Source organism: Miniopterus schreibersii (genome assembly GCF_964146895.1).
Source record: "Miniopterus schreibersii genome assembly, chromosome: 9".
In the NCBI taxonomy this organism is placed as follows: domain Eukaryota; kingdom Metazoa; phylum Chordata; class Mammalia; order Chiroptera; family Miniopteridae; genus Miniopterus; species Miniopterus schreibersii.
The window spans coordinates 65,047,736-65,624,451 of NC_138118.1; the positions used below are offsets into that span (position 1 = coordinate 65,047,736).

The 576,716-nt window shown below is 37.6% G+C and overlaps 1 protein-coding gene across 1 annotated transcript; it reads right to left on the reverse strand.

Annotated features, from left to right (window-relative positions):
• Positions 1–131,808: 131,808 nt before the first annotated feature.
• On the reverse strand, positions 131,809–441,787 carry THSD7A (thrombospondin type 1 domain containing 7A). The gene is made up of 27 exons (XM_081147876.1): positions 441,372–441,787; positions 319,954–320,785; positions 284,919–285,167; positions 282,155–282,336; positions 254,035–254,190; positions 252,238–252,450; positions 219,418–219,612; positions 209,652–209,886; positions 205,030–205,145; positions 195,535–195,667; positions 194,024–194,127; positions 180,667–180,861; positions 179,052–179,315; positions 164,278–164,456; positions 159,763–159,896; positions 155,537–155,690; positions 153,844–153,988; positions 152,380–152,495; positions 148,750–148,867; positions 148,351–148,496; positions 147,768–147,942; positions 143,329–143,502; positions 140,228–140,323; positions 137,360–137,442; positions 136,814–137,024; positions 133,756–133,843; positions 131,809–133,038 (listed from the first exon to the last, which is right to left on the reverse strand). The coding sequence occupies exons 1-27, from the start codon at positions 441,532–441,534 to the stop codon at positions 132,954–132,956; spliced, it is 4,941 nt and encodes a 1,646-aa protein (XP_081004002.1). The 5' UTR covers positions 441,535–441,787; the 3' UTR covers positions 131,809–132,953.
• Positions 441,788–576,716: the final 134,929 nt, after the last annotated feature.

Sequence of the window (576,716 nt, forward strand, 5' to 3'; positions counted from 1 at the left end):
GTTGCAATCAAAGCATAATGGCAGGCCTTTTTTAGTTCGTGATATGTCTATTGAAAAACTGATGAGATTCTTGTGATGAGAAAGTACTTTTATAATAAATAATGATATAGCTGAGAAATATTTATAGAAACTGAAAATTCAGTATCATTTACAGTATGTAAATCATTAGAGGAACTGAGATACACCAACTTGACCTTACTATGACTTTGTTTATTCATTCTTAAAGTGTATTCAACAGTTACTGAGGAGGTCCTGGCTGGGTAGCTGAGTTGGTTAGAGTGTCATCCAAATATCCCAAGGCTGTGGGTTTGATCTCTGGTTGGGGCACATAAAAGAAACAACCAATAAATGCATAAATAAGTGGAACAACAAACTGATCTTCCTCTCTCTCACTCTCCCTTCCTCTCTCTTTAAAATCAATTTTAAAAAGGTTACAAGGCATATGAACAGGTTAAATAAGATAACTAAGTGCTTCATTATCTCTGAGTGAAGTATACCAGGAAAGAATAATGACAAAAGAAATTGTAATTTTCCCAGGAATTTCTTTTATAAGATTAAATACAGAAGTATGTATAATGTATGTGTATAAATTTCTTTCTTTATATCTGGACTATTCCCTAAAGAACTGGAAATGATTTACAAAATCTAAACAATAAAATAGAAGAAAATAAGCATAAATAAATAAAATCAGGAACAGGTAAAATATAAATTAGGAACCAAGGTCAAGATGTTACTGGAGGAAATGGGATCTATAGTGGTATCATGGGAAAAGGATTTCAGGGACACTTATTTATGAGTTTAAGCGATAGTGGCAAGATTTGTTAGAGTGAAAACCATAGTATACTCTCAGAGAGACAGAGAGCAGGCAGGCTATACGGCAACTGCTGTGTGGACTCAGGAAAGGAAGTTGCAGAGGCAAAAGGAGCCTTCTGCAGCTGTTTGCTGCTCCCCTAGTTGCAAGTCTCAAGGGGACCTTTAGAGTTTAGGAGAAAAGAAGGCAGAAAGTATGTGTCCGAGGGAAGACAGGGCACGCTCTAGGGAGGGTGCACACTGGGTTCTTTGTCCATATATTTCCTTGGGGTCAGGAAAGAGCAGGCTTTCTTTCAAACCATCCAGTTTCTTTCCTGGATTTTCCCGGGGCTTTGCCCTTCCTCAACCTGATCCTTTTCCCAGACCCTCCCAGGCTCTGCCCACCCCTTTTATGGTCACCATTTGCTTCCTACTGCATGAGCACTCGGCAAAAGAAATTCCCCCTCTTCATTTACTCCATCCCCCCACTAATCCAGCTGAAAAATGCTGGTGAACCCCACCCCTAGCCCCTCAAGGTGGCTGTAAGGCTCTTTCCTGCCTCCTCAGGATGTTGTCTGGAATCATGCCAGTTACTCCCCTTGGTGACTGTGAAACTGCTGTTTCCCCACTTAATCAGGCTTAGTTTGCTCCCTTCTCTTTTGTTAATAGCTAACTGCCTATGCTGACAAAGACTGGAGAGAGGTAGAATGCAAACAGGCAGGTTCTACTGAGTTATCAAAGTCGAGCCACGAATTTGTCTCTGAGCTTCCTGGAGGCTAAGCAGCTAGAAATTAATGAATAGACTAACAGATTTTGATATGTTATCAGTAGGAAAATATATTTTCCATTAGCTATCTAATTCTATAATACTTCACACTAAATACTCTTTGCAGATAAACTTTAAATATGGAAATTTTTGTGCAAAATAATAAAGGTTTTGCTAATTAGGAGGAAATGCATAAAGAAGTGTTTACTAAAGTGTTTCTCATTATGAAAACTGATGGTTTCAAAAAATGTATTATGATAAGAAAGAGAGTTTCAAAGAGTTCCCAGGTTAATCAGGAAAAGTAACCAAGGGCCTGCTGCTTTTAGGGTTTAATCCAAGATGCTTATTCAACCTTTCTGTTGAACAAATCTTGCAAATAAGGTCTTCTCAGAAGATTCACAGCATTTTCTGTGGGAGTTTGAAATGTCAGCAGAACAGGCATTCTTTTGATATTATGCTGGCATAATGTCCTAACAGTTGGGGTGGGAATGGAAATGGAAGATAGCAAAATTGTTTCATTGCCTGATTTTTATGCTATACTACACCACAGCTTTTCTGGCAGTGATGACAGCCATAACATAAAGGAAAAACAAAACAAATAAATAAACCAAAGAACAAAAACAAAGCTTGAAAAGAGCCACAAGCTCTTTGCCCTAATAACAGATCTTTCAATGACTGCCTTTAACCTAAGACTAGAGCAGTTGATGAGCGGATGAGATTAGTGAATGCCCAGAACTGAACAACATCAACAGATCCTCAGTTCTCGATAATTACTAGCACCAAAAGACACATTTTAAAATAGGGCAAAATTATCACTCTTATGCAGGTAAAAATGGACATACATTAAAGATTTTATTTGATGCATTGGGTTTTTAAAAAATTGATTTGAGAGAGAGAGAGAAACATTGATTTGTTGTTCCCCTTATCTACGCACTCATTGGTTGCTTCTTGTATATATCCTGACCAGGGACTGAATCTGCAACCTTGGTGTATTGGGAAGAAGTTCTAACCAACTGAGCTACCTGGTCAGGGCTACTTAATGCATTTTTAACAAAGGAGCCAGGCAGATGTTACAACCAGTTCAAAGAAGAATCCAAAGAAAAGATACATTTACAGATTGGGAATATTGAAATGAATTTCCAAATGGACTCACAAGAGGGAATCCATTTGCATGTGCATAGACAGGTATGATTTGCTTTGCCATCAATTGTAAAATAGCTCAAAGGCAATAAAAGCTATAATCAAATAACCCTGGAAAGGTGTCTCTAAACAATGCAGTTTTCCATTGGAGACTCCTAGTAATATTATTTGTTTATTCTCTATTTCTTTACACTAGTAAATAAATATGATTTCAATCCTGGACCCCCCACTGGTATTACCAGTGTCCACCTTTAGGGCATTTTGAAGCATATGATACTCTTTATTTTACTTCCTGAGGTTCATAAATAGAACGGTAACCTTCAATTTTACTTGAAGAGTAATAAATAGAGGGTCCTGAACAGAGTCCTAATGTTCTGTGGACCCTCAAGATCTGTCGTGATAACAGATCTTTCAATGGCTGCCTTTAAACTAAAACTAAGGCATTTGATGATGGGATGAGATTAGTGAATGTCCACATCTCATCAACATCAACAATCTATCTTGCTAGAAGAGTTACTTAATGCTAAACATTCAAAAGAATGCTTTAGTAATATATGTAATTTTAAATATTCAACAAAGAAATGAAATTCATCCGAATTCTATTTTGCTAGGTCGTTAGTGGCAGAAACACGACCTGTTTACCAACTTCATTTCGTCCTCCAGGGTGCACAGCTAGGTTGTTTCCCGCTCCCTTTGCCGTTAGACACATGGCTACATTCTGGTCAAAGCAATGTGGGTAGAAGTGACTACCCTACTTCTAGGCCTATGCCTCCTCCCCACTCCCGCCCCACCAGCTGGATGCAGAGGACTCTGAATACATAGGAGGAAGGAGACCTATTCTAAAAGGAGCACAGGTCCCTAAAACCATGAGCTTTTGGACTTTATGTGAGGGAGAAGTAAACAAATATTGTATTAAGCTTTTGAGTTTTGTGATTTGCAGAAGAAGCTAATGTTGCCTTAACATATAAACATCCCAAATTTCTTTTGAATTTAAATTTTTAAAAATATGCAGTATAGTCACATTGATTAACAATTATAACAATAGAAAAGGTGCACACTGACCATCTCACTCCTACCTCAGTTCTGTATACACTAAATATCAGTGCCCATTTAGGATTTAAGTCCAGTCCTAGTTGACTGCAGACCACAGGCCCTGCCCCATATTCAGGAAGACAGGGTACCTGGAAGAATTTTTTCTTTAATTAACCGAAGACAACAATATAATGCACATAGGGAGAATCAGACAACCACAATAAAGTAAGGATGACGGTGAGTGGAACTGCTCTCCTCCCACCAGGTGGCGGTTTCGAGAAAGACAAGGAGCCTCATTCAGCTGTCTGCCCTGCTTTATCTGTGTCAACAGAGCGTTAGACTATACTTGTGCTCCTAGGACCTCCCTCTCCTGGTCCTTATGAAACACCACTTTTGAGGCCATTGTTAATCTACATGTCAGACCTAATCAACACATTTTATTTCCTGGCCCTTATTGCTGATATAACAAAAAAGATAACTTTTTTCCCCCAACTTAAAATTCTCTCTCTCGTACTCCATTCTCACGTCCCTCTCTGCCTCCTACACATTTCGTCTTGGATGTCTAAGGCCAGACCATGCTCACCTCGCTATTTCTCCCAGACTCAAAGTCAAGGAGCCCTTGCTGAGTGTCCTATAACAGAAAGGCAGGAGCCAAGGCCGAGTGATACCTTGTTCACAATGTCCCTCACACTAGGTAACGTGGAGGAGGAGTGATTTCAACGTAGATCTGTGTGGTTCCAAGTGCCAAGCTCTGAATGTTTTTCTAAGCTGTATAAAATTATGGGGGATAGTTAAGTATATAGACACTGTTCCCACACCAGTGTTGCCACTATCCTAACAGCGAAGCCCCCTGAGAACACACCAAAGCATCAATCCTGTGAAAGGTTGAGATTCTATGAAATTGTAGATCTTTCGATGTGAAAAGATTCCTAGAGATTAACTTGTCCAACAGGCTCTTTTCACAGATGAGGAAATATCAAATAGGAGTGCACCCCGAATAAGCGACAGGGATTTTGGTCTTCCGATGTCTACTGCTTTTTTTTTTACATTTCATGCTTCACTTTCAAAACTTTGCATTATTAGTCAGGTTTTTAAATATTCTCAATTTAGCAAGTACTATATGAATAGGCTGCTTTAGATCTTCCTATGTAGTTCTTGGTTTAAATACGGCTAAAAGAAATCATGAAAAATTGTTGACCTTTGCATTTTTGAGTACTGAAGCTTCCTGTGCTATTTTGAATGCAATGCTGGACTTCTTGGGCTGGAGTGTGGGTAAGAGAAGAACAGTCGCAGTTGCCTGGACTGAGATCTGGAGAATGGCTGGATATAGTCTGGGCATACTATTCCTCTTTCCACCTTTCCCCTGAGCATCTGGAACGCTACTGATTCCAGATCTCCTGTGTTAGTTTTGCAGGGCACACGAGTGTCTCCCCAGGGGAGCAAAGGAGGTAAAGATACCCATTCTGTTTTCATTTGGTGCTCAGTCAGATTTTCCCACCCCAGCATAAATGTAAAATCCCACCCGCAGAGTTAACCTTTGCGGAGTTCATTTACAGCCTGTCCAAAAGCTTATTCAAGTTGCATCTTCTCAAATCATGACTTGAGAAAATGCAGTGCCAGGGTGAAAACTGCTTGGCTGCTCCATCCTTGGGTGGGTGGGGCCTAGTCCTCCACATTGTAGGTTCAGCTCAGTCTCCTCTATCAGCCCAGGGAGCACTGGACATAAAGCATAATTGGTTCGGGATAAACAAAGGTGGTGACACGCATTTTACCTGTCCAAGGAAACACCCTCCCTCCACTCCCCAAACTTGGGAATAGTTTTCTCACCCATCTTTGATCACATGATACTGAACTGAACCAATCACTGTACCTCATCCCTTTGGTATCCCTCACAAATATATTATCCAAAACCCAAAAATGGGATGCATTATTTAGGATTTTCTCAGCTGGAACTAGCAAAATAATTTCACTTTCTTCTTGCTTGTGAGCTATAAATATGTGTCCTCAAGCTACCACTGTAGAAAAATCCCCCAAACGATGATGAGAGCAGAACACAAAGTTCCAGGTTCCATGTCCTAAAGGCCCTGGTGCAGCTCTGGTGCTGAAGTTCCTTCTTTATAAGCCAAACTGACAACTTTCTACGGAACGCTTCTTATTTAACTTATGTTGGGTTTCTGTAAAATACAATCCTGGTAACACACTAGACTCTCAAGAGTTTGTTTTATAAACTAGGTTGTCAATCTTAAAACTTATGCTAAGAAATGTAAGTGCCAAGTGTATTGCCTGGTTAGCACATTCTCTTCCCTAGAGGACAGCCTCTGCGGGAAACCAAATTATGAGGAAAATGCTGCTTTGCGAGTGCAATGCCAGGAAAAAGGAGTAGGACACTCTCAAGGGGCACTTTCCATGATCTTCGGCACTTTAGGGACATCATGTCTGCTAAGTACGGCAAAACAATTCTGCCATCTAAACTCCCACGCATAATTCTTACAGGCACACTGACAAATTCTTCTAACTTTTTTCACTTTGAAATTTCTTATCAGTCACCATGTGATTCCCATCCCCTCATCAGATACCATGTAGTTTCATGCTTCTCTGACTGTTCATTGCCCTTGCCACCACTGCCCCTCACTAGCCTCTCACTACCACCCACCCACCTCCCATCTCCTCTCCCATTGTAGAAACCCTCCTAATCTTCTTGCACTTGGCAGCACACATGGGTTCCTCTGTGAGGCATTCCCAAGTCAGAGTTCAATCCCACCCTCTCCTGGGTTTTTCTTTAGGAGCCAATGGCACTCATTCCGCAGAATCGCAAGCTGTGTATGTGTTGTGTGCCCTGAGGACAGAGAGTAGATCTTAACCATTCGTTTTGATCCTCAGTTTGTAACATAACCCATTGCAAATAGTAGATGCAAAAAACATGAGTTGAACAAATTATGTTAACGTGAATGACTGCAGTCTGGTTTCTTTTTTGTTCTTGTTTTGTTTTGTTTTTTACTTACAGGGTCTTATATTGCTTGGGACTCTTTGGGTAACATTTGACAGGAAATAATCCTAAATGAAAAGTTTGGGGTGACGCCCTCAAAAGCAGGCCTGAATACCCAAATGACAGGAAAGGTGGGAACACAGCCAAAGCTTGAGATCAACTGGGCCTAGTGCCACGGGCTTCCTGGGACTCTGTCTTTTGTCTCCACATCTCTCCCCACACATCACTGCAGACCAGCTTCTTCCTCACACTGGCGAATGTGGGTGCAGACAACCTTAGAGCTTCACGTCTCCTAATGTCAGCTACTGACAACAACTGACATCCCCCAAGTTGAGAAGGAAGATTCCTAAAGCATACGGGGTTATGTGGTGGATTGCAGCATTGGTCCCAATTCTTCATGTCTCCCTGAATCTTTATCTTTTGTTTTAACTGGAAGTTCTCACTAAACACAGACTACATTTCCCACTACTTCGACTGTGTTTGGATGAAGTGAAGACAGCCATGTGCTGATTCTGAGCCCAGGCCTCAGGATGTCTCTTATTTCCACCTGTGCTCATGCTCTTTCACTATTTCATAACAAGGGCTTGTCTGGGCTAGCCCTCAAATCCCCAGGGGGATAAGAGACACATGGAGCACAGCCACTCAGCCTGGTCCAGGCTGCACCTCCTAACCCCAGCTGATCCAGCTGCATGAGTGAGTTCAGCCGAGATCATCAGAGCCGAGGCCGGCCAACATTCATGCTACCCCAGATCTGGGATAATACATAATTATGTTAAGCCACTGAGTTGTTAACCCAGCATTTTTGTGGCAATAGTTGGTTGATACAAACCAAGTCTCAGCTCTGCAGCTTCCTAGATATGTGACCCTGGACAAGATGCCTATCCATCTGGATTTCACCCTCTACCTCTGCCACATGGAGAAGATAATAGTATTTATATCATAGAATTGTGAGAATGAGTTAAAATCTAAAATGTATCCCACATAAAAAACACTAATATATTATTTATTATTATTAGTGTTTCACATGTCCACCCACAAACAATTATAGCTGCGGGGGTGGAAGGTCCTAGGGATTGGCCTGGCTTAGGCAAGTGTCCACCTCTGGGCCAATCAGCAGTGGACAAAGGGGTGGAAGGTCTGTAAGAAGAGCGCAGCTCCCATTTTAAGGAGATGGTTGGATGTGGGAGGGGAGGAGATGCATTCCCCAGAAGATACAGAGGCTGGTTCCACATTAAAATGCCAGGTGGGTTGGGCAGACAGAATAAGAAGAATGCACCCAGTATATTGTAGTTATTTCTCGAATCAGTTTCATTGGTAAACTCTGAATCACAAGAGATTGTTTCAGATACCCAGCACAGAGCAAGCAGCAAGAGTGTATGTCGTCTTTCCTATTTACCAGGCATTTAATCTGAAAGACTACTAACTTAGCTTCACTTAAAGTCTTTGAATACTGGAGAATGAAAACAGTAATTCCCATTTCCCTGCATGTTTTTAGGAATTAAATGATATACTGTGTGTAAAACAAGGGTATAGTACATGACATACAGCAGGTACTCAATAAGGGTAGCTGTTGTTGCTGCTGTTAATTCTTGACTCCCTCCGTGATGTGATGCTTGTCATTAGCTTCCCTTACAGGAGGGGGCCTTCTTAAGCCAGCAACCTTCATTTCTGGGGTTCTGTCCACTGACTACAGTATAAAACACATCGTATTAGGATCATGTGTATGAAGTCTGAACACAAGTGAGGTGCATCCAGTCCACTGCAGTTAATGCTGAACATGCCGGTGTCCCTAGTTTTTCAAAGGTGACAGGCTCAGAAGAAACCCTGTGATATCTGATCTGGAAAGCCTTTTTAGTGCAGAATCTGAATTGCAAAGCTGTTACTCAAACCTGCAAATGATCAGCAGTGGTAAATGTGTGACATTAACTGCCTCTCACCCTCCTTGTCTCTCCTTGGCTGACACTGGGAAAGATGAGCAGCTCGCTGAGCGGGGCTATAATTAGCGTGTGCCTAGAAATGCAGGTTGTTCACAGACAGCCCTTTGCAGGGAACTGCTCATTATTCCTGTGATTTCAGGAAATACAGACCCCAATTAATGTCCAAGCCCAAGAGAGAAAGAAGAGCAACAAGCAGTTTTCCTCTGGCAACAAGAAGGGGAGAAACTGATCACACCCAGGTTGTCTACAAAAGATCTCAATCTGACAAAGTGCATTTGTCCCTGCTCATCCCCCGCCTGGCAGCGAGTTGATGGGACCTCCATCTTGCCCAGAGGAAGATGAGGGTGTGTCCCAGGGGGCTGCTCTTTCCAGGCACTAAAAGCAATTGCCCTTTGTCATACCATGAGCTAGCGCCAGATGTGCTGGGAAGAGAAGGGAGGTTTGTAGTGCTTGGATGAAAGGATTCACCCTGAGGATGAGAGGAACAAAGAAAACATATCGTGTCTCTATGCAGAGTTAAATAAATGGCCAGTTGTAATTGTAGATATATTCTGTGGATAAACACACGATTTTTATCCTGGTATGTATATGTTTGAACGTGGGAGTGATGGAGTGAGGACAGGGAGGAGGAGAGGTTGTCAGTTGGGTGCAGTGGGCTAGGATGTTCTAATATGTTGCTAAATGTCAGGAAGTGGGATCATGTGCATGACCAGTTGTCCGGGTGCCTGGCTGTTAGCTCATCAGAGGAGCTGGGAAGATGTCAGTAATCTCGGGCATCTCAGCATGTCCACAGAAATGCCACTGCACTTCCTATCCTCAGGGGAAAATGCTGAATTCTCAGACTGGGAAGGGGCTACAGTGAACTGTGAGGACACTGTGATCAGGGCCTGGCACCTGGAGCATAGTCCAGTGGCTCTGCTTGGAAGACATGATCAATGGCTGTTTCTGAAAGATCTTGATTTTAGGTAAATTTACTTTCCTATCATGAGCACCATGCTATCAGAAGACAAATTAATTTAACCTGGGTGACTTACTGCTCCCTTATGAATTACTTTCCAATTGTTTTTAATAGCATCTCTTTATCTCCAGCACAAGAAAACACAGTTGACCTTTCACAGCCTCTTTTATAAATGAACCCAATTGCAGTCCAGCTTTTCCACTTTCAGATCTTTATCTCCTAGCGCCTCGAATCCAAGCTCATCTAAATGCAGGTCCCGCTGCCTCCCTAATGGTATCTGTCCATTAATTAAACACTCGGTGCTTAACAGCCTGCTCACCAGCAGCTGTAAAAGATGAGAAGGTAGTTCTCCTTTACTCTACAAATATTTATTTTCTTTTTGGGGGGATTGTTTGGGGAAAAATTAAGTGTATAAGAGGATAACCAGCTTATGGAGAATGTGTGTGTTGTGGTGGAAATTCCTAGGAAGTCACATCAGCTGTAGTTAGTCAGCAGGAAGGCTGGCTCCTAATCCCTCAACCACAAATTACGAAGTGTTGGTGGGAACAAGCAACTTCCTCCATCTGGGCTCAGGGATGCCTCTGAGTGTCTTAATGAGTGCATGTCAATGACTATACAGGGAGGAATGAATAACTCACAGAGACTCGGACTCTGGCATCTAAGGGATCCTGTCTGCACAAAACTGGTCCTGCCTGTATACTCTCATCCTGCCACAGTGCGTTCTGGGACCCTCCTTAGCTCTCAGACTCGTTTATCACTGAACTGTACGGAAGCTATGCTGAATAACTAAGCAACAGGTTGAAAGTTGGACACAGCATTAGTTTTTTTAAAATGTTCTTTTAAATACAGAAGCAGTACATATATGTGGTATAATATTAGAAAATACAGATAAGTAAAACTAAGAGAAAAGGATTGTACTGCAAATGCCTAGAGACTGAGCAGTCAATGCCTTAGTGTATACATTTCCAGATCATTTCTAAATGTTTTAGATGTCTTTTGAGATATGTATATTAATTTGTTCCTGTTATGTAATTTGCTTCTTTAGTTAACAATGTCTACTTCTCCACTTTGCTGCATTTTCATCTCCTCAAGTACAAGACCACATTTTTATAATTGTCTCAAAAATGTCCTCTATATCTGGTTTGTCCAAACTAACATCCAATCTAGAACCACACATTGCCTTTTACTGCTATCTCCTAGATCTCTCTCGAGCTGGCCTGCTACATCTTTTCATGCACCACTGTATTGCAGGGAGGGGGCCAGGTAGTGTTCAGGACAAGGTCCCATGGCTTAGTTCAGGTTCTCTGAAAGCAGAGCCTGAGATAAAGACTTTTGTGCCAGTAGTTTCTGGAAGGTGATCTCATGAAGTAGAAGTGAGGGAGCAGGAAGACAAAAAGGAAGAAGAAAATGTGTGTGTGGGGGGGAGGGTGTTATGACATGGATACTCTAAGGATACGGGTTCAGTTCTGCCAGGACTACTGAGAAGCAGCCAGGATGCCCCTGGAATTGTCCACCTGAGAGAAAGGAATCTGAAGCATTTAACTGACAACTCCCCTTGGGAAGAAGAGCATTAATTCCCTCTGCTTTCAGCTGTACTTGCACAGCCTACAGCTTGTATAGCATCAGAGAACGCCCTGGGCAAGAATGCAGAGAGGCTCACCTAGCATCTGTCTAATCCAGCTGTGGCTGCAATCTGAGGTAGGCCAAGGAGATGTGATGTGGGTACCAGGAGCTATAACCCATATTATAAATTTGTCTATCTCCCCTCCCCCCATATAGTGTTATTCATTTTGCTATTCTATAGGCACATTTCCTAGAAACAAAAAGTTATCTAAGGCCAGCACTTTGGGGAAAAGAATGGCTTGATTACTATTATTTACATATGACTGCAAAGATGTGCTTACACCTTTTATTTTCAAGAGATTAATTCATCAAACAAGCTTTTACCAAGTACCAGATATTGAGAGGGGATGCTGATAAAATGACCCTGCCCTTGAGTTTAGCAAGTGTAATAAAATAAAATGATGCTATGGTAGAATTTCAGAGTGTGATGCTGGGTCAGAGGAGGGAGTGATCAATTCTTTCAGCGTAGAGGGGGAAGAGGTAGGAGGAGAGAGAAGAGTCTTCCCTGTTGCTTGACCTGGGTTTTGAATGATGAGTAGGTGGGGAGAAATGTATTCTAGGCTGTGATATTGGGAGCAAGGGTTATAGGCATAAAAACGAAAAACTTGTTCGGGAAACTGAAAGTCATTCAGGGTGACTGATGAGTGGGTGCGAAGGGATGAAGCCAGAGTAGGAAAAAAAGGAAGGGACAGATCATGGATGCCTTGTACGCTAGACTACTATTTACACTACTTATTTTACATGGAATATTCCTGGCAGGAACACAGCATGTAGGCAGGAGTGAAAGTAGACTTCTGTAAAGTGGGAAACAGGAGTGCAGGGGTCCAGGCCAGGTCTGTTGCTTTTGGTGGCTCAGGGACTTATGCTGAGTCCAATAAAGAGGGACTAGTGGCCAAGACTGGAGGAGTTGTTTCCATGAGGGCGGCAAGGGACATGAGCAGAGATGCTTCAGTACCCAGGTGCTTAAGGACAGAACAGCATTGGGAAGAAAAGAATTCCTCCACTTCCTCAGAAACACAGGACCCCACTGTCTCCTTGAAGGTTGGGAAGATCAGGAGACTGCCCTCCTTGCCAGAGATTCTCATAGCAAACACAGCTTGTGGGGCAGCGTCTCCAAGTGCCTCTGCACAGTAGATACAGGAGTAGGTGCTGCAACATAACTCTGGCTGGAATGACAACACGGTATGAGCGCTTTCACGTGATCTGCCCAAAATGATAAGGTCAGACTTTACAGGGGACTGGAATAAGCAGATGGAATGGGGTCACTGAAATTGGTGTTGACACAGATATAGTGGGTCCCATTTGATTCCACATGTAGGTAAGGCCTGGAAGATTTGGGTTACAGGTGAATAATGACAGCATACCTGGGTGGGTTTTCTGGCTCAGGGCCAACAGTCTGTACCTGAAAGCCTCTCTTCCTCTGTTCATAGCACCATCGTGATGGTGTCCAACTTGTGGTCACATCCTCCTAAAATGTGTAGTAATACTATGGATCATGTCATGAAGGTTAGAAGCTCCTCACCGTGAGACAATCATCAAAAGACCCAGACCTACTGCTCCCGTCCACCCTTTGTTGGCTGGCTTAGCTCCAGGCAGGTATTAATCACTATAGCGGAAGAGGCTGTATTTTCAACCCCTTCTGCCAAAGTGCGAAGATTTATCTCAGTAGAAGTAATGAAAGGAGGCAGGAAGAAGGAAAATATGGCCAGGAACCAGCTACACTCAACGAGACAGTGATGTCTAGAGAAGACAGTGACAAAGGGAGAAAAACCAGAGCGCGTCCCTCTCCAGAGCATGGCCAGCGGCCCCTCCGGGTGATGAGTGACGGTGCAGGTCGCCGAGTGCGCCTTCCTAACTGGGCTGTGCCATGCGGGCTCTCACGAACAAGCAGATTTATTGTGTTGTCATCAGTGCATCGGTGAGCAGAGACGTCGTCAGGAATTATGGGTAATAGGTTTTTGGTTTTTTTCTGGGTGAAGCCAACACCTGCCTCCTTTATCTCAGCAAGCAGGAGACTCAGAGGCAGAGCCAAGTGGAATTTATACATACACTGATTGTATTCCCACCCTTCTGTGCTTCATTACAGCATGTGTTTGACTTTTGTTGTTACAAAAAGTAATATAACAAAAATAACACAAAGTATAGTCATATATAATGTGTGAAGAATAAGCATTATTGTCTGTCTTTCCTGGTGTTTCTACATTTGTACAAGTGATCTCTCCATATTTATAATATTTTTAATAATTGTAAACTAATAATAAAATACATCTGGGTGTGTGTTCCCCCCAAGGATTAAAAGAGGGAGGGAGGTTGATGAGAAAGAGGATTGTTCACATACCTTGTTGGTGGCAAAATCACTGGGTGCCCTGTTTTGGGGGGCAGTTTAAATACCCAGCAGAATTAAAAATGTGAATTTCCTTTGACTCTGCAGTTTCACTACTAGGAAAATTTCCCTACAGATATACTCATGCGAATGTGCAAAGACAGATGGAAGGATGATCACAGACGAGCCATTTAGAAGTGAAAAATTGGAAACAACATAAATGTTGGTCAATAAGGAACTTGCTTAAACACATTATAGTGCAACTTCATGATGAAATATTACTCAGCATTAAAATAAGTATTGTACATTGAAAAAAAAGCAAGTCGTAGAACAGTCTGTGGAGGATTCCACTTTAAAAACATATACATGTATAAATGTGGATGTCCGTTTATATGCCTAGAACATTTCTGGAAAGGAATGAAAACTGAAAAATAATTCTTCTGGAAAAAGCAGCCGAGGGGTGGCTGTAGAGGTTGAAGTTAAATACTGTTGTACAAAGTGAAAAAACAGGTTACCAGAATCTTTTACTTGTATAAATTTTAAACACACTTAAAAGGGGAAAAAAAGGGAATCTATTTAGCTTTCAGGATTTTTATTAACACAGCCTGCCTCAAGATAGGTGGGGGCCCAAATGTCTAATGGAGGTATGCCCCTGTCCCCGTGGTGTGATCTTATGTTAACACATCCCTCCTCAATGGGGTTTCCTCTCCCTCTTTTCACTTTCAGTATAAGTTTTAGCAACTGCAAAATATGTCAAAGAAGAGGGAATAATAAATTGAGTAAAAGTGTTTGAGTGGAATTATGAAAAAACACCTAGAAACGGTAGAAAAAAATCCTTGTTGGCAGCGATCAACCAAGAGGAACACGCCATCTTCTTTCCATTGCCCTTTGGGACGGGCTGTTTCTGTGTGAGGCTACTGACAATGCTGTTTTGAGCAAAATCATGGTCATTTCAACCACATTCAACTCCCACGACATTGGGGTTGGAGTCCTTAATTTTCTTTCCTGTGTAAAGCTGTGGACCGAGTTCTTGCAGGCAAAGGGAGCCAGATCATCTTGGAGGAAGAGCATCTCTAGTTCACAGTAAGTGTGAGCTGAAAGGCTACCACATCATGAGGTTTCACCCACTGTTTGATGAACAGGATAATCTGTGCACCAAACCTATACATAATAGGTTAAACTGAACTTTCTTGATCAAATGGCAATTTTACTAAACTGAGCATATTTCTACTCCATAGGCATCACTGAACACTTTCTATGTATCAGGCCCTGTTAGACACTGGGGATATACAGATGAATGTGCATATTCTTATGGAGTTTATAGTCTAAAGAAGTAAATATATAGCACACAAATTATTATATAACATGATAGTCACAATAAAGTGAGTAGGTCCAAGATACAGTCACCAGGAAACACACACACCCATTTTATCTTCTTAGTTCAAATGATGGGATCTACCATATAGTCATTGTTCCAAGCTTTTCCTGGGATAAAGTGTACAATGTTGTAAAACTACAATCTAATGCTGGGGACAGTGGTCTTGTGGGAAAATAAACCACTACAGGATTTTGTGACTGTCCATTTATGAAATGCATCCTGTTTTCCTTCCTATGAGGTTTCCTGCTTCTACAATTAACCTTGCAATAAAAATCAGTATCCTCTTGGGTAGATGTCCAAATCTTTTCGTTGAGAAAAAGGTTTTCCTTTTGAATATTATACAAGAGACAATTAGGTTTGTTCACAAAAACTTACTAAGAAATTTTGAAGCAAAAGGTAGCAGCTATCAATGACTAAACAAGAGACCTCTTGACATCATGAAAGACAACTAGACTTTTTTTCCTTTCCATTCTAAAGTCTTCCACACTTGTGGATTCCATTTACTTTTAATTATACCACATAAATAAATCACATGGAAAACAATAGATGTGCATGTTAATTATGTACTGACAGACAACTAGGTCCAGCTGATCAAACTGAACAGAATAAATATGTGTGTATTCTTTGGTTATTTTTGTTTGGCTGACTGTTTTAACAAGCAGAACACGGGTTTACTTTAGCGGTAAAGGGAGAACAAAAGGAATATGATAGGTAAATCTAGGATTATGTTCAGCTAAAATAATGGAATTAAAAATAAAGAGCTCAAAAGTTCTATAAAAATTTTTTTTTGTTCCATAGAGTTTGATATTTGGGGTCCTTCAGGATGTGAAGTGCCCTGCTTTCCAGGCTTTGGAGGTAGCCTCGCGCCACCTGCTGGACGGTGTTAGGATTTGCATGTGTGCTTGGCCAGGATCTGGAAAGATGTTTGCATTCACAGCTAATGTCTCTGTGCCGCTGGTCACAGCACAGTACCCTGTTTCTGACCTATAGTATTTTCCTGTGATTATGTTTTATCTTCCTGCTGTCTTCACTGCCAGAAATACAGGTAAATTAGGAAAATTCCATTTATTTTTCAAATCTGATATGTATAAAGTATGGCTTCTGCAAACAAATGAGATTAGGGGACAGTGAGTGAATGCACACACCTGAGCCTCCCCCTCACATGCTTGTTTGGGTGGTTATGTCGTTAAGCAGGGAGCAAAAAAATGTAGCCAGATAAACTGATCTACTAATGTCTTATTTCATTTTTTCCATTCTATCAAATATTTTCTAAAAAAAGGTATCAATATTACTTTTCTCTGACAAATGAGCTCTGTCTGATAAATGAAAGGGAGAAATGTTTTGGTTTAAAAAAAAAAGAATGAATATTTAAAATACTAGGTTTATTTAAAAAAGAAAGACTTGATATTATGACTAATAGTTTCTTTATTATTCTATGATAACTGTACTGACTTGGAAATCAAATTATTGCCTAAACACCTTAAGAAATTCTGTTACAGAGTGGGATGCATTCAAAAACTATATTATCATTACATACAAAAGAAAGCAAATAAGCAAATCCTAGAAAAATGCACAAAGGACATTTTCTCACTGGATGAACACATGAGTCGTGGGTTAACTATTTGGTGTATTTTAGATTCTGAAATTGCTAGAGTACTCACATGGGACACAAATGTAGCCCCTATTTCCACCATTTTCCATCATTTCTTCCTTTATAGTTTTCCATTTTGTGTGCATTATGGTGCTTGTGGCAGAGTGTTATCCATATTTCTAATTGCACTTTAAGCCTAAAAAAATTGTAGTACTTTCATTTAGCCAACCAGCTCCACTTCCACAAGGTAGGAAAAAGAAAGTATTTGGAACATGAAGTCCCTGTCTTGCAAATTGTGCAGTGTCACAGAAAACAGCATACCAGATAGCAAGCTAGCATTTTATTCTTTTATGTATGGGATAATAGGTCAGCGGGATTGCAGTGTGGGAGAGAGTGCAAAGGTCTAGAGATGAGAGACCTACAAAACTGACAGCTTGCTGCAGTCTTGTTATGCAAGATTAGTTGCTCAAGAACAAATCTGTTAAATCTCACATTTACTTCTTGTCTGTCACTGGGGTTGGCCACTCTAACAGATGCAGATGACAAGAGGAAGGCAACTGTAACAAAACAGAGCCTTGCATCTCAGGGAAACTTCTGTCATTGACCCTTTTCATTTAACCTCAGCATTGAGTCCCATACAGGAGTCTTCCAAACAACTACTTATCTCTAGGCCATTTTGATCCAGAAAAGAGTGAGTTCAATGAGACTTGAGAGAAAATATTTGTGTGAATATCTAGGGATGACAACTCTTGAATGAGGCCACTTTTAAAACACATTTATTATTACAAGAGCTCCTAACTTATTTAGGAGAGTAATAGCAAAGGAAGTATAGGGAATAACTTATATCATACCTTATAAGGTACCAAGAATTACTTTTTTGATTTATTTGGCTTCATAAATAAGTTTTTATGCTTTTTCTACTCTGGTAGCTTAACAGGTCAGCCATCCGTAGCCAGCCTCAGGAACTTTGAAAAATCTTCTACCTACATATACATATGTATATGAGCATATTCATGGTTTCCTATTTGCATAATGATCTAGTGCATATGTTAGAGAGCTCCTGTGACTACTATTGCTAGCAGTATTCCAATTGGAATATTTGGCTTGAAATTATATAAGAAGATCATTCTAAAGAACTTGAAGATCGTGGGATTGACTAGAGCTATGGCTTAGAAAAATCAAGGACTGAGTTAGGTCAGTAGGATGATGGGTGTATTTGTCTAATGGGTCTGAGCATATTGCTAAGTCAGAATCATTTTCTAAATGATTTAATTGCTAGCATCTTGCATTAAGTAGCATTTAGAACAATGAATATCATGTGCAAGGGATAAAGCGGGATAAAGCCCATATGCTCCCTCAGGAAGCCTATTGTCCAGTATGGGTAATAGACGTCAATATATCAGCCTCTGGTAAAATGCATTACATGGTGATTATCCCCAAATGAGAGATAAACAGAGCGCTATGAAAAGGTAATAATTCTGAGCAACGTAATTAGGGAAAGCTTTATGAAGGAGATGGCATTGGAACAAGGCTTTGAAAGACAAGGGAATAGAACTGAGGTTGATGGAACAGCACAACTGTCATATTCAGGTCAGAGATAATGAAGAGCTAAAGGCCACAGGGAACTGAGAAAGAATCAAAGGTGTATTCAGAAGATGGCCTAGAGTTGCAAGGGGCTGATATGAGGGTATCTATAATTAGGCTTTTCATCTTATTTGAGAGGAAATCAGAAGCCACTTTTGTGTGCCAACAATTGCAAAGACGGAATCAAAAGCATGGTTTTAGGAAATTCTATTTAGCTTTATATCTTACAATTCCACAAGTCAATCCATGAAGATCTGCTGATGATACTGCATAATTTCCCAGTCCCCAGTGATACTGTGATAAGGTATATTTCCACATAATTGCATGGCATCCATTAGGCACATTCATTTCCTTCAGATTTTTTTAATTGAGTGGCTGTTAATTGCTCTCTTCACACCGAGGTTCCTGGTATAATAGTTGCTACTTGTTCTTAATTCATCAATAATGCTCATTGTGTTGCAGCAGTTTGGTCCATGAATATTTTCTGAAACTCTTTATTAAGTTTTTCTTACTGCTTTGGGAGGACCAGCACCAAGAACAGATCGTGTGCCTGAAGTGTAATCATTAATTGTGCTCCTCTTGCTGAATCTCTATAACTTCTGCTCTACAAATTCCTTATGTTCTCTATGGTATCTTAGATTTAACCACAGTCAGAGAAAACATTTAAAGGATCGAAGTTTGCATTTGGAGAGCTTTGTTCACTTCCAATATAGTCTTTATAAGAATGATGGTATGAATGACTGCCCCTGACTCATGTAGAGAAATCAGGTTCTGTTTAATAAATACATTTAAAAATATATGTCAGTGGAAATGGAAATAGAAAGTGAAACTATTCCTCACCAAAGGCATTTGGCTATTATGACATAGTGCCAACCCTTCAACTCAAAGAGCAACTTCATGGTTGAGGTCAAGCGGAGAATATAGCCCTCCCCACCGGGCAGAGACGTGGCTACCAGGGCACTATCCCTCCAGCAATATTAAAGCCTCCCCCTGACAGCAGAAGCCCAGGGTTGTCCTTTTCCATTTCATGCTCCCTATAGTGAGTACAGGCTAAAAATCATACTTAATCACTGCAGGAAATACGAAACATGGGGACAAATATCTTTATTTTGTAGAGGAGAAAGTGGATTCTCAGAGAGGCAGGTCAGTTTTCCCAAGGTCATATGGCTAGTGAGTGGAGAGGAGATTCACACTGGCTGATGGTGGAGCCTGCATGCTTTCAGCACACACTTCTGTACCTGCAAAGCCTCACTTGTTGCCTAGGGTCTTGGTACAGAAAGTACAGACTGCAGACCAGTAGCGCTGGCAGTTCCTGGGAACTTGCTGGTAGTACAGAACCTCAGGCGCCACCCCACAACACTAAATCAAAACCTTCATTTTCACTAAGATCCCTAGGTGATTTGTATGTGCATGAAAGTTTGAGAAGCACAGAGATAGGACATAATATGCAGTTACTAAATAAAGGCTTGGAGGGTATGAAGGAAATTTAAAAAATACATAGGATGGATAAAGAAGTTGTGATATCAGTCACTTACGAGATTATGGAGAGAGCAGAGGGAACAGATGGAAGGCACAGTGCAAAGAATAACAGAGAAGACTTTCTCTGCATTAAATGCCAGATTGAATGGGCCCGTTGAGTACAAAATAGTATAAAGAGAGAAAGAACAGCATCACCTCACACCTAGATAAATGGAAGACATATTTCAGAACATTTAAGATAAGGGGAAAAACTTAAAACTTCCAGACAGAAGAAACAAATTAACTAGGGAATGAGAAGCAGAGATATAAGTTACAAGAAGAAAATGGAATAATATAAAAATTCCTAGGGAAAATATATTTGATTCTAGCATTTTATTCCCAGCGAATCTGTTATTCAAAGACAAGAGTAAAATAACATATTTTCAAACATAAAAGTTGATTCAGTTACGATTCTTAGTGGCAAGTCACAGAATCTTCTCTATCAATTTAAGCAGAAAGGGAACTATTAAAGGCTTTTAGGAAATTCACAGAACCTCTGGGAAGGTCGGTGAACAAGGCTAGCAGGCCACGTTGCCAGGAACAATGCAGCCAGAGGCAGGGGAGTTTAACCAAATCCCTGGGCAGAGCCAGCAAAACCTCATGAAGGTGGCCACCTGTGGTGCTAAGAACCAGACACGATGAATTCTACTACAGCCCCAGAGGAATCAGATGAGCGGATGGATGTCCTTATTACCATGCTTGCCCGAGACCAGCTTTCCCTCTGCACACGGCCTTCACTGCTGTCTCTGAGCCTCACACGGGTGCATCTGCATGGCAGAGCTGAGGTCCCACGGGGATACTTAGCTTCTGGCAGACTGGAACCATAGTTTTCAGGTGACAGACTCTATAGAACAAAAAGCAAGCAAGCTAGAAGAGGGGTTGAATCACAATTGAGTGAGCCAGACCAGTGTTTGACATTCAATGGTTCAAAAGAGTTTATAGTTAATAAATACCCTCTGAAGGAATTATTAGTGAACATAGTCCACAGCAAGAAAAATTTGAATCCAAGATGAAAACGGATTATAAGAAGTATGGTAATAAAAGAAAATAGTGTTTAAAATGTGTTTAAATGTATATTACTATAAAAATTTTGGATCTAAAATTTCAACCTACATATATCAAAATATGAAATAGAGATGGGTGGGTAGTACAACAGTGAAAAGGAGTTCTTGCTCTTATCTTATTTAGATAGAAATTGTTGATGCTGATTAATTCAAGACACTGTTAAAACGATGTTTCAATATGTGGGCTAAAAATGTAAGGATCATCACAAGAAGAATAGAAACAATGGCTAACTTTCACATAAGTTTAAAAAACACACAAAGTAAACTAAATTAACCCCCCAAAAGACAGGGAGGTTTAAGAACTAGATAAATCCATCAAAACACAGAAATTTTAAAAAGACCAGAAGTCTTAGAAAACTAGATGCATAAAATGAGAAGGGAGAGATAAATTTAAACATATAGGTAATTACAATAAATGTTAGTAATTTGTGCCTATTCACCAAAAAACAGATTCCCGGGTTTAAAAGCCCTCCCCAGAGGCTTCAGAATAAAGGGATATTGAAGAAGTACCAGCAACTGGTTACTCATAAGAAAAGAAAGTGTGTGTAGTAACTGAAACAGCAGACTAAACCAAATTCAAGATTACAGGCACTTAATGAAGAAAGCAGGGTAGTTCATATGGATAGAAGGAATAATCTATCAAAAAGATCGAAGCCTCTATTCCCCACGTTAACTAACTAGTAGCCTACGAAGTTACTTAAGTTAGGATGAATTTACAGAAAATTGTAGCACTGAGGGCTCAAATTTTTTAAATCGACTATGTGTAACATTGCAGGGATACAGCTCTTTTTTTTTTTTTTTCTATTTAGAGGAATGTGGAATTAGCGTCAGACATGCTGAGCATGAAGGAAGAAAAAAAAAAAGCCTTAAACAGAACAAGTTTGTAAGTAGAGATGAACTATGTAGACTCCCATAAAAAAAAAAAAATTAAACTGTAGCTGGCCAGGAAAACAGAGTCTCCCAGAAGAGATCGACATAACTAGAAGAGCATAGAAAGAAGCTGGCTTCTTCTGTGGGGGGAACTCTAGAAGGTTATACAAAACCCCATTGCATGGCATTGTATACTATCCTTTCTATATTTATGCCGCAAGCTGCTGTATAGAAAATGTATTTAGCTACTATTCTAGAATGTAGCTTCACTTTACTCGGTTGATAAAGCTATCACTGAAATTGAATAGTATTTTTAATCCATCAGAATATTAGTTATTACCAATTACATAACTGAATAAAATACTTTCCACAAAGAAGGCTGTAGTGCAGCCAGATTTCATTTTCTTTGTTTTTGAAACTTGTTTCACAAGTGTAGTTATCTACTCTGGTTGGAAGACAGACACTCAAAGGATCAAGCAGGAATTTACAATCATTTTAGCAATGTTGCACAGTAATTTACAATCATTTAGTTTGGTGGGTAGGAAAAATCATATTTTCACCAAAGTCACTATGCTATGCCTGGACAGTTCAGAAAGTGTTTTAGCACCTGCAGTTATCACAGCTTCTTTGCTACCTGGGTGTTTTGACAGAATGAACTGGCTCAGTCCACAGATCTTCTCTTGAGTCTTTTTCCTTTAGATTTACTATTTGAAGGTCTGCCTGTTAGGAAGTCATTCTGATCAGGGACACAATTTAGCATCTGCTAAAAATGAGAGCATAGCGAAAGTTTGCATTCCCATTTTCTTCATTTGAGAACACCCATGTTTTCTAAGTCCCTTGTCAAATGTGACAGGTTGTGGTTATAAGAATGGGTTTTAAAATGGCATATACCAGCACTAAAATCCAGGCTCTGCTCCTTGGCAGCTAAGTGAATTTAAGCAAGTCATTTTCCTCCTCTGAGTTCCTGGTCTATAAGGTAGGTATAATAACAATATCCAATTGGCAGAATCAGATGTGAGATAGAGCGTAGGGTACTTGGCACTGTGTTGCCATCAATAGCAGCCATTACAATGAAACAGCCATAGCTGTCCTTGAAAGAAAAGTTAGCTGGGAGATAACCTAAATATCTTTATTGTTGTTTATCTGTTCAAGGTGAACATGGAGTATCAGAAACTCAGTGAGAGAGAGAAAAGTAAATAAAATAGAGGATTAGCAAAGTAAACTGGGACCATTCACCTGGACATTGCTTGCGGTCTCATCGTGAGTATTTTGACAATATGAATCTAAAGCATTAAAGACAGGCCTTTGAGGACAGCAATTCCCTTCCAAACGTTTTCCAAATGAGTTATTTTAATCATTTGTTATGAACCAGGCACCCATCTATATATACATTTGGGACTTACCAATATATAAATTAAACCTAAGCAGCAAAATTTATATATTATAATGGTCACTGCCGAATAACTTATATAACTAGTCCAGCCTGAAATACAAATAAAAAGAGCTTTTAATTTTCAAATGTAGTCTAATTTGATCACTTCTGTGCCAGATTGGAAGTGCAGTAACCCTTTGGTGAAGGCACAGCAGTTCCTCTGTTCAGAATTGTGCAAGAAGCACACAGGTGTGGTCAGCCCAATTAATAACTTCTAAACTTTGTAGCCAAAGAACTCGAAGACATGCTCTGCTGATAGAGATTTTTTCAGAGGCTATTTTACTGTTGCTCTCCTGAGTGATTCTGAAACCAGGTCCAACAGTGCAGAGTACCAACCTCTCTGACGCCCATGGTTCATATCCCTGTGCATGCCCAGTGGTTGAGGGAGCTCCAGTTTTCTGAGCATTAGTCACAGCCAAGAGTGCGCTCCATGTCAGAGCATTAACACAGCTTATATCTACGCAATGGGATTATGGGTAGTCTCATTTTTTTTCATCTTTGCTTATCTGTAATTTCTAATTTATATTTAAGAATGTGAATTACTTGTATTAATTTTTCAAGTAAAGGGAAGCGTCTTTTAAAAGTGAACCTTATCAGTTATATTCAATGTGAAATTCCTCTTCTACAGTGATTGAGAAAAGATTAGGCATAGATATTCACTTTAAAATGGCCAAATCAAACTTTCCTTTTAAACACTAGTCTTTTATTCAGTAAGTAATTAAGCACCCAGGTTTTGAGAAAGGGAGACATGGATAGATAGAAAAGGGACATGGCTCTACACTCATGGAATGTACTGACTCCTCGCTAGATGCTAGGGAAACACATGGGGTAGCTTTCAGTTGCTCTGGCTAAGTGGAACAGTCTCTATTGTATGGTGGCTCTGCCATTAGACAATTACAAATGGCATGAATTCAGGTGTAAAGGAATCCTTGAACTTTCAGGTGGGTGTTTATACACAGGTACAGAGCACGGAGGACAGATGCAGAGATGAGAGACAGTCCCGCCTGGGCTTCCATCTGGGTTCTGTCAGTGACTCCTATGTGACCTTGGACTTACTACTTCATTCTCTCTTCATGGCTCAGTTTTCTTATCTCCAAGTTGGGAACCATTATAATAGTTACCTGGAAGTGATGAAGTAGACTATGAGGCAAAGCATAGTTTTCCAATAGTGTTAGGACCCACATTACTGCCACCTGGATAATATCCCTGCTCATGAAAGTGCTGGATCCAGCCCACTTCCTTCCTCTCCAAACCTTTCTCTGGTAGGTTTTGGTAGGTTTTAGGACTTGAGTTATATGCACTCCTGAGTTGGCCTGCATCACAGCTTGCTTCTCTGCCCTCTCCTAACAACTGATCTCCTAGCGGTCATCTCCAGAAAGCTTCACACATTGGACAATCCTTCCCTCACTTCTCTGAGCACGCTTAACGTAAGACTGCTGTGTCCAACAGACATTTAATTACGGTGTAACATAAGGGGAGCATAGCAATACAGCAGAATTTGAATACAGAACATCACCCTTAAAAATTTCTAGGCCTTGCCTGGCTGGGTGGCTCAGTTGGTTGGAGCATCATCCCATACAGCAAAAAATTTGCAGGTTTGATTCCTGGTCAGGGCACATACCTAGCTTGTGAATTCAATTCCCTGGTCAGGGGGCATACATGAGGCAACCGATCCATGTTTCTCTCTCACATCGCTATTTGCTTCTCTCTCCTCCCTCTCTCTCCCTCTCCCCCTCTCCCTCTCTCTCTCTCTCTTTCTCCCCCCTCCCTTCCTCCTCCTTCCCTTCCCCCCTCTCTAAAAATCAATAAAAACATATCCTCAGGTAAGAATTAAAAAATATTTTTTCCAAGGTATTAGAAATTTCTCACTGTCATCTTGCTCTATAGGCTCTTTTGTTGCCGTGTGAATGGATTTCTTCTTGGTTAAAACCCTTTCCTGGTCCCCCTAGCTGCCTGGGAATACTCTTTATCTCTTTGTTATATAAAACAATTTGGTCTTTATCTAGATTAAGCTTCTGGTCTACTTTTGGAAATCTAAAAAGAAACTAATGACTTCCACTCAACAAAATTATCAATCATTAGGTCAATTCTTCATTTCTTCTAGAATGTGGAAGTGGAGGCAGAAATTCTCTTCTTTTTTAATAGAATCCCCCCTTCCTCGCCCCCCGTACATTAAACTAGCTATTGCTGTTGCTGGTTCTGCCACATCAAGGTTAGATTCTGAGAACTGGCACTTGAAAACAAGTCAGTAGATGGGGTGTATCCTCCTAAGCCATTCTCTAACTATGCTTACACTTTCCGGTGAAACTATAAACTCCTTAATTTAATTGAGCTTCAATGGCTGTTTCTCCGTTATTTACCTCTGTATTGATTTTGTCCAACACCTTACAGTGCTTTCACAATAGAACTGCATAAATCTGATTTGACTGATAACTTCCATAGGCCTCATAGGCACCAGCGTTGAAAGATAAACCTAAAAGCAGCGTGGGTGTTGGGTTTCAAAGGACAATGGTGGTGGGGAAAGAGGAGTGAGGGATTCCTTTGAGTGGTACTGCCAAGATCGTTTCACCAGCTTGAGAACAGCTGATAAACACTGTGCAAAGAAAATATTGACGTCCTCTGTTCGGGGAGACCTGCTAGTCCAGATAGGGTTGGGTGGCTGACAGAGGGTGAATCAAATGTCAATTGGGTTTACACCACAGGAGACAATCTGGTCTAGCAGTGCTTGGGCTGGAAAAATAAAGTGAACTGGTAAAGAGCTGTCTACAGCATGCCAGTCTTTCAAAGAGCTGAGGAAAGCCCACTGAATGCCAAATTACTGCAGGGTTGGGATGCTGCCATATATGTATTAGCAGGCACAAAAGTAATCATTTTCTCATCATTAAGGCAAAGATCTTCTGAAGGATACTGCCTGGATGGAAAAATGCAGGAAACAGATATATGTGCTGAAAACTTAGAGGCAGAACTTGAGTACAATTCATAGCCTCTGGGTTTTGGTACAAACCTAAGGGGATATTGGAAAATAACCAACAGGTTCCTTTGCCTATTGCTTTCAGATTAACGTTTTAGACTAAATAGTCTCATTTCAATTGTAATAATTTTATTTTTTTATTTATTTTATTTTTTTTAATTGCTGACACTATTATGGATGTCCCCCATTCCTCCACGCCTTTGCCCGCCTTCACCATGCCCCGGCCACCTCCTCCTCTGGCCTTCACCACACTGTTGTCTGTGTCCATGGGCTACACATATATGTTGTTTGGCTAATCTTTCACTTTCTTTAATCCAGCGCCCCCTGACATCTGTCAGTCTGTTCCATGTATCCATGTTTCTGGTTCTATTTTGTTCATCAGTGTATTTTGTTCCTTAGATTCCAAATTAATATCCAGAAATTGGTGGCATCTTTATACATCAATAATGAACTATCAAAAAGAGAAACTAAAAAATAATCCCATTTACTATTGCAACAAAAAAAATAAGGTACTGAGGAATAAACTTAATTAAGGAGGTAAAAGACCTGTACTCTGAAAACTACAGGACACTGAAGAAAAAATATAGAAAGAAACAATCAAATGGAAGCATATACCGTGTTCATGGATTGGAAGAATTAACATCACTAAAATGTCAATACTACCCAAAGCAATCTATAGATTCAATGCAATTCCTATTAAAATACCAATGGTATATTTCACAGATCTAGAACAAGTATTCCAAAAATATATATGGAACCAAAAAGACCCCAATAGCCTCAGAAATCTTTCAAAAGAAGAACAAAGTTGGAGGGATCACAATACCAGATAACAAACTAGTATAGTTTTTGATTACAAAGCCACTGTAATCAAAACAGCATGGTACTGGCACAAGAGCAGGCATACAGATTAATGGAACAGAACAGAAAGTCCAGAAATCAATCCATGCCTTTATGGTCAATTAATATTTGACAAAGGAGGCAAGAGCATACAATGCAGTAAAAACAGTCTCTTCAATAAATGGTGTTGGGAAAACTGGACAGGTACGTGCATTTATATTTTGATAATTTATGAATAAAATATGCTCAAATTCAAACAATCAGGCAGTAAAATAATATTAAAATAGAAAAAAATAACCATAACCCATCATCTAGTAAAATTATCCCTATCTTTACTTTATGATGTGTACCTTTCCACATGATTTACACACACACACACACACACACACACACACAGAGAGGCACTCACATACACACACATAGAGGAATTAAAAAATGTATTTGTTTATGCATTTTTCTATACTTAGAAAATAAGATCATGCTATACATGTTGCTTTGAGACATGTCTTTTAACATCTCATTATATCATGGCAGCTTTCCATGTTAATAAATATATAGGCATACCTCATTTTATTGTGTTTTGCAAATATTGTGTTTCCATCAACGTCAAGCCAAGATGCTTCACCAGAAAAAAGATTACGACTCAGTGAAGGTTCAGATGATGATTAGCATTTTTTTTTAGCAATAAAGTATTTTTAAATTAAGTATGTACATTGTTTTTTATTTTTATTTTATTTTATTATTATTATTTTTAATATATCTTTATTGATTTCAGAGAAAGGAAAGGAGAGGGACAGAGAGAGATAGAAACATCAATGAGAGGGTCATTGATTGAGCCTGCAACCCAGGCGTGTGCCCTGACCGGGAATCGAACCCCGATCGCCTGGATCCTAGGTCGATGCTCAACCACTGAGCCATGCCTGGCCGGGCTGTACATTGTTTTTTAGACCTAATGATATTGCACATTTAATAGACTACAGTATAGTGAAATCACAACTTTTATATGCACTAGGAAACCCCCAAAGATCATGGGACTTGTTTTATTGAGATATTTGCTTTATTGTGGTGGTTTGAATCCAAACCTACAATATACATATAAATCATCTTATTTAATACCTGTATAGCACTCTGTTGTATGAATTTACAGAGATGTGTTTAGTTAATTTCCTATTTGTGGATATTTGGGTTATGTCTAATCTTTGCCTATTGTGAACAATGAAGCTGTTACGGACTGAGTTGTGTGACCCCCCAACAAACTCATATGTTGAATCCCCAATATGACTGTATTTGAAGATATGGGCTTTAAGGTTGTAACTGAGGATAAATGAAGTCATAAGGATGGGGCCCTAATCCTATAGCACTGGTGTCCTTATGAAGAATAAGCACTACCAGAGATTTCTCTCCCTCCCCATGCACACACAGAGGGAAGGCAACGTGAAGATACAGTGAGAAAATGGCTGGCTGCAAGTGAAGGAGCCTGGTCTAAGAAGAAACCAAACCTGTCCACACTTTGTCTTAGATTTCTAGCCTCCAGAACTGTGAGAAAATAAATGTCTGTTGTTTAAGCACCCAGTCTGTGGTGTTCTGTTATGGAAGCCCAAAGCAAGCGCACATTGTAGCCATCCTAATGGGTGTGAGGTTGTATCTCATGGTGGTCTTGATGGGCACTTGCATTTCCCTAGTGATCAGTGATGTCAAGTGCACAAAATTTTAAGCCTTTGATTTATATTGCCGATCTGTTTTCCAGAAACATTTTACCAATTAGAGCTCTTAACAACAGTGCCTCATTTGCCCTCTCCAACATCCACAGGCAAAATTTATAACTTCTGAACAACGCTGATCCCAGACACAGAAAATGTTGCTGTAAGCTCTTTAATTGCTGTTATAAGGCACTACATTTCTTCAGTATTCAACATGGCCTTATCAGGCTAGGCACTAAAAATATACTTAATGAAGTTCCATTTTCAAACATATAATTGATCTTTAGAAAGATTGCATGAGGCCAAATAACTGATTTGATTCTTTCATATCTGCATTCCCTTAACCTCTCTTAATCCCCACCACCTCTAATTGCCAAGTTTTCATGTGGCCTCCCATCTTCCTACAAACTCCTTGATGATATTTACGTTTACTTATCTAATCTCTAGTTCATTTCACTTTCCTTCTGTGGAAGGAATAAATATGTTATCCTTTTCTAAGGAAGAAAGGAAAGGAGAGCAGGAAAGCATATTCTTAACTGAGGAAGCTTGCATTTCTTGAACAATGACCCAAGAATTCATTGACATGTGCTGCACCCTTTCATCACAACAATTCCATTTCTCTATCCTATTATTAATTTTAAGGTGTCAAATCTACTAGTAAAATCTTCTAGTAATAATATGGCCTTCAGTTAGGAGGTGAATGCAGCTGACTAGCCTTCTGTTCATCTCTTGACTCTCCATTCTCAGATTTTAGTGACTCTTTTGCCATATCTGCAACTTGTTGATAATACTATTGATAGAAAGAAGAAAACTTCCAGGTTTAGACTCTGTCTGACAAAATGTCCTGACTTGTGTGCAAATTGCTTGGAGTTTTCCTTCTCACTGAACTTTGTACCCCTCCCTGACTTTCTGTGCTTTTGTAATCAAACAAAGAAGAGCCATTCAGTTTCTCTCTCAGGAATATAAAATAAATTTAAAAATAGCATCTCTATAAGAATGAATCGAAAACCATAAAATGGTTCAGCTTGCAAACATACATAAAAACATAAAAAAACAGAACAGCAAACAAACACACTTTGGAGAGAACATTTAGAGAATAATCACCATCCACCTTCCTACAGGTAAGAAAAGATTAGATACCTCAAGTAACTAGTATCATGCAATATTTGTCTTTATATGACTGGCTTATTTCACTTAGCGTGATATCCCCAGTGTTCATCTATGTCGTCGCATATTGCAGAATTTCCTTTTTAAAAAAATTCTGATTAATATTTCATTGCATGTATATACCACTTTTTCTTTATCCATTCATCTATCTCTGGACATTTAATTGTTTCCACATCTTGGCTATTGTGAATAGTGCTACAAAGGCCAACAGGTACATGAAAAAAATGCTCAATGTCACTAACCATCGGGGAAATACAAATCAAAATCACAGTGAGATAGCTTCTCAAACCTGTCAGGATGATTAATATGGAAAAAATAAGACAGCAACTGTTGGTGAGGATGTAGAGAAATTGAAACCCTTGCACGCTGTTGATAGGAATGCAAAATGGTGCAGTTGCTGAGGAAAGTGGTGTAGTGGTTCCTCAAAAAATTAAATACAGAACTACCATCCTATCCATCAATCCCACATATGCATATTTATCCAAAAGAATTGAAATCGGGATCTAAAAGAGGTATTAGCACTCCCATATTCTTAAGGTGTGAAGGAATGGGGTGAGGTCAGGCAGAGACCCAGTAGCAACAAAAGTCCCAGGGAAAACAGTGTCATGTGTGGAGGGTAACCATAAACTACAGTTTGATGTTGTCCATTGGTTAAGTGAGGGCAAGCAAAGAATGCAGCAGGCAGAGGCTAGGTCACCTGGAGTGGGTGTGAGGGCTTCTGTAACACATTATGGAGTGTGGCTTTGTAACCCAGGGATGGACTGGTTCACCAAAGTCATTTAAAGAGTACAGTGACATGACCAATACTGGGATCACACACATGACCTGGTGGGCTTTGAGAGGACAGATTTTCAGGGAGTGAAGTAGGAGCCTGAGGCAGGTACCTAATCAGGAATTCATATCCATGGTCCAGGAGGGAAAACATGAGGGCATGAAGTGAGACTGTGGAAAAAAGGGTGGCGAGAAGACAGAACTAAGAAATATTTGCATAGGTTGGCTATGAGGGAGAAAATAGAGGGGGGAAGAAGTCACTGTGGGCATCTGGGTTTTTCATTTTGGAGACTAAGTAGCTGGGGATCCCCCAAACTGGGCAATGATTCAAGAGGGTGAAGCCATTCAGGGCTGTAGATGACAAACTCCATGTTGATGCCTAGCTTGAAGATTCCTCAAAGTTATGGAAAAAGCTCTAGGCCAGTGTTTCTTAGACTGTGTTGGAGGGCCTGTTTTTTAAAATGTCCAATTCATTATGGACCCCCCCGCCAAAAAAAAGAATAACTAGGAAAAGTGAAAAAGGCATCCAAAATACAAACTCAAATAAGCATAAAAGTTCAAAGGAATTTCCTAGGGATCTTGTTAAAATGCAGATTTAGATTCAGTAGGTCTGGAGAGAGGCCTGAGCTCCTGTGTTTTTATGAGCTCCCTGGTGATGCTGATGCATCTGGTCCATGGACCACAGCATAACAGCAAGGTTAGCCAACTGTTTCTCAACCCTCAATATGTGCTTTGCAATCACCTAGGGTGATTATGCTGGCATCCTATTCACAGACATTCTGACTCAGTTGGTCTGGAAATTTTGTAAATGCTCCCTGGGTGATTTGGGGCAGTCATGATTGATAACCACCGAACTGCTTCACTCAGTGCCCCCTTTAACCCTGCTGTGCAAGGTAGGATGCCTAGCTTATTCTCAGCAACCCACGCTAGCGTGGAGTTCCCAGAAGCCATAGGTAATACTTATAACTGGCAATTTTGTTCCATCTTTATTGAGGTATAATTGGTATACAAAAAATGCACATATTTAATGTATATAATTTGATGAGTTTGAAATACATCTACACTTGTGTTATCATCAAATAATTAGTAATTTTTAAGTATAACAGGTACAAGAACCTAGGCAAAGTAGGTCCTAAAAATCAGAAATTCTAGGGTCTTAAAAGCAGGATTAACAGATGTGGTTTGCCTGGGATAGTTTCAGTTTATGGCTGTTACCATGGCTAGTGTAATTGTTTAAAGTTGCCCCTCTCACTCTCAAAAATTTCCTGATTTGGACAATAAGTAAATATGGTTGATCTACTTATAAAAGAGCAAAACATGATCACACATAGATTCTCTCAGCCTTCCTCCTCTAGAATTTCTTCAAGAATTGATGGCAGAACACAGGTCCGGGAGGCATCATGGAGCTATAAAAACTTGATTTACTTGACCAGGCAGATGCTCTTGAGCTCATGGACTCGAAGTTTTCCTTTTAACATAATGTAAATCCTTTCCTTCCCAGAGAATCTGTCATTTTCTTTTTCAGAAACTCCACCTTAACTACAGTCCCTGTGGATCAAAACATCTTTCACTTTCTGAATGACATTTTTCTAATTCTATAGATTTAATTCATTCTGCTTTTACCCTAGAGCAGAATATCTTAAAACATATTGTTCACCCTAAATTTCTTCCTCATTTTAGGATATAAATTTTCCTCCTGATACTTCTCATCCCTTCCTCATCATATATTACACGTCTTTCTTAAAATTTTCTCTCTTTATACGTGAAGCTAACATTTCAATTTTTCACATTCTTCTCTCCAGACTGGTATTATCCATTACAACCAACATAACACATGCTGTAACTCAACTGAAATACTGACAGCCCATTACGTGGATTGTCAGTTACTATTGTTCACAGTTGATGTCACATTTTCTATTGTTTAAAATTTCCTGTTTGAAGAACACCAAATTTTAAAACTGCCATGTAAGTGTATTGTTGGGGGGGGGGGGTTGTTAAGGAGAAGAAAGAAGCCAAGAAAACAAATCTATAAGAAACTTTGTTTGTGAGGGACCAGCTAGACCCAGGTGAGTTAGGACAACTAAGCAAAGTTTAGTTGCCCAACACTGACAGAAGCCATAGGAGGGCAGTCTATAGATTTTAAAAGAGGAAAAGATGAATATTTCATGTATTTTATGTTGTTAGGTACAGTTTCTTATAGTACTGATTTATTTTACTTAATAGTCAAATTTTATGAAATTGTGTTAAAATTAAGATTTTTGAACTAAAAGACCAAATTTCACTGTGCAATACATTTGTGGAGCATCAAGCTCCACAATTATTTGTAATATATTTAGGTATGTTATTGGAAACACAGTATTATTGGATTATTGGCTGCTATATGGGGAAATTCATAATGAGTTGGAACTACTGGCAGTGTTTAATAAGATTGCCTATTTTTCTTTTACTCATTCAGCTTTTAATAATACCAGTATGGCTCATTTCTTATTTTAGTGGGCTGGCAACAAATATGGGTTAAAAAAGAATGCTGCAAGGCTGCTCCAGTCCTAAAGTGCTGTTGCAAATTGTCCTAGCATTTTAGGATCATCTCTTTATTCAGTCCAAATTCCTCTTTATCATGTTGTGTGCTCTGTCATAAATGATAACACTGAATTACTTTTTGTTTGCTGACAACATGCCAGCTAAGCCCTATGCAGTATTCCAGGGAAAATATATACTTTCTTTGAAGTCCTTGTCTTTATGATTTTTTCAAAGTTTAATCTTGTTGGTAGCTCCCTCTTCTGTATCTCAAATTTATATATATATACATATATATATATATATATATATAAAATCTAGAATTAGAGAATTAAATAAACAAAACCCTGATTACTATTTGGGAACCAACTGAGTTTCATATATCCATCTCTTCTGGTAAGCTAATGAACTAAGTTTATTAAATATTTTCACTATTGCTTGAAGATTTGCAAGCTCTTTATGTGTGGGCATATATAGGCCCTCAGTTATCAATGACATTAAGTAGACAGTAAAGAAAATGTTTATTTTTGACATAAAGGATTTTAACATTTCAGGGAAAGTATATGCAAGCCTGATCAATGTAAAGCAATATTCTGAGTAAAATGTGTAATTATTGCAAATAAACTTCAAGAACCCTGTTATCATTTACTGTGGTTAGCACCATAAAGCAAATTACCCTATCTTTTGTATTAGATAGTTTGTATCACAAATTGTAAGATAACTACATGCTCTATTCCTTCCCTGGAGCAATTAATATAACCATTAACAGTAGTGGTTTACATGGCTGTAATTGTCCCTTTCACACAGTTCTTCCTCAGTAAGTGTTCTGATCATGACTTTACTGATTTTATCCTTTTGTTGGGGATAATGGGAAAATTGACAGTTTTCTCTTTCTGCAATCTTTAGAGCCCTAAGGATTTGACTTTCCTACTATGTTGAAAATGGTTCTTTAGTTTTACATTCTATGATTTGCATGTAAAAGTCTTCCCACCCCTTCCCCTTCTGAAAGTTGCAGTAGGTGTTCAATGAGAAAATTGAGGCAAATGCTACTAAGTAGAATAATACTTTTAAATATTTTTTTCTTACACTGTAAATCTCTCTTGAACTCAACTATTCCTCTCTGTCCTCATCTGCACCTACCAATGCACCAACAGTGTTTCTAGATATTTCTACCAGGGCCACGGCTGCAGCCTCCCAGCTGGTTTCTCCCTCAGACTCCTTCTCCCTTACTCATTTCTGTTCAAATGCCACCTCCTAAGAGAGAGATTCTTTGGTCCCACAGTGGAAAATAACACCCTGCCATTCTCTTTTCCATGACCTTATTTTTTCTTTGAAATATGTATCTGCCATCACTGGAAAACATACTTACTGGCTCTTTCTCCTTCAGAAAGTCAATTCCACGGGTTCGTGGACTTTGATTCCTGCTGTATCTACAGCACACAGAAAAGTCCCTGGCATATGGTAGGTACTTACTAAACATTTGCAATAAAATAGGAAATATTGGTAGGCATCAACGGTTTAACACATTTGTATTTTAAGTGACAATTTCTAAAATACACTGCGCATCGGCTTAATCACACACACCACCAACCCCCACCATGGTCAGGGTCCAGTGCAAGGTGGCGGCATAAGAGATCCAACTCCCCTCCTCCCAGGCACACACCGAATCTACAGCCACCTATGGGGCAAATTCCCCCGAAAAACACACACTAGAAACAGGCTGAGTGGCTCCTAAACATCTGGCAAACAAAGGTCAAACGAAGATCAAACAAAGCTGGTAGGAGGGGCTGGGACACAACCTCCCCCTAAACTCCACCCCAGGCGCAGGCCCCCCAGCGCGCAGGAGCCCAACGCCTGGAGCTTCTCCCGAGGGCCCGGGTCACACCTCACGTCGCACCCTGACTTTTAAGACCTGCGCCTGAGAGACGCGCCTCCAGAACCTGCAGCTCTGAAAACCAGCGGCGCTCGCGTGCGCAACCCCCACAGGACCCGAGGGATCTGAGAGACGCTTCACGGAGGGCTGTGCCCTCGGACTCACCGTGCTGGGCCCAGCGCGGGGCAGCCGCTGCAGGTGCGGACGCGGCCGGGCAGGAGGCTCGGCGAGGCGCAGGCCTGTGGCCGGGGCGCGGGGCAGGAGGCTCGGCGAGGCGCAGGCCTGTGCCCGGGGCAGGAGACTCGGCGAGGGGCAGGCCTGTGTCCGGGGCGCGGGGCAGGAGACTCGGCGAGGGGCAGGCCTGTGCCCGGGGCGCGGGGCAGGAGGCTCGGCGAGGGGCAGGCCTGTGCCCGGGGCGCGGGGCAGGAGGCTCCGGCGAGGCGCAGGCCTGTGTCCGGGGCGCGGGGCAGGAGGCTCGGCGAGAGGCAGGCCTGTGTCCGGGGCGCGGGGCAGGAGGCTCCGGCGAGGGGCAGGCCTGTGTCCGGGGCGCGGGGCAGGAGACCCGGCGAGGCGCAGGCCTGTGCCCGGGGCGTGGGGCAGGAGACTCGGCGAGAGGCAGGCCTGTGCCCGGGGCAGGAGACTCGGCGAGGGGCAGGCCTGTGCCCGGGGCGCGGGGCAGGAGACTCGGCGAGGGGCAGGCCTGTGCCCGGGGCGCGGGAAGCGCCGGGTGCTCCGGCCGCGGGCGCCATCTTTGCGCGCTCGGCGCCCTGCTCGGCCCCCTGCTCGGCCCGGGGTCCGTCACATTTTCTAACTCTAGGTTGGTGGGCTGGTTTTCTTTCCCAGGGGAGCCATCTCTGCGCTCTCCTCGGCCTCGCTGCAGCCCGTGGGCGCCATCTTTGTGCTCGCCTTCCACCCCAGGCCGTCTTTTTTTAAACTCTAGGCTGCTTTCTTGTTTTGTTTTCATTTTTCTTTCCTGGTGGGCGCCATCTCCACACGTTCCTTCTGCTTCACTGTAGTCAGTGGGCGTCATCTTTAAAATAACAAAAGTAAAGAAAACTCTGGGCTTTTATTTTTTCTCTTTCCCCGCGGGTGCTCGCCATCCCCCCAGCTCCGGCCCGCGGGCGCCTCCTTGGCGCGCCCCCCCCCCCGGCCCCCGGCTCCCTCCTTCCCTCTCTCCCCCTCTCTCTCCATCTCTTTCCCTCTCCTCCCCTCTCCTCCCCGCCGGCCTCTAAAGCACCAGTACCTCCTTGGGACCGCTGGTGCCCCAGCGTTGGCCGCGGGCCAGGGCCGCCGCTCCCCCGGCTCTGCCGGCCCGCGGGAGTGGCGGAGAACGGGCCGTAACCAGCCCCGTCCTCGGCACAGCGGAGGCAGCAGCCCCGGGAGCGCGGTCTCTGCGGCGGAGACCAGTTAGCCGGTCAGCCTGCCTGCAGCCAGGTGGGCAGGCTCCTGATTAAACACGCGCCCAAGGCCTCCCGCGTGCCCGGAGCGCAGGTGCTGCCCCGTGGCCTCGCCTGCCGCGCCCAGCGCACCTGCAGCTCCCAGGGGGAGGGTGTGCGTGCGCCTGGTCTCTGGCTGCTTCAAGGGCCTGTCTCTGGTGGCCGGGTGGGCGTGCACTCCTGGGTCCCACAGGGCTGTCGCAGTTGGGGAGAGGTTGGTGACAGACTGCCACCCCAGGATGCTGCAGGCCGAGACACACCCGCAGTCTTTCTAGGGAAGAGGCCGATGTGCTCCTCCCGGAGGTTTGGCTGCGAGGCCGGCTCCAGGTGCGGCACCTGGAGGGCTGTGGACGACGCCTCAGGGGATGCAGGCGACGCTCCATCCTCGTGCTCGCTCTCTGCCTCACTCCACTTCTCGGTACCCGCCAGGCAGGAGTTTATACGCTCATCTGGAGCCCTGAGTTTTTCGACTGCCGTCCAGGGAACTCCTCTAAATCACTTGGCAGTGGTGGCCTGTGGAGATTACACCTGAAGGCCCATAGAACTGTATATATTTAAATACCTTTAAAGCTGATGCCTGAAAGTCTGGCTTCCAAACAGCCTGAATCTACCTGCTGACCGAGATCCCCGGCTTTGGGACACTAACTGGTCTTGGCACACCCTCAACGACTAGGAGCCGTTATAAATAAAATAGGCCGCTGAGACAATCACAGAGGTTTAAGAGACAACCAAGAGCTAGAGCAGGGTTTAACAATAAGTCCCGGTGATTAATGTACAGTATGGTGACTATAATAACACTGTATTACATATTTGAAAGTTGCTAAAAGTAAATCTTAAAAGTTCTCATCACAAGAAAAATAATTTTTGTAACTTTGTATGGTGATGAATATTAACTAGACATTGTAGTGATCATTTTGCACAAATACTGAATCATTACATTGTATACCTGAAATCAATGTTATATGTCAAATATATCTCAATAAAAAGAAAACTATACTTAATTGATTTAACTGTTAACAACAGAAACCTCATGAAAGACATACATAAAACATGGATTACAACTTCCACTCAAGTAAATATCTTTTTTAGTCCAAATGAGAGTGTATGTAGGTTTATGTCTGTGGTTCTGATGCCGTTGTAATAGCCTGGTTATTATTTAACAGGAAAGGAGTGAAGGGGGGGAGACCAAGTAATATAGACATGCCATTGATACAGCTTTGTCAAAAGTTGCATTTAACATTCTCCAAGTCTATTCCCTGCTGATTGATGGGGGAAGGGACTTGGACATGGGCAGTTTAGACGCATGCCAGGTAAGGTCTAAGTGACATGGGAAGATGCTTGCCCATGAGTCACACCTGAAAGCGAGTCAGTGGCTGGAATAGGCGTGGCCACTGCAAACTCAGGAAACCTGAATATATAAACTTGCAAACAAAGGAAGTTCCGCCCTTCTCTCTCTGCTCCCTCTCCGGACTCCTGTAGCAGGGGGATGCTCTCCCCTGTGCCCACATGGTGCGTGGCCATGTTGGGCTCCACCCATGGACTAACAGACTTTAATCTGGCCTGAATGCTGAACCTCACCTGGCTGCAACATGGAACAGAAGCTCTGGACATGGCCTTGTTTCTGACTCTGCTGAACTCCCAGCTGCACCTTTTCCAGGACTGGCTTAAGGGGGTCTGAGGACTTGGTGGAACCCGAGAACTGTAACTCCATGCCAACGAAATCTTCCACATCCCATCCTCCTGCTCGAGTCTTAGAAAATTCATTTTCTGAAGATATCGCTAGGACCTCATTCCCTCTATGGGTCTGGGAAGACTGGCCCATTAATTCCTCCAGCATCAGTTCTATATTAACTTTCTTGGCACTAACATAGTTATAGAGCTTCATAATTTATATGGTGTTCTAAGAATATGGCACCTTCATCTTATTTACTAATTCACTTGTTAATAAACTTTATAGCCCTCTGTCATAAGATGACCATTTCCTCATTTTTAACACAAATTTTTCCATTCATATGCCTCATTATGTTTTTGGATTAGATTATGAAATTTCCTTCAAAAATCATTAGAAATTATGGTTTTGTTTGTTTAGCATTCTTTACTGATAATCCAAATATAATACTTTGGTAGAGGGCTAGCTCAAGTTTCAGGAAAAAAAACTCTTCTCTGTTAGTGATATAAATTTACTCTTTTTTCTAGTAACAATTTATTGCAGTTTTAAACTTCCAGCTGCCCTTGGAATTCCTGGCCACTTATTTCTCTTTAAAAGGACACTCACCCTAATAGGGTGTTTCTGTAACTTGAGTCCACCTAAATGGGTGTAAAAAATGACTCAAGACAATATAAATATAAACATTTTCCATTAAGAATTTCACTCAGCCCAGCTGGGCATGGCTCAGAGATTGAGCATCGACCTAAGATCCAGGCGATCGGGGTTCAATTTGTGGTCAGGGTACATGCCCGGGTTGTGGGCTTGATCCCCAGTCTGGGGCGTGCAGGAGGCAGCCAGTCAATGACTCTCTCTCTTCATCAATGTTTCTCTCTCTCTCTCTCCCTCTTCCTTCCTCTCTCTGAAATCAATAAAGATATATTTTAAAAAGAAAATTTTCACTCAGAAGTATTTTTCAGCTAATAAAAGCTAATAAAGACATACTGTAAGAAAGAAAGCAAATAACTCAAGCTTTTCTTATTCCCATGAATTATTTTATTAATTATAATGTCTTTTTTAGTCATTGAAGTATTTTGCTAAAGGATCAAAGTTTTGTAAAAACAGCACTATTATTTGTAGCATTATCTTGCCAAATTAATAAGTTTTAGTGAGGTCTGGTGCGATTATATCTATACTCAGCACTATTGTTTTCCGTTTCTTTTCTGTACTCCATTACAATGTGACTCAGATTATGATTCCCTCTTAGATCCAGAGTAATGCAAATCGAGTTACTTGAAACAAAGCCACCCTACAGGAGTCTGTTCTAATATTGCAACTCTGGGTGGCAGAACGCCGCCTTGGTCATTTATCCATAATCCAAAGTCCAAAGTTAACATCCATAAAAGTTAGGTACACCGCATCTCAACTTAAGTGCCCCAAATTAAATACTTTTAAGTTAACCAACCTTTAGCCAGCTATTTAACAGTAAAATCAAATTCCAAATTATTTTCTTGTTCAGCAGGTAAAGCCAAGGCAACATCAATTTGAGTCCATGGGTGCTCGTTTACATTTCAGTTTCCTTCTTCATTTTCAACTCGTGGCCTGCTTTGTGCCACAAAAATCAACAGGGATGTTTTCCACAATTCAATTTGCCTTTGGAATGACAGCCAATGCTTTCCTGAGAGAGGTGACCTGATGACAGTGTTACTGGCCTTGTCTTATTTTTGAAACAGAAAAACAGCAAGTTTCCATCTTTCTTCGGTTTTTCTTTTCATGCTACATGACAGCTGTGTGGATCACATTCAGCTTTTCATGTCAAGAAAACTGACCGTTTGGTAAAAATGCTGTTGCCATTTGAGCATTACAATTGTTTCCTCCAAAAACATCAAAACCATCATGAAACTTGAAAACTAGGAACCAAAGGAACCTTTGTCATTTTGTTCAACAGATAACCCCAAATTCCTTTTTTTTTTTTTTTTAATTCTCATCCAAGGATATTTTTTCCATTGCTTTTCAGAGAGAGTGAAAGAGAGAGAGACACATTGATTGGTTGCCTCCCACACGTGCCAACCAGGGCCGTTCACCCCAAATTCTTAAATACTTTTTTACAACTGAGCTGAGAAAGAAAAGTATCTATCAGAGTGTAAAAGGCAGAATTGAAAACAGAGTCAAGTTTATAAACAACTGTAGGCACAATCTAAAGTACCTAGAGAGTTGAGGTTTATAACAGACCTTCTGGTGCTTTTTCTGATATCCCCGTGATAATCACTATTATGATTGTTCTCAATGATTTCTGTTATCAGTGATGACTAGTAATAATAAAATAGTAATTCTTGATATCTGCCTTGGACCAGGTACATTTTAAGCACTCTTAAACACATGCTTTTATTTGATTCTTACATCAAACCTATGCAATAAATATCCCCATTTTACTGATGATTAGGCTGGGTCTTGGAGAAGTTAAAATCTTTGCTTCTGATCACTCAGCTAGTAAATTGCAGAGCTTATATTTGAACTATGGTCAATCTGATTTTAGAGTTAGCAATTACATGTATCAATACGATATTTATATTATTTTGAAGAAGAGTTGCCTGAACTTGAAATCTATATCATCAGGTTTGAATTTTCTTTGATTTGATAATATACTTATTTTTAGCTCAATTTATTAAGTTTCACTGTACCTATCTAAATGTTAATACAATCCTGTGGTTACTATAAATGCCCATGTTCAGTGGTTTTGCCTCATAAGTCTTTAGACTTATCACCCTTTTGTAGATGAGAAAACTAAGGCTTAGCAAAATTAATGAATGTGGGCAAAGTCGTCTCTGATGATTTAGCAAGTGATGGGTTTACAATTAGAAATCCTTTTGGTTCTGTTTGAAGCTTATATATTTTTTTATTTCAATGTGAAATGTATTTCAAAAGGGAAATGACAGTAATGTCTTCTCAGGTTTTGCTTTTAGGAAGATGTTAAAAATCAAGCATTAAGTTTACAAAGTTAAGAGTAAGGAGCAAAAGGGAAATAAAAGAGGGATATAATGATACTTTATTATGTAACAATTTTGCTGTGGGTTGAGAACTGGTATAAATCCCATTGTGGTAGAAATGGCAGAGTGGAAGCATCTGGAATTTCTATTCTCTTCCTAAATAGTAAATCAAAATCAACTATAACTTCGGAGAAATTGTAGATGTTAGCACCACTACTAAAGGCTTGAAAGATGGCCTGGCCCGTGTGGCTCAGTGACTGGAGTGTTGGCCCATGCACCAAAGGGTGGAGGGTTCTATTCCCAGTCAAGGGCATGTGTCTGGGTTGCAGGTTCAATCCCCAGCCCTGGTTGGGACACATGAGAGAGGCAACCAATCAATGTGTCTCTCTCGCATTGGTGTTTCTCTCTCTCTCTCTCTCTCTCTCTCTCTCTCTCTCTCTCTCTCTCCCCCCCCCTTCTGTGTGTGTGTGTGTGTGTGTGTGTGTGCATTCCCTCCCTTCCACCCTTCTAGAAATTAATGAAAGAAAATATCCTTAGGTGGGAATTAACAACAACAAAAAGGCTTGAAAGATGAAGATTGATGATTCTTACCACATCCCCAATTAGATTAATGCACAAGACAGAGGTATCTTGGAGGATGACAGTGGGTTATGATAAGCTTATTCAGGTGGTGAATCCAATTATAGCTGCTTTTCTTGATGAGGTCCCCTTAGTTGAGAAAATCATTACAGCCTATTGAATCTATTACGTAGCTATTAAACTGTTTAATATTTCCCCCCACTTTTTCCAGTAAATAAACAACAACAGAAGCAGTTTGTTCTTACCTGGAAGGGGAAACAGTACACTCTTACTGTTTTGCCTCAGGGTTGGATCAGTTGTCCAGCTTTGTGATACAATTTTGACTAAAGGAAATGTGGCTATATCACTATTTCACGGATGTCATGTTGGTTCACCACATTTACTCATCCTGAAAATGGGGAAAAAAGGAAGTAGAAGAAAGCCCAGAAGCCTTGGTAAGATGTTTTATCAAGTCCTAGAAGAGAAAGGTAAAAATCTTGGCAATATAGCATCCTTCCACTTCTTTGAAGTACCTGGGGAATCTCAAGATAATTTTGTCAAAGTGAAAAACAATTATCTATTGAGCCTGTTACCAGGAAGAAAGAGATATACTTCTCTGTGAATTTATTTTGTGGGTCACTTTAGAGGTAATACATTTTATATCTGCATGTGTTCTGTGACCTTGAAGATTTCCAGAGCAAGAGAAGAGCTGTGTAACTGGTCTAGGCAAGCAACGGTGCCACTCTACTTTAACGAACTAGCAGATATTGTGATGATAAAATTGTCTGTGGCAAATTGGGAAACTGAGTGAAAACAAGCCAAGATCCAAGAGAAGAATCCTTAACAGAGAGGATGCAAAATAATTCCCTTTGGTTAATTAACTGTACTCATTAAGAAGCTTCTCTTATTTGTAACTAGCTCAGTAGAGACCATAGTACCAGGGGATGAAGTGACCCTAAGGTGCCCTTATATATTGATATTGTATCTGCCTAGCCATTAAGTTGGGGGTGTCCAGCAACACTCCATCATCAAACAGAATGTCAAACCAGCAGATCCTAAAGGCACAAGAAAGTTGCCTGAGTAGATTGTTCAAGCTCTCAGCATGCCTCCTCCTACTCACTGGCATCCCTATGAACCCCTATTCTTGGCTCTTTGGGGAATTTGTTATGACCTATTTATTGAGGAGAAGATTCAAGTCTGAATTGTGGATGGTGCTGCATGATATATAGCGCTCCTGAAGGATAGTGGGACGAAAAATGATCTAGGTGGGCTTAATTTTAAATATATCATATTGTTCTTTGTCTGAAAGAAGAAAAGGCTTGAGGTAAAGAACTCTGTGGCTCATGGGTAATTATTAAGATTGGCTAGATCACCAGTGTCTTGGAAACAGAAAAATTCAAGGAGTGGTAGCAAAAATGTCTAAGGGAAAATAAATATATATTTTTAATTTCCTAGAATGGTCCCAGAATGAGAATATTTGAGTCTCATTTGAATTCTCATAAAAAGTGCTGTACTGTAAAGGACAAGATGACTTCTGTGGGTGTCAATCAGTCTCATTCTCTGTCCATTCCAGTGCTTGTTTATTGAATTAGCTCACTCAACCAGGTCAACACTAGACATCCTTTCATAAGGCTTGTCTGCAACACTGTCAGTGAAGGAAATGTGGCATCTTTTCAGTTATGGCTGGAAGGATCAGAACAGGGATGACTGGATAAGTGTATCCCATCATGGACAAATGGATTCCTTCTAATTTCACCACATCTTAAGAGAACTTCACTGTATCAATTAGACAATTTAGAAAATGATTAAATGATTTAGGAAGAATATGCAGTATGATTTGGAATATTTTATTATTTTCTAAATTTAATTTTTTTAATTGAATTTATTGGAGTGACATTTGTTAATAAAATTGCATATGTTACAGGTGTACAGTTCTATAATATATCAGCTGTATATTGTATTTTGTGTTCACCTCTTACTAAAAGATTTAGGGAGATTAGACAGTGAGGTAAAAGAGGGGTGGAGATAAGATGGAGTGACAGAATATTAGGAAGTAGCATCTGTGGTGTGCTTCCTGTTAATGAGTTGTGCTAGCCTTTTATAAATGTTCTCCTTTAATCTCATGAGTACACTGTAAGAGAGGTATTACTCTTCTCCACAGAGGTGAGGAAACAGATCAGCAAGGATGAAATGATTTGCCCAACTTACACAGTGAATAAGTGATAAAAATAGAAGTTGAACTTAGCTCTTCTGGCTCAAATAATCAAAGCGGAAAAAGGGATGGATGGATGAATGGAAAAATATCACAAATTTTAAGCACAGTGCTGGATCTTATAGAGCTGATAAATGGCCCAGAGGTCATTCTTGGTGCATTGATTAGGTAGATGGTGCATGCCCAGCTCATGGGGAGGTCCTACCAAATAAGGAACTGCAAAATGCTGAATCATTAATTCCACCAAACAAGATAAAATGCGTGTGTGTGTGTGTGTGTGTGTGTGTGTGTGTGTGTGTGTAGTATGTGCTTAGAAGGACTGAATGTTAAAATGTCATGTTCGTTGGACACATGGGTTTTCAATAATAGAGCTTCTGGAAAATTTAATTCCTCAGCTTTGGATTTGAAAGGCATTGTCAAATATGGTTCTACAAAAATACATTTTCTATTGAAAAATGGACATTCGAAAGTGTACTTTTATTTTACCATGCTGGTGTAAAAGAATGGGAAAATATATTAACTTAAAGTACCCTAGAATTTCTATTTATGTGGTTGTATGTGTTGAAAAGTATCCAAGCAGTCTGTACAAAGAAACCTGTTTAATTGTCCTAAATCCACTTTTTTTCAGTCCATTTGATCAAAGAACCATTTAACATGGCACATGCATAAGCATTTTGAAGAAAACTAAGTTAAGAGAGCACAATTTGATGAATACTCTCTGGGCCAATAGCTATTTTTCAGATTCTTGAAAAACTTCCTACTAGCTATGTAAAGCTGAGTTCATAGAGAAAATAAAACAACTAGAAAGGGAGTCTCGACAGTCTTTCTCCTGATATGGACAGTAGAGTTTAGGATTTAATAGTCTACCTTGCAGTCTCCTTTTTTTCTCTAGTTTTCCCTCCTTGCGCCTGACTTTTCCCTATTTTGTTACAGTTGGTGATCAATACATCAAAGGAAAAAAAGACTTTCCACTGTACATGTCTACACAAAATGGGGAATTTTGGGAATCTTATATTTGATATCAGATTTCTGACCTGTTTATACAATTTTTGAGCCTGGATTCTGGGCAGTGGGGAAGGCACCAGGGACCATTGAGGAATTCATGTGTAATAGAGTAATAAGCAACTGAATTTCTTCCCATGAACTCAGGGAGAGCCTTCTGCTCAGGACGCTGGAGGGTGTACATGGAAGCAACAGGGCCTGACCAAATGGCTAAACAGCATGGGGGAGATCAAAAGACTCTATAGTGCAATAGATACTGAAAAGCTATTTCTTTGGCAGAATACATGGCCCAAAGTTTACAGAGTACATTGGAAGAAATAAACAGTTGATAAAAACTGTATTTGAACTTTTAGACCAAGAACCTAAAGGTTTTTGAAATGTGTGTTAAAATTTATAAAAAGCTATTTAATAAAAGGACTTTCTAGTTTAGATGTGATGAATGGCAATGATAAATCAGAAGCAATGGAGAACTTGAATTTATCCATTTGCTGCATAAATATTTATTAAGCTTTAATTACGGTGCTAGCATGGTGCTGGATGTTGGCTGGATTTCTGCCCTAAAGGAACTTGTAGGGTACAGCAGACAGGATAGAATAGCCTAGATAGGCCAGGGATATTCTTTTTAGCCATACATTGCTGAAGGAACTAGAAATAAAAATGGGACTGACACTGTATATTAACTATAGATAGTTGTGTGTGTTTACACTTAGATTAATAGGTAAATGAAGTCCTCACAGGTAGTGCAGTGATTGGGGACAGCAGAGAATAAGAGTATTTATTCTTATCATCCAGACCCTGTAGCTGGAATGTCCAAGTTCAAATCCTAGGTCTACTACTAAATAGCTGTGTGGCCTTGGACAAGTTATTTAACTTCTTATTCCTCAGTTACCTCAATCAAGTGGGGAAAGTATTAGTACCTACTTTAGAAAGCTGTTCTGAGGATTAAATATACCTATAAACTGTCAGAAGGGCATCTGGCACATAGAAAATGTGCAATACATTTTGCTGCCATTGTAGTTTAAACTTATCATATTAGCTATTGGATAGTTCAGTTGCTTTAAATTAAATTTTTATTGTCATTTTAAGAACTTTACTTAAAGATCATCATAGTTCCTACCACCGGTAAATATCTGGACAGACCAGAACCAAGCTAAAACTTGGTAAGACTCTCTTTGAACTACTAAGTAAACCATCAAAATAGCTCTCCTTACCAGAAGCTGCCTTAGCTATAGTTATTCCTAGGCAAACAGACATATTTTCTACAATAGCATGATTGCTTGAGGGTGAGTCTTGTATCAGGATCTACTCTTCTAGTTCTACTACTGAATGGCTGTGTGACTTTCATCTCTCTGGGTCTCCATTTCACATCTGTAAAATGACAAGATACTACAAGATAATCTCCAACGTCTCATGAGGCTCTAATATTCTGTAAGGTGGTATCATTAGAGCTGTGAACAATATTCTGGTTCTTCTTCTGAGCACACTTGCAATCAGTAACTTGCTTGGCCAATAACATGTGAGTGGAAGTGATGTGTCTCTTTTCCAGGCAGAAGCCTTTACAAACCAGTGCACGAGTTGCCACAACCTTTCTAGTCTTGGAGATTGTGGAAACAAGGATTGACGTGGCGTTTTGCTGGCCACATAATGTGAGCCAGAAATAAATCTTTGCTCTTTTGAGCCATTGATATTTTAGGGCTATTTGTTCCATAGCAGCAATTCACATGCCCTGACTGATACATGTGGTATAACCAAGTGCAGAGGGAATGTATATAACATGTTGGCCACAATATGTAGTGCATAGTAAGTACTTAAAATTGCCTTGTTTTATGGCTACCATTATTATTTGTTATCTGTGGTTCAAATTTGCTTATACAGTGAATTATTGAGTAATGTTTTCAATCTGATTTTTGGGTGTCTTCAACCACATATGGTATACATCTCTCTCTGCAAGATTCATCAGTCAGTTGCTATCAGGTTCTGTGTCAGTGTAGTGCAAAATATGTGAGAACCAGAATGTCTTTTTTCAGGGTCTACCGAAAATTATCATGATTCATTCAGTTCAGTTAAAAAGCTATTGGTTGAGCACACGTTGTGTGTCAGGGACTATAATAGGTGACTATTAGAATAACCTTCTAGAGTTAAGGAAATAATTCTCGTGAAGCTTGAGATGAGGTACATTTTGTTGGACACAGAAGAATAAAGTGTGAAACCGTCATCTCCTTTTACCATGCATGGCACTATTAGTCTTTGGGTGTGGCTACACTCTGAAAGCCTGGAGTCAAGCCTCGAGCAGAGTGGCCTGGACGAGGGCACCTGGGGTAGGTTGTGGAGGTTTGGCAGCTAATGAGGAGCTTAAGGGATAAGAGTCTGACTGAGGTTAGGGACATAGACAAGATTGTCTTTGTTGATATCCAAGTTTTAGGCCTTGTTAAAGGGGAAAGGAAAAGCCTTGTAGAATATATGTTTTATAAACCTGCTATTTTAATCACCTTTTATACTTTAGTTAAAGGTTTCAAGATAAGGAGCTTGAGGATATCAGGAAAACATCATAATACAATGCCTTTTACCCCTGCCATTTTTCATCCCATTTGAGAGTTATGATAGCCCATTTCTAGAAGCTGATAAGTCCTTTAAAAAAAGTTAAAATTGCAGTTGATTACACTGACCTAGGAATTTCCTAGTATCTAATTCTTACATGAGAAAGTAACTAGCAAGGTGACTCCTGCTGGCTTATAATATGCTTATTTAAAAAAAAACCCACTTACCAGGCTCAGAGCCTTGATGTAGATATTTGAACATTATGAAAATGAATTCATAAGCCAAGTCTGGCTGTCAGATGTTTTTAATTTAAAAGTTCTGATGAGTGATGAGACTCAGCATGAGGGCATCAAAAATTGTCTTGTGAAATTAAAACAAGTCAGGGAAAGAGACTAGAAAATTTTCAACATTTCGTTCATAATCATGTGCCTATTTGGAATTTAAAGTTTCAGGTCAAGAAAGGTTTTGATTTTCCAAATTTGACCTTTACTACTTAAAATCAAGTGTCGCTCCATTGGGACTTTTTTTTTTCTATTATGGAGGTTATATATTTTACCAGAGATCACCTGTGGAATGCTGGAGAGGTTAATTCAGTAATAATATAAGCCCTTTTACCTGAACTTCTAGAGTGAACAACACTGTAAAGTTCTCTTTCTAAAGAAATATAGGTAGCTTGAGGCCATTCTAATGTCAGGCTATTTTTTTTTTAAGAGAGAGTGTGTGTGTGTGTGTGTGTTCTAAATGAATGTTATAGTTTCCATGTAGCATAATGCTGTGGCAGGTGACCTTCTACTTGAGAGCAATGTTCCACTGTAGCTCCTGTACAAGGTCTTTTTATTTTTTATTTTAGAGAAAGAAACATGTATTTGTTGTTCCACTTATTTATGCATTCATTGGTTGCTTCTTGTATGTGCCCTGACCGGAGATCAAACCTGCAAACGTGGCATATCAGGACGATGCTCTAACCAACTGAGCTACTCGGCCAGGGCTGCACAGGGTATTTACAGAGGCTTATTGCTAATGCCAGAAGGTCCACAGCCAGATGATTGCTAACTCTGGCCCACCCTGCCTCAGTTCAAGGCTTAGAGAAGCTCTGTGTTGCTGCCTTCCTAATTCCTGCAGTCCAGCTGTACTGTCATCATGACAGTGGAATCCTTACAACTATCAAGTAGGCATATAATAGAAGTGAGTAATTTTCTGGAGGTGGCAAGGATGACAATGAGGTAGGCTCTTTGCGAATTGGGTAGTGCAGATATGCAGCACAGACTCAGAAATCAGATTTGGAGATGGTTTCTTATTGATTCTCTCACTTTATCTGGATCTTTTCCTAGCATTCTGAGTTTAGTCTTATTCTTAATTTTTAGCCAATGCTTAGTGTTTCAAGAAGACTTCCTTCCTTGTTTATAGTACGTTCCTAAACATCTTTTATATCTCTTCCTCTTTACATTTGTTGTTTTGCCTCTCAAAATATGTTTAAATATCATTCAGTGAGATTTTTTGTGGAGCTATCACTATGTGCAGAGCTAGACTCTGAAAGAAAGGCAGAATAATTAAATAGAATCTAGTTGGAGGTATTAGATTTACATATGTGAAACATTTAAGGAACAAGACAGCATCCACAACTCTGAAAGGTCTGAGATTTTACTGCACTTATCCACTTACAAGTTGGCCTGCCACAGAGTCATGGATGCTGGCAGAAGACATGAGACTCTCAGGTCAGAGAACTAGGACTTCATTACTTATAGAACAGCAAGCTACATGAGCATAAACACATCTGAGTCAATGTTCCCCTTCCCTCTAAGCCCCACAGAAGTAATACAGATGGGCCAGATGAATGCCTGCACACCCAATTGGTTTTGTTATAGGAGAGTAACTCTACGCTTAGGACCTGAATTTTTTATAATAGGCAATAAGCATGCCTGCCCTTTGCTCCAGAGGTAGACAGAATCTCTATCTTCAAGGCTGTTTGCTGTACAATTTTCTTTGAAAAGAATATCCAGAACAAAGTACAGTCAGTGTCTCTGCCGATAAGATATGCAGAAATGTGAAAGGTTTATGGAGAGTTGGCTCCCAATAGGCAGCATCTCTATCAAGATGAGTCACATAAGCAGTACTTGCTAGAGAAATTGAGGTCAGGGGGTAATGACCTTGATCTTTGATACCAAGCTCAGACTATTTTAGTTGGTTCGGAAGGGTCTTATAGAGAAAATTAACATTTAAAAAAAATCTCTGAGAGATATGTAATATTTGGAAGGATGAAGAAAGGGTAATGGCATTTCTTTAAAGGAAAGCAATGTGAGTCGGGAATACTCAAGGCTGCTATGTTACGAGGATGCATCGATTCAGCCTTATCTCTTAACCATTTTCATTCCTTCTGATTGGTCGGTGTTCATGCTGCACTGATTGTTTAGAATTTTAAGTAGTAGTAAGCATAGCATATGTATGATTGGGGAGTAGTATGGTCTCTCTGTGGCAGTTGGTTATACTTCAGTTAAGGTGGCTAGATAAAGTTCTCTATTTTTATTTGCTAAATCTGCCAGCCTAATTAATCTTCAATATAGTAAGGCTAGGTCTCTATAGTACAGGAGCTCAAATCCAAACTGGCAGTTACTCTTGTAGGTAGAGGACCATGAAAGGTACTTGGGCAAAGAGTTATACAAAACAGTGTTGTTTTATGAGAATAAAAATAATAATGATGTGCTAGGAAAACTGATGCATCAGATCTTCCTGATTACCTAGATGGTTCCTGTTTTTCTCGTTTGGAGCAGGGGTGGAGAAATTCTATCCTAAGTTTAGGAGATAAGTGATTTAAGGTTGAGTTTCATGAAGACAGAGAATAGATTTCATGGGTGTGGCATAAATAACATGTAGGAGAGCTATGTCCCAAAGCACAGTTATGACATACATGACCTGTAATTGGTCTATGAATGAACGTCAATGTGGAATGGGTGACTGGTGATCCAACTGAGTGGTAGAGAAAGACAGAGATAGCTGACACCCTTTTAGTCTCTAGTTTGCTCTGAATTGAAAGAGCCAATGTCAGGGAAACCGTTACCAGAGGGGCCTGCAAGGGATATGATGTCAGCGCGTTAATTTCTGTTAGGATGTGAGCCAAAAGAAAAGGGGGAGGGAGTCTTGGGGTGGGGGTGGTAAAAATCAGTTCTCACACATTAGGATGTTGATTTGGATGAGTTTTGCACTTACATAAGGGTGCTGGGTTTTGGTGCCAGGGATACTGATGAGGAAAGCTAGGATGAAAAACGTGGGTTGGAAATTGGGCAGGGAGACTATATTGATGGGGCCAGGGGCTGGCGATGGAAGCGATGAGAAATCAGGATGTGTAACCGGGATGAGGTAACTGACAGAGTCGTAGAAAACAGGAGCGCTGAGGTTAACTAGACAGGGGTAGCTCCAATATTGTAAAAGGAAAGTTGGGGGGTTTCACCAAAATACAGCTGTCTTCTCTGGATTTCAGTTCGGGCTCTGCAGATGGAATTTAGATATTTTGTTGTCACAATCTGCAGAAAGCTGTGATCCTTTGTGGTAAGTAGCAGATAAAACAAATAATAAGGCAATTTTGTTTGTTTCCAAAGGGTGAACAAAATAAGTCTGTTGACACATCATATATATATTTTTAATTTGACATAGAGAACAGGTACTATTAAATATACTAATAGCTAACAGTGGGGGAACCTAGTATAACCTCTTAACATTATGAGCATATGAAGAGAAAGGGAAATGTAGGAGAATGTTGTTGTAGAAGTTTTAGTTGAACCTCTGAGAACATTGATGCCGTATTTCTAAGTGGGGCACAAAACCACAGTGCAAAAGTTTCAAAGGAGGTATCTGTTCTAACTTTAAAGCAACATTGAATTTGACCCTTATATGGGAGTAAATAACCTAATTACTCTACTGAGACTGTATTATGAGATGACTGTAGAACTACTACCTAAGAGTACCAGAAAAAGTCAAGGGGCCTTCCTTAATTTTCAAAGATCTAGCCCATTGAGTGTACTTTAAGATTAGTAAGAGACACAAATAAATTTTCTTTATATTTGTTAAGTCATCATTGTTGGATATAATGATTACACAAAATATAAGGTATATACGGTATAAATTAAGGTAAAACCTCTTTCTCTCTAAGCTTGATACATGCCAAGGACTTTTAGCAAATATAGGACATGAAGAAAAATCATTCAGCTAACAGACTGGAAAACAAATTACAACTATTTATTTTCTTTTAAAAAATGTTCTATGTTTCCAACTTTTCTAAAATATATTACTTTTTTAAATAAATATTTTAAAATTCTAGGTTTCTTTACTAGCATGAGGAATCAAATGGTTGGTGGGGATACTGAGTGACACAGTACCTGGGAACTATCGAGGCAGTGACTAGTACCGAAAAGGCAATGACTACCTTTGCAGGGTCATCACTTTCTGTCTGTCCTCCCTTCTTTGGTGGATACAGAAGGGAGGCAAGAACATTTCTCTGGTATGGATCCCCTTTCTCCTGTTTGTCTTGACACACTGTGACAAATAAGACTGTGCCTTGGCCTCAGGGAAAGAAGGAGAGTGCCAGCAAGAGGGACAGCAAGCTGGGAAAATAAAAAAACTAGGCTAAGTCACAGTGGTTTGCCCAAACAGGTTGCAAGCAAGCCACCCACCAAGCAGCACTGTGTGGCTGTAGCGAAATCTTTAGAGTAGAACACCAGCATCGTGCCCAGAACATAGAGGCTTTTCAGTTGGAGTCCAAACGCAGAGCATCTGTCACTGAGTCACTTATAATTAATTCTGCCTTTAAATTAGCAGCTGTCTAAGGACATTTTGCTGGTGGGTGGGTTGGGGACAAAGATGCAATTTAGAGTGTAATGGATTTGAGCTTGTCAGTTTTAGGGTAACCACAATATCCAAGACTGTGCTAGTCTGAAGGCTGTTCAAGTTTATAACAGTGTTAATGACCCGTTTCTGACGTCTTTAATATTTCTTGGCAAAGACTAGCAAGGCAGCTATTTCAGTTAAGGATTTAGGATTCTCCCTTTCTTTTCTCCTACAATTTGTGTCTACATAATTTGAGTGAAATCTTATTTGATTTGTGAAAATCATAGTCTAACTATCCTGCCAATTCCTGAGGCAATGGACACTGAATTTTCTTCCCTCATATCACTATTTGATCCACACCAAGCAGAGAGAGCAGGACATTAGTTCAGGTGTACTCCGCTACAGAGTGGAAGAATCTGGTGGTCATGTTGGATTGCATGATTTGAAAAGTGAAAGTATATAGACTCAGAGTAAGGGCTGAGGGCCACTCTCTAGTGCGTGTGCTGGGGCCCTTTTTTTCAGTACAGGTTCACAGTTTTATTTCAGATACTAGAACTGCCGAAAGTTCATTTCTCCCTAATGAGGTATTACTGTATGTTTTTCATTTCATATTATTTGCAAAAAGGAGCATGTTCTTGCTCATTTTATTCTTGGATAACTCCAGCAACTTTCTAACTATTCTTTCTGCTAACATTCCATTCCTTGCAGTCTAGCCCTTCTCTGGCTACCTGACCAACATTTCCAAATTACCCTGCTTATATGAGGATGTAACCAGCTGATGGCGTATCTTCATAAAACAATCTGAGAGCTCTTCCCGGGGTTAACTATTGATAGTTTAAATAAACTGAAATTGAATGTTTATAGTGAGGAATAGGCTAACTAAAGTTGGTTTTTGTCCATTGAAATTATCAAATAGGTTTATGATGACTATACCACTAATCCTGATTTATATTAAATTGCATTCAAGTGTGAAAATAAATAGAAAAAAATATGATTTCTACTTGAATAGTAAACGCTAATATAATGAAAGTCATTTAAATGTAACATAAATGTACTTTTAATTACTGTGTTGCTAGAGGTATATTAATAGTGATAGAAGTAATGCTGGTGGTGTTGATAATAGCTTGATGGAATGCCTAAAGTGGGATGCTGATTGTGACAAGGATCTTATACATATTCTCTCTTTTTTTTTATTCAACAATATTTATTTCCTTTAATTGATAATAATAGAGTCATCATTCTTTCAAAAAGATCAGCTCACTACTGTTTTGGTTGTAGTTAGTATAAAGGTTACATTCTCACCAACACTTACTACTGTCAAACATTTTTATTTTAGGAAATCTAGTTCACTGCAGTCATTTTTTAATGGGTTTACTTTAATTTTACATATTTATTTTCCTTTTGGGTAGCTTCTTCTGAAATGCCTGTTGTCAACATTTGCCCATTTTTCTTTTTTTAATTCTTCCTTTTTCTTTACATTTTAAAAATTGAATTTATTGGGGGTGAAATTGGTTAATAAAACCATACAGGTTTCAAGTGTACAACTTGAAACACAGCATCTGCATGCTGCATCGTGCGCTTACCACCCAAACTCAAGTCTCTTTCTGCCACCATTTCTCCTCCTTTTTCCCACCTCCACCTCCTCTCTCCCCACTTTCCCTCTGGCAATCACCAGACTGTTGTCTCTGTCTGTTTGGGGGGTTTTTTTGCTTAATCCCTTCACCTTTTCCACCCAGCCCCCCAAACTGCCTCCCCTCTGCCAGCTGTCAGTCTGTGTTCTGCATCTATGATTCTATTTTGTTTGTTATTGTCTCTTGATCTTCTAAAAACCCTATGATGTAGATACTAATACCACCCTACAATTTATAGTCTTAATTTCACAAATTAAGCTTACTGGTTTTTTTTAGCCCTTAAGTAACTATCAGTCCTGATTTTATCAGCCAATAAAAATTTCATGTTTCCTGCTCTTATGTTACAGGCATGTGCAGCACAGCAGTTTATGGAAATGAAATATCTTTTATCATGAAATATTATACTTCTCTAAATCAAGATTTATTATAGCTGTTTGAAGCTTTCACCTGGGGGAATTTCTGTCATACAAGTCACAGAACTTCTATTTGTTCTGCCTAGCTTAGCTTTTCTCTCTACTATGCTGGGTAAAATAAAAAGAGATGACAAAAGGAGACATTAATATCCACAAACCTACTTCTACCGAAGAGAAAATTGGTGGCTTTTATGATCCCTTTGGCAAGGGGCTCCTTTTAGAAGGGAGTCACAATTATAAATCATACTAATAGCTGTGGTGCTAGTATTAGCCATCCATTTATCTTAGAACATTTTTATGTACTTTTACTTTTCCAAGTGAATCAAGATAGAGTATATAGTTCATAGTGTCTCTATTATAGTTGTGGTATAGAGGTGAGTCAGAAAGAAAAAAAATTGTCTTGATTATTAAAATATACCATAAAGGATCATCAAGCATTATTCAAGTTATAATACTCTTAAAGTTCCCAAGTTTCAATTGTTTTTGAGCTTGTTTGACAGAGAACAAGACCTTGGGAAGCAATTTTAAATAAAAAAGCAGAAAGGTCAACAGACCCCAATCGGTTATAAATGATTACTTTTGAATATGTGGTCAAATAAAGAACCAATCCTCCCAAATCAATCCTTCCCAAATTAGGTCCCTATATACTTTTTGTAGGATCATATGGTTGAAATAATTTAAAGACAACAATAATCTTGGTTAAACATATGAAACATATGAAAGGAATCAACAAATTCAGCACCAGTCAATACACTATTAGTTCTCTCACTTAATATGTTTGGGTGCACAATATAAAAGTAACACAGAATAAAAATGAATTTTTTTAGAATTTCTGAGTACATTTTTAAAAAGTCAGGATCAAGGTGAACCACATCTGTTGTGAGAAATTATACCGTGTCAAATCAGAGGATGCATTCCAATGGATAACAAAATAGTGAAGTGACTATTAGCCAAGGTGTTTTACATTTTCTGAGGACCAGCACCTTTACTAGTTTCATTGCTTCTGCGTGCTTATGTTTGTTTACCCAGTTACTTGGGATTTCTCTTGAATAATCACTTCATTATATAATTTCAACTAGAATCAGGAAGTAATTCAAAGCAAGAGGTAGATCATTGTAATAAATAATGGATAACTTTTCAGTGATTTTGACTGTTCAGATTGCTTTAATTCACTCAATGAATTTGGTAAAGTTGGCAAATAAAAAAACCCTCATACCCCACAATCCTTGCCATAACCTTGAGTTTCTTAGGTGTCTTGTTAGTAGTGTTGTTAACTCAGAATCAATGGGATTTAGGATCTTATTCTAGATTAGCCTCCTCTTGTAAAGTCCATATTATCTGTATTTTTATCCATGCTTAAGTCTTCCTGAACTTCCAGGCTTGGTTCTCTAATTTCAGTTTGGTCTCAACCCACATCCTTATTTCTCACCAGAGCCACAGCTTGTCAGAGCTTGCTTTATCTTGTGCTGCGAGTCTCCTTTTCTTCACTTTCATCTCATTAGTTAAGAAGCTTAAAAACTAGTATGCTCTCATCATTTTACGTAAAACTGTTTAATATTGCTCCATAACCTATAAGATAATATCCAAATTCTTTAGGCTGGCATTCAAGATATTTCACAATATAAACTAGAGCAAGAATGTTCTATCCTATTTCTCTTTCATTTCCTGCACATCCTACCCCAATGAACTTTATCTTTTAGCTATCTTAGGAAATGAAGTTCTCTTTCCCGCCTTTATATTTTTACTTCTGAGGTTCTCTTAGCTTCCCTCCCCCAATGCCTGTTCCCTTCTAAGACCTCGTAACCTCCTCGGATCATTTGAGTTTATAGCAATGATTCCTGCACTTGAAGTCTGAGAGTCTATTATTCTCAACCTCACTTCATTCTGTGCTCTTCTTTAGGATGGGACCATTCTTTATATCTCTCCTTTGAGTCTATTTTAGGACCCATTAGATATCATCCAATTTATTTTTAAAAGTATTCAAATGCAGCTACGTAGGAGAATTCAATACACTAAGCTGATTATTATAAAATACTTGTGATGCCAGTCTTTCTCAGACCCCAGTCCCCTACCAATACAGAGGCATACCATTTAGGCACCGAGATATGCAGATTATGGCACTCAGAGGCTGAGAGGGCTTTTGTTAATGGGACATTTCAACAGAGCCCTTGATAATACAGGCCCATTGCTGCATATGGCCACCCAGAATGCACAGCAAGGATAGTACTGTTTTGGATGAACATGAATCTGAGACAGATTACCCTACAATTGACAGAAGTTCAGAGGGTCAGAAAGAACAAGACCTTGGGGAAAATCTATCACAAAATCTAAATTAATGAACTTATTTAGATATTTATTTTGAACCTACAAATAGTGCCATTAATTTTTTTTCTCGACCTTTGTGTATAGTATCAAATGCTCTGGATATTCTGGTACCTATTAATAAAAAATACAGTCTTTTCAGGTGTCCTCATTAATTATCAAAATGTCCCAGAAATTTTTTAATATTTCAGAGCTTAAAAATACAGCTCCTAGATAACCTCTTACACATAGAAAATTATTTGATTGCCTGTACACATACAGAAAATACGACATTGTCTATGCTGGATCAAAGGGTCCCAAATGGAACAGATAGTCAGTTGGTTGAAATATAAAATTTTAAAATAGCTATGTTTTAAAATAGGTCTAAGCTCGACTAGACATGAGAAATGAGACCAAAAAGATAGAAGCAATAGAGAATTGCTTCTGGTTCAGAAATTGTATTGGGTAGGAATGTCTCATTCCAATAAATTTGAGTCCCAATTAGTTATTGAATTTGACAATCTGAAACAGTGAGTCATAATAAAACTTATGGGAAATATTATGTAATTTTTTGAAATAGAAAAATAGAAGGGATGTGATATATAGATTAAAACAAAGAGTTTATGTTGATCCATATGCTATAGATTTATTTTTTAATCTTTCCTTTGAATGGTTAGTGGGGTGAAGGTGAGAGGGAGGGGGGATGTCACCAGCAAGGTGATGGGAAAGTAGTTCTTGGAAGATAAAATGATCTGTGTTCCAGATCTAGCTCTGGCACCTAAGAGGTATATATCCTTGTGGAAAATTACCTAACTTTTTATTTTATATCCTTATTTACAAAGTGAGGATTCTAATATCTCCTTCATACAATGATAATGAAGATTAAATAGAATAATATATGCAAATTACATAGCACTATGCCAGGCACCTGGGCACTTTCATTATATTATATTAGCTCCTTTTTCTTCCTTTGGTAATAAAAATAATTTAGCTAAAAATTATATTGTAGAAAATAAAGATTTTATTGTTTTTAAGGACTAGGTATATGGATCATTGTTAACAGAATATTAATATAATATGTAGATGTATGACCATTTGCTGCCCAAATGCTTGTCCAACAGTCCAACAGACATACAATACAAGCCACATATGTAATTTTAATTTTTCTAGTATTTATATTTTAAAAAATTATAAAGAAACAGAGAAAATTTAATTTAATAATGTGTTTAATTTAACCTAATATTTCCAGAATGTTATTTCAACAGAAAACTAATATGAAATATTATTAAGAAGATATTCTTTTTTTTTTCCCTGTACTAACTCTTTGAAATCCAGCATGTTTCACACTTACAGCACATCTCAATTCATTGTAGCCATACTTCAGGTGCTCTACAGCTACTTGTGACTAGTGGCTGCTCTATTGGACTATGCAGACCTAGGTACTTTTTTGTGAAAGAAAAGGGAAGCTGATAGCTTGGCTGGTGTTGCTCAGTGGTTGAATATCCACTTGGAAACCAAGAGGTCATCGGTTGGATTCCGGGTCAGGGCACATGCCCAGGTTGCAGGCTCAATCCCTGGTGAGGGACATGCAGGAGGCAGCTGATCGATAATGTTTCTTTCTCATTGATGTTTATATCTCTCTATCCCTCTTCTTTCCTATCTCTCTAAAAAAAAAAATCAATAAAAAAAATATTTTTTTTAAAAAGAGAAGAGGGCAGAACGTTCTAAAACTGAGGACTGCCCTGGTGGGTGTGGTTCAGTTGGGTGAGCATCGTCCTATGCACCGAAAGGCCCCTGGTTCAAGTCCTGGTCAGGGCATATATCTAGGCTGTGGTTTCCATTCCCAGTCAGGGTGTGTACGAGAGGCAGCTGATTGATGTATCTCTCACATCCCTGTTTCTTTCTCTCCTTTCCTCTCTCTAGAGTCAATAAAAACATATAAAAGTTTTAAAAAACAACAACTGAAGACTTATGCTGAAAAAGGTTGGTTTAGGCTGAGAGGAAGCTGTTCATACTGGCAGAGACTGGGATAGTGTTCACCGAATGGGGCATCTATCAGGATTCTTACTTTCAAGTGATAGAATCACCTCTGATTAATTTAAGCAGAACATCAGATTTATTAGAACTATTAGATAATTAACAATCTCTGTGACTGCTGGAAAATTAGGCTTGGAGCCTACCGAATCCGAGACAAAGTTCAAATCATTCTGCAGAACTGGTCTGTCAAGACAGCACTGCTGAGCCTGAGAATCTCCATGGGAACTGCCTCCATGGTCCATGCTGGACAATGGACACCATGCTTGAGCGCCTTCCACGGTGGCCGCCTTTGGGAAATGGGTACACCTACTGCCTCTTCTGCCAATGTTGACAGAATGGATTCTGCCCTCTCCCTGGTTCTCTGCATCCCAGCTTCCAAGCCAAGGTGTAGCGTGTGTGCATCTCACTGCCAAAATCTAGGTCATGCAACCTAGCTGGAAGGAAAGCTAGGGAAGATATTTTCAGTTTCTAGAGTGAGCAGTAGTCACTGTCTCCCATAAAGATTCATGGAGTAGGGATTTTCCTAAAAAAAAAATAATAAAAAAAATAAAAGCATGGAGTGGAGATGGGTTGGTACAGTCTGAAAGAAAGGCAACATCTGCCTAACAAGCTTGGGTTTCCCAGCTGTCCAGTAAGATAGGGTGGGGTTCCTGAAGAAAACTTAAAATTTAAAAAAATTAATGTAAGTAGCTTATATATATATGAAAACTTTTCCTCCCAATATGAATGCAACACCTATGAAATTTGTGGCTTAGTTTCAGGCCAAAAATAAAACGAGGGGATTTATAAAAATCTATAGAAGTATGTTACTTGTCCTTCATTTATTCCCCCTGAAAAAAGGAAGTTCTAACATAACATTTATTTTTATTTTATTTTTTAAATATATCTTTATTGATTTCAGAGAGAGGAAGGGAGAGGGAGAGAGATAGAAACATCAATGATGAGAGAGTCATTGATCAGCTGCCTCCTGCATGCCCCCGACCGGGGATCGAGCCCACAACCAGGGCATGTGCCCTGACCGGGAATCGAACCCCAATCGCCTGGATTCTAGGTCGACACTCAACCGCTGAGCCATGCCCAGCCGGGCCTAACAAAACATTTGGAAACCAGAAAGATATTTCCAGAAGAAATACATGGGAATGAATGTTCCCCTTTTTATATAAAGAATAATTTAAATACTTAAGACAATTAGAATATATTGGAGTGAATAGGCTAATAAATAACACCCTTATTCTCTGCCTAAATGTTAAACGGTTGGAGAAATAGTTACACAAGTCAGGCAGATGAAGATAAAAATATCATTACTTTCATTGCCAGTTTGAAGGATGTAGCTTCAAGGAGAGGAACCAATGAGGTTGATAATGTTTCCAAGACAGAGACCTACCCAGTATCCCCACCTCCCACTCACTGGTTTGGGTAGCAAAAGAAGAAAAGAGACTGAGTCCTAAAGTTTAAGAGACATAATATGAAACTCCATCTGATTTGGAAACCTGATCTACTTATTTTCCCCCACTAAACAGTGAGTGAGCAGTGGCTGTGGCTTGTGGGAAAGTGGTAGTGCAAAGGTCTAGGAGTCTTAACTCTATTTGAAATCTCTCCATAGGGAACCATGAAGAGTGAGGGATCAATATTCACCATAACCTTTCCAACTCTTTATTCCTTGACACTATTTGGCTTAGCAATTAGCTAATGTTTCCCCAGATATGTGACTATGGGCCCCAGATGATATCACCACTTATCCAGATAGTACTCTGAGCCTCATGAAGATATTCTCTTAATTCTAGCAGGGCTCTGCTGTGGGGACTACTGGTGAGCAGTGTAGACTTAGGTCTAAAGGCTCTAAAATTAAGTGAGAATGCTATGTTATTTAAATTAAATCCAGCACCTTGCTCTATGCATTGCTTAGAGGTCACCGTATTCTATTTCTCCTCCCACATTAACTCTAGACACGTGGTCTACTAGTGCTCACCAGAGAAAATGCAACAACATAAAGATATTCCAAAAACAAAGTGCCACCATATGGAGGTGCCCCAAATTTGTATACCTGTGCTATGCTATTATCAAATTGCCAGGGAAAAGCTAAAGTACAAAGATTAAGAACACAAAGACATTAAACTCCAGAATTCTTAGGTTTAATTCTAAGACAAAGTCCCAAATCAAATTCTCTTGTCCTATAAGTTATAAATCCAATGAATTAAAATTTATTTTTCCTCTACCACTTCTTATATAATAGGAATCTACTACTACTACTACTACTACTACTAATAATAATAAACCCATGACCCTGAGACCCACCTGATGGCTGTCTATACATCTGTCCCAGGTTTAGAAACTGATCTATATAACACAATCCCCAACATGAAGTCATGTATCCCTTTCAGGAGAAAACCTGTGGTCAGTGACATGATAAAAGTAAGTGGAATCAAACAATTCCTAGTCCCTCCTTAGAAATGAGTCTTTTAGATGAAATACTGTTACATTTTCCCAAGGAGGGGGCAATCTCTTCTTCCCACTTAGAATGAGAAATCATTCTCTCATCTTAAAAATGGGGTTTTCACGATTTCAAAGCAGTGTCTGCAGTCTTGTACTCCAGAATTTGCCTGGCATACCCAAGGATGCTTAGGCCATTCACAGGACAACTGGCTCAACAGACACCAGTTGACAGATTGAAGTTCTAACTGGAGATTCCTTGGATAACTGGTATCTTGCAGGTAATTATACACACAAAAAAATGATACAAATCCAGTAAAATTTCCCAAGCCTCCAGGTGTCTGGGGGTGTTTGATAAGGCACTACTCTCAAATCCTAGGTGTTCTTTTATACATCCCAGTATCTTATCACTGAATTTAAAGGATTTTCCAGATGAACCCTTCCTCTAAGCCCCACATGGCATCATTTAAGAGCATGGCATTGTCCCTCTGTGCAGGTGAATATGCCCCAGGCCATTACTAAACCCCACGGAGTGTTATGGTGTAGGACACATTCTAGAGCATTTGGGTGGTTCTTATGTATCATGTGATTTTACATTAATGTGTCTTTATTTTGCAGTCTGATAGGTATTCATTGCCACAATTCCATATATGATCAAATCACTATTTTTGAAAAATACATTTCAGAATAGTTGTGTTATGTTTCATTTCTCCTTTTTGTAGTGCAAGAACTCAACCTCTAGAATTCTTGAAACATTATTTTGATGATAACCAACCTACTGAGCATTGTGGGAATCACTCCCCACGGACTTAGGATCTTCTCCGCTTTGAGACAGAAAAGTCAGCTACAGTTTTTCCTCATATTTGATACAAAACAGCTAATGCAATCATATTCACACATACTATTAAGAAGTGTACCTACCCTGAGAAGAGACCAAGTGAAAAGCCCTGAAGACTTGAATCTCTTCTCCGAACAGGTGTCAACCAATCTAGAGGCACATTTACAAATGGCATCCTGCTGTCAGCCCATGATGCCCGGTTGTTTTTTCTAATCTTCATGGGAAAAGGTTCCATCCATTGGGATAATTGTAGCTTTTTAACACATTTCACTATAATTAGTGAATATGCATGTCAGTGTTTTCTAGCAGATTCCCTGATTGAATTGGAGACCGTTTTAATTCTCCCCATGATCCGTCAAAGATAAAGAATTTGTTTACTGTAAATCGTACACCACTCACTCCTATATGCCATCTGCCACACTTAACTGCACAGTGCTACAATCTTCTAAGAATAGCTCTTTGAATTTAAGAAAAATAGTCAGAGGTGTTAATCATATATGCTAAGGGAATATTTACCTCTATCAACCAACTTCTTTCTTCTTGGTGGGATTTTCAATTTAGCGTATTAAGGTGACACTGTACTTCTGTGAAAGAGTGCAGAGCCAGGCAGGGCTCAGAGATTCCCTTAAGTGACTGTCATTTAACATAGTTCTCAGAGGTGCACTTCCAGAAAAGGTAGAAACACCCATACTTCAGAAAGGAATTTAGATTTTTAACATGGCTCTATTTTCAGGTCACAGGTCTAACCTGTGAAGTTGGCCTCTGGAGCTGTCTTACCTTCTTCACTGTTCCTCCTTTTCTTTCTCTTTCCTAGAAATCCTGGGTAACAATGAAGTCTGGAGGTCGTGTTCTTAACCTTTCTTCAATTCCAAATGAGTCTCCTTTTCTGCCATATTGGAAAGAGTAACAAACAAAGTTATTTTAATGCATTATTAACCAGTAAGCCTTGAGTCTTAACAAGGCCTTCCTTTAGAGGAAGGAGCTGCCGAAATTTACCTATCACTGGCAACAATGGCTAGATGCCAGAAGGCCTCATTTGGTTAGAAGTGCTCAGAGTCCCTTATACGTAATAGCTGCCCCCAGGTAAGCTATCTGTTCCGGTAGAGTCAGGACAATTAAATCTTTTATTTTTAAATGTGAAATAAAACTAACAATAAAGCCACTAGCTCATGACCTCTTTACAAAGTACTGCAGTCTATTGCTCCTTGAGAGTTTTGTTTTTTTCATTTCAGTAACCTTAGAGGACACTGCATGATGGAGGAAAGCCAGCTGGCTGGACTTGAAGGGCAGGTTGAATCCCTTTTTCAACATTTAATATTTATGTTCTCAAATATATCCCCAAACATTTGAGGATATTGATGTTACGACTTTATTTTGTTATCTCTGAGTCATTGCACTGCCAGAGCTCTCATTTAACTAACTGTGATGAAAGAGCATCACAGACAGTCTGTCTCGCAGAGTACAAACTGTAAACTTTTCCTTTGAAATTTATCTTTTGTACTTTGATATTTTTGTTACCAAATGTCCCCTGTGCTCACAAGCTTGTGGATAAAATGAAATTGCATTTGTATTTATGACCAAATATCAATGGCTTTATAAACCTCACCCAGTTGACTAGCAAGGTTTCCTTTCCCAAACTTTTTAAGGCTCTCCAGGGATGCTTACACATGCCCAGGAGTCAGGTATCTTAGAAGAAACAGAAATTCAGATCTTTTGTCTGCCCCGCTGAGGCTGACACCCAGATAACTTTATCTCTTGGGTACATCCAATCAATCAGGTGCCTCCAGGTTCACTGGAGACCAATCTCAAGTAAGCAAGAACAGCCTCAAGGGCCCCAGGAGATTCACAGAGATAATGCTGAGTTAAATTTTCTGTTCCTTCTGGTTCTGAAGTCTCACTTGCTGATCCCAATGCTGCCACCATTGAACCTCCTACATCTTTGATGGTTTGTCCAGCCCTGAGGTTTCCTTTCAATGAGAATAACATTTCTTTAGTATCACACTCAGAGGGAAGGACCCACAACGCAACTACTAGGGTTCCAATATTTATTAGTTATGATGCCTTAACTCTTTGGATGCACATATGTAGAGTCATTTCCCCAGACATACCTGCAGTGCAATAGTGAATAAAGATGGGTTCCAAAGTTAACCAAAAACAGAATTCAGAAGTAACATTCCCATCTGGTACACATGTCCAAACCTTTCCTTTCATATGGTCCATTTTTAGTAAAAAGTTCTCATCGTTCTTTATTACAAAGAGATATGATTTTATATTTTGATTTTTAATGTTGATGGTGGGTTGATGAGTAGGAAGAAAAATCATGATCCAAGTTCTTTATCTTCTATGAGGCTCCAACTCCTTTACATAAATTTGTGGCATTAAATATATATATTGAGGGAGGGGTTTTTTCCCACTTGGGCAAACCATTGGGGAAAGAATAACATTACTTTTTAATTACTGATTACATCTAAACACAGATTTTTTACTCAAGCAAAACTCATTGTTAATTTTTATATGTTTTGGGTACTTAGAAAGGATGTATTCATTTTGCTGACGTATGCCCAAAAATTTATGATAAGAGCATAGAATGACAGTGTGAGAGTTGGAGATTAAGATCATAATTGTCATGTATAGAATATATATGGACAATAGTCTACTTTTAACTGGGAACAACAGCATTAATTTAACTTAATGAAAAGCAGCATGAACTTAAATGGTGAAAAGATCTCTAAATTATGTGGTATGTTTTCCCTGACCCCTTTTCCTCTTCTTAACTAACTATATACTCATTATATTGTTATTCAGCTAACATCTATTTTAATTTTAATTACATTAGGTCTTTGAGATGCCTGGATGGATTAGATACAATCCTTACTCTTAAGGAGTTCATAATCAGAAGACACTAAACACATATGTGTATGTGTTTAACACACACACACACACACACACACACACACACATTCCACATTATCGGGGACTCAGAAAGGGGCTGAGATTTTACTTAAATGCTTAACAAGTGAATCTGCTATAGTTTTGTAGATGCTGACATAGACATGAGATTCTTGGGTCAGAGAAAAGGACATTATTACTCATGGCACAACAGACAGCATGAACTTCGTGCTCTCATGGATTCCTTCCTTACCACCACCAAGTTTTATGGGGGTGATGTAAAATGGCCCAGGTTGAGGTGTGCACAGGAGGTTGGTATCACAGTTGAGGAACCCTAAGCTTATGAAGCTCCCAGTCTCATAAAGGAGCCTGCTAGCAAACTTGTCAAACCTTCACCTTGATGGGAGACATTCTTTTTATTATCAAGATAAGCTAAAAAAGATAGGTTAGAAAAAAACCTGCCTTCTTCCCCCTTGAAGGGAGACACTATCTCTTCTAAGGAATTTTGATATACAAACATCCTTGAAAACGATAGTTAGAAGCAAGAACTGCCAATGTCTCTGCTCCAATGGGTAGAAATACTAGAGACCCATGGAGAATTGCCTCTTCAACACTTATATAATAACAATAATAATAATAGTGTGATATACTCTCTAGAAGAGTTATGGATATGCCACAGAGGAGGGCACAAACACATCTGCCTAGGGGAGTCTAGGAATAAGGGAAGATACATTTTAACTTGATTTGAACAGGGAAAAAGAATCCAGACAAAGGAATCTTCATAAACAAGGAAACACTGAGTGCTGCTCCAAGACTGCCCTCTAGTGTGTGGAGAGGCTTCATCACCTTTGCATTAGCTCTGGTGACTTTCAGCAGCATGGGAGGGAGATCCAAAGCTCCAGTGGGCACTGTGGCTTTGGGAGTAAAAACCAGCTCCCTGGCATACCACTCGGGGATCTATTTCTCATGGTTTTCTTAAAAATTTACACTACAAACAGGTTTTCTTACCTTAAAGCTTCCTTGCTGCCTTTTTGTGGTGAGTTTAAGGAAATTGTGTCTCGGGGTTGGAGAACAGAACAGCTTATTGGTTTCAATAGTTTACCCCTCACTTGCCTACAGATTATATTTGTATGACATGAAGGGCTGGCCCAAATAAATGGATTCCTGGAAACAGAATTTTAGAACTAGAATGTTTTTAGTTATCTAGTTGCCCCCTCCTTTTTTCCTTCCCTATTTCTTTTCTTTCTCAAATAGTTTAATTGCCTATTACATTTTGTGTTCCATGCTGGAGATACAAAAATAAAGAGCAATGGCTTCTTTTCGTAAGTTGCTCACAGAATAGTAGGGATGAAGAAATATGATCAATTACAACAAACTAAGATAAGTTTTAAGACAAAAGGAATTGCAAGGTGCTGTGCTTAGGGAACCTGACTCAGATAAGGCTATCATAAATGAATATTCAGAGGAGGTAATTCTTGACCCGCATCTGGGAAGATGAGCTGGGGATATCTAGGGAAAGAATGGTTAGGGAGAAGGCTAGTCTCTATCACAACTGGCTTTTTGTGTCATGCTAAGGAGTCTGGATTTTATCCCAATTGGAATAGGAAACTTTTGGAGGCTATTGATCAAGGAAGTGATGGAATCAGATTTGCATTTTAGAATGATTACTTTGGCAGCAATGTGGAGAATAGATTGAAAGGAGAAACACTCTAGAGACGTTAAGATCAATTGAGTGACCCAGGTGAGGTATACAGATTGAAAGGAATGTCTAGACTAGCAGTGCAATCAATAGAATTGGTAAAAGAAGAGAAAAATGGAAAAGAGCAAGCATTCAGAGATGACTCAAGTTTGTGTTTGGGTAACTGTGTAGATGAACTATCATTAGGCAACATCTGGAGAAAGAAAATTTTGGTGACAGATAGAAGATTAGTTCAGATTTTGGCATACTGTGACCTCATGATGTCTTGATTTGGATCTATAGATATGGGAACTCACTTTTATTCTGCCCTTTCATTGCTCGATCAGTATTTATCCCAAATTTCCATTTCTTTCTGTATTCCCTTGTGAAGTCATCATGCTCAAGCCATGGACAGCAATGTTCTTGCAAAGCATTTAGGGTTCTCTCCTTCACTGAGCACATTTCTCTCATCTGAATGCTCATACAGCTAAAGGTAGTTCTTTCATGTAAATCTTTGCCTCTTACTGAATGTGACTTGAATTTATCGTAAGTTTCACACCTTTGTGTGAAAGTCATTTAACTCAGTGGTTCTGTGTCATAAAAATGTTTTTCAATAGATCTGCTTTTCTTTATCCATCTCCGTTGGAAGTGTTTTGATTGGTCGGCAAATGTGTGTCTGTATAGCATTTTAAGAACTCTTCAGCTGGCCCAGTACTTTCTGAATCTGCTATACCTGGAAATAGTAGATTCAAATGATGACAAAAAAAGACTTTCATTTTTTTGTTATTATGCTGTTTGTGGAATCTGGTTTCTACATTATATTTATTCAGCATGAACTATTTAAGAATAGGACATATCAATAAAGGCATTTTAGACACAAAAAATAATAATTTTTGCTTTTCATTTCATATTCACCCTTTGCTCCATGCTGTGAAATTCAGACTCTTCCCAATTGCAATCTTAAGGTTATTGGTAACTTAAAATCTACTTCATTCATTGTATTATGCTGAGTAGTGAGTATAGAGTATAGATTTATTTTAAAAATATTTTTCATTATTTGTAAGCAGAAGGACTCTCAGTAGACATCAAGAAAGGATTCATTCCCATCAGAGAAATGAAACTTGATGAGAAAAGGGTCAGACTAAGGAATATACTTAAGGTCCTCTAAGATTTTTTCTGAGTCTATACCTTTCCCTGGGCATGCACAGTCATTTTCTAATTATTTCCATATATGCAGTTGTTTAAACTATATAATATTCTAATCTGTAATTTCAGCTCCCAAAAAGGGAAGAAGAGAAAGAAAATAAAGTGGGGAGGGGAGGGAGCTAGCCCTTTAAGTCCCCTGGAAGTCACTCCAGCTCCAGAGGGAGGGCCTTGCAATAATTGGGGAGGTGCAACAATAATAGCTAATCACCTCTCCGTCTGCACTTCTTTGATCAGAAGCAGCAGGGTCCTTTTTGCCCAACGTGTTTCCTGGAAGCAGGTTGCTCTGGGAACATGGGAACAGGTTCACTGCTGCCTGCCAAGGGAGGGGGGTGGGTAGCTGCTACTGCGCTGAGTGCAAATTGACCAAAATTAACTGTAATTTGCTGCCCAAGCCTTCCCCTGGGAGGTACAAGCCTTCGATAGATTCCAGAATTCCAAAATAGTTAGATCACACAGATTCTCCAAGTGCAATGATCTGGATGTGGAGACAGATTTCTGGTGCTTCTTAATCTGCCATCTTCCTTTCTTTTCTCCTGCCTCCCTCCTTTCCTTCCTTTCCTTCCTTCCCTCCCTCCCTCCCTCCCTCCCTCCCTCCCTCCCTCCCTCCCTCCCTCTCCTTTTCTTTCCTCCCTCCCTTCCTTCTTACCTTATTTTTTTTTAAGATCCAGTTTGCCATTTCGCTGCTCAAAAGGCTGCCACTACGTATACCCTGGTATAAGCTGGGCCGGGACCAACTGGGCCAGCTGCTGTGATGTCAATTCTTCATGGTGCCCATGGCCGCTCTCATTGCTGCTTCAATGCACTGACTCTGGGAATTATTTAAGTGTAACTGTTTGCATCCTGTGGTCCCAAATTATTTTCAAAACCTGGATCCCATTCTTTCTTGCACAGGGTTATCAGATATGTCCTTTCCTATCACTGGACTCTCCAATTCTGTCCTGTATCTTCATTTCTAATTATGGGCTGGAGCATTTTGCTAAGAATGCATAAACATAAAGCAAAACAAAATAAAAACAAACCCTCTCTTTGACCCATCAATCCCTATTTAGCTACCAACCCATTTCTACTGCTTGTCTCCGTTTTTCACACCTCCATCACTTCAATGAAAACGCACTTGTCAAAATGACCGTGACCTCCATCCACCCCCACCCCCCAAATTTAATCGAACTCTAATTGTTGGATTGCTTCAGATATCATCTCATTTATAAATGTCCCTTTTACATCCTTCAGGTTTCAGTTCAAAAGTATCCTTCAGAGAATTTTTCATTGACCACCCTGTCACCCCTTCTTCAATGCTTTTTGGCTCTTACTGTTATCTGAAGTTATATTCCTTGATTACATATCTACGCACCTTTTAAAAAAATCTGTGTCCTCAGACTTGAATACCATTTTATTGAGGTCAGGAAATTTGTCTTATTTACTGCTCTATCCCCAGCTCTAGAATGATAGGTAGTATTGGTCTTCTAACTGGAGTACAAATACTCCAAGAGAGGCATAAACATTGACAGTTTGAAGAGAAATCCACTTCCAGTCCAGCTCCCATACACACTCTTTCCTAAAATTGGTCTGCTTGAGAATCCATCATTCAGATTCTATGCCAGCTTCCCTTTAATGATAGTCTCTATGCCACTTTAAAAAAATGCAAAGCCTACTTCCTGCCTATCTTAATCTAATGCATCGCTCTAAGATGCAAAAACTGAGGCACTAAAAATCATTTAACTGGAAGTATCAGTGACCAAATTTACAAAAGTGAAACATTCTAATCTCCAGATGACAAATAGTCTCATGATTCAGGTGGTTTCCAATTGATTTCTTTCAAACAAAAGGAAAAGTAACTGGAATTTTAAAAAAATGATAACCTCATATCTGGCTTTTTTGGTTTGGCATATAACTCAGAAACAATGCAAAGAATTGGGTGGCATCTCTGTACCAAACCCTTCATATTCATTTCTACTCATTGACTTTAGAACAAGGCATTAGTTTTACATTATTTAAGAAAACCAAATTAATACAAAAAGTCCCTAACAATTGAAAAGAAATGGAAATCAGTAGACTTAAGAGTAGATCATGTTGTGAGGAGTATGGATCTCACTGACTTACTAAGCTAATAACTTAGTTTGTGCGATGCCATTCGCTGGATGTCTGTGGCAGCTCAGACACCTAGTTAGGATGGGAAATGGGACTGAACACATGGAGTCTGAAGGTGGCATGTGCCAAAAACACAGGTTAAGTAGGAGAGGAAAAGGAAGTTCAGTTAGTCTAGAAAGCAGGAATGGTATCTTCTGCAGCAAGAAGAATTGCCACAAGCTCACAAACAGCAGTGTATCACTTTCATTATTGCCTTATAACTGAAATTAGTATCTATCTGGAGTCTTCCTCTCTCTCAGTCACTATGTTTATGTGACACGCTCTCTTCTGACTATTTTCTCTGACACCCATAAGACATGTGGGATATTTAATCCTGCTCAGAACCTTCAACACGAGCAGGTTTTTCTAATTTGCTCTACTCACCAGGAATTATTCATTGTTCTGATTCTCTCTCATCAGGCATATGTTCCATGTCACCCCAGGGGTAGCTGTCATGTCACACAACATGTTGTTACTGATAATCTTGGAATTATCTTTCCCTCAAAGCAGGGGCTAATGCTATGATTACTTTGATATATTTTATTTTTAAGCAACAACAATGCAGTTTATCTTCAGAGTTGTTGTTTTGAAATGTTTGTTAAAAATTTATAATTTACTGTCCCTCTTGCACAAAATGCTATTAAATAACAGAGTAATTAGTTATGTGTGCATTTTAAGGATTTTACAGACATGAAATAGCAGGTCATGTCAGGGATTTCTCTCTTGATAGAGACATTTTTAGGGAAAAGAGTGGTGAGATTCAAAACAAAATTTAGTGCAGGCCTAATAACAGTCAATTGGGCTGGGTGGGTAACTGGTTTCTTCGGAGAGGTTTTAATCCAGCTAACATCTACCAGAAATTGCTTAAATAATTCTTCAGGAATATCAATTTTTCTTGGGATGAGGTTCTGTTTTATATTACAAAAGAAAATTCTGTCTCAGCAGATTGGGGATGGTTGTTAAAGACCTCCTTTTGACAATCTTCAAAGACCTGTCTCCGCCAAAAACAGATCCTCATTGCATAGTTGTGCTAAGATCGTTTGTTAAGGTTTTTGTCCAGTTAATCACTTTTACTTTTTTTTAATTAATGGAAAAATTTCACACAGGCTTAATTTATACACACACACACACACACACACACACACACACACACACACACGGAATTCTCCTTACCAGGTCATCCACAATGTTTCATTATAATACATTGACACTCCTTTTTCTGTATAACAGGAATATTTCCAAACAAAATCCTATGGCAGCTCAGACCTTGGCTGTTCTATATAGTCTTTGGGCTAAAGCTTTTATTTTACCTCTGTTCTTTTAAACCTGGCCTAGTTGACTTACCTCAGTCCGATTAAAGGTGCTGATTAACGCTTTGCTCTTTGCACAACAAAATAGTTATTCCATAATAAGGACAGAGAATTAACTTACATCCAGAGATTTAAAAAAAAAAATCCAGGTTGCATTATTGTCCCAGAAGGTCTTATCTTCCCCCCCATTCCCTCTCTTCTGCTCTCCTAGCCCTCCTGGCCTCACCCACCCCTTCCTCAACGCTCCCCCTTTCCTCTCCTTGTTCCCCTGCTTCCCACTTGCCTCCCTTTCCTTTTTTCCCCTCCCCCCCCTTCCTTGTATCTGCTCTTGTCACTTTACCCTCTCTGAGGAAAACAGCCAGTCGCCTGAGGCTGTTTTCTTCTAGGATTACCCACTGTCTCTAAAAATGTAGGGCTATTCTTTGTTCACCCCTGATAAAATGTGTCACTGTGTCTGGCCTTCCAGGAGTGGTGAGATACACACACACACACACACACACATACACACACACACACATATATATATTTCACTATAAGGGTGGAACTCTATTAGTCACAGATTAGGTACCAGACCCAGTCCCATATACGAAGGACAGCTCTAATTCCTTTAGAGTGGGCTTATCGTAATTAAATGGGCTTAGCTTTCAAGTGTGACATTTCTGCTACACTTACGACTATCAATTTGGTTTATGTAATTTTGTTGAAACTCTATAAAACAGTGACCTGGCCACGAGCCGCACAGGGAATCAGGAAGGCTGTGTCCGTAATATCGGACCGACGATACAAGCAGTTTTACGGCAAGGCCAGGCCAGGCCAGGCCACACATACATTATTTTTACAGACCCATCATAAATACCACCAGTGGTTTGATTATTCAGATATTTTTTTGGTTAGACTAAAATGCAATTTTTCTTATAAGACATTTTAAGACAATATTTCCACTCACTTTATCCCTCTTGAAATAAATATTAAGAAGAACAAATGTGTTTACAAATAAACAGGAGCACGTGAGTAAAAATTACTGAGTGGTGACCAAGTATTTTGTTTGATAGTATTTCCAAACCCTCTGTTGCAAGTAGAAGTTTCTATTTATTTTAATTACTTAAACATTTCCAAGCCTTAGGTCGTAAAGTTAATTAAGTCTGAAGTCTTGAAGTTAATTAAGGGTCTTCGAGTTACAATTTAAGTTGACATTAAAGAACAGTAAATCTACTTGGTATTTAAACACTTATCCCTAAAATTTTACCCCTCAGATACTATAAATAAGATAACTCAGTGGGTTTAGGTAATTTGTAACATTTCTTGAAGTTTATAAGAACAATGTTTAATGTTAATTATTTTAACTCAATATAGTTTTATATACATATACGCATCTCTGCAATCTTAAAATCTCAGTATAATTAATGATTATTATATTTTTAATCATTTTTTCAATGACATTGACATACAATGCTACATAAGTTTCAGTGATTAGACACTATACAGCTTACTGAGTTGCCATCCTGGTAAATATCATGCCCATCTGACACCCTGCATAGAGGAAGGCCTGGTGCTCCAGCAGCCCTCTGTCTCCCTCTGCCTCAATCCCCTCTGGTTTTTACAGCCAGGAGTTAAGGGGACTTCTTTTCCTGGCACTGGAACCCTGGGTTGGGGGCCTGGTGTGGGACTGGGAGCCCTCGCTCCTCAGGGGGGCCTCCGCATCTCCACCCCTCCTACCAGTCTCAATGTGGCTTCTTCAGTCCCCTAGTTGCACGACTCCCATTCAGCTAGATTGCAGGTGGTCCTCAAGGGGGGTTGTTCTGCAGTTCAGTTGCAATTTTGATGTGGCTGTGGGAAGATGCAAGTACCATGCTTACGTATGCTGCCATCTTGATTGGAAGCCTAATTAATGATTATTATCTGATCTACAAGACAAATATAAGTTATTTCCAATTATTAGGCTCCTTATAAAAAAAGAGAGTCATGCATGAAGTAAGCTGTTGTTTGCATTTTACCCCACACTGCGATAATGTTTAATTTGTCCAAGTATTATCATAATTAGGAAGGTTAAACATTGTAATGTAAAAAAATATTTCATTAATAGTTATATAATCAATATTTAAAATATTTATGTACTAAAATTAATTTTTTTGGAATAACTAGACAGTCTCAATACAGAAGGGTTTCTTAAGGATGGCCTGATGACTGTTTGTCTTTTGTTTTTACATCTTAGTCATCAAGGCCCTAACTATTAACTGAAATGCAGTTGTCTCCTTTTTGGAGACATTTCTTTCTTTCTGTAAGGGGAATATATTATTTTTAGAACCAACCATGGAAGAACTTTTCTACAACACTTAAAGTAGGGGCATTGTTTCTATTTAGGCATTCATTTTTTCCAGTGATCTATTTCTTTGCAATTACAGTAGTAGATGCCAAGGGCCTGGCATTTACTGGGGAATTTGAAATGGATTTGAACGTATTTGGAGATCTCTGCATTTCATGGGCTTTCCTAACTGCTATGTTTCTCAAACTCATACTTATTTTTGCCCATTTCTTATTGTCTTCTCAGATGTTATGTTGGCAACATTCTGATGCACTCTGAATCTCATCCGGGGTGTCCCTTTGACAATTGAACATTTGCTCTTCAGTAAGCTTCCAATCTCAGAATTAGGTCTTAAAAAGTAGCAGCCAAAATACTCCTATCTTTACGTGAGGCTATATATACCAGAGTGTTGTAAAAATAACTGACAAAGGCAGACTTCGTAATTTACAGTAGGGAATCTCTGAGAACATTTGCTCTAGTTATTAAAAAGAAATTTCGACCTGATTTAGATAAACTTCGTGCTGGTGAGAAACTGGCTTATTTTATAGTTGGAGGAAATTCGGCCTTCAGGAAGTTTACTGAAATCAAATAGAAAATCAGAGCTGAGATTATATTCTTAAGTTTCTCATTTATTATTTTAATAAATAGAAAAATACCCCTAGGAAAAGAAGTAACTTCTTACATCACCAAGTAGCAACTGCAGGATGATAAGAGGGGTGAGAGTATGTTTATAAACTGAAAATTTAATTTTAGTGATTAGAAACATACCTGGATCTTCTCTAAAGCTCATCTACGCAGGGAAATTTTGTGAAGGATTATGTTTTAGTGATTTTCTATTCAAGTATGAAATTTTCTTTGAACCCATCATTCCTTCTTCCTTTCTTCCCCACACTCCATTCTTTTGTTCACCTGCTTAATCTTTAGTGAATAGCTGTACAATATCACAGTGCTTAGAAACATATTTTCGTAAATGTTTTTCTTTGCTTTTTTAACCAGGATCCAAAAATATCATGTGTTTCTGTTTTTGGAGTGTAACAAAAGAGCTTCTGAAAAATACGAATGGTGTAGCTGAGATGGGATGTGGTATTTTTCAGAAACATGTTTTTATAGAACCAGATGGTCTAGTACATTCTCAAACAAATATGTCACCTATAATTTGATGAATACCTTCCAAAGGAAAATAATTTTTTTTTTCAGTAGATAACAGATGGTATCAGTCAAAAGCATATCGAGACACTTTAAGAAAAACTTGATGGCTCAAGTGATTTAACCAACAAGATTTTCTACAATGTGTCAAGCATATTCCAGGGACTAAAATTTATTATCTGCAGATAATTCAACCTCATTTCCAACCTTACTCCATGGAGAATTGAATGCAACCTGTTTTATACGCTACCTATAAAACTGATAAAAACTCCAAAGTTGTTTCTGGTCCTGTTTTTCAAATACCTATTATATTATACTTAAAGAAAAGAGTGCCTATCTAAATGTCTTAAAACAATAAACAGTTTATACTTAAATATAAAATATTTTTAAGTATAAAAATATTTTAATAGGACTGAACTATATTTTACCTATAGAGGTGTAAAGTTGCTTCAATAGTGAACGTTTGTTGGTGCTTTTCTCAAAGCGGCAGACATATGAACATAATAGAAAAAAAGAGAATTCTGAAGCTGCAGGTATGTATTACTAAGAAAGAAGTAGAATATGAATCACATTCTTGCTCTGCTTTTTGGCAAATGATACAGACCATGGTTCAGGAACCTCAACATAACTGCTATATTGATAGTAAGACTGAATGACATACACAAGCATGGTAGTGAGGATGCACAGTGAAAATCAGAACGTTATCTTTCTTCATGCCTCATCTCCATATAGAAACTGAGGTGGGACCATAAAATCTATCATTTTACCTGTGATATGTATGCAGGTAGTTACAAAATGACTGTAGATACATACTGGGACCATCCAGGAAAAAGTAGGATGTATATTCATCCCAGGTGTACACAATGAGTGCCAACATTAATGAGTCTACTCCTTTCTGACTGGCATGTTCTAGAGAGTGACTATATCTTGGCCACTTTAGACATGGATAGGTAAGTAATGACAATGATTTTGTATTTAGAGTATCATTACTGTTTCTAGACTTTTTTCAGCATTATAGGCCAAAGATTTGTTTTTAAGGCCATTTTTAATTTTGTTTCTTAACATGGATCTCAAATTAGGCACGTGTTCATTTGTTTAAATGCAATGGTATTGAAATCCTACTTACAGGTATAATGTAATAAATCATGGGAAGTCAACAATTCCTCTGCAACAAATTTAAAATATAAGATAAATTGCCAAAAAAAAAAAGTTTTTAAAGATATTGGATTATTGTGTAAGAAAAGATAATAGGTTAAATAAAATTTCTGAGAGGGAAGAGCCTTTCCTTTATGAGTTTATGATTGCCAGCCATTTTCTTCTCAGGGAAATCCCAGGAAGATCAGCCTTAGTCTAAAGAGTGGGATCCTACTCAGGGAAAATTTGGAGATTTAAAAAAAATTGAGATATAATTGACAGATAACATTGTGTGAATTTAAGGCATACAACATATTGATTTGGTACATTTTATGTTAAGATAAGGTTGTCATTGTAGTATTAGCTAACACCTCTGTTGCACGACATAATTATCATATTTTTCTTGTGGTGGAAATAATTAAGATATAGTATCTTAGCAATCATAGTATTTATAGTACAGTTTTGTTGTCTACAATCACTGTGCTATGTATTAGATATCCAGGATTTATTTATCTACTAATTGCAAATAAGTACCCTCAAAGAACATCTCTCTTATTCCCCCACTGCCAGCCCCTGGTAACCACTGTTCCACTCTCATTTTTTGAGGTTTTTGTGTTTTTTTCAAGTTTGGTTCTTTTGACAATTGTGTAAGATAGTAAAATTGATTGAATCTATTCAAAGCTAAGACTCAAAGCTAAGTATTTTTTCCCATGAGACATAAGCATGAGGACTGTGTTAAGATTTATAAAAGACTGGTGAAATTTCTTGTAGTTTCCTTATGCTTGAGACAAGGTCCTGCTAGAGGTGGATATCTCCACATCTAAATATTTGACACATCACAATATTTGAAGCAGGGTGGAGCAGGAAAATCTACAGCTAAGCTCAAAATCTATAATGAACAGAACACTATCTTCCATAGATTTTCAGGACTAAAGAGACAAAGAGCTTCCAGAGTCTACAGCAAAAGTCCAGGATGCCCATGCTCAAGGAATATTTTTGAACAAATAGTGGAGAGCCTTTTATTAAAACTGTAACTTAGACCTGATTCAGCAAAATTTCTGATTAGATTTAAGTAATCAAATTTTCAATATATTTGCAGAAGAGGGGAAAAGAAAAACCTTCCTTTTGGGAAAATAACATCAGCAGCAGGTACTACAATTACTTTTTGTGCAATGTCAAGCATACAATAAAATTTACAAAAATATGGAAAGATAGAATAATATGATTAATAACCAAGAGCAAAACAGGCAATAAAAGCAGACCCCCCCAGACAATCTAGGTATTGGACATAGCTAACAAACACTTTTTAAAAGTTTTGTAAATATGCTTTAAAAAGAGAGAGAGGTGAACAAATGAATTTTAAAAAGTGAGATTTTTAACATAGGATTACAAGTTATAAAAGAGAATAAAACTGACATATCTGAAATTAAAAATATTTTAGGTGGCATAATATCAAACTGAATACAGTGGAGGACAGTGTTAATGATCCTGAAGATAGGTCAATAGAAACTATTTAAACTAGAATAAACAGAAATGATGAAAATAATCAATCAAAGCACAAAGGACACAAGACACACAAAAACTTCTAACATGCATCTGCTTGAAATTCAAGGAGAGTTGAGAAAGAATTGGGCAGATGCAATATTTGCAGATAACATCTTGGAATTTTCCAAAATTGAAGGAAAGTATCAACCCACATGTACAATAGACTAAGTGACCTCAAATAATAATAAGAATAAATCTATATCTAGACACAAGATATTAAATAGCTAAAAATCAATGTATTAAAAAAAGCTTAAAATCAGGCAGAGGTAATTTTTTGTTGTTCTTAATCCTCACCTATTTTTTCCATTGATTTTTAGAGAGAGTGGAAAGGAGGGAGAGAGGGGAAGAGAGAGAGAAATATTAATATAAAAAAGAGACATTGATTGGTTGTCTCTTGCATAGGCCTCGACCAGGACCCAGGATCGAACCTGCAACCCCAGTTTTGTGCCCTTGACCAGGAACTGAACCCATGACCCTTTGGTGCATAAGCGGATGCTCTAACCACTTAGCAACACCTGCCAGGGCCACAGGCAAATTTTAAAGTAGTGGCAATAAAGCTGACAGCTAACGTTTTAGTAGAAACTGTGGAATTCATAAAACAGTATAATGACATCCTTAAAGAGCTGAAAGGAAAATGATACAGACCAATACAGAATTTTATATACAGTAAAAATATTTTTTAAAAATGAAGATGCTAGTTCTAGCCGGTTTTGCTCAGTAGTTACAGCATTGGCTTGTGGACTAAAGGGTCCCTGGTTTGATTCTGGCAAAGGGCACATACCTCGGTTGCAGGCTCAATCCCCAGTCCAGGTAGGGGAGTGTGTGGGAGGCAACCATTTGATGTATCTCTCTCACATTGATGTTTTTCTCTCTCACTCGCTCACTCCTTCCTTTCCACTCTCTCTGAAAAACATTGGAAAAACTATTCTCAGGTGAGGTTTGAAAAAAAATAAATAATAACGATGCTAGATGCTATGCATTATCTCAGATTGTGTCCTAGGACAGAAACAGGACATTAGTGGAAAATATGGTGAAAATTAATAAACTCTGCTGTTTAGTTAATAGCAGTGTTAGTGTTTTAGTTTTGAAATATGCCATGGTTATATCAAATGCTAATATTAGGGGACTCTAGTTAAAGGCTATAAGGAAGCTCTCAGTAGCCTCTTTGTAACTTTTATATAAATCTAAACTTATTCAAAATTCAAAAAATTATTTAAAAAATGAATATGAAATAAGAACTTTTCAGATAAATAAAGCCTGAAAGTAATTGTCACCAATAGAAGCAGACTGTAAGATATTTATTCTAAAGAAAGTGGACTTCAGATGGATGTGTAAAATTACGGGAAGAAACAAAGGACAATGGAAATTGTGAGTATATCAGTAAATAAAAAAGGATATTGGTGTTTAAAAGACAATAATAATATCTTTGTGGCTTGTGGTATTAAGGTAAAATATATGATGATAATGGTATAAATATCAAGAGAAATGTAAATGAAGTTAAAATGTTGTAAGGTTATTGCATTGTTTGGAAGTGATGAAAATACAAATGTTAGGAAGCTTACATGAAGGTAACATTAAATACTATACTGTCTAGGGTAACTTCTAAAAAGTATTAAAATGTAAACAACTAAAAGAAGAAATAAAAGAAAGAAAAATAGTTTTGATTAATTGTATTAAAGGCAGGACAAAATTTTTTAAAAGGAACACATTTTATATGGAGCAAAGAAAAACAATTATTGACATGTTAAATGAAGCTACACTACATATTACATATAAATGGGTTAAGTACTATTTAAAAAGTCACGGGGATGTAAAGTACAGTGTAGGGGATATAGTCAACAATATTGTAATAACCATGTATGGTGTCAGATGGGTACTAGACTTATAAGGGTGATCACTTCATAAGTTATATAAATGTCTAATCAATGTGTTGTATACCTGAAACTAATATAATATTGTATATCAATTGTAATAGAAAAATTAAAAATTTTTAAAAAGACAAATGGATTAAAAAATACATGTTCTCTATAGAGATCCATTTTAAATATAGACATAAATTGAAAATAAAAGGTGAAAGAAGGTACACCATATAAATGATAACAAAACAAAATTTAATGTGGCTATAATAATATCAGGCAAAGAAGACTTTACTGTAAGAAATAATGTTAGATATAAAAAAGATATTTCATAATGAAAAAGGGTCAATACAAGAAGCCCAAAACAACTAAACTTGTATGCACTTAATAACATAGCTTCAAAATATATAGGATGTCCCAAACAAAATGTATACACACACTTTGAATATTATAAAGGCAATATTTATTAAAATACATTTCATTTTCAAAGTTGAGCTCTCAGCTGTTAAAGTATGTATACATTTTTGGGGGACACCCTGTATACATAAATTGACAGGATTAATTATGATTGTGGATTTGTCTGTTTTTCACTTTAATCCTATAAATTTTATTCTAGATCTTGATTTGCATGGTGATTACATTTAACATTTGGATACTGTGTATATGTTATACCTCAATAAAAAGTTTATAAAAATATGTTATGGTCCAATTACCTAGATAGAAATATTAATTTAGTATGTTTCTTTTAGATTTTACCAAATTCCTTAGAGGTTGCTAGCAAGTTTAAATGATGTTTAATGGAGAGGAAAGTTCACAAAGCTCATCAGAGTTATCAAAACATTTTGACACCCAGTAGATTATTTATATATTAATTATCTCATTACCCTAAAAACATAATGAGAAATATAGGTTAAATTGTGTTTTAAGATATTCCTCAGGAAATATATGATTTTCTTTATAAAAATTATGGAAACAGGATATTATCATAAATATTGGTAGATCTAGGGAGACCAATAAATAATGGTTACATTTTGAGGGACTTTTAGGTAAGCAAGTTCCAAAATTAGTATTTATTTTTTTTCTGGCATTGTTTTAGACAACACTATTAGAATAGGATATTCTAGTATCCATTACGTTAAGATACCTCAATTTTACTCAATTTTCTTAACTTTATAAGATATTAATGACCTATATTTTCCATATGAAACACTTTCCTTTGCTTGTAGTTAATAGCTACCATATGCTTTATTGTGATTGTTGCTAATGATAATAGGTACTGTTTAGACAAGAACTTGCGAAAGTGCTATAAGAAGTCTCTGCAGTGTGTTCATTGTTCTAAGAGCTCTATAAAATGATTATGAGCCTTTGAATCTTCAAAATATTTATATAATTTCTGTTCAGTATGCTTTGTGATAATTATCACATACTCAGGAAACATCTGGGGTACACAGTAGTGCTCTAGGAATTGAGGCATTTGCAGAATTGAAGTTGGACTTAGAGGACAAGTAGGATTTATAGGAAGAGAAAGATAAGGTTACCTAATATAGCAAGAATTCATCACAGTATTATACTTAGAAAGAAAAAAATATATGATGAGATTCCTTATTTAAAACTTGATGTTTGTATAGAAGTTGCGATTTGTTGCCTAGATTCTCCTTTGGGAATGAAAAACTCACTCCCCCAACAAAGGATATGCTGCTGACAGACAACTCTCAGATGTCGGCTCCTTTTGGGATTGTCTTAAAGAGAGTCATGTAGCCCAAGGTCATGGTCCCTTCCAGGGAAAGCTGTGTCAATGACTGGTTGATGAATTTGCATGAATGCTTGGTCCCTTTTCCCCAACTCTGGACAACTCTGAAGGGTCATTTTAGCTCCCAAACACCCTTTAGGTTTGACTGATTTCTTCTCTGAGACTACACTGCATCCAAACTTCTCTTTCTGTCCAATCTTCCTTCCTCCCTCCCTCCCTCCCTCCCTCCCTCCCTCCCTCCCTCCCTCCCTCCCTCCCTCCCTCCCTCCCTCCCTCCCTTCCTTCCTTCCTTCCTTCCTTCTTTTTCTTTCTTTTCCCCAAGAGTGTTGTTTCCAAGAGCAAAGATAATTTCAGTCTCAGAATTTACTTTGTATGCAAAGAGGATTTGTTTGTTTGTTTGCTTTCATAAATGTCAGCCTAGGATTTTGACTAGATTGTAGTGAATTGGGAGAAGGCTGTTCATTGTTTGGGACAAAGTGAAAAACTGGAGAACCGTGCCTCTACTTTGAAGTTGGAGTAGGTGCACTGGAGGCCATTGGAGGCCATCAGTAGTCCCTTGAGTACATTAGCAACAGAAGCTTCAAGGCATCAGTGCTTAACAACAAAGCCAAAGAAAAAGAGCATGAGAGAGCTGCTTCAGATGCATGACGATGCACCTGCACTCCTGAGGAGAAATTAGTAAATACTTCCAGTGTAGGTGAGTTCCAGTGGGAATGGGTAGGGATTGCGTATTACTAGCCTTATATGATTACAGGTTAGTGAGGCCTGGTATTCACAGTAAATCAAAATCTTGGTGAGAACACAGGTTCAAAAGATGAGAGTAAGTAGAAGAATGATAAGCAGTATGTCAGAAGTTTCATTAAACATTTGAAAATGACCCACAGATATTATCCCCCTTAAATAGTTTACTGGCAGTGGGCTGGAAAGGGTGATGAAATTAGCACATACAGACACCACCAGACACTAAGGAGGGTGGTAAGAGTGATGGGAAAGAGCAGTGGCTCTGGATGAGCCCACCCCCCTTTCAAGAGTGAGTGTGGGAGGAGGTGAAGGCCTGGAGTGTTAAGGGGAGTATGACAGATGTTGAAATAGCGCAATTCTTGAAAGCCATTGATTAGGAAGTTTTTTTTAGTTTTTATATTACCACATGCAAAATGGTTCCATGATATCAATATCCAGGGTTCCATCTTTCTGCTCTTTTATCCAGTTATCTCTGTTTTATTCTCACGTACATTGTGATTTAATGGTCACAATATGGTTGCTGTCACCCTATATCTGTGTTCTAGATGGACAAAAAGAGAAGAGATGGGAAGCAATGAGGACAGGGAAAGCAAAGCACTTCCAGAAGTATGCTAAGGTATTGTAGGCCAAAGTCAGCTCTGCTATATCTAGTTGCAAAGGAGTCCAGGAAATGTACTTTTTTGAGTGGAGTTTTTCCAAGGGAAGAATTATATCAGGTTGAGGATGGAGAAATGAAGAGTTGGATGGAAATTAAATTAGGAGGATGTTGCTAAGACCTGAGACAAAATTCCTCCCTGAGAGTGTTACATGGAGAGAAGTTGAGTGAATATCATTGTGCCAATGCCATGAGCTTCATGTAGTCTGTGCAAAGAATCTTCTTTTTTTTTTAGAGAGCTTGCCATTGAACCTGCTTGAAGCTTTCTAAGATTTGAAGTGCCTCCTTTGGAACTGGACTTTTCAATGGTTAGAAGCCCATAGCGTGAGAAATAGAGGGTAGGTTACATGACACTGAAAGATGCAGGCCAGGGTGTAAGGGAGCACTCTCAGCTCTTCCATTGATCAGGCTGCATTGGCGCAAATTTCCTCCCATTTACCCTTCTGCTAATAATTTAAGCGCAAATATTATAGAATATCTCTTCTGTGATTTAACATATTTTCTTAAGCTCTATTTAGCTTGAATTTCAGTTTCAGGAAAATTTCAGAGATGACACAATTTGGAGACTGAATGGGGGGGAAAAATCAAGAGGAATTTTCAAATAAAGCTGTGCCTGCTTTTAATACTGCAATAAATTCAAGAGACTTCTACCAACTATTTTCACTATAAAAGCCCTCAGAAATATTCTTCGACAACTTTTGAGAATGATCTTCATCATTGCTTTTAACCCTTGTGTGTGTCCTGTTACCTTTGTTTGATTTCTATTGATATCAAAGTTGTTGCATTCCCATTGTGGGGGCTTGCGGTAATGAATTTCCTGTGGTCACCATTTTTTTAAGAGTATTGGGCAAACAAAATGTTGCCTTTCACAGGCTATCCTAGGGAGGGCACATTGTAAATAAGTAATGCCTCCTTAAAAAAGAAGGGAAAATGTGTAGGTTTGGGTAAATATAAACCTTTTAAATTTTACTTCCATAGTTTCAGATGGGAGAGACTAGATATTCTCTCTCTCTCCAAAGTGAATTAGAGGGACCCATCCAGGGGCGTGTGCTTTTATTATGCTATTCATTTGACCCATGATTCATAGGGCACCTTTGTACGAAAGCTGGCCAGTGTCTAAGCCAACTGACTTTAAAGACCTGCTTTGGCCATAAGTCTCTGCTCTGACCAGACCAGCAGGGAACACCAACAGAATTTAAACTCAGTCTTTCAAAGTAAAATTTGATAAAGAGAAGCTCACCTAAAAAATTGTTGGTAAAAGTAAAAGGAAGACAGTGACTAGGAGAAAGGAGAAACAAAATTGTACTCTTTTAGAGCTATATTTTGAAAGAAAAATGGTTAATCTTTTCATTCTTGCTATTATTTTCCCCACCTTCAGAAAAAAATAGCATTAGTATTTCAGAAAAAAAATCCAGATATTGTTTTGTTTTGTTTTGTTTTTAACTGGAGCCAGAATACCGTAATTCTGATTAGCTATTGCAAGTTTTAAAATTGGACAACCTCATTCCAGCCAGGGGGTACTTGTGGGGTTTTAGTGGATGGGGAGTCTTCTTGACACAATTCCAAGAATTCTGGATTCCAACAATCACGGACACTTCTGCTCTCCATTTGTTTTGATGAGCAGAGCAGTTCACGTTATAGGGATAAATTCTTTAAGTGGTTTTTCTTATATAATGGGCTTTTACTCCTTTAGGCAACAAAATTGGAGGGGTAAATAAAAGCAGTTAGCACAGAATAAAGTAGCATTGCCAAAGGGAGATCCCACTATTACTCTTAGCATTCTTTCCCACTAGAGTTAAAAGCTTTAAAATAAATGGTTTTATAAATTATTAAAATTTATCTTACAATCAAAAATGGCATCTTGGGGGATAAGTTTCATGTTAAGCATATATTCTAAAGCTTTAAGCTAGAATAAGGGAGGAAACATTTTGTGTTCAGCACAAGCAAAATTCTTTAGATTGTATATCTAGAGTCTTGGTTAGTAGTTGACATTATTGATGAAGGATAAGAAATTAGTCTCACAAATTCTACTCTGCTTTGACTCAGGCACCAGGCAATATGGAAATCACATAGTCTGAGACCTTCCTGATTAGTTAGGTTAGGTTATGGCTCTTCATTCATTTATTTCCCCCCAAAATAATTCAGATATATATATATATATATATACACACACACACACACACACATACACACACATATAATTTTTATCTTTTAATTTTCACAACAGTACGTACGGTAATCAGGGCATGTAGTATTGCGAATAATACTATTCCCATTTTGCAGATGTGTATGAGATCTTAAGATTTGAAAAGTTTATTTGAATTAGAAATTTGGGAGTGAGGGTTTAGGAAGAAAGTGGTTTGTTTTGTTTGGGTTCCTAATCAAGGAATTGAGATGTAGAGTGTAGCATGGTGTCTCCCAATCATACTGTTCCTAATTTAGGCTGTAGAACAGCAGCCAGGAGGTAGGGAAACTCTTTGCATGAAAGATTCCCTGAAATATGGAAAAAAATGATAACACTTTGGCTTTACTATAAGTTACAAAGTGTGACCTATGTCAGGGAGCTCTCTCCCTGTTCTCTCTGCATCTCTTTGAGTCCCTGATGGTTTGCTTCTCTGTAGTTTTTTTTCCAGTGGTGCTGGTACTTTTGGTCTAGAAAAAAAAAATTGTACTGGGTAGAGTTAATAGGCAAGAAATATTTTCTTTAAGAATACTGTAATAGGGGTGAGAGGTTGATCTCAACACTGAGGCAAAAGGTGGGAGAGTTTTAAGCACTGGGGTGAGCCAGTGGTAAGTAACTGGAGGACATGAGGAAAGGTTGGTGGAAACAGTTCCCTTCCTATCCTACCACAGAGACAGGGAGATAGGTGCTCAGTCCTTTCTTCATGATTATATTTCAAGGTACCTGAGAAAAACATTCCTGGGTCGTAAAATTGGCAAGTAGCTGGGAGAAGATTTACATCTCAAAGAGGTGGAGAAAGAATTTACAATTTCGAGCTTTCTAAAGTTGATGCTCTTTAAAAAAGGAAGATCGGGAGCTAGTCAAGAGGAAGTCTGTCTAGCCCGGCAGGCATGGCTCAGTGGTTGAGCATCGACCTAGGATCCAGGAGATTGAGGTTCGATTCCCGGTCAGGGCACATGCCCGGGTTTTGGGCTCGATCCCCAGCAGGGGGTGTGCAGGAGGCAGCCAATAGACTCTCTCATCATTGATGTTTCCATCTCTCTCACCCTCTCCCTCGCTCTCTGTGAAATCAATAAAAATATACTTAAAAAAAAAAAGTCTGTCTAAAGCTCAGTCAGGCTGAGGGACTGTTAAGGCATTTTGGTCAGACATCACTACCCTTAGGAAATGTGGCTGTAGTAGTGACACTGAGAGCCACTGCCCACAAGTGGTTTCAAGCAGTGAGCACCACTGAAAGCCCAGGGCCAGGAGACGGGGAGAGGACCGCTCATGAGAGCTGGTGAGTCACCAGAGGGACTCCCAGAAGCACACTGAGGGGTTTGCAAAGGCCCGAGGGTGTGTGTAACGTAGAGACAAGATGAGCGAAACTTGGGTCATTACCATTAATGAGATCCCACAGATAACCAGTGACTGGCAAAGCCTGGGGGAACTTTTAATTTTAATTTATTTTATTTTAGTATTATTTTTTAAAATATATCTTTATTGATTTCAGAGAAAAGAAGGGAGAGGGAGAGAGGGACACACACACATCAATGATGAGAGAGTCATTGATCGGCTGCCTCCTGCACGCCCCCTGCTGGGGATCGAGCCCACAACCCGGGCATGTGCCCTGACAGGGAATCGAACTGCGATCTCCTGGATCCTAGGTCGATGCTCAACCGCTGAGCCACACCTGTCTGGGCCTGGGGAACTTTTTAGACTGACTTTGAAACTTTTTATGCCCTCAGTCCAGAAGTACATATACTGTGACACCTTGCTGGGTTGTCCCTTTTAAAAGGGTGTTGTGGTAGAGTGGAAATAACCCTGGATAGACAGCTAAAAGATCTGCGTTTTAAATTTTTATTTTATTCTATTCACCAACTAAATGATCTTAAATGAGTCACTTATATTTCCCTTACTTTATTTAAGGAAATTGGGGATAATATGTTTCACAGAATTGTAATCAGAATGAAATTGATATACGTGACATCCTTTGTAAAGCACTATCCACAACAGGTATCATGCCTTTCCTTTGACCTTTAATGTCTCATCCACTACCTAAACACAGCCTTAATATGACCCCAATCATGTCTCTTTAGGACGATTGCAAATTTTCATAAGCAGATTATTTCTCCTATTATTTATTTATACAAATTTATTTCAGTTCTCATGAATTTAAGCAGAACATACATGTTTTAAATGGATGCTCTCTCTCTAGTTCATCGATCATGCTTTATCTCTCTCCAAGCTCACTAAGTCTTACACTTGGACTTCTTTTCTACAACTCTCTCTCTCAGGAGGTCTTTCTGATGAAACAGAAATCAGTGGGAATCTTGCCCCATACACTCCTACCTGAGTACAAATGGAACTGTCACCATTTGCTACCATCGCTAAGATATTTCAGTGTTTGGTTAGTGGTATTTTTCTTTATGCATTGGTTCAAACCTGACTAAATTACACTGTGTAGCCATAAGCTGCTTGATGTCAATATCTATACATGATATACCAGTCTGGTGTGTAGGATATCAAAAGAAGGTGCCAAAGAAAAATTTGTACTCTTTGATAGAAGCTGTGGGTGTAGGTAAGAAAAAAAATCATTATTTGATGGGAAAGTCAAACATTTGCTTACCAGGAAAAAAATAAATTCCTAACTTTAAAGGAATAGCTTATTTTTCCATATTATTTTTCAGGACAAAAAGAAATAACTATTTTGAGAGGGCTGTCTAAAGGCATAGTTGCAGTTACTTTGGTATTTGGCCCTTGCTCTGTAGCAATTTAGTCTGAACAAGACCCTAGTGTGTGCTATTCTTTGGCTTTGCAGTCTCCTAACCATAGGCGCTAATGGCATTCACGATTATGGATTAAATAGGGCCAACTCCTGTCAGTAATTTGTTAGAAAGCTCCCACAGAGATGCCTGTGGTGTTGCTGAACAATGATGTCGCTCGTGTGTTGTTTTGCTTTGGGAAAAGCGACAGCATTTCTAACTTGGGGTTCAATGCCTGGTACTGGAAGCCTCTACTCTATCTGATGTAAATGAAACCTTGAGTACACTCTGCCTGGTATTGCAATTAGCATCTGGGGCCTGACCAAATTCTAATTTGTGCAACTGCAGATTACTTACCACTGGCTAAGAAATATCCTCAGCCGTATCCTTGCTTTGTGATATAATTTTGCCTGGGGTTGTTAAGTCATTGTTGCATTCTGCCACTGTGAGCAGCCAGTGGGCTTTTAGCAATTTCAGCATGAAAGGCTCTCAAGAAAACATGAAAATCTTTTAACATAAGGCTATCTGCAGGAGACTACTTTTTGGTTTAGTTATGTGATTGCATTTGAACAAATGTGTTTTTCTTTAGCTCTACTTAGTGTTTTTTAAGTTGATGGACTTTCACGATAGGTTTTCAGATCTTATGCTTTCAAATTTATTTTTAGGGGTAGAAGTTTCAGGGTGAGACATGAAGAGTTTTGTGAGGTGAATAAATTAAATATGATCAATTAGTACTTTGCTAATCTGAATCTTTTCTGGAAATAAAGAATAGAAGACTAGAATTCTTAAGTAAGAAAATATAAAATTTTTGGAAAATAGCTCTTGGATAGTTTAATATTTTATCTACTGATGAAATCATTCACATTTTGAAGAAAGTGTTAATTGAGATACAATTGCGTTCTTTGTGAGGTGGCAACAAAGGGCTTTTTGGTTTACACAAGGGTCAGTGAACTATAACCCACAGGCCAAATCAAGTCTATTACCTGTTTTTTAAAAAACCTTTCATTGCAGCATGGCCATGTCCACTTGTTTATGTTTTTCTATGGCTGATTTTATAGAGACTATATGGTGTATAAGACCTAAAATATTTATATGTGGCTTTTTCTAGAAAAAAGTTTGTCAATCACTGGTCTTGACACAACCACACTTACCTTGTGGAATCAGCAATGAGTATGGTCATCCTCTAAATTAGGGGAGAATCAAACTTTATATCTGACAAAGCATTGAGCTTGGGCTCCCCATGCCTTGGACTCTGGCTAGACATTTGTGGCAACCACAAGCTTTCCTTTCCCTTTCCTCCCTTTATCAAGTTTCTGGGCCCAAGCTCTTATCTGTGACTTAGGACCCAGTAGTTTGGAAGACTATTGTTTGATTGATGGTGTGTATTTTTTACCTAAACCCTTGGAGTTATGTTTTGAACCCAATGGAAACATATACTCTGCAATAGTCTTACATTTTAGGCTGCCTGTTTAGAACTGTCCTTGTGCTACAATTTGCTCTTACACAATAAAGCATAATAACACACTTCACCTCTCTTATCTTTGGCCCAAACTGATCACACACACACACCTTTTAAACCATTACTGTAGATTAATCAGAATCTTCCAAAATCTGTGTTTTGGAATAGGATTATTTACTCCTGTATCACTTGGGAGAAGGGTGGATACATGGATTGGTTATTTTTGTTTTGCCCCTACAGAGCTACCCATTCTGGCTATTTTATCTTGGATTTTCCCCAAAAGTAGAGCCTAAGACAAGGGATACATGAAGTTAGTTCTTTTCAGAAATGATGTCAGGGAGCAGGAGTCGGAGGACTAGGAATAGGAAAAGAAAGAAGGGGGAAAAGTAATCCAAGAGTGAAGGTATTAAGGTTGAGTGCTAGTTACTGTTGTGGGTAACTTGGGTTCATTGAGAACCCTTTGAAGAATGCTGGACACAGACAATAGTGTGGAAGGCCTTGGGGGGTATGGGGTGGAGTGGGCCAATGGGGGAAAAAAGAGACATATGTAATACTTTCAACAATAAGGACAAATATTTTTAAAAAAGAATATTGGAGATCCTGTCTTAACATTGTTTGTTCAAGAAATGGAAGAGGGTTTCTTTATCTACAGACTTCCAACACTGATTGATTACGGGTTATCTCAGGGACCACTAACTTCCTTGCATGTACAGTTTGAGTATGTTGCAGAATGGGTGAGCAGGCTAGTCTCATGCAGGCAAAGGATTCCTGAGGCACAAGAGATATACCAAATGATCAATAGACATATGAAAAGATGCTCAACGTCACTAATCATCAGAAAAATGTAAATTAATGCCACAATGAGATATCATCTCACATCTGTCAGAATGGCTGACATCAATATATCAGCAAACAACAAGCATTGGCAAGGATGTAGAGAAAAGGGAACCCTCTTGTATTATTGTTGGGAATGCAGACTGGTGCAGCCATTATGGAAACAGTGTGGAGGTTCCTCGTTGCCTTATGACCCAGCAATTTCACCTCTGGTTATGCAATTCAAATAAATCCAAAACACTAATTTGAAAGATATATGCACACTTATATTTACTGCAGCATTATTCATAATAGCCAAGTATGGAGGCAGCCCAAGTGCCCATCAATAGACAAGTGAATAAAATCGTGGTGGTACATTTACATGATGGGATATTACTCAGCCATAAACAAGGAGCAAACTCTTACTATTTACAACAGCATGGATGGACCTAGAGGATATTATGCTAAGTGAAATAAATCAGTCAGAGAAAGACAAATACCATATGATTTCACTTATATGTGGAATCTAAACAATAAAATAAATGAACAAACAAAATTTAAACAGACTCATAGATACAGAGAACAGACTGATGGTTGCCAGAAGGGAGGAGGCAGGGGAGGGGGGGAATTAAAAAAGGTGAAGGGATTAAGAAGTATAAATTGGTAATTACAAAATAGTCATGGGGATGTAAAGTACAGCATAGGGAATATAGTCAATATGTATGGTGCCAGGTGGGTACTGGAAATATTAGGGGGAACTCTTTGTAAAGTGTATGATTATCTAACTACTATGCTGTATCCCTGAAACTAAAAAAATATAATATTGAATGTAAACTGTAATTGAAAATTTTTTAAAAAATAAATAAAAGAAGAAAACAAAATCAGGGTTATTGTTAGCAGTAAAGAAGGGGGAACATTTTTAGGGTTGGCATCTAAGAGTGTTAAAATAATAATGAGGACCAGGACTAACCGAAAGTGTGTCGCCAGTTTAATGGCTTCAATATACTCCAAAAAATGGCCCAGAGGTGAAATTCCTCTCCGGGACACATTTCACTGTTAGTAGTCCTGACTCCCATGTTTTGGGCTACTGAACTGGTAATGATAAACTTTACGTTTTCCTGGTATTTTTTTTTTTATAACATTAATGTCTTTTTAATGTAAAGGAGTTAAGCAATACAGAAAGGCATAAAGATAAAAGTAAAAATCTCTTTTAATTCAACCACCCACAGATAAATATTAACATGTCAGTGCTTATTCCTCCAGATTTTCTTTTTTCTTTTTCTTTTTCCTTTCTTTTTTTTTTTTTTAATATATCTTTATTGATTTCAGAGAGGAAAGGAGAGGGAGAAAGAGAGACAGAAACATCAGTGATGAGAGAGTCATTGATCGAGCCCGCAACCCAGGCATGTGCCCTGACCGGGAATCAAACCCTGATCGCCTGGATCCTAGGTCAACGCTCAACCGCAGAGCCATGGCCGGCTGGGCCCTCCAGATTTTCTTGAATGGGTCTACGAAATAAATCAGCCCCTCAATTTTATGTTTGGAAGACGGACACTAAAGAAAGCGAGTGGGTGAGAGAAAAGGAGAATGAAGTCACCTTGTTGCTGGGTGAACCCCAAGTTTGGAAATACTTCTTATTATTCATGAATGTGCAAAGAAGGAAAAAGAAAGTAGAAGGAAAAAAGAAAACAAAAAAGACAATATGTACAATCCCCCCCTCAAAAACCATAATTCAAGAATCGAAAGATGGCCACACTTTTCAAAATCTTTTGTTTGCACGTAGTTAAATACTTTTGACAAATATCCTTCGTGGGGTAGTAGATAACTGAATTATGGTGGATTCATTCAATGCTACTTGCTCACTACTTGGAGAACAGTGTTATTTCAGTGAATAAATGTGACAGCTATTCTATGATGCACAGAGAAGTCTGTATGAATGCCACTTGCATGCTACTCTGAGAACAGTGGTTGTTATACATTAGTGGACTGAGGTAGAATGACTGTGATGTACTAACATAAAATGATCTGCAAGGCGTAGTAAGTAAAAAAGCAAGGCCTCTATAAAATGATCCCTTCTGCATTAAAACAGAAAACATAAATATATATTTATATGTTCATGTATACATAAAATATTTCTGGAATAAAATGAGAAATGATTAACAATGTTTGATTATAGGAAAAACATGGATATTTGAGATAGGAGGAAAAATTGCTTTTCATTACATATATTGTGTCATGTTTGTTTTTCCTGTTCACATATTACTTATTAAACTAGAGAAGATTTACCAGAAGGAACATAAATACATCACAACTGTGCACTCAATTAACTTTAAGAAGACACAGCATCTCTGAAATAAGAAAAATGACATTGAAAAAGTGAAAAGGAGTTTCTATACAGTTGTAAGTATTAAAGGAACTGGCAAGAAAAGTTTAAATTGTAAAGAAATTTAAAAGGTAATGAGGGAATTAAAGCCTGTGTTAGAAGCAAAGCAGGTAAGGCTAATATCTTCAGAGAAGTAACCGGCGACGTGGAAGACAATTATCCCAGAATCCAGAGGATGAGAGCAGAGGAAGGAAATGAACAAGAATGAAGAGTGTCCGTGTGAGAGGCAAAGAACAAAAGTTCAACCGCAGAAAACTGGTCTCCCAAGAAGACAGAGCAAATTGAACAGGCCAGAGATCAGGAAATAATGGTATAAAACTTTCCTGAGATAAAGAATATCCAGAGGCACACGTAAGGCAAATTGGGGAAAAGAAAAATAAGACCTATCCTGATAAATATTTGAATTTCTGTAGTAAACAAAATACCTCTTGCACATTCCGAAAGAAAAAGTAGAGAGATCTGGCAGGTCTCAGTCATTTCCTACATAACATTGAACGTTAGATGCCAGTGAAGCAATGTCCATAGATGGTTTTGAAGTGAAATTAATCTAACCAGGATTTTCTACTGAATCACCATATTGTTCATGTATAGAGAATTTTTATTTAGTGTATATTGATATATTTATTATGAGATTTAGAAAATAAAGTGCACATATTACTTCTGTTGGAAAAAGATTACTCAGTGATACACTTAAACTAAACAAGAATTCTTTTTTTTTTATTTTTTAAGGAAGAGAGAGAAAGAGAGAGAAACACTGATGTGGGAGAGATACATCAATTGGTTGCCTCCTGCATGAGGTCGGGGCCAGGGATCGAGCCTACAACTGAAGTACATGCCCTTGGTCGGAATCAAACCCAGGACCCTTCAGTTTGCAGGCCGACACTCTAACCACTGAGCCAAACCGGCTAGGGCTCATTTTTATCTTTAAGAAGTTCTGTTCCTGGGAAGATGAAGCAGATATACTTTTTCTTATTCTTCCCACTAAATGCAACCAGAAACCCTGGACATTACATATAAAATAAACATAAGAAGACTTTGCAAGACTGAGAGAGGAAGGTAGACTAGCAGGGCATCTTGGGGCCCAAGGAATAACACAGTGGTAAGTTCCCTGTGTCCCTGAATTTCCTTTTTGTTCACATACCCAGATTTGGAGCTAAAAAAACAGTGACCCAGAAAAGCCACACATTTTTTAAAAAGTCCAAACAAACATTCTTCCTTCTAGCCAAAGGACCAGGAAAGGAGCAACCTAGAAACAGAAAGCTGTTGGACAATAACTACTCTACTGTAGCCACACACTGCAGAAATTCTGTGGCCCAATCCCCACCCATGCCAACAAAGCCTGAGTGAGGAGCCTAGACTTCTAACCTCACCAGAATGAGACATGGTATCTCATTTCTCCTGTCAGGGTGGTGTCAGGGAAGGCTGGGGAGAGAGCCAAGACTTTCATACCTGCTGGGCAGTAAGGAGGCCCCACACTCTCTGCTGTGCTAATTGCAATTGAAATATTTTTTAAAAATTAAAAATAATAAGTAAAAATAAATAAAAACATTTACAAAAGTTGAGAGTTATTAGTCCACAAAGAAACCATAATAAGATCTAAAAAGCAGAATTATAATGAATACATTCCTTTACCTCAATGCAAAATAAACCAGAAATTAATAAGGAAGCAAAATATCTCCAACCATTGGAATTGAAACAAACATTAATGCAAACCAGCCTCCTGCAAACACTTATTAAAGGGAATTTAGAATCAGTTATTAGAAAAAAACAACAGCATGGAAAACATGTAAGAACATGAATGGCTTATTATTAAAGCTATAATCAGAGGCAAATTCATAGTTTAAAATTTTTTCATTATTAAACAAGAAAAAATAAATCAACTCAAGAAATTATTAAAGGTAAAATCAAATAACATGAAGTTAAGCACATACATAAATTTATATAAGCCTCATGAGGACATGGGCTTTGTCTGTCCTGTATTGAGCTTGAAGCCCAGGGCTGTGTCCTGAACCAACAAGCAATCAATAAATGTTTGTTACCTTGTTGTGTGAATGGGTGATTAAATAAGTAAACAAATAAAAACAGAATTTGTGGGGGAAAATGAACACTAATAGAACTGAAAATCTAAGACCTCCTAAGGACTCAAGCTGTGTTCTTAAAGAGAATTCTACCCTTTGCCCCTTAGACCTTGAAAATGGATCAGTTGCAAATAACTGTTTATAGGGAAACAGGGGAGCTGAGTTTAGCGTGACCTCACTCTGACCAGCTTTGTTCACTTAATATGTGCAACATTCCCAAGTCTTTTGATGTTGGGATGAAGTGGACGATGTATCTTTCTCTACTGTCAATCCTTAGTCCCCCCCAAAATTCCCACTCTTTTGACCTGTGAAAAGATCAACCAAACTGAAATGAAAACCTTCAAATTTCAAAATAGAGAATAATGTAGGTAATTAAAATTTCCTGTGACGGAGCAGGCTATGGTCCCACTCACCTGGCCTCCCACTTAAAACAAATCAACATACTTTTTAATTAGGTGGTATTTCCTAGGATGCTGTTTAGAACCCTAGCCAAGCCTCCTAACTTCTCAGGTGCTTCACACGAAAGACTAGTTTGCTCTTTCACTTTTGTCTGGAAGGTCACCTTTATTAGGGCTGTAATTAATTCTTGCCAGGCTAATAGTGTTCCCTGTGACTCACACAGGTCTTGAGGGGAGGAAATTGATAATCTAACCACAGCAAAGTGAGACATCTTCCCCTTCCAGACCAGGTATCTGGCTCTCTTTTTCTTTGGCTGACACAGCTTGGTCGGTAGTTATGATTGCTGCTAGCTGTAGGAAAAATAGTTCCTTGCCTTTCTTTAGGCTAGCAGCATCTTCTGTCTCGGTTTTTCAAGTACAAAGTGAGATTCTGAGTCAGCCCATCCCCTTACCTGGAAGCGAAGGCTTTTCATAAGACACAACAGCTTAGCTTGCATGAGGTTTTTGGGAAAAGGCCAAATATTCAAAAAACCATCTGCTTGCACTGCTCATAAATCACAGAAATGATTGCCCTTGATCTGCAGCCATTCCCCATTACAGAGGAGATTGGTTTCCAAAAGATGTCACAGCATATTGAAATGAGATGGTCTCTTCCAAGCAGAAAATTCCTCTCCACCATTACATTACATCGTGGAGTAGAATTATGTCATATTAGCCCTCAAAGGCAGGATCTCAGAGAAGATGCAGGTGGAGGGGTGGCTGTAAATTTTGCAACTAGCATAAAGGACAAGCTGCTAAAAGATTTTATGCTTTCTCCGGTCCAGTGCTGTAAGAGTTGGAAATGATTGGGAGCAAGAAGTTCTATTTCTGAAGCTGCCTTTTAACGAGGTGTCCATCTTGTCACTCGTAACACTGTTTCTCACCAAGAGCAGAGACAAGGGCAGTTAATAGAATAAGTGTATAAAGAATGACTGTACTGCAAATAGCCCATGAAGGCTAGACACTGTTATTATGTAGCACTTGGGGAACCATCTGCAAAATAGTTGGCATTGTACAAAGCACCGGGGAGGACAGGATGTCTGGCCAATACCTTTGATGATCTAAGTGAGACACAACCTTCCGAGGAGCTGGCAAAGCACCTGCGGGCTCCTCTTATTTACACTCTGTTGTTAAGAACCAGAGCTGTACCGGTTTTGAGATCCACAAAGCATTGGGGAATTCCTGGTACATTCTTCAACACTTAGGATTCATTCCAGCTGGGCCCATCTGACAGCATGTTTCTGGGTGATCTACAGGGAGCTGGTTGCAGTTACAGGCTCAGATGAGGTATCTTTGTTGAGAAAATAGTGGCAATAAGAGCTCTCTTATTCTGAGTTCGCTTTACCATCTGGTCTGCAATCACTTCCGCGCTGTGTGCTTATCTTGATTGACATACAAATTCTATGGTTACTAAGTGGTGCTATGTACCCCAGGTATGTACTGAAATTATCTTCAGTAAACATTAAGTACTGTAAGTGTGACCCACCTAGATTATCATTTTGGTTTTCATTTATTTTTTATGACAGTCTTGTGAGGTCTTATTAACCTGTTTCAGCTACAGAGGATGTTGTAATACATTATGGCTCATGCTTGGGACTGAGCAGGAGGGGAAAGTCAGAGTAGGGGAGAAAAGGGGGAGGGAGGGGTGAGGTGAAAATCTTTGGTGTTTTACAGGCCTGGCTTGGATTCTAGTTCTACTGCTTTTGAAATTATATGACATTGGGCAAGTTATCTATCATCGGATGCAAAACAGGGAGCTCTCTGCAGGTGCCCTGGGCTTCGGGAGCCTGGAAAGAGGTCCACAGCTGCTTAGGCTCCAGCACCAGCTCCAGCAGCTGCTGTGTGTGTGAAGACTTAGCCCTTTGTCACCATCAGAAAGAGACGCCTATTACCCTGACGCCCTCCATGCCTTTAGTGAGCACAACTGTCCTTGCGAAAGTTATGCCTTTCCTCACTTCTCTTGACTTTCAGAAAAGCTCGCTGCCTGCCTTCTGTTGCCTCTCTCTGCGGGCTGCTGGGTGTCCAGAGGTCCTGTGTCTCCTACAGGCCCTGCCTCCCTGGTAGAGCTGATTTATCCAGGAGCAGACGCCTGACCTAAGCTGGACACATTCTTCTTTCTCACAGGGAATTATAACATCACGAAGGATAGTGAGAGAGGAGCTGCAGCTGAGTTTTGTTAATAGCCACTCTCTAGGGCGGTTTCTCACCCGGGCACTACTGAGCTTTTGAGCTGGATAACCCACTGTGGAACGGGGCTGCCTTAGGCCTGGCGGGATGTTTAGCTGCTTCCCTGGCCTCTGCCCGTTAGATGCCAGTAGCATTCTCTCCACCCTCCTCTCCCCATCTGCCACCTTGTGACAAATAAAAATTTACTCATCTCTTGCGAAATGTCCCCATGTGGGAATCACCCCCGGTTGGGAACCACAGCTCCAGAGCAGTGCTATGAAAAGCGTGGTCTCTGGCTGGGCAGGATGAACGTTACACGGCTACTGAGAAATAGAAAATGCTGGGCCTTACCGCAGAGCTACTGAATCAGAATCCGGTGCCAAAGTCCAAAAATTGGTGTTTTGACAAGATTTGCAATGACTTTTGTGCTTGCTCAAATTTCAGAAGCTCTGCTCCAGAGTTTCCAAGTGTGGCTGCAGGATCCGCTGCCTCAGATCCCACGAGGGCCCGTGGGGAATACAGGCTGCAGGCTCCGCCCCAGACTCGGGCTCAGCATCCACTGGGAACCTACTGCAAATGCGAACCACTTCTAGCCCTGGCCCGTGTGGCTCGGTTCGACTTCGTCCTGTGAACCAGAAGGTTGCTCATTGGATTTATGCCCTGACGTGCAGAAGACAGCTGGTGTTTTTTCTCTCTTTCCCTCTCCCTTCCTTTCTCTCTAAAAAGCAATAAAAATATTTTTTAAATAATTTCTAACTGATTTTATGTAAATCAGAAACCCCGGGGATGGAATGCAGCAATCTGTATTTTAACAAGCCCTCCAGGTGATTTTGATTCTGCTAAGGTTTCTACCACGGCTGCCAATTGGAATCACCTCTGAGATTTTAAAGGCTACTGGTATCTGGGTCCCATTCCAAAGGATACTGATTTTAATTCATTTAGAGCATGGACTGAGTATCGGCAGGAGGACTGTCAACTCCCATATGGCTCTCATGTGCTGACCAACTTGGGGACCACAGTCAGAGGGAGGTTCTTGAGTCTCTGCTGCAAATGTCCCAGGAGCTTCTATGGTTTCTTCTCAAACCTTCATGGCTCACCTCTTATTTTGTGAGCCACTCCTATACTTACAATAATGTCAATTAAACTAACCAGAGTCTATTTACATTGCTCTCAACCCTAATAATCTCAACCAATTCAGTCATTGTTCAGGGGAGAGAGTGCAGGGAGCAGACTCTCAGCAAAAGTGTGGCGTCAGGTATTCGGAACTGGTCATTGGATTGTGTGTGTGGGACACCCCTGAATATTCTGGGATGGGTAACTTGTAGCCTGTGGTATACAGTCAGCTGTTAGGGACCCAGCCCAATCTCTTCCTGCCTGTAGCCATTGGGCAGAAGATTGCAGCTTTAAGACATTAGCAGGTAACACTCAAAACGGGGAAGCCAGGTGCGCCCGCCTGGGCAAGGGCGTCTGGGAAAGCCATTGAGAGTAGATACCATATGGATGCGTTACATTGAAGATGTCGAGGTGATGGGCCTGGGAGTACAGAAAATGGGAGGTGCTTTAGATGTTTTGGTTAATGGAGCAGGAGATAAAATCTACAAAAATTCTAGGGTTTGATACTATGACATTTCTATGGCATGTATGGTTTAAGGTATGTTAGAATATTATTTCCCAACTCAAGGAAAAGCGTCTGTACCTAACGCCCCCTACCATGGAAAGGAGCATACACCTGGCATGGTGGTCCTCTTCAGGTTCATGTTTTAAAGAGGCATGTGGTACATTGTCTCTGACTTGTCTACTTGGCATCTTAGTCTGCTCTCACTAGGTTTTGCTGTGTAACAAATAACCTCAAGAATCCCAGTGGCTTATAAAAACAAGCACTTCTTTCTCCTTCCCTTGCATTGCAGCTCCAATCCAGCTCCAGGTGGGGCTCAGGTCTGCTCCGTGCTTCTTAGCCCAGGGCCAAAGTTGAAAGAGCATGACCTGCTTGGGATGTCCTCTCGGTGCAGGGCAAGCAGTAAAAGAGAACAAGCAGTAACACACATCACACCTTAAAGTCTACTTTAGGAACTGGGATGTTGTCCTATCCACTTACATGCCACCGATCAAAGCAAGGCACACGCTGGTGAAGCCCAAAGTCTGAGAGACAAGGAAGTATACTCTATCCACAGGGAACCACAGCAAGAACAGAGAGGGAAAGAATTGTGACTTTTCCACCTCTGGATGCCTGAATATCTCCAAGAAGGAGAAGTATCATTAGCTCCCCCATAGCCAAGTTCATGTTGCTGTTTACTCAGCCCTAGGATCCAGCAGTTGCAAAGTGCTGTTTGGAGACCAGGATGCACATGGGGTCTGTAATGAGCCCTAATGGGACAGTCTAGTGGTTGTCTCTAGGGTTTGAGAGCAGAACTATGCTCTTCTTTCCAGGTAACTCTCCTCCTTTTTAGAATGAACTCCCAGCATTTAAGTGGACTCTGGTGAAGACAGAATACTTGGTCTTAGATATAGACTTTGAGCTTCTCATAAGCAACAAATGCAATGCAATACACCTGGCTTTCAAGCTGAGTATAACTAGGTATATTCCATCATCAAACCTGGGTAGTTTCCTGTGACCACTTGAATAAAGATAAAGCTCTCATGCTTGGTTCTCTGTGAAGTGCTGAAAAGAAATAGTCTGCAACCTTACAGGTCCTGCAGGAGTGGCCCTGAAAGACAGAGCAGAAAACTCAACCTCTTTGTGGCCAGAACACCAAGCTAAGCAATTCCATGTTTACTTTGCCTAAAAGAAAATTTTGGCCTAAAATCAGAATCTATATTGATGTCTAGGCAAAAGTCATCATCTGGCCCTTGTTGGGAAAGAGAAAGAATGGAATATCAGTGACAAGAAGATTAAGGATAGGGCTGGTGTGGATGGATCTCTCAGAATGAGCTTAGAGCATAAGAACATTTGTATCTCAGGTATACCTTTCAGAAGACTTCCAGCGTAGAAGAGACTCTTGGTTAGGTAGACAGGACTGCCCATAGGTGTCAGTATTTCCCTTGATTAGCTTGAGCCGTATTTAAGCAGTGGGCTGTGAACAAGGTAGGCATGGTGGCAGAGCTTGCCTGCCTAGGATCAGTGCTGAGGGCCCAGTTTTTCAAGCAACAGCATCTAATCCTGAATCACAATCTGGCAGCAGACCTCAAGGGTGCTTTCTACTTACCTGGTAATTAAATAGGCTACATTGGGCCCCTGCCATCAGTGAGCAAATCAGAGGTCTTACTCTATCAGAATGGAAATGTGTGCTCTGGGTTTGGATTTTCTTTGTTGTCCCTGTCTACCTGTGCTCACCATCTGGGAGTGTGCTGAAGGTCATATAGGCTGTCAGAGTAAACATATTAGCCCCACATTCACTTCACAGCAAAAGTGGCAAGGCAATGGGATGATACCTAAGGGAATGGACACTATTATATGCCCTATCATTCAGAAAATACTGGCCTTCTAGAATGATTCAATGACCAAATAAAAACCCAGCTGTGACATGAGCTGGCAGTTATCACCTTGCAATTTTAGGGTGCTATTTTGTAAGATGTACTATGTGCTCTGTACCTATTATTGGCAGATTTGTAGAGAAAAAGTTCAAGACATCCCTGGAGCATCCCTGTTTCCTTTTCTTTCTAAGAGTAGATTATTCAAACTTTTCTTCACTTCCATAAAATACCTTAGTGTACAGGCATTGATTCCCCTCCCCCCCTCATTTTTTGCTTAAGCTTATCAGTTGGTTTCAGTTGTTTGCAACCAAGTTTCTTAACCCTACTACTAAATTCTTCTTCATTTTAAAATTAGCAATGATGCCCTGGCTAGTGCAGCCCAGTTGGTTGGGCATCATCCCATGCACCAAGAGGTTGCTGGTTTGATTCTTGGTTAGGGCACATGCCTGAGTTGTGGGCTCGATCCCTGGTGGGGGCAAGCAGGAGGAGGCAGCCAATCGATGTTCTGCTCTCACATCAATGTTTTTCTTCTCTCTCAGTCTCCTTTCCTCTCTCTTTAAAAATCAATAAAAATACATATATTTTTAAACATTTTATTATTTTTTAAAAAATATATTTTTATTAATTTCAGAGAGAGGAAGAAAGAGAGAGAGAGATGGAAACATCAATGATGAGAGCGTCATTGATCGGTTGCCTCCTGCACACCCCCTACTGGGAATCGAGCCCACAGCCCAGGCATGTGCCCTGTCCGGGAATCGAACCCAGATCTCCTGGATCCTAGGTTGATGCTCAACCACTGAGCAACACTGGCTGGGCAATAGAAATATTTTTAAAAACAGTGATGAGATGCTCAAATGATCATTTTTATCGAGGCATATAAGATAGTTGACAATGTTTCAAAAGTATGGAAGATATTTTAGCTGTATACCCAGTGCGCCTTCTCCTTCACTCTTTCTAAAAGAAAGCCTGATGTTCTTTAAGAAAGCAAGATACTCAGCTTTAAAAAAATTGCATTGCCCAGGCTCTTCTGCAGCTGGGGATGACTGAGGAGGGACATAGCTCTGGTGATGTGATGTGAGTGGATGCTGCTCTCAGGAAAGCCTTTGAAAGGAAACAATAAACCTTTCACCTCTCCCCCTTTGCATTCCTTTTTTTCCCCTTGCCTGGAGTGCAGAGTGAGTTGAAGCTAGAGCAGCTGCCTTGTGTCCATGGATTAACAATGTCAAGCAAACCATGTGCTGAGGATGACAGAGAAGAAGGGTTAGAGGAAGTTGACACACTGATGTCCTTGTGGAGTCCTTGGACCAACCTTGGACTGCCTGCCTCTGGACTCATGCTGAGAGAAGAGTTGAACCCTCTTTGATGAAACACATTGTATGCTGGGTTCTGTTACGTTTAACAGGATGCAATATGAAACTGGCATACACAGCTTCCCTTCTTTTTATTACAATTTTAGGACAGAACAAAAATCCCTCTATTTCCATATAGATGACAGAACTATGCAGACGATTTGAGGCCATTGAAAGCAAAATTTATGGCCATATTTTTTTTTTATCATTGGGTTGCTAATAAATACTTTTTTGCTAGGATTGCTATAATTTCAGCTGACAAAAGGAACACAGATAAGGAATTTAGGGCAAAGTAAGTTCTGACATGCCAGTTCAGGTATGTTTGTTTATCTCTATTTCTCCAAATTTAGAAATTATCTAATTTTTTAAAAAGTGCTATCTTCTATCACCAATGAATTCCACCACCACGGGGGAACGTGTTCCTCCCTCTAGTGGTACTGATGGACATGTGTTCTACCTTCAGCTCTGCAGGGCTATCTCCAGAGATGCTCAGCAGAGATGGGGTACAGAGCCCCAGCACAATCATGGTTCCATTCACGTGGCCCATCAGAGTGTCCTCCCTTCCCTTGGTCTGCTGGTCAACCCCTTCTTAGTTTCTGGGAGATAACCTTCCTATCTTATCAACACATTCCTTTTCTTCCCCTTAAGTCTGATTTTGCCACTGTCAACTCAAAATCTTAACAAATGCAAGAATATAGAGACAGAGAGAGAATGTTAGGGTAGAGAGGGCAAGACCTGTTGGTAAGAAGTTGACTTTGATATTGGGTGGGCTGGAGAGCTAAAGATTGAGACGTGAGGCAGAGCTACCAGGATGCTCTGTCAGTGTCATATTTGGGCTCCGGTCAATGGTTTTCAAATGTGTAGTGAAAGTAGGTGATATTTGCAACCAAGAAGTTGGGAGGGAAATATGTGTGTTGTTAAAAGAATAGTTCTTTGTATTCCCTGAAGCACTGTTACTTAATGTCTTGAAGATGCTGTAGTTCAAGGTGTTATAGCAAAAGGACAATTTTTTGTGAGGAGAGGGCGTAATCTCAGGCATTTTCATGGGGAAAAGGCTAGTAAAGTGAAGGAAGAGGGGGAGGCTGTGGAGAAGGTCCTAGTCCTCTTGAAAGTCGCTAATCCTGGAAAACATCCTTGCAGTGACTTGGGAGGTTTACTTAAAATGTGGGAAAGAGGCTTCCAAGGTCACATAGCAGGACTTGCTTGCTTCTTATTTTTCAATGGAAAAACCTTGCTGGAAATGGCCCCAATGTAAGCTGGTATTAATGATCTGTTAGCTGGCAAGCAGATGACCAGCCTGGAAGAAAAATTGGGAAGAAAAGGTGACTTTGGAAGATGGCCAATAGGGTGGGGAGAGGGCAGCCTTGCCTGGTGGTGACTGCCTGAAACCCATGGGTGGAGCCCCAGCATTGTTCCCAACTTGATGAGTAGAAATCAATTCTTGTTCCCAACACATATAGTCCTGCACTTTAGTGAAATACGAGAGACTTCTAAACTGAAGAGGAAATTTAGATGCGATGCCCAGTGCCAAGCCTGGGAGGAGAGAGCGCACCATGGAGTGCTATGAGGTCCTTCTTTGCCCAAGTGCTTCTAAGTAACAGGGTTACGCAGGAGGAACAATCCCCACTAATGCAGAATAAGTTGTGGCATCTAGGACACTGGGAAAGTCAAAGGGATCCTCTCTCCTATGAAACTAGGGGGGTGGAGAAGATTACCCTGGACCCTTCTAGCAATGAAGGAGGGCCAGAGGAAGGAAGGGAGGGGAGAGAAAGTGTGGAGTGGGGGTGTGGGTGGGGCAGAGGCTGTGACAAAGCTCAGAGAGCAGCGGAAAACCTCTGAAGGAGATGGAACGACCGCGTGGAGAAGGCAACCCCGCTGGCGCACAGAGTGGCCGCCTGTCTCCTGCGGCCCTGGGGACTGCTCATTGCCGGGGCTGTATTGCTCACACTAGCTCAACCGCCACATCTCTTTGTAAGGGTGAGTCCTTGATCCTGCACCAGTGACAAAATCCCTCTCAGTTTAGCAGAAAATATGCTGCAACAGTAAATTGTCAATGACAACATCAGTGTCCTCGCTAGGCTTCAGGGATTAAGGGAACAAAAGCCACAGCCAAGTCCAGACATTGCTTTAGGCACCTTTTTAAAAAAAAAAAAAAAGCAGCCAAATTAAAATCACATATAGGAGGGGAGGGAAGCCTCCAACCCTGGCAGGGAGACACCTTTGATTAAAGCTTAGCCTGACCTTCCTGCTTCATCTCCACGGAAATGGAGACACATTTCCTAAAAGGCAGGACTTTGCAGAATCAGAATGAGCGAGCACCGGGATGCTTTGAGCCACATTTCCATCTTCATTCCTGGAGCCCGTAATGGGGAAAATCAGGGGCAGTCTCTACCATTTGTTATCAAAAGAACAACGCAGTCCTCCTTCCCCCGTTTCTTTTGTGCGGAGGCAGAATTATCTGTGGAACAAACAATCATTCCTGGACACTTTAGATTGCTTTTCTGCACAGCTGAATTCTGAGGTTATTAGCGTTTAGTGGATGCCAATAGTCTGATGGGGAATCTTCTATTTTGAGGGTGAAATGTATTCGCAAAGAATTCACTCTGGGAAAGCAACCCAAGCTTCAGGGAATGTAAAGCAAAAACAAAAACCAACATAACAGACCTGTTTCATAGTTAATGAGGGTAAAATAAACCAGAGGGTTTTCGTTGTAGGTTCTTTGATGTTCCATTAAATCAGAATTACTTAAATTGCAAAATGTCCAAGAAGGCCAGGCGATCGCTAGGACTTTTTCTGTTTTTATCACATTTATTTAGTGGATTTAAAACGATTTCTACCCACTTGGAAAATATATCCACTGCCACACTGTATTGTTCTTCTTGTGAATTAAAATTAAAAAAATAATAAAAACTGGGTTTTTACATTATTAATGCCCTCCATTAAACTTTATTTTCTGCATGAGCTCTAGAACCTGGCATCTTTTGGGTACTTAGTACAGATTAAACCATTGTAATATATTTGTATTAGAAGCAAGGTCCCAAAGAAATTGTATAAATATTTTTTAAGCTTGGAAAACAGTACCCCCATCCGTTGCATTTTTACAGAAGCAGTATAAGGGTTTGGTGAATACATACTCACCCAAGAGAGGAAGATAGATTTTTCTGAAGGTAAACAACGCTTATTAAAGAGAAAAATTCTGCCTGTTTGTGTAGAACAAAATCACATCATCTCAAACAGCGTCTCCACTGTCCCCACTGTCATTTAACATTTTCTTTATGTAGTGTCAGGTCTGGGTTCCTGCAAATGGTGAGCAGATAGCCAATAAAATCTCACCTGCATAAGGGAGGAATGTATTATGTTCACATCAATGTTCCCAGAAGAAACCAAACACGTTTATGTTTAGCAGCGGTCTGCATGAGAAGGGGAAGAAAAAAAAAGAAATCTTGAATGGAGAATGGAAGCAAAAAAACCCACCCTTGCACTATTAAAAACTGAGGAAACACTGCCCTCTCGTGGAAACCCGTAGCGCTAACATGTGCGGCCTGGATTGCGGCTTTTATTTTCCTGAAGAGAAGTGGCTTTCAGTGATCCACTTGATTAGGATCTCAGAACAATATTTGAGAATTCTAGTGGCATCCCTACACCATCTTTATTCTTTTACCCACCCTCTTGAAAGGCTAGACTTCACTACTGTTCTTTTAAAGAGTCTTTGATAACGCCTTCCCTGAGAGAGCATCCATTCCTTTCAACTTCCTCCTGTTCACTGATCATATTGTGAATAGAGTTTACAGCTTTCTCTGTAAAATAAACTAGAGAAATCTGGATATGTTAAGGTTATTTTTTTTGTCTTGTCTTTCCTTTTTTAAAATGTTCTTTCTTTTTAAAAAAAATAAAAGGTAATTCACTCACAAGGCTTGGGATAAATGGAAAGCAAGTAAAAGTTAAGGAAAATATTGGCACCGAGCTGAAGAGATTTAAAAAATGAAATGAAATAGTTTATTCCCTTCTCCCCCCTTTGATCAGCTGCCCTCTCTCACCTCAGCTCTTGCACACTGATTTTCCCTTTACTCACAGAAGATGATCTTACCTCCCACTTTACTGAAAATGTGGAAGATTAATCTCTGAGTTATCCTTTCCCTCCTCCACTTCCCAATCTATCTGGGTGCACAGTCCAAGCCCCCCGGCAGCTGCCGGAATCCCCCTCCTCCTCGGGTGTGTTTGTATCTTGAGAATCGGCCCCTCCACTGACTCCTTCCCAATGATCTACACACCTATACACGTCTCTTCTCTCGAGTATTACAGCAAAAAGCAGAAAACGAAACCACCCGCAATCCAAGCAAAACAACACAGGTCCTGCACTGCCCTCTCTCTGTGATTCTGCTCTTTGGCTTCGCTAGAGGAAAAGTCCACCGTGTCTTACTCCTTCGCTGCCCACTCACTGTTTAAGCCGCCTGACCCCTAAGTTCTCAGAGCTGCCGCGGAGAGGGGCCCCCGCTGCTCTTTCGCCGCCAAGGGCTCAGCGTCTCCACAAGCTCATTCCCTAAACACTAGCCCCAGCGTGCAGAGCAAGGCAGCCAGGACCCTGGGCGATCCCACAGTAACAAAGCCTGATCAATGTAATTGAACTGAGGGTTTTCTCAAACGGCTTGACTCAGGAACCCCCTTTTTTGCTTACTACCTATGAAGGACCTGGAGAAATAGTATTTCACTGAACATATATATATTTTTGCCATATGAACAATTCCTGGCCTATCCTTGAATGTGTCTTCTTGTGGGTGTGTGAGCCTTTCCCTGGATAGATGCAGAGGAGGGATTTTCTGAATTTAGGCAAATTCAGACAAATCGCCCTTCGGTGTGGCTGTACCCATTCACGAAGCCAACAGCGTACATAAGTTAAGTGTACGTATTTTTCACACACCTGTCAGATATTGATATTATCACATTTAAAAATGTGATAGGCAATATTATTCAGATTAAATATCCAGTTCTTTGATTTTTAATGAGGTGGGACACATTTATATATTTTCCCCTTATCTGAGATTTACAGTATGTATTACTTGAATTTTTGAAACTAGTTTTTATTATATATCCTGGATTCAGATCTTTTGTCTTTTATGTATAAGGGAAATATGTTCACTCAATTTGTTACTTATATTTTAATTTTTATGATGCTTTTTGCAACTTTAAAAACTGCCCTTGGCAAAGTTTTAAATTTTGATATTGTAAAAGTTATTAGTATTTTCCTCTATACCTTTTAAGAATACCTTTCCTTTCCCCAATAAAAAATATGTCTTGTCATATTTTTTATCTCAAACTTCTTAATTCAACATTTTCATTCAATCCATTGATATTATCTTAGTATATCTACTTTCATTGGCACCCCTGTTCAAGTACATATGTATTTATTTTAAAGACTTGTCTCACAGCAAATTTTACAACACGCTACATAGAGATTCTTGAAGGGGATACTTTCAGGCTCTCATTTGGGTACAAAATAGGAAAATTTGGATGACGAAGGAAACATTTCCTTTGAAATGAAGAATATTTGCTTAGGTAAAAAGGTGTCTATCACTAAGTCTTTATAAAAGACTAGGTGCTAATGCTTATTCTATTCTATATCATTGGTAGTGTATTATTTTACAGCATTTTAAAAATTTAGGTAGTTGAGGTTTATCTAAGTTTTGATTGTTCTGATTGTCTACTGTTAGAATTAAAAATCCCTGTCTTGCCCTGGCCAGTGTGGCTCAGTTGGTTGGAGCATCATCGCATTCACGAGGAAGCTGCCCTTTCCATTCCCGGTCAGGACACATGCCCAGGTTTTGGGCTCGATCCCTGCCTGGGGCACGTCCAGGAGGCAGCTGACTGATGTTTCTCATTCACATTGATGTTTCTCTCTCTCTCTCTCTCTCTCTCTCTCTCTCTCAAATCAATAAAAACATATTTTCAGGTGAGAATTAAAAACAAATCCATGTCGTGAAATTCAACTCAACGTTCACGAAAATGAAACTGGCAGTTGCCTGACACAATCCTTTCTCCATATATGAAATCTCCTTGTTTCACGAAAAAGAATCACAAGTAAGCAGCATGCAGCTGAATCCTGGAAGGGGCAGGCTCAATGGTTAGTGTTTTGTAGAATGAAATGAAAGCTCCCCATCCTTCTTGCCCCAGTCAACAAACACCAGTTGGTGGCTTCTTCCAAGTCTTTGCACCAGTAATTCAGCCTCAGTGACGATTTTAGTGGAAGGATATGGGCCCATTTCAGAGGGATGTCTCTGTCCTTGGGTGCTCAGGTGCTTTAGTGCTGCTGCTGAAGCCGTCTGTGGGATTCCTGAAATAGCTGGAGACTTACTTCCATCCCCAAATCATCACCGACAAGACTAGGAGGAACAGCCCAGAAGCCACACCGCACAGTGGCCTGCAGTCCCGAGGCCTGATGACAGGTGTGGGGCACTGCTGCACATCCTCTCTGTTCCAAGAAATAAAGTCTCAATTTCAAGGCCTTGCGGGGCTCCAGCTTTTACAGCCACCAAAAGGAATCAGTGAAACGGTCTCGACTGTTGGGGTTCAGAAATGGCCTCATTTAAATTCAAAGCAATTTTCTTTGGACTGAAGAAGTGAAACTTTTAATTAGCGTAAATGAAAGTCGTTTCTTGGGAGGGGAGGAGGGGTAGAGGGACATGATCGGTCTCCCGCCCTGACTTGCAAGTTTGTGCTTCTGTTTGTTCTCCCACCTTCCCTTTTTGTCTTAGACGGAGGCTCCACGGATTTCGTGATCCCTGATTTTGCTTGCCACCCCCGAGCAAGCAGAGAAGATGGCCATCGAGAGGCAGCCCTGAAGCTGGTCCAGCCACGGGCAAGGACCTGATAAGGGCAAGACAAACACGGTGCAGGGACCACGCTGGCACCATTCGGACCTGTGACCTGAGGAGCAAGGGCAAACACCTGGCCCTGATGGCAGCCAGAGCAGACTGCTGAGATGTGGATGCTGACTAGAAATAATCACTGTTCCCTCTGATCAGGCACCCTGATTGTGCCCGGGCTCCGGGACTTCTCACCGTCCGCACGGAGGGCCTGGGTCATCTTCGCTACACTATGAATCACCTGCATTTGCATCTCTTCTGATACATCCATCCTGCCAGAGAAGGTGCTCAAGGATTAAACTGCCCCACGGGACCACAGGACCCTGGAAGGGATCACCGTGAGGAAGAGAATTGCCCTTTTATTGCCGTGGAATGGAATGTACATAAGATAGACTACTTTTCAGGGCAGGCTTCGGAATCCAAATACTGTTAGGAGAAGAGGTCCCTGGATTTGAGGCGCAGTTGAACCTGGGAACTGTCCTAGTTGTCATCATAATGTCATGATCTATTGCCAACATGATGGCCTTCCTTTATTTTGCTCCAGCTGATCTTTCCAATTTCTTTCCTCTTCCCTTTGTGTACTCTTGTTGCAGGACTTTGACACTTGCTGTTGCCTCCAGTGGAAAGCTTGTCCATCTCCGTTCCCACCTTGACATCTCTGGTTTGACTTTCTTTACTCATTTACCACCCTCTGACATATCATATATTTTACTCACTACTTACAATTTGCCACAAAAGCAGGGATTTTAAAAAACCTATTTTATTCACTGCTAAATTCCTAGAGTCTGAATGAGTACCAGGAATATAGTAGATACTCAATAAAGGTTTATTTAAAATTAATAACTAAATATTCACCCTAATCACTCTGAACTATCCACTCTTCCCTCTGCCTATTGCTATAATTTTTGGGCCATTGATTCTGCCCATTGTCATGAGTCCAAATCTTTTAAAAAAAAATGTTTTTATTGATTTCAGAGAGAGGAAGGGAGAGGGCGAGAGAGATAGAAACATCAATGATGAGAGAGAATCATCCATTGGCTGCCTCCTGCACATACCCTACTGGGGATCAAGCCCACAACCCAGGCATGTGCCTGACCAGGAATCTAACAGTGACCTCCAGGTTCATGGGTTGATGTTCAACTACCGAGCCACACCAGCCAGGCACACGTCCAAATCTTATCCGCCTTTCAAAGTCTGCTCAGTGTCACCTCAATGCATAGACTGTCTATTGATTCTTCCCAGTTATAAATAATGCTGCTCATGTGGCCTCCCTGTAACTTCTATAACCTTTATAAATAGTTCTTTCTAAATGGTATAGGTGTATATATAGCTATATGTATTTATTTATATATGCCTTATCCCTATTACTAGAATGGAAGTGATATGAAGGGAAACGTACAGGGTGGGTCAAAAGTAGGTCTACAGTTTGAGTATGTGAAACAAGAGTTTATCTTTGTATTACTATTTATTATGACATTATTTTCCATATGAACAACTGTAAACCTACTTTTGCCACACCCTATATTTCTTATTAAAATGTATGATCCTAGAAGCTTAACATTCTGTTAACATACTGCTTTTCTCAGTGTAGGTACAAAAGAGCCCAGAGCTCAGAGCCGTGGGCTCTGCAGTCAGATAAACCTGGATTCGGTATTTGACAGCCCTCTTCCCCTGTGACCGAGGACTCGTGGTGTCTGGAGAGCCCTGGGTTCTGATTTTGAGACCATGATACGTGGTGTCATAGCACAGGACACACTACCTGTCATCCCCTTCACCCTCTCCTTTCCCTAGGCTATAGCTCTGGAGGGCAGTGACTTTAACTTTTCAGTCTTAACCCAGTTGAGTGCCTAGGCCATAGCAGACAAGACATGTTTGTAAAAGGAATGAAACAGTCATTGTGGCGATTTTACTTTTAACAAGTGAGTATGTTGATGGTGGGAAGTAGAAGTTGTCAGACTGGGCGTGCGTGTTCTCTGCCACGTCACGCAGCGGAGATGGCAGAGTGACGGTGACAGGAGTGTCACAGGAGCTCCGGAGTGAGCTCTTGCTCAGCTACTGACTCACCGGGTGACCTAGCAAATCATGTCACCTTTTGGGGGCGGAGTGGCTGGGTGGAGCTCAGCGATTCATTGCTACACCAGGGTTGTGGAATGCAAAAGTTTTAGGGTCCCTGAAAATCTGGATTGCACAGTGCCTGCTCAGGGACAGCCGCCAAAGTGTTCTGAGCAACCGAAAAGCAAACGGATCATCATTGATAGGACCAAAGATAATGTTCCTAATGTAACCATTGATATCAAAGAGCATTTATTTATTTTTCACGATGCCTGTGTTTCACACTCTGGTATAGTTCAGCAGCATTTCTCAAAGTTGGTGAGTTACCTCTCTTTTGTGGAATATGTATTTTTATGTTTTTTAATCAAAGCAAGCAAAGTGTGAAAGGGAATGAGCTCCACACCGAAACTGCACTTAATAAAGGCAGGAGGCATTAATCATGTTTTGTTTCCCATGTTAGTCTTAGCTGTCGCCGTCACATATTTCCCTTGTTTGTTTACATTCCGTCCTGTTAGCATTTTCGACTTCATCACACCTTCTCTTGGTCCTGTTTCCTTCTGAGCCTTTTGGTTATTAATTGTTTAGATGGTCCTCAGTTTGTCCCACGGAGCGCCTCACGTCAGCCACCTAGTGGAATAAAGTGGCGGAAACAACTTTGTATCGGATGCCACCCCATGAATCAGTCACCGTGTTGCCTGGAATAGAAATCGCTCCTTTCATCAGAGTTCAAAGAAATGCCTGGGTTCCAATTTGCCACATTTGTCTAGCGAAACTGAAAATTGCATTTAATTTTCTAAAATAGCCGCTGGATATGGAACTACGTTTGCTGTTTTATTAAATTTTGCAGAGCTTCTAAAGAGTTGAGTAACCAGAGGTAGCTCTGTTCTATTTGCTGTGAAAAGTGTGATAGTGAAACTAATGACAGAAGGGATTTTATAAGAAAGACTGAAATTAAGAGCAGGCATCTTTTCTGGGGCCCATCAAAGATCATAGCCATTTTGTCCTAGAAAAAAAAATTACAAAAATATGTCTTTAAGTTCCTTATTAACTGCATGCCATGGAGCATTTTCAGCTGTGACAGATACTCTTTGAACAGCAAACACATAGCTGCTGCTACTGAACAATGGAGTAGCAAATTCTACAACTTACATGATTACTTATTTTTTCTGCATAAATGAGTGAAGAAAATATTTATTTTTATCAATCTGTGATTTTTGAAATATATTCTCTGATTATAAAAGTCATGCAGTTTCATTATAATTGGGAAAGTTCAGAAATGTTTAAAGAATAAAAAGACACTTGTAGTTTTCTCTCCAAATATAAACACTTTTTAATCATTTTGACGTATTTTCTTTCAGCCTTTAATCTCTTCATAGATGTAATGCATTTATAATTTTTCTTGGGCAAGATTTTAATCAGTCTGGTTCCACTATTCCTAATTAGCATTACAAGATGGACATTTTTACTCAAGTGATTTAAGAACACAATTTAAAAAATATTTTTCTCAATTATGTACAAAAGTTATTTAACCAACCCTGTCAAAAATATAGGTTGTTCCCAAATATTTTGCTCTTAAAAATGACTGCCACCTTGAACTCTTGACATGCACGTAATGATAATGATGAGAATCTGATTATTTCCTGAGGACAAACTTCCTTGAAGTTCAAGGGTTTGTGATTATAAAACATTTTATGTCTTTTGATTCCAATAGCAAAGTTACCTTTCATCAAGGTGTAATACATTTTTTTCAGGATGGCATTGTATGTGAAGATCCATTTTATTTCACCCTTGGCAACATTATTTTCATTTGATTAAATGAAAGTATAAAGGATGTCTCAATGAATAATAATTTTTATTTCTTTGATTATTAAGCAGACTGAGTTCTTTTGTTTACCAGGAATTGCATCTCTTACATAACTATTTGCACTTCTGTTCTCTTGTGCTGTTTTTCTTGTTGATTTGTTAGAGCTACTGATAAAGTTAGGCTATTGATAATTTCTCATCCTGTATACTGCCAGTCATTTCCCCAGCTGCTTGTGTGTTTTATTTGGCTTCTGAAGTTTTAACTTTCTGTGTGTAGTAAAATTCACCAAATTTCCCTTTATGCTCCATTTTCAGCTTTTATGTTCAGAAAACGTCCTTTCACTTTGATCTGTCTTTTGCTTATGTTTTTCCATTTCCATTTCATAGAGGTCATGCATTTTGCAAGTTTTTGAAGACATCCTTTGGAAATGAAAATAATTTTCTTTTTTTAAAAATTGAATCATTTCCCAATGTACTTGTTTTCCTTCCCTTAGTCTTTGGAGAAAAGCAGCAGCATCTTCCATAGGTCATAATTAAAGATTTCTCTCCAATTGTAAAAAAAGTTATTATTAGAGTTAATTTTGAGTACTGTTGTGAGGGTTTTTTCTTTCTTTTTTTAATTAGAATTTTAATAAAACACTGAGAGACCCTGGGTCACAAATTCCTTGCCATCCTAAACTATACACCTATTTTATATCTTTTTATTCCTTAAGGAACAGGAGAGAGGGAGGAATGAGCGAAGGCTGGGAGGTGTGTAAATGAAGGTAATCCTAAACGGTTCTGGTTCCTGTTGGATACTGGCACTGTGGATGTGCTTGCCTCCTGGCTGCGACTGTGGGTCAGATCAATCCCTTCAGTGACTCAAACATGGAGCTCTGGGGAAACTTAGGCAGTCAGGATGGCTGGTGCTTTGATCTTTTCTACGTGTCTTCTACCTACATCCAGCTCAGCAATCACTGACCCCTGGCATCTCATTTTTCTCCAGCCTCTATTCATGAACGTGACAGGTAAATTGAGGACTATGACATTTCAAGCTACGCATGACCTTCTCCTGTTGTCCACCCGATAACTTGGATGTTTGACCTTTTGCTGTAGGAAGACACCTTGAATGAATCGCACCACTACCCACTTGTTTGTGGTTTTACACCCTAATCCTAAATGAAGGCTAATGAAGTAATGCCCATGAGCTAGCCTTTGTTTTCTCTATCTTCTCTCCTTGCCTTCCTCCAGTTGAACAACTCTACAGTCTAAAGCTTAAAGACCGCCCGGCCGGGCGTGGCTCAGCGGTTGAGCATTAACCTAGGATCTAGCAGATCACGGTTCGATTCCCGGTCAGGGCACATGCCCGGGTTGAGGGCTCGATCCCCAGTCGGGGGCGTGCAGGAGGCAGCCGATCAATGACTCTCTCATCATTGATGCTTCTCTCTCTCTCTCTCCCTCTCTCTTCCTCTCTCTGAAATCAATAAAGATATATTAAAAAAATAAAGTTTAAAGACCAATGAAGCAAAACAATAGCTTATTACACCTTCGCACAGTAGTAAAGTGGTTAAGAGTCAGGCCACCTGATTTGAGTGCCTGACCCACCAATACTACCTGTGGCCTAGTCACTGAGCTCTCGCCACGCCTCCCTTTTCTCATCCCTAGCATTGTACCCACTTCACTAAGTAGTTGTGAGAATTAATTGTGAGACCCCATCAATAGTATTTAGAAGAGGACCTGACACCTAGTAAGAGCTCTAGAATGTCATTGGGTATGCTACAGATTTAGTCTTTAAGCAAAATACTCAGCATTTCCAAGGGGGAGCTTCATGACATCAAGGATTATCTAAGGGATGACAATTCTACACTCTTCCACTAGGGGTCTCTATAGCTGTATTCAAATATGAATTTTCTGGGAGCAGAAATTCAAGTGTTAGAAATTACAGATAATTTGGGATCAGAGATACATACATTTTCTCCCTAATAATAATGCAAACCAAGGAGTTATGGGATTGCAATTACAGCAACTTCTTTGTACTAATATAATTAGATATGGGGAGAGAGGAGAGCTATAGTTGAATTTAGAAACTAGAACCTTATGCACCTTCAGGGCTTCCTCCCCCTGTCTCTAGCTTTACTCTCCCCTCTCATTGTTGGGTAGCTCTCTCTGCTTCCCATGCAACATGGTCAACAATTCCAAGCTTATATGTGAATGCTCTAGTCACCAGACAATCAGAATGAGTCAATTCTGCATTTCACTGCTAGCTCCACTGGTCCCCCGGGGCGAATAGACTGGGGCCCCTTATGCGACCCTTTAAGGTGAGTACACTCCCGCTCCTGGTCCTGGTCCTGTCAACTGTGATTCCTTAGTGAACACGTCCACTGGGAATGCTCCACCTACCCTGTGCATGGAGAAAAGGGGCAGGGCCCAGAAAGGAGGGCCTGCGAGTTAACCCAGAGGGTGTCCACCGAAAGATGGTTTATAAATCTCTGATGGAAACTAGAAGTGCTAGAAACTACAGCTAATAAAGACGCTTCAGTTCTCACGATAAAACCTCTGAAATAACAATATAACAAAAATTAGGATTATGACTTATGACTATATCTTTAGTTCAAAAAACTTTGATGAGAATAGAAAATTATTGATAGAATTTCATATGTGGGAGCACAACTTAGCTCTCTGAAAAAGTGGGAGAGACATCCATTACCCTCCTTTGGGATTTATCTGCATTAAGATCGATGGAACCAAAACATTCACAGCATTCTGCTGCTAATTTTTTATTAACATTTTCTGCCTTACTTTCCAGTCCGCCGCTTTAGACAAGCTCAGCTTTATTCTGCTAAATCATGAATGACATAGACATGTGCCTATGACAGGTTCTTTTTTCCCTAGATGCACATGATCTATCTGTGGTTTCTTAAACATCAACAGACAAAGGCGCCGTGGCAGTTTTATTATGAAGACCCCCCAAACAGATCCTCCTGTTTTTCATTTAAAGTCAATTGTACATTTTCCTGTCAGAGCTGCTAGGCATAACAGGCTTGGCAAGTTTATCTTCAAAACTATTTAGAGTAATTTGTGATGGAGATTGGAGACACTTCAGTTGCCTGACAGCTGCTCTGCAGTCAATTGAGATGGCAGAAGTAAATTAGTCCCCTGGTTTCTCTATTGAGAAACTTATATGCAAACAGTCTTGTCAGAGAGAGATGTGATGGCCCTCAGTAACAGTAAATAGAAGCTGAAGCGGGTTTCTTTTCAAGGGACAAAAAGCAGCTATCTTTGATCCCGACATTTGCCAACCTCACCTTCGGAAGCCCTTCTTGAATTGCACAATCATCCGGCTCTTGGAGGGAACTTGGGGCCTGTCCACGTGCAATATTGGGGGGAAGTAATGCCAGCGTGATTGTAGTTGATTGCAGATACTCTTGAAGTTTTATGAGCAAAACATAATTTGTGGAAGCTTAGGCAACTAAGAGAGGTTCAAGACTGTTTTAGCACAGCGATTTTCAACCGGTGTGCAGCAAAAATTTTAAAACATGCAATCCCTGACTATTTAGTCAGGGGCACTGAGCTCTGATCCCTTACATTGTCAAACTGAAAAATGGCAACAGCAACACAAGGATAGCCATCCAGGGTGAATAAATTGAGCTCATTTTTTTGGTCAGATCGGCAAAATATATATATATGTTTTTTGGGTTTTTTTTGGGGGGGGTGCTACAGAATTTTGGCAATTAGTTTATGTGTGCCATGAGATGAAAAATGTTGAAAATTGCTCTTTTCGTTAATTAATTTTATGATTTTATTATGTGAATGAACAAACCTGTCTTAAATATTGCAGATTTATCCCAGGAAACAGGAGGACACTCAAAATACACATTTTAGACCATCGTTCTATGCAATACAAGTTTTTTGTGTTGTTTTGCTTCATTTATGTGTGTGTGTGACTTTCCACTGTTCTGTGAAAACTTGGCACAGGTATTTGGAGGTGGAAGAAACAAAGCTAGAGTAGGCCAGCTTTGCTGACCAATGTACTGAGCTCTCCTCACTAAAACCCAGAAACCATCAAGCCCGAAGAAGCCCCAGACACCTTTGGTTCTCAAAAAAATGATTTTTTACTTTTCCAATAACCTTTTTTTTTTTCCCCCTTCTGGGAAGCTTCATGTGACCAGAAGAAATTTCAGATTCAGTGCACTGAGGCCTGAAAATAGCTCAATAAACTCCAAGGGGCAGTGTTTGTCCTTGTGACCCTGATTACAAACAGGGGTGAAGAGTTTAAATGCTTCGCCCCGCAGGGCGATCAGTGTAGCCTCTAAGTGCAATTATCTCGCTTCATCCCGGCCCCGCCTGGAAGGAAAGGGCAGGAAGCAGTGTCCCGGGTGTGGCCAGGGGACTGCCTAAGGTCCTAGGGCTAGTAAGTGGCAGAAGCAGGGCTCTCACCAGACCTGGGATCTCACCTCTCCCAACCTGCAGTGGTTTCCCTTCTTTTTTGTTTTCTCTTTTTCTTTTCCTTCCTTTTTTTCCTTCTAGAAAATAAACAGGTCCAAAGACTCACTGAAGACTGTGAAATGTCTGGACTAAATATTCACAGAAGGAATAATTTGGAATTTCTCCATTTCAGAAAAGTGGTCATAAGAATATTTACAACTATTTAAAAATATAGAACTTTATTAAATAGTGTATTATGTACCATCTTTCTAGCATTTATACATTATGCTCAATTTAAATATAATTTCTTATTACAGTGGGTTTTTTTTAATTGAGTTGTGGTTTTTGAGGATTATGTCACTAATTCCTTTTCCTGATTTCAATTTATTGAAAGTTGAAAACATATGTGAGAGAGAATATTTGTTATTAAAAATAAAAAATATTTGCATTAAAAAATATTTATAACCATTCTTATGATGTCTCCACATGAAAAGACAGTCTAATGGGCTTTGTATCTGAAAATTATCCAGCTAATGTTTTAAAATTTGAGATACAAAGTCAAGAGATTTGATAGTTATTTAAAAATAGGAAAATTACTGTATAATTTTATTTTGGAATTTGTGGACATATTAATATTTGGGTAGCTGCTTAATAAGAATATATATAAAATATAGGTGTGTGTGTTAGATAATACCCACCATCCCCAACTGTACTGCACACCCCAAGATATCCAGGTGCTAACCTCTGGAACCTGCAAAGATATTACCCTACATAGGAAAAGGGATTTTGCAGATGTGACTAAGTGAAGGATTTTGACATGAGTTCATCCTGGATTATCTGGGTTGGCCCAATGCAATCACAAGCGGCCTTATAGGGAGGCAGGAGGGTCGGTGGTAATCGCAGGAGATGTGATGATGGGAGAAAGAGGTTGGAGTGAGACAAGGAGTGAGCCAAGGAAGGAAGGCAGGTGGCCTCTAGAAGCTGAAAGAGCAAGGAAACCGATTCTCACCTGAAAGCTCCAGAAGTCATGCAGCCGTTGACACCTTGAATTTAGACTACTGACGTCCTGTACTGTAAGAGAATAAATTTGTGGTGTTTAAGCATCTAAATTTGGGAGTAACTTGTTACAGCAGCAATAGGAAAATAAACAGTGGGAATTTATCTTAGGTGGTTTTTTTCCCCCCCCTTTCAATCCAGAGTAACTTAGTCAAGCAAAAGAATATCTATCTTGTTAGATTAAAGATAACATTCTCTTCCATTACACATTTTATACAGATTTGTGACATCCTGATTATGGGCTAAAACTCAATTTTTATTTAATTGAAATGAATCTTTTCAAAGGAACATTTACTTTTTGTTGGGGAAAAGTAGCCCCCTGAGAAAACCTTAACTCAGAAGTAGGTGGTTGTTATTTTTTTTAACAAAAAATGATTTACTCTGTTTTCTTGTTATGAAAATATTTACTCTCTGAACATTTCAGGAAATCAAAAGGCATAAATAAGAAGGCTAATGTCTGTTATCCTAGCATAGGGTTAGCTCCTAGCATAGGGAAATGCTCTGATGTCAAATACAGTGTGATTATCTTGTGGAGTTTCCCCTGAAAGCACTAAGTGTCTCTCCAGCCCATCATCAGGGATTCAGGGCGCTGGCAGCGGGCTTTGAACTGAAAGGTGAGCTAAGGGAATGAGGGGAGTAACTCTAACAATTGTCATGTGTCTGGGTGGTGCTTAGCCTGGTAGAAATGCCTCACACTGTGCTGGTAGCCATGGGCTAGAACCGGGGACTCTGCAAGGGGCCCAGAAGCAGCAGCTAGGCTTGGCTCTCTACGCGTAGCCCTAAACAGTGCTGCTCATAAACTCTTCCCTTTCCTCCCTTTGCCCCAGATCCTTCTGTAAGGTCCTGGGGAAACTTATGGGCTGGTCTCTGCTCTGCTTTGGAGAATTAATGAAATTCTGCCTTTGGGATGGAGTCAGGAAGGCAGGCACACTTCTCTTCGGAAGCCTGCGTGTTACTCGCAGTCAAAGGAGGAGTCGCTTAGTGTTTGGTGGCTTCTCCTGACATTGTACTATTCCGTTTTGCTCCTGCAGAAGCACCAAATCCCTCTACTGACAGCCTGCTGCGACATTGGCTCTCAAGTTTCTCCTCACACAGGCACTTACCTGCCAGGCAGCAGCTCCCAGAGCCCCCCAGATGGGCACCACAGGGACCACCAGCCTCGGAAAGGCCCAGGTTTGCTCAACGTTAACAGCACAGATGAAAATGCAGTGGGAGGGGACCTGGGTGCTACCTGGGCTCCAGCATCCAAATTGGAGAATCAGCATGCCTTTTCTTGAATTTCCTGCTGTGAGATTACACAAAGCTATCTCCTTCTTTGGTCCCTTCAACCAGGAGACAGAGGCAGAAGGGAGTCTGTCTGGGCCTCGTCTTCTATCTCATCCTGGGCGGGGGGCAGTTCTGAGGTGCCTGCTGGCCCCCAGGTCCCCCGTCTAACCCAGACCCACCGTGGTCAGCAGCAAAGAGACACGATGGGGAGGCCGGAGCCAAAGGGCGTGAGGCCCTGTTTCTAAACCGTGCGAGGCAGCCTCCTGGGGACTTAGAAGCAGGCGGTGTTCGCGGTGAGGGGGGTTCAGTTTTGACTGGCTGGTGGGAGCTCTAGCATGTTATCTGGGAATGGGATGTGGAGTGAGAGCATTTGGAAGACGGAGGGTCAGTTTTATAGACCGGCTAATACACTTTTTATCCCAGCTGGTTGTCATTCACAAGAGCAGCGGTGGGGGATTCTCCTGTCATGTATAGATCTCAGTTCAGAGACAGCGAGAAAAACCCTGCGTGGCTGCCCTGCGTGGCCGTCTAGACTTGTTCTGCACACTTCTGGTCTCTGGTGTGCAGGAGAGTCCCTGGAGTTTTAAAGTGCAGCGGCCCTGCCACCTGACTTCTGTGTATTCAAGTATGTGAAGTTCAGCGTTGTGCAATAATTAATTGGCTGAGGGTTGTCGGTCATTATCTATCACACACTTTAGTATTAAAACCCTCAGGGGTCTGCCAGAGTCTTAAAAGACATTTGATAGCAATCTGTTTAAAAAAGAGACATCTATGGACATGTGTGTGTGTCACAGCACCATCAGCTTTGTTTAAGAGGCTTTGTTTCGCGGGGAATGGTAGTAAATGCATGTACTTTCTGCAGGGCTCTTGCAATCCCCTTGCCTTAGGGCCAGGAACAGAAGTTAACAACCAGGAGGTACTAGATTGTGGCCATCCCCCCCCGCCCCGATTTATTTTTCCCTTCCTTCTGAGACATGGCTGACCAGCTTGAGACTACATTTGCCAGCCTCCCTTGAGCTCATGCAGTTACATGAATAAGTACTCACCGGTACAGGAGCCACACCGAGAGCACAAGAGACGCCCATAACCTGGACCCTTGATGACAACTGAGCCAGTGAGCCAGTGGCCCAATCAGTCCTGCGGGGATCTTGGTCTCTAGCTGGGGAAGGTAATAGCACGTGTCTTCGTGCTTAAGCAGCTTGAGTCAGGGCGCTTGCAGCTGAAAGCATGCAAATAAATGGTGAGGCAGCCAGTGCATCTCCAGGCTTCCTGTCAGTGTTTTCTTCTGATCAGATGCGACTGATTACACCTTTTCAGAATATACAAGCGTAACTCTTTTGCCAAGTGTGTTTTCAATTTAGCCTGTCTCCTTCCTGCTGTTGTTTAGCACATGTTTTATTGTCCTGTCATGGAGAAAAACTCTAGGTAATATACTGAGTGTTACTTGGCAACTCTTCCCAGCCAGTTCTGTTCCAGTATTAATTAATCTATAGAACTTTAAGACTTTCTTGATCAATCCTATTTTATAACCCTTTAAATTGGATCCAAAGCAGCTAATTGCATTGAAGTCTGCCTAACCTTTTTTTCTTTTTAAAATTATTTTATACTTTAAAACTTTCATGCTTCAAAAACTTGGGATTGAATAATTGTGCTAACATGACTTCCAAACTCCACAATTGCCCTAAGTTAGAAACAGCCCTTCCAGTTGTCACAGGCAATTCTCCAGAGACCCTTCCAGCTTCCCCCTGCTACCTGGGGGCAAAGCTAATGTCACATGGTTCGGGTTTTTCTAACTTCTAGAGACCAAATTCTGTTCTGTTATCTAATTCCATGTAACAAATCAATACAATTTAGAGACTTAAAATCACAGTCATATTTTTGACTCACAAGCCTGTGCTGTGTTATAGTTTGATGGGCCAGTTCATCTGTGCTCTGAGTGATGACAGGTGGGCTGTCTTAACGTTTAAGATCACTCATCCCGTCTGTCAAATCAGTGCTGGCTAATGGCTGGGAGCCCAGCCAGGGTTGGTGGTTGGGGACTTGATTCCTTCCTTCCTTCCCTGATGTGGCAACTCCATGGAGCTGCTTGAACTCTCTCAGCGCGGTGGCTGGACTCCAAGAACCAGTGCTCTAAGAGACAGAAGAGGAAGCTGCCAGTCTCTTCAGCACAGCATCACTCACAGTGAAGTTGTAGCAGAGGCTCTGGAGTAGCCCCATGAATCCACGAAATGATGTGATATTTAAAGCGGGGTGTTTTTCTCCTTTGTAGACTTTCTTTGGGTGTCTAGGATGGGGTGAGAGGTTGAAGTCTTATTTCCTTACTGCACTTGCTCTTGAGTTGGCAGGTTGGATATGCGGCCAACCTTTGGAGTTGTCCTGACTAAAGGATATAGTGGTTGGGGTCCTTAGGAGACAATGAAAAGAAAAGAACTGCCTTTATTTTCTCAGGTCGTGGTTATAGGAAACATGGTTGATGCCTGGAAGAGGTCTTGGTATTTTCTTCACTTTGGGCAAATATCAATGTTAATTGACATAACAATACAATTGTGTTTCTTTAGTTTGTTATGTTGCCTAATTATTACCTGCTGGACCTGGGAAAAAACTGCAAGTTTTTAAACTCTTTTGATATTCCCAACTTCCTTTATAAAAAACGAAAATTCTATCAATTTCCTATGTTTTTTAAATCAAATGTCAACATTTTGGAAGAGATGCATTTCTTACTTTGTCTCAAGTAATTTTTCTCTTGAAAATTAAACTCAGAACGAGATATTTTCTTTAATAACAACTGTCTCCTTCGACTCTGTCTCCAGTATTTTTACTGCTCTATCATGTATTTCATTTATTTAGGGAACTGTCTCATCTGTTCAACTAGTCAAGAACCTCAATAGAACCACCTTTAAAATGCCCTCAGTTCCTGACCTCCCACTTGCCCTTCCACCAGCTCCTGCACCCACCAGTCCACTGGCCCTGCTCTGACAAACCACGAGGGCTGCAGTCAGGGATGATTCCTAAGCAAGAAATGTAACTGTTCTTAACTTTGATGTCAGACAGACTTGTAGCAGTTTATTGTATTATTCAACTTATAAAAACACTTGTTGTTGTAGGACCCGCCCCCCAACCCCCAGTAAGTTGGGTCTGGGGCGGTGGGGAACTTCCCTTCCGTGCTCCAGCATCCCTGTCACCTGAATCCTACCTTGTTTCCTCCATGGCAATTTTCACCAACCAGCATATTATATTTCTTTATTGCCTCTGTCCCCTCATTAGAATTATGATCAGTAAGGGTATTATCTTTTTTCTTTCCCACGTCCCACTATTCAGAGCCTAGAATGGTGCCTGGCACATAGATTCTCAATAATTATTACTGAATGAGTGAAGGGGAGAGAGCTACCCAGCGCATGGCCTGCCTGTATTGGGTAGATACGTACACCTGGCAATCTCAGAGAAGATTTCGGGCATCTCACTGGCCAAGTGGTCTTCTCAGACTCTCGGCTTTAATTTTCTGCACCTTCCTCTGTAACGTGATATAAATACAGTTTGCCAGCAGTTATCATATTAGTGAAGCAATTGGGGAATATTAGAACTAAGTGTTTTCATGGGGCAAATGACATTCTCATTACAGCTGCCTTTGGATTGACCACTGATACGAAGTTTCCAGTATTTTTCAACTTCGTCTAACTAGCTTTGGATAGAAGATAAAAGCTTCTCACGTGTTTTTATTACTCTTCTTCACAGTAAAGCTCTAATGGAGTGTTTCTGGAGAGACAGCAATAATCCAGTGAGATAAGCATTTGTTCCATTTTTTTCCTAGAGCCCTCTAATGCACATTTTTTTTGGAGATTTTTTTCCTACCTACTTTATTAGCTTCAAAAATTGAGGCTGGATGTCTAATCAGAAAGACAATTGCCCATTCTCTGTGCTTCCAAGTTGGTGCTTTATGTTTTTCTAAGTCCAGATGAGCTGTAAGCGTTTTGCTCAGTATGTGGTAAGCACCGGCCACGGCCACTTTGCCCAGCTGCTCTCCCTAATGTTGCAGAAACCTTCCTTTTCAGTTCATTAAATTTAACTTCAGGCAATTGCTAAAATGCGAGATAATTCTTTTTTGTTATTTCTTTGGCACTTCCAAAGTTTAGTCTCACATTAGCAATAATGAGCCAGAGGGTTTTAAGGTTTTGTTTTGTTTTTTAAAGTTATTTCAGAAGATAGGAATTTAGGCAGAAAAAAGATCCATTCCAAATGACAAATATTTAGCATTATTTTTCCCTAAGGGCCCTCAATTGTAATTGCTTTTTAAACTGACTTTACAAGTGCAGGATCAGGAGGAAATATTTTTTAGTTTCATGCTGCACCAAAAATCTTGACTCTTAATATCCAATAAAATATTTGAAACATTTAATATAAATGGCTTGACAGTTTGTAAAGCATAATTAAGAAATATTTTGTGAATATGTGTGGTGATTTCTTACTAATATTTGCCTGTCTGCAGTTCTGAAAAATTAAAAACAATAAGAGGATCTGTAGACAAGATCTTGCATAGTGTTGTGTTATTTATGGACTGTAACTTATTTATTTAAACTTTTTATTAGTTATATACATTTATGTTGCTTCCATATGTTAGTAACTACAAATGTGATAAATATCCCTATGCTATATCATTGTGTGCATGCTTTATATCAATTATCTACCATCTGTATCTATCTACCTATCATCTTTCTGTCCACACATGTACACACAGTGTGCACACATATCCCGTATACATTGTCTATCATCTATCATCTATCATCTATCTATCATCTATCTATCTATCTATCTATCTATCTATCTATCTATCTATCTATCTATCTATCTATCTATCTACCTATCTATCTATCATCTATCTATCTATCATCTATCATCATCTATCTATCTATATCTATCATCTATCTATCTATCTATCTATCTATCTATCTATCTATCTATCTATCTATCTATATCAATCTATCTATCTATATCTATCATCTATCTATCATCTATCTATCTATCTCTCTATCTAATCTATCATCTATCTATCATCTATCTATCTAATCATCTATCTAAATCATCTATCTATATCATCTATCTATCATCAGTCATCTATCTACCTATCATCTATCATCTATCTATCATCATCTATCTCTCTCTGGACTTTAGCATCAGTTCCTAGAAGTGGAATTACTGGTAAAAAGATATGTCTATTTTCATTGACTTGAATCAATTAATATTTTCCCATTAGTATAAATTGTATTTCTTGTCTTGTCCTTATACTTGACAAGACCGTACTGTCAAACTTTATTTCCCCATTGTTTTAAATGGCATTTTTTTCAATGATAGTTGTTCATGAGAATCTTTTCCATAAGTTCAAAAGCTGTTTATATTTCCTCCTCTGTTCTTCCTGCCCTGTGTTTATATCCTACCAGGAAATAAAATGGAAATTTTATTATGGTTTTTGACCCCTCTTTAGTTTAAATTTTTTTGAACAAACTGTAAAATATGTAGGATTTGATAACTGCCAGTGGTAGGTATTGCTCTCAATAATATATATCAATGGATCGTGGCTGTGGATGGCTTGTAGTCTACGTAAAATAATGTAACACTTTATAGCTACATCTGCTTTGATTACAAAGCCATAATTACATTTAAATACTTTTGGCTAGTAATTGTTGATTTTTGAAGGCCAATATGATGCCTGTTCTGAAAGGAACTGTATTAAAGGCCTCTTTAGTTTTTATTGCTGCACAAACATTGCCAACATCTCTTTGCAACATGTATTATACCATGATTACTACCAGACATGGCCTTGGTCTATTATGTTTTACTTTATTAAGGAGATATTTCAAATTGATTTTCCTGCAAATTCTTATCTAAGGACATTAGAATGAGCATGAGCATATAAAATTAATTTTCTTGTAATTGTAAGGGTCTTTTATATAAGTATCAGATCAAAATACTGTCCACTATGACTTTCTACTGCCAAAACACTTTCTTCTTTCTTTATTTTTATTTTTGTAAGTCACTTTTTCCATAGATAGCAAGGAAATGCCATCAGAAGAAAAGAGTTGTAGCCCTTTGGAAAAATAGTAAAGAGTGATAAACATAAAAAAAATAATCCCCCAGCAGAAGAATATTATAAACAAGTGAAGCTAACAGAAAGATAAATCATGAAAGGGTGCGGTTATACATCAGCCGTCAGAGTAGCAGCTGGGGGTCACTGGGGAAGCGGTCTGGCAGGGTTTTCCCCATGATCACTGTTTGTCACAGATGGGGACACAGGCCCATCCCTCGCCTTAAGATGTTCACTTTATCCCCTGTATTAGTTTCTAGACCTATTGCCTGACTCTGACCTTCAAATTCGTTTTACTTTTGCAGGGAATCCAGACACTGTATCCTGCAGGGAATGGATGTGGAAGGGGCTACTGATGCATTTCCAAGGCTGCGGAACGTCTCCCCCTAGTGTTCAAAGTGAGTTCTGGGGACTTGGGAAGCACTTGGAATTGTGACTTCATTCTGTTCTTTGTTTCATTTCTGCTTTAAAGCAAATCATTTGACTATTATTGATCCCATAAAATAATTTAGTTTAGGACTGAATAGGATAGGCAGACTGCTTTGGTATCCTGGAACAAGAACTTTTTAGAAATTTGCAATTGCCCTTTTCTTAATAGACCTCCCTTTCTCACTTTCCAGTATTCCCAGACCCCTCATTTCCTCTCATGCAAGGAAATTAAAATTGAGAAAGAGTTATGACAGATTTTTCTCTTATACAGACTCCATTCTCAGTCTAGTTTCCCAAATCCCACAGTCCACATTTTCCCGGCATATCTTCAACTGTCACTCCTCTATGATGCTAGGCACAGGCGCTACTGTTTTTATTTCTTAAACTACTCTGTTATTATTCTGTCTGCATCACAATACTGTGTCTTCTGAGGAGTTTAGGTTAACATACTGCTGGTAAGTGCAATAAATATAAAATGTATTAGTGATGGAGCACTGGCAGCTTGAGGCTTTGGATTAATTAGTTGGTCTCTGAATCCTAATGGCTTCTTTGTTGTAATTGATCTATTTAATTTTAACCATTCTGTCCATAAAAACCTCACCATTCACTAATTGTTTTGTTCATTTATTCATCCAATAAGAATTCATTATTCTTACTATGTGTTGGGCTTCATTCTGGCAAGGAACAAAACAGATAAAGTCTTCCCCTCTCTCTCCCAGGAGAGAGACTGATTTAAAAAAACTCACACAAATCACATAACAACAACAAAATAATATCAGGTGCCATAAAAAAAAATCTAAAGAAGGGCATGAGGATAGAGAGTGATGAGGTGGTCAAGGAAGGCTTCCCAGAGAAGGTGGCATTTCAGCAGAGACCTGTGTGAGCTGAGGGAGCAGCCAGGTCTACAGTGAAGGGAAGAGTGTTCCACGTAAAAGTAACAGTCAGGGCAGAGTTCTGAGAAAAGTGTTTGGTTTTAACAGAAGATTGGGATCTAGCTTTAGCACTAACATATGACACTGCCCTCAAAGGTTAGTGTGAGAGAGAGGTGAGCATGCTCAGAATAGAGTCGAGAGCAGGGGAAGTGGGGGGACTGTGAGGTGGCAGGGGCCATTGTAAGAGCATCTCTGCCTGGGATTAAAAAAAAAAAAAATTGGGAGAAATAAAATCTAGAAGTGTCTCTTTTCTTTACTGAAAAGTTAAAATTTTGTTGATGGCCTAAAATTAATAGCCACTTGGCATCACTAGAGTTGCCATTTAAAAACTATATGTAATAGAGACCAAACCCAAACAGCCAAAACAGATATGAGAAAACGGGAGTTGCTCAGATTTGCTAGTAGTCAAGGAAATGAGAACCATAAGAGGGATTGATGCTCTATTTTTGCCAGGACTGGAACTTTTTCGGAAGTTAAACTGGACCAAAGACAATGGCATTTGGCCTAGATATTGCAAGGGTGGGATGGTGGGAGGGCTGGTGGGTGGAACAAAGGACATTTTGCTCTGTTTGAAAACAGTAATAGAAATAAAATGAAGCTGTTTTCTAATTTTATCTACTAAAGTCAGCCCATTTCTCCCTCTTCCCCTCTCCCCCCTCCCCCGCATGTTTACGAGATCATAGGGTCAGGGAGAAATACATGGCAGGGTACAGGTCAGATTGTTAAATTGAGCTACCTCTGCAGGGAGGCGCTAGGGAGGAAGGTGGAAAGGGGGAGGGGAAGTCATCTGAAAAAAAAATCAAAGAAAAAAGGCTGCAATATCAGAAAGCACGGCTGCCTTTAAGTATTGCGCCTTTCCCCACTCTTGCGAGAGTGACAGATGAGAACTGAATTGAAGTGTGTGTTGGCTTTTCTTAGGAATGTGTTCAGAGTTTAATGGGAGGAATCACTAGGGACTCAGCAGCAGCAAACAGAAGGCAGCCCAGTCCTGTTCCTATTCCTGTTTGCAGGACATATATCGGAGTTGTAAAACAAAAAACAAAGTTAGGAATTTGACTATGAATATCCAGCCATATATATAAAATATCTGGGTGATGTATTTAAAAACTTTTTCATCTAGATTCAGTTGTAATGAACAGTACAGAAAATAAAAGACTGCAAATCACTGTTTTTACGTCATGGGTCGGAGGCGAGCTCATATTGTGAATGGTTCCTATGCTAAGTGTATTTTAAAGGGTTCCCTGCTTAGTTATATTTCAGCAAACAGCTACTTCAGAAATGTTTTAACTGCAAGCTACCCTGGCAGTAATTTATCTAATTTGTGCATCCCTTCCTGAATTGTAAATGTGTGAATCTTACTTAATTTGGGGAATTTAAGGAATCAATTTGCTAATGTGTGAGCTCCTGCCTTGTTTTTTAAGTGTGGAAACCAAGAGGTCCTTTGTCTATGATGATTAATCTGGTGGCCTCAGCAGACTTTTAAAGTAAAGGTTTGCATCTTTTGAACTTTCTAAATTGGAGTTGTTAAAAAAAGACCCAGGAACAGGCAATAAAAGTAGTGAAAGGATTTGGACATTCACTAAAAAAAAAATTTTAACCCACATTTGAGCAGCGAATGATGCAAATAAAAACAGATACACATGAGTAGAATGAAAATGATTTCCGTGTTTATGTTTGTCAGCAACATAGTTATTTACAAATTACCCATATGAAAATGTAAAAAATCATATTACATCTTCACATGCCATCCGCATTAACTGAATAAAGCTTAGTGGCATTATTTGCAAATTTGCAGTTAATTAGTACATAGACATTTTGTGCGTTAAAAAAAATGTACATAATTTAAAATAAATTACATTACATAATTTACAAAATAATATTAACAACAACTTAGACAGCTGCCTCCTTATTTAAACAAAATAAATATTTATGTAATTAAATTAACCCAAAACCACATTTAGGGGATTATAATTTAAAGAAAGACATACTGCAAATTTAATAAAGTTATATTTTACAGTGACACATACTGATCTCTTCAAATCTCTTTTAGAAATATGCAGGAAAAAGTACCAGAAAGGGAATCTTAATGTTTACTTTTAAAAAAGAAACAAAATAGATTCCTGAAAAATGTTGAGAAAAGTTCATTGAAGGGTCAAAGTAGTGATCTGGAAACTATGGCTTTGAAAAAAAAAAAAAGAACATCTACAAAGCACAATAAAACTGACACCCAATTATATATCTAAATAGAGAGGTTTGATTGCTGAAAACATGACTCCCACAAATTAAAAGTCTTCATATACTGCCCATTTTAAAGTCTGGCTTGGTAGAAGCTTGAAAACATAAAACTACAAAACGAATTCTATCCCTTTAGGATTTCTTTTGCTTATTTAGTAATGTGGACTTACCCATTTTTTCAGTGTCCCTGCTAGATACAGAATTATCACATCACACATCCTTTTTATAAAGAGCGATGTGTGCGGGGCCCGCTCTCCTGTTTCAGACCCGAAAGCTTGCTCCGCCGTCGGCCGGCTCAGGCTCAGGCTCAGGCTCAGGCTCAGGCTCAGGCCCAGGCCCGGCCAGGCGGGGCAGGCGGGGCAGGAGGACTCGGCCTTCAAGGCTGAGCTCCACCCAGGAGAGACCACGCCGATGCAGGATTCCTCCCAGATCTGTCCCTAGCCTGCCCTTTCCACACCCTCCACCTTAGAGGGGAGACAGAACAAGAAACACATCCGAGTTTGGTAAAACTGTTACAAACCGTGAGATCCCAGATCATCTGGGAATGACTCTTGCGAACTGATTCAGACCCCGGGTCAGTGTAAGGATGGGCTGTCCTTTGTGTCTGGAAAGGTACAGGCCTCTCTCAGTGTCTGCCGCGTGGGACACGAAGGAGGCAAGACGGAGATGGGAGAATACTGGGTTGTAATAAATCGAGTACAGGAACTGGCATTTTTGCAGGAAAGGGTGTTTGGGTTTTTTTTCGGCGTGTCATCTGCATCTTTCCCCTTCCTCACGTCTGACCAGTACATTCTGTTTAAATCATCATGTTCACACTCTAAGTGACACTGACTCCAATAGGAAGAAAATACAGGTATTCGCCTCTTGCCTTTTCTTATTAAAAATGTGGGCATGTTTCATAGGAGGTGGGTCTGAGGAGAGCAGACAAGATTAGTTGTTGGTAAGAGCAGAGAAAGACCAGGCACAGAGTCATCATAAAGAAGCAAGGATACAGAGTTAGAGGGGGTAAAAAACAATCGTGAGAGGTGTTGCTTACATCCTGTAAATTAAATGACTCTATCTTGCAGTGCCCAGGAACTCAGAGGAGTTCTGATTAAGCCCTAAAGGCCTCTGCCGCCTGCCTGAGGGTGGGGGCGGGGTGCATGAAAGCCTGACAGCGGGCCTGAGACAGGGCCGGTACATAGGGAGAGATAACTGACCACACTGGGAAACAGACCTAGAGTAACGGGGGATGTGTGTTAAGTGCTGTTGTGATTTGTTAAGCATTTCCCCCTTCTTTTGAATATCTCAGGTACATACGTATACAAAAGCAGTTACTAATTTTTTTTACAGTGCCAAAGCAGAGTGTCTTACCTGTGATAATTCAATACATATCTGTCTTGTTATAAGTAATTTGTGCTTTGTTGCAAGTAATCAAGAATATGCTTTCATGCACTCCTTCTCAAATCAGCTTAAGCTACACTGTGGTGTCCTCGAAAAGGCTTTGAAGTAAGGATTACGGTCAAGGCCCGAGAGATAAGGTATTGATGAGTGGCCAAGCCGAGCCCCCGAGGGATCAGTGAGGCCGCTTCTGTGTGGCTCGTATTGAGACCGTCCGGCCCAGTCGCATAAAACCGTGTCGGTATTCCCTCCTGTTGTTTTCTCAAACCAAGCAGCCCTTCATACTTATACGACAGTAGTTCTACATCCTTTTGGGCTCGGACCATTTGGGTAAGGCAAAAGTGTCAACAGACGAGTTTTTACTCGATTCCCCTCCTGAATTCTTAACAAATGAGCAGCGGGGATATGGTTCTGATGACATTTCAGCAAGGGATTTAACTCATTATGGACTCATGCCAGGGGAAAAAAATAAGGCCATTTTCATGCTATAAACATGAATACAGTAACTTTCATTTGTCCAAAATAGCCAGCTTGCCACATTCTCCTCCTTCCAACCTTTCTAACAAGAGGCCATCCAGTATTTATTCATCTAACAATGAACTTCCAGCATGCTCCAGTGTTAGGCCACATTACACCTAGTCTCCTGCACATAGCATTGTGCTGTAAAGTGTAATCAATTTATGACTAAAACCATCTTGTATTTTCATAACATTTTATAATTTTGATTGATTCATTTAATTCTTACAATAAAGGTAGGATGATACTGATCTGCCTTCTGAATTAATGACATTTTACAGTATTATAGGTGTAGCTTTAGTAGCAATGGTATTTTATTTTATTCAATAATTTCAAAGTTATTAGGTGTTGCACGCATTTCAAAAGATTAAGCTGAATTCTTCAAGAAACTGCAATAGATTCTCAACTACTTTGGACAAATGGAATTTGCTTAATTCAAAGAGATCAACGATCTGGAAGACTCCTGAGTATGTGTATTGCCAATCACAGTTTTAGAGTAACGCTGTTATTTTTTTCTTCCTCTTTGATAAGACAGATGAAGTGGAATTTGTTTCTATGCTTTTCCTTATTTAATTCCTTGGTTAAAGGTAAAAGTTTCATCTTCCTGACTACTTGTTTGTTTTGAAATTATTTACATTACCTAAAACAATAACTATTAAATAACAAATTCATATTTACCACATTTAATTCTTATTGAAACATGTAGAAATCTGTTCATTTGGGGGACAATGGCATCCGAATCTGATGACTTCCATAATTTTGCAAATACTTCAGGGAACAGCAGGGGGAGTTCAAACTCTAGTATGAAGGTAAATACCTTCTAGTTAGTCCAAACCACTTTTATAGCAACACAGCTACAGTTAAGATAAAAATAGCTGTTATACTATTTTTAAAAGACCTGACACCCTAATGTCCTCCCCCCTCCCAAAATCCATTGTAGTAAAAAGTTGCCTGAAAAATAGTATTGCTTTTTAGTGGCACCTTTTGAATTTTCTTTTCCTATGAAAGAAGTCTGCCACGTTAGATATTATTTCACTGTGTCCCTCCCAGGCCTACAGCTGTAAAAAATATAGCTGCTTCCAACACAGGGATACATTTAAGGACTGTTTTAATCTTTGAAATGAAACACTGATTTCAGTCTGAGCATAAATGAATGAAAACCAAAGATGACACAATGGAGAGTTAACATTGATAAAAACTTCTAGGTGAGCAGTCAGCAAACCACAACCTGCCAATGTGGCTTGCTGACTTTTTTTAAAGAACATTTTATTGGAAAACACCCATGCTGATTCCTTTATGCCCTATGTACTCTCTATGGCTGTGTTCTCTCGATGGCAGAATTGAGAAGTTGCCTCATAGACCTGGCTGAGAATATTTACCACTTTGGCTCTTTACAGAAAAAGTTTGCCGCCCTTGGTCTTGATATTTAAGCCCTGGACAAAATACTTACTCTTCTCTTTTTAAAAAAATTTTAGTTTTTGAAATCATAAATTAAAAAGACCACTTCAATTTTTACCAGTGAGAATGACAACACTATGGATTTCAAAATACATTTGATCTGAAAGTAGGAAAACAAATCCGGGGGAAAAGTCAACATACAATCTTGGTTTCTTTTAGGTACAAAAATCATCGATACATTATTTTCTCCATCTGCTCAAAATTAAAAAGACAACCAGCTCCTTTTTTTCTTTTCTTTTCTTTTTTTAACAAAGATAACAAATATAAAAATCTAGTCATAAACAGCCTTCAAAGTACGATTAAAAACCAACTAGAGGGGTCCATCTTTTGGAGAATTAACGGGTTTGGGACTTAAACACTTCAATTACCGCCACATTGATGTCACAGTGGCCGCAGCGATGAGGAGAGGTGTATGCAGCAGGTGTAAGAGCTAATTCCATCCTGTCGCCATCCAAAATGAACTTGACTCTCTTCAGGATACAGGAAGGCGTAAATGTCTCCATGACACTCTCGGCATAGATGTCTCCATCCCATATGAAAAGAGGCAGTTTCCATGGCAATACCAGTTAAGTACCTATCATGCTGCACTAATATAGTGCAAAAATGTGCCTTCCATTTTAGCAAAAAAGATGCAGGCAACCAGTCTGAATTTGGGGAAAGTAGAAACTTATTGTATGAACACAAGCAAATTAGTTTTCCAGACAATAACCACTATAAAATACTCAACTTGAGGACTCTTCTAAGGTACTAGTACATGTCCAGCATTCGTACTTTGGAGAAAGACAAGAATTAAGTCTTATAAAAAAAAGTCTTTGCCTCTGAAATGCAGGTCAATAAAAGCTACCATCAACTACGAAATGCTGAATTTACTCAATGGGCTTTCTGCTCAGCTTAGAGCATTAAAATGGCTTATTACCAAGTATATAATCTGATATAATAATGGGTACCATTCAGTTGAGTATACGTGGTGTTACGCTTGCCTATAGTATTGTAGAGATCTCGGTATAAACTCTTCATGCTAAAATGTGACTATGGGTGAACGCTGCAGACAGACGCTTGCATCGGGCATCCCAAGAGGCCAATTCCACCACCATATTTTAGAGATGAAAGTACATCGCCAGTTGGTAGATTTCAGGAAAGATCACACAAAACTCTCAGAAGGCAGCATGTATTCAACCTAATCTCCTAGACTTCTTAGGGCTGATGGTTTCTGTGTAAGTGGTACTGTCTTGGTATCTCCAATGGCACTGTGATTTTTTTCACTTTTCTTGATGTTCTTTTTAAAAGGTACAATTCACTTTAATCCACACAGTTTGAATAGCTCTGTGGCTTCTGGATATCTACTGCAAAGTCAGAAAGCTGAAACTGGTTGTTGCTGGGATAAGTTATATTTTACATGTCTGCATCTCCATCATAGGCTAAGGTTAAAGGTTTCAGTCTGTTGTTTTGCCTTCTTTGGGGTTTCTTTGGCTTTTTGCTGTTAAAACAATCATTCAAATTGGGAGAAGAAAAAAAATCAATCTTCCATTGTAAATTTTGCTGTTTTAAATGACAAAAGTTTGAAACTTATTGATATACCTAAATTACTTAATTGCCTACATTGCCTAAATTCAAACTTTAAATTTGATTTTTCTGGTACCTTTGAATTTCTCAGTTGTATGCTCTCAATAAACTTGAAACACAACCCTTCAACTATTTTATTTTCCTGTAAAAGATTAATTACACAAATGGAATTCCTCTAGTACTAACAACAGAAATAACATTATAGTGTAATCATTTCTGTTTGGCCAGAACCCTTTATAAATAATCCATAATTTGTAAATAATGCATGCTTAAAAAGATAGCTGGATGAGATCAGGTATTACCATAATCTCTTCCTCCAGTGCTAATTCAATATAAACCTCTACTGTTCACCATAAGCATATTCTCTTGCATAACCAAGAAGAACGTACTTGAGAATATGGCCTAGAACAGCGCTGGCTCATCTTTGGACACTAAGTGACTCGGGTTTAGTAGATTTTAGACAAAGACTAAAGCCATGTTTATGTAGAACTTCAGATGAATGCTAAATAAACGTGGGATACTTATATGAGACATTAGTTTGCCATTCCTGTGTTATGGTCCATTGAAAGTGTTTCCTCTAAAAGAGAGAGATTATATATCCTCTTAGATGTTGAAATATTTAAACACTCACCAAGCTAGATAAATCATGGAGACAATAAAGATGAGTAACACAAACGCCCCAGCTGCTACACCGTAAACCCAGGTCTTTAGTCTCCCATCTAAGAAGAATGGATATTAATCATTAATTTATATTAGTCTGGCGTGTAAATCACAGTCTTTAACTATGACCAATGGACGAGTCACATATGGCCAAGTCCTTTCAAAACTCAAAGTGAATTATTGCTTAGGCACAATTAATGATTAATGCAAAGCTGCTATTATGAGTTAGATGCCCCTTCATTAAAGATTATCAATGAAAATGGAATTTAAAGGTAATAAGTAATATTTTCAATTTGAGTTCAGATTTCAAGTTAATATGTCTAAATTCCTGCTGCTTATCTGCATTTTGATTCAAATCCAATATATTCCTAGTGCTACATAAACATTTTCTTTTGATTTTCATTCTATTTTGAGATTGGCAATTATGAAAAAAGAAAAATAATGCAATTTCATGAAAGTCCTGCAACTTAAGAGTTGACACAGACAGGTATTTGAACATAAACTTTGTCACTTTAACGTTTTTCCCCGATAAACTGAAAATGAATATATTAACAATTTTGGGAATTAATAATCTTTTATCTAGTTTACACTTACAGTGTCCTTTAACGCTGATTTGACAATATCATTTGCAAAAATAACCAAGTTTGATTAACATATAAAAGGATCTCCAAATAACTTCTTTCTCCCTTTTCTATGACAGGTATTCCCTGCTTTCTGAAAGTTCTTGTTGCCTCCCTTCGCTTTTATAGAAGATGTACATTACCACCTGTTTTCGATAATTGAAAGAAATCCTAAGATGATTTTCTCTTTTACAAAAAAAAAAAAAGCAGAAAGCAAGAGTAGCAGTGAGTGTTACAGAGGGTAGCATCCCCTCCAGGCAGCAAAAGGCCCCGCCAAGCTCCTTCCCTGGAAGCCACACCCAGCATCTCAGCATCAGCTCCAGAGCTTTGAACTGTGTGAGCATCCGAGCTTTATCTCGATTTACTGTGTGCATCTGTTAGCAAGATGTGTCCTAAGGAAAAGGCTAAGAGAGCTCATACGGATGTTATGCTTAGAGGAAAGCTGAACGTAATTAAGCATATTTGGTATGAATTAGTAGGTGATTTTCTGGGTCTGAGGCCACTTAAAATTTTTCCCATATAAATTAGTGGTAGCTGCTTCTTCGCTTTATGCCAGCTGGGCTTATGAAAAGTTTCAGAGAACACTCCTTTTGGATAGCAGGGGAAAATCTGTATATGAAATCAGATAGGACAGAGACTCTTCTAATTTGGTTTTCCGGTCTCATTCTATTTGAACTTCTCAGTTTTATGTTCAGAATAAACTTCAAACATAAGACACTATTAATGACTTTGCTAACTTAAATTGATCCTCACAGAACATATATTTTCTGTTGCATACATGCAATTAAACATATGTTAGTGTTAAATTATAGATTGGGAAAATTGACCCCATAGAGACACTGGTTTAGTCAATATCTGAATGGCATTGAAAGCAAATCAATACTGTTAATTTTTTTTTTTACCCCTAGATCAACTTATGGGTTCATTTTCTGGAAATAAGTTAATATTTTAAATATCCTTTTTTGTCAATTCAAAATATTTACGAAATTTAAGCCTGGGTTTGAAATAAAAAGAGCTTTTCCACTGTTGGGTTTATGTGCCCTGAGTGTTCTTCAACAAATATTCTTTGGGTTTTTCAAAAACCAAGAACGGGGTCTAAATGTACTTCTGTAGTATATTAAGATGTTTACTTTAGGGAAACTACATATTAAATTAAATATGACAATAATACCCTCTCTTTTTAAAAACCAGTTTGATGTGAGAAGACCTACTTGGATTCTCAGTCAAGGTCAAGATCACTAATGGCTATTTGCTGTTCACTGTCTTGAACATTGAGAGAGAGTTTCCCACGTTTACACAGATAGGTCAGCTTTGCAAAATAAATGTTTTTTTCAGCTAAAAACCTAATCAAGGTATGGATAATGTGGTTAAACGTGAATCACCCCAAATACTGCAAATACTTTAAAAAAATTTCAATAGTGATTCTCCAGTAAGGGAAAGCGTTTTGACTTAATGCATTAGAAATAGAGATGTGTTAGCGATGCACATTTCTTCCTTCCTTTCTCATGTTTCTGACAGAGATATAAAGTAGTCTGTGCCTCGCTTTGCCTGGAGATTTCCTTTGGTCATGAACTAGTAATCCCTCTTGCTGTGAGAAAAAGTGACATGTGGCCCTCATAGCACATTTTTAAGCATCAGCTTATTTCTAGGGATAAGTGTATGGTTGAGTCCACTGGAGAGAGAAAGTGTACCGAGAGGAATAGCATTTCATTGGGCCTTCAAGCTTTTGCCTGTATAGGCTTCAAGTCCATTACTAGACACATTAAGAGCTGTCTAATATGACAAGGGTCTGGTTAGTCTCCAACATGGTCCATCTAGACAAGAAGGCTCCATCCCACCCCCCGTGTATCTGGTGCTAGTGTAGATTCTGAGATTTTGAGTGTGCCGACTCTAAGGACCAACAGAAGTTGGTCTGGCTACCTACTGCCCCCCCCCCCCCCCCCCCCCCCCGGGCACAGAACTGCATTACTAATGTTCCTGTTTTAGGTTCAAATTATTACCACTCTGTGGTCAAATGGAAAATTCTTGAATGTTTTTATAGTTTTATTTGTTCCAGTACTGAATGACAACAGGCTTTTCCCCCAATTAGTATTTTCATTAGATTTCTTTGTTCAGTGTGAAAATAATTATACTTGTAAATTTAGGACCAAGATTGAATACCTAATATCAGTCCTAATTTTTTTTCCCCCAAAAGAAAGTAATTTCATTTCTCTGAACTTTTGAGCATGAGTGCTTTTTTTCATAACACCAGTAAAATAATTATAAGATTCTATGGCAGCATCAGAACAACTGCGTTTCGGTAAAATGCGAAATAGCTCATATGAAAATGCTTGCCCATTTTTTAATCACTTGGCACCGGGTAAGTGCAGCACTAACGGATTCTACATCAACACTGTGTGGTCACTTCACCTGGCCCGAATGGCTGCAGAAACCAGGTCCTTCCCCGTCCCGCCGGGTTACTGGAGGGCTGGGTCGGGTGCACGGCCCGACTGGTTTTCACGTCTCCCCGCGTGTCCTCCACGGTGGGGATCGCCACCACGGGGATCAGCGTGCACTGCTCGAGTGTGCCGTTCGACGACAGGACTTCAGTGTAGCCTTCTTCACAACTGCATGTCCTGGTCTGCAGGAAAACAAGGAGATTCCTCCTGGGCATACAGGGGGCTTTCGAAGGCACAACACGCCTGACTTGAACAGGGCACTGTCTGGGGGATTTGCTACACATAATTTCTGTCTTCGCCACATAAAAAACATCACACTTTTTGTACCACACACAAGCTTATTCTCACAGGGGAAGCAAGCGCATTCAGAATTGTTTATATTGATAAGAGGGGAGGTCCCAAAGTAGAATTTTTATGCCTGAAGACGTGCTTTTTGTAAAGGGAAATGACTGCACAGGAGGCAGTGAGGTGGCAAATGATGAAGCTGGCTGGTCCGCCCCAATGAGTTCACACATACCTCGCTACAGAACGAGTGCGGCTGACTACACGGTGGGTGACAGGACCTGTCGGCATCCGGCTGGCGCACCACCAAGCAGCCCCCTGCGGAACAGAAAACCACGTTTTGACAAGGAGTATCTCTTGCGATGACACAAATACACGGTTGTTATAGGCTTGTCTTCGAATCCTAAACCACCTTAGGATCCTCGCATGTTGCTGAGGGCGGCTGACTGCGAACTGTGTGGTTAACCTTGGCCTCTGCTGTGGTTAACCTTGGCCTCTGCTGAGGTTAACCTTGGCCTCTGCTGTGGTTAACCTTGGCCGCTTGACTTAGGAGCGGAGGCCCCGAGGAGCCGGCCCAGCGCTGAGCTCGCTGCAGGCGCTCCGCACGCACCTGCTGAACAGGAGCTTTTATCGTTGCTACTCTGGAAACCCTCACTGCACGCAAGCTGTTTCTGTCATTGTTCCCGAGGCCAAGTCCGGCACTAAAAAGACGATTTAATTTTCTTTTAAAGTTAAAATTCTTCCTTGGCTAGTCAGAGAAATGGTTTTCATATCCTTATGGAGGAACACATTCATGCATTTTTATAATGTGTGTTTCTTTTTCAGAAAAATCACTATTCCTGCTAATTCAGGATTTGGGGGGGGGGGAAGAAAACAAATAAAGCTACTAAGTGGTGTGCTTGCGCTGTTGTTTTCACTAGGCATTGCAGCTGTCTACTGATCCCTCTTCTTTTTTCTGCTTTTCCAGTTTAGTACCAAGTGTGCCTAGGTTGTTATATCAAGATGGGGATCGATGTCATAAAGAAACAATGTTAGTGATGTGGAAGGAACTCATAGTTTCGAACTGTTCTTGTACAGTTTAATAGGATTTTAGCAACGTTTTTCCTTTATTTACGGAATTGATGATCCTCTGGGGTTTCTCAGAGATGACTATTGTTAATCCTTTGCCTTAATCTCGCAAGATGATAGACAAAATATTCATAGAAAAAGTGTTATGGAAAGCAGTTAGTCATTGCCAGGCAGCTGCAGTTAAATGGCCATATTGACGTTATTATCATCAGACACACGAAGAAAAATGAAAACAAGAGCCTGAATTTCTTGTAACTGTTCACATCATTAAAGCAACCCATCCAGGTAGGTAATATATTTTACGACTGTCTACTTCTCATCTCTCCTAAAAGACAGGAAAGGAATGCAGATAAAGTTTATCACGAGTCAGTTACACACTGGCTTTTTGGTGTCAAACAGTATTAAGAAATAAATACACTGCATACTATTCTGCATTAAAAAGAAATGGGAAATACGATTCCTACAAGGAAGTCTTTTAAAATTGGACTTACCTTTGCATTGGGGAATAGCCCCAATTTCAGGGGGACAAGAGATTTTAACATGTAGAAGAAAAGGCAGACAGGTATTATTTCATCCTTGATTGGGGAAAAACAACAACACTGAAAGCTAATGGGAAACTCTGGGGAAACTGTAAAATTCTTTCTGGGTAGTTCAAAGGAGACTGTAGATATTCGTTTTGAACCCCCCAGCTGAGAGGACCCCTCCACAATGCCCTCCAGTTCAGAAAGCCTCTGCTCTCCCTCCTGTTGGAGCAGTGTGGCTGAAGCAGATACTGCGAGAGAGCAAAGGGTTTCCTGGAAGGTGTCTTTTCTACGTTACGCATGTGTCCACTGGGAGTCGCTATTATCAAGGGCTTCTTGATATAGATTTCTCATGTATAAAATCGTATCTTCACAAGAATACAATTTGACATCCTGCTCCCACTTTCATAGGGAGGAAATAAGGAATTAGGTTTCAATAAGTCCAGGTAATTTAGAATTCAATATAAAAATTGATGCTTTCCAAAAAGCATATTGATCCCTGCTCCTGTTATCTTACTGTATATATTACAGCTAACTTTATAAATGGATACACTCAGAGGCACCCAAATGCACATCACTTTTCCTCCCTGCCAGCAGGTAGCCCTGAACAGATAACTGCAGTACACATGCTACTGTTATGCAATGGAGATTCCTGTAAATTAGATCTATAAAAATAAACTAAGAAGAGACAAGACAGCTTTGGGTCATGCGCCTGTGGTTGAGGTTCGGATTCCGACCTCGGTTTCTTTCTAGATTTGCAGAGTGGCTCACCTCACTAAATACTGGGAGTCAAGTTTCTTCTGCTCCTCAAAGGAATCCTTGGGATCCCTTGCCTTTATTGGTCTCAGATAAGGACACTTTTAATAATGCAGATTAGAGTAGTTCTTTGGGGGTAAATTTGGGTAAATAAAGGACATTCTTAAAAGTTCTTCATTTGGATTTCTTCTTTGGGTATGTAATCATTTTTGTGTGGGGACAGAGTAGGTGAGCTGCTCAGATGCTCTGGGCTGGAGATTTACCAATGGTTCTTGCCTATTAGTAAAAACTATATAAATCATAGATTTCTGAATTCAAATAAGATATTGTGACTTGTGTAATCATATGCCCTTGAAAATATTTTTTGTCTGTGAGTGTTTAGCCTTTTAAGACACAGAAACAGATATAGTCAACAGAAAATTATTTTATCATATAGTGAGTTATTTATGTGTAAAATTTCTAGTAAAAACAATCTGAGAGTTATTTACTTATAATAATCATTGGTTAGAGTTAGACAGTGTTTTAATTAAATAAATTCTAGCAGCAATCTCTAAAATGGCTGGGTGAGGGAGAATGAAACATTAAAAAAGAAAATAATCTGTCATTGGTCCCAGACAGGTATACAGCTCAGGTGTCCTGAATCCAACCATGTGTCGAATACCGAAACGATGTCTTTGTTTTCTGAATTATTTTCTTTAACCTATTACACGTGGGTTACAGGAAGACTTTCAAAGAACAGAGAGAGATTGAAGGTTTACCTGTTACGTTCACACCATCTGACCTTTGACACCAGACTGTCCGAGAAGAGCCTTTCCAAGCACTAGCCATCCATTTATACTCATAACACTGTCCATCTGCAGGGACACAAGAAACACAAACAGAAGCACTCTGCTGTCCAGAGGATAATCATGGTGATAGAGTATTAATTAAATATTTATAAGCCACTGAATAGTAATAAGAAGACCATCTCAAATGATTCAAACCTCAATTTGTTGTCCTGAAGTTGCCGTACGTTATAAAATTCCAGATATACACCTAAATCCCAACTAATTTTCCATATCTGCTGTTACACTATCTATGAAACCTGCATTTTTAATTTATGTTTTATTTAAGACACTAAGAAATGCCAAACATATAGGCAAGGACAAAGAGTAACTAAAAAAAAATTCAATTACGCATCATTCCATTTAATAAATATTACCGTTTAGCCATATTTGGTTTAGTTTTTTTTGCCTGTTGAGTAAAACATAAATAGATAAACTTGATGTCCTATTGTATTCCTTTCTGATCTGATTTTGCTCCATGTCTGTCCAGCAATACTCACTATTCTGAAGTAGGTATATGTGACCATTTTTATTCTTTTAATATAAATACACAATAAATATGAGTGTATACACCCATAGATGATATAAAGTATTACTTTTAGTCAGTCTTAAAATAAACTATCACACTCTGAATCATTCTAAAATGTTACATACTATAATTTATTTAGCTATTTCCTCTAAGGGTGGACTTTCAGTTTTCAATTTTTTGCTGTTACGACAACGCCACAGCAGACTTTGACACTATTTCAGAGTATGTGCATGTGACATCTGCGAAAGGTAGGATTTTCGTTATCTACAGAGTGGGGCAAAAGTAGGTTTACAGTTGTTCATATGGAAAATAATACAACAATAAATAATAATACAAGAATAAATAAACTCTGTGTTTCTTATACTCACAACTGTAAATCCACTTTTGCCCCACCCTGTACATAAACTAAACTAAAATTGCAATAGATTGAATAGGAACAGATAACAAATCCAGCTCTTTCTTTAAGTCATATATTATAGAGACCTGAAAAAGTGTAAAACAAGACCATGCTTGTTATTAGATTTATTTTCTTTTTGTTTTTGGAAATAGTTATTTTTCAGGAAATATGTTATTTATAGTAACATACAATTGGTTTATGATTATTTAAAATTAATGAACAAATATTCAAACATATATCAGTTTTCATTTTTAATATGATAAATTTTTATAACAAAAGGAAAGCAGTTTGGGGTCCTCAACAATTTTAAGAGTATAAAACTGTCTTGGACTGAAAAGTTTTAGAATTGTTCTAGACATTAATCCTTTGAATATAACTGATACCACGAGTATCATTTTTAAGTCTGTGGCTTGTCCGGTAACCTTGTTTATGGTCTATTTTACTGTGTAGAAGGTTTAAATTTTAATTTGAATGCATTTTTATCTTTTCCATTTTTGTTTAGGCTTTTGGTGTTATATTGAGGAGATTTCCCTCCCCCTTTTTCCCCACTCAACTTTGTTTTGCTTCTCAGGATTTCACATAATTGGGAGTTGTCTGTTTCTTTAAATTTTGGTAAAAGTCATAATTAAAGCCACTTTGGTTTTAGTTTGCGTGCATGTGTGAGTGCATATTTGATAGATTTGAGTTCTTAATAGTTATAGAATCCATGGGTTTAGCTTCTCTGTTATTCTTGGTAAATTATAATAACATTCTAAATGTCTTTTAAGTTTTTACATTGATTAGCAAAATTTATTCACAGAATGATATTTTTCTAAACACTATTCTATGTGTAGTAGTATCGATTTTTCTTTTTTCTTCTTCAATGATTTTGCATTATGTGGTCTATTTTGTTAGTTTGGTCAAAAAACAAGCTATTGATTTTATTGATTATCTTGTGTTGTATTTTTTCTTTTTCTATCTCATTGAATTTGTATTTATCTGTATTGGTTACAGTTTCCTTTTTTTAAAAAAAAATTGAGTTGAAAGCTTAGCTCATTTTAAACTCTTCTCCCTCCTATCTGAGCATTTAAGACTTTCAGTTGTCTTCTAAATAAGACACAACATTTAGTAAGTAATGCTCTAAAAGTGTGGTTTTCGGTTGTTACTACTCTGTGTGCCTGCGGGGGGTTTCTTTCTCAACTGTAATGTTATTGATGTGTACTTTTATGACACTCTCATTTGGGGCTAAACGATTCTCTCTCTTTCCTTGGAAATCACTTCACTTATTGTAACCCCTGACGTTTCTCTACTTCTTCACCTACCCTGTCCCAGGACACAGGGAATGTTTTATCTGGTAAGTTTGGGAAGATTCAACTGACATGGTAGATAATTCTATTTCTTGGGTGAAGTCGTCTAGACCATTTGCCTTTCATTTTAAGCCCCCGACTCCAACTTCTAAGCTTTCTCCTCTAACTTTTCATTAATAAATGTGATATTTGGCTCCAATTCGTGATTCTATTTCATACTCCTTCCTTTTGATCTCCACTAGATAGCAATTATTTTGTTTTCATTTAGACTTTGTCTGTGTTCCAAAACTGATATTTTAATGCTCTGTGGTTTTTAAATTTACTTATATTTGGTGCATGGCTCTATATTTGTGTGTGTATGTATATATATATATACCTATTTGAATATAGGTATATGTCAAATTTAGAGTAATTCTTGCCAGTACTTTTATTTATCAATTTTTGAAAATTTAATAAAATCTCTCATTTTGCTGTAGATTTGTAATTTTTATTTATTCATTCTTTTGATTTACATACATTGAGTATATTTTTAGAGTCATACATGATTAGGATTCTTATAGGTGTTATTGTTATAATTGTCTCAGCCTTCTTTATCTCATAAAAGTGGGAGACAATTTCACAAAATTGCGTCTCTAATTTATGAAGGATGACAAGATTTTCTTCCTCTAAGTCTTTAAAGTTCAGAATCATGCCCTTAATTGAATTCTCAGTCTTAAGTGAGATCTTGGCAAATTTGCTTATTTAACAGAAAATTCTAAATCTTGTGCATTTGCTTATCAACACAAAATTAAAATGAGTGTATTTCCTGAATTATAGCACTTACCATCACATGATTTTGTTTCCAACATCTGCTCTGGGCACAGGTGTTGATTCTCCAGTTCTTGTATAATCACAGCTCTGGAACGGACCTGTATTCCGCCGAAGCCTAGGTCCTCGCCATTCACACAGGTCAGCTGACACAGGCTCCACGAAGACCAGTCCTTCAAGTAACAGTCGCCTGCAAAACACAGGTGTACAGCTTATAGCCATACCCATAAAGAATAGCCAGCCATTTTATTTTTAATCCCACTGGGCAATCTGTAGGTGTGCCAGTCATACATTCTACTTGTAATATTTAGATAAGTATTTGATATTTGCAAGTTTGTATGTAGCTTTATAAGTTTGTATTCATATTGTAATTTTCTGAGTGGATGTTACTGGCATGGACTATGCCTTGCGTAAATGTTATCAAATGAAAACTGTGACTTGAAGGAGCTTGTCCATTATGATTCCCCTCCTAAGAGATAACAAATACTTGATTAAAACCTACTATCAAGCTTGTCATTGTAAAGAGGTTTATTAAACACCTGGTACTAGTAAAAAAAATCTTAATATACCCAGAACTTGTCTTCTAGATACTCATAATTTCAAAAGAGCTTGAAATCCAAGTGTGAGAAAGCTGCTACTTATGCTTTATTCCTTGCTTTTCCCAGAGGGTGCAGGTGGGACGGCCAAATGAGCAGCTGCAGGAGTGGCAATAATGCATGCTATTTCCTTGGTCTATGTCTTCAACCCACTTTCCCTTTTTGTCAGTTATTGATTGAATAATATGCATGCAATAATGCACATATTATAAATGCACAGATAGCTGAGTTTCCACAACCTGATTATATACCCATGTAATCAACATCCAAATTAAGCAACAGAACATTCTCAGAATCTCAGAAACCCCCTCATGTTATATATGGAATCATACCATATGTACTTTTTATGTCTGGCTTCTTTGGCTCATTTATGTTTGTTTGTGGGATCCATCATGTACATATGTAGTTCTAATTTTCTCATTGTTATTGCTGTACTTTCCTCTCATTGTATGAATTAACTACAATTGAAATATCCATTCCACTATTGATGGGCATGTGGGGAGCTGTACATTTTTCCTGTTATGAATACTGCTGTTGTGAACAGTTTAGTACAAATCTTTTGGTGAAGTTATATATATGCATTTCCATTGGGTATATACCTAGGAGTGGAATTACCGGGCCATAGTGTGTCATGGGTTCATCATCAACATCTTCAACCATTTTGAGAAAAGGGAAGATGTAATGTAATACATCTTCCCCATATACACATCCATTCTTCAGGACTGACTCCTTGGTGAGATTGTTCAGAGGATGCAGTAAATTATGATAGAAAAATCCACAAGGGGTTCTTATCACTTTAATTATTCCAGCCATATTACATGAATAATTCATATAGCCTTTTATAATGCTGAAGTTGTCTAATATTAGCACAAAGTTGCCTGGATCCCTGATTAATGAAAAAACTTCTTGTGCCATGATTAAGAAATACTGGGAAGACATGAATTATTGACTAACAGATACATAAATACAATAGTAAAGTGGGGTGATTTTTGTAGACTTTTATTATAGTATGTCATTAATACTCTATCTAGTGTCATCCTGAAGTGCAGAAAATTCTTGTGAATTTTGAAAGTGTTAAGGAAAAAGAAACTAGTAAGAATTTTTAAGTAGTGTGATAACATTTTAGAAATATTTCTATCCCCTAGGAAATGCTACTTTTGAGTAACACGATTTTTAATTATGGAGGAGAAACTATTAAAATTGAAAAATTCCTGTCAATATGAAGGTATATAACTTTGCCTCAATGATTGCAAACTACATGGAAATAAAACACATCTTTCTATAAGTAGGCTTTATCTCTGTGCTTATATCACTTGACATAGTGTGTTTTGTAACAAAACAATAAATTGTTTAATGGCAGTCTGTGAATTTTATCATAATTACCCCAAATAATCCACATCAGGCTTCAAAGATTTAACAACAGCAATCGAGAGGGAGGTATTGCCTTGTACTGAACATACTTTTATATTTTGACTACATAAACCACTGTAATAAACTACACTATGCCTGCCAAAGATATGACAATTAAGTGTATGAAATGCATTTCCCACTTCAATATTTTACTCTTTAAAGCTTATTAGTTCACATACTGCTTGCTTTCAAAACCCATCACTGAAGGAAACTATCGCCAGAGGAACTGAAGTGAATAGATTGTAATTTATAAGAGAACAGCCTCCTAGCTTATCACTGTCTGCCAATTAGTTTTTTTACTATTTGATAGACAACATTTGCTTTCCACATTGTACTGCATGCAGCCCTCCTGTCCAACATTGCATCACAATGATTTCTTTCAATGTTTTCTTCTGTAATATTATTTTTTTCCACTCTTGAATGATAATTTAGTTGGGGACAGAATTTTAGGTTGATGATTATTTTCCATCACATTTCAAATACAGTAATGAGCTGCAGAGCGATGGTTTGGTCAACGAGGGACCTCATATACGACAGTGGTCCCATAAGATTCTAATGGAGCTGAATTTCCTGTAAGAAATAGAAGGGTATATGGTTCAGGAGGAAGTTTATTTTTCTTTGATGGGAGCAATATCTGCGGGGCTTCTCAATAGATTCCCTCTCACTTACAGGGCCTCAATTTTGAGTGCAGAGATTATATCTCAATTACTCGGCCACTGACCTGTTTCAGCACCTGTCCCCCCATCACTACATATTCACAGAGCACTGCAGCCCTCCCAGATCTAGCTTGATGGTCTTCAGGGTACACAGATGTAAATTCTTGTGGATCGTATACAATGACATAGGGCCACAGGAGATATCTTTAAACAAGTATTAAGGACCATTGATGCTTAGTAAAAGCTTTCTGTGGTAGTGTGGAGCCAGCCTGTCCCTGTACTTTGAAAACATTTTCAGGTTGTAGTAATGTAAAGCTTAGACAAGTTTTCCTTCTTCCATCAATTCAATGTGAGAGAGAGCCTTTTGTGCTAGATATGGTCAGTGCAACCAAGAACAAATTTTCAAAGTCAAAATATTGAGTCCTCAGTTCTACACCCTCTCCATGTTAAGCACCTTCTTTTTTTTAAATGAATACCACAAAGTTCCTTAATCCAACCACTGCTCCAATATGCAATAACCAAAACCACACTGCACGACAAACCCGATGTTCCATTATTCATCTTGATTTCTTATTGCTACTGATCCTCAGGACACCTTTCACTGCCTCTTGACAGTCACTATTATGGTGATCTGTGCCTTGCCTAGCCAGTTTCTCCTTGATATTTTCAATCAATCCAGCCCATATCCCTGTTCATGGAGCAGCATTGAAAGCTTTGATAATCTATATCTGACCCTGTCTGAAGGAAGCAGGGGAAGGGCTGGTGGGACAGTGTTTATAAAGTGTACAGTAGTGTACAGTAATGTCCTAGACCTTTACACTCACTCACTGACTCACCCAGGGTAGCTTCCAGTCCTGCAACCAACATTCAAGGTAAGTGCAGTATATAGGTGTACCATTTTAAATCTTTTATACAGTACTTTTACTGTATCTTTTGATGTGTAGATAAAGAAATACTACTGTTACAATTTCCTCCAACAACATGCTGCACAGGTTTGTAGCCTAGAAGCAATAGGCTATACCAAACAGCCTAGGTGTGTAGTGGGCTATATACCATGTAGGTTTGTGTAAGTGACTCTATGATGTTTATACAATGAAAAAAATCTCCTAATGATGCATTTCTCGGAACATATCCCCATTGTTAAGTGACTCATGACTGTATATTCCAATGTCTTTTGGCTTTCACTGTAACTGAGAAGAATTCTGCTATAATTCTAATTTTGTCTTCCAAAAGCAGGTAATCTGTTACTTTCTTTTCTTTCTGCATGCTTTAATAATTCTCTATTTTTCTACGTTCTCTGTTTTAACTACAGTGTATCTAGGTATGAATTTATTGTTGATTCTGTTTAAGACCCAGAGTAAGCTTTCATTATAAGGACCAACATTTTTCTTTAGCTATTATGTGTTTAATGCTGTCTCTCTCTTATTTTCTATTCTTTTCTTCTAGACATCCTAAATAGATGTATGTTCTATCCTTATTTGGTCAACTTTGCTTTCACACTTTCCCTGTCAAACATGAGGCTAAGGCCTTAACTGTCATCCCCTGCAGATGTTAAAACTCTAGAGGAGTGTGTGTGAACAGCAGCCACATGGGAGACCTGCCTTCACCCCCACCGAGGAGTAAGGCGACAGTGCCCCCCTTCATTCATACTACAGTGTCTGGCTGTTGGCACAGATATTATTGAACGAGAGGACTGCAGACATCCCTTAACTTAGGCTATATATGCAACCTCTTCTTGGCCCCAGTCCTGGTAAGAAATGATCAAACTATAAATTATGTTTTGTTGCTGTTACCTGGGCAAGGCTGGGTGCAGGTTTCCTCTAAGACCATTTTCTTATTACCGTCTATAATGGGTTCAACATCAGCACAGAATTCTTCATCCACTGCTTTGCTGAAATCATCAGCTGACCCATCACTTACTACACAAGAAATGTTTCTTGTTCTGGTACCTTCTCCACACTGGGCATCCTGGGATGAAGAAAGAAATAACTAATTAGGAGAAGAAAAATAATTCATTAGAGAGCTCATCACTTACAGTCATCTCTGCACCATTGATTTTGATTTATGAGCAGTGAAGGCAGCCCTTGGACCCCAGGGAAGAAGTCCTATAGGAGCACACAGTGAATAGTGTATTTGTTTTCTAGCCAAAGGCAGGCAAATAAATTTTCATTAAAATGAATCAGTCTCCAAATGATTTAAAAAATATAGGACAGGGAGTGCCTGTTATCAAAACTAATTAAACTAGTTATGAAATAGCTAGGCACCTAAAATCTTTAAGAGAAAACATGACATGTGTAAACTCTGAAAAATGATTCTGAAACCAAGTCTCTGCACATAAAGAACCACATTTCCGCATGACTTCTTGAGATCTGTTACCTGCACTTGGCACGGAGACCACTGGCCATATTGCCACCGATAACAGGGCTTTACTGGGCAAGGCTTGTACTGTTCCATCAGGGCTGGGCATGGTCTTCCGTCACCTTGAAAGGGCTGGGTAACTGTCCGTCTTCGGATCATTTTTCCTTTAAGAGATACAAAGGGATGCAGCTTTAGTGATATGCTACTGTTGTGCAAGCAGATATCTTATTGGGAGAAGCTATCACACACAATTCTCCTGAGGAGATTAGAGGAACAAGTAAGTCTCATGTATTTTGGAAAGAAAGACACCCTGATTCAGCCTTACTGAAGATTATTTGATAGCACTGAAAGCAAGAGGGACATTTTATTTCGGATTCTTTGACCATCAGCTGAAGGCTAATTAAGGTATAAACTAACCTGTGAGGCCACATGTTTGAGAACATTCTGACCACGGAGACCACTCAGAAAGCTGACAGTTGACAGGGCACTCAACCACGCAGGACGCGTTCATCTGCCAGTTCTTTTCCAGGCCCAGCTGAAAGGACAGAGGAGATCTGTTTGCACTGACATGAAGGCATGACCACAGTGTATGGTGGATGGAAGAAGGAGGGAGCGAGAAAAGAAAAGACAGGAGTGGGAGGGAAGGAGAGGGGAAGAGAGGAAGGGTAAGTAAGATGCCTAATAGAATAAAAACCTATCTGCCGGGCAAACACCCAAACTGTTAAAAATATAAAGTGGACCAACCCAGGAGAGTGGGAGCAAAGGGCACACGTTAAATGGAGGAGCACATTTACTCGATATACTTATAGAGTGTTGAACTTTTAAAATATGCAATAAGTAAAAGTAGATTTAATCTCCAAATAGGTTGAGTTTCTCTAAGTGAGGAACTAATAAGTGTAAGCATGATTATTTTTCATTCGTTAAAAACCAAGAATGTCATCAATATACAGATCCATAAGTGTATCTTTGGGGCATTACTTACTTTTATACATGCTTATTAAACTGAAAAGCAAAAGGGAAAGGTTTTCAAGACAAATTGCCACTCAAAACTAATGACTAATGTATTGAAATAATATAAAAATATCAGTTTTTAAGTACCTTAGCTCTCTAAAAGAAAATTTGGATCACTAGAATTTTTTATTAATATTTTATATATACTTTTTAATTATAAAGATTTTTCTTCTAAAACTATTTTAGAGATTTTTGAAGCTAACTGTGGTATAATTCAGTTTAGTGTTAGTCTCTCATCAGATAACATTGTACCATTGTATTGACAGTGAATTCCAATAGTTATTTACATATTTTACTTTTAAAATATGAGGTGAGATTTCAAACTCATCTACTGTATATGCAAACATTTAAGAAGTCCTAAGTCCAAAGTAGCAATGAAATAGAAAAATTTAAGAGCACATTAGGATAATATAATTTCTTAAATTGGTAATCCGTGGGATTTTCAAGATCTTTTTTAGTTTTGCATGAAAGACAAGTTTACGGTATCTAATATTATAAGATGGCAAAAGAAAAACTTTCTGAAATGTTATGCTGTGGTTCAAGTATAGCTCTTGGCTCTAAGTTATCCACAGACAGAAGATCAGGTCAGTGATTTGTGGACTGCTTCCCTTTGCAGGTCCTGCCGTATATTCTCCACCACTAATACTTGACAAAGATGAGTACAGGATTTGGTATGAAAAATTTTACTATATCACTTATATAAAGTCTCATAGTTAAGTCATGAAACGTTGGAGATTAGAGTCTTAAGGTGACATGATAAAAATAATGTGTCATATTAAGGTAGATAATAGTTGCGTAGAGAAAGGGTTTGAATCACAGAATTGGATTACTACTAACTTATTTATTTCACTAGGAAATGAAAAAGGATGTCTATTTATATTTTAGGCATCCAATACTGAGACATTTTAACCCTGTACTACTTTTTCTCTTATGTTTATTGTATTTTTTCCACCTGTCATCTATTTCTCTTTCTCTCCTTCTTTCTCTCTCCTCCTTCCTTCCTTCCTTCCTTCCTTCCTTCCTTCCTTCCTTCCTTCCTTCCTTCCTTCCTTCCTTCCTTCCTTCCTTCCTTCCTTCCTTCTCCCCCCCCCCCGCCCCCATCACCATCTATCTAAGCATTTGTGTAATAAAAAAATCTTCTCAGGGATCAAAGAATAGGAAAGAAGAAATCAATTACTAGGTATGAGGTGAGTAAATGTCTGAAAAACACAAAAGACAAAAATACTATATAAATACCACATGGGTTTAACCCCAATTTTCCTCTTTGTTGGGTGGTAATGCCATTTTTCTTTTTGGCTGTTAGAGGAACAGTGAGAGTTGGCTACTGCTGTTGCACTGAATGCAGGGTTTACACATGTCTTAGCAGGCAGGCAATCAATCCATAGTTAAAAAGATAGCCAGCTTTTCTCAGGGCTATTATTTAATCCTACCGCATCCATAGGGATGGCTAAATGGGATATGAGTTGTTTAATTCAATTCCTGCAGCGAGCAGTACAGTTCTCCCCAAAGACAGCACTTGCTAGACTGTTATAATTTAAATCCCTAATTGTCATCGCAGTAGTCAAACATAATGATATTTGTATACAGAGTAAATTTACCTTATCTCCTGGATACTTAAAATTAGTTATTTGTCAGGTTTTTATTTAAAGTTTATTTAAGAAACTAGGACCCTGTTTATACCTTTGTCATGTAGTCATATGAGCTATTTTAAAATTGGTCTTGTATGATTTGGGTTTAGCTTTCAAAACGCTCTTAGACTTTATTCACTGTATATTTCATTCCGACTTGGGAGGGCATTTATATGGGAATTTGCAAGAAAAGAGGCATATTAATCAACCAGAAGTAGATCACAGAAAACTCTCCAGCCAGTGTATGACTATAATAATATCCATTAATAATAATGTTATTTTTTATAATGGTTCCATTACTTCGATGTTATTAGTTTCAAAATTGATTCAGGTGTAAAATTCCTAATTAAATTGAAAGTATGAATAGACTAAGTTCTGTTATGAGATGATAGCAAAGGAAATTTATTAACTGTTTTCAGCACATTTGGGAGCTCTGGTCACATGTTCACATGGACAGAGATATAAGGAAATTAAGTTAGGTCTACATAATAAAGATATCAAATGGATTAACCTATTTTCACCTCGAGTTTTCCATTAGGAGTTGGAACAATTTACCATGGGCTTGTAACAACCCCAGGTGTGCAGACACGGGCTCGGTCATCACGTCTACTGAACCCTAATGAGGTTATAAGCTCTTCCTGCGTGTTCTAGACCCTCAGAGGATTCTGTTTATTTCGGTTCATATTTAACCCAGTGGGGCTCAGACACAGGAGGAGCCAAAACCTCTCAGGAATGTGAGTACCCTTTTGTTGGAAATCAGACAATTAAAACATGAGGCATAGCTTCATGAAAAGTAAGAAAGGCCAGCAACTGTTTTCTTTTATAAGGCCATATCTAGAAACAATGACGTTACTTTTGTAAATTGAAGAATTAACAAGTTTTTGTACCTGAAAGATACTAATGGCAGACTCCATTCCTTTGTTTGAATTTCAAGCTCTCTCTCATCCACACCTGACTCTCACAGCTGGGTATTAGATCCTAATATCAAAATCTGCTACAAAACCACATGTGATCAATGTTTAGCAACAGAGAGAGTGAATGATGGATCTTGGCAGGTGTCCCAGGCAACACAAAATTCAAATGAAATTACAAAAATGATGAGCAGTCTGATTAAGATTTATTGCCTATATTCACCTTGATTACTGATTGTTCCCCAAGCATTTCTTTCGGAAAAGGATAATTAGCATACCTTTGGGCTCCAAGCAGAACAAAATACAGGAAATTATGTGTAGAAATCAGTAGTGTCGGACAGTGTCTTTTTTCAAGAGGGTGCTTAACAGCCTCTGAATAGTGCAGAAAAACATCTGCTGGCAACGAGCTGCACGGAGCACAGGTCACTTGGCTCAGCATGAATTGAAATTACTGGGAAAGAATTTACTCACAAGGATATAACACAGCATCCCCTCACCTCTTCACAATGTTTCGGGTCAACCGACTTGCCATCGCTTCGAACACAGTCCAACATCCTTGTTTTAATGCCATTTCCACAAACTGCCTTCTCACTCAGCTGACAAGTACTCCAATCTGAAAGGAAGGGAGCCCATCTGAACAGAAGGCCATACATGAAACAGATTTCAAATGAAACTCTGATGACCCGAATCCCATATTTAATCCACCACTGCTTCCTAAGCCCCATAATCAATCATCCTACATGCAAAGCATATGGGTCCTGGCTTTGAACATATCAGGAGTCAAATGGAATTCCTGGGGTTGCACATAGCTAGAGGGGTTCTTCTAGAAGGCAGATGTCTACTTGACAATCTTGATAGCCACTTGGCAATATTGTAAAAGTGGCTTTGGCCTGCAGAACAAATGTCACTTAAAAACTTTTTTCCTAATAAAAGCAGAAATTTCAATTTTAACATTATTTTTGTTTTAGCAAGACCATAATTTCAATGGATAATACTTTGTGTTATGTTCAAATAAAACGCTGTATTTCACTTACTTGCATACTTAGAATGTTTTGAAATGTGCACTGATTTATTTCAAAATCACTTTGGGTCATATTTATTTAATTCTCTTACTTCACGTCTTTTTCAAAATAATCCTTTCATCTTTCTTTTTAGAGTAACATAGCATATCCCAAAGAACAGTGATTTCCTTGTGTCAGCAAAGAAAATGAAAGAGAAAAATCAGAAGGAACAAAAGGCAGCCTAACTGCTGCGTATCATTGTTCAACTTCTGTAGTTTATCTCACTGTGAAAATTACTTGAAAGAATTCCAAAATAAGCTTCAGTGTCTCCCCAAGTCATGCAAACCAACAAACTCTCTTCTTTCCTAGAGTACGGGCCTTGATGGTAGGAGGTGAGGGTTAGGGAAAAAAATGGAATTTATAATAAGCCTTTTTTTCCTGAAAAAATATTCATCTATCCATTTTTTATCCGTACCTTTGATAATACTGAAATAGTTATATTTACATACTTTTTGGCAAGGGTAAGCATGCTGCTGTTTTTACATTGGACCGATCATGCTTATGAACTGCCCCACACAAAGAGTTGTGGTCCTGGGATGTTACAGCAATTAAACAGCTGCTGAAGAAGAAGGGCCTCTTTCAATAACCCGGATACCCATGGGAATGGTATCTCCTTTACACCTTCCCAGAGTGGGAGGATGTCTTAAATAGGATCAATTAGATATTCACAATCTTCTGCAGGGCTGGTGTTTGTGTGATATTTTCATTATCCATAGCTTGATGTTTATTACAAAATATAATAGATAAATATCTATGTTAGTTAATAAAGTATTTCTGGCAGAGCAAGCAGCATGACCAAAGGGGACACCGACGGAGGTGAACTATACTCACGGGGCGCTGCTGAGCTGACACACACGGGCTCTGGCCTTTCGCTCCGTGGTGAGATGATGACCCACGTACCTGTTACGTTATAATCATAGTGGAAGCAGTTTTTGTTCAGGTTGCAGGGTTCCTTCTCCACGGCATCGGGGCAGACTCTTCCTTCATCAGCAGGTTGTCTGATGGGATCAGCCGACCTTTGCCGGAAATTGCTCTGATTGCAGGGCTGACAGGGAATAACACAGCTCCTCAGAAAGGTGCACGCTCAGCCATGCGAGGGCTCACGCGTTGGGGGGAGCGCTGGAGCAGGAGTTAGCATGCTGGGGCCACTGGCTAACTTGAACAATCTTGTTACACTTCCATTTCTTCTCTAAGATCAAAGTGTTGGGTGAGCTTCTGATGTCCCATCTAGCTATAAGATACTTAAGGGTCTATGTGTCAAATATTAATAGATACATCACATCACAGGTACAGAAACACGTACATATGGTCATATGAATTATTGTAGATCACTAATACAGAAATTATCATCTATCTATCTATCTATCTATCTATCTATCTATCTATCTATCTACCTACCTACCCACCCACCTATCTAATATGGTCTTTTGCTCCCCCCAAAAACATTTTAAGGTGACTTTAAATAACTGTTAGCAATTTTTATTGTCCTAAGGCACACATACACACAAACACAGAAGCACTTAAAAGACTGGCTGGCATTCTCCTACTGGTACAGTCCTGTTCTGAAAGCATTTGGCTTCTAAGAACAGGAGCAGTAACTTCAAACCTGATGTTAATGGAATTAGAAAATCATTCACATACCCTTGTAAGACAGTTGATTATTACAATTTAACTGTATCCAAGTCAACTGCCAGCCCTCTTTTGCTCCTGCTCTCTCAGTTGGCTGCTAATCAGCACCTTAGTAATATTAACACTGAAATAGAAATTTAATTTTTCCTTGAAAACATGCATTATAAATTTTTTGAAACTCTCCTATATTGTATTTCAGCAAATTAATTCCACATTGCATGCATTTTCCCCTGTGCTTTTGATGCCATTTCGAAATGTGCAGCTTTGCAAAGGTGCCCAGGGGTAGACCCAATTTTCTACATCAGCAGCCAGTTCTGTTTCAAATGACTCTCTTCCCAGGGCCCCATGGAAGAGCCCCTTCGGGCTGTTGAAATCTAGAAGCTTTGTGTGATTTGAAACTCTCAGCTGGCTTTCCAGGCCCAAAGACACACAGAGTCAGCGTGTGGAAAGAGATTCTTTGACGCACAGCTTTCTTCTTCCTACTCCCTCTCATTCCAGGATCTTTTGCCTTTTAGTGTGGATACTCCTGTGGCAGAACCCCCACTGGGTGAAAGATTATTCCTACAATTTAAATAAAATGGATTGGGCAAAAGCAAGGGATGACAATCACCTGACACCATTACAGTGCCTTTACTAGAGATTTATTCTTTGTCCCTCTACCTGGAAGGAGTCATTATCGCTGCTGCAGTTCTTAACCCGCTGGGTATGTATAAGCCCATCTGAAGGGGTTTGTACTGGGTTTGGGGGACGCTGGTGGATAACGCTTGCAAGAGGTCAAGCTGTTCTAGTGCGAGTGGAAACACTGCTGACTTTAAATGGCACAGTCAGAGAATGAAGTTGCTAAGAAAATACGTCTTGCTTTGGTAAGTAATTTAGTAACTGTGATTTTTAAAATAATATCTTTCAAGCTTTCGTGGTAAGGAATTGAGCAAGCTCTATGTTAATAAATGGCTAATCATCTCACCAAAGTGCATCGAGTCCACGGACCCCATTCGGATATCACACAATCCTCAGGACACGGTAATTTGCACACTCTAGAACCCAGGGGCATCTCTTCTGGGTCGCAGAGGTAATCCTCTACATGGTCAGAAGGGCCGTCTGCCGTGTTCTGCATGCATCTAGAAGAAAACATACGTATCAGTGAAGGAACCAGGACAGTTATAACAATGGCCAACCCATAGGCTAGATGGTCATCCTAAGACAGCATCATGAGGTTGGGGGTGCGGGGGTGGGAAGCTTTGCAATTAATGAATAAACATGAAGACATAAAAGGATCTCTGCCTCCCATAAATAGTCGTAGAGCTTTGGTATGATTTTAAAAATTATCTGTGTAGTTTTCATCACAACTTTAAAAAATTATAGCAGTGTATAAGTAAACTCTAAATGTCTGCCTCTGAAATTTAAGGATCATTTACACTCTATATGATGCAGGACTAATGAGGCGTGGTCCAAAGAGATTCACGGAGGGGTTGTAATTTTGGAATATAATATTTTTTTCTTCTGAAGAAAATGGTGGATTGTGTAGTGAAGGTAGATTCACATATGATGGAAGACCAGGCACACTGAAATCTCCTAGTGAGAGGTTTCATAAAGTGTTTGTGAAAGTAATTGTTTTTGTCAAATAAAAAGGTATTTACCCTCCCACCTGCTGATAACTTTAAGCCAAAAGTGAAAATACAATTATAATAGTAATAGAACAAATTCTCTAAATGTGCTTGTGTGGATCATTCTATATCTTGACCCTTTTTAATGGTTAGTTTTCTTTTTAACAGAACAAATTCAAACATTTTATTATATTTCATTCTATTGTAAGCAGTCATGAAGAACTCTTTACTCATTTCCCAATTTCTTTGGAAATCTAATTAATGTGGCTAGTACAGACTTCACTTGTATCACAGTTAATCTCTCTGGGCACTTTTCTAGTAGAAGAGAAAAACTTTATCCCTCACCTAGAACTTGGGAAGGTCAACCAAATTAATGGGCATTGGAACAGAACTGCATTGTAGGAGACCAAAAGGAAGGCTTGAGCTCTTTAGCTCTCAAACCCATTGCAATGCTTCAAACTGTTAGTTGAATTACATGACCAATTATACCTGAAATCTCAGCCCTTTTCAGGAATTTACAATCATTGGGGTCATTGTGTCTTCTCATATTTACCTTGCAGAATAACCTCTCTATGAAGTGCTGCCTAATTAAAAAAAATATTGTCTTCCTGTGAGATACATTCAGACTAGAAATCGGTGCTGTTGTTGTTCATGTCTTAATTAGGTTTGTAGCCTGAAAAATGATCTTTATAAATATCTTCCTCTGCATTTTTTATAAATTGCATAAATACATAAAAAAGAGCAATCACACAACCACACAAAGGTAGAGATTTTATTTCCTTGTTGAAAGAAAAAATTAAATTATAAACGTCTTCTACTTTCAATGGCATTTTAAAAAAATGTTCTGCCGATAGCAGCTTTGAGAGGCCATGGAAACAAATGGGACAGTTAGTGCTCAAAGTGGGATTTGCTGCTAAGAAAAGATTGCATTCATGGTAGGTACTGACACAAGGTACAAGGATTAACTTGAAAAGTTACCTATTGATTCAGGGTTAAGGACAGATGTTCAATATTCTATTATGTAGCTATGTAGATAAAACTTCATTTTCAAAGGCTTTTCTGTTCCTTTAATTTTTATCACACAAGTGACATATTCATTTTAGGAAAATCAGGATAAATAATATAAATTCGCAGTATTGCATCAGAGATAACCACTTTAAAAAGACTATTATATTTAAACATGTATTTTATTTCATTAAATGTGACAAAACTTTACCTGCTATTTGTACCATTTAAGAAAAAGAACCCCAAAGATATATTATAGACATGTTCTTGTGTTGCTAGCCATTTTTCTAAGTTATAATTTTTAATGACTACATTTAAATTCCTTCATTGGAATGTGCCACAATTGCTAAAAATCCTTATTGTTGACATTCAAATTATTTATAAGTTATATTTATTTTATTTGGTATTAATGATTTTTTTTTTTATTACTCTAGAATGGAGAATAAATATTTGGATCAAGTTTTGACCCAAAAGGAAGGCACTATAAGTTCATTTGCTGTTTTCTAATGCTTGGCCTTTTCCCTTTCCATATGAAAAGGAGTTAGACTGTGAAAAAATTGAACTGTAGTAGAAAACAGTGTAGAATCCAGTTGGAGGCCAAAGGCGGGGCCAGAGGCCCACCACAGGGGTAGGAGTAGGAGGTGCGTTGTCAGCAGAGAATTCTAAAGCAACAATAAAAATAACCATATCACTCTGTGTTTTTTTTATTATCACAATGTGCTGGCACTTTAAAAAATGCCAGTGAAAAAAATCTCTCTTCCCATCAGAGCAAATCAGTTTTACCACCCAGTCTTTGAAATGTCACACCATCCTAAGAGAAGGGACAAGATGGGATTTATTGAATCCTGCTCTCGCACAGACTCGTGTATTCTCAAATGTCACCCACTCCTTGCCTCTAAGCAGGCGCCTTGACCTTAATTAGCTGCGGATAAGGTTAGGGAGGTCTATTACTCAATCACTGCAGAAACATTATTACATGACCAAAGATCACGACCCACGCTGACCTTCTCTTTTCTCTATTTGCATTAAAGATGTTTCCTGAAGAAATAAGTTGCTCTGAAAAGCTACTTAGTTTAGGGATGTGCCTGGAAATGTTAAGAATATCTATTCACAGAGCAAAAAGAAGCAACATGTACACAGAGTTAAAAGGAAAGCTGAAAAAACAGTAGTTCCTTATTATATATAGTTTTTACTAACCAAAAAAAACACCTGATCAAATTCTTAATACAAGAAAAATACTTTAAAATTCAAAGTGAAAATTTAAATTCTGGAGAAGGGCAAAAAAGAATTTCTTTCGTTTTCTTCCCTGTTTCCCCATCAACGCATTATATTCCCCTCCCCATCCACCTTCAAAAAGTTCCTCAGAAAAATAACTGAGAGTTCAGATGGGCTCTTCAAAAAGAAACCATAAATTATTTTTACTGGAAGCAAAGTTATACATAGTGTGCAAGGTTTTAAGATAAACGTTAATTTGTTCTATTTTCCTACTGAAATGGATGAAAAAATATGAGTATTAAATTCATGAGAAGTTAGGTCTTAAGTGAGAATGAACTTCACAACATGAGTTGTCAAGTTCTGGATGTTTTTATATTTGTCTTTACTGTGTGCCACTCAGCTGGGTTAGAAGAAACTGATATAAAGTTGACAAGAGACTTGGGTTTGAATGCCAACTGTGTCACTTTACTAGATATGTGTTCTTGGTGAATTAGAATTTGTGAATCTACTCTGTGAAGTGGAAATAACAGAACCTCATACATTTGTTTCCCTGGTTCTAGAACCTTTAAGGATCATGTGCAAAGACTGTAGAGAAAACTTAAGAATGTCAAACTTGTATTAGGTGTTAGGGAATTTCTATTAATATGACAGGGTCTCAGTGTGGAGAAACTTATGGGGATGAATCACAGTGACAGACATGTAAAAAGATCTTTTCATAACAATGCGGGGGATATGGGTACCACAGAACACTGCTGCTGGCTAGAACTCTGTGGTGATAGAAATGCTGTGCTGTCTGATGGAACAGCCTCTAGCCATCTATGGCTACTGAGCACTTGAAATGTCTAGTGTCTAGACACACTAGAATCTAGTGTGACCGAGGAAACACATTTTTAATTTTAATTAGTTTAAATTTAAAGTGAAAATTGCCAAATGAGGCTAGTGGCTACCCTACCAGACAGTGTGGCCACAGAATTATTCAGAAGCCTTGGTCAATGGGGTTTTAGGGAAGGTGTCCTGGAACAGATAAAAGTATTAAAACAATTGGCCAGTTAGATATAAAGGAGCAAAAGTTTACCACAGATTACCATTAAAATGCAGTTAGAAATATCTTTGGCCTTTAAGGAAAACGTTATTGGGGTTTGAAAACCAGCAGTGTTTCTTGGCCTTCCTAAATCAGAAGGCCGAATACAAGAAACTGCTGCTTGAAGCAGATCGTTTGGAGTTTTCCATGAACCCAGATTCTCTAAAAACAAAACTAAAGGCTGTTTATTAGGAGATTGGGAAGGAGTGAATGCTCACGTTGGCACATATGAAACTGGGAGGTGGTGTGTATTTTGCTTCCCTATGAAAACTGATTTGGCCTCACCTCACTTTTCGGGTTTGCACGCCCTCTCCGCAGTTATCTGGCATATTCACAAAGGTCACCTTGCAGACGCTCCAGGGCTCTGTGACCCACAGGTACTGGTTGCAGTCACTCTGGCATGGGACAACCTCATACACCTGAAACACACAGAGTTTTCAGCATCTGATCTCAGGTACCTAATCAGAGTGAAAGGGAAGACTTTGCATCATAATAATCATCATATTCTTACTTTAGCTAATTTTATTTTTCTCCATTGTTATTTGAAATTTCTTGAGAGTTCTAGTGCTTAAAAGGGCAGAACTAGCTGTGTGGTCTCCTGTTGCTCCATTATTACATTGCAGCTGTAGATCTGACTTGCTGGGCCACATTTGGTACATTACTGCTTCCCTGTATGGGCCTGACTGAGACGGCACAGGGCCTTGGGCCTGGGGGGGAAGTAACAGCAGGGGGCCAGAAGGAACACCGGATAAGCTGACTGCAAAAATGTCCCCACCCCGGCTCCTCCTTGCCCAAGAATGACGAAGTAGGCTTTCTTATGTCCCTTCTACCAGCTTACTTCCTTGCAGAAGTGGAAACCACTCTTGTGCACATGCAGTTGATCAAGGTTTAACTGCTATAGGACTTTCCTGGGGTGGCAGCAGTGAGCGGTTCACAGCGGTCAGGGTTCTCCCAGTGCAGGTGCCAAGACAGGTGTTAAGCAACCGGACTGAAGGAGGAAGGAGCTTGGCCCTGACACAGGAAATTTCCCAAGTCCTCCTTTTTCAAAAGCCTGCCTCTGTGCGCAAGCCTGCTTGGTCCCCACCTTATAAAAGCAGCCAAGCAGAGCCAGCACCCCCCGCCCCCCAGTTGTTCGGAGGACCTTCCTGTCCTCTGTGCTGCCTCCCTTGTCCTTGAGCATTAGCTTAGTAAAATTTACCTGGAAATTTCTCTGGTGGTTCCTTTTGATTTCTATCTTGGGGTACCCAAGCACCCCAAACACCAGTAACATCACCACACAGTATTATAATTTCCCATGCCATTGGTCTTGTTTATAGTTTTGTGTGTCTTCAATACTTACCCCAGGGTACTCATATGTTAGGCAATCAATAGAGATTTGTTGAATAAATGAATGAGTGAATAAATGAATGACTGAATTAAATAAGTGTATAAAAGTAGCTATTTTCAAATAAATATAATTTGGCTTGTTTTTCAAATATGTACAACAATGAAAACTTGTATTTTTATGGGCTCCATTTATGAAACGAAATTAAAAGATAAATAACATGAAATAAAGCTATCTCCAAACCTCAGTGAGAGCTTGGAAGCAAGGCCTGAAATTGGTCTCACATGACACACCTACAGCCTAAAACAGTGAGGGTCACTTGAAACAAAGCAAATTGTTTGTACACTGGTACCCATAAAAGCTTTCAGCCCCAAGTTTGAGGTGGTTTGTTTGGTTTCAGGAATTTCAGAACAATGACTAATTACGCTCTTCTTTCAATAAGAAGAATGACTGAACAAAGGAAATAAATAGATCACAATCCACCACAGCCAGGCTGACTCAACCATTATAGAAAAGTGTTTTTAAAAATCATTTAAAATCTATAATAATCCCCTCCATTTCTTATTTTACACACACACACACACACACACACACACACACACACACACACACACACTAGCATATGAATATGTAACAAATTATAGAGAATATAGATTTAAATAGCCATTTGGAGCTATTCTTTTGTGTAAATTTTGGTGGGCTAAACACCCAAGTAAAGCGACAAAGTAAACTTATTCCAAATAATAAAAAATATGCACTGTGGGAGTAAGAATTTATACTTTTCACAAGTGATCACATTCCCATTGGGTGCTGTATTAAAATACGACTAATTTCTAATGCTTAAAACATTACAACTTGTGGGGAAGGGACAAACTGAAGGGGAAATGTCATTGTTCCTAATCCTTTGATGGCTCGCATTTTAATCTCCTACACTGGAGTGAACACAAACCAGTGCAGAGCATCCTCCTGCTATCTCACCTGCATCTTTACTCTCCCTCTGAGAAGCATGAGATCAGTAACAGGAGGTGTCATTGCCTTTTCAAGGCTGGTGAAGTAAAGCTTGTTTCCCACCCCCGCACCTCAGGCCCTGATTATAAAATGAGAAAAAACAAGGTAGCATTCACGAAATAAAAAGGAAACAACTGCAGAACACACATTCTATGGAAAATATGGTATTTCCTCCCTGTAAAAGATAAAAGACGATCGTAGGAAAAAATATATTCTCTGAAATCAGGAGTAAAACAGTAAACAAGCAGCAGCCTATTATGAACTATGAGGTTTAAGAGTTCTTACCTGTGCCTGGAGCGGTTACATTCAACAGGAATCAAGACAGGGAGACAAGCAGAGACAAGTAAAATGTCAGTATATTTAATGAGAAAAACTCACATTCCAACTTTCAAATATTATTATTCCTATAGAAAAGCCTATTTTTTCTTTTTAATAAATAATTAGAACACTTTTTGTAGGTCCTGGGAGAGAAAAACCAACTCATTGTTTAAGATTAAGATACACAAATAACTACTGCAAATAGCAGAGTCAGGGAAAGTATTAGGTGGTCAGGATGAAGACATCTTAGACACAGGAATAGACCTTAAAATGCTTACCTTGGGGCACTGATATATAACTGCAAATGTCTTGTGGGTCCAACGGTAAATGGATTATCTACCTATCCATAGACCGACTGACAGATACATCTACCCACCTTCATCCACCCACCTGTATTTCTTTAGAAGTGAGGATTTGCTTTTCCAGTTGGAAAACAGAACCTCAGCACAATTTTCAAGTCAAAGTACCACCAATTGAGGAATGTATCACTGTAAAAAGTCTATGTGACTTAGTTTTCAACATTCCCACAAACCTTTGCATATTTCTTACTCTTCTAATATTTTACTGATATATAAATCCTTAAAAGTTTCTTCTTTAAATGTAGAACATTTATGCTCAAAGTCACATATTTGAGAGTGGCTTATTTCTGATTTTAGCTTTGATTTTTCCATCATTAATGTCTCAATAAACCACCGGTAAGCTGGTAACAAGTAGCCCAGATGCCATTATCAAACGTCGCATTAGGTTATATCAGAGTTGGAGAGTGACAGAGAAATGGCTCAGGGGGGAGACTTTTCATAGCAAAGACCACTTGGCATGAGGTCTTGAGCCTTTGCAAATTCACCGTTAAAGAACATTTATCTTTATTGGAACCATGGATTAAAGTTTATTAAAAATTTAAATTTCCTATTACAAATTCGAGATTTCAAAATGTACAGAGAATATTGTTTTGTGTTACAAACATTATATTTGAGTCAATCTGTTTCATTAGGGTCATGGAACTAAATTTCCTTCTCTGGAAACATTCCCTAGAACAGGGAAACTCAATCACCAATAGATGGCAGCAGTGTAGCTTATTACTCACTGTCAGGTGGATTTAAGGGCAAATTCAGCTACGTGGGGAAAAATCGAGATTCTTTCGGAGTCCTTTCTGTAGAATTTAATTCTACACTTTCTTCATCTTAATACCTTTATTCAAAAGTTTTTTATTTTATTTTCTCTATAGTGTATTTTCATTGTTATGAACAAATTTAGGTTAATTTGGGAAGGGAAGCGTGTGTGCTGGTAAGCAGTATGTTTGGAGATTGAAATTCGGCAGTCTGCATGTATCTGCACATTTGAGGTTAGTTCATATATATGACTTGGTTCATTTGATTGTGAGTTAGATTTAAATGCACATCTTAATATCTACACAGACTATGTGAAATTCACTGTCAGTGTAGGCCAAACATGATAATTGTCTGATGCATCTTATATTACATATAAATTAGCCACGATCCCCTGTATTAGCCTTTTACTTTATATTTCCAATAGAACACAGGTAACAACGATTAATAACAACTAATAAAGTGTATCTGAAATCAAATAAAGATCAAAATAAGATTAAAGGCCAATGAGTACACTGATAGATAACATACTTTCAGTGACTTCAAGGCCGTCTTGAAGTTTTTAAACATGTTTTATATAAACCAAATTTAAATGAATACACATCATCTATTTCCTAATGTTAGACTCGCACCTCTATACTTACATTGATTTTAATTTAAGTAGCTGGTAATTGAGATGTCTTTTCTGAGAATCTAGGGGAACTCTAAGAATGAGACAGTCTTGCTCTTAACACACAAGTTAGATATAATTTTATGACAGGTTAAATACCTTGACATTATTTCAAAGGTAGCTTTCATTTAATTTCCATTGAATTATATTCATAGGCATATATATGCAGGGTACTAAATCTCTTGAGAATACAGAAATGATATATCTGATTTGGGATTTTAATAATATACATGTATTGAACCAGGCTAGTCTAAAAATAAAATGGGTCAGATTTCTAATTCAAGGGCTATTAATTACTTTTGTCCATTTGGGGAAAAATAGATCATTATCAATCTAAATCCCAATACTTATTTTTTCCCAGTGGTAGAAAATACCTGGTTGACATGGTCCAGTTTGGGGCAAGGCCTTCCTCCATTATAGGGTTTTTCGCGCAGCCATTTAGAGCGAACCTTCACGCCGCTCCCACAGGACTTGCTGCAGCGGGACCAGTTGGACCACTCGCTGAGCTTGCAGTCGGAGGGGCAGGGGATGATGCAGGCCTCTTCGATGTAACCTGATGGGGGAAGAGACAGGGCCATCTCCCTCGTGTCACTCATCCACTACCACCCAGAAGCTCATTTAGAGGGTCCCAGTTTGACGTGACAGCCACACGCTAACGCAGAGATGTCTCCGCTCTTAAGGATTCAAATTAAATTTTGCAGAAAAATGACACATACACACAGTGACTCTGTTAAAATAGCGGCCGAGCAGCTGCCATGTGATCTGCCTAGGTTCATGCTTACCGTATTTCAGCATTTCTGACTTCCTGACAGGTTCTGTTTAATTGATAATAACCTGTCTGCTGCCATATCATTCTCATGCTGCCAGAATGAGTCACTAAAAAAATTATAACAGTTTTCTACAAAATCCTGCCCGTTAATGTCACACAAGTTCAAGTTTCTGAGTCCAAGTGAAACTTGAAGAAGAAAGCCAGGCCCTTTCAATCACTATCCAACGGGAACCACTTAACTTAGCACCTTATGTTTCCTCTCTTCGAAAATCAAGTCAGAAGAAGAAAAATGAAGGATGTTAAATAAATAATGTCTCCTATTTTTATAGTGCTGACAATTTCAAAGCACCTTCACATCTTGTATTCATTTGATTCCCTTGACAATCTTATAAACATATTGGGCAGGTATTGATATTCTACTGAACAGATAAGAAAACAAATGTAGGGAGATAATTGACAAGTTCAGGGTCATACAGTGAGACGTGAGGAAAGGTTTCTGAGGTCTAGTCCAGTATCACTCCATCAAATCATACAGCCAATTAACTTAATAGTTTGCAGATTAGTTTTGAGAAATGGGAGCATTTTTCTTGAACAGTCCCTTACCATCAACTTGGCGATTCATTACATCAATTTATTACTATTGTTCTCAAGGCAAATATATAAGAAAAGCAAAATTCTTCTGGTCAAGAGTCATATACTCTGACTGTGGAGAGTAGTTTTTAAAGCAAGAAAACACTCTGTCTTACCCTTTTCCATCAACATGAAGGATTTAATTTTGAAAAAGATTATAATATAAACAATTTGTACTCGGAACTCTAAATAAATTTTTAAAAATTTTATTGAGATATAATTCATATACCATAAAAGTCAGCTCACATTTTGGTATTTAATATACTTATGGAGTTGTGCAACCATTGCCACCATATAATTTCAGAACATTTTCATCACCACATAAAGAAACCCTATACCTATTAGCAGTCGCTTCCCATTTTCCCCTCCCTGCTTCTGGCAACCAATCATTATCTTTATGTCTCTAAGAATTTGCCTATTCTGGATATTTCGTAATATGAAATCAAACATTACATGGTCTTCTGTGATTGGCTTCTTTCACTTAGCATAATGTTTTCAGGGTCTGTCTATGCTTTGTTTAGCACATGTCATTCCTTTTTATGACTATTGCATTGTATGGATATATCATATTTTGTTCCTTCACTCATCAGTTGGTGAATATTGGAGTGGTTTCCACATTTTGCACATTATAAATAACACTTCTGTGAACATTTGTGTACAGGTTTCTGTGTGAAAATGCTTTCAGTTCTCTTCGGTATGTATCTGGGAGTGAAATGGAAATTGCTGGGTCATATGGTAACTAAATTTCACTCTTTGAGGAAGTGCCAAACTGTTTTCCAAAGTTACTGCACCATTTTACAATGTCACCAGCAAGGTATGAGTATTCCAATTTCTACATTTGTTAAAAGTTTTATGTCTTTTTTAATTTTAGTATCCTTTGAAGAACAAAAGCTTTCAATATTAATGATATCCTATTTATCTATTTTTTCTTTGGTTGCTTGACTTTTGATGCCATATCCAGTTAAACTATTATCTAAGTCAAGGTCATGAAGATTTACACCTGTTTTCTTCTGAGTTCTATGGCTTTAGCTCTTATATGTAGCTATAAGATTTATTTAATTTATATATATAATAAAAGAGTATCCAACTTCATTCTTTTGCGTGTGATTATCAAGTTTTTCCAGGCTCATTTGCTGAAAAGACTATTCTTTCTACACTGAATTTTTTCGGCACCTGTTGAAAATCAATTGAGCATAAATGTAAGGTAGACTTATCTGGGGGATCGCTTCGTAAGTTATACAAATGTCCAAGTCACTATATTGTAAACCTGAACATAATACAGTATTGTTTGCCAACTGTAATTGAAAAATTTAAAAAGGAGGAATGAATATCAGATAATCTTCAGGAAGACAGATGTGCCACCCTGGGTTTTGTCAGCTGTGAAGCATCGGAGACAGAAAGACGACTCGAATGTTCAGTTTTGAATGCGCTTCTGATACTGAAGGCGGCTTTGGAGTATTGATAATGAACCAAAGGAAAGTCCAATAAAGAACTGAAGGAGTACTTTACAATAATGTTTATACCAAATTTTTGAAAAGCATAACAACCTTCAAATTTCTACTTAAATCTTATACTTTGACTTTAATTATGGCTTGAAGTGAGGAAACAAAGGCTCATCTCACTATTCTGAGTCAAAATATATTTCAAATTCCACTCTCCTTTTCGTATAGCACAGCCAATAAATGAATTTATCTAAAACAGCATGAGATGCTTAAAAATGTAACTTCTGATGGGGCCAGTAATAATTTTTTAACATAATAGTTTTGTGTTGCATAGTAATAGTTTAAGAAATAGAATCAAACTGTAAAAATGTCTAATTTCCAAATCAATGCCATTCTGACATCAAACTGATTGTTTATAAAAGTCCAATATTTTTTTAAAATCCCAATTATTTCCAAATATTATCAATAGCTTTGGCAAAAGGACAGTAGTATTTCAAAGGTAATGTTATTCAAATATTTTTAGAAGAGTTGGATTTTTCCACCTTGTTAAATTTAAAAATGACTTTAAGAGTAAACCTCTAACCTTTTGTTATTTAGTAATTGTAGTGGAAAGTAGAAACACATAATCTTTCATGTCACTGCTTCACATAGTAACAGATAAATGGAAATTCTTTCTTTCCATTTTATCTGTTGAAGTATTATGGCATTAGTGAGATTTAACATGTATGACCTCAGACTGATTCATGTTGTATTATCAAGGAATAACACTTAACACTTTTATGCAAGATCTCTCAGCAGCATATTCCAGAAAAGATCTCTCCAATAAAACTCAACGTATTAAATCATTAAAAGATATATTTCGGCCCTGAGACAAAACTGCAAGAGAATATAATGCTTAGCACTCCCTTTTTATTTTCCGATGTGTAACAACATTCAATAATTGCCCGTCATGTCTGTCTAGCACAATTAAAATCCTTAATGATGGTAGTGAACTGCTGGATAAGCATCCCCTGCTTTCTTGACTAAGACCATTCTCAAAGGCAATTAACACGGAACAATCACGGGGCATCGAGAGAGAAACATTTGATGTGTTTTAAGGCCAAATAAACGGCTGGCATCTTGTAGCAATTTATGGCTTCTGAGTAATGCTGGAATAAAATAAATGACTTCACAATTAGGGTGTTAAAACTTTCAGCAGTTCAACACTGAATTTGACACATGGAAAAATAAAACTGCTGACTTCTCATCATATTTTTCTATCCTATGACTGCTCTTTCAGGTTGAAATGGATACAAAACACTAGCAGCCTTAAGGGGCAATCAGAGGACATAGTGCCTTTTAGATATATCCCATCACCTCATTCATTTGAATTATGAATGTGCAGATAAAGTAGCTCTCAAACCTTCACAATTATGAACATTGTGCTGTTGAAAGGTGCACTGTTGGTAGATTAAAGAATTCATTTTGAAAACACATGGAAAATATTGGTTGGCTCTGATTTACAGCTGTGTGAATGAGCAACACTGGTACTCTCTGTGAAACATCTGGATTGATCTCCAAAGTGACCTAAAAAAAATCTCTCCTACTTAAATGCGTATTATATGCATATAACTGCAATCAGGAATGAGAAAATTTAGATGTCACTTTATCTATTGTTGTCATTATGGGTTTAAAACTATTTAAAAAAATGAAAATATTCCAAAATGAACAGAATGTTATTTTGTAATATATTAAAAGCTGATAACTAGATAACCCAGGGAAACCAGACAACTATGTTTAAATCCAAAGTCCTAAAATCAAATGTTCTACCCAAACTCATATATTCAATGTACCAAAAGTAATGAAGCAACACGGGGCAATTAAAATTTTCATAGGGAAGTGTTCAGGTAAATTGATATTACTACAATGCAATGCTATATTAATTTTCATTTATATTTGTTTTATATACATATGAAAGCATATCTCTTCCTTCTGCTAAGTACTTATAGGTTCCCAGGAAATTTCAGTATCAGTGTTAATGGCTGTGGGGTTCTGTTGATAGTATTATTCCAACACTGGGAGTTTACTCAATGATAAGGCACATTCAGATTCATAGATACATCTATGTATAAGTTCATTATCAGGGCCATTTCTTAAAAGAGGAGAATTTTGTTTTTTAATGGAAGTTAACAAAATTTCTTGTAAGGGCTAAACTGACCTTTGATGCAATTATGATGAAATAGTATAGACATGAAGAGTAAATACTAGTAAAGATTTTTTCCCCCCACATTTAATGAAAAACTCTAAAGCTTTCTGTTGTATAATAAAGAATTTGGCTGGTCTTTGACCCTGATTACTGGGAGATAGCCTCCAAACCCTGAAATTTTTTGAGTGATAAGAGTATCGTTGTTAATTATGGTAGGTCCCTTGGACTAAAGATGAGCTTATGCTAAAAAGATGTCTGGTTAGGGGGACTGGTAACATCCAAAGACCAACTAGGTAGTTAGAGGGTTGGGGCTTTAAGCCGCATGATATCTGATCAACCTCTGGGGAGGGAAGATTAAGTTCAAACATGTGGCCAGCGATTCAATCAATCATGCCTATGTGATGAAACCTCAATGACAACTCTAGACACCAAAGCTCAGGTGAGTTTCCTGGTTGATTATACACATTTATGTGCAGGGAGGGTGATGCCTCCTGGCTCCAAGGAAGAGAACATGGAAGCCTTGTGTTTGGGACCTTCCCAGACCTTGACTTTGTGTCTCTTCTTTTGGCTGGTTCTGATTGTATCCTTTTGCTATAATAAAACTATAATTTTAAGCATGGTTCTTTCCTGAGTTCTCTGAGTCATTCCAGGAAATTAATGAATCTAATGGGGTAGTGGGAGCCCTCAAGTCTGTAGCCAGTTTGTCAATAATAAGGTTAGCCTGGGGACTCCCAAACTTGTAGCTGATGTCTGAAGTGAGAACAGTCATGTAGAGACCTGAGCCCTTAACCTGTGCTGTTTGGCCTAACTCTAGGAAGTCAGTGCGGAAACTGCATTCTACTTTCCAACATACATTTTATTAAAAAATGAAATAAACTTATTTTTGTAAGAACCTGTACCTATAGTTTACTTATTCAACCAAAATAAAACCTGAGGAATAATTTCATGCATTAAGGCATTTACTGACTGTCTCACCAAATTCAACATTCATAATTTTAACTAGTACTGTATTAAACATCAGAGATAAATTCTACAAAAGTCACTTTGGGAATAGGATTTTGCCAGTAATATAAATATATTTGACGGAGTGTTCAGATTATGAAAATGTAGTAATGGGAGATAAATTAACTTTGAAACTAATTAGAGTGATTTATTTTTAACTTCATCTAATGCAAGGCTCTATTATTTCAATCAATGAAAATCATATATTGTCATAGAAGTATTTCCAAAAGATGATCTTTAAACACTAGTTTGCTGGATTGTAATACATTTAAACATAAATTTTGCAAAAAAGCATTCAGTGGTTAAGTGACTAAGAAAATTATTGCATTAAACTGGGTGGAACAGTTCTCTTTACCCTGGGCTTTATTTTTTTTCCAATAGGAACTATGAATCTCTAAGAAGATGACTGAGATATTGCATTTCTATACTTAATGACTTTTTCCTATAGCATCTCACCGAACAAGTAAGAATTGGATCATCCATAGGTTGTAATTACAATGCATTAAAATTGGATTCATGTTTTGAGCTGGACAGAGTTTTAATATTTTTTAATATTTTTAAAGTAGGCTTTCTTATGCCCATTTCCAAATATGAAAAAATTCAAATGCAAAGAAACAAATTAAAAAACAAAATCCCCAAACTTAAGAAAATTTCTTCTTCTCACATTATGTTTTAAAGGTTAAGCTATGGCAAAGGAAGGGTAAACTGTTATGTGGAAAACTTGAGGTTTTTTGTTTTTTGTTTTAATACCTATTTAAAAAGAACATAAGAGGAGTCAATTTTGATTTTTGGTGGAAGTTAACAAAATTTCTTCTAAGGGCTAAACTGACCTTCAATGCAATTATGAAGAAATGGGATAGACATGAAGAGTAAATACTAGTAAAGATTTTTTTTCACACTTAAATGTAAAACTCCCACACATTTGTTGGTGTGTTACCAGGTTATTTTTTGAGTCCACCGATCTGGCCTATGGCTAATGTATAATGCCTTCTTCACGCATTTATAAAAACAAGTCCCTAGGTGTACATGACCATTGTGATGATGCTTTGAAGTAGAAAAAGACCTGCATACTAGGAATGAGACTAAACTCAACTAATAGGATACAGAGCTTTAAAAACTATGTTGGATTTGCAGAGTTTTACTAATATATAGGAATATATGTAAATCTGGAATTTCATAGGTCATTTAGCATCTTTATGAATTATGAAAACTTGTAACACCACATAAGTAATGCACAAATCTGGTTATATCACTAAAATTACCATAGGCATCAGGAAGATTACATTCTAATTATTTCACTGAAATTAGTGTATCACTTCTATACGTCTTTAGGGAGACTAAGGGGTCAGAGGCCAATGGAAAGGATAGAGTGAAATAAAATAGCAGAAATTGTTAACAAAGGCAAGATCACATTTATTTTTTTATTGTTGCAAAGAATGAATTATTCATGGCATTTAAGTTTATTTTAGTAGCAGAATACTTTCTTCCTAAAAAGCTGAAAAGAAAGTCCAGTAAGTGTATTGGATATACTGCAGGTCATGTTTGACAGCCTGGCCTGAGGGGCTCTGTGGAGCCCAGTTTGAAAACCATGTTATTAAGTAATAGATGAGTTGAGGTTTCCAGGACATGGAACACACAGGACAAAATGCTAACACCAGGTGGTTTTCTCTCACACCTGACATGAGTGGTAGCCGCAGGAAATTTTCCAACAAAAGTCCTCTCATCATCACCTCCACAGTGCTCCTTTGGGGAGCCTGTCTGAGATTAATATTGGTATCGATACCTTATTTTAATTCAACCATAGGCAACTGCTTTTTTTTGCACTCAAGTATCCAGAATAGACCTTTCCTTTTATCCCTGTCTCTCTAAACCTGCAACTATTAGCTCAAGAGAAGTTTGTTCCTTAAAGCCCTGTCTCTCCATTACATTTGAAAGGAAAAAGATCTCCACTGTGAATGATAACCGCAAAAGCAATACTAGCTGTACCTGGGCTATTAAATGAAAGACTTAAATTCTGAAATGAATTAGACATTAAATAAACACCATCAACTGAAAAAGCTTTTCAGAGACATCGGCTCTCCATTTCAGCTTGTTTATAGGACTCTCGTTATAGCCTTTTCTGTCTGTTCATTAAACAGCTTTTCCTCAAATACGAGCATCCCCAAAGATAAGGAACACTTTCTCATTCAATTTTGTTTCTAATTAACCTCTAATATTAAACTTACATAGACTTCTGTGGAATCCCATTACAGAAAGTAATACATTCTAGTTATATTACAATTGAGTGGTCAGGTAGGTTATCTTTAGAATCTACTCTCCCTATGTTCATAATTATTTTTATCACTTGTCTCACACATGTCCTAAAAGCATATACTCTTGAACTAAAATCTATTTGTAAATGAGTACTATGTGAATTTTTTTTTAATTTTATTTTTATTGTTGACTCTATTACGGATGTCCCCACTGTCTCCCCCTTTGCCCACTTCCATTCAGCCCTCGCACCCCCTTCCCTTTGGCCACCACTACACTGTTGTCTGTGTCTGTGGGTTATACATATATGCTATTTGGCTAATCCCTTCACCTTCCTTCATCCAGTCCCCCTCCACTCTCCCCTCTGACAGCTATCAGTCTGTTCCATGTATCTATGCCTCTGGTTCTATTTGGTTTGTCAGTTTATTTTGTTCAGTAGGTTCAACATTTCAGTGAGATCATATGGTGTTTGTCTTTCTCTGCCTGGCTTATTTCACTTAGCATACTCATCTCCAGGTCCATCCATGCCAACGCAAAGGGTAAGCTTTCCTTCTTTACAGCTGTGTAGTATTCCATGGTGTAAATGTACCACAGTTTTTTATTCACTTGTCTAATGATGGGTACTTGGTCTATTTTCAGATCTTGGATATTGTAAATAATGCTGCTATGTACACAGGGGTGCATATATTCTTTCTGATTGGAGTTTCGGGATTCTTTGGGTATATTCCCAGAAATGAGATGATGACTGGGTCAAAAGGCAGCTCCATTTTTAATTTTTGGGGGGAGGTTCCATGCTGTTTTCCACGGTGGCTACACCAATCTGCATTCCCACCAATAGTGCATAAGGATTTCCTCTTCTCCACATCCTCGCAAGCACGTGTTTTTTGTCGATTTTTTTTTTTTTTTTAATTTAACTAGGCACTTGTACCACAGATACACCCAGGATGTATTCCCTTTCTAAATTTTGATGATGATTCCTTTTTGTTCCCATAAATTCTAATAGAAAACCATCCCACACCTGTGGCATGTGTACTACAGTCCCTGACTGATAAGGCAGCACCTGGCATTTACATTCCTTGTAGTAGCTAGTGTGATCATTTAAACACGATAATGACTTTGAGATCATCTGCCAGGATGAGAAAGGAAAGTCCTATAAGGACACCAAATGGCTGATGGAGCTCCTCTGAGAAATCTCCACCCTTTTCCTGGGAAGATCCTGAATATTCCTCCCCCTCACTGAATACCCTGCCCCTTGATTAAATGAACCTCAATAAAGGAAGCAAATTCTGCTAAAGGGGACTGTTCTCCTGCGGAGCAGCCCATTCTCTTTCTCACAGCTTCACTAATAAACTCACCTTCACTCTGAACTCTATGCTGGCTCATATCTGAATCCTTTCCAATGTGAAGCCAAAAACCTATGGTGGATCATGGACCCTTCGGTCCCCAACCCCCAGAACACCTGCATCACCTATAAGAGCAACCTTGGGTGCCAACAAGTGTTTGTTTTGCAAAATATCAAACTTTAATGGCCACACTTTGAATCTCACAAATGCTTCCAAAAGCAGTTGCTAAAGCCATTCATTAATGTCTGGAAGGTTCTCTGTAATATTATTCATAAAGATAGTAGGCAAAAAGAGAAAACATGTCAGACTCAATACAAATCACTATATCTTAAAAAAAACTGTTAGAGAAAAATTAATCTTACATTCATAAGTCATTAGACAAACTACTCTGAACTATTCAAAGCGACTATGGTTAGAAGACAAACTGAAATAATTAAAAGGGGTAATGTGACCTAAAAATAAAGTGTTACAGTCTGATCGGAGCATGATGTCCAGGTGGTGGTACAAAGTCCTGATAATGTTAAAGCCACTGAATCATAATTATTAGGTGCACAAAGTGAAATGTGCGCAGCGCTTTATTAAAATAGGGCATCCTGTTTACCAACCAAGCAGTAAATAAACTTAGAGCTCTGTCTTATTTCTCTGTCTAAACTGAAAACGACTTCCCTCAGGGTGATCACTAAATTGCCAATATCCTTTCCACAGAAGGTCCTGTAGACTCATCCTGTTTTCAGAATCATACCTGAATAGGGATTCACCTTCCGAAGCCCTGTCCTTATAATTTTCAAACATTTCCTAATGTTCTGTTCCCCACACTGGTAATCAACTGAGTATCACATAGGAGGCACTGACTGTTTTGCCCAAGGTGATTTCCAGCAGCCTTTCCACCCAAGGTTCAAGCTCATGATCCCTACTAAACCCGGTGAGTGTCTGCGTGATCCGGTGAAGTAAACTTGAGGTGGGTGAGAGAAACCCCTGGCGATCCTGTCACCATGCAGACTCTGGCTCAGCAGGTCTGCAGCATCGGCTCACTGTCTGCATTTCCAAGGGTTTCCCTGTGATGTGCAGCTGGTCTGTAGACCACATTTTGAATAGCAAGGGTTAAATCCCAGCTGGCAAATGGCAGCCTGGTTTTGTCAATAAAGTTTTATTGGAACACAGCCCACCATTCACTCGCACGCGGTGTACGGCTGCTGTCTGATGGCAGAGTTGGGTAGTTGTGACAGAGGCCTTTTGGACCGCAGCGCCTAAAATATTTGCTATCTGGCCTTGTAAGAAAACACTGGTGACACGTAGTTTAACCTAATAGCTGATCCTTGAGTTTCCTTACGGCATATCTGATAGGTAGCGACGGCAATATATAACTTCTAGGCGACAGGAGAGCTGTGCACATTAAACAGCATGGGTTCAGGAAAGTCAATCATAAGGTAGCAGATAAGCCTTTCTGCTTACTTGATATTAACAGATGTTAACATCACAAATGTAATTAAGTTCCATTTTAGAATATTTACTGATAGTGCCCTATGGCTTCACCTGCCAATGAGAAATAGCAAAGACATTTGCTGAGGGCGAAGGCTGAAGAGAAGTGTCTGAAGGAAGGACGTAGCTCGTAGAGCTCCAGACTCCAACATTTGGCATTTTTATACTTGGTCCAATTCACCTTCTAAGTATCTCTTTCAAATATATCAAATAGAAATCATATTCCTTATTTTCTCAAGGAAAGGTGAGTGGGAACAAGGAGAGTTAAATAAACATCCCACGGTCTCAATTAACCACACAGGCTGGGAAACACAGGTTTACACAGGTTGTGTAGACACAGGCTGGGAAAACGCAATTTGTCACAATTACTAATATAAACCAAGAGGTAAGCTGTTGTCTAAATCTAGTGTACAAATTAGGCAACTCTGAATAAGCTTTAAATGGCAATAAAGAGACTTGTCACTGTTGATTTTATAGGACTAATTGACTGAAGCGGGTGTGTGGCTGTTATTTCTTCTCCTATTAAGCAGGTAGAGAAAAGCACAGCTATTTGATAAGCATATATAAGTATATATAACCATATAGAAACTTTGTGTCATGTGTAGCTCTTATTATGCAGATCTTAGTTGTTCTCAACGATCTCTGATTATTTCCCAGAAATGTGAAACAGAGGGAGGGACAGTCTGGGAAAAGGAAAGTGTCCGAGCCTGACTGTAGATCAAATGCGACTACAAAAATTCTCTCCAGCCCTTCACTCAGTCATTTATTCTACAAATATTGATTGGGCACCTACTGTTCTAGGTGCTTGGGATATACCAGTGAATTAAATAGTCCAGGATACCCTCATCAATCTATATTCATGTACAGGTGATAAAACATAAATAATAAACATAACAAATAAGTAAATTATATGATATGTTATAGAATGGGGTATGCTTTAGAAATACAAAGTGCAGAGAAAGATAAGGGGTTTGGGGACAGCTGGGTAGGGCCGAGGGGCAGCATATAAAATTTTATCACTCATGTTTAATGGAATCTTGTATACATGTACCTTGCATAAGCTAGGTTACCACTAAGAGTCCTTAAAATATCAAGGTTAAATGATATAATGAAAAAATTTCCAGAAATTCTACCTCTTGTTCTGTGAAATTTTAAAAGTGATTAACATAAGAAGTATCTAGTACTATGTGGTTAGGCACGCAATAAATTTCTAGTGAAACAATTAAGATCTTAGAGGATTCTAGCAGTGACTAGAAAATGTGTGATTTAGTTTTAGACTGATTTAAAATCTGTTGCTATAGTGATACCATATGAGATTTCATACCAAAAGAAAATGTGTATCATTCATATTATGTTTTTAGGATAAATGCAAAAAATGTATTTATATATCAGCATTTGTGTGGGAACTATATTTAATACCATGTATAAGGATGGATGAACACTTACGTGGCTCCCAAGGTATGCTTTGAGATTTGATTTCTGGAGTATGGGCACATTACTTTTCAATGGAGAGTCTACTATTATGAGGAATCCCAGACATAACAGAACTGTGCCCCAAGTTAAGACATTAAATAAAGAGTGACCACATGGGAAATGGCCTAAAATAATATAATTAAACTGGTGAAAGTAGAATTGCTTTGTCAGTATAATAACTGATAATATGATCCACAGATGAACAACACAGAAAATAGAAACACCCTAAGGCCATTATTGAGTAGGGGATTAGTGTCTCTGTTCTGCATACATGTGGAGATCAATTTTATATTTAAACTGAAAGCAGGAAGAGAGTTTTCTTGAAAAACACTTAAAACCCCCATTTCTACCATCCATCTGAAAAGCGGATTTGACTGAGAGCAGACGGTGGACATAGAAAGTGAAATTTTGAGTGTGCCCAGGAAAGAGTGACGAAGTTATAGCATCCCTCCAACACCATCAGAATCAACAGAACATATATTCAAAAAGTAGTAATTTCCAAAGGAATTAGGCAATAGAGATTCCATTTCCCCAGTTTTTACTTTGAGTAAATATGTTAGTAGTAAACACTAAAATATTCCATTAGACATCCATCAGAGATCAGATTTAATAAAGATTGAATAATATTGGACAGATACAAAGAACGAAACTGGAAGATTTCACTTAGTTTAGTACCTTAGATCCTTTCCCAATCCCCATGAAGTTCAGTGCCATTATGGATCCACCTTTTTCCTACACGTACTTTTCTTCCAAAATCCAATACTGCTTTCTTCTTGCTTTGAATCAACAATGCTAAGTTAGGAAGCCTCTGGCCAATTTAGAATATTTTTGTGCTTTTACTTTTTTTAAGTAATCAAACATTTTTGTGACAGTCTCGGGATATTTTAAAAGTTTCTTCTAAAAATAAGATTGCCGGTTAAGTGGCTTACAGAAGCACTCGTGCATCTAATTAGCAGAACAGGGTAAAAGTGAGAAGATATGAGAATCCTTCCGAAAGCTTACAGGTTATGTGAAAAACAAATGATTATCTTGGTGACTCACTGCGCATAACAATGTAAAATGTGAGCAAACACTTACCGGCTATATTCCAGGAGAAATATACTTTTAAAGTAATCTTCAATTTTATATTTTAATGGCTAATTCTGACCTTATGCATTATCATCATATCATCTCAGAATGAGAAGTACATTTGCAGTTTTCCTGGCACTAATTTATCGCAGCTATGCTGTTTGACACAGAGGGTAAAATGCTCAGTTACACTTAGAGAGGTTTCTTCAAGTGTGCCTATCACAGACACCAAGCTCGTCTTCCTTTTACAGTTGTTGTTCTAAATGTATGGAATAATCTTAAACTTAGCAATGCACATATATTAACCTGAAACATACTTATCTCTAGAGCTTCAATATTATGGAGTCTTGGGGGCTTATATCTTGTTTGGTAAAACAAGAGCTGTGATGTAAGGTTTAAAAAAGAATGAGACTTTTGGAAACTTCTTTGTAAGAACGTGTGTAAGGGATTCTGACAGATGTGTCACTATGATACCTTGATGGTTCAGAAATGCGAGATGGTCCTACTACTTCATGTTGTTTTCTGAACCATATGCTAAAACTAGAGGAGCACCATTCCAGTAGAAGTTATTTTGGCAAGACTGGAAGGTAGCTGCCATGTACCCCCCTCCTGGCAACTTAACTCTTCTTTCTTAGGCTACCTCCATGAAGAAGGCAGGAGGATCATTGTCCAGGGTTTGCAAATATATGACATCTAGGATTCAGGCTGACCCCCAATAAGCTGATCTCATTCCATTACAAAAAGACAGCTGTATTAAGATAAAATAATTATGAAGAAACATTGTTTAAGGCAGACTGTATTAGGACTTAGAACCAAAGAGCTCACTACATAAGTGGTCAAAAACGGTCACTCTTCAAAAACTTTTGTCAACTCAATTATTATCACTGTATTTTAACTTTTTTTGTTTTTTGTTTTATTTATGCATGTATGTATGTTTAGAAATCAAAAGCAGACAGTTTCCTAACAGCATGAACTTTTTGGGGGGGCCAACCTCACCTCAATGAGCAATAAGCTGGAGATGTTTGAGTTTTCGCCAATTATGGCTTCAGTCTTTCTTCTCTGACACTTAATGACATTTAAGGCACATTGAAAATCTTGCCAGTTTAGTTATTAAAAGTCTGCCTAGTTTAAAACTTTATTCTCAAATTAAGTTAAATTGAACTCTCCTCTCCCCCTCCCTCCCTTTCTGTGCAGACCTGTTGGGGATGGTTGGGTCTGGTCAACAGACTCTTAATCAACCCCAAGGTAGGCCCTGGCACCATTCTGCCTCCCTGTGAGGCTTCTTGGCCACCAACTTTGGGACTTAGTTGCCAACTCCTGGACAAGAGATAAGTGCCACCGAATGTCCTGTTACATATAAATGACATATGTACAGTGTAGTGCCCCATGATGTTCCATTTAGAACATAATTCTGTAAACCTTCATTTGTCTCCATTCTCACACATGTGCATTCTCCCCCCACCCCCAAAGGCAGAAAGTGTATAACACTGAAAGAAAACGGGATTACCATGGCTGTTACATCTGGAAGTTTCCACGAGCCTGCCATTTTGGTTGTAGCATGCCATCGCTTGGTAGCGGTACCCTTGACCACATTCCTTGATGTCTCCTTGGACCTTCATTCCCAGCAGCACTTCTACTTTGCCCTCCGGTAAAATGCAGTCTGACCAGTTCCCCACGGGCTGCGCATTATATTTGTCACAAGGACAATACTGAGTCTCAATCAGGGGGTACACGTGAGAATTTTTACAGTTTTCCTTCTTTTTGCTTTTTCCTGTGGAGAAATTTACGTTGGAAAATGCCATTATTAATTTCAAGCATTCCTTAAAATTTCGCCTTTCCTAAACTTCCTTTCTCCACTTTAGCTGTGTTCAACAGTCGCCTATAAATAAATGCTATTTTCTCACCCCACAGTGCTTTCTATTTTGGCTTTTGTTAGTACCAGGTGCTTTCCACAGTGATTTTTTTTTTTTTTCCCATTTAAAAATAGCCCATTATATAAGGGACTAACTGTTGTGGTGAATTTTATACTCTTTAAGATGATTAAAATCCTCTCGAATGATCGTGTGTTTTCACTGACTAGGAAGCTGGAGGTTACTGCATACATTTCTCCTCTATCATGTGCAAAACATGAAATGGAGCGGGAGCCACTGTCCTGAACTTCACAGCTTTATTTGTTAATACCAAATAGGTGGTATAGCTATCTAGGATTGCAATTCAGAAAATGAGATCTTTGTATTTACTTTTTTGATTATGATTTTGCCTCTTTCAGGATTTCTGAAGGGTAATCATTTTGACATACTTGGTGGTTAATGTAGGAAATACAATAATGAAGGAAATATCAATATTCAAAATGAAGACAATTACCATCAGGATAAAAATATTAGAAATAGTTTGTATAGAAATGTAAATAAATCCCCCTTTAAATAAATACCTCAAGTGCAGCAGTAACATGTGCTTAGAATTATATATCATTTAAATTAGATCACATATATTTATGTTTATTATATTATGTGTCATATATTATAGACTTCCATTATACTGCATATCATTAATCACATGTTTTACATACATTTATCTGTAACTTTTCTAAGCTAGCTTATGCAGTTTTCATTATGACAGGTGGCTTATTTATAACTTCTCAATTCTGACCAGTCTACTAGCACCAATATTTTTAGGTTTCTTTTGCCACTGACAGTATTTTTGAATTGCAAGGGTTTAGTTCAGCGTGTTGGCTCCTGTTCTTGCTCATTAGATCACTCCTTTTTGCCACTGTGACTGCCTTTTAAAATGCAATTTTCAGATACAGAATTAAGGTCAGAGTCCTCTTCTAGGATATGAAGGATAATTCAAGGCTATGCGGTGAGAATGGGTTAAGAAAATGAAGTGGCAGCCTTTCCAAGGCTACTTCTTCTTTTTACTAAAATTACACAACGTGACTGTCGCTGGCCACTTACATTAAAATACACATCCAAATCCACTGATGTATTAGGTAGAAGTGTACCAACGATAAGGCACATCTGCGCATTTTCCAAATACATTGTCGGAACTATCTTGGCCCGACTTTTTTGTGTTTTTCTACCTTGACAAGTGTTGACTTTGGCATTCCAACTAATTGTTCTTACCAACAATGGTGCGCTTTCTGGTCCTGACCGCCCCACAGTCTCCGTTGCACGAAGAAAACTTGGACCAGCTGGTAAACTGACAGTCATCCTGGCAGGGGACCTGGCAGGCCTGGGTGAGGGCTGGCACGGGGCCCGCGTCCTGCAGGCATTCGTGGATGCCGGCCTGCCCTCCATCGTGCTTTCGACAAGTAATGGCTAGAGGAAAAGCAGAGAGCCATTTACAGCAAACTGGAGTGTCTGGAATTACTCTATAATTTAGGAATTAACATTTTCTTAAGCAGTCAGAGGAATCCTTTTAATTCTTTGTTTGCAGCAGGAATCTAAAAGGAGTGTTTCTGATAACCACAGTAGCCATTAAATTGATGGCATAGGTTTAAAAGAAAAATCACGGATAATCCGCAGTGGTTTTTGTGATACCAAAAAAGCGCACACACTTGCCACTTAGCAATTTTTACTAGACGCTAGTAAGAATTTCAAGTCACAGGTGGAGTATATTGAGAAATGAATTATTTAAGACATAAATAAATAATTCATGGGTTCTAATAATAGTTTATGTTGAACATGGGCTATTCAGAGAGATGCTGGGAGACATCACATACCTCTAATAATTGCTTTCGTATCATTGGCCACTCTAGGATTCCTATACAGGAGAGACTTAGCAGCAACAAATTGGTGGGAAGAGGATTCTTACAGAAGAACTTGTCTTGAAGCTGCATTTGCATATTTTTGTTTTTGTGTTTTTACATTGGAAGTTTGTTGCGATGGCTTTTGAGTAGTTAATGGGAGCGTGCAGTGTCAAAGTCCCCCATCCTCTCTGTCTACAAGTTCTTCACATGCACAAATATCAACCAAAAATTCAAAAATAAAAATAAAAACTTTTACCAACCCTAATGTATCATATAATAATTGCTATTTCCACAGCTACATATGGATTCCTAAAAAAATGGTCAAGTAATTTTGATTCGTATAGATGATTTCCCCAAAATACTGTTTTACTGATTTCTATAAGCCACGTCATAGCTTCATTACTTACTGAACATAGAGGTAAAATTGCTTTAAGGTAAATGCTTTTTAAAAGCTTAAGTGATGTTTAAAATCCCCTTTCTCCCTCTGCCATTTTCCCTGTTGGTTTTAAAATAACTCATTCATTTATTGAGGTGGCAGATGAAACATTTATACCTTGGTCCTAAAGTTAGTTAAGTCTTTATTGAACTAGCTTAAATGGCCTTAGTCAGACTGATTTACACGGACTTTCAGGTTTATGGGCGAGGCTGAAAGGGCTGCTGATTTCTGCCCTGCTCAGGATTCTATCATTATGAAAGTAAGGTGAAGGGGTCTGATATTTTGATCCCAAATTACAGTGGTGGAGGGGGGAACACAGAAGGCCTCAGGTTAGACAACACTCTCTGAATCTGTATATTAAAACTTAACACCTAGTAGTGTAGGGCTGCGTGATGGGGTGTGTATTAGGATATAAAAATTCTAACAAGGGAAGGCTTTCTCCCTGTAGGTGAACACAATTTGTTGCAACTGCTATAGGAAAAGTTACACAATTGTGCAAACGTAGGTGAATACTCACCCATTTCTTAGCTATAGGTATCTCTTCATTGAGTACTCACAACCCAGAAGGGCCAATTTTATGAAAAGAACAGGAGTCTCTGAATTTTAAAGATATGAAAACCTGGTAGAGTGGACAGTAATGCCTTTATGAAGGTTATGTGACAGGAAAAAACATTAAATGCCCCAAAGACTCTCACCACATGGGAGAGGAAATGCCTGGTGATCTATGTTTTTCATACCAGCCTAAGGTAGTGGGTCTCAAGTCAGGCTGCAGATTAAAATCGCTTGGATAGCTTTTGGAACCTTTCCACCCCTTTGCTGAATTCAAACATTCTGATTTAAGTGATGGAGGACAGGGTCCTGGGCATTTGCATCTTTTTCAAGTTCCCAGATGGTTCACACATGCAGCAGTGCATGAAGACTACTGCTCTAGTGGGTACTATATTTTTACTTCCATCAGAAACACCTGAAATGCTACTGAAGTTGAAGAATCTTAGGTTCACTCCCCAGCTCCTGAATAGGAATTCTGTGTGTGGGGTCAAGGGATATGCATTTGTTTCAAGCTGCTCGGATTTCCTGATGCACATTCAAGTTGAAGACCCACTCAGTTTGAGCATTGAAGGCACAAGGATGGGTCTGGTTAAGACCTGTGGCTAAGATCAAAAGTCCTCTGGTACCCAGTTACCCTGTCATTGCGCCAAGCTTTGGGAAACAATGGCTGAGCATGTGGGAATGAGCTAAGGCAGCTCTAAACTTGGAGCTCCAGGGGACCAGTACAAGGAGGGGCCAAAAAGAGCATCCACACAGTTTGGAAGAATGCTACCTGTGGATTGATGTAGGAGGAGTCCCCATGACGTGGTGTGTTAATGAGCTGATGTGATTTTGCAATTCTTGCTACATCTGTGGAAGCAGGGTTGGCTCCTTAAACACTTCAGAATTAGTAAGCTCTGGTGGTTTGTGGGCAAAGTTGCCCCAAGGAGGCTCAAGAGGAAGGGTTGATAAAGATGAAGATATTATACTTTTTACTAATCAGGATTAGCAGGAACCTCAAGTATGATAAATTTGAAAAATAAGAGATATGACCATGTTAGAACTCTAGGCTTTGAAGCAGGTCACACTGTTTATAACTAAAAGAAAATTACAAAACTAAACGTGGGTTCCTTGAAATAAGATTACCTTTACCTACTCACCCAATTTGGCTCTATGAAACAGAGACCTGATTATAAATCTTTTGAGAAACTAAATGAAGTTGTCTTAGGTTCTCCATTAAGGTTCCTTCTCCAAGGTTCTTTCTCACAAATTGTATTTCAGAACTGCTCCAATTGTCATCCCATTAAATAATATCAAAACACCAAACCAAAATAAAACCACTACCAACACAATTCCAGAAGCAAATTAATTTTGTGCAGGTCTATAGATACCACTTACAAAAATCTGAAGCCCTTTTCCCTATATACTTGCAGTACATAACATCTTTAGTATTTTGACTAGTTGAAAAGAAAAAATGTGTAAAATTCTCGTATCTGTTCTCAGAACCCACTCAGCACTCCACTCCTCTTATCAGAGATTTTAGACAATGAACTCTGAATGAATTACTCATACCATGTTATGCAAGCAAGTAGCAACACCAGCATTTGTACAATATGTTGAAAATTTATCACACATCTCAACTTGTTTCTATTTTGACTTAGAGGAAATATAACAATTCAAACACAGAATGCAATCTGAAATGAGCTTCCTGCTATTGGGGGTGAGAAAAACGTAAACGTTTGGAAAGGAAGTCATCTGGTCTCTCAACTTTATAAATCTTAAAAATCATTTCTAAGACACTTAAAACAGGGTGGTTTTAACTGTAGAAAGATTCATCATACTGAGCATGGTTCCTAGCACACCAAAATGCTGCATATACTCAGACAATTGTATCTATATTTACAGGAGGAGCATGTATATCTTGTGCACAATGATTATGCAAGTTCTCTGGGCTGAGGTCCTTTTGGAAAGATGGGCCAAAAATCATGCTGCCCTACAAATAATTCACCATAAAAAGCTTCTTAGTGAAGTCAACAAATATCAAATAATTATTGTAAAGTAAAATTCCATATTTAACTCTCTCCTGATTATATCCCTTTATTTTATTGATAATTTTATTTATTGAGGCACAGCAGTTTTTTGTTGAATTTATTGGGGTAATATTGGTTAATAAAATTATATAGGTTTCAGGTATACAATTCCACAATACATCATCTGTATATTGTACTGTGCGCTTACCACCCCAAGTCAAGTCTCCTTCCTTCACCATTTAAGCCCCCTTTACCTTCTCCACCCCCCACCCCCCCCTTTAAGTGTCAGGGACAGGCTGCTTCCAGCAGCTGAAAGCCAGGGAGACACCCACATGACTGACTTGTGAGTTACACATGAATCAAGCCAGGAACGCTCAGCCCATCACACTAAGGAAATGTTGGAAAAAGAAATAAGAAAGCCAGCGTTTTAAACAAATAAATGCTCTGAAAAAAAGACAAAGAATTGTTAGTTTCAAAGGGACTTAAGAAATATTGTAACCAAGTGCAATGTGGAGAAGAACCTCATTAACCCTGATTTAAGCAAGTCGATTATAAACAGACATTTTTGAGACAATGGGGGGAAATTGAATGTAATCTGAATATTAGATGATATTAAAGAACTATTGCTAATTTTGTTTAGTGCTATCCTGTTATGTTTAAAAAAATAATTAGGTGTTTATGGATGACATATATCTTATCTGGAAGTTGCTTTAAAATACCCCAGCAAAATCTTTTTTAAGTGTGGGAGGAGTGGCGGACGACCAAGAATGGCAACGTGTTAAAAACTGTTGAGGCTGCGGGAGTGGTGGCTATACTACGAATACTCATTACATTATTCTCTTTACTTTTGTGTATTATTGAAATGTCCCATACGCTTAATCTTAAAAAGATTAATAAGTAGACTAAGTAGAATCGATTCCCGAATGTTTCCATGGAAGTTGAACTCTGTGCTCTGTTTAAAGAGGAACATAGTAAAGGTTCCTGGAAGGAAGGGATTCGATGACATGGGTCCGAGCAGAAAGGACATGAGAGCAGCATTACGCACAGAGGAACCTGGAAACGGAGGCTACCAAGGCCGCCGTGAGGAAAACCTAACAGGACTCAGAATGTACTTGCTCACCTTCATTTTCTTGCAAAGGAATGAAACTCCCTTACTACTCAGGATGCATAAAGAGGAGAAATGCTATCGGTCTACGGGGTTACCCTTCAGCGGGGAAGACCCTGCTGTCATTTCGTTTCAATAATCAGAGTGAAATAAGTGACTAGATCTAAACTGTGCGCACAGGAGCTCACTGCAGGAACCAGAGTAAGACCACTGCCCGAGTGCGGCGACAGCTGCTGGATTGCAGGTGGCAAAGAGTTCAAGGAGCCCTGCGACCTGACTTATCCAACTGAGCAGCATTCACACGGTTTATCCTACGGCAACAGCGTCCGGGTGGCACTAGAGACAGGCTATGTTCAGCTGATCGAGGGACTGGAGGAGGGATTTTTCCTGCAGTGTTATGAAAAAATGGCAACACTGAGAATGAGTCATGTAGAAATGAAAAGAAAAAAAAAGCTTAATGGGAGCAGGAGTTAGTTACCAAGAGACCTAATTGTGCTTAGAAAACCAAACCTATAAATAATGCAAGAGGGCTCCCGTTGTTTACTCGGTGGATATAATGATCTTCGTCTTTCTCTGTGGAAAAGAGACCTTCACGGGCAAGTTTGCCAAATTACGCTTCCTAATTACAAGTTGTGAATGTAACTGGCAGAAGGAGAAAAAAATATACACTTTCTTTTTTATCGATCCTAAATAGTTACCAATGCTCCCCAGGCTCACTGATGCTCAGAATATATGTGGAAGTCCTTGTGTAAGGAGTTACTAGGAAATAATAATCGGCTCCCAGTGGAGTAGCTCAGTTAGGCCCCCCACTGGGGTCTGGGAAGCTTAACTAACTGCGTAACAGCAAATGGAGCACTGAGGGACCATCACAGGCACATCACAGAGTCTAGCTGATTTTATGAGCTGCTTAAAAACGAGCAAACGCTGATCATCACCTTATGACAGAGTTTTCCTAGAGACAGAAACAAAACCAAAACCCCCAAATCGACTAGGATGCTAGTATTCATAGGCAATTAGAGGCAATAATTTAAACACAGAAAAATCTGAAGTTTAAAATAATTGTTTACATAAATGAAGCATGTAAAAATTATTGGGTGGTAAATAATAAATACGTTAGCCAAAATATGATTTTGAAAGTTGTGTCTGGGAAAAATTTCTTCAAAGCAAGCTCTTTTTCTTTTCTACCGAGTTTGTTTTCCACTTCTGTTCTTTTTCCTGCTGTGGCATAACAATCTCTAACAATTAACAGGTGAGTGGGAGTTACTGCGATAAATTGGCCCAGATACTCTGGGCATTACCTCAATAATGCCTCTAAAACGTAAGCATTTGAAAAGAACAAAGTGGGTCAGAGGGCATCAATGTAGTTTAAGCCACTTAATTGAAGCGTAATATTTAAGCATATTTGTTCACAAAAAATAGCATTAATTGTGAAATACTTACATCTCACATTCTACAAATTTATTTAGCTTTAATTTTGGTAGAGAAAGAGTTAAAATTTTCTCTTTTCTTTCTAAACTTTCCTTTTATAACCTTATTATTATTATTATTTTTGGATGGAAGAGGGAGAGAGAAAGATAGAAACACCAATGATGAGAGAGTCATTGATCCGCTGCCTCCTGCACACCCCTGACTGGGGATGGAGCCCACAACCTGGGCATGTGCCCTGACCGGGAATCGAACCCCGATTGCCTGGATCCTAGGTCGATGCTCAACTGCTGAGCCACGCTGGCCAGGGTGGGCCCTTTTATAACCTTATTAGCTAATAAGTGATGCAGGGTGAGGGCTGCCAGGGCAGAAGTGTCCCTGTGATGTGAGGCTTATTACTGAAGGTGTTTTTTTTTAAATGTTTTCTTATATTTGTGGTTCTAGATTTGGGAATACATCTGAATCATGCTGGCTTCCACATAAAGAGACTGAAGTCAGATCTTAGTGACAGGTTAACATTATAATGGGCATTCGTAGGCAGGCAGGGATACAGTGGGGCTGGGGGATTAGGATAGTCAGGGCTGACTCTGGGGATTATTAGCTCTAGTTCCACCTTATTTATAAAATGTACACGTGTCAGGAGATGGCATGAAGACCACATGGAGACTGAGCAAGAACAAATTTGAAGCTATTTGTATGAAATCTCAGCATCTAATCTATGATACTTTTGCATCATGCTCTTGGTTATAGATGTGTCACAAAGTAATAAACTCTGCAATAATATAGATACATTTTTACGTATATGATTAAGTAGTGACTGATATTGTCCCTTAGGGAAGTCATAAATAAAAAATAAGTAAATTTTCCAAAATTGTCATTATTATGAGCCATGTATTTTATTTTTAGTGCAAATGTAATAGTAACTTTAGCTACAGCTATTATGTGTAGGTCTCAATGACATAGTCACTGACCCACCCATTATTTAGCTTTCTAAATGCTACCAAACTGCAGAAATGTGAACAAAGAAAAGACAATAGAGTTATAGTTCTATTCAAAGTTTACACGCAGTGACTCAAATAGTATAAAGCAAATATGGGCTATCTATTCACTTAAACATTAAATAGAATGTGGACATAATTTCATGTTACTTGCATTTCTTTTATTGACAATATTATAGGAAAGTTACCTATGTCAAGGCCCTCTAAAATTTCTGTTAATATTTAAGGACTCGAGTTTTAAAGTTACCAAATCCTGTCAGTTCCTTCTTTAAAATATCTCTCTCTCTGCTCTCTTTTTAGTTCTTATACCATTAGGCAAAATTTCCTGGAGTACACCACTTTCCATATGTAACGCTTTGCTAAGATTCTTTACTACTCTTGTTTTCCTACTGAAACTCCCTCCCCCCTTCAGTCTGGTACTCAAATACCCTGGAAGTATTCAAAGCCCCAGAGTGTGACTCTTGCAAAATGGCCAATGCACCCTTCCCCAAACATAAAGATCTGACTTCCTGCCATTTTTCTTGAGTCATCTAAATCATGTATGCCTGCAGTATATTTCCAACCATAATAAATGGAAACTATTTGTTATATACTTTTATTCTCTCAACAGCACCATGTAGGCCACATAAAAACAGATGCAACCATCACAGGCCCAAACACACAGTACCTGTCAGCAACAACGTAACATTTAAAAAAATTTTTTCTATCTGTTGTTGGTTGAATCTGCAGATGTGGAGCCTGTGGATAGGAGGGCTGACTGTACTCAGCTTTGCCTTGTATCATGAAAGCAGCCATTGGCAATAAGTAAGGAAATGGGAATGGCTGTGTTCCAAGAGAACTTTAATTATATAAAAAACCCACACAGACTGTGGGGTGTATTTGGTGCACAGGCCATTGTTTACTGATCACTGGTCTAGACCAGTAGTTTGATAAAATTGATGGGATAAAAATTTCTACTTTTAGAATCATAGAATGGTAAAGTTAATTCATAGGGTGCTATTTCTGACACAGCAAGGAAAAAGTAATTTAAAGTTAGTACATTTAAGCTCTTTAGGTAAAAAGAAATGCTTAAACAGTCTACAAATGCAAACAGGTTATAGAAAAAAATGATTAATGTTAAATACAATAACTACTTTTCTGGCAGTGTACAATGTATTTTAGAGACTTTAGCTTCTTCTACGGCTATGTCAAAACCCTTTCTGGAAATTTTACCCAAATTTCTATCTTCTGTCCTAAGCTATGTCTATAGCTACATTTCAAATGCATACTTGGACTTTTTAATTGGTTCCCTTGCTGTCACCTCTAATGCACAATATGCTCTCTAAAATCAGCTCTAAGTTTCAGACCTAAGAATTTTCATCAATATAGCTATTCTCAAGCTAAAATTATTGGTGTTAAAAAAAATATATGATCATCTTTGACTTGTTTATTTCTATTTCTGCTACTCTCGCCTGCCACTAAGTCCTAAAATTATTTTCCTCTGTTTGAAAATTCATTTATTTTTGCCCATTCCCACCACTTGTGGTTCTTTGTTCTTGCATTGTTACAATAGTGTACTAGCTGGCATCCAGACCCATGAGTCTTATCTTCCTAATTTATTCGGTACATGCTGACAGATAAAACACTGCTTTCATCAGGTGCTTGCTCCTTCTACTTACTGAACAAAGTCTAAAATACTGATCCTGACATTTATAGCCTTCTACAAAATCACCCCAGGCTCCAGCTCACATCTTCAGAGTTTTCACTGTCCACTTTTCTGTGAACACATTTACTGTTTTTATTTTTCTTACCTCAAATGCTTAGCTTATAGAATTGATCCTATTTTGTATTATTTTCTCCTTTGTACTAATCCTAATATTATGGTGCAAGTCAAGTCCCAGCTCATCTTTTAGGTCTTTCTTAAGCTCTTTAGCTTCAAATTACTGCTTTCGCAATGGATCAGCCTTGAACTCCTACATGTTGGATGTTACAAGTGATGCCATTTCCCTAATCAAATGGAAGCTCCCTGGCCGGAACACCTTCCTTCTTTCCTGACGCTCATGGCTCTTTCTACACAGCCTTCTGAATGCCATCACAGCTGAGCAAGTGACTGGAATTAGGAAATCTAATAGACTAGAGAGGACGGGGGTTGCTTCTCTATAGTCTTTGCTGATTGATGCTAATCCTTACTCTACAATTATTTTAATCATTAAAAAATAGCAAAAGTTGGCATATTTTAAGTCTCTGACTAGATAAAAACAAAGAAGAGAACAGCAGGAACTGAACAGGTCAATCATGCAGAATTCTGAAAACAGCCATGACCATCAAAGGAAAAAATTATGCCATTTCGTCATTAGCAAAATATATTTCTACGCTCCTGATTTTCCCCATTTCATGCTTCTGTAGAAATACAGGCTCTAAGAAAAAAAAGTCTTTACCAAGGCAACAAAACTTATATTCTTATGGAATTTAAGAGGGTTCCCCTTGAGAGAAACAAGATGGCGGTGCAGGTAACAGCTGCGCCCGCCGCCTCCCGCAACCACATCAAAATCACAACTAAAGCACAGAACCACCGTCACCAGAGCCTCCTGAGATCTGGGTGCACAGAAGCCCCACAACCAGGGAGCTGAAGAAACATCGAGACCGGGAGGAGGGGCGGGGACGCGGGCGGGTAGGGGCTGAATAGCAGAGACGCGGTGCCGTGGGGTACACCAGGGAGGATGTCTCGGCGGTGGGGGTTTCCCAGAGGAGCGAGGGGTCCCAGCCCCACAGCAGGCCCCCAGCCCAGGGCTCCAGGCCGGGAAGAGACATCCCCACAACCTCGGGCTGTGAAGCCAGCGGGGACTGTGGCTGAGGGTCGCGGAGGCTGCGGGAGCCCCAGCAGCTCCTCTAAAGGGCCCGGCACGGACTCACTCGGACGCTCCCTCTGAGCCCAGCGCCGGGCAGCAGCCTGAAAGGACCCGGGACACTCGGGGAGGAACTAACCTGCCTGAGATCCGGGCGAGAGGCGGAGGGCGGCTTCCTCCCAGGCAGAAGGGCTGGCGGAGGCCGTGGCTCCTTTGGCGAGTCCTCCCCGCACACAGCCGGCAGGCAGGCGCCATGTTTGAATCGCCAGCACCTGACTCACACCTTTGGCCCCGCCCCGTGATTCCCGAGGCCCCGCCCCCCCACCTGCAGCTCCTCCAGGCCATTTCCAGGGGCTTTTCTGTGCAAGTGGCCTCTCGAGCCTCATGCTTAGGACTTTCCTAAAATCTCTCAAACAAGCAGCAGCGGGCCCCATACGGCTTGATAAGTGGCCCAGGCCTGGCACTAGCCGCAGCTGCACTGGCTCATAGCTTGGCCTCTCCTGGGCATCTCCAAGCCCAGCACAAGTAGCAGCCAATTACAGTTTGCTGAGTAGCTCATGCTGGGTGGCCCTGGGCAAGGCTCTGGCACAAGCTGACTTTGCACCTCCAGGGAGGCCCCAGAGACAGTGCACCTGGTGGTGAGACTCGACCACGCTGGATTACAACCCTACCACATCCACGAGTGACACACTCAAGGGGCGCACTTGGTGAACACCAAAGCGCCATTGAAGTAAATCCTGCTCCATAGGGGTGTCTCCAGCACAGCAGCTCTTTGGCTGTAGTTGCAGTTGGTCCTCACAGCCAATTGGCCTGGAGGTCAATTCCTCCCACTGATGCCAACAGCAACCAAGGCTCAACTACAACAGGACAGTGCACACAGCCCACACAGGGGAGCACCTAGAAGGCCCAGCTCAGGGGACTGGGGAGGCTGAGCCACTGGACCCTACAGGACACCTACTACACAAAGCCACTCTACAAATTCCAGGAGACATAGCAGCTCTGCCTAATAAATAGAAACAAACACCTGGAAGTAGCCAAAATGTGGAGGCAAAGAAACATGTCACAAAGGAAAGAACAGAAGAAATCTCTAGAAGAGGAACTAAATGAAATAGATCCAAGCAAGCTAACAGATAGAGAGTTCAGAATTTTGTTTATAAGGATATTTAAGCAGACTATTAGGGAAATAACTGAGAAAATCAATGACATAATAAAATACCAATTTGAAATGAAGGCTACTGAACTGAAATGAAGAATGATTTACAGGGAATCAACAGTAGAGTAGAGGACACTGAGATTCAAATCAGCAATTTGGAACATGAGGAAACAAAAAGCACCCAACCAGAAGAGCAAAAAGAAAAAAGAATCCAGAAATATGAAGATAGTATAAGGAGCCTCTGGGACAACTTCAAGCACCCAACATTCGTATTATTGGGGTGCCAGAAGGGGAAGAATGAGAGCAAGAAATTGAAAACCTATTTGAAAAAATAATTACAGAAAACTTCCCCTACCTGTCCAGGAAGCACAGAGGGTCCCAAACAAGAGGAACCCAAAGAGGCCCACAACAAGACACATCATCATTAAAATGCCAAAGGTTAAAGACAAAGAGAGAATCTTAAAAGCAGCAAGAGAAAAGCAATTAACTACCTACAAGGGAGCACCCATACGACTGTCAGCTGATTTCTTAACAGAAACCTTGTAGGCCAGAAGGGAGGGGCAAGAAATATTCAATGTGATGAAAAACATGGAACTACAACCAAGATTGCTCTCTCAGCAAAGCTATCATTTAGAACTGAAGGTCAGATAAAGAGCTTCTCAGACAAGGAAAAGCTAAAGGAGTTCATCACCACCAGACCAGCACTACAGGAAAAGTTGAAGAGTCTTCTTTAAGAAGAAGCTAATGAACAAAAGAATCTGATGAACTAAATAGATCCCCTCCCCTCCCCTCCCCTCTTTTCTCTTCTTTCTTTTTTTCAACTAAGTAAACTGAGACCCAGAAAGGTGAAGTAATGATTAAGGCTCACACTGTATTAGTGACACAACAAGGACTGAAACTTGTGTTTCCTGACTCACAAACTCATACCCGTTTTCATTATAAACTCCAAGTAGGGCCCAAGTTGCACGCAGATGTACGCTTGATGCAAGGAGGAATTAGTAGGGCTGGTGAGAAGCTGTCGCATCACTCAATTTCTCGATGAATAGTTTGAAATGGGGGGAATGACTTTCAATTCTAGATACCTAAGTCCCTATAACTGTAAAAGGAGATAGTTGTTTTTTTAGCTAAAGCTGATGATGGAAGATACATAATGAAAATTAAGCATATAAAATAAAATCCTAAAAATCCCTAGGTAGTTAATATTATTTGTAAATCAAATTTTATGTTTCAAATAAAGACTTCTAAAATGATGATTATAAAGATAGAAGATTTTTGCAAAAAAAAAAAAAAAAAAAGCTGTTTTTTTTCAGATTAGGAAAGAAATCTTCTCATCTCAAAGAAAAGAAGGGCTCCAGGTCACATCAACAGAAGCTTTGGAATTCTATTCTGCATTTATGAACCAAAGAGAGGCGGTGGCTGTGTATCCCATTGTGTATATTCAGCTACATTTTAGGTATATAGGAACTACAGGTTAAAAGTCAACATGAGTAAAAACAATTGTGTACTCTCTAAAGACCGAATTTATACTACATGCATAAATAACATGTTCCAAAGCTTCGAATGTAAGTATTATTCATAATACCCCAGCAAATAATATTGGCAAGTTGGAAACATTTCCATCCCTCATTTCTGCAGCATTCCATGTTATCTAGCAGCACAGAGATTGCAGTCCACATATGGCTGGTTTCGAGTACATAAATCTGCCTTTTAAAAATCTGTACTGCATCTGAAGAGAATTGGGGATAGCCATGGCAATGTTAGGAGTGTCACTGCTGAGAACTTCTGGGAAAGTTAACCAATTATATTACATTATGTGCATGCACCTATATAATGCAGATGGGCAAGAACGTAGGATCTGGTTGATTGTTAAGGTGACAATCAAAAGTGTTACGGAATTATCATGATCCAAAAGCTAACAAGAAGAAGAAGCTGCAGTGTCTGTGATCTATATCATAACCCTCTCAAGAGCTTAGTCTGATTATCTTCCAGATATCAATGAGGGAAAAATTCAGCCAGAGGAATTATAGGCTAATGTCAAAGAACAAAGAGGACACCTTGAAAAGACGTTTCCGTGCTCTGGTGCCAGGTAGAATGAGCGCTAGGCAGATTCACAGCTGCTCTGCTCTGTTGGCTAAGCCTGGCATCCGAACGACAAACTCATTAAGCTGGTGGTTAAGCGAGAGGTGTTAGAGAAATGAAAAGCAAATTAACCGTGGGATGAGGCTACCAACCTCTTGCCTGTCGTCCGGGCCCACAGCCTTCCTGTGCTCCAGGACTGTCCTGTTGCACGCTCCAAGGGACTAACTGGCACCTGCGCCATTTGTGTGTCTTCCACCTACAAGAAAAGAAACTTTACTGAGAGGAAGCAAAAATGCCAGGCAAATCAGAGATATGGTGATATGGAAACAGGGCTTTGACCACTGCAAACAGAAGTTTATTTGACAATGCTCAGTCCTATCTAAATTTAATTTAGATCTCCAAGACTTTATAAAAAAGCAGCTTAAATATAAAAGTACTTTCTATGGCAGTGGAGACAGAGTCCATCATGGGCAAGTTCTATAAGAATAAACTCTACAGAGAAGGTGTAGCCATCTTAATGATTAGATGTACCAGATGGAACCAGAAGTGATGCATTCTGTTTAATCGAGGTACGTTTATTTTATAGTCGAGTTATAAAACTGCATTCATGTCATGAGCCTTTTGTACAGTGTTCTTTTGATTAGCATCATAGCGGTAACCCGGAAACTGAAATTATAATACTCTTTACAAAAACCAATCCGTCAAATAAATGCATTTGGTCTAATAGTTGTCAGTGTTCACCGTGTAAACATGCAATTATACTATTTGTCATAATTATACTATTTGTCAGAATTAAATGCAGATAAATTAAGATGGCAGATCTGCCATCAATGTCACCTTAAATTGCTATTTTGTGATCACACATTCCATCAATGGATGCCACAATATTTCACTTGTTGTCAGGATTGCAATTACATACCGTGTCAAGCTCTTTTCATAGTTCTGAGAAAATACTTCTCTAATAATTATAAGACGATGATATATAGCTTCAATAACCTTAATTTTCTTTGAGGTGGCCAAAGATGAATAGAACATCTTACTAGCATCATTGAGATAAAGACGTCATTTCGAGAGCAAGGATGCCAGCATTTAGGAGCCAAGGGGGGAAGGCTTAGGCTATTCCTCTAAGTGAAAAAAATTGCTTCCTAAAACATATGTTTCATAATTATTAACAACTTCTCTGCATTCCTTATAGTTCACATCAACATAATAATTTTTTCCTAACTCCTGGAGCTAATAATAGAGTGTGGAAATTTATACAAGTAATTGTCTCTCTAGAGATCATTTCAGTAGGAGAGCAGCTCTTTTAAAAAAGTAGGAGATGGCACATAGAGCTATAAACATCCCAAACTCCACTGAGCCTGCAGATGGGGTTGGACTTGAAGTATTTTTTTTTTTTAATATATCTTTATTAATTTCAGAGAGAGGAAAGGAGGGTGAGAGAGAGATAAACATCAATGATGAGAGAGTCATTGGTTGGCTGCCTCCTGCAGGGCCCTGACTGGGGATCGAGTCCGCAACCCGGGCACGTGCCCTGACCGGGAATCAAACCCCGGTCGCCTGGATCCTGAGTCGATGCTCATCCGTGAGCCACACCCGGCCGGGCGGGTTTGAAGTATTTTGCTCAGTGTATCGGTCACATGCTTTCTCTTTCACGCGTTACCTGTAGCTCTGGCACACTGGCGGGGCCTCGCAGGCCTTCTCCTCGTAGAGGGGGTCTGCGCAGTCCCTGCCCCCGTTGGCTGGCAGCTGCAGGATGACGCGGTGCCGAGACTGCTTCTTGGCTCCGGAATTCCCTGGAACGAGGCAGCTTTTTAAGCTCTGAGAAAAGAAACCTCCGAACACCATCCCGTGTGAAGAAAGGACATTGTCTCCAGCTACACAGGCTCTGACATCCCTGCATGAGAGGCCGCATCTAGTCTAATCATTTCCTAAACTCTCCCCAAGACCGCTTACATTGAAAACCTGATCAGTTGATATTTAAAAATGTGAAGAATGAATAAAACAGTTCCATAGTCAACCAGGCTTCCTAACACACAGTCGCAAAGTAATTGCTCTTTTGTATGTTCCTTTCCCCTTGAGAAATATGACAGCTCCAATTAATTTATTTTCCTCTACCTTAAGTTTATTTTCATGCCATTTCGCATAGCCCTGTTCACCACACGGGTCTCATACACATGTAATGAATCCTTCTTGGGAGAATATATTCCAGGTTTTAATGTGAAATTTTATTTCTTTGTTATCCACTTAATTTGAAATGCATAACTCATAAATTATTCTAGTCATTTATTATTCATGTTAAACAGTCTAAGATCTTCAATTCAGGTCACATTTTAACATCGGGGCTGTAAGTAGTGAAATGAAAGTCATTTCCTAAAGGCAGACTTTTTAGAGAAGCATTCGAAATAGCAATAATTACTCTAAGTAAATAACTCCCAATTTAAAAAACTAAAGGAAATAAGATTTATCTACAATGAAGAGATCAACTTGACAGCATTATTGATATAAAGATGTTCAAAATTTTTTAATATTAGAAACAGATCATGTATAATAAGACTTGCCAACTTTAATAAAAAAATACTCGAACTTATAATAAATACACTTTAGGGATGAACAGCCGCATGGCACAGTTTCACTCATAAAAGAATTCCCTAAAGAACTGTTTTAATGGAGTTCCTGCGATGCATTTAAATTTTTTTGCAAGATCATTAAATACTTAATATGGAGACTACAGGAACAGAGAAATTTAGAAGGGTTAGCAGGCCCGAACAATGAAAGTTTAACCAGAAATGAAATGAAACATTCTTAAAGTTATTATGTTAGCAGAAAAATATGATTGGACAATTAGAACTTTCCAATAATGAAACATCTTTTCTCATGAAGTTAAGGTGTCCCTCAACATGGTCTGGGCACCTGACTCCCAGCAATGTGGATTGGAGATTCCTGTGTTGGACGAGAGAATGGATCAGATTAGTGGTTCCCAAATGCCTGGCTGCATAGGATAATTTCTTTAAAAAGACAAAAACAAAAATATATCTCCACCTATACCCTGAGTTGCTAAATCAGAATTTTTGGGAGCCGGGCTTGAAGTTTACAAAGCTTGCCAGGGAATTGTGATGAACACCCAGGTTTAAGATCTATCTACAAGAATAGACGACCTTGTATGCCTTGTCCCAATTTCAGATTCTAGGGTTCACATGTGACTTTTTAGGATTATTCCCATTGTGGGGGAAACCTGTACTATTAATGGTTGTATTAACTATATTAGTGAATAATTGGACTACTAGAGGTAATGGAATGGGGAATTAGGGACTGGAGGTAGTGAGTAGCAGAGAACTAAAGTATTTGAAAATACTGTCATGGATGTTTTTAGTTTAACAGTAGTAGTCTGAATGCTAGCTTCAGCTTCTACATGTTAAATATCGTTTATCTAGGGAAGATCTAAGAAATGCCAATAGGACTTTTTATAAAATTGCTCCTGCAACCTCTATCCATTTTATTATCCAATGACTCCTATTTTTAAGGCTCAGGTGATAAATTCCTCTAATAATTTAGAGCTAGGAAAAACTTTGTTTCCCCTGACAATCACTTAAGAATCCACTGTGCTTCTATTTTTTGCTTTGCTCACCAGAATCTCAGAGCTAATTTTCTTCTCACTTGCAGGAGCTTACCTTACCTCTGATTTGATAGAATAATCTTTCTCTTCTTCCCTCATTTACTACTTGACTCCATTCTTCTTTTACACTTTCTATTATTTTTTTCTTTTGTTCATGATCTGTCATTAACCTTTTAAAAAGAGTAAACACACTAAATGGCCATTCTTATCATTTGTTTAGCTTTGGGGGAAGGGAGGAGGTGTTTGTTTTTTAATAGGGAAAAGATGAAAAGACGACAGAGGAGCAGGTCTTTGCTTCCCAGGGTGTCAATCACTCTTCAACCCTCTCAAACGGCAGGTAGACAACAGACATGGAATTGGGAACAAGGGATCCAGAGACTGCAGGTGACTGTGAGTTCAGCATCAGTGGCACCTTACAGACTGAAGCTTTGGGTCCTTAACTATGTAAATGTCACCTGGTACATAGGTAGGGCTGTTCAGATTTGGGAGGCAGCCATCAAATGTTAGTGTTTCATTTCTACTTTGTTTATTGACTTGAAAGCAAAAAGCCACCTAATGTCCCGCTCTGAAATATGCTAGTGCCTTCTCAACACCATCTGCACAAGTTTGTATTTAATATATAAGACTATGATAACTCTCACAATTGGCTCCACCTTGGCAATCCATTTATTTCTATAAAGAGTTCAAATGCCTTAACCTGGTGCGGCCCACGGGATACAGACTGTGACCTGATTCAAGTGAAACATTTCAAAGCCATGACACCTAGAGAAGAAGTTTAATGGAGTTACCCAGGAAGTGTCATGACATCCATATTCCTACCCACTTAGAGGCTCACTTCTTCTCAGATCTCAGTGAAGAAATTACTTGTACACTCGAAGAAACAGATTGTAGAGCTCACCCAGGTTACAGAGCTCTTGAATCAAAGCACAGACAAAGGGAGAGCTACGGTGCACTTGAAAAGGTTGCTCACGAACAATTTGAGTGGGCAAACTGGAATTTCATAACCTTCATAATATCCTGTATGACTTACACCAATTTATTGTATGTGGTTAATATACATCTATAGTTTCCATTTATCTTTTGTGTTTTAGCACCTAGAATAATAGTCACACGTAGTAAAGACTTAATAAATATTTGATGAGTGAGGTGAGCAAACACATTTATTTCATTTCTTCTTAACTGGCTTATTAACATCTTCTATTTATTTTAATCCATTTCCTTATAGCAGTAAAAACCTGGGAACTAAGCCTGTGCGTTGAGGATCAATAAAAAATAAGGTATCATTCTGTCCATTGGAAATAATGTGCATGAGAAAAATAAAGGACTATTCATGTGGTGATTATAATTGAAAATACTCATCCAGGAAAGGAATAGGGGAAAAAAGGACTGTATATTCAGAAAACAATTATGTGATAATGGGGCCCATAGATTCAGAGGGAATGTAACACCTCACACAGTTACAGCATTTTTCAGATACCTTAAGACATTCAAGATAAATTTCACTAAAGACATTACTTGGTGGAAGGATTTAATGGGCAGGCAAAACTAAGGTGTGTTAAACTGGATGTGGGAGGAATAGCAGGCTGGAGGAGCATAGCGACAGGAAATTGGAAAAGAAATGTTTCATGCAAGAAGCAAAATGTAAAGGTATTTTTCCTATCTTTGGGGTAATTCTAGGATAGTATTGCTTAAGGGCATCAAGGTAGAATAGATGCCTCTGCAATATCCCTTCTAGCTCTCAATATAGTGTGAAAAGGGAGTGAATAGAATTTGAGCAGCTAAATGTATTATTTGGTCAAAAGTATTGTTTTTTTTTAAAGATTAGAGTTACAAATAATTTATATGCATAAGTGTTTCCTTTTTTAAAAAAAACACCCTTTGTAAAATTTATGAAAATTTGAAAAACAGTTAACAAGTGCACTGGTTGAAGGATTAAACTACTCTGTTCAGTACTGATCTTTATAGGCATTGGTTTTTCAGGACGTTATCTTGAGAGAGGGCTGAATAACATTTCGAATAACTCATTTTTGTTCTTTGCTGGGATGCTAAGCTATTCTGTTCCATTTTCCACAATACTAAAGAGTAATTTTTCCTCTTTAAATGATTTTTTTTAAAGGAGGTTAGCCCCACACTTTCATTAATTCAAAACTCTTATAAACTTTAGACTTCACCTGCAGAATTAAATTTAGAAGAACCATCCCATCCTTGAATTAATTTTCTTTGCTGTTATCTATCCTTGAACATTCAACTTTGTTTTGCATTTTTAATTGTGTGCGAAAGTCAGTGTAATTTCAATGAAACTTGGACCATTCCCATTTCATACAAAATAATGAAAACCTAACCACATATCATCGCTTTATTTTCCTTACAACAAAGGGCTGGTTTTCTATAACACCATTGTATCCTATTCTTAGTTACAGGCAAAACGAAGGAGGCTTCTCCAGGAGCACAAAGCATCTTGGCACTGTTGTCCAACAGCAATCCCTCTTCTACCCCCTAGTCTTTATTTCCTCAGTACTCATAGTTACACTTAAAAGAGTCTAGTGCCTAGATTTAGGGTTTCTGAAAGCCTTTCATCATAGGAGACTCAATCAACATAGAGCTGCCAAAGAGAACAGGCAGGGCTGATCTCCTGCTCTTGGTGAGATGACCGGCACTCAACCAAACACAGCCCTGCCTTTCAGAGAGTCCCTAGCTCACAGGACAGCAGTTTTCCGAGCCGGCATTCTTGTACTCCTGGTCACCAACACCCTAGGATCCCCAGGGGAGAACAGTATCATAGTGGCACTTTAATTTAGAGAAGCTACCTGCCCACCCCCAAGAGACTATGGCAAGTAAAACCCATTATATCTCACAGGCCAGTTACTCCCCACAAGAAACTAGCACCCTTCTCCCCACACTCCCACCCCCAAATATCTTCCATCGTCACCTGGACCCACAACACTATCTACATCCATACCCCGATTTTCAGTTCCTCATTGTTTCCCATCCTCTAACCCTTCCACCACCGCACCCACTGGATCTCATGTTTTCCCATCTCTCTCTTAGAAAGTTTCCTTCACACTCTTTGCAGTGGAAGCTGACTCTACCTAGCCATTTCCCAGTCTTTTTTTCTCCTTTTACCTTTAAAAATCTCCAACTCCTCTTTAGCTCCTGTCGTCAGCTTTATCATTAGCTATCTACTTTGTAGCAGTCATCTACCAATGCTTCATTAATTAATGACTTTAGAATGTCCTTTACTGTGATCTTTTCTCTGGCTCTGTCACCTCTTTGGTGGCTCCATCTGATTATTGTATCCAGGGCACTTTACTCTGAATTACTGAACTTCCTCACCTCCAATGACCTCTTCCTGCAGCTCACATCAGTTACTAGCTCTTCTGTTCACCCTTTGATGTTATCATTATCATCGGTACCTGCACACTCATCTTCATATATTTTACTTTCTGGTCACTCCTCCTAACCTTGCAGTCACTTACTTTAGTTCTCATTTTACTAAAATTTTTCAAACTCAATTAAAATGGCCAACCCAATTCCCGCATCACTTTTCCAGTATCTATCATCCCTTTCATGACCTTAGTTCCATTCCAACCCTACCTAGATTCCACACTCCATTATTATTGGAAGTACTCCCTTGAAAACATCTTTGACTTCCTGTTCCTCTCTCCCTTTCTTGTACTATCCTGGAAAAGTCCCAATCTTAATCAAAACCAATTATTTTCGTATACTTTTCCTGCACTCAGTCAACTGAAGATGAACATGGCTGGAGAAACACTGGCAATTGTGTTTAGGATGCCCTTTTTAAAGACATGACTAAATGGGCACTAGTTGCCTAGAAATTCTACTACACGTTATTAGCTTGCCTACCTTTGCACTCTCCAAAAGGATGTCACATCTTCTTCTCTTTTCTCAAATCCCCTGCACCCTCCTCTTGACCTTTCATACTCAAAGAAATTAGAATAATTAAATGCCTTAACTGCATTGAAGCACCAGAATGTAAGCTTCCTGAGAGCAGGAACATTGGTTTCTTTGTTTACTGCTATAGCCTTTATATTTAGAATGTGCCTGGCACATTTTAGTTACTTGAAATATTTTTATAGAATGAAAAAGTTAAGGGTTTTTAAAAATAATATGTGATATGAATCATTGAAAACCAATTTACCAATAAATCTACCAGAATATCGTCAATAAACAATAATCAGAAATTTATATTAATATATTTTTCCTTATCATCTAAATACTTCTCTCAAACTGATACATAATTAAACTTCTAAGAAAGATTGCTTTCAGCATGTCAAATGAAAACATTTACTACATACTGACCATATGTAGTGTCTAATGCTTTTACTACAGGAACTTATCACTATAGACTAGACAGTAACTAATATGTCAAATGAACCATGGATCACAAAGCATAGAGCACTTTATTATACACTATTTCATTTGCACCATAGAGTGACTCATAGATGTTATAACCAAGGCTTGGAGAGCTTAGGTATCTTGTCTAAGATCACTTGACTGCTAAGTGGCCAAGGTGGGTGTCTAAACCAGGTTTGCTGATTTCAAAATCCATTCATTGCATTATACCATAAAACCCATTACTCATTTCTATATTCAAAAACTAAAAATTGTGTCCCTCTACATATAAGTCTAATTAGGCCTTCTATAACCACTTCCATTCTCCTTCCCAATTTCACATCTCAACTTTCCTTCACATGCTCTGAACTCCAGCTGGCTGGTTCCCACTCTCTTCTTGAACAATGCCTCTTCCTTGTGTTCCTTTAAAGACTTTTCCTGATGCTTTTGCTCCCACAGTGCTTTTTCCCTTTCCTTCCTTGGAGTTCTTTCTATTTTACTGCTAAATCTTGTTACTGAATCATGTAAATCCTACATTATATGATTTATGTAGAAGAATTCTATATATTTTTTATTGATTTTAGAGAGAGGAAGGGGGAGAGAGAAACATGGATGTGAGAGAGAAGCATCAATTGATTGCCACCTCTCCCCACTACCACCAGCATGTGCCCCAACTGGGGATGAACCCGAAACCTGGGTATGTGCCCTGATCGAAATCGAACCCACTACCTTTTGGTGTATGGTACACCAACCATACACCAAACCATCCAACCAGCTGAGCCACACTGACCAGGACGAAGAATTCTATATTTTAAATGAGATCAAAAGCTTCGTTAAAGTCAGGGACTGTGTCTTTTCTACAGGGCCATCAATGAGCAAGTAATATATAGGAATCAATAAATAAAAAAGTCAGTAAGTATTTATTCATATAGTACGAATGAGAATTTAATTAACACATGCATAGCATTCACAATATATTTGTTCCCTCATCTACCTGCTAAAATTTTTTTTAAAGTGCCTTATATAACTTATCACAGTTTGTCACATAAATTTTTAAAAATTTTAAAGATGGTCAAACAGAAAAGCAAATCACATTTTTAGTACTATAAAAATCATTAGCAGAGATAAAATTAAAAATCATGTTATTTAATTTTCCATTACAATTTTTTATGAGTAAGTTACAACTATTACCTTCTTTCCTTCCTAGACATATATTATGCATAATAAGACCACAACTGCATTTTCAAGAACTTACAGAAGAAAATTTATAGGCTACTAACTGGTTCCTAATTCCTGGATGCAATCCAATATTCCAAATTATTTTCAAATGAAAGTCTAAAGAAATGAGAAAATTTTACCTGGTTCCTCATTTTTATGAGTGATTATCTGAGAATCAATTTAATGAAATCATTTTTTTTAACTTTTTTTTTTTTATTTCCTTGAAATACTTTAGACCAAGTCAAGTTTTATTTTAAATACTTTACTGAATACGAGGAAATACCCAATGTAAGGAAAGCAAAGTTTTTTCCCCACTTTCAAAAACTTCACTTAAAATGTTAATTTGTGTTAGATTATTAACCAAAGGGTTATAAATGTAACCGCGTATGTTTTGGAATTATTAGTAAGTGACCTTATTATCATGCTAACACAAAACATCAAGTATAAAATTATCAAGAATAAAATTTCCAAACATATGAATTTTGTGTAATAAATAACCTTTTTGATTGTAATGATGAATAACCGACATTACCATAGAAATATTAACCTATTAGAAAGTGCAATGACCAAGCCAAAGTATATCATATGTTTAGGTTTTAAGAAAATAAGGGGACAATAGAAGAAAACTAGAAAAAAATGTCAGAAAAATGACATTGCTTTATTAGTAATGTTAATGCAATTAGCATTTTTTTAAAAAGTTAATACCAATTCCTTTTGCCCCCAAAGCTTTTTAGATACCTTAAAAAACTTTTAAAATAAAAAATTTCTATTCATAGTCACTTTGTAGTTTAATTTTGTTTGATAATTCCATGGTACTTAAAGTAGAAAAAGTTTCAACTATATTTCCTGGCCAGGCATGGCTCAGCGGTTGAGAGTCAACCTAGGATCCTGGTCAGGGCACATGCCCGGGTTGTGGGCTCGAGACCCCGTCGGAGGCGTGCAGGAGGCACCTGATCAATGATTCTCTCATCATTGATGTTTTTATCTCTCTCTCCCTCTCTCTTCCTCTCTCTGAAATCAATAAAGATATATTTAAAAAAAAAGTTTCAACTATATAAAATTACAATTATGCTGTAAAATAATCCGATATTAAATATATAATCTCATATAATATCTTAGGATTTAAATAGTTTTTGGTAACTTAAAACATATATTAAACTAGAAGTTGATTCTTAAAATACCTCTAGTAAGAGTTAAGAATAAAAAATAAATAAAACCACAAACGGAATTTAAAAAAAAACTCTGTTGGGAGAGTAAAACAGAAGATAGGAAGGAGACAGTGACATTTGTGACCATAAGAGAAAATTTGTTCAATCAGTGCATAAGTCACCTGGAGGATGTTGCTATCTTTTAGCAGCAATGAGAAAGAACCCTAACCTCCAGGGTAAAGAATTATCAAAGTATCTGCCATGATATTAAAGATATTAAAGAGTCTTTGTCTGTGAGTAATAAAAGGGGGAAACAAAAACGAAATGAGAACAAATTGCACCTTGTAAATGCCTCCTGGCCAGAGGAAGAATCTGACCATTTTTCTTTCCTTTATTCCATCCTTGGGATGCATAACTGAATCTGCAGTGAGTCTACCTGATGCCAGGGCTATTTCTCGCTATTAAGTAGGTTGGAAGCTATGAGTATTGACAAGATCACTGCCCACTCTTTTTGAAATACATGAGGCCACTATACAGTCTTTTAAAACTAATGTTAAAGAAAACACTGTTAATATAATACCTAGAATCCTCTCACTTTGACTTACATTGTAAAGTTTTGAGTCAGTTTTGGCATAGAACTCATTCGTTTGATACTCTCAAGGTCTATTATTTTCTACAAGGAAACCAAAATTGTGTGGCATTCATGGCAAACCAGGATTACAGAGCCCCACGTGAGAATCACAAACTTGGCTCAGCCAGAGCACAGACGTGCTGGTGAGTGGTTTTCCAGGGGAACAGTTTCGGGAACCCTGCAGGTCATTACCTTCTTTACACGAGGAAGGGCAGGATGTCCAGTCGCTGTATGGGGTCATGACGCAGTCCTTCCTGCAAGGAAGCAGGCAGGGCCTCACTGTTTCAGGCCGAAGGCTTTCAGGACACCTAGGAAAACACGCAAAGGGGAATGACTAGGCCTCTTAGTAATCCCGAAAACCAGGTAATTCAATATGGTTAGAATTTTCATTGCTAAAATTGCTAAATAGTCACCAGCCTGTGTTATTTAACTTTCAGGAGCTTTGCTTTTGACAAGAACTTTACAGCTACATTCTTCCAAACTGGATCTCAATACAGCTTCTTAAAACAGGATGTGTGATTTTAATAATTATAATTGGGCTACCTAGGACAGAATGTAATAATTATACCTTATTCCCTTATAATAATCTGCCCAGTAATAACTCTGTGTTTTCTTACATGCTTTTAAAAAATTTTGTAGAGATTAAAATTACCAACTTAAGGACACAAATCTACATCTTTGTATAACTAAATGGGCTTACTGAAGATTATAAATTTTCAGGTTATTCTGCAACTTTTACAAAATATGTACAGCATAACAAATTTATAATGGAATATATTTTATATCCAGTACATGCTAAAAACAAAGTTGTATTTATGGCTATATATTTCATAATAAATAATAAAATAATGAAAATGTATAAGTCATTATGATAAGCAATTGTTACTTTATTCCTAGTTTCACTTAATATATTTTCTCCCATTACATTCCTAGTTTCAAATTATGAAAATTTTAATATCTTAAATAGTTTTGCCTGGCTGGAGTGGCTCAGTTGGTTGGAGCGTCATCTGGTATATGGAAAAGTCACAGGTTCGATTCCTGGTCAGGGCACGCACCCAGGTTGTGGTTCAATCCCCTGTCCAGGTGCATGTGGGAGGCAACTGATCAATGCTTCACTCTCACATCAGTGTTTCTCTCTGTCTCCCTTTCCCTTCTGCTCTAAAATCAATAAAAGCATGTCCTCAGATGAAGAATAAAAACAAACTTCAGATATTTTTATAAGTTATAGTATTTCTTGGAACAAAAAGTAAATATAAATAAAACAAAAATAGTCCATCAGTAATTTAAAGAAAAATAAAACACTGTGTTCTTGACATAAATTATGGTAAAATTAACCAAATTATTATTAAAAAATAGAGCAAAAATATATTATTTATGAGGAGCGCAAGAGAAACATAATGACAAAACACTGAAATGTCTTATGTTGTATAAGGTTTTCACTCCTTAAAGATAATTTTAGGGAGCTGATATATAAGTTTTAAATATACTATCTTGTTTATGGTATACTGCATCTTTATAATCTGATTCTACTATTGCTAGTAGTCAAATGTTGGCCATGAGCATTAACATTAGAAAAAGATGTATATTAGGACAACAGAACATGATAACATAATTCATGTAACTAAATGTAACACTCAGGAAATACTCTTTTGAGGTCATATAAATCATTAACAAATAAACTAAGAGGCACCGAAGAAATAAACCAAACAACCAGTGAAACTGTTGATGAAATAACTTGGGAAATTAGTGAAATATGGGATTTAAAACTATTACCCATGGGAGAAGCCAAAATTTTTTGTAGGTCAAGATAAATTGTGTTTTAACAAGTAAGTTAATCAGGTTTTCAGAACAGAACTATGAGTGAAAAAAACAACATCATTAATCTCTTTCCCATAATTTCTTTATAGCACCTTGCTGATGCTTCATTTTAGGTACCTTGTATTATAATCATTTGTCTACATGTTCTATCTCATACATAAATATTATGTTCTATTCAATTATATAGATACATGTTTTGCTCTCTCACTCTATAACATTAGGGTTTATTTGGCAGGGAATTTAAATAACATACTGTATCCAGCATTTCAAAAAGAAATAAGTCTCCCTAGATTATGTTAAGAATAAGCTCATGTTCTCCCAATTACTATTTCTACTCAAAGTCAGTGTATGACAAAGAAATTTAGCTGTGAATCACAGAATTTAAAGTATCGTTACAATTGAAACTATAAAGCACTAGAATTATCATTTAACCTTTACTCTTAACCAGGAAATATTATATATAGCAAAACCCCACATATAATCCAGTTCATTCTTCGGAAGTATGAAATTATTGATTAGTAATTATGATGGGAAGCACACTTTATCAATGAGGCAATTTTATAACTTAAACCATGAGAGAGCATTACTCAATTGCATGCTCTTCAAATTTTAGCCCTGAAAATCAGTGACATTTATAATGTTATCACTGACAACCTCCAAAATTTTGTTTTAGCTTAGAAATATCCACAGCAAGATACTTGGCTCACTGTTGAGAACAAAATTACCAACAACAAAGCCATTCAATGAACTCACAAAGGCAAATTATACAACCTAGATTCCATCCCATAAAATAAATTCAGACTTCCTTTGGCGAGGCAATTGGTTCGGTCAACAGGCTTCTCTTCCCTTTGTACTGTTTGCATTTAGTCTTTGTGGTTTAAATCAAGGAATTGATTTCCCCCCAAATCTTATTCAAGGTCAAATTAAACAGATGTGATAGGAGCTGAAGTTTGTTACTCGCAGGATAGATAAGATCAATAACATTGATTTTACCATTGCACAGTAATCTGTTTTATTAAGAGGAGTTTAAAGCAAGGTTTCTATTTGCATTTCTGTTTCAAATGCCTAGCGCTGAAAAGCATTCGTGGAATTGAACCTAGCATTTAGGCATCAGGGCGGTAACATTTTCTTTGGAATTTATAGGATTTGCTTACTTTTTCAGAACTTTAAGGGCAAAGTAAATCCATTTGACTTAACAAATCTATCCATGTATCCAGGTCACTGCATAAAGGCTGCAAGGGCAAAGCACATTCTTAATGGATTATTGTGGTGGCCTGACACGGGGCTTCAGGGTACCCTGCTTACTGAATGATTTAATGACATCAATCCAGCTGGCTTTTTCACACGTTTGCTTGCACACAGGAACATCCATTGCTCAGCAAAATATTTTGTAGTTTGCATAAGTGAGGAAAACATCAATAGCAACATTTGAAAGGTAATTAACTATAAAAGAGGAAAAAAGTGAGCTTACTCGTAGAAGCTCAGCACAATAACCCTCTATCCTGTGCCATGATAGGTTGGTCAGGTGAGAACCCTTTGCAGTGAATATTTCCACATCTGTGCTTGTCCCAGGAGGACCCAGAATCCTCCAGGACTTTGGATTTCTGCTCCCGCTGTTACTGCTACTGAATTTTAATACACTGCACATTAATTTTCTTCGTTAGATTCATCACAACTTTAGCATTATTTCTATTTAAATATTGGTTTGGGGCTACCTATTAAGCATCTGAATAGTTTTCCATTTGGTCAACTCTTTTTGCCGTATGTTTTCTAATATGTTTCCTAATTTCAAACTATATAAACAAAGTATGGGGCAAAATATCCCTCATATGTGGAATGCTGGCCAGGTAAAAACAACTCATAATGGGATTCTTACAAATCCCTTGGGGATTTTCATACATCAGGTACATTATTATCATTTCCCTCAAACACTAAGTAGCTCAAATTTTAAAAGAAAATAATTTCTAAGATTTATTAAGTGCTTATGTTACTACTATTTTCCCCCCATTAAATTCTTTCAATAAACTCTGACAACTGAGGCCATAATCTGCTAAGTAGGATGCTTATGATCACACATAATATTTAAGCAGTTGGCCAACTATTTGGAAATTATGAGGCCATTTGTATACCAAAGCAAACTTGACTGGGTTTACTTCCAATGTTTTATAAGGCTAAGATAATTTGAATTTTAAAAGATGTGTGCTGTCTAAATCTCAAAAGGTAAATAAGACTTTCCCCCTGAAAGGATTATATTTTTAGAATTGATTTATTAATTTTCTCTAAGAATGATAGCTTTGTCATAATTTGTTTTTGTTTATATTTCTCACAAGGCACATACAATATGCCAGCTCTTTAGTTCTTTGTCCACCCCTCTAGCAAACTGTTTGCCCTGTTATTACACTATTTGTAAGAACCACAGTAAGAAACTGATGGTTTTTCTACTTATCGTAACACTCATCCTATCCCAAGGCTCTCTCTTGGATGTAAATAGCTTATTCATTTAACGATCGAAAGATGTAATAAGTTCAGCCTCAGTATTTTTGATATAATATTTTCTAGGGGAAACGAAAGGCAGATCATAGAAGGTTACTGCTCAATTAAACTAGATTGTCAGTCTCTGCAGCTTACGGGTATATAGGAGGTCATGGATGACCTACACTGTTAGGACTTCGTATACTGTCATTATTGATCAGCCAGGCCTAGAGCAAGCACTTCTTTCATTGCCTCACTAGCTTAATAAAAGCAGAAAGTGCTACTATAAAACTGAAAGTAGGTATCACACAGAAAGGTTTCCACAGAATTTATGGATCCCACACACAGGACTCTGAAGCTGTTATAACTTTATCAGTGGCTGACATTCAAAACAAACAAATCTTACTCTTGAGGACAGGTATGACAAACATCAAAATGTTCCATTTCATGAAGCAAGTGAAGCCTGAGCCAATCCCCTGCATGGATGGCCACAGGATTTACTGCTGACATTCCAAAGCCCTTACTTTTTGGGTCCCACTTGGCCCACATTGACCCGCACACAGATGACTTTTCTTGTCTGCATGCCAACAGAGCAAGAGGCCTCCCTGTTCCAAGCTGCTGTTGTGTTGAAGGTGGATACCGAGGTGTCCTCAATGCACTGGCCCCACAGACCAGTCTGCCAGTGATACACAGTACAGGGATGCTCGTTACAGCTGCGCACCTCTTGCAAAGCACTCGTATTCGGACAGTGAGTTCCACCTATAAAGGTGAACAAACAGCAGATGAGAAATGGTGCCAACAGAAACCTTATCATTCTCTGTTTCCTGAAATTAACAATAACAATGATCTGTTACTCGTTAGCACATAGAATATGACCAGGATGTTGCTAGGAAGGCAAATTATATATTAATCTTACCTCATTTGGCATGGTCTGGATAAAACTTAAAACTATGTGGTGTACATGATATCTGTTTTGGGGGATGATGGAGGACCTCAAAGAGAGAGGGCACAGTTCTCCAGAGAAGCTGAAAGTGAGGTACAAATGAAGCCATTGTGATTGCTGACTGGGGAAATATGAACATTAGACTCTGTGGATGGAGAAAATCTAGTGTGTTTTTAAATGCTTTTCCCCAAATTGAAAGTCTTAATTACAACTTTTAAAGTGCTGCTTATTTTAATGTATTAGGCTTTAGGGTGATTAGAAACAGGAGTTTTAAAATCAATGACTGCTTACTGATCTTCCATAGCATTACTGGGAAAGCCCTGCAGTAATGGTAATACTGTATTTCTCCAAATCTAAGATGTCACTGGCTGTGAAATATACCATCACTAAATGTGTCCCAAAGAAAGAGAAATGGTTGCAAATTAAACTATAATACAATGTTTTTTTAATCAACTCTAATTTTTATTGTATGCTTATTGAAATAACTTTGTATGACTATTTACACAGCTTTTAAGAAATACATTCTTTTGCATACATTAAAAGAGAAGGTATTCCTAAAACTTCTTTACATTCACAGTCCAAATCTTTCAAGTCACTGCTTAACACACACTCACCAATGTTTGTGTTCTCCTACACAGTATTATCTCTGTGGCACCAAAACTGTTGATGATGCAGGACTTCTTTAAAGAAGTACTCCCCTGCTGTCTCCAAGGTTTTCTTTCAGGATACTGGTTCCCATCTCTAAGTTTTCATTCTGTTGTAGTCTTAATGGTGCCAGTGATGTCAATGAAAAGTTTAAGCACGCAATTGAGGAAGAGTTTATTTTCCTTCCTCAAATGGTCCTTGGTTGTTTTTGTTTGCTTGCTTTGGGCAGAAATAATCATGGGATCACTCATGCCATCAGGAATAACAACAAAATTCACAGGTACTACCAATGACAGCAATGTTACAACTGCTGCTTGGCCACAGTGGTTTTAAAATGTATCCACTGTAAGATGCAGTCATTACAGAGATGATAAAGGGTAAAAGAGATGTCTTTTCTAATCAACAGGATATGATCTGGAGCTGTCATTATGGAATCCTTTTTTATGTGCCAGCCCTATTATAAGTATTAGTGAGACTTCGTTTTACATCCACAACTGGTTTTTACAAGTTGAAAAATCATAAAGTGGATGAGTCCGTACAGCTTAAATGATGTGGCCACAGTAACATCTAGTTTAGGGAGTCCAGTTTCTTACCACTACGCTATTTATAATTCCAATTACAAAAATAAAAAGCAGTGTTGGACGAATTTACTACTCACTTTACTAACAATTTAATCTACTCAAACTTAAGTAGCTCCTGGATTTCATCTCAGGAGCCGAAAACAACTGGTTGTTTATGTGGAATGGTGCAAATCTTAGGTGTTCATCACAAATATTTATAACAGTAAATGAAAGAAATATTGGATATAATAAAAGGTGGATTTCAGATATAAGGAAAGCAAGTTTTAGGAAGTGAAAAATTAATAAGAAAATGTGGTTTAATACCTAGTGACTGTAACAGGGAAGGTGACCTCAGAAGTTTGGGACTTGGGTAAAAGTCAAAAACAAAACCACAAATCCACACCCTGAGCTGATCTTCAGGTATCACTTCTCTTATGAGTAAGGACATCCCTCTATTCAGCAAATAAATCAGTAGGCAACTTATGTGGGAATTTAACTGCGATTTAGAATCATCTATGCAGTGTCGAACACAGGATCAACACTGGGATAGCCTGCATTAAAAAGCACTTCATTAATGTCCCCTGCTTCACGAAGGTGAAAACATCTGTCATAGTTCATATTCCATCTTCCATTGCAAGGCCCAGAGAGCCGGGCAGCCTCCGAAAAGAAGTTTAAGATTTGAACAGGAACGAACCTAAAACTTACTAATAGCATTGGGGAAAAGTAAATGAGCGCCCTTATTACCCATTCCCTGAGGCTCTCATTTATCCAATCTTATCTCCCAGACAAAAACATGCTAATTACAGACCATATATATATATATATATATATATATATATACACACACACACACACACACACATGCTAATTACAGACCGTATATATATATACACATATATATATAAAATAATTATTTTAACCATACATTTATGTTTAATAGCAAAATTAATGATCTACAAAAATGTGTTTACCTACCTCATTTTCACTGTGAGTACACGTACGCTGCTTAAACTGTAATTTTAAAACTCTGAATTGTTTTTGACACTGGGATTAACCGGTTGGCTTTGGAAAAACTGATAAGGAAATAAACTTCTACAACCTCAGCATAACGTGTGGAGGAACTGCAAGATAGCTGTTAAGTTTACAGACATAAAGGCTATTTATTTCCTTGCCCCAATCCACATTAAAGCCACATCAGCAATTTTGGTCTGATGTCAGGATACGTGTACAGATAAGCCCCAATGTGGTTTTAATTATAATAACGATATGGCAATTTCAAAAGCATGGCTTGGAGTCATCAGTCACGGCAGCACTGTCATGTTGTTTTGGGAATAATTTTATGGTAGAAAAATTGATAGATATAATACTGAATTTATTTATTATTCATGGGAAGAGCTAATGCCAGACATCTGGGAATGTTTCCATTGTACTGGGGAAATTATAAAATGTCATCCGTGACAAAATTAGTGATAAGTGTATTTAAAAACATTCATAAACGTTAAGTGATTATTTAGGCTTTCTATCATTTTTATCAAAGGGAGTTTATAATACTTCGATGGAATTCTGTCAAATAAATAAACTTCCATGCTCATTTAAAAATACCAACTATTATGTGAAACTGCTCTCTTTGAAATAAAAAAGTGACTTTTTTCTCCCCAAATCAAGTCCATAAAGGCTTTGTTAGGATACATTTGAACAGACTTAGGATGTTTCTAGTTCTGGCATTGAAGTTCTTACTATTTAGATGGCAGATTGAAAAAAAACCCACAAAAACTTGTTCAAAACATGAATTGGATATGTATGTATTGAGTGCAGCATGCAATGTTCATGTCCAATTAGTCACTGGATAACTTGAGGGATTAGAAGTAGTTTCTGCTACTCTCAAGGATCTTATACTGCACTGGGGGAAAGTAGCAGGGGGGATAAGATAAACATACAAATGAGTATAATCCTAGGTAGAACATAATAATGTTAACAAAGGTATTTAGTATAAGTGGGATTCAGAAGTGTCAGATGCCATTAGTTTTGGGGGACTGAAAAATGCCTGAGTCGGGAGGCACTGGGATGAGTTTTGAAGGAATAGGACTTGGACAAGCAGAGTTCTGGGAAGGGTGAGAAGGAAGGGAGAATTTTATTTCAACAGAAGATAAAATAAATAAAAGCAGAAGCACGCAGGCAGGTATGGCCCTGGGAATGGGCAGGACTGACGCAGTCACTCTGAGTGCAGAGATCGCCGGCAGCAAGGGTAAGAAAGCAGACTGGGCTCATGTTAAGAAAAGGCTTAGTGTGCTATGAATGACAATAATAAGATGCCTGCAATTTTGCCTGCTGCTGTAGCCCATGTCCCTTTGATGGCACACCACCGCTGGGTGCAAAGCACGTTGGCAGTGGCACGATTTGGGGGAACTGAGTTGGCAGAGCATGAGCCACAGAGGACCCCGGGAGACTCTGCTCCGGCCCCCTTCCCGTTCTCTCCTCCCTTTGTCAAGGCTGAAAGACGGCCACTGCGGACCTGCATACATCCTGTGTGGCGCTCCTGCAGGGACACTGAAGCAGGACTCTTTCCAAAGTCACCAGTAGGAGGCTGAGGAGCGGCAGCATTTATTTAGAAGTCAGAGTTGTGTGTGTCTAGACGCCCCACAATGGAGCCTGCGTTCCTCAGATGCCTCCAGGAAATATAAGTGCTCCCTGGCTCCTAGGATTAAAATCATTTAGCTGTAAAAACTGAACAAGTTAAAATAGAAATATTCCTCTCCTCAGCGGTTTATACTATAAAATATACTTATTCAAAACAACTAGTTCTTTGAGAAAAAATTGGCATAATTTGATTTCGATTTTCATCTATTCTCTGTATGTATAAAGCACATTAAAGTTTGGCTGATGAAGTTATAACATCAGGTCATTCTGAACTTTGCAAAAATAAATAATCTCTCATTTCTGGCTCTACACGAGTAATTAACCATATAATGAGAATTACTGGAATTTGTTATTATGCTCAGTGGAAAATATTTTGAAAAAAACCTTTTTTTTTTTTAAACCAAGTTTGTTAAGGATCTGCAACATGGGTTCAAAAAAAGTTAAAAAGGCTATAAATCTAATAGAAATTTAAATTTTTTATTGAAATTCAACCTATTACTATTTATATTAAAAATATGACAGGTTTAAGTCTTAAAAGATTGCTTCTTTTTAGGGCTTCCAACATAATTTTAAAGTAGCCTTTGGGACTCATCCTGCAGTTTACACAATAGAAGGATGATTTTTTTTACCTCAAGGTATCATATGTTGTTAAAAAGTGAATTACCAATTTTATCAAACCAGAAGTCAAGGTTTAGGAAGATACACACACACATGCACATACACTCAATTTTATTTTTTTATTTGTAAGGAATTACTTTCTTCCATATATTAACTATCTCCAGTTGCTGCCACTTGTGATTTGGTTTCCAAATGACAAGTTCTGTGTATTGCTGATAATACGTTACAGAGTGTTACTCAAAATTGTAAGAAAAGCAATTGTATTCAAATTGTTTTTAGCCTATTATTTTCGGTGCTTAAATTTTGAACCAACCTCAAAATTAGAAGTAAATTATCAATAATTTTTTCCCTGGGCCACTTGGAAGAAGTTGTTGAAATGATGCCCCATTACTTAAATACTTTAGTATGTATTTCCTGTAATAAGGACATTTTCCTATACATAAGCACATTCAATAATCAAGATGAGGAAATCAGGAAGTTAACACTGATATATTATTACCATCTAACCCTCCAACCCACTGAGATTTGCCACTGACCTCAAATATCCTTTTTATAGCAAAATAATCTAGTTTAGAATCAAGTGTTGCATTTGGATGTCACATTTTGTTAGTCTCCTTATATCTGAAATAGTTCCTCAGTCTTTCCTTAATTCCCATCATTTAGACACTTTTGAAGATTCAAGGCCAGTTATTTTGTACAATGTCTTTCAATCTGGGACTTGTCCAGTGTCGCCTCATGTTTGGATTCTACAATATGCATTTCTGACAGGGATGCCACAGAAGTGATGCCACACTCTCACTGCATCACACCAGGAACACATGATTTTTATTTGCTCCATTACCAATGATGTAAACTTTGCTCCCTGGATTAAGGTGGTGTATGTCCGACTTCATCAGGGGAATACTGTAAATATAATGCTCTTCATCAGATATTCAATTAATACATTCATTTATATCAAGCATGGATCCATGGTTTCCTATTTTATCTATTAGGTTGTAATCTGTTATTACCATTGTTTTGGCATTCAGATTACTCAGTGGGAGACCCTTCAAGCTAGCTTCTGTGACCTTCTGACAGGTTTTCCTCTTTCTTACTTTCTACAAGGTTCTCCAGGCATTTCTTGTCCTTTCTTATTCCAGCCTTGCAATCAGCCACTTCTCTAAGGAGCGCTGGTTCCTTTCTTTTGGAGGATGGTATTAGAACCAAGATCTGAGCACTGCATGCACTTATTGCTGCTCTCAGATCCTTTCTGTGGATATAGCTGATACATGTGTATATAATATATTATATATAAATACAGATACTTACATTTATCTATATTTCTATATCTATCTTAATGAATTGAACATGATTAATTCACACTGATAACTTTCAACTCCAATACAATACAACAGGGTTTATTCTAGTGTTCTTTCTCAGCACATTGGTAACTCCCTTCTCCAGCAACAAGAAACCTGACTCCTATTATTTTTAGTACATGTACTTACTTGGTGCCCCCTCCGCCCAATCTCTCTCTGGCGGCGCCGCTGCTGTACCTAGGGGACATCTTCATTACCCGGCCCGTGTTCTGCCACCCTGCACCAGGCCCACCCAAGTACAGAAACCCTTCTCGACCTGCCTGCCCCAGCGCTCCGCAGGCCTGGCCGCCTGTGCTGGGGCTCCCCCTTCACTCCGCTGTGCACCGCCGTCCTGCGCGGGGCTGCTGCTTCTACCCTCTGTGTCTCCCATTGCTAAGTGTGCAGTGTGTCTCTGACGCTCATTCCAGGCCACCCCCTTCCCACGGGGGATGCCCTTCTCACCCAGGCTGGGCTCTGACTCCCCACTCTGGACCGCTGCAGACCCTCCCCCCCACCTGCTAGTGCAGGTGCTCAACTCCTCGGCTCCAGCTAAGAGCTTTTTAGATAAAATTGTTCAGGAACTTAAAGAAAAGGCCTAGAATGGGAGGGGAGGGGGGGGAAGGAAAGGGAAAGGAAAGCCGTATAATATGAGGGGGAAGTGATATTTTATATATTCTTTGTTTAATAGTAAGAAAGAAATAATAAAAGTTATAACATTTTGACAATGGAGAGGCCTGGTTAATCTACTGAATTAGGGCCAGATGGAATAGCCCTTTATCATATATCTATAGACATGTATCTATATCCAGAGCTATAGATATATATGTAGACAAACATACATACACATACAACCAATAAGGAGAATGAATAAACCAGGTGTGAGGTCGGAAGCCAGCACTCCTCTCTTTTTAGCACACAGTAGGATTATATTTGCCTCCACTCTGCTTGAAATTAGGTTCAACTTTCAGTCATGATTGTATGAATTGTTTTGACAATGAAACATCAGTGGAAATGACACAAAGCCCTTCTGGATGGAATAATTTCATGCGGATGCTTTAAAATCAGCAGACAGACTCTCCAGCTAGCTCCTTCTACTGACATGGGGACTATGAAGCGGGGCCTCTATGGAGGTGCAAAGCTGAGACAGTTTGCAGCAGACAGGCTGCTCTGCAGAGTTACCCAACACGGGAGCAAAATTCCCACAAGGAAGGAAACGCTGTTCTTTTAAGTTACGAAACTTCTAAGCTATCTGTTACTGCAGCAAAACTTTGTCCTTAATATGAGGTTATATAATCTTCATGTAATGTTTAATGGAGAATTTCTGACTGAAAAAAATAAAAGTATAGATTGCTGCATTTATTTTGTAAATCCAGATAAATAATTTGTACATGAATTTGCCCAAAGTCTGTTTCACCAGAAATTCATGTAATGTTATGTCTAAATGCTCTAGTATATATAATTTTACGTAAGGTTCTCACAGGAATTTTCTGATCCACAGAAAATAAGGAACACTTATCACACATGCAGAACACTAATTCTTGGGGAATTGTAGGAAGACCTACTTTTGTTTAGCATTATGAAGGGTTGTCTAATGGCAGGGAAACATTTTAAACTTCCTGCAAAGATAGTTCCTAAATCAAATTTTAAAAATCTCAGAATTATAAAAGGCTAATTTAGAGGAAGATAAAATATGTGTAAATGTCCAGCAAGTAAAATGTTTTAAATAAATATTTTTAAAGGACAGGCTCTTCATTAAATATTTCACATAATTATACCAGTTTTTGTAACTGTTATTACTAGAGACACATTGCAGCAGATTCCCCACTGACACGGCTCTTCTGTGGTTTCCATTTAAAGTTATGTTTTGAATTTATGGCCTTATGATTTACTCTATAAACATCTATGATTTTCCAGCACGGCTTTCTTAGGATGCAGCTACTAGACTTAATTAAAAATTATCGAAGTCTCACCCTTTCACACTAAGTGGATGATACATATCAAAGAGCAATCATAAATTTCTGCCTTTAAAGCGTTCCATGACCTTTCAGCGTGAAGCATCATGTCTAAGAAATAATGATCTGGTGAGTTCTGCAAGCACGGCAAAAATCTCTGCCATGTGACTCGAGGGGCGAAAAGTCACTCATTACTAGTCACACAGCAAGTGTCTGCGAAGTATAATGGATTTATAGGAAGCAGGGTGACCACAGATCTAATTTTAATGAAGTTCGAGACATGATCTGAGCTGATAGAGTTTGAAGTCTGAATATAATCTATACAAGGTTAGAGTTATTGTTTGACAACACAGAGAATACAATGTTCTCTCTAAAAGGTGCTAATTTTCTACTAGGTTCCACACATACACCTTTTTTTGGTAGCAAATAGATACATTTATATTAAGGTGACAGGAAAAAAGTTTTTAAACATTTTACAGAAATTTTCCCATATGTTGGTTGTTTTAAATATATTAATTTTTTTCTTTCATGACTTAAGGCCAAGGAAGATATATTTTTGCATAGATATTACATACACAGATAACAAGTTCAATCAAATAAGAATACTCTCTGGTTTCCATCACTAAAATGTTTCATAAACAGAAAGATAAAATAGGCAGCCTGAAAACTCCTCCAAAATTAAGTATTTGGGAGTATACATAGAGAAATACATGCTTACTATGAACAAAAATTACTATCATGAACGAGAAGAGTCACTCAGCTTCCTAACATTTAAATGACACACCTATAATATTCTTGAGACAGAACATACCTTAATGTGCTGGAAGTTGATTTACTTCTATGTTTCCCTTATTCCTGTGTTATTTTCCAGAGAGACAAAATTAAGTATGACATTGTATCAGCAAGTCACACAGAGGCCAAATTAGCATTTGGACATAAGCCTGAGAGACAATTACGAAGAGCCTTGTACCTCTTGACAGGGAAGCAAACACAAGTGAGGTTGGAATATATGACAAACATGCTTTAGGCACCCAGTATGGTAAAGTGATTGAACAGCAACATATTTTAAAAATGAGCACGATCTATTATATGTGAGACTTATGGATCTCAGAGCCCATGGTCAGAAAACTGAATGGCTGAAAATTCATGTAATCTTCAGTCAAGCAATAGCCATGCTGGCGTTTATTTTTAAATTAAGTTTATTACTGAACACACATGCCTACTGATGAGAAGTTGGAGTGTGATTTCACAGAGAAAAAATGAAATAGAGAAAACCCAATGAAACCTGACATCTGGAATTTTGGGAGCTATTTTCAGACCTTTTCACAAGTTTAATGCTTTGAACTAGAAAGAATTTGAATTATTAAGTGAGTTCACTTTTAAAAGTCTTTCTTTTTTTATTAAAGATCTGGTTTCAAGATTACTTTGGGGAACCAAAGCAAGATGTCCAGTATGTTAACGCATATAAAAATCTCCTTAGATTGCTGGATTTGGGGAAGTCGATTGTTCTAGAACATCATCTTATCCAGGAAAGACAAAGACAATGCATGCCAACTTCTGAAAGGGACCCAAGTGCCTTCTGAAGCTGGTGACCTTACCTTCCTCTCCCGCATAGGCCAGAATGGACCGCGCTCGGATCTGTTTCCCTTCTGTGGTTTTCCCTGAGCAGGTGTGTGAGCAGGAGGACCAGGCAGACCACATGCTGAGCACACAGTCCCTTGGGCACGGGGCATAACAGGCGACGGGGATGGGGAAGATGGCATCTCTGCACAGCTGTCTGTCAACTTCTTCTCCTGGGAAAGACATCATCACCAACAATCTATCATTTTTAAATAAATGTAAAATGAGCACTTGAAACCAGATGGGCACCAAGATAAATTAGGTTACTTCCCTTTTGTTCTTAGGTAAAAATAAAGCCAAAAGAGTGACCGGCCAGATGTTAAAAGCATACCAGAAAATAAAAGAAGCCTAATTTGGGGGTGGATATCTATCTGCCTAATATCTTCTTTTATTATATGAACCTTAGGTGTGTAGACCAAGCACACTGTTGAAAGTATTTTTATGCTGCAGATACTTTCCCAGTAAGTGATTTTTATACTTAAAATATTATGCTTACAACAAGGAGCATCAGTGAAATATGTTTCCCTTTTATTTCCTTATTGGAGATAAGCCATCATTTATAAATAATGACTCTATCCATAGCATGCACCATATGTTTTCATGAGCCAACTCATATGCATCTCTATTTGCAAACACTCTTATGCCTCCCAGAGACTTTAATCATGTACAATTGGCAACCTTTCCTTTCATTAAAAAAATTAGTTCATTAATTGGCAATAACCAGAAAATGTAAATGATAGGATAGCATTATAAAATCACTGTTTAAGGCGCTCCCTTTGGGGGAGGCAGAGAAAAATGACAAAGTAAGGAAATGGCAGAAGTAAGATGATGTCACTTAAGTACTTAAAACTCTTCAGTGGTTTCCTATTGCTCTTAAGAGAGAGATTTTTAAAAAGTTTACAATATCTCAAATGGCCTGGTTTTTGTGTCCCTTTTAGCTTCATCTCACTCCACTTCCTCCCTTGCCCTTGAAGCTCTAGAGACTGGCACTCATTTAGTATTTGTTGAGAGAATACAATGAGATATACAAAAGGCCAATGAGAAAGAAAATGGTTGCTGTTAATAAATGACAAAGATAACCAAAAGAATTACAAATAAATAACCAGAGCAGAGCATGGAAAAAGTCTGAACTCTGTGGCTTAGCTGGTAAATGTAGGGTGCTAATGAGGTCAATGGAACAAAGTAAAATAATACACAAATAAGCACAAACGAATCTGTTATTTTGCCACAGAATATAACCATAATCCTGGATGAATATATCATAAATGTGTGCCTGGAGGCGACAGGCATTCAGGTGATGAAAGGTCACTGACTATGCTACTCCATCACTATTAGAAAAACTCAGGGCTGTTTCTCACTGATGGAAGGTTAGGGGCACCAATTTAAGGTATAATCCCTTATTCATATATCTGAAAAACAAGACAGAAAATCAGAAGTCAATTGGACATGCTCTAACACATTAATGTTTACTAGTTTTCAGGGTCTTAAATCATTAGACAAAATCAGAAGTCAATTGAAATGCACTTACATGTTAACAGCCCCTAGTTTGCAAGCCTTAAATTATTAGGCATACTCACTAGTGAGTAAGACTTGCTAAAATGACAACTGAGTCATTACACTATCACCCATTCTTCTTTAGTTACTCTGATCTGTGGGATCTCTTTTAATTCTGTTTTTATTGGCTTTAGGGTTTTACTTATATTCCAATAAGACAATACAATAGATTGTGGATTTATAGGTATATAGGTAGAGTACAAAACTCTATAACTGATATAATAGTGATGACTATTTTTCCTACTGGACTTTTTTCTTAGTGCAAGGAGGGGCTTGCATATGTCTTATTTGCTTCATTGCTATCTTTTATTGCTCCAGATACTCTCGTTCATTCAATTTCCTATATTCTGTGGAAAGTAAGGCAAGTTTGGAGCTACAGTTTATAGTCAATCGGGAATTATAGCTTTATGTCTTCTCTAATAGTTAATCATTTCTACTCAGAAAATTTAATTATCCTGCAGCAATTGAGAGTGTGCTACATGTGGATTTAAATATAGTATTTTTTTTATTGATTGATATTTAGAGGGGCACAGGGAGAGAGATACATCAATTTGTTGTTCCACTTATGTAAGCATTCACAGGTTGCTTCTTGTATATGATCTGACCAGATAAAAGGAAAAAAATTTCTCCTGGAAGTGCTATAATGCAGTTATGCTGAGCTATTTTACAGTACTAAATGAGAGAAATTATGAATAAATTATATATTAGGGTCATTCTGAAGAGTTATCAATACAATGAACAAAATAGTGACATTTATTATGATCTATTGACTTATTTATTTTAACTTTAAAAGCTTATATAAATACAGAGTTCCACATCAAACATGTCAGTAGAATTCTATTTACTCTGTAATAAAATACAATTAGTGTCGTGATCTCTTCAGCCTCTCCCTCCAACACATTAAGCATCTCGCAGGTTCTAGCCCCGCCCGTCCCTCACAGAAGCTTCCAGGGCTCTGGACCAGGACCGCTGGGTGGCTTCTCCTTTGGTTTTGCTTTTTTGCTCTTTTGTTGTTGTTGTTGTCCAGGTCTTGGTTACCTCACATTCTCTCTCTGAGGAGGTCTCACGTTTCCAATCTGTCCTGCAAATTATCAACCAAACAGTCTGCCAGCCACACTGCTGTGACTACATTACACCCTCAAATGATTCCCTGTAGCTCTCCAGATCACACATGCATTCATGGCTGGTGTGTTTTAAGACATTTCACCATCTGCCCCCACTTGACATACCTTGTCTAACAAAGTCCATTTCCCCTGCTCTGGGTATATTTGCAACTAGACTAGGCTCAGGGGACCTCACTGACTAGAAAAGAATGACTCTGAGCTTTTATCAACTCTTTAACACTAGGTTAAAAATAAATTTTATTTTTCAAATTTTCTTGTTTAAAACATCTTTCCCCACCTTTCTGCATGCCTTACACTTTGGAATTTCTTTTCATATTATCGTAAATAAAAAGAAAGTACAGTGATTCTACAGACAGCTATTACAAGATCACAATGTGCAAATAAGTCTACAGAATAATGAAAAAAATTATTAGAAAATTTTTTAAATAAAGCGACATTTACTCTGGAATTTTACCCAAATTAAGAAGACCAAATGACAGCGATATTATGTTTATCACATAACAACATTCACAAATAAATATAGTGTAAAATGTAGGGTGATTGATGGAGACTGTGGATGGATGAAATGATTAGAAATGGCACAGTTCATAAAGAGAGACATTTTGAAGGCAGTGAAATTTGAACAGAGTTTTGAGGAAATTAAAGCTAAGTGATCAGAGATGGGAAAAAGAGAGCAGTAAAATATGGGAGGCTGGTCTATGTGGGAAGCCTTTGAAGCAAAAACTACTTCAAAGAATTAATCATCACCACTAAATCTTTCCAAGATTTTCCACTCTGTTCTGTGATGAACCTCTGAGTAGAAACACTGAAAATTTGGACCCTACAGACCAGACTGAGAGCTACAGGCAAGGAAGTCATAGTCTGCCCCCTTTAATCTTCATAATTATCATGGAATGTCTGCTAGCAAATCATAGGAAATGAATCCAAAAGATGATGAATTTTCAATGATGAGGAAGTATTATCCTATTAACTGGTCTGAAAGCTGTTTGCTTCCACACTGAAAATCATGAATGTGTTAGGAACTCCCAGCTCATTTCACCAACAGTTAACATTTATAGTAAGTTGGTCAGGCACATCTCAGAGTTAGTAGCAGTCATAAGAGTTTGATAAAAATGTATTCAGCTGATAGAGAAAGGGAATCATCAGTTCAGCAACTGAGATAGAAAGTCTCTGTTAAAATCAAACAAAAGCAAACCATGATTAATAAATACTTAGAGAAAGAAAACCTGAGAGTTCTATAAAACATTTATGTCTGTACTGATGAAAGAGTTGGTTAGTCTGAAATGGGCCAAAATGGAACCCAGGAACTAGTCAACATATGTCAAAATTAAAGGACAAATGTGAACAAGAATCTGTGAAAGTATTTTTAAAAGTTCCTCTAGCTCACAGTTTTCTAAATTTGGTGGTGGGGGAGTGGGTTCTAAATATTCCCATCTTCAGGTCCAATAAGAGAACTAAACTACTCCATTGGATCTACAAAGCAATATTTTAGAAATGTTCATACAAAAAGGATCCTTAAGGAAGGGGAGCTGTCCAAGACAGTGATGTAGGAAGATTCTAACTCACTTCCACAGATACACTAAATCTATAGCTCCAAATGACACAATGCCCTCTGAATACAACCTGAACACTAGCTGAAGAGCTGTTTCACATCAGACAAGAAAAGGGCCACACTGAGGTGGGTAGGAGATTGAGACGGAGTCTCACCCAAAACCCCATCCCGAGAGCAGAAACTCACACTCAAAAGGGATCTCACAAATCCAGGGCTTCTCCCTGAGAAGCAAAGGGTTTGCACCCCACATCAGACATCTAAACTCTTAAGACATGTACCTGAGAGCTGAACACCCGAAACATCTGGCTTTGCTAACCAACAAGACTAGTGTCCATGAGACCCAGCGGTAGAAAAAGTGAGAGACTGCTCTTGAAAGGATCATGCACAGGCTCACTTGCCCCAGGGCTCAGTGCAGAGGCAGCACTTTGGAAAGCACCCAGGCTGTGTGTGAAGATTCTAATTTGCTAATCTTAAAGCATCTTCTAGAGGCAGGAGCCTGTGTGATTCTTCGGGCACAGAGGAGTCGACAGGTGCCATTTTTCTGCCCCCCCTCTACCTTCCTAAAGTCAGCAGGTGCGAACCATTCCTGGCTCTTCCTCTACCTTGTTAAAGCTGGCAGGGGCAATCCTTGTACTCTTCCTTGCCGAGCTCCACAATGCCAGTATCTCCCAGAGGCGAGCTTTCACACAAACCTGATGTCCTGATTGTTTTATGTCTGGGGCCCCAGGTTTTGCAGTGGCGGCCGAGGGGACACTCCCTGAGTGCCTGGCTCTGTGTTCTTGGGGCCCACGGGACTGTAACAATCAGAAAGATAGTTCTTGGCACACCACTGCCTCCCCAGGGCACTGCAGAAAGCAGATTGAAATATACTCCCAGTCATTCTGTAAAAGAGATCTATTCACTTAGAACTTCAACGTGAGGGGCAGGCTTTAGGTCTATCACACATCTAGAGGCGATACAGGTTGTTCTCAGGGAAAGTGAGCCAGTAAATGCCACATTTGCATTCTCAATCTGCCTCTCTACAGCTCACTGTTGCCTCCCAGAAAGGAGCTTATATCCTCATCTGGAGCACCAATTTTTCCAACTGTAGCACGGGGGGACACCTCAGAATCACCTGATTTGGGTATCAGCAGGGTTTACGATTGTGGCCCCACAGTAATGTAGATATTTGCATACTTTAGAAGCTGCTGCCTAAGGATCTGGCTTCCAGGCAGCCTAAAACTAAGTGCTGACTTCCCAGCCGGCATGCTTCAGTGGCTGAGCATTGGCCTATGATTGGCCTATGAACTAAGTGCTTACTGAGATCCCTCCTTCTGGAACCCTAATGGGTTTGGCACACACTCAACAATTGGAGCTATTAAATAATAAATCAGATTCTTTGGAAAAAACCACAAAAGTTAGAGATTTAACCAAGCATCAGGGCAAGGTTCATCTTCCCCATGAGGCAACTCTTTCAAGACTGGGAGAGGTAAATGTTTCACTTAACACATAAAAACAAACACAGAAGAGTCAAGCAAAATGAGGAAACACAGGAATATGTTCCAAGTAAAAGAACAAGTTAAAACCTCAGGAAAAAAATCTTTAATGAAATGGAGATAAGTAATTTACCTGATAAAGATTTCAAAGTAATGTTCAAAAGATGCTCACTGAACTTGGGAGAAGAATGGATGAATACAGTGAGAATATTAACAAAATGAAAGATAAGAAAGGATCAAACAGAAGTCACAGAGCTGAAGAATACAAGAACTGAATTGGAAAATACACTAGTGTGTTCATCAGCAGACTAAAGCAGAAGAAAGGATCAGGGATCAAAGGTAGGGTAGTAAAACTCTCCCAGAGTATCAAAAAGAAAAAAAGAATTTAAAAAAGTAAAGGCCCGGCCAGGCATGGCTCAGCGGTTGAGCATTGACCTAGGATCCAGGAGATTGCAGTTCGATTCCTGGTCAGAGAACATGCCCGGGTTGTGGGCTCGATCCCCAATTGGGGGCGTGTAATCATTGATGTTTCTATCTTTCTCCCTCTCCCTTCCTCTCTCTGGAATCAATAAAGATATATTTAAAAAATAACATAAGTAAAAATAAAAAAGTAAAACTAGCTTAAGGGATATATGGGACAACATCAAGTGTAATAACATTTACAGTATAGAGGTTCCAGAAGAAGAAGAGAGATATTTAAAAAATAGGGTAAAAACTTTTTTAAAGTAATAATGGCTGAAAACTTCTCTGATCTGGGGAAGCAAACAGACACCCAGGTCCAGCAATCCCATATTGTTTCAAATAAAAGCAATCCAAAGAGAATTATAAGACATTTTAAAATTAAAATGTCAAATGTTAAAGATAAAGAATCTTAAAAGCAGTGAGAGAAAAACAACTTGTTACACACATGGGAACCCCCATAAGATGTTAAGTTGACTTTTCCACAGAAAGTTGGAAGGACAGAAAGGAATGGCAAAATATACTCAAAGTACTGAAAGAAAAAAATTCCAATCAAGAATACTCTACCTGGCTTAGCTATTCAGATTTGGAGCATTTTCCAGATACGCAAAAGCTAAAGGAATTCATCACCACTAAACTAGACTTACAGGAAATGTTAAAGGTACTTTTTTTAAAGCTGAAAAGTAAAAGTAATTAGTAATAAGTAAATATATGAAAGCATAAATCTCACCAATAAAGGTATAAATATATACTAAAGGTAATGGACTGACCATATACAAAGCTAGTGTAAAGGTCAAAAGACAAAAGGAGTAAAAATAACTATAGCTACAATAATTAAGGAATACACAAAATAAAAATATCTAAATCTACCTATGATTGTAATCCAAGTCAAGATGACCTAACATATTTCTTTCATGTTCCTTTGCTGTTTAAAAATCTATAATACTTTCACAATGACTATTTTATACTGGGTGAAGGGAACAGAAATAACATTTTTGAGTACCTATTATGTGCCAAGCAAACAATCATCATGGCAAATGAGGAGGTAAATATTTTTTAATCACATGTTACAGTATTTGAAATAGAAAATCAAAGCTTTTTCCCCTTGCCCCAAGTCATCAACTACTTACTGGCAGAGTCAAGGTTTCAAACCCACATTCTGACTCCAAATGGTTCTCTCTATCATAACATGAGAAATTTCAGGAACAAGCATCTGACAGGCACTTGATAAAAACTGGTAAAATAAATGAGCTTTTAAAAATCTAAATTTATATACGAGAGCACTTTCCAAAATACACTTTCTTTCAGAACATAATCTACCCTTAAATTTTATCAATATGTGTAGCATATTATAATCTGGAAGTCATCAATAGTATAACTATGAAATAGAATTATAGTATAGACACAAGTTTTTGTGAATGAACGTTTAATCTCCTTGGGGGTTATTCTTCTATTCAGTATAATTGTTTTTGATATTTCAGTAATGCTTTTATGAGCAACTTGACCTTTGATGCATTTATCTTTTCAAGCTTGTAGCCTAATAATTTACCAGAAATGGTACATTCAGGATGAGAGTTAAAACACACACACAAACACACACACACACCCCCAACCCAAACAACTCTGGCTTATAAAGCAATGCTTTTTCAGATGCAATTTTATCTGATTGAGAATTTTACCTTTTGATGTACTGTAACACCCTACATGTATATGCTGTTTTACATTGTATTTTCATAATCTGGGCTTCAGAACATATGTAATAACTAGGTAAATAAGCTTTAGGGAGGCACTGGCTCTATCTGGTTATGAGAATAAATGTCAAAAATACAAACTGTAAGCCAATAAAAAAGAAGAGCAATAAATAGCACTTACACATGTGAACTCTTCTGCTAAAAATCAGTTTGAATACTAAGGAAACCATGACAACATTCACTTAGAAACTGACAGCATTTTATTCCCCAATTCTATGGTAGTTGCTAAACTACATCAATGAAGATAACATAAAATCAATTTGAATACTTGCTATTGGAAAACTATATCTTCTAGCATTGTGTACCAAGATAATGCTCACATAGAAGCCATTAAAAAATCAAAACCACTATTGAACTAGAGAAATCTGAAAAAGTGCTTGGCTTATGTGTACACCTGAGAAATGGAAGAGAGGCTACCTATTTGATCAAACCGGGAGAGAAGGGGCAGGCAGAATGAGTTCCATAGCTAATGTGCTAAGACTTTTGAAGTCTTTACCCTGAGGGCAGGAATAATAAACGACTCTGCTTGGATTTGGATGGACTTACAAAGCCAGGGGGGGAAATGGATGAGATGAAATACACAGAATCAAAATAACAGGGGATTTGGGGAGTTCAGATTTTTAGACAAGTTAAGTTACTAGAAAGTCAATGCAAGGAATAACAATAGAGACCCAAATGGGGAAATCTTGTCAGCTATTCTTGAAGATCATAAATTTTTCAAGTGATCAATTTTACAATGAGTCAGAAGCATAAAGAAATCCTATGTTCATATGTGAATACCTTGTTTCCGATAGTCAGTCTAAGGGACATGAACATAAAATCACAATCTGGAACTAATAATTGCTAACATTTATGAGCACTTCTGTATGCTAGAAACCAAGTGTTTTATAGGTTTTATCTGAAGTAATGTAATTCTCCAACAATCTTATGAGGTTGACATGATTATTATAGTCATATTCTAGAGAAGGAAACTAAGGCATGAAAATCAATTAATATGCCTAATGTTACACTGCGCTGTCTTTCTTATTATTTAAGTGAACTGATTTATTTTTCTCTCTTTCTTGTGATTCTCCAATAGAACACTGTTGTGTGCATATAATCAGAGAAGTGTGGAAAGGAAGGGTGTGGGAAAGATTTAGTTTAAGAATTAGAAAATGAGGCCCAGAGAGAAGAAAAGACTTGCCCAATGTCACACCACACATTAGGGATAAAGTTGGGTTTCTAGTATTCATTCATGGACCATATGGAGCTGAGATTTAGGGATGCAACATTTGTTATTTTCTCATATATGAGGCCATTACAGAGATTACAGATATGATCCCACAGCATTGTGCTCAATTATCTGATGCACCAAAAAAATACAAATAAATTACACTACTCTCAATGGTAACATTCCTATGCTGTGAAAACTGCTTACAATAATTTTGAGAAGCAGGAAATATCTCATTTAAATAAGTGAAAAACTGTACAGATCAAATATAAAAGCAGCAAATCTCACTCCAATATGTATGGAGCTCTAAATATAGAAGGGTTTTCTTCTTGAAAGTAAAACAAAACAACCAAAGACATTCAGCCAACTGAGAGTAAAACCCAAGTCAACAACCTGGGAGTAGGAAAGGGACAGTGTTATAGGCCTGATAACAATAATTGAACCTATGTAAATAAAAGAAATAAAGCTAAACAATTTGGAGACTTTGTTATAGAAGACAACACAGAGGCCACGAATCTAGACATTAAACTATCTGACATAAGTCAATAAGGCTATTTTAAAGGATATATATATATCCATTTTATATATATATGCTGAGATAGGCAATTTTGGTACATCTCCAAAATTTGGTATGTCTCCCAAATTTAAAAGCAATGGCATTGATAATAATTCACCTCATTCCATTTCATCAGTGGACATTAGAAATAAGGTAGTTCCTGAGAAAGCAGTTCAGTCAACCCCCAATTCAGCACTGCTTCAACAATAACATGGACAACATGGATCACTCTTTTGGTAAATACCTTTTGCAGTAAAATGCACTGTCAATAATCTTTAATACTTAATAGCATGTCACACCCAGAAAACATTTTTCTTAAGGATAACTGTCCAGGTAAACTATTAAGTTCATTTTTTATATGAGGCAACCAGTCAGAGACTACAGAGATGCAGGCATGTTTCAGAACTGATTGCTAAACTCAACCGTGGCCATCATGTTCTCATCTCATTCCATGGGCAGTTAAGTGGATTTGATAGGGCTATCATTGCTTAGGAAAAATCTTGAATTTATGAAGCTTTAGAGGATGATAAAATTCAATTATGCTTTGAAAGAAGTAGAACTGAGTCTCTTCAATACGAGAGGATTAAAAACCTTTGATAAAAGGAAATAATAATGAAAATTTTGTAGCTCATTTCATCAGTTGTCCTAATGCTTCTTTCTAAAAGGTCTTACAAATAAATGGTCCTTAATTCCAAATATCCATTTCTAATATCTGATATAAGACTTGAATTTCCTTTTGCCATTTCAACCTAAGGTAGCAATGATTTAAGTATTTAAAAGGACTCAGATACAACTTAAGTTTCCAAAAACTAACAGTATATTGTAAAGAAACATTATTTTTTAATTCAAAAGAGTTGAGAAGAAGAATTAAAGGGGAGAAGGCAAAGTAGTTCTCACAGTTGAATTGGGAATAAAAGCTCTACCATGGATAGAAACATTAAAATTAAGAGCAGATATTTTGAACTTACATTTAAGGCCAATAATTAATACACTAGAGAGTTTATATAATTAAAAGAAAAGGCTTCGATAGACTCAGGGAGGATCATCCTTTCCATTAGAGTGAAAATAGGAATTCACATAACATTGACATGCTTAGTGAATGAGGCTATGGAAAATTTTCCATGGTTAAAAGTGAAATAAAGATTCAAAGTAATTCGGAAATGAAGCTTTCTAACTGAATGCCTTCTGTGAAGTTATTGCTTTACTGGGATACGCATTACAGCTTGAAATTTGTGTATCTGTAGGGCTCCTTATCTAGTTTCTTCTCTTTCTGGCCGTCAGTTGGCAGAATAAGAATCTGAAATTACGCAGTGAAGCACCTAAGAGTGCTTTAAGAAGAGCAACTGTTTTTAAAAGTACTTCTGAAGCAAATTAAATAAACTTTTATGGGAACAACACAGGCATAAAGAGGTCCTGGAGCGATGGCAGTTCCTGATGCAGGACAAAAGCAGAGGTGTCAGCCTGTACAAACAGTTTAATTTCACCAAGGGACACCACAAAATACAAGTGTCTTGATGTTTTTGTCTGTTAAGTTTTTCTGTTAATTAAGCATTTTCCTAGCGAAGAGAATGCATTTTACTAGGAGTTATAAGGACTCTACTTGATTTATATGGTTATTGTTGTGTTTGGTTCATGTGTATCCGTATCATTTCGTTACTGATTGGGACACTTTCTAGGTCCTGGCTTCCACTCTTGCTCTTTTCCACTCAGCAGCCAGAACCACCTTTGAAAATGCCATTCCCATGCCATCAGTCTCTGCTGAAATCTTTCAGTGGTTTCCCATTACCGTGCAATTATATCCCGAGTCCTAAAAGTCCTGGTGATGGTCTGGTTCTTGGTCCCTCTACTCCCTTTCCTGCTGCCTTATTCTGTTGCAGTCACATTGACCTTTGGGACATCTTGGGACACTTTAATCATGCTCCTGTCTGGGCTCTTCCTTCTGGCTGTAACACTTATCTCTCTGAAATTTCCTTTACTCGGTCCCTCATGTCAAGTCTCAGTTTAACTCTTCTCTTAAGAGGGCCTTGCCTGGTCATTTCGTCTTTAGCTCTCCCTTAGCACACCCTTCTCTGTTTTGTTTTCAGGTACTTTTTACAATTGTTAGGTATGGTTAGTGATGCATTATATCTTTCGGAGTGTTTCTGTTCTGTCTTTCTCCCCTAGGGTACAAGTTCTACCAAGTCAGGAATATTGTTCCTAATGATTAAAAAAGTGCCAGGCACACAGTTCAAGTTTATTAGACATTTTCTGAGTAAGTAAATGAGTATGATACCTAAAGAGTTGAAGCAGTCATAATAAGGAACACTTACAATTCAACAATAAAAAGACAACCCAGTTGAAAAACAGGCAAAGGGTTGAACAGACATTTTTCCAAAGAATGTACACAAATAGCCAACAAGCACATGAAAAGATGCTCAACAGCATTAGTCACTAGGGACACACATATCAAAAGCACAATGAGGTACCATTGCGCACCCACCAAGATAGTCATTAAAAAAAGAAAAAAAGAACAGGTGTTGAGAATTCAGATGCATGAAAGTGTCATACACTGCTGCTGAGAATGCAAAACTGTGCAGCCACTGTGGGAAGCAGACTGGCAGTTCTTCAAAAAAATTAAAGTAGAACTTCCATATGACCAAGCAGTTACTCTCCTTGCTATATACTCAAAAGAACTGAAACTATATGTCCACCCAAAACTTGCACACAAATTTTCATGGCAGCACAATTCAAGAGTCAGGTAAAGACATCCCAAGTGTCCATCAACAGTTGAATGAGCAAACAAAATGGGAGATATGGAATATTATTCAGACATTAAAAAGAAATGAATTACTTCTGCAAGGTGGGTAAACCTTGAAAACATTAAGTGAAAGAAACCAGACACAAAAGGCCGCATAGAATGATTCCATTTCTAGAACTATCTGGAATAGGTCAATTCATAGAGACAGAGGCAGACTGGCGGTTGCTCTGAGCTGTGTATAACTGTGTGTGCAATAGTTTAACAATAGTCGTAAGTCCAACAAGGTTGGCATCAGACCATCACTGGAGCAGATGATGGCAAACTGATCCTATTTTCTGCCTGTCATTTATGTGACTTTTCTATGGTTGACCTCTGACAATTTTCAACTTGACTTAAAACTATTCATTCTACCTTTTAGTTGAGAATTCCTCTCTGACCCTGTAAGTGTTCAAGACAATTTAATAATCCAGAGTGCCATAAATCAGCGCAAATATCAACCATTAAATAAGATGCATATACTTAATATGAAAAGAAAATTTCTCTTATCATATACTAGTCATAAAAACAAATTATTGTCATTTCATTTAGATGGATTCATTCCTGATACTGAGTTATCATCGTAGAAAATTAAAACTGCAGGGATCTTGTACATTTTTTTTTTCAGAGATAAATAAACTGAGTATGTGATAGAAGAAAAGTCTTGTCCAATGTTTTACAGTAAATGACAGAACATAGGATTAGAACTCAGGTTACTTGCCAAATCCCCTTCCTAAATGAAAAATTTCTAAGAGCTACTATTTGTATACATTGTTATTTTAAGCTGTATTCTAGCTCTAATGAAGTATAATATTTAATTTGTAAGTTAATGAACATACTGAAAAAAAAAATTCAAACCCACTAAATACACTCCTAAAATCAGAAAATTTAAACTAGTTCATTTACCCATTTGTAATCAAACAGGCAGAATGGAAGATAAGCGGGCTTGTCGATTAAGCCTTGCTAATGTCACTGTAATCTAGAAACGACTATAAAAATTGATTCATGACTCCAGATGACCTACTACTGATTTGTCAGCTCTTCCAGAGAAATTATAAAAAGTGTACTTTGCTGATATAATATAGCCACCCACCCACACCTTTCTATAAAACGAGGCTTCCACAAGACATCCGACCTTGCCTGTGTGCAGAGATGACCTTGTTTCTCTAGGTGGTAAGACCAATTTTGGCTTCAGGTTTAAATGCAATAAATAATATTTTGGTTATAAATTCTTAATCATCTGCACAATTTTTTTTCTCTTTTTCCTAAAAGTCTCTACATGATGCAAAGGGAGAGAAAGGGGAAAGCAACAGCACATTTTCCCCACCCAAAGAATTATTTTTAGATATAAAATGCATTGCCATCTGTCACAATCATAGTTTAAGGAAAGCAAGGTAGAAATATTTCCATATAATTAAACAAATCAGAAAACTACATTTCAAAACCTACTCTATAGTGAGATAGAAAAAAAAAATAGTTTTCCCTCCCAAAACACAGCTGTGTCATTAAAAATAGATGCACTGAGTATAACAAAGTCAAGATATAAAGTAAAAAATAAGCACAAAGGAATGAGGTAAGAGAGAAAGAAAAAAATCCCAATGTGTAATATTTTGGTGTGAGCTTTAGATTCCCATTTACCTTGTGGCCTTTATAGCACCTTCTATTGATCTGAGCTGTCAGAAGACTACAATATTTTAAACACAACTTTATAAATGTCTTGGATAGAAGGCACATTTTAAAGATGCATATAATGAGATACACAGAAGAGAATTTTGTAGCAGGTTTATATTTCTGATACTTGATGAAAACTGACAGGTATATCATCTCTATATGCTAATCTCTCCCCATCTAGAATCAGGTGCTCTTCATGGAAATTCAACTTAGTAACTGAATACTGCTGGAGAGAAACTGTTCAGGCTTCAGTTATTTAAGACATAAATTGTTATGATGTATTATCCTTTTTATACACAATTGGATATTATTTGCTAAATTTTATTTAGCGGGTTTGCAACTAATTTTAAAATCTAATTTTGAAATAAGTTGGAAGGTGCTCCTCATTTCTGATTCTCTCAAAAATTTAAATAAAATTGGCATTATTTTTCCCTTAGTTTTTTGGCAGCATTTGCTAGTGAAGCAATCTGGGTCTGTCATTTTCGTTGTGGGAAGATAATTTATTTTGGATACAGTTTTGGTGAATTGTATTTTTCTGGAGATCTGTTCTTTTCATCTAAATTTTAAAATGTATTGGCATGAAGCTGTTCATTGCACCCTTTTACTATTTTTTGACATCTTTAGGATCTCTAATGATGTTCCCCTTTCACCCAGAAACTGATAATATGCACTGTCATTTATTTTTGTTCCTTTGTCTCTGGATGAATGTATAAATGTTATTGCTCTTTAAAACAAATTTGTTGATTTTTTTTTTAAATCAGATCCAGTGTATGTTTTCTTTTCTACTTCACAAACTTTTTGCTCTCTAGAAGTTTTTTTCCTTCTTATTATTTTATTTGTTTATATTTCTATGCTATTTTTAAGTGCATGGGAGGAATACTTCATTCATTGATTTTTTTCAGTTTTCCTTTATTTTTAATATAGCCTTTAAGACTATATGTTTCTCTTTATACATGGCTTTAGCTGCATCTCATAAGTTTTGATATGTAATATTTACATTATAATCAGTTTAAAATATATTCAACTTTCCATTTTGATTTTTTTCTTTGATCCATGCATTGCTTGAAAAATTACTTCTTAATATCCACACATATAAAGAATTCATATTTTTATATTGACTTCTAGCTTAATAATACTGTGATTAGAAAACGTTCTGAAGCTTTGAAGCCTTTACATTTATGAAGACTTGCTTCACGTCCCATAATATTTAAAGGTTTCATATTTACTGAGAAGAGTACTCCGTGATTGTTGGATGCACTAACCATAGCTCATTATTTGTAAATTGTGCTTTTAAAATCTTTGTTAGCCTTGCTGATTTTGGTGTCACTGTTCTATCCATTATTGATAGTGGTCTAATAAAATGTCACATAATATTTACGTACTTGCATCTTGCAATCCTGGACAACTTAATCCAATTTTCATGGTTGAAGTGATCTGAAACTAGTCTTCAGACTCTGTGTGTTAGTCTATCCTTTTATTTATTTTTTCAATTTTTCTTAGGGTAGAACTCTCTGAGGTCCCACACCAAAGGCTGATGAGTTAACTAAGATACTCTTTGGTGGGTCCTGACTTCTAACTTTTGTCTTCAAAGTACTATGAAGCTATTAAAATCTCGGTTAATCTTCTCGGGCTTGCAGCCACCCCTTCTGTAATTGCAGGTATCCATAGAGCTAAAACGATTCAAATACCAAACTTACATTTTTGCTATTCTTCTCTTTTACCTTTGACCTGTAATTATTTACTGCCTTATTAGCTCTACAGTGCTTTAAAACATTTCTAAAAATATACTTTTCCACACTTTCTAATTTTTCTTAGTATACTTAGTTCTAATTATTACTCTTCCATTACCAGTAGTGGAAGTGTTGCTAGCTATGACTTCTGTAAGCTTAACCTGAGTCAACCTGCACCACCTCTGTCAAATCTTCCTGACTACTAGCGCTGGAAGAGATCCCTTCTTCTTAAAATCGGTACCATCTATGGGGATGCAACATGGTGCTTTCAGAGACTGCAGACATCAGAGTCAAATGGAGCTGAGATTTAAACTCTTTTCCAGCTGCACAACTTGAATAAGTTACTAGTTTCTGGTCCATAAAATGGAGTTAACACTAACTCTTTTGGGGGGGCTCTTACAAAATTTAGATATGATAGCTATAATAGCTGAACACAGTATAAAGAGGCTAGTACCTAATCATTGCCAAAATAAGTGGTAGATATGACTTCTATCATTATTGATAGTATGACTCATTTAAAATTAATCATGTGTGATTTTTACTGTCAATTATCTTTTATGCATAGATTCTATATATGCCACCAGGATATAAAACCCTTTGGACGAAGAACTATGAATATACCTTTGCTTATTGTGAAAATAACAAGTGCTTGAAATGTCTGTTGAGTGATAAGATTTACAAGAGTTCATAATATTTTTTAGAAATAGACTTGTTGAATATTTTATGTTGATAAAAGAGGTTACAATTGTAAAAAAAATCTTCAAGTTTTGGTATAACGTGAACCATTCCAGCATTCATTTATGAAGGTAGTTACTGAAAGGAATATAAAATCAGTGAACACAAGAATATTGATTGTGCTCAACAAGGAATCCTTCTTCTGTTGAATAATCCAATCAAATGTCATTTTTGCATACGAGAAAAAGTAATTTTGATGACAGGCAAAAATCTCTGGAGTGGGGAGGGAGAATCAATTTTAGTCATGGAAACAAGAGCGATCAATATTCAAACCACCAGTCTACAAACACTGAAGGGAATTGTAGAAAATCAGAATGCTGAATGCACTATTACGAAAAAAAAAAAACAAAAAAAAAACCACAAAAATACTGCTCTCCAAAATGTAGTCATTTAAAATTTTTGTATCTTTTTAGAGAATTTTCAAAACATCACCAATCAACCTGATTTTAGAAACACGGTGATCATTATTAAAATACTACACATTCAAAAATTTTATACCTCTGAACACATTCTCTCTCTCTCTCTCTCTCTGTCTCTGTCTCTCTCTCTCTCTCTCTCTCTCTCTCACACACACACACACACACACACAGTCAGGTATAAAAAAGAGTCCCCAACCTGAGCTGTCCCACTGATAGTACTACTTTCTGTCTGATTACAAAATATCATCTAAGTTACGTTCCATTTTTTTAGATCTTTAAAGAGTTAAATATGCCAACTACATTTACATAGCCTTATATTTTCAAACAACTTTCTATGTAATCAGTAATTTTTAAAAATTTATTTGCTAACTGGCAAGTGTGGCCTCTGAGATAGAGACACTGAGATCACAAGCTTAGGGCACTGAGATACAGCCACGTGCTTAAAAGGAGTTTCAACAGTACTATGCTTCCACTGTTTGACTTTTCCTTCAAATGACTGATCAGGGGGTAGGAGGAAAAGGGAGTTGCCACACAGCAGGTGTAGGCGGTCACTATCTTCGGGTGGTCTCCTTTAGAATTTGTAAGGCAGATGTCTGGAAATGGGAATTTACTACATTAATTAATTCACATGTCATCTTGTTTCCCCCCAAATTTTAATGTAGTTTGCAACACCTAAGAGTTAGCTAGTAGTAATTTTAAAAAAGATGAGAACATTTTATTTTGAAAGTAGAGACACTGGAGAAATGAGGCAAATGCAAACATTTGTATATATGAAATCCCACACATTGGTTACAGGGTCCTCTTAATCTTAGTTCTAAGTTTTCTAACAGTCAACACATAGGAAGATTGACTACAGATTCATCCTAGGATAGGACAAGTTTTCAGGAGAGGTAAAACTGTCTTTATTAAATATTAAAATAAATAACCAAATTATGGAAAATCAATCTAGTTTTGGTGAAAGAATAGACAGGAATACCAGAAAGATCAAATGACCAAATCATATATATGGTCATACCACATAGTAATTATTAGAACTAATACACAAAGATGTTTTATTGTCCTCTGCTGTTTCTTATAGTCCTTTAGGTCTTCTTCACTGACTAGTTCATTCTTACTCCTTGAGTACATGCTGTAGACAATATTTTTTCTATAAGAATACATTTGGGTATTAGTCCTTAGAACAGATTACTAGATGTAGTGTAGATTAACATATTTGAGATTTATATCATATATTGTTAAACAACATTCGAAATACCATGATAATTTACAATCCCTCCTCTTCTGTGTAAAGGTTTCTATTTCATATCACTGGGTACTCTTTTTATTGACTTTATAGACGGAGGAGGTAGATAGTGTCTCATTAATTTGCATTTTTTGTTGCAGTGCTCTCATATGCTCGGTAACCACCTGTATTTCTTCCTAATGAAGTGAACCTGGCTCTGTGGTGGAGCTTAGAACCCAGGCTGATGAGGGGTTGAAAGCCACTGTAGCGGTGAACTCCTGGGGCACCTTGCACCTTATATTCTGCATCAATGACAGTCTTGCCGCACAACCTCCCAGAATGGGATGGGATCTGCAGATTTGCACCATGCAGTCAATTCCCAGTATGTCAGGCTCAGATCTTCATGGCTGTTCAGCTGTAGGTGGTTTAAGAGCATGAAGTTCACTCATTTAGAGTAACACTTTTGAGTGTTTCACTGAACCGTAAGTCAAAACTAACTCATTTCAGATAATTTTTTGGGGGGATATGGGAACTTTATAAAGTAGATGAATATTTAAAGTAAGTAGAAAGATCATTTGTATGTTATATAAATCTTTTTTAAATTTTTTATTTATCGTGTTTTTTACACAGAGAACATTTTCCTTTCTGTGTGTCAGATCTTTCCATCTTACATTTTATAGTGTCTGCCTGTAATTACATACTTTTAAAAAAATTATTGAATTTTTTGGGTGACATTGGTTAATAAAATTATATAGGTTTCAAGTGTACAATTCTATAATACATCATCTGAATATTGTACTGTGTTCACCACCTCAGGTTAAGTCTCCTTCCATCAGCATTCATTCCCCCTTTACCTTCTCCTACCTCCCCCCACCCTCTTTCCCTCTGGTAATCACCATGCTATTGTCTGTGTCTATGAGTTGTTTTTTCACTTAATCTTTTCACCTTTTTCACCCAGTCCCCCAAAACCCCTCCCTTCTGACAGCTGTCAATCTGTTCTCTGTATCTATGAGTTTGTTTCTATTCTGTTTGTCAGTTTATTTTGTTCATTAGATGCCACCTATGAGTGAGATCATGTGATACTTGTCTTTCTGTGACTGGCTTATTTTCTTAGCAAAATACTCTCCAGGTCCATCCATGGTGTCACAAAAGGTAAAATGCCCTTCTTTTTTATTGCTGAGTAGTATTCCACTGTGTAAATGTACCAAAGCTTTTTTATCCACTCATCTACTGATATGCCTAGCGCCCAAAAAACACAGATCCATATAGCCTGAGCTCTTCAGAGTGCGCTGAATGGCCCTTGAACTCTATATTCTCATTTTACAAAAGTGGGCAGTCAAACCAGAATAATGGAGGCCATTCTACTTCAAAAGAATTACTGCCATTCTCTTCTATGAGAAAGGTGAAAGGTGGAAAAACCAAGAAACACTTAATTCCGAATGTACGGTTAACGCATACCCCCAAATCAACATGAAATGGTATTTTGTAGGAGGTCAAAAAAAAAAGAAATGTTCTTTTTCCTGAGTAGTGACTAAATGATTATGGGATTATTTTAAAAGAAACAGCAGCAACCAGCCTTCCCTTCATTTTAGCCTGACACAAACACTTCCATTTTCTGCACATGAAAGCCATATTCTTCATACACATAATCATGATTTTCACACTAATATTAACCTCTTTAATGACCAAAGCTACACTTTAAGCTACCAGTAAATCCATTTTAAAAGGCATTTATCAAGTTAGAGCAAGAGAATATTACTGTGAATATTCTTTACTGTAAAGGGTTCTTTTATGACTCTGATGCACCTTTGGTTTGTTATTTCCCCACAACTGCAATCAATAGACCGACCTGAGGAGAGTTCACCTACACAGCACTAAAGGATTCAATGCAAACCCATCCTGCTAAGAAGCTACGCTGCAAACGAATGTATTCAAATACATAAATATAATGTTCTTCATAGCAAATTGACACTGTAAGAAAATCAATTTTAAAATAAAAAATGGAAGATCAATCAACATTTTAATCATTGTTAATAATGTTATAGATCGATTCCAGGAACGTGCAGCTTAAACAACCTACTACTTGTAAATAACAGAATTAATACACTTATCCTATTATATTTTCAAATATTTCTGGCACATAAAATGCGATATTTAAAAATTACAGCTTTCACTACTATTATTGTGATATATCGATCTTTAACACTCTCATGAGGATGTCAGAGGTGTGCATGTATGAAGCTTGGATATATATTTTACCAATAATTATGAAAGTTATTCTTTTAACTATATTATCAAGGACTCCCTAAAATAACTAAAAAGGAAAGTCTTCAATATAACTTCTCTCTTCATTTACTTGCTGTATTATACTAATTTGGAACATTCCTTCTTTTCCTTAGCATCCTGACAACCTATAAAAGGTCTTTCACATAAAACAGATTCTAAAACATAAGGATCTATTTCCCCACTTTCTAAATATACTGTGTGACAGGTGAACAAGACAGCATCAACATCACTGATTAAAAACAAATTTCACCACGATAAAAACCTCAGGATTATTCCTCGATCAAATTCTGTTTTATAGCCATACTTCTTGGTTTAGTTTAAAAAAGATCAAGGGCATCTGTCTCAACCTCCCCTCCTCCCTGCTGTGGCTGGAGTTCTATTTCCAAATGATCTGATTATACCACTTCCCTAGGAGAGCACTTTTAATTCCAATACAACGGAATAGTCTCTTTAACGGGGCTTTTTTTTTATGATCTGGTTAAAAACAAATTTCATGGCAATAAAAACCTCAGGATTATTCCTCGAGCAAAAAGACTCATCTCCTCTGACTTTCCAAACACGAATTCTGCAATGACATGCCCAAATATGTGCAGCTCCGCCAACATCTCAAGTTCTTTCACACCTCTCTGCTTTTGCATAGCTGTGATGTTAGCCTAAAATATACTGACCTTCTTAAGAATTTTTATTTATTTTTTGAGTTAACATACAAGCCATCTCTTTTCTAAAGCCTTCAGTGACCTCCAGGGTAGAGAGTAAACTCTACCCACTCTGCCCCTTAGCACTCTGAACATATCTCTAGTTTAGAAATGACTGCACTATGTTAAAACAATTTGACTACACATTTTCCCATCTCTCACTAGCTTGTTGGGCAGAATCTGTCATTATTAATATGACTATCACCAGCACAAGCCTGAACCAGAGCAGGAACAATAAATGTTGTAGAAGGAATGAAAGAATGAGTCTTTGTAGCAGTCTTGAAAATTTAACCAATGTTCAAATCAATTCTTTATTTATGAAATCAGAACTACTCTAGAGGGTTCTAGCTCTCTCAAGGAATGTAGCCATCTGCTGGGTTGTGTATTTTAGAAAAGTTCCAGGGGAGGCTCTCTGCATAAATTTCTTATTTAAAAATCATAATATAGCTTTCGATCAAAGTTGACATTTTGGAATCTTAATAAAAAAAATATCAGGCAGATGTTTTGTGACATCATGTCATTTCTATCATGATCTCAGCTATGATTTCCAGCAATGGAATGTTCTAATGTTAAAAAGGTAGAAGACAATACGAAGGAAAAAAAAGATCTTGTAACAATAGTGACAAAAAAATGAAAAAGACGCCTGGAGGCACTTTAGACACTTCACCATTTCAGATGTCTCCTTCTGCTCTGGTAAGGACCGTGATGTTTTCTTCATCTACCATCAAATGCTCTGCAGAGACAAAACAAGTCTCTTCTTTCAGCCAGATTGTCACCTGTAGTTTTCCTACTGAGAAATCTGTAGAAATTAACTTATTGGGAAAGACCGCATTAGACTCTTCTTTCACATAATCTAGGAGTTTTGCAAATGCTGTCTTAGACAGATTCTTTTAAAAAAGCGGAGAGTGACCAATTGCTTATAGGTGAATTGAGTATGCATCTGAAATAGAAGGTCAGACAGCCACTCATTCAAAGCAGGAACTTTCTAATATCTTTTGGTACCAGACCTCTTGGGGGTAAAAATAAAGAAGAGATTTTACTGGTTGAAATAATGGCTTCAGGTAACAATTAAAAATGGCTTCATCCCTGGCTGGTTTGGCTTAGTGGTTAGAGCATTTGTCCCCGGAGACCGAAAGGTTGCAGGTTCTAGTCCTGGTCAAGGGCACATGCCTTGGTTACAGGCACATGAGGGAGGCAACCAATCTGTGTGTCTCTCTCACACTGATGTCTCTCTCTCTCCCTCCTCCCTGCCCTCCACTCTCTCTAAATATAGATATATAGCCCGGCCGGGAGTGGCTCAGCGGTTGAGCGTCGACCTAGGATCCAGGCGATCAGGGTTCGATTCCCGGTCAGGGCACATGCCCGGGTTGCGGGCTCAGTCAATGACTCTCTCATCATTGATGTTTCTATCTCTCTCTCTCCCTCTCCCTCTCCTTTCCTCTCTCTGAAATCAATAAAGATATATTTTTAAAAATAAATAAAAATAAATAAATATAAATAAATAAATATATATATCCTCAGGTGAAGATTAATTAAAACAAAAAGGCTTCAGGTGGAGATAGATCCAATGGCTCTAATGACACCAACTAACACCTCCATCTCTCCTCCTGCCTTTTATATCATCAGCTTTATGTAGTGAGTCTGGCTCCAGCATCTCCTTTAGCTATTTCTGCACAGGTTCTTGCGTGCAGTCTCTGTTGCTAGCACAAATTAGGTGATATGCTCATCCTTAAAGCAATCACTATGGCCAGGAAGATGGGTTACAGTCTTGGCGGAGAAATGGGATCAATCCCATTGAGCCTCGTGAATAGGTTTAGTTTAGCAGACAGATGAATTTCTTAAGGAAAAATCAGAGGCACAGTTGATGAGAGAAGAGAAAGAATGAATGCTGAGGGGCCAAGCGGCATATAATTAATATACATCTTTTAAATTTTTAATCAATTTAGCAATCTCTTTTGATTAAAGATTTATCATTTTAAGGCATAAGATCAAAGATTTAAAAATTTTACTAGTTATTTTACTTAAATTCTCTGTCCCTTTTAGCCTATTGGCCAAACTGAAGGTCAAGAAAATGCACTGTATTAATCTTGTGGCTTTTTATACTACATGCTGTTTTAACAATAGGTGCCCCTAAGATATAAGAAGTCTCGGATTGAGAATCATAGCTAAACAGCATCTCCTCTATTATTTCCTAATGTGGATTATTGGTGAGTTTTGGGGGATTATTGTTGAGTTTTTTGGGAAGACGTATTTTCCCTAGCTCCCACTTAATGCAGTACTTAGTTCCAGCAGTCTTGAAGTTCAAAGATTACTACAGATTTCTCACTATATTTAATTGCCATTTCACAACAGTATTTCCTGATCTTACATAAGTCAACTTAAGTCTAATTTCTGGCTGTATTCAGTGACTTACCTTCCTAAGCAAAGAAAGAAAATTGCAAGTTCCTGATATGACACACTCAGTACAATAATTAGGTCACAAATAGAAAAAATGCACACTTGTAATCTACTCTAAAATTAATAGCAATATGTTATAATAATTAATTTTCATAAATTTGGTGAAACTAAAATAATCTTAGTTCTCTTCAGAAGACGTTACTAGATCAATACTTTGAATCACGCAAATGAAAAAAAGAAATGTAATTCAGATGTTTTGCTTGTGTGACAGGTGAGATTTTCTATTATGAAATTTTACTGTTATATACTTATTTTATAATAGTTAACAGAACAGGAAGAAGGCACCTATTTCTTTAAAACTATACATAAATTCCTTTAAAATAAGCATATTTATGAGGATGCTACTTAATAGGGCAATATAAAAATAAATGAGATAGACTAAATTGTTCGATCAGTATGGGTAAGTAGTAAAATTCTTATTCTTAGCCAAACAAACAAAAAAAGAATGGTCTTTGTGCTTAGCTAGCTTTTTCACTATTGAATTCATCTCAGACGAATGATAGTAACAACAAATAAACAGTATTTATTGTGCATCAGGCACAGTTCTTAGCACTAAACATATATTGACTCACTTACATTTCACAACAATGTTACGAGTAGATAATTGTTCTATCCTCATTTCACAGATGAGGAAACTTAATCACAGAGAATTTAAACAACTTGCCAAAGAAAGTGGTAAAGTTAGCATTGAACCCATACTCTGTGCTTCACTGGCTGGGTTCCGGAAAATTGAATCTCAACAAAAAGCAGTGTAATGGTAAAAGCTGTGAGAGAAATCCTTCAGATTTTAGGCTTTTATGCCCATTCTGTTTATCTTTTTTCTCTTGCAAATGCAAATGCAAATGCAAGTGCAAATGCAGTAGCTCTTTTGCTCTGGCATACTGGGACTGGAGGGTAATGGAATTTTAAGGCATTTTGAGATGGTGATAGAGTGCGCCATTTGGTGTCATGCTCTACCTGATATCTGGTCGGTAAAGTTTAAATTTTCAGTTAGAGCAATAGCACAAGTTTACTTAGGAGAAATTGAGTCATTTCCTAAAGAGATGTGATGTTTAGGGATAAAGGAAAGCAATAAATTAGTGATGAATCAGAAATTTATTGACAATCTGGTATGTAGAGCACAGTGCTAGGAAACAGGTATGCAAAAATAAGCCACGATCCCTACTCCACAGAAACTGAGAGTACAGAGGGGAGAATGGGTAACAGTAAAGTATAAATAACCAAACTCTGTAAAATATACAATGGTGTAATAAAGGACAGAAGAAGCAACTGGTAAAATGGGCAAAATAAAATCAAGGGAGACACTCTGTGATTCCCAAATGGCTTTGAAGTTTATGCAAAAGGCAACAGGAAGCCAGCACAAGATTTTAAGCAGCTAAATGACATGCTGATGAAGACAGGACTATGGTGAGAGACCTGAGATCCCCTCCCCCCCCAAAAAAGGAAACCTGATCCCAGGATACCAATATCTCTATTAACTAACTGCCTTGGTTCTTCCTAGACAAGTAGTTTAATTATTTTAAACTAGCTCCCCCTTTCCATTGTTGCAACCCTTACCTGAGCCTCACTTCCATCTCTTCCCTGAATTATAGCAACAGCCTCTTCACGTCTCTACTCCTTTCGTGTTTAGTCTCAACAAAGCAACATGAGCTATTCTTTAAAAATATAAATCAGTTTTGGTCACTTGTCTGCTCAGATCTCCAACAGTTTGTACTGTATGATTTATTTTCCTTTTTCTCTTGAAAAAAAAAATCTATGATTAAAAGCTAGCATTAAGTTACTTATTTTGAGGTGCACAGGAGAGACCTTATGACAAATGGCTGTGCGAGAAAAGCAGCTCCTCTGAAAGTAACAGCTCAAAGTAAATTTGGGAAAATAACGTGGTCACATCCCAATTTCTATACCTAAGAAGCCTCCTCTCTATGTGAACCAGATGCAGATTATGAGACGGTGAACATTAAGCCTGATGGTATAATTGCATGAGAATTTGGGCAGCTTTGGGTGTTGAAGGATATTTTGCATGTGGAAGAGTAAAATCAACTGTGACCAGAGACTGGACTGCAGTAAATTAAATTCTCTGCTATAATGCTTTGTCATGTCTCTCATCAAGAGATACAGTTTATTTCTAGATTTGTTATATCTGAGTTGTCACTGTGGTTTGCTTTGGACCAACAGAAGGTGGCAGAAATGACACTGTACAAATTCAAGGACCTGTTTTTGTCTTGTTAAAGCAGTGCCCTGAAAGAAAGAAAGCTATGACCCACCAAGTAAGAAAGCTGGACTAGCTAATTGGTGGATGAGAGTCCATGTGGAGAAGCACCAACATATCTCAGCAGACAGGCAGCACCAACTGCACAACATGGGAGGGAGGTCACCTTGGACCTTCCAGTCACGGCCCAACTTCCACAAGTGAGCCCAAGGGAAACCCAAACAGGCATTCTCAGGATCATGAGAAATTCTCATTGGTTTTGGGTGCCGCCAGTGAGTTTAGAGGTGGTTTGCTACCCACTAATATTTAAATGACACATGGCCTGAGAGGCAGGAAGGGAATCAGAGGGATGCAGAATCAATGAGGTCATGGGAAGACAGTGTCGGACAGGAGGTAAGATATAAGCAGAGTCAACAAAAGACAATGGGCTCGGATGATGTAAGGAATGAAATGCATCTGGTTTTCCTTGTTGTTTTCTTCTGTTTTCTTTTTCTTTCTTTTTTTATTGAATGTATTAGGGTGACAATGGTTAATAAAATTATACAGATTTCAAGTATACAGTTCTACAATACATTGTCTGTATATTGTGTGTTCACCACCTCAAGTAAAGGCTTCTTCCATCACCATTTATCCCCCCTTTACCTTCTTCTACCTTTAATGAATTAAAATTAATTATTAATGTTAATAATTAAACTCCTGCCTAATTTGACTGAAAGATGTGCTTTCTATTCATGCTGGATTTTTTACCGACCCAGCTATGAGAAAACTAGCTCCCCTAGGTTGCATTAAGGCATTTGACCACCTATGATAAAGTACAAGGCTGTTTTCTCTTATATTTGCCATTTGAAGTGGTAGCTAACACTTACTGGGAAATTTATATCATTATCTTATTAAGTGGTAAGTGAATTACTGGTTACTTAACTTTCTTCTGAGGTTTCTGTTAAACCTACACCACTTTACAAAAGAAAACTCTTCATAAAACTCTCTTCTTTGCTGAGGCATTGCCAAGCAAAAGAACATTGGCTCAATCCTGAGAGTTTTTTTACAAACCAAAAACACACACAGCAGACAGATGAGGGCATCTGATGCCAGATTTTTTAAGGCCAAAGTAAAATTGTGATTATTACAAACCAACAGTGAAAAATACACTATTGCCTTAAATTAAAAAAAAAAAAAATTCATCTCTACAAAAAACTGAATAGAGAATCTCAATCCAATGATAGGAAACAAACTCCTACCAACAGCGTTAGATGATCCTAATTGTAAAATAAGAGACCTTAGATTTAAGTATAATACCAAACCTAATTATATTCCAAACACATTAAATGGTGGAGAATTCTACAGGAAGGAAACTTAGTTGATTTATTGCTTAAATTATGGAAAAACAACTCAGTTATAGAGCGTATTCTTGCATTTAAAAGATCAGCGTTTCCATGTAATGGCTGTGTAATTGGTGTTAAGAAGCAGATTCCCGTTCCAGAGAGTGATCGTGCTCCTGAAATTGCATTCTCATCTCGCTCTACACATATGAATTGACATTTTCTATTTTGCTTCTTTGTTCCCCCTTCTCTTACTGGTTTCTCCTGGGAGCACATCCTTCATAAACCCTATGCATCCTAAGCCTTGACCTGGCCTACACTTCTAGGAGAGCTTATGAGTATCTCAATCAGTCAAAATATTAATCTTACGATAAGCTTTGTATTTCTCTCTTTCTATTCCTAGTGTTTTGCTCCCAATCCTCTAATCCGTATTCTACATGCTTCTGTCTCCCTCCGAACTGTCATTCTTTAATAAATATATATTTCGGCAAATTAATTCAGTGTTTATACAACTTATAAATCAGATACAAATTGTACTACAAGACTTAAAATAGAGCAGTACCTTAGCCTATCTCTTTCCACACTGAGTCCTGTTTCAAGAGGTAAACATTTTTCAATATTTTCTAATTGTCATTTTTTATTTTATGAAAAAACATTTTAAAATTATAGTTTACATTCAATGTTATTTTGTATTAGTCAGTATAGTGTCCAGACAATCATATAGTTTACAAAGTATTCCCCGACACCTCCAGCACCCAACTGGCACCATACATAGCTACCACAATACTGCTGACTATATATCCTATGCTGTACCCCTCATCATCATGACTATTTTGTAACCACCAACCTGTACTTCTCAATCCCTTCATCTTTTTCACCCAGTCCCCCAATCCCACTCCCCTCTGACAACCCTCAGTCTTTTCTCTGTATCTATGAATCTGTTTCCACTTTGTTTATTTATACTGTTCTTTAGATTCCACATAGAAGTGAAATCATGTGGTATTTGTCTTTCTCTGACTGACTTATTGCACTTAGCATAATACCCTCTAGGTCCATCCATGCTGCTGCTGCAAATGGTAAGATTTTGTTCTTTTTTATGGCTGAGTAATATTCCTGTGTGTGTGTGCACGCGCGTAGCACCACTTTTTTAATCAACTCGTCTATTGATGGGCACTTGGGCTGCTTCCATATCTTTGCTGCTGTAAATAATGCTGCAATTAACATAGGGGTGCATATATTCTTTTGAATTAATGTGTTGAGTTTCTTTGGATATACACTGAGAAATGGAATTGTTGGGTAATAAGTCAGTTCCATTTTTAATTTTTTGAGAAATCTAGGTGTTTATTCCTGTATTTGCAAGATATCAAACTGATATGCACCCTTATATTCCTCTCAATATTGAATACATGGGGAAAAGAAGTATGACATAAACTACTTGGGAAAGAAATAGTATTCAAGCCTTCCCTTCTCCCTGTTCATGTGTGGATACATAGCTCACTTCAGAGGAGCAAACTGGTGGTAAAAATTTCAGAAAGACTAAGCAGTCACATGACAAGCTGGTACTCTGAATATTAAAGATATCTTCCCCCATCTTTCATGGTCAGTTTTTTTGGTACTTCTGATGATATATAGAAATGTTCCAAAAAGAGGTGGAAAAACTTACTTTAAAGGTCTGCCTCAGTACTCATCTCATTATGTTCTTAATCATAGGTCTTCTTCAGCATTACTCAAACCCAGCCAATTTGCTTTGGTGCTAGGAGTCTTTGGGTAACAGAGTTGGGTCTTAAGTTCCACCAAAAAAATGCTTTTGTCATTTTAGTACAGTGGTTCCCAGCCTTCACTGCACCACTGCCCAGGAGAACCACCCACGAAGCTTCATAAACATGCAGTTTTCTGGGACTTGCCTTCATAGATTGTAATTCACTGGGTCTATAGGCTTAGGAATCTGATTTTATAGCACACTTCTAAGGAGATTCTGATACTGGGGGATCTAGGGCACTCTTTGCAAAAACAGATCTCAATTTTTTCAAACAGTAAATTGAAAAATATATTTGCATATAATGATTCACGTGCATATAGCTAAGAATCTTATATCTATATATGACTTATAAACACCTACTATTATTTTAAGTCCTTTTATCTGTACATGAGGAATTAGCAGATGTTCTTAATAAACCAATAATTTTTAACCATGGTGATATGACATGATGGTATGTTACAATCAGGTTTTTGGTGTATATAAAACATCAGTTGTTAATGGCATTTAAAGTAAGTTAGTTACTTTTAAAAATAAGTTAGAGTGATTCGGGGTTATGCATACAATAATGGCATTCCCCTTTATTTGGATTTCCTCTACCCAATGGAAGAGGAAAGAGCTGAACCAGAGCCGGAGTGATTTCAGAATGCCCTAATACATCCGGAGGGCCCGGCGGTCGCTGCTCTCACTACTGTACCATTAGTAGCCGTGCAATGATGAATTGTAACAATTTATTTCCATAGAAATGTAATTTTTTTTCTTTCATAAAACTCTGTGTCAAGTATAAACGTGCATCCTGTACACGAATGTCCCTGGTTATGTTCACTTTCACTGATGTGGAGAAACATAAGGAAGGTAGCACAGAAGTTGCAGGCATTGGGAAACTGCTGAGGTTCACTGCTTTACAAAGCAGTACCCAAGACAAAATCACAAGCTGTGGCTCTAAAATTCACAGAGAAGGTGTCAGTACTCTGATAGCTGAAATAGAGCACATGGTAATCAAACCTGGATGGCATCATCTACTTATTCTTTCAGCAAAAGGAAGGAAAACATAAAAACAATATTTGCCTTACGGTCTCCTTAAGTAATGAATAAGACAACAGATTTTCTTTTTCCCACTTTCAGCCTAATAGTCTTGCTTTGTTTCGTTTCGTCTCCAACCAACTAATTTGGAAACAAAATACTCTTGCCTCACCAAATTTACACCTTTAACTAAACCACAGGCAAATTTCACAAAAACTGAAGTAGGGAAGGCTGGGTTTTCTCATGGATCCAACATCCCCTGGATCCAGTGCCCGCCTCACCATGGTTGCCACCGCACCCTTGGAGTAGTCCCCGTATTTGTGCTCAGAGATCAAAATTGCTTTTCTGACCAGCTTTAAATTATGAGTAATATTTTTTCTATTACACATGAAATGTCTCTGAGTTCTCTTTCTTGCATTTCTGTTATACTTCTCAGTCTGTCGGAGAGCTTACACAGAACTCCTCCTGGGTGCTCTCCCAGCCCTTCCCCAATCCTACTCCTCACAAGACAATTGGAGAAGTGAAAAAAAATAAAATAAACCAGCACCAGCAAATCTTAATGATCTCTGAAAGCCCAGACAAAGAATATTTCAGGAAAAAACAAAAAGAAACTTTAAATGTTTTAAGGTCATTAACGAGATTATAAATTTATGAGGAATGTGGGAGGGAAAAAAAGTCTCTTCATTATTTTCTATATTCATAGACTCTAATTCTTCATTGCTCTAGTTGAGCTTTAACTTAATTATAAAACAAAATCCATAGCCGCAGCCAGGCCTAGAGGTAGAGCCTATACAACTAATCAACTTTAATTCCCCGGGTTCAGTTTAATTACCAAACAACATTTGGTGCAGCTGCTAAACACTGACTAGGTGACCAACCACATGGTAACAATACTGGAGTAGTATTTACAGGTCTCCAGCATTTGCTCTGATACTTACCAGCTCCATTATGGTTCAACTATATATAAATGTGAACAACCTCTAGGATATACCACAATAGATAATTTTCTTGATTTTTCACATCCCTGTAGTTGAGCCAGTTAACATATTGAGCTGCGCTACAACTAATTAATGTCAGGAAGGAAAACTTAATGATGAAAGAGATGTCCTGATAGAGGACAATAATGACAAATTGAATATCCACAGCGTACATCTTACCATTTTTAATTTGTTCTGTCTGTGAGACAGACAAAGCGAACCCAGCTTGTGTACACTGTGAGTTACCCACTCGCCTTTCAGGTCATCACACACACTCCTTTTCCATATCACCAGGCATAGCTAACTCGTCTTTCTGCTTGTTCTTTCACGTTCCACAAGACAATTGAGGAGGTGAATATTTGTGTTACAAAATATTTTACCTGACAAAATTAGAATTAGTCACTGATATTTTTAAAATAGCCAGTTCCTCTAGTATATTTAATTTGCACAAATATTCAGGAAGATCACCACAGTACGCGAGATCTGATTTTTTTCATCTGATAATATTTGGGCACAAGTTCCACGCACAATTCATTTTCCATCTCAGCATTAAAAAAAAAATTAGCTCACCCAAATACACCAAGTACGTGGGATCCCAGTTCCTCCCTAGCTCTACAGGAGGGTACAAAAACTTATTTGAATTGAGGGGAAAAAATTGAGAAGTGGTATCAGTAAGGGAGTTGCCAATGATGCTAAAATAAATATGACCCTTAATTGTTTTTACAGAAACTCAGAAGGAAACAGAGAGGGTGCCACTGAATCCAGATGAGGACTTGAAGTGGGTGGGGAAGGGCGACAGGACGTGTTTCTTTTGCTCTCTTTTTCCTGTATGTCAGTCTCCTTCTCTTCTTAGTGTTTAGGGCAGATCTGGGTAAAAGCTAACAAGAGGATGTATCACAGCTAATTAAATCTACAGAGGAAAAAACAATACATCACATTCACTGTAAACTGTCGGAATGATGATCCCTCCTTCACCTTCCAACCTCAGGTGCTGCTTTGGATTTTTCCTGGTGCTGTCCTGCGTGACTACCTTGGACTCTGGACAAAGAAGACGCTGCACGTTTCAAAGGTGAAAGGCTAATTTCTCAGCACTGAGAGCGTCTGTCATTCTCTTACCCCAGAGAGTAGCTTTCCCTACTGAGCAGTGACTGCCTCGCAGGAGGAAGCAGTTCTGCACGCCGGAGGAAAATGGGATCGAAGGAATTATGATGGTTACCAGATGTCCCAGAGCCCCTGAGAGGGCGCCACAATGCTTCTGCAGATGCTGGAAACAGCATAAACTGTCAGACCAGGGGTCCCTGGGGCTTGGTGCTCCAGCTGCTCTGTTGTGCAGAGTCATAGGATTCAAGAGTGAGAAGGAGCCACAAAGATGATCTTAGCCAAGGGTTTTAAACTATGTCTGGGGAAGTTCTCTGTTTCCTAAGCATGATTCAAAGATTGCTGAAGAGTAAGGGGTTCTCCCTAAAACAGTAGCAGCACTCTTGGAAAAAGTGTAAAAGTCTTATGTCAGGGCTAACAAGACAGGATATTTTATCAAACAAAACTCAGTTATAAAAGTCTAAGGTAATTCCTGTGGTTCAGGAAAAGAACCTTGGAAAATCACCATCCCAGTGACTCTATGTCATCCCTAGAGGGGAGGCCCCTAGAGCTCAGAAGGTTGATTCAGGAACTGTAGGGTGAGATAGGTCGGATCGGGGGGGAATGACTAGGGAAAGAAGGAAGCAGCAGCTATTTCTGTGTAAATGGAGCCAATTAGGATGAGAAGACGAAAGAGATTTTAACACAGGGTAAAGCACAGGGTTAAGCAGACATTCACAAAAGCAGGGTAGATAATGTCTGTCTCACCGTCACTGTTGATGCAGACGACCTCTTGAACTTGAGTGCCTGGCCCACACTCCTTTCCATTGTCTGGTTCGCAGTCTCCAAGCCTCACGGCTTTCCACTCATAGCAGGAAGGCTCCTCGCAGGGAATGGCTTCCAGTAAGTGAGGGCAGTTCCCAGTGGCCCCAGAGCCTCCAGTGGGCTCATTGGTAATGCGTCGCTTCCTCAGTTTGAAACCTGATTTATTGGGGAAGGAAAACATTTATTGTTACCATCGAGGTTGAGCATTGTAGACCGCCAAATAAAACCCCGAGCGAAAGGTGGATGAGGTCAGTAGGTAGAAGTCATATCTGCTTTAATCACTGGTACATCCCCAAACTCTAGCCTAATGTGAGCTCATTAATATTTTATTAAATGCATAAATGAATGAATAAACAGAATGGCCAAAGAGGAACTTTTGGTGTTAGCTTACTATAGTAAAAACAAGGCAAGACATGCTGTGCACCTCCCATCACACCCTCAGGGCTGGAGGTAGAGGGAGGGGGATGAAGAGAGAGAGAGATCTATATTGATTTTGCTTGACTTGGAAAGTCCGTAGTTATAAAATATTCAAATAAACAATGAAATCTCAAGCTATTCAGAAATATTCATGACCAGGCAAAAGTGCTATTACTTTTAATTCTTCAACACTATCACACGATTCAATCTGAAAAGGAACCTCTGATTTGTTGGACAGTCCCAGAGAAACCATCTCTTTGAGACTTAGCTGATTTTAGACTCCCTGGAAATTTGAATTAGGGATATAAACCATCTGGGCTCTAATGAGGAGTATTCGAAGTCCTGCTCTGTGCCTTAATAGCACCTAAGTGCTGCCCTTCCTGACAATGTGTAACAAAATTAAGTCTGTTCATTGCTATGTGAACATATGAGAATCACTAGGACACTGTCCTTCGAAAGAATATGGGAAAATTATTTCAATTACTATATCATGTTAAAATTACCCCACCAGGCCTAACACATAACAAACCACTGCATTTATTCTACTCCTCTTAGGTATATCATTTGCATCATAAAGACAATAGCATTTTTTGTTTTTCTCTTCAAAGTAATGAGTTCTGTTTATTGGGCACTAGTGATGGGTCAGGCACTGAATAAAGAGCTTTATGTTTATTATCTCATTGAAACTTTAGAGAAAACTCGGGAGGCAGATATTATTATATCCCTCTTACAGATAAAGGGACAAAGATTTAGCTGAGCTAATTAACTTATCTAAACACTATAAGACTGAGTAGGTTTTCCAATCCAGGTCAGTCTGATACCATAGCTTATTGCAACCACTGTGCTAAATTGCCTTAGACATTCCCCATCTGTTGTCTAAATTAACAAGTATCTTGCCTACTTTCATCAGTTTTGTTTTTTTAAAATATTTTATTGATTTCAGAGAGAGGGAGGGAGAGGGAGAGAGAGAGAGAAACATCAATGATGAGAGAATCATTGATCGGCTGTCTCCTGCACGCCCCCGACTGGGGATCGAGCCCGCAACTCGGGCATGTGCCCTGACCGGGAATCAAACCATGATCTCCCGGATCCTAGGTCGATGCTCAACCGCTGAGCCATGCTGGCTGGGCCTACTTTCTTCAGTTTTAATCTTCTGGTACCATCGCCAGAATAGGTTTATTCATCTTTTGCAAGCAATACTCTTTAGCCATACTGGAAAGTATCACAAATGAATAATTACAAATACAGAGTAGCATTTTTAAATAATTCATGGTTTGACTCAACTGATGGGAGGTTCAAACGTGTCATGTTAATATTACACACCTTTTTTGCCTTGCTGGTCGTTACAGTTTTCATAAGTACAGGGTCCCCAAGCTGACCAAGGTGAAACCTCGCATTCGATTGGGCAGGGGATGTGGCACAGCTGTGTGGTATTCGGAACAGAGCCAGTGCATAATTTCAAATCCACTGGTTTGGAGGCTGTTTGGAGAGAAACAGAGAGAGATTCCTTAAGAATTAAACAAATTGTTATGGCCAACAGTTCTGCAGAGAAGAAAAACGCTTAAAGAAGTGCCACCAAGACATTATTCCAATGCTTCTCAGTTACATCCTGAAAATAAAAGTAGACGGAGTGGGGAAGTAGCAGCAGGATGGATGGTGTAGTCGACGGGAACTGGGTTAGAAGTCCTGAAGATTGATCACCAGCTTTACCACTATTTAGTCATGCAATTGATGATGTGGAGTCTAACTTTCCTAGGCAGTAAAATAATCCTTAAGTTCAATTTTATCTAAAATTCTGTAGTTAGAGTCTAAGAAAGTGGTATTTACTTTAGAGAACTGAACACAACTGGAGGGAGGCTACAGATTTACTATACATGGAAAAGCATATATTGTGGCTTCTGGTGGAGTGGTCTCCCTTTCCTTCTGGTCCCAGAGACGTAACTGGTGGATATAGGCAAGAAAGAGCTCATGACACTAAATGGGGTATCTCTCTCTTGACCTCAGCTACAAAACTTACCAGATTCTTTCCAGAACTTTTACTGAAAACATCATCTGCACATGGTGATGTAAATCTCAGAATTGCTAAGGAGACTAATTTATAATTGTCCATGTGTGTTCGTAAGTTGCCCAATAAACAATGGATAAGTACTGCTTGCCCCTGCCTCTCTTCTACGCTGATGTGTGCGGTTGGCTATTATGTCTAGGACATGCCCTTGACAGTTAACACAAATGACTAAGTGAGAAAGACATCTGGAGCTATATATCCAACACAAAAGGGTCAAGTTCAGCTGTCTATTGTGTGCTATATAGCTATAGTAACTTCTGTTGTAAAAATTTAAGAAGTAAATGTCTTGGACACACTTCCTTTAATAAAAGCTAGTTCCTGTTTCCATCTGATCATTTGGAATGCCCATTCCTGTAGCACAAAGGACTGAAATAAAAGACGTCTTACATAATTCTCCTCTTTATGTAAAGAGCTATCCAATTCTGATTGCATGGGATTGCATCTAGAAGCTCACAGAGACATTGAAATAGTTTAAGCTATAACGTCCTAAATAAACGTGCTAAATACATCTGCTTGTAGTTTAAACTTTAAGGCAAACTGTGATACTAGTGCATCACTCAGCTTCCTGCACACACACACACACACACACACACACACAGTTCTGAAAAGTGTTCTACAGATATTATTTTTCCTTTTTTCTCCTAGAAGTGCTTAACTTATCTCCCTCCTCTCCTACCCTGTCCCCACACACACATTGCAGTGAAAATCAATGACTTGGCACCCCTGATTTGCTTAGGATGGAGAACCAGGAGCATTCTTAAGTTTATCAGAATTGTTGCTAATGTGCATCATCATAACATCAACCAAAGCCAAAAATGATTAATTTTATTGCTTTCCAACAGCGAAAGTACTTGGCATGCTAATGACAGAAAATACAGAAATAAATGCCTCACTTCTCTGACTACAAAACACAGTTTGACACCAATAATACACATTTCACATAAAATAAGTGGTTTTTAATATCCTACAGACATAAGAGTCTTGTGATGGCTAATTTTTTGTGTTAACTTGACTGGGCTAAGGGATGCCCGATAGCTGGTAAAACATTGTGTCTGGGGGCATCTATGAGGGAAGAGATTATAGCATTAGAATTTGCAGACTAAGTAGAAAAGATCACTGTCACCAATGGGGCCTGGTATGGTCCTATCCATTAAAAGCCCAGAAGAACAAAAGGTGCAGGACCAGTGAATTATCTGTCTCTTCTGGAGCTGGGGTACCCATCTTCTCCTGCCCTTGGACATCAGAGTTCCCGGTTCTAGGAAACCGGGAATTACAACAGTGGCCCTTGTCCCATAATCATGTGAGCCAATTCCTGTAATAAAGCTCTGCCTATTTATCTATATATCCTATTGGTTCTGTTTCTCTGGAGAACCTTGACTAGTAAGTCTATAGTGTGTAGAAAACTCCTATACCGGCAAATTAACATAAATAATTCCTTCACTTGTGGAATCCTTTAGGTTATCACAGCCATTTTCAACCTTTTTCATCTCACTGCACACACAAACTAATTACTAAAATTCTGCAGCACACCAAAAAATACATTTTTTGCCGATCTGATTTATTCACACATGGCTATTGTTGTGTTGGCTGTTGTCATTTTTTAATTTGACAATCTAAGGGAAAAGAGGTCAGTGGCCCTACTAAATAGTCAGGTATTGCATACTTTAAAAATTCTTGCAGCGCACCAGTGTGTGTCTTGGGTTAAAACTCGCTGGATTATCATTTAAATTAGAATTGTGTGTATAATGACAGAAATGACTCCTTTTTTGTTTTAATTGACTAAAAGTAATTTTAAACATTATATTGTAGAGGGGAGTCTACTGTGGATGCAAATTGTGAAGACTGCTAGAGCTTGAAGAAATTTATTTTCTATATAAGGCTGAAAACTTTAGGGGGGAAACGAAGTTTTTATCAAGGAAACAGGTGTTTCTAATTCCTGGCTATTTTCATTATGAGCATAATGTTAGCTTTCCGTGTATTTAGGATGAATCAATAGAATAATCAGTCACAGAAATCTTCTTGAGCTATTAAGAGAGAAATGTGTTGAATAAAGGCTTGAGGAAGTATTGCTTAAAGCAAAATACCCTTGGGATCTTCTCGGCTGCTAAGCTAACCAAGTCAACACTGAGATAACATAGTTCTTGAAAAATAACCTCAGTTTTATAGGTGTCTTTATAGAGTATATATAAAGTTATTTCATCAATTAAAGAAACACAGGGAGAGAGTACATATTTGTGTATGATTCGTTCCTTTGGTGATTTTCATTATAGGTTTTTCTTGAAAATAGGGTACATATTGATTAATGTAAATCACAGATACTAGCTGAGCTCCTCAAAACCTATAAGTCAATTACATTTTTTCAATTGCCTAAGGGTTATTTGGAATAAGTGTGATTATGTGAATGAGGTAAAGGACAGACCTTGGAAACCTTACTGTGTTCCAGTTTAATTCGTGGGATAAAATTCCCATAGTTCTATGTTACATAACATAGTGTTTACTGCTGATCACATATTCTCAAAAAATGAGATCTGAATTTTCTAGAATGGCCTACTCATTATTCTTGTAAAATTGTACTAAAGATATTGTTTATCCAGAAATATGTTAGATTTTTTAAAAGCCTTATTGTTGATCTCTTAAAAATAAAGGAGAAATTTTATTGTTCTCATATGACTTAAAGGGTATTCAATTATATTTACTATGCATGCTTCATGAGATTACAAAAGAATGTGTGAACTTTTCTGCAATTGACAAAACAAGCAAAAAAATGAGACGTGCGTTTTTGCAGGTCTAAAATATTTTTTTATTTTTCTGTTTGGAGCATTGAAAATGGGAAAAAGAATCATTATATGAAGCAAATTTAAGACTTTTGTTTACAGCAATGTGGCCAACGAGACATTCTGAAAATACATCCACTGATATACCTCTAATGTATTATTTTAAAACTGGAACATTTTGTTTTGACATAATTGTAGATTCACATGAAATTGTAACTTCACAGAGATTCTATATACCCTTAATGCAGTTTCTCACAATTATAAGATCTTAAAAATATATGTCACAATATCATAACCAGAATACTGACGTCATCTAATGGTTTATATGGTATATAATGTGCAGGAGTTTTTCAAGTAGGAGAATTAGGAAATATTATATCTCTGCTATCTTCCTGAAAGCAGAAGTCTATGTTTTTTTGGTGTTTTTTCTGTTTTTGTTATTTTAAGGCTGCAATACTACTCTCTCTGACACTATAGTATACTACTGTATAGATATGCTATATAATGTATACTACAGTATGTGATATTTTCCAAAGATGATGTCCGTTCTCATCTTTTTAAAAAATATTTTATTGATTGATTTTAGAGAGAGGAAGAGAGAGAGGAATACTGACCTGCTGTTCCACTTATTTATACATTCATTGGTTGATTCTTGTATGAGCTCTGACCGGGGACTGAACCCACAACCTTGGTGTACTGGGACAATGCTCTAACCAACTGAGTTACCCGGGTAGGGTGTGTATGTTCATTTTTAAATGAAAACTTTTAATTATATAACTGGAATCATAAAAAAGGAAAATCCTCAAAGGCTTCCCCACATTCACAGCCTGAATTCAGCTATGGAAGTGGAGTCCTAAAGCTGGCTTCTTCCTGGGGCATTACCAATCTGCAGGTCACAAAACCCTGTTTTAATGGCCTGGTGGGTGAACTGCATATACAGAATTCTTTAATTATCAGGGGCAAAGGAAGGCATTTTTCAAACAGAAAATGAGAACTTAACTATGAAAGACTATTTGACCTCTGATTACCCTTCACCAGCCTACATATTATGTAGTCTTGTATCTTCTCATTTAGTATTCATTTGGGTCTGGACCTTAACATTTTAAAGTAACCCCTTTCTATAAATAGGGTAAGGATGTATAACTTCTGAACCACGGGAAACAATGTGATAACAGCAAAACCGGTGCAATAAACTCAAAAGAAGGGAGGAAAGGAGGCACAAAGAACCAGAAAAAGTGGAACAAAGAGAATAAAAGAAGACGGAAGAAACAAATGCAAAACACAAACTTGAACCACTAATGCCCAAGACTAATTTAACCACTAAAAGCCAGAGATGATCAGACTGAGTTAAAAAATATAATTGAAATTGGCATTTTAAATCCACTAGTCTGTCAACAGGTTAAGAGTTTGACAATATCAAGTACTGGAGAAGATGTCAGGTAGCCAGAACAGTTAAACACTACTGGTGGAAATAACAGAAAAGGGAATGGATATTAAACTATGGGTGTGAGTACTATGCAGTGCTGTACAGAGGTGGAAATAAACGGACCTGAGCACAATCATCAATACAGTGAAACCCACAAATACATCAGCGTTAGGAACGTCAGAGACAAATATACACTAAAGTATACCATTCATATAAAGTTTTAAAAATCAAGCAGTCCCATTCTGTTTTGGAGTAAAAACACAAGCCTAAGAGAGAGGAGAGCCGCCATGAGTGTCTGGAAACTGCCTGCCAGTACCAGCCAGGCCCTGGTGTTTTCAGCAGCGAGTCTGGCCCTCAGAGCTAGGCCCTGGCTTTCTCCTGCTTGGACCTCAACCATTACACAGAGCATGAAATCACACAAGCTCATTTTGTGCTCTGACGGAATGAGAAAAAGAATAAGGCTACTTTATAAATTTTCTAAGTAAAAACAGGGTGATTGTAAGCAGCACAAAAATTAACAGTCCCCTCTCCCGGCTAACATGAATGAGTTCTGCTTTTTCACCAGCTACAGCTTTGATCTTCCACTCCTCTGACCTCCTTCCAAATGAGGTTTATGAAGATACCTGGTCAGAGAATTATTCTTGCTTCCTTAGGGCAAAGCACACGTATTTGAACCCTCCTTAAAAAATCACAACCGAAGCCCAAGTCCTGCAATAAATCCTTTAGGCCACTTACTGACACACAGATGCCTGGGCTGTGAGCTGCCCCTCCCTGCAATGAGGAATGAACCCCACCAGTTCAGCTACCGATGTGTTCCTGGCGGTCTCCGGCGGAAGGGGAAGCACAAGTATATAAAGAAAAGGAAAGAACGTTAAATAGAAAATTTAGAGCAGGAATTGCGCTTGTGGATGGAGTGAGATGTGATTTATTTACTAACACATGCTTATTGGTTTTACTGTGCTGGGCAATGTTATGGTGTTCTAAGTAGTTAACACATATTAATTCATTTAATTCTCACAAAACCCCTTGGGGTAGGTATTCAATTATCCCCACTTGGGGGAGGGATAATTACCTTCAAATGGAAAAACTGAGTATGGAGAAGTTAAGTAACTTCCCCCAGTCACACAGCTGGAAAATAAGGATTTTGGATTCATGTCCAGGCAGACTGGCTCCATAATCTTCAGGTACACCTCCAACTAACTACTACTCCGTGAGATCTTGGAACGATATATGAGGGAGTGTCAATAATATGTAATGTCTATGTAAACAAACAGATACACACACATATGCAAATATATTTGATATAGGTGAGAATGAATTAAAATATAATTAATGGGGGTTATTAATATAGTGTATGTCATACTCACATAATAAGATAATGAAGCTATCAAGATAATTCAACATCAACCCTGCCGGCCTACCAGTGAAAATTATTCTGACTTTTGTGTTCCAGTTGAAAAATGGAAACTAAATTTTCATTCTATTAGATATCAAGAACTGGCTGTCCAATTAAATTACTATCAAAGTGGGAGGTTCTGCACTTATACTGATAATGACTATAGTAAATATTTATATTGAATTTATTTAATATTCTTTTAATCCTCACAGCAGCAATCTCATGAAGTAGGTACAACTGTAATCCCAAATGTAAAGATGAGAAAACTACAGCACAGAGAGATCAAGTAACTTGCCCAAGGTCACACAGCTAATCAGTGGCTGTGGGATTTGACTTTAGAGACCATACTGTTATCCACTCTACTATACTATGATATGACAATTAATAAAAGCCATGTTCTTCCCTCATGCCTTATCCCAAGTCTCTTCTCTCTGAAGTCTATAATACAATAGGTGGCTTGACTGTAACACATAATACATTTTAAAACAGTGTTTGGTTATTGCTGTGTGTGTGTTGGGCAGGAGTCAGGAGACTGGTTGCAGTAAGAACTGAAAGTGACATTCACCTGGAAAATAAATACTCAGTATTTTAATAAGAAACAGTTTAGATTCTCATCCGTTTTTAAAATTTTTAATATCAAAGTTGTAAATGAAGTAATTTTTGTTCTAGCGCCTAAAAAATATACATGTGTATTTTAGCTTTTTTAATCATGAAAAAATATATTGAGATTTTCATAATTGTTTAAACCGAGATCTCACATTCAGTCTACTTCAGATCTATTTGTAAAATGATATGCCTTTTCCGTACTCATGCAAAAGATATATTAGGGTTCAAAGGTTGAGGAAAATGCAATATGTTTAATAATTCATTCGTCCATTTAGCAAAACAGCTGAGCACTTTAGGCACTCAAAACCTCCTGATACCGTATTCATTTCCACTGTCTTACCTGAAAATCTACCTTTTTCTTGAAAGAGTACATATTTTTTTTCATTGAACAAACTTATTTGATTGCTAACTCACAATTACAAGAACATCCTCTTGTATTTAAATCTTACTTTCTGTATAGGTATTGACCACATTTATTAAGCACAGGGTGCCTAATAAAGAGATTCCAAAGACTTAAAATGAAATTGGTTAAAAATGCTTTACTTTCTTATTCTATTGTTCAGTCAGTGAAAATAAACATTAAATGCTTACTCTATTCAAAGCCCTGCTCTTGTGTTAGGAATTATATGCCAAAGGGTGCTATGGGACCCCTGGTGATGGCAATGGTTACTTTTTGTTTGTTTTCCCTTAATTATTACAATTGTGTGGTAGCATTTAAGGTATATTTAACCAAAGTTGTTTTAATTCCAAGATTTAATTTGATGGTTTACTCAACACCCTCTTACATGTCAGTTAGAGGAACTATACATTCATTCCCAAGAATTAATGTCAAGCCAACAAGGAAAGTCTTTATTTTGAAAATTAATTAAATTCTACATGGATACGTAATTACTTGAAGTTCTTTGAAGATGTTCTTGTACTCAAATTTATTCCCAGAATTTTCTTTTCTCTTGTCTTTCTCAGGCTGTTATATTTAATGGGGACATAAAACCCATCATGTTCTTTCTATGAATACAGGGCATTGTTTAAAAGATAATACACTTATTCTTTAATCAACTTTGTAACCATACTTCAAATGATGATTGAAAATTAGCTCTTGGTATTTAATGTGCTTTAAAACTCACTGCCAGTCTTTTCAGGCTATGATTAACTCATTAATGAGCTATTGTTTTTGATTAATCTTTTCTTCTTTTAACTCAAGGCATTATATAGTTTATGTCAGAAGCATACATGCACAGCCCTGGAGTTCATTCTCTGCATCATAATTAATGTCTTTAGTACCCAGAAGACTCATCACTGCTTCCGTGCAGCCCATGAATTGAGAGCCTCGACAGTCAGCCCAGGCCATCCTGCCTGATCCGAGCTTGCTTCCTTCCTCTTTGCGCTTGCTATAACCTCCTTAATTGTGTTGAGGTCACCAAAAAAAATATTTGACTGAGGTCACAGACCAGCTTTTAATGTTTTCTTTTTTCTTTCTTACATTAGGCTCTCTCAGAGCTAAGCTGTTTGAGTGGTCCCTGTGTTTGGCATTGCGGTAATTTTACACAGGCCTCTTGGTTTTTCTGTTTAATCTTTTGGAGTTACAGGAGGGCTAGGTTTACTCTATTCTGGTTTACAGTCAAGTGGAAGTTATACTGGATACATTTCATAAGTTCAGATGAGGTTCTTCCCAAATACTCCTTTAGGTCCAGATTAGATCTAGAAGACAGTAGTCTTTCTCTTCTGCTCAGCTATATGTATATATACGTATCCTCTAGTTTTAACCTCTCAGTTACGGGTGTTGAGGAGACTGGTGGTGGGGAAGGAACTAGCACGTGAACACCAACGCTACACTAACGCTAACACTCCTGTAAATGATCCAGACTTCTGAGGAAGCCATTTCCTTCCTGTAAGGAACTCGGCCCACTGTGCAGCTGGTCTACCATCTGAACACTGCCTGTTAGCAGAGTCGGGAGGGCACCCAGTGATGGGCCTTGTCTTCAGCCTTTACTCTGCTGAGTTTGGGGGCCAGGGACAGTCCTGTCAGGATCCCTTCTTACTTACTTCTTTCAGAAATCTACTCAATCTCACAGGGGCTGTTCCTTTGCCTCGGTGCCCCCTTTCCTTCATTTTTATATCAATATCATCTTAGTGAATAGAAACTCTTCTAAGTGTCTAGTCCTGTCGATGGGCTCTCTCCTTTCCAGGACTGATGTAGGCTTCCCTATTTGTATCTTCTATTGGTCATTTTTGGGAATTACAGAGAGAGGCCCATATGTCTATGCTCACAGTGCCATATTGCCTTGAAAACAGTGATCTCAATGTCTTGACATGGATAACATGGAACTGTGCTATCCTTTTAAGTATTTATAGGACAAACATGTCAAATAATTTCTCTTGCTGACCTTCAGTCATATAAGACAAGAACATTAAAAAATATGTGGGATTTCCAAATATACGTCTTTGTAGCAATGTCAATCATTGTTAGGATTTAAATTCTACAAACTGTATCAACAGCTTGATGAGAACGTCACTCTGCTACCAGAGGGCTGCACCATCTGTTGCAATACTGCAAATATGGAGTTCTTTCTTTTTTTAAAAAATAATAAAAACAGGACATGTAGTAGAATAATCTATGTAAAACACACACGGAAATCTTCCAGCAACATACCATTATTGACTCAAAGTCCCATTTACAATGTCCCTAACTAGGAAAAGAGCATTAATAAGTATTATAAATTAAAATAAGCAGTTTGGAACCTGTATGTTTTCCACAATTTAATGACAGAGTACCTTACTCCAAATATAATTATTCTGATGACTAAGTGTATTAATCTGCTAGAGCTGCCATAAGAAAGGACCATAGACTGGGTGGCTTGAACAACAGAAATATATTTTCTCACAGTTCTAGAGGCTGGGAGTCCAAGACCAAGGTGCCAGCAGGGCTGATATCTCTGGGTTCTTTCCTACTCCCTTCTCACTGTGTCCTTACATGGCCTTTTCTCTGTTCTTGCAAATCCTCTGTCTCTCTTCTTATAGAGAAACCAGTTGTATTGGATTAGGGCCCCACCCTTATGACCTCATTTCACCTCCACTACCTCTTTAAAGGCTCTATCTCCAAAACAAGTAACATTGAGGATTAGGGCTTCAACGTATGAACTTGGGGGGAACACAACTCAGTCCATAATACCATGAAATATTGAAGAAAAAATTAACGAAGAAAATATTGATGAAATATTGAAGAAAAGAATAATTTGTGAATAATGACTTAACGGTAGTCCAGCGTGTGGCCAAATTCACTGGCATATTTTTATCAATTTTTCCCTGTTCATTGTCTAGAAAAATAAATCTAAGTTAAGCTTGTACTCATTCAAGTTTCTCCACAGCAAGTTGCTGCCATCCTCACTGTCTCAACACAGCTTATTTAGAAGTAAATAGAGATAACTATCCCTAGTATAAAAAAATTTTTTTCCCTAAAATTTTGCATGCTTTTCTCAAAATTCCTATTTATATAATGATAAGTGTAGAGTCCCTTCTCCTGATAATTGCATAAACAGAGGACATGCTTGCCAAAAGTCTTTATTCCACTTTAAATTGAATTTTTATCCATTGTTATTAAGCCCCTCTTACATTTTATCTCAAAGACTTTAACTTTTTTCCCAGAGAGAGGAAGGGAGAGAGAGACAGAAACATCAGTGATGAGAGAGTCATTGATCGGCTGCCTCCTGCACGACCCCGACTGGGGATCGAGCCTGCAACCCGGGCATGTGCCCTGACCAGGAATCAAACCTCAATCTCCTGGATCCTAGGTCGATGCTCAATCACTGAGCCACACCCGGCTGGGCCAGACTTTCACTTTTTAACCTCAGCTCTGTATCTTGTACATTTCTGTCTTTGTCAACTTCTAGCCTATTGTAATCATTCAAAATCTTTCCTATTTTATTATCTTTTTCATTATGATTTTTTATTTTAATGGCACTTTAAATATCATATTTTATTTATTAACTCATTACTTTTTCTCTAAATCTTTTTCTTTTGCAATTTAAAAACTCTATTCCTAATCTCTTATATTATTATTATTTCTAAGTTCCATGTTCTCACATATTTTCAGATTTTTTCCCCCCTCTGGACAGCAAAAAGTGAGAGAATCTACAGTAGCGTACATGGAGTGGGGTCTTCTCCTGGCTTCTGTTTAACCCTAAAGCTTCTCTGAATGTTTTTTAAGTATCGTCTAAAACATGAAATGAACTTTTGTTTTAATATTACACACCATTCAAAGTTTAATGTAAGGCTACGTTTTAAAATTCACTAAGGCTGACACAAAGAATTACTGAATGAGATGGAAAAAATTGTCAGCATTACAACCCAAACAAGGAGGGACTATAGGCAAGGGTGGGGGAGGGGAACGGGCGCTGAGCCTCTGGCTTCACCTTGATGAGGGCCCAGGTGGCACACAAGCCGTGAAGGACTCTTGAGAGGATATTTAGAAGTGAATCCAAACGAGGGCTCTGGTCTGTATGGCTTTTGCTTGGTTCTTGTGTTCTTATGTCAAGATGATTTGTCTCTGTTATTGATGGAGTCATCAGTGAACCCTCTTGGCTACGGCTTTTCTCAGCTCTTTCCTTAGGTCAGGGGAAGTTTCCCAACGGGCTCAGCTGCATTTCAGCTGGGAGGTCATGTTCATTTATGAAGATTGATATTAGGCAGCTGGCACCAAACAGATCTGAAAAAGCCTCAAATATGAGAAGGGAAGCTGGTCTTTCCTCGAGGCTGAAGGTTTTGGTTCCCCTGGACAAAGCTCTCTGGAGCTGAGGAAATGGGAGGGGCTCCACAGACCCTCCCAGAAGGACATTTAGACGTTATTTCGGGAGAAGGTAGATAACTGAGGCCTGGAGGATCTTCTCCATTTCCAAGGTCTCAGCTGTAATCGTGGGAGCATTTTTCCCCTCACAGCACTATTGCCAAATTACATACTTCTTGTTAAAGTAGAACTTATTCTAAAACAGGGGCCCTACTTTATATGTTAGATCAGAACTGTTGAGGCCTTAGTATATATGACTGGCATGGTTGTAAGTTCAGTACATGAATTCTCTCGTTTAATTTTTTACTAGTTTTATCATTCCTATATTCTAGAGAAGGAAACAGGCTCACAGAGAAGTTAAATAACCTGTTTAAGATCACATGAGTCTGGCATTCTATTTCCACAATCTACACTCTTAACTGTTTAATAGTGAATCCTCTCCACTTTAATTTCTCTGAAGATGTCAATTTGTCATCCTCAGTGTTGAATATTTTTGCTGGATGTAGAAATCTGACTTTTTCCCCCCAGCAAACACACTTTCATTGTCTTATGACCTTTATTGTTTCTAATGAGATTTCAACCCTCATTTGTTATCTTTACTCACATGCATATATCATGGCTTTTCCCCCTCCGGCATCTTTAAGAATTTTCTCTTGATCTTTAGTGTTTAGCAATTTGAGTATAATATACTTTTGCTGTATTTTCCCTTGCATTTATTCTGCTTGGGGTTTGCTGAGTTTCTTAGATCTGAAATTTGATGGCTTCTTTTCCAGCAAATTCGAGAAGTTTTGACGACTATTTCTTCAAATATGTTTTCTATCAGATCACTCTCTTCTCCCTCTGTAATATCTTTAATATGTAGATACTTGGATATTGTTTTACCATTCACATAGACTTCATTCACTTAATCTTCTTTCTCTCTGTTCTTCAGATCTGATAATATCTATTGATCGGTCGTCGAGATCAATAACCCTTTTTTTCTACTCAGATCCACGCATTTTTTTACCTGTCTTTTGCAATCCCCAAAAGTCCATTGGGTAAATTTTTTTATTGCAGATTTTTCACATTCTTGAATTTCCAGATTCTTCTAATGTTTTGTTTTTCTCCTTATGCTCCCATCTGTTCATTCCCCAAGACGCTCATTTTCTTTAAGGTTTTCAACGTTATGTATAACAGTTTTTCAGTGTCTTTGTCTACTCATTCTAATATCTGGGCCCTCTCAAGGTACATTTTTATTGAGTGCTTTTTTTCCTTGATAATCGGTCCTTTCATTCCACTGCTTGGCACATGGAATGACTTCTTAGCGTCCACTGGACATCGTGAATGACGTTATAGAGAGTCTGGATTATGCCATTTTCCGTTCTAAGATTTCTTTCTTTCTCTTTTTTTCCCCTGTCAAACAGTTAAATTACTGGCAGGATGTTTTGAGCTTTTCAGGTTTGGTTTCATTTGGATTAGGGCTTGTCTGGTTCAGGTTTAAACATGGCTGTGACAGTGCAGTTCCTACTCTGGGGGACCCGGGAAGGGCTGGACTCTGACATCGCCCAGCTCTGCGCTGCCTGGGCCACACCTGCCAGCAGGGCCTGCAGCACAGGGGCGCTGCTGGGCTTGGCAAGTCTGTCTGTCCCCGGGCCAAGGGCTCGGGCGTGTTCCCACCTACACTCCGGGATCCATCCCCTTCCTCTGCACCTGCCCTGAAATTTCCAGCCACTTCAGCAGCCTGGAACTTAGACCTCTGACTCCTTAGTCCAGAAAGAGCCGATGCTGTGTTTCTCTCCACTTTTCCGGCTCTGTGTGAGTAAAGAGCCTCCAGTAGAAGACGGCAGTGATTGATCCCTTCACAACTGTAATCACAGTCTTCTGAGGCTTGCTGCTTAACGCCTAAAAACAGTATCTTTGCATACTGTGCCCCATTTCATCGTTATTCTTATTGGGAAGGTTCCAGTTTATTATAGCTGGAAGCAGAAACCTAACAATATGATTGCTTTTCTGATGATTTAAAATATTTACGTACCAGGTTTTGCGATACATTCCTAAATATGCATATCTTAGAACTTGCATCTCTCTGGCAACCAGAGGAATAATATTTGCCAGAGTAAACGATTAGTTAGTAATCATATGTATCAACCCTTGGGGGTCATTGCTAAGTCCATTCATTATTTACTCAATAAATATTTACTGAACACTTATGTATTGCCTATTCTGTTAGTGATCTTACCCCCTAAGTAGCTTTCAGGGATTTATTTTAACACATCTATTCAACAGATCATGGAGCTTATACTATTCAGATATATGTACTGTGATGTTGTTTTAAAACTTTTATTTATTCTGCCATCACAAGGGTGTGTGGAGGGGAGACAAACGTACCTGAGTGTAATGATTGAAGCTGTCAAATAGAAAGATCAATATGTGAGTTTGTTCCTCATGGGTAGGTATATAAATTTATGAAGCCAAACAAATACCCCAGGGAGATCCAGATAATATCATTACCCAGTCATTCTCTCTCATATCACCCTATTTTAATTCTCTGCAGAGTACTTATTGCTATCTGATAATTTCTTGTTTATTTTTTTTATTCTTATAGTTTATCTCTCTCCATTAAAATATAAACTCTGTGATATCAGGGGGGTCTTGTCTGTGTTGCTCACTTCTCTATTTTCAGCATTTAGAAGAGTGCCTGGACACAGAAGGTTCTCAGTAAATATTGGTTGAATAAATAAGTGAATAAAAGACTTCCTGCCACAGAAAATAGAAGTGTGGGCATTGCCATACGTGTATAGTTTTATTGTCATTAAATGGGAACAATATTAACAGACCATTGGCTCTGAGATGTATTTATTATTTACAAGAAAAGCACATATTCTGAAACCAGTATCACTTAGACAGGAGGTAGCTTTTCCCCGACATCAAACTGGCTTATAGTTAATAACCCTCGCTCCATGGTTAAGAGCACAGTCTGAGGAGCTAGATTTTCTGATTCACAGTTCGGGCTATGATACGTACTAGCTATATGCCTCCATAAAATTATTTAACTTCTCTGCTTCTCAATATTATGTAATAGTGGTAGTTACTTCATGGGCTTGTAGTGAGGGTCTAATAAGCAAAGAAACGAAAAACAAAACAGTGTCTCGCATAATATGTATCATCTTCCTAATCTCCTTCATCATTGTCATCGCTACTGCATGTTAATTAGTTCCATAGATTTATACTTAAAAGTCATTTTATCTTGAAGAAGAGACCAGAAAGTTGAGTTGCTTTTTCTACGAGAGGACAGTTAGTTGAAGCTGGTTCTCCCTTGCAACTGTTTCAGGTTTTTGCTATGGGTTATGAGCTATGGAAGAGATGGATGGACCGTGGATTTTCCTGTATCTGTGCCTAAACCTTTCCTCTGCCCTGCATCTAGTCAGGCCCAGACTCATCTCCCTCTTCGAAGTGAGATAATATTTTATTCTAGTTTATGTCTTTGTCAAGCCTTTCGATTTTCTTTTAAGGATGCGAATCCTACCCTCATCTAGATGATGGCTGGAAAATGTGTCTCTGCATTTAACTGCCCCTAAATAGAAACCAAAATAGCAGTACTCCAGATCCTTGTGTCAGGGGATACAAGGGAACTCTCTGCCTCTCAGTCTCTATCAGAGCTCTGAGGAGGGTTGCCTGAGGGCAAAGCTGTGCACCCATTCATTTAGATATTCTGAACTCTATCCCTGGGTTATCTAGCTTGGCAGAGACCTATACATCTGCACTGTATCACATTAACCCCCACTAATATGCTTTTCCTGAGCTACATTTTCGTATTTATGCTAGTGGCCTACATTGAAGAAAACTGCTAAAAGCAAAAGCTTCCTTATACAATTCATTGTGGTATTTATTGTAAAGATGTTAGTGAGCTTGCAATTCAACATAGTTACAGTTTCCTCTTTATGAAGGTGAATTTTCTTTCTAACCTTAAACCCAGAAATGGTTGTGCTTCTCCTTTACAACTGGTTTCTCTCGTTTAATGGACAGTGTGAATTTCATAATTAATGTAATGTTCTCCTTTGCATTGGCTATTTACAAGCTTAGGGCCGAAACTTGTGGTCCTGCTTTAAGAAATTCATGGGCTCTTATGACACATTTTGTACATTGCCTTTAGTATAGTCATTATTAGACTGATGCTCTCTTTCTACTAGCATTTTTTTCCTTGCCCCAAATTCCTCTTCCATTTATTCTTAAAATCACTGTATTTCCCTTTACTGTATGTATTTCCATAAAACAAAGTGGGACATAGGCACGTATTAAAAATCACATCATCGGGTGCAGATTTCTTTTCCAACTGCACATAGAGTCAAAGCTGTTGGATGAATTCAAGTCACTCTCAAGCCATCAATATGAGTTATCATCCCATAAAAAGTATCTACTAAGGGGAAATCTACATATTTTTATAGAAGACAACCATGACCCTCTCTAAAGCACACCACGTACACCAAAAGTGCATATTGTTCACATAGAAACAGTGACTATGATTAATTCATAGCCAGTAGCTGTGCACTGGATTTGGACGGTGAAAAGCTTAGGACAGAGAGGAACAGTTCACACCAGGTGACTTGATACAATACAGTAACTGCTCCTATTCAGTTGAACCATATGAAATTGCCACTAATCAACAGCTCCTGACCTACAAAAATAGCAATTTCATTTGATTCACGGACAAGACTCCACACTGACCTTAAGAACCATCTCAGGGAATGAACTTAATTGAGTTGAATTCTAAAAAGGGCTTAAACTATGCTTAGTTTCCTTCAATTTGCTGTTATAAGAGGCAGATCTCTATGGCATTTTCATTTATTTTTGCAACAGAGATATCACCAGATAATTTGCTATGATGCATTCACTTCTAATGATTTTGATCAAGTTGCAGACAGCTACTCACTTATTTACTCTGAAGCAAATTCACAGACCAGGGGGTGGGTTATGACTGGATAGAGTTTCGACTTTGGAGTCAAAAAACTGGCTTTGAGTCTGTCCTCTGACACTTACTGTCTCAGTAGGTCTGGGAAAATCATTCTCTAATTATCCAGTTGGTCATGTATCAATGAGAAGACACTATCACAACATGTTAGGCTCTTTGCTTTTACCCACTTGCTATGGATTTTTGGGAGGCAGTGAGAAATGGATCAAAGGCTTTCTTTGCGAAAAACATGACCTTTTTTCCCCCAAAGTATTCTGGAAACTCCTAATGGAGTAAGAACTTAATAGATCCAAGTCTTTCTAACCAGACCTGGCTGAGAACCTGTAAATAAAAAATAAGACTCTTTTCTCTGCATCTATTCATTAATGCTATTTTGTAAAAAAGAGCTAAGGTCTCCAAGGCATAATGCTGCCTAATCAATGTGGTTTTAGATGCCCAGGAATCCTGTGCAATGTAAGGGGCAGTGTGGCATTCTCAGGTTGAGCAATGGCAAAAGTATTCTTTTTAGAGCAACTGAACAATCCCATGGCAACTGCAAGACTCTTCTGGCAATGGGTGCTACTTAGACTTCTCATGGGTTAAGCATCACAAAGCAGGGGAGGCTATAATGGCTCTGTCTCCTATAGCTACAGAAGTGAAATTAGTTATGTTTCTTCCTACTCTGGAATAATGCAGAGAAAGTCTATCTTTTCCAAGAAAGGAGCAGTAGGATTCTGGGACATTGTGAAGAGGCTCCATGAATTATACACCCTCCATGACGCTTCTCAACTAGCAAGGCCAGTGTACAATTATGTCTCTCCAACGTGCAGGTTTGCATTAAAGCAATCATTTTAAATATTCCTCCCCTCTTCTCAATTTAATCAGAAAAATAAACACATAAACAAAAGTAATTACCATTCATTTGGCATTTAATAAGTGCAAGGTCATATGCTAAGATGTTTTACATATCTCATTATGCCTTTGCAGAGGAAAGGAAAGCAAGGAAGGAAAAAATGAAGTTCGTGAGGCAGATAGGTTAATCCGAAATGAAACACTGTAAATTAGATGTTTAGGAAGTCAACACCCTCTAACTGATAGTCTTTCTCTGTGTTTCTTAAAGACACTTCTACATGATACAATTAGCAAATGTATCCAGATCTATGGTAAGACTGATGGATAATAATAAAGTTTAGGAGGGATAAAAATGTTATGCCCTCCTCAGAAGCTTAAAACTTGAGGAGTTGACATGAATATTCATGAGGCAATTGTAAAAGAACAGAATTCTATGTAATCCAACGGTAAACTGTGTAATGTAGTATAAGAAGGTTATAGGCCTTGGATGAAGAAAGATTATGGCGGTCTTACAGTGTGAAAAGGATTATATGAAATAGGAAGAGAGACCTGGAGAGTTGGGACAATGCTTGGAGCATTTCAAAGCAGAAAATGGAGCAGCAGCGAGAGAAAAGGAACAGAGACATCACCGGTCTCTGTTACAACAGATAGGTGATCCTTCAGTTAGAGAAAGTTCTTGTCTATAGGCAGATACAGCACAGACTCTGACACTGTGTAGCTCTGTTAAATACTGAAAATGTGAAATGGTAAAGAGGTACATCAAATGCATATAATTACAAGAATATGCATGGCTACTCTGACTTCCTGAATTGTGTTCAATACACAATTTTTTTTCATAAATTAGTTCACCCAATAACAGGCATCTTTAGTGGAGTTCAGACTTATAATAACATGGATCTTTGAATTTCTAGTGTATTTTTGTGTGCAATAAATGGTGCAACCTCTCCAAGACGAATCTGTTGCCATGGCTTCCTTTTCCCACTGCTATTCTCCCTGGTTTATTTCCCTTTTTATTGCCCATTGCTTTTAGAAGGAATAAATATTAATGAGCTCCACAATGTAGTTTGTACTCCTCTGTTAACACTGGTGAGAGTAGCTACTCCCTGTTGAGCAATCATCAGCAGGGCAGGGAACAGGCAGCCACAAACCATTTCTTTTACATTCTTAGAGAGCAGGAGTGTGCCTTTGAAAAAATGTATTCGTTCGCCAGTGCACATGGCTGAGTGCTCATTTCAAAATTCCTCCTGGTGCTATCACTCATCCACAGCGGACTCGATGAAATCAGTGCTTAAGGGTTACAAAAATCACGCATGCTGCAGTCGCTCGACAGTGTCAGATTTTGTGACATTTCATTCCCCATTCTTTCACTGACGGAGGGTCTTTAGCTAACAGCTATGGCTTCTCTCTGTCTTGCGTTACAGGTATGAAGTAAGATGAAACAGTATCTGCGAGTGTGAAGGGTTCTTCCTCTGCAATTTCCTAGCTTAACGACTAGCAAGGTACCGTGGCTTTCTGAAGATCTGCAGCTCAGGAAACTAAAAGCAGGGCTCGGTGAGTCTAGATAAGACCAACATTAGAGCTGACCTTGCTAATCGCTTCGGAAGACTGCAGTGACTTTTCCCAGGCACTCCGTTTCCAGAACTGGGGGAGACAGGGCTTTCAGGATGTGAATGCCTGTGCTTCTGTGTCTCATCTTAAAGTCGTGATTCCCTTTGGCGTTAAGAGAGGCCAAAATCTATGTTAGAATTTGTGACAGATTTAACGAGAAGCCCAAGGAGCTTAAGGCTCAGGGCCCTTCACATGGCACAGGCTCCTTCTGAGGCCCTGGCAGGGATCTTAGTGATTTTGTGTTTGGATCTCTTATTTTTTAATAGTGAGGGTCCCCTAAATTGTGTAAGCCTTGGCTCAGAAAACCTGGACTTCCCTGCCCCTGTCCCAGTCTCCCCCAAAGCATTGCAAAGAGCCTTTTAAGAGGATTCTCAGGAGCCTTATAGTAAAATCAACTCCTGACTATAGTCACAATGGTGCTTATAAAAAAAGACAGAGATCCCTGCACCCATTCCAGAACTATAGAATCATCATCTCAATGGATAACATCCAGGAAATTTTCCATTTTCTTAAAGCATCCAGGTGATTCTTATACTGCATTTTGAGGATGTGTGCTTTCCAGAAAAATAATTCACCCAATGAATAAGAGTACAAGATCTTAACTAAGGATGAACCATGGTCTTGGTGTGTTTCTGGGGCACCTGCAGAAGCAGAGACTGTAGAAGTCTCCCCATGTCAGCCTTGGGAAAGGTCAGTTCTGAACGCCCGCTAACAAAGCTATAAATACAAGGCTGCTATTAGGCTATAGGCTCCCAGAGGACAGGGGTCAAGCCTGCTTTTTTTAAACATTCTACCTTCAACATCTAAATTAGCAATGCAACGTAAGAGTCATTCAGTATTTATTGAGTTAATGAAGAAATACCAAGTGAGAGATCCAAGTTGTAGCACATTGTGAGGGATGTTCAGAAGAGTAACACTTGGGAGGCCAGGCACAGAATGAGTTTAATGTGAGGTCATTGATTCCAACTAGTTGTTCCCCACATGAAGCATTTAATTTTCAATATTGTCACTATAGTCGTATCATCTTCATCATTGCTACTGTGACTTTCTTTCAGTGTGGGCACTTGAAAGACGTGTAGGCATTTGTAAGAATTTCATTAGACTTCACACTGTTGGAGGAATTCCACTGTTTTTAGCTTATCAATACATTTTTGTGCCATAAGATTATTACCCAATATGTTTTATCATTAGCTTACTATCACTCACATATTTTATTAGCACACCATGTATGACTGTGTCCAAGACCCCAGTACACATAATGAATTTTATTATTTTCTCTAGGTAATAATTTCTTTGTTATTATCATCTTTGGCTAGGTAATAATGCCAATGTCATGCATCTTTCCCATTAGAAAACTGGAAAAAGCTGGAATAACAGAAAGGGAGATAGGTTGGAAATTACTCATGAATTTTCAGATGTTTCCCTCCTTCGATGTTAAGTTTGCAGTCATTTCTATGCTTCCTTGAACAATGTCAATTTGGCGACGTAACTTTTATTATGTGTTATGTTTGTGGAGATTATCCTTCGCTCTAAAAATACTAAAGACAATTTTGGTCATTTTTTTGATTATTCAAGATAATTTTCTATCAGGTGCCATTTAATTGATCCAACCATTCAATCTTCTGAACACTTTTAACGCTGTGCACATATACGGCTTTGGTGCCATCTCCTGTTATTTCCTTGAGAAAATAAAGTCTTCATCGGTACTTTGCATACAAGGAGGGCACTGCCTGGGAAACACAATGCGTGTGGTCTGCTAGTGGATTTGCCAGCAGTGGGGAATGTTTGGACCAAGTGATGCAAACCCTTTGATCACTGTAAACACGAACAATACAGCTGGCTGGTTTCACAGATGTAGCAATAATTTTAAAAAAGGATGTTCTGTAATAACCTTAGACTGACATTTAAAAGCCCTATTTCTAGATGCGTAGCTTTTTTTATTTGTTATTAGATTGTCTCTGTAAGAAAAAACAAGTTTTTTTCTCTTATTCAGTACCTCTTATTGAAGCGACTGAATTTTATTTAAGTCCCTTTTATGTCCTCTGTTGGCTTGGAAAGTAGAAGTATTACATATATGCATATATAATTTAATTATTAATAATCGATTATACTATCTTACATGATTAAATAATTGTATGTGAATAATTATCGATTAAATAATTTTTAAAAAATATTTAACAGGCGTAATGACTTAATAATATATAAGGATTTTAGGACCTCTACCCTCTCCCAAATATGCCCCTCATTGTATATCAATGCTGTTCATTAACTAACTGTTCAGTGTTTTAGTCATGAAACGTATCCGTATTGCTTCATACATGTCTATGGTCACACAGATGACCTAGGAGTTTACCAAGTTCTTTGCACGTGGTGAATTCTCTCTTTCTGGGTTGCACGTCCTTCCTCCTGACCAGGATCACTTAGCAGTTCTCTCAGTGAGGGTTTAACGAGGTAAAACCTTTTCAACTTGGGCCTTGATTTCGCCCACAATCTATAAGGACAAGGAGCTGGATAAACAATTCTACGTTGACAGTTATTTTCCTCTCCATACCTCGTAAACACCATTTTTGTTACTCTGCTTTTCTTGGTAGCTGTTGAAAACGTCACTGTTAATTTGTTAATTCCTTTGCAGTTTATGAGCTGAAATCTCACTACATGTGTGTATTTTATTATCCTGCTTGGAGATTGTTTTTCTTGACCCTGCCCAGTCTTGTCTTTCATCAGTTCTAGAAAATTCTCTCATCTTTTCTCTTGATTCTCTCATCCTGAATCTTCTGATTTAATTCTGCATGACTGTTACCTTCGCTTATATTTTCAGCTGCCTTTTCCAGTGTTGCATTTTGAAGAATTAATTTCCTTGCATTTGTCTTCCGTTAACTGATAACTGTTTAGCTCAATGTCTCTGATCTACCCAGTTACCATATTTGTTTATTTCCAGTAAAAGAATTTTTTTAGTTCTGGAACTTGTTTCTTTCTTTTATCTGTTTTCTTTCATTCTGATTCATTATATCTAACATTTAAAAGTTTTCCTTTACATCTTTAATAAGTTTTATCATATATATTTTATGGTCTCTATCTTCTATTTTTAATATTCCCGACCTTGAGTCTAATCTTACTCCTTGCTGGGCATTTTAAATCCTGTTTACACTGGCTTATCTTTCCCTGGGTAGTCTGCAATTTTGAATGTGTGGTTTATCTGGGGAAATCCTATGGCTTAGGTTAAGGGATTCCCCCCTTCAGAATTTTTGTTTTTGCTTACGTCAGGCACCCAGTACTGCCACTGGCCTAACACCATTTGTTATATTAATTTCTCAATCGTCTTTGGACTCATGGAAGCACCATGTATTTGAAACTTAAACTAGTGTGAGTACAGGCCATAGTTGGAATTCTTAGGAGAGATTTGATTTTGCTCTGCCCTGAGGCTGAGGCTGACCTGCTTCTGATCATCTCTCTATAGGTAAATTGAATTTCTCTGCTCACTCATTGATGCTATAACTCTTTGAGGTTGATGATGTAATGCCATACTTCTGCTGTGCTCTCTTTCTCTGCCTAACACTTTTATGTCATGACCCTTTTGGGCTTCCCTCCCCCTAAGTCTCCGTAATGTGTGACCTTCTTCCTGTACCACCCTACCCAAGGACAACCACAGAAAGCATTAGTTCACCTTTCCTGGTTTGTTTTGGGGAATCATTTAGTTTCAAGACATCAGCTCTGCTCTTAAAAGCATTTAAAACAGTACTATAGTCTGCATGTCTAGGAGTTCTGTGTAGGATGGTTTTCAGTTATTCTAATGTGCCTTGTTGCTGGAAATGGAACAGGAGGGTCATTAAGTAGGTCTTTTCAGGCAAATAAAGTTAAGCAGTGCGCATAAGGACACAGGGCAAGCAGAAATAAAAACCAGGTCTCCTGATTGTCTAGGGTGGTTCTGAAAGTGGCCTTAAGATGAAAATTCAAAAGATTTCAAAGCATCTATGTTATTAGGAAAGAGAATATAGATATCTGTTCTCTTAAAGGAGTGGCCAAGCTGAAACAAAGTGCATGAATTTTGACTCCCATCATTTCACCTAACTACTAAGTTGTGTTTCCTCTATTCAGAGTCAGAGCTGTGAATAGTTATTTAGTCAGGGGTGAAGCACAGCTGGTGTGAATATAAACTTGATGAAATAGAGAATTTTTTTAAGAAGGTGTATTTGATATGTTTGAGAGATCATTTTCAGACAAATTAAAAGAAAACCGAACCATTTTACAAAGGGGACATATCAAGCAACAAGTGTTTACTAAATGTCGACCACGTCAAAGGTGGTATAAGTACTGTTTTCATGTTTACATGATGTCCGAGCTGCCGCGTTATATTTTTCGTTGTGTTTTTGGTTCAATACTTCCTGACATCTCATTAGTAAGCTCTTCCTCTACTAAAAGTTCTAAGTTATGTTTGGGGTAGACAACTGACCAGCTTAGTCCAATTCCCAGCACGTACATTTTTATTAGCTTTTCTCCCCAGTGGTTGAAATGTCTTGGCATCTCTCTTTCCATTTCGTAACCTACTGATCACAGAGAAATTTCATAGGGTAACAGCCCTTCTCTCCCACAAGATATCCAGAGAACTAATTTCCAAGAAGGATCTGATTCATTCATGGGTTGCCTATATTTTCATGATTCTATAGTTATAGTGCTTTTGGCATCTCCCTGCCTCAGTGTAGGCTGTTTCCAAAATGCAGCCACTGTGTGACTTAGCTCCTTTTCATTTACCATACTGAGATCAGCAGAGCACGAAGGGGTGTGCTTAGAAATACGATAAATTATGAAAAGTATTCACACCTTCATTAACTTACCTAACAAAGTGTTCATAAACAAACTTTGTATATCCATTTTTATAATTGTGGGATCCTAGTGACATTTTTACATAAGTAAATTTAAAAATCTTTTTATGTTTTTCTATAATTTGCATCCATAGAATGATGCTACAGATAATCAGAGAAACATGAAATCATTCCTATTTTATGGGACAGCTTTGATGTATTTCTAGCAGAATAAAAATAAACCACTATATTTTCTAGATGGTTTAGGACTGTATCAGGGAATGTGTAGAGAATCTCTGATGCACATTTCTGATGGAGATGTCTTGTAAAATATTCTCACCTACCTGTTATTTCAAAAGTGGTGAATAGGAAAGGTGCAGCACCAGCCTTTGGCACACTCTGATATTTACTTTCTGAAATAACAGGGAAATAGCACCATAACCTTTATATTTTTTCCAAAATAGCTTTGAAAATGGGCTAGTTTGTGGAAATGGTAGATAAAAGACTACAATTATAAAGAATCTGCATTTCGTTTAGGGATCGTGACTATTTTGTTGCAGAACGTGGGAAAGCATGAGCTCTTTGTTCATTCTTCTGTCTCCCCATTCACAGGTCGTCACCCTTCCCTCCATCCATCTTTCCATTGATCCTACAAAACTTCCTGCTGGTTTGTCTCATTCTATGGCATCATACAGGCCAGTTATCCAGCCTGTCTTTCTTAATAACCTCAAATCCCACAGACCTTATCCAGATTTCACTGTGGGTTATTAGATATGTTTTCTATAAAAGGATGTTCTTAAGTTTTCTATAATATAAATCATGGCCAGCTTCATGGTGCTTTATAACCAATCCTTTTGGTTTCCCACATTTAAAAACATGTTCAATCTGCTTCAAATGGAAGAATTTTCTTAGTTAACTACAGTTAAAATCTACTTTCATTTCACTCTGAGCTTGTAAAAAAAAAAATCAACTCATGTTCATGCATCCAATGATCAGCAACAGTTCATCAGCTGTCTAGGACTCATACCAGTAACCTCCCCATGGGCAAGGCTTCTTCCTGTCCTTTTCTGATAAGGGTAGATTTCATGCCAGCATAAGCTGGACATTCTTTACAGCCTTGTGGAATTTTAATCAGCCGGCTGAACAGAAATTGTCAAGGGTGTTAGTACTAATTCTTCTCAGTTGTCAGGACTGGGAGTTACCTCTGGCCAGAAGCAATACATGAACAATATGTGAGTGCTCTCCAATATCAACTAGACACTAATACTTTTCTTATTGTCTAGAAATGGGATCATCAATTTAATAAACATCCTGACACTATAATTCAATGAACAACAATAAGATGTTAAGTTGTGAATATCATACATTATACTTAGAATACTTGAATAATACACATTTCAATTTTTTGGACATTAAATATATTAGCTCCAAGGAGGAGAACTGTTATGGTCTCGTGTGGTGTGAGTCAGTTAACAGTAGTGAATATATCAATGAATAAAACTATTTAACGTGACCCTCTCTTCGTGCCAAGGTCGTCATTACCCATATAATATGATGTGCCAAGATAAAAGAGGTTATGTGAATTTCCTGTCACTTGTTTCCAGTATTTTTGCATCAAGAAGTTGTATTTTTGAGTGAAAGCATTTTGTTTTGAGTTCATGTATTTTAATAGCTTGGTTGCACATGAAAACAACTTTTCTAGAACACATAGTGAGAATCTGCCCAAACAACAGTGTAAACTTTGTTCTTCAAATTAAATATAATATAAATTGCTCTTAGGGTCAGTTGTTCATGGTGAGGCAGTCAGACTTTTTTGAGATCAATACCTCCTTATTAGAATTGATGGAGTTATTTTGAGAGGTTTCCCTCTCTTTATAAAGTAAACCTTTGTCCTTTCATATTTATTGAATGAAGATAGACTGAACATTCTTCACAGCCCATAGTCAAATTGCTCTACAATCATATATATTTATAGTCTTTACATGTCACCCTTGGGATGCTGGTATATTGAATAAGTTTCCTATTGGGAAAAGCTAAGTGCTTCTGAGGGGAAACTCATATAGTTTAAGTTCTGAGCAAAAAAAAAAATAAAGCTGCAACTTTTAGGGAGAATCAACCATTCTTTGCAAAGACTACCAGAGGATTATTAGCAGTCTTGGTATTTGACATGAAAGTACACATATTCCTAAGTTATTCATGTAACATGCTTACATGATAAATATTAATTTCAGAAGAACTGATTATTCCTCTATCCCTTGATCTTTGCTTTGGCATTTGCTTAATCCAATAGATACATCTTACAATGATATTCTCTTGGTTTTCCTTTTTGGTGTGACTTTTATTTTTGGCACTCTGCTGTGTTTTGACAGCAGTAGGGAAACTCCATAACAAAATGATTTAGAAATATATCCAGCTGAGACTCAGAATTCCGAAGGCTCTTTTGAAAGTAATAACCTACAGGACATAATTGACATTCAGAAACTAAACTCTGATCTACTTCTAGCAATGAAATTATACTACCCTGAAAGGACTGCTATAATAAATCCACCGAAGAGTGTTAAAAACGTAGCCATTAAAGTGGCCAAGAAAATATTAATGTACTAACATTACATGTTTTATGATACTTCCTTACAACTTCAAGATACATTAGTAGTAAAATGTATCCCTAGGCTAGATTCCTAAATGAGTTCACATGCTATGTAAAGTTAGTGGATAAAAAACAATTAAATCTTGCAAGCTACACATGCAAAACTTCCGTGCTTATTTTCCAAGAATTGCTGGTCACTGGTGCCACTCTTTTTCGGGGAGGCAGAGGAGTCATCTCTTCTTTTGTTTTTTTTGAAACACTCATTTCCCTTTTTTCTGGTCCTTCTTGATCAGATTCCTTCTCTGCATATTCCGCACCCCCCTTTATTTTTTTGGTTTTTGCTAATGTCAATTAAGGTCTTTATCTTTATTCCTTTCCCTTTCCAACCAACATATTTGCTGGGGAGTACTATCTGATTATATTCACAATTTGCTAAATACGACATGCCCATCTTTTCTGGCAAGACTTCTCTTTTGTTTTTGCTTTTCTTTAATGGTGCGCTAATGCTGTTCCTTCTCGCATTCCTGACCCACTTACCTGTATGACACATACTTGTCCTCACTGAGCTCCAGAACCACTTCCTTCCCCTATGGAGGTTTCTGTTTCTGTGATCCCCCTACAGTTTTCCAAAACTCGTTTATAATGCATAGCATATGGTATTATAACTCTGTGTGTGCACCCACGTGATGATCATGAACATTCCCTGACCCAACATTTGTATTGACATTTCTATCCTCAACATCTTGCACAATTTTTGGAACTCTCTTGTCAACTAAAAATATATGTTGAATAGATTAGTGATAGACATCCTGCTATCCTGCAGGTAGAGGGAAATGTAAGAGGGTTAGCTTACAGCTTTGCTTAAAAATATTCATATGTGTGGACATAAAGCTACTAATTGAATATAAACTTGACCCAATAATGATTAGAATTTCAGAGCAATATTAATATATGATAATATATACATTTAGCCCTGGCCATCTTGAAATCACTTATCCTTTATATATCTATCACATCTGGTCCAAAACTGAGATTTAAACAAAAAAAATTCTAAGAGATGTTGAATTAAAAGGTTAAAAATTAGTCATGCCTTCGGGTTAAAGGGTTTTTGTTTTGTTTTTAAAATTAATTAACTTACTGTAGCTTGTATTTATTCTGTATTTATGTCATTTAAACTCAAATAGAAATTTTCAGTCAATTCTACAATTAACATATTTTTCAACCACATTATAAATAGCGAAAGGAAGGTGGTTTTTATAAGCAAGCTTTACTTCTTATACAAAGAAAAGAAAATTTGGGCTTTAGAATATAGACTTCTTTGCATATACTTACAAAATGAGTTTTTATTCTATTTTTATAATTAATTACTTCTGCTAACTTTTCACTCAAGAGCCTGAAGTTAGAAAATTTAATGAGGGACCTGCCAGTAAATCAGAACTGACCAAAGATGGAATTGAATTAAATTTTTACAACCCAAATTTGGATGACTGTTCACCCCAGTGAGTAGCGACCGTGATGTGAACAGAAATGTGGCTACTTGTGCCCCTGATGGCCTGTTATATACCCTGCAGCAGCCCACGCCTGGTGTCCATGTGTGATTCTTGAGAAGAAAACAAAGTTTACCTTCTTTGTCCTTGTGGGAGTTCAAGGGTGAGAGGAGGTTCTCATTGGTCTGCACGCAGTAGGCCTCTCGCGTCTGGACCCCTCCTCCGCACAGGGCCGTCTGGTTGCCCCGTCTCCTGTCCTGCTGGCTGAGCAGAGGGTCCACGCGGCACTCGGTCCACTCCGTGGTTCTCCAGCCGTACCTGAGTGAAGAAAACGCCATCAGCGGCAACCGTGCTCATTGAAGAAAGCTGGGCTCTGCTCTTCTCATTTTTTTTTTTTTCTTTCTTAAAAACTTAATCTAAAAACCACTTTCCTCCAGCATCCATCATAGACTAACTATCACATGTATGGTGCGCATTCAGATTCACTCTTCTCCTTTCTCCTCTGCAGTGCTCCATTTAAGAAGGAGCTACATTTAGGACAATCCTGTTTTAATTGCAATTGCTAGAAGTTGCTTATAAATATTTTATTAAAAGAGAGGCTAATGCTGAAAATATGAGATTTTTATGTTCAGTGAAGCTGAACTCAGGCTTGCCCTTTCTCTGTACTTACAGACGAAGGACTGAATTTGAGAACAGGAAACACTGCAAGTGATGACCAACCCAAATGCTTGTTTTGCCTTTAATGAAATGCATGAAAATTGCTTCTTTGCCCTAGATCAAAATTATGACTGTGTTTTAGGATAAAAAATATAACATTAACAATGTAGAGTTTTCTCTTCATTGTCAAGGATGAGTGTTTTTCTGTAGCACTGAGCATCCCTGATGGGTGTTGATAAATGAGGAAAAGAGCTGACGTTTCTCATCAGTGGGACACGGGAAAGACGATCTGTGATTCTAAACGAAAGCTCCAATCAAGATCATGATGTGGAAGAAACGTTGGGAGCTTATCAGCCCCACACGTGCTCTAAGGAGACAGGGAACCATTTCCCGATGCCACTGAAGATAGCAGGTGATGGCATTTCTCCACCTCAAGGAAAATGGATATTCTAAAAGCACAGAGAAAATGGCTCATGTGACACTTTGTGTCACTTTAACCAAGATGCTTCTTTACTAATCAGATTAACAGCCAGCATAGGTACAAATGGATGTGCTAATGTTCATCTCAATTAGATGGAAAGATTAAATGGGCTCTCAGATCTAGATGCTCTGCTTTGTTAACGGTAAAGTCTCATGACAGTAAAGCTGACTTTCGTGCCCCTTTCTCATTTTTATAAATGGGGGTTCGTGGCTTAACAGAGGTGCAGGCGGGGGGCATCAGGTAATAAGACTCTTGACACATGTTTATACAGAAAGTAGAGCATTCAGGTTAATGCTAAAAGCATGGATCATTGATGCCTTGGGCAAAGTGTGGCAGGCGGCAGGTGGGGGCGGGCAAGGAAAGTAAAAACCAAACAAGTCATTCATTAGGGGAGTTAAAATGAACACTTTACATTTCTGTAGAATGCAGCCTCAATTTAGGTCGTCCTAAGGGGTCCTGTGAAAGGAATCATTTTGCAATAACGTAAATTGGTTACACATTCTGAAAATGCTGGTCTCCCAAAACGGGGAGAAGGAGACTCAGACTGTGTATTTATTTCATTAACGGTGCTTGAGTATCTGAGGGGAGAAAGAATAAGACGCCTAGCTGGAGACAGAAAGAGAGAAGAAAGTCAGGCGACAGACACTCCGATTGGAGGTCCGGCCGGTTCCCCGAGCCTGGGGTGTGCAGGGGAGCACGCGAGTCAGTGGGACCGGCGGGGGGCCGGGAGGGAAGCTCTCCGGGCTCCAGGCGCTTGTTGCACGGGAGGAGGGGGCTCCACCGCGCTGCAGGCCCGAGGGTCGCGTGAATAAGTCACCCCTGTCTCCGCACTGCTGTTACTATCAGGGGCAGGGGTGCGAGTTTCTGAGCTGTACGCATGTTCCTCAAGGGTCTGGGCTATTCCAGAGAAGCGCCTAATGAAGCTTGTGTAGATCTGCTGAGAAACTAAGATTCGCAAAGCTGTTCTTACAAATATTCTAAATAGTCTACGTGCAGACTAAGCTGAGCGAAGATAATTCCCAGTGATACCTTGGAAATCATATTTTTAAGGACAAAAAGGATACGGCTATACTGCCAAATATTTCAGAATTTGTCTTATTTATCTGAATTCAATGGACATTTATTGGACACTTACTGTGATACATGCTTCTCATTAAAAAAAAAAAGTGAACAGGCACAATTTTGTCCTCAAGGAGCTTAACATCTTATTTTGATGTAGTGGTTTATTCTATTTAATAAGATTTGTTATACACAGTAGTGAATTTTAATAGGACTTGCTCAATAAACAATAGAAACCTATATTTTGAAAGTATAATTTACCTTATAGAATGGGGTTGGCAAAGCATGGCCCGACAACCCGATCCAACCCATCTCCTATTTTGATATGTGATCGCTCACTGTTCACGTGTCGTCTATAGTTCCAACGGTAGAGCTGAATCTATGTAGCTCGTAAAGCCTGATGCCTTTGCACTCTTCCCCATTACAGAAAAAGTGTGCTAACAACACCTATTATAGAAAGTATATAAACAGAGAACTGTCGCTAAAAATCTAGCCTTCATGGAGATTTGGAAATATAGCTGTTAAAGACACTTTTATTGGGTAAAACCATTTTTTTAGGATAGCATTTGCAAAGAAATATTTTATTTTTCCACTTAGAATTTGTAAGAATCACTATTTCTCACCCTACTATTCAGAGGAAATAGCTGAACAGACAAGCAATTTGGGTAGACAGGGCAGAGAGGCTCCAGCCCTATTTACTCACGTGGCACAGGGGGCAGCTGCCTCGCCTGGAGACACACAGGGCTCTGTTTCCTCAAGTTCTGGACACTCTTGGTCGCTGCCAATAGGAAACTGCCTGATGATCCGCGACCTTACACGGGTGCCTTTAGGGGACGCCGCATCGTGGCATGTTTTCGAGCAGGGGCTCCATTCTGACCACTCCGACACCTGGCACTCTTTAGTGATCACACAGGACTGGAAGGTCATTGGCAGCTTCTCCTGCTGGCAAAATCTGCAAAAAAGCATTGATATTCTCATCACACACACAGGCAGTTATGAACTTTGTCTTCTGCACTCCACAGTGAAATCAGCCTGGACATTTTTATTTCTATTTGGAGGTGAAATTCTAATTTCATTGAAAATACATCAACATTTATGATGTGTAAAAACAGTTAGACTCAAACCTAACATTTGCATTTCCTCCTATTTTGTAAGAGTTGTTAAACCGTTCATGGGAAATAGAAAATAAAGGGACTAAGCAGACTTGGCTAAAAACTAAGTTTACCATGTTGTTCATTTCACTCGTTCCAGATTTGTTTTAATTTAGAAAATGAGAAACCAAGAGCTGTTAACATGGGGTAATTTCCATTCTGTTTAGTGATTTAAATCAACATGTTCGGCTAACTTAATACAATATTTTTTTAAATAGAAAAAGTCATTTAATGTATGCTTAACATTTTTAATATCATTTGAAATGTTAGTTGTCACTTACAATTATAATGTATGTTTATTCAAATCTATCAACTTTTCCAGTTCACACTTTAATACACAGTATACGTATGGATATCTTAAATACATCATAAGCATTAAAAATAGAAGTCTACTTATATCTATATTACTATAGATACATCCTCTAAATACATCTCTGATATTTATCAGTAAAGTATTTATTGTTCAAACTCTTATCTATGTCTTCTTGAATTACAGAGAATTTGGATTTTAAATTGTAATGTCTATATATGAAGATGAAGATGATGTTATGGATGTCCGTGACTAAGGGCATGTGCACTTTGAGGAGACTCCTGGACTTAAATAGCCTTGTGTTGGTTCTTAGATGAACTCTTGCCCATTCTCAATAGCCAATAGCGCATGTTTACAAGACACAGACAGACAGACGCCATGCCAGAGCCATTTGTTCCAATGGGAGAAGGCACAGATAGTTCTGTTTGTCATTCAGGTGCTATATTTAACTATGCTAATCAACCATACACAGGCAGGTCCATTTTAATGTACCAACTCACATTCAATCTTCTTAATTCTATTGGCATGTATACAAAAATTGCACTCTTAGAGACAGAGCTCACAGCATCGAAGTCATTTGTCTGAGTAGAGAGGTCCCATAAGTAAGATCACGTGCGAATGGCGGTCAAAGGGCCTGTGAGTCAGCTCTCCGTTTGTTTTTTTAATAACCACAGAGAGGACCAAAATCCCATTTTTACTTAAATATCATGTATTGAGAATTAATGTGCATTAGGTACAGTCCTAACCATACAGCAAAGCTTTTTCTGTGATGAGGAAGTTTTCACTCATACCTGTGAGTTTATTCATGAAAATCATGCAAAATAATGTCTAAATGATAACCTCTGTAACTCTTCTCTTCCAGAACTCTCCCCGTTTAATTTCCTCTTAGATTCATGTCCTGTCTTTCATGAGACTGTCTTCATACATGTATGTATATATTATTTTCTATATAATTCTTATTAAGTTCATGTATGTACAGGCAGAGAATTAACAATCCATTTTAAACTTTTATAAAGAAGGTGACCATCAGTTAGCTGCCTCCAGTTACAGTTATCCTGGCAACCTGGTCAAAGGTGGGGTGTCAGCTATGCTACTAGGTCATAATATTTATGATAAAATGACTCCTTTGGATAAATTCCATCTGTATTGGGGAAATTCCTATAAATATCTGATAAGCAGCCACAGCTTGGGGCTGCCTTAGAACCGGCAAGTAAACGTGGCAACTCTTAGAACAGGGCTTGTTTTTGTGGGGACCTTGCAGGCTCAGCACCTGTGGGCATGAGACTTTTAAGCCAAGGCAGCTCTTGGGCCTTCCCAACATTTAACTTATCTTTTTCCCTCTGAGCTGTGTTGCATGGATTTCTAGAATTTCCAGATGAGGAATTTCTGATGCTTCAATGATAACAAATTCTGGTTCCTGTTCTATATCCTTCTAAGCGGACTGATGCCAAATGTGGGCTACGGTAGTCTGTGAGTCTTGCGTATCTGAAAATTTGTGCATCCTACATTCAAAACTTAACTCATATTATGTCATTTAATACTTGCAACAATCCTTTTATGTGGGTACTGTTATTATTTCCATTTTATAGGGAAGGAGTCTCCAAAAAGTTTTGGAATGTGTTCAAGATCACACAGCTAGTCTGCTGTGGACTGGAAATCGAACTCAGATTTTCTAAAACCAGAGTCCATGTTCTTTACCAGTCCGCCCTACTTCTTCTCACTGTTTAAACTGACTATAAATCTCAGTTTGTTAGAGCAAATGCTTTAACTGAGACTGATGTCAAAATTACTGGCACACTGTGAATCAACTAGCACCACTGTTTCACAGGCCAGGGTTTGTACAGATGTACAGCTTGTCCTAAAGAGGAATTAGGAATTATGGAAAAGCCAAAACAAATACATTTTCCTGATAAATGTTACAATTTTCAATACATGTCCTACATACAAGACATCAGTAGCACAAACATGAGAACAGTATTACATGATATCATTATATAGTTTTTAATGTATTGACATATATTTTCTGTCATCTATCTATCTATCTATCATCATCTATCATCATCTTTCTTTCTATCATCTCTCTCTCTATCTAGTTTGTCTCTCCTGTAATTTTTCAATAGCCCAACCATTATTTCAACAAATGAGTATTAGGTAACTCTACTTTAGACGTAGAAAGACAAGATTACAGTAATTAAGTTGGAAGCATATAATTCTGCTTGGGGAGGCACAGAAGGTTATATGAATTAGTACGTTACTATAGTGGATTTTAAATAATGTATTAGAACCTTTCAGACTGTGATAAAGGTAATTAACAGAGATATGAAAGAAAATAGCCTTTTGTTTGTGGGTTGTTGCTAAATTATTCAGCTGCCATCCTCTAAACCATTCTTTCCTTTATTCTGGCCATGCAAAAAGTTGACACTTATAGAGTTTAGGGGAACTATATATTCTGGTTCATTATGATTTTCAGGGGGAAATATAGACTTTTCTTTGGCTTCAATGTAAGGAGTTTGTGCTGAGCGGCAGTAATTAAGAGTGGAACTGAAGCCTAAGTTAGATCCAGGACAATTATATAGATCTAGAGAAGCACCTCTTGTGGGCAAGAACACCACTGACAGAGTGGGAGCAGAAAGGGATGATATTTGTATTTTATGTAGATTCTGATGGTGAGCTGGAGGACAGACTATCAGGGTACAGATTGGAGGCAAGGAGACTATAACGATGATGATAACATTAATATTTATAGTAAAATATACTGAGTGTTTACTATGTGCTAGACATTGGTCGAGCCGAGTGAGATATGATCATAAACATGAGGTTTATCCTCACTGATTGTCTAATATGAGCCGTGCACCGTATTATTCTACCAAGAATATCTCATGTACTCCTCAAAACTAGTCTGTAAGGTGAAGATCCACAGTTGTTTGTTTGTGGTTCTTTTTTAAGATAAGGAAATAGAATCTAAAGGTCTCACCCAAGTTTAGAAAACAGCAGGACTAGGATTCTAACTAGATCTTTCTGCTTGGGAGGTTTATGAAGGTGTCAACAAAGGCAGTGGTGGTAGAAATGAAAAGGAGTTACAAACTTAGAAACTATACAACCTGATGGAGAGTTGAAAGGGTTAAAAGAGAGGAAGGAGTCATTTAAAAACTTGCAAGACTCAAGCTTTGGTGATCTCGTGAGCAGCACTGCAATTCTTTGAAACAGAGAATGCAAGATCAGAAGCAAGTTTTTAGCAGTCGATAAATGAGTTGAACATTAATGTCTTGATTTGATATGGACATATCCAGGACATATCCAGGAGAGAGAAATGCCCAATAGGTAGATCCAGAATGAAGAGTCAGGGTTTAATAAAGTTCTGGATGACTTCTATCCTTTTAGGAATCATGAATATATCAGAGTTGAAAGCTAAGGCCACAGGAGTAGCTGAGCGCTCACACACTGGGGCTCATTCTAGGCCTGCATAATTCACACATGGCCTTACAGTGAACCTCGGTAGACCCGTGAGCACTGTGATATTTATTAACTTCATTTTTTTTTATTGTTAGTGAGACTAAATAAGTTCACCAAATCATCCATGGTTGCTAAATTATTCAGCTGCCATCCTCTAACCATTCTTTGCTTTATTCTGGCCATGCAAAAAGTTGACACTATCGGGCTTAGAGCTTATATTCTGGTTCATTATGATTTTCAGGAGAGCATGACCCTTTGGGAAGTCAAAGGCCTGAGCTGTGCTTGGTGGTTGGTCTGTGAACCAACACCATCACAATTAACTAGAAGCTTGATAGACACATAAAATCTCAGATCCCTAGGCTACACCACTGAATCAGAATCAGTATTTTAACATTCCTGGTGATCCATATGCACAATAAAGTTTGAGAACTCTGGTCTAGAGTTAACAATTAAGCAGTCCCAAAATATGAAGTCACCCAATAATTACAGTTAGCAACTGAATCTTTATTAGTGTAGCATTATTTCAGACAACAGGAACTGACTGAATCACACAAAATGGGATTTATTATCAGATATTAGGTGGTTTATATGATAATTGAATATGCTGGAGGAAAAGGCTTCTAAGCCAAGCCTCCAGCTTCCAGCCTCAGAATCACATCACCATTGCTCTGATCCACAAATGTGGCTACAGGAAACCGCACTTCTGGCACTAACTTCCCTGTGAAATGGGTACTTCTGCCTCTTCCTACTGATCTCAGTTTAGAATCCAAGCCGAGATCTAACACATTGTTGGAGTCTAAATCACATCCAGAAACCCGGCTGCAAGCAACTTTGCATGCTTTGATGTATGTTATAGTTTTGTGCCTTTGCAGTGCTGGAAGTCCCACTAGAGCAGCGCTAGTCAAAATGTGGTCCACGGGTGAGTGCAGCTGCTGGTGAGGGGTGTAAAATGAGCTAAGCACAGAACCGAAAATAAGGACTGAGGCATTTTTACAGTAATTTGAAGTCTGCAACACTGAAGCGCATGGCCAGTGGACAAAATACAATGAACACTGTATACGCCAGTTTTGTTCATGTTGAATTCCATGGTGAGAGACGTGTGGCATGAGCTACATGCTACACATACACAGTAGGACCATGTTGTTGGATATGCAGGAAATCAAACAAAACAAAAATAAAAATCAGCAACCAAAATCTGATCCTTTTTCACAGGTAGCTTGAGAAGCACCACCCTGGTGGTACTGAATGATTCATGAGCCAGCTAACCTGTGGTCCCCCCAAACCGAGCTCAATTCCTAACTTCTTCATGAGGCCTACAGACTGTGATGAGCTCATGTGACTTTTCATAAATACAAGTCATTCTGGCACTTAAGAACATATTACCTAAAACAGGATCCTTAGCAATATGTCTTTTTTAGTTCCTGTAGGATTAAGTCTATAATAAGCACTTGTAATGTTCTTATTGAGTTAAAAAACATGTTTTCTTTCTGTAAAAGTACAAATAAATTCAATAATATTATTCATGTTACAGGAAGATATTTTATATAGAGGGTAGTACCCTAAATCTTTTCATAATATCAACAAGCACCTCCAAATTTTATAATACAAACAAACACGATTTGGTGTTCAGAGTAGATTAAATTTTAACTTTGTTTATATAAAGCAAATATATTTGTAGGTTTGTGTATACTCTGTTATGACAGTGTGGTCACACATTTTATTCTATTAGGTAGCTTATTCCAAGAATGAGAGTGGTTGTCTTAATTCTGGACAGCAAAATATAAGGGTAATGGGCTTAAACCACAGATCAAGTATTACTATTACTCTATTGACTATTTCAGGGGGAAAAATGGCATGCTTCTCAAGGTAGAGGCATTTTTTGCATATACTGATATGGGACTGATATACTGATACAGGACTGAGAGCCATCAGCAAACTGACCATCATTTCTATGGTCCCATATCTTATGCTTACATATAAACAGATTTAATTTTAAAATTATATTCAGAGATTAATACAAGAATATAATGCTCAGATACATTTTTTTCCTACTGATCAGTTTGCTTTTTCAATGAAAAAAGTGAATGGAACCAGAAGATTGCCCAGTTTTTGTGAGTCCCCAGTTTGTAGCAAGTTAGAAAACAATGAATTCTGTGCTCATAGTCAAGAGACCCAAGACTTTCCTAAACTGACACTCTTGCGTTGCAAGACTGATCAGGTCGAGATTACTCTGCCCCATAGCTTTTCTACATGGGGAAATTACATTTTCCTAAAAGAGCACTAAAGTCCCTTTCTCCAATAAAATTCAAGACTCTTAAGTTTTCATACCCCAACCAATCTAATAACTTATTGGCTTGTGTTTTCAGATAGAAAACTTTTCCCAGCTTTAACTATGTTCAAGGTGCATTCTGTTTTAAACATAAAATTAAATTTCCTATAATTTACCATTTATCAATGTGAATGAACAGTTTATAATATTTTTGAGTTCATTTCATTCTCTAAGTGGGCCCTTTTTTCCCCCCACAGAATTCAGCAAGTTAGAAGCAATAATTCTTTTGGAAGCAAAATGCATGCACAGTCAAATCACTTAAAAAAAAAAAAAAGGCAGAGGTCTTTCCCCTTGCTTTGATAGTTGAAAATCTTTTGTCGAGCTGCTGGGGAACATTGCCAAATGGTGTCACCTGCCAGCTGGAGTGATCATATGCTGCCTATTAAGGCTGAGGGCCACGCTGCTGGTCAACAGCTGAATGTGAGGCTATCAGCACGGCACGGACTTAGTAATGGGATAAACAGTTACAGCAGTGAGGCCTCCCTGGAAGGGCCAGTACGTACATTTCCTATCCTTTCACACAGCAAATGCTTACATGCAGCTGTTCCCTTATCACCCATGCTGTTCAGGCCATGGACCGTAAAGGCGATTCATGGCACAATCCCAAAGCCGCCCCAAGTGAAAACTCCAGAGAGCTTTCTGAGACGGGGTAAAAACTACCTACCAGACTTCCAAAATGGTGTTAACGGTGTTACGTGGCATGAATCATTTTGACAATTCTTTTCATCAAAGGCATTCTTTAGCATTAAGGATTTTTTGCCTCTGTTTTTAAAACTCCAACTAAACAAAAAGAGAGGTTAAACATAACTACAGGGATATTTTAGGTATTATTTTGGGTTCTGCACCCAATTTCAATGTGTGTGTGTGTGTGTGTGTGTGTGTTGAGGTGGGGGAGGTGTCCCAGCACCAACAAGCAATTGTTGGACAACTGCAAGTTGTCCCAGAATTCAACTTGATTCTGACACTATCTACCGAGAGCATCAGGTGCCACAGGTTAAGTGTTCAGTCCCATCAGACGGACCTCCCCACACTTCAGATGCCAGCTGCCAGCCCAGGTTGTTACCTGTGCTTCTGACCTATAAATCAAAGGTTCTCACTACCCTCCCCTTGGGTTCCGTTAATTTACTAGAGCAGCTCACAGAACTCAGGGAAACATTTTACCTATTAAATCACCAGTTTATTATAAAAGAAAATAACTCAGGAACAGCCAAATGGAAGATGCACAGGGCAAGGTATGTAAGAAGGGGTGTGGAGCTTCCATGCCCTCTCCAGATGCTCCACTCCCCCAGCACCTCCACGTGTTCACCAACCCAGAAGCTCTCTAAACCCAGACCTTTTGGGCTTTTATGGAGGCTTTATGACATGGGCATGATTGATTAAATCATTGGCCACTGGTGACTGATTCAACCTTCAGCCCCTCTCCCCTCCCTGAAGGTTGGGGAGAAGGGCTTGAGGTTCTAACCTTCTAGTCAGTGGTTGGCACCACTAGCAACCAGCCCCATCCTTAGATGCTCTCCAAAAATCACCTCATTAACATAATAAAATACACCTTTATCACCTCAACACTTAGGAAACTCCAGTGGTTTGGGGAAGCTGAATGACCAAATATATACTTTTATTATAAACCATAATATCACATATTAGTTATTTAAAAGGAAAATTACCATGAATCAACTCAAATATTGACTATCATAACTTCTATGACAAATGAAAGAGAGAGAGAGAAATCATGTCTAATATATCCAAGTTAAGGGATATAAGTTAAAAGCAAGAAAACTTTGGGGCAGTGATAATGACTGGAAACTCATTTCTATATTGACTGGAGTATTGGGCTCCACTAACATTCACCTAATCTGGCCAATTCCCCATTGGCTTGATGGATAATCTGGAGGTTGCAGTGATTACTCCACTGAAATTAGTATAGACCCTAAGCGTAAATTATAATCCATAATTCATAAAGATGTAAGAAATACAAGGCAGTGGTTCTAAAATAATCCCACCTTATCCTGCTTTTGATCACCAATTGGAGGATGTTATCCTGGTCTTCTTCTTTTCTCTGAACTTTCAACTCTTAGCTGAACATCTGTAACCATGACTTTAACCAAAATAACCATGAACATATTTCTGTTTATCTCAAATATAATAGTTCCCAAACCAAATTCAAACTGACTTGCTGCGTATCTTTCCCATTCCTCTCGATTCTTCATTGTCAGCTCCCTCCCGTGCCAGTTTAGCTACAAGTCATCACAAATCCTTACACAGGGCATCTTTTCAAGTCATCCTCTGGTCTCCGTTTCTACTCGTATGGTCCTGAGCGACGCAGTCTTTGTTTTGCGACAGCAGTAAGAGGATAAATGGCCCCTAATCTGCCCCTGTACACACCACCGCACACTGCCCTGTCGGAATAACCTTTCTGACACATTTCCTTTGTCTAATGTGTCACCTGCTCGAGAACCCACAGTGGCTGGCTGAGTCAACGTGGTCCAGTTGAAACCCGTCCTCCTAGCCTCCAAGGCCCTTCACACCACACCTACTGTCTTCTCAGGGAAATGGGAATAGGGCGCGCTGACTGCATCCTTTCTGTCCTGACAGCCTCCGGCCCTCTCTCATTCCCTTTGGCTATCTTAATCTTTCAAAGATCTGCTCAAGCCCATGATATAGCTATTGAACATCAAGTTCAACAGGGGAAATTTAAAATGTTGAATTCATATTAGCCAATGGCACAGCCAGAATTGAAGAGACTTACTTTAACAGCAATCCCTGTGACAAAAGAGGCAGAGCTGGTCCCTAAGAACAATGGATCATCAGGACTGACAAAGAGGGGTGCACTTGTTCAGAGCAGGTAAAACGTAAATGGGGTAGAAATTCTGCTTCACATGGGGAAAGGTTCCTCGATATTATTGCTGCCCAACATGTAAAGAGCTGCCTAAAAGGAGACAAGGTCTAGAAGAATTGAAGCAGGATCTAGGTAAAAATCCACTGGATAGGGTAGTGTGGCCTTCGGCGGGGGAGGCTATAGGGGCTTTAGTGAGAGGTCCTCTTAGACTTTCACCCCTAGTTCATCCAGAGAAGCTTACTTAATTTGTTTTCTTAAAACATATTAGGAGCCAATGAGTGAAAAGACATGCATAGATGTCCTTTCCTTTGTAACATGACCTTGAGCACATCACTGATCTCTCCAAATCTTCAAATTAGGGACAGCATTTGTTTTGCATTTTTTTCTATTTTATAACATAGTTGTGAGAATAATGTGAGTAACTGACATAAAAACTGCTTGAAAATTGTTAATTCCTACAAATGTTAGGTATGAAGATTATGGCAAAGACCAGACAAACAAACGTAAAAATCTGAATCTAACTTTCAGTATTAACTTTCTTCTCGGAAGCCACCTAAACTCTCCCTTAACCTAAACTTTTATCTCCTTGGACATAGAGGGGAACACTTGATTATTTATTGTCTCTTACTTATCTCTAATTTCTGCATGTGAGATGCTATTTCTCCCCTATTGGACTTTATGCTTCCTCCAATCTTGCAGCCTTATCATATTTATTCATTTGTTTACTTCTACTCAGTACTGGGCAAGGCATAGAAAACATACACTCAACTGATAAATTACATGATGTAGACAACCCAAGGGGAAGAAATCATTGTCAGTGTAGCAGGTGAAGATAGTAAAGGGTATTTTATGAGTAATAAAACTGTAGAAGAGGCTTTCAATTGAAAGGCATAAAGAGTTCTTGAGAAACAGTAGTTTAAAATATCCCATCCACTAATCAAAAACTCTTTAATAAACTCTTGAAATATGCAGTCTCTAGGATGAAGAGCAGCTTGCTTAGTTCTTTCTACACTGAGAGAAGTAGGAAAGCTTAATCATTTAAAAGACGAAAATTCTATTTGCCATTCCATAATGCATTCTCAAGGGCTTCAAAAGGCTCAGGGAAGAAACCGAGACAGTCGGAAATAGGACTTGAAAATAACATCTTTAGATAAACTGCAATAAACAGGAAAAATGAAAAGTCATTACAGCTATATGGGAATTCCTGCTAGAATATTTGTTCAACTAAATGAAAAACTGCCCGTGATCGGCTATATTATTTTCTCATCACTTTTTTCACAATGTTCTAATATACATCTCAAAGTTATTTCTCTTTAATGAAAACTAAATTTCATTAGAAATCTCTTTTGTTGAATTACAAAGCTACATAGAAGGGGATGCTTAAGGGAGATTAATAAAGAGGGCAGACTCCCTGCTTAAATACCGATTTGACATCGTATAATACATAGAGGGTTCCAGGTTATGAAGTCGGATATAGACTAATACCCACAGATATGAAAGAAACTCAGGTTTCAACCTCAGTAGTACACAGTTGTCAAAACAATGAGAACCTGGAAAGGTATTTATCAGTTAAAACACACTTTTCTTTTATTGCAGTCTGTTTCCAGTGTTAGAGAAGACCTACCTAAATCAGCATTTCATGTGCAATAAAAGAAATGAATCCAATTTCTATTTTAGAGGAGAAAGATAATGCATTAAATATATGCAAATGGCACGTTTAAATATATAGATTTTCATTTTGGGGTGGGAGGATTGATTACAATCTGTTACTTTATTGTGCTTCATATTCTATGATAACTGATTAATAAGGCCACTCTCCACAGTAGATTCACTCTAATATTAATGGATAACTGTGTATTCAGGCAGGAGACTTGTTACATCACTTGTTATATCATCTGAAAAAATAATGACTGTACATTAAATGTTTACAAGGTAATAAATACTGTTGATCAATTTCATTAATATTAACAACCATAATCATTGATTTAATGGTTTGGTAGGCATTACATTTCATTATTTGCTCAGAATAGCTACTATGCATACTGGATTTATAATCAAATGTAATAAATTCACAGATTTAATAATATTATAATGTACAGGGCTTTAAACTTCCTGAATCAAAGCAATATATAAAAACACAGGAGGGTGTTGAAGGTGGTAGGTTAACCCAGGAAACACTGCTATAACTGACCTTAAGTATCATAAAGCACAAATATATATATATATATATATATTTTTTCCCTTGAAAGGAATCCAAGATAATACCCCCAATTGACTCTTCAACTTTACAGATGAGGTAACTGTGACCCAAAAAATGTTAAGCAATTTACCAAATCCAAAGAATTGCTGCCACTGGACCATTAGCATTTTATGTGTTGAGATCTCGGAGGCCCCTGAGAATCCCTCAGTTCTTGATGACAGCACTCCAGCCCCAAGCTATGATATCCTAAACTATCTAAGGGGAAGGTACCCGATTCCCACTCCTGGGGTTCCACGGCCCGCCAGGTGGCTTTAGTGAACAGCACCCAGGATGACTGCATGCTCCTCTCTCCATAGCACAGCCTGGGTTACACACATGGCCCAGATTTTACAAGGCCAATGCAACCGTGCGCATCTCGGAAGGGGTAAGAAGATATCTGCATGCAACTTCAGGGGTGTGTCCGGTTATTCTTCACCTGTTAGAACATAGCTTCTGTCTGCAGGGATATTGCGCAATGAGCAGTGAGTAAAGGCACGGGGCCTCTGCTGAAGCTGTCACCTTGGGGGACTGTGCACCTCTCCCAGACGTACTTCTGGCTGTGTGACATCTAAGCTTGTCTCCCTGTCTTTCCCAGGAATTTTGCACTCTGCCTACTGCCAGTAGTAAACTCCTTTTTACTTTTAAACTAGCTGTCGTGGATTCTGTTATTTGCAGATAAGAACACTGACCAGTATACTAATTTTCTAATAAATTTACTTAAGCCTGTAATTACTGCTTTGGCCAGATATACAGTGTACTCATTTTCTGTCAGTTACAAATGGCTTTCCATTTGTTCACCTTGATCTCCTCTTCAGCCCGAGAGTATATATTTTTCTTTCGGCTATCTTTTAGTTGCTGGTTTCTATCTGTAGTGTGCAATTATAGTGAACATAGTCTGTTTGAAATAAATGAAAGCACACTGACTTAATCCAGATTTGTCTGGTCTCACACAGTGTATTTTACCCATCACATTATGTATTTTGATCTTTGCGATTTCCTCCATTATTTCAATTACTTCCATGGAGGAAATCCATCCACACGCAAATTAGATACTATTTATGCGCTCTTCTATTTTCCTCTACTATTTCACATTTAAAAAAATATCTCTCTGCTATTCAGTTTCTTGTACTGTGTGCAGCAGGGCTCTACATTAATTTTTTTAAAACTGTTCTGTCACTAAGCTGACACTTCCTTTGTAATATACTAAAATTTTAAATACGACAATCTTTTAATCCCTTAATTTTCGTATGTATCTCTGAGCCAGTGAAGGCATATTACTAGTCTCCGTAACTTTTGACACACTGCTACTCCTTCCTTCCTAAGTTATCACAGTTTTCAACTTCTCTGCTTCTAAGAGGAAAATGTATCATTGCAGCATGCCCCTGGAATCAAGCTCAGCACAGTGTTCTGACTTCATCTTTCTCCTTCCACGACATTGGACCTATAACAAAATCAAGTCAAGGGACAGAGGTGGGAACACCAGGAGTGTTCAAGTCCTGCGACAAGAACACGATCTCATCACACTGATCCGAGAGAGGCAGAAATGCACTGTAGACGCACTGCTTTATCCGGCCCGAGAACGATGCAAAACTGAAGCCGAGCTAAAGTTGAAATTTCAGTTTTTTCCTCCACTTTTCTCACATGAAAGGGAATCTGGAAAATGTGGTTCTTTCTTTCACTCAGGTAACCCTCAGCCCCTCCCCCAGATCCTAGCTCCTCCGATCCTCTAGCTGCTCTTCAGGACAGAGCAACACGCCCCTGCAGCGTTTCCCCTTTTCCGCCCCCGAGAGTAAAAGCAACAGGGAAAACACGACAGTGAAAAGCGCAGGAGGCTGTGACTACGCAGGTTATTGATCTGCATTCTCTAACAATAATTCGCTGAACTGCTCCTGGTTTTTAAGGTAATTAGCATCTTGCTCTTCAAGGAGACTCAGGAAGAAACAGCCGCATTGTGTTTGGAGCCTCACCGCGAAGGCAGAGCAGTGCTGGGAAACCCGACTGCCAGTGCGGGCAGGCCTGTCTGGGCAAGACATCTACGAGCCCAAGGTTTCCTCTGGCCAAAAGAACTTTCTAGCCAGTCCACAGGACTCTGATCCTTCTTGGGTTGCTTTAGAGAACAACTGAACAGGCTTGTGACGCTCAACATTCACCAGCAGTTGACAGAAGAAACTGAGGATATGCAACACACACACACGCGCGCACGCCTACTGACACATTTTAAAATACAAATCATGTTCCATTTTTTTTTCCTATTAGCTGCTCAGGTATGTCAGCCTAACTTTTGTTTTCAATTGCTAAAGCCAAACCTCCAAATGTGATTTTAATACCTCATATAATATCCTGTTTCAATTCTATATGCATACACACACGCCCACGCATCATTCAGGCACTCATTTGTTCATTCATTTAGTTTTATATCAACCACCCCCAAATCCTTATTGGAAGTAGACAGATTATATTATATGAAGGCTAGCAGAGATCTGAAATAGATAAATAAATTTCTAACATTTTTATTGTTGGCAAATGACACAAACACTTCACACTATTCAGCATTCTATCTATCACAGATTATCAGCAATCACTAATTTCTTTGCTGTTACATTAAATACCTTTTGTTAGATGTTACTGTCTTGTCTAATTAGGAAGTGAACTAGGATAAAGGAAAATTAACCACAATGTTTTCTTTTCAATGCTAACTTACTCTACTTTAAGTAATAGGCTATTTAAGAGATCTAGAGTTAATTTAAAATTGCCATTATGAAGAGTCTCTTTTCAATTAGCAATCAGAGAGTAAAAATATATTATTGTATTTGAAGACCACAGTTCTCATTGCCAGCTCTGGGTTTCACTGGGAATTAACAGAACAGGAACTCTAACTAGTAACATTTTGTACTTCTTTAAGCGGCATTCAGTTTAGGAATCTATGTTATAAAGCTTCTTCATCTTGAATTATTTTTATGATAGATAAATCTCAGTCCCGAGCACAGAATAAATGGGAGGTTTCCTAACTATTCGCAGAATTTCTGAAGATAAAAGAGAACTCAAATACTCCATTACTATTACGAGACTTGATTTTGATCCAAACTTTCTTTTGAGAAAATCTAGGAGACTAAATCTGTAATCTATGTCTAGGAAAGCCACCTTAATGTCAACTGAAAATTCAGAAGCTGTAATAGAAAAAAGACATGTCTGATGTTTTAAAAACTTAAAACTTGTGTAACTTAGGAAATTAATGATAAATTTGAAAAATTTTAGATGAATATTAAAAATATTTATTACTATGACTTAACATGAGCTATTAAAATTGGCAAGAAAAGCACAAACAGAAGAGAAAAAATACACATCTTTTGTTCATATATACAGATGCATGAAAGAGGAAACTCAAAAAGCCATATACAGTGATAAAAAGCTCAGGTTTACTATGCAGATAAATTAAAATTCAAGTAACAATTGATATCACTTGATATGCATGAGCCTGGCAACAACTAAGAGCTTTTGTTCAGAGAAATGAAAGAAAAATGTTAGGTGCTGACCACCCTTTTGGAAAGCATCTAGAAATAACGTTCAAAATTAAATTTGATCCAGCAATCTCACACCTGGGAATATGCCCTAGAGAAATAAAAATATCAGTTCACATGGACATATATATGAAGGTATTTATTGCTGGCTGGTTCCTGGTAGTCATAACCAGAAATAAAGTTAACCCCCATCAATGGAGAATTTAAGAAGAGTGGATTAGAGTTATTCGGTATAAATTGGAAGAGTTTCATTTAGGGAAAAAATAAGATGCAGAAAAGTGTGCACAATATAATCCATTTTTTTAAAAAAAGAACAAATAAGTTAGTTGCATGTATGCATGCATATGTATAATCAATATGTATAAGTTCATATGAATACAGCGTGTTAATATAACTTACAATCCATGGGAGAATGAAGATATGCTTGATGTGTTAATATAATGCAAGAAAGGGGATAACAAATTTATCATGTATGACACAATCCAATTATTGTAAAATTGTATGATATGGATACACAGCATGATGCATAACCACCAAAATATTAATAATGGTTATTTCAGTGTGGTTGAATTCTAGGTGGCTTTTAATTTTTCTTTATATTTTAACATATTGTTCTTGGTCTAAAGATAATATGTATTATTTATATAAACCAAAAAAAAAGTCTCTTTCCACTGTGTAAAAAGAGTAATAAAAATAAATATTTCAAAAATAATTACATTATGAAATATTTATATGTAAGCCAGAGGACACAAGGCAAAGAAATATGATCAGTAAACTAAAAAAAGAAACTGGTTTCATTTATCATTACTAAAATATACTGGATTTGCAAAGCTTTCAGATACAAATTTTAGTGTAATTTTATAGTATTGATGACTAGAAATGCTCACAAGTGATTCAACTATAGTCTTTGCAACTATATGTATTCATAAACAACTAAGTTTCGAAGATAAATTTTAATATGGTTTATAAATATTATGTAAACTTCTAATGTAAAATAGCCTAATAAATGAAGAACAATTGCTTGCATTTTTGTACTTTTTGGATGGTAAACAATATGGAGAAAGGCACAAAGAAACAGGAATATCAACTGATCTTAATATGTGATTCCGTTTAAATATTTATGATTTTTCTCTAACTGCAAAATTGATATTTAACTATGTTGCCTTCCTAGAATAATGTGACAATTTTATAATTATTCTATCTGTGCATATCTCATAACATTTCCACCTTTGTGTAGGTGGAAGCTGTGGGTACACATGTCCCTATCAGGTACTGCTCATCTCCAAGCTAGAATAAGGCTCCCGTCTGGTCTCACACTTCCCGAACATCATATCCTCTCTCATATCCCGAGAGTACGTTGGTGATGTCAAACCATGGGCTTGAACAACATCTAATCAGTTATGTGACAGTTTTTCTCAATAAAAACCAGTTAAGCCTAACTAACAATTCTATTCTTGCTTTATGTCTTCCTTCTACAAATATCCAAAACTTGTAATTCTAGTGAAAGCTCAACAATAACTTTCTTAACTGAAGCACATTGCACTGTTTGTACTTTGAAAGCATTTTTTTAGAAGTCTAAAGTATTTTTATCCATTTTGACTTAAAAATTTTTTCTGAACAAAATTCACCAGAACTTTTTTTATTTGAAATCAATGATATACCAATGGCACCGAGGTTACTGTACTGGATTAATTTTTTAATTTATATGCAGAAGTACTATCAGGCATTTGTAGACAGAATAAATATAAATGTAATATTTATAAGGAGATTACACAAAAAAAGACATAACTGAATTTCCAGTTTTAAAAATTGACATTGCCAATATGGTCCTTTCTAATAGAGATGATCAGTGTAGAATAATATAGGACAACTGCCCCCACTCCCAATTCATTCTCCGCTCCACTAGTTCCTCTGGCTCCCCTGGGCTCCAGACTGTCAGCTTCATAATGAAAATAGGAGGCAAAATGAAATTATGCAAAATTATGTCACTAGTGTACTCTTCCCAAGGAACCCCACAAATCGCATTCAATAATGTTTTCTTTTCAAATTGATTTATTTCACAACACCCAGCTTTGGTTGTTCAAATGCAAACAGTTTCAAAAATCCAATTTGCAAGTGTAAAACTAAGACGACACAGCAGAGCACATGCATCACTCATGATGATTTCACCATGTTTCCTAGTCTTTGACAGTTGTCAAAATTAACATTACATGACGTGATCCATTATGTTTCTCTCAACACTGCATTATCCAAATCATGACAAATTCAATGAAAACTGATTTTCATTCATTGCAACCCTTTCATTTATTTCTTTTAGCTCTTCTCTACCCTTTCTTTCAGTCAAGATATCTTATAAACTTCATTTTCTATTTATGACAGCCCCTTAATAATAATTTCTTCATAATTTCCAACACAATCCTCACTTTTCTATGTTTATTTTTTAATTACAAATTTGGTTTACCTTATTTTCCTTTATTTGATTCATTGTCTTTATTACATAAAATATACCCCACATTGTTCTGAACTAAGTGACAGAATTCTGTCTTTATGGAGGTGTAGCTATAGACATAAACCCTTGGACAGTAAAGATACAAATTTAAAAAAATCTCTTTGTATCCAGCTTATATTGAATGCAGTGTCTTACAAGTTAGAAAACAATTAAGGATGAAATAATTAAGAAATACTGAGTCAATAAATGATTTTGCAGTAATTTCTTCTTAAGGGAAATTTTTTTCAATGATTTATTTTTATTATCAATTTCTAAGATTTATTTTAATGATGCTGGCTGTTGCAGATTTGTATTAGATTTGTTAAATATCACAAACCATGCAAAAATTTTTAAATATTCTTATCACAATTTTACAACTTTTATGCAAAGATAATTTTATTTTTGTGTTTAGTAGGGTGTAGCTAAAGATAATGTCAAATTTCTAATATTTTGGATGCTTCTAGAATTTAAAATAGTTTTCTTGGCTAGTGTGTGAGTAGACCGGGATTCTGTGAGCATAGGAGAAAGACGTATTCATAGTAAAATATATATACTTACAAAGTAAACACTAATCTTCTTAATACTGTTTTATCCTAGCATACATACACAGATATAAAGAAGTGTTTACTTCCGATTGAAAAATCACATATACATTGATTTCTTTCCGCTTGTGGAATATAACTCTACCTGAAACCGGACAACAATGGCTCTGCGCTGCCTGTCACTACTTGAGCCAATTATACAGACTGGTTGAATCCTACATGAGTGTTTATTCCAATATTGCCGGCAATATGGGAGAGCAGTAAGGCCATTCTGAGAAATCTGCTCTATCCCCCCCACCCCAAGCCAGCTGCTTATATTGGGGTAGAAGAACAAAGATTACATGGGACAGTAGGAATTACAGGCATAGGGAAGTAGGCAAGGTATAATGCTAACAGGTTACAGGCAATGTGGGCTGGGGGTGGAGGGGTCAAAAAGGGCACGTGACTCCAGGACTCCGTTGTTTTGGGAACAAAGCTGTTAATCTTCCCATGACAATAAACCACATTCCAAAGTTAACGCCCATGTCCCGGGGCATACAACTCTCAGCCAGGTTAGAATCACGGTTAATGGAGCATGATTAATATTTCCACCCCTAAAAAAAAAATATTTCTATCCCTAACATACCCTTTTAAAGGGACTGAAAGAACCTAAGAAGTTACGGAGTGTGTTCCCTTCTTTTCTCCTTGTTTTCAATGATCTTTACCATCTAATTATTTTAGTCATCCTTTCTTATTAATAAAAATTTATATTTTGCTAATCCATTTACTTTCACAGCACTTTTACATGTTTAACTTTTTGTGTGTATCTTCATAATAATCAAGACATACTTAATGTAGGAATATTATCCCCATTTTGTAATTAAGAACTAAGTGGCAGAGTCTGACTTGAATCGAGGCCACCTGAGTCTGTTTCCTGTGTTCTATTATATCAGTTGCATAAAACTACTGCTCTAGTGTCTAGTATGACATAGTTTCTAAGCTCCCAGAATCTGGGGACACTACCTCCTCTTCAGACTACCCCCCTGAAAGGAGGTACCTTTAAAAGGGCCACTAAGGACTCATCTACCTCAATGAATTCCTTATTAACTTGTTTGAATATCTAAAATGAATACACTCAATATTCCTTTCTGATAATGTAACCATACATTATCATGGTTTCTTTAATATGACTTTCCCCTTAATTCAAACTAGCTTTGTCCAGTCTAATAGCACCATGACTCACTTGCCTCCTCTCAACCAGATCCTTCCACCTTTGCACATACTGCATGTCCAGTCCCTTAGTCATTAAGTACTACGGCTTAATGACTGGTCAGCACCAAACTGTTTTAAGAATAAAGCCTCAGGTCTGTTGACTGTGAGAACAGAGTTTAGGCCAAAATAAAGATAATACCAGGACTCAGTTGTGCTTTGGCTCTAGGGCCAGGCGACCTCAGTTGTGCTTCAGTCCTAGGACCAGGAAAACTTAGAATGACCCTACCAATCACACCCTCATGAAACCAGACAAATGACTGGTTTCAGGACCTGATACAAAGATCAACCGCTTCCTACTTTGGCCCCAACCAATCAGTAGGCCCATGACCCCTACTTCATTGGTCACCATGATTAACAATTTTTCCTGTAAATAATCTGTCCCTGTGTGGGCGATTTGGGAGGTAGGTCTTAGAGCATGAACTCACTTGTGTTTCAGGGCTTGGGGCCATTTCCTTAAATAGACCTTTAATTTCTTTACTGCAAACTCCTGTTAGCATTTTATCGGGCTTTGATGTGTGCAGGCAAATGGACCCTTTTAGTACAGTAACAATAACACAGTGATGAGCCATGCATTATTATCATGGATACATTGTATGAGTCATTTTGTTATGTTAAGTAACCAATAACCATAGAGGAACAAAATAAAAGCTAGGTGAAATTTAGACTGAGTAGAGAAAATCTCCAAAAGGCCACAGCATGAGTACCCTTTAAAATGCTTTAGATATATCTACTTATAAAAAGAGACTAAAAGTAAATTGTTGAAAAATTTCTCACAAAAGGAGACACTTAGATTCCAAGAAAAAGTGATTAATTATTTTGCACCTACTCAAACTTTACCCCACAGTGCCTTGCACTCCTAAAATATTGCCAGATTCATTGAATATCTAAATTAGAAGGTAGGGATTATCAAAGTGAGTGCTATTATAACTTACTTTTCAAAGGAAAGGCTAATGGGTGCTCATTAAACATTTGTTGAATAAGTATACAAACACAGATAATGAATGGCTTTTGGAAGAAGAGAACTTGAGTTTCCTCAGCCCATTAGCCAACTCACCCCTCCCTCTATCACCCAGGGTGAGTTCAGGGTCAGGCTACGGAGTACCTAGGGAGCAAAACAGGAGGAGGCCCTGGCATGTCCCTGGGAGTGAATGTCTCCTTAAATTGTGTGCCTCTGGAGCCTCTCCTGCTTCCTGCTGGTTGGGCCTGGTCCCAACCCCCCACTAATCTACAATATCGGCTATGCCTTCATTACAAGGCTTTCTTTTCTATTCATCATCTAAAAGAGAAAAGTGCTAAGCCACACTCCTTGCAGGCTTCCTCTTCTTTTATTTCATTTCTGGGTTAGAGAAAGTAAATAAACATGATGGGAGTGAGGAGAGAATAGAATGAAGTGATTATTTAAAGGATCTCTTTTACATTCCCTTCTCTTCCTTTTTGGAAGGGTAAATAAAACATGGGGGTGGGTGGGTAGGGTGTGGGAAGGATGCCAAATTATAGGGATCAAAAGTGATATATGTGGACTTGTTTAACAAAAAGTAGAAGAAAGCCCAGGTTGTCATCATCGTGAGAGGGTATCAACAGGCACAGCCAGGGGTCAGCTTCAGTGGTTTGGTGTGATCCCAAAGTGTCCTTGGCTCCAGTCTATTGAGGAAATTGGACCCCAGAACAAAATGGCAGGTTTGAAGTCCATATACTTTTTGAGGAGCATGGAATAACTGACCACTGGAATAGAAAAGGCAACGCCTTGGCCTCTTTCTGTTACTTGTCAGTGTTCCATTTTAGCTAACCCAACAAACCTAGCATTTTGTCACTTATTTGTCAGAGCTCTGGAAATTGGAGGCTCATGCCAGGCAGAGATCAGGGAACATAAACTATTGAACATAAATAGTCAAGACTGAATTTCCTTTTAAATTGATTCTGTATTGTGTGTTTGACCTCAGAATCCCCAGGGATGATACTTTGATCCAGGCATTCCTCGCCCCAGTCTTGAATTATAAAGATGACCTAAGTCATGGCTAACTAAAAGCTAAAATTTGGCCCTCCCATCCATTCTGCATGCCATTCCTGTGTATGAACATATAATTCTGTCTCTGCTTATTGGAAAAAACCTCCAAATTTCTCTGCCATACTATTAAGGTCATCAGGTTCCCATTCTAAAGTTGTTTACTACTATTTACATGCTCCTTTAATTAAGAGTCCTGAAACCGGACAACAGTGTGTCAGGGCTGCCTGTCACTACTTGAGCCAATTAAGCAGAGACAGGGTTGAATTGTATATGAGCTTTTATTCCAACAATGCCGCCAGTAAGGGAGAGCAGCAGGATCCATCCACATAAAATCTGCTCTACTGCCCCCCATAAGCCAGTTGCTTATATTTGGGTACAAAGATTACATGGGAAAGTAGGAATTACAGGCATAGAGAAGTAGGCAAGGTATAATGCTAACAAGTTACAGGCAATGTGGGCTGGGGGTCACAAAGGGCAGGTGCCTCCGGAACCACTGTTTCGGGAACAAGGCTGTTAATCTTCCCATGATGATAAACCACATTCAAAAGTTAACTCCCATGTCCCGGAATGTACAACTCTCAGCCAGGTTAGAATGTGCTCTCTCTAATCAGAACAGAACAATCACTGTTAACAGAACATGATTAATATTTCTTATAATTATAGCTAGTCCCCATTATTCTATTTCTGCCCCTGACATTCCTACTGGTTTTTCACTACAGATAACCAGCCCATTCCTACTTCTCAGAGTCTTTAAAAATCATGTTTGACTTGCACCCGGCTGGGTGTGGCTCAGGGGTTGAGCGTCGACCTAGGATCCAAGGGATCGGGGTTAGATTCCCGATCAGGGCACAAGCCCAGGTTGTGGGCTTGATCCCCAATCAGGGGCATGCAGGAGGCAGCCAATCAATGACTCTCTCATTATTGATGTTTCTATCTCTCTCTCTCCCTCTCTTTTCCTCTCTCTGAAATCAATAAAGATATATAAATAAATAAATAGATAGATGATAGATAGATGACAGATAGATAGATGATGATAGATGATAGATAGAGAGATGATAGATTAGATAGATAGATAGATAGATGATAGATAGATAGATAGATAGATAGATAGATAGATAGATAGATAGATAGATGATAGATAGACAGATAGACAGATAGATAGAGATAGAGAGAGATAAAAATCATGTTTGACTTGAAATGCTCACTTTTCCCATCACACCGCACTTAGGTAAATACAACCCATTTGGGGTGAACTTGGTAAGATTCTATTGCCTTATCAAATTTCTCTAGTTGATGTAGATGCAGCTTTCTCTTGAAAACTTTAGTCATTTAATCTTAGATTTATCTGTTCATCATTTTTACCAACCGTGGACTATATATTATACAACCCATTAAAGACACAAAATATCTGGGTGTGTATAAAGTTACAGTAATTTAAAGTAATTTTACTTATTATTTGTTTTTCCATTTTATATATTTTTTCTCTTGGTCTCTTATGCATTAAATTAAAGATATCAAGTGAAGGAGCAATGACTTACAGGGAGCTGAAACTATACGGTATCTACTGTATTTTTGTTTACCTATTTCTTTTTTTTTTTTCACTATACAGGATCCTTGGTAGAGTAGAACTTGCCAGGAAACTACATTTTTGACAAAAACTCTTTGAAAACTGGCATGAAATCTAAAATGTATCTGTATACCATATCTTGTATGAAATCCAAAAGTATGTAAATTTCAAACTATTGAAAATAATTTCTGACAAATTCAGTTATTAATCTTGAATTAGAATATATATATTTATCTCCACATATATATCTTTTGCTATGTCTATTCTTATCCATCTATTAATAGGAGTATATGTGTGTTCATAAATGTATGTGTGTGTATATAAACATCAATATATATCAGTTAGTGGTCTGACTTAATAGCCTTTTGAATACTATTAGTAGCCTTTTGAATACTTTTTTTTTTTTAAACCACAGAGAACAATTAATGTAATCTTAACTATCAGTGATTTTTCTTTATCAAAAACCTGCTTTGTTTGTTCCAACACTGCACTGTGCACGATTATACCAACATTCCAAGATTGTTTCAGACAATGGCTTCTTGTATTAAGCACAGCACAGTTATTTTCTTCATTTACAATTCAACTGTTATCCTGCTAGTATGCTAAAAAAATTTTCCATGATCACATCCCTTTAAAATCTAGTATCAATGACCATGTATTTGTACTAAATAGAAAAAAAGCTATCTTTCAAAGAAACTTTTGGGAAGAGCTAGGTAATTGCTCTATAATAAAGTGATACAAGATTAAAGGGAAAAAAAGGTGAAAGTGTGAGTAGAGGCCTAAAATAATGCTCAATATAATGCTCAATAATGGGCAAGGATTTTAAGAAGGAAATAAGAAAAAATACGTGATTGAAATACAGGACTCAAAAAGAGTGAGCATATTCTTGATTAGGTTACACAAACAGTGCATGAATGATTTATTAAATTTCTGTCCTATGTGGACTTTTTTTCCTTTTAATATATTTCCTCCAATTTAAACCCTTCTTGTTAGATTCCAGTCAGAGCGAGACCAGTACCACCCACATAAGTCTAGCACAGTTCCAGCAAATGAATGGAAACAATGGGTGAGATCACTGTTCCTGCCAAGGAGATGCAAGGTCACCGCCCCAATCTGGGGCCAGGCTGCTCCAGGAAGTGCCAGCTCGAGGAAGTTTCTCAAGGAATCTTGTTCTCACACCAGCTCATGGAAAGAAGCTAAACTCAGAACAATCAAATGGGAGATATTAATAAGGCTCTGAGGAAAAGCAAGGGAATTGGAATGAACTTTAAAGTTCATGTGAGAAAGGACTGGGCAGTGATATCTACAATGTGGTTTAAGGTTAATCCCAGGCCCTAAATCCTTTCCCTTCACTTAAACATGTTTTAAATGCTACCTACGAGCTCCCTTTTGTCCAATTGTCCAATGACAGGATCATTATTTAGACCAAAAATACTCCTGAGAGGTGATAGAGAGAGGTGTCAGAAAGGTGAAGATAAACTAGGCATGATGAGGCAGTCTCACCTTTAGGATGTGGGAAGTGACCCTGGTGTCACGTTGATGTTTCTGAATTTGATATGTTTATAGGTAAATACTGTCAGTATTAGCCTTTAGTCTGCCATCATCAATGCCAACTAATTGATAGTTATGATTAAATAGTTTAGTGCCCTCAAGATGTAAAAACAGGAGAAATAGACAATATAAGGATGTTTGCAAATGGACCAAAGATTAAACTAAATAAACTAATGCTCAGAAACTATTGGTGTACATTTACAATATTAAGAATGATACATATTCTAATTTCTACAGAGCAAGTTTTTAGTATTAACCAGGCACAATAACACTGAAATATCTTCTCAGTGCTGTCTCCTGAAAGGAACCAATTATCCATACTCTACATTCTGTATGTTCTATGTTCTCTTAGTTGAATGTGACATCTCTCTTGAGGACAGACATTATTTTACATGTTTTGGTTATTTTCTTCCTAATCTGCAGAAATTTCTAATTTCCCATTGACCTTAGTTAGCTCCCTATTTATTCACTAAAAGGCTCAAGTTCTAAAACCAGAATATTCCCTTTAATTTTAATACTTTAACAAACATTTGTTGCTAGGCACTCTCATTGTTGAACGGGAGCTGTAAGTAATATTGTGTCTTTCATGAAGTAGCTTATCTAGCCATTCACCTATTGCTATTACATAGAATGGGGGTATATACATACAAGTAGATATGTGTTAGTATATTTCCTTACATAATGTATATCATAACTTCTGAGAAAATTTCAATATTTAACAAAATACATTTTTTAATGAAATCTGGGGCTTGACATAATATGAATGAGCTAATCAGTTGTTCTTTTACAATACTAAAAAATACTTTTGTTTTCAAGGAGTGAAATTAAGTTGAGGAAAAGAGAGAAGGAAATAGAAATGAACTTGGGTCATACTTCAGGTGAAGGGATCAGGATGGGAGGTGTGCATAAACTCAAGAATAAGTCTGAAGAGGAAAATGTCATTGTTAGTGAGGGATGTTAAATGGGAATAGAAAATAAACAGAAAGCAAGAGTTTCCTGCTTTATAATTTTGACCAGAGCAGCTATCTTGGATCCCAAAGCTGGTTGGCTGAAGTGTATACAGAGCTACCAGCATTTGTCTGACAGCTGGTCTAGTATTTTGAAATGAACAGAAACACCTTTGGAAGGAGCGGGATAATGTGTGTATAGTCTTACTGACTATAAATGTGTGCTGTATTTCTCTCCCCACTATTATATTCTGCAATCTAAATGGGGAACTTTCTCAGAACACGCACAAAATAAGAAAACGGAAGATGGATAATTCTGCTGTGAATCAGCCTCATTAAAAAGGGTGGAGGGATGATCACATAATCAGATCCAAAGAGGCTATCTCCCCTAAATCAGAAGTAATCACGAAGACTATTTAAAAAATGGATGTACTTCAAGTTTTGAAATATATCCCTATTTGGTGAGAATGAGCTTCAGCTTCTTAGAAATGCCTTCATGAGAACAATCTTTTCTCCTATACACCCAAGGCAGCCCCGGGGTCTCATAAATACAACAGTAGGGCAACTTTGGTCAAGTCTTGTTTATTACCCTCTGCTTTGCACTTTGTTAGGTGACTTGGGAAAGGTACTTAAAACTTCTTACAGTCAATTTTTGACCTCTGTAATATAGGTATTTTATAAATAGTGATCTTTTAAAACATTTCAATGTAAAAGTTTTATATAATTGTAAATTAATGATGTGTCTAGCACAGTGCAGAACACATAGTGCTTAATTAATACCTGTTTATTGATTAAATGATTATAATATGCATATAACATGGAAATTATATTCACAAATCTCCACTTCCAATATAGAGTTTATTTTATTTTTATACATTAAATATATATATTTACATTTATAAAATTATTTTATAAATATAAGTACATATATAAAATGGACTAAAAACCCCTACCACCAATAATGTACTTTTTCATGGATAGTTTGTCTTAAGATTTTAGCTAATGATAACATGAACCCATGTGATGAGCAAAATATTATTTCCTTATTTCTTTATCTTACACTTAGTTTTAATTACTATGATTTTAGTAATGCATATAGAATACTTTTATAATAGGTGTGGATTTAATTTTTAAATAAATAATACATTTATTGGGATGGGCTCAAAACACTGTTCCTAATAAATGTGGAGATGACTGACCCACAAGGCATGAAGTCCAAACATTTAAGCTTGACCTCCAAGATTTCCCTGGATTCTCTTCAGTCTAGTTTATCATCCCTTTATAATGTAATCTCTAGATGTGTGAATGATCCACATAAATCATATCCTTGCACAGTAAACTGTGCGTATCTCAGTGCCTTTGCACTTGCTGGCTTGCTGTTTGCATATTTTCCTCCATCACCCTCCCTACCTTGCGCTTGCCTACTAGTCCTTACCTCTACCAGCATTTCCTCTATAAAGCTATTCCCTATCAAGCAATTTCCCTTTAGGAAGAACTAACTATCTCAGCTGTCACTTGCACGCACTCCCTCTCTATATAGACACAAACTAGGACTTCTGTTTTTATATTGCTTTTTTGTGCCATTCTTTCCACAGCAAAGAATAGTTCCTTGAGATTAGGGTCATCTCCGCTTTGCTTTTGTTTTGTCTATATATGCCAGCACCCAGAATGTCTCAATGTCTTGCACTTGTTGAACAAAAAAATTAATAAATAAACATGAAGTTAATTAACTAATAAGTAAACCAGCAATGACACTGTACTCTACTATATATCAGTTATACCTAGCAGGGTTAGTAGAATATAAATTGCAAACTCATATGGGCTGAATCAGAAGGGTTTAATAAAAGGATTATTAAAAGTGTAGGCAGTGTTAAGAAAAATCGTCAAGGGATGGTGAAGCACCCAGGGGCTAGCAACTGTAGGAAGATGGTTATCCCAAGGTAATAAAGGGCCAAAGGAAAGGATTTTACCAGAACCTGGGATGGACCTAGACAGAGCTGCAGGATGGGGCCTGAAGCCTTTCGTTAGAGGAAAGTAGCCACTGCTGATGCCAGAAGACAGGAATAAATACCCCAACTGCCCTTTCCTGCCACCTTCACATAAACTGCTGCTGCCTCCCGGGGTGAAATCCAACCAGGAAGAAGAGAACTCGTAAGCCTTATTACTGTTATTATTATTATTAATTATTAATGCTCAGAGGTCAGCCTCCAGGCACATAAGAGGGATCTGGAAGGGGTGGGGAGTGGCTCTCAAGGGCAATGTGCCCCGTCAGCTCTGTATTTTGAGAGAAGTGAAGATTCTCTTGCTGGCCATATACCATCTGCAAAAGACTGTGGGCACCTTGAGTCCATTTCTTCGGTCAGCTGTGCCCAGCAAGCAGCTGAGGCAGGCTGGTGAGAAATGATGATGGGTGCACCTTGGCAGCAAATTGACACCTCGGGTATTACAGAAAGTTCTTTAACCTAAAAGCCTACTATTTATGCATGAGCAGCAGCCATTTCATAAATGGATTCTGAATGACCTAAAAGTAGTCAGCATTACTTAAAATAGTGGGTAATGCACTCCCTTCTTTTTGGTAAGGTTAGAATTAGACTTGCAGTTTCACTGCTCACAAAGTCGTAATGTGGAAAGAGCCCCAGGACCACGTGGCCCATCCACCGAGGAGAACCGCGCACTTTCAGGACTACGAGGAGCCGTCTTATCCCACAGGCACTGCGTATAAATTCATTCCCATGTTCCAGTTTCAACTGATTTGTGGAACATGTTAAAAATTAACTTCCTGCCACGAAAGATATATAGGATTTTATATCCACAATTTTAGCTATAGTTTTTGTTCAGGGTTCTTTTAAATCACAAAACTTGGAAGCTTTTAGAGATTTTTCAACCCCATCCTTCTCTTGAACATCACTGTTCACCCCTCGCTCCCACGCCCCCCACACACACCACACACATATGGCTTATGGATGAAAAAATGAAGTCCCAGAAAGTTTAAATGCCTTGTTCAACAATGGGTAGCCATGACTGCATAGGTTTTCCTATTCTTATTTAGTACTGATTTCCTCTACTTATCCATTACTTAAATTCCTCTCTTAATTCGGCAAATTTTCAAGCTGTTATAAAGCCAGTACTGCAGATTTATATTTAACTTTTAAATTTCTATTCCAGAGAGCAATCCTAAAAGAATAGTTAACAACTACTATTCCCCCCTCCTTTTTTAAAAATTGATTTGAGAGAGAGAGGGAGGTATAGAGAGAGGAAGAGAGAGACTCAGAGTGTAGCACTTACTGATGCACTCACTGGTTGATTTGTGTATGCGCCCTGACCAGGGATTGAACCTGCAGCCTGGGCATATCAGGATAATGCTCTAAACAACTGAGCTATCTGGCCAGGGCCAACAACTAGTATTCTAAAGTAAAATAGGAATCAGGGATGAAGAGATTATGTTGGAAAAAAATACAATTTACTGCTTAACAGATTTAATGTTGAAGTTGAAAGGGTATGTCAGAAAAGCACGAGTTTGGGGGGGAAAAATCAGAAAACCACTTCAGTATTATTCATTACTATCTGAAATAGTAAGGCTGAATTTGAGTAAAGACTTAAAGAAATAAAATCAATAACAAAATGAGAAAAATACTCCAAAGTGTCAGTATTTTAGGGGTTATGAAACTATTTTCCTCTTCATATTTTATCCATTTTAAAAAATGCTTTTCTTTAAATTCCAGGACAGTTTTAGGTTTTCAACAAAACTGAGAGGAAGATACAGAGATTTCCCATACCTGCTGCTCCTACACATACACAGCCTCCCCCATTATCAACATCATCCATTAGGATGGTCCTTTTTTTTTTTTAACCAAGGATGAACCTACATAGACACATCATAATCAAAGTCCAGAGTTTACATCACAGTTCACTCTGGGTGTTGTGCATTCTATGGGTTTGGACAAAAGTGTAAGGTCATATATCCGGCATTATAATATCACACAAAGTATTTTCACTGCCCTAAAAATACTCTGTGTTTCCCCCTATTCATCTCTCCCTCCTAAACCCTGGCAAAATTGATTTTTTTATGGTCTCCATAGTTTGCCTTTTCTGGAATATCATATAGCTGGAATCATACAGTATGTAGCCTTTTCAGGACAATTATGTCACTTAAGAAAATGAATTTAAGTTTCCTCCAGGTCTTTTCATGGCTTGACAACATTTCTTTTTAGCGCTGAATTAGATCCCATTATCTGAATGTAACACATTTTATTTATTCATTCGCCTACTGAAGGACATCCTAGTTGCCTCCAAGTTTTGGCAATTATGAATAAAGCTGTTATAAACACCCATGTGTAGATTTTTGTGTGAACATAAGCTTTCAGATCCTTTGGGTAAATACCAAGAAACGTGATTGCTGGATCATGGTAAGAGTATGTTTACTTTGTAAGGAACTGCCAAACTGTCTTCCAACCAGCAATTCCCACCAGCAGTGTAAGAGAGTTCTAGTTGTTCCACATCCTTGCCAACATTTGGTGTTGTCAGTGTTAAGGATTTTGGCTCTTCTAATAGGTATGTGATAGTATCTCACTGTTGTTTTAATTTGCATTTCCCTGATGACATATAACGGGGAACATCTTTTCAAAGGCTTATTTGCCATCTGTATATCTTCTTTGGTGAGGTATCAAGGTCTTTGATTCATTTTTTAATTGAGCTGTTTTACTTTTGTTAAGTTTTAAGTGTTCTTTGCATATTTTGGGTAACAGCCCTTTATTAAATGTGCCTTTTGCAATTATTTTTCCTGGCGTAGCTTGTCTTTTCATTCTCTTGAACTTTGGCTGATTTTTGTATTAGATTTTGTAAGGATTTGTGGGAGTTCTTTATGTGTTAAGAAAATTAGCTCTTTGTCAATTATATGTATTGCAAATATTTTTTTTCTCAGTTTGCTACTTGGGTTTAACTTAGTTAATATTTTTCCTGAGCAAATATCAATCTTTTCCTATATGATCTCTGCAATCTGTGGTCTAATGTGTCCTTCCTTATTTTAAGATTTTAAATATCCTACTTTTTCTTCTAGTATTTGAAAGAAACATTTGAAAGTATTGAATGATACTTGAACTCACTTTTGTATAACAATTAACAAAAGGATACTTTTCTTTTTCCCTCTTATTTCCTTACATGACAAAGAAATTGCCCCTTAAACAAAAACATATTAATTTCCCCCAAAATTGGAAATGCTCCTTCACCACTGGAAACATATTTTAAGGTTTCGGGGATCTTTTTTCTCAACCCAGTTCTGTTTGATCTGATTATTTATGTACTAACATACAATTGTTATCATTCCTATTTATGGAATAAAATGCATTTAATTTACTTGTGATGTTAGTATTTTCTCTTTACTTTTGTTTTTCAGAATTTTCCTGGCTTTTATGATCTACTTATTTTTCCCTTGGTAACTATGCAAGAACACCATAGGAGCAATCAGTGTATTTACTACATGTCCTAAACAAGCGCATATCTACTTTTTCACTTTTCAAAGTCTGTTATCATGTGCAGAACTCTTGTAGTTAGGCTTATTTCAGATTTTTTTTTTTTTTTACTGTTGTAGATGGGATATTTTAATCCTTTGTTTCCATCAATGTTGAGCCCATTGCTGTTTGCATCTAGGGAATATATTGATCTTGGGATATTATCTTTCATTAACTATCCCACTGAGCTATTCTACTGTTTATAATATATTTTCAATTGATAATCTTGAGTTTTCTATAAAATTTGGAGAAAAACATCTTAATTTTGACATCTGCTTTCCAATTTTCATTTCTTTCTCCTTTCAACTACACTGACTAGTACTTACAGGTGAATGTTAACTATCAGTGGAAATAATGTGCTGTCCTGCCTTATTTTACTTTGAAGAGAATGTGTCCTGTGTTTCAGAATTGAGTAACACTGTGGCTTTCAGTTCAATGTCTCTTTGTCTATCTCTCTATAACAATTGCTCTATATACATTCTTCCACGATGATATAATTTCAGCCTCTTCTAGAAGAATATCGGCCCTGTGCAATTTCAAGTTGTGGATTACAGTCTTCCTTAATTTAAGGACAGTTTTCTATTATATCATTGTATTTTTGTTTTGTTTGTTCTAATTTTTCTGGTGCTATCTTCGGTAACACCAGAGTTTCATCTAGTGATCTGCTTTATTTCCATATATATCATCTTTTTAAACAATTACAGCTTACTTGATGTTCTGCAGCTGTTTTCTATATCATCAACTCTTCTCATCACAGAATATTTTCCCACATTTTGTTTCTTCTAACATGAATTTCATTTCTTTTCTTGCTGTAGAATTCCCCATTTCTTTTTGTGCACTCTGCCAAATCACTTTTAAGCTCATTCAGTTATCTTAACTCTTCTTTGACTACTGAAATTCTTTCTCCTTTTTGGTTCAGAAGAAAATGTATTACCTTTCCTATCTTTGGTTTCTTGGGGAACTGTTTCCCACACTTTCATACCAGCTCTTGGCCTGGAGGAAATACTCTATTTAGGCCTGGCTGACACTCACTGGTTCGCAGGGAAGCCCCCTTTGTCCATGGTGTGTGTAGTGATTTAGAGGTCTCTTCTACTGGTCATCAAAGCTTTAACCCCTCAGTCCATCAAACGGATAGTCTTTTCTTGGCAGTAATATCACAGTGAGTCTCCTTGTTCAGTCCTGCCTATTATGCCATTCTGTTTTCACACAGAACTCAAAGACTCTTCAGCAGCCCGTTGACTAACACAGACCATGACATACCAAGGTGGTGTCATTGGCTTGGCCCCTCAGAAAGTTCAGGTTAATCAGAGATTTTGAGTTCATAAAAGCTGCAGAGACATAATGCCTCTCAAAGTCTCCTCCCTCAATTATGTCTAATTGTACCACATCCTCCAAATCTTCTCTATCAGGTGTGGTTTGGGCCTGGGACTGTTCTTTATTATCATAAAAGAATGGACTTCCATATGCATTTTTATTCCTACTCGTTTCAGTCTGTTTAGAAAGCAGGAAGCAGGGCAGATCTATCTTCTTTAATGTGGAAGTTCTAGCAGTAATTCTGCAAAAATTATTTTTATTTGCTTATAAACTGCTTGCCCAATATTCATAGGTTTATTTATCTTAATTCATTTAGTGTTTGTAATAAGATTTTTAAGCCATAGGAAATAATTTTTCATCCTCTTACATGATAAAATTACTTCTCAATTTGATATGAGACATAACTTTAAATTTAATCACCAAGTCTGTGATCTGTGGCTGTGTGCCTTTGATGGTATTATCCATCTACTCTTTATTTCATTAACTTCACTGATATGCTATAATGTTGGAGCAAAATTTAGGTCAAAACACCTGATTTCTGTCTCTCCACTAACACTTTAACTTTCTGAATCATATGTTTATTCATGTATATTCTTATATATGTAATTCTTAAATGAGAAAAATGTTAATAACCACTTTGCTTAACATAATGTTTAATCTGTGACCTAATAAGTTATAACATATATGCAACTATGATTTTATTAGAATAGTTAGATATGGTATTTCTCAAAGAATGTAAGCACCTGATAAATAATCTACAGATTTTAAAACATATTTGTTTATTGCATGGGTATGTTAGGCTCTATGCAGTAGTAGGTACTCTTCTAATTACACTTTTAATTGACTAGTCAATGTTAAAAAGAAAATTAAGTGTCTATAGCATGCTAAACCAGTGACAGCAGGAGACAACTCAAATTGTCTTAGAGGCTGAAGAAACCAGCAGAATAAGGTCGTTTCCCAGTCAGGGCACATGCCCGGGTTGCAGGCTCGATCCCCAATGGGGGCGTGCAGGAGGCAGCCGATCAATGACTCTCTTATCATTGATGTTTCTCTCTCTCTTTCCCTCTCCCTGATATCCCAATAAAGATATATTTAAAAAATAAATAAGGATAGTCATAAAATAATAAAAACCGGGATTGACTTGAAAATACACATGACATAGACTCAGAGGTGAACACATACACACACACTCATACACACACACTCATACACATACACACTTAAGGAGTTGTAAGGAACCTGGACAACAAAGGCAGGAGAACAAGGACCATTAGCAAGACCAGGAAAGGAGTTGGGCTGATGGCACCAGAATAAATAAAGAGCAAATTACTGTTGGGCTGAGAGAAAATATAACTGTGTAAGTCCAAAGAGGGGAGAGAAAAGCAAATATCCTAAAAACAGTCACTAGAACAACGCTATACTGAGAGAAAATGTCTTAGATAAGTCGATTGTTTGTTTACTCATTAATTTACACTATATCCTGAACTACAAAAGGCTTCAAACCAGCTTTCAAAACCTGCAGAAAGCAAAATCACCAGACAAAAAAATGAACGAAGAAAAATAATGAGGGTGAGAAACAGATGAAGCCAATGGAGTATCTTAGTAAACAACACGCATGTCACTTAGTCCTGTTTCTGTTCCCAACAGCCAAAGTAAACAGGAGAATGTAATCTGTTACCAGATTTCCAGGGGCCATAAGGAAAACAACCAGCTGCTCTCCAGACGCACATGGGTTGAGACATCGGTGAAATTTATCTTATGTGCTTTTAATTAAAGAACAGACGTGTGATGGAGTAGATGGCATTTCCAATGTCATTTCCACAATATATACGATATAAAATTCTGAGTGATGTTACCATAATTTCTCTCAATTCAGTCCAAATCATAACTGCATAAATATTTCAGAAAAGGCAATTATGCAAATGATCCACATAAGCCACTCCCAGATGGTCTGGCTTATCTAAGAGCAAAATTTAGAAAATCCAAAGAACATCATATCCTTTAGATAATCCTCAATGAAAGATCCTCAGTGAATATTTTCACAACAAATAAACCACACATGAGAAAGTCTTTCATAGCACTGTCACCATTTCATCAGATACAATTTGACATATAATTTGTTTAGAAAACGCAGCCAATTAATTACATGTTTTCTAAACTAGGAAACTCATGATTAAATACCATCTACTTACCTTAATTTCTGCTGATTTCCCTTTTTCTTCTCTGAGGAAAGTTATCCCATTTTATAAAATGTGAAAGAGAATTATCCCTAGGTATATAGCTCCCTGGGTGGTTGTTTAGATTTTGTTTACGGGGTAATTCTGAAAATGCTATAAACTTGGAGAGATTACAGGTGTGACTTATTCTCAGTAAAATGTGTGTCTGAATTCGAAATCCCAAAACTCCAGCCATTAAATGAGCCTCCCCCACCCTCCCATTATGGGTGTAAACAGCACTATTGACCTACAGCAGCAGGATCAGCTCTCAGAAAATCTCTCATACTGACAGCAAGTGGAAATGAGCTCAGGCCGTCTAGGGCCTACACATGAACAAGGCGGAAACAAGGCCCGGACACACACGAGCTTAAGCGCCTTCAAGTGCAACACGTTCCACGGGCGCCCGCCCCGGGCTGCGCGCGTGGGGCCCCGCGCATCGGGCAGAGCGCGCGAGGGACCCTGGAGCCCACGGCCCCGACAGCGAGGCGCGTGGCCACGGGCGGTGCAACCTTACCGCAGGTCGGCGGCTTGGCCCGTCTTGTTGGTGCAGGTGACCTCTCTGGTCTGATAGCCGATCTGGATGTCCCAGTACTTGTTCTCCTGGCGATTCTGTCTGTTCCTGTTTCTCTTTTTCTTGATAAGCTCCCGGGCCTCGGGGTCGCGCCCTCCTTTCCCGCGGCCCTTGTCCTGTTCTTTGCTCTTCCCACGCCTCCTCGCCTGCCTCGCCTGTCTCGAGGGGGGCACCGAGCACGCGCCCCAGGGCCCCACGTGCAGGCTGTAGGCGCGCTCCTCGGCCTCGCAGGGGCCCGCCTGGCACACCTGGAACTCGGTCAGGTTCGGGCAGCCCGAGCCTCCGAACTGCGGCGGCGCCACCACGTGGCGCGCGCGGCGCTGCAGCCCGCTGCCGCACGTCTTGGAGCAGCCGGACCAGGCGGAGAACTCGGACACGATGCAGGGCTGCCGGCAGGGGATGAGGCAGGCCTGCTCCAGCAGCGGCTTGGGCTCGAAGTACTCGCAGATGAGGTCCTCCGCGGGCGCGCCCGTCTCCTTGTGCGCGCACGCGACCTCTCGCACCTGGATGCCTTCTTCCCCCTTGGTGCACTCCAGGGCCTTCTCCAGGCTTCGTGAGATCACGGGCTGGCACTGGTTCCAGGGCCCCAGCCTCCAGTCGTACAGCTCTTTGTGCCAGTCGCAGACTCTGAAGCAGCTCTGCTGGTTGCTGGGCCTCTCGGCCTGCCTGCAGTTGGTGTGCAGCGTCGTCCAGCCTTCCACGTGCGCGCACCACACGGCCCGGGTCTGGATGCCTCCCGGGCCACATTCATCCCCCATGCACCGGCCCCACGGACCTGAAAACGACACGAGAGTTAGCAGTGCGACCAGAGGAAACTCGAGGTTACTTTCCGTTCCAGAAAGGCAGTGCAAGATCTAGGGCGTTGACCTCCCCCGAAGTGTTACAAAGTAGGTCTCCGCGCAGGGCTGCGGGAAAGTAACCATCTGCATGCGCTCAGTCCTGCCGAGGGGAACTGTGTCAGAGTCTATATAAGGTAACTGCCCGCGCAGTTTCACCCTGGGTCCCCTGGGGGTGACTAAAAGCTTGCTTTTATTCGTTTTCTTAATTTTAGGTTGTAGAGGACACCGGCAGTTAGTCAGTGAAAACCCGCCGCGCGCCTCCTAACCGTGATCCACGCCAGCAACCGGGAAAGAAAACGACCCACGCGCAGGACTTCGCCTCCCGCAGGCCCTTCTCTTCCCGAGCAATTAACGATTTGGTAGAATATGCTCCGTTCTGCCTCATTTCTGGTTGCTTTACATTGTGGCTAAGCGTCTAATAGTTGTATGTGTGTGTGCTGACAGCTTAGTTTCTGGCAACCAAAGAGAAAATCTTCATTCAAGCACATTCTGCCTTTAAATCGATCATTTTCCTCATCTCCCCGGTGAAGTGTGAAAAATAGATGAGAGAATTTAAATTAAGACTATTGCCATTTTCTGAACATGGACGGGTTATTCGGAGTTTTATCAATCCATTCATTTCCTAGGTATGAACTCTCTGGTATTATAGAGCTGTTTTAGGGGATACTTAAGTCAGTGGCTTTACTGGGAAGTGTGGGCCTTTTACCTATGAAGCCGTCTTAGCACAGATTGAAAGCCCCTTGTATCTGCACATATTATTTTTTAATGTATTTAATAGGGTTTCAGTGTTTTAACAGACAAATCTCAATTGATGAAATTGAGAATTACGTTATTTTGGAATTTTAAAGAAACGTGATGATCACATGATTGCATGATTTTTGAAGTGTGCTCCATGAAATGTGAGAAATTATTTGATGTAGCCTAGAGCCATCTTTAATAGGCTATGTGGGAAGGTGGGGGGCAGCTAAAGGGTTGGGCTTCAGGGTCCCTCAACCCCACCCCACTGCCCTCCTTCCTCCCTCATTGTTGCTTCTACAAGAAAAGCTCCATTACTACTATTTATTTTTATACATGTTGAGATTACGCATAAGATTTCGTCTGACAAGATGTTTCTGTTGCCCTAAAGTGAAAACCACTAAACGAGGCCAACAGACTGACTCTGTGAATGAAAAGAACTGGTGACAAGAAGGGGAAGTGATTTGCCAAGTTCACATCTTGAATGAGTAACAAAACCATCCTTGATTTCAGATTCTAGTTCTGACTTTTAGTTTTACGATTTAGCCTAGGTTGTAGAGCACAAGACTTACGATACACCCACACAAAATGATTAATCTACAAAGAATGAAATATGAAGAACGTGCTTATCATAAATAATTTCAACATTTAATTTTATTTATATAGGAAGGTGTTTATAATTTGATAATGTTAACTTCATTACAAATGGAATAGTGGAATTGTAAACAGAAAAGAGATTGAAAATATTGTGCAAACGAATCGCTATTGCATGAAAATAAGAATTGTACATTTGGCATACCCATGTCAGTACTTTATGAATCTCACATGTGAAGAGTCATAGGGGACTTTAAATACATTTACAGAAACAGTGTTCCCAGAGTGCTGATGTCAAAATTTTATGAGTTCAGTGAGTCTGTTACATCTGCCCACATCCATACCTGATATTTTTATGTTATTTTTAACTTGTCAAAGGAAAATATATACTCATAACCTTGTTGATGCTCTCTTAAAGATTTTGTAAACATTCAGTTAGGAATCACGGAACCTAGGACTCTTCTCAGGAAGGAAACACAGTAATATGTATAAACATTTAGAATTAATTCCACATGCCTTTGGTACTTACTCCTTTCCCCACTGTGCCTGAACGAATCAGTCCTTCTTATTTCCTGCCCTAAACACAGCATATAAAGATAGGTTTATGTTGGGCCCTCAAGTGAGGAGTAAGCTATATGCCATTACATCTAAATTTCAAACTATGAGTGTCTTTCATTAACTCAGAGTCTAAATTCCAGACTCAGGAGAACTTCTTGATATTTGATGGTTTTCTAATCTTTGATATTAATTATGAAATTAGACTGATCCATCAGATTAGAACTAATAAGAAGCTAGTCTTTTATCCTCAATCTAAAAATTAAAAAAATTTATAGCAAATTGTAAATTTGGCATTTAAAGATATTAACTGTACTACCTGCTTGATGTCAATGCCAACAGAAAGGAAGAAATTGAGTTCAAGAAAACTTCTACACTATTTCATACACATTGATATTCTAAAGTTTACTTAGATCACTAGGAAAAGCATACATTCTAAATACAAATACAATTCAATTTTCATTCCAAAAATATCATCGCAGATTCCTATTAACCATTTATGTATAGAAAACTGTATTGGGCTTACTTTATTCCAAGTACATTTCCATTGAGAACCCGAAGACAGGCAACCCTGAGCATATTCCATGGAGATCTATAAAAACACCCTCTAGGCTGAAGGAAGATAAAATGTATGGGGGCACCAGTGAAAGTGGAGGTGGCAAAATAACCACCAGTGAACCTGAAAAAAACTCATTCACTTCGTAGGCTTTAACTGCTGTCTTATCTTTTCATTGCACCTTGGGTATTACACATGTCCAATTAACAGACCTTTTGAAAAATCAGATCTTTAGCACTGTACACCCGATGAAGGGCTGTCTACTTCTTTCCTCCAGCAGTTTAAAAATAATCACACATTGAACAGAAAGGGGACCACATCTAAAATTGCTCTTGACAGCTAAGAATTGTTAGCCCAATTAGCTATCATGTGTCAGGGAGTACAAATGTTTCAAAGGGCAATCTGAAAGCACAATATGCAAACTCTATCAAGGAAAACACAAAGACGTCTTCTCCCAAATAGAATGTGAGACTGATACTGAACTCCTATCTCTCTCTGCACAATGTTAAATTGTAGCCCGATGTCTGCTATTACTAAGTGGGAAATGGTGCTGTTGGAAAGGTGGCACGTGTGTGTGCACGGTCTGTGTGCGCGATGTTTGCTTTTTAACAAGAACAGAAAGAATTTTCACTGGTTTAAAACTTGCTTTATTTATTGTTCTGGTTCACTATAACATAAAGGGGACTTGGAATCCAACTGCACAAAACAAAGGACAGGCAGCTTTTTACTTAAGGCCTTGGATAATATCCCTTTATAAGTGGAAATGTATTCCTGCATACAGATTTGTAGGACTGTGTTCATTCAGTATCACGCAAAACACTTCTAGGATGTAGGTCAAAATATATACAGAACATTTAGCCTGACAGAGTTTACATAAATCAAGAAAGAAATACTGGATGTCTTACCCCACTAAAAAAAACATTTGAATGAACTGTTTACATACCCAAATATTTATATAATCAACAGGCTCACAATAGAAATATTTTCAGTTGGAACTGATGCAAGATTATGCAAAATTCTTATAACAACTTTAAATGAATGCTCCTTGGCTTAGTTTTCCATAGGCTAGTACTTTAAATATAATTCTTAACTAACTTTCCAAAAATGTTGATGAAGAGGGTGGTTTTTTTTCTGCCTGCTAAAAAGGGTTTCATAACATGCCTATTCTCTTCATGTCATTGAAAACTCTCTTTATTTCAGTCTACAAAAGGTGGCCTTTTAAATTTAAAATTAGTATTTTGCTCACCGTAATCAACACTGACTTCTTCTAAGTCTGTGTTTTATATGTCAAGGGCATGAGAACAATATAAGGCTGAGTCTACAAAAGGCCACATTATTGACAGGTGGCTAGTGACTGTTCCAAATAGCCTTATAAAAGATAAACACTATAAAAGGAGCATGAGAAAATTATGCGAACTACTTTCTGACCTTGTGTGCTATAAAAGCCTCCAATGAGCCAATTTCTTGTTAGGCTAAATATGTTTGCATCCTTTGGATGAGACAGTGCATTTTCCCTCCTGGATTTGGTTATGGAACAGCATGTTCTAGTTTGCCAAGATCAAGGAGTGCACGAAGGGCTTAGTAATACATTAAATTCTGTCTCTTGAATGCTGCACAGTATCCTACTTTAAAATTCACAGTTCACAGAATTTAAAAAGCTATTTGTTTTTAGTCAAGCAAATTAGTTTAGAAAAATTAGAAATTACTGCTAGTTAATAGGAAAGAAAATTCCTCATAAATCCTATACACTACAGGTAAGTAGTCTTCATATTTTGCTGTCATCCTATTAGGCAACTAGAATACATATTTATATCTATTTGGGGTTGTGCTATCAATTGTTTTATAATATGTTTTTTGTTCACTTCACAGTATGCTATAAAAATAATTCCATTTCAATAGGTGTGGAGCCTCAGATGCACACACAAGACTGAACCTACTAGACAGTCACTCGATCCCATTTGCTCTTCATATTTACACAATGAAATCTATCCTACAGTGGCACAGTATGTTGTATTAATTTACCATGATTCATCTAATTGATATTCTATCTGTGAAAGTTTAGGTCTTTTTTTCCCTAACCCTTTACAACATTATAAAGCATGCTACCATGAGCATCCATTGTTGTACATTGGTCAAGTGATTTAGTCAAAAGGTTTGCAAATTTTCAAGTTTTTCATAGAGCTAGTATTACAAAAATGCCCATCAAAATGTACCAGTTTGCTCTCCTACCAGCAATTTATGAATATATTTTCCCCCTCAGATCTACATACTGTTATTTCTCCAGATCTGGGCTTCTATGAAGGGAATCTTAGGTGCTTATTGTCCTCACAGGATCCATTCTTTGACTATTTTTACTGTAAAGATGGTCTTTATTCCTTTAGCTCCAATTCTTTGTGTACTGTGGTCTCCAGAAAGACCTCAAAGCTTCTGGAGAATTGATAATATCCTTCTCTTTCTTCAGGACTGAAACATAATTCTGTCTATTTTGTACTCATCTGGTGTTTTAAAAGGATTTTTTCTGTGGATAGAAGCAAACGTGGGCTTAAGTGTCTGTCTTGAAGTAGTCCCATAGAGTGTCTGGCATACTGTGCCATTCAGTCTCACACTAATTAATTTCATTATAAATATGCACTCTGTCTAGGAGACCCCTTTGTAAAGATTTATGAACACAAAAACAATTAAATTTCAAATATTTACTGTCATAAAGTAGTTTAAAATTTATTTTTAAAAAACAAAAGGGGAGATCAGAGCTTTTTGACTTGAGTTTTAATTTAATTTAATTTTAATTTTAAATATAATTCTCAAATGACAAGTCACTTTGGTGGATAAGAAAAGATCATTCTGAAGTCAAGCTGAGCTTTCATCTTCAATAAGTAATTAAACGTTAAAAGAAATTATGTGAAGAATATCAAATTAAATGTACAAAATGAGGACAAGCTCTTTCAATCTGATGAGACAATGAATGAGGAATCGGTGACCATGATAGCTGATTTTACAGTTGTCAAATACAGTAGCAATCTATTTTTAGGTCCTATCATGTTTGATCTCTCTTAAGAAAATTACTTAACTTTGAATGCTGGTTTCCCCCATTTGTAAAATATAGTATAAAACATGTCATTAACTTCCATCATCTCATAACACAATCTGAACCATAAGCTAAGTATCAATATTATGAGGTGTGGGGGTGCAAAAAAATAAGTTTCCTCCCACCTTCTAAGTTATTCTATCTGGGCTAATAATCACATTAACACAAGACTAATTAACAGGAGAAAATGCCCCAAATTTATTACAGATATATTACATTTGGGGTGCCCTTAGATATGAGACCCAAAGACTCATTGTGCAGTCGAGGTCTATATGTATTATGGACAGAGGGGAAGGGAAGCAGGGGTCAAGGATTTCAAAAGGAAGGTACATAATTCACAGGCTGATGAGAAAGAACAAACGTGGTAAAAAATATTCTTGCTGGGCAACCCAGAAACAGTGGGACACAGAGGGAAGTCCAGTGAACAGATTTTTGCTCGGATCCTCCCTGTCTACACATTTAATTCATATGTGCTAAGGTTCCCTTTCTGAAGCACACACTATGTACTAGGACACTAGTAAGCCAGGATCTGGGGGGGGCGGGGGGGTGTCCACACACATGGATGTATGTAATATATGCTTTTTCTCTTCCCCTAAGGTGAGTAATTCTCTGCTGCAGAAATCATGGTCTTACCTCTAAACCCTAGGTGTCTATCCTGGACTCTCCTATTAGGTCTAGCCAGAGACTGCACATAGCCATTTTATCGATCAGAAATCTGTCTCATAACATCAGATCTGTGGGCCATTATGACCTGAGTAGCTTAGCAGCTTGCACCACAGCCTAGATCTGCAAGAGAGGTCTCTACTGTAGGATCCATTCATAACTGGCAGTCTTCCAAGTCAACCAATAAAGAGACTGTGGTAATATTCCCAAGTGTGATATGTGCGGCTCTCAGAATGCAAAGAGGTTGAGGTAGCCAGCCTCCAAGATAGTCCCTGGTATGCATGTCTTTCTATCATTCCCTCTAACACAGAATAGAGATGACCTGTGAAACCACTAGGATATTGCAGAAATATTAGTATGTAATGTACAAATCTAGGTCAAAAAATATATTGTGGCCTACGACTTGCCTTCTCTTGGTTAATTCATTCTGGAAGAAACAAGCTGGGATGTCACAAGGATACTCAAGCAGCCTTTTGGAAAGAAACTGAGGCCTCGAGCCACAGACATGTGGGTGGCCCATGATCTCCTTGGAAGCAAATCCTTCAGCACCAGTCAAGCCTTCAGATGACTGCAGGCCTGGCCAATGTCTGGACCATAACCTCATGAGAGACCCTGACTCAAAACCACCCAGCTAAGCTGCTTCCAAAAGTCTGACACACAGAAACTGTAAGATAATAAAAATGTTTGGTTACAAGCTACTAAAATTTGAGATAATTTGTTATGTAGCAGTAGATGTCTAACACAGGAACCTGGAAGAGGTGTGCTGCCATAACCAAAAATCTAAGATATGGGAGTGGCATATTGGAACCGGGCAGCGGGCAGAAGCTGGAAGGACAATGGGGAAAGTATAAGTACAATGTTTTGAAAAGACTGCTAGAAGCAGCCTAATGATGGCTGCCAGTAAGGACTTAAAAAGAAGTGAGGAGAATGTTACTGGAAACTTGAGGGAAGGGGATTCTTATTATATCATGGCAGAAAGTGTAGCAATATAGTCACCTATAGGAATGGGTCATACCTAATGGACTGGATGATCTAAGATTTCTACTCAGAGCGTAGAGGGTGCCACCTGTTTTTTCTTATTAGGATATCTCGAATACTTGCCACATCTTACCAAATCCAACTAGCGTGTCATGAATATAATGGACCCATGTGATGTTCTGAGGAATATCAAGACAACCAAGGTGCCTGACCACTCCATTTTGACAAAAGGCAGAAGTGTTAAGTTGGCCTCAGGATGAGAAAGTGAATGTGTCTGCTATACATTTCCCAGTAAAAAAAGAGTTCTTGATCCTATTTACTAGCCAAAAATGAGAAAAATCCCTTTGCTAGATTAGGATCTCCATACCAAGTGCCAAGCACTGTGTTGATTTGCTTTGGTGTAGATGTCACCTCTTCTGAACAGCTGCAATTAGCCCAATACCTGGTTAAGCTCACAGCAGCCTGCTGTCCTCTACCATGATCCAGGATCCTTGGGTACTGTTTAACTTTTTTCAGGGACAATACAGGCCAGTTGGACAGGACTTTGATGCAGACCACCTCTTCCGCATCTTTTGAATGCGTGTGTGGAATTCCCCCAGGGATGTTATGCTAGAGCATTACACAAAATGCTTCATTCCTAGGTGCAATTCATCTCAATCTGTCAAGAACTGAGGGGCCTATTAGCCACTCTCAACAGTTAGCTACTGTATGTCAGCCTAGCAGATGAGAAAGCAAAGCCTTCATGCGCTTCCCCTAGTCTCCTTTGGTCAAGAATGGCCCCACGAACAGCTCACAATGGAACTCTTATTTCTCACCAGTCAGTCAATTATCAAAGTTATCTTAGGCTCCATAAATCATTCACTGTCCTGAAAAAAAAATTATCTTTATCTTGGCATCGACAATTTGGAAGGATCCACAGAGATCCTGTAATACAATCTTTCTTTATCTCACATTCTTTTAACCTCAGATGGAACACTTCTGGTGAAAAGTGCTCATTGCTAAGCAAAGTTGCCCACTCTGGTGATGGAGAGTTTTATTTATTGATTTATTAGTTCTCCCCTATATTCCTATAAAATCTTCCTCTCTAAGAATTCTGCTCTAACCTCTTTCTGACACCTTTTCAAATATTCAAAAACTTCGAACTAAATAATCTTTTTTTTTAATTCCTGATAAGACTTCTGGTCTGATCATTAGACTTGTTGCTTTTCTATGGCACTATTAGACTATACAATAACATCAAAGAGCAATGTGGGAACTAGTAAAAAAAAAAAAAAGAAAAGAAAATAGAGTAGAAAAATAATAAATAAAATATGTGACCACATCCACAGATCTTCTACTCCTACTAAAATAAGAAAGGCAAATAATCTCATATTCATTTCAACATGATGAGTCTCACCCCAAGTCTCTAAATACTCTGTTAACTCATCTCACACACATTTTGTCAAGGTTCAGACTATCTTGATTTAAGTGCGTAATTAATTTACTCACTATGGCCATTTGGTAATTGCTTGGCTAATTCATTCCTATAAGGACAAAGAGACATACTGAAAATTCTTTGCCTGAATATCTACTTCTTCAATGAATCTTCACCCAGAGTCTGACTCAGGGAACTAGAAGTATATTTCACCTCTGAGCTTTTCTGGATTACTTAATCAGCAGTCTTCACTGACCCGGGGTTCCTGAGGTGCCGTGCATTCAGTTATCACTCCCCAAAGTTTTTTCTCCCAGAAGACTAATTCCATGGCATAGTCCAGAATTGATAAGCTTTAGGTTATGTTTGAAGATTAATGTTCATAATATACATTTGCATGCTTTGACATGGCGTGTATAAAATGCTATGAAGAAATAAGAATGATTACATAGCAAATGCTTGACACATTTATCTGCCTCAATTTAATATTCTTTTGGTGGAAAGAAATGAGAATTATTTAAATCAAAATTCCACTCATAAATTAAATTCTCTTTATAGAAAGCAATTCCAGTGCTAAAAATGTTCCGAGCATTCTATACTGAATGCTCATTATTTGCTAGGGTACATAGGGCAGAGGGGCTCACAGCCCACAGATGGTCTCCAGGCTAAATAGGACACAGCAGAAGGACAGTGGAAACTTGCATGTGGATTACCTAGACTGCGTTCCTACCAGAATTCATTTTTAATTTAAAAACTTGTTTTACTGTGGTAATAATACTTAACATGAGATTTACTCTCAAAAATTTTAAGTGTATAATATTGTTGGCTATAGGTACAATGTTATACAATAAATCTCTAGAATCTACGCATCTTGCTTAACTGAAACTTTATGCATATTGACCAGCAGCTCCTCATTTCCACATCCCCCAGCCCCTGGCAACCACCATTCTACTCTGTGCTTTTATGAGTTTGACTATTTTAGATATCCCCATTGCATGCCACCTTTGCTTTATCTATTCATCTGTTGATGAACATTCCAGTTGTTTCTACATCTTGGCTATTGTGATTAGTGCTGCCATTTCTCCAAAAGAAGATGTATAAATGGTCAACAGGTATATGAAAATAATGCTGACTGTCACTAATCACGAAACAAATGCAACCCAAACCAAAATGAGATATCACCTACACCTGTCAAGATGACTATTATCTGAAAAACAAAAGAGAGCAAGTGTTGGAGAGGATGTGTAGAAATTGGAACTCTTGCACACTGCTGGTGGGATTGCAGATTGGTTCAGTCATTATGGAAAACAGTATAGCAGTTCCTGAAAAAATTAAAAATACACCTACCATATAGCCCAGCAATCCTATTTCTGAGTACTTATTCAAAAGAACTGAAATCAGGATCTTGAAGATATATTAGCAGTATTTACATTTAATGATTATCTTTTTGATGTATCTATTTTGGCTCTAGGAGTTAGTTTAGATCACTGCTTTGCAGAAAACAAGTGTGCCAACTGGTCTAATTTTTTAATATCCCATTCATGCCAATATCTGGTTAATCAAAATATTCTATTTAATTTAATAAATGTTACATGTGCCTGAGATTTTATAAGCACCCAGATCTTTTTCCCAGACCAAGGAATCAGTCAAAATGCTTTCTTTCCTCATTTACCCATGAACTTCTTAAGTAGAAAAGTACTACAATTAAAGCGGGTGGAATTTTCTTTCACATTATTGAAAAGACATTATTGGAAGATTCAAGTAGTTTGTAATACAGAGAAACAAAGATGAGCATTGTTGTCTTATTTAAAGTATGAAAGAGAATAAAGAATTAACCATTGATTATTCATAACAAATTCTGAGGTAAGTTCTATGTGGCCCAATTGTGAAACCTGCCATGTAGTAAATTTCACATGGTATTCTGTGGGCGTTATTTTGAGGAGTGGGGATGAAAAGACATACACTTTAGCAATGAGGTCTTGATGGTATGCTTTAAATCACAGCTCCTCCTGTGTGACAAGTTAACATTTCATGCTCATAAATAGTAGAGTGTGTTTTGTGGATTCCAGTCAGAGAGGGTAACAATAGGTGCATTGAGAGTCTAAAGAAAAAAGATATTATTTTCTTACTTGGGAATGCAAAGCTTGATGGAAATAATGGGATGTGAGTTGGAGAGGTAGAAATGGGAATCATGGGACTTAAGGTTCGCCAGGTACAACCTTAGAGTAGAGAATTCCAGGAGCAGGGAACATGAACAAAAACAGGAAATGCAGCCTGTATAAACAGGATGTCCCCCAAAATGAATATACACACTTTGAGTAATTATAAAGGCAGCATTTATTAAAATACATTTCATTTTCAAAATTGAGCTATCACTGTTCAAGTGTGTATACACTTTTGGGGGTACTCTGTAGGAAGAGGCACATGGAACTCATAGATATGAAAAGAAAAGAGAGCTCGGGGCCAGGTTGGGGAAGGCTTTGGAAACTTTCCCATACATGAACCCTAGCTCAATACGCCTTAGAGTGCCTTACCATTAGTGAATCTGATTCTCTTGCAATAATCTGCTTGAATTGTGCTCCCTCACTCTCTTCTCGTGCTATGTAGGTTTAGGAGGATTTCTCACACTGTGTGCACATTTTGATATCTTGTTCAATTGTGTACTCCTTTGTTCACCAAGTATTTTGTGTGCGCAAACCTAATTCTCAAATAAGATTTTAAACCACTCAGACATAGGAGCTTTATTCTATCCCTTTTATAGTTCCCACTAAAGTGCTAGACTGGCAACCGAAATCTATATGAGAGTCCTTTCCATAGTTCACTTAAAATATAATTCGTATTGCTCCTTAATAGATACTTGGTGAGCTGTAAAAGATGGCAGAGGATGGCTGTTTCTAGAAATCCTCAAAGGAAAAGATTCTGAATTAATAAAACAAAGTAGTTTGACATCCTGTGTGAATTATCAAGAAGCTAAAAAATAGAATAGCTGGCTAAGAAGGTCAAAGTTATATTACACTAAAAAAGTGACTGTATGAAAGTGAAGCAGTAGATAGGATGGCCACCCTGCCAGCCTCAACAAGGGACCAGCAGGTGGGGAGTCCAACATCAAAAATGCATCCACTGCAAAACTAATTGATAAGAAAATGAACACATAGATTTAAGGAAATCTGTGCCTAAAAACTAACCCAAAACTCAACCAGCTGCTCAGGGACATTGGACAATTAAAATGTAACGTGTGAGATACCGCCACCCATGGATGCTAAAAACAACAAACATTAGCATTATTTCCCTTCTGGTTTGTTTTCTTTTTTTTCTCTGAGGTTATCATCAGAAGGATGCATGTTTATCATGTGTATTTTATTTTAGACTTATTTGTCACTTGCTAATATGCTTGTGAAAATGACTGTAAGAAGTGATAGAATTAAAATTAGTTTCCCCTTGTAGGTCTGCTTTTATTCTGATGGTGTTAATGGTTGACTCATTATTTCAATGGCGTTTTCTTCAATGTCACAATGTCTCTCTGAGGGCAAGTCACATTTTCATAATTGCTGTGGTCCCCAAGCATCATGGTTTCTTCTGTGATAAATGCTGCCCCTCAGATCTGAGATTCACAGATCTCACAAATCTCAACCTCTTAGAGGGTTCTGTAACTCACTTTGCCAATGGCTAAATTTTTTATCTGTAGATAAGCAACTTTTCAGAATGTTACACTGTAAAAAAATTCCAGTCTTATGTGCTTTGATATCTTGCAGTTTTCATTTGACATAAGGAATTATAAAGCAGGGGCTATGGTGGGGGAATTCCTTTATCTCTGACTTCTGATCTCTGTAGCTCCTGGAAAACATGTGAATTGCTGCTTCTCTTGGAAAGAAAATGAGCACATATAAAATGCATCCAACTGTAGTTTAGGAATCTTAGCAAAACTCAATAGTATGCTATGTGCCTAAAAGGATGAACGAGAGAAAAAAAAGAAAAATTATCAAGTATGTGTATATTTCTTAGGAATTAAATTGTACTTTTTGGAGATATTTCCAAAAGAAAAGTATATGACATATTTTGGGTTTTGAATTTACTCAAATAAAAAAAAAAAATGGTTTTCATTGATTTCCAGCTCTTCTGGTTACTACCCATATGTCACTAATTTCCATATTGTATAGATACCTGGTAATGAGTAATCCAGCTCCATCTGATGACAGTACTTTACTAATGTACTTAAAGGCATTAGAACAACCTATACTCACACTTGGGATTTAAAACTGTAAGCCACTTGTCCACTTTCACCCACCTCTAATCTGTTCTCTGTACTAACCAGTTAGAGGGATCTTTTCAACGTGTACATGTCACCTTCTTATTTAGAACTCTTTGATGCTTCCCATTGCTCTTAAAACAAAGTTTGTTGGCACGACCTATAAATTCCACCAGCATCTGGCCTGTACCTCCCTCTCCAAGCCTACTTTGTATTTTGCTCCCTCTCAGTATTGTGCTTTACCCACACTCATCTTCTACACCACTTTTCCTCAAATAGATCTCTATTACAGCACCTAGTGTTTTATAATTATTTATGTCTTTCTTTCTATAGATCATTAGTGCCTTGAAGGCAGGTAATGTCTTGTTATTTTTCTATCTCCAATGTTTAGGATAATGCATATCACGTATTAATTGCTCCTGCATAAACACTTATTTAATGAATACATTTAAAGAATACAAATTCCAGCTGCTTAATTGCAAAAAAATTCCACTGCTAATCTATTAGCAAGAAGACACCTTTACAGTGAGCACAAGACCTTAATTTAGTTAAAATATAAATTTCCACAGAAGTACTATCTAAGAAGCTAGACCCTTTCTATTCCAAGCGTGATCCAGGAACCAGCAATATCAACAATGATCAGAAATTCAGAATCTCAGGTCCAACATTAAACCTACTGTATCAGAATCAACATATTTAGGAGAAACTCCTATATAACTTGTATGGGCGTTAACGTTTGAGAGGTAGAGATAATCAATTTACACTGATTTATAAAGGGACCTTCATATCAGTGTTGGTGGAGAGAGATATGCTTGTACATAAAAAGAATTAATATGAGAAGAAACCAATATTTCCTAGAATAACTTATGAATTCATTGATGCATTCAAATAGGAAATAAGGAGTAGCAACCGTCTCCCACGTACTGTGGGAGGCACTGGACGCACCATGTCTAAAAGTGATACAGTTACTGCGGTCATGCGGGGTTCCACTGCTCAGAGGGTAAGCTTAAATAAAACAGACAAAAACTATTATATACTTACAATGAAAGCAAAGGCTAACAGAAAATTCAGGTTAATATAAATCTAATAAAAATTCTAATAAAATAATTTTGGAAGAGGAATGATTCTAAACTTCATCTCGTGTTAAAATCAATTATATCTAAAATAAGCATTATGAATAAAAGCAATGGAATTGGGCCTTGCCTGCCTTTATGTTAAGCCATATTTTGATATCAAAAGAAATAAAACATCATCAAGTAAGAGCAGAAGAACAGTTCAGCAGAACTTAATAAAATATTCAAAAACAAAAAAATTCAAAAACATATATTGTAAGCGAAATATAATGAAAGTGGCATTTTATATTAATAATTAAAAACTGAATGAAACAAATAACATTGAATTCCTGATTAACTCTTTGACAAAAGAAGTTAAATCACTACCTGGTAACATACATTAAAGTAAATGATATATGGCAGGTAGAGATAAATTTAAAAAAGAAAACTTGCTATAACCAGAAATAAGAAATGTACATGTGGATGTATATTTAAAACAAAGGGAGGAGTCTTCTGCTTCTAACCCTGACATACTTCAGATCAGTCTTTCCAATAAGAACAGTTAGAAAAGAGAGCTAAATTTTTTTTTAAAAAATCTGGTTGAAGGCATCAGAGACATATTATATCTTATAGAAAAATGTATACCTTTAAGTTCTTAAGGTATAAGTACTTAAGGAAAAAAAGTCTGTAAAAACGATAACCTAAGTATTCATCTTAAAAAGTTAGAAAAGAATAATAAATTTAATAAATTCAAAGAAAGTAGAAGGAAATAAGAGTAAGAACAGGCATTAATGGAAACAATTAATAAAATGGAAATCAAATGTTCCACAGAGAAAAGCCATTTTTTAAGGACTGACGATATTGATAAACGTCAACTAAGACAGATGAATTTCAAAAGAGAATACCTTACAAATGACTAATATTAGGAATTTTAAAAGGAGACATCTTTAGAGACTCTGTGGATATTAAAAAAATATTAAGACAAATCTTACACCAAAAAATTGAAAATTAAATAAAATAAATTCCTAGAAGACTAAATCTTACCAAAACCGACATTAAGAGATATAAAAAATTTGAATATTGTTCTATCTATTCAATCCATAGGAAAGCATTCCCACAAAGAAAATTCTTGGCCCTGATGACTCCATTGATGAATTCATCCAAACATCCAAGAAAAAAATTGTGATAATTTGACCCCTAAAATACTCCAGAACATAGAGAAAAAGGGAATCACTACAAGCTCATTTAATAGAGTCAGAATAACCTTGATCCCACCATCTGACAACGATATTAGGAGAGAGGAAAATTACAGACCAATCTCTCTCATGAACATAACTGTAAAAATAATTTTTTTAAATTTACAAAGCAATCCGGCAATAAGTACATCAAAAAGGATAATACCTCATGACCAACTGGAGACTTCTCCAAAAATACAAGATTGGTTTTAAGGTCTGAAAAATCAATCAATGTACTGCAATAAGAATTTGTTAATATGCATTAAGTCAAAGTACCAGATATTAGATGAAATATATTAAAATCTCAATTTTGTTGGGCAAAAACATAACTAAAATGACATTTGCAAAAATGATAATGATTTTTTTTCTGCCTCATATGATAATGGATTTTAATTTTATTTTCCTTTTTGATATTGTTTCCCTTCATTTTAAATGATGAATTATTATAACTTTTCTTTAAAAATAAATGTAACATGCTACAGTAAAAACAGAAGTGGTCTTACATTCTGGGCTCTTTTCTTCTACATAACATTAGGACTAAAAACTGCCTTCTTTGCCACACCTTTTACTATATTGGTGTTCTCTGGCCTCACCACTAGTATAAAATCTTGTTATTCATCTTTTATTGCTTTCAGTCTCTATGATCCACATTCTTTTATGAGAGATTCAATAAATTTCTCTAGTATAAAATATTTCAAGAAGGCCAAGGAGTTAGCTATCAGAATAATAAACAGGGTTCTTGAAGTACCTCAAAACATGTATGCTGTCCCTATTTATAACAAAAGACAATCTACGGCAATCAGAAGAACAGAGTACAGAGAGGATACTTGGTATCAGATTAATCTGGGTTTGTGTAGATGCTTGTCTATTTATTATACTTCTTTGGGCCACTTAACTTCTGTAAGCATCTATTTCCTCATTTTTATATGGAGGCTAATAATAGAATGCAGCTCATAGGAATGTTGCATTAAATAGGTGACACATTTAGCATTATTATTATTGAAAGGGAAGAACCTAGAAATCAGGTATCACATTGGCCTAAGGCTCAGAGACATATTTTGACATTTTAGTTACAGCAATGAGTAGCAAATAGCCATTGAAACTGATGTGGGGTTGTATATGGCTATCAACTGTAACAGAGGCATAAAAGGTTAAGAGATACATGCTTCCTAAGCACTTAAATGACTACCAAGGATAGAGCAGTGGAGCAGATTCTCAAGTACGAGATGGAAATCTTAAAGTGCTTTCTCTACCCTCTGAATACTCTCCCCCTCTCAGCATTTCCTGAGGCCCTAGTTTTCCCTGGAAACAATCCTTCCCTTTAGACTCTATCCATGGATCACCTTGAGAGCCTCTTATCTCTGTCACATTTTCGTTTTTCTTATCTTCTCTTTCAAGGGTTGAATGAAATCAATAAGAGTGTCACTTTCTAATAAGATGGATGCAAATCAAAGAGAAGGGAAAGGGTGACTTAAATCTGAAATTGACCGGTCTGTTACTTGTAGCAGAATTTCACAATGCAGGAGCCATCAATACCAATTCACAGGTAGAGCAGCGTCAAAAGGCTTTGTCTGCGATGTCGAGCAGAGCTTACTTGGCTGCTTCTGGACGGCATAAGCATGTTTAGATTTCAAATAAACGAAGGAAAAATCCCCAGTTCTCTCTGCATATGTAACGTCACGCAACAAAGCTTGTTTCTAAGGAGAAAAAGTGAATGTTGGAAGGGCCAACCTTCTGAACTAGTTATTATGACATGAAGCCAAAGGATATTCTAATTGCCACTGAAATTATTCCTCCCCATTCATGTTAATTACCAATAATTTTCAGGCCCTGCCAGCTAGAACAGTTTTGCAGGAATATACATTCAATAAGTATGGTATGAGTAGAATAATAAGTGGTAAGGTTGAGACCTAGAGGAAAATAAGGCAAATATGAGTTGGGTTTCTATTGTATCCTGAATTGAACCTCTCTTGATTTTGTCTGCCACATACATTCCATAATCAAAAGCTGTTCTTATCCCTTCTCAAGAAAGCTTTCTGCAGAATGACCGTCACAAACCCTCTACAATGTTGGATATGAGGGGTTTGGAGCACTCATCTCTTTTTGTAATCTCTAGATGTTTGCACATAAAACTCCCTTTCCTAGAGCAAGCGCTCTCTGAGGTTGTTGGGCACAGTGAAAAAAGAACATGCTAGAGAGTCCCAAACACTGGAGCCACCCAGCTCGCTTTTAGCTGCAGGTACAGATCCAGGTTTTGTGGGATCCCAAGCTTGTACAATTTGGAAACCCTCTCTAAGAAAAAAAGTACACAAAGTTACAGATACAAAATTAGGTCCAAGAGTGAGTTTTAATGTAGAATGAGAAAATAAACACACAAATTGCAAGTTTTAAAAAGACAAGAAATACAAAAATAATGACCCCATAACAGAATCTCCAGGTCCTCTTCCTCCCCCCCAGGGCTTTAGAAAGTATCTGTGCAAGTGAGGGACTCTACTCTCTTAAAAGGTAAATCGTCCTCTAACTTGCCAGTTAAAGGTGACCAGGCTATTTACATCTTTGATTCACAATTAATTAATTGGACTTCAAAAGGTTGTAAGAAATAAATTAAAAAATATATAGAAAATTTATTGAGCAGTTCCTGTGGGTGTTCAATTAATAGCAGGTAATAATTAATATTATTATAATTTAAATTCTGCCTATTACAGACACTAGTATATATTGGAGAGCATCCAACATTTTACTGAATAATATTTTTATAAATTTATTATCAAGTGTCATATAGTATATTTGAGTGTCCATTGGTGATGAAACTGTTTAATTCCTTTATTATGCTAATCTTTAGTACATTTTGTTTAAAAATATACTTAAGGATATGTTTTATAGAATATACCAAAAGGAATGTAAAATAAAGATTCCTTTTTAAAAATATGAAGGTTGACAAAGTAGAGAGAAAATCTTTGCTCTGTACAGCAGTGGGAGTAGTCATAAGTTATAGCCAAATTACAATAAACATATTCCTGAAAAAAAAGGTGTTTCTTTGGGGTCCACAGTTTAAATGCCAAAATGTTAGTAGTTAAACAAACACTTTGTTCTGAGTAACCCATCTATATATCAATTTATGCAACTGAAAATAATCTATGATTACCATGATTTTTTATAATTCTCTGTAATTTATTTTAATAAAACTGTATTATGCGATCTTGAAAAAATCTGAAAGGAATTGCTGGTCTACTTTAATAAATGTACTTAGAAAAAATTCCCAAGCCATACATTAAACAAAGGTATATGAATTGGGGAAAAATAACATGCACAGTTTTAATATTAATAGTTAAACCAATGCATACTGTTTTAGCATTGGAATAGGCTCAGAGACATGGAGCTCAAACACTTGTACACTTGCACTCTGTGTACACTGAGACCAGAATGCTGAAGTGATATTTCCAAGGCCACGCTGGGAGTCATGATAGCAAACTGGGCCAAGGAGCACAGGTCGCTGAAGTCCAATGCAGTGTTCTATTCTGGGTATGAAATCTATTACTTTCCTTCCAAAAGAAATGGAAGTATTATGGTCTTAACCTCACAATACATCAGCATAATTAAACAAGAATAAATAAATCAAACAGTGAACTTGTGTAAGATACAATCAAGTATCAAAGGGCCTGCCCTAGAGAGACCCAAAATGCAGAGTGTCAGCAAATAAGTCCTAAAATAGAGGTATGGATGGAGGAAGGGAGGGGACAAAGCGAGGTGCATGTAATCAAGCTTTCTGTCTTGAAAAGTCTGAGATTATTTCATTAAGATCAACTGATTTACTGGAACTCAAATAATGAGCCCGAGTGTAAGGATATAGATTTTCCCCACTGTACTGAATTTCTGCCAAATCAAACCTCAGTTGCAAAAAAGTGGGCTGGAGGGTATCGTTGGCTCTGTCTCTGGCACAGCTCTCCGCGTAGAGCCAGGGCTTGACGTTTTCTCCAGTTCAAGCTGTCTATCACTTAATGCTCTATATTCCTAACCCCCATATCATTATGCACATAGAGGTTTTCTGTTATATAAATGTCCCGCATGAAATATGAAAGGGCCGAATAAAATATGAATTCATTTATTTATAACGCAAATCATTAATCATGCTGTTAATATGCACAGGAAATGTACCTCACCAGAGGGCAGCAAAGGCCCTATCCCCTGGCTACCCCCAACTGGAAATATTTCTTAAGAGTGACAGAAACATAACACTTCAAAAGATAATTCCAAAAAATCAGTACCTTAAGTAACTAATTTAAGATTTCTTTTTCTCTCATACTGTACCATGTCTAGAGATAAAAATAATAATAAGATGCTTGGCATGCCCTGGATCAACCACCAATGTGGAGCTCTCTGAAACAGCTTTCTGTACACTGAAGGATGCTGTAATTTAAGAAGGTGCAAAGTGCCAAGTGAGCCTAAACAAAATAATCGACATCATTTGGGAAATCAGAGAAAGATTAAACTACCTGAATTTTTGGTTATAGTTTCCCTAATTCTAGATATATTATTGATTTTTTTTTTTACAAAAGTACAACTTTTGGTTTTAATAATTCATACCTGGAGATTTCATAAACATAAAAATTCAGATACACTATCAGTTAACAAGTGGGTCATATCTGAAATTTAATGATCCTGCTTCAGAGACACTAATACTTCCAAATTTATTTACTATCAGTCTAGTTCCACAGCTATTAGGAAACGGACACTGTGTCATCCCACATACATAATCTTTCATCTAAGGGTCCGCTCACCCTAAAGATTCCTTTTTGGACTTCCAGGTTTTGTTACCTTCCTGGAACCATCTGAGCTGTTTTCATTCCCATTGACAACTCTCCCAAACTTTTCATGTCTAGATGCTATTGTCTTTATGTGTGGTGTAGGTATGCAGGAACATGTGTGTGTTACAAACACGAGCAGTATCCCCTAAGTTACGATGCATGATATTCAGCAGGTATGAAAAATTTTTGGAAGAACGCCAAGCAGAACAAGAGCATAAGCAGAGGCAAAAAGCAGGAGATCTTTGGATTAACATGTTGCTGGGAGTCCAGTTTAATTACAGTGTAAGATACGGGAGTGGGGCATGAGATTGGAAACCTAGTTTTTACCGGATTCTGCAGAGCCTTGAAGGCTGGGCGAATGAGTTTATACTTGAACTGTAGGTTCTGTGGTACGGACAATGGAGGGCCATGACCACAGGGGCATCTCCACTGGGTAGGCAGAAGCCAAAGCTCTACAGGCTTGGGGCTCTAGAAAGGGGGACAGATGATCCAGGCATTGAGCAGGGCACAATCTGGTTGGGGCCTGGGTTCCGAATTTGTATACATAAAGGAGAATACTGGTATTGAAGAGTTTGCCTTAGGGCTCTACTGGCAGCTAAATGAACTGATGAATACAAACCAGTGTTAATGGTGTTAATGCTGTGTCTACATGGATCTAACATAGCCCTGCTGGAAACAGACTTTACCAAACACATGATCGCTAAGATGCACCAATTCCAGAGCTCCGATAGCTTAATAAAGTGATTCACTGGGGTGAAGGGGCCTCCTATCAATGCACTATAGATGGTATTAACTTATTCAACAAGAGCACAGGACTCGTGTACTTCAAAGTCCTTGGAATAAATCTATTATTTACAGAGATTCGATCCCATCTTTTTGAAGATGCTTTCACAGTATCGTAAGGTAAAAAAAACCTGGGTCCCAATACTCAAACTGCCCCAAATATTTCTACTTCTTTACTGCCGTGATGTTAAACTAACACCTTTTGCTCTTTGCTCACACTTTGGTAGTAGACTGGCAGTCAGAACAGCAACTGGTCTTAGATAGAGAGACTCCCTGACTTCTGTAAAACAGTGTCATTTTCTGCAAGAGTTAACAAGTTTGCTGATGTTTCCAGTCTGATGAGAAGTTTTCATGTGTGCAGATCTGGAGGCTAATAGATAACAAAGAGCTCTCCAGTCATGTCTGTGGAAAACCTGAAGGCTACAAAGGAACATTAATAGACCTGCGATGGTAAACAGTGGGGATAGAACGTAGTAAATGCTTTTAGTTGCTTTTCTGATGCTTCTAGCACTAGCGAAATCAATCTTCAAAATGAGAGGAAACATAAATGGCCAGCTCTTCTGATAGCCTCTGGTTTGCCCCTAGTGCTGCCTGGTTTCAGTTATAAGACATTATAATCTCCTAGGATAAAGTTTACTTTTCAGTTGCAGATGTGATTCAGACCTACAATCTCTTTATTAGTAATGATCAGTTGCCTAATTATTTAAATTGTAGGAACAACAGTAAAATGATTTTATAGGCATGAGTATTTGGAAGTCTTAGACATTCCTCTTGCTGAGAAACATCCTATAGAGCCGACCTTGTGTTCATTTATTATTCATTGCTCTTTGCAGTTTGCTGACTTGCTGTGAAACCCATTTACAGTTTCACATAAAATCTTTGGGTTTTTTTTCTTTCTCAATTGGAATGCTTAGCTTTGTTTTTAGGTAGATGACTAGAATGTTTTAACACATATTGGTTCAAATAAGAACATATTTGGGTTATCACTGACTCTTACTAGGGCAACAAAACACCATCTACACATTTCATCTGTCATATATGTAATCCAAATAGAGATGATTAAAATTTTCCATAGGAATTTCAATTTTTTCTTTCTGTGGGTGTCTATTTAACAGATTCCTAAAGGGAGTAGGAGAGTTTATCATCAATAGTTTATTGAGATTCTTATGATTAAGTAATATTAAAAAAATAATATTCACTGTTTTCTCTCTTTGTCTCTTAGCTTCCTTCTTTTTTCCTCTCACCTTTAGAAAATAATCTTAACCATGAAGAATGGAACTCAGTAAAATTGGGGACATTTTAATTCCTAACTTTTATAAAGTTATTCTTGTTAGAGCTTATAAAATATTCCAGAACTTCTGGCATACTTGATACCACAGCTTTGAAGCTTTGCTCATTTCCTGGCTGTGGGTATTTCTAATTAGAGAATCCTTACGCTTCCTACTTTCTTTCAGATATTCCCATGGGGAAAACATTAAAACCCCGAAAAGGATATATTTTCAAACTCAGGATGTACTTTCTGATTTTCCTTTTGGCTTAAAATATTATTTCTGTTCTATTGTTTGCTATCAGAAAATAGCTTGTACAACTGCTATTTATAATTTACTGCATTTAAAACAAATTTAGCCAAGCTGATATTAAGCCATTAAATCATACCTTTCACTTTATTACTAAATTCTCCCATTGGATTATGTTCTTAAATTAATATTAAGGTGTTAATACTATAATTATTATTCATTCTTTTGTTTTGAACAAATTTTGTATATTTATGTTTGTACTATATTACATGACATTTCAAAGGATATGAATCTTAAATCTTCATTATCAACACAAAAGAACCATCTTTGTCTCACTTTTGCCAACAATTTTAATTTTATTTAATAGTGTCACATATTCTTTTGGGGAGACAGCTGCATTTCTTTATAAATAAAAACTCACATGCATCACAGTGCTCTGTGGAGCCATGTTGGGGCCTGAGGCCAAAGGGAATGTGTGGACTCTGACTTGTATGGAAGCAAACTCATCAATCATTTTTTTCAAAATCTACTTCTTTGCTTATCTCCTTCTGAGTTGAGAAAATTGCCACGTTTGGCAATTTCTCTTGACCAAGAGATAATCTACAATAATTTTAATTCACTTCAACTTAATTAAAACTATAACAAATTATTTTATGCCAAACATTTAGCATAAAATTACCATTGAACCATTTTTCATCAACTATATTCTTCTGATAAAAATTACCCATTAAAAATTTAAAAATGTATCTAGGCATACACATTTTTCTTTTTGCCTCAGACTCTGATACAGCTCAGCACCACAGTAGTCTTTATTTAAAATTTTGATATTATCTTCAAGATGGGTTTTTTTTTAAATTAATTTTTATTTCTAAAAAAATATTACATTAAAATGTTATTATTTTGATTACTGAGTTTTTTGGCACTGAAATTTTGCATCGAGACAAATGCCTCTCTTGCCACACCCTAGTTCTGGCTTCAGTATAGAACAAAATCACCAGTTATTAAAATAAATTAAAAAGTGCACTAAAATACAGATAATACTAAAAAAAGTAAAATTATTTTGCTAATAAGCAAAAAGAAAAATAAGTTTATGTTTAATTAAAAATTACTTATTTTGTAATGAGCAAGAATGACTGCCCTATGATGGAAATACTGATTTAGGGTTTTAATGATCTTTGGAAAGGTTCTCAAAGTTGAGAAAAATTAAATACACATAGAGCTTATAGACACATTTTGTGGCAGACATTCTTTTAAAAAAAAATATATATATATATACATATATATATATTTTATTGATTTCAGAGAAAGGAAGGGAGAGGGAGAGAGAGAGTTGAAACATCAGTGATGAGAGAGTCATTGATCAGCTGCCTCCTGCATGCCCCCTACTGGGGATCGAGGCCGCAACCCGGGTGTGTGCCCTGACCAGGAATCGAACCCCGATCGCATGGATCTGAGGTTGATGCTCAACCGCTGAGTCATGCCTGGCCGGGCTTACAGTCTTTAAAAATTCAGTGAAAGAACTAAAGGCAGCTATCTTGATTTCATCACTGGAAGGAAAAACAGGATACATTTTTTATTTTGAAGCTCAGAAGATTTACTTACACTTGTTTGTTTTTCATTTCAACTTTTCGAGTATTGCTGCTTGAGAATATTTTTATCATCTCTAAGGGACGTTTTGGGAAATGAAGAATCAAGAATCTGTAATAAGCCAGACATGAATTGAAACACTCATATCCCACAGGTGATCATACCGTGTTTCACACCTGCCAAGGCCTGTGCCAGCGGCCAGTGAAGCCGACGGGCGCTTTCCCGCAGCTTCTCAGCCCTGCTGTGAGTTAGGCGCCTCCGGGGACTTTCTAAACAATACTGATGCCTGGGCCCAGCCCGAGGCCCATTGCTGGGAATGTCGAGCAGGTGGAGCCCCGGCATCAGCAGTGCTGAAAAGCTCCCAGATCCAGTGCGGCCTGGGCTGGAACTCACTAGCATGGTTTGCTGGAGAGGACACAGGCACTGCGTCCAGTTCGCCCACACATTCGGCATGAGATCAGGCCCGGTGATAACAAAACAATGATGTTTTAGAAAAGAAGAGGGGCTGCAGGCCCAGGATGCACGGACAGACCTCCCCGAGAGGCAACATTTAAACACAGACGGAAAATGATGACGCGGCAGCCGTGGAAGGGGCAAGAACAGGACACTAGGCAGAGAGAAAAACAGGCGCCAATGTTCTGAATAGGGAAGGAAAGGAGATGGTGGGCAGGACTGCAGGGCGGCGAGGGACAGTGACAGGAGGGGTGAGGTAGGTGTGAAGTGGGGGAGTGAAGGAAAGGAAGTGAGAGTCCTGTGTGCCTGCATTTCAAGCCCAGTACTCTGCACCTGTCTTGTCCTTTCCCGGTAATTCACAGAGTAAGTCTTTGAGATCTGTAGTAAGTAAAATGCAAGAGTTCAAGCTATAAAGAAGGGTAGAGTATAGACTTCATTGGAATTCATGTAGATAGAATATAAAGATAAATTTAAAAATAAGTTTCTCTCTCCTCTATTTGTTCTCTCGAGTGGGAATAAACTTTTGTAGGATTCTCTTCTTCTTAGGAATAAAATGTGGATATTCATGTCTCTACAACAGAGAAGATATGACCATGTTAGCTCTAGCCATGATAGGACTATGTCATAAAGATAAGCTACAGAGTCTGAACTGAGGAATTCTTTATGTGACAAACTATCTTCCCAGCAATTATGACCAAATTGGTTAAAGCTGCTAAAATGATAACTATTATGTCAGGTCAAAGCACTTACTGGTTCAATGACTGCCTTCAATATCACAGTGTGCAATAAAATGCCTTTCTCATAACTGTCATTTCCCCTAATTTGATTGAAATAGAGAAGTAGCTTTTACTGGAACAGGATTATGACTTTTAACAACTGACAGTGCACAGAGTAGATGTCATGTCTGTGACCTCATCCTTGTCATATCCTACTGAGTAAAAAGTTTTGAGAAACTTTTTTGAAAGACAGGGACAATACCCTTCTTTATTGGTCAACTGAAAATAAAATCATGTTTTTGTTTTTGCCTCTGTTTCTTTTATCAAACCAAGAAAATGATGTTAACCTCTTAAGAGCCATAGGTTAGTGTCACGGGCCATTTTAGTCTGGCTTCTATGGTGACATTACTTTAGAAAATGGAAATGTCATTCCCAGGTGCCATTTTCCTTCAGGCAAGAAGGTTAACCCACAATTCTGAAAAATATAAGAGGTCAAACCTTTGGAAATCAATAGTAAATGGAGTGAAGATAGCTTTTTATGTATAGAACCTATTCCAATTAAGAAACCTCTCACCCATTTGGAATGAAGAAAGAAAAATGATTAGCTTTGGACAGACCACTGAGCATTCCTGCCAAGCTGAGCTCCAGACATCTGTATCTGCCTGTATTAAACTCAATGCTTTGGCTGTTACTAAAATGCTGCCAAATTATAAATTTCCTTTTAGTTCAAGGGGAATATTATGAAACTTGTTTAGCTTCATGCAAATAAATAATTCATTTATAATAGCAAATATGAACCTAAAGACTCAGTAGGATCACATACTCTTAAAATGGAGAAAACGAACAACATTCCACCTTCTCCTGCAATTCTTGGAGATCTAAGCACTTCCTTAGCTAATCTTTCAAGGGATGCATTGCTTGTCTAGTAAAATAAACTACAATATATTTTCTACCTAACTTTTCAGGTTCCAAAAGGTAACCAAACTTGTTGAATATACAAGCAGCAAAGCATGCATTCACCTTGGTTCAGAGAGTGAGGTGGCCATATACTTTGAAAGTGTGTGCTTCTCAAAATAAAATCTGTATGGCAGCTTGATATTTTAGGGAAAGTATAAATATACTGGAATAAAGGTAAGTCCTCAATTCGACAAAGACAGCTTAGTTATCGCTCTTTTTCTCGAACTATATTTCCTAAAACCTAGGTCTGCCTGGTGGCAACAATTTATTCCACTGACTCTCTGGTATTTTATTTTCTATGATGAACTCTGTTATGAGGCTGGTGTTGGTGCTTTCTCTTCAGCTCTGTTATTTAAGGAAGCTGCTCCAGTATTTCCCTTTGAGATTTTAAAATATGCAGGTATATAAAAGTATAGGTGAGTGTAGCTAAGGAGTCTTGCCACTCTGAACTACTTAATTCATGGTCTCATTTTGCTGCACCTCTTGGTTATCTTCCTAAGCTTGACTCCAGTTGATTAGTGACTTCATTTTGGACTTTTTACAGTGCCATCTCTTAGTATGTCATTTCCAATGATTATTGTTTGCCTGCATACATTTCAAATAAGGGGAAAAAGTAGACCAACTCTAGGCCCTTTCCAGGCCACCAGAAACCAGTCAAACCAGTTTCCATTGGATTTAGGTATAGTACTCCATGCCAGCCACTAAAATTCAAGCTCTATCTCCATGGAAGAGTTTCCAGTTTAACTGAATGTTGAGAGTATTCAGACAATAAAAGGGTTTAATGACAGATGTTGTCTTGCAGAGAGAGTAACTGACTGCGATGCCACCATTGAATATGAGATGGTGAAACTTGCATAACCTTGAGGAATTCTTCATCACACTGCTCATGAGGTTTGTTAAATACAGTTCACAGCAATCAGAAAAGGGACAGATGGGTTTCCGTTCGAGTAAAGTAACTGTGAACACAGTCATAATATTTCAACTAAAATATTCAATATGCTTCCTATTCCAACTTTTCTAACCTAAATGTACATTATACTCCATTTTTCAGAAATGTAAATTAACATAATATCCCTCAAAAGGGTGAGAGTTCAGTCTAGTTCTGGAGGACTATTCCACAAAAAAATTTAACATGACTACTACACACTGCAATGATGTGGTGAGTTCTAGAATATAAACCTAATATAAATAATTGAATGATACAGTATAAATAATTGTATCATATTCTCAGCAATAATTCTGTGACCAGATATTATTCACATTTTACGGATGAGGAAACCAAGGCTCAGTGAGGTGACTAAATCTCCCATGACCACAGAGGTAGCGTTTGGATGAAATAAGATATTAAACCAGCTATATATAACTTTAACCAGCTATACAGATCTTTCATCACAGAATTATGTTTCCTGTTCCTCTCTTGCTGATCATAGTAAACTTCAATTGAAGAAGAAAACTGGCAAAACAAAGAATATACCAAGAATAGTCAGGATAATGAAGAGTCTTAAAATGTATAAAAATCTGAAAATGTTTAACCTAGAAGTAGTTATTGATTCACCCATCCAACTGAAGTTTAATGAGTGCCAAATGTGAGCCAGTGTCTGCGCTAGATGCTAGAATTCCAGAAGACTATCAAGCTACAATCCGTATCCTGAATAGCCTTCTTAGTATTAGAGAGAGATAAAAAGAAAATACTGATTTCCAAGTAGTGCTAGCTGTGCGCATAAGGTGCTATGGAAACACAAAATTGAGGACCTACTCAGTCTAAAGTGGGGTGGAGCAGAATGACCTCACAAGAAGGCATTCACTGAACTCGTATTACAGGAATCAAAGGAGTTTGCTTGTCAGATGAGATGGAAAGGGTGCTGGGAGAGCAGGTAATTGATAGACAATGTGAAAAACTAAATGTCAGTGTGACTGGTCCAAAGATGGTAATGTTAGGACATAGTAGTGCATGATACTAGAAAGTGGATGGAAACTGATTCTGAAGGGCAAGCTAAGGAGTTTGGACTTCATATGGAACATGGTGGCAGGTAAGTGACTTTTTTTTAATCCTCACCTGAGGATATCTTTTCCATTGCTTTTCAGAGACAGGGGAGGGAGGGAGGGAGGAGGAAGGGAGGGAGGGAGGGAGGGAGGGAGGGAGAGAGGGAGGGAGGGAGGGAAACATCAGTGTGAGAGAGACACATCAATTGGTTGCCTCCCACACTCGCCCAGAAGCAGGGGATCGAGCCTGCAACTGGTACATGCCCCTGGCCAGAACTGAACCCAGGACCCTTCGGTCCACAGCTCTAACCACTGAGCTGACTGGCTAAGGCACATAAGTGACATTTTTTTAAATTAGGGGAATAACAGGAGAAAATCCACATTTTACAGAGACCTAATGGCAGCAGTGTAAAGAACAGATTGAAGGTGGACATGGGGATTAGCAGGCTATTGCAGTGGTCCACAGTAAATGATACTGAAGAATTAAAATAAGTTTCAGTGCAGTTATGGTACTTGCTAAATAGATATGAGTTAAAGCAAGGAGTTTAGCAAGATTAGATTTCTAGACTGAATAATTCCATAAATGCTGAGGCCATTTACTAAGCTAGGGAATAGAGAAGTAGTACCTGGTTTGGTGGAGAAGATGAGTTCAGCCTTAATTCAGACATGTTGTGCTTGAATTACAGTGTGGGAAAAAGACCCAGACGTGTTCAGTAGGCAGTTGGAAATAATGAGTCAGCAACATGGGTGTTAATTAAATCCATAAATGAGGGTGAAATTGCCAAGAGATAATATATTCTTTTAAAGATTTATCACAGAAAAGATTAGACTTCTAATGCGACTCCATTAAGCAAATATAAGACAAACAGCTAAAAGATACAAGTAGATTTTATGTCTGTTTAAGGAAGAACTTCTAAAAATGAAGGTGCTATCTCAGGAGAGAAATTCTTGGTAGTGTTCAAAGAGAAGTAAAAAGCATTATGAATGTGAAACAGAGTTCTGGAATAATGTAGATCAGGGTTTACCAACTCATATACCTATAGGCACTAGGCAAGTAACATAAAACTGAAGAAAGTCAACAGTAATATAATATGGAGATGACACATCCTAACTATAATGGAACATGAGTTGTGTTCTGATTATGGCCATAAGAGAATATAAATCCACCACTATAGTTTTGATCAGAAGTTCAAGAACTCTGGAAATAAGAACTCTGTGGGAAATATCAAGCTTTCAAATACTGGCAATGAATTCAATATCTTTAAATTTGGCAAGGCCAAATTGATTTTCATCTCTGTAGATTTAACAGTGTATTCTGATAACATTTCCTACTATGAGCTTGTGGTTCTTTCAACCTGTGATCTCCAAGTAAATACTGTAACTTCCATTTTTTAACATAATAGTTAGATTTCCTCTATTTGGATCTAAATGTATTATTTGCCATTTACCAACCTATCTTTTGCCTTGAACCTTCCAAAACATATTGTATTACATTCCCTGTTACTGGAATAACCTCCCCAGTTACTCAGACTGTTGACTGCTCATTAACTCTTTAAGGCCCAACTCATGACCAGAAGTCTTCAGAGATAACCTCAGGAAGAACAAATGGAATTCTCATTTTCTTTAAGTCAGTTAACAATTTATTTTCCATGCTTGTTATATGCTACCATATTTCTGGACTACAAACTCCTGGAGGATACTGATGTCTTACACAATTTTATATCTTATAAACTATTCTGCATCAATTTAGTGTGTAGTGAATATTTCTTGAATAAACAAAGCCCAAGAAAAAGGCATGTGCAATTCCTGTTCTTCAGCTGTTAATTGAACCCCAAAAGATAATAATAATCATTATTGATCCTTTACAGTTTATAAACTGCTTTCAAATGTCTTCTCATTAACCTTCACAAGAACTCTTCAAGATGAGAGGGGGGAAGCTATTGTTAATAACCTCCCACTTAAAGATCTCTCTGTAGAAAATGCAGGAGCCTGTATAGCAAGATCAAATTGAAGGTCACCTAGTTTCTATACTTAGGTGCCATCCTGGGAATTAAAATAAAAATCCTCCACTAAAAATGACACCAATTAAATGCATGTAAATAAGCATTGCACAAGGACATCTTTTAGTAAACACTAAGTGTCTGATACCTGGGGTTTCAGCTATATATTAATTAATCTGGAAGCTGTTGGCTTTTTACTGAATAATTATAATCATTAAGTTAGCCTTTGATGGACTCAGACACTTAATATTGTAGGTCTGCTGGTATATCTGAATCCATGTAACTTTTTTTTCAAAAATAAAAATTTGTTAAATATATGTACCTAAATACCATACAATAATTATATCCCTGTAAAATATTTTCATAAAAACTTAGAAATCAGAAAAACACACAACCTGCCTAGATAACATTAGTTTGATGTTTGGATCAGAAAACATGACCATAATAGACAGGAGAGTCTGGCTATAGAGAAAATTTAAACAGTGAATCTAAAAAGTGATTTTTTTTTTTCATTCGTTGAAATTGCTTGAGTTGGCAAATCAACAATACTGTATTTCACTTCAGCTTTCACATAATTTATTCACTGCTGCAAGGAGACAAGACCCTCTAGGGAACGTCCCAAATCTCTGTAATGTTACCTCTTACTATATTTTCCATTTAGCTACAGCTGACAGATGTGACAAAATTGCAAGTAGCCAGGCAACTCCCCCAGCGGGGCCTACAGAAGCAATTCCCGCAGCTGCACAGAAGAAAGACTGCAAATTATTCCACACTCAGGTTAAATTATTTCAAGTTAATTTGCACTTGAAGTTCTTTCTCCAAAGACACCTTTATTTCTCAGCATATCATAGAGCTGTTCTGGGATGATTCTATTTAGGTTCAAAACAACACTTGAAATTGGAAATCATCCAACACTGAGAGGAAGTTCAAAGATTAAGGAATTTGCTGATTTCAGAAATGGTAATGTGAAGAGAGAGCAATGTCATTTATGGAAACTAACAGTTCTAATCATTTTAAACAGGTACCTAAAACTGGAGAATGAGTTTTGAGTCAGCTATGTAGCCCAAGTTTATTTTTTCATTTTATATAAAAGTGACTTTAAAAATAAGCATATATTCGTGTAGGTACTCTGAAATGTTACTGATTGTTTCGCTTTTGCGTTTACAATGCCAAGATACCTTAACACTGCTAAGAGTCAGGTAACTAATTAAGGGCCAGAAAAGCCTAATACAGCAAATTTGCAGCAAGAAAATAAATGAACCTCTGTCATACTAATAAGATAGTGTGACTTCTATGTTCAGGCTAGTTAGATGTTGACCTTGAGGCATGGAATCCCAGGTTCTATCTAGGCAATAGAGCCTCAATCTTTAAAAAGCATTAATTTTTTTTAAAAAATGGCCATAGAGAAGGAAAATGAAGTACGTGAATATAGTTTAGACTAAAATTAACCCTATATGGTACAGCTATTACTCTCTTTATATTATGTTTTTTATTCCTTCTCTGTGAGGAAAAAAAACAACAAAAAACCACTGGAGAAAATTCACTAGAAAATGTCTTTCTAGTAAGAAGTTCTAATTTAAGCTTTGTGTCTTTCAGGATGTCCAGCTACTTATTAGCACTAATTCTTAATTTTTTATCAGTTTGTGTTTTATCAGTCGAATTTTATGACTACAAATCCTTAGCTCAATACACTGAAAGTATAAGTAAAATAAAGAAAATATAAGTAAATCTTGCATAATGCAGGAGAATTCTTTTTTTTTTTTAAATATATCTTTATTGATTTCAGAGAGAGGAAAGGAGAGAAGAGAGAGACAGAAACATCAATGATGAGAGAGTCATTGATCGAGCCCACAACCCGGGCATGTGCCCTGACCGGGAATCGAACCCTGATCGCCTGGATCCTACGTTGACGCTCAACCGCTGAGCCACGCCCGGCCGGGCTGCAGGAGAATTCTTAAAAATTGAGATCATGAGTTACATTAAAAGTTAATTATGGTGATGAAAATGTGTCCTAAATAGAAAAATGCTGCATGTAGTTTTTTAAAAGAATCCCCTTCAAATTCACACTTAATTTCAGAATCTGCTAGTTTTGCTATTTGGTGGCACCACTTCCCCAGGATGAAATCAACTTTCCACCTACATAACTGGAGTCTGACAGTTATCACATAACAGACTTCTTGGATCTCATGTAAATAGTGCATAATAAAAGTGATTATAATTTGCATTGACGGAGATGTCAGGAAAGCCATTGAATGTATACACACATAGATGATTACTTTGTCCCAATATATCTAGAGGTTTCCTAGACAAAGTCTTCTCACTTATTTAGAAGCAGGGCCAGAACAGTGGGTAAGAAGAATACTCTTAAAATTATATGGAGATAATACCTATTAGTTGAACATTTAAAACAGTATATTTGACTGTAATGATTGAATTACTATTTTTATAAAGTATTTTCTGAAATCGCAAGACATAAAACATGCTAAAGATGTAAACTCTGTTTTACAGGAGGTCTTCTGAATGTAGATCAGGTTAAAGAAATACCACTTGTTGATTGATTCTTGGCAGGTTTCCAATTATGGGAAAACAGAGGGAAACTGATTAAATAATGTACTCTCTTTTCCTACAATGACAGTGCAAAAACCATAGTTAAGGGGACTAACTTCAAATAAAAATCCACCCTATGATATTGGAAATGTCTTTCCCTACTAAAAAAATTCACTTAATAAGAGAAAAGATATTCAAGTCTAATGCAAAAATTATTAACTGAAATTAACAATTAGTGCACATATTGCCTTCAGTGGAAAAAAATTAACAGGTCTAAGTATAACCAAATGGCAGAAATCTCACCTGTATATTCTTTACTCAAAATTATCTTATGACTAAAACTATAGATGAAGTGTTTTCATGTTTGCCTGTTTGCATATAGTCCTTTCTGAAAGTAGATGAAAGATGAAATTGTCTCTCCCAAACATTTCTGAAAATTATAATGATTTATTTTGATATTAATGGCAATCTCATGTTGGGACTGTTATGCCCTGGATTTCACGGCTGTTTGCTCTCACTGCCTTATTCTAGCTAATAAAATATTCCCATACTCGTGATTACTTCATAGCCCAGGGAAAAATAACAGACTTCATCTACAAGTAAGTCCAGCTTCACACTGGAAAACACTGATAATTTTAAAGAACTGTTTGTATTTAAATTTATATGCCTAGGTTGTTCGCATTGTCCTCTTTAAAGCAATGCAATCCTTTAATTTGATTATTAATTTTATTTTACAAGAACATGAAAAATATCCTCCCTTTTTATACACTGATTTTTAAAACAACTTTCTGGTAATACTCATTACTTTAAAACATAGGTCTGTACAATTTAAAATAGTGATATTTGCTTTAAAATTTAAACATGTAATAATATTTCTGAGGGTTCCAGTTGTCATGTTTCAAGATATGCACACCACTCAAACTGTTAAAAAACACACAACACGTGTGCATTTTTCCTTTCTTTTTGTGCGGGGTGTTGCATACCAGGAGAAATTAGACCATGCATGGAGCATATAGTAAATATATTATCAGGGCATTCATATATAATTCATACAGATTTTCAATATGTAAATCTTTCTTTAAAGATGTGTACAAATCATTTGAAGATTCATGGACATGAGTTATTTCCTTCTTAGTTCAGCAATCTGTTTATTTCACCTTTGAGTTTTCTGAACAGTTTTTCAAAGATTGATTGATATAATATATATATATATAGGCAGAACCTTGTCATCTACAGGCCTTAACTCTGACTGCTAGGTGTATTTCTTGGGTCTGAGGTCTGTTCCATGTCTCAGTCTATCTTCTACTTCTATAGAATTTAGCAGTTAAGAGCACGTGCACTCAGCAAATGTGTGACTGTGATAGTTTGCTATTGCTATGTAACAAATCACTGCAAATAGAGCAGCTTAAAACAACACCTACTTATTTGTTCCTACTTCTGTAAGCCAGATGTCAGTACGGTTTGAGTGGGTTCTCTGCCCAGGGTATCATGAGTACCATGAGACTGAAATCAAGGGGTTGGCTAGATTGGGTGGTTGTCTGTAGAGTCTGGGGAAAATCCACGACGGGTTGTGACAGAACCAAGGACCTTGCTGCTACGTGACAGTGGTCCCTGTTTTTGCTGGCTATCGCTAGGGAGTCACTCTTATCAAAGCAGCAGTGGCACCTCAGATCCTTCCTGTGGCCCAAATCTCTGACTTCTCTACAAGCCTGAAAAAAATCTCTGTCTTGAAGGGCTCAGGTGATTTCTGTCAGGCAGGCCCACCTGGAAATAAAATTTCCATATTTGAAAATAAAATATGAAAATAAAATTTCCATATTTTAAAATCAACTGAGTTTGCATTCTAATTATATCTGCAAAACCCCTTCACAACAGTACCTAGATTAGTGTTTGATTGAATAATCAGAAGCTGGGAATCTTGGGAAGTCACGTTAAAGTCCTGCCTGAACAAATGAAATAGTTCTTTGTGCTTCCATTCTTGCAAAATGAGGATAATAACAATACTTTTCTCATAAGATCTTTGGGACAAACACTGTAGTACCAGATGTAATGCATTTAGAACACTGCCTGGCTCGTGCTAGGGACTCAGTGTCTATTAGCTGCAAATATGATTTTCAACAGTATGGTCACTGGCATCTTTGCTTCTTCCTTCTGCCTCTGGTACCAGGCCAGCCCAGTGTAATTCTCCTCAGCTCCCTGCGAAAGGAGCTTGTAATCACACATGCTCAGCCCCCTGGGAACCGTGAAGATGCTCTGTCCGACAATGTCCGAGAGTGTGCTCAGGGCAAAGCATTTCTGCTCAGGGAAAACATGCACAACACTCTGAGCTAGTGGCTTTCCCTAGGCAAGGCCGGCATCTGGACGGCCCCGCATCGGTGTCACCCTTCCTAAGTGAAGGAGCGTGGGTGTTGGGGGACACCATCATTCAAGCTTGCTTCCTGGCAGTACTCAAGTGTCGGAGAGGCTAAAAGCCCTTCCCTTTCCCAGCTGACTTAACCTGCCTAATTCCAGACCCAGGAGCACAACTACAAACCATGAGAAATGGCCCCCAATTAATACCCACACACACATATACATGTGTGCGCACACAGGCGCACACCTGTGCTTGTTATTTATTATTCCCTCTTTGTAGGTTAGAAATCTTAGGACCAAAGAGATTTTAAATCAGAATAAATATTTTTTCACTAAGGAAAATTTGTTTTACTATCCCCAATGACTGTACTAGGATTAAAACTGTGTCGGGGTAGATCCGATGTCCATAGTTGCTATTCTTCTGGAATTCATATTTGCTCTTTTCGGAAGGCATCTGTATTTCTTAGATGTTTATGAAATAGTGCCTGGAATAAAGTCTTACATGCAGTCAGCATTTAATAGATTTTTGTTTAGAGAATGTCAAAATTCAACATACACTGTGTCTCTGTACTCGAACCTTCTCTTTCCTTTGCTTTCATATATTATATCTTCCTAATGCTCTGATCAAATAGACTGATGGACAGCAGGACTCATTGAAATTCACTGAACAAATTAACATGCTTCATATAGCGAATCATTTTTCAAAGAGGAGCGAAGCTAGAAGATCAGAGAGCTTCAGTTAAAGTCATCCCCACTATCCAGTGCAGTGAAGTCAGGAGACAAATTTCTCACACTGAAACTGGAATTAATGGGGTTTAATTGGCAATGAACACAGACTTGAGCTGAAAACAAAACAGGTTTCAGAATACATTAGATTATCACTTACTTAATGGTATCTTTGAACCATAAGCCAATCTTTACTCTAATTTTATATACAGAACAAGTATCTAATTGAGATGAAGAAGACATAGGAAACCCTCCTTAGGGTCTCTTAATAGAAGTAGGGAAAAGATAATTTTTACCTACAACTTCTCAGAACTTTTAATCAAACTTTAAGGCAAAATTGAAGACAACTCAACAAGAGGAAGACAAACAATCTAATTTAAAAATGAGCTAAGGACATGAATAGACACTTCTCCAAAGAGGACAAACAGATGACCAGGAGATATATGAAAAAATGTTCAAGGTCACTAATCATCAGAGAGATGCAAATTAAAACCACAGTGAGGTATCACTTCACACCTGTCAGAATGGCTCCATCAACAAGTCAATGAACTATAAGTGCTGGTGAGGGTGTGGAGAAAGGGGACCCTAGGACACTGCTGGTGGGAATGCAGACTGGGGCAGCCACTATGGAAAACAGTATGGAGGTTCCTCAAAAAATTACAAATGGAGCTTCCTTTTGACCCAGTGATTCCACTCCTAAGAATATATCCTAAGAAACCTGAAACACTAATCAGAAAAAACTTATGCACCCCTATGTTCACAGCAGCGCGATTTACAATAGCTAACATCTGAAAACAGCCCATCTGCCCATCAGTAGACGAGTGGATAAAAAAGCTGTGGGGCATTTACACTGTGAAATACTATGCAGCTGTAAAGAAGGATCTCTTACCCTTTGGGACAGTATGGATGGACCTGGAGAGTATTATGCTAAGTGAAATAAACCAGGCAGAGAAAGGCAAATATCACATGATCTCAGTTATATGTGGAATCTAAAGAGCAAAATAAACTGATGAACAAAGTAGATCCAGTGACACAGAAGCATGGAACAGACTGACGAATCTGAGGGAAGTTGGGGAGGGGGGAGATTAACCAAAAAATTTATCTGCATATATACATAACCCCATGGACACAGACAATAGTGTGATGAAGGCCTGGGATGGAGGGGGGTGGTGCGGATGGAAGGGGTCAATGGGAAAAAAGGGGACATCTGTAATTTTTTCAACAATAAAAAAAAATTAAAAGGAAAACTGCAGGCAATGCGTCATGGTACATCATTGCTACTAATAATACAAGGCTACCTGAAATCCAAAATCCTCAGCATTTTAAAATTAAACATGGGGATAAGATTAGAAATAAAAGATTTTTAAGACATATGGAGTAAACTTAGATAATAATATATCTCAGTATATCTAAATAGAGGATGGGGCAAAAAGTTTACAGTTGTCCGTATGGAAAGTAATACAATAATAAATAATATAAGAATAAACTCTGTGTTTCATGTACTCACAAGTGTAAATCTACATTTGCCCCACCCCGCATGCCTTACAGTAATTCATGGAATTATAATTTTTTTTTCCAAATCATGCACAAGATACAGTTTGAGTGACTTAACCTTGTGGCAACTAGAGATATAGGTGGAATATCTGTTTTAGAGCAATATGTCCCTCACTGAATTTCTTTGATGGGCAAAAAAAAAGAGCAGGAGAGACCTTTAGGTGTATCAGTGGTATTTGGATCCTCAGAAAGCTCACTACGAGGTTCACTCCACCTCCAGCCTTCCATACTTTTCTCACGGGCATGCTTTTGACAATTTTGCTTAAATCAGTTGCACTATGCCTCCATCACTTGCACCTAAAAGAATTCCATCTCCATCATCCAATCACCCCGAAGTCACACCTGGGGCAAGAACCAAGTCTTGTACAAAACCACCAATTCTAGGATTATGCACTCTGAATATTTCTTTATCTTCAACTGGATTGTTCACCTTCCCACACTACAAATTTTTTAACTTCATTAGAATCTTGAGTATATTTACTTCTTTGATTTTCTCACTTTTTAAAAAAATTTATCATTGATATAGTGCCCTATGATGTCATTAGTGGTCCTGCCGAAACCCTAATATATTTCTGTTATATGCTTTCTCCACACCTACCCTGGGGTTTCCCAGAATTGCTGGTGGGAATAATCTGCTCATCAGCCAGATTGTTATCATTATAAATTCACGATCATTTTTCTCATATAAATTCTGCAAGCCATACCATTTTCTCTGGTCACTTCTGAGACACATATTCCACGAAAAAAGGAAAAGCATTACTAATATTTTTAAATAAAGTTTACCCCTTGGCTTCAGGATATAAACTTGCCTCAGACTTCACAGCTGAATAGACCATCACTGCATAAGCTTCCACTTTCTGCTACCGAACCTACCAGACCTGCCAGTTTTAATTTCTGCATGGTGATTGAGACACTGGGCTTTGGAGCTGGGGTCCTCTACTTATTAATGGGTGGCATGAGGCCTGTGAGCTACTTTTTATAAGACTCAGTTCCTTCATCTGTAAAATTCAAATTTAATAGCCTCTATTTTATTGACTTGTTGATTAAATTATCCAGGTAAACTGCTTAATATGGGGCCTGGCACATAAATTACAATAAATAATAACTACTGCCATATTGCTGTTGTCATTTTGTGGGACTGGTCGCTCTTCCTTACCTTCTATTTTGATGGGCATGTTTCTCTTCCACCAAAGGCCAAAGCTTCCATACACCTTTTGACCCTTGCCCACTTCCTTCCACTTTTGTGAACAGTGCTCACTATTAAGCAGTAGTTGTGGAAGAAATTCAAAAAGGGCAGTTTTTATCACCCCCTTGGAAACATTTCTACCATCCCTACCCCCCAGAGTGGGGTTTGTGACCTTAGGCTAACCTCGGGTCGATTAATTATATGTGAATGTATATGTATATGTGCTGCCTCTCTTCCCACACTCTTCCCGGGGAGAAGGTCCATAGTGTACAATCTATTAATGGTTCATGACCAAGAAAAGGTTAGGAATTATTCCTCTATAGCTTCTGAAACATTTGGGGGCATAATTTGCCAAGTTATGTGATAGTTTGGGAACTATATTATAGGGCACCATAAAAAAAAATCAAGTAATTTAACATGCTTCATTTAAAATAGCTCTCTAAAGTAAAAACATACTCCAAGTGGGTGTTTTACCTAAGCTAAATTTAATGGCTGTGTTATATTTGAAATGCTAGTCATTAATTGACATTTCAGAACTAAGTGACTTAAAAATATATAGTGGTTAATTCCCCATGGGGAGAGAGAAAAATAAAGCACTGTTGGGTTACTGCATGTAATTTAAAAGTTTTTGTCACTGTTATCCTGACAATTTGAGATATCAAATATCAGAAAACCGACTCCTTAAACCTACAGATACAGTGCACTAAGTAAAATAAAAGGCCTCATCATGATTATATTTGCTTAATAAGAGTCACAGAAATGGCTAGATAACCTAAAAACACGTTTAAGCTATTTGGTGAGTAAAAATCATATACAAAGTTCAAAAAGCACCTATTATAAATTTTAATAATTTCATATAAAATTGCTTACAAAGTTAAAGGAGCCAGGCCTAGGTACATCGTCCAGCTCTGAAAGGTGACCAGTGATGGTCACTCGGTTAGGTGTTATTTGATCCCAGGAATCCCATTTCCCGAGCAGAGGCGCGTGGGGCTTTGATTTCCTCTCCACTCCCCCTCAGTCGCCTGCGCAGCCGGGGCTTACACTGTACCCCCACCTTCTTTTATGCCTCCCACAAAAAGAGGAGATACGCCCTCAAACCGGGCATCGAGGGATACAAGAAAGTTTTTACCTTTTATGTTTTTATTTACTAGATTTTACACCACCATCTGTACTGTATTTTAGGTGCATTTCATCTAACTTGGTTTAGTAGGCAAGCAATTCCTTTTTTTCCTATGGGAAAGTGTTTTTGGGGTCCCATAACCCATGACAAATTAAGTTCTGTAAATTAGCCCATGAATATAGTAGGGATTACCAAAATAAATAATTCTTTCACAGTTTAAAACCTCATGTTCTGTATTCCAGTATTATTGTTACTCAGTGCCTTGAAGAATAACTATCACAGCTGCCTTTATTCTTTTTATTAAATTTATTGGGGTGGCAGTGGTTCCTATGAACATATAGGTTTCAGGTGTGGGTTTCTATGTTACAAAATCTGTATATTGCACTGTGTGCCCACCACCCAAAGTCGTATCTTCTCCCATCACCATATATTAGTATCCCCTTCACCCCCTATCCCCTTTTCTCTGGCAAAGAGCTGGCCTTTAATATATACTCTTTGAATAAATGAGTGAGCACGTAATATGTTGCAACATTCAAAAGCACACAATTATCAACAATAGCATTTTTATTATTATAATCTCCATGCTATACAAATGACTCAGGTTATACTTTTTACTATTATACTTGGAAGCCACATTGATCTAGTTCTTACAAAATGTTTCAGAATTACCATAATTTTACACTTCAAAATGGATCTAAGGAGGTTTGTTATTCCATGTAGATAATATCTAAGTGTAGTATTGTCAGACACCACATTTACATTAAAATGTGCTGCTAAAATGGGAACACTTTGCAATTTGTACACATATCTCATTTTGTTACAGCTAGAATATGTGTATTGTGTCAGCGTCAACCCAAATGCTATGGTCTTAAATATGAATGCACACTAAATATTTATAAAACTAGCGCTATTTTCATTGGGGTGCAAATAATTATTTCAAAGCAGAGACTGCACATTGAACTTGCTAGTGGGAAAACACACAATGAGACCTCAGAGGCTATGTATGATTCCTCAGAAAGGAAAGAAAGACAGCATTACTTTACAAAAATATTCTTTCTATTTTGGCAGCTACCCAATCTACTTTTATCCACAATCTACTTTTATTCACACAGAACATGTGTGTTTTGCTTGTTTTCAGTAAAGCATTAACATTTACACTTATACCCTTTCTCTTTTTTTTCACTTTTTTTATTGTGACACTATTACAGATGTCCCCCCCTTGCCCCACTCTACCTAGCCCCAGCACCCCCAAACCCCAGCCTTCACCACATTGTTATCTGTGTCCATGGTCTATGCATGTACAAATATATATTCTTTGGCTAAACCTTTTATTTATAAAAATTTCTATCACTTGGGTTTTTTAAATCATCTAATTTTTTTTTTTTTTTTTTAATTTTAAACAAAAGTAAGAATTGCTTAGCAGGAACACATTTGCATCTTAAAACAAGGTACATCTATAAACCAGGTGAAATAGTACAAACCAGAGAAAATGTGTTCTATCACTTTCAAAGATTAAGCCCAAGCTTAACAGAAAATCGTTAAGATACATTTATCAGAGCCTAAAGAACCAACAGCTTATTGATGAATGAGTGATCAGTCATCTTCTTGTCATTATCTGAACACAGTTGATACCGAGCAGTCCACTCAGCTCTGATTGAGGGTTTTTCAGCTTTGTCTTTGTATGCAAGAAGAGTCTCTCATTGACATCATTTCCCCTTTTTTATTTTTAAAAAAATGTACAAAAGAGGCAGACTAAAGTGAAGTCTAGTGAAAACACTGTCCACAAAATGTGCACCTGGCTTAAATATAAAATGGAATGAGTTTCCAAAACGACTTAACCATTGAACTGAGGAGGTGACCCTGAGTTTAGGAAAGGAGATAGTCCTTTTTGCCCCTGACTCGGAGCAACCATTTTGAAATAGACTTCTGAATTCTCATCTCTAGCCACGACACCATTAATAGTCCTGATTCCTTCCATGGTTTTCTTTGAATTCATGCCCAAGTATCTGTAAATCACAGTGGAGCCATAGTGGGAAGGTAATCACAGTGTTTGTCTTTGCAAGAGATGTTTTCCCCTCCTGGTTTGAATGTTGCCTCTTAGTATGGGCTATTAATTTTTACAGACCTTCTGTTTAACCACCACACCCTGCCTCATATGACAAGTGTGTTGGCTGCTTGCTGAGCCAGTATATATAATCCTGTTGGGTTCAGGGATCATGGAAAACTCTTGAGCATTTATTATTAAGGGGAGCCCAACTGAATTTGAATTTTGCTTTGCCATTTGTTAGCTAAAATCAATACATTCTAGCATTATAATCTCTGCAAAACCTTGGGTGTGTGTGTGCCTGGCAGGCAAAACCATCAGAGAGACTACAATCTTCCCTAGCAGTGGAGAAATCTTATTCTTATTTTTAATTAACATAAAATACACATAGAAACCAGGGGCTGCAAGACCCAAAGGAATCTGTTCTAAAGCCTCAGCAGCATGTGGTACACTCTCGTTTCCATGTCTGCATCCTTCAATGCTTATTTGATATTCCCCTTTGAAATTCATTTGGCTTGGGCCAAAATAAATCTTGAAAGTGAAAGAAACTCATACAAATAAAATCTTTTATTCAAGGATCTCTTTATGTTTTCTACTTACATATTTTTTCAGACTGTCAAAAGTTTGAATATGTGTAATTTATCTCTTCCCCATCCATGATTTCTTAAACCTAAGACAATGAGCCAATAAATTGGCTACGAAAATAGCATGCAGCTGAATCAAGTTGAGGAATGCCAAGGACTCACTCAAATATTCCTTGCAATTGTCCCCATTTTATATTCTTTTTCACCCCATTTCTCTAATCTGGAAGAGAATTCCAGCTTCCCTGACTAATCAAGATTTATTAATCTTCAAAATGCCTGGCTTAAAGCCTGGAGTTAAAGATGGTTACACAGATGTAATATATATTGCAGAGATAATACAGGGACAATGCTATAATTTATTTCCCAGTGTTAAACATCTATAATTATTCCTTCAACCCATGTAGAAATAGTTCTTATAAATCAGTGATACTTTAGCATCATAGGCACTATTAAAATATATTTAGTTTTTTAAAAAATTAAATGGATTTTGCTCATGTTTTCCACAGGTGCGAGAATGTTTCCATAGGTTTGAAAAAACAGAATAACCCACAACAAGCAGAATCCATAAATATTTACTATTTGCTTTCTAGCCTATTGCTGTATTATCGCCTATTGAGGGTGCAAAGGACCACATTCCTGCACAAAGAACTTCTAATAAAATCAAAGATCAGCAACCGGAGAGAACAAAATACAAATCACCATAGAGCCTTAAGACCTTTCAAATAAATCACTTAATCTTTCAGAAACTAGGTCTTCTCAGCTGTAACGTGGAGACTTATGAGTAGATGATCTTTAAAGTCCACCCCAGCTCTGGATTGTTGTGCCATAACATTTTCTCCACTTACTCCAGCCCAGGGATTTATGCCTTCTCTGAACTCAAAAGTTTTGGACCACTCAGCTGCCAGTGTTCCATTATGTCATCTCTTGTACTGTGATCTAATATGCTGTGCTCTGATGTGCTATCTCCACAATTATTAACAAATAGTTATTGGGAATCAACTAAGCATAGTCCGTAAGGAGTTCAAGTGTATAGAATATTATTTAATGTGACTGCTAGATGTCTAGACACTGTAAGTGGGCAAATAAAGCACATCAACAGAGGAAAAATAATGAAAACCTAAGCAATGTATATTGATGCCACATGAATAGTTTAGAGAGTTATTATAAAGAAAATTCAGACAAGGAAGAAATTGAACCACCTTGATTTATTTTAAACTTATTATATACACTGAACTCTATATTAAGCCCTGGAAAACTAAAAATGTATCAAGTATGGCCCTTGCTTGCATGGAAAGCACTAGCACAACCTGAGCTAGCCCATAAGGAAGACAAGGCTGCAGGGTGTTTGAACCACTTGTTCAGAATATTTAAGTCCCTGTTTGTTGCAGGCTCTCTGTTCAAGCTGCATGGGTGAAATGGATCTTTCTATTTCCCAAAGTGTCTTGTACACAGTAGGTACCCAGTGGATACCTCTTCAATGATAGATTCTCCTTACCACATGAATTTAGACTCCAAACACCCTACCATAGTCAATCAGCCTGAGATGCTAAAAAAAAAAAAAAAAAAATCTGCTGGCATGATTTACTCACTACCTGAGTGTCAAGAGCTGCTGTGCTTTCTGACTTATCAATTCATGATTTGGCCTTGGAAATGAGTTATGAGGTGAATCACTTATGATTCAGATTTGAGTCTATGGCTGTAACTCCCAGCTAGGAGGGAAGGAACCAGAAGGAGTCTCTTGTCTCTTGTCTACTTCAACTGCTGTCTCTTTTGGTCTATATTTTATTCTGTACCTGACATATTATTAAAAAAGAAACAGGATAAGACCTTGACAGACACATATGAAGTAGTTCAACTTAGCTCTGATTATGGCATATTAAATACTCAGAAGGACTCAATACTCGGAGGTTGCAGAAAAATAGTCTTTCCTTTTATCAGTGGAGGAATAAACACTTAGATTTAGAAGATAAATCCTAAAGGGGAAGCCATAGAAAGCACAACAAGTTTGTCAAGAAATGTAACAGTTCCTGCTAGTTAAAACCTGATACCTTTCCAGGTGAAATAAAAAAAGCTAAGGGCACTCTGGCTTCCCAACAGGATCAATGCAAATGTGCTTTCCAACCAGGATTGCTGACCGCTAACTCTTAAAAAGTCAGATAAATACATGTGCCACCTACAAACTTCTTTAATGTCACTGTACTTAAGAGTGTTGTGAATTTTCAGTCCTATTTAGTTTTACAATCTGACTATATTGAAAACACAAATAATTGAATGAGCACTATTTACAAAATTGAGGGGTTTGCTGTATGCATTAAGGCAGTGGTTTAGGTGTTGGACACAGTGCAATATACAGGTCCTGTATCACAGAAATGTACACTTGAAACCTATGTGATCCTATTAACCAATGTCACCCCAATAAATTTAATAATAATAAAAAGTAGTGGTTTCAAAACTTCACCTAGCATCAGAAACCCATGGAAGCTTGTTAAAACAAATTGCTTGGCCCTACTCCAAGAGCTTCTGATTCAGCAGGTCTGGGGTCAGGCTGAGAATTAGCATTTCTAACATGTTCCTGGGTGATGCTGATGAGCCACTGAACAAGCCGTAAGAACCAGTATATCCCGGATAAATTAAATACATCTTACATTTTAAAAAGAGAGAGATAAAGAAAAAAAGAAAATTGACAGAGTTATTGCTCAAGGCTTTTCTAATTTCAAATACATATACTTCCTGTAATTTATCTTTCTTTCAGACCATTTGGGGAACCCAAATTTAATTCCCAGAATCTCTGATTTTGTCCCATCCACTCATCGGGGCTTAAGTCTCAGAGAGGAAATTCAGCAATGGGGAGTCTAAGTCTTCATCCACAAAAACATGCAGCAAAAAATTTACCTGCAAGCCCCAAGGGGGTGGAGGCCGGAATTATTTGAGGGTAAAATCCAGGAGAGATATTCCCTGCTGAATTCTTGCATGCAAAATTAAAAAGCACTTCTTGAGTTCTAATGAAGACAGAATCTGTATGCTGACCTACTTCTCAAGAAAGCACAATTGATCAAGTTTGCAAAATGCTCTGAGGAGGATAGTGCTTTATTATTTCACCCAAGAAGCCAAAAAAATGTTTGTGTTATTAAATTTCTAATTTTTACACACCCAGGTGTACATGACATTCCTGGGAACCAAGTGAAGATTCTGAAATGCTGCTTAAATCTGGCTTTTATTTGCTTATAAAACTACTTAACCTCTCCATCCTTATGTTTCTTTTCCTTTACATATGAATAAACTCACACTTGCACTTCCATGTTTAACATCATCAATTTCCTCATCAGGAAAGCTACCAGATAGATAGGATTACGTGGAATAATAAATGTGAAGCTGTGACATGTAGGGCAGTGTAGGTACTCCACATGGTCACTTTTGTTAAGGAAGAAGAGGTGCTAGCCGGTTATAGCTCAGTGAGAACTGGAAGAACTCTGTAAAACCAATGACATCGGGCCACTCAGTTGTGCTCCAGTAACCATCTGAGCGAGAGGAATGTGGCCAAGGCCAATTAATATGTAAATATCCCAGTTGAGATAAGAACCCTTGTTATTTACCATCTTCATATTCATGTCAATAAAAGTCTCCACACCATCTTTCAGGTGCTCACTAATTTTATTCAAATTTCCCTTTTTGTTGCCAGAAAGGGTCTATCTTTAAATCCTTTAGCTAACACACAACAAAAAGAAATGAACAAAAATACTCAGCTGAAACTTTCTTCCCAGCCAAGAGGTCAGCAAAAGGTGTTCAAATAAACCCTCATGCAATATACCACATAAATATGGATCAGAAAACTACAGAACTTGTGTCTGCGGTGTATGTTGCCAGATAATCTTGCAGCTGGTTACCGGGGCTGGTTTAAATGGGGAATGGACCCACAGAGAATGATGACAGCATCATACAAAAAGACAGGGGCATTTACTACCCTATGTTCCTGGGTCTTGGGCTGACCCTACGTATTCAATGCAGACATTACAATCCACAGTCTACTGCTGTAGCTAAAGATTATTCATTATTGGTTGGTGCTTGGGCTTGTAAAACATAAATATGTAATCATAAACTCGGGAAAAGAACAGATGATTTTTTCCTCTCATCACAGAAGAAGCCATTTGCTTTGGGGTTTACAGATCATACAGAAGTCACCCAACGTTTACTGAAATCTGGAAAAAGTCAACATTTTTATATAGAACAAACCATTAAGATAGGTAGTAGGCATTAGGTATTCCCCTCACCCCCCAATATCAGTAGTTATTTTTACTTCCTTTGGGCACAGCTATTGCCCAGATCTTGGGTATCCATGACCCAGATGAATTTGATGCCCCAATGCCCCAATGCAGATTTGCGTCTGCATTTACTTACTTACACATGTCTACTTAATATCAACATCAAAGCTCATGTCCAAGTAACAGGTAATAAATGATATACATGGCTGATTGTAAAGTATTGTAGGAATCAAACTTTTTGTTTGTTTCCCATGTAGAAATCATCAGTTTCCCAATAAGGTTTCTTAAAGCGTGAATCAAGGCAAAGGACATAATTCACACACAGAGCAGACAGTAACCCTGGAACCTAGATGAATTTAAGTTCCTTCCCACTGGAACGTCTAAGTCCAAGAGTGAGTGTCAAATTTCTCCTTCCTTTGAACTTCCACAGCATTATATTTCTACTTGGCTCTCATCAATTATTCACCTGTGTGTCTCCGAATATGTAAAGAGTGACTGAGTGGATAATCACAGCTCTTCCAAACACAGGATGCCTTAATCTATCGCTCCAAAACTATGACCCATCAATTAACACGGTTCTGCATGGCACATGCTGCTGAACCAGTGAGCAGCAGGGTGAAGTCTTGCACAACTCAACTCCTGAGACCGTGGTATTTTGTTTCCCTCCCACTCCTTATAAGGGAGAAAGACCAAAAGAAACTAATGAATAGGTTTAAAAAAAAGAAAGAAAAAAAGCCTGATATCACTTTACGGGGTGCAAGTTCATGCTTATAATCTTTTCCTCTCTAAATACCTCTCTCAGCTTGTCTAAAACATGCTATATTGCGAAGGTTAAAAAAAAATGGATTGCTAACCTCTCTGCCATCAATCAGATTCCCGGTCATCCTTGCTCTGAGAATGAGGAGTGAATTTGCTGTCATTCTGCCCCTCTAGCAGATACTACTCACGTGGGCCTAAATTGGTATATGCAGAATATAGGGAAACATCTAGAACAGATCACTGACAAAAGCTTATTATATGTATCAGGAAGCAAGTTTAAGTATATCTCCTGCATGGGAAATCTAAGTTTTTTTAAGGATTAAGGAAAACTTACATCTCAACTGATATTACAGAAATCAGATAATCATATTTCTGAGTCTTGTGGCAAGCTTCTGCAAATTCATCAGATACACTGAAACTAGATATTCCCTTGTCACATAAACGCTGTCATTCTTATTAGTGGGTCCTGAACTTTTCGCATGACTCATATTTTTTTTAAGGGAATACTGGTAATACAGTCTTTGTTTTCAAATGGTGGACTGAAGTTAGTCCTTTTAAAAGTGGATAGAACAGAATAGAAAAGAAAACGAAAAATAGAACTGAAAAGAAAGGTAAAAAAATGAGTGCATCATAAAAAAAGAATTTTATATCTTGAAATTTTTAAGTTATATACACACATGTGTGCATAATGTCACAGTTTTAAAACCATTTTTTAATGAAGGTCACAGTCAAAAAAGTTTACAAAGCACTGATGTAATAAATCCTGCAGTACTGAAATCTCCAAATGTGTTAGTGAAACAGTAGTATAATAATATTTTAAAGTATGTTCTCTGCGCAAGGCAACATTCATTGTGAGCTACATTTATTTTCTCAAGTAATCCTCACATTAACCTTATGAGGTGGGTATTTTTATTTCCCACCCTGTACAGACTGAACTACTGAGACCTTTATCAGAGGCTCTTGGCATAGCATTTTGATTGGATTAGTGTCAAATAATGCACATGTTCATAACTGAATACATGGTTCTGACTCAACCTATTACAACACACTGACAGATTTAAAGACACCTCTCCCACTCTCTGCCCCCTGTTTTTTTAACAAATACATGAAAATGTTTTCTTAATTTAAAAATTCCACAGGGGACAAAAAGCAGTTTGTCCAGAATTTTACTCAAAGAATGGGAATATTTGGAGCTAAGAGATGCGAGTGGATTAAATTTACGGGAAAAGATCCTGCATCAAGTTCTCTCTATCATTATGCTCTTTGTCACCCCTCTTCAAACTTGGATCTTCTCAGTCAAGTATAGAGGATTCCAAGCTTGCAAACCACCGGAGATGGTTAGTGTGGCCACTGCAAGAGGTACGACGCCCAGGTTAGGGGAGAGAACCCAGGAATAATCACAGGGAGAAGGGAGCCCAGGCGGGCCCACTGTTGTCATTTTCCCTCAGGTTAAGCTGTGCCACCCCTCCGAGGGGCTTCCATGTTTCTCATTCCTCCTAGCAGAGCAGAACCAGGGTCAATAACTTGACTCTTCCAGGTCAACAGAAATTGGGTCAGTAACTGGAAGTATTCATTGTTCAGGAAAAAAGAAATGTGTATGAAAGAAGTGGATAATTATACTGAGGTTATGCAAATTGAATTCTGCATGGAAAAATTAGATTATTTTCATTTAAAGCAGAAAAAACCCTTGTTACACTGCAATGAAGCTTCGTTTGGAATGAGGTGGAGACTCCCAGTTTGCATAATGAGGGTAACTGTACAAGGACACTCCAAACCCAAACAAAGTCAGTTTGGTATTTGCTGATTAAGTAGTGCAATAGCAATTCCAAGAGAAAGTGAAAAATAAAGCCATGATGAATGCTTACAAAGGACTTTTTAAGATCTCTATTTCTAAAAGGCTTTGTTCATCTTAATTAACTGGTGGAGTGATTAAGCTAGCTAGAAATACAAGTATATGAAACATAATTCACATGCATACCACCTGCTATTAAAATTTTTTCTCCCTCCCCTCTGTCTCTCAAAGCAATACAATTTTGATCTGAGAGTTATGTCACATTACAGTCTCTTATTTAAAACACAAAGTCTCATTGGATTACAGAAAGAGCCTTACTCAGATGCTTACCCAAGTAACAGTGTCATTTGAATCACAGATATTAGGGCTTAAATATCTGCAAAGGCCCAGGACTCCCATCCTTAGTTCCCTGGCCATAAAACTGCACAAGGTGTGTTCTATGGGGTCTAATCTACTCCTATTTCCTCATTCCTGAACCTTCCAGAGGGATGAAAAACAGTAATTGATGAACATCTTCTAACCTGAAAGTCATTTTGTAAATATTAGAAGGTAAATCAAATTTGTTCTGCAACCATATGAAAAGAGGAACATTTTCATTACGGTCGGAAATTAAAAACTGGGGAAATCCATGCACCCTGGAGTGGCTCAGGTGGAGTTGTTAGGACGCTAGAAAGAGGAGACCCCAAGAGAATGAGACAACAATGTCAGTGAGGAGCACACAGAAGCCCCTCTGTCTGCCTACTGGGCCCTGGAGTGGCTTATCAAGCTAACACTATTCTGCTTTACCTCTCTGTCTAGCCATACCTATTGCCTTTCTAATTCTTTCCCTAAAATTCTTGCTGTTCTACAACATATCACGCTCTTCCATGTGCAGGAACTTACACATGCATTTCACTCTACCCGCAATACTCTTCCTCTGACTCTCTCCTCTTAAATGCTCTGTGGCTCTTTCAGTACCAAAGTGACATCTAATTCATCTCTCCAGTCAGCACATAGCATAGGATAGTAATGAAGTAGAGATGACAAGGTAAACAAGAAATGACATGTAGAAATCATCAATTTCCCAATAAGATTTCTTAAAGCCTGGCCTTCTTAGGGATCTGGACCTACTGATTATCACTATCCTTAGTCTCCTTCTACTGGCTCATTTCCATCAACCTTTAAATATGCTCAAGATTCTCTCAGTTTAATGAAGCAAAATAAAACCAACAATAATACACTCCCTTAATGCCACGTTGCATTTCAGTTTCTGCCTTTCTCTCACCTATTTTTTGCAGATGAAGTCATCCAAAGTTGCTCTTTCCATTCCCTCCCTCCTCTGTATGTAAGCAACCGACCGCCAACTGGGTGAGCCCACCATCCCTCCCCTGCAACTGCTGGTATCAGGGTCATCCCAGGCACCCGCACTGATAAATCCAGTGGATGCTTCTCAGACTTACTTGCTCTGATGCTCAGCAGCATTTGATGTTCTCAACGCTTTATCTTCTTCAAACATTATTTTCCCTTGCGTTTCAGATTCTCATAGTTTTGACTTACCGCTCTCATTTTTCTTCCCCTTTGCTGGATCCTTGTGTCCTACCCATGCCCTACCTGACGGTCTTCCTTGGCGCTCCCTTTGAGCTCTCCTTCATTCTTCTGTCTACTCTCCCCTTGAGTGATTACATCGAACCTCATGCCTTCAATTACTAAGCATATGCTCCTGAATCGTCAATCTTTTTCTCAAGGCAAGACGTTTATCTTAGGCTTCTAATATATGAAACTGGTAGAAAACTTCACTTTCTACTTATAACCAACATGTACAAAGACAGAAGTCATTTTATCCCAAGAATCTGTTTTTCCTCCAACAGTTGTTAAGAATCTTGAACTAAGCCATGTCTCTCCATTCCCACTGCACGGCCCTAAAGTAGCCCCAGGCATCTAGATTACTAGGTTACTGAGCCTGCTAAATCCTCCTTAGACTGTCTTCCTCCTCTTTAATTCCTCCTCCAAGTTGCAGCCCAAGTGAGCTTTCTAAAATGAAAATCTAATTTTTGAATTTTTATTTTAAATATTTCAATGGTTCCCCAGTGAACGGAGGTGAAAATACCAAATTCATGATATTCCGGGCTTGCCCCACTCTCCCTCTTCAACTGCACTGGAAGTCTCTCTTTTGCTCTGTATGCTCCCTACACAATGAACTCTTATCTTTTGCCCCAAAGATCCTTTAATGTGTCTCTTCTTCTGCTTGAAAACTTCCCCATCTTCTTTGCCTGGTTAGTGTCTACTTTTATTTTCACTCGTGGCCTAAATTACATTTCGTTCTAGAAAGCCCTACTTGACCCTTGCAATCCAGTTAGGTCTTCACCCTGAGAGTACTATAGCACCATATACTCTTATCATACCATTCATCAGGTTTCTTTACACACTTTTATACTAATTTGCTTGTTTTCTAAGTCAAATTGTGAACTTACGGAAGTCACACCGCAGGCCTGTCTTCTTCACAGATTTTCTTTACAACTCTTGGTTCATGAACAAAAGAAATTCAATAACCGTATTTTTTTTTTTAATAAAATAGTGTGTGAAATGTTAATGCCTTCTTGTGTGTACATACAGGGTGGGGCAAAAGTAGGTTTACAGCTGTTCATATGAAAAATAATATAATTAATAAATAATACAAGAATAAACTGTTTTGCGTACTCACAAATATAAACCTGCCTTTGTCCCACTCTGTACATATACACCCTAAACAAGAACACATTTATATTCCATATACATTAATGAAAGATCTTTGAGTTATAGGGACCTAAGAAATAACCTTTCAATATCCTCACTTTAAAAATGCAGAAGCCCAACCGGGCGTGGCTCAGAGGTTGAGCATCAGCCTAGGATCCAGGTGATCGAGGTTCGATTCCCAGTCAGGGCACATGCCCCAGTTGTGGGCTCGGTCCCTAGTCGGGGGTGTGCAGGAGGCAGCCGATCAATGACTCATCAATGATGTTTCTATCTCTCTCTCTCCCCCTCTCCTTTCCTCTCTCTGAAATCAATAACGATATTTTTAAAAATAAAAATGTGGAAGATTTGATTCAGAAAAGGTCAGTAATTTGCCAAGGTCATAGAATTAATTTATTTGTTTTCTTGCCAATTTACATTTCCAAGCAGCATCTCTCTCTCTTCTTGCTTCCTGTATTTCTTTATGTACGCCATTTAGATGTGCTTTTGTTTCATAAGACTTTGAAAACTTGAAGCAGCTACTCATTTGGTATTTAGATACACAAATAATCTGAATCTAAAGCACTGGCCTGGAAGAACAAATACATGTCTTTAAAATGTTTTATGTATGCCAAACCTTCTAATATCCACACAATTGTTATTTTTCTCACCTCTCCTAAACATCCTAGTAACATTTTTGATCATGTACAAAACAAATGCAGCAATGGGACCTGTATATTTTCCATCCCTGTGGACTATCTTTTTGAAATAAATTCATTTATTCCTTCCAACAAATATTGGTTGATCGCCTACTAGGTTTCAGGTGCTGTTCAAAGTACTTTGCACACGGTAATGAAGAAAAGAAAAAGTCTCTGCCCTTACAGAACCTGCACTCAAGGTGAGGAGATAGAAACATAAACTAGATAAATAAGTAAGTTAAATGGTACTAAGAAGATAAAGAAAGTGGATAAGGCAAATTGGAAATGTTGCTATTGTTTATTTGTTGGTTGGTTGACTAGTTTTATACTTTCATTTGGAGCTCCGGTCAGAGGGTTCTCACTTGAGTAAAGATGAAGGAGATGAAAGCCATATATCTATGTTGGAAAAGAGCTTTTCAGCAGAAGGAACAGCTAGCTCACAGGACATGAGAGGCAAGCATGGCTAGCATGTTCAGTTACACTAAGGATGTCAGTAGTCCTGGAGCAGAGTGAGCACAGAGGTTAGTAGACTGGAAGGTCAGATAGGAGGTAACTGGGCCACACCATATCTGACACTAAAGGGCACATAAAAACTTTGACTATCCCTCTGAGTACAGCAGGAAGCTACTGAGAGTTGTGTGCACTCTAGCTATTGACCTGAGAATAGGCCCAAATGTAGGAAGGCTGGAAACAAAGAGACCAGTTAGGAAGCGACTGCCACAATCCAGGCACGAGATGATGGCCCCTTGAATCAAAATAATAGGAGTGAAGGCGGCCATAAGTCGTGATATTGGAATATACTGTGAAAACTGAGCCATATGTTTTTAACAGGTTAAACAGGCATACGGGTGAAGAGAGAGGGGTCATGGATAACACCAGTTTTTTGCCTAAGTACATATAGAATGAAGTTGCCATTTAGTAAGATGTAATATTATTCAGAATATTAGACTGAATACTGTTCTGCAGCCAAGCTATACTAATTTCTAGTCTAGAATTCAATATAGGGCAAAGTCTTAGGATAGCTCCATCCTTGAAGCATCTCTTTATCGAACATTTTCAAACAACCCTGCTCTGCTCTGACTCTGTGGTATTGACGCAGAGCTCTATACTGATTTTACCACTTACAACCAGTCATATGGAGTATTACTGTGGCTCAAAACCTAGGTAAAAAATTAAGAGGAAAAAAAAAAATTTTGCGTTTATAATATGCATACCTATAAATGTGTACATATATATTATTTCCCACCCTAACAATGTAGTATTTAAGCCTTACTTTTGATATTTTGACACTGGGCAGATTTTAAAAATACGGTTTTCAGTTTATTTTCAACTTATTGTGGTGAGGGCAGAAATTAAAAAGTGAATGCAAATAAGGAGTTTCCCCCTAAACACAAACTTTTAGTGTGAGAACTATGACAAAAACAATGTATAAATTAATGAAATTCCTCAAAATTAAGGGCAAAGAAACAGCAGGAAAGCCACTGTAACTGTTGAATTTTTTTTTTTTTTGGCAAAATTTAAAATCCTACTCAAACATGAGTCATGGAAAAATAATATATTTTTAAATTTGAGTTTTAACATCAGTCCTTTGTACTTTTATAACAAAATGTTGAACTTTTAACATGCAAAAGCAATAATAAAAATAAATCCTACTTTCTAATTCCTAGGGATGCCTGATACTGCTTGCTAACCTGCTCACATATATAATGAAATAACAATTAACAGGATTAATTTGACATTCTTAAACCTGAGCTGTTCTCACGACTGAACTTGATTAAGTACTGAACACAATTTGTAGGGTAAAAATAAACTGTTTTCTGCAATGTTTTTATTGTTAAGGTTGTGAATGACATGCTTAGCTTGTCTGGCTTTGAATGGCAGATCTACTAAAATTCACTACTTTCTCATCCTGTAAGGTAATTAAACATTAGTTTACATTCCAGATTGGAAAGCAAAATGTCATTAGGGCCACATAAATATGAAAAATGATTTTTAAGATTGAATTTTATGTGGTTAATTAGTTTTTAAAATAAGCTACTTCATGTATTTAAAATGGACTTTTATTTGTGCATGCTATTTTTCCATGTTTATATATATATATATACACACATATATATGCATAAATAGATAAGCATATGCATGTTATATTTATTTAACCATCTAAAAGCATTTGTGTGACTTTTGGTGCAAATCTCTTGCTTTCTCTGAACCTTAATTATCAAGAATACTAGGTTAGATTCATGATTTGGTTCAAATTGTAGGTTCTATGCTTATTTTCTGGGAGTCCTTAAGCAAATTACCCTCTGTGGGTCTCTGTTTTCTCATCTATGAAAGAGATAATAATAATTGCAATATTAAATTTTACAACACACGTATAGTATAAATGCACTGACAGTGACTTAGGAAAATCTTAATTATTTCAACAGAAACAAGACTTGCTAATTTGAGTTGCTGTTCTTTCATTGTGGTTATCACACTCAAGTTTAATCACATTTTAAATTATTTAGAAGAAAATTTACAGGTGCTTTATGGAGAAACAAGACAGTGTAAAGCAGTTTTCACGAGAGCTAGAGTAAACAGTCATTTAACATGTGTGCTGCCAAAGGCCCTACATCTTCCAGCAAAGTTGTGCAGTCTCGAATGACAGAACTCATTCTGGCAGCTGGAACCAGACTTCAGAAGAGAGATGTGAAGAAAATATCTTATTTTTTATTTCCAATACATAATGAACTTTTCTATTAATAATTTGACAATGACAATCCATCATCCCTCACCTCATCTAAAGCTTCTGCCACACATCATAGTGTTAGGTCTTGGAAACGATTAGGTTCAGCTGTAAAACACACTGATTCAAGATGAAAGGTTCATTAGTCATTCAACAGAAGCGGCACCATGAACCGCATAAGGAAATCTGGGATCTCCCTTTTGTCTACTTTTTAGGTACTCAATGTGTTTTGGCCCGAGGTCGCGTGCAGACAGATGCCCAGAATTGATTTTTTTTTTTTTTTTGGTGCCCTAATGGTTCCCTTTCCCCTCTTTGCATTAAACTGATTGAGGTGGACAATGACCACGCTGATATACTAAATGGACTGTGACTCCCTCACGGCGCACCTGAACCAAGGAAAAAGGCAATTCAGGCCGATATTTTTTCCACATTGACTGTGGATGACTCACATTCATCTGTGAGTGCCACATGAATCCTGACCAGTGTGTGAGTAGTGCTGAAATTAACTTATTTCCCCTTATATTTTCTTCCATAGTGTTTAGAAAATAACACTGACTTGGGAGTCACAAAACATAAATGCCCCATGCCTAGTGGTCTCATGTTTTCTAGATTACCTTTTTAACAGCCTGAGAGCAATTCCTCATGTCAGACACCCCAGTCTCTCTCTTGTAATGAAAACCAGAAGTTTGGGGCACAGCTCTCGGCAAAGCTGTTGGAACTCTGACAAGAGTTACATGATCCGCCAACCCCTGGCTGGATGACATGGGTTCTGAGGCTCACTCCAGAGGCATCCATTATTTTCTGTTTAATCTTGAGGCCCCAATGCTGATATTATATCACATTATAGCTGTTGTCTTTCTAATGAAAATCTAGGCTACAACTGACGGGGAGGGCTCTCCTCTGTCATTGTACCAGGAATGCAGCAGGTTGTATTTGTGAAGCTGAGTCCTTCAAATTGTTACCAATATCACCAGTTATTCATTTTTAACTCTCTTGAACTCCTCATTCATTCCTTTCCCAATATCGCCTTGTCTTTCATCACTGACCTTCTTTTTTCCTAGGTCATCATATTTTTATTCTAATTACAGAAAATCCCCCCTCCTGCTCTCTCTTACCCTACCAGGAGAGTGTGAAATATCAAAGTGATAACACATGTAATAATGAGAAGGAACCATTCGAAACAAAGATATGATGGTAGAATAAGTTAATAAATATATTACCTATAGAAACACCTATTGTAAGGGGTACCTTGATTTATTTTTATTTTTTTCTAAAATCATTTGGGGGTCATGATGTTGCAAAAATTGATATATACCATTACCAACTTAGCACAATGGGTAGAGGTAGAACACCAGTAAGGGTTTCATGTTTTTCAAAAGCGAAAGACTTCGATACATTCTTTATACTTTTCTAGTTTACTTAGAAGGAGATTTGATATTTCTTCCATTTTAAATAAATGACAGAAGAGTACCTCAAATACTTAAAGGTAGCCCACTATCAATAGGACTTGTTCATTCATAATACTGAGATTTACATTTCTCTCAGGATATATCCATTCTTTTCCATTTCCAATAACAATATTAACCCTTTTTACCTCACTACTGTGATAGCTCACAGATTGGTATCTCTTTTTTTGGTTCTTAAAATGAACTTGATTTTATTTTGCCTCTTCAAAAATCCTTAAATGACACCCCATTTTCTATAGCTGTTTTCAAATTGGAAGCAAGCTTCCTATGATGTTTGTAAGAAAATGCACTGAAGTGTTGCGGGCTCTTGTCATTCAAAGTGTGGTCCAGGGGCCAGCAGCCTGGGTTACCTGGGCACTTCTGAAAATGCAAACTCTCAGATGCCACCCCAGACCTACTTTGTCAGAACCTACAAAAAGTTCTCCAGGTGTCTTATTAATTTTTTGCTCTCTCTTTTTATCTATAAAATAGGAAACACATTAAGTATTACTACTATTTAGTTACTGTTTTAACTGTTATGATGTTTTTATTTTCCCCAGTTCCTCACCTTTGGGTCAAAATATGAATTAAACATACAATGTTTCTGTCCACAGCTTACCCTCCTCACCCCAGCATTTTAGAGAAGTATTTATCCGCCTCAACACAGGTCGGTAGTTACAACTCATGCTCGGTTCCTCTATCTTTGCATCAACACTCTGCTCATCTCTTGCAGCCTGTGAGCCACCCATTTTTGCACATCCTAAATCGAGTACCCCTTTTATATTTTTCTGTCTCCCAAGATTCTCTCAATTTGCTGATAGCTCCTCAGCTATTTATCCTGCAGTGCACCCATCTGCCCTCCACGAGGCAATCTCGGTTGGCCCGTTCATTCTCACATACTTCTGCCTCTTACACCCACTTCTACTCCAGTTAAAACGGCCTCTCCACCGTCCCCAGGACATACCGTACGTAGATTGTCTCATCTTGCAATTTGCTTTGATCATTGCATCTTTAAAATGGTCTTTGTGGCTTCTCTGTATATCTAATTAGTTTCCGTCAGGACAACTCACATGCAACTTGGTCCCTTCCCAATATACTGAACTTATTTGTTCTCCTGAAATCCTGTATTTATTCCTTATGCAGATAAGTTGACAGTAAATCCCTTATTGTTTTGTTCTGTATACACTGCCATGTTGTATTATTGCTCCATAATACACACTGACATCTTTTCCTAATAATTTTGTTATTTTTCAGAAAAATAAGCTATTATCTATGAGGTTTAAACTTTCTTGAGGGGAGATAACTGTGTATTGTCAGAAGTGCCAACTATGCTGTTGACAGAGAGTAGATGCTTCTTAAAGAAATAGGTCTTAATCTGGGAAAGATTTATCAAATATGTATATTGCATATGTTTATATATAACTCATAAAATTATGATCTCTAACTATTTCCATAATGCTTTAGAGTTATTAACAGAATTACATCTTTATGGTGAATTCTTAAAGCTAATTGCTTGACTTCAAATGTTTGTCTTCTTTCCAATATCTCAAGATCATTTTTTCTTTGACTGTTTCATCTTGTACTCTATTTTATTTTATTCATGAAATTAGAGTAAGTTCAATTGCCTGATCTAAATAAATAATGCAAGCAATGAGTCAAACAGCAATGGCTGCACCTGTACGACAGAAAAGTAATGTGGTCGATATGAGAGAGGAAATCAAGCTGTAGACTAAATCTCACAGAGTTTTCGCAAAGGAATCTAATTTGTGCTCATGGAAATAGAGAAACCTGATTGACAAGAGTAGTTATGACACATGGCATTCCACCCTTCTGCTTCAAAAATGTTATTAAAAAGCATCACATACTTGATCATCCTAATTATCACAAGTGATAACAAACACCCTAAGTCCAGCTTATTTTAGTGTTAGAATCCATAGTACATTAATGTATATGATATGTCACTGTGCACCCAGGCCTTTTTGTAAACTTAACAAGTGAGTATTTGCACAATTAGGCATATATTAAGAACAATGCCATTTGTTGCTTAAGGATATCAAAAAGTGTTTCTCTGGACAAAAATCCTCCCTGTAGAGATATGATTTTAGCTGCAAAAAAAGAGATAGTGTTTACTGAGCATCAAAAACATATATGTTCTTGTGAAAATATGAATGCTTATTTTTATTTTAATAGAAGAAATCCAAACATCCTTTGGTAATCCCTTGAGTGAGATTTTGAAAATTTACTATGCATTGCCTTTAAGTATGATAATGCATTAATTTTAATATGTAAACTTATAAACCCCAATTCAGAAATATAAAATAAAAATTTGAAAACCAAGTACAGTGTGGCATACTGCAAGACGCACAGTGCAGAGTGAAACTTACACACGAAATCGATCCTTACTCATGAGTTTAACCCTAAAGGGATTATTCTTCCAGGCCTATGTATCAGTGTCCTTTCTTCTTTTAAAATCTCAGCGTATTTTAAAGTTAAAGATATTTTACACTGTTCCTATATTATACAGCTTATGCTTAAACACAAAATGAAACATTTACACATGTACTGAAAACCTTTCAATTATTTATAAAACAATGTGCTTTCAACTCCATCTACAGAGGACCACCTAACCTTGGGCCCAGAGTTAATTACCTTCATGGCCCTGAAAGTACATGGGAGGGCCTATGGCAGCGACCTTAATATAAGATTATCGAATGGAGGTGAGGGCAGATGAACTATCCTTGAAAGCCTACTTCTTCGTATGAATCATTTTCAAAGTTATAACCTATACTCCTCACACAGACTTTTGGAAAATGCCTTCAAAGAATGCAGACACACATACATTGCTTTGACCCTGGACGTATTTAACAACCTCAAACAACCCTGTATCACTAAACACAGTCCCTTCAACATAAACATCCAAATAGTATGAGCTAATGTTAATTACCCAGAACTGTAACTGAACATATGAGAATGCATGCACAATTCCTGAAGGCTTTTCTATTGTCACCAAGAAAGCACTGCCATCTCATATTATCTCGTATTCTCAACAACGCAATTTCTTTCCTATGCTAGGTCCTGCCATCTAATAAAAACCTCTCAAGGAATTGGTGTTTCCTACGGGACTGATGCCTACAGAAGCCAACGGAAAACAGGAATGATATATCCATATACTATAGGTGTGAGTTACCCCACTTATCACTATGTTACTATCAGCTCTGTTGTTATCCACATCATTGAATTTTCATTTGATAGCTCCAAAAGTCAGAAAACACACCTTGATTTATATACACTGACCAATACATCTTCATGTTGATGTTGGTATTTTTATTTATTTTTTATTTTTTTTTTAAAGTTTATCTTTATTGTTAAAATATTACAGATGTCCCTTTTTCCCCCTCATTGATCCCCTCCACTCCGCACCATCCCACCCCCAGGCCTTCCCCAGACCAGTGTCTGTGTCCATGGATTATGCTTATAAACATGTAAGTTATTTGATTAATTTCTCCCCACCCACTCCCCCCTCCCCACCTTCCCTCTGAGACCCCTCAGCCTGTTCCATGCTTCTGTGTCTCTGGATCCACTTTGTTCATCAGTTTATTTTGTTTATTATATTCTACATATAAGTGAGACCATGTGGTACTTGTCTTTCTCTGACTGGCTATTTCACTTAGCATAATACTCTCTAGTTCCCTCCATGCTGTGCCAAAGGATAAAAGATCCTTCTTCTTTACAGCTGCATAGTATTCCATGGTGTAAATGTGCCACAGCTTTTTTATCCACTCATCTACTGATGGGCACTTGGGCTGTTTCCAGATCTTAGCTATTGTAAACTGTGCTGCTATGAACACAGGCGTGCATAAGTTCTAATTAGTGTTTCAGGTTTCTTAGGATATATTCCTAGAAGTGGGATCACTGGGTCAAAAGACAGCTCAATTTTTAATCTTTTGAGGAAACTCCATACTGCTTTCCATAGTGGCTGCCCCAGTTTGCATTCCCACCAGCAGTGTACTGGGTGCCCTTTTCCCCACACCCTCGCCAGCACTTGTAGTTCGCTGATTTGTTGATGGTGCCATTCTGACAGGTGTGAGGTGATACCTCATTGTGGTTTTAATTTGCATCTCTCTGATGACTAGTGACTTTGAGCATTTTTTCATATGTCTCTTGGCCATCTGTATGTCCTCTTTGGAGAAGTGTCTATTTAGGTCCTTTGCCCATTTTTTAATTGGATTGTTTGTCTTCCTTTTGTTAAGTTGTATGAGTTCCTTATATATTTTGGATATTAACCCTTTATCAGAAGTGTCGATGGCAAATATGTTCTCCCACACAGTGGGCTCCCTTTTAACTTTGTTGATGGTTTCTTTTGCTGTGCAGAAGCTTTTTATTTTGATGCAGTCCCATTTGTTTATTTTCTCTTTAGTTTCCCTTGCCCTCGGTATTTCTTAAATGACACTTAATGATCAAAATCTAGGAGTCATGTGTTCAAAGATAATGAAAGGTAAGAGCCCATGATCACTTTATCTCCTCTGACATCACTTTCATACAGGTGTTTGGAGGAAGAGAGGAGTGATGGGGTTGATCTGACTGATGTAGTGCTGAATGTCATTAGGACACAAAATGCATCCTGTAGTAAACAAGAGGCCATTTCTAAAAGAGGGTGGGGAGCTGAGGTCAAGCAGTGAGCCGATTATGAAGTCAGTGCTGAAGATTTACAAAGATGTAGAATTTGAATTAAGAACAATTAGACAGCTCAAGGTAGAAAGTAAGCTTCGAAAATATCTCCATCACCCTGGCTCCTTCCCTCATGAAAACTGTTCATGACCTACTTGATACCCATAGATATTTTTCAGTTCCTATCTTAAAAAGTAATTTATATGTTATTAATGATACTGTGGATTACAAACCTCTCTTTCTTTCTCCTTCCCTTTCTCCCTCTGTCTTGCTACTAGGCCAATTTTCTTTTATTACATTTTCTTTCACATTCTCTTCTACTCTTCAACTTCTTAAAGGCAAATTTTTCAGGGTTCAGTTCTTGGTCTTCCCGTCTCACCTCTTTCTAGGATATCTGCCTTGGAGATTCCCTTACATTATCTCTTTGATCTCTCTACTGAATACCTATAATACTGTTTTAGTGTCTCTCTTAGAGCATTGATAAATGGACATTTTTACATTACTAATATTTGAATCCACATAATTTTCTTTTCCAGAATGTAAATTTCTAAGGAATGAAGTTGCTCCCAAGGACAGGAATTTCAATTTCATAAAATTTTCCTTCCACACAGGGCATAACATAGTGCCTCATCACATTTCCTGAAAAATACGAAAGTTTGTAGAAATGGAGAAAGTAATTCAACAAACTCCGTTTTTAGACAAAGCATTTTTTTTTGGTTCATTTTAGTCATTTAATAGAACTGCTTTGTAAATGATTTTTATTTAGAGGGTCTAATCAAATTACCTTATTTTTACTAAAGGATAAACTTATTGGACCTTCCTACCTTTATGGGTCACAATAATTTTCTGTAAGAATAGCCTGCTTCTTCAGATAGGTCTTCTTACATGTTCAAATTCCCTACCTGAAATGCCTTCCATCTCTAGTTGATTGTGCCACACACATTTCCAGTTCAAATTCTTAGTACTCCACTGGAGTATCTCCCAATCATTCCCGGCAGGTTTTTCTTCTTTTCTATAGTCACAACAACTTACCACTTTTTAAAGAATATATTAGTGAGATTCATTGAAGTGTCTATAATGTTAGAGTAACAGAAATAATGTTTTGTATATTAAAGAGGGAAGGAACAATCCGTTATAATTAATTGATTCTCAAGCACAAGTTTTATGGATTAGCCTCAAAACTATTTCTTGTATCATCTGAATATGTAAGAAATAAAAGCTGAAGCAGTGTAACATGATGCTAAAACTGCTAGTATTAATTTTTGGGTGGCTAATGACACTTCTGCCTCACAAGAAGACATTAAGAGCCCAGTGATTTGCTGATAATATAAATATCTTGTTTGGATATACTAAAATATAGATGAAAAGTGGACATATACACAAAAATACTTTATATTAAAATGAAAACTATATGACCAGAAAAATGGAACCAATAACTACCTGATTTCTTACACTCGAATGGCAGTATATTTATTAGTTCATGTGTTATATAAATCATATTTAAATATGTTGTTTTAAACATTCACGTGGTAAGTACATAGCTCTTAAAGTTCAACAATGAATTTTACATTCCTAATTTACAACCAGATTTGAAGATTAATAGCAAGGCAATGAAGTATTAAACAGTGATATAGACACTGAGTGGATGCTTTTCTAAAGATGATACATAGAGAGTAAATAAAGGTATCACTAAGCTAAAGTCACAGATGCATCTAAGATATGTTTAGTAATAATAATAATAATAAACTAGGTCTATATGAGAGGAGTTAAAGCCAAGCTCTGCATGCTTCATCATATTTAATACATCTGACATAGTAAGCATGGAATTTAATTAGGTTTTCATTTCTAGGGCTAGTGTAAGACTGTGATAAAAAGCTCTAAATACTGTTTTTATTCTTTTGGCAGCAAAATCATAAAGGAAGGCCATGATTTGCGTTGATACTCAAAAGAAAGAGCTAAGCAAAATCCTCCTATATGCAAATGGAAAACTAAGAAGCACTTTAATGGTGAAGAAAATAAAAGGCATTCTTGGTCTTCAAAGACAGCAAATAAGAGCTCTTTGAAAATATTTCGGCATTTCTTTCATTTTGCTGACGTAACGAGGAGACTATTTTATATGCCAGGACATGAGAACACTGGGAAGGTGAGGTCAGGTTGAGCGGTGGCCGGGGGGAAGGCAGAGCTCCTTGATGGGTAGTGGCGGTGGGGGATGGGACTGGTCACACCTCCTTCGGGCTCTGTGTAAGTGGAGGGGTGGCCCTTGGCCTGGCAGTGGCCTCTGGAAGGCCGCAGAGCCTGGGGGAAAGGGGAAGAAGGCCAGGGGCCGTGCAAGGCCAGAATGATCCCTTGCCTGTGCCCTTCCCCAAGACCTCCCAGGGCTAAATCTTCTGCACTCACTGAGTTCTTGCCATTGGTGGACAGTTTCCAGAAAACCTGTGAAAAGGTGCCATGTTGTGCGCAAGTGAGCCCGGAGTGGAGGGAAAGCTGAGGCAGCAATTTAGAAGTCACAAATCACGGAGAGGAATCCTAACTATCATGGGCCATGAACTTAGAACATCCACTGGTTAAAGTAAATCTGAGATAATAAGTACATTTAAATTAATGATGCTAAAACCTCTAGGAGGGGAAAGGAAGAGTCAAATGTAAAGTAAGGTATATAGTATCTATGTAAACCATTTTTTAAATAACTATGTTGATGACAGAAACAAAGAATATATTTGAAGAAAGTTCTCATATTACCCCCAAACTGTAATTCAAGTAACTTTATCCCTTCCTCGGCAATAATATTTACAAAACTACCTTTAATTTCTCTATGTTTACTGTTTCTAACGTGCATACATTGTTTCATATGGTCCTCACACACATACAAAAGCCTTCTGTTAGCTAATGCCCGCGTGGTTATTTTTATTTTAAAGATGTGGGTGCTAATTCTCAAGGATAAGTGACATGTCCAAGGTCACATAGGGCTTAATCTAGGGCTTAAACCCAGGCTTCCCAAGTTCACTCCTTCTGTTCCTTCAAGAAATCTTTAACTTTTAACTTTAGGAGTACTAAAACATTGTAAAATCAAAATTGAATCTCCCTGCTTCCTCTTTATTGTCTAGTTGTGATTTTCAGAGGAAGCTGTCAAATTCAGAGGCAGTAAGTATCAAAACAACTAAACTGAAAAAATATTATTTAAAAAAAACACGATCAGAGTCAACAGTCTTTGATATAACAAGTAGGGTCGGCAAAGGGAAATAACTAAATCAAAGATTGTCTTTTTAGTTGTCATTTAAAAGTTTGATTCCTCTTTCAAAGTGATTAAGTTAGATCCTTTGCCTATTGCCTCGATTTTATTTCCAGTAAAGAGAAATTAAATAGTGTATATTTTTTGTTTCAAGATTATACATATTATAATTCTCAATCCGACTCATTATGATAATGGCTTGGCAGAGCACGTTCCAAGAACTCCTACACTGTCTAAATAGATGAAGGGCTTAGATGCACGACCTCGAAATCCTATATCCATTTCTAAGAAATTCTCATAGAAAATTCACACTCTTTCAGCTGAAAGGAAAAGCTTTCTGCATGCCACGTGCCCTCGCAGTGACTGCCAGGAGGCCTGGATGCTGCTATTAATAAGGATCCCTGCTGCTGCTCAAGTCGTGATTTATCACCGACACACCTAAGTGGGAGGGGGTCAGATCAGACAGAAGAAACCGCTCGTTCCAGGGTGGCATTTCCCCTTCTGTGGCCACATAGGAATTCACATAGGAATTCACAATTAATTAATGGCTGTCTTTGTATTATTATACTTTCGTTCCTTGAGGTTTACAATGCAAACTGCTACTTTTCTAGCATAATTCTTCAATAATATTACCATCAAGGTGAGAAATGTACCTCTGCAGTTAGGAGTTCTGACTCTTCTTCCTTAATGAAGAAACTGGCTGCTACATGAAGGTTCGTTCAAAAGATGAAGATCGAGAAACTTTACGACTTAAAACACTGTGCTATATATTAATGCTTTTCCGAACTCTAATTTATAGCCAGTGACATTTGTTTACCTAGTCTCTTTCATTAACATTTATGAAGGCATATAAATATTTTACAGCCCTAATAGATGAGATACTTAGCAATGCTCTATTGACTTTCATTATCTTTACAAGGCAGCTCAACAATAAATAGTTGAGGTGTTTAGAATGAAACACCAAACCTAGTTTTACCGGTACTGTGCTTCCTTATCTCTCAGCCCTGAAATTTATAGCAATTGGAAATAAATTTATCACCCACTGGGAACATTCACCTAAGTCTGCAAGATCATATTTATCTTCTGCATGTTCTGTAAGTATCTCATCAATTTTGGGATGAACTCAATGGACGGCAATGTTTCTTTGACAATATCAAATAATGAAGAATAAATAGTGCACTCCTTTTGTAATCTAATACTATTCATTCTGGTTTCAGATTTTATTTTCAGTTATTGAATTTTAACATATTCCTCTTAGCGTATAATATGTTTTCTTGAGGATATAATTCCTCTTGGAAGCTGTCATTTCGCTCTAGACACAAACGACGCCGTGGTCACAAGAAGACTAAGTACAAAGTGATGTGCACACTCACTTCTTTCCTCCTGTGAAATGCGCAGAGCTGGATCAGCAGTGAGAGTGTCTGCCCCGTCCCACGCTGCGGTTACCAATGAATTCCCTGCACGGCATTTAGGGATCTCTTCAGAAAGCACCTCTGGGCTATTTTATGATATTCAAGCTGCCCATAAGGAATTACAAGGATCTGGATTTTTTAAAATTCAAGCTTGAGATAAAAATAATGAGTGATAGAATGTTCCCTCATTAAATAAAGTTCGAGCACACCGCTAACTTGGACGGCACCTACTACATTCTGCCCCGGGCAACCGCTTGAAATGTGAAGCAGCTGTCAGACATTCAGCTCAGGCTAGACAGACTGACGTGGCCCGAGACCACAGGGCTTCAGAGGGTCTTAGGCTGCTTGCTTCTAGAGATGCTCTGACTGTTTTCAGGAACCCGAAAGTAATCCACACAACTTTCATAAAAATTAACATCTCATTGTTTTTCACATAACATGTTGAGTACTGCAGAGAAATGTTTTTAATACTAGAATTGTCCTGTTAATAGTAAACTAGAAGATCCCGTTTTTGACCTTAATGTAACTGACTTGTTAGATTAAAATTAAGCCCTACATTCATTGTGACTAATGTACCAAAATATGTGGCAATAAACTTATAAAGCAAGCCCTTACCTGACATCAAAAGACTATTTGTTTTCAATTAAAATAAGTAGATTTCAATTAAAATAAGTAATGTGTTTGCATTAATTTTGTACCACGTTTAATTGACCTTTTAATTAAAAACTGTATTCACTATTATTAATTTTTGCATTTGCCCTATATTTTATATATAAACATTTATTTTGAAATAATTACAAAATTATAGAAACATTGCAAAGATTGTTCCAAGATAAGCTTTCCACAGTCCCCCTAATGTTAATATCTTTTACTACCATGGCACATTTGTCAAAATTAAGAAACCAACATTGGTATACTACTTTCAACTGTATTCTAGACTTTATTCAGATTTCAGCAGTTTTTTCCTCTAATATCCTTTTTAAGAACCAATTTAGAATCTCCTCATTGCATTTAGTTGTTATGTCTCCTTAGGATACTCTAGACTGTAATGGTTCCTCAGACTTACTTTGTTTTTGATGACCTTGACAGTTTTGAGGAGAATTAGTCACATATTTTGTAGACTGTTCCCCAATTTGGGTTCATCTGATGCTTTTCTTATGATTAGCCTGTGGTTATTAGTTTTATGAATAAGAATCTCATCAATGGAGTGCCTTTCTCATCCGAATATACAAGGGATATATAATTTCAACATGACGGCACTCGGAATATTAACCTTGATCACTTGGTCAGGGTAGTGTTTGCCAGGATTCTCCACTGTAAAGTGAATGACTTCCTTACCATACTCTATTGTTTAGAAATGAGTCATTAAATTCACCCCACACTCTATGGGGTGGTGTTAAACTCTACTTTTTGGAGGAGGGAGGCGGTTATCTAATAAATTATAATAAAGATTTGTTCTTTCTCCCCTGCCCTTATTTTTAAAATATGATAACACTGATTATCTCACTGCCTCATGTGAATGGTGTCTGCTTTCCAGAAGTGAGTAACATTCACTTACATGAGTTTAATCTAATTACAAAGCAATTTTGAGTGGAAATTATTTTGATGGTCTTCCCAATTATTAGCCTCTTTAGCTTTCCATCAGAGAAAGAAAATATACTTTCTCTTTTGAAATGACTATTTTCATAATTTAATGAAAAACGATTGCACCTAAAAGTGAGAATCTAAAATATTAATAGACTTGATTACCTGCAATGAGAAAATCACATTATACTTATTAAATATTTTATAGTGCTTTGTACTTTTAACATTTATTAGGGTAATTTTATCAATTCTTTTATAAAAATACCCTGTGAGGTAGCCCTAGTTGTGAATACAAAGATGGGTGCTTGACCTGCTCCTCTAATGAGTTTAATTGTGATTCTAAGAACTCAAACGCCTCTCCCTTTAGAAAGTTTAAATTAAAAATATAGTAAATTTAGGAATACTGAAATACAGAGAAATTTAATCAAATTGTTAAATTGGTACGAATATGCTTATTATTAGAATCCAAATGAGTTTTACCGACTTGGCTTCCTGGGTTTGTTCATTTATTCTTTCATTCCCTATGTTTTTAGTCTCGCACATGTCAAGCCCTATGCCAGGTGCTAGAGATGCATGTAGGAAAGACAGTCTCTGCCTGTAAGGAAATGATTACCTACTATAAGGAAACACAGTAAATGAACAATCAGTTTACAGTGAATATGTGCTGCTGTAAAAATGGAAAAGGGGAAATTATGAGGCACAAAGTCAGGAGTCTCTGATTCTTCCAGAAGGGCATGAAAAACTACTTGGAGACAGTGACATATACTGAGCCTTAAGGGGGACGTTCACCAAAAGAACAATGGATAACTAAGCTGTACTTCATTAAAATTAACAACATCCGCTCTGTGAAAGACAATGTCAACAGAATGAGAAGACAAACCACACACGGGGAGGAAATAACTGAAAAAGACATTATCTGGATAACGGACTGTTATCCAAAATATATAAACACTTAAAGCTCAACAATAAGAAAACAAACAACTGATAAAAAATGGGCTCAAGACCTTCAGAGATGATACAGAGATGGAAGAAGAAATGATGACTAAGAATTTTTCAGAATTGATAAAAGAAACCAGTTCTCATATTGGGAAGTTAAGCAAATCCTTAGAAAACCTTTTTAAAAATCACACCTAGAAGCAGAACATCCAAAACAAAGGAATCTATTAAATGTTCTCAAAGTGTTGAGATAAATTATCTGTCAACCTAGAATTATATACTGTGAAAAGCATTCTTTTATAATAATGTGAACTAAAGACATTTTCAGATACCCACAAATTGAGACAATTGACCAAATACATACTCTCACTAATAGAATGTGCTTCATAAAAATGTTACTGAACTCAAAGATCTGAGAAACATGTGGGTGGATTTAAGCCTCTATTGACTGAATAAATAAAACTACCTAATATTTAGGGAATAAAAAAACACAAGTCTAAATATGATTAATTATCAGATGAGTTGTGAAGGGGTGATCATGAAGCCGGACAAAAATGGGTCCGGGCTGCCTGTCACTACTTGAGCCAATTAAGCAGAGACAGGGTTGAATCGTATGAGTGTTTATTCCAATAGTGCTGGAAATATGGGAGAGCAGTAAGGTCATCCTGAGAAATCTGCTCTGCCCCTCTCCATAAGCCAGCTGCTTATATTGGGTAGAAGGACAAAGTTACATGGGAAAGTAGAAAGTAGGAATTACAGGCATGGGGAAGTAGGCAAGGTATAATGCTAACAGGTTACAGGCAATGTGGGCTGAGGGTGGCAAAGCGCGGGTGCCTCTGGGACTCCACTAGTTCGGGAACAAGGCTTAATCTTCCCATGATGATAAACTACATTCCAAAGTTACCTCCCATGTCCCAGGGCTTACTACTCTCAGCCAGGCCAGAATGTGCTTTCTCAAATCAGAACAGAACAATCAGGGTTAACAGAGCATGATTAATATTTCTGCCCCTAACAAGCAGATTTAAAGTATTCTGAAGTACTTATATTTAGGGGAAGAAACAGAAAAATATTAATTTTAGAATGTGTTAAATATTTCTGATAACATATCTACTATAACCACTGACTATAAAGTGTAAAACTTTCAAACTAGAAGATAAAAAAGAAATAATTGAATGATGTTTGGGGAGACTTGGGGGTTACAAGTAGAATTAAGTACATTTGCACAAAGGCAGGAATAAATATAATTTGTTGAAAATAATATTTACTGAAGAGTCACTTCAAAAATATTAACGTAGCTGAATCTGTAGTGGGAAAAAAAGAAACCAAGTATAATTTTCATTTATATTAAAAGAACAGTGAAGCAAGATTAAATTGCTGTTCATCATTATGTGGATGTTGCTAACACAAATCAGTCAACAAATGCAAACGTTGTGAAATCCAATCTTCTTGTTCACTGAGCTTCCAGGAACTCAACTGCAGAACCCCAGCCTCACAGGAGGCCAATTATAGCAATGTAGCCTCTAGGCTCACATAATCACATCTGTAAGTCCCCTTCATGCTTGGTTTACAGTAGATTTTATTACAGCTCTCATGTTGTACCAGAGGCTTTCGCACATACTGTGCTAATAATATCAGCAAACAACCAATTAAAACCATATAATCAAAATTATTACTGTTAACTAGAAATAATTTATGAGGTTTAAATTTGTTTTAATATGATACTAATCATTTCTTCTTTTAAAGAAGTACTTAAAAGCTGATTATCCACTAACTACATATTTTGGAACACAAATACAAACTACTCAACTATAGCATTCTACTTTGTAATTCTAACATAAACCTGTCATACTGCTAAGATGATGGTAAGCTACAAACATGTCTAACACAAATTTATAAATATGTCAAACAAATAAAAAAAATTCTTTGGGCAGTGACTGAAAGTTTCATTGCTGTTTCTAAAATTTGAGAAAAACTTCAATGACATGAAATACTTTCTAAGATTTTTATAGTCGATTCTTAAAATTAAACCCATTTCTAAATACGAAAGTTGCTCTGGGTTTTCATTAATGAAAGTTACTTCATTAATGGTTGAACAAGATATAAAAACGCATCCTTTTTTTGTGACGAAAGAAAATCTAAAATCTGTTAATCAATCTAAAGTTGAAAACGATATAATGCCTTTGACTCTTACCATCTGGTCAATATATAACATCTTCGAGCTTATTTTAGGAAAATGCTTTTAGCAGTGGATTTTTTTTTTTTATAAAGGGCATTATTATATCATTGTATACATAAAGGGTGTCTTTGAAGAGACTTATTAACATGTGAATGGGAAGTAACACCATATAAAAGAGTTGCAAATTGACAAATTCTAAAAGCCCCTTAATCTTGCCACAAACACCCTTCAAACCATTCTCCATTTTGATATCACAATCTCCTCTACTATCCTCCCCCTTTGCCCAAAATTCTTTATTGTGTCCCTGACCAAAACAACAACAACAACAAACACTTTGGTATAGTACATAAGGCCATTCTGAATTGTTTAAATATTTTCCTTTACAAGTATTCCTTCAAAACTAACTATACTCTTACCCTATTGTTAACCAAATCATCCCACAGCCAGACACATGCACATGCTGATCTCTCTGATCAGATGCCTTCTCCCAGCTCTGTCCTCATAGCTTACCAACTCTACTCGCAAGTATTAGCTAAAACTTTTTGGGTATTTCTTGACTACCCATATTCCCATTGGGCTGAGTTAAATGCTTCTTCCCTTGTATTCACAGAAATGAAAAATATTTTTACAATATATTGTCATGGTTGTATGTGTATATACATATATATAATTGCACACCTGTCTATGTACATATATATACACAGGGGTATATGTGTATACACAGGCATATTTTTATATACACATACACATGAATATCTATATATGTATGTGTATGTCTATGTATATGTGTATGTCTATGTATGTGTATGTCTATGTATAAATAAAACCTAACATGGCATAGTACCTAAAAACAGTCTACTTAAAAAGTCTGGTAGATGGATTCATAATGCTTGTTAGCTCTTCTAATTTAGTTTAACATTTCAAAAAAATCAGTTCATTTTCACCACCTTTACTCATCCTTAGAACATAATTTCCTTTAATAATTATAGCAGTATTTGTGACTGGTCATTAAATACTGTTCCTGCCTTCCGAGGGAAAAAGGTATTGCAATCATTGCTTTAGCTTCCCTTAAAATTCTTCTCTATAGCTCATTTCATTGGGATATAAAGACATGATTTATAAAAAACATGTCAGTTGGAAGGATAACATAAAATTTGCTTTCTGAAGAAGTTACAATAAGGCTGTAATTAGTATAAAGATAAGTCAGATTTTACAAAGCTTTTAAAAAAATTTCTTAAACTGTATGATCAGTTACTCATTACGCTGTCAGGTTTTCCCTCCTTTATTTTTTCTTCCTTTCTTCCAATCAAAAATCAGCAAAAAAGTATAGATAAATTCTGCAAATCTTCATTTTAAACACATTACTAATTTATTGTTCTAAGAAACGTAATATAGTACAACATGACTACTCGATCTTACCTTAAGTATTAGAAATTGAATGTCTGACACTAAGGCAAAAAGGCTATGGACTGACAGGGTCAATATTTGACAACATGATTATCTCTGTTATTAAATACCAATTGAAATGAAATACATGACATTCACAAATAACCTATTCTATAAAAACGGATAAATAAGAAAATAAAGAGAAGGAAATACAATGATAATAATCTTATGTAGTTTCTCATGAAAACATCAAAAAGAGAATCAGATCAATATCCTGAAATATTATTGAAATCTAAATGCTGACTTCATTATAATTTTAAGTAATTCTGGGTGAACCAATATATTAAACCAATAGATCACAGTACTTAGTAGAGACTTCAAGAAGTCAATTTAGCCCTAGCCGGTCTGGCACAGTGGTTAGAGAGTTGGCCAGCAGACTGAAGAATCTTGGGTTCGGATTCAATTCCAGTAAACCTTGGTTGCAGATTCAATCCCAGCCCTGATCCAGGACGCATGCGAGAGGCAACCAATCGATGTTTCTCTCTCTCTCTCTCTCTCTCTCTCTCTCTCTCTAAAAAGCAATGGAAAAAATACCCTCTGTAAGGATTATAAAAAAGAAGTAAACTTATTCAACTCGAGTCTTCTGGCAAACACAGCATTTCAAATGAAGCAACTAAATTTCAAAAAAATTAAGTGAATTTCCCTGGTTATACAGTTTTTTAAGTTTAAAGTTAGGAAAAGTTATGAAAAATAGGACAATGATTTCAAGAGGCTAATATGTTAGACCCTAATGTAAAGAGAAATGGTTTGAAAGTATATAACAGTATGGAAACGCTTAATGATAACCCTTAATAATAACAGGGAACCAACTATCTATGAAAAATAGCAAATTATACTAGGTCAGAATTAACAAATGCTTTACTACTTGGAAGTTGCTTAGGCTAATGAATAGAATACATTTGGTTTGTAGAATCATTTCTAGAGAAAGAACTTCACATACTGCGAACTTCAATTTGTTTTTTTAATATATGTTCTTAGTTTATTTTAGTCCCACATTCTATCACAAAGTGAGAATGCCATATATTTCACCTGCTTTGATTCTCCTGAGGAAAGACTAGTTTCCTTGAGTAGTTTAATTCAACTATATAACAGCAGTCTTTCATTTTATCCCCAAACTAGTTACGACTCTACAGTTCTGTCCCTTCTAGCCTGTGTAGAACCCAGACATATATGACACTATAAGGAAATAAATCCAATTTTCATTAGCAAGAGGCCAGAACCTGAGCAACTTAACTGAGTAATAATAATTATCTGAGTTGGAGTTCCATCTCAAAGAATAAACAGAGATTATTTTTTACCCCAGACAGAAATTTAAGTAGTTTGACTTTGTAATGATCTAGCAAAACATATTCTAGCAATTGGCTGTCACGGTCTCTATTCAGTGACACTGGACTCTGAGTAAATAGTTAAAAATGAAAAAAAAATGCAGCTACTTATGTGAGGAAGGACAATGAATTTTAAAAGAAGGTTTATGAAGTTTCATGCCCCTTGACCTTCTCTTATTACTATTGCTCAGTGAACCTTTCCAAGACGAATAGTGTATATCTTCATCTATGACAGTCCATTTAGCAATCACAATATTTCCTGTAAGTTAGATAAATTGCCCAGTCACTTAACAAAAAGAGAGGCCAGCATCAATTGCAGCAAAGGTCACTCAATCCAGTTTTGTTCTATATTAAATTGTCATCAGACCTGACCAGTGATTTCATCAATAACACATCTAACTAGAATGTTCCAAAATTTAGGAATCAACTGCCTGCCCTATGGGAAAACTGAAATAGGTAAATAAGACAGAACTTCTCAAGGCAAACTCACAAGGTATTGAGCCCAAGATCATACTCTCCCAAGAGTCTCATTTATCTTTTGAACTACACATGACTCTTAGAAATAACTCTGTTGATTCAACATTTGTCCTTATAGAGATTACACAAGTGAATGTCATGTGTCTTTATAAGTATATTTGATTTTCTTTGCCAAACTAACTGAGCAATGAATATATAAAAGCAAAGTACATACTACGACCTGAATCCAATTATGAGGAACCTGTCACACAGATTCAGAATGAAGAGTGATCTACAGGAAAACTGACCTGGATTGTGCCAAAAATTAAATGCCATGAAGAATAAAGGGAGGCAAAGGACCCAGATTGGGGGGGGAATAAAGAGACAAGCTAACCAATGCAATGAGTAGGCTTTGGTTTATTCAGGGTTAAAGAGCAACCACAAAGCTAAAAGGCCATTTTTAGGAAAACAGGGGAAATTGGAAATGTAGCAAATTTGAAATTGCTATTTATTGTCTTAGGTGCGGTCATGGGCTGTGGCTGTGTAGGAGAAGGTCTTTTTCTGGGAAATGCAAACTGAAATTGTCTAGGAGGAAGTGTTGTGACGTTTGTAGACAACTTATGACCTGGCAAAGAGGAGATGTGTGTGTGTGTGTGGAATGAGCAACTGTAGGAAGAAATAAAGAGTTTATGAATCTAGGGGGAAGGTGTACAGTGGGTGTAACACAATTTTTAAAAGTCAGATCATTTTACTCCTCTGCTCAAAAACCTATACCAGGATGCCATTTTGTTCTGAGTTAGGCCATTCTTTACAAAGGCCCACAAGACCCAGCATGATCTAATCTCTTTGCCTGTAATTCTTCCCTTTTTGTTAATTCACTCGAGCCACACTGGCATATCTGCTGTTTCTCGAACCTATCAGGCACACCTTCACAGTGCCTATCCCCTCTGCCTGGAACAGTATTCCTCAAGATATTTTAATTCCTTATTTAAAGAGACACATCAATGAGACCTAGTCCAACTCATTTGAAATTGTAACTCAGCAGCAACACATGTTAACCTCCAGTACATTTTCTGTTTCTCAAAATGTTATATATTTACTTACACAGTATTTTCACTTTTATTGTATGCATTACCCCAAAATAAGCTCCACGAGGGATGGATTTTTGTTTGATGAAAAATCTAGAAGAGTTTCTGGAACATAACAGATTCTTAATTCACTCTTTTTGAAAGTTTAATGAATGAAGAACAGCTTTATGGCTTTCCTTGGAGTTAAAAAATAAAAGATCTGCATGAGATTTTGTGGTGGAATACAATGGGTTGGGAAAGATAAAAGCCCAAGGAGGAAAGAGCTCAGCATGGGAAGACAGAAGTGTGAGAGGAGACCCAAGGAATAAGGAATGGGAGATGACATATCTCTCAAGATATCTCAAATATTTGCTCACTTTTACAATATGAAGAGGTGAATGGGGAGCAAAATAAATATATTAACTATTCTCTAAAGATTTTATAATGTGAGAAAGCTCATTTATAATCAAAGGATTTAACATAAATATAATCCAGTGAGGTGTGCATGAAATATCCGATAAGTAATGTGCAAGAAATGTGCAATCAAAATTTAAATAAAGAGATCATACTTGTCAGACTAGTATCCTAACTATAAGCTTGTCATGAGCCAATACTACCTAATAAGTTCTCCATGTTTCAAGTGCTAAATAAACCAGCTGCAATCATCAACTGATTGAGACCACAGGAAATAAATAACCAATGACATGCAATGAATACTTGTGGCAACGTGAAGTCATTTAAACTTTCTGAGTGGAGAGAGATGGTTAGAAATCTGGAGGTTGGAGGGCACTCAAGCCTCTTTTCTGGATATGCATTACACTGTCACTTTTCTCTCCCTGAGTACTAGTGGTACTTATTCAGGAAACTAGTGATGCTATGATCAAGAGTGATTCTAACTCTATCCTGCGATTCTGGGCTCAGGGGTAGACTTCTTGTAGAAGGATACTGAGATCATGATTTCATTTAAAAAGTGTTGGGAGCCCTGGCCTGTTTGGTTCAACGATTAGAGCATCAGCCCTCTGACCAAAGGGTCTTGGGTTCGATTGCCAGTCATGGACATGGACCGTGGTTGCAAGCTTGATCCCCAGGTGTGGAAGGCAACCAGCTGAGGAGTCTCTCACATTGATGTCTCTCTCTCCCCACCTAGACTCCCTCCTTCCCTTCCACTCTCTCTGCAAAGCAATGAAAAAAGTATCCTCAGGTGAGGATTAAAAAAAAAAAGTGTTGGGAGATTTTTTTATGTGTTTAATATATATCTTAGGTTTTGGAGGGTTTTTTTAAGGATAAAATTAAGGACAATTTATTGCACATTTTAATTTATAATATAAAACACTTTGTTTTTGAAGCCTTACCTAATAACATAATATTTAAGTGAAAATATATATTTTGAATTACAATCACTAGGTTTACAAATTTTCTAGAACAAAATCAACCTCAAGAATGGCAATGCTTCATACTTTTGACACATGGCCGATCGTAATACATTTAATGGATTTTAAAATAACCACTTATAGAGCAGCTTATTCTGGAAAATTCATTTCAAATATATTTGTAACCAAACAATAATTAATTATTAAATAATCAATGTGGTGGTCCCTTAGTTGGGACTTAAGAAAGCATGTCCATAGGTGATCACTCGGTTGCCATTTAACATTAGCTCGTGATGACAAATGAGTTTAACTAGAAATTTACCCTTTTTGTACAGGAATCTATTCCCCAAGAAATGGTCCTTAGGGAAACACACTTTTCTAAGCAAAATTCTATTGAGTATGTTTAGCTACAAACACTTCTGATATTTACACATAGACATTTACTATTCCCCATGCAATCCTATCTTACCTTACTTATTAATTTTGGTAAACAGTTCTTCAGTCCCTACTATTTACAAAGTACTACCTGCAGCTTTTCTTTCCAATTATTTATATCAAATATTTTTACTTATCAATTTATATCAAGTTGATTTATTTATATTCAAGAAGTATCTGTATATTTAGCTTTACTCACTAGTAGCTTAATTCTAAATGAAAAATATCAAAATGAGTCCTCCTGTTAACTTTAAACTAAAAATATCTTTATGACTACCTGTAATATATAGCAATCATTAATTCAAGCATCTTGAAAGTTAAATGTAAATAAACAACATTTTTGCAAACTAGATATTTCATTTATATTATTCTAATCTTGTTACATTCCCTTGTCACTACTGCATGTCATGAATAATGCTAATATGAAATATTATGAGATATATCAAAAGACATGTTAGAAGATGACCGTAAATAGCAGTTATCTAAACATTTATACCACTATCCTACATGTGTTCATTTATCTTTTACATAGTGAATTGATAATTCTGTGATCTTTATGTAAACTTTAAAAAATAATTTAAAAATACTTGAAGAAAGTAACATTGGATTATCATGAATATTTTTATAAAATTATTTTATTTTTTACTTATTTGAATATTACTTTATCATATTCAATAACTTTTAATCAATATAAAAATCAAGTTAAATCAGTGTTAATTTTAAATGATTAGTGTTTAAATCATTAATGTTGCATTCAGCAGACAAGTCAAGTATTTATTTTGCTAATGAGAATAACAACATTCCAAGAATTATATTTTTAATCCAATTGCAATAACCTGGTTAAAACTCAGGTTTGCTCAATGTCTGATCTTAATGAAATCATTCTATACATGAAATTACAGGACACGTTTTATGTTTTTCTAAAGTTAAGAGTATGTTTTAAAGAGCAAGGTTAGTTCTAATAGTGAGCCACATTTTACCAGTGTTCTCCAGGAAAAGAACTAGTATTATCAGTTGGATACTGACAAATGATAGCTTCAGTCTGACTTTCATAATTTATCATTACTCAGATCTTCCTATAAATTTCTAGTCTACTCCAAGGGTTAAATTCAGTATGAAAAATGAATTTTAAATAGAATTATCATGGATAATTCTAGATTGTGTGGTTTAAATGATTTCCTTTAAACATCCAATATTTTGAAAATTGATATCACTACCTTTTTAAAATATAGTGAATATTTATGTACACTTTGCAAAAAAAAAAAAGGTAATACTAAAAGCAAAGTCAATATTTATGAGTTAATGTTCTGTATCTCCAAATCTACTGAAATTTATCAAGATCTCTTGAATAAATAAAATTATGGTATAATAAAAGTCAGCATCCTGTGTAACATATTCTATTAAAAATAACAAAGGTAATAGTTGTATGTGAAAGAAAAAATGCACTTGTATCTATAATTTTACCTAATAAATATTGAAACATTTAAAATATTTGCATTTTTTGAGAAACAGAAGGCTAAAAAAGAGGAGATAATTTCTTCATACCAGTATCCCATAACACCCTTCCTTTTTAATTTTTCCCCCATAGGCTAATTTTGTCAAGCCTGAAAAAGATACATATATTAACACTGACCGTTAAAGATTCTTATAACTAATATTATAAAACCTCTTTATGATATAACTTAAAAGCCCATAAATATATTTATATCTATTTCTCCCCAATTATAAAAATTAACAATAGCATTTTTCAACTAGGAACAATTTAAGTACAATTTACAATCTAGGCACTTCGAAGAGTAAAGATGAATAAATAAACAGCAATCAAAGAGTTTTAATTTAATGCTCATTAGAAATAAATATATAAAAACAAGACAGGCCCAGCTGGTGTGGCTAAGGGGTTGAGCATCCACGTAGGATCCAGGAGATCTCGGTTCGATTCCCTGTGGAGGCACATGCCCGGGTTGCGCACTTGATCCCCTATGGGGGGTGAGAAGGAGGCAGCCGATCAATAATCCTCATCATTGATGTTTCTATCTCTCTCTCCCTCTCCCTTCCTCTCTCTGAAATCAATAAAAACATATTTTTAAAAAAATAAATAAATAAAAACAAGACAGACTATGAAGCCTGTTATAAATAGAGAGAAAAATCTGGAGTGTGTACATTTATAATCTAATATATAAGGAGAAGTTAAATATAGAAAAAATGTGAAAAAGCTCATTTAAAACACTCATAAATGAAGTGGCAGTCATAAAATTTCAATCTATATTGAAACTGCTATTATAAAGATAAGAGTTATTCTCAGATTATGCTATTCCAATCAAAATCCCAGTAATTATTTTTACTGGAGTTTGGAAGTGACTCTAAAGCTCACCTTGAAGAACAAAATTCCAACAACAGCCAAGACAATTTGAAAGAAGTGCCACAATGAGGCCAAACTGTATTTTATTAGAAATTATTTTTAAAACCATAATAATTAACACTGATAATCACACAGTAATCATCAACATTAGTGAAATAGAATTAAGAGCCTAAATACCTAAGACTTTAATTATTAATAAAGGCTCCATTGTGGTTGCTGGGAACAAAAGCATAAATATTTTTGAGATATTAAAAGTCAACTATAATGAAAATAAAAAGTTATTTTTAAAATGGTGAAAATTATAAATTTTGTTATGTATATTTCACCACAATTTTAAAAACCAACAAAGAAATCAAACTAAATGTCCCATAGATTAATTAAAAATAACTATGGACATTCAAATATGAAACGTTACCTACTTTCTAAATTTTCCCCCCACTATTGTAGTTATAAAGGTACATTTGACAAGTAAAATAAATGGGATCTGATATTCTTGTAAAAAGTAAGTTGTAAGTAAAGCAGGTTTCCTTTGTAGACTTCTGATGGTGAAGCAGATGTTTCCTAAGACATGAGGATGGGCACCAGGCAGTTGCCATTTCGGTGAAATAAACTGAAAATGATTCTCTGAGTAGCTTCATTGGGTGAGGGGGGGTGGCGGGGGGGGGGGGGGGAATGCCTCTTTCCAGACCACCAAGATCTGAAACATGAAAGCAGGGGCATATGTTTCATTTTCGCCTGCAGGGCAGCTAACACATTTGTAGAAGAAGCTGTTCTAACCTCACATGTGAGATTTTTCCCCAGAGACTGAATCTGCATATGAAAAATCAGACCCAATAATGAAACACATCAAGCTGCTGTGACTACAATGCCTGGAAGCAAAATGTTGAAGGCTTTATAATTTTTCAGAATTCCCTAGAGAGAAAATGAAAAATTTTTTTAAAAGCCCTCCCTTTATTATCTGGTCACTATTCACAACCTTATTTGCTAATAGAGAGGGTGGTCCATTATAATCAGATCTCATTTTCTGGTTAATGACTTTATACAGAACCTACTTTAAATTCATATTATGGTGGATAAAGCACTACATCATCCTTGTCTCTTTTGGATTCCCCTGTTTTAATATTTACTGTGTTTTGTAAAACTTAGGGTTTTATCAATCCATTCTTTATACCAGACTTGTAAAATTTTTAAAAATCAGCTTCTGATTTTTAAAATGTAGACATTTTATCTACTGAGTGAACTAACAAAACATTATAGAAGTATTAGGAAAGAGCCAAAGGCACATCCTGACAATTAATTACATTGTTTTCATATAAAGATCCTAACATCATAGAGTTTGAAAGTAGCTATTTAAAATATGAAGTGCTATTTTAATCAAAGAACTTTTATGTTTATAAGCATAACCCATGGACACAGACACTGGTCTGGGGAAGGCCTGGAGGTGGGGTGGATGCAGGGTGGAGGGGATCAATGGGGGGGGGGGGAAGGGTATATCTGTAATACTTTCAACAATAAAGATTTTTTTAAAAGGTAATAAAAAAACAAATAAAATAAAACGTGAAGTGCCAGTTATTAGCGGTGCTCTCTCATCAAGCCCATCGGGCATGTCAGCCATCAGTGGCAACCACTATTAGCTTCTGAAACACTGATAGATTCTGCAGTTGATTTAATATCAAGAAGTTGAACCATCCTACATTTGCTCAGCTAGGCATTCATTCTGTGTATATTCCCAATTGTTATAAAAGCATTAAAAGATAAGATTTACCATTTTTTGAGGACAGAATGGAAAGTGATGCTTGTTTTGCATGACAGCCAATCACCAGACATAATTACATGGGATAAAATGCAAAAAGTAATGTAAATTGCTTGGCTCAATATCTAAAAAGCCCATGTTCTTTATAGAATTCAAACTTATAGTTGTCTCTACCAGCAGAAGGGGGCCATTTGGTGCCATTTGATAGCATTTTCAAGAGATTTACTAACCATTTTTATCACAAGTCCTAAATTTAATAAAGAAAATGTTCACATGCCCAACAATACAAACAATATTAGAGCCAATAGGCCCAATAAACTGACAGGAAAGGCCATCATTCTGCCATAATGGTGTAACAAAAGCTATGGTTCAAATGAAAATTAAATACACACACACACACACACACACACACACACACACTTGATTTCTTGAGCCAACTGTGGCCAGTATCTATGATGTAGTGTATTTTAATATGACTCAGACTCTTTACCTACATGGGCAGGTCATACCCTTTACTGGGGGCTCAGAATAGGGAATGGAGAGGATGGTTCCTAGATCTCACCTGTTTGTGTGTCTTCCAAATTTCTAATGTTCATCCAGGATGAATAGCCCAATTATAGAATTTTCTACCACTTAAAACCCATGGATATAAGGAAAGCATTAGTAAAGTCAAATTCAGCAAGTCTATATTAAATCAACAATACTTAAAAGGAATGTAATAACTAGTATGGGAATTTTGCCTTGGCACACTTTTTAACCTGGTATATTTTTTATCTTATCATCTTGAATCTATTACACTATAGAAGCTGTTAAAATTGTACCTGTTCTTACAACAAGAAAAACCTTCTCTATGCAGTAGATCCATTAACAGATGTGAGGTGTCAGTTTGGAAAAGATAATCCACTAAGTAGATTTCTGTTCCTAAAACAATTAAAACTTCCTCCTCACACATTTTAACACTTCTTTGAAAATAAGCACCAGCTAATGCTTTAGTTATGACTAGCCAAGTTGTAACAACTTACTTAATGGTATTTTTATTTTCCTAGCTACCATTAAAGAATTATGCTGGGTTAATAGTTCCAACAAAGTAAAGCTCAACGTATTGAGTCTCTCTTTTTTTTTAAATCCTCACCTGAGGATATTTTTCCCATTGCTTTTCAGAACAATAGTGGAAGGGAGGGAGTGGAGAGGGAGAGAGAGAGAGAGAGAAACATCGAAGTGAGAGACACACATGGACTGGTAGCCTCCCACACACACCCAACAGGGAGTGAGGATCGAACTGCAACCTAGGTACAGGCCCTTGACCGGGAATCAAACCTGTGACCCTTCAGTCCACAGGCTGACACTCTAACCACTGAGCCATTTTGGCCAGGGTGAGTCTCTATTTTTGAGGAGATGAAAATGAATGGACACTGAGAAAAGAAGATGGGAGAGTGAAAAAAGAAGAGAAGAGTTAAGTTTTTTTAGAAAATCCACCAGCTTAGAAATAAAGATATGTTTAAAAACTAATGAAACACTTTTAAAGTTGTAAAGAATGATATTTATATTCAGAGGCCACAAAGGGACAACTATGAGAAAATAACTGCAGACTATGATTTTTAGCAACTGTTTTCATGTGAGCACAAATTATCACATTGAAATCATATATGTAGAAATATACCAATGATTATTCTATAGACTGTATATACAAACAAAATTTATAGCATCCTTATTAGTTTTTAAATACCATGCAGACTGCATTAATAATTTATAAAGCACTTTTGCATACATTATCTAATTTTGTTCTTATGCCAATCCTATGAACAAGTATTAATATTCACATATAACAAATGTAAAGATAATTTGGTATCATTAACTTTTTTACCTAGATGTACTGTAGAGATTTCCTAGGTTAAGTCTTTAATTGGTGTGAAAAGTAAGGATACGTGAAGTTGAATGATTTCCCACAGATCAATCTGCTGGTTAGTACTAGAGATAAGTCTGACACCTAATGTGATATCATTTTCCCTACACCAAGTTACTTAAATTAGGAAAAAGCATTTGCTCCATCAATTCTATTATGAACTACCAAGAAGTATTTCATCCATTTCAGAAAAGTCCACTCAATGTTAATGTTCCCTCCCCCACCCTTCACCCACTTTATCTATCCCCATTAGCAGTTAATTCCTAAGCAAGATTTCTAATTAGATGCCCTCTCCCATAGAATAGATCTAAGTTTCCAACTCCTTCCTGGATATTTTTATCTAAATTTACTTGTCTGACATATCAAGGCCAGGAAGATCAAAATTAGGTTCATTATATAAAAGTACTCTTTTCCTGTGTGTTTTGCTGTCTTAATTAAGGTCATGTTCTTTGTGCGTGCAAAGGCAAAAATTCTAAGAATCACCTGCAGTTAAAGCTTCTAATTTGCATCCAAAGCTTATTTATTCAACCTCACATCTTCCCATTGTTCTTCTACCACTGTGTTTATTTCTGCTTCTGCAGGCTGGGTCCTTGTCTGCCTTTGAATGAATTGTTATATTAACTTGCTTATTGATTTCTCTACTTCCTTCCTTTTCAAGTCATCAATCAATGGATTTCAGAATTACTGTGAAACACAACTAAATAATTTATGAACATACTCTGTGACACATAAAAGGAAGTAAAAACTTTGGCCAAGTGTAGTAAAACATTTCATCAAATACATCAGAAATATGTGAACTAGGATCACAGATACTCCTAATGATCTGTATCTCCTGGTTTCTGTGTCTTGTATAGTTTCCTCCCACACCGAATAATGTTGACCTACATAGTCAAATAATGTTGACTACCAGTCAAATACTGCGGTAGTAACAGTGCACGACTTTTGTGGCTAGGTCATAAAAAAACCCTCTGGTTTCTGCCTTGCTCTCTCTTAGGTCTCTAGTTCTGGTGGAAGCCTGCTACCATATTTTGAGGATACCCAAGTATCTCTATAGGGTCTACATAAAGTATAGGGTCTACATAAAGTATAGAGTCACACAGAGGTCCAGGTGGTGAGAAACTGGGGTCTCCAGCCAACAGTCAGCTCTAACGTGCTGGATATATGAGTTCTCTAGCTCTAATGAAGCCTTCGGATGACTGAAGCTCCACTCAACATCTGACTGCAACCTCATGGAGAGATCCTGTGCCAGAATCACACAGCTAATCCAATCCCTGGATTCCTAGCCCCAAAAACCTGTATGAAATAACAATGGATAACTTACACGGCAATGATAAAATTTTACACAGCAATGAGTAAATTAATCCAAGGAGCTTTAATTTTATGAGAAGCACTATGTACCAATAAAATACCCTAAACAGAGAATCAAAATGTGAGTGCTAGTTATGAGACAGTAGGAGCATATGCTATATAAAGTACTCCACAAGGTCAGGAGATAAAGAAAAAGAAGGTCATTCTGCAACCTTTACTTCCATGTAAAAATCCAATTTAACAACCTTTCCCCAGAGTCCATCTTACTCCTTACGTGGTTCATGTGTTGCTACAAATGAAATAGATATTATCAAAACCTAGGTGGATCCTAAACTAGAAAGATCTGTTAAATCACATGTTTTTCTTGTTCGTATGTTTACTGAACATTTGTTTGAGACAATAAAAATAAACAACAAAAGGTAATGTATGATTTGGCTCTGTGTTGATACTGACACAATTTTTCTCTGTTTCGAAATCCAGTTGGTAAAGAGTTCTATCTCCAAAACTTTAATGCAAAAATTCTACTTGAATATTTTAAGTAGCTATAAATTAAAACAAAAATATGCAGATTCTTCCAACATATAAGCCAGGCTTTTCCCACCTCTACCCTACACATTCTTTGTTGCAGGGGCTTTCCTCTGTATTGTAGGATGCATAGCAGCATCCTTGGCCTGGACCCAGCAGATGCCAGGAGTGCCATTCCCTTCACCTTTCCACATCATAATAAAAAATGTTTGCAGACTTCAACAAATGTTCCCTGGAAGACATTTACCCTTCTTGAAGAACCACTGTTACAGATATAAGGATGTAATGTAATTTATAATCATTTACTGAAAAAAATTTTTTTTCAACAAGTAGGAATGTTCCCATCTATCCTGCAGCACTTTGTACCTATGAATGAAATATAAGGAAAATCCAGAACCTTCAGTTTGGATTTTTTGATTAAAGAGTCTGAGGCCATCTGCCATAGTTATAATAATCTTCCAGATTGTCAGAAATGATCAGCCTGATGTTAGGAATCAACAGGAAAAAATATTTTTAGATGGGTAGATGATGTCTTTACTACAGAGGGTAGTCTTTTAATTAAACACACACACATGCACGCATGCGTACATACTCTAGAAAAAGCAGCCATTCATTCTCAGTACTTCCAGAAGGTGACCAGGTGAACTCAAACTTTTTTACTTAGTAAAGTTCAAAAACAATAAGCTTTAAGCACCAGGGATGACAGAAATCACAATCTAAAGTATGTTTTGTTGAAACTTTCAAAGCTGAATAAACAGGAATCATCACCTAAATTAATGAAAGGTCTTGAATAAATTAAGATCATAAACTGTTTTATTAATGGACTTAAAAGAAATAAAAATATTATGTTTGTAATTCTCTCCTACTTACTAGAATTACAGATGTTTCTGCCATGAAATGTTCTGCTGCGGTACCCATGGCTATAGAAAGCAAAGGGAATACTTTTTGCAATATTATAGAATTCTTTGCAATACTACATGGTATTTTGGAACACTTCCTCTAATGCATGCTAAAAGTATATACATTTTTCCACTTTACTTGAATGATTGGTGAATCATTTACCTGAATACTGGAATCTTGATCATAAAAATAGAAAAATTATGCTTTCTGTTTTAGTTATGTCATTTGTAGAAGCTGACCCTGATACAATGATTTGAGTGTGCATAATTTATTTTCTGGTAAAAACAAACAAACAAAAAACCACCCACTGGTAGAGGGATAAAAAAGTGAGACACAGAAGGTGAGGGCAGCCAATAAAGGGGGCATGGTTAAACTGTCACTGAAAGCAACTGAAGCTTAATCTCATTAGGGAAACTTTGAGGGGCAATAGAGAATGCACATTCAGTCATCCCACTGAGGGGCAAGGGGCAAGGGGGTAGGGTATTTATACACCAACCCTCACTGGCCATTGTTTGAGTGCTGTGACCAGGAACATTCATTTCTTAGAATTTTTGGCTTCCTCTACAGTCAGTGAAAGCAGTAAAGGCTCTCAGATGAATAACTACACATTAGGCAGTTAGAAGTTACCTAAGCCAGTGAGTTAGACGGGACATAGGTGGGGCACTGGGCCACATCTGCTACATTATAATTTCTATAGAAACAATAAATAGTTCAGAAATATCAAGGAAACACTTTCTTAGTATTTTGTAGTTGCAAAATTTGTCTTTTCATATCAAAAATACAACGAAACTATCTTTCTATTAAAATAATCCAAATGAAATTAAAAATAGAAAAATAAATTTCCCTTTGGTTCATCAGTTTATAAATACACACCATAACTACCCACTTATTACTATTCTTTTTTATAATATTTTTTAGTTGTTTTAAAGATAAGGAAGTTTTTAAAATCTGTGCATAATTACAGGATTAACAAATTCAATTACACAGAAAAGTTACACAATAAAACTGAATACCTCCTCCTCTGAAACTAGGAATCTCCTTAATCTTGCCAATGAAAGCTATCATTAATATTTGCTTATGATTACTCCAGAAATCTATATATATGTATTCTAAAATTTTTTATGGCAATTTTTTATGCTTTCTGAATCTTAGGAGGCATATCTTTCATCAAATCTGAAAAATTCTCAACCAATATTTCTTCAAATATTGCCATCCGAAATTTCAGTTAGATGTTGGAGAATCTCATTTTTTCCCTCCATGTCTCTTAACCTCTTTCATAATTTTCAACTTTGTACTGTGTTAAATTTAATTTCACCTTCTTCCAATTAACCAATTCTCTGTTCATAGATATCTAATCTTTTGCTAATTTACCCACTGAATTTGTTTACTTGTTTTGTTTTGTTTCTAGGTTTATTTATTTCCCTTTTAAATATGCCTGGTCTTCTTGAATAGTATCTTTTTCTTTTCCTAGAAATTTTCATTTTACATTTAAATTTTTAACCATTCTAAACATACTTATCTTACAAACTGAAGCCAATAATTTCATGTACTAAAATTCTTGGCATTCTAATCATGCTGTTTGTAGTTACTCCCGAGTCTTAGTCATGGAGAATTTTTTGAGTGCATTGAAATTTTAGACTATTCAGACTATACTATAAATTCTGAGTTTGTGCTGGCTTTTGTCAAGAATCCTAAGGGACTTAATTCAAATGGTATCACTATAAATCAATTTTTCACATTGTTTAGGTAGTGTTATTATTAACTTCAAGGATAGAAGATGGAGATGCATGATTATACCCCTCTTTATGCCACCAGTAGCCCTTCACCTGTCTAAGATTTAGGTAAGGGGCCTCAATTCCAACTGCCTACTTCTCAAGCTCCATGACCTTGTCTCCTGTCCTCAGGTTCCTACAAAAATCCAAATCCCCTGATTACTAAATTTGTAAATGCTCCAGGTCAGCCTTGGCTTCATTGTAGAGTTAACAACTCTGGATTTCAATTTCATTTTATTTCTGGCCTTTCAAATTTCCTCTCCATTCTTATGATGAGCTTATCTCTACTTTTAATGTTAGATTACATTTTATTTCACATTTACATTCTGTAACACACATTGCACACTCATGCAGTGTTTCATAGTATGTAAAATATGATTTCTTATTTCATCTATTCATTCCCATTTTCACTCACCCTTAATCTTCACTATTAATCCTGTCCCTCAAATATCTCCTATTCCCTTAGCACATTCTGTGCCCCATTATGCTTATATTTCTTCCCTACTCATGAAATCCATAATTATTAAAATAATGTTCTAATAAGTACTTTGAATTCACTCACACATAGTCTCTATATTTTATATCATAATCTGCTTTTTTCAGTCATAAACACTGAATACATCCCAGCTTCAACTGAACTTCACACACAGTTGCAGTTTGCCAAACCTTAATAAATACAGAAAAAGTAATAGGCTAATCTTTTGCTCTACAAAATAACTCTCTCAAAACTCAAATGGGCTCTTAGGGCTAATTTGTAATCTCAAATTTGTCTTTTATTAAATCTTTGAGACATTTCTGTGCTTCCCCCTGGATTTCATTTCCCGTTTCAATCCGAAATGATTTCCTTCCAACTGTTTTATCCATTCCAGAGTACCTCTGCATATCAATCCATTTCTTTCTCCCTTCTCTTCTCAAACAATAATTTGTTTCACTTGTTATTTCCTTGTCTTTTGAATCTCCAATTACTCCTCCAACAGACCCTTCATCCTATTCTAAAATGTTTTGTTTAATTTGTTTATACTCACTCCTGTCCTAGAACTACCTTGTGGCAAACCCTGGACCAATCACACGCAAGCCATCATTAGCCCTATTTCCCCTTCCCCTCCTATATAACAGAGGCAAGTAAGCCAAATTACTCAGTTGTGCAGCCTCCCTTGCAGTCACGAGTAGCCATGGTACGTGGTTATGTAGCTAGAAATGTAGCTAGAAAACCCTGGGGAGAGATTTCCTCATTATACAGAAAGGCAAAGTCTCGCCAGGAGAAATAACTTTTCTCTCTCCGCCTCCCCCACTCTTTCGCCTGGAGTGTGGTTGTTAAGTCTAGAGGCGCAGTAGCGGTGCTGCAATCATAAGTCATGATCTTACAAAAAAAAAGATGCTAAGAAAGGTAAAGTAGAAAAGCAGAAAGCACCTGGGACCCTAATATATTTTTCAGACACACAACTCCCTGGATGCCTCACTCCACAGTTCTTGCTAATGGAATAATAAATAACCAATAAAAAACCAGCACAGGAACAAACACTATTGTAGTTTTATTTTTGTTACTTGCAAGCCAACATGCTGCTAATGGATACCTTTCTTTGACCTCTCCCTACCCCCACACCCAACTGGCAAAAATTTAAAACATGCTTGGATCCCTATTTTGTCACCAACCATTTGTTACAGAGCAGTGGTTGCAACTGGTAGCCCTTGGGGCATGTGAATGCCAAGAGTTATTATACTTTGCTCTAAATTATACAAATTTTAAATTGCCAACACTTAAGCGTTAGAAAATGTCAGCTTTTTGGATTTCTGGGTTCATCAAAACAAAAAAAGGTCAGGTAACACTGGGCTGACCCCTCCTTCCTGAAGCATCACAGCTGCAATGGGATAACGGCTGCTTCTGAAACTGAAGCGAACAATACAATAAAGATGTATTTTTAACAATGGTGCTGGACACCCACATGCAAAAAAATGAATCTAGACACAGATCTTACACCCTTCACAAAAATTAACTCAAAACGGATCAAAGATCTAAATGGGAAACATGAAAGTATAAAACCGCCGTCTGCCAGGCAAGGGAAGATCATACCCTCTTCTTTCTTTTCCAAGTAGATAAATCTTGGTCTTTTAAGATTAAATTCAAAAAGCACTGTTGTTTGGGAGACTCTGCTGATCCTCGTTTAAACTGCGATTTATCTCTATATTCCTTATGGCACTTGGTGCATAATTACTCATATGTGTGTATGTCTTCCTAAGTATCCTATAAGCTCCTGTGGGTGGGACTTATGTGAAATGGATTTCTAGTTTTCCAATTGTATGTCATCAATTCTTGCTGGAGAAAGTAATTTTGTATATCTAATTTTATAGATCTAGAATTAAATATTAAAATGCTATAAAATATGAATAGCAAAATCTTTGCACTGCACTGATACTTTTCTTTCAATATTTATCTGAATATTAAATCTTATGGTGATACAAATGAGAGGAGGCAAGGAGACACAAAATGTGTATTGAAATAGAAGTAAAGAGACTCACTTTTTGAAGTCAAAAAGGGGCAAATTAAATATTTATTGACTTCTCAATCAGAGTCCAAATAAAGGCATACATGATTGAGCTAAAAGTGATGAGTGTTTCCAGGCAACCAAAGTGTCTTGGGCTGAAAATCAAATTAAGGAGCTCAAATACTGCTATACTGTCCAGAAAATGAAAATGAATAAAACAGAAGAGGGATGGTGCTGACTGTCATGTAAGGTAACTAATACTGTTGAGAAAACAAAATACACTCTACTTAAGGGAACTAAGTTGTAAATTCATATCCCTGATTGGCAACATTTACAGAGGAGTAACAGTAAGAACAACTGTCCAGAGATTTGGGAGAGCTTCAGGAAAAAAGCACCCAGTGCCTTACTTTGCAATAGAATGTTTTCATACCCAAACCCTTCAAATTCTTATATGTAAGTCCATCAACTGTTTTAGCACAACAGGCAGGATTCAAGTTTATGAAATAAGACTGCCCTAATGAGAGAAAAAGGAGCATTTTTGTCTGAGCAAATTAAAAATTACATTAAAAGGTGGGATTTTTTCCTACTTAAAATTTTCCTCAAATTATAAAATTTTTTGCTGAAAAATATCACGTTGACAAATACTGATGTCTAGAAAAGCTTTTACCAAATGATTTTTATTTAAAAAATTTAAGATTCACTGGCACACATATATGTACATATATAAATTCCACACATATATATTATTATTACAAATTTATTAAAATAGTATACATAGAAAGACTGGCAGATACTCTCACAAGTCAGCGAAGCAATAGGTGATATTTAACATTTTTATTTTATATGAAAAATAAAATTTAAAATAAACATTTTTCACTTTGTTGACTACTCACATACTTCCTCCTTGTCTTTAGCATTTTTTTTAAAGAACAGAGCCCACTTTAGACATCACTCTCCATTTACTATAATCTGCAATCATAGTTACAATATTGTAAAGAATGAATACTATAGTCAGGAAGGTCGGAAGTCAATTCCTGAATAATTTTCTTACCTACTATAAATTTACAAAATGAAAATAAAAGAAAATTACATGTAAACGTTCTGCTACAGACAACTTTAACAATATGTGTTTTATGGGCCTGCTAGAATACAGATTAGTCAATATATAAATATAGTTTGAGATGACAGCCTAAAATCTTGAAGTTTGTGTGTCTCAGCAGTTAGTTCTGCTGGGTCTGCTCGGATCAACACCCAGAGCCCTCCATCCAATTTCTTTGGCAACTAGTATTTATTATCTCTTATTACAGATAGCTATGAAAATTTTATTGGACTGTTTCTCTCTCAGACTGATAAAAATGTTATTCCCCCCAGCCCATGATCTCGTTTTCCTAGGAAATTTTGTAATATAAGTGGTAAGATCAGGTTTGTTTACCCTCTGTTAAGATTGGGGAAAAGTTGTAGCTTCCCAAAGCTGAGTTGATTGTGATAGTTGAGGGCTTTCTGCAAAGTGCATTACATAGTGAGGCTTTATCTGCTGATAGGCGCAAAGTTGCACAGAGAGAATTCCATAGTACACTATAGCGGCCTGGGCATCTCCTGTTGTCTTCCTTTTAAGAATACATTTAGAAATAAAGAGGGCATAACCCACATAGTCTAGTTCTTTAAATTTCAAATTCTGATACTAATGGCTATGTTTTCTTTCATATAAGCAAATAAATAATTTCTACTTTCTAAAGTGACAGAAGGATGACATGAAGTGAGCGGAGCATGCAAAGCAGTGGAGCGCGGATCATTTCCTTTCTCCGATGGCTCATCTGTTCTTCCTCTTCCTGGCCTACCCCCTACTTTGGGAACCTTCCTGGTGCTATCCTCAGAGGCTTTTTCCTAATTTTACTCTTGTTTACTGGTGGTCCATCCACTTTATAACTTTACCGAAATGCCCCACAGATACCTTCAACTCCACGTGCCTAAAAAATGAACCATTATTTCTTAGTAAGAACCACTCTTCTCTGTGTATTTCCCACCATAAAGTCACCCAGACTAGACCCTTGGGATGGTCTCTCCCCCTCCTTCCTTCCACTCTTGCCATCTTATCTGTCATTGCTCTTACTCCCTAAACATCACTCTATTACTTCTCCATCATTGCTGCCTGAGCGAAGATTCTTACCCTTCCTGGCTTGGGTTATTCTGAGTCACACCTGATCCTTCTACTGTACTGTAAAAGCTTTTCAATTTCACAGCAGAGCTTTCCCACAGTCGACAGCGATCCGCCTGCCCTACAGCATAAATCTGAATGTCATTTTCCTGCTGAGAGGTCCTTGATGGCTGCCCATGGCAAACTACTCTTCATGGTCAATGAGCCCTTAATAATCTGACTCCTAACTCCAAGGCCTATCATCCTGAGTTTATTACCATCTCTGCTCTCCCCCACTATATCCTGTAGCAAGGCTTATAGTGGGGATGACTGCTCAGGGCTTCACCAGCAGTGTCATGCACTCAAATACAAATTCCAGGAGCAGCATATCTGCATAGACTAGCTAAGGTTATTTATCTGGCCCGTGGAGTAAATGCAATGCCTTGCCACAGTATCCAATGAGGAATCTGTAATTCCAATAAAAAATACTGAAACCTGAGAGTGGAAATGGGTGGAGCAGCCCAAAGCAACCTTAACAAAACAAATTTAACAAATTTTAAAATTTCCACTATACTATAGATCAGCAAACATTTTCTGTAAAGGGTCAGATAGCAAATAGTTTAGTGTTTTTTGGTCCATATAGTCTTTGTCATGATGTCATGACTATTTACCTCTCCATTAAGGCCCAGATGCAGACAGAGATAATATGTAAAGGAATGGACATGGCTGTGTGCCAGTAAAATTTTATTTACAAAAACAGATTGTGGTTAAGATTTGGCCTGGGGGGTTATAGTCTTTCAATCCCTGAAATGTACCATAGCATTGTGATTTCAAAGATACACATGGATCAAATTAAGATATTGTTGTGTGTTTAATGTTAGCATTGGAAACAGGAAAAAAACTTACATAAACCTGTTTGGTATCTCCAAATGAGGAAAAGAATTACACAGTCTCTACAAAACAGAAAAGAATACAATCGCAGGAAAAATGAAGCTAAGAGGGTGAGATGGGAAGACAATAAGAAGGAATAAAACGAGATTAAGGAAGCAAGAAGTGTTTCAAGACTTCAAAATTTGCCCTGGCTGGACTGGCTCAATGGTTTGAGCGTCGGTCAAGGGCACGTATATGGGGCAAGCAGGAGACAACCAATCGCTGTGTCTCTCTCACGCTGATGTTTGTCTCTCTCTCCCCCTCCCTCCCTCTCTCAGTGTAAAGAATATCCTCAGGTGAGGATTAACCACCACCACCACCACCACCACCAAAAAAACCATCAGTTTTTAATGGCTGAATTAATATTTACTTTACAAGGAAGACAAAGCATAATTATCAATGCAAAACCATCAGTCATATGAAAATTTATAAACAGCATATTCTAACTAATTTTTAAAAAATATGTTTTCATTGATTTGAGAGAGAGAGAGAGAGAGAGAGAAACATCAACCAATTGCCTCCCACAAACACCCTGACGCCTGACCCGGGATTAAACCAGCAACCTGGGTATGTGCCCTGACTGCAAATCGAACCGGCAACCCACTGAGCCACACTAGCCAGAGCTCTAGTTTTTTTAAAACTGAATAAGACAGAATGAAAAGACTCATGCTCAATTTAAACCATGTTGTCTTGGACTTCTAATATTGGATCTTTTTTCCAGCTTCCTTATGTATTCCTTTCTTATTCAGATTTTTTAAGAACAAGTAAAGAACAGAAATAAGTGAAAACCAAACTTGATGCATTTTCAATCTGTTGATCAGATAATCAGATTAAAATGATCTAAAATTTTGGAGAGTTTAGGAAGAAAAGAAGAATGAACTTTAGGTTCCACTTTCAAAAACTGATGTGAAATAATGAGGGGGGGAAAGAGTATAGGATGAAACAGGAATTTTCAAGTGCATAAAGATTTTCCTGTTATATTTTCACTTCACTATGTTCTAACAAATTTAATGTCCATTAAAATCAGTAAAACATAGTGGGTAAAAATTAAAGAAGTTTATGAAGTCAAGATACATAGGTGTACCTCCTACTCTTTTTTAAAAATATAAAAATAAATGATATAATACACAGATGCATAACAGTTTTACTCAGAACCCGAAAAATTACAGTCAGTTCCTCAGAGCTCATGTAGTAGCTTGACAGTGTTTCCCTGCATAATTTAATTGAGAATTTCTTGTTACGCCAAAGTGAATAGCCTCCTCTTGGCCTAGAATCATATCCATATCAAACTTCTGCTCAGAAATTAATGATCATTAGTGATGTCTTTCAGACCAGATATAAAGGAAAATGGCAATCTCTTCTCTTTTACAAATCCACTTCCTTCCCTCACCCCGCCTGCTTCTTTTGTATCAGGCAACATGATATATAAATTTAATTCAGGTCAATCTCTTTCTAGTCCACAGTGTGAAGGGAAAGCAGCACTCATTGCTAAGGGTTTTGTGCCAGTATTTAAGCTTGCTTAATTTTTCAGTGAGCTTTATATCATTGCCTAAGACCTAAGAACCAATAATGAGGGTCTCATCTTCATAAAACCACTTGAAACATAAGTCTCTTTGCCAGTTAAATATTTTTCAACATTCTTCCCACCCACTTTACTATGATACAAAAGCGTACATACAACCTTTGGCTTCTTTAGAATAGAAGCAAATTCTTTATGTCAGAGTATCCTGCAACAGAAGTTTACTTTTTGTGCTATATTTAGGGACAGTAAAACACAAACGGAATAAAAATAGGATTTCATTTTTCTAAGTATCAAGAAAAATCACATAAATTATACACTTCATAAATACTATCATTGGCTTTGGAATTTTTTGTCCTGTAGAACAGTTTCAAAGATGCGTAAGTTAAACGTTGTATATATAGAAATTAGAGGCTTTAGTGGTAGGCTGTTTGTTATTTTAATAGATTAGATTTTAACAAAACATTACAAAGATTTTTGTTTTGTTTGTTTTTTTACTGTAGCAATGCCCTATCTTGAGTTTTACAAAGCATTAGAGAGAGATTCATTCATTTTAAAGAATTACAATATTCTCAAGAAAGATTAACTACACTTTAAATATTAAAAATATATTTGAAAGTACACAATACACACACATAAGCCTACACTTAACTAATGTATTTTTAGGGAGGAAAGAAAAAACAATATTAAAACGTCAAGAGTCACAGTAATATTCTAATAATCCTAAACTCAACCCCCACTAGCATTAACAAACCATTTAGGATTTGTCAGAAGATGATGCTATCCTATATATAGGAAATCACAATTAAATTCTTGTTTTACAAATAACAGATGGCCTTCAATTACTTTTCTGGAAATGGCCTGATTAAAAATTTTTTTTAATCTAACATAATTTGTAGGCTCCAGTTCCTCTAACGTTTTATTAGTCCACAGGTTTAAGTTTTAGATTTCATTGAAATAAGGATAGTTGCTTACAATTCGGATATACCATATTATTGTAGAAGAATTTGCATATAATTTACAAATAAATACACATTTGTTAGAGTGTTCTCCACTCCCAATCTGCTTCCTGACCAGGATGGAGACAAAAACATTGGGTAACAATGGACCAGTGATGAACTGCTGAAATGAGAGGCCCTGTGAAATATGAAAGATGTTTGAGAAGAAGAGAAGAGAGAAGCAAAAAAGATGGGATCAAGGAAGGCCCAAATGAAGTCAGCAAACCACTAGGCAAAACTTCATCAATTTCAACATTTTATAAGGTCAATCCACCAATATTTTCAAATAAAAGTTAAATAATTATAAATGGTAATATTCTTAATCATGCTTAAACTATTTTCTGGAACTGTGATAAATCATGTATTTTGGGGCTTTCTTTGAAACTATATCCATCATAATTTTTTAAAAACTGTCAGTATACAACTAACAAATCAGATGATCCTCTTTAAAAAATCATTTCTTTCATTCTGTCCAATGAAGAATAACACTATGCACATATATTAACAATGACACTCATTTCTTGGGGAAAACAGTGCTGTATGAAAGGAAATAATATTAAACATACTAGCAAATAATGTAAAAAGCATTTCCTCCTATTTTTCTCTTTGGCATATATCTATATTTTGGGTTAAATTTGAGAGTCTGAACAAATTTATGATCACAGTCACAAAAAAAGGTTCATTTTGTTACAAGTGTAAGTATGGTTAGAATAGGTATATGAATTTGAACAAATAAGTTCTCTAGTTTTCAGTGTAGAAAATTCCACAACACTGATGTCCTTTTTATTTGTAATGACTTAGTATAATACATTGTTTTTAGACTACATCATGCTCCAAATTATATTACTTCATAACTACATCAGGAAAACAGTAATGCTCAGTTAATAAAGCTATTCCATTTTGCATAACAAGGGGAACTAACAATAAATTTAATTAGAAAATAATTATTTTTTTTATTCTAAGAGGCTTCATGAATCTTTCTAAATAAGTATGCCTACAGTATAAATGCACTTACACCTTAGATACTATTCCTGGCTGTCATCCTAAGACATTCAACTGTATGGTTCATCAGCAGTAAAAGAACTGAGCATAATTTTGGGTTTTGTCTCTCATTTTAAAAGTCCCTATGCATATTAAAAATTGTTATTCACTTAATAATTATTCATTATATACAAAACTAGATTCAAATTGGTGTGCCACAAAAAAAGAGTGTTTGTTACTTGAGGAAAACATTACAAATTAGAGATTTTAAGAGCTGGATGTGAATATAGAGAAAAATCCGTATTATTTCTTAACAATTGTTGAAGCTCAAGATTGCACAATGAAGCAGCAGAATTGAAGATTTTGATACTCTAGTGCACATATATAAAAATAACATAGAGCCCAGTCGGGTGTGGCTCAGCAGTTGAGCGTCGACCTGGGATCCAGGTGATAGGGGTTCGATTCCCGGTCAGGGCACATGCCCGGTTGTGGGCTTGATCAATGACTCTCTCATCATTGATGTTTCTGCCTCTCTCTCCCCCCCCCTTTCCTCTCTCTGAAATCAATAAAGATATATTTAAAATAATAATAATAAAAATAACATAGAATGAAGCTCTCGTGTGCCTGGTTGGAGACATGAAAATCTTTTGTAGATGGTTAACTGACCCACTGGAGTGTAAGATGCTGGCTCCACTTGTGTACCTAGACCACAAAGAGAAGAGCCAGGGACCAAGGCAAAGGAGTGAGCAGGACATGTGCTGGCCCATGGTTAAGGACCACAGAGTCTCGGGACGAGCCCATGGTCCTGCAGCAGTTCAGACCCTATATTGCTGGCTGTCATACTAGGTGTCTATACTGACTCATTGCCTTTTTTTCTTTCAACTGAGATCTGTTCTTTTCCAAGGGCCACAGTAAGTCTTTCACATGCATCATTGCACCGAATTCGGACAGAAAACCTGTGATGTACAGATGAGTGAATTGAGGCATAATGAGCTTAAGAAACTTGTCCAAGGTAACAATGCTAGAGATCACCAAAAACAGGATTTTAAACCAGGTGCATCTGAGTTCAGAACTTTCACAGCACCTCAAAATATCATGGGTTCCAAATTAATGTTGTGTACATTACTGAGTTATATTTTTAAATAATCACATGCATCCATATAATAGTTTAACATATATAACTTCAAATTTATAAAAGATTTCCCCAAAGAATTGGGAAAAAAATAAGAAAATTCTATTTAGATTTAGGAAAGTGAGTGGGGGAAAAATCAAAGTACAAAAACAATTTAAAAAATATGGAACAATGACAAAAGTAATCACAAGAAATAAGGAAGTTATAATCATGTTTTTCTACTTTGCTCAAGAGCAGTAATTTTAAGTTGGTTATATTATGCATATAGTATATTGTTCTAATTAGGCAAAACTTACTACAAAATTGCAGTGATACATATTTAAGAATATACATGCATATTCTCACACTGCATAGTTATCAGGAATACATTTAAATCACTTCACATAAACGATTCCAGTGTTATTTTTACGAAATGAACATTTCTCATTTCACAGGCAGTATTTCAGTATTTTTTTATCTTCATTGTTGAAAGTATTACAGATGTCCCCTCTCCCCCCACATTGATTCCCTCCACCCTGCATCCACCCTTCCCCCAGGCCTTCCCCATACCAATGTCTGTGTCCATGGCTTATGCTTATAAGCATATAAAGTCTTTGACTAATCTCTCCCCACCCACTCCCCCACCCCCGCCTTCCCTCTGAGATCCCTCAGTTCAGTATGGTTTTTAAAGTTTTTAGTATTGACAGCTTTTCGGCCTATTTCATAATGGTAACTATCTGTAACCACAAAGACACCTCTCTGTGCTCTTTACAAAACATTTTAGTCTCCAACAATGAGCTTTCCTTTCCCGAGGCGGAAATTTGTTTTTAAGAGAACAGGAATCCTCAACTGTCTCACTCCCTTGTTCCACACCTAAGGAGCCCTTCAAAATCTCTTTCCTCCCCCAGATCACAGTTCCTAGGGCTTAAGTTCCTCCAACATTGATGCAGACATAGTACTTGGCATCATCATCACCCAGGGATTTCATGTCAATGTGAATGCCCTGGCCTCACCACTGTATTACTGAATTAAAAATCTTGGAGTTTGCAATGGGGATGTGCGGTCTGAACAGTCTCACATGCTTCTGATGCACACACAAGTTTGAGAAATGCCACCTGTGTACCCGAGGCCTTGTCAAAGTATAAACTTCAAACGCAACACAAGTGAAATACAGGTTACTTCAAATGCTTTTGGAGATTAAACACTCCACACAAAGGTCAATACACGGTGTTTCAGTCTGCACAGCTTAAATTAACCAAAACAATGCTTACGGCTGATCAATTATATCCTTTATAACACCATGTGAACTTCAATTCCTAGCTAATGATTAAGGGTAATATCTTTCTCAAAGGAAATGAAAACCAGACTTATACCACCTTTAATGCATTAAATATTGTGACTGAGTTTTACACACTTCCACTGATTTAATGAACTGCCTGGTACCATTCAGTCCCCACTCCCGGGGCCTCTCAGTCCCCATCTGCAGGTGTGAGCCCACCCTGGTTCTAGGATCATTCAACTGGGTGGGGAAAAGGTAATAGAGGATCTACTCAGATTTGGGGACTCCACCGAGTGAGCATTAATTCTGGTAATGGATGTTTTCCTTTGCTCACTATCCTAGAGCCCTCATACTTTCCCCCCGTTCTGGGAGTTGAATCCCCCACACTGGTTTTCTGCCGAGGGTGGTAATTCTGCCAGAGCCTATGTCTAGTCACCTTAGGCCACTGCCTGCCTGTCCTTGTCCTCATGTCCTCAAGTCTCCTAACCTTTGATCCAAACGTTCAGACTTCCTCCTGTTACTTGCCTCTGAAGACGTCTCCATTCATGTTCCCACTGCAATAATATATTGAGCTTTCTTCTCATTCCAAAAGGAATTTGAAGGAAATGGAGACTCTTTTCTGTATCCTGGTGATTGATCCCGCAGTCATTGAAATATTAATTGAAACATTATGCTGTATTTATTATTCCTAGCACCTATAGAAGAAGCCCCAAAATGTGACAACATCACCTTTTGTTTATACACTTGGCATTTTGCTGTGGTTACAATTTTTTATGTTGTCAGTGCAATGTTTTCAGACAAAAATACACAGAAATGAAATCTCCACAGGGTTTTATGGTCTCTATATTGTGCATAACATTCTACTTAAAGAAATCTTATAGTCCGGGCTGGCTGGTTCAGTTGGCTGGAGCATCGGCCTGTACACCAAAAGGTGCTGGGTCCATTTCCTGGTCAGGGCACACACCCAGGTTGCGGGTTCGATCCCCGGTCAGGGTGCGTGCAGGAGGCAATCAATCAATGTTTCTCTCTCTCTCTCCCTTCTCCTCTCTAAACATATCCTTGGGTGAGGATTTTTTTTTAAATAAGGAAAAAAATCTTCTAACATCTCTCTAAATCTTCTTTAGAGGACATAATTTCCTTAGGTCATGCACAGATGAAAAGATCTGTTGATAACTTTTATGGAGTCACATTTGATTATATCGTTTAGAAAGGAGAAATGTCAGTAAACTTATAATGTAAAAGAAATCATAGCAATTTCAACTTTAAGACAAATTTACAATCATATTCAATTTTAAATAACTGAAATATCAAACACCACAATAATTTTATTTAGAAATGGTTGTAATCTACTTATATTCAACATCATTTATGTATCCCTATTCTAAACATACGATGCAGTTACAACATAATGTCTTAAACTTTCACTTGTTTTAACTGTAACTAATATATCTATTTTTGAAAGAATCATATGAATTATATTTGCCTTACTAGATGATTTCAAATGTTTGCAAGGGCAAATGGCAAACTGTTCAGTGATGGATTTCTTTATTTTTATTTTGACCTTCATTCAAAAATCAAAAGCAGTTCTCACTGTCACACTTTTCTGGCTTTCTCTGTGAGAGCTAAAGCACATTTCACTTATGTAAGCAAAGCAGAATCTATTTAATGCCCTATGATCAGCTAAATATTTACCTTTGTCTTCCTCACAGTGCTAACCAGCATTCTACAGGTGAGGGATTGTAACTCTACTTCACATTTTTAAAAGCGTTTATTTTTAATTACGTTCAAACTTCAATTTATGCAATAAATTCCACAAATACGATATTTTTATTTCAGGAAAAATTTTTTAAAGTATATCTAAATAGAAAAGTTTCCTAAGTTAATTTAAAAAGTTATGTTAAATCTAAACTGAACATTTTAATTGAATTTATTGGGATGATATTGGTTAATGAAATTATATAGGTTTCAGGGGTACAATTCTACAATATATCATCTATATATAGTATTGAGTGTTTACCACCCCAAGTCAAATCTCCTTCCATATTAAAAGTAAGTCAGCCAGAATTAAAACACTCAATGTGCAAAATATAGAGCTTTTGGAACTATACAGTTCATCTTCCCAAATAAATGGTTAAGAATAAACTTATTAGGGTTTATAAATAGGAGACTTCCATTTTAGCACAGAGTTCAGAAATGGCTGCTGTTGTTCAGAACCTCGGGGTAAGGCTCCTGGGGCCTGGGTGGTGAGCAGAGGTGTTCAGTATGCAGCTAAGAGAATACAGATGCCAGCCCCCAAGGGGACTGCATATTTGTGCCTTAAGCTTTCTACTTTTCTCACGCAACAGCCTTGGAACTTTGTCTCTTCTCTGCTGCTATCTAAGACCTCCAGCATAATTCCTCACCTGCACAAAATAGTCAATGCAGCATGATTGTTTTTATAGACTGAAATCAATTCATCTTCTTCCCTCCCTCTCCCCTCTGCCTCTCTCTTTCTCTGTCTGTCTTGCTCTTGTTCCCATTCTCACTTTCTCACACACCCTCTCCTTCCAGGGGCTTCTAATTTGTTTTGTTTTATGTTGATATGACATAGACCCCAGCAGCCACTACTAGCTGCCTTCATATTCTGAAGCTTTTTGATAAAAGCAATGGTCCCTACGTGCATCTTTTGCATTTTGCTAAGGAAAATGTGTAGAACCTGCTATAATTTCAGGCCTTCTAAATTGCACCTGGTAATTGGTGGTGGCCAAATGGGTGGATGCCACAGTGATCACATGACACAAGCCTGGTACTAGGATCTGTACCCGGATCTTATTTACATAAATATTCCAAACTGGCAATTAGGATAACAGCCTGAAATATGTATTTAAGAGACAGCTATCCCCACATACTTATTTTGTGTATCAAGAGGGACCATAATTATTTACTATATTTTGAATCAAGTAAAAGCCTGCTTTCTTACATTTATAGATGATATGGGAACTCCACTTGCACAATTGGTTAGCGCGCGGTACTTATATAGATGATATGGAAAAATAATAAAAGAAAGGTATAAGCCAGTTACTGATTTTATCATCTTTTTCATTCGAATATTTATGTAACTGTAAACCAAATTGGAATAACATTAAATATTGCAATTTTTAGCCCCATCCAAACCCAAACTTATTTTGAATCAACCATGTAAATGTGGATCTGAATTATTCACAGCATTAATTTATGATTGGAAATTAATTCAGTATGCTTTTTATTTATCAGGAAAAGATTTATAACACCTAAGGATCAGTCTGAGCAGTTTACTCTCTGTAAAAAAGGTCACCTGACACAAGTTCTAAATCAATGGATATTTTGATACAATTACAATACATAAGCCTGAATTTTTTATTTTTTATTTTTTGTCCTTGCCAAGAGAGAAAAAAGGGTTAGTCTCCTGCAAGGCTAACTTTTAGAGCCTATTTTCACAGTTCTCAACTAGAATGAATAATTCTAAATTAAGTAATGCCCAAATGAATGATAACCGATAAACAAAACACTGTCAGAGCACTACTGATACCCACCCTGTGCCTGTCATCTAAATGTCCCCATTGTTCTTCTGTCCCAAGTACCCCAAAGGGCCCCTCACTGCTCCCCACCTACCCACCCCTCTATCCATACACAGCTAATCAGAAGTCTCCTTCTCCATCCTGGGCTGTTCTGATGATGCCAGACTGGGCACCTCCAGCCCCAGCCTCATCCTCTTAGAAAGAGACAAAAAAAACAAGTAAACCAAACAATAACAAAAAGCCCCAACTATACAACAAACAGAAAAGTCTATTTTTAATCACATCTAAAAGTTATAACTTAAAAATTAATAATACTGAGATAGAAGACTTGAGATTTGTCATATTGGCAAAAGCTCTGACCTTTACGCCCTTTAGGCCCAGTTTAGGTCATGTGGAATATGCACCCTCATTCCCTCTGGTGGGTATAATAATTTGACAATCGGTGTCAAGCATCTTAAAAATGGCCAACCCTTAAAATGCACAGCTGCCTTTCTAGGAATGCATCATAAAAAAACTCTTAGAAATGTGCAAAAAGATATAACTACAACAATATAATTCACATCATTTTTTCCATAATAAAAAAAGAAACAACCTGAATGACTAGTATTACATAATAGAAAATATACTCCATTAAAAGGTATCAAATTTTCTAAGGATATTTAGTAAAATAAGAAAATTATCATGAATGTTATGAAGCAAAATAACATGATATAAAATTATGTAATCTAAAATACGGTTTGGTAATTTATTCATTCGTCAACCATGTATTGGCATCTAATACGTGATAGACGCTGAGGCACAAAGGTGACTAACATAGCCTCTGCCTAAAGGAATTTATATTTTAATAGTAAGAGTAAGGGGCACAGAATCAAGAAAGTACAAAAAAAGATTCAGGTATTATGGCAGAGGCACATATTACACACATGCGGGAGCCAAAAAAAGAAAATGAAGTATTGTCAGTCAAGGGGTACCACAGACCAGGCAGGGAGATCACAAAAGCTTCACAGAGGAAGTGGTATTGAGCTGAGTCTTGGCAGAGGGCAATTTTTAAATCTGTAGCCTTCTCTCAGAGTGATGGCTGTCTATCGCCTGGGTCCCAGGAACGTCAAAGAAGATATTACATTTTACTACCCAACTATCCCTCCCTTTCTGCGGTTGCCCCTTAGTGTAAGAAAACATAGCCCACTTACAAAAGGAAGATTTTCACAGGTTTGTGAGTACAGCAAATTATATTTCATGTGAAGAGGAGCGATTAGAATTAACCACGCTAAAAATTACAGTAAGCACCATTATATCATCAAGTAAGACAGAGCTAAGGCGTTTCTTAAATGCAAATGAACTAAATATGGAACTTCTTTACTTGCTGAATTCCCGGGTCTAACAGAGATACTAACAGCACAAGTCTCATAAATAGATTTCCATTGGTTTTCCCATTAAAGCCCAAAAATGGGTCTCATACGTATCTGAGCATAAATGGTAATCATACAAGGTTCAGGGTAAATATAGCTGCAAGTTGTGTCTAATATCCAATTTCAGTGATTTGATATTTCTGGGCTCACGGTGAGGTTGGGGATCTGGGAAGAGTGGGCTTGACAATCCCACAGAAGCCTTACAAGAAGACTGAACAGGGAAGGAGAAATCAGGCAGAAACTGGCTGTTTCCTAAAGCTGGCAGGGTTACAGAGGACAATAGGTAACACTGACAGGGGTTGCTGAGGTCGCTGAGGAAACCCTAGGGAGTTGCTGTAGGGTTCCGAAGCAGGGAGAGAGCTATTCAGAATACAAAAGCCATTTAGATAGTTAATTCACACCTTTGTGCCTTTACCGTGTGCATCCCGTCATCTCTCATCTCCCAGATTTTTGCTCACGCTTTCAAACCCAACATAACTTGTCAACACCTCTGGCAGGCCTTTCCTGGTCCTTGCCCTTTCCCAGCCTGGATGAATCGATCACTCCCTCTTCAGTGTCCTTAAAACACTTCAATGTCCTCCATAGCCTCCATTACACTGATTTATGGTTATGGACCTGCATCTCCTTCAAAGATAGGAGCTCATCAGTGACCAGGGAACCGGGCCCATGTGTCTGTATTTCCCAAGAGCTAGAAGAGGATCTGGCCCAGAGGTCAGGAAAATGTGTGGGCAGTAAGTAAAGCAGCTCAGGGGGCACCACAGCTCATGCTGATATCACTAATACGTCCGTAACAAATTAAAGCAGGGAAGGCGAGGGGAATAACTATGCTTGAAAAATAAAATATCAAACTTTGTCTTCATTTCAAATTTATCTTTCCATTCCAGATGCATTAATATTATGCAAAAATAAGATAAGCCCTACACACACGTACATATAGGCAAAATCATTAAAGATATTAGCATCCCCTTAGAAAGGTTTAATTTCAACACTCAAAAGGTATGGATGTGAGTAGAATGACATGGGTCTCTACATTCTTGGATGTCAAAAGTCATTCAGAAAAATACTAATACTTTTAAATATGCTTCAAAACTACACAAATAAACGAGAAAGACTAACAGACTCTTCCAATATGACTTAATTAATCATCTTACCAACCAGACATTTCTTGCAGAACTTCCTCACAATTCTATTGCATCAATAAATTTTTGTTCATAATGAAGACTCTGGTGCACTTCAGCCTTCTGAAGACATTTATGCATCACAATAAACTACAGATTAAATTATGTGCAGTATGATCTTAGTGTTAACTGCATTTTATTGGTTTATAATATTTTAAAACTTGGTGATTTGTGTATAATGTCTCTTTTGTCCATTAGGCAGACTTTAAGATACCAAATTTCCTGTGTGCAATGGCCAACAGAATTAATCAAATGGGTGTGTGAGCACACACACACACACACACACACGAAAAACAACTTAAAATGAGGATATGCATGTACTAAAGTTTTATAAAAACCTTCAAAATGGAAAGAATACTCCAACTTTTCCTCTGGAGTAAAATGCTATCTGGGGTAGAATTGTAACATCTACGTAAGGAGTAAAATAGTCCTACAGTGTGCTGAGGATGCACTTAGGAGTAGCTAGTCTACTCCATCAAGAGGAACTTTTGATATTGTGCCGATATTTAGGAAGAGACAAGCATAGATCTGAATTCAAATTAAAAATCCCATTGCACTGGTGGGAGGAGAAACCTACCACATAAATCATTGAATACTGACAATCCTAATTTTCATCTCTTTCATCACATGCTCTTAGAGATGTAGTATCTTGAGAAAAGTCATTTTTAAAGTACAAGAGACAGAATGAGAATGTTTCCAAAGCCTATTTACTGTAACGTTTGCAAAGGATTTCATTTGAATAAATTTACACTAGCTCTTCTACTTTCAATAATAAATTCTAGCTCGTTTCACAGCTGTATCACATACAGCAGTCTACACTGAATATTATCATAGTTTGGCTGCCTGTAAACAAGGTTTTCACTTTGTCTCTTTCAGGGAAGAAAAGAAAATGGAAACTACAGCTGGAACTCAAGTCTCCCTGTACAGCACACTGCAAAAGTCAGCATTTCTATTGTCAATAATAGTCCTACTCAAGAAATTCTATCAGTTTAGTTATTTGGAAAATGATTCCCTGAAATTAAAGGTAGATTGCATATTGTATCCAAACACAACACAGGTGGTCAGACATGGAAGGTAAGGCTGAAAGAGCAGGAAGAGCTTAGTAGTAAAGAGGGTGTGAAAGAGAGTGAATGAAGCCTGAGACTGCATAAGAGAGGTAAAGGAGATTATTATGTTTAAGGGGGATAGGGGAGGGAGAGGAAGCAGCTCTATGGGGTATTTTGGGAAATGTAAAGTGGAATTTAGGATTTTTTGTTGTATGGTGCTCAGTATAAATCCCTGTGTTAAACTGTCAAGAAAATCCAGTTTAAATCTACATTACTTTTTTTTTTTTAAGTGATAGCATCAATTTACTGAAACTAAATACTGAGTTATGACTTGAAGCAGCCCTTTGTATTTTTCTATGTTAAGATTCATTGCATCATGAAAAAATACGAGCATATGTTTCCATTCGATTATAGGGCAATGAATCGTTTAGATTAAATATATTATTATTCTATGTCACAAATTGGAGATAGCTCTGAAAATAAATGTTAAAATCTCAAGAACCCTGTCGAATGCTCAGTTAAGACACTGAATAGATGAAACATCAAAACACAGATGTGTAATCATTTATCGTATTTCCCTAAGCTTGTCTGAAGTATTAAACCTAAGTTTCTGTCACTGCCTATTATTTATAGCATATTGTGCTCATTTAAGTGTTTTCAGCTTACTTTTCACACTGGCGAAGATTACTTCCCCTAACCTGTGCTTCTTCAACCTTTGCTTCTAAAATGCCAGGAATATCTTTTCCAGTGTTTTGTATAACATTATTATTTTTGCAAATGCCGTAGCATAAAGGAAACCAGACCATGGCCCTGGCTGCTAGTCGTCGAGTAAAAGTGTGGTTCAGGTCCAATCAGCTGACCTCGGGCACCTGAGTGTGCTCTCATCAGGGGCAAAGAGCACTACCTGCTGCCCTATGCGGGAAGGAGTCGTGAGAACCCCGCGAAAGAACACGCGTGCTCGGCGAACGCGGGTCACCAGGAGAACACAAGCGGGCGCTGCCGTTACATTCGCTGAGCTGTGCTTTCACAACTTCTGATGGGCAACTTCTAAAGTGCACTAACATTTTACATTTTTCCTTAGTCTCACTTCGATTTCCCTGTTCATTTTAAACACATGTTAAGTCATCCTCTCTTTAAGTCATCACAGCATGCTCACCTCAACAACTTTGCTTTTTTCTCTTTATTGAGGCCTTCACTATATGAGCAGATTAAAAACCCAAAAGGAGTTTCTTCCAGGTACTATCAAGTGTGCTCACGACTACTTCAGCACATTTTCTCCTAAATGTGCTTTAATTCTTTGAACTAGGTCCCCTAAAGCACTTTTCTATATTTTCTACTACTTACCTTCTAATTATACAAGTTTATCCTTATTGGAACTTTAATGTATTTTTTTCATATGACAACTACATCATCACTGAAGTTCCCAGAAGACACAATGTATATTATGCTGTGCCAAAAAATATGGCTCAGTCTGGCAGTTCCTTAAGAGTCCTTGAAATTCTGGCATTTCCTTAAGATTAAACATAGTCACCCCAAGACCTAGCAAAGAGAAGTGAAAATATACAAAACTTTATATACAAATGTTCAAAGCAGCATTATACATTATAGCCAAAAAGTGGAAACTCAAATTTTCATCAGCTGATGAATGAATAAATAAAATGTGGCCTATCCCTACAATGGAATATTATTCAGCAGTAAAAAGGAATGGGGTGTACTGATACATGCTACAAGGTGAATGAACCTTGAAAACATGCTAAATAAAAGAATCCAGTCACAAAAGAGTATATACGCGGCATGACTCATTTATATAAATGTCCAGAATAGGCTAATCTACAAGACGAAAGTAGGTTAGTATTTGCCTAGGGCTGGGCCTGACAGGGAGGAATGGGCGTTTGGGGTGATGGCGAAGGGGTTCATGATTTCTTTCTGGAGTAATAAAAGCGATCTAAAATTGATTGTGATCAGGGTGCACAATTGTGTGAATATACTAAAAGCCACTGGATTGTACACTTTAAACAGGTGAATTGCGTGGTATCTAAATTATATCCCAAAAGCTGTTAAAAACTAGGTCTGTGATAGCAATTCCAATATTCTGCATACGGCCAACAAAGCAGAGCCATCTTATGTATCAGGACGTGGTGCAAGAATCGCCTTGTCCTCCAACTTTCACACTTGCATTAAAGGACCAAGTTAATTTACCTGCAGATGACTCTGTCATGATAGAGAATAACTCTGAGGAGAATGAACTTGAAAGCTCTGAAACTGTCATCACGCTGTGGGACGTCAGGCTGTTCGCGGTGGAGTGGCGCTTGACCAGCCAAGGCTGAGAGGCCACCCCGTCGCACTAGAATATTTATTCTCTCCTTGTGGCATTTCCCAGCGGAAGCAGCTCAAAGCCAGTTCCCTTATAAAACAAGCCAAGGGAACTGAAGAAGTTACACTAAATCTTGCAGTAAGAGACAGGGAGAGAAATTTTCCTTGGCGGCAGCCACAGCTTTCCTTGTGAATTATCTGACTCCATAAATCCAAACCCATTTCGATGACTCGCCCATTAGAGATGTGGAGTCACCACTGCAGACCGTCAGAAGCTGTTTTGTAGAATGAACCCCAGGATCTTTGGGCACTGCCCTTCTGTGATGCCTCGCCCCCAGCTCCCCTCATTCCACAGGGCCCCTTAGCTAATGAGAACTAATGGAGCCCAGAGTGTAGAGAAGTGGAGGGGACTGTTGTTGGCTGGAAACAGGGCTGTGCAGACACTTTAATTTGATTTTGATGTTACACATATTCTCATGGAGTCACTCCCTAAAACTCAAAAAAGTATTTTAAATATCTTTTCTGCCCCTATATTTAAGCTTCAGATTTTTTAAAAGACCTGATATGATTGCCAAAGGCAAAGGTTGTAAACTAGTACCCCGTAATCTAACTTTGGCTCACTAGATATTGTATGTGGTCAACGGTGTTGTTCCTTTTGAGACTGTTTTTTCAGTTGGACCCCCTCTCTAAATGATGGCAGGTAATACACCCACAGCAGGGTAGAGGAGTGGTGTTGACTCTTTAATTAACCCAGTCCACACAGACAAGTTAGTACAACCAACTTTTACACTAGGCCTGGTCCACATCACTCATTTATATTCCCTGTCACTGACCCCAACGGAGAAAGAGCACACAGATTTAAGGCTTATTCATTTCAATATTGGTCTAATCAAAACTATAGAGGAAAAAATAAAATATTAAATCACCCTTATATACAAAAGCCAGAAAGGATACCCCACTATTGAAATAAATATGTTTAATTAGCTTTAACTAAAGGTAGCATTTCTCATAGACAGTTTGTAAGGAGAAATAAAATAGTTCATTTATACAATTAAGAATCTTCTAAAATTCATGAATTCACCTATGACTTAACATTTGCAAACATATTCTTTTATTCTTGGTAATACTGTATCAATCCAAATAGACTTGGGCTCCCAGATTCCATAAATCGAACAACAGCAAACCAAGGCCAGGCTCCTGGTTGTGGCTGATTCTGTGTGGTCCTCACACTCCCTTCTTCCCACCCCAACTCATTCCCTGCCTTTTATGTCTCAGAACTTGCTGTCCCTGGACATGCATGTCATTTAACTCCTTCCCAATTGCTCCTCTCTGCCTGGAATTCTCCCTTTGTCCATTTTATAAACTGTTTATTGTTCAAACTTGTGTTTTATGAAATCTTCCCTTTCCTATCTCCTTCTGCAAGATAATCGCCCCTTCTCTGTTCTTGTATGTGTATATGCATATGCTTCTTTTTTTAAAAAAAAGTTTTTATTGATTTTAGAGAGAGAGGAAGGGAGAGGAAAAGGGGGAGAGAGAAACATCAATCTGAGAGAGAAACATCGATCCGTTGCCTCCTGCATGCACCCCAATTGGGGATCAGTCTCGAAACCTGGGCATGTGCCTTGACTAGAACTCAAACCGGCAACCTTTTGGTGCATGGAATGATGCTCAACCACTGAGCCACACTGACAAGGGCTATATGCTTCCGTTTTTACAAGCAGTTCGCTAGACAAGAATTACTTATTTACACAATAGGGAACTTGGGAGGGATGGGTCCATATAATATTCATGTTTGCTTCCCAGTACCAAGCACAGAACTTGGCATAAAATAGGCACTAAGTGCCTGCAAGTTTTGCTTAATCGAACCTGATCTACACAAACTGAATGCAGTGGCCCTGAATGAACTTTATTTTTATAAGAAAATATATAGACATTATTATACACACACAAAAAATAGTGAATCCATATTATTTCACCAGTTTTGTTACCAGTCCTGCCTTAATGTCATCATCAACATAAAATATTTACAAGTAATATTTTATATAAATGATATTCATTGATATGCTGGCAGGCAGATGCTCTTAGGAAAAAAGTACTTCTTGGAAATTTGTGCCAACACTGTAGTTTGAAGACATTGCTCAGTATTCATACTTGCACATATTTTTTAAAGTCACCACTATAAATACCAAATTTAAAACATATTTGAGGAGGTATAATAATTTCCGCAATACCAGGTAAGTTATGAAGTCCTGTGTAGTAATTTAGTCATAAATGATTGTGCTATTTGCATGTGCATGTATGTTTTATGTATTTATGTATCTAGATAAATAAATGTGTGTGAGTATGCTGGCCATGGCGTATTAAATTACTATTGTAGTCTGGCTGGGCGTGGCTCAGCGGTTGAGCGTTTACCTAGGATCCAGGTGATCAGGGTTTGATTCCCGGTCAGGGCATATGCCCGGGTTGCGGGCTGCAGCCGATCAATGACTCTCTTGTCGTTGATGTTTCTCTCTCTCTCTCTCCCTCTCCTTTCCTCTCTCTGAAATCAATAAAGATATATTTAAAAAATAAATAAAAAAATTTACTATTGTAATTCTATCATCAGTTTGCCAATGCTATATACATTTTAGAGAATGTACAAATAGTTTCTAATGGGCATGAAACAATTAAGTAACTATCTCTCCTCCAAGTTAAGAAACATTTTAGTATCCTTCAGAAGATTTGGAACCACATATATTGAGATGTGTACATAAGGATGTTTATATATATAGGACATATGTATATATATATGCAGATCATATATATGACATGTGCAAATATATATACATAGTACATACATAACAGGTACATATACATATATATACAGGGAGAGAGAAAAAGAGAGAGAGAGATCTACTTTAAGGAAAGGAAATGGGACTTTGGGAGATCATTGTAGACTTCCTACACCCTTTCATTCATAGCATCACAGGCCACAAAAGTCTTGTCAAGAATATTTTTAGGTGTTTCCACACAAAGGAATTTTGTAATGTACAATCCCACTTAGAAAGTCACACCTCCGGTATTTCCTGCGTGGCAAAGATATGCACAATCACAAAGAAAAATAAAACACTAAGGTAGAATGTCTCTGTGTTTTAAAACAACACTTTGAACAACTCTCAAAGGAGCAAAGCTGAGGGCTGTGCAACTGGGCTGTCAGCTCTGACAGCAGGTGGAAGAAAGAGCAGTGTGGGAGGCTGAGAAGTTTGAGAGGCATAAGCAGCTTTAAAAAGGAATTATCAAGGAGATGTAGGCAGACACAGGAGACCACCTCAGGCCCAGAGAGGAGGCACCCACAGCTCACACCAGGATCACACTAAGAGATAACACTGACTGAGCACTGACACATGCCAGGCACCACCTAAGTGGTCTCTAGGCTTATCTCAAGTTATCTATAAAATAAACTGGAGAGGTAGATACTAATATCGGACCTATGGTATGGTTGAGGGACAAGAGACAATGAGAGTTTACAGATCTTATGCTTAATAAATTACAAAATTAGGCCATTCTGTCTCAGTCAAAATTTTATTCTTGAACATCTCATATTATTTATTAAATGCATGCAGATGTACACAAATATTTATTTAACTACTTTGCAATTATTGCTTCTTGCATTTCAAGCCATGGGTTCAATTCTTTGCAACTAATCTCTTTCACTGTCAAGGAGAAGTACCTGAATGCAGTGGACCCCCTGCCACTTACAGTTGCACTCTCAGATTTTAGTAGAGAAAGCAAAAATACTCTTTAAATAGTGCAACTCAAATAAGCACTATCTGTGTTCTGATGCCATTCTTCAGCAGACACATTACAGAACATACTTGCAAACACATCCATCTACAATACTCAGAATGTCCTGTTATGCTACTGCTATTATAATCCAAGGGATAACTTTTAATCCAGAATGTGTGGCACAATCAGAAATCCCTGCATTGGCCATATACCATAAATTAAATTATTCCAACTACAAAGTCAATGCCTTGTACCTAATACATTTGCTTGGGAAAATTAATTTTCCATCAAGCTCGCTCTATAGCTCTAGGTTAGCTAATTCCATACTATCTTGTATTTTGACCCCTATGTACACACACAAACTACCCACTTCTGAGTCACTGTTCTGCTACCACCATTCTGGGTGTGCTCAACACTTGGTGTCTACTGGGAGCTCTGTGGGAACAATCTAAGCAGCAGGATGCCTTGACAACTCGGCGCCCAGGTCAGCTTACTAGGGGTTCAGGACAGTGGACCTCCACAGCTTCCCAGAAGTTCAGGAGGATACTGGAGCTCAGTCTCATACCAGCCCATGGCTTCCTCCAAGCAAGAGCAAGGAGAAGTGCAAATACAACTACAAGATTTATCAACCACACCACAGTCGGCTAGCAATACAGCACGTGTATTGTGCACTTGAAAATCTCACAAGTTTGCAAGTTCTATTTAACCTTTATTATAGCAGACCATTTTCTTTCATTTCAAGGTACTGTTCATCACTCCCAAACTCTCTCCCAAGGTGTTCCCCTCAAGGTGGAACAAACTAGACAAAGTTTAGACCCATCTCCACTTATTCTTTATTCTTTACTTAACTTCCATGAGTGTCTTCTCTTTATGAAACAATTGTCTTTAGTGTGGGTCATATCATCAGGGCAACAAGAAGTATAGCATGTGCAGCCCAGTCTGGATTGAGACTTCAGATTGTCGCATAAGTTATACCCACTCTGGCTACTCTTCTTCATGTTATAGAAAGAATGCAGATCCCTCACCAGAGAAGACATATGAATGACAAGTAAGTAGATGAAAAGATGATGCTCAGCATCTTAGGTCATTAGGAATAGCAAAATAAAACAACAATGAGATACAAGCACACACACCTATTAAAATAGCAAAAATTCAAAACACCGGCGAGGATGTGGAGCACCAGGAGCTTTCATTCACTGCTGGTGGGAATGAAAATGATACCTCCACTTTGGAGGACAGTTTGGTAGTTCCTTACAAAGCTAAGCATACTCTTAACATATGATCCAGTGATCGTGTCCCTTGGTATTTACCCAATGGAGCTGAAAACTTATGTCCACACAAAAACCTACTTGTGTATGTTTATAGCAGCTTTACTCATAATTTCTAAAACTTGGAAGCAACAAAGATGACCTTCAACAGGACGACGGATAAATTGTGCTACATCCATACAATGGAATATTATTCAATTATTAAAGAAATGAGCTATCAGGCCAGTAAAAGGCATGGAGAAAACTTAAATGCTAATTACTACGTGAATGAAGCCAATCTGAAAATGCTACATACTTTATTATATCAACTACATGACATTCTTGAGAAAGCTTAAATATGGAGACAGAAAAAGGGTGAGTGGTTACCATGGATTTAGGGGAAGAGAGAGAGAGATGGAGGAATGAATCGCTGAAGCACAGAGACCTTTTAGGTCACTGAAACTACTCCGTATGGCACTTTATGGTGGATGCATGTATTGGTGGATACATGTCGTTACATATTTGTCCAAAACCATAAAATGTACATTAGGGTGAAACCTATCATAAAGTATGAACATTAAATATAACTTTAAAATAATGCAGATGATTTGCCTGTTTTCTCTTTTCTCTCCTTGTTGTGCTGCTCTCTTATAATGCCTCACTTTCTCCCCAAGTTTTAGCAGTGATGCATAGCCTCTCCTGAATTTACTGATGTCACTCAGTAAATTCCATGTGGACCATCTCTCTGATGTCTCCTGGGCAAAGACACCCCTCCCACTCGAACATTGCTCTATTATATGTGTCATTTGAAAATTATTATCTATATAAAGGAGCACATTTGTGCTTTTTCACATCTGCCCCTCATTTCATTTCTTTTCTCATGATATAACGTTAATATAATAATATGGTAACAATAAGAACGATAAAAGAAAGATTATGATTTCACATAGTTTCTGCTATGTTTCCCCCACACTTTCCCAATGTGTTTTTTAATTGTTATATCACTTCCTCTAAATATTACTTTTCTTTTTGCTTGGGTACCTGGGGATTAAAAGCAACTTCATCATTCATCCATCATTTTAATGCATTCTGCAATGTCAAGAGTAAAACTCTTAGGAAAAATCTCTACCTTATGACTCATTAGCACCTCTAACTCATGCTCTGTGATATTCTTGTGATAGGAAAGCTGTATTTTCCCCATTGCTTCTTCCTCAATGCTTCTTCCTTAAGGACCACTCTAATGTGCCTTTATGTTAATTCCAAGGGAGCCTGTTCCATATATTTGCTAGACTGTGAGGCTTCCACTTGCCACTTTCCAGAGAGATCCCCTGCACAGTGTCACCATTCTAACTTATGTCAGAGGAGGGGCTCCGTGGCCTCCTAAAAGGTTTCGAAGCACACCACACTTCCCCAACGCCCTAATCAGAATGTCAGCATCTCATCCCACCGACATCCAGCCAGTTTCTTATATGGCAACAATACATAGAAAAAGTCTGGGTGTGTGCTGCTCTACAGCACTCTTAATACCAGTCCTGACTCGGGCTTCCATCATTTTGCAAACCAAGTAGCTACCTACAGTTACATAACGAGTGACCTGAGTTACCACAGTCCATGGAGATAGTACAGCTTCAGAAAACCACCTGAACATTTGACTTTTTGATCCAAATAATTAATGAATTTTGATCACTAACTGTATTATGTATGTTAAGAAAGAAGGGTAGGAAACAAGACATAAACTGTGGCATTTTTAAGTTTATTTAAATAATCACTGAACAAGTAAAACAAAACAATGCGTAAACCACAAACAATTCTACTAAAAAATAATTTAACTTGGAAGGCCTATGTGACGATGTTAATTGCAAGAATGTGAAATTTCAGATTCTTGAGAAATACCCTGAGACACAAAACAAAATGCAGTTTTAAAAAATTCTAAAAAAATAATTCATCCTGAATCCGCTGCTTAAAAGATTTTTATAGTCTTTGGTCCACGCTGTATACATATGTGCCAAAGTAATAAAATAAAAAAGCCTATAATAAAATAACTTCTTTCCAGACTTGTTTTGTTTTCCATGGTGTCCCTTAGCTGGAGAAGACACATAAATGTGTTTGATCAGTCTAATTCCTACAAGTTGTGTCATTTAGGAGATTAAAAGACAAAGAACGTGAAGAGAACAAACATCTTGGAATGTCTACTATATTTAAGGCCTTGTGCTAGATGCCTGCTCTTTACTCCCTGTTAAAACTTCACAAATGCCCTCTCACTTCGGAACTTCGGTCACCATTCTAAGGTAAGAAAACAAAGTCAGAGAGTTTAGGCAACTTGACCAGTCAGGAAGCAGCAAGGTTTAAACTGGTGTGTCTGGTCCCGAGGTCCGTGTTCTTGCATCCTGCCACACTGCCCCCCTATAACTTGCTGGAGTATCTCCCACTCTAACCGTACCAATTTGTAATTGCTAGTGCATTTACCAAAAAAAAATGATGCTTTAGGGAAAGCTAATGCGCATTACTGGACTTGCTCCAGGTCATAAAATTAAGTAGCTATAGTATTCTATATCAGAATACCAGCAATAATAAAACTACCATTTACTAAAGTCTAATATGCCTCAAGCACTCTACTAGTACATTACATGTTACCATAATTAATCCTCAGGAAACCCCAATGGAACACATATTATTTACCCATATTGGAGATAGGAAAAAGAAGATTCAGGGAGATGAAATAATTTTGTAGGCAACATGAATATATTTCTATCCATGTTACTCTGGATTATAAGGACACTGATGCCCACAATCTTTCCACTCTGCTCCATCCCCAGCCTTCATTTAATGAGCAAACTGTGTCATATTCCAAATTAAGGAAAACTGTAAGCACAAGTGAAGTGCAAAACACTTTTATTAGGTTAATGCCACACTGTTGTTATTACGACCTGGAATGACATCCCTCTCTCCTTTGTTAATTAATGAACAGTAAGATAAGGACTGAAAATTTTCCACATACATTGCAGAATATTTTATATTAGTACAAGTACATGAAAGAAAAAAAGGGTAACGCTTATTTTAATTTATATTGAAGCAGGGGATTATTTTATGCACATTCAAGGAGGTAAAAGACAGCGGTTGTCATTAATAGTATTATCTTGTATTGAATGAACCTACTTCAGAAGCATTTAATATGAGAAATAATTTCCTTGAGAGAAACTCACACCTTTAAATACCCTCACCACCTGAATTCTGAACAATGGTTAGCAGGTATCTATTTATTGAATTTCAATGTAATCCCATTATTATAAAAATTAATTCAATTACTTCATTAAGAACTTTTTGAATATATCTCCATGACAAAAATTGATAGAAGTTGAATGTATTCATTATTTTCTGTCTGACTCATGTTAAGTCAATCACATTTTATTCCATGCACTGATGCTGTTAATTTGGAATTGCCAGGTGAATTAGCCATAATTATTATTGAATATTATGATTATTAGTCAATATTCTAGAATATTGAAAGGTGAAAATGTAACTTACCAGTAACACTAATTATTCATCTTCCAATAATAAAAGTGTGCATATAATGTTTTCCAATTATTCTCATAAAGGCAACTTGAAAGTTACCTTTCAAATAACTGGGGAAAAACTGTTGAAACATTTAATTTTTATATATATAAGGGAGAAAGAGAGAGAAACATTGATGGGAGAGAGACACATCTATTGGTTGCCTCCCGCATATACCCTGACTGCAACCGAACCCAGGACCTGCATAACTTTTATATTTAATAAATATTTTAATATCCTATATTATTGGGTTTCCCTGTTAAAAATAAACCCACTGTAGAGGAGAGACTTAAATTCCACTTCATTATTCAATTTTATTGATAATATACCTTTTCCACTATCTTTATTCAATCAAGTTTATATCCCTACCGCTCTACTTAAAATGTCCTTTCCCAAAACACTGTTAACTATCGCACCTTTTCCTTGATCTTTTCTGAAATATTTCATAATCCCTTTCCAGCCTTTCAGAATTATTTTTATATGTTTTGCCACCACCCCCTTCATAAAATATCTTCTTCCATTTAGGACCTATTGCCATTCTCCTTGGACCTGTTCTGACCACAGGTTCCCGAGCTCTTTCACTAGTTTCTCTCTCAAAGCAGCCCTTTAAATCTCAACCAACTGGGTGCAGACATGACGGAGATCATGATGGCCTTAGTTTCTCCTCTCCTTGGCAGACAACTGTGCCCCCTGTGTTCTAAAACCTCAGCTAAAACTTCTAGAATGTGACCCTTGGTCCTCTTCTACTCACCCTTCACTATAACTTCTATGGTCATGGTTTTGCTCCCCTTTGCCTCTCAGTCTCTCTCCCTATTGACCTTTTAGCCTCTTACCTTCTCTCTCTCCATTCTGGGCAAAGAGTAAGTCAATATTTACCCAAAGATTCCAATGGCTTCCACCTGCTTGTAGGTTAAACTCTAATATCTTCACCATGGTTTGCAGGTTTGCTTACAATCTGGCCCCAACTCACCTCATGGGCATTAAATCCATTCATTTCCATCAAACATCCTGGACTTGAGCTACATACAGTACTTCCAAGACCCAGGAATATTGTCATGCCTGTCATTTTCATTTTCTCTCTTTCCTCTGCTTGGAATGGAATTCTGTTCCTCCCCGAGTAAAAAATCTAGCTTATCTTTCAAAATCCAGATCAACATTAACCCCTCTTTGAAACCCTCCACATCCCCTTTATCGCTACACAACCTCTCTGTTCTCATAGTGTTTTGTTTATGAGTATGGTATGCCATGTTGTAATTGTTGTATATGTACAGTATTACTCAATTGTGAGTTTCTTGAGGGCAGGGATGACAATATCCTAGTCAGCTTCTACTAACACAGTGACTTCATATAAGCCACACAGTGAGTCCTCAATAATTCTTTGTTGTCAGTCGACTTAATAAAACTTTCACATAATATACATTATACATTAGATTTTCATATAATATACATTATATATTGTGTGTCAGAAACTTTATATATTATGCTCATGTATATACTACATCTGTATATATATACACATGTCAATACACTATGGGTGTGTATTTATGAATATATGTATGTTTATGGTGTATGTATATGCTTATGTGTAGATACATTTGAAGCACGTTCAGGCTGATAAGGCCTTTGGATATCATTGTTTCTAGTTAATAAATATTACAAAATAGGAAACCAAGAACCAAAGTCATTCAATGACTTTGCCAATGTCCTACAGCTTGTTGGTGATAAACACAGTGTTAGAGTGTCTGTCCCAGATTCTCATCCAGTGTACCTTTCACTACATCACTTCAAAGATCTCTCCAAGAAAGGGACACCCTATAATCTGCTGTACCAAGACCAAGCTGATCCCAATGGAATAGATATCCTGGACCAGCTCAACTCATTTTCTTCCTCAATTTCCTTCCTGAGTCTTTATTTTCATCAAATGGGGAGCACTTATGATTCTGTCATCTCTACATTTTAATTTACAATGTATCTCTCCCCTTTAAATATCCCCTGGTTCCTCAGATAACTACTCTCAATTCCTTTATAGATATGGTAAAGTCTCCTTTCCCTCTCAAAAGCAATAAAGAGGTCATTACTTTGCTCTCCAGTTTAATTTGCCATTTTTTTTCACCAAACCAAGGATCACCATATAAAAGATGTCATGCTCATCTTCATCATACTAGCTTATCTATATCTGAACATGCATATAACTGCGGAGTTTACAGATTACTTCTCATAACTCATTTGCTCTTCATAATGCTATGAACATTTAGAGAAGGTATCACCATATTTATAAGCAGCTGAAAATACTAAGGGTTGAAAGTTAAGTAAACTGCCAACACTCCTACTGCTAGCAAGAGCTGAGATGGCTACTGGAACCAAGGTCTCCATATCCTTGCTCCTGACAGCTTTCCACTATTTTAAACTGTTTATTGGCTTGTGGTCCCACCGTGACATTTATGTTGACAGGTATTGGCACCTCAGTTCCTGCACAGTGAATGTTGCCTAGGTTCTTCTTCTATCTGAATAACCACTTGTCTCTTATTTTAACAGCACAAGTTTCAACCTGGCAAGTACTATTTTGTCCAACACTTACCTGGGGATGCTCTTACCAAGCATCCAAATAATACCACTTAATGGAAATTATAGTTTGATTCATGTTTGTTGCTATGACTGAGCTTTTGAAAAGTAAAATCATGGCTTTAGCTCAATTAGAGAAAATCTTCAACTCTTTGTTTTAAATTGAAATTAATTCATTTTATTTTCTCTATATCCACTCATCAACTGATCTGTAAACTGCAAGTGCGAACGAGAACGGCTAACACTAATCCAAAGAACTTTTCTAAAAACCAGCGTGTGTCTGTGTGTGTATATACATATATCTCATGCAACACTGTGAGGCAAATTATGTACATTAGCTTTAAATCAGTTAGTGGTCAACTGTTCAATCTCACTAAGTTGTAGCTGGATAGGTGTAACTTCTTTAAAAATTCAGGATATCAGTATAACTGTAGAGTAGACTGATCTGTCTGTGTGGCAGAGGGCTCCAGACAGCTGAAGTACAGAAAGAGACTCACTCTCTAACTTGTTTGCAAGCCCATGGTGAATGCGTGCACACGCTCCCTCCTCTCTCCTCTCTCCTCCCTCCTCTTAACGCTTAGGCATTGCCCAGAGACTGAATGCATCCCTAGCCCTAGGCCACGGGAATTATGTTTCTCACTTTATTCCGATAAACACCAGAAGTTCCGAGTCCTCTGAAGAATTCTCAGTGTCCTTTAGAGGAGAAAGGAGCAGCTGGAGAGGGGGTAGAAACTCCTCACTTGGTATTGTTTTCCTGCCTGTCACGGCCCCACCAGGACCTCTAGTCAGCACTTTGCCCGGAGGCTCAGAGGAGCAAGGAGTTGCTGCTTTTGTTGGTCGGTTGAAAACAGAGCCAAAGAATTCCCCAGACAGAAAAAGTTTAAACCTAAACATCCTAAAAATCGTGCACCTTAAAAATCCTGCAATTCACTCGTTAGGAGTGGAAGCTCTGCCCTGGTCTCGGGGAGCTCGTGGGAGCCCCGTTTGCGTTCGGCTGTCAGCCGCTCCTGCGGGGCTGGTTTCCACGTGTCCCACGCATCCCAAAGCTACACTTTGAACAAATTCAGTTCCCTAACCATCTGTGTCACGACACTGAGCAAACAGTCGGCCTCGAGACAGACTGAAAGGCGGGAGTTAAACTGTTTGTTGCTGGAAATAGAGTTAAGAGACTCCCAGTGGAAGGGGAATCCAGAGGTTACACACGCTGCGCGACCGAAGGCGCGGGCCGCCTGTCCTTCCTAACTGCGAGCTGAGATCTGTCCGGTGGCTCACTAATGCCTCTTGGTTGGTAGGTTTCTCTTTCCAACTAGCATCGGACGCGACCTCATTTGCTTCCTGCATACGAATCATACTTTTTTTTAAAAATCTCAGGAGCCTCGCACACGCCCTGGCCATGGAGAAGCACGGGGGTCCCTCCCGGAGCCCGGCCGTGCAGAGGGGAGAAGGGGAGCGCCGTCCCACTTACCGGTCTTCCACAGATAGAGGGTGGGCGCGGGCGCGGGCGCGGGCGCCTCCGCCTCGCCGGGAGCCGCGGCCCCGCAGGCGCCGGGGCACAGCAGCAGCAGCGGCAGCGGGAGCAGCCGCAGGACGCCCGGGCTCCGGGGCGCGCGCCTCGCCGGCAGCCCCATGCCGCTCGCGGCCGCTGCGGGCGCCAGACCCCCGGCACGGGCGGCGGCGCCGGGGAATTTTTCTTCGCCCTCGGACCGTCGTCCCACGGAGCGAGCGCCGAGCGCGGAGCTCTTCCCTGCTATTGTTCGTTTCCGATGAAAAGGAGGGAAAGCTCTTTTACCACCAGGGAACAATAGCGTCCGCGGTGGCCGGGGCTGCGGCCGCCACCGCCGCCGGCCGGGATGCTGCTGCGGCTGCCATCGCGCGCACAGTGGCGGGTCCTAGCGGCGAGGGCGGCCGCGGTCGGTCCGCAGGGGGCCCGGCTGACGGCGCAGGTCCTGCGGGTCTGGGAGCCGCGCGCCCCGCCAGCCGGAGAGGGGGAGGGCGCGGGGGAGGGGGCGCGCCCGGCGGGGAGGGAGGGGCTGGGCCGGGGGAGGGGAGGGAGCGGAGGGCGCGGGAGGAACCGAGCGGAGCGCACGGGGCGCCCAGATGCCACATACCCGCCCGGAGCGCTCCCGTGCACATGGTGTGATGAAATATGTTTGGAAGGCTTCACCAATAAAAAGAATCATCGCCCGACAGGCTTCGGCGTGACAAATAGCAGGCACTGAAAGCCTTCCTCGTCCAATGAGCCAAACGCTAGATCCAGTGGTATGTTCTTCTTGGCGCACGGGAGAGTTACACAAAGCATTCGTGTTTATAATGCACTTCCAGCCGTGTCTTCCGAGTCACTTTTTTGGGGGGGAGCGATCTTTAGGATCGGATGTGAAAAACAGTAAAGCAACAGAGGCGTTTACTTGCTGCCGAAATGCACTTAACCACTTTTTAAAATGTTTTTAACTTCATCTATTCTCCAAAAAAATGAGTGATATTGATCTGCTGCTCTGATAAATCCAAGTAGATTGTTTTAATAGATTTTAAAACGGAATTAGTATGTGATAAAGTATTCACAATGCTATCTAGTTGTATCGTTTTCCAAACACGAATCGAAAACAGTATTTCAGATACGGAGTCAATAAAAGTGCTCTCTCTTTATCTAACTTCTCTCTGTCAGAAATAGGCCAGACACTTGTGGGTAAAGTTAAAGGGAAAACTGAGTTTCCTTTTTTGGGGATATCTCCAAATTAGTAAATTATTTACTTAAAAATCCCTGGCACTGATTTTTCTGAACTCTGAGTGTAGAAAAAGGTAATCTAAATAAACTCATGGTTTTGGGTGTTTTGTTCTTTGTGTTTTCACTTTCTGAAACCAGTAGTAATAGAGGAATGTGTGTGGTCAGATAATGCTTTGCCCTTTCTCTTCCTTTCTTTCCCCCCAATTATGACCTTTTATTAATTCATTTCCTAGCAAAGCTACAATAATAGCAAGGCATTTAGCCAATTAAAAATGCTGCAAACAGAAAGCCAAAGAAAACTATTCACATCCGGTCAGTAATATTTGGCGAAATAAAATAAAATTTAAAAAGCAAGAAAACTGCTTTTATGAATTTACTCCATCAGCAGAGCCAACCCCAAAGTTTAAACGGAGGAAGCTACTGTTTCTGAAAGAGGAAACCTTCCATAAAGCTCTCTTGGGACGCCTGTCATTTTCCAGATCATTCCAGACACAGCCCTTCTGCATGCATTAGATTAAGAGCAGGTTTGATCAAATAATTCCCAGATCCTGCCTGTTTAAGTATTCTGACATCAGAGGAAATTAGCAACGTGGAAGGTTGCAAATTCCTTCTTTGTTTACTTTCCACTCTGTTAGGCCTCTAAGAGGGAATTAAAAGCTCAGGGAGCCCTGGCTCTGTGAGTCTGTGATTAGGAGAGATAAGCTAGTGTGGATTACTATTTCTTCACTGGTGAAAAACAGGCCACAATCAAAAGATTATGGGGTTGATAAGGGATACAAAGCAGGCCTGATCTTAACTAATGTATGGATCCCTGAAGGAGTTACACCAAACAAGAAACAGTTACACCAAAGAAGAAAATAGGACCTGCTTGGTTCTGTCCTTTTAGGGAAAATTGCAGTGTCACTAATGGCAGTGTTTTCCTATCCTGTTTTTATTTCTCAGCTGCCCTAAGGGCCCTGAACCCTGAAATCCTCTAATTCTGGCACAGGGAGGCTTTCAAATGGGAAATACTCTGTCAATATCAGCCCATTCTAAGTATTCTTGGGAAGCCCCAAATCAATTCACCAAGTAGAAACTCATTAATAACAGAAGATAGAGAAGCTAAGGAGTTTAGTACAATTTAATATACAGGGTAATTACTTAACCCTTTGAAATGTCATCAGAAGCTATACTTAATAGCTTAATGTCAGAAGAAAATTTAAGATTCTAATCTTTATATTTATCCATGGTTGTATAATAATTGCTCAACTGGGGAAAAGTTTAAACATTATAGCCACAATTTCAAGCATAGTACTTAAGAGCCAGGGGCCACTTCTAAATTAAAATTTGCTGCCACTTAAAATACACAACTAGAGTGGATATTCTGCAGCGGTGTTTTAAAATAGCCAACAATTGATTTCCTTCTTTTAATTCCAATTTATACAAGGCTTAAGGATCACAAACAAACATACAATGCACAGTCAGCACTCAAGACATCTCTGGACAAGGTTATAGAAACTAAGTCATATAAACATCTGTCTCCACCACTGCCACATATCTGTTCTATAACAATGTCGTTACTGCACTTGAGGACAAAAATGTATGGGTCTCTGAGGAGACAGAAGTGATATATATATTCAGATACATGCTCCTTTGTGAAAGCTATAGTGCCCAGTTGGGTAAATCCTATCAATAAAACTGATAGACGGCAAAAGATAGCAAGACATAGCATTCTTTGTTTTCTAGAGTATGATATAAATAGCATACAAATGCTTAATGACATGATGTCAAAATTTAGTCATGAGAAGTCTCAAGGATGCAGATTAAATTGACCATCTGTACAGCCTGCCATGAAGTAAATCGTTCATCATTTTTCAAGGAACTCTTCACGTATTAATGAGCCAGGGCTATAAAAGTTTTCCAAACCAATGGATGAAAAATGCAAAGCATATTTTTTAATGTTTAGAAATGAGACGATCCTGAACCTATCACCTCTCATATGGTGCCCTTTCATCTGTCTTTATTATTTTTCTATCATTTTCCAACACCAGAGAGTGGGGGAGGGTATGTACATATCTATGCACGTGTTTTCTGTTTTAGTAGAACATAAGCATAGAAACATACTTCATAACCTATAAAACATATGTATAATGACTTTCAATGATTAGTACCAACATTTAAAATCAATCCTCAAAAATTCAATTATTTTAATACCATTAGTTTTCATGAATAATCATAATAAGTAAATGAAGGAATATACAGTATTCATAGAGTGTTACATAGGGTAGTGTCAAACAATGTCCATTTTGAAATAAAAATTTTAAATATTTTTCTCTACACAAATGCATCTTGCCTTATTAAAAAAAAAAAAAAAAAAAAAAAATTATGTTTGCGTGGCCTCTAGGTGTCATACTTGACCAAGATTTAGGGAAGACAAAATTTATTTTAGGCTTCTTTCTATTCTTTCCTTCTTGCCACACCTACCAAATTATTAAAAGATAAAACATTTCACTTTTTATCTTTGTAATAAGTAGCCCTAGGTTTTACTTTCTGTCCTAAGGCTGACTCTAATAATCACCTTCTATAGACCTTTCAATTTATTTTTCTTTATAACAACTTCTCTTTGCACTAAGTCCTCAACGTCATCGATAGCTCCTGAAACTTTGTGCTATACAACATATAACAAAACCGATTTTGCATAGGCTAATTGATATAAATAAGAGTTAAGTTCCTACAGCATCACTTCAACATTATAATGAAATGACGTTGAATGAAATGTTATTGGAGGACCTGCTGTGTCTTCCTCTCCTGTTCTATTTGGCCTTATGTATTTATACATTTTAAGTCCTGCTATTGGTGCTTTAGTGGAGTTTAAGAATGAAGTGGGGAGAACTGTTTAATTGGGAGTCTGTTGCTTTATTTTCTATTTTTGTTTTTCTTATATATTTTTCTAATTGGCTTTAAAACAAAACTTTAATATTTAATTGCTGTCCATTACTTTCACATGTTAAATGTCATTTATACCTTCCACATCAGATGGAATAAGTGGGGAAAATACTACTATGTGGCAAAAGAAAAAATTAACACACAGGTTTAACAACTTTTCCATGTGGTTAGTGATGAATTTGAAAGTTGTAGGATTCCATGATTTCCCTATTGATTTTGTTTTGTCCAAATTAGAGACAGCTTCTGAAAATCAGTGATTCTGTAGAGAAACTATGTACTGAAAAAATATAATAAACACAAATACTTGTCTACTTTGACTTTATTTATAGTACAAGGTCCATAATAGATGCATGACAAGTACTTATGAAAAGAAGGAAATAATTTAAATATAATTCATATTCCTAAAATTTAAAATGAATTGTTCTTTAATTTAGTAATTAGAAAGGGAAACAACTGTGTCCAAATGTTCCAGGACAGATATGCAGAATGAATTCAAGGGCAATGCTTTCCTGAGAAAGAATGAATCTTGGCATATATGATTACCCATAAATGAACTAAAAAGCTGATGCTTGTCCTTGAGATAAAAATTTATCATATAAATTTATTAAATAAATAAATAAATAAATAAATAAATAAATAAATAAATAAATAAATAAATGTTATGTTTGTTTGGCATAGCATGGAGGGAACTAGAAAGTATTATGCTAAGTGAAATAAGCCAGTCAGAGAAAGACAAGTACCACATGATCTCACTCATATGTGGAACATAAAAAACAAAATAAACTGATGAACAAAGTGGATCCAGAGACACAGAAGCATGGAACAGACTGAGGGATCTCAGAGGGAAGGTGGGGAGGGGAAGGGCGTGGGGAGAGATTAATCAAAGAACTTACACGTTTATAAGCATAACTCATGGACACAGACATTGGTATAGGGAAGGCCTGGGGGGGCAGTGGATGTGGGGTGGAGGGGATCAATTCAATGGGGATAAAAAGGGGCATCTGTAATATTTTCAACAATAAAGAAACTTAAATAAATAAATAAATAAATAAATAAATAAATAAATAAATAAATAAAGTTATGTTTGTTTCGGAAAAACTGACAAATATTGTTGACAGTCTTGCTACTGATTATTTTAAGTTGATAGATCTTTCTTTGCTACGAGAATGGCCTTTCTTTATACTTCAGCTTAGTAGGTGGTGAAAAGAGACCAGCTGTTCAACACATCTTGGCATTCACAAATGCAAGGACACTCGTTCCTGCAGACTGAGATAGGCTTACATCTCCTACACCATGCCTTATAATGCAATAAAACATCTATAGTGATGCAGAATTCACCATTTGACAATGAAAAACCAAGCTCAGTGTAAGATGAAGATATGACACTTCGAGAAAAGAAAAACAAACGTCATTAAATTAGCTCCATCCATTGTACTACCCTGTGGTGACAGCAGACATCACTACCAATTTTCTCAAGCTGCTGGTACACGTACGTAGCTGAAAACAGTATGAAAAGCTTTCTAATTAATTGCTACTGGCAGATCTGCTACTTCTAAAAGTTTTTCCCTTGAGATACAGATGCTAACCTGTCTCAGCACATGACAACTGCACCCTTTTGCAACTTACAAAGAAAATAACTTTTCATTTGTTAATCTGTGGCACAGAAACTTGCAGTAGATCCTAGATGACAATAAAAGAAAAAAGAAGGTATTTAAATTTTTTTTTTCCTTTCTAAGTTGAATAATGGGTTGAGAGCTACGAAGTTTTGGCTAAACAATAGCTCACCATCCAATTTTACTTTCCTCAACTGAAAAGATGAACATAAGCAGCTAAGCTGTGATGTGAACACTCAATGTAAGAAGGTTGAGAGTGTGGATAGGATTCCCTTATAAACACATGTGTCTCTAAATGAAAAGTGATAGAAACCTCATCTCACAGCTGTTTGCATATTCTGAAGTTGTTACTTTTTTAGTCCAAATTAAAAATAGGAATACTGACTTGAGAGCACCACCACCAAACTCATCCAAGCCAAATATCTAGATCCAAGCCCTTCCCATCGTGACCCAGATGTGGTTATGGAAAAGTTCATAGTACCCACTTATTTTATTACAGTGCTTATGTGATCTCTATGTCCCCCAGTCAAACCTTTGATGAAAATTCACACATTCATTCAACCAATGGGAAAACGTTTATCGAGTCCCTACTATGTGCCAAGAACTGTGCCAAGCTCTGGTGATAAGTGACTTAAACACCATGTCTCACTAACTAAGCCTTCATCTCTGCATGGCACTGAGCTTGGAACTGCATGTGTTGGTCAAACTGCCACATTCCTCGGCTCCAGGACAACATAATACTCATGATCAGCACTATGTAAACAAACGTAAAATGTAATATGAAGGAAGAACACAGGGTCAAAAGAAAAGCCTATTACTAATTAATACCCAGGTGTTCTGTTGGCATGTAAAGAACTAACAGTGGGCATTATCCTCAATCGATACTTTGCAGAATAAACTCCCCCAGACAGCAGCCCACAGCCTGGGTAATGAACAGAAACTCCCTGCTCTGTGTTGTCGCCGCTGATGTGTGAATCCTGCTGTTTGTGCAATTCTGGGCTGCTGAGATGACCGCGCTTTCTTGGCAGCTGCAAAGGGAAGCTTGCTCTGGTTTCTCTGTAAGGAGCAAGGGCTGAAACCTATAATCCATCTTAATTTCACCGCATGTGGTTTAAAAGGTAGTGTTGGTGGGGGCAGGAAACGTCACTGACAAAGGCTTGTGTGAAGAAAACAAACAACAAAGCCAAACAGCAAACAAAGTATTCACTCAATGGGTTTCAATTACAAGAGATTTCTCTTCAGTAAAATGGGACCCAGACCCAGATGATGCCATATTTTAATAGCTCAGTATGTATATATGGGGACTACTGATCGTTTATGTATTCTTAGGGAAAAAATAGGTTTCACACACATACAAAAAAGTAGAGATTTTTAAATGATGTGTGGCTGATGTTAGCACAGACAGTATTTTTTTAACGAATAGAAGCACTGATGTATTTTATTATTTCCAAACATACAAGTGCAAAGGAGCAGCATGCTGGTCTATTTTTAACAACTATGTTCTTTTTTACTATTTTATTTTGTCCATCACCATTTATCCCCTCTATGCCCTCTTTCACCTCCACCCACCCCCTCTAATAACTTTTCTTAATACAGTCTCATGAAATTCCTGCAAGTGTATATGCTTATCCTGAATATAATAAGTACTATTTCCTTAGTTTTCCATGAAACTAAAAAAGCACCCACACTGTGTAGCTTCATATCGGACTGCTGGCCACTATATTCTTCAGTCTTTAACAAGAGTCTTAACCACGCGATAAATAAATCCGATGCTTACCTCTATGCAATAAGTAATTAAAATACAATTATAAGCATTTGCTTTACACGTTTTCCTCTCTAAATTATGATTTTTGAAACCTTTCCTTAAATGGCTTTCATTTCTACTGCATTGCAAAAGTGGTATCATAGTCTTTGTATGCACTTCATTATCTCATTTGATTGGGGTTTAATTCCTACAACAGACAGCAAAGGCTGCTGCGCCTTTTGCAATTTGAAACAGTGGTTGCATGCTGAGAATAATTAGCTTCACTAAGGCAGAACAAATGATTTCTTTGCAAAACACCGAGTCTGTGTTTCAACAAAGATAATTGCAGAAGGCCCAAGTTATCTTGGGTCTTCCAGTGTAGCCGTTACTTTGAGTTTAATTAACATTTTTGTAACCTTAATTCCCTAACAACTATAGTGACCCAGAGATTATCATAAAGAACGTTGCTTTTGAAATTGGCTCATTTGATTTGTCAGTTTTCATTAAAATATTTATTTTACATAAATATGTTATCAAGTATTATTTGTTTCTAATCATAACTTAAGCAGAATAATTTCATTGTTGCCTGTGGCTACCACAATGGTAGTGATATAGATAGATAGATATATATCCTTCCTTCTCAATTAACAGTGAAATTTTGAAGCTCTTTTATTAATCCAATAGAAGAATTTTTATAAGAAGCCAGATTAGTAGAGTTTTCTACACTTATTTTTACTAAGATAATATGAATATGGTAATTAAGGCCTACAAATCATTTTGTACTATTAAAGAAGTCCTTTAGTAATAGCAACAACAGAGAGATGATTATAATTTCTTATAATTAAGGTGCCAATCTTTAAACCAGTAAAACTTGCACTAAAAGGTTCATTTAATTGTTTATATTTTAGTTAAGATTCTTGTTGAGTTAATGATTATTGCAGCACCTTGAGTGAAAGCATTAATCAGAGTTCCTCATGCAGCAAGGAGGTCATGAGTGCATACTACGCTGAAATTAAACCTTACTTTCATATCCCGTATGGCTGCAGGAAACTTAAGTTGTAGCTATATCATGCAGACCCATCTACCATCATATAGTTCCAGATACCAGTGGTTTGACAAATCTAATTGCATGCAAGATTTTTTCAGTTTTTCCGACCTTGTTACAAACAAATTCATCCTCGAAAATGTTCCTGGAATAATAAGGTAAACGCAATCTTTAAAAGTTTTAAATTTTATAATCTGTATTTACATTTATGGCATCATTGGCAGACGATGAAACCATCATCAAATTACATTTCATTCTCTATATTTTCAATCCTGAACATTAACAAGTTTCTGTTACTTATTTGTTTGAGATAGGAGAAATTCTTTTAAAACCGAAATTTGAAACTACTAAATCACCAAAATTTTCACACATTTTGGAAAGTGAGTTATCTTCAGAATTGTAACAGCGCAATTTGAAATGCAAACTGACCTTGTTGTATAGATGCTACACATCTCATTGTTAATGTAAATACTAGCCCAGTTAGCAAATACAATAAAAGTAATAAAAATTACTTGAAGATTATTAAAACATTAAAAAAGAAAACTTAATAAAAGCAAACTTGATTTCAAAGAGAATGAAATTCAAAACATTATTAGTTTTCCAAAGAATATTGTCTTATTTTTACTCAACTTTTTATAGACTGTTTATTTAATAATGTGTGTTTTTATACCCCCAAACATGCATAGAGATTCCTATATAAATTTTTTTCAGTAAAGGACTTTGATTAGGGTCAAGGTGTTATGTTATATCTTGTTATTTTTAAAATATTCATATTTCATATAGATTTAGAGACACACGCAGAACTATAAAACTCATTTTCTCCTAGTAACAGTGTTCAAGTAAAGTCCCTTTCCTTTTTTGTCTGGCCAACACTTAACTTTAAATTGTCTTTTACTAAATTCCATTTTCTCCTTGGACTGGTTAGATCAGGTTCAGAGGTCTATTTATTTCACTTAATAAATCTGAATTCAAAGAAGGTTTAAAAAGGAAGTGTTCAGCCCAGCTGGCATGGCTCAGCGGTTGAGCATCGACCTAGGATCCAGGAGATTGGGGTTTGATTCCCGGTCAGGGCACATGTCTGGGTTGCGGGCTCGATCCTCAGTTGGGGGCATGCAGGAGGCAGCCGATCAATGACGCTCTCATCACTGATGTTTCTATCTCTCTCCTTCTCCCCTTCCTCTCTCTGAAATCAATATAGAAATTTTTTTTTTAAAAAGCTACCTTTGTCTTGAGACGATGCATAATTTTCATCTCCCTAATTTAAAATTTGATGTAATTAGCATATAAAGTGTGTAATTTGGAGTTGCATTCTTTGTTTCATTGAAGACAGCACAATACAAAGATATAACAATAATAATTCAGATATGACAAAAATTGCAGGATAATTTCACTAAGAAATATTGATATCAAATTTTGAAATAAGATACTAGTAAACTGAGTTGCTTGGCAAGAAGTAGAATATCACAATAATATTATTTAGATTCATGTCCAGAATGCAAGGGCAGTTGAAGATTAAGATTTGTATTATATATTTCCCCATATTCATAGGGAGAAAGAGACATTTTGTGATCATCATAATATACTAAAAAGAAATTTGATAAAATATCTTAGGGAAAAAAAGAATAGATATTTTCATAATGATAAAAGCTGCATGACTCCTACCACAAGGCAATTATATACCCCATAAAAAATTTAACTATATTTTCTCACTAAATTAGTGAACATGATACAAATGCTACCACTGCCACAAAGGTTTATATTATTCTAATAGTACAAGAAAATATAATTGGCCAAAATAAAGAAATAAAATAGATAACTACTAGAAAGAGGAATGAAAAGTATCAGTAACTAAAAATTATTATACCTGAAAAACCCAAACATATCAGTAAACAAATCTTTAAAATGAATAAGAGAATTCAGAAAATTAAATTTTTAACATATAAAACTATCATTAATTTTCTGAAGACTATGAATAAACAGTCAGAAAATGTGATTAAAGGGAATTTTATTTATAATTTATAAATGAGATAAGCTAAAAGATCTTAAGAATTAATAAGAAATGTGTAAGACATATACGAAAAGAAAATCTGGGTGATGTCAGCATCGTGGCAGCATAGGAAGACCTCTGGTCTCTCCCCTTGAAGTTTCAGGTTGGATAGCTCTAATTCAAGGAGGGATTCCCTGCTCCACACACAAATGTGTCTGAGAGATCCACGTACTGACACACCTGAAGGTGGGCGTGTCAGAGGAGCCGGGGAGGCGAGAAGGGGGGAAGGACAAAGACAGGAGCCACAGACACAGCCCCACAACAGCTCCAGCTTACGTGAAGGCCGGGGTGCAAACCCTAGTAGGCAACCTGGAGAGAGAAGCAGCAATCAGCCTGGAAGAGGCCCAGCCGGTGACAGGCACAACCCCAGACCTGCAGACAAATCACTGGGTAGAAGTTTTGCAGCAAGCAAAAGTTTGTGTGACAGTTTAGAATATGATGAAGGGGCATTTCAAATCAGTGAAGAAACAATAACAAAAAGGGGAGATGTTGTTTGGCCCAAACACTAGCCATTTAGAAGACGACAATAATAAATCTCTCTGTGGAGTGTTCGACTTGAGTTTTAGAACGTTCTTCTTAAATGCCTACACATAATAAACAGAAAGCCTCTGAAACGAATGACAGAAACTAGCACATACACATGTCATTGCTTTTAAAAGGAAGGGAACAGATAAAAATAAAGGGAGCAAAAAAAAAAATCAATAAAAGAGAGAAGAAAACAAAATCAGAAACCAGAAACGAGGGACTATAAAACAAGAAGAATCAGAGCACAGGAAATAATGCTTTAAACTTAACAACGTGGTAGCAGAAACAAAGAAATTACACAAAGGTTCTACTAGGTAAAGCTAAGGAAATATCCCCAAAGTAGAAGTAAAATGAAGATGAAAAACTTAGTTTCTAATTGGCACTTTACTAAATAGGATAGTTCTTAAAATCCAAGAAGTTGTAAGTAGTTTTACCAGGTGCAAATGTCTTTAAAAACTCTCAAACTGATGAAGAACTAATGGAAACACAGTTGTTTTTTCACGGTTCTCTTAGTCATTTTCCCCATTTTCATTGAGATATAATTGACATATAGCATTGTACTACTCTTGGGTGTACAACATAATGATTTATGTATAAAGAAAGTTTCTAAAAAGAGAGAGAATAGAAATTATGATGATGGAGAAATATGCAGGCATCAAAGTTTGTAGGGCATTTTTTTCCTTTAGAGGAAATAACAAATGACGTAAAAATCTATTTCTGATGGAGATTTTTACTGAGGTATCCTACAGTTTCTTCCCAACAAACTTGCAAAGAAAATTTAGCTTTTCATGTGCCAAGATCCTGGGACTCTTTGTCTAGGCCCTTTGCCATCCAGTCATAGCACCCAAAGTTGTCTTCTCTAAACTTTCTTCTTCAAGCGACGGTTCTTACTAGGCTCTAAAACTTTTCACAAGATAAACTCCACTCTTTATAATAGCTACTCCCAGTTACAACCCATGTGAATGCACACGGACAACACATGAAGTCTGAGTATCTACTTTTCAGAGATTTTTTTCTATTCACACGTTTCTATTCAAGTCCAACGCATTGGCAGCTTCAAGTCATGTGCTGCGAACTTACCAAGAAGTGGGAGAAACTAAGCACTTACAAACTGACCCACGTAAATCTGCCTTGATCGTGGTTTCCCTATCAAACAGCTCTGGAGCAGAAGAGTGTGTAACAGACAAACACAGCAGTTTGTGTTTCCGAACCCCTTGCAGTCACTAATCAGGTAACACTCACATAATATGCGGTTGAAGAATGTTGACAATGCGACATCAAGTTCAGAAGAAAATCTGAACTGCACTGACAACTGACATTACATACTGCCTAAGGTGAAAACTGAATCCGTAGTAAGTCTGGGGTTCGTATTGGTCCTTTACTTTTGCAAGATTTTCTTGTTGTCTAGGATCTAAGCAAATCAACTAGTGCATTTTTAGACCTGCAAAGTACATGCAATGAAAAATGTTATATGCCCTGTGGACTTCTGATATTTTATTTCACCTTACTTTATTTTTGGATAGTAGCTTGAAATGCACTACATTCTTACAACCCTTAATAATAGTCCTGGTGTTGGTATGACAAAATATTTTTCATTTTAAGAGGAAATGCTACATTTTTTTTCACATTATAATTTTGTAAGGAAGAGAAGGCAAGTGTTTCTTTTTCAATCAATATTTCATTTTATTTTCAAGCAATATTTTTCTGTGAAATAGAGTTATCTATACAATTTCAAGCATTTCCAGCTCCCACCTTCTCATTTTGGTTTTCTCCACTCTTATTTCCTTCAAAAGAACAAATAAAACACAATTGATTGCTCACCAAATACTGTCATAGCCTTTGGTAAATGAGAGAATAGCTATTAGAAGGCTGATAAGATTCAGTTCATGTTGGTTAGAGAGACCACACAGCTTGAACTGCTTGGTCTGACATAGGTTTTTGCCTCAGGGTTGCTGGGGTATTTTCCCAGTTACATTTGGAATGGGATTAGCCCCATGGTTCAATTCATCTCCTAAAGTGATTCTTAATATTCAGAGGGAAAGTTTGGCAGCACCATTACCTCCTTCATAGTCACAGTAAAGGGGAAGAAGACACATATCTTACTATTCTTTAGCAAGTCTGTACAAGGATTGAGATTATGGTGTCTTTACAATTGCATCTAAGATTATTGTCTCGAAGTAATAAAAAATGGAAAACTCATCTTCACAGGCTTACTGTCATCAATCTAGAGCCCTGTCAAGAGTTTCCAATAACTGGCTTCTTAAATTTCCTGCAGTCTCCCTTATTGTCATCCACTGGAGAATGCCCGTAATTATCCAGGACTTTACCATTTTAGACGCCAGTGTTCTACACTATGGTCACTTAACAATGAGGGTTAAGTTCCGCTCTCAGTCAATGACAAAGTAAATTTAGAGAAATTGGAGACAATTACATTGAGGATGGCTAAAGCCCAAAAGGCTGACTCCCAACTGGCCTAGAATAATTGTAGAAACATGGCTTTGTCAATAGAATCCATAATTGATGAATTCTGTCATGTATTTCACAAACTTTCTCCGAGATTCTGTGTAAGTCTTCAGGCAAGCAAAGTTGTATGATACCTGATCTCAAGGAGTTCATAATTCACATCTCTAACCTCAGCGTTTCAGTGTATGCCGAAGAAGAAAAGACTAGTTGGCTTTTTTATTCTACTTAATTTCGAGTTTATTTTTCTTTTTAATTTTAGGAAACTATTTTTAAAATGCCATCACAAACATCTGTGCACCAACAATCAGAAGTGAAAGTCATTAACATCTTCCATATTTACATCAAGTATTTTTATTAAGTAAAGAAAGAAAGAAAATCATATAAATGGAATTTGTTTTATAGACCCAGTTCCATTCCTTTCCTATCCACTAACCCCCACCAGCAAGCACAGTCATCAATGTAGTGGAGATGAAAGTAACCTCCAGGCACCAGCAGCAGTGGCCCTCACTCAGGACTGCCAGCAACTGCAACTCTGCCTTTGGCTATCTTTGACCTCTAGAGCCTACCTACCGGTATGCAGCAGGCCAGAAGTCTCAGGAAATAAACTACTCCCTGCCACACCCCCACCCTGTGGCCCTGGTCTCTAAGTGAGATCTCAAAAGTTGCCTGTCCCACCCAGTCTTCCAAGTTCCCCAGCAGGATTGTACTTATCCCAGTTAGTAAGTTGTGATTTACCTGATTACACATACCTTATTGGCTCCCTTCTCTTTCCCGTTTCACTTCTCCACACTCCTACTGGTATTTTTTTAATAAAATTTTTATTGATTGATTGACTTAAGAGAGAGAGAGGAAAGGAGGGAAGGAGAGAGGGAGGAAGAGAGAAATATAGAGAGAGAAACATCGATTTGTTGTTCTACTTATTTATGCATTCACTGGTTGCTTCTTGTATGTACCCTGACTAGAGAGCGAACCTGCAACCTTGGCATATTGGCATGATGCTCCAACCAACTGAGCACCCCACCAGGGCACCCTCCTGGTATTCTTGATGATCACCTCCCAAATACACTACCTGAACTTAAAGCCTTCCCTAACTACAATACCTTCCAATCTGTGTTAACATAGATGAAAAATAATGTTTATTCATTTTAAAATTATTGAATAAACATACATTTATGCATTTTCCTTTTGGTGGCCACTTACATTGAGTCCACTATTTTGCTAAGAACGGCACTGCCTTGAATACCTTCGCATAGCCCTCCTGTGCACACATGTAAATTTCTCTCCATCAGACACCCCTCTGCGGTACTATTGCTTAGTCACAAGCATGCACATCTTCACTTTATCAGATACTGTCAAATTATGCTCCAAAATACCTAACAAATTTTTATTCCAGTGACAGTTAATTTCATAAGATTTAAAAATTTTGTCAGTCTTCTTTGTTTCTACATACTTCTTTAAAGAATCAGCAAATCAGTATTGACCACTTGTTTAGGACTTAGAATTGAGCAGGACAAAGTGGAGAAAATAGAAAACTGTGAACGCCCAAGGAACTAGAATCCAGTTAAAAGTCAGTACTCATATGACTTAAATAATTAGAAACAACTCAATAGACATACATATACACATATAAGTGAAAATACATGTATCTATGTATAATAGTTATATATAATTAAGTAGTATATGTTCTATAACTAAGTAATATATCTGTATGAATACATATATACATTACTATAAATCAATCAGTGCATTCATATAAACTATTTTCCTAAAATAGTTCCCTTTTCAAGGCTTAAATATCTTCAAATAGTAATTCATTTTATATAGACTCCTATGAAGTCCTTTCATAAACTGGAGAATTGTGAAAAGAAAGGAACTAAAGCTGGGGAACTTGAGAGTAGACAGGGAATAGGAGGAGCCACTACAAAACCCAGAATTACGGGGGCTGTGGTAGAAAAGTAGTGGTAAATGTGCCTGAAAAACAAAATGTGCAGCTTGGCCGAGGGTCAAATCCATCCTAAATAATGGATAATAATAGTTAGTACTGGTGGTTGAAGTCTTGCATTTCATGTTTTTATTTTCTGGAAGTTTCTTCAAATTATGAAATTATTGCTTTATTAGACTCCAAAACACTATTTTAGAAAATACTTTTATAAGTTTACCCTTCATATACAAACAAGGCTATATAAAATAAAACATACAGTCCATACACTCCTAACATTCACATATTCCAGTGAAATTCTAAATACAAATAAATTTGGCAAGAGATGAATGAAAATGAAACTTGGGAAACTTAAAAACTACATTAGCAACACTGGGTGTTTTATTTATGAATACTCATGAATGGACATCATAGGAATACTTTTATGACATGTGGATAAAACATAATCCTCCATTACACAAAGATAATATATGTTCATATGACATAAAATAACAGAAAATTACCAATTTTTTAAAACACTAAGTAGGCATATGACTACCTTTGGCTTATTAAGAGTTTGAATTTAAAAAATATATTTAGGACTGATCTTTATTAATAGCACCTAGAGTTGGGTGGTGTGATTTGGAATGCTTGCTTAAGTACTGATAATGTGGAGAGCGTTCAATACAACTAAATCTTTCCACATTATATTCATTTTATCTAAACTGACAAATGTGTAAAGGAAATCAACCATGACAAGATTTCAAAGTTCTTGAACAACAATTTTAATTGCATTGGAAAGATTAAAATAAGCCAAAAGTACATGTAAATATAAAAACTTAAACATATCCCACTGTTGGGTCAACTTTGTATCTATTGAATAGTGGATTATTTGCAAAATTAGTTGCATACATACACCTATAAATAAAGAGACCAAAATATGTATATATACCCACTACAGTAATCTGAATAAGAAAATGAACTTTAAACATATGTAGAATAGCCCAGCCGGTGTGGCTCAGGGGTTGAGCATTGACCTATGATCCAGGAGATAGAGATTCAATTCCGGGTCAGGGCACATGCCCAGGTTTCAGGCTCCGTCCCCAGTGGGAGGAATGCAGGAGGCAGCCGATCAATGACTCCCTCATCATTGATGTTTCTCTCTCCCCCCCCTTCCTCTCTCTGAAATCAATAAAGATATATTAAAATATATATATGTAGGATATTTTTAGATTAAAAATTAGCTCAGTAAAATACAGTTTGTTCTTCATTAAATATTTCAGACATTTCCTTAAAGATGAATGGAAGAGAGAGGATAGCCTATTAATATTAATATGTAAAGATAATTTCATTTAGAACTCAAAGTGTCAAATATTTATCACACTGAAAAATCAATCAGCAGAGAAATATATTACTGAAAGAAAAATAGCAATCTGGACATGTAAAGTAAATAATTATTAAAAGAAGCTTGAAGAATTTTCTCAATCTCTAAGAAATTTAAATGAAAATAAATTGAACACACTGGTATTTGTACATATATATCTACATACATATGTGTACGTATACATACAAATATATATACATAAAGACTCTTGAATGTGGACTTTCAAAACTCTCTACTGGGATCACCTGCAGGCTTTTTCAGGCTGATTGCTGCTCAAGGGAGAGAGACTAGGGAAGCCCATTCGGCCTGATCCAATTTAGATATGCAAATTTTATCCTGTGTGCTTGAAAGGAACATTATGGCACTGCATAATTTGCATTTTCAGTTGTAAGATATATCTAATAAAAATATCTCTCCATCCACCACTTTAACACCTACCACATTCTATCCAATCCATTGTTCCCTTTCACTTTTAAATTATACTACTTTCATATTTTAAACTATCAAATTAGTTTATTAGGAAAAGACAAATATATTATGGAAGTCATTCTCCCACAAAGAAGGGAAAATCTTCAGTGGTAATTAATTGGTAACATATGACATACTTTGGAGGGAACAGACAAAAGGAGTCCTTAGAAGGAAAGAAAGATTTACATTATTCTATGCCAAATCTATTTTTATTGATGAGTCTGATGAAAAGTTAAATTTTGAAATGTGAACTAGATTTTTCAATTAAAAATATACCTTAACAGAAAGAAGTACACTCGACTAAGGTTTTGTTGATTTAGCTAATAAGCTTTGAAAAATCATTTTAAGAACGTGACTACTGGGTTAAGATCTATCTGTAAGTCATGTTTTTAGAATAACCTTTTTCTCATTACAGACAAGTGGGTAAATGTTCACATTACATTAATAATTATTTGTATACTATTAATATATTTCAACCTTTAAGTAGGAGAAATAAATTGTATATCTGCCCTCATACTAACACTTCTTTCTCACTTCTAATATTTCTGTCAATATCATATCTACATGGAAAAAATTTAAATAAGACCAAGTTTCATTCAGTAGATAAGATACTATGAAATTTCTATTCTAACAGTGTTAATCACTTTTTCTGTTGTTTCTCAATCATCCTTCTCTTTATTTTTTTTTTAAAAAAATGTCTTTATTGATTTCAGAGAGAGGAAGGGAGAGGGAGAGAGAGAGATGGAAACATCAATGATGAGAGAGTCATTGATCGGCTGCCTCCTGCACACCCCTGCTGGGGATCCGGCCTGCAACCTGGGCATGTGCCCTGACGGCCATCTCCTGGATCCTAGGTTGATGCTCAGCCACTGAGCCACTCTGGCCAGGCCTCATTTCCCTATATGTTATCCAAGATGCAGAATGTAGGAGGAAGAACAGTTTGGAGAGAGTTCCATTTTGGCCATGTATAATATGTAGAGATGTGGGAGAATAACATAAGTGGGCAACTGGATACACAGCTATCTATCCAAAATAGATACTAAAACTAAAGAATTTGGAATTGTAAAAAAAAATTTAAAAATGCATTTTCAAGAAGTTCATGCTTACTTTTCCCCTTAGTCAGTAAAGAAGTCATTAGGAAGAGAATTACAAATGTTTTATTTCTTAAGTTTGCCCTTTCTTCTCAAGCCAACTTCCATTAACTTGGCTTTGGACACACTAACCTCAGATATGGTCTTTTGTCTCTAAAACACCTCTCTGCAATACTGTCAAAATGCTTCTACCAAAACCATATTTTTAACACAGAAATCTGACCTGTTTTTCTCCAGCTAAAACATGTCCCAGGGTTTCTTTTTGTCTTCAAGAAACTTTCTCAACGTTTTAACATCTTCATCATGTTCCTCTCATCACCGTTTCCCACCTGCCCCCTCTGCACATAATGACCACGCAAGACTGTGGGTCCTTGAGTGCAATGTTCACAGTCACACCTCCTTGTCTTTGCTCATGATACCTCCTCTTTCTGAAAACACTCTTACCCTCTTTTTTGTCTGGCTTACCTCTACTAATACTATAAAATTCATATCATTTTTTTCTCATTTAGGAGTCCTTTCTTAATCTTTAGGTTGAGTTACATGACCCATGCATGGTACTCTGTGAGCCACGCTCTGTTCGGGTTCAGAACTCCTATATTTTGGTTATTTGTACATTCTGGGAGTTGGTATTATTTTTTACATTCAGTATCTCAGCTCCCAGGAGAGGTCTGCACATAATAAGCACAATACTGGGTTGAAGTGAGTTGAATTAGAATTTCCACATTGAGTGTTGAGCTGATAAATCAAATGTCAGGAGTTAAACCTTGTGGATATGGAAAAGAATCCAGTTATTGTATTTATGACTTATTTCCAATTGTCTTCTACTTCATTTTCTTTATATTATTGTTATGTCCCTTAATTTTTTTTTTCTGAAGGCCATAAATTAGCAACACTCATTACTTTAATATCCCCAAAGCTTACCAACTAAACCATGAAGAAAGGAAAGCATTGCAATTAGTTAGAAATTAAAGGGAAATAACTTATATTACCTAGAAACACATCTTTCTAGTTTCAGATAATCTGATCAAATAGACTCAAAGCTATACCTAAAATAGAAAATTAGATTTAAACTACCTTGAACTATTAAAATTAGTATTAGTTTAGATTTTAATTACCACCACAGAAAGATAGTTGATTTTTCTTTATCTTAATGGTGAATTAGGCTTCAAATAAATAACAAAAGTGACCATTTAGCACCTACTTGAACATCATTAGCAAAACAGACATTTAATAACTGTACAGATGCTGACTAAAGCTGGAATTTTTAATTAATTGTAGAACTCTAAATTATATTAGTGGATCAAGGGAAAAGGGGCTTAAATTAAATTAAAATACAATTATTTAAACATTATCACTTGAAATGCAAGTCATGACAAAAGTATAAAAAATTTCAAATTCATTTTTTAAAAATTTGCAAAATATTTAAAACCCTTTAATATTCTAACCAGGCAACTACATAAAATAAGGAAAATATAATGCCGGCAGCACAAAATATTAATGCTCCAGGATCAACTTTATGCATCAGCATGAAGCAAGAAGAAAACTATCATTTCTCATTTTATCATTTTAAAAATAAAATCTTTTATGTAATTTGGAATCATGCTATACTCATTTTTGTAATCCACTTTCTCCATTACATTAGCCCATGGGTTTTTCACTATTTGAATACTCTTCTATAATATACTTTTTGATTGACGCACACTATAATTGCACTATAATTTGTTGAACCACTATCATATTTGGTTATTTTGTTTCTCATTTTTCACTTTTAAAATCAACATTTCAATACACATTACGTAATTTTAAGATAAATTCCTACAAGTGAATTACTGATCTAAAATATGTAATTTGTTGAAGAGATGTTCTTTTAGAAGTTTTTAGATTTGCAGAAAAATTAAGCAGACTGTACCAAGCATTCCTCTTCTTAGTTTACATTGGTACAGTACATATGTTATAATTAGTGAACAGTATTGATAAATTATTAACTAAAATCCATAACTTATTCCAATTTCCTTAGTTTTTGCCTAATCTTCTTTTCTGTTTCAATGCAATTTTGTGTATCCATCAGGTAATTTGTAATCTGTCCCACTATTGGAATGTGTCTGATGTTTCTCTTATGATAACAGTGGGGTTACGAGTTACCGGGAGGAAGGCCACACAGGTAAAGTGCTATTTTCATTACATCCTAACAAGGGTGCCTATCACCCCCATGACTCACTAATGTTAACCTTGACCTGCTCGCCTGGTCTAGGTAGTGTGTCGGGTCCAGTGTAAGGTTAGTGTTTACCCTCCCCCTTTGCACACTGTACTCTTTGGAAGGAAATCAGTACGCACAGCCTGCTCCTAAGGAGTGGGGAGCCAGGAGCCCTCTGCTTGAGAGCAGAATACCTACATAAATTATTTGGAATTCTTCTGCATCAGATATTTGCCTCTTTTTCCCTCACTTATTAATTGAGCCAAATATTTATTGATATTAGTACGGATACAAATAACGATATTATCTTATATTTTAGATTATAATGTAAGACTATTTTACTTATTTTGTTGCTCAAATTGTTCTGGCTTTGGACATTGAGACCTCTTTCAGTTGGCTCTTCTACTCCTTTGTAAAGTCTATAGATTATATTCAATATTTTGTTATAAAAATTTTAAGTACACAGAAAAGGTTGAACAAATTTCAATGATATATCTATATGCACTACATAGACTCAATGCAACAATTTTTAACATGTTACCATATCTGCTTATTTCCCTCACTATAAACACACACACACACACACACACACATATTGTTGAAATTTATGATAAATTGCAGCCATTTCATCCCTAAATATCTAAACATGCAACTCCTAAAAATAAAGACGTTCTCCTACATAACCGCATAACCTTTCGCATTTTTAATTAACAGTAATTCTCTGATATCATCTAATTACCAATCCATACTCAAATGGTACCAAAGAAAAGACACTTTAGTTTGTTTGTTTTAACTTGGATCCAACAATGGCTCATGCTTCTTTAGCCTCTAGAATAATCCACCATAACCCATTCTTTTAGGGTGGTCTCCTTCAGATCTGACGTCTTTTTGTAGGTAAGCTCCCCCCTGCCCTTTTTTTCTCCTGTTAACTCACTGAGAAAGAATCCTAGCTGTCACTTGTCACAGTCCTGGAAAAGTCACCTGTATTTTACTGTCTTTTATTTGATAAGCTAGTTTTCAAATGCTTTATCAGGGTGAATTCCTCTTAATCCTCAGAAAAGCTCACAGGAACTACAAGCCAATGGTAGCCTCATCTGCATTCTATCGAAAGGATTCTCCTTTTTGGTGTCTGACATTTGGATGACATTCCTCATATTATCCAGTGCTCCTTAAGATGTCCTTTTTCTCTCTCTCTTGAGAATACAGATGTGGTATAGTTGCATGCCTGTGCTTACGCTCCTGGCTTTATTTTGCTAAGATTATTCTAGTTTCATCCATATACAAGTTTCCTTAGCATTACAACAGGTTAAAACTTAGAATCCAAAGGCAACCAATAGCCTATATGAAAAACTGGAAAGTTCTCATGAGCGTAAATAGAGAAATGGAAAGGTTAACACGATCCTTAATCTTTTAGTGTTAGAATGTAGTTTGCCTTCAGAAAAGGGGATTCACTCCATGTTGGCACAGGCATTGGGAAAGGCAGATTAATTAGAATTCTAACAAAATAGTCACACTCTCCCAAATATGCACCTTAAGTAGTCTTTAACCTATTTAAATACACAAGGATAAACAGATTGGGATGAACAGTTTGGAATTAAAGCAATAGGCGGGGGGGGGGAACTTAAGTTACCGTACCAATATCTAGAACAACAAACAATCCCAGCAAAAAAAATGAGCACATGATCTGAGGACTCAAATGAAAACACAGGCAAATGCAATCGCATCTGGGCAACTATCACTCTCCAAGAGAATCCAGGATTCATGGCTGACACAGTAATATCCTGTTAGAATAAAGATTGCTTCTCAAGACCACGGAAACAAAGACAATCCAAATACTGTTGCAATCACATTATACTATTTGAAAATATTCCACCCTTCCCCCATTTTTGTTTGTTGACATTTTGAAGCTTTCCTCAATTTACACAGACTAATTTTTAAAGTAAATTGGTTTTATATATGCCCTGAGTTTATTTATATAGATATATATATACATATATATATATTTTTTTCTGAATCCATGCCATCCTAAGCAGCAATGCACGTATCTACCAAAGTAGGGCAAGTTAATTTTCAGGGGATAAAATTAAGCTAGGCTTTCGGATATGCAGGAATATCAGTATCCAACAATCCCCATACAGTGTCTACCCCTCCCCAAAATATCCCAGGGGCTTCATTTTGTAGTCAACACCAGTAACCTCAGGGGTTTACTACACCACGTGCTGGTTCTGTTGGAAGTGGCATAAAAGCCTCCCTGCTCCCATGATGATCTCATCCCTCAAGGCCCTACCAGCATGTGCCCAGACCTTAATTACATAGTCTCTTTTTTCTTTCTATGTGAAGAACCTGTGTGAAATAGCTATCATACCTCTATGCTTCCATAGTCTACTTTAAATAAGTGGCTGGAGTGTAAGAACAGACTATTAACACAAATTAACCTGGCTTTTTCTTATCGATTTACACATTTATTGCTGTATGTGCCACAAAGTTGTGGTAATTGGTTCTTACAATTTATTCAAGATAGGTCCATTATATGGAATTCAACTTAGCACTTAGATCCCTCTCTGGATAGAGAAACAGGATCATTAAATATTTAGCCTCTGTCTCAAGGCTGCTAGAGCAGTTTGCATGCTTCTCTTTTTTTCCCCACTTAATATTTTAATCTTCTATTAACACTGTTTAAGGTTTCCACCATAAAAGACACGTGACTTTTTATATTTTCAAGTAAAAAGTTTCTTTTCCTTTGTGAGGATGTTTAAGTTTATTCTAACAACCGTCATTTCCCAGCACTGATTTTTATCTTAATGAGTTCTTAGGAAAATAGACCTCTTCCTACAGAGTTTATTTTAATTAGCATCCTTGGTAAATGTTTATACATATGACTTGTTGGAGCCTTTTGTTTCCTCATACCGGTTTCCTCCAGCACACACTTACACAGCTGGTGCCTTTTCAAAACACATACTGGCTCAAGAAAGCAGCAAACGTGATAAAATGACAAATTGGGGCAATGGCTATTTCTAAATATTCGCCCGTTACAGGTCTCACCAGGCAATTTAAAAATGTTGAATAAAGTAATGTTCACTTGAGGAGAAGGAGCTTATCTGTGAGACGGGTTTTTATTGTTAGATATTGTATGTGGTATATGTATTTGAAATGAGTATTCTGTTCATCAGCCAAGTAAAACATCATCAATGAAACCGTGACATCCCTGTCCCTAAGATTTGTTTCACTTTACTCTGCTTTTCTGCCCTTTGAAAGGACTTGTCAATTTCCTGCTTTCCCATGGGAAAAATTTCAGTAAGCTTTTATGTAGACACACTTTTTTCTAAAAACCTAAGCATGCAACTGTATGCAGTTACTAGATAATATTAGGTCGGTTCGGTTTTTACAGTTTTTACAAAACCACTGTGATTTATGATATGTTTTTGGGTTGTCTTCTTCATTTAAATTGAGAATTACAAAACCCTTTTGAAGAAATTGCCTTGCAAACCTTGATTAAATTATCTAGACACAGCTGTATATGGAAGCACAAATCTAGTAAATATTTGCAATCTATTATATTCTCTGCTTTGGTGATTAACAGTCCATAGAGAGATTTTAAGCGAAGCTCCAGGTTTAAACTATGCAGGCTTTACATCTAGGACACCCCCCTGAACCAGGCTGTTATAGCAAGAAGTCAATGATGCAGCTACAATTTCTAAACTATGACAGTGAATTTTTAAAACCCTGAGGAATTGCAGGCCCATTTACTCCATCTGTGGTACAAGGTGGAGTAAACACGAGCAAGGGTGTATGATACTTCAGTGACTGAATATAATGATTCGTTCGGGCATGGAGGGCTAACAAAACACACGTTAGCATGCACTGTGGGGTTTAGCATCTTCCACGAAGTGAGGGAGATGGGCTTTTCATCACCAAACCCAAACTGCCTAGAGAACTGATCTAGTCTTAGGTTAGTTCCAAAGCATCAAATAAAATTCAAATTGATAGTTTTATAACTTGATGGATTTATTTTCTATAACTAAGAGCCTCAGTTCCACATTTTCAAATGTGCTTAAAAATTAAAGGAATACATATGTATAGCAAGAATAGAATCTGTCGGGCTATGTCTTTGTAGCATCAAACAATAACAATTACACTAGGAAACAAGAGAAAAGAGCACAGAAAACGATTAAAGGACACGGTCATTATCCCAGGTTAGTTGTAGATCCTTTTTTAGATGCTGATTTGTTGAAGCAGGGCAATAATTAATTGACAGTCATTTGACTGAGGACCCATATCTACAATCCAAAAGGTGTTGATGCAGGTTTAACTATTAGCAGGTCCATCCTGAGCACAGCATTTGAAATATTAACAAATAAGCAAAGCAAGAGGCTCATGAGTAACAGAACATCCTGACAATTATCATCATTAAAGTAGAAGCATAAAAGTGCTGAAGAATTTGCAAACTTGAGGCTTATTAGGAATTATATTTGCTAGTAATTCTATTTGTTTAAGAAAGACCTATAAAAATAAAAGAAAATAGGATGATTGGCTAAATGAAATCCAAATTCACAATTCCTGAACACTTACTAAATTCTTGGTCCTTTATTCTATTGCCTCTTTCCAAGCTAGGGGCATGTATGCACCTGCTGTGTCTTGCATAAAAACAAATAAATAAAGTTAAAATGAAGTTCAAGAAATTTTCCCTGGTTTCAGAAGTAAACTAATAAAAATGTAAAATCATGAGACAGATCAATTATTTCTAAAAAAATCCTATCTATAATGAAAATTCCAGGGGCAAAAGAGAGGAAAGGAAGAAACAATGCCAAATAATAATAATAATTAACAATAAAAATAATAATAATAGGAGGAGGACTTTTCTTGCAATGTTTACAAAACAAGAGAAACAAAGGTTAAAAAACAAAAAATAATGGTTTAGTGAGATGGCAGAAGATAAGGTCCCCTGTGCATAACCCCCCTCTTCAACAATAATAATTTGGCAGCCATCTATAGACAAAAGTGCTTTTGTGGGATCTTTGGGATCCAGGTAGGAGACTGAAATATGAGTGGCATGCATGACCAAGGAAGGCTGATTAGAAAAAGCAAACTCATGCCCAGGTAGCTGACTCAGGTACTGTGGTCCTGGGTACAGATTCAGAAACAGCTCTGTCCCACTATGGCCCAGCTACAGCCCCATTTACCTTTGATTCTGCCAGCAGCATCGCATGCCAAGAGCCTCAGGAGGGTCATACCTGTGCAGGCCTCAGACATAGGTCTGCAGAACTTAGTCCTGGCTGTGGATCCTGAAACACCAATGGAACTTGGTTCCAGCCTCTCTTAGCCAGTTAGGAGCCAGTCCTGAGGACTCACTCAGTGATCAGCAGGAGCTGTCCCAGGGATGTGGTGGAAATTATGGCCATCTGTACACCTGGTCACAGGCCCACCATCTGTGGACCCAACTGTGAACCCTAAAGCATACCCTTATCCAGTGCCAAACCCTCCTGAACAAGGGACAGTTCCATGAACCCAGGGACCAGATAGAAGCTGAGTCTACTTAACACCCTGGCGACAGGCTCACCAACTATGCAAACCACTGTAGACCTAGCAACAGCCATGTGATCAGGCTCCAGTCTAGCTGATTTGACTGCAAGTCTGGAGGTAATCCTGTCGGCCTGGAGAAACAATAGGAGAACATCTTCGTCTGCCGAAAGCAGTCTGTAAAGAGTAGAAGAGCGGTTTTCTCCTTTAAATGCATAGAGACCAACACAAGACTACATGGATCACAAAAAACCAGGAAAACAGGACACCACCAAGGTGAAGAAGTGGTTTGATATGTTTAAACTGCTAAAGAAAGAAAAAACAAAAAACAAAAAAAACCCCTGCCAATTAAAAATAATGCACTCAGCAAAACTGTCTTTCAGAAATGAAGGAAAGATAAAGATAACTGTAGACAAACAAAAGCTGAGGCATGTTGGACCCTCCTACAACATGCCCTCAGAAAGTGACACAGTGCTGGTGCACCTCCTTCAGCAGTGCAGACACTGTCCGCTGGAGCAGCTGCGCCCTGCTCTGTGCAGGAAGCCTGTGCACCTGAGCATGTCAAAGCCGGCGTTCCAACCTGGGGCCCCGGGTGCTTCAGTGGAGTAGAACGTGCCTACCTGGGATTGTCAAAAAGAAATAAGCTTCTCTCTTATTTAAACTTCAGTATATTTGGGGTGTCTTTGAAAGTAGCATCTTGGCCTTCACCCTCATTTATTCAAGGATTAGTCATGTGTCTTTAAATAGCTTCATGTGTAAGTTTCATTTGGAGACTAAAATTCAATTCAAATAAGTCAATACAAAAGCTTTGTTATCAGTTATATTAACATGTATAAACAAACACTGCATTATCATAAGTTTGAGGGTGATAAGTATGTGGGAAGTGTTGAGAATACCTATAGAGGAGGAATTCAAACGAGATGTTTTATAAATACATACAGTTATTAAGAGTATCCTTTAAAAGCACAGGGATAACTGAGTATTTATCATCTTAGCTTTTACATAGATGTTTTATATATAAAACACTGGGACTATTTGACTTACAAAATTTCATTTCTCCCTTTACTTACATTTCAGGGTATCTCTTTAATGGAAAGATTAAAATAATTATGAGGATTCAGAGAAGAAAATTAAAAATGAAAAAAAGATTCAGATATAAGTAATCTTAATGAAATTAAAATTGTACTGAGTAAAGATTGACACAGAATTAAAGTATACAATTCTTTGTAAATGACTGTATTGTTTCCAGAGAAAGGTGAATTCTTAAACCTATTCCAAGCAAACAAATCTGTGAACAATAACAATAAAATATATCAGGAAATTATACTAAAAAGCACTAAAAACTTTAAGGATGTGATATTGTAATAACTTGAAAGAAATAAAATATGGCTAAAAATTAAAATTTCACTAGATGGAGAGCTAAATCACATACATATTTATTTACCTATGACTAATTTTAGTGGATAATTTATCATTTGAATATGAATCTAACACCAAAAACTTTATAATGAAGAAAACTGGGTGAATTAGATAGACTTTTGTTGCATGAAAATTAAAGATAAATTAGAGCAATTTTAAATGAACAGATCCCCTGGATAAAATGTTCCATTTTTATTTTTGTAAATGGATCCAATTTTGACACTATGGCCCTTACATTACTGGTGATAAATGGAAAAAATAAGTGAACTGACTTCTTTTTATGTCACCTAGATTATACCAATCAGGTTTTGTTTTTTTTAATCTTTGACAAAAGTAAAATCTCAAAAGTGTATGAAAGTCTACATATTTGAATGTATAGATTTTTTTAGAAATGTTACAATATAGTTTGTATATACTGGAAAATAATAATAATGAACACCATCTACCATAGTCTAGAATGTGATCTTGTGCACTTTATGAAGATAAGTCCTTTTCTGCTTTCAGCAACCTCAAGAAACAGCTATTTATCACTGTAATCCTATAGGTGATCAAACTGAGCAGAGGAAAATTGACTTTCCCAGAGATACAAAAAACGGCAGAGCTGGGATTCACATTTGGCCAACAGGGCTCTGGGTCCCATATTCTCAGCCCACTATTCTCTCCCACTAAGACAATTTGAACCAAATTCAACTTGGACTACCATCAAAATTGAATTGTCACATATAATTATAGAACTTCCTGGAGTATTTGGTGGAGATACTGGCATCACCGGTTGGCTTTCTAAAAATGACCTCATAGCCCATGAAAGAATAATATAAAAAATTGAAATACTAGCTTTGATAAATGTAAGCCAGAAAATAGATAAAAGGGTGTAAACCAAACCACAGTGCAAAATCAAAATTTCATGTTTCCAGAGGCAGGAACGGAAATGCATAGGCAAAGGATAGAAGCACATAAGCAAACTATATTTAGAAGTATTGTTTTGGCCCTAGAGCATCAGGGAATAAGGAAATCTTTTATTGTATGCAAAACTACAATTTCATAGCTCCATTGGTTCAAGATACAAATAAACAAATAGAAACACAAATCCCTAGGTCATTAGCAAAAATTTGTTTGCCTGGAAAAATCCCCCCTGCTCCTCCATAATTAAAAAAGACAAAGAAAACAATCCCCCCCTCCTTAAAGACTAGATCCATTATAGATCCAGAACAAGTATACAAGAATGTTGCAAGGAAAAAAACCAAAGCAGTGGCAGATGAAGAAAGCTCACTATAAAAGGTTGCCAAGTACATAAGCTTTCTAGGCTGCCATAACAAATTATCAAAAAGTGATTAGCATAATACGGCAGACATTTATTCTCTCACAAATCTGGAAGCTAGAAGTGCAAAATCAAGGTGCTGTCAGGGTCATGCTCTCTCTGAAGGCTCTGGAGAAAAATATTTTCTTGCCTCTTCCTAACTTATGGTGACTGCCAACAATCTTTTGCATTCCTTGGCTTGCAGGTGCATCCCTCCAACTTTGCTTCCATTGTCACGTGGAATTTCCCGTTGTTTCTCAGTGTCTTCAATGCCTTCTTATAAGGACACCAGTCATTGGATTCAGGGCCCACCCAAATTCCTTATGACCTCATCTTAACTAATTAGTACAGGACCCTATTTCCAAATAAACTCGAATTCTGAGGTTCTAGGTAGACATGAATATTGAGGACACACTATTCATCCCAGTACACTAAGGAAAACATGAAAAACTTCTCTATGAATTCACGAAATTAAAGAAAGATGTTATTTTCATGAATCAAGGGTTCCAAGCAAAAGTATAGGAAATTGGGGAAGAGATAACATGTAAACTGAAAGATCTCAGTGAAGATGTGGCATTAAAATTAAAACATACAGAAATTAAGGAAAAATCAGAATGAGCCTGACAGAAACAAATTAAAGAACATGCAAACAGGAAATTCCTAAGAGATAACATAAATAATGAACATAATTAATATTTACAGATATACAAATAAGTAAGGTCTTAAAATACAAGTAGATTTGAATCTATACTATGGTAGAAAAATTTAATCTTAATGGGGAAAAATGGCCATAGCGCACTACATGCAAACATATGCTACTAAAGTTATCAATAATGAAAATCAAAGCAACCATTATTTGTGAAGTCAGATAAATGATCAAACAACATACAAGGGGAAATATCTGAAATAGTCTCAAACGCGATCTGCAATGTTTCAAAGACAATGTAACAATTTCCACAAGTTCCAAAGTGAAACCAAGTATGACCCAAGCATTTGTACCACAGGCAACATTTAGGAGCTCTAAATATGTAAAAGCTTTAGTGTCCCCATAAACTTTTTCCAAACAATGTGAGCCAACTAAGAGATCACTGGGAAAACTAAAGCAATAGAACTATTCGTGGATGTTAAATCTATTTAACAATGCTGTTTCCATAATCCATCTGAAGCAAATATATATATTATGATGATAAAAAATGATATAGAACTTACAAATTTTAAAAGGGAAAAGTGTAAAAAACTGGAGGTAATGTAAGTATAACAGTTTTATCTCCTATATTCGGACAAATAGTATCAATCGATATGTGTTTTGAAGCTTATAAATCAAGAACAGCAGTATAAACTTATTAAATAATACATAGATACATTCTAAGAAAAAAAAGTATAGTTGATTAAGGGTGGGCATATACAAAGAAGAGGATATTTTATCATTAGTCTGAGTAGAACATTAGAGCATACTATAAATGAAACACAATTTATTGTTTTGGTTTCCTAGGGCAAAATAATATAATAATTATAAATATCTGTACATACATAACAATATGATGCCAACATTCACAAAGCAAAAAGCGTAAGTGACATAAGACAAAATATATTTCAATAAATCACTAATATAAGGTTTATTTACACTTCTCATTCATTTTCAGATTAATTGAACAAAATAATTATGAATACAGAGGCCTAAAAATTAATTTTCAAAAAACAGCAGAATACATCTCCTTTGATAGTGTCAAAGCATTAGGCACCAAAAATGATTAATATGATTCTACAAAGAAAGACTAAACATTCCATAGGAACATAGCATCTTTTAAAAAATAAGCAATTTAAAATAAACACATCATAGGTTTTATGTCTTCTAATTTAAATATTAGTGATTACCAATGTTATATTTTTGTCTGAGTCTCAAGTAATATTGTCTATTATGTTGCATTTCTAAAAGTTACCTTTGATGTGGATATAGGACAAAAGAATAACAACATTCCTATTTGAGCCTCAAGTAATCAGTTTCCTTATTTTTGTTTTCCAAACATTGGCCAAGGCATTTTCACTTGTGCAAAATATTGACAGTGTATCATAAATTACTAACAATTTACCTATTACTCAAGAGACAATGGATGGATGTGGAATTAAATATTTATTGAAGTCATTACATTTATTACTTGACTTGCCTGTGCAAACATGATTATACCTGGTTGAAAACAACTATGATATTTATAATAATGATTTGTTCGAATATCTATACTTTATACATAGCCTCCTTGAGAGAAGGAACCCTATTAGTTGGTTCCTCATTACCTTGCACAGTACATTATACATACTTATCAATACTTATTGAGTTAAATAGTTTTACCAATAGGCAAAGATATTTGCCTGAAGAAGAAATAGTTGATGTTTTACTAAAAAAGATTAAAAATAATTTGTCGGATGTGGAATCTAATGAACAAAATGAACTAACAAGCCAAATAGAGGCAGGCTCATAGAGGGTAGGGCAGGGTGGGGGGTTGGAGAGATGTAGCAGGAAAACAAAAGAAAGAACGAACTTATGGACACGAACAACAGTGTGGTGATTTCCGGGGGTAGGGTGGGTGGGGAGAGGTGGAGGAGAGTATATGGCAAACAAATGGTGATGGACAGAGACTTGGCTTGGGGTGGTGAACACGCAATACAGTATACGGGCGATATGTCGGAGAGTTGTGCACCTGAGTCCTGTAGAATTGTGCTAGCCAATGTCACCCCAATAAATTCAATAAAAAGGAAAACAAAAAAATAATAAATAAAAATAATTTGACATAAGGGAAATAGGAAGGACAAGTAAAGTGCTTAATTTTGTCTTGGGCTAACTGCCCAATTCTAATTAGACCCTGGGCACATGGGCCTCCACTTATTTCCATGCTTCCTTTAAAGCCCTGGAGATACCGGAACAATCATGGCAGCCAAGCAAACCATATGGGAACCAGTAGACCACAACTTAATTAGCACTGAAAACTATGCCAGTAGTGTCAGCTTCTATTTTTATACTACTTCATCTTCAGAACCTCAAAGTTTTAATAAAATTCACCATTTGCCTTTGCATTTATCTTTTCTTAAAATATGTTAGATAAAACCACAATTACATTTATGAAAGAAATTTAAAATGGAAGCTCACTACAATAGATAGCAAAGAAAAATTTTAAATACTGCCTTCCAGTTTTAAATATTATTGGCTATTTAAAGTAAATTTTATGTTTAAACAAACCACACTAGTTTTATTGAAAGAATAATAAATATTCAAAATTAAGATGTTAAATAAAGCTTTGAGTTTCTAATCTTTACATCATAGTGTATCTATCATCTTTACAAAATTTTAGGGAGACAATATCTCTGTGTTGAATAATTTGATAATTTACTTGATAAAGGAGTGAATGATTCAAACGCAGAGTAGGGAGCAAAACTGTGGTCGTCAGATACTTAGTTCAGAACTCTTCTTTGAGACTAGAGATAAGTGAAATCTCAAATGAGCTACATTCTATTTATTTAGCTATCATTTATATCTAAATTTTCTTAGTTTAAAAATACCATGTAAAGAAACTCCTTTAAAAAACATTATAATTTATATGCCTACAAATAGCAACTTAATTTTAAAAACCGAGATAATCATGAACACTTGAAGATTTCCTGCATCTTTGAACCTAATCCAACCACTATATTGGAATTAAAAAAATAAGTTGGCAATCTGTAGATGTTGGGTAAATTTAATCAATGCTGGCTTAATAGTAAGGAATTTATATTATTCTAATTAAATTACCAAGTAAGAGTAAGACCTTAGAAAAAAGTTTGTGTCTTTGTTGTTGGTTTTCTTTCCTGCCTAAAATTCTTTGTTGTACCTTCTGGCCCAGAAAGCCTGCAAGCACTGCTGTCTGGACAGAGATGACCAAGTGCCCAGAGGCTAAATCTCCGTCTTCAATAATTCACTGCTCCCCCAGTCTGCCATTGTTGTACCTTTTAACGAATCAGCTACGATATTAGTCATGTTGACTGTTTCAGACCCAGCTTAAATATTTTATATAATTTTTACATAATGGTAGTGTTTTCTTAAATGCCTGGTAAAGAGGTCTGCAGAGGGAAAAAAAAGAAAAATACCATGAAACTAGGTGACATGGTGAAAAGAAGCTGGATGTTGGGAGCATTGAAATAATGCTTTTAGATCGATATAGAATTTATCTTTTAGATTACTATAATAAATTTAGTTATTGAGAAACAAACTATTATAAATTGATAAAACTTGACTTAATCCAATATCACAATATCATTTTCTCTTTTTTATAAGTTCATCTTTAAAAATCTCCCCCCTGAAATCATAGTAATGATTACCAATATCTAATGAGTAAGCAATTTGTATTAGAATGGGATTTATTGACTATGGTGTTTTGAAATAAAATAATAATAAATGGAATACAAGTGAAAATATAATATCCACAGGAAAAAATCATGCAGTTTTAAAGTTAGGATTTCTACATCTAATTTTAGACATCTTCATTTTGAATAAAAGAGGGGGAAAAGAAATTTACCAAAAAGCGTGCCGTGATTTCTATTGATCTGGTAATAGTGGAGTTCACCACACTTTATTCTGTCACTTAATTTCACTTCTGACATTTTGTTCTTCAAGGCACAAATCCCTGGAGTGAATGGCTCCTGCAATGGCTTCTTTTGCTCAAGGAAGAAATCTTTGGAAATGGGCCCCCAATGGCAATTTACACAGCTGTTTCCATTCGACAATATTTTCTCATAGACAATGAAATGAGTTAAAGGGAACCGGAGTGACAAATAGAGTTCCCCACAGATCCCTAAGTACTTACACGGAAGTTTTAACGACCACATAGCAAACATAAAGTACACAATTGCTCCAACAAGCGGGCCCTCGTGGGTAATGTACCTTTAGATGTAAACTGATAGCATGATATAGGAATGAGTGTGCTGAATTATACTTCGCACTTTTCTCTCATTTCTTTTACTTAACTATTTTAGCATCACTGGATTTTTTTATTGGAGGAGGGTTTGAAAGAATAAATTGAAATTATGAAGTTAATAGATTCTTCAGTTTATTTACATAAAATAAATAATGAAAGAGGTAACACCGATATAGCAAGTTAATTATGGTTTCTAAAGTTCATAGTAAGCAATCTGAAATCTGGAAAATATGACAACAGTCATATTCAGTCAAGCAATATGAAAGTTCAAAAGAATAGCTGTGCCTCTCAGCAGGGTCTAACAGGAAATTCCCTTGAAAATTAAAATCTTTTCATTAAGAAATCTATTTTTTGGCTTCTGGATGTCAGATAAAATATGGGGCCTACTGCTGGACAGAAATGAGTTATGTCAACAAACTGGTTTTGATGGTTCTCTGAAAATGATTCATCCTACGTTCAAATTAGATTTGCTACTCAGGAAGGAACCTGCTCTTTAATTGGGAGAGAGGCTATTTTAGCTCTTTTTTTATTCTGCATCTACCCATCCCTGTCTCTCTAGAGCTCATCCCATGGACGATGGTGGTGAATAAAATTAATAATTGACTTTAATTGAATTATTTCATAAATGTAATAAAAATAACTTCTAGCTGTTAAAGATTATTATTAACAAATACAGGGTGGGGCAAAAGTAGGCTTACAGTTGTGAGTACAGGAAACACAGCTTATTCTTGTATTATTAGGGTAAGAATAAGCACCAGTAAATATAAGTTTTTTTCTACTATATACAGTAACATAAAAATCCAAAAATTAACCCCCAAAAGTAAAAATATTTGAGATCTAGATAATAATATCTTTCTCTTTAGAAGACTTAAATTTGTTTCTGCCAGGGATCTAGGGGACCAGACATTGCAAATCACATTAATCCAATCAGGAATTAAGAAGTCTGTGCATAGTGAGCTTCAGTCTTAATGATGGATAGTCTATTTCTTGCTCATTTTGATTCCTAGGAAATGACCCTTTGGGTTCCCAGCTCAAAGCTTTTACCAGGTCCCCTCCTTCATGGAAGCACATCTGCATTTAATGTTTGTTTTCATTCATTATATAAATTCTTCCTTTCTTGAATATTTACCATATTGTGTTATTTGTCTTAAGTATGAAACTTGTGAGTTGAATAAACTTAGAGATTATTATCCAGACATATTTTTATACAGAAGTTTGTCATTTACATATATATATTTGTTGCACATACTTTTATTTACATATTGATTTATATTGTGCTTCCTATTGTTTTATTTCGCTCATATATGACTTTTAAATTTTTTGTCCATTGTTGTAGAAGGTATATTCTCTTTTAAATTGTATCATTGCTAACTTTTTATGTTCCTCAAAATGAGATTCCTTAAAATTCATTCCGTAAAAATGTCCCTAATGTCAAAGATTAAATGGTATACTTTGTTTTAACAACTAGGAAAGAGAACTGGGTAAAGTTTTATTCTTTCCAAGCCTATTCAATATACCTTAGGATTCTGAGGCGCAATTATTATACTATAATTTTTGCATGATCTCTCTCACAAAAACAGTTTTTGATAATTACATGAAATTCTAGGACTACAGTTCTTCTTTCCATTATTTACTCATTTTTTAATATACTTTTTTTCTTATACCTCAGGTTTTAAAACAGGGCTTGCATGTGTGAAATGTCATCGTTGCTTTCTTTATTCTTTACAAACTTTTTTATTAAAAACTATATGCATTACTCTATCATTTCCTAGCATTTACTATTGCTGGGGAGAAGTCAGATACCCACCTGGTTGTTTCTTTGTAGTTTAACATTTTACTACTTTAAATCATGTAGGAATTTTTTAAATCATTTTGGTTAAGAAATATGGGCATGCCATCTCAGTTTGGAGTGTTTTTAGTTGGTTGTCTATGACACAGAGGTTGCTTTTAATTGGCATGCAAAGATGTCTCTCCAGTCTGATGGAGTGTCATTCTTTCCTTTGATTATATTTTGTGTCCATTTTTAATAAGTTCTTCCTCAGTAATGCTATATATCCACGTAACGTCTTTGTTTTCTTTGTCTTCCATGTTGATAATTTTTCCTTTCCTGTGTTGTTCTTTTGCAGTTTGGGACAGTTTTTCCTTGATTGTTTTTTGTTGATTTTTTGTTTTGTTTTCATTTTACAAATTGATTTCTATTGCACCAATTGTGCTTTAACTTATTCCAGCGTGGATATTGCTTTTGGTGCTGGGTTTTGTTTCATTTCCCTAACCTCTACATCTGTTTCTCATTCCTATTTTTGTCATTCTTTACCTGCTTCATGCACGATTATCTCCATTTCAAGAGGATACGTTTTATTTTACTTTAATGAGAATGCCAAATTGCTTCCTTTTTTTCTTACTCATACATTTATTATAAAAGTCATTCCCTGAGCTCTTCAGACATTATTCCCTTTTCTTTGTTCAGAAATAATGGGAAAATCATGCTATATTCTTTTCCTCTCCTTATCCATACCCTGGAAATGATGTTGCCCCGCTCCTGTTATGTTAATAGTAGTAAAGTAACAGTAGGCCTTGATCTATTTCTATCACTGTGTTGTGATCCTGTCAAAATCTCTGGTTCAAATTTGCACAATGCTTCTTATTCCTGGCAGATATTTTTCTAGGTAGTCCAGCTATCCTGAGGCATACGCTTCCTGTTATCTAAGCTCCAACAACCTCACCCCTCCTTGATAACTTGGGATACACTGATACTATTGGTGGGCCTGCTCCTCTAGTATTATCTAAAAGCTGTTTATTTCTTTTTATTTTTCTGAGAATGGCAGTCTCTCCCCAGATATAGAATGATGGTAGCTGGGGAAATGGGAAGCAATTAATGTCAAAGCAATTAATAGTTGCTCACAGACATCTTTATCACATAATTCACTTGTCAGAAAAATTATTCAGATAGGTAACATGTTTTTTATTAGGCAAGTGTTAACGATAAAATAAACTTTGGCCATTAAAGAGCTACATGATGTCATTGTTTTTTAGTTTTTAAATGATATAACAATGACTTTACACCTAGAATCCAGTAATCCACTAACTTTGCCCAAGGACAGATGCCTTTCTTTTTCTTTTTGAATTGAAGGATAATTGGCATATGACATCCTGTTAGTTTCAGGTGTACATCATAGTGATTCGATTTTTATATACATTATAAAATTATCACCACAATAAGTCTAGTTACCATCTGTCACCGTACAAAGTTATTACAATATCATTGACTCATTTCCTATGTTGTATATTATATCCCCATGAGTTATTTATTTTACAACTAGAAGTTTGTACTCTTTTAACAATTCATTTAAAATCTGTAGTCAAGTCTTAAACTACTTGAGGTATCCTTGAATGAAAATAGCAAAGCGAAGCCAAAGTAGTCAACAGACCCAAAATGATGTGGGTGTCAGGAGGCTAAGGGGAAAAACAAGTCCCTAACAATGATTTCCATACGACATCAAAAATTTAATATAAAATAATTGGGGCTAGCTAAGGCTCTTCTTTGAATGACTTCATAGTTAGATTCTAATATTTTCCAAATGTGAGGTGCCAGTTAAGTTCATCAAAGCACTTTGGCCCAGGGCTTTACAAACTAACTATGATGAAAGACTGATTTTTTTTCCCTTACCCATTACAGGCATATATATATATATATATGTATGTATGTATGTATGTATAAGTATAAGTTTGGATTTAAATGGAAATTCAATGTTTTTAAAAAAATGCTCATATGAAACCCAAATTAGTGACTATAACATTACATAATTAGAATATTAGAAATGCTAAGGCTAGAATGAGTTAGTAACATTAGAATTTATTGTTGAACCATGTTTTCTAATGAGAGGACTAGCAAGGGAATAGGCCTACATTTGGGGCAAATAATAGAATGCAAACTTGACAGTGGCAGCTGCCACCCAAGCCCCTGATGGACACTATTTGATTAGGCCACTTTTATCCACTATGTAAAGATGCGGTTGCTCGGCCCTTCCCCTTACAGCACTCCAGACAGCCACTTCTAATTGACTGGTGTTGACGGAAGACCAGTGTGCCATGGAGAGGAACAAAAAACTATAGCAAGAATGAAAAGGCCGATCGGACTCTTATTTTGTGTCTGTCTTTCAAATTAAACGTATGTATATGAGAGCATATAACAAACTTGCCTAAGTGAAAAGGTATAATGGAGTAACCAAGCTAATGTGAACGAGCATATAGCTCTGAACCAAGTAAGTCATATGCCAGCATCCTATAATGAGGTCAAATGTGATTATGGAAATAGGAAGAGCAACATTAGAATGGAGAAGGCAGGGAAGGTTAAACATAGCATGGACCTGGAAGCCCTGTTTAAGTAAATTGAAAAGAGCTAGGCTTTCCCTATATGTCACGAAGAAGAAATAGGTATAGAAAGAGAAAAATAAAAGAAACTCAGGAAGATTTTTAGTAAACCAGTGTGTAGCAAAAGGTAGAAATAGGGATATTCTTGAGATGAAAGGCCACAATGTAGTTTATAGCCAGGTTCTGAGAATCATGTCTTCCTTATTGCCCAGTTCTTTTCGGGCCTAACCCCTATAATGAACCAGTTGTACCCACTCTTTGTTTGAAAACATGTTCTCACTGGCATAATGAACTTTAAGGCCATTTTTTCAATTATAAAATGCCCAAAATGGACATAGCTTGACAATTTGTTTTATAACAATTTCTCTTAAATTTACTCAGATATTTTCTCAAATACATGCTTTAAGAACTTAAATATTAAGACATTCTAAATAGAGGTTATATATACTGTATACTATATATAATACATATACTATAATATATATATTATATACTGTGATATATAATATATACTATAATATATAGTATATTTTCTGTATACTACGTGTAATATAATTACATACTATACTATATACACACATACTATATATACACATACATGCATGCGCGCGCACACACACACACACACACCATGTTCACAAATGGGAAGACTCAAAATTGTTAAGCTTAAATTCTCCCAAAAGGGATCAGTCTGTAGATTCAACAAAATCCTGTGCAAAAATAGTTCACCTTTTTTTTTTTAAGAAATTGACAGAAGGATTCTAAAATATATATGGGGATACAAAGGATCTAGAAAAAATAGACTGATTCTTTTTATTTTTCAAAAAAAAAAAGACAAAGAAGTCTTATACTACTTGACTGCAAAAATTACTGTGTATTTTCAGTAATCTATATTTCCTGGGATTGGCAAAAGGCTAAAGAGTTCAGGGGTATGAAATACAGACTCCAGGAATGGAGCCACATACGCATGGCCATTTGATTTTCAAAAGAGGTACCAAAGCTATTCCATGGGGAAAATAACAGCCTTTTCAACAAATGGTGCTGGAACAACTGGTTATAAGGAAAAAAATAAATATTGACCTTTAATTCCACCACATGCAAAATTTAACGCGGTAAACTACAGAACAATTTAAAAGTTAAAATTGTACAAATTCCTAAGGAAAACAGAAATACCTTTGCCACCCTGGGGTAGGCAAAGATTTCTAAGATAGGTAATAAGAAGTACAAATTAAAAACATGAAGGAGAATAAATGGGACATCAAATTTTAAAACTTTGCTCACTGAAAGACACTATTAAGAAAATACAAAGGCAAACCACACGTAACAGAAAATATTCACAATATGTTTCCTGCCAAAGAACATGTAGCCAGAATAATGAACTCTTAGAATTCAATAATAAAAAATAAGCCTCAATTAAAACTAGGCTATTAGATCAGACCTTCCACAAATGACAAATATGCACATGAAATTCTGCAGAGAAATGCAAATTAAACTCCAAGTGAGATTTCACTGAGTACCCATTAGAATGGCCAAAATGAAAAAGACTCGTAATTCCTTGTAAATGTTTACCTCAGCTCAGCAGCAACACAAAACTAGCTTCTTAGGCTAACTGGGTACGCACAAAATCAGACGCAGTGTTTTCGTGGCTTAAATTGTTGCACTGGTTGTTTTCCACACCCTGCTAGAAATTTCAGACAGTAACGCAAAATGGCAGGCACGGTGCTAAGGAAAAAGTAAAGACACAAACCCGTATGAGCCACGAAAAGTAAGGTTCTGTCCGAATGGAACATTTTTTTGGTCCGTGTTACAAAGAGTACAAAGTAAAGCCAATGCCGCTCCTGGTGCATGGCTCACTTTTACTCCTCTGATGTTAGTTAGATATTATTTAGCGGTCAGAGGATTCTTTTCTACCAAACAGGCAGCATTCCCCCTCACACCCTCTTTGTTCCAGTATAATGTCATTTTTGTCACTCCTTTTCTTTAAATGATAGCAGTCTTGTAATATATTTTTGGTTTCAGATTTTTCTTAGGGTATTTAATATTGTTTTTCATAATTTTAAGCTACTCAAAGAGCAGTTATGACAAATAAGATGCACATAGAAGTATTAGGTAAACCACCAAACATCGCTGCATTGTTATTACTTATTAGTTGTGCCACCTACTTGCTGAGCGATAACTGAGTGTGCAGAAGGAGCTCTGACAATTTTCCGGGCCTGCTTGTAACAAAAGAATAAATCTTTCTATTAGATGTTACAAACACAACTTTTTATACTATGTGGGAAAAGCTACCTTCTCACTTTTTATGCTAATATAATGAAATCCAGGCCCAAATGTTTCTTTAACTTTTCTCCTGAATGTCCATCCAATATTCCCTTACTTAAAGGAGTCACCAAAAAATGAAAAAATATTCAAATTGATGCTCATTTTCTAAAACCTAAAATGCTTTTGAATAGCATTAAGATTATGAGACACACTTTTTACATTTATTAAACACTTAAAAAAACCATATGGTCCTTGGAAATAATGTTACTCAAATATTTATTTGCAAACTTCAGGCAATGTCTAGTGTACATTAGTGACAGTGACAGTGTGAAGCGAAGCTATTTCTAGGAAATATCAGATGAGCAGATTAGGAAAACACAGTGAAAAAAACGGACTGAACAGTGAGTTGGAATATGGTTGAAGAAAACAGAATTTATTGACCATCATCAATATATTCTGCTTCATCAGCTTAAGATGAAAATGTCCAAAGTTTTAGAACTTGTTTTGTGGTAACTTTAGACTCACATAAGAGTTTCAAAAACAGGACAGCTAATATACCTAGAAGATCCTTCACTCAGCTTCTCCTTATGTTAACATTTTACTTAACCATAGAATATTTATCAAAGCTAAGAAACTCACTTTGGTATAATACTTTGAACTAATGTACTGAACTTATTCAGGTTGTATACATTTTTCATGTAATGCTTTTTTCATGTTCCAAAATCCAACTCAAGATTCCCCATAGCATTTAGTTCTCAGGTTCCTCCTACCTGTGATTGCCTCAGTCCTTCCTTGACTTTCAGGACACTTTTGAAGCGTAAACAGGACACTATTCAGTTATTTTTTACAATGTCCTTCCATTTAGAGCTGTTTTCTCACGACTAGCTCTGATTTTGCATTAAGGGGAAGAATCCTACAGAGGTGACCTGTCCTTCCCAGTGCATCCATCAGGGGCCCACGAGGCCCATGTGTGTTACTAGGGTGACCTTGATAACTTGGTTAAAGCGGTGTTTGCCAGGACTCTGCTCTCCATAGTTACTATTTACCCTATTTAATTACAAAATTCCATTTTAGAGGGAGGACACTTGGAGACTACGTAAATACTTTGTGCCTGTTCGCTTTATACCTGCTAGTGCTAGTGTGGGTGGGTGAGTCTTTTCTGTGCTGGTAACGTGTTCCTCAAATGCTAGGAAAATGGATGAGACTGAGACGTATGTGTTGGGGAGACTATCTTTTCAAGGAGAAGAGACTCCTTGGTCCCTTTTAAAGTATGCTGGGAAGGAAAGTGCTCACTGTGAGATTAATACCAGCCTTGTCTTGGCCAAATTCAACCCGGCTTTAGGCAAATTCTAGACTTTTAAAACTTCAAATGTTCTTTACCAGAAAACTGGGTATTTAGCTTTTGCTGGAGAACTTAAAAGACAGTCAGTTTAGAATGACAGGACCATGCAAAATTTATTTACTAAAGCTGCCAAGGACCAGCGTAAAAAAGCCTGTTCTCTCCTCATCACTTATTAATTTGAAAAATTTAATGAGCTCCTTGAACAGAAGGGAAGCTAAACTTTGTTCAACATCTTCCTTGCGCTGCATATATTGGATGCACTATTTGATTTAATCATCAAACTAATTTTGTAAGTAATATACTATGATCCTCATTCAGATCAGGTGAAGCTAAGACTTAAGGTATGGGGTAACTTCCAATATCACAGAGCAAGGAATGGAACTCAGTGTAAAACCCAGGTATGTCTTTTCCCCAAAGCCTGAGCTTTTCAACAGCACATACATCTTCTAAAGAAGAAATCTAAACAGGAACAAAAATAGTAAAAAAGTGACAAGTATAAACTGGGGAAAAAATAACCGCATGGGAAAACAAAATCTGTGCAGATGCCTACCTGAAAGTACATTGCGTTCCATAAAAACAACTGTGAAAATAAATCATGCTTATTTGAGGCAACAGAACAATAGACAATGAAGAAAAACAGAAATGCAGAGTGCAAAAACACACACTGGCCCCTGAATTCATCATACTCATGATAACAGTTCTCCCAAGTGCCAAGAAAACTTTTCTCACTCTGTACATGCAACATTTATGCCAAGACAGCAGGAGCCCATCAGTGCCAAAACAGTAGCAACAGGGGCCTTTGAAGCAACTGTATCCTTCCAGGCTGAGACTGGAGCTGAGCTACCAGGAAAGGAAACCTGCTTCAGGGATGCAAGGAAGCTAGCCTCAGGACAGAACCCGAGAAAAACATCTACACAGGAATAAGAATCCTACACAATCTGGGCCATCAGGAACTGGTACCTTTGATACAAAAGGCATAGAATGGGCAATAAATCATGGTTGTCTGGTCATTCACATTGATTTACAAGAAAAGATGTAAGGAAATGTGAGAAAATTGTCAATTAGTACCTATTTTTCAAATTAGGGTTTGTAAGCCAGGAGGGAGTTTTAATATACCAAACAGATGGTATGAAATCAGGTGCAAAATTACTGCTACAGAGGGAAATACTAATCGGAATGATACAATTAATTTCACTCTTTTGTTGTTTAATAGCCCATTAAAAAATGTAGGGTGTTTGTATACTTCACATGGAAAAGCGCTTTCCATTTTATTTGCATAATGTGTGCCTGAATAAAATTTGGATCGAGAAAATGTAAACTATGGTAACTAGTAAAAGTTGATAGTAATATATGTGTTAGTAAATCAGATGAAGTATATGCTAGTATTTTAAGTTTTCTTTAATGTGAGCCCCATCAATAATTGAGTAATTAACTGTACATAAACTTTATGACAACTTTTTTTTGAATACCATTTAATTTTTTTCTACATATATATTACTCACTTAACTGAATTAAAGACACAGAACACTAAAAAAGGTGATCTAAAATATTGTAATTTACCATAACATTCCTGTCCCTAAATAAGATCTTAATCCCAAAGACTGAAAGATAAAACTGTGAGAACCATGTAAATATATAAAGTCAAAGGCTTCTTGTAGTGGTGGGGAGAGAAATGAAATTCATCTATTCTGCCCTTTGTATTGCCATTTTCTTTTAAATTCTTAATTTTATATTAATGCTCAATAAACTATTTTTATTCAACTGTCAAATATACATTGAAGTGCCAATAGGAGAGAAATGTTGAAGATAGCTGGTGGGTGTTCAAGAGGGGCTAAACTTGAGTTACTTAGCCCCTGCTGCTGTAAGTCCAGTTCTCTTTCAGGTAAGACCTTACTCATTTCCATTTAATACTTATCAATAATAATGGAATTTCAAATAAGTAGTAGAAGATTCCTAGAGAACAGCTAAGAATAAAGATCTTCTAGTCTTTTCAAGCTATTCTGCCACATAAAGGATTTTTCTCTAAAATATATTTACTAAGACTTTGCCAAGCTTGGGGCATAATATGGGTTATACTCCCTGACTTATAAGGGATTTCAGAATAAAATGCTTTATAAAATAATATTTGCACTAAGTAACTTTTAGAAAACCAGTTAACATCATGATCAAGGTCTTTAGTATTAAAAGACAACGTGTATATAATTCTAAAATATGTTTCTAATTTTTGTGATACAAAAAATCATCTTAAGAGGAAATAAAATTGTACAAAAGATAAACTCCCAAGACCCTTGATATTTATTTCAATTATGTACTTTTTCTCAAGAATATTTAAAATATATGACAGATGCCTCAGCTTTATCATTAGCATGAGCTGAGATTATAGTGTCAATGAAATTATCAGTTATATCAGAATCGATCATCAATTGGAATAGATAATAACAAAAAACAAATAATAAAATTTAATGCCTAAAAATTGAGGCTTTTGTTTTATTAATAAATTTCACCAAAATATTTTGTGTTAGACACACAATGTTCCTGTATTAAAGTGAAGAGATTATGAAATGAAAATTTTAGTATTTTTTTCCCAAAGATTATTAAATTCAAGAGTGCTAAGGAAAGTCAGGAAGCCTCTGTCTAAATACCCCAAATGGCATCAATGCCTAAGATACGATTCAAAACCAGAAACTCCCAGTGTCAATTTTCACAAAATCGGAACAACTGATTTTCGATTAAATCATGTTCATTATAAAACTTTAACCTACAGCCGACAGACCTTTTATTATTGAATGTACAAAATAAATTAGCCATCTGCTGAAATCATCTTTCTACCTTTTAATGAAAAAGAAATGTATTAGTTGGTCGAACTTCCCCACTTTCAGGAATAAAGGACACTCCATTGTTCAAGCTGACTGGGCTGCCAGACAGAAGCCTCATCACTCACTGAATTGCCCTTGAGCAGCACAGTTTTATGATATTTCTAAAGGGTCTGTTTGCACCTGAAAATGTTCTTCCACTTAAGAAATACATTCTGGAAGTAGACACATTTTCTCTCTATTCTATTCTCGGGCCAAAAAAAAAAAAGAGAGAGAGAGAAAAGGTATTTTTCTTTATTGCCTCTCTTTGTTTTCCACATGCACATTCAATAAACTGTTCTGTCAAGAGAGAGAGCAAAGGGCTCAATTCAATAAAAAATCACAGTGATTATGCTATGCAATTTTGCTCCTGCTACTTTATCACAATTTGCCATTCAAGTGGACACTGCTATGCTCCCGGCTTTGCGGGGCGGGGGGAGTCCGTCAACTGTGCTGCAAGGTCATTCTGTACCAGAAAGACGCAAGTCCAGTCTGCGAGCGTGTCTGCCTGACTGTCAGCAGTCCTTATGGCATAAGCCAAAGTCATGACTTCATGCAACACAAAGCAACCAAAATAGATCATGTATCAAGTAACACTTATTTACCTAGATAATGTCCGGACCCGAGTTAGTCCCCGAGTTACATAAGAAGCTGTTTTTCAGTGCATTCAGGCCTCACAGGGACAACTTAACTAGTTACTGCTCCTCATTACGGCTCTACCTCGAGGCCGTTCTAACAGGTCTGAAGCACCAAGAAGGAGCTCAGACTTGGAAGGATGATTCAGTTGGCTTGTTGTGTGCATAGAATTGAAAGGGGGGAGAAGTAAAGCGTCTCTACCCTCCAGGATGATCTAGGTCTTCTTTAAATCAAGCGATTTTGCTGGAAACTACCTGACTTCAGAATTGATTCAATATCAACATAGTAAAGATTTCTACAAACACCTTTATGTTTGTGCTACAATTTGCAGCATGCTTGCAGCTGTCATGGGTCACTATAAAGATTATTAACCTTTTTGGCATTCTTCTTGTTTATACTAAGTCACCAATATCTGGCATGCATTTTACACTTACAATACATCTCAGACTAGTCACATCTCATGCGGCTAACTGCTCCTACCTGGGAGAGAACAACCCTAGAATCTTACAGGTAAAGCTAAACATGTAAAAAATATATAAATATGCCAAGATCTCTAAAATGCTCTTGGAACTCAAAAAGGTAGAAAGTTCTCTAGCCGGTTTACTATATGGTTAGAGCGTCAGCCTGTGGACTGAAGGGTCCTGGGTTTGATTCCGGCCGAGGGAAGGTACCTCTGTTGCAGGTTTGATCCCCCCACTCCAGTCAGAGTGGGAGGCAACCAGTTGATGTGTTTCTCTCACATCAATGTTTCTCTCTCTCTCTCTCTGTCTCTCTCTCTCTCCCTCCCTCCTCTCTCTCCCTCCCCTTTTTACTCCCTCTGAAAAATAATAGAAAAAATATCCTTGAATAAGGATAAATATAAAAAAAGGCAGAAAGGTAGAAAGTACCCATCTGGAGAATCAGGCACAGTTCATGAGTACCTGTGCCTGTATCTATCTGGTTTTTACAGCAAAGAATGTAAGATATTGTTTGTATATATTAGGAACTAAAAATATACAAATAAAAACTCGAGGTGGAAAAGCAGAGTGTATATGCGGAAGAGAATGCACGTTAGTGTGCCCTGGAGGTGACGCCAGGAGACAGCCAGATATTGTGGAAGCTAGCCTGAAGGTTTTTATTCCTCAATACGTGAAACATTATCAATGAACTGGACAGCAGTGATGGAGTCTGGAAAGAAAAGTGAGAACAGAAATAAAGACATGGAACATGCAGAATTAGTAGGTCTTTGGAATCTAAGAAAAAGGTGACTACCAAGAGATTTTGATATTCTGAACCTGTGAAAGCAGGAAAGTAAAATCACCAAACAGATCAGACATAGCAAGAAAGGAAAATCCACAACATAAACCACATTTGACAATTTGACTACACAGTATTATATGCCATTGTGCAAATATTATTCGTGTTAATAGGTAAAATTTCTCATTTTCTGCATATTGTCAGAGATCCATGGTTTTGAAAACATCAGAACTCACTCAATACAGTACTCATTCTAATAAAATAACCCATAGTGTGTGTTATTATGTGATCCACACAAATCAGCCATCGAAGTGATTATTTCAGGATCTAAGCTTCAGCTAATTAACAATATAAGTGAATGTGTCACAAATAAGAGGGGATTTATATGACAACTATAGTGAAATCTTCTCTAGCACTCTGTGTGGTGTTTATTGTCTGTGTGAATTTTTAATGAAATTCTCAGAAGTCATTTTTCATCCTTTATGTCTCAGTAAACACCCTGAAAAACTGTACATAACCCACTTCAAATATGTATACAATCCACTTTAACGTCCTTTGTTTTTAACATTGTCTGCCTTGTACCTCATGACAGTAACAAAGAACAAAACAATATAACCATTTCAGGAAGAAGAATAGTTCAGTTCTAAAAATGCTTTTGGCTCTAATATTTTAATTATTGGAATTATAATATTTAAAAGACCTAAAATTCAAATAATTCAGTTTTTGATAAAATTTGTAGGCTCCTATTAGAAAATAATAAATTGTCTTCAAACCTAAGCTATTAAAATGCTGTCCGTCATGCACATTATGTATCAACTTTACTGGTTGACCAACTAATAAGAATTTGTGCAAATAAAAATATTCAGACTTTTTTATCTTTAAACTGGATACGTTTATAAATGCCTTCCAGAACATAAAACAAACCCTATGCCTTTCCTTTACCCAACTTATGCATATTGTGGGTGCCATTGTTTCAGAGATTTCTCACTGTTGTTATTTTAATTACCCAGGTCCTGTTCATAGAAACCTGTATAACCTGTAAATCAAACACACACACACACACACACACACACACACACACACACACACACACATGAGCACACACACACACAATTATATACTGATGCCTTTAGAGGAAAAACTTTTTGAAACTTACAAATCGACCAGCTGTTCAAATAAATAATGTATGCTGCAGCTGGCTGGTACATGGGCCTAAGTGTCCAATAGTAGCAGATGTCCTCATTCTATAAATGTGCTAGTAGAGGAAGGTCCTAAATTGACACTGAAACAAATTGTGATGCAAGCCTACAAGTGAGAATTTGATTAGAGAAAGAATAGATTGAATTTTTTTTTTCTAAAAATTTCTGTAGACCTAGAGTATAATGCTTTTTAGCTAAAAGATATGAAAATACCCTATTGCTTCCAAAAGAATGAACATATTTGTTGTTGGTTTGCTTTAGATAAGCTCTTAGTCCCTTAAACTTGCAAGTGAGGATGTTTTCTTAAATTTAGAAGTGTGTTTACAGTCTAGAGAAAGAGCAATTCAGACAAGTGACATGGACCTGTCAACGATGCCACTTATTTAGTGATTTGATGAGGACCTGTCTGAGCCTAGAATTGCTGGTAAAGTAAATGCTAAGATGAAATATCTCAAACCAAATATTTCATGAAAACATTAAAATATGACATAAGCCCCATCTTCAAGAATGTCCACGTAATGGGGAAAAGAGATTTGAACAAATAATATTTTAACTCCAACAAGTAAAGGGTGCACACAAAACAATGGTAGCACAGATGAATACAACAGTCCCCCCCTTATCCATGATTTGCTTTCCAGGATTTCAGTTATCCACAGTCAACCAAGGTCTGAAAATATTAAATGGAAAATTCCAGAAGTAAAGGATTCTTAAGTTGTAAACTGTATGCTGTGCTGAGCAGCATGGTGAAATCTCAAACTGTCCACTCCCCCAACTATTTCTTACCTTCCATGCTGGAGCCAGTATCTGCTAATTCAGTCACCAATGACACAGTCATCTACATGCAAAACTTCAAAGCCAGCTTAAATTCACCTACCCCCATCCATGACTTCAATTACTCCCCACGTTCTGTCCATTTGACCTCTGTGGTGCCTCTTTGTCTCATTTTCACTTTATGCTGGACTTTTGAAATAATATCCTGTTTTACCCACTGCCATTCAAGTCTTCCTCACCCAATTTATTCTATATACCAGGACAAACTAATCTTCATAAAACACAATGTCGGCCATACCACTGCAATGGTAAAATAAAGTTTCAATGCCATGGAACACTATTTTAAAGCGTTTAGCAAATCCAATTAACCATGAAAATTAAATACTTGAAAATATGATTTGAAAAAGACGATACATCTTCTTTGGGAATAATACTATTGAAACAAAATATCTCATTCTTAATAGTAATAATTTTCAAAATTATAAAGTAGCTGAAAACTATAACATAAAAATTTCCTTATTCTGAAAATAAACTTAATAAAAATGAACTACTTAAAATGATATAATAATGTTGAAAAATCAATATCAGGAGAATAAAGAGGTTGAAGTGGAGATAAATTCCATTTTATTAAAAGAATTACGATAATAATGTCATATGATTGAAAATATATAATGAAATTTCAATGTTAATCATCATGACTTTTTTATTGCTTTTGTTTTCAAAACCAGAAAATCATTTTTAAGTGAATACAGAACATATGTTGAAAAAAAACCTAAGAAATGTTTTTTGGGGAAAATCAACAGCATAAAGGAAATTTGTTCTACCAATCACCACAAAATTAGGTGCTTAAAACAACACCCATTTGTTACCTCACAGGTCAGAGGTTCAGCACTGCATAGGTGGGTTCTCTGCTCAGACTATAAGGAGACTAAAATCACAGGGCCAGCTGGCTGCTTTCTCGTCTGGAACTTGGGGCCTTTCAGATAATGGTGCAGAAAGTAAGATTTATGTCTGTTGCTACTTCTCACTCAGAATCACTTCTTCGTGTTTCTTTTAACAAGGCTGGAGATCAGGAATTGAACATGCATCTCAGGCAGAGGGGAAATCTAGCACGGAGAAGCATGCCTGGTGCCAGGGCCCAGGCCTCTCAATGATGTAAAGCAAGCACATAAATAGCAGTCACACCATTACTTTCTTTATAGGTTTCACATACGTACATTTAACTCAAAACTTTTAATATTTTAAAAAATTTTAACAACCCTCATGTCATCTTGTTCAGTGCAAAAATATTAAAATGTCTCCCCTTTAGGGACTATTCAGAGAGAAAGAGACTGCCACCTTGACAGTTTCATCCATTTTGAAGGTAGCATTGGGTTTAGAATACATTACCCTACACATATAATTTTCTTTATAACAATTTCTTTTCATGTAGTGCAATGCATTTTATGGAAACAGTACTATTTGTCTAACCATATTTGAGGAAGTACCAACATTTTCCTCTAAAAAAAGAGAATATGTATTTCATTCCAAACACATCTTAAAATAAATGCAGTTATGCTTACATGATATTAACAACCAATTGTAAAATTTGGTGCTGGTCGACTGACATTTTGAAAGCAATTTTAATACTATGGTTTTAGATTTGAAGAGCTATTGTTATTTTTAAGACCTAGAGGAAAACTCACCAAGGCTGTTAAAATAAGGGTGGGTTCTTATTACAGCTACCTATCTAAAAGACAAATAATCGTTTGAAAAATTATCTTCTGTAAATTATGCCATGCAATAATTCTGTTTATTAAAAAATTATTAGAGGGTGTTATTGCTAATAATGTTCATTGAAGAATTGGTTCTCTCACCCCCAAAATGGTCAAATCATCCTAAGATCAACTATTAGTATATGGAAATTCTTTTGCAAATCTACTTAAAGTGAATTTATCCGACTCATGAACACATTTATGCTGCAGGGTATTTCCATCTAATCCTTTCCTTCTTTTAATCTACACCCTTGGAATTAAAATGAGAAGCTTGTGCACTTTAATGAATGCACAAATACAATATCAATATTTACTCAACAATATTGTTTAAATTTTCCAGTGCAAAAAGAAAATGGCCAAACTTATTTGCATTGGTAATTACTCAGCATAGACTCAATTAGCTCACACCAGAGCCTTTATATCCTTGATAAATACAATAGGTTGGATAATTCCATGTCTCTGCACATACATATTTTTTCTAATGCTCTAATAAGAAATAATGTGTTAAATTTGCCAGTTTAAAAATAATTAACCAGCCTGAAACTAGACAATGCTTAACAAGAACAAAAAGAATGATTTCCTAACAGAGATGGTAACTTAACAGGTGTAGCAAAATAGTTTTTATAATATCGCAGGTAAGAAAAAACTATACTTGATTAAAATAATAGTTCAATAAGTGTTTGAATATACTTTTAATTGGAATTATTAAATAAAAATTTATTAAAAGATTAATACAATTTACCTCTTTTTCCTTAAAATATCTGGAAAAAGTATAAAATTTAGTAACATTTTGGTTTTGTGTATTTTTGGTTTTGTGTATTTTAACTGCTTCCTTGTTGCAAAAATAGCCCAAGTTTGTCTCTTCTGCTCTTCAAGATATTACTCTACTTACATAAAGAAAATTATATTAAATCTTCTAGTTTATCTATGGACGCCATACACTTAATCTCTTTTAATTAAAAAACATGAATATTTAGGGGTATTTAAAAATGCAAAACATTGAAGAAAAGTGACTTATAATAAGAAAGTCCCTGATGTTTCTTATGTGTTTTCCTTTTTTATAATAAATAAAGAGAAATGGCTCAGGCCAAAGATGAGCAAAATATCTTCAAGGTTTACTAATCCTAATACTTGCTTGGTTTAACATTCTGAGACTTCCTGTACATCTATGGATGAAGAAGAACAGTTTGTATTTTATAACTAATAAGCCTAAAGTAAAAGCAGAACTTTATTTACTAAATTGAAATTTTGGGGTTTGGGAATCACTAGTGTTATTTTAGGTAAGTGCACCTCACCTCTGGGTTTTAATCAAAGAATAAACCAACATATTTATAAATTTAGAAGGACCGAAATCATATCAAGCATCTTTTCTGATCAAAATGCTATTAGACAATAAATTATTTTTAGGAGATTTTTATTTACTTATTTATTAATAGTTTGACATAATTTTATTTCATGTAGATTTACTAATTTGTTTATTTCATGTGATTTTTGTTGTTGTTGACACTCTTCCAGTTTTCTCTACCCACCCACCACCCCCACCTTTACCCGACTCCTCCCAGCTCCTGGCCCCACCCCTCACGCCGGCCATTCCCACACTGCTGTGTGTGTCTGGGACTGTGCATATATGTTCTTTGGCTAATTTCTTCACCTTCTTTCATCCAGTCCTCCCATACCCCTCTGACCTCTGACAGTCTGTTCTATGTATCTGTGCCTCTGGTTCTATTTCATTTGTCAGTTTATTTTGTTCATTAGATTCCACAAAACAGGCTACTATTGGAAAAACTGGTGAAATCCCAATAAGGTCTGTAATTTAATTAATAATAGTGTACCAATAATAGTGTCCTAAAAACAAAACAACAAATAAGAATAAGAAAGTCGCACCCTTTGATTTCTTTCAGCACACATACAGGGTGGGAAAAAGTATGTTTACAGTTGTGAGTATGCAAGAGTTTATTCTTGTATTATTATTTTTAATTATTGTATTATTTTCCATACAAATAACTATAAACCTACTTTCACCCCACCTATATTATATAAACCTATACTGAGCTACTGACCACAGGGTTTAATTAATATTTATTAAACTAATGTTTGCGCCCTGGCCAGTATTTCTCAGTGGTTAGAGCATCGACCCCTTGCACCAAAGGATTGAGGATTTGAATTCTGGTCAAGGGCATGTACCCCGGTTGCATGTTCAAACCCTGCCATGGACTAGACTGACGAATCTCAGAGGGAAGGTGGGGCTGCGGGGAGAGACTAACCAAAGAATTTATATGCATATATACATAACCCATGGATACAGACAATAGCATGGAGAAGGCCTGGGGTGGGGAGTGGTGAGGGGTGAAAGGGTCAATGGGGAAAAAGGGGAACATCTGTAATATTTTCAATAATAAAGATAAATTTAAAAACAAAACAAAACAAAGAAACCCTACCCTGGTTGGGGCGAGTGTGAGAGGGAACCAATCAATGTCTCCCCGCCGCCCCACCCACCCTCTTTCATTCTCTCTGAAAATCAATGGAAAAAATATCCTTGAGCAAGGATTAACAACAACAAATTAATGGTTGGAAGATAAGTTAATGATTAAATTATTTGATTAAGTTATGTGTTGCTGCTTCTAATATTTTCCACATTTTCCCCCAACTCGGGAGCATTTTCATCAGAATCACTCAGAGAAACAGAATGTCACTGGTCAGCTTCTTGGTTCCACTTCAGCCAGACTTATTAAAGCAGACTATCTGCAGATGGGGTGACCAAGGCTAGCTTTTTAATAGCTCCCCAAGGAGACTTTTAAGGAGACATATTGGTGATTTTGTCCTTTAAGATATAAATATTCATCTCAGAATCACCCTTTCCCACCATTCCTTACTGTATGAGTCATGGAAGCAAAAGATCTCATAAAGGAGATAGAGGTCTGTCAGTCACATAAAAAAAAGCTCAGTAACAAATTACTTTTTTTAGAGTTATATGCTGTTTTTTATTGTTTCTATCTGTATTTCAAAGAAAAATCAGTCAAAATAATCTCAGTGACTAACACACATTGAAAGAAAAGAAATATGTTTACAAATATTAATATGATAAAACTCACAGTGTCACCATACACTATAAATTGTAATAAAACTCACTCATCACTCACCTGTTGTTATCTGGCAAAGTGTTAAGAAGTCTACATTACTTTGGAAAAAGTGAATTCCCCATGGTTAGAACTCAGTGCCCTTGATGGTTATAACTGCTGGTTAATGCTGCCATTACTCAGGATGCTTCTGGGTTTTAATCTGCCCTATTGTGAGAATGGCTTGGATTTTCTAAAATCCAGTGGTTAGGGGCACTTGGGAAATGGAAAGGAGCAATTATACAACAGAGATCATATTTATCTTCAATTAATTTATCACCTGAAGAATAAAAAATTACTGTGGAAATGTGCATCACAGCAGCCTAGAAAAACTGGGCAAAACAGCTTAAGGTGCTGCCCAGATATTTACAACATACATTGAGAAGCGATCTGTTGTAGTCTATAAATGAGTTCACTTCCCTGAATTGAATAACTGCTTTTAATGCCAATCGTGGCTTTTGGTTAATAGATCTCTCAGGTTTAAATTGTGTTTTATATTAAAAGCCAGCTGCTGCACATGTATCAATCACAACTGAGGTGTGTAACTCAAAAATAAATCATGCTGACTAAACCCTATTCTTTCTCCTTGCTCTGAGACACGTTCATCCTATAAAGATAATGGCAAATACTCAGCTTAGAATGTGGGGTTATATATTATTTAGAGAAAGCAGCAGGTGAAACTGGGTGAGAAACAATGAGTCCATCATTAGCGTTATACCCAAGGGAGCATAAACTCTCCATGGGATGCCATGGACATGGCAGGTATTTGCAGAAACTCTCTAGAGAAATTAAGGGGCATCATTCTTTAAATGTCTGAGTTTGTTTTTCCAGTCTAGCTAATCATAACCCAAAGATATATGTCTATATCCCCAGAATGACGTTTTCCTCACGAGTCTCCTCAGTTACAGCATCATAAAGCGGAATAAATTTTATATTATTCCCTCATACCCTTAAAGGACCTCCTAATGCCTACAGCATGAGTTTTGTTATATGTATTTCAGGATGCTCCCTTCTTATTACAGTTAGAAGACTGTTTTGCAAGTGACTGCCCCTGTCCTGACAGCCGGGTCTTCTGAGGTATATGCTGAAGTCTGTGGGCAGTTTACTCAAAAAGAAAGAAAAAAAAAAATCCTCAATAAATGCTCATTAACTTAAAATGGGGGTGGGGGAGAGCAGGCTGTACCTTCTTTAAATGTGCTCTAGACAATTTATGCCATTAGCAAAAAAGCCTATAAGGCAAAAGAATGTACGTCAAAGAACATGATATTCGCATTAATATTGCTTTCTTGTTTTCTATAATATTCTTTTTCTAACCATCAAATAAAACATATTTTAGACAACTGGGGGAGGGGGGACAATATCCCTTCTGCTTTTGGTTTTTTTCTGTCCTAGGAGTTAGAATGGACCTTATAATTCACATAGTCCAACTTGTTAACTTCACAGATCAGGAAAATGAAACACATTGGAAGTGACGTTTTATCTAATTGATTTGGTCGTATCTCTTCAAAATAATTTTTGTAATGAGAAAATGCATTAACTTATGAAAGAAACACACATTTCCCCCCCTAAATTATATTATTATAGCATACACTAATTTAAGACCTGGTTTGGTCTAAAATAGCAAGAGAAAAGAGTAATTTAACAATGGGCTCATTAATAAATATGAAATATATAAAATTGCTAGCAGTATGGATGTTTAGTTCAATTTACATTTAACTAACAGACCAACAAGACTATGTTTTTAAACAATTTGAAATTTAAATTGAAGCCAAATAGAGCTGAGGGTAATATTATATTTAAATGATAAATCATTTTTGAAGCATTCTATTCTCTATATGCAACCCTCCCAATTATTCTGTTGTAACAGATTTAGAAGAATTTTTGATGAACACAGTTGCCATAAGACTTGACCAATCATAAATATTTTTGAGTTTTACTTGTCCCTCTTCAAAAACTGAATGAGTAGAGATTATAAATTTGTGGACAAGCCTTATTTGGCCCAAATCTTACATGTTTTTTATCAGAGAATTGAGCTATTGTGTGGAGTACTCTGAGAGCCTGATTACCTGCTATACCCACAACCACTGGAGGGTGATTACACACAGTGATTGGTCATGACCTGCTCCCCTGACTAAATGCTGGATTAGAAATTTGCATCAGGCCACTGAGATGATCTGGTTTAAAAAAAATTAAAATAAATAATTAAACTATGATAAGTAAAAATATTTGATCCAGTGTGTTAATTTTTCAACCAACTGAATGATCTCTCTTGAATAAGTTGAATTTGAGACCTAAAGAAGAATTAGCAATAATTAGCAAGGGTTATTATCTATCTATTGTTAATACAAAAAAGAATTGAAACAAATCCCAAATACATACATGCATTGACTAATGTTCCATTACCATTTTACACACCTAAAATGGCAGGGGCACTTGGCCAGTTGCCTTGGATGGTAAAATGGTTGAAAAGAATTAGGTTGTAATTCTGAGTCAAAAGAAGAAGATGGAGATCTGTTTTGGTTTCACCTTTAATTCACTAGGTTGTCAATATTTTAAAACCAGGGAGACTTTGTTAGTTTCATAGGATTGCCATAACAAAGCATCACTAATTGTGTGGCTTAAACAGCAGATATTTATTGCATTGGGAAAAAAGGCTAGAAGTCCAAAATCAAGAAGTCGGTAGAGTTGGTTCCTTCTGAGGGCTGTGAGGGAAGGACTTGTTATAGGCTTCTCTGCTTGGCTTAAAAATGCCTGCTTTGCCCTACGTCTTCTCGAATCATTCTCTCTCTCCATGTGGGTCCCTGTGCCTAAATTTCCCTTTTTATGAGGACACCAGTCATACTGGATTAGGTCCCACCCTAATGACCTCATTTAAACTTGATCACCTCTGTAAAGACTTTACTTCCCAATAAAATAAGGCCTCGTTCTGAGGTACTTGGGTATTAGGATTCAACATATGAATTTGGGTTGGGGGAGAGGAAACCTTTCAACCCATAATGCTTTGTAACAGTAAATTCTGGGTTTTTTGCTTTAATTGACAAAATCACATGACTTGGCAACTGTGACCTAGCATCTTGCAAAGCCTCCATAAGCATGAGCTAAACTGTGGTTGCTCTCCTATTTGCCCCAGTCTATCTTGTTCTGTTGTCTTAATTTCTTAACTTCTGGTCTAATGCTTGTCGTCTATAAATTTATGAGTATCAATAATTATTTAGACTCTTCTGTTCTTTGAATAACGTAAGAACATTTAACTTTCTGTATCACTAATGTCACCATGCTGGATGGCAACAGCTAAATCCAGCCTTTCACTGCTGCCTTTAGTCCAGCCATTTTCCTTTTATGTATAAATGATTATGGCATCAACCATCTGATATGCTTGGAATGACCTATTAAGTGGCCAAAGGCCATTTTAAGTGACTACTCAAAATAATAAAGTGGATCTAAAGAAACTGGTTGAATGCAGAGTCCGGAATTATATCTAGCCTCTATGTATCCTTTTTGACCAAATGGCAGATATGCAACAACCAAACAATGGTAAAGGAAAAGTAAAAATTCTAGTAGAATCCATCCATGATTGGCTGTCAAATAAACCAGACATAGTTTTCACTTGATGGAAAAAATATTCAAATCATATTTTTTTTAAAGTATTGACTATAATTTGTTTAAATGATAGAGTCTGGGGTTGTAAACTATGATTTTGAAAAGCCAATGAAAAAGGAAAAGCCAATGCAACACACATGGTTTTCAGGAGAGGAAATGGGTCAAACTCTCACACCAGGCCCCAATTCCTTAGTATCTGGGAGCCATGTCTACCTTCTTGATTAGAGACTCCTTTAGAGGCTGCCAAGGTTAACAATTAAAAAAGAAACGCACTAAACACACACATACATTCTGTAAGAAGAAAGTCAGCAAAATCTCTGTGGCTTTGAAATCACAGCACTCATCAGAAAACACAGAGAAAAGGCAGAGTAGAAAAAAGCATGGACATGAGGGAGCCAAATTGGGGCAGAACTCAAATTTCCACTGAGTCACCAGAGCTGTCGACAGACTGCAAGACCTACTGATTTACCCCCTACAAGGACAATCAAAGTTCCAGCTTTTCCTGACTCCCTTGCTCCCCAAGGTATACTCACAATAAAGTCCCATTAACTGATAAAACAGTATGTCTGACTTCCTTACTGCTAGAAAGAAACCAACATAGATGACTTATACACACTTCTTCTAAATGACATTTATGTTATAAATAAGGTGATATTTGATAAATCCAAACGTGACCATTTTTTCTAGCATCTACCAATTGGGTTAACATTACCTTCTCTCTTCATGACAAGAAATGAATATAATTCATCTCATTTCCATCTAAATGATCTCTTGCTCACATGCAATTGCAGTAAAAATGCAATTAAATAAGTTACTCAGTTCTTTTACCAATTACATCTACCAAGAAACTACAACACTGAGAGGAATAAAAACTAAGTGACATAATATGAAAATTACTGTCCCAATAAAAATCTGAACATAGCATAATTGGGGTTACATGGCTTATGATTTGGGAATTGTTTTTTTAAAATTTTAGTCAAGTTCATTGCACCATGAATTTTATACTCTTTTATAATATGTTACAGATCATGGGTTTGCAAATTATGGCCTGTGGGCTAAATCTGGCTCCTGCCTGTTTTTATAAGACTGGTGGGATTAAAATAATTTTTTAAGTTTTTATATGATCACATTTTAAAGGATGTTATAGGGACCAATATAATAGTCTTCGTTTTGCCTCTTAGCACACAAAGCCTAAAATGTTTCTTAACTGACTTTTTACAGAAAGTTTGTGCTGGTATGGAGTACAGCGCACCCCTTGATAAACTGAAATGTTGTTATAAACTAATCATAGTCACATTTTAAACTAGGCTTTTAATAGCTCAAAAAGCAACCAATTATCAACAACTGATCAGCCTTCTCCTCCTCAGGATAATATTTTGAGCAGTAATCATCTGTCTACCTCTTACTCCGTGGTCATCGTTCAGAGAAAAGATACAAAGTCAGATAAAAAACAACAGGATTTTGTAAAATACTATGCAGGGATTATTTTATTGAATGAAATGTATTAGGAACCTCCTCTGTACTTGAAAAAAATGAATTCATGCATATGCTCTAGGTCAGTGTCCAGGCGACTGGCTTGGCTAGCTATGCGGAGAGCTGTGCACTCATCCAGAAAGAGACTATTGAAAAAGCTGCAAGGTGGGGTTCCAGGATAAATAGCAAATGATGACCAAGCTGTATAACTGGAATTCGCGCATCCATTTCTCCCTCCTCCTTTCCTCCCTTTGTTTTCTTTTTTTCTCCTTTCTTTATTGTCTTTTCCCAACACATATCGTGCACCTTCTTGGTGCCATTCACTGTTCAGGATGACAGAATACAGTTTTTAAAAGGCTAGTAAATTCCTTATATAATAACAACTCATTTTCACTCGGGAAGGAGACAAAAAATACCTAAACAAAAACAATACATATAATCTTGGAAATGCATATGGTGCCAGATTATGATAAGCGCTGCGAGGAAGATAAAGGAGAGTAAGGGGACGGAGGAGAGTCAGTGGGTTGGAAGAGGGAGATTTTGATTGGACAGTAAAGGAAGACTCTCCAAAAAGGTAACGTTTTGGTAGAGATATAAATGAGGTGAAGAGCAGGTCATGCAACAATCTGGCAGGAGAACATTCCAAGATGAGAAAATCTGAACTAAAATCCCTTTCTGAGGTGGGAATGACCTCGCCGTGAACAACCAGAGGCCAGTGTAACTTCCTTGGGGTGGTTGGTAGTAGACTGACAGAAAATGAGTGTGGAGAGAAGGGCATAGGGGCTGTGGGCCATGATGCAATATTTGGATTTTATCCACCATTACCTATGGCTATTATGAAGAAAATAATGTGACAGGCAATTGTTTCTTTCTCAAATTAGAAGTTCAGAAGCAGATAAATGAAGACAGACTCATCATTTCATTAACCGCACTTGGATACAGACTTTATTATTAAATGTATCGGGGTGACATTAGTTAATAAAATTATATAGGTTTCAATTGCACATTTCTGTATATTGCATTGTGTGCCCACCACCCCAAATCAAATCATCTTCCATCACCATATATTTGACCCCCTTCACCCCTTACTACCCCACACCCTCTTCCCTCTAGTAACCACCACTCTGTTGTCTGTATCTGAGTTTTGTTTGTTTTCTTGTTTGTTCCTTTGTTGCTTTCAGTTTTATATCCCATATATGAGTGAAATCATATGGTTCTTGACTTTTTCTGTCTGAATCATTTCACTTAGCATGCTATTCTCAAGGTCCTGGATACAGACTTTAAAAAGTATAGTATGCTTTTTAGTCCTTTTGACTATACATGGACACATAATACTATTAACGTGTATGATGCCTTTTAGCTTATAAAATAATTTAATTACATTCTCTCATTTCACAATCATAGCCTTGTATAGTACACAGAGAAGGTATTTTAATCCTCATTTACATATAAAACAGTGAAGGTTTAAAAGGTTAAAATGAATTGATCGGTCAAAATACTAATAAAAAAGAGTCCTGAGTTTTTAATCAAACCATATACAAATATACAAACACGTAGAAATGAATTATTTGTAGTTAAAGTCACAAAAGTATGGATATGGAATATGGTATGGTACATATAAAATAAGAAAATAACTCCTTTCAACTTTGTCTCAGTTAATATTCTCCATGGTCTTCTGCTCTGTCCACTCAGATACCCACTGGGAAAGCCTTTCTCAGGCAGACCTCTCACTGGTCATCTAGCATCAGCTTCTTTAGAGTTGGGAATAAGTATTAAACTTCCTATGGGTTTTCCCTCATAGCAGTGTCCGACTCCCTTTGGTTAGGCACTAATGTGATGCATTACTGTACTAACTGCTGCCTTTTAAAAGAAGGCACAACAATCCCTATGACAACTTAGACATGTAATGACTACCACACTTTCAAAAGAAAAGGTATTTAATTACCCTTTGCTTCATTATTTTACTATGCCTAGAAACCAGTGTAAAGATCCATTAATAATATAAAGAAAATGTTATTTTGTGACAGTATTCTGCAAGTAGCTTTTACTCTGCCCAGTTTAACAATGCCATCCCAAACAGAGGTTAAAAACATATTACAGACAAATTATGTTTATAACCTTTGGAAACAGAAATTGCAGAGAGTATTCAGACCAAATCATAAGAAGTTAGAGTGACCTTGAAGTAATTATACATGAGTAGGTACCATATAGATACATTTGGAAAATGTTAATTTTTTATCTCATCAGGAAGTATACTCTGGCTTGTAGGATCAAGCAAGATTTTTTTAGCTCAATATCCTTCTTTCTATTTCATTGTAAAAGTTATAGTGTTATCCTCATTGTGGAGTATTATTAGAATGGACTTAATCATAAGTTGATATGTGTGTAAGACTAAAGTACTTCTAAAATTTTGTTTTAATGTCTAAAAGGTGTTTCCTTAAGTTTAAACAAACATCACACAATCAGTAACTCAAATTTAACAATCTTCAGAAAAATTTGCTATTTTAGATAATGTATTATTTTTCTAAGTTTCTTCTTAGCCATGGAAGAGAAAGTGTGGCCTAAAAACTACATGATCATCTCCAAATATAAGACAAATCCAAAGATGCAGTACTGTGTAGATGTATCCTTGTTCCTGTGGATCATTATTACATTCAAGAGAAAGTGGGGGGCAGGTAAGAAAGAGAGAGGGGGGAGAGGGCACACATAAACTAATGACTAAAATTCTGTGCCACACCAAAAAATATATCTTTTGCCAATCTGACCAAAAAAAAAATAGGTGTAATTTTGATTCTTTCATACCAGATGGTTATTGTTGTGTTGGCTGTAGTCATTTTTTTATTTGACAGTCTAAGGGAAAAGAGGTCAGTGTCCCTGACTAAATAGTCAGGTACTGCATGTTTTAAATATTATTGCAGCTCACCGGTGTGCCTGCTGCGGCACATGGGCTGAAAATTGCCGCTTTAGACCAAATGGACCTAACACACACATATAACTTTCCATCCAACAGCACCAGAGTACACATTCTTCTCAAACACACATAAAACATTCTCTAGGACAGATCCCATGTTAGATCACAAAACAAGTCTTAGTAAATTTAAGAAAACTAAAATCATACCAAGTATCTTTTCCAACTAAAATTATACCAAGTATCTTTCCCAACGGTATGAAACTAGAAGTCAATAACAGAAAGAAAACTGAAAAATTCACAAATATATGGAAATTAAACAATACATTCCTGCCCAGCCCGCGTGGCTCAGCAGTTGAGCATCAACCTAGGATCCAGGAGCTCGCAGCTCAGTTCCCGGTCAGGGCACGTGTCCGGGTTGCGGGCTCGATCCCCAGCAGGGGGCACGCAGGGGGCAGCCGATCAATGGCTCTTTCTCATCATTGATGTTTCTCTCTCTCCCTCTCCCTTCCTCTCTCTTTGAAACCAATAAAAATATATTTTAAAAAATAAATAAACAATACACTCCTGAACACCTATGGGTCACAGACAAAATCAAAAGGGAAATTAAAAAGTATCTTGAAACAAATAAAATGGAAACGTGATGGATGATGCTAGTAGGAGTACCAAATAGGACTATAGTCGTGTCCAGGTCAATTAGCAGGACCATGGCCAGCAAGCCTCCCACCTGGGTGTGGACTTGCCTTCTCAAAATAGTCCTTTTTAATCTTGGGCCCTAATGTTATTGCACAAGCTCCTACCTGGATCCCAAAGCTCCACAAAGACACTACCACCCAGGGATAGCTGTAAAATTATTATTGCCATGGAGGCATACAGGTGGGGTCCTCCTATTTCATCATCTTGCTGATATCACACCCAGGTGCTATGGGTTTTTAAGTAAGGATTCAACTAGGTTATATTAAGTTGTTCTTTTCTTGAAAATCTACCAATAAGCCTGCTTTTCTAAATTTGTTATCAAAACAAATGCACAGATAACAAGTAAAAGTACTTTGTAAACTATAATTTATTATATTAGTTTTTGAATCACCATTTAGTGGTATTTGTACTAACTAAGAACAGTATTAATAATAATTCTTATGATTACCATGAGGGGTAAGCAACCACTTACCATGGACCAAGGTAAAATAGGGATAAACAATACATAGGAAACACCATTTCTTTTTTTCTGGTCTTTCCTTTTTGGAATTACCTCCAGCTTGACGAGTTTCTTCTCCTTCTCAATATTGACTCAGTCCTGGGTTGTGTTTGTTTTTGAATGGTATTTTCTGCATTTCCAAGCAAGTATGATTCATATTTTAATATGACTGAATAAATGATGGCTCTGGTTGTTCACCATGCAAATCATATCTTGTTTAGGATGTAAAGTGACTCCCCATATTTGTATGCCACTATTGAGACATTGGGTAAAATAATCATGCTAAATTGTTTGCTTCCCTGGAAATTCTTTTAAAATTTTTTTGTCATATTATACAACACGCTTCTAGGGGTGGTAAGAGAATAATCATTATTTTATAGGCTGGCATGACCATGCTTCACAGAAAACAGTACTCATTCAAACTCTATACACACTATTTTGGCACACACACACAAAATGCTCCAAAGAAGAGATGGCTTCAGGTGCAGCAGAGAAATGATATAAAGGTGTTATAAACATTTCCTTTGGGAACTATTGGTTGCCTCATATTTTTCCCAATTGGCTCATATACAAAGATTTGAGCTGGGTATTGGGCCAAGGCGAACACTAATATCAGACCATGGAAGGAGAAGTATACTCTGAATGCAGATAAAAGTTAATGGGATGACCACAAATAATTCCAGAAGATAACCTGAGCAGACCAAAACAGGAGGAAAAAAATAGTGATGAATTAGCTCCAAAAGGATTCCCAGACTGGGTATTTGAGTTCCTCCCATACAGTCAGTTCTACTTTAGCACATGTTTTAAATAGTGAATTTGTTCCAACACAGTTGGAACGTTAAGGAAACATTTTAGAATAGGAAGAATTCTGTTTGGTTAAGTGTGATGTCATCTGCAAGAAACACGGCAACAGCAGAAAACTGTACCCAGCTGAACACAGCTATGCAATACGCAGTGCACACTCACTCACACACCACCAGCAACCTCCGCTCACAGTGTCTGTTATGAGCCACACTCATCCACTGATGATATTATAACTGTCCTCTATTTCAGTTAACCCACCATCCACCACTTCAAAATAACTCCTAGCTGCAACCCTTCCAACTCCTACTCCACAAGCAAATTTTAGGTCTTTTAAAAAAAGTTTAAATGCTATATTTATTGCCATATACATACATATACATATATACAAGGTATCCCAAAAAATGTATACACACTTTGAATAGTTATTAATTCCAACGGGTTAAATCTGAAAAGAAACACCAGTTGAGCTATCAGCTGCTAAGTGTGTATACATTTTGGGGGGACACCCTGTATATGTTTAGCCATTTAACGTGTGTAGAAGAAAGCTTCCATTTTCTATTAAGTTCCAAGGTTTTTTTATGCGTCACTGATCAAGTTTGGGGGAGTTGTGCTCATATCCCCATTTTCCCCATAATTCCAGTAGTTTTTATTCATAAGTTTTCATAGTAGGTGATTTATAGAAACACGTTTTATGTTGTGGTTGAACTGACTGTATAGGGGGGAAAATGTGTAATTTCAATGCTACATGGACTATCATTCAAGGAAACTTTATTCAGCCACAGATATTTATTTAGTATTTACTAGGTAAGAACCATGGTAAATTAGGATTCATTTTATCTAGCCAATACTATCAATATGACTGGCCAATATGATTTTGATACAAAAATTGTATATGAAGCATGGGGTTTTTTATAATTTTTATCTAAAGACATCTCTTTTAGGTAATGACAGTGTTTTGTTTTAAGCTTGTTTTTTCTCAATATGCCTTTAAACATTTTTAAAATGTTTTATATCTGGTCAAGCTGATATTTTTAAGAACCTCATTTTTAACTTGGAATATAGGTTACAACTTCATTACTTCAAAAATGTCAAACTGCAAGCACCTGTTAATAAAGTAGTAAAACCACATAAAATAATAAACCACAGATCACACCATTGGCCTGTGAATCTAAATAATGCTAAACAAGGTACTAGCAAATGCATGGAATTCAAAGGTACAGTAATGTTTATCACAGCCATGTTAGATGGTTCCATTAATACACTAATATTTTAACATTGGCGGTCAAAGCATGTTATAGGTACAGTTATGTGAGTAAGAAAAGGAATCACAGTCTGGCCTAACTCACGTGCTCTTGATAAAGTTCAATACCCATTCCTCACTTTAAATAAAGACTTCCAAAAACAATTATTATTCAGATCAATCTCACACTGAATAATAAAATATTAGAAATTCCCTACCTCGGATGGGAATATAATGTTTCATAGTATCAACTGTAATTTCACTCTGCAAGAGCTAAAATATACAAATAATGAAGCAGAAATAACAGCCATCATCAGAAACTCAGTACATCTCAAAATTGCTTACTTAAAAAACAAAAGTAGAAGAGAAACAACTGAAAAATATTTTATAATTAATGTTTGCTAAATGACTGTCTGTTTTTAGGTACCAAAGGAATGCTTTACTTAATGGATAAGGTAACCATTAACCAAAACATAAACAACAATTAACCAAAGGGGGAAAAGAACAAATAATAGCTAGCTTAAAATATGCTTTTAAATAGATAAGAAACTGTACCTCTTTATGGAAATGCATGCAGAATACCTAAACAAACAGATAAAAAAATTACTCTGATACTAAAAGGGAACAAATTACATGTAAAATCTTCTATTCTTTCCAAAATAACACTCCAGGGGGATTAGGAATTGGAAATAAATTTAATGACAATGTAGAGAAGTTCAACTGGAAAAGGTATGAAATAGCCATAAAAATTTTACAAAAATTCATGAGAAAGAATTTGCATTAAAACATTTAAATAAAAAGTTGCATAATTATAACAGTGCAGTAGCATGCAAGCATATAAGCATAAATAGAAGGCAAGACATAACTTAAAAAGAAGTTTTTTAAATATAACATTTAATATGTGATAAATAAACCACTGAGGCAATAAGAAATTTGTTGTTTAGGGAAATAAACAGTTGTTACGAAAAGAATCAATTTAGGTGTTCAACTCCCACAGGACCCTAGAATAAATTCCAGATGGACTGAAGTGCTGAATAATTTTTAAAAGTCACATAAATATTAAAAGAAAAAATACTGGAGCATAAACCACTAGAAAAAAGTATTCAAGGAACAGTTATGTATCTGTTACTTAGATAAAAGACATAAGGAACGTTACATGAAATCCACTGGTGGTAGATTAAGGGAATGGGAGAAAGTAAAATGCAGTTTTGTGCTCTGGTGCCAGTGGTTATTCTTCCTAGGGGTCTGGAAAAGAAAATTACTCTGACATTTCAAAGGTATGTTATCCTAGATGCATAAGAACAGGGGACAGGAATCTCTCAAAGTTTTATTTTCTGTATTTACTTGTTCATTGTAATTATCCTTTTATAAACTGATCAATGCCTGACCCATACTTTTTTTTTTTTTAACTCCTATCAGGGATATGCTTATTGATTTGAGAGAGAGTAAGGGGGAGAGGAGTAGAGGGGGAGAGAGGGAGAGAGGGGAAGAGGGAGAGAGGGAGAGAGGAAGAGAGAGAGAAACGTTGATCTGAGAGAAACATTGATCAGATGCCTCCCACATGCACCCTGACCTGGAATTGAACCCACAATCATTTTGTGTACCAAACCATGCTCCAACCAACTGAGCCACCTGGCCAGGGCTCAACTCATACCTTTTAAACAATTCATTTCATTTTGGGGGTGCTACTCCAAGGGAAAAAAATTAGAAATGGATATAAAAAGAAATATGTGCTTACAAAGCATTGTTTATAATAGCAAATAACTGTAAATTTCTTGTTTCCAAAATACACAAATAATTTATTCTAATTGTATTTATCAAAAAATATAATGTAACTACTACCAATAGGGATTATTAGCCCAGCTGGTGTTACTCAGTGGTTGAGTGTCGACCCATGAGCCAAGAGAGCACTGGTTCGATTCCCGCCCGGTCAGGGCACATGCCCGGGTTGCAGGCTCGATCCCCAGTAGGGGGCATGCAGGAGGCAGCCCATCAATGACTCTCTTGTCGTTGATGTTTCTATCTCTCTCTCTCCCTCTCCTTTCCTCTCTCTGAAATCAATAAAGATCTATTTAAAAAAAAAATTTACAACAGACTTGACATTTCTGTTACATAATAATGGGATTTTTATACATTTCTAATTTTAAAATATAACCTAAGCAGATCAAGAACTACTTACTAGAAGAAACATAATACACAGGTAAATTAGACTAATTTAAAGGGCTGGCAGAAGGGCAGAACAGATTATATTAATGAAGGGGAACAGAATTTGTCTCCCAAATATATGCCTCTTAGGTATAAGGTTTGTTTTAGGCTGATTATTTCTAATATACAGCTGGTAGAAAAAGCTCTCAAAACCAAGTAGAAGTTACTCCTTTGTAAGAGAAATTTATATTTATCATGAAAAATCTCCATTTGTAAGGGTGTCTCCCTCTCTATTCCAGGAAGAGGGGGATGACACTAAATCTCTAATCTATGTAGAAAGCAACTGACTTAAATCTGCACAACTTTACCTTCCCTAACTGGACCCTCCACTCCCCAGCATCTTGTTACATCTTTAGCTGGAGATAATATGTCAGCTGGTGGCTTGGGCCATTTTCAGGGAGTTACTCAGTTTTCCTGGGTATCTCCCACATAAACTGGAGGTACCCATGCTACTAATGTGTTTGTTTTTCTCTTGTTAATCTCTCTTATATTATGAGGGGTAAGGGTGGGGGAATGTCTCAGCCAAGAACCTAGAAGGGTAGAGGGAGAATTATTTTTCTTATCACGCATTAGCATTTTAGAAATATTTTATTGATGGCCATTTGTAGGCTAGATTTCAAAACTTAGAGGCAGTTAATAGGCAAAGAGCCACTTTGTCAATTAACCTCCACTTTGCCTTATCCTCAGCTTCTAAACCCAAGACTGAATGGACATTGCTTACCATCTACAATAGAAAGAGAATTTTTTCCAAGTCCATTTTCTCTTGAGTTAATTGACTTTTCATTTCCTTCGTCCCAGGGTGATGGGGTTTTAGAGGTCTCTGCCCCCTACACATTTTTCTGTCCTTAATTGCCTGATGTAGTGGGAAGAGACTGTTTCAGGAGTTTGCCAGAGCTGGGTCATAACCAGCTTGCAAGAGCCAAACTGTTTATATCTCTTTCCCAAAACTACATATAACAATGTCAAGTTTGTAGTATGAAACCTGCAATGATGGAATTACTTACACCGGGGACAGTGGCTACAAATCAGGGCTTTCCCCCCCCTTTAGAGCCAGTTGTTAAAACATTTATCAGTACACCCTAGTTTTAGTATGATAACATATAAAAGTAATGCAATGAAAAGCAATAGGTAATATTTAGGGGAAAAATACATTTGTCTTCGAGATACTATTAAGACTGTGATGATCCAAGGCAACTGGGACTTGTAAACAAAACTTCAAAAGACAACTATATGAAACAGAACTTTCTTGGAGCAATCTGAAGGTTGCCATTCCCATTAGGGCCTGGTGGAAGAAAGGTAGAAAGAGAAGGGGGAGGGGGAACAACAGAGTAAATTCAAGGTATTTGTGTAAGGAGGTTCAGCATTGGTTGAGGAGGAACAATAAACAAAGGATTGTACAATCCTATAAATCAAGAAAATAGGGGGAATTATTGATCTTCCTCAGACCTGTATCACTCCCAGAACTGGAACAGCTCTTGTGAGGTCCCAAGGAGTCTTATTGTATGTCAGGGAAAAGGGAGAATTTCCCCTTTCTACCCTTCTTCAGTTCTTATGGCTGGACTAATAATAAAACTGACATAAAACAAGATTAACAGAGAAAAATCAATGTAATGTGTGCATACAGATCATAAATGATGTTCAGAGCCATGATGAATCAGCCAGCTTTTCATATTTTCAAATAAACTATAAATTTGTGAAGAATTAACAGAACAAAGAAACAGGTTTGGATGTTCATTAGTGAAGGATCTAAACAAAGTTTGGGCTTTGGTAGTAAATAGTAAACAAGTAACAAGGTTTACCCATATAGCATTGTCAACCATGAATTCCTTAATTCTGGCAATAAGGATGTCTCTCTCTCAGACCCTTCGAACAAGGAGGGCACCTTTCACAAGGAAATTTCTTACACTCAAGGAGACAAGGGAGGGTCAATGTGCGCTTCTTGCATGGGCTACTTGTCAAGTAATTTTTATTCAAAGCAATCTATATGCCATTGTGGGATATTTTGGGGTCACCTGTCCTGAGCCCCAGCATAACCTAGCAAGTTGTAATATGCCTAATAGGCATAAAATAGATAACTGTCAAACAAAAATGAACAAGACCAAATTTTTCCTTTTACCATTACAGTATCTGATAAGCCTTTATTGACACAGAGCTATAAGAAGATTTAGAGAATAAATCCTGCCAAAAAAGAATCCTAACTAGCAAATCAATTTAAACAAAGATGGTTCTAAAATGTAAATTGGTTCACTCACTTCTCTCCCCATTAAAACCATTTTATGGCTTTCCATTGTTGATGGGATGGATTTCAAAATTCTTAGCATAGTTCATTAGGCAATTCATAATCTGATTTTGCCAACTCTCCATGCTTTGCAAATTTTAGCCAAGTATCCCTCCCTGGACTCCTGCATAGCTCCTAGTTTCCTACACCAGACTAGATTTGCTGGCTTTGTTTCTGTTCATAGGGCATTCTAAAAGTTCCAACCCCATAGCCCAAATCACCTTGATTTGTAAGTCATAAATCTTTATCCCTTAGAGAATCATAAACTCTGTGAGAGACACGACTATGTTTTTCCTATCCAACACTTGCCCCATACATTGTGCATAGATATGCAGGGAATATTTTAAATGAATAGATGACTATTTAAGAAGCACTCATAGTGTCCAGGGAAAGAAGAACTAGTACTTAGTTAAAGAATAAGTATAGTTTATATATTATTTATTTTTTATAGGTTATAAGGTTATGTGTCACTAAGAAAATGTCCAAAGATACTCAGCTAATGAACTTTAAATCCAGTACTTTGTTTTTATCGTAAATACTCTGTCAATTCAAATAAAACTTTCTTCATGCTTTGATCAGAATCAGTAGCTACCATCTCAGACTAACATTCCAACCATTCTCTTCCTTATTTAAAAACAAACAAACAAACAAACAAACAAACACCTGTGCAAAGGACTGGTTAAGTTAAATGAAAACTTTTCTAAATTAAATACAATATATATTATTGCTTAACTCTGAGGAGACCTGTGTGTCTATGTGTGAATACATATATAGATTGGATAGACAGATGTACATGTGCAGTCCAAATTGAAAGCAACATAAATAAGAAAAAAATTAGAAATTAAAAACAAAAAGATAAACACTTGTGTCAGTTTTCTGAGTGGACTGATTTAACCCAATCAATTCTCTTCATCACCTACCTCTTCCCTCCCAAATCCAAACCAAGCCTGGCTTGACCAAGTGACATCCTCTGTTGATTAAATATGAAAACTGTGACGAAATCTAAGCATTTCAATGAGGCTCATTTTTCTTGAGAATGACCCAACATTCAGTTCTGCATAAATCTGCCTAGCAGGCAGTTCCATACATAGTTTTTTAATAGTGTGAGTGCCTATTGCCAGACATCTGTTTTAAACCTATCTTCTTTATTGTACTTACTCCATCTAAATGCATTATTTTGGTAAACAGGAGTAATTTAAAATGAAATGACATCTATTGAATCAGTCCCAAACTAATTAGTTTTCTTTTCCTCCCCAAAAGATGTAAAAGCAGATGTTTTGGTTACTCTGCCCTGATACTGCATATCTTTTTATTATGGAATCAATTTGTTTAATCTTTTCCATTTTCTACTTTTAATGGATGTTACTACTTGCAATCTTATACAGAAGTAATCTTAAAACATTTAACTCTTGAAATTTTTATGTCTTAACCATTATTAACTTTAAAATCTGATACCCTTTTATGTAAACGTAAGGCGAGGCAAGAATGCCTGCCATTAAATTAGTCCAACAGAGGCAGTGGAAGAACTTCAGACTAGGTAGTAGAATCCTTGAACAAAGACAATCTCTGACAAAATTAACCTGTGGCATCAGACAACTGCTCAGTTTGTTTCTCTGTCTATAAGATGAAGAAGTCATACTAGGTAACATCTGAATTCTCCAGGTCAAGGATAAGATGCTGGATTTCCCCACAACCCCTTTTTTGGTGGGCGTTAAAAGAAAATGGTACCAGCAAAAGAAAAGAAACAGAAAGCTGCAGAAAAGCTAAGAGAACATTCCCACAATGCCAGAAAGAAAAGAGCTGTATAAAGAAGGGGTTGTCAATAGTGCCAAGTGATACTGATAATAATTCTTCAAACTTAAATAGAATTCTACAGTTTCTAAATATTTCTTCAGACATAAAATGTGTTACCAATGACAACTCTGTGATGGAAGATTGGGTCAAGGAGATAAACACAAATACAGGAGAATCTAAATCATAAAATATTTTTGTTCCACAGTCATGACTTGTTACAATGCAGCTTCTGATCTGGACTGCCTGGGCTCAGATCTCAGACTGCTGAGTGATTTCTGACCTTTCAACCACCCAGGGCCTGAGTATGTTCATCTGTAAAATACAGACCCTGAAAAAACAACGTAAGGACTTGTGGTGAGGACTTAAAAGCTGGATTTATGTAAAACACTAAGACAATTGCCTGGCAGATGATAAATGTTAGCTGCTGTTATTAGTCAATAAGGCGACCAACAGATGGGAAATACAGTCACAGCACCACTGCCTCTGTTTACTTTCCCTTTATGGGGCTCTGGAGGAGGTGTGGAGACAAAGAAAACGTGTCAACGGAATTTTCAATGCACAGTAGCCAAGCAGCCACTTACGGAAGCAGAATGACAAGGTCTAAGGCCCTAGTCCCCGCCACTAACGCTGGGAGTGGTTAACCCTGGTCCGGGCCTTCTCCTCAAAGGATAGTGTATGAGCAGACAGCCAGAATTTTCCCCTTTACAAAGAACTTACATCACTCTAGTATACGGGCTTTCATTTCAAGACGGTGTTATAGAAAGTCATAACATGTGAATTTAATTGCAATCTAAGAAACTGTACAAGTGTAAGCATGTAAGTTAATTGCTTTGAATGTTGAAGACAGAATTAACTCGTGCAGTAACATCTGGTGGGCCTATTGCTTTTTCAAATTAGGATAATTAGGACTGACAAAGTACCTTTATTCCAATTTCTCTTATCGCCCCTTAGATTATTTGCTAGTTTGGTGTTTTTGTGACGGGATTTTTTTCATTTTATTCAACATCACTCAGTGTGTTTTACATTAAACTATAGCAGCTGTAATCATTACTATGCCACTGTTCATAATACAAATGGATATTATGTTGAAAAAGTTCTAATATAAAAGTATAGTACATAGAATTTAAATGATCAGTGCCCATAATTATCGACATTATATAGAACTTGTAAAACTATACATGTTGAGAGACAGGTTTCTAAAAGACATTCACTCCGGCATTGACAGTTCTTAGAATAGGGCCTGACATACAGTAGACGTTCAATAAATATCTGTGGCATAAAAGAATAAATGAATGAGACAGTCAACTAACTATGTGCAATTTTCTAGTGCCATATGTTAATTAGAACATCATTATTTTGCCTTTATTTTAGAAGTTTCTTTTATTGCTATTTTAATTTATTAAACTCTTTGGCACATTTACTCAAATGTATTCTTTATCTCCCTTGGGCTGTATCCTTCTCATGCCGTGCTGTCTAAAAATGCTTTCATTGCCAGGAAAAATTGCTTGCTCACACTGTGAAACTCTATGATCTCATGCTTTATTACACGTATAAGGATTACTCATTCTATGATTTTATAATGATTTTGACCATTCCTTTATAACATATAAGAGGGCACTGGTATGCAGGACAGTTGAGTATTCATTCCAGCCCTTAAAAAATGCACTTCATCTTTCTGTGCCTCAATCTCTTCATCTGTACAATGTCAATAAACATATACTTCCTCTCCTTAGCTCAGAAGATTATTCTGAAGATCCAATTTTTCTTGATAAAAAGCTAAATGAAATGATTAAATTTGAATGTACCCTAATATGTTTCAGGATCTGATTTTATTTGTTTAGGAAAAACAAAATATTTCAAATATAATACTTCAAAAATCTATATTAAGACAGAGTTTTTCTTTAACCTATTGGAAGATTTACATGGCAAAAATATGTATTACCATACATATTTGAATAAAATAAAATAAAATAAAAATGAGGGAATCTAAATTAAAATTGCATTTTTAAGGTCATCTGAATCTATAAATACAAACAAACTTGCTGGGTCAATCAGGAAATTAATATTTTCTTTAACACACAGTCTAAATCTAACAATTCAGGTAATAAACATTCTATGGCAATTTACAATTTTCCCGCCTTTGTCCAAAAGTGAGGTTACATTTTCATTAGAATACTTGTGAACTTATCTAAAATCACTGTATGAAGATTTTAATGTTTTTCAATACTAACCTGAGAATAGTGGCAAATCTTTAAAAAGAGAACTTGAATCAAGTTATATTATACCTAAAATATATTTATTACATGATGGGAATAAAATTTCATGAGCTCAGTATCAATTATACTTCGAATACCAATAGAAAGTCAGAGCTACCTCCTAATTTCTCTTAAATATTTGTACCTTGCATTTGTTCTTAGATATGTTAATGCTGGAAATTTCCATAAGCAATTTTTATTATTTTTAAAAAATATATCTTTATTGATTTCAGAGAGAGGAAGGGAGAGGGAGAGAGAGACAGAAACATCAATGATGAGAGAGTCATTGATCGGCCGCCTCCTGCACGCCCCCGACTGGGGATCTAGCCCGCAACCCGGGCATGTGCCCTGACTGGGAATCGAACCCCAATCGCCTGGATCCTAGGTCGACACTCAACCGCTGAGCCATGCCAGGCTGGGCTCCATAAGCAATTTTTAACCTGCAATGCATAATGATACCAAAAGGTCTCCCATATAGCTTACACTAAAAAAGTCATTAATATGAATACAGCTAAAAGCTTCTAAACTGAGACATCATTTCCATAATATCCTAAATATTAAGTATATCACAAAGACTCAAAGTATAGAATCTACCGAGTATAAATATACAAAGAACTATAAATGGCAGCATTTCAGCTATACATTTATTGAGATTATTTAGATTAGAATTGACTCTGCCTTAGGCGACCTAACAACTGCAGAGTATAACAAACACCCTAAGTTTCCAGAGCATTAAGGAAGCAATTAGCAAAGAGATGAATGCAAATTGCAAGCAGTTATGGGGAAATGGGAAATTAAAAGAAGGAAAATTCAACCCATTGAATACTTGACTGTTTTCCCTTTTCAGTACCTTCGAGAACAACCTGGCTTGCCCATTAAAAATGAGCGTCTGTCAAAATTGTTGTATATAAGATGCTTTCCTGGTTTAAACATGTGTACCAGATGGTACAACTCACCATAGACCTTTACCCCCAGAGTGCAGTCAATTCTTACACAGAAGACTTTGGAGTTTGTAAAGTATCTTTTATTAAAGGACCCTAAAGAATGTTTCAGGTAAAAAAGGGAAGGGAATTTGTTCCTCCTTAGTGTCTTTCAGTCCCACAGAGCAAGTCTAGTTGCATTAACTATGTATGAGCTGAAAAATTAGAGAATGCCCTGAAAAAATATTCTCAAGGCAGAAAGAATTAACACACTTGACTTTCCTTGGTACACTACCTACTGTCGAAGGGAAGCTTCGCTGAAATTACTGGTTGGGTTTATTTTCACTGTCCTTTAATGTTAGCTAAGATCAAAACTCGTTTCATTCTATGCTGGGATTAAGGCCCACTGGACACACGTATAATGATTTAAAGTGACTAGATTAAGCAAGTTGATTTTATTATAAAATATTGTTTATTTCACGCCTCTCTTCTTAAATGACCAGGATAAAGGACGAACAACAAAAAAACTATTTAGATTTCCAGTTCTGCCAAATATTATGCAACTTTGGGAAAGTCCCTAACTTTTTGTGCTTAAATTTTCCTGTTTATAACATGGGGGAATAACAGAGCCTGCCTTATGTTCTTGCTGTGAGGTTTAAAGTAGTTAAAATAAGTAAAGAACTTAGAAAAGTGTATGATCCTTGTACGTACTCAAAACATATTACCTATTTTCATAAGTTAAATAATCTAAAAATATATATTTTTAAATAGCTTGTTTCCTAGCACACTGAAAACCTTCCTCATTAAGAAAACCAGTTTTCATGTATCATTCTACAACCACAGTGTATAATCATACAAATATACATATACCTTAAGTTTCCTTCGTTAACAAAAAATTGGTCATATCGGGTACATTATTTTTTAACTTGCCTTTTCACTTAGTAGCATCACAGATAGCAAATAGAGCAGATAATTTTAAAATAAAACACAATTTCTGAAGCATCTATGTTCCTTATTACATTTTTCTTAAGAAAACAAAGAACAAAGGAATAAAATGTGTCCCTGGCTAGTCTAATAAAAAATAGATCCTTAGAAGCAAATTCCAAAGCACAGTGTGAGGTATATGGAGGTAAATACAACCTTTGTGAGAACATAGCCTGGAGCCACTGCCTTAAGAAGCTGCAAACAGAATTATCTTTATATAATATCTATCTTAAATTTTATGTAAACAAACAAACAAATGCTGATTGTGATCCAGAGAATGAGACATTAACTCTGATAAGCATTATGGAGATAATTTAATCCCAAACTGTCATTTACCAAATAAGGAAAAGGGATCTGAGGAGGTTAACCTTTTAGTGCACCATTCAAATTATTAAAATAAATGCAACTCAAGATTTTACAACACTAAACTTAAACAAAAATAAAGTAACACTTGGCTTCTGCATCTGCTAATGGTAGGTTAGGTAATTCAGACAATCTTTCTATTCAGATCATTAGAAAATCTTGGAAACATAAAAATGATATGCTTCAAGCAATCAAAGTGAGAATAAATAATTGAAGAATTACTAGGCCAAGATCTAGGGGAGAGCAAAGGCCCAGAGAAGTGAGCCTGGTTTCCCTGTGAATTTCAGAGGGGTAAACTGAGAGACTGAGAAGTGGGTTAGATTACTCCTGTGAGCCTAGGGGTAAGAATTGAAGTCCAGGGCCCACACAAGGCTCCCTGCTGAAACCCCTTGCTTTGACTGCAACAATAACAAAAACAGAATGCAATCCACTTTTGGATCATTTCAATTCCTGAAGTAGGAATAATGCAACTTTGCGATTGCAGAAACAGACCCATGGCAGAATGAAACCCAACTGCTCCTTGGAGAAAGATAAGTTTTTATCCAGGGCCTCATGACATTTGACATTGGTACAAAAAATTCTACAACTACAACATTGCAATATTGGTACAAACAATAACAAAACAAAACAACCCAAGCACATAAGGAGATTAAAAATAAACAAAACAGATCATAAGAACTCCAGATAATAAATTTATCAAGTCTAAGTTTTAAAATTTTTAAAAAGCTATAATTACTATTTCCATATAGTGAAAGAACAATGTTGGGAATTCAGGCAGAGAATTGGAAAAATCATTTAAAAACTGAATTCCAGGAAAGTAATTCTGAAATGGCAGAGTAAATGCCTTAAAAAAATCATTCAGCCCTCACCAGTTTGGTTCAGTGGTCAGAGTATCAGCCCATGGACTGAAGAGTCTGGGTTCGATTCCTGCCCAAGGCAGGTACCTCAGTTGCAGGCTAGATCCCTAGCCCTGGTAGGGGCATGTGCTGTAGGCAACCAATCAATGGGTCTCTCTCACACTGATGTTTCTCTCTCTCCCCCTTCCACTCTCTGAAAAGCAATGAAAAAATACTCTAGGGTGAAGATTAAAGAAAAATAAATAAATCATTCATCAAGTGCACTAACAATGCCAAAATTAAATTTTTCTGAACTCTGAATATTAACCAAAGTTTTGTAACAACCCAAAAAATGTTTATTAGAGAAAACGGTCTGAAACTTGTCAAGATCAGCAAGCTGTGTGGTGTTTTAACTCCCCCCCCTTCTTTCTTTGTCCTTTGGTAACCTTAAAAACCAGCAGCCTTGAAGCTACAGTAGCTCTGGAAATCAGCAAATAAGCAAATACTAGGTGGGCAAATGGGTTTGGGGCTCTGCAAATGCCCCATCACCAGATGGTCACTATTTACACTGCCTGACAGCTCCCTGAATAGCCCCATTCTCAGGGCTTGTCTTTATCTGACCTGATGTAAACTTGACTCTGTGTGAACAGCCCAGTCCCTAGGGCTTGTATCAAAAACAAATTTGGCAAGTGTTTAACACTGCAGCTGACTCATTGAGGGGGCTTTGGGGGCAGTGTGATAACAACTGGGGCTAATAAGACACTGACCAAAATATTTAAAAGGAAAAACTGGGGAATAACATGTCCACATGAGGCTTTGAAAATCTCTGAGATACTCTTGGAAATCTAGAAGGCCATGTACATGTATAGAGTTCTGGGCATGTCCAGACAGACCTAAGAAGGCCCTAATCTCTCATTTCCAGCTGACCTTCATGATCTATGCAAGCAATAAATTGATGCTGTGACAGAGCTTTAAATTCCTTGGTGAAGGGTTGAAGGAATGCCCCAACACAAATACAGATCCTCTTGGCAAAGTCTAGAAGACTTTAGCTCAAGGTATTGAAGGAAATCTGCCAAATCAGTAGCTGAACAACAGGCTAATCTAGCATAGATTTTAGTGGCCACACAAAATGAAGGATACAAACTTGTAGAATTAGTCCAGAAGCATCACTAAACAAAAACAAACAAATAGCAGCAGCTGCAACAATAAAAGACACTAGGGCGGGAAACACATAAGGAAGTAGGATGTGTGGCCCAGAGTAAAAAGTAGGCAAGAGAAACTATTCGAGGAAGGTCCGATGTTAGATTTAGTAGACAGCTATCATAAGCATGTAAAAGAACCAAAAGAAACAATGTCTAAAAAATTAAAGTACGAGAACAATGTCCTGCCATACAGAGAATATAAATAACAAAGATATTATTAAATAGAACCAAACAGAAATGAAGTTCTACAGTGTAATAACTGAAATAAAAGCTTCCTTAGAAGAGCTCAGCAGTAGATTTGCACAGCAAGAGTCCATAAACTTGGAGATAAGCTAATTCAGATTATCCAATCTGAGTAACAAAAAGTAAAAAAACAACAACATAGTCTCAGAGATGTATTTCGGTAAGTAAAAGCATGTGGGTGGCTTCAAAAAAGGATCGATCTCAGCTCCACTAGTGAGCTGAGTCGGCTCTAGCGCTGCTTTGCAGAAGCTTCTCTCAGAGCTTTTCCTCAGCAGGGTGGTCTGAGACCAAGATTCCGTTCTAAGGAAAAAGTCTTGATGGCTCTCTTTGACATCAGGGGAGCAGAAAAACATAGGTGATACAGATGATTTTAGCAAGTTTTTAAAGCCATACCTGCAAGTGGAGACTTAAAAATGTAATATATTCTGTATCCTGCATGTTTTGTTGACGAGCCTTTGGTTCAGCAGCTGCTATTTAACTTGGTAACTTGAAGTAAGTCTTACATACAACAAAACTAAAAATATACTATTAGCTTAGGGATCATATAAAGGACAGAAAAGAAACTGACATGGGGAGCTAGAAAGAGGGAAGTGCAAGTGATTCAGGAAAAACCAGCAGGCCACCTTCAGTTAAAACGCAGTCGGGGATAACCTGGAAGAACATTGCCTGCCCCCTGAGCCTGCTCTCTAGGGGGAGGGGGAGAAAGAAAGATGCCGTCGTTACTAATAAGTGAGGTGTGCGGATGGCCCTTAGTCCCACCTACTTTTCCACTTTGAATAACTGGATCCACTTGCCTAAACCAAATCTCAGTGTCCAGAGATGTTGAAAGAAGTCCTTGTTACCCTCAGATGGGACTGTCATTGGCGTATGCAGCTACCCCTTTGCTTTTTAACATATGGGACATACGAAAAACCACAATTCCTAATGTAAACTGCTACTGTTTTCCCTCTCTCTCCTCATACTTTATCTAAAAAACATGGTAGAGCAGTATAAGTCTCACCCCACTCCCTGCCTACTGGCAACTGTTTCTTAGAACTTTACAAATGAGTATAAAAAATGGAATGGTGGCAGGGGGAGAATGACGAGAGTGACACTCTATTTATAAAAACAGCAGCGCCCGGCCAGTGTGGCTCCGTAGTTGAGCGTTGACCCGTGAACCAGGAGGTCACGTTCAATTCCGGGTCAGGGCACATGCCCAAGTTTCGGGCTCGATCCCCAGCAGGGCGTGTGCAGGACGCAGCCGATCAAGGAATTTCTCATCACTGATGTTTCTATCTCTCCCTTCTTCTCTCTGAAATCAATAAAAACATATTAAAAACAAACAAAAAAAAGAAAAACAACAGCACCAATGAAGTAGAGAGATAGTTGCCCATCATTATCTTCAGTCGAAATTTTCATTTCTGAACTGAAGCACAGAGAATGGAGAAAAGTCCATATAACCTTCCTTCAGAACCAAAGGTATGTTCTGTTTCCAGCAGGATGAGTAGCCCTGGATTATGTGCTAAATTCAGCTGCAACAGCCTTTCAATTCATTGAAATTTCTTCTAGATGCTATTAATAGCTACTTATTTTTCATCCCTCTTTTTCTTTTTCTATATTTTTGTTTTTATAAGCCTTTTACGGTGAAGCTGAAGGCAGCTAAGAAATGATCGATAGTTATAGCCTTATTTTAATTCCAATATCTAACATTTTATGCTTTATTTTCTCCAACTACACTGCAAATTCCTTAGACCACAACCTACTGCAAAATAATGTGTATTCCCCGAAGCAATTAGTCTAGAATTATACCTTTATAGGCATCTATGAAATAGGTGAATGCGTAAAAATTTATATCTGAAGTATAAGAGAGAAGCAGAAATAAAATGAACTCAGAGTAGAGTTGAAGTTATTGAGCTTGCTTTTAACTTGTCAGGCTCTTGTAGATACTGCTGTTTTATTAGACTCAGTCGGTGTGGTTTATAAGTGGGGCTATGATTTTTATGCCTGTTCTCTTGAGAGCCAGAAGCCATTATTTTAATCAAATATTTATATAATACCTCTTTGAGCAGCTTGGGGTCTAAACGAATGGTTGTCTATGATGAAATGAAATGACTCTGGCCCACCAGAAACTGTATAACTCACCAAAGTAAACACTAAAAGACAGAAGTTGCAAGATGCCGGGGAAAAAGCGTCAGTGGTAAACAGAAGAGCAACACTAAAAGCTCCCATGCTGTGATCTCAGAAAGTTGTATTTCCTAAAGAGTCCTTAGCTCTTGAGTGAAGATATAATTTTATATACTTCAGATTGTGTGAAATGTCCATAAAGTCCTTTTGTTGCTAGAAACCACGTCTAGGGCCTAGATCACCGGGTCGTGGCTAATGTTTCTGTGAAAACGCTTTAAACTAGCTCACCTTCAGGGGAGATACCTTGAGAAACAAGGCACAAGAGCAGAGCGGAAACACCAGAGCGAAGTGCAATTGAAAAGCAATTGTGCTCTTTATTGAATCTGAGAGAACTGCTGCAGGTGCCACACAAATGTGGTTACTGCTTTGTTGCTACCTAAGACTCCATGTTCAAGCTGTCGCCGCTTATCACAGCCACGCTCAGTTACGTAAATGTAAGAACCAATGCCTTTATTTTCTTGTACCACTGTGTAAAATTTCTCTTTTCACCCTTACTCTTTTACACGCGAGGGCAGGGATTCCGTTTTCTGGCTTTCCCAAATATTCAGCACGTGCGACCGTTTTTTCAGGCTGCAGCATATATAACAAATACACTGCTAGTTTCAGCCTAACTAATTTGCCTCGTTGGTGAACCCTAAAAAGAGACAACTAATGAAGGTAAGTATAGAACTTATATTAGGAGCTACATGAACGGCATGCCCAGTTAAAACAGCTATGGCACGGGAAACAAAAGGGAACAGGAAGGTGAAGACAGGGAACCGATGCTGGTAAAAAGACCTACAAAGCACTGTGAGAAGTGTTTTACTCCACCTATTACTAATAACATTTCTGTAAGTTAAATTTTATTATTCTCATTCAGATATAACTGTAAAAAATTCAGAGGTAAAGGTCACATGTGTTGCCTAGAGGGGTTGCCTCCGAGTCTATGCATTGTTATGGAGGACACGTCATCCTGATGCGGAAAGAAAAACAACTTCTTTGCTCAATAAAAGGCCAATCTCAGGGGGCCTTAAAAGTTGAATAATAAAAACGTGGTATTGATCATAAAGAAAGGAGAGGGCCAACAATTTAGAAAAATAATATAATGAATCAATATTTTAAAAATTTTAGAAATGTAGCCAAGCACTGAATTAGCATGTAAGAGACTGGAGGGAAACAAGTCAGGAAGCTATTTTAGTAATTAGACCACCTAGAACAAGGCTTAAAGAGAGAATGAAGGGGAGAATGCCGGATTTGCGATAAAACAAAGCTTATGAAGATGTGTTCCCTGCTTGCTTGCATAATCATCTTCATTGCCCCAATCATTTTGATAAGAAAAAGGGGATTCTGCCCAGTCTTAGATTCTGAAGAACTAAAGCCCAAGTCTTTGCACATAACCCACCTCGCCCCATCCCTGTCACTATGGATGCTGGTGAGAGAAGTAGTTGAAGAGGAGCTAGGTCTCTGCCAGTACCAGACACAAGTTTTCTATCAGGGTAACTGTAAGAATGCATCTGTGATTACTTTATTTCTAGAAACAACAGTCTTAGAATCAGGAGGTTCCTTTAAAACAACAAATACTTGAGTTCTCTCTGCAAAGCCTCTGCTACATGCTCACTCAGCCTCTGCCTGAGCACTTCCAGTTGTGATTCTCATTGTTGAAATAAATGGCAAAATGGTGGGGGAGGGGTGTCACACCAACCAAATGCATTGTTGGCACCTTGTTTGGATCCAAACTGGAATAAACCACCTGTAAACAGACATTTTTGAACTAACTGAGGAAAACAATGAATTTATTATTAAGAAATTACTATATATTTTATTGTTAAATATAGTTATAGTGTGGGACTATATTTTAAAAAGTCCTCTGGTAGAGATATATACTAAGGTATCAATTTTTGTGGATGTAAAAATATGTCTGAGGTTTTATTTAAAATACAGACATACACAAAGTATTGGGAGGGATTACACCCTTCTCTCCATTATTTTTTTGGATGTTCGAAAATGTCTAGATGTTAAGAAAAAGCAACATAATTTAACAACAGAGTCAATAAATAAGATAAAGGGAAAGAAATACAAAAACACTATCTCAAGAATGCTGGCCCCAGAGAGCCCAATGATGAGGAAACGGTGGTAATGAGGAAACGGAAAAGTCAAGAGAGCTAGGGTTGGAAGACCAAGTGTTCACCGATGAATCTCACTTATGTGGCTGGATGCAAAGTGTGATTGTGAGTCAGTGTTTGTATGTGTTTACTTAATTTGGATGGCAGCTCTCCAAAATATTCACAATGACTATCTCTATGTCCTGGAGTTCAAACTGATTTTTAATTTCACCTCTATATATCTCTATTTTTATCATATTTCAACAATGTGCATGTTTTTATTTTATAATCACAGGAAACATAAAAACAAATGTATATAAAAAGGTATTAAGGGGTAATTTTTAAATGCTAAAACTTCTAACTTTGCAGTATTTGCCTTAGTTGGCTACAGAACATTCATTTTAAAATAAACTGCAATAATGAACTGCCAACTATGTTTTCAATTAAAAAAAAAAAAAACCTCTTTGAAGGAACATGCAATGGAAGATACCAAGGTTAGGAATGAAATACCAACTCCACCTTTCATACAATCTCACTGGCTACCTGAGCACAAAGCACTATTGAGGACTTTTTATTTTTTTACTTCTTCAAAAGTTACGCCAGCCTAATTGTTTTTGAGACTGACATTGTCATTTGATACATTTTATTTCAGGTAGAATGTCTATATTTTTACATAGTAAAGAAAAAGGCACTCTAGGGCAGGACTGAATTAAAAAACTGAGTATTTATTTTATTTTAAAGTAACTCAGGAAGGAGCCATGATACTTTTTTCTTTTTACCACATTTTTATTCCTCTTAGAATATGGGAAAACAGAGTTGTGAGTGCTTCTACGTTAAAGGTAAAATAAAATGTCCGATAATGAACACGAATGTTTAAGGAAACATAACAAGGTTTTCTCACTTTCTTAATATATGCTTTTGCCCCTCAGTGATAAGTCGTGAATGTTTAACAATGGACCTCCAAGGATACAAGTCACAAACCTAGAGACATCTTAGAAAAAAACTCCAAGAAATGTTATGGAAGTTTCCACATGCTTCCTCATACACCCCACCATTCTATTTTAAAGCAATATATTCATTTTTTCCATTCATTTTTATTTTTAGAGAGAGTGGAGGGGAGGGAGGGGAGGGAGGGAGAGAGAGAAATATCAGTGAGAGAGAGACACATCAATCGGTTGCCTCCTGCATGCACCCCGACCAGGGCCAGGGATTGAGCCTGAAACCGAGGTACGTGCCCTTGACCAGGAATCTGACCCGGGACCCTTTGGTCCGAGGGCCGACACTCTAACCACTGAGCCAAACCGGCCAGGGCTAAAGCAATATTCTCTTAATTTATCTTTTTAATTTATCTTTCCTTGTCACTAACCCGACACAGACTAGAATCCTTACGGGGCACTGCAGTGCAGTGAGACAATTGTGTATCGCAGGGTATGATTTTAGGCTGTAGCAGAAGTAAAGCAAATTCTGACACAAAGATCCTTTTGCACCAGCATGTGCAGGTCCAAATTCTTACAGTTGGTAAGGAAATTTGGTCTTATAACCAATCATTTTATAGCCAATTGTGTTATGGTTGCTGATCTGGTTTTCCTTTGGAAGATAAAAACAAAAGTACAATGCCTTTCTTTGTATGTAATTTTATTAAGTATAGTACTCTTACAGGTAAGTATGGCTGACTTTTAAAATCCTCTAAATACTGTCTACATTCTAGGAAGTGGTATTTCTAGACCCACAGTGTCAGGTGAAACATTCTCCTTGACCTAGGGAAAACTGTAAAATCGATGTATCACAAACAAAATTCTAATACCCTACCCAGATTTATATTTAGATAGAGCTTGAAGTCATTACTCTTCAAGCAATTTTCTGAAATAAATATAACTAGAATATATTTTTTAAATAACAAACTTGAATTTTTACTAATTTAAATGTAAAACATTTATAAATTTTTAAGATGCTTTCTCTGATCTTCCAAATTAATACAAATAATTTGCTTTGAGGCAGAACACAAGAAGCACTGAAAATAATCTTTCATAACAATACAAAAAGAAATTAAGCACACTCACGTACTCTCTCTTTCCTGTTTTAGTTTGGGACAAAATCATTTCCAGTGTAATATATGTAGCCATCTCTAACAAAAGTTTCTAACGTATGCTAGATGCAAAGTGCCAGTAAAAAAAAAAAAAAAAAAAATCTCTTTTTTAAAATGGAATTCAGTATGTCACACTACCACTGACTTCTCATCTAAATTTTACATCATTTTGATTTTTTTCCTTGCATTTGCACACTTTGTATTTACAAGTGCTAAAATAAAACTATAAACTATAATTCAGTTAGTATGGAAGGGTAAAATGACTCAAATATGCTTTAATAGAGTATATTATGTAATCATTTTGAAAGACTTCCCCTAATTTAGCTACAATGAGTCATGATCAATAAAGGTAAAAACAGCTTCTTACCTTTAATTTGAGTCAAACTTTCAGTCAACATTTGCAAAAAAAAGATACTAACAAGCTTCCTGCTTCAACTTTCCATTTTATTTTCTTGATACCAGATTTTAAAATTAGAAAATAATCAGAAAGTATTCAGGAAGGAACACACAGGTCACAGGAAGTCCTCAAAGAAAAGTTCATATGTTGGATAAAAGTAAATCTCATGATTAAATGGTATCTGAAGAACTCCCAAAGCAGTACATGTTACTAATGATCTTGTCTTAGGAAGATATAGTGTGTAGAGGGTTTGTCTTCCTAAATCAGGGAGCAGGACAACAGAAAGGTTCTTTACTAGACACACCATAAGCATTAAATAAATTAGTTTCCTGTTCCCCCAGACTTCTTAGAAACAGGCAGTAATAATAAAAGCAACAACAAAAGAGTTTCTAGCATCTGTTTATGTTTTACTACATACAAATAGTATTAAAATCATGCATTTATAACATGTCCATAAATCATGCATTTCCTCCTTTATTTCATCTTCATTTTATTTCTTTTTCTTTGTGTTTGCTGAAGAAAGATGCCCTCGGGCACTTAACTTAATGAATTTTCAACTGTCATAAATGAAAATGTGAAGTGTATTTGAAAAACTGCCTTAACTATGTATTATATTTAAAATCACATTCACCATTCCCAAGTTATTAGAAATTTTCTACTCTGTGCAGAATTGAAGGTAACATATTGAGAAGTGAGAGAAGCGTCTGGGCAAATCTGGCTCACAAAGCCTATCTTCCCACTGTGCGCAATGAGCGGCACTGGAGTCAGGCTTTGTTCTAGCAGAATGCTTACGGAGCTTTCAAAATATGTGTTTTAACTGTCATAATTTTGCTGACGAAAGGGGAAATTCATATTATAAGTGTTGTGGAAAAAACCCATAAAGGATTCAAAGGTTGTAACAGTGCTAATGAACAGTTTAATTTAGAAGACAAATGTGTGGGGGAAGGTGAGGTGAGGGGGCAGGGGGACTGCGGGTGGCTGAGGTCAGGGGGTGACTTGGCACGCACTCCTACTCAGAGCAATAGAGGAGGAAACATTGTGCTCTCGGCCTTACGGGCTCGCCTCTAGATCTCAATAATGCTTCATACCTAAATGTTAAAGAGCCAAGAAAACATTACTACAGAGACATACATGAGGACATTAAAATATATGAGGTCTATATTTCAATTCGGTTGGCAGTGAGAATTTTAAAAACGTGTCAACACAGAAATTGCCAACAAGGTCATAATTAAGCTATTAAAATATCAAATTAAGCTTCTTGCTGAGGTAAGAAAAGGTTAGGCAAGCAAACCAAACTGAAAACTTACACTGGAATGACATGAATGAAATTTTTAATGAGTATGTTTTCAAGGAAGAATCCTTGTGGTTCTTAAGACTATTAAGAGTGACTCTAAAACTCATTTACTATAAAAACATCTGACATGCATTTTACTGTGGTTGAATAAATATGTTAAAAGTTCAAACTTTGATTTTCATAACACAATCATTAAATTCAACTATAGTTGACTATATTAAGGTGAAATAATCTATAATCAAAACCTTGCGCCATATATAACATCATACAAAAGCATTTAGAAAATAAACACTGTAGCCCCAGCTGGTTGGCTCAGGTGGTTGGAGCATTGTCTCCTACACCAGAAGGTCGTGGGTTCAGTTCCTGGTCAGGGCACATACCTAGGTTGTAGGTTTGATCTCCAGTTGGGGCGTATGGGAGGCAATCTATCAGTGTTTCTCTCTCACATCCGTGTTTCTTTTTTGCTCTCTCTCTCTTCCTTTGAGAGAGAGCACTCTCTCCTTTCCTCTCTCTCTAAAAACCATATGCTTGGGTGCGAATTAAAAAATAATAATTAAACAAAAAAAAACCTGTATTCTAATTTCTCATATAATTTAAAAAAACATTGTCACCACTCTAAAATTATTCTCCCCCCAAAAAACAGTTTTTAATGGAAGTAAAGACTCTAACATTTACCTAGACAGAATTCTCATTTTAGTTTTTTAGTGACTATGTTTCTTAAAATAAAAAGAATTTGGAATGTTTGGAAAAAAGTAGGGACGTATAAAAATAGTCATCTTCACAAGTCTTTAAAAATCTAATCATGTTTAATTAACCATGTTAATAGGAAAAGTTTATCCAAGTGTAACTATACACTTTAGCGTATATTAAGATTTCAAATTTGAGTTAATTCACAGAGTTCCAAACTAAGAATTCTATGACTTGGCTCTTTTTAAAGATGACAAACTTCCATCTGTCTGTGTTTTTAAAAACATACAGAATAGCAAGGAGTTAAACCTCAAGTTAATTCATAAAGTATCAAATAATGATGGAGAATTTTTAATTTTTAAAGGATTTAAATTTAAGCAGAATAAATTTGAAAAATGTAGACATCATAGCTTCCTTTTCTTTCCTTTTTTTATAGTAATTTATAGGAAACTATTACATAGAACATTGCCTTTGATTAGATTGGGGCATGGATGATTTCTCCTTCAGATTTGTCATTAACCTGTTGTATGCTCTTGGGAAAGTAACTTCACCTTTCTGTATGCTTAGGGCATTACACTTTCAAGTGACTTAACAACTTTAGATGGTTGAGAAAAAGTGGTTTAGAAAATGAGACAACTCATCTTTTTACTATATATTTTTTTCAGTAATCCAGGAAATTAGATAATTCTATAGACAGAACTGGGTTAGCTTACATGGCGATTACGAATTATCTTATCCTGAGCTTTTGATGTAAATTAATCCATTCTTTCAGGACAAGCTGTTTCAAATGATCACAGGGAACTACATGTAATTTCATCATGGTTAGAGAATTCTCTAGTAACCTAGAATAAACAACATCCAATATGACCATTTAATTCCAAATTAAATAAAAATTAAGCCAGCAAATTTATTTTTAACTTTTAAATACTATGAATTTAGTATTTACTTAGAAAAAAACTCTTGTAATTGCTTGAAGCTACATATCTATAGGCATGCATATCTATACAAATATAGATAAATATAAATATAGCTTTGTACTATTTTTGTCAATGAGGAGGTTCAGACCAGGCCTCCTCAAGACCAGAAGGGGAAAGAGGAACCTTTATAGTTCTACAATATGTATAGGAGATATACACCCACTGAATTTTGAAATTCACTGGCCAAAAGATCAGCAGAGAGGGGGCTGGCCCTAGATATTTCTTCAAGAAAGGCAACTTTACTTTGGCAAGTCCATACTTTCTGTCAAGCACTGTATGAGATTCATTTGCACTTAGTAACTCATTTTGCTCTCAACTATAATCTTGTCAGAAACATTTTCTGGGATTAAGTTAACCTCCAGGAAAGGTTTACATCAGCCTCATTTTATCTCTATGGTTGTCAAACTTCATTTCATTTGATCCTAAGAAGCACAAAGGGATTGAGGGAGCAAGGGGACAAGCTTTTGGGGGGGGGGGGGGAGATTTTAAGTTTTTCCCCTCTCTGTAATTTGCTCTCTTGAGACCTTCTCTTCTGGTCTTTTCCTTTCTTAGAGTTCTTTCTTTCTCTGCAGTTCCTTCCTTCCTCCCCATAGGGCAACTATTTTGGGAGCCGTAATCTATATTGCAAAACTCCAAAGGCTGATCAAGGTGTTATTTGTTTATTTGAAGAAATGACAATCTCCCTTTTGTTGCTTCTTTCTCCTACTCTAAATTTTGTCCCCACGCCAGAAACACACATTTCCCCGTAAGGGGAAAAAAATGAAAGTAGTAAAACAGAAATAAGATTAAAGCAGTACTTTATTACTTTAAGTTTATTTTCTCATTATTCAAGGTCCAATACAATAGGCAAACAAGCTTTGAGAAATGCAGCAAACCAATAATTTATAATTTTCTTAAGGAATGGAAACTGCTGAGGAGCTTTTGATATTTTAATGGAAAAAATAAATCTAACATGAACTTGATTTACAAAATGTTTCCACAAAATAGTATTCAGTAAATAATTCTACATAGCCTCACATTTGTCATAAGTCACAGCTATTTTCTTAAGTGTATTTAAATGGCATCTCAACAAACCATCTTATTTTCCAAACTGCCTTTCTTTGGGTCAGGTTTTATTTTAACAGTGAAGCACATTTCATTTGCTCTCTCATGGAAAGCTGTATTTTAGCTCTTTTCATTTATCTATAAACTATCTTGGATCAACAAATGAGTTAATTCATTTGCCGTGCTTCTAATTTTTAAGATGCATTCGGCATAGATTCCCAACTAAATTATTAAAAATTATTATAGACCAAAGTTCTTCAGTGTGCATCCCACATTTGAGCAAATGCACATTTAAGGGAAATTCTCCTAAAGTGCAGATTTCTGTTTCTTATAAATTATGTCCTTTAACTGCTCAACAGAAAGACCAAGTTTAATCTTCCTAATTTTTAGCTCCATTTTGCTTTGCAGAAGGAAGGTGCTCAGGGTATGTTTGAGTGAACTGACTTTGTTTTGTGCTACTTCTCAATGATCTTTGTGTTACCCTCTCAACACTTAGACTAGTAATCAATTGGTTTCCTTCAGAGCATTGCCGCTAATTACTTTCAGAGTAAATGATAAGCAGTAGAAACTGCTAACAGAAACTATTCAGAAATGCAGAAAATACTACCGTTTGATCAGAAAAGTTCCTAAAGTGGGTTTATTAATGTTAGTACTATTTCAGCATTGAGGTTAGTGGCTGACAAGGCTAAAAGTACATACTCGAGAATGATTATGACCCTACCTGAAGGCAGGTTTGCTATTGGGACGTCAGTAATCTCAGCAGTACATTACCGGGTAGATAAGTGCAAAAGTCACATTTTAGAGGTTAAAAAGAAGCCTCTTAATCATTTGTGCTTAATGAACCTATCAGCTATAATCCAGTTGTACAGCATTGCCTTTTTATAAATTGTCTTCAGTTACATAAAGTGGTTCTCATGGAGCAGAGTCGGAAATTAATTCCTTAGTAGGAGATAAAACTGATGCTAATAGAATCGGTTTCTTTAGACAGGAATTTCTGAGATTCAGTAAGACCCCAAAACAAGATTATTTTATATTCCACTCTAAGCTGAATTCTATTGACATGTCCTTGAGCAAGGACGTAAACAGGCTTTTCAAAGTGGTGATATATACAACTACACAAATTCCCTGTATAACAAATATTTCAACATCAGAGGGAAAGGCTTGCTTGGTCTGTGCAACCTGGAGAATACTTTTGCACTATGGCTTAGGTTCACTTTTTCTCACAGATGGGATATAGAAAATGGGTCACTAGGCCCTGACCTCAGAAATGGGATATGGTGGCAACATACAAGGCAAGGGCCATTGAAAAACGACCCTTTTAGAATAGACAAGAAAAATACACACAGTGATTTGGGGGAAAACATATATAAGTTTGTAGCCTGCCCACTTAGAGTAAACTCATTAAGTCACAAGGCTTTTAAGAATATTATGAAAGAGATAGCAATGATTAGTAAGCTGAACATCACATGGATTCACGGACAACTCCAAACCCCATTCCAGACTCTGTGAAGCCCAAATTATTCCTCATGCTTCTGAAAATACACGAGGCTTACTCTCTAGTTCTACACTGACATCGAGGCAACATGACAGCATTGCCTAACATGTCAACTGAATAATGACCTGTTCTCCCTCTCACCCCAAATCATCTCTCTTTCCTTGAACATGCCAAGCTCTCTTCCACATCCCTGTCATTGCACCTACTAATTCCTCCGCCTGGAGTGGTGGGTTGAATTGTGCAGATGTAATTAAGAATCTCAAGTGAGTTCATTGTGAATTTAGGGTATGCCCTAAATCCAATGACAGTTTCCTTGTGAAAGAAAGGTGGAGGGAGGCTGCAACACAGACAAGAGCAGAAGACAATGTGAAGAGAGAGGCAGAGACTGGAGAACTGCAACTGGAGTATAAGTCATGGACCTCGAGGATGGCTGGCTGCCCCCAGTGCTGGGAGAGAAGCATGGACCAGACTCTCCCTCAGGGTCTCCAGAAGGAACCAACCCTGCAGGCACCTTGACTTTGGACTTTGGCCTCCAGAACTGGGAAGGAATAAATTTCTGTGTTTTAGGCCATACCGAGTTTGTGGCTGTTACAGCAGCCCTAAGAAACTAATACACCTCCCTCTTCTTAGATGGCCTTTGCTTCAGGTCTGCCTGAGGCCACCTCCTCACAGGGGCTTCAGTAAATTTACTGAAGAATGGAAGGCAAGAGAAACGGATGACATCATCCACTACACAATACAAATAACTCCAAATCTCAGGTATTTCTGTTCACAAAATTCCTTTCAGTCATGCCACAACTCTTGATTTCTTGTGATCCCCAGGCAGTGCTATATCTCATATTTTCTCCCTGACTCATGTTCTTTCTGGTCCTCTCTCTAATATCTCATCTCCCCTCCCCGTAGGAAGTGAAAAAGAAATTTATGTCTTACGCAGATGACTTTTTTCCCTAATCTTAATCCTAAACATAAGCCCCCAGCATGTCACCTTCTCATTTTCCCTTGTTTTTAAATATTTATAGAGTGCTTCTTCCACATCACTGACTGTTCTGATTAAAAAAAAAAAAAAAATTCACAACTTAGAAATAAGGCAAAGAGAAAGCAGCGGATCTTTTGAATTTCACATTGGAGCATTGTTTAACAAGCCCATCTAAGTATTTAATTATGTCAGAGAATTTATCTTGATTGACTTAGCATTTATTATTAATTAAAAGCCCAAAGGAGGCAAAGGTACAAGCTACCATGTAGATTTTAGTCTGCTAGCGATGCAAATGATTTCTGATAGAAAAGGTAATCCCCAAGTTTTATGGGCCATAGCCCTGTATGACATTAACCAGTTATGTGTCTAACCTAGCCACTTTCCCAACAATCTTTCTCGAGTGCCATACATCTCTCTTCCTATAATTAGCTGCCTAAATGTGTGGCATGTGTTCATCCTATATTTGCATGAGAGCCATATAATGAACTTTAAAAAATGATAGTTTAGCAGTTCTAAGTGCTTTAAAAACATTAACTCACCAATTACTTATCAAGTGTTTTTTATAAGGAACTAAAATGTTCTCTCTTAAACTGAGTTGTACTGCCAGCTCTTAAGATACTACCTTAAGCTACACACACACACACACCACTTTACATACAGTGTGAAAGATTTTAACACATCAGTAATACAAAGATAAAATGCTGTACAGGATTTGTCTCTGCTTTACCTCTGAATAGTAGACCAGATTTTCCCAATAGTCCCACTCTCATTTTTTCTAATTAAAGTCAAAATTGTTAATAAAAGCAGTCACAAAGAAGTCAGAAAACTGTTCTCTCATTCACACTAAAAATACAGGGTGTCCCCAAAGAATGTATGCACACTTTAACAGCCGATAGCTCAATTTGGAAAATGAAATGTATTTCAATAAACACTGCCTTTCTAATTACTCAAAGTGTGCATACACAGTTTTTGGAGGGACACCCCATATATTACAGAGGGAGGTAAGTTATTATGATTTACATTCATCATGCTGCTGCTTACTCACTTTTGCTGCATCCACAACTAAAGTTATCTCTGGGCCAAAAACCTGAGGGCTTTCCCCCCCTTAAGTTGTAGAAATGCAGCCGCACAAGTACTCAAACAAGTAACTAATAAACATGCCACAAGAGGGCCCATGCATCAGAAATACCAAAAGAGAAAGAACCCTAACGAGTAATTACGCACACGAGATACCTGCCCGCAGTCCCAGCTTGGTCTGGATCAGCGCTGGTCGCTCTTTCCCTCACCACCCCAGCGGCCGCCAGTGTTGAGCAAAACCCCACAGGGTGCTGATAATAAGTCTAAGGACTTGGTAGACAGGAGAAAAAAAATCAGGGCAGGTAGAAGAGGGGGAAAGAGGTAAAAAGTGTTAAGAAAGAAAAAGTAAAAAGCTAGAAAAGGGCGAGAGATCCAACTAATAAAATGTGCCAAACGAATGGCCTTCCAAGGCCAGCCTGATGTCATTTTACAAGAATGTTCATGACCGCCTGGTTGTTATAGAAATTAAAAGAATGAGATCTTTCTCCATTCTTTATTCAAAAGAAAGTAAATTAAAAGAGTACAAGTTTTGTGTTTGGACTATTTATCTATTACACCTGAAGAAAATACTATTTTGTATTTTGCTGAATAATGGCAGAGAAGGCATGGGAAAATGAAGATATTTAATTAAATCTTGTCATTAGAAAATATGGGCACAATAACTGGCAATCAGTTCTCCCTTTCTTCCTAGCCCTTGAATTATCCTGTAAATTCTGTACATATTAGCAAACTGCTGTGTGTGTGCATCATACAAACTGGTTCTATTTTACACAGTCCCTTCATTATTCAATGATATTAGATAAACAATCAACTAACTGTCAGGCATTCTGCTAGATGCTATGATACATCATGAATAAAACCTTGTACTGATGAAGCACACAGCTTATATAAACATATTAATAAGAACATCAATAACATATAAACATATATTTAAAACCTTGACGACTGCTATAAAGTTAGTGTTAGAATACCAGTTGAGTGTTAGAATAGTGGTCACTGGGGTGGGGGACACTTTTCCACATGGATATTTTATTACACATTAAGAAGTTAAAATATTGTTTTGATATATCTGAGTGGAAATGTCAACTAGGAAACTGGATGCATGTTAGAACTGTTTAAAAATGTTCTGGGTTAGAGCATGAATGACCAAGTTTAGGCATGTAGGTGGTATTTACAACCATAGATGTGAGTGATAAAAGCTAGAGAAAGTTCACTGTTGTCTTCCAATGCTATAACCATAAGAAATATTTATGTTGCCTGGCTGGGTGTGTCTCAGCATTGAGCATTGACCTAGGATCCAGGAGATTGGGTTTGATTCCCCGTCAGGGCACATGCCCGGGTTGTGGGCTTGATCCCCAGTCGGGGGCTTGCAGGAAGCAGCTGATCAATGATGACTCTCATCATTGATGTTTCTATCTCTCTTTCCCTCTCCCTTCTTCTCCCTGAAATAAAGATATATTTAAAACAAAAATGTATGTCAAAAATCAGATTTTAATCAAGATTTAGTTATTTAACTCAAATTCTGTCTTTTAGTCAATGTGCTATTCAAATAACAATCATATCTATTGATTCCCACCTCTGTCTCTAAGTGGTATCAGTGGAGATAAAGGAAATAAAAAAAAAACAATTCTATTTGTTTGTTATTTGAAAGGAGAAAGTACACTGATGGGGGTCACTTTTCAACCCAGTCACTTCTGGCTCTTTGACTTTAAATTATTTCAAGGAAAATTAAAGGATTAAACTAAGTGACTGGGGGTTCAACAATAACAAAACTCAACTGCTAATGTTTCTCTTATTCAAACAAATAGCTAAGAATATGAATGGTAAGAATAAATGACGCTAAGAAAAGTTAGTCCCAAAATTATGGGCAGTAGTCTTACAGAATTAGTAATGACACGTGGTTCTGAGCATAGTGCAGGACTGGGTCCCAACACCCACAAGTACCTCGTAGCTCATACAGTTATGTAGTCTCTCAAAGCTTAAATTTTTATACTTGTGAAATGTTGCTAGTAAGTCTCATTTCATAGGGCTAATATAAGGATAAATTAGTTGTGATAATGTTCATAAAATACAGAAATTTAGTAGAGGCCATTTTGACTTTTGTATTTTAAAACTCAGAAACCCTAAGACCAAGAGACTTGCCCATATTTGAGACCATGGTTAAAGTCCTAACTCTCAGTGAAGTGATTCTTCCAAAGTTTCATAATGCCCTGCTATTTAGAACAACCTTGGTCTTAATTATCTCCATTAGAAAGAGAAAAAATGAGGATACAAAATTAAGATATATTTGTGGTTATCAAAAATATTTCTTTCACTTAAGAACAACTAATGCCTCTTCAGTTGTTATATTTATGACTGCACATGCCACCCTGAAACTCTGGAAGGAGGAACAGCACAACTGAATATGAAATTGGAGAATTAATGACATTTACACTATCCTGTGTTTCTCCATCCATGACTCTCTTTAAACTGTCTCAGCAAGCTTTAGAGAAATTCACTATCCTGATACTTCACTTACCTCAAGATTTCCTGACCCCTGAAACAGAAAGGATCGACACTTCCAACATAGATTTTGATTGAATAGTTTTACACTACTTTACAGATAAGGCAGGTCAGAAGTATCACAACAGGTCATAGAAAAATTTCAAATATAATATATCCATCATCCTTAAGATTTCTAGGTATAGCACCTATATTCTGAAACTATGTATTTTTAATATATATTTCAAAATATAAATACATATTTCATTTTCCAACATGTATTTAAAGGATCAAGACATCCAACTAAGATTGCTGAATATGCCAATATATGCAACATGACCCAACATAATGCATTCTTTTACAGACCTCTGTGTCAACTGTCATTATGGCAGTGTCTCCGTAGCAACAGAGCTAAGAAAGTGGAATAAAAAAGCAGCTGGAGAAAACTTCAATGTTCTCAAACAAATCTCTATACTAGCTATCCTAATACAACAAATATCTAGGGTTCATATTTGTAAAAAAAAAATGACCTTGGCTGTTCAAAGAACTAGTTGCCATCACTGATAAAAATTATTTTGCCTTATTGATAATATTACTATTTGGCCTGGTTTTAACCAACTTGTGTTGCTGGGCTTTGCTGGCTGGATTACAGAATGACCAAGTTCACTGCACGTCGACAGATGAGATCAATATGACAAGGCCACATGCCGCTGGGCTCCTGCTCATCACTGCGTCAACTGACAGAGCACCACTTCTACAGACGTACAGCAAAAATATGACCCCAAGTGAGAAAATACAGAAACCACTGTCTGCTTCTGAATGTACAGAATTACCAATGAATTGAAGAGTTGCTTTTTGTCATTGTTTTTCATGGCAGCTATTTGAAAAGTATCATTTGCAAAACTTCCATGCGGACTGAGTTCGGGACTGTTGCCAATGTTCAGTGGAGGTCCACTGACCCAAAATGAATCAGAACTTCAAATGAACTCAGCTGGGTGATTAAAATTGATCTGTTTAGCAGATTAAATTCAGCTCAAGTTTATCTAAAATCATCCAATTTTAAATTCTGATTTTAGTTTTCTCTAATAACTACTATTCTTTGAATGTTTCTCATTGACTGAATATAACTGGGAATCATTACAGAAAAGGGATCCTGGGAAATTTATTTCTAGGATTCTCCTGGAAGAAGGGAGAATGTACCAGGGTTATCAATCATTCCAAGTTTATTATAAAAGCCTAGATGAGTAACCAAGTGCTAGCCTACACATTGGATAACAGGGCTTCTGATCTACAAGAAAAATTGTTCCACTTTATTCATAAAGAATAGCAAATGTTAACAGAGATCTAAAAGATCAGCCCCGTTGGCGTGGCTCAGTGGTTGAGCATTGACCTATGAACCTAGAGGTCATGGTTCGATTCCTAGTCAGGGCACATGACCAGGTTGCAGGCTTGATCCCCAGTGGGAGGCATGCAAGAGGCAGCTGGTCAATGACTTTCTCATCATTGATGTGTCTATCTCTCTCCCCTTCTCCCTTCTTCTCTCTGAAATCAATTAAAAAAAACCATATTTTTAAAAAAATAAAATAAAATAAATAAAAGATCAATAAAACTTAAGTGTTGTTTTCCACCATTGTTTAAACTGGTTATCTGGCATCAAAGCAAGAGCTCAGAGAGGATGTTAAAAGGTAACACATGCAAAGCAGAGCAACTGTCACATAGTAGTCAATTAATAAATGTCAACTAAGTTTTATCCTGATAATGTGGAAAATGCCATTAGTTGCATTTCCTAAATGAACAAACACAATTTGAAAAATGTGAAAATATTTTGCACTCTGTAATTATTTCATATAAAAGTGAATTTCAACTTGGCTCACAATTTTGTATCATGATAATCACACTCCTCACCATTTCCCATCTTCTAGACCAAATCATTCATAAAAGATTATGAAGACATATAATACGTTTGTAAATGACTTTAATGTTAATAATCTAGAATAAGTCAAGAACTCAAAAATTTCTCAATTATTTAGAAATATTAGTTTTTCAGACTCCTTTTACTTTCCAGCAATGCAAAAGGACAGGTTAGCATATATGATTCAAATGCCAATACCAGCCCAAACGTGAATATGGGGAGCTGTTACAATTTACCATCATAATGGACATGAGTCCATGACTAAGCTGCCATCATAAACTGAGCAATTACATGAAGCAAACATTTCTCTGGAGCTTAGTTTAAACGTTCTTGACTTCAGGAACAGTAAATTGTTTATTTTTGTGTCCCTAAGGCCTCAAATGCAGTGGCTGTCATGTGACATTGTAGTTGATCAATAAACTCTTAAGATGAATAATGATACTTCATTTGGAACAGTGGAGGAAGAGAATGCAGTTCCTGTTACCTCCACATAATATGATTAGATCACTTTCCTCCTCACTCCAAGAGCCCCAGAAAGGAGATAAAAATCCAGAAATAAAATGCTGAAAATCTAGTTATATCAGATAATTTTAAAAGAAAAAGAGCAGCGGGTAAAAAGAAGGATATTTGGTAATGATAGGGTCCAGGTGTAGTCAAAGATGAAACGAAAAAAGTAACTGAGAAATACAGAGAGAGATGAGATAAAGGGGATATGTGAATGGTAGGTACCAGGGGTGAAGAGGAGTTCCTACATTTTACAAAGGCTGATAATGAAGATTAGTGAAGGATTTGGACTAAAATAGCAAGCTTCAGTGAACTAGAGAAAGCAGCAGCAGATGTCAGAATAGAGGGGAAAGAGAAAATGTAAAAGCATTCAGAAAAACTAAAGTTCTGATACATATTCTTTATCAAAATATTGTATATAGACTAATAGCCTCAAGTCTTTTTAAAATAACAGTTGAATTCACTTTTATAAAAATACTTTAAAATGTAGCAATCAGGAGCTATTTCTAAAAAGTGAATAGCCATAGGTTTATGAAAACATTCATTCTTTAAGGACAGCAGCCCTGAGTGCTTTTGTATTACTTTTGTCAACATAAACCAGAAATTGCTCCCAAAAGATTCAGAGATCTAAATAACTATGAATATAATCTTCATTATTCTCAAATAATACATAGCATAGGCGTTCTAAGCAAAATTTTGTAGATTATCCTGTTACATTGTCCTCCATAAATAAAAGCATCTATCATTTTAGATCTAGGTTATCTTATCTTGAAAATTTGAAAAAATAAAATGAATGTTTCAGAAAGGTATCTGTAAACATTCCTATTTGACATACGACATAAAATACACAATGATTGGAGTGGGAATGAAGAAAGCGAGATTCTTAGAGGCTGTGTGTCTCCTGGTTTACTAATCTCAGGACAACAGTGAACAAATTATTTTATAAGAAGTGATTTAGTGAACTGAATTTCTTTCCCATCCCTCCTATTATTCAGGAAGAAATCTAGAAATTGAAGAGAAACATATAGGCATAGCACCTTTCATTGCCTGTTAATATAAGACAATTTTTAACATAGCCCAGGGCAGGGAAAGGCGGATGCTCTTCTGTTATAATAAAGCCAAAGTTATTAGTTATTTGTTTGTTACAAATAAGGTCAAAGTTATGTTAATAGAAGGAATATGAATTTCTCATGGAGACCAGATGGGGACCTTTAGAAATAAATGAATCATCACAGTGGGAGGTGTGTTTGATTTCAGATACTTTGGGTTAAAATAACTGACAGCCTGGAGTGAAAACACCTACCCTACTCCATCGTCAATCTCCTGTCTCTAAATAGGAAACAAAGTCTTCATTATGCTCCTCTAACACAGCCAGATGACACAGACACCCTAACACAAAGTGTCCTCCCTCTGCAGGGCCAGCGGAAAAGCATCGGGATAGAGACAAAGTGCAGAGACCTTTCAGCAGATGCTTTAGGCTACAAAATTGGAAAGAAACAAGAGATAAATGAAAACAGAAGGGTTGGGAAATCCTGTGTATTGGTGGGTGGGGAGCTCCAGGAAAAAAAGGGAAAGAGCTTAAAAGGAGGGGACTGAAGAGAAGGGTCAGAGAATGGAGAGACAGTAATTTAAGATGTTCTGCTAAGCCACCTACCTCAGCATCTATGCAACTAAGTCTTGGTAACTTTGGGTCAACTACCTGAAGCCTACACTAAATTCCTTAAACATCCCTTAATATTCTACATACTCACTTTGGGAATGATGGACGCTTACAGTCACATCTAGAGAAAAGAAGCTTGTAGCCCCATCCCTATGCCACAGCGTCAGCAAACTTTGGCAGCACCCTAGATTTGATGTCCTGATAATGAGTGAAATCTACCCACAGGCCAAGTTAGGCAAGTCAGTTCTCCCCACTTCCTAAAAAAAAGGCTTAAGGAGACAGAGGTTGGCCACAGAAAGGATAGGAATATGACATGAATTACAAAGAATGTTATTTCTCTTGAGATAGGACTATCACCAACATCAGATTCCCAAAATGTAAAATGGGAATCACCAGAAAGATTTCTTCCCTAGCTAAGATTTCAGAATATCACAGTTACAAGTATGCAAATAGGATGATGATTTACATTGATATAAATAATAATTATAATAATACAAAACCTCAAATAAGAAAGGGTCTTCAGGGTTAGTAGAAAATAATAGAAATATAAATGTACATATTAAGAAAGAGGCCAAATAAACTCTGGAAACTGTAACATTCTCCAGGTTTTCAGGAGGCTATAGTAGCTCCTATGGGTTATTAACATTCAATGAGAGATCAGGCCCAGAGTCAGTTGCTCCAAGGCAAAGACCTTAGGTGACATACTTTAGCACAATGCACACTTTTTAACATCCAATTAAAAGAACCTAGAGTAAAAGAGTGTGAAATAGACAAGTCATGACAGAAACATAAAAAAACACTAGCACATTTTAAAATGTGAGCTCCAATTTTATAAAACTCTACTCAAGTTGGTAGAGATGCAAGTGCAAATAGAAGATATAAATTTTATCATTTTTGTCAAAATAATTAAATACAATTTAGAGTCACTCTCTATGGCATGTAGAGTGTGTTTAGAAACAAATTCAATTTGGAACTATTTTAATGTGTCAGCAGAGAGAAATCACTATAAGCAAAAGTTCAGCGTTAAGTTTCTCTGAATATGTTAAATCATGAGATCAAGGAGTTAGAATTAATGAATAGTGTGTCCAGGGCTGTGACTGTGTAAGGAAGCTATTTTTACTGAAGAAAATAGATAAGGGAGATGCAAAGAAAGTTGAAATTTTTTTAAAGGCTTACCAGTTGAAACAATCTAAAATTGAATTTTTATCTAGACTTTCTTTTGACGTAGAAATACAGTTTGAAAATAAACACAGAAATTTTGACAAAAAGTATTTTTAAATCCAGATACACGGAGGAACAAGGAAGAGGGACACTGTGATCAATTTGTCACTGAATTCCACTATTCCTAAATTTTTACTATCTTGGAAAACGTGGTTATTTTCAGGGCGGTCATACATATTAACTTCTGGGCTATGTACTCCTTCCGACTTGTGAAAGATAAAGTTTATAAGCAAAACAAGATAGGAGAAGTAATGTCAAAAAAGCAGAAAGAACTCCTAACCTAATCCCATTCTGATTTTTCCCATACCTAAGCTTTTTCTAGTGAAATAAAGTACAGCATAGGGAATATAGCCAATAATATTGTAATAAAAACTAGGTATGGTGCCAGGCGAGAACTAGACTTATGAGAAGGAACCACTTGGTAAGTTATATAAATGTCTTAACTACTCTGCTAGACATCTGAAATTAATATAATATTGAATGTCAACTGTAATTGAAAATAAATAAAAAGGTTACTTTGGCCTTATGGGTTTATCCCTTTAAAAACAAACCTCTTTATTTTTATTGTCTATTTCCCCCCCTAAAATATTCATCCTATACAGGTTTTTACTTCCCTTACTCTAACGTTTCCCTTCTTTTCTCTTCATTTGTTTTCTTCTTTCCTTAAAAAATGGCCTCCAGCCCTGGCCGGTTTGGCTCAGTGGTTAGAGCACCGGCCTAAGGACTGAAGGGTCCTGGGTTCGATTCTGACCAAGGGAACGTACCTCGGTTGCAGGCCTGATCCCCGCGGGAGGCAACCAGTTGACGTGTCTCTCTCACATCGATGTTTCTCTCTCCCCCCACCCCCCAAAAAGCAATGGAAAATATCCTCAAGTGAGAATTTAAAAAAAAGAAATGGCCTCCAAACTTTCTCCAAGGTCACCTTTTCAGGTTCTTCTTTAATCAAATCATCAAACAACAAAAAAAAAGAAAGTCAGGAGGGGATGACTATTACATCTACCTGGTGAGACATTCCTTATGGAAATAGGAGAGCAGGGGACAAACCTACACTCTTTTACAAATAGTCTCAGCTTTAATGAAATATTAGCCATAACATATAAATCAGGGAATGCTAGTTCACATTTCTAAACAGACTTTTTTCCATTAACATTCTTCAAAGATTTACTTCAAATTTAAATGTTTTGATATGTCCTATCTGCAAAAAAATTGCATCATAACTTTCCAGGAACATATCAATTGTGAAAAATGAGAAACTTCTAAAAAGTCTCTTGTAAATATTATTGTAGTTGAATATTCTACAACTTTCAACTTTTTAAAAATTTCTTACTTTTGTTTCATCACTAGTGTAAAGCTTCTGCAATTTGCCTGGACACTGTTTGCCTGACTCTCCAGTTAGGAGGGTTATCACTTTTCCCTGTGACTTCAATTCCTTGAAGAATCTATAGAGTTGTAATTTTCAGTTTGTTAAGCTTTTTTTGTTGTTGTTGCAAGGATGAGTTATGACTCCCAAGCTCTTTACATGTTAGTCCTGGCTTTATAAATGTTACTTTAGGGACTCATTCATCCTCATTTGCTTATAAACACTCATTATACTCTTTAATCATTAAAAATTTTATTGAGGAACATAATCCAATCTAGTCACCCATTTATCCTATTTGCAGCTAATGTGAAAATTCACAGACTTTATTTTCTTGACCTGCTGAGAAACAGAGCTGGTTCTGCTGACCTTCACAATACGTATCCTGACTCCTAGTTCAAGCCAGATCCAAAAAGAACAATTTGTGGCTTGAGACACACCTGGCATTCACTAGCATATAAATACCCTGGTTGTCAAGAACTGCTGAGAGATCATCATAAATGTGATTAGCAAGTCTGTCTTTATTTGGCCAAAGGCAGAATACTCACTGTTAATTGAGAGGGTCCCTTCTCCTCTAGAAATTTATGGGGGAAAAAACCAAAACATCAAATTATTAGAAGCTAGAAAGCAGGCCTACTGTTTTGTTTGTATGTCACTCTCTGAAAATATTTTTACCTAATTCAGCAGAAACTTGAGTGGAAAGTGCCAAAACACTGTGTACAAAGGTTAAATAAATGACCTTGAGCTAGTTGATGAATAAAAGATGATTTAAAAGTAAATGTTTTCATAATGAACTCAACCTTGAAACACGGTCCTGTTGGAGAGAGTTCACTGTAATGTGATCATGGTAAACCATGACAGTCAATCTAAAGGAGTCTTTTTGGTTGTTTTTAAGTTAAATACTGTATAGTGAATTTGGCACCATTCACGGAGCCAAAACGAGTTATTAGTACTTATTCAAAATACTGTTATCAAACAGACTGAGTCACATTTTCACATACCCACTTTGAGCCAATGCTCTGGCAATTTTTTTAAATAAAATTAAGAAGATAATTACACTAAATCGCATGAAATCTCATTCAATATTTGTCGTTAGTGGGAAGAAAATGCCTTCATGGAGAAAATGACAAAAAGGGGGGGGAAATACAAGCTAAAACTTTAAAGGAGGTAGGGACTAATGATGTGTGAAAATTTAATAGGCGGCAGTAAGCCCACTGTGCTGTACTCGATCTGTTAAGGAACAGTAGAAGCAGCAGCTCTCCGGGTAATGTGAATAAGGGTTATTAGTAATAATAATGGCTTGCTAGCTGATACGTTTGCAGATTAAGCAACCTCTGCCATGGAGGTCAGTAATATTTCAAACATAGTGCTCCAAAGAGAACAGAACGGCTATTTTACTTTTGTATCAAGAAAACTGGACTCCTTACCAAAGGGTGTGGGAGCAGAAGTCTTGCTTCTCTCATTTTTCAATTTAATGGGTGGTAAGAATTCTACCTGGTACAGAAAATATTATGACATTTCGCTCAGTCGATCATGCACTGCTCTATAGTTAGGCTCACATTGTCTGCTCCTCTGCTCTTCTTGTTAAAGATCACATCAGAAAAAGCAACCACCTCTTTTACATCCAGGACATTTTATAATAAAGACAGTAAGTAATGTATGTAAGTTTCCCCATTGGGACTGCATTTTTGCCATTCTGGTAATGAAAATAAATAACTAGTGCTAACTTTCCATAGGAAACATAGGTTTCCTATGTTTGAGTTGTCATTTATTGAACAAAATGTCTTTAGGAAAAGACCTTTGAAACATACATAAAGTTACCGTAGGGTGCCAGTGTCTGATTATCTAGACTGATGGTCAGACATGCAGGCATGGACCAGCCACATGGTTGTTTTGTTGATAACAATGGGAATTCAAGAAGGTCCCTAAGAACATGGGCTCCAGAGTTGAGTCCACAGAGTCCAGTGTGGTTTAGTATTATCCATGCAATTGTCAGTTGTCCGTCATATCATCATAATACCTTGTCTCATGATATCTTTCAGTGGAAGCCAGAACCAAACTATATAATTAATTACATTCCTTTTCAATCACAATTACTGTTTGATCTGAGCTCACCCTTTGGCAGCTGCTGCCAGTAGTTCCATGAACACACAGTTTTCATAGCAACTCTCAGTACTAGCCAACTTGGCTAAAATAACAAAATTTGCACTAAAATTTTCATGTAGATCATGCCTCGATGATATGGGGGTGTTATTTTCCAGATACTAATCTGAAAGGCACAGCAAAATTATGTTGGGCAGAGGAGGGACTACAGTTGGACTATAGCTTGACTGAGGTGTGGTCCAGAGAGCAAGGAGGGATCTAACCCTGGGTTACAGACAGGGCCTGAGCCAGAGCCCTTCTGAATTGGGGTTGATTTAGGGAGCAAAAGGCCAGTACCAGAGACTAGCGGACACAGAGTTTGGTGTCTTCAGTCAGTTCTAAGACTTCCTCATGAAGGTAATGATCATGGTTCATGGTATAACCCCAGAGGGGTAAAGTTAAGAATCACACCCAGGCTTCGAAGTTGAAGATGACAACGGTGATGATGGAAACTCCTGTATCACATAAAATTTCTAGTCCATTGGTTCCCACTTGAATCGTAGAGTGTTCTTTACCTAAAACTGATGGAAAATATTATTTGAGGAACAGATATTAAGCAATTTCCTTTAAGAAATTGAAGCCTCTGGTTCCGATCCCTGAAAGATGGAGTTTGCCTATATAAAGTAAAGGTCTTAACAGTGGTCCTCAAGGGGTGGTCCTAGACCAGGAACTTTTAAGATAACACCTGAGAATAGTTTAGAAATACAAATTCAACCCAGACCTACTGAATCAGTCACTCTGAGGGTGGGGCCTGGCAATCTGCATTTTAACAAACCCTCCAGATGATTTTGATGAGAAGTTTGAGAAGTCCTGGTCTTCATAATAATTTATGTAAAGTCTTCCTTGGTTTTTGCCCTGAACTGATAGTCAGCCCTATAATAGATTACTACAGTTTTCAGATTCAATTCTATTTGTCCTAAATTTTTATTCAAATACAAACTCTGCCCTGGCCAGTCTGCACATTTTACCTACAGTGAAAAGTCAGAGAAAACACTGGTTATGATTCTCACTAAAAGGAATCTCTTAAGGACCCAGACCAGCAGCCCACATTCCCAGAGTGTTCCTGAACCAGAGACTAGCCTGTAATTTTCAAGGGCATCCCTTTTGTTTTCTATCAAGTAAACAACCTGGAATAGCCACAGGAGGAGGGAACCTTGAATCACAAAGTCCAATTCAGCCTTTGATGTCTCCCATAACTAGAAGCATGACTTATGACAACTTTATGAGCTTCGATTTTCACATACAGTGGGAATAATAAAAAATAAAATAAAATAAAAGTAAAATACCACACATGGTGAGAACTGAGAGAGATTATTTATGTGAGGGGAGGGGGGAAGTCCTACCAAAAATAAATCACCTTGCTCATTTTACCTAATAGTTCTGTGTGTTGCTGTCTTAACCTACCCTGTAGCGGGCAGAATAATGTTCTCCTCCCCCAAAAGCTGTGCACATCACAGTCCGCAGACCTGTGATATATTACCTGACATGGCAGAAGGGACTTGGCAGATGTAATTACAGCTAAAGAACTTGAGGAGGAGAGATTTTTCTGGATTGCTCATGTGGGCCCAATCTAATTACATGAATTCTTAAGTGTGGAGAATTATTCCTAGCAGCAGTCAGAGAGAGATGTAAGAACAGAATGGTCAGAGGGGCAGACCTCGCTGGTTTGGAGATGGAGGGAGGGTGCCCTAAGCCGAAGAAAATGGACAGCCTCTAGAAGTTGGAAAAAAACAATGAAATAGGTTCTCCCCGAAAGTCTCCCAAAGGAAATGCCGCTCCAACACCTTGATTTTTAGACCAGATGAACTTCAGACCCCTGAAGAGCCATAACATAATGAATTTGTGTTATTTTAAGCCACTAAACTTTGGTAATTTGCTATGGCAGCAATAGGCAATTAACACACATGCTTATGCCCATTAACTTTAAGTTACTTTAAAATCTAAAACTGGGGTGTGCCCCACCCATAAGCATAATAGCGCCTCCGACACCCAAATGGATCTCAGCAGCAGATGAATGGTCCAGAGGACCATGATTACAACGTACCATGTAAGCAACATGCACCTCATTTCACTGAATCAGAGAGAGTAAACTCACCTTAAGACTGAGTCAGATCACAATCTGTCAATGAAACTGGGCCTTTGAACTTTCCAACTTGCTTTTTCAAAAAAGATGTTTCTATTCTTGTTTTCTCTCTTTTTTGCAAGACATGCAATATAAAGTCTTAGCTGCACTAACCACTGCAAACCAGAGCTATCCTTACCATTAAATTCCTCCAGGGATAAATCAGAAATTAGTGGATATAGCAACGGAATGATGAGTTTTTTGAAAGTGCCTGAATGACTTGTGTTTGCCTAACATTGTAGAGGAAGCGTGTTAAGGGATAAACCATAAGCTTATTGATTATTAAGTAAAATATACATCCAATTGCTTCGCCAGCAGAAATACATTCTAATAGACTGGAAAAGAAATTGAAACATAATATATTGATTGATACTGTGTTTTTCCAGGAGTGCAAACAACCAGGAACTCACTTCTAGGATTATTTTCAAGATACATAATTTTAGTATTTCAAATACACACAGGAACAGGAACTGAACAAAATATGGGCTTGTAAAGAACATTAAGTAGCTTCTCTAGAGACTGTATGAGAATTATTTGTGAGATGCTTGCAGATGGCTTTCTTCTATGTCCTCACGTGGCAGAGAGTAGAGAGAGCAAGCTCTCACCTCTCTCTTTTTTAAATAATGCTTTATTAAATTTATTGGGGTGACAGTGGTTAATATGAACATATAGGATTCAAGTGTGGGTTTCTATGTTACAAGATCTGTATATTCCTCTATGGGCGCACCACTCAAATCACATCCCTTTTATAAGGACGCCAATCCTACTCCTGAGAACACTGCCTTTATGAGCTAATTACCTTCCAAAGGCCCCACCTCCTAATACCACCTCATCCTATCAGGGGTTAGGATTTCAACCTATGAGTGGGGAAGGCACAACACAAACATTCAGCTCATAACAGAGGACGAACATTTATCCATTTATACCCTCCCTAGGAGGGTCCATGTTGCACAAAAGTAAAGGTGTGACTGTGGGACCAAGTGGACTACTCTAGAGGAGCACTGTGCAGGCCTGGAGAGCTTGAGACAAATGTCTGGCATGAGGAACCTGGTAAAGCCTATTAAGAGTGGAATGGGTGGGGGGATGGACACAAGGGATGCTGTCCTGAAGCCTGATAGTACTTCACAACCCTTCTTTAAAAAATACTTAAGAAACTGGGCTGGAAATCAGATTGCCTGGGGTTGAATTCCAGCACAGTCACTTAATGCTTATGTTTCCTCTAGAAAGCTAATTTTTCTATGCGTTAGTTACCTATCTGTATAATGGAGACGGGTGTCTGTGTATAAGGTTATGAGCATAAATGGGCAACGTTAGGACCAGCCTCGTCCTGCACACACAGTGAGCATTCAGTAATATTAACTATTATCAAAATTATTGATGACGACTATTATGCTGGCTCTGCTGCTACCATAACGTAGGTTAAGGTCGAGAGAAAGTCAGAGGGAAAAGGAACAGCCTGTATTTTCTTTTCTTCAATCTATTTTCTTTTTTAAAACCAAGGTAGATCGTATGCTGGTCCAGCCCTAGGGTTATAGAAGACACCACCTCAGGGTCTCACGGGGCAGAGTGGGAGGTAGCCGGCTGCTTGTCAGCTGTGCAAATACAGGAAAGGGAAGTCGGAGGTGTCCCCAGGTATAAGAAGTGATCTAGATAATGAGGTTTCTGACCCCAGGTGGAAGAACATTTGGATGCACGTAATACATCTAAGCCTCACACACAAATAAAATCAGACCTTTTTGTGCATTTCCAGTGCAAGTCAACACTATTTAGTTGCCTGTCCAGTTTATTGCCCTTCCTTCCTTGGCTCAAGCCCCCAGAAGTCAGTGCTCAGTGATACTAACACCAGACCCTCACCAGTGATGAGTGGGTCCCTGAGTAAAGCTGAAACCACCAGATTCTCTTTTCCAGAGCCACTTAAATTTCAGATATGCCTAGGCCAGCCAACCACATACAACATAGGGAGATGGGGGTAGTCATATCCCACCAAGTAGAGAGAGAAAAGCTGTTTGCAAAAATAGTAAAACAGACATGCAGGGAGGAACCAAGATGAAAGATGCAGCCCCAGTGACTTCTCCTGTTTACGTCAGTGAGGCATGGATGAATTCCTGTCCCTGGACTCTAGGCTGTGCCCCAGTATCCTCATTACTAATTTGCCTTTTGACTTAAGAATTATCTCTAGTTGGTTTCTGTTACGTCAAGTCAAAGAATTCAAACCATATAATTATAAAACCTCTGCCGTTGAGCCAGGATTTCTGCCTCACTGATTAACCTCTAGCTCAATTTGAAAAATATTACTGGGTCTTTCTCTTGAATACAGTGAGGGTAACAGGCAGAAAGTATCACTGTGACTGCAACAGCCTAATCCAGTGAAGTCATTAAAGGTTTTCATGTATGTCGATGCTACTTTATAGAGATAACAGCATGACACTGTAGCTAATGCCAAGTAATAAACTTGAGCCAACTACAAAACTACTAAAATATCTCAAGGAATCTTAATATCATTGCTGTTAATACCATGTAGTTTAAAAGTACAGATTCTTGGAACTTAGTGAATGTATATATAGTATTTTAGCAATGTTTGTCAAGTAAACAAGGCTCCCTTTATTTAAAAACAAATCCTCCCTCATATTTGTTTTGATAAAAATAGCTCTTCCAACAGGGGAAAATAATACACACACTTGCCCTATAAACCAATCAAAATACAAGTCATAGGACATAAAGGTTTTTATTTCCAAACAAAATGTCGACTCATTCATATATTTTGATTGACAAATTGCCTTTGTTTCCAACCTTTCTGCTATCATATGGAACTGTTCCCAAGCTACATTCCTAATATGTAGCACCACATTTATCAACATTAGTCTAGCTATGCAGATGGAATTTTTCATACTATAATCATACATTCTTGAAAGGACAGTAATTATACTTCCTGATTGATAGTCAACCTATTAGGATTACTAATACAGGGAAGAAGGAACAGACGACCCATATTATCTAGCTTTAAGTGACAGATGATTTCTTTTTGGCCAAAAATGTACTTGTTTTAATAACATATAGTTATATACTAAAACACTAACGTATTTTCACTGGATCACTGAGGAGGGCGCTAGCTGGAGGGGTTTCAAACATTTTGAATTGGAAGGCACACACTAAGAGGGGTAAAATGCAAACATTTTCATGAGCCTGCATGCCTAGTATAGTATGGATCACAGTCCAGTCTCCTCTCTTGGCTGAGAGAGGCTGTGAAGCCAAGATGAATTATTGTCCAAGTCCTATACGGCCACAAGGTGCAACACCAGAGGAAACTATTAAGTGCAAGTAAGTGGGAAGAGCACAAAGATTCAGTACCCCAAATTATGCAAGACTTAGCCAGAAGGTGGGACTTGCCAAGTCCTCCTGGACAGAAGTAGTAAGTGGAATGGCCAAGTCCGGGGAGAAGGTATAAAGGACAGCGAGAGTCACCAAGCTCCCCTCCCCTGCCATGAGTGAATGGCCCTGGGGTTCCCCTAAATCACCTAATGCCGTGGTCTCCACCCAGGATGGACACTGCATCACCTAAGGAACTTTAAAAATAATACTAATACCTGCTCTCACCCAAAACCAATTAGTAAAAATTTCTGGGGATTCAAATGCACAGCCAGCATTGAGAATGAGGGGTTGAATAGAAGAATTACCCAGTCATGGAAATGCTGATGGTGAAGTGTGGGCAACTATGTGGAGTCCCCGGCATCCAGACATTCCCAGGGGACTGTGCATAGAGTTAGCAAGGCCATGGCCTTTATGGTCACCAGCAATCACGCGGGGATGGAGCTACAAGGCAGTAAAGCCAGTTCAGAGGACATGCTCAGCATCCGAGAGCAGACAAATGAACATAAACTCACGCATAACAGTGTCCATAATAAAGTACATTCCAAAATGGGTTATCACGAAATGATTAGGACTTAATAACCTTGGTAAGTGCCCATTAAAAGGAAACAAGAAGAGGTGCCCCAATTCCTTTCCAGGTTCAGTCCAAAGCATACATCCATGTTTCCTTTTGTTCTAATATGAAAGGGTCTTCATTTCTAAAATCTGCTTTTGTCCCAAATGCTCAGAAGTTCACATATGCAAAACAACACAAAAGAAATCTCTTTAAAGAAGCCGATCCTCATAGCTGCATTTTTCCATCCCGAAAAGCAGCTTGCTTTTTGTGCACTTCTAGATGTTTTTTTCTCCTAACCTGTGTACCTGAAAACTGAAATGAGATGCCATCCCTCTCCGTCTGAGACAGAAAAGGGGCGTCTAGCCTTTGCCCTGAGGAGGTGAGAGCCCTCTTGGAACGTGTCCCTCATTAAAACAGTGCTTGAGGGAATTTGCCTGCTCACACTTTAATTGTTGTTTTACTCATGTTATATATGTTAACCCTACCTTGGTCCAACCCAAACCTACTTTCTGGCAATTACTTTCCTTGTTTATCAAGACATTTGGGTTTACACCAAAACAATCATCTGCTTTTAAAAATTCATCATATTCAATAGTGTTATGGTGAAATCAACCCGTTTACAAGGACGAGATAAACATGCCACAGGAGCTAACATTTTAGCCCAAGCAGCATAGTAATTATCCAGTTATTATTAGAGAATCCTGCTGTGCTGATTAGCATACATCAGCATACAAGTCAAGTTCAGAGTAAGCACCAAAACCTTTCTTAGTTACATTTATCTAGTTCCCCACCTACCCCCACTTTCTTTCTGCCAGAGGAAGCTGAGAAATTTAGAGACAAATAGGATTTTATTTTTACATTACTTAAACAGTCAGGAAAAGACAAAGTTTACTGTGTAGATGAACTACTTTCCTGCTTTAAATATATTAGTAGAGGGGGGCAATTCTGTAAAACCAGGGGAAGGAAGAAAAGCAGATAATGCACTGGGCAGTGTGGACAGGATTCAACATTAAAGGTTGGGTCTGGTGTGTGTCTAGGATTAAACCAGAGATCATTGGATGGCTTGTTAAAATGTAAAAGACAGGAAGAGTTCATTCTCTTAAAGGGTTCCTTACAGATAAAGATTAATTCGTGGAGGTCCTTGAAATTCAGTACTTTTTCCTCTGCTCCAAGAGCACAGGAATTTTCCTTCCTTCAACTTCCACCCTTTCTAATTTTTCAACCTGCAATTTAGCAAATTTCATTTTTATTTACCTGTGGTTAATATTTAGTTGTTTTCTGTCTTAAGGTTCGAGAAGAAATTCCATCTTATTGATTCGTTACGCTAATAATTTGTTGTTTCTAGTCATTAGTCGCTTTGTTCTAGAAAGGTAGTAAGATGTCAGAGCATTTCCAAGTGGAAGAGATGAATGGAAGCTTCTATGCCAGGAGGTGTCACCTCTCAGATTTGGCATGTGCAACTAAGAACTATGCTTATTATGGAAAATACAATTTGACATAGATGAGGTCAAACTGCATATGCAAATAGGTAATGAATCTTATACATAAAATCATTTTTCAAAACTATGAATAGCAGTGCTTAAATGCTAAAGGCCCATGACTTGATGTCACACATTCTAAAAACGCTTGGACCAAGACTGTATGTATTTTTCTCAGCCTTGCTCTTTAGCGTGTCCCATTTAATCTCTGAAGCAACCTAGTCACTATCATTCCTGCTTTATGACCTTCATGGTGTGATGCTAAAATGTCAGGAACTCTAAGCATTTCATAAGCGTTCAATATCTCTTAGTTTAACATAATTACAATAGTAATGATTATGATTATCTTATCTAAATTATGTATTTTTTTCTTTCTTTTCTGCATGTAGATATTCTTGGTGGCTAGCACCTATTTTTTTTTTTTTTTATGTCTTTATTGATTTCAGAGAGAGGAAGGGAGAGGGAGAGAAACAGAAACATCAACGATGAGTCATTTATTAGCTGCCTCCTGCACGCCCCCTACTGGGGACCGAGCCCGAAACCTGGGCATGTGCCCTGACTGAGCCACGCCCAGCAGGCACTAGCACCTATTTCTATAATTCTTAGTTCAACAACCCAAACATTTTGTTGTGTCTATGTAAGTAGAAACATGCATATAGAATGCAAACCATGGTTAAAGTGAATCAATGTTTGAACGCACCAAGGGTATTCATGTGGCTATAAAAAGTCTATACGTTATAGCTGATAGCCACTTAGTACTAAAAGATAACCAAATATTCATTTTAGCAAGAATGTACTTAATTCTTTAGAATGTATTCGACATGTGAATAAATGCAAAAGAAAACAATAACACATGAAGATTTATATAGAATTGCACGTTTTCATTCTCGGGCTCAGGGGGCTGATGAACACTATGGTAAAATAAAGAATGCTGACATTCATCTACTCATCAAAAATAAGTGCATGTCAAAGACAAGAAGTAGGCCTGACAAATTATTCATATAGGATATTAGTTATTGTCTATGTCACAAGTGAAAGTTATGCTACTATTGACTTTTCAGGCACCGGAAAAACTCCAACACTAGAAGTCAAACTTTCTAGTATGTAAATACGTTAATGTCTCAGTGAACCTTCCTCACTTCTGTAGATGGCCCCTTAACATTAATTGATGATTGTGGTTTGGTGGTCGTAATGAAGAGGAAATATTTTTCTTATTAAACTGCTCCACACAGACAATCAATAAAATGCATCAATACTTAAATGAGTGCCCACAGATTATAATAATTCACATTTGAAATTTTGAAACCAAATATTTCAGAGTGCAATTTGTAGTCTAACTATTTTTCTCAAATCAATCACTTCATTGTTTTGTTAAAGTGTTATGTCAAAGCCTTAAGTTAGAAGTGCTTATAAATGATTAAATGTCTAATTCCTTTCATGTGCCTTTCTCATTTGTTTCCAAAGCTGTGTGAAATAGGCTTCTGGGGAAATGGTATATTAATGCGCATTTGTAGTAATTCATAGTGTTGAGTTATGTGCAGTAATAAAATGGCATTTCCTCTAATTTACTGAGGGAGAAGATTCTCATCAGGAACTGAAAGAAATGACATTTTTATAAGAAATGTGAACTTACACTGAGACTAACAGTCAGGAGCAAGGAATACTGATACATTTCCAGGTTTTTATATTTGTCATCATTACTTTTTACTATTACTCAACTTCAAGTGCTTTATCTAATACCAATTTATTTATTACAAGACAAAACCAAATTTATTTCAATGATAAAAAATGAAATAGGTGAAGTAGAGACATTAGCCACAGTAGGAATCCTGCTGACACTTGGTTCTAGCTACAGCTTGGACCTTCAAGCACAGAAACATATTTATGGACCTTTTTCAATGGCATAATGTTGTAGTCTAAAATACAGACTAGGATCTGGACTTGAAAACCCAGATTTAATCAGGTAAGGAACCAAATTATCCATTACATATTGTCTTTTAAGCCATTAGTTTATTCTCTCTTGGATAACATGAAGCTATTTACTGCATTGTAGGAATATTTTTTAGTACAGTAGTCATGTGCTCTGAAATTAGTTATCAGAAATTCTATACTGAATAACATACTTAAGCATGCTTTCCATTTTGCATCTTTAATAATGTATTGTGTTTCCTGCAGAGAAACTTGCAAACTCATGCTCTTGGTGAGCACTGGTTTTGGGAAAACTATCCAAAGTTCAAATTACACCATTTTGAAGGCACTGGAGAATTACCAAGCCTGTGGACTTGAGACCATGATCCCAGACAGAAGGAACATACAAACTCAAATTCATGACGACAAAAAGCATAACAAAGCTTAAGGAGAAACAGCATCATGTATGTTTAATTCTGCAGCAATAACGCATGGCACCCTAAACAATTATAACAGTAACATCAAAGATTACTGATCACAGACCACCATAACAAATAAAATAATAGAAAAGTTTTAAATACTGCAGTAATTGCCAAAATGAGATACAGGGATGGATACAAAGTGAGCGAATGCTGTTGGAAAAATGGTTCTGATAGATTTGCTTCATGGAGGGATGCCACAAACCTTCATTTTGGGGGGAAAAAACCAAAACAACAAAAAATGCAATATCTGTGAAGTGTAATAAAGCAAAGAGCAATAAAAAGTATGCCTGCACACATACATATCTATATCAGGAAGATTTGTATTTGTAACAAAAATATCTTTTCAAGAATCTAAATGACTACTACGCACTTTACAGTAATAATTCTCGTCTGATTGATACTATTTAGACTACAGTTAGAAACAATGATCTACCTTCTCACCTAAGCAGTTATAACTGAATAGGTACCTCTCTTCCTTTCCTGCCCCTCCTCCCCCTTCACCCCCTTCCTCCCCACCCTCTCCGCTCACCCTTTCCCTTTAAGTGCTACAGAAAAACAACTTGAGAAAAACGCCTTTTTATTATTCTATAGCCACATGTTTTCATATTTTGAACTCATTATGTTTGGCAAGAATTAATTAAATTCACAGTAATGAATCTGCACTTGCCATTGTATGAGAAATTACTTTTTGGTTCACAAACAAAACGTTCCTTAGTGAGATAAAATAGTAGACACAACAGCTCTGTTTTAGGGGAAAACAGTAAGGGCTTTCTTCCCAAGTGAGGAAAATTTAGTCATGAGGAATAGGTGGACTGATTTTCAAAGAGTGACAAAAATTTCTCCACATCTTCAAATAAACCTCAGTGTAGCGACGCCGGCGACGCCCCTGGGAGGCGCTGTTTTACTGTCCTGTGCTGTGTGATTTCAATGGGCATTAAAAACGGCAACAACAAAAATACGTTCTAGTATAACTTGAATATTTTTTTGATGATGTCAAACCTGATAGCCACAATTTGTGATATTAACTTCACCTAAAGAATATGTATTCCATTACTCGGTGGTAAAAAGAAGGAACTATTACCTTCTGCGACAGCCTGGTTGGACCTAAGGGTGTTATGCTAAGCGAAGCAGGTCAGTCAGAGAAAGACAAATACCCTATGGTTTCACTTATATGTGGAATGTAATCGACAAAATAAACCAACAAAATAGAAACAGACTCATAGATACAGAGACCAGACTGACAGCTAGGAGAGGGGAGAGGGGCTGGAGGGCTGGGTAAAATCGGTTAAGCAAGAACAAACAAACAAACAAAAATGCACCGACACAGGCGACAGGGTGGTGGTTCGCAGAGGGAAAGGGAGGGAGGGGGGAGAAGAGGGAATGGGGGGTCGGGTGGTGATGGGGGAGACTGCGCTTGAGGTAGTGAACACACAGTGCAATACAATACACAGACGTATTACACTTGAAACCTATATAATTTTATTTACCAATGTCACCCCAATAAAGTCAATTAAAATACCTAAAAATAAAAAATTGAAATTAAATAAAATAAATAAAATAAAAATAAAGAAAATGTATTCCAGATATTCCAATGAATGGGGAAATCTATGTAAATTATACTCTAGCACAGTCGATAGCCAGGAATGACAGAGGAAGTACGTTAAAACAAACCAACAAAACACTCCATGGGCTCTGGTGCTCTCGCTCTCTCTCCACACACACACGCGCGCACACACACGCTCACACACACAGGGCATCTATGAGTACGTTCATGTTTATTTGTCCCCATTATTTGAAATTTTTCAGGGGAAGTGGGAAAGATAGATTTGGGTGGGAAAGGGAGAGGACAGGAGGAAATCTAAGTCTCCACCCAATGATCGACCTAAATTCGCAATGCACAGGCTTCGTCCTTGATTAGAAACTTGGCCTCTGAGAGCTGGGGACGGCAACTACGACACACCGGGTGAGAGAAACTGCTGAGGCTACAAACTCACTCACTCAACAAGCGTATCAAGTGCCTGCGCTATGTCACTCCAGGTAAGGGAGGAAGCGCATTCTCAAGGAGCTCATCATCTGTCGGGGGGCGGGAAGATGGACCATTAGGTGTGCGTCAGCCAGAGTTCAGTAATGGTCATGCCCTAGTCACTGAGGAAGCGCAGGAGGCCGCCGCAGAGCCAGGGAAAACGCGCTCCGTGCAGCGGGAACAGGACACGGGCGCCGAGGCACAGGACACTGGATCAGAAGGCCCACCGCAGGCGCCCGGATGAGCCTGGGGCACAGCACTGTGAGTAAATAAGGAACTGTGACTGAAAGGCAGGCGGGGCTTTTCACACTCTGTTTACAAGTTATGTAGTGTAGCCTGGCCGGGGTGGCTCAGCGGCTGAGCGCTGACCTATGAACCAAGAGACCCGGGTTCGACTCCCGGCTGCGAGCTCGACGCCCGGGTGGGGCAGCCGTCCAATGGCTCTCTCATCACTGACGTTTCTCTCGTTCTCTCGCCCTCTCCCTTCCTGTCTCTGAAGTCAATAAAGACATATTTTGTTTTAAAAAACGTTATGTGGTTTAAATAAAAGAATGAGATGCCATTAAAGAATTTTTTTCCTATAGTAATAACACACATTAGGATGTTTTATATTTTCACAATTATATCAATTATAGAGAAAAAAATAAAGGCCAAAAGTGCAAAAAACAAACAAACAAACAAACCTCCACATATAATTCTAACTTCTAAAGAAAATCACATTAATTTTAATTTCATTTCTATCATAAATACAAAATAAGGACTCCTCTTTTTTGGACTATGACCACAATACCAAGAGCACACCAGGGGGAAAAAAATAGCAAGAATTCCTCATTGGCTATAATATCTAGGTAGTGGTGGAGAAAAATTTTTGAAATAGGATGATATGCCTGGATTTACTCCGGCAGTGGTAGGGAGGGGAACGCTGAGGTGGGGTGGGGGCAAAACTAGAAGACAGTAGGGTGACTAATTAGAAGCCGATTGCAATGAGCCCGAACAAGCAGGTGTGGCCAGAAGATGCTTGGCTTCTAGTTTCAAAAGCACCTGTGTGGAAGTCTACCTTTATTTGATTGCATCATTCACACAAATAATGCATCATCCTGTGCTACTTACACTGAAGATGTTTAACTTTAGCAAATTCTAGTCAGAAAGAAGTGATTAGGCTTTCCAGAGAGTGCCCCATAAAACTCAAATATTAGAAAACAAGAATTTTTAACTCTTGGATCCCCGATACTAAAATTTGCAAAATTATAATAATTAACCCTTACTTATAATTTCTGAGTCCTTTTACATAGGAGTATAATAGCTTTAAGGCTTGAAGTAATGACAAAATGATTAAAGGCTAATTCCTGACAATCTCAGCTCTAAGATGTTCCAGTGCGGGATAGAAACAAGGAGGGAATCAGGGATTTCAATTCAAGAGCCACAAATATACAATCATTCTTAATACTGCCCGACCCTGGAACATCCTTACTGAACAGTAAATACTGGACCTTCGGAAGAATAAAGTAAAATCTCCTTTTGTGACTAAATCGAAGAAAAACTTGGCAATTTAGGAGACGGCACTCCCTAATCACACACTGCTTCTCTCATGGAAAACTAAGCCTTGCTATGAAACATGAAAGGGACAGCTAAGCTAAACAGTGTGCTTAGCGACCGGTAAAAAATGGGAACGATACAATTCATTTATTATGTATTAAAATTCAAGATTTTCTCTTTATCGTATGATAACATGGGAGATGATCATAAACACCTAATATTGCATGTTGAGGTAAGTTGTTTATCACGGGGAAAAGTTCTGTTGCAAATGTTTAAACTTTGAAGTGGACTCTTAGTTTTTATGAATGGTAGAAATGTTTGGTGCCAAACTTGTAATAATGAAAATTGGGCACTTAGACTTTTGTTCATTTGTCTTATGCTCTCAGTATTTTTAATAATCTTATGTCTACACAGTCAAGGAATACATTATGTTCAGTGATAGATATGATCTAAAGGAAGAGTGAAAGGGTCGTTTCTCCCGATTGGTACGACAAGATCCACAGCAACAATCTAACAACTATCGGCAAAATAGGTGATTATCTTGACACTTCCTACCAACAAAGGATTACAACAAACACATGGGCCTGCCCTGGACTGGGGCAGAAGAGGGAGTGATCTTTTTTATCAAATGTTCTTATAAAACATTTCACTGCTTCCCCAAATCGAAATCTCCATCCAACTCTCCACTCAAAGAACAAGCCTCTGGCGTCATAAGGCATCTCTTGGTCCTGGATTCCAATGCCACATTCTCTAGTATTATGCCTATGCAATGGATCTGATTAAATTATTAATATACTTATTTTGAAAGATAAAAATTGAAAGAGGTATGAATATCTAATGAACCCCTTCCTTTATGTGCCAGACATTGTACAGGACATTTTACATATTTCATCTCACTTAACGAGCCATCTGCTCATTAAGTTTATTCCAATAGTTTATTGGAATAATTCGGTGACAGTAAAAACGTGTTAGAGAATTAAGGCTGGAAGCCTCCACCATCAAGTTACATAAAAAGCTGTAGCTTCTTCTCTCACCTCTGAAATTAATTTAATTTATGTTATGGCACCTAACTAATATGCATATAATGACTATGCTTTGGTCAATATAAAAACTAATTTGTCTAAGAGATTAGTATTGATTCCTGTAGAACTATGATCAATATTGGAATCTGAGGGCGAGTTATTTTTAAAATGTGTAACATTACTGACCATACAGGTTAGAACTTATGAAATATGCAATGTATTAGAAAAAGATACATTTGAGGAGAAGCCATTTGCCATTTGGAAGTTATATTAATGGAAAAATAACTATCAACTTAGTCACTTCAGAGATGCTTTTAAACCATCTCTAGGTCTTACTCGGAATTTGTGTCCTCAGCGCTTTCTGTATAGTGTGGGATTGGTGTGAGGTCTGCAGGCTGGCTGGGGAGAGAGCTGGGAAAACAGGCTCCACCTTCCCTCCCCGTGACACTGAGTGTGAACACGCCCTCCCTGTGGTCTGCATCTCTAGCTTTATAAGAGAAAACAAGAAAAAATGGAAATACGTAAACAGGAGAGTAGGTAGGATATGTGAGTAGTTCTTCAGCATAATTTTCTCCAAAGTCAAAGGAGGTAGTTTAAGCTAGCAAAAGATCCAGAGCACCAACTCCCAGCCAGAGAGTCTGGACTGCACAGACCCTCCCGCTGGGAGAGGCCCCTCTGTGAGAGGCGAGCGAGGTGACCACAAACCCCAGGACCCACCAAAAAGTTGACATGTTATCACTTTTTGGAATGAGTTCTTTCCAGAATGGGGTCCGTATTTACTGAGGATTATTGTTTTTTCCTACGGTATAGGATTAAACATCCTGAGCAGCAAACCTTTCTCAACTCTTTTTCCATATGGTTTGAACTGTGGCCAATATCTCTTAAAATAAAACATTGTGCCCAGCAGCTGTGGCTCAGCGGTTGAGCATCAACCTAGGATCCAAAAGACCAAGGTCCGATTCCCAGTCAAGGCACATGGCCAGTTGCGGGCTCGATCTCCAGCAGGGTCTTGCAGGAGGCAGCCGATCAGTGACTTTCTCTCAACACTGATGTTTCTATCTCTCTCTCCCTCCCTCCTTCTCTCTGAAATCAATAAAAATATATTTTTAAAATAAAATGAAACATTGTGTTAAATTCTTCTGTCCTCAGTTAATTTTTTTTTTAAGTTTCTCAAGCCAGTATGCTAAGGCAACTGCAAAGGGTAATCAAGAAGAAAAGTTCAGTTAATTTCCAGGTATTCTTTACATCAAAAACACTGCAAATGGTTTACAATTCCTGTTACTGCAAGACAAAGATTTGGATTTAGCATTGTTTTCTAGCGATTTATATTTTGCAAATACTAAAACAGATACGTGTACTATATGCTTTCAACCTCCCAGGCACCGAGAAGCCCTTTATGTGTATTAACTCATCTCCACCCATGAGGTATGTGCTGTTATTTATTTTTTATAGATAAGTAAACTAAGTCACAGGGTAAGAGAACTATGTGATGTAACCCAGCTAAAAAGTGACAAAAATGGATTCAAATCTCCTCAGTTTGGCTTTATGGCTCTATGCTCTTAGCCACTACGTCACACATGTCACACCACCTTTACTGAGTTTTCCTTCTGTTGGTTGGTGTTTGCCTAAGTTTTTCCAGGTTATCAGTTGTTAGAAGGCTAACCATTTACCTTTTTTTTTATTGATTTGAGGACTTGAGAGTGAGAGAAAGGAAGAGGGAGAGGAGGGAAGAAGGGCGGGGGAGGGAGAGAGGGAGAGAGAGAGAGAGAGAGAGAGAGAAAAACATCAATTTGTTGTTCCATTTTTTTATGCATTCATTGCTTTTTTTTTTTTTTTTTTTTTTTTTTTTAATCCTTACCCGAGGATATTTTTTCTATTGGTTTTCAGAGAGAGTGGAAGAGGGACAGACAGACAGAGAGAGAAACACTGATGTGAGAGAGAGACACACTGATTGTTTGCCTCCCACATGCTCCCTGACTGGGGCCAGGGATCGAGCCTGCAACCAAGGTACGTGCCCTTGGCAGGAATCGAACCCAGGACCTTCAATCCTTGGGCTGACCCTCTAACCACTGAGCCAAACTGGCTTGGGCTCATTTCTTCATTCTTGTATATGCCCTGACCCAGGCTGGAATCTGCAACCTTGGCATGTCGTGATGATGCTCTAACCAACTGAGCTACCTGGCCAGGGCCAGAAGGCAAACAATTTAAAACAAAAATACATATAGAGTCCATAAACTAAATTAAAGATAAAGGAAAGGGGTGATGTAATTTAAGAAGAGATTTTTAGTAGGTTCTGGCATAAATCAGTAATTTTCCAGAAATAGGATTATCTAGGCCAGCTTCCCAAAATGCCAATTTAATTTTTCAGAACCATTTTCTTAATGTCCACAAGGCAAGTAGCAAATGGGAGATATTATTAGATAATGCCAATTAAAGATCATTTAAAATGTATTCATTTTATGTAAATAATTCAACAAAAATTGGCAATTCACAGAGCTGTGAACCAGATGAATACAAACTATGAATCTTTGATTAAGATTCACAGAACTGTCTGTTTTTAATGAGTCAATTTTAGAAGTGCTTTCTGTAGAAGAGTAACTCAGGGAGAAAATAGTTCACAAAATAGGGCAAATATGCACTATGAGGCACAAGTTGGAGACAAGTAGGTCATGCTCTCAATACTTAGCAATCTAAGGAAAACGGTACAGAAACCTAAAAAGTTCTCTATGTACATATAATAACTTATAAACTAATATCTTCTGCTATTTCATAGGAGAGCACTTTCTTGAGAAGTCAAATAGCTCTCTCCTATTTCTCTATTTTTTTTAAAAAACCTCTTTGGGTGGTGGGCACACAGTGCAATATACAGATCTTTCAACATAGAAACCCACACTTGAAATCTACATGATCATGTTAACCAATGCCAGCCCAATAAATTTAATTTTTTTTAAAAAGTGACTCATTCCTCTCATAGGTAAAATATTTTAAATTGTTAAGCATATATTATTTGCATTTGATTTACATATATAAGTTATAAGTATGTGTCTTCTGTTGTTTTGGCATTTCTGTTTGTCTGGTAGTTGTATTTACTTGCTGCATATTTAAAGACTCATCAATTAGATGGTATCCAGATGAGAACAGGACAGATGACATTAAGGGATTTGGAAATGTCACTCCTTGGCATAAAAAGGAGAAGACAGAGGTATTCTTGATAAAACGCTGCATATTTTAAGAAAAAAATAAGTCCTGAGTTGCTTCTGCTACCAGGTATTAAATTGGGCTTCCAAAGTGAGGTGCATCCTAGAGAAAATGATTTATTATGGGGACCAAGAATAAGTGAGATGACTCCTAAACCCCTTGGCCACACTGAATAAAGGTTTAAAGTAGAGTATTTTCAAAGAATGAAAGAATGGAAGAATGGAAAGACCTACCCCCCAAAAATATTCAGAAGTGAATTGATGACCTATGAAACTGGTTAACACCCAAATATCCCCCCTTAATATTATTGTTCAGCCCCTCAGTGATTGTCAACTGAAGCACTGACCACACTGCATAAATAAAATTTAAATCAATTACAGAGTAAAACTAGCCAATTACTAAGTATCATGTTGGAAAACAGAACTAGATGGAAAGTCACAGACAAATGGTGATACACCGGCGTTAAACGACTACGAACTGAAGCAAAGAACATTCTACCCAGCGGAGCTTCAGGAGCAGACCATATGAATATCAAGGCACTCATAAGGGTCTTCGGGAAAGTAGTTTGGTATCAGATGCTTTTAGTTTTTTGCTCAACCAAGGATATTTTTTCCATTTCTTTTCAGAGAGTGGAAGAGAGACAGACAGACAGACATCGATTGGTTGCCTCCCACACGCACCCCAACCAGGGGCTGAAACTGAGCCTGAAGCCGAGGTACTACGTGCCCTTGGCTGTACTCGAACCCGGGACTCTTCAGGCTGAGGGCGGACTCTCTCACCGCTGAGCGGAGCTGGCTAGGGCACGATACCAGATGCTTTTAAAAAGGATTCTTGTATTTACTGTCCTTCAGGATTCACACGTTAAGTAAAGGGATCAAGTCATACTGACCCATCCTTTTGTTTAGGAAAATCATAGAAAGAAAATGCCCTAAACTATTATAAATAAGAGAAAATACCTCCATATATATTTTTTATTGTTTTAAAGATGATATCCTACCAATGTCTGCCACCCCACCCCCAATACCTACGATAGCACTGATTCTTATCTCTAAAAGATTTACTTACAGCCCGGCAATAAAACAAAGTAAGAACAAGTCATAATTCATAACACATAATAGAGGTAATAAAGGTACACTTAAAAATTAAAATGGCCAGAAAAGGGGGTAGAGAATGTTCCAAACAGAATGAACAGCTTAGAATTTTTTTAAAAAAAATATGAACATGGTATCAGCAGTTTCTAAGAGCAATGGGGCAAAGGTCTGACAGGGATGGTATTTTACTGGGAAGCCAGGAATACAAAGACTGAGAAGGGAAATACACGGTTTTCATTACATTACTCCTTTGTTGATCCTTAGTTTAAAATGATGCTATGATAAAGTGAGTGTTTTTCAAATGAGCAAAGCACAAAGCATCTGTTCAAAAAGGTACAGTTAAAGTTTGCCTTTTAAATAGTTCACGTAGTTCTGTCTTCCATAGTTTCGAGCGTGGGGCTTCTTTGAGCCTTACTTTCTAAATTATACGATTCTATGGAAAACTTTTTTCTTTAAGAGACAAATATCTCGTACGCCATTCTCATTTCTATTTTTTAATCTTAGAATGTGAATTTTGTTTTGCCCGTCTGTTCTGAATAGCGAACCTTTCTCTCCTGTTCTCTAGTCTGTACAGCTTCCAGCTTGCAGATACCCATGTGCCAGGAAAACATTCCTCCCCTTCCTACTCCCTTGTCCTTCCACGGTCCACTGCAAATGTAGAGAAACAGAGAGGGAGACAGACAGACAGACAGACAGAGACAGAGAGAGACAGAGAGAGAGAAGGGAAAAGGGAACTTCGGGCATGTCTAGGCTGAGTGTATCAATTTTTCTTATGGGATTTTCCACATTTCCTACCAGCTCACACCTTTGAGGAAAGAATACAGACCAGTCCTCTCCTGCCTAAGCTTTTGTACTTTCTTGGCAGAATGTGGTTCAAGTGTACCTAAAATAATCGTCTTTGCAGCTCCTAGGTATTTGCAGTTGTCACAAACACCCTCACATATCCCGGCTTTAGTAAGAGGGTGCCTTACAAAATGTTCCTTGAAAAATTTGCATTCCTGGGAGAGTGTATTTTTAAAAGCCTTTAATATTTATGTTTTAACCGAAGGTGGTTTCGTGATAATTATTAGTATGTGTCACAGCTATAAGCGGGGCCCATACATAAATTTCATTTTTAAGCAATAATGCCCTCATAAATGCTTGATTTTACAATATCCTCTCCCTTGGTTGAAAAGGTCCTTGGATAACATAAAGTAGTTTATATCTTAAAAGAAGATTTGTGATTATTCAATATATTCCATAGATGCTGCTGCGCTATTCAGAACTCAACGCACACACTGGACTTCCCATAAATGTTGAGTGACTTATCGTGAGCCTCTGCCCGGCAGTTGTCCCCAGTCACGTGGACAAAAGCCTTAATAACTGCTCACTCAGAATTCTTCATTTTTAGCTCACAAACACATTTCCTTTCATTTTACTTGGGTCTATTATCTAATTTTTCTGAAAAACTCTAATAAAATGTGGACTTGCATATTTGAAGAATAGAACTATTTTCTATTGTGTCAGCCTTTTACTAAAAAAAAGTTTTCTGGGTTGGGGTTTAATTCGGGGGCTTATTTACTAAGGCCGCATGGCTAAAATAACCATGAACTTTGATTTTTCCCACGTTAATAGGTCTTCCACAGTCTCAACGTTTGTTAAAACTGCCACTGGGAACTCACAAATTGCTTTATCTTATAATAAGACATGACTACTCTTATTGTTTAGATCTTAGCAGGACAAGACAGGGTCAGGCATATCTGGAAGCAATATTTCCAAGGCTGAGTTCCAACCAAAGCAAAACTGAAGACTAAGGCAGCTTCTCATGACTTGAGCTGATTAGAAATAAGATTATTCTGTAGCAAAGCTGAGGAGTATATAACAGACACTTACGGAATGGACAGATCATTCCATATTGGAGTTTTTGCTTAAATTATCAGAACTATCTCAGGTGTGGAATACAGTCTGATTTTGCACCTTGGCTTGACATAAAATAATTTTTGATGTTTCCAAATTAAAATAAGATAGTTGTTTTGCAAACACTACTTTCATTAAATAAAAATTATTGTTCACATCTAAAGATGCTGTGCCGGTTCACTACTAGAGATGTTCTTGGAGAATTCTTCATTTAGGGGGAAATAATGGTGTTTTTCCTTAGCTCCCTTTGTAAAAGGCAAACACTTAAGACAGTGGTAAGAGAAGTGTGGAACCACCATCACCTCAATTCCATTTTTCACAGTTGGCTTTTTGTCAGCCCCTGTTTTAATCACTTAAACTATGAGAAACATTGTATGAATTCTAGGAGTGCATTTAAATGAATGATGAGAAATGTATAATTTTCAAACCATTTTAAAGAGGGAGTCCTAGTTAAGTAACTTGCGTAAGACTACACAGCTAGTAAGAGTCAAAGGCAGGATTCTTACCCAATCTTCAGTCAATAATCTTAACCACCACATTGAATTTTTAGCATCCTTCGGGGGGAAAACATTTCATTGACTATCATGCTCTGCTTCACACTCTGTCATCATTTAAAATATCTCCAAAGACGTTTGGGAACGAGTGACCTAATGTACACAATGATAGGTGGGCAGGTCCGGTGCCTGGCCCTGATTAAGACTTGAAAACACTGTGTTCAGGTGCGTAAGTGGAACAGTCCACACAATGGCTTCTAACAAGAAGACGGCTCTTTATGGCAAAAAGAACCCTACAGACGCTTCTGCTATAGCTTCCATCAAAACATTACTTATCTGTCTCTCATATACATCCACTTCTATATGTGTTTATGGGTCCGCATAACTGCACACACACACACAATTTAGTCTTAGAGAAGTTAGATCCAAAATGCAGGGTTTACGGAAGAAACTAACATGAGAAAGCAAGAGATGAGAGTTTAGCACAAGATCATTTAAACGCACTAGGGCAGGGCAGAAAGGCAGGGAAACTAGCTCTTAGTTCACATGGGTTGATAATTCCCATGTCCTAGGCAACATGCTGAGTGCTTCCTACGTATTAAATCATTCGGTCCTCACAGCAGTGCTTTGAAGAATGTATAAGTCGCATGTCACTTTACAAATAGAGACTGAGCTTCACGGAGGATCAGTGCTGCTGCTGCCAGGACGCCCAAAACCACGTGGCTGGGAAACGCAGTCTGTCTGGCTCCAGTGTCCATAGTTTTCACCGTTAATGGGCTAATTTTTCTGCTTGTTTGCTTTTTTTTTTTTTTTTTTTTTTTAAATCTAGAGTATAACATCCTTCCAACATGTAACATACAAAATGTCTAGTGTGTGTGGTTAAAGCACTATCACGTTGATAACAATTGACAGATGCTCGTAGAATGCTGTCTTTGTTTTATGATAAACCAATAATAATGATTATAGGTTAGTGATAATGTAATTTTAGAACCAAATGTAACTCTGGATTTTTTTTTTTTTTGGTGTAATCAAGTTTTTTATTCTTCAATTTGAGCAGTCACTGATTATTGGCCATATGAAGAAAACCGGCAGCAAAGGAAAAAAGCAAGATCAACAGATAAAACTGGTTTTGATAAATAATGTAGGGGGGAAAAGAGACTTTTTAAAATGTCAATAAGCACCCCAGAGAGATCTTAGGATATATTGTACCCCAAAATTGACATCTCTTCATCAGGCCTAGAATTCAAATAGTCCAAATCAGAATTATAATCGATGGACTCTAAGAAGTCTAACTTCAATGAAAGAATGCAATAACTCTATCCAATAAAGAGAAATAATTAAATGTTTGAAGGCATTTGGATATTTCTTTTTTATAAGAAAAAATAAAAGATTTTTAAAATTTATCTTTATTGTTTAAAGTATTACAGATGTCCCTTCCCCCCCGCTTGACCCCTTTCACCCCTCACCCACCCCCTGCCCCAGGCCTTCACCACACCATTGTCTGTGTCCATGGGTTATGCTTATAATGCATATAGATTCTTTGGTTAATCTCTCCCCACCCATCCACCCCACCTTCCCGCTGAGATTTGTCAGTCTGTTCCATGCTTCTATGTCACCGGATTTATTTTGTTCATCAGTTTATTTTGTTCTTTAGATTCCACATATAAGTGAGATCATGGGATGTTTGTCTTTCTCTGCCTGGCTTATTTCTCTAAGCATAATATTCTCCAGGCCCTTCCATACTGTCCCAAAGGGTACATGATCCTTCCTCTTTATAGCTGTGTAGTATTCCATGGTGTAAACATCCCACAGCTTTTTACCCACTCATCTACTGATGGGCACTTGGGCTGTTTCCAGATCTTAGCTATTGTAAACAGTGCAGCTATGAACACAGGGGTGCATATATTCTTCCTGATTAGTGTTTCAGGATTCTTAGGATATATTCCTAGAAGTGGGATCACTGGGTCAAAAAGCAGTTTCATTTTTAATTTTCTGAGGAACCACCATACTGTTTTCCATAGTGGCTGCCCCGGTCTGCATTCCCACCAGCAGGGTACTGGGGTTCCCCTTTCTCCACACCCTCGCCAGCACTCTGGATTCTTGAACTGTTATGGGAGATAACTCAGTTTCAATCAAGCCTTACATATATTGTGACACATTAGCCACAATGTTTAAAATATTCACCGATCTCACAGACTCCTGTACTTAATGTATCTGATTTGAATCACCTAACTAAGTGCTTAAGTCCCACAGTTTCTGTCTGGTAATCTAACGTACAGTATCAAAGATACCTAAAGACATAATAGCAAATGGGAGACGTTTACTTCATGATGCATTTTGTAACGAATTTCAGGAGCTGACATGAATGAACCACCATCTACCTTTTACTTAATGATCCAAATCTTCCTTCAAGTTCTCCCAACGAGTTTAACATCACTACACATTAAACAGATGAAAATTCCTGTGAAACTATTGAATGTGTTTTATATTTAGCAGCTTTCATTGGTACTTACCTAGTTTCACAAGCCTGTCACCTGGTTGGTTAAATTAAGGACATTATTTTTTTACCTAATGCAAAGGTTGTTTAACTTTGAACCATGGCAAATAAAGAAAGAAAAATTTAAAGGAGTTTGACAAGTAGATGAATGCTTGTAAAGTTTCTAAGTCTTTTGGAAACTTTCAAAAGCTTCTAAGGAAAATCAAGCGCTTCCCCTAGTTACTGTTTTATACCAAAATGTATTGATTTCAATAGCATCAGTATTAACACAATCGACCATTGTCTTATAAATCATAAGGCTCATTTTGTACATTAACAAGTTTAATATCCTCTTTAAGTAATTAGTTTAAATTTAGCCTAATTAGAGTTTAAAATATTTTCTTATTAAATACATATAAACCACACTTTAGAGCTCTAAGTAACTAAGGAGATAATTTACATAAATTATTTTAAGATATTATTTTCTATTCCCTCATTAAATAAGACTAATATTATATCAAAATAGCTATTCTACCAATCCACCTACATAAAATTAACCAAAATCAATATTTTAAATAAAACAAGACATTGTCACAGATTAACTTTCCTGGGCTGCTTTTTAGCATGGAGAATAAAGATGTATACTTTAGGTTTTAGCTTTCAGTCTTGGCTGTATTTCAGTATTTCAGTAGCTTGACTTAAGATTCAGCTATAAAATTAGAGGGTACATGGCCTATGAGTATAATTTTAATTCAAAATTCTATTCCAAGTCTGTTGGGAGCACTTGCCTTCAGAAGACAAGATGGGTACAGGAAAGAAATGTTTTAAAAAATATAAAACTATATATTTATGATAACATTTTCACTAAAGCTATATTATTTACTACTCTTCAAAACTCGGCTTATTTTCTTACAAATAGCTTATATTATAAAAAGATAATGATATTGTATATCCCAACCTGAAAACTTAGTTAAAAATGTAACATGATCCTTCCAAGTTCAGATGGATCTGCACTGATCCCTTGCCTCCCACACTTGGAAATTTTTTTATCTCTGCAATTTAACAGCTAAGAAGCTGTGGCGGGAAAATAAACAAGGAGCTGCACAAAGTTATTTTGTCAGATCCTAGTGATTACATATTTATGGAAAAATAAATGTCCTTGAAACCATGTTTGGAAGTCAAGAGACTAGAGAAAAAAAGATAAAAGTGCAAGTTATGTTTTTTCTTTTAAAGAACAGAAAAATGCACCATGAATATTCAGTGTTTTTCTACATTAGAGCTCAATTTGTGTGCTTGAACAAGTCAGAACGAGATAGTACTTTTTAGTGAGTTAGATGCCTTTTCCTTTGGGTGTTTTAATAATGTGGGTCTTTTCCCTGATATGCAGACACTTGCTTGTGTAATTTCACTAAAAGTTAATAAAAAGGCTAGAACCAACCCTTTATGTTTATGAGGCTACTGAAGCCCGTCTACACATTTTTAGTGCCTTTCTAAACACATATGGCTCCCATGAAATTTAGTATCTGTCTTTCATTTCATAATACATTTATTTATTTTTCTCACCCGACAACGGAAGGTTAAAGACAAAGAAAGCAAAAGCGATATTACTTCTTAGGTGGTCACAATTTGATCATGAACCTTCCTGGTATTTAAAGCCATAGTAGTGGCCTCAAATGTTTACTTATGACCCACAGTCACGTGTGCCTTTGATGTTGGGTTATTTGAAAATAATTCACTGGCACTTCAATTTAAACTTTATATCATCTGACCTACAAGTATTAGCTTTGCCTTCACAGCAACTGAACTCAGTTTGGAACGTCAACAGATTTCTTTTTCGTCTAAAACTATTTTATAAAAATGGCCACTAGAGTCCCTGATTTGTGTTCCAATTTTCATAACTGCGTATTTAGTTGTAACTTTAAGAAGCTGTCTTGTTGTTTACAACTGAGGGAGCTGAAAAAGACTGGCCAGGGAGGCGGTAGCTTCCTTCCTCGCGCCTGGAAGTAACAGTCAGAGTCAAATAATCAGACAAGTGTAAGCTTTAGGTCGCCACTTTCTTCTAGCCCAAGCTCACACGTCATTCTGATAATTCAACTTAACAGGAGATGAATTAATACCTAATTGAGCCCAATACTCAATTAGGAGCTACGACATTTGTGTAAAAGTCATTGGTATTATTATATATAATATTTGCTTACATGTGTCAGGCACTATGTTAAGAACAAGCTAATTCTCACAATAAGATTTGAGGCAGGCATTGGTTTTATGCCCATGTTCTGATATAGAAACGAAAGCTCTGGACAGATTAAGCACAATGGCCATGGTCCCACCGCTGAGCCAAAGTCCAAGGAATTATTATGGAACAACCATTTAATTAAAGAAGTTAGATTCTTTAGCGTGCATAAAGGCCTTTCTCCTACTGTCTTTCAACCTTCTTCTGTGGGCTAGTTCTTTCCCTGATCTTCCATAACACCTCAAGAAGCATCAGCAACTTTCTAATTCCCTTTAGTTAAAAGAATAGTTTCATTTCACTAGTTAGAAAGAATGCCCATTTAATGCAAAAATCACAACTACGTTCACAGAGAGGTAAAGCGGCTGCTTTGCCGATACTGAGCCCGTTTCAGGCTGAGAAACCTATAGTGGTTAGTTAGAGGGTTGGGTGCTTTTTCTCCCCACTAACTAGACTTTGTGACTCAACAGAGATGAGATGCAGGGAGGGGGCAGGGGCAGGTACCATTGTCATATGGACTCAGGGTCCTCTGGGTGACAGAAGGACAAGTCCTGATTGAGGGGAGAGGGAACACACCTGCCAGCTTCTCATCCACTGTGAACAATGAGCTTCCTCTGACATGGAATATTCCTCTGTCTGTTGGTGGCTCCCACTCCCTTCCTGAGCTTCCAAAGGTCTACCTTTGATTCTCTTCGGTAGAGAAACTTTCAAAATGGCATCAGGCCAATCCCTTCCCAAGAATCAGTCAACTGTATACATCCTTCTGGACCACATATGTCATTGCTGTTTACTCCTGATGCAGGTCTCTGTGGTCAGGCAGGGGCATCTCACTGTCGAACCTTTGCGGGCACATGTGTTTATCCCCTAAATGCCAACAAACATGATTGTGCCCTATGCATGGACACTTTGAAGCCACTCCAATCTGATTTCAGGTGAGGGGAAAACATTCCCCCCATTCTTAAAGCATCTCCTTCCATTCCTCCAGGGGAAAGGGGAAAAGCACTGATAATTTGGCCTAAACACACCTTCAACTGGTTTCAACAGCCTTATCAAAGCTTAAGCTACTCCTCCTAGTATCTGATAAGCTCAGAATTGAAAACTAGATTTTCACTCTCTCCTTCCCAAGTTCCATGTGAGTGGTGTGGCTATGACTCAAAATGTGCCCAACGCATTAGCACAATTCTTGTATTCCTTAGTTGAAATTCTCTAATGTGAACATCCTGTTATGGTATCTTAGAAAGAAGTTAAAGAGAAAAGGGGGAATTTTCCCAACTGTAACCTTGGAAATAGCTGATAAGTTTAGAGAATCAAATCTGCACAGATTGTCCATCCAACGTAAGCAATCCCAACAGCTCCTCAAGTGCTGAGAACTCTTGGCTCAACTTATTAACATCAACCATAAAAAGGGGTAGCAAATCCCTAATCCTTCAAAATCCCATGAACATAGGTCTACTTATAATCTAATCAGAGAAAAATGAATGTCTTATTCGCCTTCACATGTGTTTACATGTATATATTATAGAAATCCATAGAAATAAAATATAAGATAATTTCTAACCATGGCCTACTAATGATAAAATATCTTTAAATATTCAACAAAATAATAAAAACTCATCACATGTACTAATGATTCAAGGCAAATTCCAGTGAAATCAGGAACAACAGGGCACATTACAAGGCTGAGAAGTGGCTCAGGTGAGCCCAGTTTAAATGGAAGAACTTATCCAGACAGTCTGAGACACAAGTGAACCAAATTAGAAATTAATGGCTTCTAAAGCTATTTTTCTGTACCCCAATCAGACTTCGAAATTATTCATTTTTAAAAGTCTAGGCCTGCACAAACACACAGTGAACTTAGCATGTGTGGTATGCCACACTCATGTTTAGACGCAAAAATATTTCCACTAAATAACATTTCAAACATAACTTAAGGTATTCACCACTCCACCCTCTTTAAACCTATGTTTTATTACTTTTGTGCTTCAGAAGAAAAAACATATATATGACTAAAGAAAAACCTTCGGCAGAGAAAGAAAATATTCCGTAGTTTATCAAGTTAAATGATTACTTACCCAGCTGCTAGTCCAGATGGATTCAAGGATTTCCTGATAGGGAGGAAAGAAGATCTTGATCAGAATCCCCTGGGAAACACCCTACCCCACCTCCACCTGGGCTACCTAAAGCTGCTGGGTGGGAAAGCTAATTTTGCATGCACAATGTGAAAAATAGCTATACGGCATGTTCCCACTAACCAAAGCACAGACCCTATCTTTTAAGATTGAGGAAACTGGCCCCAAAGTGAGTGGTTTTAGATCACACAATTAGTCAGCAAAGCTCCAACAAAATCTTCGGACTCCTTTTATCTACTACACATGAAAGTAAAGTTGTATCAGAATAGCTCGGCTTACAAGTTCGACACTGAATCTGTTTTATATTCTGAAAAGTTTCCGTATGTCCCATCACAACACACTCCCCCCTCCCCCCAAATGATCTTCCAAGTAGGCGACATGCCCAGAACTGTTCAAAAGTGGGGCTTTTTTCTCAATAAAATATACACAGGGCCAGGGTTTTGTATACCACAATTAGCGAACTTGACCTTAACTTTCTTTTCATATAAAATCAATGTTACCTCTAGACATAGGCGAGAAAGGCATAATGGAAACTTTAACATTTTGAAGCCACCCACCCTGCCATTTTGTAGCGCCCTGTCCCGGCCGAGCGATCCCCTAACTCGGTCAGCTCGTCTCGGGAGGCCCCGCTACATTTCACTCGCTACATGGGCTTCGATGTTCCACTGAGGCTGCCTCCAGGCCATATTTATTCAAGGGAATGAAAGATGACAGCTTGTAACGATGAAACGAAACCTTAAACGCGCTAATCTCAGATACTGACTGTTTCCTTCGGGTTAAATCGCCCCATTCCCCACACACACACACACTCTCTCTAAATAAGGGGAAGGAGAACTATTTTGAAACTTCAGTTCTTGGGAGGTCGTCCGTCTAAGCGGACAAAACTTACAAGCAGCAGTGTTGCCCTGGGGTCCTGAGGGCCTGCGGGGCGCGGGTGCCGCTCGGTGCCACGTCGGGAGCAGGCGCCGGTGGGGCTCGCCCTTTGCCCGAGGCGCACCCCGGGGCTCCCGCAGCGCCCCCGTGGAGAGGGCACGTGGGCCCTGATACCTGCGCAGCCGGCGGGGCGGCGGGGCCGAGGGGGCAGGAGCTCCCCGGCGCGCGGTTCCTGGAACCCCGCGGGCTCTGCGCCCGGGCCTGCGCTCCCCCCGACGGCACCTGCCGGCGGCTACAGACCCTCGCAACCCGCCCACGGAAACGCGGGCCTGGTGCCGGCGCTGCCCCGGCGCATTCCAGCCGCCGCGCCCCAGCCCGCGCCCCGCGCCTCTCCCCGCCAGGCCTCCCCACTCCTGCCCTGGGGGGAGCCCGGCGGCGCCCTCGCGCCAGGGCTTCATCACGTCTCATCCTCTGCCCTGTCCAGCCTCGTCGGAGCCCCAACATTTCCTTCCCTTGCCAGGGTCCGCCGAGGGCCAGGGCTCACGCTGGAAACCCAAACCCGACGGCCCAGCGCCCAAGCCCGCCCCAGGCCCGGGCTCCACGGTGCCTTCTCAGGCTGAGTTGAGAGGCTGGCACACAGTTTCCCACTCAAAAGAGACCCTTCGGACCCTGAGTCAAACATTCCACTTCCTCCCCAACCCCTTTCTGCCGCGACCCCCTCTTCCCTCCCTCCCCAATGAACCCCACGGAACCACAGGAGGTGCCCCCGCGCTCCTGCTCCCTTCCCCACGGTCCCTTTAGAATTTGTTCTCATTTCCCCTCCATTTCTTTTTCTTCCTGGTCGTCCTTCGTGATGCACTAAGGCCAAAGCGCGCACGGATCTGACCCCCCAACACCCCTGATCAAAAAGCTTTCAGTTCTGATTTATTAGAAGTCTACATGGGGTGTTTCTCCAAGGTCTCAACGTGTCAGGTGAAACCGAGGTGACCAGCACCGCAGCCCCCGACGATGCAATCATAGCTTTCTTTTGTTTATTTCAGTGTTTGTGAAATTTCTGCTTTTCCACCCACAGTCCTCAGAGAATAGGCTCTTCTCAAGGAATCCTGAATTTTATCACCCACTGAATCTAAGCCCAGCTTTCTCAGCCTCAGCACTACTGACACTTTGGGGCCGGATAATTGGGGGAATCTCCTGTGCATCATAAGATGTTTGGCCTCTACTTACTAGAGGGAAGTAGCACCCCAAAACTTGTTACAACCAAAAATATCTCCAGGTATTACGCAAGTTTCCTTGGAGCAGAACCCTTAAAGAATCACTGATCTAAACCAGTCAAGCACTGAATTCTACAAGTAACTTGGAAAAATCTACTTCTTTACATTATGTTTCTCCTGGTGTGCTTTAAATGACAAGGAGACAACATTTAGGGTTTTCCTGGGGCTATCATATATATTTTATCTACCTATATTATTCAAAACTGAAAGCAAATGGAGTGCGTGGTAATTTCTTTACTGGCATTTTTATGTTCTATTTCCTTTCCCTAACTAATAGGAGAACTGAAAAATAGACTGGGGGGGGGGGGGGGGATAAGATTAATTGCCTTGTATATGGGGAAATGGATGGATACACTACAAGAGAATTATAGATCACCTGAAAGGAAAATGCATTAAAAGTTTACAGGTTAAATCTGAAAAAAATGGAGGGAAATACATGTACTGTGTTAGACAAGGTTTCAGACCTTACTTCATTTATAAAACCAACCTAATGAAAAGATGTTATATATTAAATACATATAATTTATTTTCTGATAAAAGGTCTAATACCAGTCCTTAGTTTCCTGACCATGGATGGAGAACTGCATTAAAATAATTATGTTAAATGTATTCATATAACTTTTAAGAGATTAATTCTATCTGTCACAATGAAAAGTATCACCCAGGTGAAACAAAGTTATTAAGTAGCTAAAATAGAGGCTACTCAATAAAAATTATGGGACTCACACCATTCACTGGACTGTTTCGAGCTCTTGCTTTGACCCACCTCCGTGGACATCCCGCAAAAACTTGCTCACTCTCCTTGCAATGACTTCACTTCATTAAATTCGTAAATTCTTTTTTTAAAATATCTTTATTGATTTCAGAGAGAGGAAGGGAGAGGGAGAGAGATAGAAACATCAATGATGAGAGTCATTGATTGGCTGCCTCCTGCACGCCCCATGCTGGGGATGGAGCCCGGAACCCAGGCATGTGCCCTGACCGGGAATCGAACCCCGATCTCCTGGATCCTAGGTCGATGCTCAAGCACTGAGCCATGCTGGCTGGGCCCATTCATAAATTCTTTATGTGCCTTCAACTTTTCAAATTTCCAAGAACTTTCATATCTATTACCTCACTTATTACTCCTACGTACCTGAAATAAGTAGGGGGAAATTAGTCTTCTATCTTAGAGAAGGGGAAACTGAAGCTCTGAAAATGAAGCCCTTCCTCAACAACAGTCCGTAAATAAGAGCCGGGGCTCACATCTGTTCTTGATCCTGTAGTCTTTCAACTTGTCCCAAATGACCCTCACCTGTTCTTGATCCTGTCTACTTTCCACCCTCCAAATCGACTTCATGCCTTTCTCCACTTCACTGACCTGGCGGATACCTGACAGCTCTTTATGAACTTTCCAAAATACACAGTCAGGCTCAGCATACTTAATAAAGAAACGTATTCTTTGTTGAGATTTGAAGACCCAGAAATATATAAGCCTGAATTCAAGCTTCAGACTAGAGCCAATTTATTCTGTGGCTTTGGGTAACTCTGGTGTCTCAGTTGTCTCATAATGACCCACATTTTCAAGATCCAAAGAAGATACGTGGAAAGGCTCTTCTCTTGAGGGACTTGAAAACTACCTCGTCAAGCGTACGCAAGATAATATTAAGGATATAAAAAATTTCACTTTGCTGATGAGAATCTATGAATTTTTGAAGATATTCCTTTGCATGTGCCTTTTACGGAAGCAGGCGGTTAGCAGAAGCAGACAGAGAGGAATGAACGAGAGCCGCCTCCTTGCAGCGAGGAAGGGGGAGAGAGGGAAGCGGAGCATCTTAGGTTTCTCTAAGGGGAAAACCAGGAGGACTGACTGACACTGCAGATGTGCGGTCGTTTCTCACTTGGAGCCTTTCCTGCATTTCTCATCAGACAACAAAGGAAAAGCATAAATGGGGCCAGAAGATGAGGGAAA

Bases quoted from the DNA above. Each gene is read 5' to 3' on its own strand.
- THSD7A (XM_081147876.1), bottom strand. From the start codon at position 441,534: ATGGGGCTGCCGGCGAGGCGCGCGCCCCGGAGCCCGGGCGTCCTGCGG. The intron at 320,786-441,371 runs GTAAGTGGGACG...TGTCGTTTTCAG, and splicing joins CCTCTATCTGTGGAAGACCG to GTCCGTGGGGCCGGTGCATG. The intron at 282,337-284,918 runs GTGAGTAAATAG...TTCTTCACTCAG, and splicing joins GCAGCTGCCCCCTGTGCCAC to GTACGGCTGGAGAACCACGG.